General features: G+C 38.7%; 5 protein-coding genes, 1 long non-coding RNA gene, 2 other non-coding genes and 3 pseudogenes across 25 annotated transcripts; 6 read left to right on the forward strand and 5 right to left on the reverse strand.

Annotated features, from left to right (window-relative positions):
* Positions 1-16,668: 16,668 nt before the first annotated feature.
* On the reverse strand, positions 16,669-51,661 carry CYBRD1 (cytochrome b reductase 1). 2 transcript variants are annotated; one of them, XM_067741560.1, is made up of 4 exons: positions 51,337-51,654; positions 36,858-37,066; positions 21,108-21,262; positions 16,669-20,404 (listed from the first exon to the last, which is right to left on the reverse strand). In XM_067741560.1, the coding sequence occupies exons 1-4, from the start codon at positions 51,527-51,529 to the stop codon at positions 20,104-20,106; spliced, it is 858 nt and encodes a 285-aa protein (XP_067597661.1). In that variant the 5' UTR covers positions 51,530-51,654; the 3' UTR covers positions 16,669-20,103. The 2 variants fall into 2 exon arrangements, with proteins under 2 accessions (XP_067597661.1, XP_067597662.1); XM_067741561.1 differs by lacking the exon at positions 36,858-37,066 and having other exon boundaries at positions 20,138-20,404; positions 51,337-51,661.
* LOC137226532 (uncharacterized) lies at positions 49,720-101,549 on the forward strand. Of its 3 annotated transcripts, none has more exons than XR_010944393.1 (4): positions 49,720-50,136; positions 80,910-80,975; positions 93,834-95,640; positions 99,440-101,549. It is a non-coding gene; the product is annotated as an uncharacterized lncRNA (long non-coding RNA). The 3 variants fall into 3 exon arrangements; XR_010944394.1 differs by having other exon boundaries at positions 95,503-95,640; XR_010944395.1 differs by lacking the exon at positions 49,720-50,136 and adding an exon at positions 55,203-55,832 and having other exon boundaries at positions 95,503-95,640.
* On the forward strand, positions 63,866-65,109 carry LOC137225845 (structural maintenance of chromosomes protein 6 pseudogene; annotated as a pseudogene).
* On the forward strand, positions 65,054-68,290 carry LOC137225952 (structural maintenance of chromosomes protein 6 pseudogene; annotated as a pseudogene).
* Positions 79,573-117,265, reverse strand: DCAF17 (DDB1 and CUL4 associated factor 17). 3 transcript variants are annotated; one of them, XM_067741556.1, is made up of 14 exons: positions 116,813-117,265; positions 116,271-116,374; positions 110,738-110,828; positions 106,985-107,121; positions 106,141-106,219; positions 105,044-105,133; positions 102,113-102,217; positions 101,542-101,647; positions 95,885-96,027; positions 92,180-92,289; positions 89,024-89,114; positions 88,224-88,307; positions 85,848-86,003; positions 79,573-85,062 (listed from the first exon to the last, which is right to left on the reverse strand). In XM_067741556.1, the coding sequence occupies exons 1-14, from the start codon at positions 116,936-116,938 to the stop codon at positions 84,895-84,897; spliced, it is 1,590 nt and encodes a 529-aa protein (XP_067597657.1). In that variant the 5' UTR covers positions 116,939-117,265; the 3' UTR covers positions 79,573-84,894. The 3 variants fall into 3 exon arrangements, with proteins under 3 accessions (XP_067597657.1, XP_067597658.1, XP_067597659.1); XM_067741557.1 differs by lacking the exon at positions 116,813-117,265 and adding an exon at positions 111,154-111,248 and having other exon boundaries at positions 116,271-116,337; XM_067741558.1 differs by lacking the exons at positions 116,271-116,374; positions 116,813-117,265 and adding an exon at positions 115,970-116,261.
* Positions 117,266-117,409: 144 nt separating this feature from the next.
* Positions 117,410-250,195, forward strand: METTL8 (methyltransferase 8, tRNA N3-cytidine). Of its 9 annotated transcripts, none has more exons than XR_010944391.1 (13): positions 149,714-149,887; positions 152,700-152,854; positions 170,651-170,742; positions 180,671-181,041; positions 182,419-182,468; positions 187,441-187,504; positions 188,707-188,846; positions 193,524-193,630; positions 193,777-193,842; positions 194,585-194,748; positions 210,169-210,288; positions 248,948-249,163; positions 249,251-250,195. XR_010944391.1 is itself a non-coding variant. In XM_067741550.1 (13 exons), the coding sequence occupies exons 1-13, from the start codon at positions 149,783-149,785 to the stop codon at positions 242,482-242,484; spliced, it is 1,584 nt and encodes a 527-aa protein (XP_067597651.1). In that variant the 5' UTR covers positions 149,714-149,782; the 3' UTR covers positions 242,485-242,986. The 9 variants fall into 9 exon arrangements, 7 of the variants coding, with proteins under 7 accessions (XP_067597653.1, XP_067597654.1, XP_067597655.1 ...); XM_067741550.1 differs by lacking the exons at positions 248,948-249,163; positions 249,251-250,195 and adding exons at positions 214,206-214,305; positions 242,435-242,986; XM_067741552.1 differs by lacking the exons at positions 149,714-149,887; positions 248,948-249,163; positions 249,251-250,195 and adding exons at positions 117,410-117,674; positions 148,801-148,958 and having other exon boundaries at positions 210,169-211,829.
* Positions 250,196-328,671: 78,476 nt separating this feature from the next.
* TLK1 (tousled like kinase 1) lies at positions 328,672-479,340 on the forward strand. 3 transcript variants are annotated; one of them, XM_067741565.1, is made up of 21 exons: positions 328,672-328,959; positions 374,600-374,718; positions 397,585-397,656; positions 419,881-419,956; positions 422,967-423,013; positions 424,515-424,610; positions 426,342-426,431; positions 427,453-427,545; positions 431,820-431,930; positions 432,045-432,181; positions 435,397-435,585; positions 450,425-450,491; positions 461,953-462,050; positions 464,288-464,369; positions 468,160-468,251; positions 468,337-468,426; positions 468,586-468,755; positions 469,074-469,209; positions 472,304-472,415; positions 473,841-473,948; positions 478,906-479,340. In XM_067741565.1, the coding sequence occupies exons 1-21, from the start codon at positions 328,821-328,823 to the stop codon at positions 479,080-479,082; spliced, it is 2,301 nt and encodes a 766-aa protein (XP_067597666.1). In that variant the 5' UTR covers positions 328,672-328,820; the 3' UTR covers positions 479,083-479,340. The 3 variants fall into 3 exon arrangements, with proteins under 3 accessions (XP_067597666.1, XP_067597667.1, XP_067597668.1); XM_067741567.1 differs by lacking the exon at positions 328,672-328,959 and adding an exon at positions 329,434-329,634; XM_067741566.1 differs by lacking the exon at positions 473,841-473,948.
* On the reverse strand, positions 440,937-441,009 carry TRNAG-CCC (transfer RNA glycine (anticodon CCC)). Its single transcript has one exon. It is a non-coding gene; the product is annotated as a tRNA-Gly (tRNA).
* Positions 463,314-463,385, reverse strand: TRNAE-UUC (transfer RNA glutamic acid (anticodon UUC)). The gene has a single exon. It is a non-coding gene; the product is annotated as a tRNA-Glu (tRNA).
* Positions 479,341-480,817: 1,477 nt separating the features above from the next.
* LOC137226536 (elongin-C pseudogene) lies at positions 480,818-485,531 on the forward strand (annotated as a pseudogene).
* A 25,616-nt stretch (positions 485,532-511,147) lies between these two features.
* On the reverse strand, positions 511,148-540,614 carry GORASP2 (golgi reassembly stacking protein 2). 3 transcript variants are annotated; one of them, XM_067741563.1, is made up of 10 exons: positions 540,460-540,614; positions 527,955-528,035; positions 525,971-526,174; positions 524,979-525,065; positions 524,067-524,197; positions 520,972-521,104; positions 519,160-519,283; positions 515,008-515,094; positions 513,887-513,997; positions 511,148-512,193 (listed from the first exon to the last, which is right to left on the reverse strand). In XM_067741563.1, the coding sequence occupies exons 1-10, from the start codon at positions 540,520-540,522 to the stop codon at positions 511,952-511,954; spliced, it is 1,263 nt and encodes a 420-aa protein (XP_067597664.1). In that variant the 5' UTR covers positions 540,523-540,614; the 3' UTR covers positions 511,148-511,951. The 3 variants fall into 3 exon arrangements, with proteins under 3 accessions (XP_067597664.1, XP_067597663.1, XP_067597665.1); XM_067741562.1 differs by having other exon boundaries at positions 511,148-512,292; XM_067741564.1 differs by lacking the exon at positions 540,460-540,614 and adding an exon at positions 539,932-540,218 and having other exon boundaries at positions 511,148-512,292.
* Positions 540,615-576,716: the final 36,102 nt, after the last annotated feature.

Here is a 576,716-nt window from a genome sequence, read left to right on the forward strand (position 1 = left end):
AGGCAGACTCCACCATATGCATTTTTTTTTTTTTACAAGTGTTTCCTACCCAATTAACTCATCTGGTTTTTTTTGTTGTTGTTGTTTTTTAAATTTAATTTATTTATTTTTGGCTGTGTTGGGTTTTCATTGCGGTACACGAGCTTCTCACTGTGGTGGCTTCTCTTGTTGCAGAGCCCGGGTTCTAAGCCCAGGGGCTTCAGTAGTTGTGGCCTGCGGGGTCTAGAGCGCAGGCTCAGTAGTTGTGGTGCACAGGCTTACTTGCCCCGCGGCATATGGGATCTTCCCAGACCAGGGATTGAACCCGTGTCCCCTGCATTGGCAGGTGGATTCTTAACCACTGCACCACCAGGGAAGCCCCCACCATATTCATTTTGACAGGCTCCCCTGATCATTGGATTACATGCCTCTAAGCTCAGATGGTTGGGACTGCTGGTTAAATACAGGGCATCTCATGTGGCATTGGTTCTAATGCTTAGCCCACATAGATTAAAGTAGTACTGAGGTTACAGGTGGAAGAAATGGCACGCTAACTGGGGAGGTAAGAAATCTGGGTTCTGGAGTCAATCCTCTATTGACCCCCAAACTCTAAGAGACGAGAAGCCATTTTGTCCGTTCCTCTTCCTAACCATTTACCTGATTTAACTGTCAGGGAGGTTGAGAAGAAGTAACCACTGACTGACTCCCTGGTTTGGGCTGGGAGTGCACAGTGGGATTTTTGAAAATACTTTTTTTTAAAATTATTATTACTGAAGTAAATAATCTTATGGAAATTTGGAAAATGGAAGGAAAAATGACTTTTAAGCCTACTAACCGAATCCATCTATTTCTCATCTGCACATTTTTACAGTTGCAATCATTTGAATCTAGTTTTATAACCTATAATAACATATCATTTACTTTGTTGCTATATAATCTTCATAAATGATTTTTTAAGACAAGTATTTTCATCTCCATTTTACAGTTGCAGAAACTGATGCTCAGGAGACTGACTTACTGAAGGTCTCACAATTAGTAGGTGATAGAGCTGAGGACCATAAAGAAATTGTAGTTTATAATGCCTAAAATCTTGTAACTGTTACAAGGTTGTATTTACATATGTGGATATTTCTAGTAACCATTTACCCATCAACATCCCATTATCTCTTGCCACGTGACAAACCACCCCAAAACTTAATGCCTTAAAACAATGACTGCATTTATTTTTCTCATGAATTTGTAATTTGGGCAGGGCTTGGCAGGGACAATTTGTCTTTGCTTCCCAGGGCATATCTGGGGTGGCTTGAGACTGGTGGCTGGGACCATCTGCAAACTCGCTTACTCACAGGTTGCCAGGTGATGCTGGCTGGGAGCCAGGACAGCAGCTGGGCTGTGGCCAGAACACCTCCACAGGGCCCTTCCCTGTGGCTGCTTGGCCACCTACCACAGTGGTGGCTGGATTCCAAAGGCAAACATGCCAAGAGAAAAGAAACAAGGCAAAAGCTGCCTCTTCTTTTGTGATCATCTGAGAAGTCATACAGGATTGCTTCTGCCACGTCCTACTTGTTAGAAGCAAGTCACTGAGGCCAGCCACTTCCAAGGGAAGGGGAATTAGGCTGCATCTTTTGTTGTCAAGAATATCAAAGAATTTGTGGACATGTTTTAAGACCTCACAATCTGCCCATTGAACATGAATTATTTACATTTCCCCCTACATGTAAGATATACTTACTCACCTCTCTCTAGATCCCTAAAACTTTGTACCTACGGTAGCATCAGGCTTGAGGTCCATGATCTGGACACGTACATCAGGGCCAGGGGTGGCTGAGGCTCCTTGGGTCCCGTTCCCTGTGTGCAGCTTCTCCCAATCTGAAGACCTGTGAATCAAGAGACAAGCCGTCTGCCCACCACACCCAATACACGATGGCATGTCAAGCTATAGACACTTTTGTTCAAAAAGGAGAAAAATGGGAAGCACATGGCAGTCCCTGGTTCACAGCTGTTCTGAAATCCACCTGAGTGTGTGTTGCCAGTTCCCTGATGAGGACCCGGTCTTCCTTCCTGGAAGTTGTTCACCATAGCTGGACTCGATTCCACCCTTTGAGTCATTTTTCCTTTTCCACTAAAAGTAGTCCATCTTTGCAGCCAGGTAGTTCTCTTAGACTGCTTCGTGCCCTTTGGGAATTCAAAGGCCTGAATGTCCCTCTTGGTCTAAGCTGATGATAATTCTTAAAAAAAAAATTTTTTTTTTGTAGGCTTCTCATGAATCAATTTATAACCAACTCTATTTGGCAAAAGCCATACCCACAAATCTCATTTAGCCTTTCTCTACCTCAGTGTCTCCAAAGCTGCTGTCTGAGAACATCCTGATGCTTCGCAGGTCTTTTGTATGCTTGAAAGGGTCAAGGAAGCAACACCTTAAAGCTTCCTGAGGTCTTAACAAAGAGTTTTATAGTCACACCCCTGACTTCACCTTTGGGCCGTGTTTCATGACAGGACTCTGGATTTGATCTTCACTTGGAAGCCATTTATTTTGCCATATGAAGAGGTGAGGAAGGAGAAACGGTTACTTCAAACCTAGCAATTCCTGCCTGCTATATATTTAACAGTTCTTTCTTTAGTTTCTCTCTCTTCTTGCATTCTACTGTAGTCAGTAAGAATAACCAGGCAGCACATGCAAGGCTCTTCCTGAAAATCTCCTTAGATAGGTCATTTGCGTAATTTGGTATATTTTTAGTAAAAGGCGAAAGACTTATGCGTTCTGAAGAGGAACCAGAGTATTGGTATATTTTTTATCTTCCATGTTACCATAGATGACACTGTTGCTAACTTTCTACCACTATATGACAGCTCCCAATAACATTTCCTCATTTTCCTGTCACCCCTAACCAATAACATCTTCAAGAACCATGAGGTTTTCTTTAACAGTCTCTTGAAGACCCTCCCAAATTCTGCCTGCTGTCCAGTCCTGAAGTCGTTGCTGTATGTTTTCAATTCTCATCGTGATACCAAAATCTGTTCCAGTTATCTGTTGCTACATAACAAACCACCCCAAACCTTCCTGGCTTAAAACAGTAATGACATTTATTTGCTCATTAACCTACAATTTTGGAAGAACTTAGAGAAGACAGTTTCTGCTGTACTCAGTGTCAGCTGGGCTGGCTACAGGACCGGGGGCTAGAATAACCTGAAAACTCACTCGCTCATTCACATGTCTGGTGGCTAATGTTTGGCTGTCCGCTGGGAGCTCATCTCTAACTGTTTTTGGAATACCTACACTTGACCTACATGTGACCTACACGTGAACTTTCCCTGCAACAGCTTGGCTTTGTCACTAAATGGTGAAGGGATTAGGCTCCAAGAGCAAGCATTCCAAGAGAGAGAGCCGGAGGGAAGTTTGTCTCCTCAGAAGTCACATAGTATTATTTCTGCCACATTCCATTCTTTACGCGTGAGTCACTGAGTCTGGCCCATGTATAAGGGGAGGGGAATTGGACTCCACCTTTTCATGGGAACAGTGTCAAAGAATTTGAGGACTTGTTTTAAAACCACCAATAAAAATGTATTCTTAGCTCCATTTTACAGATTCAGAAGCTCTAATTCAGACAGACTGACTTGCTGAAGGTCTTACAATTAGTAAGTGATAAAGCTTGGAACCATAGAGTGTACTTTCCATATTTAGTTACATAATATGTAACGTACAATTGGTAAAGCATTATAATGCTACAACATTTTACTTAGGGAAGCAGAGCTGTAGATGTCTGAAGGAGAGGGAGGAAAGGTCCAGAAGCTTTCTAGAAGGCCTTTGCACACATAAAATACTCCAATAATGTTAGAAAATACACAGAGCACTAGTCCGTGCATGTAACATCTGCAAAAATCATCAAATGGCACATTTCTGGATTCATATGCTCTCAATTATTAATTGAGTGAACATTAAGATGATCTCAGTTGAGCTGTTTCTAGTTTCTTAACACAAGGACGAGAACCCATCAGCCATATGGGTTATTAATCAAGGAACTTGATTATTTCTTGTGTGTAATGAAACAGGAATTTATTTTGCTGTTAGTGTTCTTTTAATGAATCAAACTGTCCTAATGGCCAGAAACATCTCCAGTCCTGACGTCAGAGCACCTAACTAGGTTCTACATTTCTACCAACCACCATCTAGTTTGACGTACAGTACACCGGCTCCATATTCAGCTAAGATAACTGAGCACAGGGGAGCCCTGTAACGTAACATGACATTGGGCTGTTTGGATTCTCATAAAGAGGGAATATGCTCACCAACTTTTGCCCAAAGTTATTTTTGGTCTCAAAGTGAAAGTCTGATTAGTGGTCAGTCTTCCTTGCTGAATGCCTCGTATTTCTTTTTCTCAGATGGCCTTTATTCATGTCTGTGTGTGTTTGCGTTTGAACGTGAGTGCATGTCCTTATGTGAGCGTATTCCAACTAGTTTGTTTCTCAGTTGTTAATAACTGACAGGCTTTGAATTTTCTTGGCAAGCACCTTATTGTGCAATGAGGAAAAACAATCAAATGAAGATATATTACAACCAGTATAAAGTGCTGTGTCTAGCAATGTAACTAAGTATCTTCTGAGAAGTATAAAAACAACTTTCCCTGACCTATTATGTCCTTTATGATTATGGTTAGTCTGTGTAGTTTTTCTGAAACAAAACACCAGTTCCTACTGATTTGGGCACATGTTCCCTATATTGGTCAAAATCTATGATCTTACCCATTAGGTACAGTCTTTAATCTCCAAGGACAAAGATGTTTAGTTTAATCTCTCCCTCTCCTGCAGTAATTGCACACAATCAACATTGTTTGGTTCAGACTGTGGTTGCCTGAAAAGAATAATGTATTGTACTTCAAGGAAAACAAGGCATTTAGACAATCATGCTTAGGAATTTACCACCATGATCTGCAAGTTTCCCCGTTGCTTTGGCTCAGGGTTTCTCCCTTTTGCTCCCTTCCCCCAGGCTGTTCTGAGCCACGTGGGTTTGGTTTGGGTCCATCTCCAACCCTTTCCTCCATTTATCCCTTACCATGGTCTTGCCTTTTTGTTACAAGGAGCCACCCACTTCCTCTCCTTTCTAGAGTCCTCCATATCTAGATTACAAAGTTTTACTCCACCCTTAAACCTTGAGAATTCTAGATAATTCTGTTGCAGAAAAATGGAAATGGTGGTGTAAATTAAATTGAGTGCAAGTCTGTAAAATAACATAGACTCACAGCATTCCAGCATGAGCCTAGGTCAGTGCCTGCGCACACAGGAGAGCCTCAGTAAATAATTTTTTAAAATAACTTTATTTATTTATTTCTGGCTGTGTTGGGTCTTCTTTGCTGTGCGTGGGCTTCCTCTAGTTGCGGCGAGCAGGGTCTACTCTTTTTTGGGGTGCGTGGGCTTCTCACTGCGGTGGTTTCTCTCGTTGCAGAGCACAGGCCCTAGGTGTGCGGGCTTCAGTAGCTGTGGCACGTGGGCTTCAGTAGTTGTGGCATGCAGGCTCAGTAGTTGTAGCCCACAGGCTCTAGAGCACAGGTTCAGTAGTTGTGGCGCACGGGCTGAGTTGCTCCGCGGCATGTGGATCTTCCTGGACCAGGGCTCAAACCCATGTCTCCCGCATTGGCAGGCGGATTCTTAACCACGCGCCACCAGGGAAGCCCCAATAAATAATTACTGAGTCAATAAGAAGGGTCTGTTTTTGGAGAGGATAGAGATCAAGGAACTTTTTCTAGGCTACATTCCTGGACGATGATAGCGTTCTTACCAGAATCCAGATCTTCCTGTTTTGTCCAGTTCTCACGCTTCTACACTGCCCAGATTCCAGTAATTTGCATTACCTTCAGAAACTTTCAACATTTATGCCTCTGGGGATCTGGGAGATCAACAGTGCTGCAAAGCACGAGGATCCTTGGGCCATTCTGGTGTCTGATCAAGTTGGGTTTTTAGCAGATGCTTTGGTGCCTCTTTCCTGATGTTAACAAAGCATTTATTTTGATTTTAAAAATATTTTCTTTGATTCCTTGTTAAATTAGACTAAACCAAGATTTGGATGATGTCAACCAGGCAGATGGATTTCTAATAAAACATAATTTTAAGTACTTGTAAATGTTTATCTTAGTACAAAAGTAATGCATGTTAATTATAGGAAATACACATAAAACAAAAAGAGGTAAATTTTAAATGCCCATTATCCTACTCTGACCCAAAGAGAACCATTATTAACGAATTAACTATTGGGTATATTATGCTTTCAGTTATGTATATATGCATATATATACACACACACATATATATGCACATTCACATTTACAAATTGTTTCATATATTATTTTACTTAACAATATTTTTCCATATTGTTAAGTATTCACCTACAACACAATTTTTGACATAATGTTTTTATAGCATAACATTGTATTTGTCCATTCTATTGGACACTGTTTCCAAAGACAAGAAATCTTTAAAGAAGATTTGCCATACAGATAGTCATGACAAGAATGATTCTCGGTCTCCATTTGCACCTGCTTCCAATCCAGTGCTCTGGAAATACGAGAACGCAGCGGCCATGCACTGGGTTGCCTCTGGGAGCAAGGATCCAGCAGATGGCCAGAGGAAAACGGCTCTCGACCACCGATGCTCTGGGCTCCTCTTCTCGTCCTCCTTGAAGGAGCACCAGAGATTTTCACAACCTACAGCTCTTGTGGGCTCCCTTCTTGAAATCAATCAAGTATTTGTACTTGGGAAGATCATGAACCCAAGAAATGAACAGGGAGTGGGGAGAACAACTTTATACATTTAATATAATTATGGAGGGTGGAAATAGAATTTTTAAAGTCTTTTTAATGAAGCAAAGAAACATGTATGCAGGGTTTTTTTGTTGTTGTTTGTTTGTTTTTTATTTTTGGCTGTGTTGGGTCTTCATTGCTGCGCACGGGCTTTCTCTAGTTGCGGTGAGCGGGGCTACTCTTCGTTGTGGTGCGCGGGCTTCTCATTGCGGTGGCTTCTCTTGTTGGAGAGCACAGGCTCTAGGCGTGCGGGCTTCAGTAGTTGTGGCTCGTGGGCTCTAGAGCACAGGCTCTGTAGTTGTGGCGCATGGGCTTAGTTGCTCCGCGGCATGTGGGATCCTCCCTGGACCAGGGCTTGAATCCGTGTCCCCTGCATTGGCGGGCAGATTCTTAACCATTGCGCCACCAGGGAAGCCCACATGTATGCAGTTTTGCATGCTGATTTAAACTGACAAACTGCAGGTTAGGGAGACGTGTGTGTGTGTGTGTGTGTGTGTGTGTGTGTTTGTGTGTGTGTGTATGAGAGAGACAGACAGAGACAGACAGACAGACAGAGACAGAAAATGGGAGTGGAAGGCTAGGTAAGGAAAGAATGATTTTCTATCTCGTGGGAACTGAATCTTAATCACCACTCCACACTCTTGCACACACTTGAGTTGTGTTTGTACTTTTGCTCTCCCTGGGATGAATAAAGTCACACTTAAAAGTTGTCACTACTCCCCTTGCCTCAGCCCTCTTTTACTTTCCTTCCTCCTCCCTATCTTGCCACGTGTTAGTGTGAATGGCTTTTGATGAGAGAAAAACAGAAGGGTTAGGGCACTGAGAAACTAGGGAGGGAAGACACTAAGAAAAAAGGTCAGTGAGGACTTCTCTGGTGGTGCAGTGGTAAGAATCCGCCTGCCAATGCAGGGGACACAGGTTCGATCCCTGGTCCGGGAAGATCCCACATGCCACGAAGCAACTAAGCCCGTGAGCCACAACTACTGAGCCTGAGCCCTAGAGCCCGTGAGCCACAACTACTAAGCCCGTGTGCCACAACTACTAAAGCCCACGTGCCTAAAGCTCGTGCTCCGAAACAAGAGAAGCCACCGCAATGAGAAGCCCACGTACCGCAACGAAGAGAAGCCCTGGCTCACTGCAACTAGAGAAAGCCCGCACGCAGCAACGAAGACCCAACAACGAAGACCCAACGCAGCCAAAAAAAAACAAAACAAACAAACAAAAAAAGGCCAGTGAGCCAGGAAGGGAAGTTTAATTCAGCCTAGGACCAGCCCCACAATCCCACTGTCCAGGCACAGAGGGAAGCAGCTCTCAGCAATTCTGCGGCCCCGCCCCAGCTTCTCTTTCCCACCACCGGCCATCCCTCTTGCTATCTGCTTCTCTTGGTGATTAACCCTTCATAAACATTCAACATCTATCCATCTATCTGGCCCTACCATAAGCCTGGGGGTGCAAATTCAAACTCTCTACACTTACAGAAATCAGGAAGGGAGAGCCAAAGAGCAACAGGTACAGTCTGATAAGAAGGGCTCGTGGCAGGAGCAGGGTTCTTTGAATGCTCTGAGGAGAAATGCTCCAGCCGGACCAAGGGGTAGTGGGACCAGGAGCACAGCAGAGGAGAGGGAGCCAGAGAGGGGTTTTCCTAGGTGATGCCTGATTCGAGTTTTAGACGAGATGCTGAGTTTAGCAAGGCGCAGAAGGTGGGGCAATGTTTGGCCTGTTTTGCCAGCTCCCGACCATCTTGTAAGCTATTTCAGGGAGGTGCTTGGTCCTAAGCCTCGCAGGCAACCACTACTTAAAGCAGTTAATTTGCCGTATCAACGTAGTATTGTAAACCAGAATAGAACTGCAGAGACTATTATGCTATACAATAGGACCTTAGGTACTGTGTGTACTTCACACACTAGTAACCAGTATGAGCTTCACAAGATCTTTTCCACCCTTTTTCACCTCTGCTTCCCTCTTCTACTTCACAATCTGTTTTTTTCTGAAAAGAGATATGATTTCTGTACTAAGGAGGGAAATTAACTTATCCAAAAACATCACCTGGGACAAGATCTATATGCTTTTCTCAAATGGATATTAGATGATATTATGCAATTAATTTATTTTTAGGAGATGCAAGCTGAAGTATCTATGGGTAAAGTCTTATGTTTGCAACTTACTTTAAAAACTATGGTGGGGAAGGAGACTGGGAGAGACACAGAGAAAGAGAAAGAAAGCAAATGTGGGAAATGCAAAATGTAAATCATTATAGAGGATATATGTGTTTATTATACTATTTTTCAATTATTCTACAGTTTAAAATTAAAAAATAAAAAGTTGGGAAAATACAAATGGGTTACTCACTTGGAACAAAGTACTGAATTGGTCAGTAGTAGATTCCTTTCAGAGTCCATGTAAAAAATGCCTTTGCCTTCACATGGTGCATATCACCTCATGAACCTATCTCTGTACATATCTGTTTTGTCTGTATTCCCATCTCTAAGTGTCAAGCTGCCAGAATACAATCTCATATTCAGAATTTTTCTCTTGTCCAGTGGCACAAACCTAGATGTTCAGACATTTTAAGTGGTGAACACAATCACTTAATACTACCTTACAATTCTTACCTTATAACGAAGGTCAAACTCGTCTTAATTGCAAGGTGTTTAAAGCAGGTATGTTTTCTACAGCATTTAATTAAGTGAGCATTAAATCTAAGTGGATGATAAGCAAGGTCTGGATTTGGCAAGAAGTTGTAAGGGCACCTTGAATAAGGCGGTCCTCTGATCAGCTTTTCCCAAAGCAAAGTAGTCATTTTGCAGCTGTTCCATTAAAACAAACAAACAAACAAACAAGACCTTTCTGGTCAAAATCAGTTAGCAAAATACTGCACATTATATTGTCTGTCTTGGAGATTCATATTATATATTAGCAATTAAAAGTGTTGCAAAGTTCTAGTTTCTAGTAATGGAGGAGTAGCTTCTATTGGATAAACGCTTCCACAGATAACAACTAAAAGTTCTGAAAAAAATATTTTTTAAAAACTACCTGAAAGGGCTTCCCTGGTGGCGCAGTGGTTGAGAGTCCACCTGCCGAAGCAGGGGACACGGGTTCGTGCCCCGGTCTGGGAAGATCCCACATGGCGCAGAGCGGTTGGGCCCGTGAGCCATGGCCACTGAGCCTGCGCGTCCGGAGCCTGTGCTCTGCAATGGGAGAAGCCACAACAGTGAGAGGCCCGCGTACTGCAAAAAAAAAACCAAAACAAAAACAAAACAAAAACAAAACAAAAAAAACTACCTGAAGACACTGCAAAGCAATGAAAACCAGACAGAAATTGGAGTACAGCCTTTGTTTGTAAAAAGGGAATGGCACTAGATAAGTTTCCATTTTTAGCTTTTTTGCTGAGGGAAGGCCCTGGTCTCTGTAAAGCAAGGAGGCTGAAACTCAACAGAAAACTCTGTTTTACTTGGTTGAAGAACCAGAGGACAAAATTCAGTGTGACCACAGGAGCTTGAAAGAAGGGGGAGGATCCTGGGAAGAATACAGCCTATAAGGGAGAGCCTTAAATTCTACACATAAACTCTACTCACATCTTTGGCTGCCCTTGAACTATATATGCATGGGTAGATTCCAAGCAACTCATCTAAGCTAAAAGAATTGAGCAGAAACTTCAGCTGCTGCTTGCTGCAAGATAAATAGTGTATAGTGTCAGTCTGACCAAGTTAACTGCCTATTAAAACAAAAGGTCAATATTCTTTAGAGGAATATAACAGAACACAGAGTCTCTTCAACCATTCACAATGTCTAGGATACAATAAAAATTGGTAGACATACAAAGAAATACCTAAATGTGTCCAAATTCAAGAGAAAAGGCAATCAATGGGAACTCATTTCAAAATTATCAAGACATTGGTATTAGTAGACAAAGATTATAAAGTGGCTATTGTAGTTATGCTCAGGGATAGAAATGGAAACATGCTTGTAATAAATGGACAAAGAAATTCATGCCAATACACATCACAATCAAACTTCCAAAAACAAAAGACAAAGGAAAAATCTTGAAAGCAACAAGAGAGAAAACAACCTGACCTATAAGGGAAAAACAATTTAAACGACCACAGATTTCTCATCAGAAACCTTAGAGGCCAGAAAGGAATGGGGTAACATTTTCCAAGTGCTGAAAGAAAAAACTGTCCACCCAGAATTCAATATTCACTGGGAATATCCTTCAAGAATGAAGAGGAAATAAAGTCATTCTCAGACAAAGGAAAACTAAGAGAATGTGTTGCCAGCAGACGTACCCTAAAAGAAAGGTTAAAGAGTGTTTTCTAAAAAGAAAGTAATCTTGGAACATCAGGAAGGAAAGACTAACAGTGGAGAGAGTAAATATATAGGGTAAATACAATAGATTTCCTCCTAATCTTGGGTCTTCTAAACTTTGTTTGATGGTTGAATCAAAAATTATAATACTGAGGGCTTCCCTGGTGGCACAGTGGTTAAGAATCCGCCTGTGAATGCAGGGATCACAGGTTCGAGCCCTGGTCCAGGAAGATCCCACATGCCGTGGAGCAACTAAGCCCGTGCACCACAACTACTGAGCCTGCGCTCTAGAGCCGGCGAGCCACAACTACTGAGCCCGCGTGCCATGACTACCGAAGCCCATGCGCCTAGAGCCCATGCTCTGCAACAAGAGAAGCCACCGCAATGAGAAGCCTGCACGCCACAATGAAGAGTAGACCCCGCTCACCGCAACTAGAGAAAGACCGCGCACAGCGACGAAGACCCAATGCAGCTAAAAATAAAATAAATAAATAAATGTATTTAAAAAAATTATAATACTGTCTGATGTGATTCTCAATCGGTAGAGGAAATATTTAAAACGACCATAATAAAAATGGGTGGGGAGGGAAGGTAGAGAATATAAATGGTGTGGGGGGAGAGGAAGTGGCTGAGAATATAAAAGAGTACCACGAGAGATCTTTGTGGTGTTGTAATAGTTCTGGATCTTGATTGTGGTGGTGATATCATGAATCTACACATGATAAAGTGGCATAGAACTATATACTCACATTGTTCCAATGCCAATTTTATATTATACTATAATTACATAAGATATAATCATTGGGGCAAACTGGGTCAAATACCCCTGTACTACATTTGAAACTTCTGTGAGTCTATAATTATTTCAAAATTAAAATTTCGTTTTTTTTTTTTTTAGTAGAAGAGGGGATATAAAATATAGAAATGTAAAATGACTTAAACTCTTATTTACTAAAAATGTATATAATTTTAAAAAATGAACAGAGCCTCAGTGACCTGAGAGCAATATCAAAAGCTCAAACACATTGTAAATGGAGTTCTAGAATGAGAAGAGAGAATGGGGCAGAAAAATATTTTAAGACACAATGGCTAAAAATTTCCCAAATTTGATAAAAGACGTAAATTTATAGATTCAAGAGGCTCAGTAAACGCAAAGCATAATTTTAAAAAAACATGTACACCCAGGTATATCACAATTAAACTACTGAAAAGCAAAGATAAAAAGAAAATCTTGAAGCACCGAACTGATCTCTCTGTGCTATGTGGCTGCTTCCCACTAGCTATCTATTTTACATTTGGTAGTATATATAAGTCCATGCCACTCTCTCACTTCGTCCCAGCTTACCCTTCCCCCTCTCCACGTCCTCAAGTCCATTCTCTACATCTGTGTCTTTATTCCTGTCCTGCCCCGAGTTTCGTCAGAACCTTTTTTTTTTTTTTTTTTTTTTAGATTCCATATATATGTGTTAGCATACAGTATTTGTTTTTCTCTTTCTGACTTACTTCACTCTGTATGACAGACTCTAAGTGGCCAGGAACAAAAGACACATTACCTACAAGGAAACAATAATACAACTGATTATTGTCTTCATTTGTTTGTTTGTTTGTTTTTGGCCAGGCCTCCTGGCTTGTGGGATCTTAGTTCCCCCACCAGAGATCAAACCCGGGCCCCAGCAGTGAGAGTGCCGAGTCCTGACCACTGGACCGCCAGGAAATTCCCCTGACTACTGTCTTAACATTATAAATTATTGAGGCCAAAACACAGTAGAATGACATCTTTAGGGTGCCAAAATGAAAAATCTGTCAACCCAGAATTCTACGTCTAGTGAATACATCCTTCAAAAATGAAAATTATATAGATTTTTAGAAAAATGAAACCAAAGAAGAATTTATCATCAACAGACCTGCACTAAAGAATTACCAAAGGAAAAAAAAAAAAAAGAATTACCAAAGGAAGTTCTTCAGGATGAGGATAAATGATGCCAGATGGAAACAGACTTCAGGAAGGGATGAAGAACACTGGAAAAGAAAATATATGGGTAAGTTTTAAAAGGTTATTTTTTTACTTCTGCATTTCTTTCTTTTTTTTTTTGTAAGAAGATTTTTAATTTGAAATATGGTCTGAACAACATGAGTGTAGTATGTCTTCATTTCTTTAAAATACTTATGATTATATAAAGCAAAACTTTTAACACTATATTGTGGGTTTATAATATATCTAGTTGTAATACAGATGACGAGAATGCAAAGTTGGTTCAATATTCATAAATTCATCAATGTATTTCACCATGTTAACAGAATTAAGGAGAAAAGTAATATGATTATTTCAGTTGATGCAGAAGAATCATTTGACACAATTTAACAATTTCACTCATGACTTCCAAAAAAAATTCAGCAAATTAAAGTTCATCAACTGGATGAAGGTCATACATGATATATTTAATGATAAAATACTGAATACTTTCCCTTTATGATAGTGAACAAACTAAGAATGTCCCCCACACCAATTTACTGATGTTTGCAACATTTTGAAATGTATAAAAATTTAAGATTGAGTATTTGATGAATAAAGGGATGGATACATAGAAATATGATAAAGCTAATATAGCAATTGTTAATTATAGACTCTAGGTGGTAGGTATGTGAATGTTGTTCACTCTGTAATTCTTCAACTTCTCTGTATGTTTGAAAATGTTGAACAACAAGGTCCTATTTTATAGCACATGGTACTATATTCAACATTCCGTGATATATATATGAATAACTGAATCACTGCTGTACACCAGATACTAACACAACATTGTAAATAAACTATACTTCAATTAAAAACAACAACAACAGGGCTTCCCTGGTGGCGCAGTGGTTGAGAGTCTGCCTGCCGATGCAGGGGACACGGGTTCGTGCCCCGGTCCGGGAGGATCCCACATGCCACGGAGCGGCTGGGCCCGTGAGCCATGGCCGCTGAGTCTGCGTGTCCGGAGCCTGTGCTCCGCAACGGGAGAGGCCACAACAGTGAGAGGCCCGCATACTGCAAAAAACAACAACAACAACAATAAAAAAACACAATAAATTTTGGCTTGCCTGCCCCCGCAAAAAAATGTTCATAATAAATGTTGAGGGAAAGTCTGCAAAGTCTTACATTAGAGAAATATGTTTGTTTGTTTAACTCTGTTTCCCAAACTTCTTTTTTCAACAAAACAAAATAAACAAAACCCCTAAGGAGAATGTAATAAGCCCTGCAGAATGTACTCTGGAAAACACTTCCTATTTAAATTTAGTTTACACCCATTTAGATTTTTAAAATAAGAATGGTGTTTCACATCCATTGATCTGTAACAAACCACCCCAAAACATAGTGGCTTAAAACGAGGACAATTTGTTGTTTCTCATGATTTTGTGGGTTGACTGGAGCTCACCTGGGTAGTTCTGTTGATCTCACCTGGAATCTCTCATGCATCTGAGCTCATCTGAAGCTTGAACATCCAAGGTGACTTCTCACCCTCCAAGGTCTCTCTTTGGGTAGCCTTCAGGTGGTCTAGTCTAAACTTCCTCAATAGCATAATGGCTCAACTCCGAGAAAAGAAAACAGAAGTTGTGAGTTCAGTAAGAGTTTGTGGATCTTCACTCTAGTACCTACCATTAATCTGAGTTGGCCACCTCCCTAAGACTCCTCCACTGTCCACTTGTGTTTCCTGTCATCTACTATCAATTCTTCCTCTCTACCATTGGCATTGTCTCTTTACCACATTGTTCTTGATTTCTCATCATTTCAGCCTGCCACGAAATATCGTGGCCCTACCTCATGATCTAGACCAGGGATTGGCAAACTTTGGGCCTATGGGTCCAATATGACCTGCATAAATAAATAAATCTTTTTTGTAAGTAAATACAAAATAAGTAATAAGTAAATAAGTAAATAAAGCTTTATTGGATCACAGTCATATTCATTCACTATTGTCTGTGGTCTCTACTGGCTACAATGGCACAGTTGAGTAGTTGCAACAGAAACTGTGTGGTCCACAAAATCCATCTGGCTCTTTAGAGACTTTTTCCTGATCCCTTATGGCTCCTGTCTCTAGGCATTCATTTAGCTTCCATTCTCACTGACTTATTCTTGAAATATTTCCCTGTTCAAGTTCCTAGAAGAGAGAAAACCAAAATCCTCTGAAATGCTTATTCCTCAATCTGGAATGAAATGAAAGAGGACATTCCCATTTCATGACAGGCCACTCCATAGTGTGTTGGCCAGCTACGGAGAGGCTGCACGTGGGCAACGTGTTCTGTCCCCGCCTCATCCAATTAGCTGTGACTGAGGAAATGCAGGTAATATGTAGTCAGTAAAATGGAGCTGCCTGGAGGGATCAGGGCATGGTGGGCACTATTACATGTCTAGCACAACTGCAAATTGAAATGAATGAGCTGATATATGTAAAATTACATGACAATGTGCTTGAGCCATACATTTAAAAAGTGTCAAAAGTACTTGCCAATTAATATCAACCTGAAATGAAATAGTACCCCTGAAATTAATAATATAAATCAGTGACAAAATATGATGTAACTTATACAAATTCAATTCACACAATATCATGGCTCTATTGCATAACAGGACATATACTATTATGGTGTGATTATACCTACACATTATAAAATACCATTAACATTTCCCAGGTGGCAAAAAGTAGGTGAAAAAAAGACTAAATGAGGGACATCCCTGGTGGTCCAGTGGTTAAGAATCCGCCTTCCAATGCAGGGGATGCAGGTTCCATCCCTGGTCTGGGAACTAAGATCCCACTTGCAACGGGGCAACTAAGCCCGTGTGCTGCAACTACTGAGCTCGCACACTCTAGTGCCTGCAAGCCACAACTAGAGAGACGCCCACACTGCAATGAAAGATCCCGCATGCCACAACTAAGACCCAATGCAGCCAAATAAATTAATTAATTATTTTAAAAAGACTAAATGAACAGTTAAATTAAGATTCAATGAGTATTGGCACTACTTAGATGCTAATTATCCTTTTTTATTTGGAAAAAAAATCCAACAATTCATCCATTATGAATTATGTATTTTCTCAAGGATACATTACTATGAACACAGAATTCTGTAATAACCAGCACTTTTAATAGGTTTTTTCCCAACTTAAACTGTGTCTGCTTTGATTGCTTACATCTTGGCTCCCTTCCACACTATAGAGTATAGTTCCAGCTCAGATCCTCTATGGAGGACACCATGACAGTTTTGAAACAGTCCTCTGATCCTTTTAGCAATGTAAAAGGTATGGTACTCAGAGTACAATTTATAGAGAAATCTGACAGCATTTTCAATAAGCAAACTTTTAAAAAAAATTTTCCCCATTGAAAAACAAACAAAAAAACCTGGGAAAGAGACTTTCAGAGCAACGCCTACAGGGACTTACCTGGCAGTCCAGTGGTAAGACTCTGTGCTTCCAATGCAGGGGGCATGGGTTCAATCCCTGGTCAGGGAACTAAGATCCCACATGCCATGTGGTGTGGACGAAAAAAAAAAAAAGAACAATGACTACAACTTCTTCAACTTCTTGTCTGGACAAATTGTAACATACACAAATAGCTTCCAAAATAACTTTTATTACTATATAAAAACAAAGTCAAGAAAAAATAGATGCATTTTTTTCTACAAAATTATAAAATATTCAGGCTATTTAATATTTTTCCATAAATGTGTTGAGATAAAAAGGCAAATTTAAACATAGAAATCTTTTCCACATAAAGTTTTCAGGTACCTTGTAGGGGATAAAGAATAGTTTTTCTTCTACTTTCCTATGTGTAGCTCTAAGACATAGCAGTTACAGCTTTCTGTCAGAGTTACCTAAAAAAGGACATACAAAGATAAAAATTCCATCATGTTGCAATAAAATTAGCAAAAAACTTTACTTTGGGCTTTCAGATTTGGCAGTTGTAGTCAACCGGTATTGCACTGGAATTTCCAACTCAGCAGGGAAAAGAGCCTAATTAAAAACAAGGCATCCTCTTAATTTTTGTCCTTTAGAAAAGCAGTCCCCAACCTTTTTGGCACCAGGGACCGATTTTGTGGAAGACAATTTTTACATGGAAGTGGGGGGGTGATGATTCAGGCAGTAATGCAAGCGATGGGGAGCGATGGGGAGTGGCAGATTACGCTTCGCTCGCTCACTCGCCTGCCGCTCACCTCCTGCCGTGCAGCCCAGTTCCTAACAGGCTGTGGACTGGTACTGGTCCTCGGCCCAGGGGTTGGGGACCCCTGCTTTAGAAAACAGAAACCACTTGTCAGTATTCCTTAAAAAGTACAATTACCTTTTTTGTCATTTGATCGTAAGCTCTGAGATGCTGTTTCCAACCCACACAGCTTAAATGAAACCACGAGAGGAAAGGGAAGAAGGTGATTTGGAGGGTGGATTCAGTTTGACACAAGGTGCACAGGAAGCTGTACACTTCTGATAACATTAACTCAAAAAGTATATTCATCTGAGTTTCTCAATAAACCCTTTGAGACAAAAGGCTTTAGTGTTGATTTAGATGAATGTTAAAGCGTTTTTTTTCTGAAATTAGATTATGGGGTAAGCCAAGCCAGACTATCTCTGCAGGTGATATAAGCTATAATTATTTGGGAAGATTTCAATCACTGTTTTAGAACCGATACCTAAGGCTTTCTTCTCCCCTGTTCTTTTTGTGGGCTTTTTAAAGAGAAATTTTGGGGGGAGATGCTTTAGGCAGGACAAACCAGCTTTTGAAAGATAAAGGTACAATTATCATTAGAATAAAAAGCCCATTAAAAGAAGAGTCTCCAACAGAAAGGTTTTCTAGATATATTTGACTATGCATTGTTTTCATAAAGGTTGAGAAAGAAAGAGAAGAAGTTCCTATAATATCTGTAAGATTACCCGCACATTAGCCCACAAGAGGGATAAAATAAAGGGCTGAGATGAGGGGTGTTCAGATACTTCTCAATGGAGCAGAATAGTCTAGTGCCAAATCCATAATTAACTTTTAACTAATAACCTCTTTCTTGGCCTATATGAAATGGAATGGCAGCTTCAATTCTTGGGGCTGCCACTATCCCTTTCCCCCTAAAAAGCCCTGGAATTTTGTGCACCTCTATGTAATGAAATATCCATTCACCAAAATATGTTTGTGTGTGACAATGCAACTATTCCTTCCACTTAGCACCCTAACTGTAGCATGCTCTACTTATACTGAATTTATGTGTCTACTACGTGCCAGGCATTGGGCTGGGCACTAGGGATTCTTATGACACTATTGCCAATTTTGGAAACAGAATTAAGAAAACAGTGTTTTGGTGAGGGACTCTTGAATGGATATTGTGAAGCTTCAGGGATGTGACGGAATATAGTTTGTACTCAGTCTATGGAAGTAATTACCAGTTACCCTAAAAGGAAATTCACTAAGCACCAAAAATGTTAAGTTTATTTGGTGTAAACTGTATGGTTTAAAATTGCAGGGAAACCAAAAATCAATCCCAAACGAAAAGCAACATTTCAGCATAGGCGCCACTCTAGATTTTAATTTAAGTCAGCCCAGAGCCTAGACAGAGGCCTCATGCATGAAAACTGTCATCTCTGAGTCTTAATTCGCTACTGAGAACCAAAGCACAAGATGTCCCCTAAAATTCCACCCAAATCAGGAGGGACCCTAGCTTTTGCCCCTGGGGAAGGGCAGACCATGAAGTCCATCTCTCCTATCTCCAAACCCAAAGCTGTTCAGCAGCGATATTGTTGCCTAAACCTTTCTTTGCTACCAAGACAGATTTAAGATCAAAGGGGCATCAAGGTAAGCCATGGCTTGTTGGCCGTGGCAGGGTGCCCATGATGAATTTCCAGGTAAGGGTAGGCCTTTCTCCTTGGTTATTTGGGAAATCTGCCTTGGAAACAGAGCCAGAAGGTAAATTTTAACAACTCTACTGCATTCCACCAAATGAGGTTTATCCACGGGTGGGTCAAAACAGGTATAAATTAGCATGTAACAGAAAAAACAGCATAGTGAGGTGGTTAGGATCATGGACTGAACTGAGGTGCCAAGGTTTTGAATCTCAGTTTCACCACTTATGAGATGTGTGACCTTGGGCAAGTTACTAACCTCTCCAAGCCTCAGATCTCTCATCTGTAAAATGGAGCTTTTAATGGTGCCTACCGCAAAAGTTTTGTCTGGGGGTTGAATTAGCTAAGATTTATAAAGTGCTTAGAATAGTGTCTGACACTTAGTAAGTTCCATGTTTAAAAAACCCAGAAACTTGGGGAAAAGTGCTCTTTAAGGTTTGTGGAGTAGTTTATACTGCTTAAGCATTCAGGCATATTCTCATCCTAATTAAGTTTAGAATCTGGATCATAAAGTATACCAAACCCAAGGAAGCCTTGGGATTAAGTCAGTTTTGGAAAAACTTCCAGGTCCGACCGGCAAGATCTTCAGCTACCTACAGCCCTATCACTGCTCCAAAATGCCCTAATATAAACCCTGGTCTCCAGGGCCAATCTAAGGATAAACCAGCTGGGGAGGGAGCAAAGGGTAGGCACAGTGAAAAGGGAACCAGTTACTTTCCTAAATTTTTTTCTGTGCTCTAGTCATGACATCTGTGTAGCATTAACCCTGTCCCACATATGCATGATCTGATTCCAAAACTTTACAACTGGACTCCCAGAATTAACAGAAAATGACTGCATGACAAGAGGCCAGGGAAGCTGCCAGTTTATCAAATTTACCAACCAACAGATACATTTTGATCATCTGTTCTATGCAAGGCACTGTGCTAAATGCTTTGGTCCTCAAGAACAAGGTAATTAACCACAGTTTACACCTGCTGTCATTTACATTGATCATCTCCCTTCCAATTCAGGTAAGTTCATAGGCCTCAACCAATACAAATGCTTTCAAGAAATCCTACTTTACGATTAGAATAAATATTGAGTCTGTGGAGCTCAATCATCTTACGGCTAAATAAGAGAAGCTAAACTGTAGAACTAATGGAAGTTATATGGCTACATCTCTAGCCCATTTTACATGGTGGATCTCTGTCCAGCCTCATCAAGGGTGATGTTTCTTTTCCTTGCTGCTGCTTCACTGTTTAACTCTGAATCTGATTTGTCCATATTGCCAAAGTTCATTGCCATGGAACCTTCCATTCCCTCTGGAGCGCCTCCGTTTGGCTGAAGAAGGACAGAATTTGGTTCTTTAGGACGTTTCCATTGTGGTCTGGTGACTATCCAAAAAATGAGCGCCCCAAACACCAGAATCAGAAGGCCGAGGGTATTTGTGAAAACACCTTCTGGTGGGAATGTACTGTATGCAGGATTTTTCCTGCAAAAAAGGAGAGAGTGTGTCCAATTACAAATAGGGTGATACACCAAGGGGGGAAAGCTGGGAGGGAGGGGGAGGATGAATTGGGAGATTGGGATTGACATATATACACTAATTTGTATAAAATACGTAACTAATAAGAAACTGCTGTATAAAAAAATAAAATTAAATTTAAAAAAATTAGGGTGATACAGCAACATGCCAAACAGTCTTGAATTTATCTGCTCAAAAGGCACACTGGTACAGCTTCAATGTAAATTCCCTTAAAGCTTGACATTAAGAAGAAATTTAAGATATGCTATAATTCACTCAATGGATTAGTATGAAATTGTTAAAAATCATAAGTATGAAAATAATATAGCATCTAAAACACCTGCATCACTTAAAATTTAAAAAATGATACAAAAATGTAGGTATATCATAATTACAGTTAATATAAAAACATACACATCAAAACGATTGAAAGGGCATGCATAACTTCAATAGTTGTTTTGTAAGAGTAGTACAATTTGTTGGACTGTTTGGCTTTTCTTCCAAGCATTATTAATGTTATATCACATGTATAATATAATACATTTCTAAAATATTTAAATTTTCTATTTTCAACATTAAAAAATTTTTGTTACATTTATATTTGTCCAATGAACAAGTATTTAACATTTTGTAGCTTAAGAATTGCAATTAGGAAAACTATGCAACTTACAGGGCAAAAATCAGTTTCTCCGTCACTCCCATAAGTACTGTTGCAATCACTGTTCCAAAGACGAGAAGTCCAGAATAAACATGTATGGGCATGAGAAGTGCTCGGAGAGAAAGTGGAGCCCAAGGAAGCAGAAAGACAAAAAAACCTAGGAGAAGCTAAACATCAAAAAGTACAAAAGTTATCAATTAATTGTAAGTTTTAACTAATTTTAAAATTATTATAGAAGCAATATGTACAAAATGAGAAAACATTTCATATAGAACCAAGGGCATAAAATGAAGTTTCCCCATTCCAGTTCCACTCACTCTCTCGAGTATCCTTCCAGAAAATTTCTATGACTAAACAAGCGTGTGTGTGTGTGCACACATGTGTGTTTAAAAAGAGAGTAAGTCAGACATAGAAAACAAACTTATGGTTACCAAAGGGATGAAATAGGAGGTTGGGACTAAAATATACACACTACTGTATAAACAGCACAGATAAACAACAAGGACCTACTGTATAGCACAGGGAACTATACTCAATACCTTGTAATAACCTATAATGGAAAAGAATCTAAAAAAGAATATATATATGTGTGTGTATGTGTATATATATACAGTGTGTGTGTATATATACATACATATATATATATATAAAAAACGGAATCACCTTGCTGTACACCTGAAACTAACACATTGTAAATCAACTATATTTCAATAAAATTTTTTAAAAAAGAGAGAGAGGGGGACAGTTTTTTAAAGTACAAGTGGGATTTTACTATACATATTTGTTCTGCATATTGCTTTTTTCCCTGAATAGTGTATCTTGGAGATCTTTTCATATCGATGCATGTATCTAGTTTATTCTTTTTAATGGCTGACATTCTAAGACTGTAACAAATTATTCAGTTCCCTATTAATGGACATTTCTGTTTCTAGTTTTTTGCTATCATTAACAAGGCTACAGTGAACATTCTGATACTTATTTGCTTTTTATCAATTTCCTTAAGGTTGCCAAGTAGGAAGGGAAGTAAAAGATTTTTAAGTCACTAAATCCAAATACAATAGAACACATTTATTCAGTTCAACCTAAAAAACTATGTGGAAAAAACCTGGCAATTTTGTTTTATGAGGAAGAAATGAGTTCTGCAGAAAATTCTCTCCATTTCCTTGATAATTAAATCCCTAGTGGGATACTTCTCTGCAGAGAAGACAACAAGATTATTACATAAACTAAAGTCTGTTAATGCTTTCACAGTTTTGTTTTGTTGCCCCAGACCCCTGCCCATTAAGTAATCTCTTCTCCTCCAGAAAATAAAGATGACTCAGTGACCATTGAGTTACTGAGTTTAAAGAGACTTCTTTTTCAGGTATCTCTTTGGTATCTACCACTCTAACAAAACAACTATGAGAATGAGGAGAAACACTAGCGTCACTGTTCATTTTTCCTGATTGATATCAAAGGACTAACGGGGGACAGAGAGGAATGAAGGCAGAAGGGGTGTGATGCCCTAAAACACATTTAGAATCAGAGTAAAGGCAACAGTAATGAATGGAAAGTAACTGAAAATGCATGCAATAGGCTGGTTTGCATATTTTATTGTCCATTAATACCACAGATGCCTGAGTATATTAGAAATGGTTCAGAGAGTCCCCCTTGGTGGTTCAGTGTTCCTAATTCTCCTTCAGTGATCTTTAGTGATTCTTTTAGTATCAAAGGGTAAGCATCCTGATGTACAGGTTGTGCTTTCTATACAAAAATGGGGCTCAGGTGAGTGACTGTCAAGGATTTAGCACAAATACATTTCTACGAGTAAGTCACCATATCTTTTCTGTGACTTATCCATGTAAATATATATATTTTTCCATATTCCTGTTATCCTGCCTTTCTATTCCTAAGATTCTTATTGTTTTGAATGATTCTTACTGTTTTCTCTTATTTCTTTCAGGATTTATCATGTGTGTCTCTTGTAATCCCATAAAGCTTAATGATCTAAGTAGATGGGACACCAGAAATTTGCATACAGGACCCCAGGACGATTTAACTCTCCTAAATCTTACTTTCCCCATGAAAACATTTTTTTTCAACAACAGAAAATTACTTTTAAAAGGAAAGGAAAAAATTACAGAACACTTAACTTTGATTAAAAGGGTTCCAAATTATGCAAATGTATAATAGCTTATAAAAAGTTAAAATTTATATTAATCATTCTCTATTTCCTTTTAACCATCTTAGCCTTACTATCTTACAAGTAATAGGGCAACTTAAATCCTAGTGGACTGAATATTACAAAATCCTTAAGTTCCTTTAAGTCAGTGTTTCTTGAAATGTTGCTCATAGAAGACCTGTATCAGAAACTCTTAAGGTGTTTATTTAAAGAGATCCCTGTGCCACATCCAAATCTGCTAAATCAGAATTTCTGGAAGTAGTGTTTAGGAATCTGCATTTTGATGGAATGCCAGGGTGATTCTTGCTACATGTTGCAGTCTGAAGACCACTGCTTTTGATTCGCTCAAGTTATTTCAGAGATATGGGTTAAGTGCATTCTGGAAAATCCCTAAAAGTGAAGGCAGTAGACTGCTACCTTCAGTCTACAAACACTTATTAAGTGCAAACGAAGTGCTCCAGAGTTTAGGAACCATCACCTACAGAAAACTGCTCTTCACCACTATGGAGTTCTTAGGAGAGCTAAAGAAAAGTAAAATCTCATTTAAAAAGTTATTATTTAGATATGAAAGTGAAGATGTAGTATGATTCTAATTACGCTTAAATTTTTTTCTTAACTATATATTCATGGGCATAATAAGAGCCTAAAGGAAATAAACCAAAATATAATGATATCTCTAGATTATGGCATTATCAGTGATTTGAGGATTTTTCTGATTTTATAAAATTTTAAATAAATGTATATTACTTTTATAATTAGAAATATACAATGAAAGTTTACTTTTAAAGTTCCTGTGTTAGATATCTGGGCTTTTCTCAGTTGATTATTATTGTCCTTTAAAGATACAAATGTATTTTACTACGCCAGTTTTATCTCACTTTATGAAACAGATGAGTTTTTAAAAAAAAGATATGTGTAAACTTTTAGACATAATAAAAGCTTTTATTTGCAAAAGTCATTAATGAGACGAGGAAACATCTGCTTAGCTAGCTTTTGTATTAGGTTTGATTTGCTTTTCTTTAAGGGTACAGGTGGATTTAATGTGAATCAAGTGATTTACAGATTATTATATGGAGGCTCCTCCCAGCTCCTCTTCATTTTTCTGCTATTGTATATATAGCCAGCAGAGATTCAACCAACTGCTGATGGAAAATTTTTTTTTTTTTTTTGGTAGGCGGGCTTCTCACTGCCGCGGCCTCTCCCATCGCGGAGCACAGGCTCCAGACGCAAAGGCCCAGCGGCCATGGCTCACTGGCCCAGCCGCTCCGCGGCATGTGGGATCCTCCCGCACCGGGGCACGAACCCGTGTCCCCCGCATCGGCAGGCAGACTCTCAACCACTGCGCCACCAGGGAAGCCCTGATGGAAAATATTTTTTTTAATTTCCAGAAAGTTCCAAAAAGCAAAATTTGAATTTGCCAGGCAATTTTTTACATAGCATTTACATTGTATTAGGTATTACAAGTAACCTACAGATGATTTAAAGTATACAGGAGGATATGCATGGGTTATATGCAAATACTACACCATTTTTTTTAAAATATAAATTTATTTATTTATTTTTGGCTGCATTGGGTCTTCGTTGCTGCGCACGGGCTTTCTCTAGTTGTGGCGAGCGGGGGCTACTCTTCGTTGCGGTATGCAGGCGTCTCATTGTGGTGGCTTCTCTTGCTACAGAGCACAGGCTCTAGGTGCGTGGGCTTCAGTAGTTGTGGCACACGGTCTCTAGAGTGCAGGCTCAGCAGTTGTGGCGCATGGGCTTAGTTGTTCCACAGCATGTGGGATCTTCCTGGACCAGGGCTTGAACCCGTGTCCCCTGCACTGGCAGGCGGATTCTCAACCACTGTGCCACCAGGGAAGTCCCTACACCATTTTATATAAGGGACTTGAGCATCCACAGATTTTGGTATCCATGGGGGTCCTGGAACCAATCCCTCGCGGTTACTGAAGGATAACTATATTCACTCATTCCTTCATTTAAAGCACATATTTCTGGGCCACATCCCTAGAGTTTCTGACTCAGTAGGTCTGGAGTGGAGCCTAAGAATCTATTTCTAACTCCCCTGGTAATGCTAATGCTGCTGTCCTAGGGACCACTCTTTGAGAAGCTCTGTCTTAGGTTATTTGCAAGTTGTGTTTTTCAAACATAACAGCATATTTTCTAGGGGTAAAAACACCTAATCAGAACCAACTAGAATATATCCATAGTTTTTTGTAAAAAGAAATGACAGACATTCAAATGGAAGTCTCCTGTCAATATCCTACATTTTCTTGCTACACTGTCTTTCATCAAGTCCACCTGGCAATACCTCAACCTGGCTCAGACATCTTCAGGACTACCCCTGGTATGCTAGGTCCCACTGGAGTAAATCATGCAGTCAAGGGGACTAGCATCACTATAAATTCATGGTTATGATGCTCACGGCTATAAGCACTTCCGTGCTGCTCAACAATCCTCCTACTGTATGATTTATCAACTGGTCCTCCATGTTTCTCCCAGACACAAACCTCTGGCTCTCTTGTGTGCCTCCCCACTATTGGCAGATGATCCTACTACCACCTCATGGGAAAACAGAGGCAACTTCAGAGAAGAGCCTCATTTTTCTGCCACCAAACGAAACAAACCAAAAAACCATCCCAAGCGAACAATTCCTTTCCTTCTTCAGTTGCAATGGAGTTGGTGTCCTCCAATTTTCCAGCAGTCTCCACAACCTACTTCTTGAAGACATAGCTATAAATTATTGCATCTCTCCAGTATTCACTACCTTTCCTTCTCTATGGTGCTATCCAGTGAGCATTTTAACATGCCCAAGCTTCTCCCAACAAAATGAAGTAAAAAAGAAAGCACCCAAGCACCTGACTTGACTCTTGTCTCTGACCAGTTACCAACCTCTCTTTCGCTTCCCCTTCTTACCCAAACCTCTTTATTGAGTTGTCTCTATTTTCTCACTGTAAACAAAGGAGGAAAAAAGAGAATTTTGCTCAATACCCAATTCTACAAGGATTAACCTGCTGCAGTCACTGACCAACAGACAGAGAAAAGGAAGACATAAACAGGATGCTCTGTTCTTTGGACAAATAGGCCCCTTAGATAGTTAGATGTACATCTCAGGAAGAATTCTAATGAGCTCAGACTCTTGCATCTTCCCATACATTAGAAAAACACTAAAGTCATAAACTTGAGATATCTGTTCTTTGGGACTAGCAGTAATCTTTTACCAAGATGTTACTTGACTGCATGTATTCCCAAGCCCCAAATCACATATATACTTACTGGCTTCTCTCCTGCCTCTTTGGAGCAGTTTACTCAGAGCTACTGAGTGATTGTCTCCCACACTATAGTCCTCAGTAAGACCCTGAATAAAACTTAAACTCACAGCTCTTATGTTGTGCATTTTCTTTCAGTCAACATCACCTTCTATTTCCTGTTCAATTTACTGAAATCTTGCTTCTGCCCACCAAGGAAACTGCTCTCCAGGGTCGTCAGTGACTTCCAGATCACTAAATCCAATGGATAGTTTTTAGACCTTATTTTCCTTGACTTCTCAGTAGCATCTGGCACTCCTAAAGCCCTCTCCTCCCCCTCTAATGTTCCCTTTCTCATCCCACCCCCACTTTTTCAAGCCTGAAAGTGACTCTCTCTCATCCCCTGTATCACTGACTTTCCAAATCTCATTAATTCTACCTCCTAAATATCTTTAGGAACTATACGCTTTGCTAACTGCTATTGCTACTCCTCCAGGCCACCATCATTTCTCATCAGAACCTTTGTAAACATCTTCAACCTCGTCTCCCTAAATTTATCCCTGTCCAGCCTCCAATTCATCTTCCATACCCCACTCCAGGCAGCTCAAACTCCTTCTGGTTTCTCAAATAAAGCAAATTTTTACCCATATACTATTCCATTCATAGAATACTCTTTCTGCTTTGACCACAGACCTCATGACTCCAGTTCTTGATCTGACTTCCTCTATTCTCTATACCATATGAGAGCTCTCCTAGAACACTCCATACCCACCCAATCTACCAAATACTCAATGACCTGTCTTCCCCTGTAAGCTTCATGAGGGCAGAGAGCATGTCTCTTTGGGCCCATGCGTGTCTTGTGGAACAATGTATGCCCCATAACTTAGACAGGTATCTGACGCATAGCAGGTATTTAACTCTGTTGAATAAATGGATGGATTTAGGAATAAAACTTCAATGACATAAAATGCATATTCTCAACCATGAAGGTGTCTATGATCTATAGTTGAAATGAAAAATGCCATCTTCAGGTCATAAAGGAGCCTACCACAAGACTTACACTTCTAATAACAACAGCTTACTTGTGTCATTCCAGTACGCTAAGCCCCAGGCTGAGCCTTTCCATGCATTATTTGTCTTTGGTTCTTATGATGTTGTGAAGGATGTATGAAAATCTTAATTTCTAGGTGAGCAAACTAAGTCTGAAAAAGTTCAATACCATGTCCAAGGTCACAAATTACAAATGAATGAAACTGATTCAAACTGAGGTCTTCCTGAGTCCAAGTCCTGTGTTCTTAAATACTACCAGCTCTCTGGATCTGAGCAAGGAAGAAGCCAGGGACCACATTTTCTCCTGCTAAACAAAAGTCAGAAAGTTGTGACATGACATTTCTGAGAAGCCTAGTTAGCACACAAATAAAACAACCGGAGATAAGAATCTGAATATTTCAGAGGGCAAAAGAGAATCTTGAAACAATTAAAAATGTTTTCAATTCACCCAAGCTTAATATTAGAAAATCTAATGATGTGATTGATTACATTAACAAATTAAAGAGGAAAAACCATATTCATCTCAACATAGACAAAAAATTCTACATCCATTCATGATTTCGATAGAAAAACAAAAATGGTTTCACAAACTGGAATTAGAGGAAATGTGAAACATCTGCACTGAATAGTGAAATATTAGAAGTATTCTCTTTAAAATAAGAACAATTCAAAGATTTTTATCTCTACCTCTATTCTACACCTCGTAAATACTTCTAATATACTTCAATACTTCTATACTCTTCAATTCCACTGGCTAAGACACAGAGGAAAAGACATACGACAAAACTGGCAGTGCAGATAAGTGGCAAAGACAGGGACGATTCAATAAATGATGCCAGGGAAAGAGTTTATCATTATGGAAAAAAATGAAGCTAGATAACAATATCACTTCATGAACTAAGTTACTTCTAAATGAATTAAATACTTAAAGACAAAACTTTAATATTCTTAGAAAACATAAGAGAAATTAAAGTTTCTAATAATATTACTGTACTGTAACCTCTTGGCTATTTGTAGGCTTTTCTCGTAGACCAATTGCTCTCAAATATCAGTGCGCCTCTGAATCACCTGTAGGGCCTATGAAAGCACATACTACTGGGCTCGCCCCCGCCCCCAACCAACCCAGACTTTCTGATCCAGGAGGTCTGGAGTAGAACCTGAGAATCTCGTTTGTTTTGACCTCAGGGTAGGGAAGGATTTCATACACAAGGCATCAAAACAAAAAATAATAACCTTAAAGGAAAAGATGATTAATTCATTTCATTAAAATTGAGAATTCCTGGGCTTCCCTGGTGGCGCAGTGGTTGAGAGTCTGCCTGCCGATGCAGGGGACACGGGTTCGTGCCCCGGTCCGGGTGGATCCCACATGCCGCGGAGCGGCTGGGCCCGTGAGCCATGGCCGCTGAGCCTGCGCATCCGGAGCCTGTGCTCCGCAACGGGTGAGGCCACAACAGTGAGAGGCCCGCGCAAAAAAAAAAAAAAAAAGAAAAAAATTGAGAATTCCTATTTGTCAAAAAGTACTAACAAAAGAGAAAATACAAGTTTCAAAAGCTTGAAGATATATGCAATACATATAAATGAAAAGGAATTTGACACAGAACACCTATAAATCTTTAAGAAAAAGGAAAACAAACTCATTTTTGAAATGGACAAAAGACATGAACAGGTATTTTTTTAGAGGTGAACCATAAGCAATCAGTGAAATAAACAATAAAACCACAAGAAGACACCCTTTTATACCCACTAGTTCGGCAATATTTTAAGTTTGCAGAGGATGCATGCTGGCAAGGATGTGCCATATGGGAACTCTTATTTGCTGCTGGCAGGAACACACTTGGGTCATCCACTTTGGCAAACAAGTTGATGTTACTCTTTTAGACTGAGTATATAACTGCAGTCCTAAGTATACCGCCAGAGAAACCTTTGCATATGAGGACCAAGAGATGTGTATATGAATGTTCAGTGCAGCATTGTTTGTAACAGAAAACAATTGAAAATTGCCCAAATGTCTAATAGCAGGAGAATAGATAAGTAAATGTATGGCTTATTTATACAGTGGAATACAAAAGTAAAAATGAAGGGCTTCCCTGGTGGCACAGTGGTTAAGAATCCGCCTGCCAATGCAGGGGACATGGGTTCAAGTCCTGGTCCAGGAAGATCCCACATGCCACAGAGCAACTAAGCCCGTGTGCCACCACTACTGATCCCAGGTGCCGCAACTACTGAAGCCTGTGCACCTAGAGCCCGTGCTCCACAACAAGAGAAGCCACCGCAATGAGAAGCCTGTGCACCACAACAAAGAGTAACCCCTACTCGCCGTGCACAGCAACGAAGAACCAGAGCAAACAAAAATAAATTAATTTAAAAAAAAATTCTTTGAGGAAAAAAAACAAGTAAAAATGAATAAACTACACCTAGAGGAATCAATATAGTTGAATCAGTAGAAAGAAAAAAAAAGTTGTAATTGAATACATTTGATACTGCTTTTTAAAAAGTAAAAAATAAAAACTAAACATATTGTTTGGGAATTTACAGTATGTGGTAAAATTATAAAGGAAAACAGGAATGAGAAAAAAACTGCTGGAGAATGATTACCTCCAGGAGTTGGGATAGGTAGAAAGATGTGGGATCAAGTTGGGGGTGAGGAGGTGTTCTATGTTTTCTAAATTAAGTTGGACGGTGGAATCATGAGTTAACTTTATTATGATTCATAACTTCTACATACACACAATGGTTTGTTATTTTTTTAGAAATCTCCCAGAGGCTAGATCTCACAAGTAGAAAAAATACCTACAACTTAAAATGCTTTGCAATTCATAGACAAACACGAGGAAGGGTGTAGACTTTTCAGCTTGTATTGGTTGTATTGCTTTGTTGCTAGCCCCCTTTCTTTCCTCCTTTTTTAAAAAATATTTATTTATCTATTTATTTTTGGCTGTGTTGGGTCTTTGTTGCTGCGCACGGTCTTTCTCTAGTTGTGGTGAGCAGGGGCTACCCTTCGTTGTGGTGAGTGAGCTTCTCATTGCGGTGGCTTCTCTTGTTGCAGAGCACAGGCTCTAGACGTTGCGGGCCTCAGTAATTGTGGCATGTGGGCTCAGTAGTGTAGGCTCTAGAGCGCAGGCTCAGTAGTTGTGGTGCACAGGCTTAGTTGTTCCCCAGCATGTGCGATCTTCCTGGACTAGGGATGGAACCCGTGTCCCCTGCATTGGCAGGCAGATTCTTAACACCTGCGCCACCAGGGAAGTCCCTGATTTCACTCTTGATCAGTAGACATAGTTACGTTCTTTGTAACAGCTGTATAATATTCAACATGGATTTACCCAAATTATTTAGCCATTCCCTTGTTGATGGACATTTAGGTTGCTTCCCATTTCCTGCAAACATTGCCGCACTAAAAATCCTTCTTAGAGTTCCTTTTGTGACAGTATTTTATTTCCACTCTCCCCAAATGTGGGATCACTATGTTAAAGTATATATATATACTTTAAATTTTTACTGGAGTATGGTTGATTTACAATGTTGTGTAAGAGTAAGTATATTTTTTTAAAAAAATAATAGATATTAACAAACTACTTCCCTAATTCAGTGGCAATTCACTTTCCCACCAGCAGGGCAGAAGTTCATCCTTACCTCACATCTATGATAGCAATGGATAGCACTATTGTTGTTCTGTCAGTCTCATGGGAGAAAATGTTACTTTATTGTTGTTTTAACTTACATTTCCCTAACTTCTTAGTGAGGTTGGACGTTTTATCATATGCTCATTGGTGATTTAATTCTTCTTTGAACTGCCTGTTCAACTCTTTTGTTCATTGCTCTATTAGGTTGACTTTTTATTATTAATTTTTAGGAGTTGTTTTGTATATTAAACACATTAACCCTTAACATATGACATGATTATTCCCCATATCTCCTTGTGCAGTTCCTGCTGACTTGAATATCTTTTGTCACATATACAGTCAGCCCTCCATAGCCACGGGCTCAGCATACATAAATTCCACCAACCACAGATCAAAAATATTCCAAAAAGGGGCTTCCCTGGTGGCGCAGTGGTTGAGAGTCCGCCTGCCGATGCAGGGGACACGGGTTCGTGCCCCTGTCCGGGAGGATCCCACATGCCGCGGAGCGGCTGGGCCCGTGAGCCATGGCCGCTGAGCCTGTGCGTCCGGAGTCTGTGCTCCGCAATGGGAGAGGCCACAACGGTGAGAGGCCCACGTACCGCAAAAAAAAAAAAAAAAAAAAAAAATTCCAAAAAAACAAATTCCGGAAAGTTCCAAAAAGCAAAATTTGAATTGGCCGCAGACCAGCAACTATTTATATAGGATTTACATTATATTTACAGAGCATTTACATTGTATTAGGTATTGTAAGTAATCTAGAGATGATTTAAAGTATATGGGAGGATGTGTGCAGGTTACATGCAAATACTACACCATTTTATACAAGAAACTTGAGCATCCTTGGATTTTGGTGTCCGAGGGGGTCCTGGAAACAATCCCCCAAAGATACTGAGAAATGACTATAATTAAAAAAAATTTTATGTAGTCATAAATGTCTTTCTTTTCCTTTATGGTTTTTAGATTTCTTGTCAACCTTATGGCCTACCCTACCTCAATATTATACAGATTATATGCTTCTTAATTTTCTTTTTCTCTTTTCACTGATTTTGGATTTTTTATACTCATACCTTTAATCTACTGTATCTGGAATTTTTTTTCTTTTGTGTGATGTACAGAGTCTTTTTGTTTGTTTGGTTTTTTCCAAATGGATAGCCAATTATGAAGGTAACATTGATTAAGTAAGCATTCTTTCCCTGGTAAATTGAAATACCATAGTGTCATAGAAAATGTTCTTATACACACTTGGGCTGTTTCTGTCCTCTTTGTTCTTGCCATGGATATATTTTGTTTATTCCTGTGTGAGTACCTTGTTTTGAATAAAGCAGGTCTCCCTTCTCTTCTTCAAAATTTTCTTGGTTATCCTTGGATACTTGTTCTTCTGCATAAAGTTTAAAACTCCCATTGGGTTTAAAATTAGAATTATATTAACTATAAATATTAGTTGAAGAGGGAAGGATATTTCTATATTAATTTTTCTCTTTCAGTAACATGGTATCCTTCTATTCATACCATGTTTTCTGTTTTTCAATAAGTTTTTATAGTATTCTACTATAAGATTTACAGGATTCTACTTCTTATTCTAAATGGTTATTTCTAGTATGGGCAAAAGTTATTGGATTCTGCATGGCTATCTTATATCCAGATACCTTTCCAAATTCTCTCATTATTTTAGCTATCTCTTGTGTTTCTAAACATGTATTATATGATCTGCAAACAGGAAAAAAGTCACAAATTTTCTATTATTTATACAGATTTTTTTCATTATCTTATGCATTAGCTAAAACCTCTAAAACAAAGTTGAATGACAAAGGTACCAAGCATCAATGTCTTATTTATTTAATGGAAGTGTCTTCAGTATTTCACAGTTTAAGCTGATGTTTGCTGTTTGATATTGGTAAAGGTGTTTATCATCAGAGCTGCCACCTTAGATGTGAAGTATGGAGTGCACAATGGGGCAACATCTAAGAGGAGTTTGTTTTCTCCCAGTGTACTGGATCAGTTTAAAGTATCTGTTCCTTGTAGGTCAAAGGTATAAAACAATCTGGACCTGATGTCTTTTTTAGTGATAGATTTCAAATGATCTTACCAGTTGCTTATAATGTTATTGGTCTGTTTAGGTTTTCTAGTTCCTCTTGGGTCAAATTTGGTAGTTTATATTTGGCAAGAAAACAATCCTTTTTTCTTTAAGATTTTTAAGAATATTACCATATATTAATAATTTAATAAATTTAATAAACTGTCCTAATTTTAAAATATTATTTATATCTATGACTATATTTCTTTCTTATTCTTAATGTTGTATATTGTGCTTTTTTAAATCAGATTTGCAGTGGTTTATCTATTTTATTCTACTTGTTTTAAAGAACCAGCTTTTCATTTTATTTGTAATTTCTTCTATTTTTAATTTATGGTTGTGATAGGCTAAATCATGCCGCCTCCCAAAGATGTCCACAACTTAATCCCTGCAAGCTATGAATACGTTATGTTACATGGCAAAAGATGCCTCGCTGATGTAATTAAGGTTATGGATTTTCCGATTGGGAGAAAACCCTGGATTATCTGGGCAGCCCAATCTAATTACATGAACCCTTTCAAAAACAGAGAACTTTGGCTGGAGGAAGAAGAGATGAAGAGGAGAAAGAAGGAGAAGTCAGAGAGATTCCAAGCCAGTGAGACAGAGGGGGCCATGTGCAACGAACAGAGAGAGGAGCTAAGGACAACCCTCAGCCCACAGTCAGCGAGAGTATGGGGACCTCAGTCTTACAACCGCAAGGAACTAGATTTTGCCAACAACCTAAATTAGCTTGGGAGGTGATTCTACCCCAGAGTCTTTCCATAAGAGCCCAGGCCAGCTAACACCTTGATTTTGACCTTGTGAGACCCTGAGCAGAGAAACCAGCCAAGCCAATCTGGACTTCTGATGTAGAGAAACTGTGAGGTAATATATTTGGGTTGTTTTAAGCCACTACGTTTGTGGTAAATTGTTATGGCAACAATAGAAAACTAATACAACTGTTCACGGATTTTTTTTTTTTTTTTGGTGTTTACTTTTCCTTGTATATTTTGCTGTTCTCTTTTAGTTTCTTTTTTTTTCTCCTGGTTTTATCGAGATATAATTGAACTTCAGTTTCTTAAGTGAATACTCCATTTACATATTTTAAGTTTTTCTTTCAATAAATAAAGGCATTTAAGCCTATATTCCTCTGAGAACCATTTTATCTAAGACCCATATATTTTCCAATAAATATTCTCTTTTTTGCTAATTCCTAGATATTTCTTAATCTTATATATTAAGATATAGAGCACAGTATAAATTGGTTTTTAGAAATTCCAGATTAAAAGGTATATCTAGTATAGGGAACTTTTTTTTTTAGCTTTAAAAGCTTTTATTGTTATACAGAAATGCATGTGTATTTAGAAGACACAAAAAGTGAAAAGAAAAATAATCAACTGGAATCCAGCCACCTAGAGATCATTTCTGTTAACATTCTGATGCATATCTTTCCAGATGTTCAGAGAATGCCTTGGCATATAACTAACGCACTAAAGGCATTTTATCTAATCCATTTTAACTACTGTACTCAGAACCATAAACCCTCTCACAGGCAAGCTACATGAAGTTTTGGGTAGTTTCCATTCTGTTCCTCAGAAATACGGCCGTCCACTGAGGATGATCAAACACGGGCTGAGTGATGGTGGGCATGTTGTGGAAACAGCAGGACCATGTGGGGAGAGCTCAGGATTGGAAAGACCAGCGCCTGAGTCCCAGCTCTGCCTCCTGCTGTGTAACCTGTGCGTCCTCAGCATCTGTAAAGACTATCTCACTTGAAGGACTACGTGAGGTAAGCAGAATGCCTCACACTGCGCTCTGGCTCTAATATCCTGCATTCTGGTGTGGCACAAAGGAGGTGAGGCAAAGGGAGGGGAAAAAACCGCTGAAAGCAGAACAGAAAGCTAGGAAAGTCCTGAAGAGATGCTAGTAGACCAAGGGGGTCCCCAAAGCAACTGGCAGCATCTCAATGGCCCCTGCTCTTGCCATCCTACTCTCTGAAGGGAGAGGGTCCACCAGCTGGCAGCAGAGGAGGACGCTGTCTCCCAGATGAGAACACTGAGGGAAAATCAACTTTGAGGGCAGGAGATCTGGGCTAGGCTCAGCCACCCAATTTGAGATATTCTCCTTGTTCCTTCTTGATCAGTAAGATCATGTTTGATACAGGGTTCTCCCTATGCTCCCCTTCTGTCTGGCACCTTTCAATCCGCCAATCCCTACCTCCAGGCATGCTAATGCAAACTTAAATTATTAATAGTGTCCATATAGATATCAACTTCTACTTACTTAAAATTCAAAAAGGCTTAAGGCTTTAAAAACCTTACTTTAAGAAGCAGAAAAATGACAAATACATGTCTGCTAAGAGATCCTTTTTTAAAGAGGTCATACATTCATATATTCTAAAATATGCCTTGAGGTTTTATGAACTCACTCCAGTTTCTTCTCCTATATCCACAGAAAAGTAAGTTCACAAAGATGTCCCAATCAGGAGTTGGATATATGTACTAAGCAAGGGAAGTGAATTGACATAGTTTGTCAAAAAAATTGACAAAGATTTTTCAACAAAATGGTTAACACCAAAAACATTAAAAATTAACCTTTACTTTTGTGATCTAGAACAGCCAAATTCCTATCTCACTCCATTAACTTACATTTAAATATAGTGCTCTTAAGTGTATGTGTTTTTTGGGGACTTCCCTGGTGGTCCAGTGGTTAAGACTCGTGCTCCCAATGCAGGGGGCCTGGGTTCGATCCCTGGTCAGGGAACTAGATCCCCCATGCCACAACTAAGAGACCCCATGCGGCAACAAAGACCTGGTACAGCCAAATAAATAAATACTTAAAAAAGAGTATGTGTTTTTAGTAAATGAAGACATTTAATAAATGAAATGAAAATAAAATAATCACTGAGCCTTCAAAATCTAACAAAGACGTAAAAATTCACCTCTTTACTCTTAAAGTTAAACCTAGAAAATAGAAGTGACAGAGAACGTGAGAAAGAAATCTATAGCTCTTGCCTATGCTAGTTGATCCAGCACATGGAATTTAAAGTCCAAACAATGGCAGCCTAGATATTATGAGATGGCAATTTCTCTACATACATATGTCCATATTTAAACCCTTACATTCAAGCTCATAACTGAATTCTGCAGTTCTGGTGCCCCCTCAGGGGGAAATACTTATAATGGAAACAAATGGAACAGTGACTAGTGGGAATGAGATGATTTCTAAGAAACTATGAATGAATGGAAAACATCGAAAGTATCTGAATTGTTTTACTTTTTATATCTTGTTCAGAAATACACTGAGAGGGCTTCCCTGGTGGCGCAGTGGTTGAGAGTCTGCCTGCCAATGCAGGGGACATGGGTTCGAGCCCTGGTCTGGGAAGATCCCACATGCCGCGGAGCAACTAGGCCCGTGAGCCACAATTACTGAGCCTGCGCGTCTGGAGCCTGTGCTCCGCAACAAGAGGCCGCGATAGTGAGAGGCCCGCGCACCGCGATGAAGAGTGGCCCCCCCTTGCCGCAACTAGAGAAAGCCCTCGCACAGAAACAAAGACCCAACACAGCCAAAAATTAATTAATAATTAATTAATTACTTTTAAAAAAAATTAAAAAGAAACACTGAGATACTGACCTGTAAGATGTAGAGAATGACAGCTGTCAGTCCAACCCAGCTGTGCAGACTATACATATTGGGGATGTTCCTGGCATTGTGGAAATCAAAAACAGCCACCAGAGAAATAATTACAAGAATGGCAGCAACAGTGTTTAACCCTGCATGGATGGATTTCATCAGGAGCTTGCTGCATTTCCAGGTCCATGGCAGTCTGTATACGATGATGGCTAAAAAGAGACAAAAGTGGACAGAATGTAGTGGTGCTGTTTTTTTAATCAACACAAGATGAACAGTTCGACACAGTGAACACTCCCTTTTGTGAAACCCTTTTCTCATGGCTTCTGCTTCCCCCCTCTTCCCTGCCTCTCAGTGGTTCCTTCTTGGGCTCTTTGCTGGCATCTTCTTTACTCCCAACTTATGAACGAAGCTTGCTGCCTCTCAGGCTCAGTCCTAGGATTTTTTTCCTCTCTCTGCTCCCTCTCTGCGTGATCTCATTCACTTTTTCATTAAAATGCTACCTACATGGTAGGGACTCCAAAATTCTCATCTCCAGCCCAGAACTGTCTTCTGAACTCCACACCCACATAATCCAATGGCTTCTTGACATCTCCACATAGATGCCTCTCAAATATTTTAAACTCAACATGTCCAAAATGAAATTCTTAATCTTATGATCTGGTTTCTTCATATAAGTGTCTTAATTTGACAAGAAAAAGACAGACTAAACAATAGAAAAATATGTGCAAAGATTTAAATAGACAAAGTATATCCAAGAGTATATCTAAGTATTTCACAAAAGAGTATATCCAAGTGACTAATAAACATAATAAAGATATCAACTTCATTGGTCAACAGAGAAATGAGAATTTCATTTAGCCATTCACATATCTGAATGGCTAAATGGAAAATACTGAGTATTGGAGAGGTTGTGAAACAATCAGAACGCTCATGTTCTGCTGATAAGAGTTTAAATGAGAACAAACACTTTGGAAAACTAGCAGCAGCTACTTAAGCAAAATATATGCATACCTTATGATCTAGTAATTCTACTCCTGAGTATATGCCCCAAAGAAGTTTGTACGTAAGTTCACCAAAAGACAAGTATGAGAATATTATTACAGCACTATTCATTGTAGCCAAAACCTGGGAACTTCCCAATGTCCATCATTAAGAGATTGAATAAATAAACTGTGATATATTCACACCATGGAATAATATACAGCAAAGAGGATGAATGAACTAAAACTAGAACTTCACCCAATGATATGGACCAACCTATAATGTCAATGCCAAGAAACCAGACATAAACAAGTATATACTGTATGATTCAATTGATATGAAGTATAACAACAGGCAACACTCATCTCTGCAATAAGAAAAGTCAAGATATTGGTTGCCCTTGTGAGGAAGGGGTATAGCAACTGGAAAGGAATGTACGAGGGATTTCTGGGCTCCTGCTAATAATCTGATTTTCAAACTAGGTGTTGGTTACATAAGTAATCACCGAGGGAAGATTCATTAAGCTATATATTTATATGTATACTTTTCTGCATGTAGATTAAACTTTAACAAAAAGATACTTAAAAAGCTTTTTTTTTAGTGTCCTGGCTTAAGCAATAGGTTATATACCCACCTCACCCAGCATGCAATTAATTTTTGTTCTGAAGACAATATCCTGCCCCAACCCACCCTCATTCCACTCCTTCAGTCCATGTCAGGAAAAATTTAGATATCTGGAAATATATGGCGGATTGAAAATGTTCAAAGAATACTTCCTTGGAAAATGGATTCTATTATATCAGCAGTGAATCATGTATATTTCTTAATTCCAGAAAAGAAGAAGCAGACACTGCTGCTGCCTTTTCCCTTCAAAGACATTTATAATTTGAATATATGAAACTTAATTGGATCATAAAAATGTAAGATTATCTTGTCCATTTTCAGGCAGAAACACAAAAAACCTACAAAGATAGACGCGAATTCAGCCTCTTTAGAGCTTTCAGCACAAGATGTCAATCTTCCTATTATTTGGTTCCATTCCAACACTTGACAGGCCTCACCATTAGGACAGTATTCCTTTTATGTAATACAAATTCTGAAGGACAACCACGTACTAATTTTAGTGCATATATGTCTATCTTATAAATGATTGATTATATTTCCTTAAGGATATGGAAACTTTGTAGACAATCATTTATATATTCAACAAATTTTTTCAAACCATTTAACACAACACCTTAAAAGGTACACTTTGTTTTTTTGGCCATGCCGCACAGCTTGCGGGATCCTAGTTCCTTGACCAGGGATCGAACCCTGGGTCCTGACAGTGAAAGTGCCTGAGTCCCAACCACTGGACCACCAGGGAAATCCCAAAAGGTACACTTTTAAAAGCTAGTTCAGGGAATTCCCTGGCGGTCCAGTGGTTAGGACTCAGCAGGTCCACTGCCATGGCCTGGGTTCAATCACTGGTCCGGGAACTGAGATCCTGTAAGCCCAGCCGCATGGCCAAAATAATTAATTAATTAAAAATAAAAGCCAGTTCAAGGCCCCTTCTCATCCCTACTTCATCCTCTTTGAAGGCAAAAATGTGTCTTGCTGTTTCTCCTTGTATCCCCAGAGCCTAGGACAGCCCTGGGCTCAAAATATGTATGCAGCTCCGTTAGTATTTTTTTTTAACTTATTTTGAGATACTGTAGATTTACATACAGTTGTAACAAATAATACAGAGAGATCCCATATACTCTTCACACAGTTTCCCTCAGTGGTAACATCTTACATAACTACAGTATAGTATTACATCCAGGAAATTGACGTCTATATAATCCACTAACCTTTTTCGAATTTCAGTAGTTTTATTTGTGTGTGTATGACCCTTAAGTTTTTTGTTTTTTGGTTTTTGTTTTTGCGGTACGCGGGCCTCTCACTGCTGCGGCCTCTCCCGTTGCGGAGCACCGGCTTGGGACGCGCAGGCCCAGCAGCCATGGCTCATGGGCCCAGCCGCTCCGCGGCACGTGGGACCCTCCCGGACCGGGGCACGAACCTGCGTCCCCCGCATCGGCAGGCGGACTCTCAACCACTGCGCCACCAGGGAAGCCCTAGTGTTATTTAAATAAATAAATGTAAAGCACTTTCTGCAGACTGATCAAAGTCCAGAAATCAAATTGATGTCAACTCTAACACTATGGTTTCCTCTCCTCATGCTTTTCCTCCTCTGATGACTCAGCGGCACATCCTATATGATCTAAGGGGTTTTTTGGTTTTGGTTTGTTTTTTGCATTTTAAATTATTTTTATACTTAAAATTATATCATGAACATTTCACATATCATTAAATTATCCTTGAAAACATGAATTTAAGGACTGTACAATATTCTCATACATATTGGATTTTCTAGATAATAATCAATTGTATGTTGACATACAATTGACATATAGATTATTTCCAATATTTACTAACTTCAACAAAAAGTTGAAGTAAAATAAATTTTACTGTCGTAATTATATGATTCTTTCGTTTTTAAGGAAAGCAAATGCCTCTTTACCCACAGACTTAGTAACCTTTTATCTACACAATCGAGTTTTTTGCAATCAATCTGTGATCAGGCAGCAGTAAAATAAAAATCTACAAAATATTAAAACCTAATAACGTGGGGCTTCCCTGGTGGTGCGGTGGTTAAGAATCTGCCTACCAATGCTGGGGACATGCGTTTCAGCCCTGGAAGATCCCACATGCCGCAGAACAACTAAGCCCGTGCGCCACAACTACTGAGCCTGCACTCTAGAGCCCACAAGCCACAACTACTAAGCCTGCGAGCCACAACTACTGAAGCCCGCACGCCTAAAGCCCGTGCTCCGCAACAAGAGAAGCCACCGCAATGAGAAGCCCGCATACCGCCACAAAGAGTAGCCCCTGCTCGCCACAACTAGAGAAAGCCCACGCGCAGCAACGAAGACCCAACGCAGCCAAAAATAAATAAAATAAATAAATTTATTAAAAAAACCCAAAAACCTAGTAACGCATTTCCCTTTCTCCTGGTTTAGTCTCATTTATTAAACACACACACACACACAAACACCTGAGGCCTTGCAAGGTAGTAGGCACCATGCTAAGTGCTTTACAGGTTTACATTATAATCCTCGACTCAACTGGGTGAGGAAGGTATGTTTATTATTACCATTATGCAGAGCAGGAAGCAGAGGCACAGAGATGTGAAGTAGTTTGCTCAATATCATTTAGTGTTTTTAAATTAATATCACTGTTGTTATCATCATTGTGGTCACCATCATTATATCCTCCAGGCACCACCCCAGGGGAAGGAATCTTAGATGAGGGAACTTGAACATCCACATGCGAAAAGGAAATACTCGGGATGTTTGCTCAAATAGCAAATTATAAGCAATAACTCACAACAGCTTTTCCTCCCCAATCTGGGTCATATTATATCAAAAACTTCCAAAATCAAAACTAACCTCGGATGTTAGAAATCAAGAATAGTTATCATGACTGAGGAGAGTTACAGGGGTAACCAAGGGGATTCTGGGGTGCCTGGAATGTTGTTTCATGATGGGTACATGAGTGTGTTCATGTGATGAAAACATGTCACTTATGATTTAGGTACTTTTCTGCATGTATGTGGTTCTTCAATTAAAAGTACCTTAAAAAGGTTGTCCAAAATTCATAGACAACTATGCTCCCAATGAAGAATTTTCACTCTTCTCAATACTACGGGCACCACAGAGAAATGTGTCAAATTTTCCAAAAAACTGAAGTCTACCCTCTTTGAGTGTCAAAACTTGACTTTTAAACTTTTCACATTTACTCAAATGTTCTTCAGATTGGTTGCACACTAGCTTTCCTTCTCTAGCACTAGCATGAGTGGAACACAATTTAATCTTTTATTGACAGTTTGCAGGTTATCAACAAAACACACTGTCCTATTACTATAAGAGAAAGTCCCTAGGAACTTTCGAAGCAGGAGAGGTACTTGCCTCTGATCCAAACGGGCCCAGACAGTTAACGTTTCTCTTTTAGTCCCTGGGTCTAGTGTAGAATTTTTCTATTTCCTCTTTTAGTTTCTTGCTCAGGTTAGGGTGCCTGCCTCCAACCTCTCCCCTCCATCAGCCTGCATTATCTATTATTCCTACCTGTTTTAAGTTCTATTTAAGTTTATAAACTTTTATGATGGCAAAAATTTTAACATCTGTTAAATCTGGGCGATGAGTACATGGAGATCTGTTATATTATTTTCTGTATGGTTGAAAGAGTTCATAATAGTTTTAAAGTTAAAACAATATTTCTGTAAGCTTGCAAACCCAATAGCCAATTAGTCTCAACTGCTAAGTAGGCAGCTTGTGGAAATCTCAGCGGCTCTCATAGAAGTGAGGCATGGAGTTTTCAGCACCTATCCTGGCAACAGAGAAGTTCTGTGGGGTAGCTGACTATGTTTCAAAATGCTCTCTAGATAGATGGAGGATAACTGCAAAATGCCGCATTTGCATAAGGTGTTTACATGCTTTTTAAAATGCATAAGTGACCAAAATACGGTGGACTTCAGGAGAAAGGGCAACCTTAGCAAATCAACCACATTTCTTAAACAAGTAGCTCTTCTCAACAGTAGTATAAACTGCCTTGGAGAGTGGAATTTAAACATTTCTTGCTTCTTTGGCTTGGCACTGACCTAGACACCATTCCTGAGGTTCAGTGAGAAGGAAGAAAAAGGTCTCATAAGCCCATGAAGAGGGAAAATGCTATCAAACAGCTACTTGTGACTGAAACAAGGGTTTTTCTGTTAGAGGCCCTAGTCGGCAAAGCCATTTTCGCCCAGAAAATGAAGGGAAACGTGAACACATATAATGTGAAAAATACATTTTAAATCTTTCTAAAAGAAAAATTATTGGTGGTGGAACATGCTATTGTGATAAACTTAGAAAGGAAGGAAGGGAGGGAGGGAGGGAGGGAGGAAGGAAGGAAGGAAGGAAGGAAGGAAGGAAGGAAGGAAGGAAGGAAGGAAGGAAGGGGAAAAGAAATCAATACCTGTGTACAATTATTCTTTCAACAATGAAGGGAAAAATGAAGTAACTTGAATTGAATTGAATTATTTAGAAATTTTCTCAGTTCCTAGCAGCATAATCAACTCAGGAATATGTGAAATATATATTCTCCAAGATGTAATCTCTGGTTTGACACCAGCTTTCTATCCATATACCATTACAAAACTATCCACATATACAAATTTGTCTCATAGCAGGCAATGCAAATTTAGAATTTGTCAAAGTGAATGTGGGGAGAAGGGCACTTGGAGGGAGAGAAATGTCCCCAGACATAGAAAACAATTTGACTCCAGTTCTTCTGTGTTTAAATCTTGTGATTTACAAAGGTAGGAGTACGTCAGTCTTGTTCACTGTCAGATCCCAGCATTTAGCACAGAGCCTAGCACATAGTAGGAATTCAGTAAGTATGTGTTGAATATACAAATCTTGATAAAGTACAGTAATTTAATATTTCCCAGAAAATGAGCAGATCCTCTTTTAAAACGCACAAATCGGGCTTCCCTGGTGGCGCAGTGGTTGAGAGTCCGCCTGCCAATGCAGGGGACACAGGTTCGTGCCCCGGTCCGGGAAGATCCCACATGTCACAGAGCAACTAAGCACGTGTGCCACAATTACTGAGCCTGCGCTCTAGAGCCTGTGAGCCACAACTACTGAGCCTGCATGCCACAACTACTGAGCCCATGCACCACAACAACTGAAGCCCACGCGCCTAGAGCCTGTGTTACTCAACAAGAGAAGCCACCACAATAGAAGCTCGCGCACTGCAACGAAGAGGAGCTCCCCACTTGCAGCAACTAGAGAAAGCCTGCGCGCAGCTACGAAGACCCAACGCAGCCAAAAATAAATAAAAATAAATTTATATTTTAAAAAATGGTCCTTTCAAATAAGTAAAAAGTATTCTGCACTCGGCCCCACCTAATAGCTTTAGGTAAGCTTTAAGTGAACCCCAAAATAAAATAAGAGTAAGTTATTGAGACTGAAGTACACTGGAATTTTAAGACACTTATAAATTCTACTTAAATATGGTGTGCCCATTACACTTTTCTTAACACTCTGAATAACGTATTACTTTGACCTCCTTGGTAGTATGTTCTGAGCACAATTATCAAGATTTACAACTTATTTCCCTGTGCACCTAAGAATTCACCTGACACAGTCCAAAGGACCTCAAGTTTAAATGTAAAAGCAGAGAATCCTCTTTAAATACACTTCTTGAAAAGATTCCTGCAGTGGCTACCAAAGAGAATCTGAGCTCTGAAACATGCCTGTGCTCTCAGACTGTCTCACAGCATGAATACCATGAAACTGAAAACCTTTGGAGAATCCAAATGAAAGAAGTGATCTGGATGATTTGGAAGATTTGTTTTAGCAACTTGGCACTAGAAGCATCTCTTTGAAGTGACTAAAACCCTCACAAAGGCACCTACTTGGTACAAAATAGTGTATGAAAAGAGAAAAATTCAATTAATTGGCTAGACGTTTACAAATACCCAGAAACACCAGCTATATTTTCTTATGCCTCATATCAATATTATGAAATTAGAACTAGTATTGGCTCTGATATCATTGGTGGTCTAACCCTGGTTAGGCATTTGATCTCTAAAATTAGGAGTTGAACTTCAAGTCCTAGACAGCTCTAAATATTTAGGGCTTAGGTTTTCTAAAAGAAAACCATAACTTGCCTCTAACAAATCAAATGAGAACAACTTGTAGACAGGGCTACATCTTAACTCATTTATTTTACACTGTCTGGCATACAGTAAGTGCTTAATAAATGCACTTAATAAATGCTAATTAAATAAATAGGATAATATATGAAGAAATCGAATGAATAAATGAATGAACAGACTTAGAAAAGTACAGCTGGGACTTCCCTGGTGGAGCAGTGGTTAAGAATCCGCCTGCCAATGCAGGGGACACAGGTTCAAGCCCTGGTCCGGGAAGATCCCACATGCTGCAGAGCAACGAAGCCTGTGTGCCACAACTACTGAGCCTGCGAGCCACAACTACTGAGCCCGTATGCCACAACTACTGAGCCCGCATGCCACAACTACTGAAGCCCACGCACCTAGAGCCCATGCTCCACAACAAGAGAAGCACCGCAGCGAAGAGTAGCCACTGCTCACCGCAACTAGAGAAAGCCCATGCCCAGCAACGAAGACCCAACACAGCCAAAAATAATTAATTAATTAATTAAAAGAAAAGTACAGCTGAAGTCTGCAGTCATTTCAAAGCCTGTTTTGATCTTTTAAGAAAGTTTCTATAGGAAGAAAAACAGTTATAACAAATATTTCTGGTTTATCTTTCTTAAAAGGGAAGATTGTTCTACTCTTTAAGGGAAAAGTTTAAAACCCCACCAAGTCAAGATAGAAAACTCTAGAAGTCACTGGAAGATATATACTGGATTTGGTCCACAGATGTGTTTTGTTTGATCAGCATGATTTGGGGGTTATATTTTGGTTTTGTGGCTTGTTTACTTTTAGACTGAACCAGTTTTTTAAAATCTAGATTCTCCTGGATAATGAGAAACTCTGGTCACTGTGGGCATCCTAGATAGCCACAATCTGTTGGAGCTAAGAGGTTCCTATTTTGCCAGGAGTAGGCAATCTCCGATTCTCTACCTATACCCTGCTGCACGAGGATCTGACCTTTGGTCATATGCGCTAGTAAACAGAGAGGTTTCTCACCAATGTTATTGCGCAACACTGCTTATAATAAAATTGGCCTCTGATTGGTAAACTGTGTCCGGACTGGGAAGAACAACAAAAATTCTGTAAAAACCTTATGAAAATACCATACTTTGGGCTTCCCAGAGAGCAGTGGTAACTGTTATATCCTGTATTGGTTTCCTAGGGCTACCATAACAAAGTACCCAAAACTGAGTGACTTAAAACAACAGAAATGTATTCTCTCACAATTCTGGAGACCAGAAGTCTAAAATCAAGGTATTGGCAAGACTGGTTCCTTCAGGAGGCTCTGAGCGAGAATCCATCCCATACCTCTCTCCTCGCTTCTGGTAGCTGCCAACAATACTTGGTATTCCTTGACTTGTAGACAGATCACTCCAATCTCTGCCTCCATCTTCACATGGCCTCCCCTCTGTGTGTCTGTGCCTCAAATCTCCTTCTCTTTTCTCTTATAAGGACACCAGTTATTGGACTTAGGGCCCATCCTGAATCCAGGCTGATCTCATCTTGAGATCCTTAATTACATCGGCAAAGACGCTAAGGCCCTATTCACAGGTCATTGAGATTAGGACTTGAACATATCTTTTGGGAGCCACTGTTCAACTCACTATATATCTTTTTCAGGAATAAGAAAACCAGGTCCATAGAGTATTTGCAAGAGATACACAACTAAGCTTGTGTGTCACAGCTACTGAGCCTGTGCTCTAGGGCCCATGAGCCACAACTACTGAGCCCACATGCCTCAACTACTGAAGCCTACACACCTAGAGCCCGTGCTCTGCAAGAAGAGAAGCCACCACAATGAAAATCCCATGCACCGCAACGAGGAGTGGCCCCTGCTCACCACAACTAGAGAAAGCCCGTGCGCAGCAACGAAGACCCAACGCAGCCAAAAATAAATTAATTAATTAATCTTTTTAAAAAGATGACAGAAATTGTAACACATTGAAAATAATCCAATGGGGGAGAAACTTGATGCACAAGGAAAAGGGGAGAATTGATGGCGTGAGAAGGCACAGGTGGTAGGCAATTCTAATGAGGCAGTAACATTCTAATGAGCTTGAGGCCTTTAGAGTAGAGATGCGCTTCCAATATAACATGATGCCCATTCTCCCCTGAGGCTGACTAAAGCAGTGCTTCCAAACGGGCTGTAAACAGCAGAATCACTGAGGGGAAGGGAGGGCACTTTTTCTTTGGATGCTACTATTATCACCACAAATGAGTGGCTGTAAAATTGCATTTTGTTACTAACAATTGGCGATGGTACTGAAATAATCACTCATTCATTCAACAACTATTTACTGGCGTACTTTGTGCCAGTTCCAGGTGTTATTCTAGATGCTGGGGATGCAATAGTGAGCAAAATAATCATGTCTAAAACATTTTTATTAGATGTATTACAAAGAGATCTGCATGTATTTATTTATAACAAAAAAAATGTGCTTGTGGTTGTCTTGAGTTGTGTCTTGAAATGTGCTTGGGGTTGTCTTGTTGTCTTGAATTGTGTCTTTATGCTTTTAAAAACCCCCATTTCTTTATGAATGACAGGTTTAATTATCTATGGTGTCCCAAAGGCTGGTTTTGGAGTAGGTATTTGGAGCACTTTCTCCATTCTATTCTTTGCCAGGTTTTACCCCAAGAACCTTTCCAAATATATTTAAGTGGTCTTCGAATTTGGTCACTTTTAGATACATTAATAGGATATCCCATTTGCCTTTTAAGAACTACCCTTAATTTCTTTTTGTTATTCTTTTAAATGTGACTTAAATGAAGTTATATTCTCTCACAAAACCAACCTGAGATCATTATACTATTGAATTTCTCTTCCTTCAGTTTATACAGTCAAAAGAGTTCTACACGTGGAAAAGTAAGGCGTATATAATTGCTGAGGCTTCTTTTCACTAAATTTATATACTTGAATTTTCTACCTTTTACTAAAGAACACATTCCACCTTGCTGAACCTTTTAAAAGATCAACAGCCACTTTGAGAGCATTTATTTGTTTCAGTCTTTTCTGTGGCCTTTTCAAGTTTTGTTTCTCTGATTTCCTGGCAGTATACTTATTTCATGGGAAACAGTCCCTTCAGAGAAGCACAAAGCTCTTCTAAAAGTTCTCTTTGAAACTTCCTCATTCATGTTTGCTGGATTTCCTACTAGTTTAAAATTTTATTTCAGTTTTAACTATCCTGTAGTCTCTTACACTTTATTTTAGAACACATATATTTTCCAAAAGACACATAGATATTTATTTTGTAACTTCTATGTTACCCTTGCTTTCTTCAGAGCTTACTTCTTAAAGGTGTTTCAAAGGACACATATTTATTCTCACATAGTTTTAAATATCATTTACTGTTTGCATTTGTAAAGCATTTTATGCTTAGAGTAAAAACTGTACTTTGGCCTTCCCTCCTCATCGCTGAACATTTGTGTATCACAGAGCTCAATTACATCACGTTCACTATTAGAGATCTGAAATAACATAGCCTAAAAATTTGCTCCCTGAAGCAATTATACACAGTAAAAAAGCTTTTATAACATGGCTGGTCTGTAACATGTGTGTTTCCCCCGGCCTATGAAGTCAACTATTTATTCCTAGTCCTTCTACTGGAGGCTTCCTACTGCTGGATGTGAGGACATGCAGGTGGGCCAAGACTTGCAAGAACTCATGAGTGCTATGCATGTGCCTGTATGTATGAGAAAGCTTACGTGCATGTCAATTAAATGTGTCACCTACATAGAGAACAGACTTGTGGTTGCCAAGGGGGAGGGGAGGTGGGGGAGGGACGGATTGGGAGTTTGGGGTTAGCAGACGCAAACTATTACATATAGAATGGATAAACAACAAGGTCCTACTGTGAACTATATTCGATATCCTGTGATAAACCATAATAGAAAAGAATATGAAGAAGAATGTACACATGTATTCCTGAATCACTTTGCTGTACAGCAGAAATTAACACAACATTGTAAATCAACTATACTTCAATAAAATAAATTTTAAAAATAAGTGTGTTATCTGATTAAAGTGCTTTTCATATCTGGAATCCAAATAGTAAACAGGATGGGTAATGTTGACAGGACAAACATTCCAAAACTAATACAAATATAGGAGTTAAGCTTAAATAAAAGCAGCAGATGAAAATTTCCAAAATATCCATGTACATATTTTTGCTCCAAAGTGAATATAAACAGATTAAGAAAAGTCCAAGGTTTAGACAAATTATAAATTATTTTAGGAAAACTGTAATGGACTCTAACATGAAGGAAAAGTTTCAAAGTGTATTTTACATGAAGCTTTTTGCTTCTCAAACAATATCTTACAGAAAATAAGCGTATTGCCATAAAAGCAGAGAAATGAACCTTGAAAATAAAGCCCCTGAAAACACACTACTTCTGTGTAGTAGTGCTACACAGAAGTAGCACCTGCTCTGTGCCTCAGTTTACTTTTTTTTGTTGTTGCGGTACGCGGGCCTCTCACTGCTGTGGCCTCTCCCGTTGCGGAGCACAGGCTCCGGACACGCAGGCCCAGCGTCCATGGCTCACGGGCCCAGCCGCTCTGCGGCATGTGGGATCTTCCCAGACCGGGGCACGAACCCGTGTCCCCTGCATCGGCAGGCGGACTCTCAACCACTGTGCCACCAGGGAAGCCCAGTTTACCCTTATACATCTGTGAAATAGTGCACTTAGTGCACTAAGTAAACGTTAGAGCGTCTCCTCTTTAGAAGTCAAGAAACAAGTATTATCACCTGTGTTTCCCTTACCCTCCATGGTAAGGAGATATTCTAGCCCCTCCGGAAAGTTTCTTAGTATTAGAAGCTGCTCTGAGGAGTTGGTTTGAAGAGATGAAGAGACTGTTCCTACTGCTGTGAGCAAACAAAAGGTGTTGACAGCTCCGGCCAAACTTAAGGGCTCCACCACAAAGGAAAGAGTGCTTCTGCCAACAGCGACTTTGGAACTTGAGTATGTTTTTCTCATTTTAGTTTAGCGGCAAAATACGCAACGAATAACTTAGCCAGCCAGTGGTACTCACACCCGGGTGCCATCTCACACCAGGGAAGCCTCAGAACCACAGCTGGGCCTTGGCAACAGCTTCCAGTACCTCCCAGAGTGGGAGGATGCCAGCCACGCCAGCCACACTGGCCAAGGCTGCTGCCCACGTTTTAAATGGAAACAAAAATCTTTTCTTTAGAAAGGAGGTGGGCGCTTTTTTGTTCTCTTCTTTGTTTGTGGAAAGTTAAATACTGGTGGAGAAAAGGCAGCTTGCTCAGAGGCAAGGCTAGAGGTTTCGGCTGGTGGGCACCTCCTTCCCAAGTCCTTTCCACTCCTCTCCATTACTTTCTACAACATAACTCCAGTCCGCTACTTTCTGCCTTGTTCTAAATACTTTCTCTGCCAAGGCCTTGACTTCACTTTTTGGAAAGTGGTTACAAACAAATGGCGCTTGCACCACTCGCTAGAGGTTCCTCCAGCTCAACAGCAGCTGAAGGAAAGGAAGCTGTCAGGACATTGTGAGCAGCACTAGACAAAGACAACAAAACCGGACACTGACGGAGAGAGGAGGTAAGGGGGGAAATGGGTGAAGGTGGTCAAAAGGTACAACCTTCCAGTTATAAGTTCTGGGGATGTAATGCACAGAATGATGGCGGCAGTTAATAATACTTTACTGTAGATCTGAACATTGCTAAAGAGACTAGATCTTAAAGTTCTCATCCCAAGGGGGGAAAAATTGTAACTACGTGAGGTGATGGAAACTAATATATCAATTATATCTCAAAAACAAGAACAAAAACTGCCATCCGCTGAGCGCTCCCTCCGTGCCAGCCTCATGCCAGAGGCTGCAGGCCGAGGCAGCAAACCCCAAAGATGTTCCAAGCAGAAGCATCTCTCTCAGCCCAGCAGCCGCGAGGCCCCCTCGGGCATCTCTGGTCCCGCATTCCGGGCTACCGCCCAACAGGAAGCCCCGCAGGGGAACTTTCTCTGGGCAGCAGCCACAAAAACAAGTCGGGCTCCAGACTGTCCAATAACCAGGCAGGGCAGCGAAACACCCTTCAGAGTCTTGGCAGCTTCTCGGCTCGACTGCGTTTAACGCTCTAGGAGTGAAACCAGAGCTGATGCTTCCTTCACTCACCCCGGCTACCCGCTGACGGGCCCCTTCGCTCAGGGCTGAGGATGAGACAAGAAGCAGCAAATTCTCGCCCCTCCATTCCCACCGCCACCCCCCCGCCCCCATTGCCTTCCTCTCCTAACCCGCAGCCTTGAAGCAAGTTCAACGAAAGGCGTCGCCTAAAGAGATCTCCGCGCCTGTGATGGCGCAGGCTCGGTCCACAAGGGGGCGATTTTCGGGGGCTCGTGGGCTGCCGGGCCGCACCACGCTCCCGCATCTCTCCTCCGCTCCCGCGTTTGGTGTCGTCTGGTATCGCGTCGCAACCACTCGCAGCAAGGAGTTACTAACCAAGCCGGGCTAGCGCGCCCGGCCAGCCCTCCGCGCCGCGTCAGTGCCCAGCCGATCCCGCCACGCGTCTCACCGCGAACCCCGGCCCCGCGCGCTCCGCCCCAGCGCTCGGCCAAGTCGGCCCGGCCCGCGGCCCCCGGGCCTCGGAGCCCGCCCACCTCCCTCCAGCGCCGCGCCCCGCCGACTCCGCTCCCGGGCCGCCGCGCGCTGCTCCCTCACCCCTTCCCTCGCCCAACCCCACTCGGTTGGAACTCGGTCGGGAACTCCCGGCCCCTGACTCCCCGCCTCCTCCCAGGAGGTGCCAGTACCGATGCCCTGGATGAAGACGAAGCCGGTGACCACGAGTACAGGGTGCCAGTTAAACTCGAGCGCGGTCCCGTCCCAGCCGAGCCCCTCCCGGTAGTGGAGGACCCAAATGAGGGTGAAGATCACAGACAGGAAGCCGACGAGCAGCGCCGACACCAGCAGCCCCAGGAAGCCCCTGTAGCCCTCCATGGCCATCAGCGCCCCATACTCCGCGCGGTGGTAGCCACAGGAACTCCGCGAAGCGGCGGCGGAGGCCTCTAGGTACTGGCACAGCAGCGGGACGCGTCGTCGACTTCTAGGAGCGCCCGGGGGAGGGGCTTTCTCGCATGCCTGTCTGGGAGGCGGGGCCTCCAGGGGGCGGGCAGCTGGCCGGTGCTCAGAGACTAGCCCCACCCTCGGGCTCTAGTGGCCGCCCAGAACTCTCGCTGCGGGGTGGCCGCCCCTGGCCCTGCGTCCGTGCTTGCGGAGAGCTCGAACAACCGATCCGGTTACTTGTTGAGAGCGAGAGTGCTGAGGGTTCCATACCCACCACTTTCTTTTAGCTCTTCCCGTGTCTCTTTCCTCATATGAGGGGAGGCAGTGGTGCGCACTCTCGGTTAACAGAAGAGAGGGGTCCGTTGGGTGGCTTTGTGTGTGTGATTTTGACTAACGAAGCCTCATGAGCCGCAGTTCTAGAGGACTGGCTGTCTTTGATGCCAAGGAGGCAACTGTGGGACTGTGTGGACCTGGCCTTACCTAGCAAGGACACTACTGGCAGTGTGCACTTAAGAGAGAGAAGGCAGATACCTCCTGGACCCTGGACTTGTCCGTATGTGATAAAAATGGATCTTAAAAGTGCCACCTGCTCAAACCTATTTGAACTAAAGCCCCACCTTGGTGGAGTGAAGCTCACTCACTCCCTGCCTTCTTTCCAACATTAAGTTTACCCTTCTCCATTGGACAAGAAAAGTGTCAGTGTTATCAACTGCTGTTAAAGAAAATGGGGCTCTGGCTGTTAGGGCTCCTAGAATGCACTTGGGAACGTTCACTTCTAGCTCTCTCCTGTAGCTCACCTCCAAGGACTAGTTTACCAAATTATCATCCTGACATTTTGAAAGGCCTTAGAATATGCAGGAGATGTATGGGAGTGATTTTCAATGGAAAAGACAGGTTTTAGGCAAGGAAGTAGGAGTGTCAAGCACTGGTAGTGGGGCAAGATTGAGGTCTAAGAGTAAGGGGCTGCAGACTTCACTGATGTCACTATTTTTCCCTTGTTGGTAAAAAGAAAGGGAGAAAAAGAAAGAGAGTAAACAAGTGGAAAAGAAGGACCCCTACCCACAGTATAAGGCTTTCTACGGTCTGGCCCTGATGTCCATGGCTTCTCTCCCAACTCCTCACCACTCCCTACCCATGTCCCTGCCTCTAAAACTGTCCAACCCCATCTCCACCAAGAAACCTTCCCTGAGTCTGCCTATGCCCCTATTTTACACTTCTACCCACCTCCCCATCCAGTGCCTGTCTGCATCACTTATCAAGATGTGATATAACCATCTGTTCCTGTGGCTGTCTCCACTCCCCAGTCAGCCTCCTTGAGATTAGTAACTGTCTAATTTATCATTTTATTCTTCCTTGAAATATAGTAGCTACTCAGTAAATATTGGGAGAAGAATGGGACTGAGTGTGTCAGTCAGGGTGCTGGCAGGAAACAGATGGCTCATTCCAGTTGGGCAATTTTATAACGAACAGGGCTACTTACAAAGTTGTGGGCAGGGTGTGGGAAACCACAAGGGTTTTGCAGTGCCCAGGCCTGAATGGGAGAGGGTTACTGAAATCCAGAGAGAGAAAGAGAGACAGAGAGAGAGAGAGAACAGTGTAAAAAGGGCAGGCTGACTGAGGCTATGGCCTTGAGTTGAGGGATGCAGTCAGCGGGCAGGGACCCCACAGGGAGGAAGAATGGGAGGCAGCATGAATATTCCAGCCTTACTCTCTTCCCCTCCAATCTCCTGCCTGGTCCCAAATGGCTGAAGCTAATCTGAAACCCAGAGGGAAGATGATGTAGCCCATATAGGTCAGCCTCCAGAACACAGCAGAGTGGAGAAGGGTGAGAATAGATCCATAGGAATAAACAGACACTATCACTGAATCTTCCAGTTTTATTTTTTCAGACCTTTTGGGTTCCTGAGTGCTACAAAGAGTCCCTGTTTAATTTTATGCTGTTTCTCTTCCTCTTCGACCTTTAACTAGTAATTCTTTAACAACAATATCATTGTGTCCCTATTCTTCTCTCTAAAAGTATCTAGTTCTTGTCCCCAGGTAACTTCTTCACCCCCTTAGCCCAACACCTTCACTCCACTCTCGAGTTGATTTTACTCTGCAGCAGCAGCAAAGAAGAATCTGTGGGATTCCAGATTCCATTTAACAAAACACCTCAGGAGAATGAAAACATGGCCAAATAGTATGGATGATGTTGAATCATCCTGAAGTTACCAGCTAAACTGAGAAAAATTTCAACTTTTAAGTTGTCCTTTAAGGACCTAACTTTAATAAAACTTGTCACTTGAAAGAGGAAACTTTTTAATAAAGTTTGTTGTGGCTTGGTATTAACAACTTTTAAAAACAGATTTGTTATATAAGTTTCCCTCAGGGGGTGGTAAATAATTTGCCACCAAAGTACTTACTCAGATACTTTGTGAAGTACTTTGTAAAGTTTACAAAGTTACTTTACTCAAGTACTTTTTACATCAATGCTATCAAAGGGCTGCCTGATGTGTGGGGACGGGGTAGGGCATTGAACAAGATAGCCTTCCGAAAAACCTATGATTCTAGAAACATGTATATATTGGCACAGATGTTTATTGTCCCTGACAGACACAAAATGCAGAGTGAGGAGAGTTGTGAAGGGCCAGGGAGAGAAAATCTAAACCCCACTCATCAAGAGATCAGGAACCAGGGGCCCTGTTTGCCATTTATCTGCTGATCTTCCACGAGGCAGTGTTGCATTTCTTTGGCACGTACAGAAGTCCAGTATTCTAATGTAAAGTCTAATAAGTTGTACTTAGTGTTTGCTGTCTGGAGTAAGTGGACCATTTTTTAAACATTCAAATGTTGACTGTGTGTTGGTTACTCTGTTTGCCCCTCCACTCTCCACCCTTCTTGGTCTTGCCCTGTGCCCTGACAGATTCTAGTCCTCTGGCTTCCAATTGACTTTGGTCAATGGGTGGTGCTGGAAGGTCAGAGAGCAGGAAGAAAGAGGAGTCATCGATCTATTTATCCCACCATGCCCCCTTGCCACACCATGGTTTTTGTTTTGTTTTGTTTTTTTGCGGTACACGGGCCTCTCTCTGTTGTGGCCTCTCCCGTTGCGGAGCACAGGCTCCAGACGCGCAGGCTCAGCGGCCGTGGCTCACGGGCCCGGCTGCTCCGCGGCATGTGGGATTTTCCCGGACCGGAGCACGAACCCATGTCCCCTGCATCAGCAGGCGGACTCTCAACCACTGCGCCACCAGGGAAGCCCTGCCAGACCATGGATTTTACAGTGGTTGTATTCCTCTTTTGGAGGAACACATGGGGACTTTTAAGTGTCCCCTCTTCCCCAGCTACAGCTCCCCCTGGGACCAGTAACACCATGCCCACTCCCTTCTACAGGCCTGCGCGTGGTATCGGCTGCCGGCTCGTACTTGTCCTTGGTCCTCACCATTCCTTGTGGGGTTCGTAACCCAAACAGAAGAGTCTGTTTGCACCCCTGTAAATAGTCCCCTTATTAAACGCTCTTGAATGAAAGACTTTGTGCAAACCAGCTGTTTCCTGCAGGACCGTGACAGAGACAAGTGGAAAAATACTCTTGCCTAATACTACTGTTTCCCCAGCCTTGTCTGTGCCTTCTTAGGACATACTATGAAAGGAGGAATATATGAAGCAAGAAAAAAATCACAAGCAGGAGAAGTGAGCTCACACATCTTCCTCTTTTCTCTTCTACTAGACCAGAGATTTGGGGATCAGAAAGCGCTCTCAGATGACTAAGATAAAGTGACTCACAGCTCATGCCGTGACTCATGCTGTAATCCAAGCCCAGGCAGTGCTCAAAGGCTCCTTAGGGAAAGAAAACAAGGGTTACAGTTTTGAAAAGAACACAAATCCACGTTAATGGGAGGAATATTCTTTCCTCCTGTGTTGTCTTCAGGGCAAAAACCAAATGTCTGCTTTTCTGAGGTGTTTCTCCTCCGAGGGAACTGCTGCGGAGATTGGCCCCCCGCTCTGGCGGTGGAACCTGCCTCTACCACTTCCCTCACCTGAAGGTCCCAGAGTCCAGCCGCCCTAAGAGGGCAGCAAGGAAAGATTTCATCTGTATTTGGCACAGCCTGAGGAGCCCCAGTGTGAGAAGAGGCAGGAAGTAACTCTCTTCCAGACTTTACCAGACTAGGGACACCATCCCCTGCCCCATCACTACAGGGCCAGGTGCCAGCCAACTGAGGACACCCCTACAAGCAGAGCCCGCCGACATTATTCAAACTATCCAACGGTAAGTTTGTTCCACCTGCTTGTCTTGCTTCGCCCATTCTTTCCCTTGAAAACCACAACAAAAACTGCCCGCAGTTCCCTTCTCTGCCTGCTCATCTCGCTGTGGTGCTTCCCTGTGTGGCCCTGTGTGGCCCTGTATGGTGCGCTGTGCCTCTTGCTCCTAGGGCACTGTGAATACAAGAAAATAACTTCTTCCTTCGTGGCAGTCATTTTTGTGTCTGTGTGTCCTACTACACCTGCTCAAAACAAATCCCAGCACATTTTTAGAACACAGACCTTGGAAGAACAGCAACAAATAAGACCAAATCCTCACCCTGAAGGAGTTTATGTTTTAACCTTGGCTTTATAAATTTGATTGGGGAGGAGGGCTCTAGAATAAAGAGAACCTAGGTGGGATCAAGCCCCTTTCCTTTCTTCTTCACCTGGTTATTTCCTGCTAACCTATGGAATAAAGGTGGTAGATGAAAATTGGGGAATTGAGGAATTTATCCTATTTCTCTTCTGTCTGGATGAATGCCTGAGCTAAATGCCACTCCTAATGTCTGGGCTGAGGAGATAGGGCCATTGTAATTTTATCTTGCCAGATGATTAGAGAGATGCAAGGTGATTAGGAAGAGATACGAATCTCTTTCCTAAGTGCTTCCTGTTTCTCCAAACTCAAATGGGATGATGATGGAAGCGATTTCAAAAATTAAGTGGGGGGCTTCCCTGGTGGCGCAGTGGTTGAGAGTCTGCCTGCCGATGCAGGGGACACGGGTTCGTGCCCCGGTCTGGGAAGATCCCACATGCCGCGGAGCGGCTGGGCCCATGAGCCATGGCCGCTGAGCCTGCGCGTCCGGAGCCTGTGCTCCGCAACTGGAGAGGCCACAACAGTGAGAGGCCCGCGTACCAAAAACAAAAACAAAAACAAAAACAAAAACAAAACACACTCCTGGACTGACTGACAGACTGACAAGGTTAGAATAGAGAGCCTAAAATCAAGTCAGAGAATTAGCAAAGGAAAGAATGCTCTGGAACACTTTTCTTGTAACCAAGCTTTCTTCCACATAAATCAAATTTTACAAGCACATTGGACTATTTGGATGGGACTTTATAGTACGTGAAGAACTGGGTTATACTATTATTAACGAGTAGCCAAAAACATTGTTTACTTTTGGAGAACTTTTATGGGATGCTTCCTTGTTTGGCTGTGTAATAATAGGAATAAGTGCTCTAATTACAGTCTTCTCTGTCACTGATGCATTTTTTTTAAAGGGTGTTCACAGACGGAGTGTCTCAGAAATATATTTCCAGAATTTTGGCTCACAGATGTCAGGATTTTATTAAAGTATGAAGGGATCGTGTCCAAAAAAGAACTCTGAAAGCAGACCAGAGAGGCTTTCTTAATTGGCCAAATATTTCACTAAACAAATTTTATCTGCAAACAGCTTAGACAGACCTCAAACATTCTTAGACCTCAAGAATCTTGGGAAACCTTGATTATAATTTCTGGTAGCAGGTAAAGCTCTTTTTTAAAGAGAAAATCCAAATGATATAAGTCCAAATTTTACTTTTGTACCAAAATAAATTTAGCATGGCTTCTGTCATTTATATGTTGCTCCAAGCCTAGAGCCTTGAGATTCCAGTCAACACGAAGCAGTTTGGAATAAGTGAACATACATTGTTCCAGGATTTCAATCTGCTGTGTAATCAGACAATTTACATGGGCCCAAAACTGGGAGGCAGTTTGCTGATCTGTGACAGGACGGCTTCAGACTAGTCTGGGGTTCTTAACCGGATGTCTATGGATAAAACCTGAATGGGAGAAAAACTGCACCTCTATTTTCATTAACTTTGTAACTGAAATTTAGCAATTTCTATAATTATGAATGCAGACAAGCTCCACTACTATTCGCAGTGGCTGTGATTTTGTCACCAATAAAATCACTGATATTCTCATGTCCCATGGAGAGCTGTTGCAGGTATCTCAACTTTCCATTTGTGCTCAGCACCTCTTCAGAGTAACAACAGTTATTAAGCCTGCAGCTAGATCTTGTAATGCAACAAGAATGAAGCACATATACCATTGTACCACAAATTGTTCTTTTTTAAAATTTTGATAACTCTTCAGTATAGCTGGTTTCTTTGTAATCCCATGTTTTAAAGAAGATTGAGAAGGCCAGTAGTGACAATGGATACTGTAAGGAAGAATCTCAAATTATTTACTATAAACCTAATACTTTTTTATTTTTCAGTATTTCCCCATTATTTTGAACACATAGAACTAGAACTCCTGATAAAGATAAAATGATGTGCAAATGACTTTTTAAAAACTGAAGTATAGTTGATTTACATTGTTGTATTAATTTCTGCTGTATAGCAGAGTGATTCAGTTATAAATACGTATACATTCTGTTTCATATTCTTTTCCATTATGGTTTATCTCAGGATATTGAATATAGTTCTCTGTGCTATACGGTAGGAACTTGTTGTTTATCCATTCTATATATAATAGTTTGCATCTGCTAATCCCGAACTCCCAGTCAATCCCTCCCCCACCTCCCCTCCTGCTTGGCAACCACAGGTCTGTTCTCTATGTCTGTGAGTCTGTTTCTGTTTCATAGATAGATTCATTTGTGTCATATTTTAGATTTCCACATATGCGATATCATATGGTATTGCAAATGACTTTTTTTTCAGCTTTGTTATATTTATCCAAAGGGTGAATCAACTACAGAATAAAGCATTTTTAGCATTAAGAAATCCAATGTTTTAAAATCTTTTTTCCTTGCAATTCTGTTTATTACAATTTTGTAATCCTGAAGAGATTCTCTTATCTGAAGTTTTTCAGGAATTCACGTATTTTGCATGATATCTGATGTGACTGGTAATAAAGTAGTAGCTATGCAATGAAGCTACTTTGCAATGAAGTAGTAGCTATGATCATAACCCTCTTGCAATCTGAAAACAACAGGGATTTTCTTTTCTGTACAGGCAGCTATGAAGTTTTCAGGTAGTAACTGTCCATCTGAAAGGAACTGGTCATCTTTTCCTTGATCAATTAGTATATCCAACTGATCACGTGGATAGGACTTCACAAGATGGGTAGCATCATTAGTCTTCCAGCAAATGACTTTTGAATCCCATTTTTTAAACTTTTCTGTTCTATATTTTATTTATTTATTTATAATTTATTTTTTATTCATTTACTATTGATATGTAACATTGTATTAGTTTAAGTATATAATAGAATGATTTGATATATGTATATAATTACAAAATGATTACAAGTTTAGTTAATATCCATCACCACACATAGTTGCAAATTTCTGTTGTTTTTAGAGTGTCTTTTGTAAGCAGCATATAACTGGATTTTTTTAAAAAAGTCAGTTTGTGGAGAGACAAGTGATGAAGCAATTATAGCAAATATTAATTGCAGAATCTAGGTGCTGGGTCTATGGGTGTATACTGTAAAAGCCTTTCAACTTTTCTGCACGTTTGAAAATTTTCATAATAAAATGTTAGGGAAAAAGTCACTCTGCTAGTCTTTATCTCTTAATAGGTGAGTTAATCTATTTATATTTATTGTGATTATTGATATATTAGACTGATTCCTACCATTTCCTTTTGTGATTTCTGTTTACCACATAGGGTGGAGAAAAGTACCTTATGTAGATAAGCTATTGAGACATTTGGAAGACTCATTTCCTCCTGAAGAAAAGGATTTTACCTGTAATATTATTTTTATCAAAAAAGTGATTAAACAGAGGCACAGAATGTTTAAATAGTTTACCATTTTCAAAAATTACTTTTTCTCCACTATCATGGGACAAAAGCACCTCCTGCATGTGGAAAGAAGAGAGGTCAGTGTTCTAGGTCCTTGCTACTTAAAATATGGTCTTTGGACCAGCTTGTTAGAAATGCAGAACTTCAGACTCTACTGCAGTCTTCCTGAATCATAATCTGTGTATTAATAAGCTTCTTAGGTGGTTAGTAAGAAATTTAAGTTTGAGAAGCACTATCCTAGGACAAAAGCACTACCTCAAGATGCTTAACACCTGACAATCACAACGTAATGACCACAGCCTGGCCAGCTGTGACTCTCCCAGATGCTTATCTAATGCCAGGGACAGGGGTCTGTGTTTCTCTAAGGATCTGTATCTCAAATCAGTGAGATTTTAGGAAGGCTAGCAGCTATCCTGATAGGCTTCCTTTAAGAAGTCTGACTATATTTCTTGTATAAATGCTATGGCTTTTTAAAAAAAAATTGACTCATGTTGGAAAACAGGGTGAGATTTGGGGTTCTTAAATGGTTTTATCATCACTGGAGAACCTGGTAAAACTTTAAGGTTCTTAGTGAAAATGTATGCACAGGACGATGACCAACACATAGAAGGTAAAATGGCGTTTTACAATAAGCTGATTATGACCCAACACCTCAAAGTAGAAATCTGGTATGCTGAGCTAGAATCATGTGAAAGTCTCCTTTTTCCTAAAGTATGCTTTGAGCTCTTTCCACATTCATTCAATCAAAATAACCTCTCTCTATAGAAAGATTTAGAGATTCTCTCTCTGTATATCTGTCTATACCTACCTATCTACATCGATCTGTCTCTATCATCTATTTATTATCTATCTATCTATCTATCTAAGAGAGAGATGCCAGACACTATGGTAGGTGCTGAGAATATAACTGAGCAAAAATTGACAAAGGTCTCTGTCCTCATGGAACTCACAGTCCTCTCCAAATACTAAACTTGAATTCTGGACCTGAAATCAGCTCAGCTATGAGGAAAAGTAGATCCAGTGCCTGCTTCTAGCAGCAGGGGAATGGAGCCACAGGGTGAGAGAGAATGTGGAAGGGAGATACTCGGGCAAAGGTCATTCCTCAAGAACTGACCTTTTACTGAGCTTTAAACACATGAAACCTCTATCCCTAGAAAACTCAGCCCAGTCATTGTCCAGGTTTCTGACTAACCAATCAGCAACTTCTCCTAGGGGATGAGATAAAGATGGAGATTGAGGGAGAAAGCATAGGAGACGTCCTTGTCTAGAATTTAAAAATAATAGATTGCTGTATTGTCTATAAAAGTCTAAGACAGGGCTTCCCTGGTGGCGCAGTGGTTGGGAGTCCGCCTGCCGATGCAGGGACCCTGGGTTTGTACCCCGGTCCGGGAGGATCCCGCATGCCGTGGAGCGGCTGGTCCCGTGGGCCGTGGCCGCTGGGCCTGCGCGTCCGGAGCCTGTGCTCCGCAACGGGAGAGGCCACAGGAGTGAGAGGCCCGCATAATGCAAAAAATAAATAAATAAATAAATAAATAAATAAAAGACTAAGCCATTTGCTATACAGAAAAAAATTAGTTCAATGTTCTAAGAGTCTATTATGTGCCAGGACCTTGGGACCACATCTGTGAATCAAAAAAACAAAAACAAAACAAAACCAAAACCAGTCCAGTGCCCTTTTAAAGTTTACATCCTAGCTTACATCCTAGTGACTAGGATTGAGGGAGTGCAGGTTTCGCCTAAAGAGTGAAATATGTTATGTTAATTTCCAGGTTCCTGCCAAATACCTGGAGAGAGGTCAGTCTCTCGGATGAAAGCCAGGGTTAGTGCTGTAAGGCAGTCCCAAGCAGACAATGTCATATTCAAAGATATAGATCCTTGAGTTTTATATTGGAGTCCAGCTCCCATCTGGCAGGTCACAAGACAGCACCCTCCATGTGGGTACAGAGTAGAGATCTGAGAGTGAGGAATCTGGGCCAGGTCGCTAGTAAGTTATACCCATCATTTTGGGCTCAGGCCTTCTCACAGAATGTGATAGTGTTCTAAGTTTCATACAATAGATCATTATGCAGCCTTTTAAAAGAATGAAAATGCTCTATATGTACTGACCTGGACCAATATGCAAAATATATTGTGAAGGATTTCCAAATGGTGTGGTGACTGATTAGGTTCACAGAGGCGCCCTTCTGCTAAGGAACAACTAGACCTTGGATAGGACCTGTCTCTTTGAGGCATTGTTGGTCTCTCAAGAGATAGGGGAGGTCTCTGAAGGCCCTCTCACTCCAAAAATCAAAATAAAACCAGAGTTGTTCTGAGGTAAATGAGGATAGTGGTAACACTGCTATCGGGATACTGAGGCTTTGGCCAACACAAGGTTGGGAAGGATGAACTGAGCCAAGACCCTGAAGTGATCCCAGAATGATGGCTTCTTTGGCTACACAAAAATCAGTTACAGATAGATTAAAGCCTAGATAAGAAAGGCAAAACTATAATGCTCTTAGAAAAGAATCGAGGAGAGTATCTTCATAGCCCCAGGACAGTAAAGAATTTATAAAAGAAGATGCAAACAGTAACAACTATAAAATAAAGATTGATAAATTTAACCACATTAAAATTAAGAACTTCTGTTCCTCAAAAGACTCCATTATTATTAGGTATTAGAGGAAAAAGAAAAAATAAGAGAAGGTATTTGCAATACATATAAGCAGCAAAGCCTAGTAAGCATTACTATTACAAACTGATAGCACAAATCAAACAGAAAAATGGGTAAGACTTTAACAGGTACTATACAAAAGGTGATATCCAAATGATCAATAAACAGACATCCTCCTTAGTAATTAGGGAAGTACACATTAAAACTAAAATGGGATACACACCTATCAGATTGGGAAAAAAGTTAAAAGTCTGACAACATTAAGTGTTGGAGAGAAAAATGGAACAACAGGAACATCCAAACAATGCTGGTGAGATTGTTAACTGGTATACTCTTCCTGAAAATATCATGTGGCATCCAATAAAGCTGAACATATATGTACCCCCGACCCAACAATTTAAATCCAAGATCTATACCTTAGAGAAATACATGCAGATGTGCATCTGGATGTATGTACAAGAATGTTCGCAGTAGTATTGTTATTAATTGGCCTAAACTGGAAATCACCCCAAAGCCCATCAACAGTAGAATGGGTAAGTAAATTTTGACACACCTGAACGTTATACAGTAATAAAAATCAACTGAAATGCAACAAAAGGAACAAGCTGGAGATACATAAATGAATCTTATATACCTAGTGTTGAGTAAAAAAGCAGAACACAGAAGAGTATATACAATGTGATTATATACTTAAAGTTCAACAAGAGGCAAAAGTAAGCCCTTTTGTTTCGAAATGCACACAGAGGTAGTACATTTATAAAGAAAAGCAAGGAAATTAATCAGGATAATGGTTACATCCTGGGGAGAGATACAATTGTGATCAGAAAGGCACACACATGTGGTTTCTCGAGTGCTAATAATATTCTATATCTTGACCTGGAGGATGGGTTTTGTTGTTTTGTGGTTATTTTTTGAATTGTGTTTTTTTCCACGATGCATGTTATACTTCACAGTTTAATCTTTCAAAAAAGGAAGTAAAGGAAATCGCTACTAAGATAAACAAGCCACAAGAGAGTGCCAGGAATGAACAGGCAAATTCTAGGGGAAAGTAGAACTTTTCAAGTGTAAATGGAAAATTAAGCAAAACTGACCAAATGCTGAACCACACAGCAAGTCTCAACAAGTTTCAAAGAACTGAAATGATACTGAGCATATTCTCTGACCACAGTGGAATTAAGCTAGAAATAAATAAAATTTTAAGTAGAAAATTCACACATTTGTAAATTAAGAAATACATTTCTACATAGTGCATTGTTCAAACATTGAAATCATTAAGGATATTAGAAAATATTTTAAGCGGATTAACACTTGAAAGTACAACCTGTCACAAGTTGGGAGATGCAGTAAAAGCCATGCTGAGAGGGAAATTTACAGCATATAAAATGCACATATTAGGAAAGAAGGAAGACGGAAAAACTTATGATCTAAAAATATGTCTCATGAAATTAGAAAAACAGCAGAGGCAGGTGCAGAGCACCGGGCAGCAGGCACGCGGTTCCAGGGGGCCAATGGCGGCCAGGCGAGGCCAGGACGCTCCCAGAGTAGCCTTAGCATAGGGTTGCACCGCGACAGTCCCACTGATTGGTTCCTTGAGGAGACTTCGTCTTGTTTGAGACCTGATGGCCAAAAGAGAGGAAGAAAACTTCTCTCCTAAAAATGCCAAAAGACTGAGACAAGAGCTGGAGGATTCTGATAAAGTGAGGAAGATGAATGTACAGTTTCTTTCACTAATGATACTTCTACTTTGCAGGAGAAGTTGGGATAATTGAGAGTATTCAGCTAAGAAACTTCATGTGTCATTCCATGCTTACACCCTTTAAATTTGGTTCTAATATCAACTTTGTTGCTGGCAACAGTGGAACTCAGCAGCTGTCTCAATAACATTAAGGAACAGTGGAGATGATGCCTATAAAACAAATGCGTATGGTGACTCTACAGCTGTGCGACGTCTCATCAGCATGGACGGAAGTTGATCTTATAAACTAAAAAGTGAAATGGAAACGTGGTTTCTACTAGGAAAGAAGAGCTAATTGCAGTTAATCCTAGCTTACATCCTAGTGACTAGGATTGTTAATCCAGTTTCTGTTTTAACACAAGAGATGAGCAACCAGTTATAGCTGTCTAAAATTGAGGGAGACAAATACAAATTCTTCATGAAAGCAACCCCACTTGAACAGATGAAGGAAGATTATTTATACATTATGGAAACAAAGAACAAAGGAGTAGATAAATCAAGGAAGAGTAATTTACTGAACTAAAGTGCCAGTGTTTAGAGAAAGAAGACGTTTACAAAGTATTGCTAGTGTAAGTACAATGAAGCCTAATTTAACGTACTTGAAATGTGAAATGCCTTGGGCAGTGGTCAATGAAACTGAAAAACAAGTGAGTGCTATCAGAGATAATATAAAAATTGGAGAAGATCGTGCTGCTAGACTTGACAGGAAAATGGAAAAACAGCAGGTCAGACTTAATGAAGCAGAAAAAATACAAGGATATTCAAGATAAAATAGAAAAGATTAGTCAAGAGACAACTGCCTGAACACCAAAACGTATGGTATTGAAAGGAGATGTTACTCCTAAGAAAAGGGCCTATAATGAAGCTGAAGTTTTATATAACCATTCCCTAAATGCATATTGAACATTAAAGAAAGATGATGAGTAGCTTTGCAAAAGAATTGAAGAACTAAAAAAAAAAAGTACTAATCAACCTTTGGAACTGGAGCAGCTGAAAAGGCAAAAAAATTATCTTAGTTAAAAGAGAGTGTAGGGCTTCCCTGGTGGCACAGTGGTTGAGAGTCCGCCTGCCGATGCAGGGGACGCCGGTTCGTGCCGCAGTCCGGGAAGATCCCACATGCCGCGGAGCGGCTGGGCCAGTGAGCCATGGCCTCTGGGCCTGCGCGTCCGGAGCCTGTGCTCCGCAACAGGAGAGGCCACAACAGTAAGAGGCTCGCGTACCGCAAAAAAAAAAAAAAAAAAAAAGAGAGTGTAACCTAGTGTAACCTAGAGATTGTCATACTGAGTGTAGTAAGTCAGACAAAGACAAATATCATATGCTATCACTTATATGTGAAATCTAAAAAATGGTACAAGTGAACTTATTTGCGAAACAGAAATAGTCACAGGTGTAGAAAACAAACTTATGCTTACTGGGGGGAAGGGAGGAGGGATAAATTGGGAGATTGGGATTGATACATAAAATAGATAACTAATAAGGACCTACTATATAGCACAGAGAACACTTCTCAGTACTCTGTAATGATCTATATGGGAAAAGAATCTAAAAAAGAGTGGATATATGTATAACTGATTCATTTTGCTGTACAGCAGAAACACAACATTTTAAATCAACTATAATCAAATAAAAATTATATATATTAAAAAGGAGAGAGTGTAAAGGCCTTACAGGATCAAGAAAGTTCAATCAAGAGATTGAACAGTTTTAGCCATAGAAAAGAACAAAGAGGAACATACCAGAATTGAGAGAAGAATTAGATGTGAAGTATATGCTGAACTATAATCAGCAACAACTGAAAGAACTGAAAGTAATACTGATCGACTAAAAGGATTTGACCCTCATGGTCCAACTCTTCTCAAAGCCAGAGATGATGCTTATAGATGTGGACATTTTACCTATAAACCCATAGGCTCTTCAGGAGCTTGCATTCATCTTTGGGACCCTGAGCTTGCTCTGGCTACTGAACCTTGCTTAAAAGGACTTCTGCAAAGCTATTGTTGCCATAATCATGCTGATGAAAGAATGCTTCAGGCACTGATGAAAAGGTTTTATTCACCAAGCCACAGATAATATTTTCTGAGTTTTGGAATAAGATGTATGATGTTAGACACAGAGCTGCTTATCATCCAGTTTCCAACAGTTCTGACAGATTTAGAAATAGAAAATGCAGTTGTTGCAAACAGCCTAACTGACATGAGAGGCATAGAGACAGTGCTACTAGTCAAAAATAATTGTGTAGCTTGTGCAGTAATGCAGTCCCAAAGCTAGCCAAGAACTGTAGCTTTTACTGCTGATGGTGATCAGGTTTTTGTGGGACATTATTATTTATCTGAAAATATAAGACCTAAGTTTCTAAGCAGAGATATGGATTTATTTCAAACTGACTTGGAGAAGGAGGATGAAAATAAGTAAGCCCAGATATTAAATCTTCAGCAACATTTGTCTATCCTTGGAAAGGATATTAAACACAATGAAAATTTTCTTAGAAGGTGCCAACTACATTATAAAGAGTTAAGATAAAAATAAGAAAAAGTATTTCTAAAATGTGGGAACTTGAGAATATAGAAGAACTCCAGTCTGCAGATGTTCCAACTTTGGAAGATGAGCCTCAAGAAAATAAAATGAAAATAGTTGAGAAAAATATGGAACAACAAAAAGAAAACATGGAGCATCTTAAAAGTCTGAAAATAGAAGCAGAAAACAAGTATGATGATGCAATTAAACTGAAAATTAATCAGCTAGCAGATCCACTTAAGGATGAATCAAACCCTGATGATTCTGAAGTGGATAACCAAAAACAAGAGAAATGGAATTTTGAAGAAAAACAAAAGAACACTTGGATACTTTAACTAAAAAGAAACAAGATGAAAGAAAAAGAACTAGAAGAGAAAATGTCACAAAAAAGGAAGATAAATCTGCCCAGAGCAGATAGAAGAAAAAAATTCTGCATCGATTCTAGATAAAGAAGTTAATAGATTAAGACAAAAGATATAGGCAGAACATGCTAGTCATGGAGATCAAGAGGAAATAATGGGGCAGTACTAAGAAGCAAGAGAAAGGTATCTTGATCTGGATAATAAAGTAAGGACTTTTGAAAGGTTTATTAAATTACTGGAGAAAATAAGAACCCATAGATATGAAACATATCAACAATTTAGAAGGTCTTTGACTTTACAATGCAAATTGTACTTTGACCACTTATTATCTCAGCCAGCCTATTTGTGGAAAAATGAATTTTGACCACAAGAATGAAACTGTTACTGTATCAGTTCAGCCTGGAGAGAGAAACAAAGCTCCTTTCAATAACATGAGGGCCTTCTCCAGAGGTGAATGTTGTTGTTGGTGGTGGTGTTTTGTTTTTTCCATGGCTTGCTTCATTCTTTCCCTGTGGTCCACTACTGAATCTCCTTTCAGATGCCTGGATGAGTTTGATGTCTACATGATATGGTTAACCAAAGAACTGCAATGAACATGAGACTCAAGACAGCAGACTCCCAATGTTTCAGTCAATTTATCTTGCTTACCCCTCAAAGCACGAGCTCACTTCTGTCAAGTGAACTGATTAGAATTCTTTGAATGTCTGATCCTGAAAGAGGACAAATCACATTGCCTTTTTAACCTGTGACTCAATAGCAAGAAGACCAAAGTTGATTTGTACCTTAAATGCTATGTCCTCATGTTGAAAGATTTGCAAAGGGAAAAAAATTCAGGATTATTTGATGAAATAAAATGAAACCAAAGATATTCTAAAAAAAAAAAAAAAAGCTCCTTTATACATCTGACCACAATAAATTATGTAAATAAGCCTAGAAAACCAACTACAATCAGCAATTTAAAATTATTTTTACTTTACTTTGAGAAAATCAATTTCATAGTACTGGTTTTAAATCTTTTTGGTTTTTTTAACTGTCTACTTTTATAGATTTTTTTTCAGAAGTAAAATTTTGTACATACTTACATATCTGTTTAGTTTGGGTTCATTTCTATAATATTTTGTAAGAATTAAAAGTTTGAGCATCTGGAAAAAAAAGAAAGAAAAAGAGCAGAAATAAAACCCAAAGAAAGTGGAAGAAAGGAAAAAATAAAGATAAACGTAGAAATTCATGCAATAAAAACATACATATAATGGAGAAAATCAACACAGCTAAAAGATAGTTCTTTGAAAAAAGCTAAGGAACATAATAAACTTCTTGTGAGACTGATCAGGAAAAAAGAGAAAATATCTTACCTTACCACAGCCTGGATCAGCTGTGAACTGAACTTTCTGGCGTTTTACATGTGCTTACCATTATTACAAATTGTTTAGATATTAAAAGATCACAAAAGGATATTATAAACAAACTTTATAATTTTGAAAAATTAGATGAAAGAGATTTCTAGCAAGATCCAATTCTCCAAAATTGACACAAGAAGAAAGAGAAAAACCAGATAATTCAGTAACTCGTAACTAAATTGAATCTATAATTTAAAGCCTTCTCAATGAAAGGAAGGGTTTGCTTCTATTATTAGTATTTTGTCTTTGTCATTGGTCACCTTTTCCTTCTTTACACGTCTAATAATCTTTTATTATATGACAGACTTTGTGTGTAAAAGAAGGCGGCTCCAGCTGGTATCTTCCATTAGTGAAGGGTCCCCCTTTCCTCAGTTAGACAGATAGACTGAAGGACAGATCACCTCAATCCAATCAGTGATTGAGTTGGGTCAGGGCTTTTAATTGAGAGTTTATAGTCTCTGATTCTTTAGCCCTGTAGTTGCGTCCTTCAGAGGTTTGAGCTTAGCTCTTTGCATACAACCCCATTGTTATGGGCTAAATTGTGTCCCCCATCCCCTCTCAGCTCCAAATTCACATGTTGAAGTCCTAACCCCCAGTAATCAGCATGTAACTGTATTTGGAGATAGGGTCTTTAAAGAGGTAATTCAGTTAAAATGAGTTCATTAGGGAGGGGCCCTAATCCAATATGATGGATGTCCTTATAAGAAGAATTAGGACACAGACACATATATAGAAGGAAGACCATGTGAAGACACAGGGAGACCACCATAACCCAAAAGCCAAGGAAATAGGCGTCAGAAAAAACCAACCCTGCTGACACTTTGATCTTGGACATATAGCTTCAGGAATTGTGAGAAAATAAACTTTTCTAGGCTACCCAGTCTGTGGTACTCTGTTATGGCAGCCCTAGCACGCTTATTCACCCATGTATGTATACCTGAGGGACAGACTAGTTGTGAATTTGTGAAAGCCTCCTTTCCCTAGAAGGATTTTTTTTCCCCAAGCACCACAAGACAATGGGAGATCACAATCTGCCTTTCTGGCCAGCACCCAGCCTCACATCACCCTCAGGAAATGTCTCATGGGGAAAACCAGCCTTGCATTTGGGCTCTTCCAGTTTCTAATAGGTCACACCAGCTCTGTGTGATTGTCAAAAATTCTTCTGGCTTCTTTTTCTTCTAGTACAGTCTCCCTGTTTAAGTCAAGCCCACCAGGGAAGAAAACAATCATTAGCTTACCTAGGATGGGTTCTTACTGTTCTGGAATTTTAGTTCACCCATTCCTCTTTGTTCCACGACTCTCTGATATCTTTACAAATATAAATTTGCAATTTATCCATGTTATTTTCTAGTTGTTGCAACAAAAACATTGGAATACTGCAAATTAATATATCCTACCAAGAAGTTAAGGTTTTCATTAAACAAATGAATCCAGCAAAATATAAAAGGATACATCACAACCAAGTTGAGTTTATTTCAGGAATATGATTGTTTCAACATATAAAAATTAATCAGTGCAATTCACCACAGTAACAGAAGAAATGAGGAAAAATCATGATTATCTTAATGATGTAAGCATTGATAAAATTCTACATGTAGTCATGAAAAAAAACTCTTAGCAAACTATAGATAGAAGGAAACATCTATAAATTGTTATAGGGTATCTACGGAAAATAAAACTACAGGAAACATGGTACTTAATGGTGAAATGTTAAAACTGTTCACTCTGAAATCAGGAACACACTGGAGATCCTAACCAATACAATAAGGCAAGAAAAATAGAAAACAGTGTTAAAGATAGAGGAAATAAAATTGAATTCTTGGGACTTCTCTGGTGGCTCAGTGGTTAAGAATCTGCCTGCCAACACAGGGGACACAGGTTCGAGCCCTGGTCCAGGAATATCCCACATACCATGGAGCAACTAAGCCCGTGTACCACAACTACTGAGCCTGCACTCTAGAGCCCACCTGCTGCAAACTACAGAGTCCATGCGCCTAGAGCCCGTGCTCTGCAACAAGAGAAGCCACCGCGATGAGAAGCCTGCACACCACCACAAAGAGCAGCCCCTGCTTGACGCAACTAGAGAAAGCCCGCCCGCAGCAACGAAGACCCAGTATAGCCAAAATATAAATAAATAAATTTAAAAGAATAAAAGGGGACAATTATATTTAAAAAATTGAATTCTTTGCATTCTTAGAAAATAAAATCCACAGATTGATATTAGAATTATTAGATGAGTTTAACAAGTTTACAGGATACAGATTAGTATGCAAAAATCAATGGAACTTCCCTTGTTGAGCATCAAACCATTAAAAGATGAAATTTAAAGATACTGTTTACAATAGCATCAAAACATACCAAACACCTAGTAATAAATCTAAAGAAAGATGTGCAATATCTCTATACAGAAAACCTAAAAACATTTCTAGAGAAATTGAAAATGACGTAAATAAATGGAGGGATATACTATATCAATGTATTAGAGGACTCAAAATAGTAAAGATGTCATTACTCTCTGGGTTTATCTATAGAGTCAATGTAATCCCAATCAAAATTGCAGTGAGTTAATTTTTGTGGAATTGACAGATGGATTCTTTTATTTATTTATTTGTTTATTTATTTTTGGCTGCGTTGGGTCTTTGTTGCTGTGCACGGGCTTTCTCTAGTTGTGGCAAGCAGGGGCTACTCTTCGTTGCGGTTTGCAAGCTTCTCGCTGCAGTGGCTTCTCATTGCAAAGCACGGGCTCTAGGTGCGTGGGCTTCAGTAGTTGTGGCACGTGGGCTCAGTAGTTGTGGCTCGCTGCCTCTAAAGCACAGGCTCAGTAGTTGAGGTGCACGGGTTTAGTTGCTACACGGCATGTGGGATCTTCCCGGACCAGGGATCGAACCCATGCCCCCTGCGTTGGCAGGCAGATTCTTAACCACGGCGCCGCCAGGGAAGTCCCTGACAGGTAGATTCTAAAGTGGAAGAGTAAAGAATATGTCAAGGGTCAAGAATAACCATGACACTCCTGAGAAAGAAAAATATGTGAGGACATACTCTACTAAATATTAAGATATAAATCTACAGTAATTAATACAGTATGATATTGGTGAAAATATTGACAAATAGACCAATGGAATGGAGTAGAGTCCTTATATAGACACCTGGTTTATGATAAAGGTGTCATTACAAAAGTAGTGCTGGATTAATTAGATTTTTCTATGAAAAGGGAAAGAAAAGAGACACCCCGCCATCTCACACTATAAGCAAAAATCAATTCCATATGGATTTTAGCTCCAAACGTAAAAGAGAAGTATTAGAGACAGCCCAGACACAGACTCAGAAAGTGCATGAGAGAGAGATTTACTTCTCACTTTTGAACATTTTAAAATTCAAACCTGCAATGGAACAGTAAGGTGCCCTGTTACTGAGTGACACTGAGATATAGAGGCTGACAGTAACTGGTTCTTTGAAGAGATCTAGACCCCTTTCTTGAAATACAGACCCAGATTTAGGAGAGACACCAACAGAAACCACTTCAAACTAAGTTCCTTCCCTTGTGATAAGGAGCTTGAGGCCAAGGAGCTTCAGTGAGCTGTGATTCCCAGGTTTCCTGTCCTCAGTCATATACTGACACAGACCAATCCCAAACGGGGCATTTCCAGCTGCTTCCAACACCTTGGATCCTACTTCACTAAGGACATTCCCTACTCCTCATAGTCTTTCATGAGTCTGTACTATTTTTCTGCTAAAAAAAGAACTCAGCAAATTCCCCTCCCTCCTGATTAATCTGTTGATTTTCCTTGGAACACCAATATATTTTTCAAAGATGAGTAAATGTTCTAAGTATTAACTCCAGTACTATACCCCAAACGATATTGTTTATTAGAATGACTGTCAGTGACTATGCACTTTTGAACTCACCTAAATATAGCATTTTCCATCATCAGAATTTTAGATTAACATCAGAAGATACAAAGTCTTATTTCATTAATCTGTATGTAATTATAGTATTCATTGACACGGACATTTTATTATTACCTGCACTTCCTTGCCTAACATACGTTTCTTCTAGCAGGTATCAATAGCTGTTAAAATGCATCTTGTTTTATTCCTATGTCATTAAAAGCACAATTAACAACGCTGTTCTTTGAAGATAGAGCACCTAATGAGTTCAATGATCAAACTCATGAGATAGCCACAGAAGCTGCCGTGTCTCAATGTTTTAGTCCTTATTAGCAGTCACGTCCCTGCGATGACTCAAAAGCATTCTTAGACACTTCTGTGTAGTCTACTAAGTTTAAAATGGGTAACAGGGGGACTTCCCTGGTAGCACAGTGGTTAAGAATCCGCCTGCCAATGTAGGGGACACAGGTTCGAGCCCTGGCTGGGGAAGATCCCACATGCCGCGGAGCAACTAAGCCTGTGTGCCACAACTACTGAGCCTGTGCTCTAGAGCCCGCAAGCCACAACTACTGAAGTCCATGCACCTAGAGCCTGTGCTCCGCAACAAGAGAAGCCACTGCAATGAAAAGCCCACGCACCGCAGCAAAGAGTAGCCCCTGCTCACTGCAACTAGAGAAAGTCCATACACAGCAACAAAGACCCAACGCAGCCAAAAATAAATTAATTAAAATAAATAAATAAATAAAATGGGTAACATATTTATCATAATACATTATCAAAATTCTAAGATAGATTCTGAGACAGAAAAAGTTAATAATTGATCAGAAAGTCATACAAGCTTATATCACAGACACTATTTTGTTGTCACCTATTAGAGTCAATATTTATAAAATAACAGGTATTAATCTCACTGATCATAGAATGTGTATTCACTCACTGTAGGACCATGTGAAAACCACAACCACCTCAACTCTGGGGAAGTAAAAATATTTAAGATAACCCACCAGTGGGCCTGAACTGATATGTTGGCAGTACCTTGTTTCCCCTGCGCTTCCTTTTAGGAGTAGATGAAATTTTATTCCTCTAGCTCTAAGTGAAGCCAGTGGCTGGGGCCTGTTTCTCTCACCAACTCTTACTGGGAATGGACTCCCAGCAACATCCCTCCTAGCCCTCATGCTCACCCCTCCCAGGGCAGTCCCCAGCCTCGAGTTTGTGAATAAACTTAGAATCAAACTGCCATTTGTTTTCCAGGTAATAGATGGAGGAATAAAAAAGTAAGTAGTGTTAACATTAAATTCCATTCATCCCAATATTATAGATTAAACAGTCAACTTAAATGATGAAAAACTCTTGGAAAAAAAATAGGAGTAGGACTTCCCTGGTGGTCCAGTGGTTAAGAATCTGCCTTCCAATGCAGGAGAGCCGGGTTCGATCCCTGCTCGGGGAACTAAGATCCCACATGTCTCAGGGCAACTAAGCCCGAGCCCACAAGACACAACTAGAGAGCCCACATGCTGCAACGAAGATCCGGCGTGTCTCAACTAGGATCCGACGCAGCCAAATAAATAAATATTAAAAAACAAAACAAACAAAAAAAAGGAGTAAATTTTCATGACCTTAGATTAGGCAATTGTTTCTTATGACATCAAGAGCAAAAGCAACAAAAGAAAAAACAGATAAATTGGACTTCATCAAAATTAAAAACCTTTATGCTTCAAAGGACACCAACAAGAAAGAGAAAAAACCACCTACAGAATGAGAGAAAATATTTGCAAGTCACACATCTGATAAGGGACTTATATCCAGAATATATAAAGAACTCTTACAACTCAACTATAAAAAGACAATCCCAAAAAATAAAAAATAAAAAATAAAAAAAAAGACAATCCCATTAAAATGGGTAAAGGATTTGAGTAGATATGTCTCCAAAGAAGATATAAATGGCCAGTAAGCACATGAAAAGATGCTCAACATCATTAGTCATTAGGGAAATAAAAATCAAAGCCACAATGAAACACCACTTTACACTCACTAGTATTGCTATAATAAAAAATGGAAAATAACAATTGTTGGTAAGGAGGTGGAGGAATTGGACCTCTTGCATACTGCTGTTGAGAATGTAAAATGGTTCAGCTGCTGTGGCAAATAGTTTGGCAGTTCCTCAAAAAGTTAAACATGGAGCTACCATATGACCCAGTAATTCTACTCCTAGGTATGTATCAGGAGAATTGAAAACACGTAGCTGTACAAAAACGTGTACATAAATGTGTATAGCAGCATTATTGAAAATAGCTAAAAATTAGAATCAACTCATCCATCAAGAGATGAAATGATAAAATATATTACATTTATACAGTGAAATGTTATTTGGCCAAAAACAGGGATGGAGTACTGATACATGATACAACATGGATGAAATTTTGAAAACATTACGCTGAGTGAAAGAAGTCATATACAAAAGTCCACATTTTGCATGATTTCATTTATATAAAATGTCCAGAAGAGGCAAATCCATAGAGACAGAAAGTAGAGTAGCAGTTGCCAGGGACTGAGGGAAAGGAAGAATGGGAATCACTGCAAATGTGTATAGGGTTTCTCTTTGGGGTGATGAAAAGTTCTAGAACTACATAGTGATGATGGTTGCACAACTTTGTAAATATACTAAAAATCACTGAATTGTACACTTTCAAAGAGTGAATTTTATGGTATGTGAATTATAGCACAATAAAGCAGTTATTAAAGATCAATATCTTACTGTACAGCAAAGGGAACTATATTCAATATTTATAATAACCTATAATGGAAAAGAATCTGAAAAATAATATATATGTGTGTAACTGAACCACTTGCTATACACCTGAAACAAACACAACAATGTTAATCAACTATACTTCAATTAAAAAAAAATCAGTATCTCCCAACTATTAAAATCAAACTATCAAAATAAATCAATAAGGCTTAAATTTTTTAGAAAGAATAAACAAGTTCTATTATCTGACATTATTGAGGAAGGCTGGCTGGTCAGTTAACTTAAAAAGTTAATTAAAAAGGAAATCATTGTATAAAGATATACATAACTTGCAAACATTTTATTCCAACTTAAAATATAAAAGGGTACATTCATTTAACTATCTTTGATATAAGGCCTTTAGGTTTGATTTTGCTGATTGGTGTTCTCTCCCATCTTTCTGGCATAAACCACACTCACTGGATATCATTTCCAGAACTGGTATTTTTAAAGCAGACCAGAACCCAGAGATACAAGTGAAGAAATCTGAGTCCAGAATCCTTCCATTTTTTTTCAGTTCCCCCTTTTATCAGACACCTTGTACAAAATCAAATTCTGTTGGCCTCACCCCTCTCTTCTTCCAGCCACTGCTACCAACACCATTCTGTGTGGACTCTGCAAACTTCATGCTGGCACAACCTGCCTAACGACCTCACTCATCACTTTTCTCTGAGTTCCCCTTGGTTTCTGTCCATTGATGTCAAGGTGAACTCAGCCTTGTGCAGTCTGGAAATTCAGGGGAATGATGTTCTGGGGATGAGCTTTGAAGAGTGGCAGATGATAAAAACTGGGGGATAGATTATTCTCCATTTTTCCCCATCTTGTCCCTCACATACTGCCCAGGGGCAGTTCATGTGCCTTCTCAGAGGTTGATTCATGAGATTAAGCATTTAGTTGCACTTAGCCAGCTTGATACTGGATTTCCTTCTTTTTTTTTTTTTGCGATACGCGGGCCTCTCACTGTTGTGGCCCCTCCCGTTGCGGAGCACAGGCTCCGGACGCGCAGGCCCAGCGGCCATGGCTCACGGGCCCAGCCGCTCCACGGCATGTGGGATCTTCCCGAACCGGGGCACGAAACCGTGTCCCCTGCATCGGCAGACGGACTCTCAACCACTGCGCCACCAGGGAAGCCCTGGATTTCCTTCTGTATCTGCTTCATTCCTCTTGCTCTTCATTCCTGCAGGGATTTCACTCCTTATCAAAGAAGTAGCACATAGGCTTTGCTTCAGGCTCTGTTTTTGAGGGAACCCAAGGCTAAGACATCTCTCAATCTTTCACAGCTACTTTGTCCACTCCTTATTTGACAGAAATTTTTAGTGACCTGATTATAACAAGTCTTTCTAAAGCATTTAACTTTTTAATAGTAAAAGCAAATTTTTCTTTTTAATACTCACATTTCATGGATTAATGTAATAAATTATATAATGACAGTAAAACACATAACTGGCAAAAGAGGTTCTTTAGAAACACAGTTGGCCCTTGGTATGCTGGAAAGCAGTCATGAGTTTGCAGATTAATTTCTTTGGGTCTTTGTCCATAGCAATTTACATTAAAAAAATAGAAATATAGTTGATTTACAATATTGTGTTAGTTTCAGGTATACAGCAACATGAGTCAGTTATATATATGTACCTTTTTCATATTTTTTTCCATTATAGGTTATTACAAGATTTTTTGTTTAATTTTATTTTTTTGGCTGTGTTGGGTCTTTGTTGCTGCATGCAGGCTTTCTCTAGTTGCGGCGAGCGGGGACTACTCCTCGTTGTGGTGCGCAGGCTTCTCATTGCAGTGGCTTCTCTTGTTGCGGAGAAAAGCTCTAGGCGCGTGGGCTTCAGTAGTTGTGGCACATGGGCCCTAGAGTGCAGGCTCAGTAGTTGTGGCGCACAGGCCCAGTTGCTCCACGGCATGTGGGATCTTCCCAGGCCAGGGACCGAACCCGTGTCCCCTGCACTGGCAGGCGGATTCCTAACCACTGCACCACCAAGGAAGTCCTATTACAAGATTTTGTGTTATACAATAAATCCTTGCTGTTTACTTTATTTACAGTAGTTTGTATCTGTTAATCCCATACTCCTAATACCTCCCCCCATTTCCCCTTTGATAACCATAAGTTTGTTTGTGAATCTGTCTGTTTTGTACATAGATTCATTTGTATTATTTTTTAGATTCCACATATTAGTGATATCACACAATGCTTGCCTCTGTCGGACTTACTTCACTTAGTATGATATACTCTAGGTCCATCCGTGCTGCTACAAAAGGCAGTGTTTCATTCTTTTTTTATAGCTGAGTAATATTCTATTGTATATATACTACATTTTCTTAAACCAATTGTCTGTTGATGGGCACTTAGGTTGCTTCCTTGTCTTGGTTATTGTGAATAGTGCTGCTATGAACACTGGGATACATGTATCTTCTTAAATTAAGAAGATTAAATTAATTTCATCTTTTCCGGATATATGCCCAGGAGTGGGATTGCTGATCATATGATAGTTCTATTTTTAGTTTTTAAGGAACCTCCACACTGTTTTCCGTAGTGGCTGCACCAATTTATATTCTCACCAACAGTGTAGAAGCTTTCACTTTTCTTCACACCCTCTCCAGCATTTATTACTTGTAGACTTTTTGATGATAGCCATTCTGACTGGTGTGAGGTGATACCTCATTGTGGTTTTGATTTGCATTTCTCTAAAATTAGCAATGTTGAGCATCTTCTCATGTGCCTATTGGCCATCTGGATGTCTTCTTTGGAGAAATGTCTACTTAGGTCTTTTGGCCTTTTTTTTGAGTTGTATGAGCTGTTTATGTATTTTGGATATTAACACCTTGTCAGTTGTATTGTTTGCAAATATTTTCTCCATTCTGTAGGTTGTCTTGTCATTTTATTGATGGTTTCCTTTGCTGTGTAAAAACTTTTAAGTCTGATTAGGTCCCATTTGTTTATTTTTGCATTTATTTCTACTGCCTTGGGAGACTGACCTAAGAAAATATTGCTACGATTTATGTCCCAGAATGTTTTGCCTGTGTTCTTTTCTAGGAATTTTATGGTGTCATGTCTTGTATTTAGGTCTTAAAACCATTTTATTTTTGTATATGGTGTGAGGGAGTTTTCTAATTTCACTGATTTATGTGTAGCTGTCCAGCTTTCCCAACACCACTTGCTAAAGAGACTGTTTTCTCTCCATTGTATATTCTTGCCTCCTTTGTTGTAGATTAATTGGCCATAGGTGTGTGAGTTTATTTCTGGGCTCTTATTCTGTTCCATTGACCCATGTGTCTGTTTTTGTGCCAATACCATGCTGTTTTGATTACTGTAGCTTTGTAGTATAGTCTGAAGTCTGGGAGAACTATGCCTCCAGCTTTGTTCTTTTTGCTCAGGATTGCTTTGGCAATTCTGGGTCTTCCTTGTTTCCACATAAATTTTACGATTATTGGTTCTATGTGAAACATGTCCTGGGTATTTTGATAGGGATCACATTAAATCTGTAGAGTGCTTTGGGTAGTATGGCCATTTTAACAATATTAATTCTCCCAATCAAAGAGCATGGGATATCCTTCCATTTCTTTGAATCATCTTAAATTTCTTTTATCAATGTTTTGTAGTTTTCAGTGTATAAGTCTTTCACCTCCTTGGTTAAGTTTATTCCTAAGTATTTTTTTGATGTAATTTTAAACAGGATTTTTTTTTAAACTTTCTCTTTCTGATATTTCATTGTTAGTACAAAGAAATGCAACAGATTTCTGTATATTAATCATGTATCCTGCTACCTTCCTGAATTCATTTATTAGTTCTACTAGTTTTTATGTGGAGTTTTTAGGGTTCTCTATATAGAGTATCACATCATGCAGATTAATTTTGTTTGGCCATTTTGGAAAAACAGTTTGGAAGCTTCTTAAAAAGTTAAGCATATACCTAAACCTATGACTCAGTCATTCCCTCCTTGGTATTTACCAAACAGAAATAATGTATATGTCTGTCCATAAAAATTTGTATGCAACTGTTCATAGTAACTTTGGTTGTAGTAGCCAAAAAAGGAAAATAACCCAAATGTACATTAACAGGTAAATGTATTAACAAATTGTGATTATACACATATAATAGAGTGCTACTCATCAATAAAAAGAAATGAACTATTGATACATGCAATGCAGATGGATCTCAAAGTAACAAAACTGAGTGAAAGAAGCCAGAAAAATAAAATTCTAGAAAATTCAAACTAATCTAAAGTGACAGTAACAGATTAGTGGTTGCCTTGGGAAGGGGGAGGGGAACAGAGAGGCAGGAGGGAGGGATTACAAAGGAGCAAGAGGAAACTTCTTGGGGTTATGGATGTATTCACTATCTTGATTGTGGCAATGGTTTCATGGATGCATACATGTCAAAACGATCAAATTGTATTATTTAAATATGCATAGTTTACTGTATGTATATTATACCTCAATAAATTTGTTAAGAAAACTAAAAATTTACACATGGCAAACACACACATAATGTGCTTACTATCATTAGTTAATAAGGAAATATAAATTAAAACCACACAGAGATCTAATATAGTTACTGGGGAAAGCATAAAGGTTGTTTAATATGCTTTCCTATTAGCATCAAAAATTCACCTGGTTTAGAAATAACATGAACTCATAATTATTATAGGAAAAGGTCATATTCTGTTTTATTACAATGTTTTGGTGCCATCCTGTCCAGCTCCAGCAGTCATGTGGAAACAGTCTGACATGTCCCTTTAGCAACCTAGGTTTTTCCTAGGTTGGTCTCCATTAAGGCAAAAGTAACTGGTGAGCAATGTATTCCATGTTTGAGAAAGAATAACTCAACCTGAGTTTTAGGTTACCTTAACTATTATCACAAAGAATGTTTTCAGCCGTTCCTTGTAGGGGGTGGTGTTAAAAAAGATGAAGGGATAGATCTGACAAGAGGGCTACTCTAGGCACAAGTATTATAGAAACAATCTAAGTATCAACTGGAAATGATTACACACCCACCAAAAATACTAAGATAAAAAAGACAAACACAAATGTTGGAGAAAATGTGGAGTAACGGTAAGTCCCCATTGTTGAAGGAACGTAAAATGGTACAATCCTTTGGAAGAAAGGTCTGGCAGTTTTTTATGAAACTAAACATACACCTACCTTAGGACCCAATGATTCCACCCTTAGATGTTTACTCAAGAGGAATAAAGACATGTGTTCATAAAAAAAATTGTATAAGAATGTTCATAGCAGCTTTATTTATAACAGCAAAAAAAAAAAGAAAGAAAAGTGGAAACAGCCCATGTGTCCATCAACAGGAAAATGGAAAAAAACAAACTGACATATTCATACGAGAATATTCAGCAATAAAAAGGAATGAACCACTGATACAGGCAACATGAATTAATCTCAATAACATGCTGAGTGAAAGAGGCATTATGCTTTGCATGATTTCATTTATATGAAGTTTTAGAATAGAAAAATTTAATCTGTGAGGCAAAATAATCAGAACAGTAGTTACATCTGAGAGTTGGGGTAGGGAATGACTGGGAAGGGGCATGAGGAAACTTTCTGGCATAATTGCAATGTTCTAAATTTTGAAAAGGGTTTGGGTTACACAGGTGTATGGATTTGGGAAAAATTAGCAAATTTATACTTAACATTTGTGCATTACACTGCATGTGAATGTACCTTAAAAATGAAACCATACTAAACCCTACTTAATGATATGCCTTTTGAAGTATCAGGAGGATATATACTGATGTCTGCAACTTATTTTGAAAAGCATCATAAAAATAACATGGATGGATAAGTAATAAAGCATGTAGAATAAAATGTAGAATCCATGTGGTTGGTATTTGGGTATTTACTGTAAAATTCTCTCAATTCTGCTGTATGTTTGAAAATTTTTATAATAAAACGATTAGGAAAAGCCAGTTGGTCTTATCTTTCTATTATCTATCCTTGGCCTGAAATAAATTATTCTTTCTATAGGATAGAGACTCTATAGAAACACAGGGACCGGAAATTAGCCCTGCATAATCCCTGGGATTCTAAAAGGTAAGTCATACATGTAAACATTGTAAGAAAGGTAAGAAAACATATTAATTATTGAAAAGAAAATCAAGTTACATTAAGAGTAATTACTAATACTGGTGTTTATTATCACCACAAACAAGATCAGAGTACCATTTTTTTGTATCTTTTTAAAAACTGACTTTTTTCAGCCATTGCATGAAGAGCCATCTTTTTTTTTTTTTTTTTTTTTTGCGGTACGCGGGCCTCTCACTGCTGTGGCCTCTCCCGCCGCGGAGAACAGGCTCTGGACGCGCAGGCTCAGCGGCCATGGCCCACGGGCCCAGCCACTCCGCGGCACGTGGGATCCTCCCGGACAGGGGCACAAACCCGTGTCCCCTGCACTGGCAGGCGGACTCTCAACCACTGCGCCACCAGGGAAGCCCAAGAGCCATCTTTTATGTCAAGTTATATACATGAATAGGCCAATTGTGTCTCATCCAAAATTTGTCCAAAATTCGGATATCTAATCATTTTTTAAAAAGACTTTTAAGCATTTTCGTATATACCCAATGTTATCATTGTTAATATGCTACATATGGGATAAAATAACATCCTTTGCCTTTTGAGAGCTTTAGAGGAAATCTGGCATAAGTTTGTGTCAAACAAATCTGAATGTGTTTCCCATCTCTGCACTTATTAGTTGTAGGCCCTTGGGCAAATTAACTTCTGTAAGCCTCACTTTCCTCATTTTACAAATGAGGAAGAAAAATGGTAGTTCATACCTCATACGGTTATTTTGAATGTTAAGTGAGACAATTCATTTTACATGTATCACAGATAGATTGGCAGATAGAAAGCACTCAATAAATATGCTATCATTAAGAAAAAAGTGTGTACAAGAAACAAAACATTCAATTGATGGAAAAATGTGGAACAAAACCTTAGTTTATTTAAATAGAACAGTATCATCTCCTCACAAGGTAGTTCAAATAGCAACTACAATAGGATTTGTTTTGTTTTCTCTCTGAGTTGCGAGAAATGTTTTAGAAAGTCAAAGAACAATAATCTTGCTGCACTGATACTGTGAGAATTCAGACCCTTAGATCAAAGAGAGAAATGCAGAAATATACCTCTCATCAGCTTAATATCTGGACCATCTAAAAGAAGCTACCCTGTTTCACCCAATCTTGCATTAAACATTCAGAAATGTCACCCATATTGTTTTATGCCTGCCCCTAGCACCTGTTAAGTAGGCTGGCACATAGTTGAAGCCTCTAAAATAGTCAGATAGAGAGGAGGGTTAAGGAGGGGCAGGAGGATATTAACTACCACTTCCCTCTGCCCTCAGGAGAACAGCAGTCTCATGTCTGGCAGGCGGCGGAATGAGCAGCTGCTGCCACTGTAGGGAGCTGGGAAGCCAATAATTTTGGGGGAATCATGCTCTATTGTTTCCTGCTATGTCTGTTACCTGTGCATTTACCACATTCTTTGCTATCTTCTTTATCTTTTGGGCACCCTTTTTATTAACCTTCTTGTTAACAATCATGCAGTCCACATTCCCACATGGTGTTACAACTGGCTGAAACTAAGCAGTAGCAGCTTAATTAACTAAGCAGTAGCAGCTTGTCCCTTTAGTTGGGGCATAGCTCTCCTATGTTACACTGTCCACAACTCCCTATTGTCTTTCACACTAGGTGCATTTCCTGCCTGGCCCATATGGCATGTGGATCCAGGTCTAGTTTGATTTGGGCAGCAGTGAGACAATAGGCGTTTCTTAGTGCTCAGTTCCTGTCTTGACTGGAAGTATTCCACCCAACCCTGCCCCCACCAAAAAAGCAGCCAAGAATCTCAGATAGTTCTCAGATGCCTTTCTGAACAGATGAGTTCCTTCATAAAAAGAAGGCAATGACTTAGAGAAAGGTAAACTCAACAAGCCTGCTTTTTAAAAAAAAATCTGACAGAATTGAAGTCTTAAGACATCCTTTTCTGAAACACTTTTGGAAATGGAGAGCAGGCTTTCTGCCTTTACATAGCACTGCATTTGCTTTGAAACCCACCATACTGGTTTCTTTTCTTTTCTCTGATATTTATCTATTTCCTCTTATCGAACCTGTTTCAAGGTATAAATTCACTGGGCAGGACTATTTAGATATAGCTCATGTCTAGTTGGAAGTCTGGGGCAATATCTAGCACATCATAACTATTCAGCTATTCATAACTGTGCTTTGTAATCACAATCATGTCTCCAAAATACTCTGACTTCAAATATTATATTAAATAGTACTATTAAATATGCATAAAACGAGAATGGATTTTTCAACTTGTAGATATAAAAGTATTAGAATTTAATATATGAAGATAGTTTTATCATCTTGCTCATGAGGTAATCAATCACTTTTACTTTCCCAAGTGGTTATTATACATAAGTGCAGATTCAGAAAGATTTATTTTTAGCCAACATATAAATATTTTCCCTTATTCTAAAATGTTAGCAATCTTCTTTTCTATTGCACAAAAGACAGTTTTAGGCTTTATTTTTTTTTAATTTATGGACTCTGCTACTAATTTCTAGACTTTTGGAATAGCTAACGCCTTTCTCTCACCAGCCTTGTTGATCATAATTAGCCTGAAATTTATCTGCAAACTTCAAGGGCAGAACAGGGCAGAATTCACATTGTTCTTAACATGGCATAAGGCCAAAACTGAAGGAAAAACTGGAGGATTTTGATGTAAATCATCCAAGCTAATATCCCATATTTTAATTTTAGATTTGAATCAGCAATGATTTTTACTGCTGTCTCCTCCCCTTCTATTTTTACTAGTTATTCTTTTGAGCCTGAATCAGAGAAATGTGCTAAACATATGTATTGCAAGCAACTGGATTTTTCAAACAGGAACCACAAAGAAACATTTTCCTCCCTTTACTTGGGTTGCTTTTATTTAACATTCTGAAGAATGATTATCTGAGTTCAAGGATCATATTTTGATCAGTTCTAACAAAGAAGAAAAAATACTCATCTCACAGCTAAGATAGAGCCAAAACCTTTTTCTAGTTGCCAGTCAGTTTCCAAGCTAGTAAGAACTCCTGGGACTTTATCTACTCTTCTACAGGGAGCAGAGCTGGTACAACCCAGGATACCTTTATCTTATTGCCTAGGTATGAAAATATTGCCTAAGCAGAACTGGAAGACTCACCAAATAAATAGAAGAGTGAAATGAATACAACATTCTTAGGTGTATTAACAGCTAAACAGCCTACATATGAGAAAAAAAATTTCACTTACAGTTTGCTTGAAATCTTTTACATTAGCCTAATAGAAACACAAAAAACCAATGGGAACATCAAACCAAGAGAATAAAACCATGGAAGAAAAGATATTGGGGAACTACAGCCAATTCCTGATACTATATACAAACACAAAACATATATACATATACATTTTTTTTAAACTGTGATGATACATTTTTGGCTCAAAGTATTCTTTCATATTATAGATCTCATTTTCCATCCTTAAACAAAGTTTGGGTGAGAGGATACAGGATTTCTTGATTTCTTTCTGTATCTTTTGTATCTTTCTTTTTATCTCTCACCCTTAGTTTTACTAATCAAAATCCCAGGCCATCCTTTAACAACCACGTTAAACACCTACTCATCGATGACCCTCTCCCAATAATTAGAATTAACCTCTTTCTCTGCTCTTCAGTGTTTTATATTTGCATCACCACCCGCCTAAAAACTGCAAAATGTTAGACTTCTTGGGATGTCATTGTAAAAAATCTCTACATAAAATGAAGTACTCACCACCTTGTATGGCAAGAGTTTAAGAAAGAAGTCACAGTCATCTGAAGTCCACACAAGACCTTCTCTGGAAAATACTGGAGAATATGCTATGCAGATAATAAAAAGGAGGACTGGACATGGCTGCTGGGGTGTTTGGCTAGAAGTCTCAGAAGTTACATCTCAAAATTTAAAATTATTGCAATCTTTTTTACAACTTCTGTTTGTGGTTTCTTCTTCTTCCCCAGGGTCACATACCATCTGGTAAACATAGCAGCTGAAGACCCTGCTGGGTTTCTGTTCTACGTGTAGTACCAAGTCTCTGTCAAAGTAAACTTCGTGGCTATATGTCTGTAACGAAAACAAAGGCAAATGGAATCTCCTCTTCACATAATCATATTCACTGCTGAGTCATTAAAATGTCACAGCGTCTATGCTAGGGATGTTCAAATATATACTTGGAGGCAAAATAGCTGCCAGAAATAGTTTATTTTTCATTATTTGTGGATATGCAGACGACTTATGAGAAAAGCATTACACAAAATGTTGAGAATGAAAAGAACCCTGGACTTAGGAGTCTGAACACCCAGATTCTATTGCCAACATTGCCACTATTTCACTTGTGACCGTGGGCAAGTTGCTAAATCTTTCAGGTTCTCCATTGATAAAACAATGATTGGGTAAAGTAACATCTACTGTTCTTTATAACTTTTATATTCTATAATACTTAGAAGAGCAGACAAACGCTTCTAAGAGTGCTTGAAAACCCTACACGCTTAGATTTGTCTCTATTAAATAACTGTGGGGATTTGATACAGTATATTTTTATTTTTTAAAACATTACCAAACTTATAAAATAGGAGAAAACTAGACTATGGTAAGGAAATAGACAGCCTGTCTCATGAAAAAAGCATAAAACTTTATCTTTAAAGCCATTGGTAAGGAGAAATTCTCATCCCTAGAGGAGAAAGTCTAAAGAAGTACTCATTTTGTCCTGCATGTAGGATGATAACCTCTTCCATGTGGTCACTGGTATAGGTGAACTTGGACTGACGTGAACACAGTAACATCTGTTCCAATAAATGTCACCTATAAAGGAAACGCTTACAACTTTGTATTCCATGGACTCTACTCACCACATCCCATGACTCCACGAGTGGAATGCTTTTAAGTAAAGTTCCATATTCATTACAGTGGAAATCCAGGTGAGCTTTTCCTTCAGCATCTATTTGAGTAACAGCTACCACAGAAAGCAAATCTAACTCATCTTCATAGTCCACAATTTTGAAAGTCTTGGGGAATAGATAAGGCAAAAGAAAAGAGGGGCAAAATCCAGTTAGGATTATTTCTACATTTGTGGCTTAACTACTATTTATAAAAATATGTAGAAAGAAAAATGAATGGGTGGGAGCATAGATAGAAATGTGTTTCCACTTATCTGCCTAGTAAAATATCAGTCTCAAGATTTTTAGGACTCAAGAAGTATCCTACAGATTTTGATGAACACAACCAAGTCTATGTAGATCTCAGCCAAAGTATAACTGAAATCCTCTATTATGACAGCAAGCCAGAGTGTCTCCAAATTTGAAAGAGGTATTCAACTGCTGACACTGATAGGTGTGTTCACTGGTTTCCAGATAGGACTAAATATATAAAACTCAGTTCTGAAACTTGAAGACTTCCCACTGTGCTCGGAAGGTTCTCATACCAGCAAAACACAAGTCATTTCAAGAAGAACTGATAGCCCATCATATACTATTTATGACCCTATTTGCCATCCTTTTTAAAAAAAAACCCTTTCTTAGGGAATTCCCTGGTGTTCCAGTGGTTAGGACTACAAGCTTTCCATCCCTGGTTGGGGAATTAAGATCCTGCAAGCAAAAATGGCTGCTTATACTTGAGGGAGAATATTAGGAACAGAAATCCAACCCACAGAACAGGACTGGGATAAGAGACGTTAGTTAGAAATGATTAATGATGGTAAAGACATTAAGAGAGAAAAATCTAACCCCAGAACTCTGTCTCAAGGACGAAAACCTGGGACTCCAACAGTCTCATGGGGAAGCAGATCTATGCTCACCCATCCAGGGATGGCACATCTTGACAGGCACAGCAAGTTTCTCTTAATCACCAAATACTAAACCTTCACTCACATTTGGTCAAACTGCTTTTTAACCCATTTACATTTTCTGCCTTTACCACCTATGACATAAAAATTTACGTAGATTTATTACCAGTGATTCCTTTTAATTTACTTTTTTGCCGTAATCTTACCTTGGGCAAACTTCAAAAGGTGACTTCTTGCCTGAGTGTCAGTAATTTTATAGATTTTAGTCACAACCCCTTTCAACTTTTCCTTTACAGGTGAAAAGTTTTTGTTTTCTAATCTCACAATGCAGAGTATCTTTCTCTTTGCTACTACCTTCTCCCTTCTTAAGTATTCTTGCCACTTTTTGGTAACTTTGGCATGTTTTTTTTTGGTATTTTTTTTTGAATACAGTTTTACCTACAGGGTAGGAAGCTTTCTGCTTTGTTCTCGATGGTTCAAAAGAATAAATATATATTTGGTTCAAAAGAATATATATTTTTTCTTTTTTGAGAGTAGCCACATACTGTGCCACCTCCAACCTATTTTAAAAGATTTTCAAAAACTATCCTTAAAAAAAAAAAAAAAAAAAAAACTATCCTTAGGGCTTCCCTGGTGGCGCAGTGGTTGAGAGTCCACCTGCCGATGCAGGGGACACGGGTTTGTGCCCCGGTCCAGGAAGATCCCACATGCTGCAGAGCGGCTAGGCCTGTGAGCCATAGCCACTGAGTCTGCACGTCCAGAGCCTGTGCTCCACAACGGGAGAAGCCACAACAGTGAGAAGCCCGCGTATTGCCAAAAAAAAAAAAAAAAAAACTATCCTTAGAGATCTACTCAATATTTCTACCTAGAAATGGTCATATGAACTATATAGTTATAGAGTCTAAAGGGATTCAGTATTTACGCAAAGGCTATATATTTGAAGTATGAACACTTTGAGTTGATTTCATAAGTAATTCCAGTGCTTTTTTTTTTTTTAAGAAAAGGATAAAAATGTATTAGCTTAGTGACTGGCAATGTCAAGTTGAGGCCAAAGGCTGAACTGATTTACCACACCCTTACACCCTCCTCCTCTGGCTCATGAACATTAACAAATACATCTATGTCTAGTAAGTGAAAAACAAGGCAAAAGCCATAGTCATCAAGATGTAACTCAATAATTTTCTATTAAGAGATTTCCCTAGGAAGTGTGCATATCAACAAAACAATAAGCTAATAATAGTGTTTTCAAATTATTTCGGTCCTATGAAATCTTCTGCAAACAAAATCTTAAGAATAATTCCAATATTAAAAGAGAGGAGACAGAGACACATCGGTTCAAATAGCACACACAATCCTACAGACTAAGGTTGCATGGAGCTCCCCAACCTCTACCCCAGGGCAAGTTCATACAAGCTTAGTTTATTATTTCTGGCTAAAGTAATACCTCTTGTTCTGGGTCATCATCCAGAAGGTTAAAGCTTTTTTTTACCACCCGTCCAGAAGCTGTAACAGTGGGTAAGTTTTCATTCTATCATATGGAGAGAAATAAAAATATATGACAAGTCCTATTATGTAGTCAATGGCAAAACTGTATTAACGAATTTGTTAACTAACCAACCCTTCTCTAACATCCACAATTCTTTCCTCAACTGAGAAAATTCTGAACCAGATTTTGGATCCTCCAATTAATAAAAATACTTTATTAAAGTTTTTAATGGATAAAATACCAAACTAGAAATACAAAGGTTACAGATTTGTTACTTCACCTGCCCTTCTGATTTTTGCCTTAGTATAGTACAGCAAATAAAGAGTCGATCTGCTTTTGGAAATTTCCCTCTGCATGATTTTCTTCAGGCTCTTAATTTATATGCTAAAGACAAAGAACCATTTGGAGTCAAAGAATGGTGTGTAATTTTTTAAAGTTTATATCTAACCTTTCTTACCCTAAGTGTGCACAATTAATTAAACCCAAAGGTTGATAATTCATCAATAAAAACTTAAAGAGAAACCCAGAAAGGAAACAGAAATAAGCAAAAGATAAAGTCAATATAATCAGCTCTCTTCAAATCTCATAGATATTATACATGGGGCTAAGGCTAGCTACCCATGTAGACAAAATGAACAGACTTTTATAGAACTGTGCTTTTCTTTTCTGCCACACTAAAAGAGAAATACATTTGCATATTATATTCTTATATAGAAAGACAGTGATATACAAAGGATTTTAAAGTACTCCTGACTTACTTTGTTCTTCTCCCTGTTGGCCAAAATGACAAAATCTTCAGAGATCTGATGCTGGGCACTATTATTTTCTACTTCACTTAGCTTTAAAACTCTGAAAAGGTAAAAAGGATTCTAAGAACCTAAGATCTTAACACACCATCAAAATGTCAAAGTTGAACTAATGAAAAGAAACTTAACAAATGAAAATTATGGTAACAACACTGAGTTAGTTCTCTTCTCCTCCTGATCAGTCCAAAATATTAATGTCTGATAACTTAAGTGTCCAAAAATTTCTTCAAATTTAGAGATTCTGTTAAACAGAAAAACAGGATATGTGACAACAGGTGCAACTGAAGTAGGTAATGCAGCAGCTTGCTGAGGCTTACACTATCTTCCAAACTGGCTTAATGAAAGTTACTCTAAAGAACCTCCTCTCTACCATCCTGCAGCAGGTCTTCAACATTTCAGCTTTAACAATGGCATTATAGTAGATATTTACATTTTTATTTCTGAAGATAGAATGAGGTATCAATGAACAACACTCAGAGTTAAATATAATATAGACTGGATTGGCAACTAAGTTCTAAACCGAGAGTTTTCACAGTAGAGTAGTATTTTAAAACTGCAAATGACTTAATTCTTTTCTTTTTTCTTAAGGTTATATTTAAAGATTTGAGTTTTCTGAGTGCAAATGACCTCACGGATCGAGCTTATTAAGCAAGTGAAAGTAAAAGAATATTCTCACCACCTACACAAATCTGTTCACAGCATTAACAAGCATCAAAAGCACAATGTCCTCAAAGCTTAAAGTCTCAAATGCAGGCAAAGAGAACAGCAGGGAGAAGCAGCCACTGTGGCCAGAGAGAGCTGGAGGCCTTAGAGTTTGCCAGAGACAAAGAAATCAGATTACATTTTAAATTCCTTAATTAGTTATCTTAATTAGTGCCAATATTTAAGAGTGCCTATCTTTTAAAACCTAGCAAAAGGGCACACACTCTTTGTGGACCTTATTTTCTTAAACTCAAACTAATATAAAAGATGTGTGGTAACAAACATTAAGAGTAAGGTTTATTGGGCTTCCCTGATGGCGCAGTGGTTGAGAGTCTGCCTGACGATGCAGGGGACACGGGTTCATGCCCCGATCCGGGAGGATCCTACATGCCGCGGAGTGGCTGGGCCCGTGAGCCATGGTCGCTGAGCCTGTGCGTCCGGAGCCTGTGCTCCGCAACAGGAGAGGCCCGCGTACCACAAAAAAAAAAAAAAGAGTAAGGTTTATTAAAGCTGACCATACTTTTTATGACTTTTTATAAAAGTTCATAATCTTTTTTCATTAAGTCCCTTCATTCTCCTTATAACTGATTCAGAGTAGACGAATTATCATGAAGCATACAAAATAAAGAATGCAGACACTACTCCTCTTATTCAACAAATACTTACTGAGCACCTACTCTGTATTAAGACCTATGCTCAGTGCCAGGGTTACAGGTGTCAACAAGATAGACTCTTTCCCTATCATGGAGCTCATGATTCCCAACCTAGATATTCAAACAGATAATCATACAAATAATTAATTTAAATTGCTGTAGGTGCTACAGAAGATTATATAGTGGGTAGAGTGAAAATATGATGGGGCAGCTAATGTAATGAAGGGTGCCAGGGAAGCACTCTTTGAAAAAGGGACATTTAAGGGGGCATAAAATATGAATAGAAATTAGGCAAAACAGGTAGGGGAAACAGACTTCAAATAGAGGGAACAGGTCCTTAGCTTTGTGAAAAGACAGCATGACTGAAGTAAACTGAGTGGGAAGAATCTTTTAGACCAGCTAAATATGTTGGTCTTTATCTTAAGCGCAATAGGAGGTCATAAAAAGGTTAAAACAGAATTCACTTGGTTAGGTTTTTGTGTTTGTTAATGTTTCTAAAAATCACTCTAGCTGCTGAGAAGAAAACAGACTTAAAGAGTAAAAAGTAGATCCTTGGGAGTCCTGTAAGAAGGCAAATATTATAGTCTAGGCTAGTGATGACAATGATCTGACCAAGGTGGTGACAGTGGCCAAGGGCAGAAAGAGGCAGATTTAAGAAATGTTTAGTAGCAAAATAAACTGGATTGATGGGATATATGGTACGTGTGTGTGTGTGTGTGTGTGTGTGAGAGAGAGAGAGAGAGAGAGAGAAAATGCAAGTGAGTGTTTAAGTACACGTATACTGATGAAAGACAAGAAGGTAAGAAAGTGTCAAGAATGATTCCAGACTTATGACATAAACTTAGATGAGAGGTTTGTGCTAAGAGAAATTTTGGAGTTTTGGTGTATACAGGATCTTTAAAGCCAAGGGAATAAACAGGAGAATCAAGCAGAAAGGGAACAAAGAGTGAGAAAAGAGGGTCTAAGTCCTGAGGACTTAAAGTCTGAGTAGAAGATAAAGAACGTGGGCTTCCCTGGTAGCGCAGTGGTTGAGAGTCCGCCTGCCGATGCAGGGGACGCGGGTTCGTGCCCCAGTCCGGGAAGATCCCACATGCCGCAGAGTGGCTGGGCCCGTGAGCCATGGCCGCTGAGCCTGCACGTCCGGAGCCTGTGCTCCACAACGGGAGAGGCCACAACAGTGAGAGGCCCGCGTACAGCAAAAAAAAAAAAAAAAAAAAAAAAAAAAAAAAAGAAGATAAAGAACATGAATGGATACTAAGAAAGACAGATCAGAGAGGGAAGAAAATATTCAGGAGCACTGTGGTGTCAGGGAAGCCAAATGAAGAGTGTTTCAAGGAAGGAGAGGTCAACTGTGTGGAAGATGTGGGTAAACTAAATACAACAAGATTTACTTCAAACAACCTGCTGCTTCTCCAGCAGTAAGGCTGTCTTTTAGAACAAAGATAAATCATCTCTCTCATTAATCCTGGAGAATGAATTAAGACCTGATGAGGATGAACCAATATGTAATCTTTTCCTCACACGTCATCTATCATCCAACAAAGAACTTACTCAAATGTAATATTTACAAACAGTAATGATGAGGTTGAAAGAATAAAGTCAGGTTTTCTAGATGTCATTCTCTGAGGAAGCACCCTACAAAAAGTTAATTATTTCCAAAATTTGCTCAGTAGTTAGCTGGCAAAAATAAAGATGCCAATAAATACTACCAAAGGCTACTTTTAACTTTAAAGTAACTAAGGAAAATACTCACTTGACCTGATTTGGGCCAACATGTATTATTCTACCAGAAGCATCAGGATGGAAATAGATCCAGTCAGATTCTAGAGAACAACACTCCATTTCTTGGACCCCGTTTTTTGCCTGAAATTGGAACAAAATATTGAAAATAAAAATTAAGGAAAAATAAAATAATTTTTCCAATCCAGCATCAGTGATAGATCAGTAAGTCAAAAGTAAAGGAAGAGAAAACATTAACCAGCTGAACTGGGATGTGTATTAGGGCTGAATTAGGACACTCAAACTTGAGAAATCCAGAACATTTAAATTCAGAAATTTCATAGATGCACCACGCACTATATATTATAGCTCACAAATAATAAGTTACCATATCTCAAGCACCTAATGTATGTCTGGCACTGCATTAGATGCTCATTATTTCTTTTGATCTCAGCAATACTTGAAGCATATATTGCTATCCCCATCTTATGGATGAGGAAACTGATGCACAAAGAGGATAAATCATTTGCTTAGTATTCAGCACCTACTAAACAGCAGATTAGACTCCAAAGTCCATGGATTTTCCATTATTTAACTCTGCCATAATTATGTACATACAGTCCCCCACAACATCCTTCTCCCTTCCCTATCCTCAACAAACTGTCAATCAGAAGAGTAGATAGCACAAAAATAAACATGCAATCAAACAGGTCATACAATCTCCTTGCAAAAGTCAGATGTTAAACTCTAATGCTAAGGAAACAGTCTAATACTGCTTAGCACTTAAGGTAAGTAGAGAGATTGATTTCATAGTAGTATATTTAGACATTAAAATAAAGAAAAAGATACCTCCATATGTGATCACATATGTAATAAATGTTTTACCTTACACACAGGAGCACTGGGGACTAATACCAGCATGGATATATTAACTTCACTGGCTTTATCCAAGTCACTTAACTTAATTTTTCCAATGTAAAATGAAATGATGTCATCTTTCCTATTAGATACTCATAAAAGTTTCTGATATATAAAATTATTAATTCCATTAGCATATACTGACAGGACACAATGTTTAAGGTATCACACTAGGCACTAAACATAATCCTTGTCATCAAGAAGCTCATATTCAAGAAGGGAGATAGAAACAGAAATAGAATAAGGCGGTGTAGAAAACAAAGTGGTCAAGCTATGCACGGGATATTATCAAGCATCCAACCCAAGTAGGCAGAATTTCAGGAGCCTGAACTCTGCCTTGAAATGAGAATAAAGTGGCTAGAAAGAAGAGACAGCAAAATCAAAAGCACAGAAGTGTTGATCCATTTAGCATGTATATGCACAAACACGAGTAGCAGATAAAATTAAATTGAGAAGTAGAGTGTCCAGCCATGAGACTGGAGAGGTAGGCTGAGGTTACATCACAAGTGCTTTGTATGCCATGCTTTTTTAAAAACTGGAATTTAACACATTTAGGTATCAAATTAGCACATGCATTTTAATTTTTTAAGAATTTTTATAAGTATCCTAACGATTTCTAATAGAAATGGTGGTATTACTGCATTTTACATATAAGAAAATCAATACAATTAAACATCTTTGTTGCAACCACTAAAACAATGTACATTTTGGCATTAGCTCCAAATGCTCCTTTGTTTAATATGAAACTTTTTTTTTTTTTTTTTTTGCAGTATGTGGGCCTCTCACTGTTGTGGCCTCTCCCGTTGCGGAGCACAGGCTCCGGACGCGCAGGCCCAGCGGCCATGGTTCACGGGCCTAGCCGCTCCGCGGCATGTGGAATCTTCCCAGACTGGGGCATGAACCCATGTCCCCTGCATTGGCAGGCAGACTCTCAACTACTGCACCACCAGGGAAGCCCAATATAAAACTTTTTTATGCTGTGTGTGTATGTATGTGTGTGTGTATATATATATATATATATATACATATATATATATACACACACAAAAAAAAAACCCGTATCTTTCTTTTTTTAGGAGACTATTCTCTTTATTATAATATCTAAATACAACATGCAAAAGAAACATTATCTCTGTGTTAAATACTAGGCAGCATTATTATCAGCTTCTGTAGTTTTTATTATTTGCTCAAATGCTAGTTTAAAGCTCAGTTTAATAGAAAGCTATGAATCATTTTCTGAATTCTTCAGTTTGCCTACATGTATGCTTTTGGGTTATGTATTTTTCTGACTGACAGGTGGGGAGGTAATGCACATATGCATCATTAAGGTAATATCACCTCAACAAAGTTGTCCAGCAAAAGGACTGAAAACTCCCCTGGATTTAGCAATTATTTATGAATATGTTGAAATAAGATCTGACTAAATGTTATAATCAGTAATCATACAAGGAGAATACTTGACAGGCATGCTTGATGTAGATGTTGAAGGCCATTTTGTACACACACATAAAAGAATATGTATTATCAGTTCTTATATAAGAAGAATATGTACTAAATGTCTAGAATGTGAACTGTGCAGGGTTTGACTAGATAGAAAAGTTCAGCAAAAAAGAGATGTGACAGGTCCTGGTGGCTGAAGGATGTCCACTGCTGGGAGGTGAATAATCAAACCACAGACTTGTGGGAAACAGTCCGCATTTGTAAAAGAGGATGTCACTGGGCTGGGCCAAACAAGAGCTCTCACATGTGATAGGTTAATGAGAAAATGGAAGGGAAGAGTGCTCCTGCAAAAAGACAAACAAACAAACAAAAAACGAGAACACACTATACACCATGTTCCCTGGTGGCCATGACACCAAAGGAAACAGATAAATGGACCCAAGACTGTGTACGTCTTCGGTGTGGTGAAAGGTGACCTGTGACTCTCAAAGCCACTGGGTCCAACAGTGACTGATGGAAAAAGATTCTGGAAAAGAAGCATGTGGAATAAGCTGAGTCTGCCTCATAAAAAGTTCATTTGATGTATCAAGAGGCTCCAGAAATAAACTAAACTAAATCAGCAATATAAAACAAAGATAGAACCCCCCTCCTCTGTGCACTCACTCTTGTACTTATCTCAATCACTGTACTTAACGGACTGCATCTTATTTCCCTACACATTTGCTTTCTTTTGAGAGTGTAAGCAACTTGTGGGAAGAGAATGTGTCCCCAGCCAAGTCTGGCACACAGTAGGCCCTCAATAATGTTTATTAAATGATAAATCAATGCCTAAGTCATTTTTAAAAAGAAAAATTAACTCAAGGGGTAATTTTTTGTCTTGTCTTGCCATATACCCTTTCTTTCTATTCTGCCATATATAACTTTAAAATATCCTTGAAAACTCAAAGTGTTTCAGTGTTTATACTGTGACCAACGGAGTTCTATCTGGTTCTGCTCTAGAGAGCCAAGAGCAACAAACCATGAAGAAGCAGAACCAACTACACATTCCACCAGTAATTTCAGAGGCAGCCTGAATACATTCCATCAACGATTCCCACTATGCAGCTTCAGAGATGTTTAAATGGGATCAAGGAGATGGTAAGGACAAAAAACCTAATAAATCTTTGGTGTCCTGAGAATTTTCAAATGTTAATGTTTCAAATTCTGGGTAGCACATACAAGTGTTTGCTATATTCTTTGTACTCTCCTGTACTTTACGTTGTTTACAAATTATTAATACAAACAAAAAAGTAATTCTTAGGATTGTGGACCTATTAGAGAAGTAGAGAATAAAGAATTTCTGATATAAATTTACTACTGAAGTCTGACCACCTTGATTTACCAAGGAATTGTCCTTTAGGGCACAAATATGGAAAACTCCTTTTTGTTTCTTCTTATTAGGTGTGATGATGTAGTGCCAAGGATGGCCTCCAATCTGAAAAGCATTCTCCAGGGAGGACACCTCAAAGAGCAGTGGTGGTGTATCTGCAGAGATAGACAAAAGGAATGTATTAGCTCCTTTATTCTGGTAGCCTTGGAACATTCATTAACTGAACTCAACCTCTGCACACATCATTTATGAACTTCCACTAATGAAAAATTACTATGTTCAAGGAAAGAAAATACAATCAGGAAAGAGGCTTATTGCTTATTTCCATAGTCTTAAGAAAAGAAAAATCTGATAGGAAACAACTGTTAGGTTATGAGTCAACTTTCTAGACATCCGTTTTCAGGATATGTGTGACATGCAGCTGGATGGAGATAAAAAATGGGCTGAAGGTGCTTATGATGGCAAAAATGACAAAGTATACCTAACAAAAGCAGCTGCCATTTAATAAGCACCAGCTATCTACAAGGCTTGGTTAGATACTATTTCCATCTCTCGTAACAATCCAACAAGGTATTAGGTCTAATACTTCCTTCAAATGTGAGGAAGAGAACCTTCATATTCTAGACTAACAGGTTATATTTAGCAAACTTTACAAAAGAAGTGTTGCTTAAGATTTCCACTTCTGAAATAATGAAAAGTAACCACTTAGGATGGGTCCTGTTACCGTGGAAGCTTTATCAAAGGATAGCCACTACTACTAGTATAATCATTAGACAAGTTAATTTTAAGGTAGTTTAGATACATCCAGTCAGTCACTGTCTATTGGAGACTGACAACACAAAAGAACTATCTGTTAGTGCTTCCTAGTCTTCTTCTTTGATGACAATTAATTTTATATAGAGCATAACAGACTTACTTTTGGAGACATGTATAAATGGAAGGTAGTGCTGCTTATGAAGACCAGAATTCCTTTGGGGCAGCCCTACTGAAATACCACATGGTCTGTTTGTGAAGATGACTAATCAGAGTCCTTTGTTTATGCCTCTAACTTGAGAGTTTAATCTTTGGCTTATGAGGCCACCACTGTCAGTAAAGGGACTTGTCTTAGGGAGACCATTCACTCAAAAAATCACATGTTACATATAGAAGTGTGTGCCTTATTAGGTTTCTTCATAAGGGCAATTTACTACTTAAAAGCTATACAAGGAGAAAAACAAATAATGAAAAGTGAGCTTACAAACTGACAATCTTAAGGAGAAAGAAGAGATAAGTATAAACATATCAACTATATTTAAAGTACCTTTTTTTTAAAACCTTTTAAGAGAAGGGTAATATTCTTAATATATAAAGAAATCTTTTTTAAGTAATAAGAAAATGATGGACACCCCAATAGAAAAATGGGCAAAGGACATCAGTCGGTAAATTGTGAAAGGTACATAAACATCATGTGTGATAATATGGTGGCTACCAAATGATGGTGGATGAGGAAAAGAAGAATTATAAAGAGAAAAAAATACAATTAGAGTTTGAATTTGGGGTTAAAAATTTAAGTAGGTATGTTGTAGAGAATATAAGGTAGGAATTCAAAATAGGAAAAAAAAATCAATGCAAAAAGATGTATTTAAAAAGAAATACTTTTCCCAGCAGTTGCTAAAATTAGCCCAAAAGCACAGCAAGACTCTGCTCACCACAACCCTGGTGGGTCCCCATTAGCCCCAAGAGCCCCAATTTTGATCTCTAATACTATTCTCAATTGAAAGGGCCTAGGAGTTCTCAGAGAATGGCTGATTCCATGTCTTGTGATGAGGAAATTTTAGGATCATTAATAATTACAGGAACATTCTTATACTATTTATAATCACAGAAAATTAAAAACAACCTAAATGTCCATTGTAAACTGGTTAAATAAATTTACAGTTCATGCATTTAATGGTACATAAGTTGAGATCTTAAAACCTTGAGGAGCTTAGCGTGTGCACATATATACACAGGACCACTCTTTGGCAAAGGTAATATAAGTACTGCATTCAAAAAGCATCAGAAGAAATATAATGAAAACTAAGTTTTCCTTCCATCTGTATCCCTCAAAGATAACTACTATTTATCAGTTTTCTGTGTGCCCTTCCAGATATTTCAAGCAATCCTAAAGGCATATACTCATATATCTATACTTTTAATATATGCATATGAATACTTAACACAAATGAGGTTTTTTATATACATAGTTTTGCACTCCTTTTTTTACTTACTAATATATATTGGAAACTTCTCTATACCAGTGCAAAAAGAATTCCTGTTTCTTTTTAACAATTAAGTTTATGACATAGCCAAACAATCATAGAATACTAATGTCACCTATCAATGTATCAATATACATTGTTTCCAATCTTTTGCTGTTAGAAACAATGTTGTAACTGTACATTTGTCATTTTGTACACATGTGAATGTATCTGGGATAAATTCCTAAAAATGGAATTGCTCAAAGAATATATGCATTTAAAATTTTGAAACATACTGACAAATTGTCCTCCCCAAGGGACTCCAACAATACATGAAAGTGCCTCTTCTATACTCTCACCAACCCTGTTACCTAACTTTTTGATATTTGAGAATCTGAAAAGAAGTATCTTATGATAGTGTTAACTTGCGCTTCTCTTATCAGTGACGTTGGGCTTTGTCCTCCCCAAATTAAAAGTCATTTATATTTCCTCTTCTTCTGAACAATATCCTTTGCTCATTTTGTTGTTGTTGTTGTAGTCACTTCTTCTTACTGGTCTGTAGAACTCATATATAAGGAGGAAATTACCCCTTTACAGTGTATGTTGCAAATATTTCCCGTTCGTTGTTTGATTTTTGAGTTGGTTTATGTGTGTGCTTTTGTTTTTTACCTTGCAGCACTTTATTTTTGTGTAGCCAAATTTATCAATCCCTTCTTTAATGGCTCTGCATTTGCGTCAGAAAGCTCTTCTCAACTCTGAGATAAAAAGATTCTCTAAGTTTTCTTATAGAACTTAAAATCTTTGATCCATCTATTATTTCTTTTGATGTAAAGAGATAGAACTCCGACTTTGTTTTCATAAGACCATCTATTAAATAATCTAGATGGAAATTAATATTTGTAATATATTAACATTTAAAAGTGGGTTAGGCTACAGATATATGCAATAATATGCAATGAATCTCAAAAATAATATGGTGAGTGAAAGAAGCCAGACAAAAAAGTACATATCATATGCTTCCATTTATATGAAACTCCAGAAAACTAGAGTGAAAGAAAGCAGGTTCATTGGTTGCCTAAGGCTGGGGATAGGGAGGGAATTGACTGGAAAGGGCACAGGGGAATATTTTGGAGTGATGAAAAGATTTTAAATCTTGATTGTAGTAGTGGTTTCATGGATATAAACATTTGGCAAAACTCAAATTGTACAGTTAAAATGAGGGCATTTAAGTGCATGTAAATTATACTTTGAGTTGTTTTTTTAAATTATTTTATTTTATTTTAATCATTTTATTATTTCTTTTCTTTTCTCTGTTTTTGGCTGCACCGTGTGGCTTGTGGGATTTTAGTTCCCTGACCAGGGATAGAACCTGGGAGCCCAGCAGTGGAAGCACGGAGTCCTAACCACTGGACCACCAAGGAATTGCCATTATTTAATTAATTAATTAATTATTTTTTAAAAAGCAAGTTATGAAGGAGTATTCACAGTATGATTCTTTTTTGGTTTCAGACATATATACATTACAAGATTACCAAAAAAACACACTGAGGTGATAACAGTTAATTCCATGCAGGAGGACTATGAGTATTTTAAACTTTCTCTGTTTATCATTATTTCCTAATTCTTCTGTAATGAAAATGAATTGCTTTGCATTTTTAAAAAAAAGTTATTTACAGTTAAAAGGAATAATTTTGTACAGAGCTTAATGATCCTGAAAAACAAATCTGTAGAAGTGAATAGGATTTCAGTCAATATAGTCTGAAAAAATACTCAAAGTTTCCAACATAGTATGCTACTTTTCTAAGCTAAATGTCCAACAATCGCTGTATTGTTTTACAATGGCATGTGATTTCACAGATATTTTCAAATGTTATTATTTTAAAGTTGATAAAAGTGAGGCCCAGAGAGGTTAAGTAATTTGCTCACTATCATAACCACCAGTTAGTAGTGGAATTTCACTCTTACTAGTAGCAGAACAAGATTGTGATCCCAAATCTAGTCTTCTCTCTACAAACAGGGACCAAAATCACAGCACAATCAAAGGTTCTATGAGCTTTCTTTATCACCCTGTTCTTTGCTTTATTTGCTTACTATCTGCATTTCAATGAGAACAATGTACCATTTGGGGAAACTCTCTTCAAAATAATACATTGTAGTTACTACTGGAGCCTGTAGTTTTAAAATTCTTAATAGATTCCTGCTAGCATATTTGTATCAAATATAGGAGGTATTGCTGAGGCTGAGTTATCACAGAACTGCCTAATTCAGCTTGTCCAAGACATCTAAAACCCCGAGTAATTTTTAGAATATTTATTTTGAGTTTCTTGAATAATGGCTATACTGGACTCTGTTTTTATAGTCTGTCATTTACTAATAAAAAGAACATCTCCTTTCTCACAATTAAATCTTTCATTTGTTTCTTGATCTGTTGATGATGTAATGTTAAATAGTAATAATAGAAAAAAATTACTGTCTTATTTTGACCCATGTTAGAAAAACCTTTGGAGTTTCACCTAAATATGTGATGTTTATTGGTTAGAAGTAAAAGGAAATATCCTCAATATGACAAAGAATGATTCTTTTTAAAAAAAATATTTATTTATTTAAATTTATTTGGTTGCCCCAGGTCTTAATTGCGGCAGGCGGGCTCCTTAGTTGTGGCATGTGGGCTCCTTAGTTGTGGTATGCAAACTCTTAGTTTCAGCATGCATGTGGGATCTAGTTCCCTGACCAGGGATCAAACCTGGGCTCCCTGCATTGGGAGCCTGGGGTCTTAACCACTGTGCCACCAGGGAAGTCCCAAGAATGATTCTTAATGAACCAAGACTAAAGATAAACAAATATTAGGATAACAAAATATATTATCTTTTTAAATTTATTCATATCAGTTTTACATCTGTCTGCATTAAATAATTCTTGTATTGCTGAGATGAACTCTGGTCAGTCATGGTTTATCTAACACACATTGCTCAATTTGAGTAGCAGTTCATTCCCTTTTAATAAACTGCTGAATTTGATAAGCTAATTAAATATAGAACATTTTTATTATATTTATAAAATTACGTATAATTTTTTTGTGCTTTGTTGATCTTTAAGTTGGGTAAATTTCACAGAATTGTAAAATTTTAAGTTATAAAGGAACTAAGATGGTATCATTTGCTACAACTTATTATTCTGCAGATAAGGAAATCACGACCAGAAAGGTAAAAGTAACTTGCCAAAGGCAACAGATCTCTGGCTAAGCAAGGTCCAGCATCCCCAGGCCTTTATCTAAATGAATAACAGATTTTTGTGAATGCCTATTCAAAAGCAAAGAATACTCTGCATAGGAATAAAATGAATTAATTTATAATTAAATCATGCAAAAAACATTTGGATGATTACAATTAATAACTATTAATATGACCACTTAATTTTTAAGGTGAAGAAAGTACTATATAGTAGCCATACCTGTGATTTTAATATTACAAGGAATGCCAAAAGGAGCCTCTCCTACAGTTCCAGTAGTCCCACCCCATCTGCATGCACACCCTAAGTCAAGTTTCTGTTGCATGAACTAAAAACAAAACAAAACAAAAATGGTGGCTTTAGCACCTACTTATTTGCTGTCTGGAGAGAGAAAAAAATCAAATTCACATGTATATGACAGAGGAAATGTCTTTATTTATTCAAGGGCCTTTCTGTTTATCTTCCCACCCCTCTTTTAAAGGTTACTTTGCCTTTCTGCATTTGTACAGTTTTGTAGAGTTGAAATCTACACAGTGCCTTATTTTAAAAACATCTCATTAAAAAATTCATACCTCAGTCCTATCAAGGGGGAAAAGTGGCGAGGGGGGTGGGGGTGGTGGTGTGATGAACTGGGAGATTGGGATTGACATGAATACACTAATATGTATTAAATGGATAACTAATAAGAACCTGCTGTATAAAAAAATAAATAAAATAAAATTCAAAAAAAAAATTCATACCTCAGTCCAAATCTCAAGTTAATTTCAATATGGCAAATTTCAGTTTTCTCTACCTGTTCAGTGATGGCTTGGAAGCTATAAAGTCTGACCAGTCCCGAGCTGTACATCACAATCAGTATTCCATGAGACAAGGTGGCATCTGTTACGCTCCCGAAAATCTAAGGGGAAAGGCAGATATCACCTGAGAAAAGACCAGAAGGCCAATCCTCTGAGTTTCAGAGTGGTTTGTGCATCTGTTTAATATTCAGGCCACCACTACAACACTGCTGCCTAACATTATAACTTAATTATAATTTAGAAACTGGAAGCTAAGGTGTTATTAGGGCAGAGTGGTAAGCCACTGGGGTCTCAAACTGAAGCACTAATGGGAGTGTAAGACATACCCCTCAAAATGATGCAGCAGCATACATTTGCTTCACAGTCTTGTCAATATCTTTTAATAACAAATCCTCTTCCTCATGGACATAGGTGTAAACTGAGTCCATTTAATTCTACCATGCAGAATATGCACAGCAGAATAAATACAGGGACCTATTCTTCATAAAATGTTATTTATAAAGGGACATTTTTTAGCTGGAGGTGAAAAGATTGGGTCTAAGAAAGTAATTCTAGTAAAAAATAGCCTACTCGAGAATTTTATCATTACCTTGTTCTTTAAATATCTAATACTGTTAAAACCGAACATGTTAAAAACCAAATACATCCAGAAACATTTAGCCTAGCTGACCTTGAGGAGCTTTGGCTCATTGTTCCCTTTCTGTCTCTGTTCTATGTATTGGATCCTGTCATGATGCTCCATAGAGCTCTAAAAAGAACTTGATTCTGTGCCTATTTTAATATTTAACAAAAGCCAACTAACATAAACAAATATTCATAGCAATGAAAGAACAAGTACCCCTGCTCGCCACAACTAGAGAAAGCCTGCATGCAGCAACGAAGACTCAATGCAGCCAAAAATAAATAAATAAAAAAGAAAGAATAAGTAGAAATTCAGTGAAAATCTGTTTCTGTTTCTACTCAAGACAAATCATTTAGTAAAGATTTACTACCCCAACAAACAGCTTAAAGTCCATTCTGAGCCTGGCCCATAGGTAGTCTTATTATGCATGGTAAGTGAAAGATATACATCAATTTCAAATAACTGTAATCAAAATCAAATCCCTCAAATGATTATCTCGAACATGTAAGAATAAGTAGAAACAATTTATGACTTTGCTAAGTGTTCACTCCTATTGTAGACTGTAATAAGTATACACAATTACTTAATCCACAAGCACAAAGAGAACAATTACACTTAGGAGCTGTGTTTTTTGTCATCTCTTAAAAGGATAATCATGGTTTACTTTGCTCTTGACTAGCCTATGACTTTTTATTCCCTGATCCTCATTCCCCAATTTGAAAGGAGGATTTGTTTAATTCAAATGTATTTTCAAATGATGAGTGCTATAATAAAGTAGCCACTCTTATTTTAAAATTTGGTTTAAACTCTGGAGTCAAATCTAAGTTCAAATTCCAGCTTCTCCATTTACTACCTTTAGAATTTTGGTAGCTGCTTAACCTCCTAGTTGAATACTTTATATGTTACACTATTATTATATGTCGTAAAATATTCAAAGTGCCTGATACAAAATGAACAATTAATAAATAATTAATTCCTTAGTCTTTATGCAGTTTAGTATATTATGCTTATATAAAACTTTTAAAATACATTCATCTTGTTTGCTTATAAGTATTAGTGGACCCTCAAGACCTGGCCTCAATAATGCTTCAGGTGCTTAATTAAAGACTAGTAGAATAGACCAATAAATAACTATTCACCCAAACTAAGTAACAATTTTTTTAAAGGAAACTAGCAAACTATTGATTCTTTTACTCAGAGGAAATATGTCCTTTCTTTCTTCCCAAATAACCACCCCACAAATCAAGAACAATGGCAACAACAATAAAACCCAACACTGGGCTTCCCTGGTGGCGCAGTGGTTGAGAGACCGCCTGCCGATGCAGGGGACATGGGTTCGTGCCCCGGTCCGCGAAGATCCCACATGCCATGGAGCGGCTAGGCCTGTGAGCCGTGGCCGCTGAGCCTGCACATCTGGAGCCTGTGCTCCGCAATGGGAGAGGCCACAACAGTGAGAGGCCCATGTACCGCAAAAAATAAAAACAAAACCCAACACTGAATGAGTTGAAGAACTTACATATTTAATTATAAGACTTGTTTATATACCATAAAACAAGTTTTAGATCTATACTTTGCAATTAAAATGAGGCACTTTGTTGCAGCTTTTTACCTTTATGATCATTTTTAACAAGCTTTGGAATATTCCCAATGAAAAAAATATTTTACTCATTTCATAATTTTATAGAACAGTGGTTTGTTAATGACTGGTACTCAACACTATCCACTTGAGAAGCATAAAAACATGCAGAAAGGGACTTCCTTGGTGGCACAGTGGTTAAGAATCCTCCTGCCAATGCAGTGGACACAGGTTCGATCCTTGGTCCGGGAAGATCCCACGTGCCGTGAAGCAACTAAGCCCGTGCGCCACAGCTACTGAGCCTATGCTCTAGAGCCCGCGTGCCAAAACAACTGAGCCCATGTGCCACAACTACTGAAGCCCACGTGCCTAGGCCCGTGCTCCACAACAAGATAAGCCACCGCAATGAGAAGCCCACACACTGCAATGAAGAGTAGCCCCCAACACAACTAGAGAAAGCCCATGCGCAGCGACGAAGACCCAAAGCAGCCAAGAATAACTAACTAAATAAATAAATAAACATGTAGAAAGATGAAGGGACTATTAGACTCTCGTCCCACATCGAATGTTCTCATGTATTTTGATATGAAATAAACTAAATCAGCAAGCTTTGTACAGTCAAGGGAACATTTCCAATCCAAACACCTAATAAACAAATAATTAAACAATGATATTACACCTTATTGTCAAAAAATTAGTATTACAATTAAATCAGAAATGAGTTCCTACCTTTTTGTTGATCTCCAGAATCCCTATGAGTGAAAAAGGTAGCACATGGAACACTGCAAGGTACAGCAAAACAGGTTGTTGAATGCCTGCCTAAAAGGAAAGACTAAAATCATAGGCAGCTCTCAAGAGTATTTTAAAACTGCTGTTTTCCTAGTGGTTACCAGTGGGGAAAGGGAAGTGGGGGAGGGGCAATATAGGGGTAGGGGATTACGAGGTACAAACTATTATGTATAAAACAAACTACAAGGATATATTGTACAACATGGGGAATAAAGCCAATATGTTATAAGAACTATAAATGGAGTATAACCTTTACAAATCATGAACCACTATACTGTACATCTATAACATATATCATACATCAACTATACTTCTATAAAAAGTTTTTTTAATTAAAAAAATAAAAACACTGTTTTCATGAATTAAAAACATTCCTCTATCTATATTGCAAAGTTACTTAAACAGGAAGGGCTGCATGTTCAAAATATGTCCACTAAGCCTTTAGCCCTTCAGATACTACAAACTGCATATACACACAAAAATCTATAGAAGTAAGTATAACAGTAAACGTTTCTTAACAACAAAATATATTTTACAAAAACATACTTTATATACTGTATAACAAAATATATTTATATACTATATAATAGATTATAATATAAATTAATATATTGTATTATATTATTATACAACATAATTTATATTGTGAATTGGAATTCTAATAATCAAGGGCCTAATCAAAAGACACAGAGTTATCATGGTCATATCATTTAGCATTACAAAACAGTATTACACTAACATGAGAAAATAGAAATAGAAAAAAGTATCAACAATTAAAACTCGAGTGATTTCTCTGCTTGAAGAAGATATCTCCTTTACTCTGAAGAACAAGGTTCAAATTTCTTTCCGTTATGGAATATAAAATAATCTGTGGTATTTCCCCAGAGTGGCTTGAAGGGAATTGCCTAAATTTGTGGTAAACAACTTTTATAGCATGGTTCAGAAATCAAAGATAATTAGTTCTTTCATAACAAATTTTCAGACAAATTCCTCTGGAAACAAATTCTTTATTTTATTGAATGTTTAAAGATGTCTACCTGCTGGGCCAATGCTGAGCCTTTGCTCTGAGCTGACTTGACTGCAATGACTTCTTGAGGAGTGTCCCAGCTCAAGTATCTTTTAAAAGAATAAAAAGAAATTTATTCATTTGGGTCAATTTCCTTATACTTAAAATAAAAATATAATAGATATTTTAAAAGTGAACAGTTTTTCAGTTACTTAAATTATAAAAGCAAAGCAGTTTATTTTAAAAACAAGTAACTAACTAAAAGAATTCCCTTGGATCCTTATACGTATTTATTCCTATTTTTAAATATATATATAATTTTAATCCTTCTAGAGTCTCAGTGAATAAAAATTATATTTGATCTGTCAGTATTCAAAACTTAGAAAACAAAAAACCATTCCTGATTTAAAATGGAAGTTACAAAAAGCATTGAAAATGTTACATTCACATTTTGCATGCACATATTCATTCCAAAAATTTATATCTAATTTATAAAATTGCTAGTTAAAAATTAACAGTTCTTAGATTATATTATGTAGGTAATTTAACTGCAACAGACCAGCCTTCAGAAAAATCTACCATAAAATACATCCTACATATAAAATACTATTTGTAAAAAGTAAATTTTTTTAAGAAAGGGTATCTGCCAACTACTAGAGGTTAGTTACTTATGAGGAATACAAAGATAAATGATAAAGGGTCTCCATCCTCAGATCTTCAAAAGTAGTCATGAGGAGAGAAAAATAGAATAGGTTTTTAAACTGAGATCTATGTATACAATGGAAAACTTAAAAAAAAAAAATCTTGAAATATCCCAGGCCACAAGTCTCAATTTTTCATAATAAAATTTTAAATAACAAAGTCACACTTAATACCTGAATTTGCAATATGAAGCAAGATATATTTTCTCAAGGACTTTTCCTGTAGTTGCTGATACACGAAGTAGCCAGTTATGAGCAGTCAGTGCTATGAGTGAGGATTTATAATCTGATGTATTGGGAAGCATTTCTCCCTTAAAAAAAAATGAGGTATAAAACTGAAACTCCACCGTCATAGACAATCTGCAGTAATCCATATCCAAAGAAAACAGCTAAACACTTAAAGAAGTAGTCAAATAAGTAAATTAAAAAAGAACTATTAATGCACAAATAAAGAATTAAGACAAGGAAAGATTAAAATCGTTTATAATTATTTTCATCATTAATTTATTAAGTGAGTTTGTTCACATGGAGTGCTTCAACAGTACCTGAAATAACTGATTACTTATTAAGTATTAATCATTAAGTATTCAACAAATGTTAGCCAATCATTATCATCGTAACAACAGTAATAGGAGTACTACTGATGCTGCTGTGATAACAATAGCAACAATAACAGTTCTTTTTTTTTTTTTTTTTTTTTGCCGTACGCGAGCCTCTCACTGTTGCGGCCTCTCCCATTGCGGAGCACAGGCTCCGGACGCGCAGGCTCAGTGGCCATGGCTCACGGGCCTAGCCGCTCCGCAGCATGTGGGATCTTCCCGGACCAGGGCACGAACCCATGCTCCCCGCATCGGCAGGCGGACTCTCAACCACTGTGCCACCAGGGAAGCCCCAATAACAGTTCTTAAAACCATGTATAATACCATAAGCAATTAAGAGTCATCTGCTAGAATAGATGTTTCTTTATTCCAAGACTTGTTTTCCTTTTGATAAAAGTTAAAATGGCAAAAGAGCAAATTATCCCATTAGTCACTGTGGCTCTACTCTAACCTCAAATGAAAAGCTAAAATCCAGAAATCAAGGCAGCCAAAGAAGAAAAGAATCAGACCTAATTTTAAAGAGAACCTCTGTCTCCAATGGATTACCCCCAACAAAGGGAGAGGACAGCTGCTTGGGCGTACCTGCCACTGAGGAGTTGCCATAAGGTGGAAGACTAAGGCAGAAAGAGAGAGAGAAGCCAAGGGTTCTACTTTGATTTATAGAATAAAAAGGATGTTCTAAGGGGAAAGTTAAGAATAAGGAAGTTGAAATTACTCTTATATTGCTTGGGCTGAAGAGTGAATAGAAAAGAATGTAAGTGTAGTTATTTTATTTATACTCCTAAGGTTTGTCTCCCCTTTCAAATGTCAGGGAAAGAAACAAGGTTTTTTTGTTTGTTTCTTGGGGGTGTGTGTGTGTGTTTAAGCTTATTAGCTACTGAAGTCTTACACTAAAATCACAGGCAATGATGTAAATATTTTTATTCTTTGGTGTCTTACATAAGTATCACCTCATGGAGTTTTTAAAAATGTACCATTTATACCTTGCCTACTTAAAAAAACAAGGATTAAGTAGCATACATAATAGGTTCAAGCTATTTTCCTAAACTAAAAGTTGTATTTCACACATTATCTCAGAGAAGAAGGCTGCTAGTTTAAATGTAGTTTCACATCAGTATGTTAATACAATATGATTTGTAGTTTTTCTTAGTGGAAAATCTTGCTCCACTTCAAATAAGAATGAAATGTTTAAAGAGAATTGAGATTAGGAATTTGGTTACTAGAAACTTTATTTTTGCAGGATTGCTCTAAATTTTTGGTGTTCTGCACTGGTGTCTTCAAAATGTTTCTCAGTTAGGAAATCTGTCATCCTCTTCCCCTCACCAATGAGACTGGATTAAAAGGCTTTAGATGTGGGGACACAATAGTTATTTTTAACTTTCAATAAGGAGTTGGGGAAGAGAACGTAGATTTAAAGCTTCCTGATTTTTAAAAAGGAGACTTCTATGAAAAGCAAGCAACTGTCCAGGGAAAAAGAAAGCAGCAGCTCTGGAAAACTACAATTTTATGTAAAAACAACTGTTTAAAAAAAAAAAAGGAATTTTAATAATAAATGCAAAGCATAGTCTCTTAACCTTTAAACATTATTTTTGGTCACATATTCTATTTTTCCTAAAAAACAAACAGCCAGATTCAGAGACCTGATTAGTTTGTTGTAGTACTTTTTTTCTTTCTTCTTTTTTTTTTTTTTGGCCACACCACACATCATGTGGTATCTTAGTTCCCTGACCAGGGGTCGAACCCGTGCCCCCTGCAGTAGAAGCGAGGAGTCTTAACCACTGGACCACCAGGGGAGTCCCTGTTGCAGTACTTTTTTTTTTTTTTAAACATCTTTATTGCAGTATAATTGCTTTACAATGGTGTGTTAGTTGCTGCTGTATAACCAAGTGAATCAGCTATATGTATACATATATCCCCATATCTCCTCCCTCTTGCATCTCCCTCCCCACCCCTCTAGGTGGACACAAAGCACCGAGTTGATCTCCCTGTGCTATGCAGCTGCTTCCCGCTAGCTATCTGTTTTACATTTGGTAGTGTATATATGTCCATGCCACTCTCTCACTTCGTCCAGCTTACCCTTCCCCCTCCCCGTGTCCTCAAGTCCATTCTCTATGTCTGTGTCTTTATTCCTGTCCTGCCCCTAGGTTCATGAGAACCTTTTTTTTTTTTAAGATTCCATATATATGCGTTAGCATACGGTATTTGTTTTTCTCTTTCTGATTTACTTCACCCTGTATGACAGTCTCTAGGTCCATCTACCTCACTACAAATAACTCAGTTTCGTTTCTTTTTATGGCTGAGTAATATTCCATTGTATATATGTGTTGCAGCACTTCTTAAGTGTTTCTTAGAACACTGATCCTATGGAAAATTAATATTTAAAAATATATCTCAAAATAGGAAGTTCTATGATCAAAAAAGCTGGGAAAACGGTTTGACAATCACCATGAACAGTAGTATTATTGTAAGTATTAATAGTATTAAAGGCTCTGAGAAGTAATTCTATAAATAAACTTGTTTAACCCTTTAAACAACCTAATTCTCCAACTCCTCTAGCAATTATAAGATGTTAACATCTTATGAAAACGGTGTTCTGAAAAAATACACACTGGGGCAATGCTGATCTGATGGAATGAGCTTATCTATTATTTTATTATTTTTATTTTTATCTTATTATTTTCCTAAAAAGATTCATAGAGGAAACCCGTAAGAATCCACTTTCAAAGAGTCACATGGGCTTCCCTGGTGGCGCAGTGATTGAGGGTCCGCCTGCCGATGTAAGGGACACGGGTTCGTGCCCCGGTCTGGGAAGATCCCACATGCCGCGGAGCGGCTGGGCCCGTGAGCCATGGCCGCTGAGCCTGCACGTCCGGAGCCTGTGCTCCGCAATGGGAGAGGCCACAACAGTGAGAGGCCCGCGTACCGCAAAAAAAAAAGTCACATAACGTAACTGTTGCCCTAAATAAATATTTTATTGTCTCAATATATTAAGTAGAATAATCTCTTAAACGCTAAGAATAACTATAAACTAGCTTATATTGCTTATAAAACTTTTAATCAGTTCATAACTTTTTCTAGTTTTCAAGATTTACAAATGGTATTAAAAGTTAAAAATATATTCATAGTATTAATATATAATTTTTTAGGACAGGAATTACTTTGTGAGGAAAAATGATAATCAAAAGATATGCTCTCTTCTTGATTCCTTTCAAAGTTTAAGAATCACTATGATGCCTAAGTTTTATTTCTTTATGCAGTATATTAACAATAATCTGTTCTTCTAGGCTAAAAATGCTTTAGAAATAAGTGCTCTAAAAACAAATCTTACCACTGGGCATTCCCATAATAAAGCATCCTCTATTTTTTCTGATTTGGAACATTTTGGCATTTCATAAAGTTTTCTTGGCTCTGATGCAACACTGGGGAAAAAAAAAAGATTATTCTTCTTCATAAATGAGGTAGTGTTTGCTCAGATTTGAGGGTTTTGTTTTTTTTTTAATTCAGAGATTCGGAATACCAAAAATACAACTTGCTACTTTGTTTTCCTCTTCTTGATTAAATGTTAACATTTTTTTTTTCTGATCACAAAATTCATAATACACATTCATAGAAAAAAAAATCTAAAATATATAATAAATTAAAATAAATTATAATAGTACAAAACTACCCAATATTAACATTTTGGCTCAGTATTAATATCTTGGTTCATTTCCCTCTAGCTTTTCTTTATATACACATACCCACCTGCTGATCACTTTCCAAAATTGGAGCATACTGCATTCTTTCTTTATCCTTTAACATTTAATATGAATATCTCTGTTGAATTCCACATTCATAAACTGTTATTCCAACATCATAAAATGAAAATTAATTAGATAAAGAGTTCCTTTATTTGCAATGCAAATTAGTAGATAATAAAGGAAATACCCTTTAAGGCTTTTTTTTTACTCCCAAGTTGTGTTTCAGAAAGGTTGAATAAGCTTATACTTCTGCCAATATTGAACACTATATTTTTGATATGAAAAATAGTCTCTTACCTTTAATATATACTTCCCTGATTACTACTAAGAGGTGTACATAGATGTTTTCATTTTTTTTAAACTCATGAACTTTAAAATTAAACTACTATTTAGAAACAATTTTTAGGGTGACAATTTTATTCAACTTTGATGTACTCTCACTGACTCAAAGGTTTAAACCAAACAGAATTTCACAGGAATGAAAGCAACCTCATATATGATTCTAACCTATGGGTAAAACACCCCTGAATGGAATATTAAAGAACTCCAATGGTATTTACCACTGGATCACCAATCAATGCCACTTACCTTGATTTTTTAAAAATTTTCAATTAAAGCAGCTAACTCTAAATTGGAAAAGTTACAATACGGGCATTAAATGATACCAAAGAATTACTGTTAATTTTGCTGGGCATGATAATGACATTATGATGATATAAGAAGATGTCCAGATTTCCACTTCTAGCATGAGAGTATGAGGAGCTCTATGGACATGCTCCCCAGTAAAATGGTGAGAATTATAAAAGGACAACTAATTAAAGTCTCTGGAAGTGGTCCTAGAGGCATATAACAAATGAAAAAACATTTACTCAAAAAAATCTACTAGAACTCAGTAAGAACAGTAAGAGTCTATGGTGTTTGAAATAATATGTGCTCCCTCTCCACCATTCTTAGCTCAGCAAGATGAAAACTCTACTCCAGACTGGTACAGCCAAGAGCACAGGGCTCCCTCAACCCCCGGCTCCTAGAGGGTTACCTTCCCTCGAAGGGTAGAATGACAGCATTTTCCATCCAGCCTCCACCTCCTCGTTGCTGGGCCTGGGTCCTAGGTTAGTGCGGTCAAGAGGTGGGACTCCCTTCTGCCTAGCCCCTACTCATGGGACGGAGGCTCTACCTTGGCCCTGCCATGCCTAAGAATACTGGAGCTCTGATTACCCTTGTCCCACCTCATAAAGCAGTGGTTCCACATTGAGAGTGGCAAGAAAATCCGAGGCTAATGTCTGCCCCAACCCCATGTGCTCAGCTAGAGTAAGGGAGTCATTCAGAGGCAAAAGTGCCACTGACCCTCTCCCCCCACCAGCTTGAGAGCCTTGGCTTGAAGATTTTGCCTGGCGGAGAAGCAGGACATAAAGCAGATAGCTCCAAGTCTCTTCCCAGAGAAATTGACTTCATTTGTAACAGAGTGAGAAGTTCTAGCCTAAGAGCACTCTCACAACCAGTGGAGGCTGTGATGAAAGGCAAATGAGTAGAGATCTGTAGATTCACTGGCCATATAGGCTAAACTGTAGGCTGGTTAATTTGCTGGAGAGAACCAGAAAAAGATTGCTGGGAGGAGCCCTCCAGGGTCAGAACAAATCTCAAACACTACCTAAAAAACCATTGTCTCTAACTTCTGGTTTCTGGTCCATCAGTCATGTCCTCACAACAAGAAAATAGCTAAGCAAACTGAAAATCAACAACTCTTATTAGTTACATCAGATAATTGAGGTCAGAGGGCAAATTGCTGCCCCCAAAACTGGAGAGAGAGGTGGATACAAAGAATCACAGCTTACTAGAAGCAAAAACCCAGGAGCAAGCCGCTGGAGTCAGTACTGGGGAGACAAAAACAAGAACACCAGAGAAAATTTTAGGCTCTGACACCTACAGCGACAGCAAACAACAAACACAGCCTAACTCCTAGCCAGATAAATATTAATCTCACTCTAAAGACCTATTTACTACAATTCCTTTTACCCAATACATCATGTACAACTTTCAACAAAAAATTGCAAGGCATGCTAAAACGCAAAATACTAAGTTTAAAGAGACAAAGCAAGTGTGAGGACCAGACAAGTTATGGTGGAGGTTTCGGAATTATCAGATTGGGAACTTGAAATAAATATGATTAATATGCTAAGGACTCTAATGGAAAAAGTGGAGACATGGAGGAACAGATGGGTAATTAATCACAGAGAAAAAAATCCTAAGAAAAATCAAAAGGAAATGCTAGAAATCAAAAACACCATAATACAAATGAAGAATGTCTTTGATGGGCTTATCAGGAGACTGGACACAGTTGAGGAAAGAATCAGTGACCTTGAACATACGTCAACAGAAACTTCCCAAACTAGAAAGAAAAAAGAATGAAAAAAGCAGAACAGAACATCTAAGAACTGTGGGAAATTGGAAAATGTGTAATGTACACAAAATGGGAATACCAGAAGGAGAAGAAAGAGAACAAAACAGAAGAAATACTGAAATAATAATGGCTGAAAATTTTCCAAAATTAATGACAGACACCAAACCACATACATAGGAAGCTTACAGAACACCAAGCATGATAAGTACCAAAAAATCTATACCTAGGCATACCATATTCCAACTGTAGAAAATCAAAAACAAAGAGAACATCTTGAAAGACAGTAGAGGGAAAAAAATCACCTTACCTACAGATGAACAGGTTAAGAATTACACTGGACTTCTCTTCAGAAACCATGCAAGCAAGTAGAGAGTGGAGTGAAATATTTAAAGTGATGAAACAAAACAAACTCCCACCAACCTAGAATTCTGTATCCTGAGAGGTTATCCTTCAAAAGTTGAGGAGAAATAAGACTTTTTCAGACAAACAAAAATTGAGGGAATGTGTTGTCAGTGAACCTGCCTTATAAGAAAGTTCTGCCTTAAGAACTCAAAGAAGTTCTTCAGAGAGAAGAAAAATGATATAGGTCAGAAACTCAGATTTACATAAAGAAAAGAAGAATGTTAAAGAAGGAATAAATAAAGATAAAATAAAATCCATTGTTTTTCTTATACTTAATTGATTTAACTGATAAAAATGTGTTTATAATAATGTATTCAGCAACAAGGTATTCAATGATTATAGCTTATGGATAAGTAAAATGTATGACAGCAATATTATAAAAGACAGGTGGGAGGAATTAGAAACACTCTGTTATAAGGTAGCTGCACTACTCATGAAGAGAGTAGGAGAAAGTGACTTGGAAGTGACTTAGATTAGTTGTAAATGTATACTGCAAGTTCCAAGGCAACCACTAAAAAGTTTAAAAAAGAAATATAATTGATATGTTAAAGTGGAGAGAAAATGTAATCATACAGGATGCTCAGTTAAAACTAGAGAAGGCAGAAAAAGAATAAAAGACAAAGAAACAAAGAAAGCTGGAGTAGCCATATTAATTTCAGACACAGCAGACTTTGACAAGGAAGATTATCAGGGATAAAGAGTGGCATTAATGTGTATGCATCTAACAACAGAATGTCAAAATATGTGAGACGAAAACTTACAGAACACAAGGAGAAATAGACAAATCCACTAATATAGTTAGAGACTTCAAAACAACCTCTCAGTAACTGACAGATCCAACAAGCAGAGTCCATAAAGATATAGTTGAACTGAACAGTACCATCAATCAGCTGGGTCCAACTGACATCTTTAGAGTACTTCATCCAACAACAAGGGAATACACATTCTTCTCAAGCCCACGTGAAACATTCACCAAGATAGACCACACTCTGGGCCATAAAGTACACTTCAACAAATTAAAACAACTAGAAATAATACAAAATATGCTCTCAGAACACAGTGGAATTAGATTAGAGATCAATAACAGAAAGATAGCTGGAAAATCTCAAAATATTTGGAGATTAAATGACACATTTATAATTAACACAAGGATCAAAGAAGCTCTCAAATTTTAAAATGAATATACAGTGTATCAACATTTGTGGGATGCAGCAAAAACAGTCCTTAGAGGGAAATGTATGGCATTAAATATATATATTAGAAAAGGAGAGGTGTTTTTGGGTTGGTGAACACATGGAGATTCAGGAAGAGTGGCAGGCTCAGAGAGCATAGAAGCTCTGCGCTCCTTCCCATATACACTGCCCTATGCATCTCTTCCATCTGGCTGTTCCTGAGTTATAAACTTTTATAATAAACTGGTAATCTACTAAGAAGCCAGTCACACACAAAAACCCATATTATGTGATTCAATTTTTTGAAATGTCCAAAACAGATGAATCTATAGAGACAGAAAGTAGACTAGCAGGTGCATAGGGCTGAGGGTGATGAAGGTATCCTGGTGATAGCTAAAGGGTACAGTGTTTCTTTTTGAGGTAATGAAAATGTTCTAAAATTAACTGTAGTGATGTCTATATGAACCATCAGTGGTTCATCAAATTCATTTTCATTGAATTTCAAGGAAGTAAAAATCATTGCATCGTACACTTTAAAATGGTGAATTCTTTCTTAAAAAAGAAAAAGAAAATAGCCATATTTTTTTAGAGAAGCAAACTTAAGTATGGCATGATGTTTGGAATATGCTTTAAAATATTTAGCAAAGGAATAAAGGAAAAGGGGGTGGGAAAAGATAAGCAAATGGCAAAATCTTGATCCTTTTTGAATCTAGGTAATGAATATATGGGGTTCACTATGCTATTCTCTACTTGAGCAAGTTTGAAAATTTCCTTCTAAAACAAAGGCAAGTAGTTTCAAAACAAAACACAGAAAGTCTTCTCTAAAACATCATCTAATTAGTAGGTACCTGGATCTCTTGACTCTGGTATCTTTTAAGCAGAATAAAATACTACATTGTACTCAGCAAACTGTCATTTTGCCTGCAATATAAATTTGCTTTAAGTTGGTGTTTACAAGGATAAAACCTCAAACTTTAGATTTAACAAGATTTTAAAATTACATGCATTTTACCCCCTACCCTTATTTTGGACCGATTTCTCCATTCTCCTATTTCACTAAGCACTAATGTAGGCATGTGTTTCTATAAAAATTAGAGTTAAGATCAACAGTCAAATGAATTACAGCAAAAACTTTCACCAAAAAGATACCTGCTGACACATAACCGATAGTTGTCAAAATATATTCTTCCTCTCTCATAGGCTATAGGTGACTTGGAATGAGTTGTCCAAACATTCTTAAACTTAGTACTTTCCTGAAAGACACAAGGAATTTCGATTTAGCAAATAACTCCTAAGTTTCTACTGTGCACCAATTTTAAGTTGGATAGTTACATTTACAGTTTTCAAAGTAATTTCATGTACGTTCTTAAAAAAACATTATGTTCAATTCTTCCTCACTCTGCCTTCACGTTTTGGCTTAAGTGGGGTGACCAATTTTTAGGAAAAAAAACTGTCTGCAATAAGACATAAGAAAGTTAAAAGTAAAAGCATGTGCCGGTTCTACTAAAGGCTATTTACTAATCCTCCAGGTTCAAGGCCTGGATCACCCTGCCCATCAAGGGTGATCTTAAAACGGGGCTGTATTGCGTGAAAACTGCACCCCTGCCGGAAGCTTGACTCCCACCCCTAGCCCCACCCTCCGCCAATCGCCCCGCTGCCCTTGGTTCGGCTCCCGGCCGGCGGGCGGTCACCTGGCACACCAGCGCCCGCAGGATACCCAGGTTCGTCCTCTGCACCACGCCCGCGTCCCGACAGAAGAAGCCCAGCGCCCGGCGACTCAGCCTGCGGCACACGTTGGGCTTCTGGCTTGGGCCCATGGAGGTGCGGGCCGGTGGCGGAGTTGGCAGGGCCCAAGAGGGGTGCGCCCCTCACTCCGACGCCGGGCAGCAGCCGCTACCTCCGAACCTCCAGGCCCCAACTCCCCGAGGGGCCCAGGAAAAGCTGACACCCGGAGCCGGGCCGGGGGCGCACGGCAGTGACGCGAGGTGAGGCAGAGCCGGCGCCGCCCGAGACCGGGCAATTGGGAAGGAAAAGAAACTCCCTTCCTGGCTGGCCCCTCAAACGCTCTCCGGCTCCGGACCCGGCGGCCGGCACTGCGACGACCGTAACGCGCGGTCCGCCGGAGCCGTTCCCTCACTGGGAAATGTAGTTCCCAGTGCCCTCGGAGGCATCTTGACTTCTGTCCAGAACTACAACCCCCACAAGGCAGCGGGGAGCGAGCGCTTGCCCCGGCCCCGCCTCCAACCGGCCGCGGCCCCGCCCGGCCTTGCCTCCTCTGGCCCCGGCGGAGGCTGCGCCGTAGGGCTGGCGCGCCTTTCCGGCTCAGCACGCGGCGCCAAGGGAGAACCCTGGGGGCGCTGTGCTGCAGCCTCTTGGTCCCCGTTACCTGTTCAAGCCCTGCGTTCAGGGGTGCGTCCCTTGCCGCCCCGGTACCCTTACGTCTCTCAGCCCCCGACTTTTGCTCTGAGAGGCCCTGACCGGGCGCCGAGAGGGTGGCGGTGTCGTGTGCTACCGCCCCTCTCCCCCGAAGGCAGCGTCCAGTGCTAAAAAAAGGTACGCCCTCGGCTTTCCCTTCAGTCACGCGTTGGACGTTGTGGATGAGGTGTACGGTTAAACCTTTTGGGTCCGTAAACACTATGCTTTTGTTATTATGAGTTAGTGGTGAAGGTGCTGGCGTTCCCACCAAACTAGAGTTGAATTATTTTCCCGGAGGCCCGCCCTTTTGTGGTCCGCAGAGACGCAGGCTGGTTTTGCGATAATTGCTGCATTGTCCTTACTCGCCTTTTTTTCCCCTCCTTATCGGGAATGAAATATGAAATATTTACATTGTTATTGAACTGCCTAGGGTACTCCACGTTGATTCCTCTAAGTAAAAGATAACTTTGTGACTAGCCCTGCCTGTAGGGTCAAGGTTCCTGTCATATCCTCAAGGGCTGGGTCATTGAGGATATGACATTCCTACCACACTAAGGTTTCAGTAATCATGCACCAGACGAGGGCCCTTGCTTTGCTTTTAAGTGCCTTGAGGGTGGTGTCTTTGCATCTCCCACGTGGCCTCTTGTTCAGACGTGGGCTAGGGAGTGATTGCATTTGACTGACAGAGCAAAAAGTACAATACTGGGTGAGTGCATTGGTTTTAAGTGTTTAGGAAAAATTTGTCATATCTCTTTTTAACTCTGCTGAATTTCCTTTAGGGCCTGGGCTTTTGCTGATTTTTTCATGACTTATTTACAGCATACTGTGGAGTGCTTTGTATATTTTTAGAGAGCGCTATAATAGTTAATTTGGTAATTCATGAATGCAGCTGTCACTGAGAAAACGAACCCAGAAAAGATAACTGGGTTTTCTTTGGCGAAAATGAAATTCAAATCATTGCTGAATTGAATTGATCACCTCTTTTTTTCTCCTTCCCCTTCACCCCAACTTGTTTGTCTCCCCGTGGTCTGTATCTCACCACCAAGTCACCCAAGGGACAGTCATCCTAGATGCCCTCTTTTCTGTCACCCTCAACCAAGTGCTTTTGATTCTGTTATCCATCTCCTCTTCATATCCCCCCCAGAGTAATTTAGGGCCTCACCATTTTATCACATTATTATGTTAAGTAGCCTCCTTTCTGCCTTACTTAAATACTTTCAATTCCAATCCTCCTCACTGCTGCCAGAGTGATTTTTCTAAAGCACAAATCTGTCATTTCCCTATTTAATCTTTCAGTGGCTCCCCGTCACCCAGAGCAGAATTTCTCAAACCTAAGTAGATACCTAGGATTCTCTATGGTGAGCTTAAAATATGTTCGGTATAAATGGTTGTACATTAAATGAAGCAAAACTATAAAACAAATAAATTCTGATGAATGCTTATTTATTGTTAACAATGAGACTGTTTTTGCTGGACCTATCATGCTCTAAAAAGTAAACCTTCACTGTCCTCCAGGGCATAAATTCCTTACAGAAAGGCCTGTCCGCATTGTCCTTGTGTTGAGAGATTACTCAGTGACTTCACCTCTTTTCTTTATTTAAACCAGTGTAAAAATCTTCCTTTGTTCATTGTGTCATGATTTCATTTGACCTTCACTTGACAAATATCATTTACGTAAAAGTCTCCGTGTCTCTCATTAAACCTGTGCCAATGATAAACCACTTGTTTGCCAGTGCAGTCCTAAACACAAACGTGTGAACTGAAATCTTGTGACAGTACTGTAATCAATTAAAAGGTAGTCATCCAGGTGATCCAGAGTATCCTTTTGTTCAAAAAATTTTCTTTATTTAGATTTTTAACAAATTAAAAATAAAACGTTTCTCTAGAGAAATCTCATAACCTCGAGGCTACATAATACGAATTTCTCGAGGTCAGTATAGGTGCCTTATAGGACAAAATCTGAATGCCTTAGTATAGTATACAGGGCACTTTACTATCTGCATCTTGCCCACATTTTCAGCTTCACCTTTGCCCGTCCTTCACATTTGCTGCTTTTTTTTTGTTTAGAGTCTGTACTTCTTAAAAAAAATTTATTAACTTATTTATTATTTTTGGCTGCATTGGGTCTTCATTGCTGCCTGCGGGATTTCTCTAGTTGCGGTGAGCGGGGACTTCTCTTCGTTGTGGTGCGTGGACTTCTCATTGTGATGTCTTCTCTTGTTGTGGAGCACGGGCTCTAGGTGTGTGGGCTTCATTAGTTGCAGCATGCAGGCTCAGTAGTTGTAGCGCACGGGCTTATTGCTCTGTGGCATGTGGGATCTTCCCGGACCAGGGCTCCAACCCGTGTCCCCTGCAATGGCAGATGGATTCTTAACCACTGCGCCACCAGGGAAGCCCCACATTTGTTCTTGTGCTTCTGACATGTTGCCTACTTGCTCAAGCCAGGGTGCCTTTACATTTAAAATTTTCTTTGTCTGGAGCACACTTCCTTTCCTCTTATCTGTTTATCTCAAGACTCATCCCAGGTATCACAGCTCCACTCACACACTTTTCCCGACCCCTCCATCTTCTAACATGTTAGAAGAGACAAGGCAAGTTATAGCCTTGCCTCTTCTAACACGTTACTCTGCATACACTGGTTGTGGCACTATATTAGAATTGTTGTTTGCCTGTCTTCCCAACGTTTGTGTTTAGAGAGGTCCATTCATTCATTCAACATACATATGCAGTAACCACATTTTAGGCAGTGTGCTAAGGATGCGTATGTATGTTGAATGAATGGGCTATTCTAAAAACAATGTTGTACAGATTCTGTTGTCAGCAACTAAGTACTTTTAACATAGAATCAGATTTAGTCTTTATTCTTTAAATAAGTAGGAAACCACAATATTCATAAAAAGAAATAACTTTTTAAAAACTTTAATCCCTTGTTATAAAGCAGAAACTAACCATTGTAAAGCAATTATACTCCAATAAAGATGTTAAAAAATAAAATAAAAAATAAACCTATGGGAATCAATCAATCAATAAATAAAGATTCTTTTATTCACAAACAAACAACAAAAACTTTAATCCCTAACAGTTCTACCTATAAAGTAGATATTTTCTTGTTGAAGGTAAAATGTCATGAATCGATATCCCTAGGTTAAGATTTGGAAATGACTTCTCTTAATTTGGGGCATAAAACAAACATTAGTTCTTTTTTTTTTTTTTTCATTCTGTGTCTGTGTGATGTTTAGAGAATACTTAACCATCCTTGCCATGATACTTTAAAGACAGAAAAGAGGACATGTGAGTTCAGAAGTTAATAAAATGCTTTTTGTTCACATACGTCATTTAAAGAGGCATAACAGAATAAATGTATAAAACACTCTGGTTATTAAACCTGAACATTTGTTCAGAGACAAAGAAATTTGAACCAAGGCCACAAGAGGTCATTCATTCAACATGTAATTATTTTCATCTACAATGTTCTGGCAGCTATTTCGGCATAGGGTATAACAATGAACAGGGAACAAGGTCCTCACGTGTTGGGAGAGATAGACAATACATAGATTTTAAAAATAAGATTTTCAGGTAGTGATAAAGTGCTGGGAAGAAGAGAAAACAGAGTGATGTGCTCGACAGTGAGTGGTTGAGAGCCCTACTGTACCCAGATGGTCAGGAAAGGCCTCTCTGAAGAGTGGAGTTTGAACTGAGCCCTGAATGATGAGGATGAGCCAATCTGCATGAACTAAGATTAGAGTAGTCTAGGCAGAGGGATGCTCCAATTCAGGGTCCCTAAGGCAATCACAACGTTGGATTATTCTAAAATTATGAGAAGGCTAGTGTGATTCTTTAGTGTGCATGAGGGAAGTGAACTTGCCAAGGTAGGCTGGGACCAAGTCACATCGGGTATAAGGAATTTTGGATTTTATTCTGTTGTGATGGGAAGCCATAGGACACTTTGAAGAAGGAGTGTAATGTGATCTAATTTGTTATAATAAGGTCATTGTGGCTATGGTGTACTGCAGTGGCACAAGAATGGAAACGAGGAGATGGTGGCTGTTGCATTGGTCCAGATAAGAGATGATAGATGGGGGCTTCCCTAGTGACGCAGTGGTTGAGAGTCCGCCTGCCAATGCAGGGGACGCGGATTTGTGCCCCGGTCCGTTAGGATCCCACATGCCGCGGAGCGTCTGGGCCCGTGAGCCATGGCCGCTGAGCCTGCGCGTCTGGAGCCTGTGCTCCGCAACGGGAGAGGCCACAACAGTAAGAGGCCCGCGTACCGCAAAAAAAAAAAAAAAAAAAAAAAAAAGAGATGATAGATGGACTAGAGTGGTGGCAGGAGAGATGGAAAGAAGGGAACAGATTCAGGATATATTTATTTTGAAAGTAGAACTGACAGGACTTCTGATGTAGTAGATATTAAAGATGAAGGAAAGAGTCAAGTGAAATCATGATAAAGCAGAACCACAAATCAACATCCCCAAATTCCCCAGAACAAATGGAAAGCTGGGAAATACTCACGATGTGCTGTCAATGAAAGATGCCAAGATTTCATTAAATGTACACATTAGCATTATAGACATTAATGCTGGAGAATGTTAGGATTTGTTCTATGGCTGGGGCATGTGGGAAGAGAGGAATAAAATCAGGTCCCAGAAGTAGGCAGGGGTCAGAGCATGTGAGCCCATGGCAATGTGATGGGAAAAATCTCTGGCGTGATATTACATTCCCTTAAAGAGATAGTTAGGTACAGCATCAGGACAAGAGTGAAGTAGAGAGACCAGTTAGCAGGTAATTGTAGTAGTTCAGGTGAGAGTGAGTCACTTTTGGAAATTTATTTTGAAATTATTGAGGCTTTTAACCATAAATTTGGTTCTTTTATTTTTTCTCTGTATATTTTGATGATATATATCTGAACATGTAGTAGATTCATTCATATACAAAGTCCAGAAAGATTTAGGTTTAAAGGATTGATAGTGAAGTTTACAAACTATTCCTCTTATTTAAAAAAATATTTTATTTATTCAAAAGAATATGTATAGGTAACATAGCATAATATGTAAATAATAATTATAAAATGAATACCCAGATAGCTATCATCAACTTTAAAAAAACAGAACATTACCTAAAACTTTGACATCTCCTATGTGTCCATCGTTGTTCCTGGATCCCTCTTTCTTCTTTATATAAATAAAACATTAAGTTTTGAATGTTTTTGAACATCATATAAATTGAATCATACTGCATATATGTACTCGTCTACAAGTTGTCTATTTTTGCTTCAGCATTACACTTGACAGAGTACCTGTAGTTCATTTCATTTATTTTTACCAATATATAGTATTTCATTGTGTGAATTTACTACAATTTATTTATTCATTTTCTACTGGCTGGGCTTTTGTTTCTTTTGGGCTTTTTATTCCTAGAAAAGTGCTTCTATAGACCTTAAACCTGTGTTTTGGTACACACATTAAAAAAGGTGTTCTTTTTCTATTGCTGTGTAACAAATTACCCCAAACTAAGCACCTTAAACTAACACCCATTTATTGTCTCTCTTTTTTTTGTACACCGATGACTACTTGTCCCAGAGCCATTTATTGGAGGGGCCCTCATTTCTCCACAGATCTGTAGTGCTAACTCTGTTATATATCGAGTTTACATTCATAGTGTATTTCTAGGCTCTGTTTTCTGGTCTATTCTATTTTTCTCTCCCTGGGTTAATGAATACCTGACCACTTTTATAATAAGCCTTTCCAGCTGGTACAGCAAGTCCTCTACCTTATTCCTTTTCTTCAGGAGGATCTTATTTCTTTTTTGCAATTGCACTTTCATATACATTTTTAAATCTGCTTAAGTTCTACAAAAACCTTACTGGAATTTTGATTGGGATGACATTAAATCTACCTATCAATTTGAAGAGAACTGACATCTTTACCATATCAAATTATCCTATCTCTGAAGACAGTATGTCTCTCCATGTATTTAGATCTTTTTAGTGTCTTTTAATGAAATTTTATAATCTTTTTATTAATGGATTGCATATTTTGCAACTTTCTAAGTACATTATATTTTTGGTCAGTGTTGTACATGGTATATGTATTTTTTTAATTAATTTTTTTGTGGGGGCTGCATTGGGTCTTCGTTGTGTGAATGGTATATTTTCAAATTAGGTCTTCTCACTATATTTTTGCTAGTATGCAAACATGCAGTTGTCTTTGTATATTGATCTTATGTTTAGCAACATTGTTTTTGTATATTGATCTTTTGTTTGCCAACATTTATCTTTAATAGCAATAATTGTCATTTGTAAGGTTTGGGGGATTTTTCTACATGGATAATCATGTCCTCTGGAAACTGTGACAGTTTTGTTACTTCCCTCTCAATTCTTTTACTTTTTTTCCTCTTTCTTTTCTTACTATGTTGGCCAGGATCAGTGCAGTGTTGAATAGAACCAGTGATAATGGACATCCTTGTCTTATTCATGTTTATAAATGGAATACTTCTAATATTTCACCATTAAGGATGACATTGTAGGTTTTTGGTAGCTACCTTTTATCAGGTTAATGAACTTCTCATCCATTCCATATTTGCTAAAAGTCTTGTTCATTTTATTTTTAGTCATGAATGGGTGTTGAATTTTATCAAAGACTTTGTCTGTAACTGCTGAGGTGATAATATAATTTTTTTCCTGTAATCTGATAATGTGGTAATTACATAAATATATTTTCTAATGTTAAACCAAACTTGAGTTTAGATAAGTTTTGGTGATGTGTTTTGTTTTTTAAACACTGTGGAATTTGGGCAACTGCTGGCTTCATTGCTCTCTCAGCTCTTTGGATCTTTGCTAGCTTTTGGTCTCTGAGGGTTTCTCTTTCTTTCTTGCTGGCTCACTGATGTATTCGATATTTAACAAGATATATTTTTTAATGTATTTGTCCAGGCTTTTGGGAATATTTTATAGCAGAAAGGTTTTGGGGGTATCAGGCTCACCAAATTACCAGAACAAGAATTCTACTTTCTCATATTTTTAGTGTAAAAGCTTCCATTAATGTAAGATACGATCACTTAGCACCATTTCTGTCTTCTCTTCTTCTTGTCTGTGTGCACAACCATGCCTCTCCCTGCTGAAATCAAGGAAGTGGAGTTGTATGGTAGAAAGAGCATCACATCAGGAGTCACAAGGCACAAGTTGTAGCAGCATCACATAGTGAAATTTTGACTAAGCCATTTACTCTGTTTCCTTCAATCATCTGCTAAGTGGAAACGGGATTGAAGTGAATCACATGAATTTATAAACATGAACACACTGTTGTAGAGAGTTTGGGGAAGAGAGAAGATTGATTAAGTAGCACAGAGCATTGTTCTTTTTTTAGGGTAGAGAAATTTTGTATGATACTGTAATGGATACATAACACTGTGCATTTCTTTTTTTTTTTTTTTTCTTTTCCTGTAGTGCCATGCACGGCATGCAGGATCTTAGATCCCCAACCAGGGATCAAACCCATGCCCCCTGCATTGGAAGCGTGGAGTCTTAATCATTGGAGTGCCAGGAAAGTCCCAGACTATGCATTTATTAAAACCCATATAGCTTTACAGCACAAAGAGTAAAACTTAATGTATGCAAAATTTAAAAAAGAAGGGGAAGGGGGGTTCCAGGATATAATGCAGATGGTGACAAAAGAATCTAACTGTATTACAAATGTATGCGGTGATCTCACTGAAAGGGGCAAGAGAAAAGGTGCTGACCTAAGTAACTTTGAAAATGAGACTGTAAGACTAAAAGCAGTAGGAACTATACATAAGCGCTGTCCTCTAGTTGATAAAAGTTTCCCACAGAGGTATGGGTTAATAATTCTGAAACTACTACACATGAGTACTGGAATTAAACAATTAATAGCTGCATGGTGGATGATGGCAACCAGATTTCTTACTGTTGGAGTGGGAGGTTATAGACAACGAAGTGGGGAAGGCTAGAATGATCCATGTGGTAATGGATTAGAGTTGGAGACATTAGTATAAACTCTAGTTAGCGTACTATAGATACAGATGGATACATATGAAACATTTATAGATAAAGATATGTGTATATACATGGTTTAGTATACACACATATGTTTCCTTGCTTTGTCAGTTGAGAGGGCCTAGAAGCAAGGACAGCGTAGTAGCAAAGAGCACACCCAGCACCCAGACCATTCTCCAATAAAAGGAACAAACACTCTATTTATTTAATAAATTATTTTATTTTATTTATTTTTGGCTGTGTTGGGTCTTCATTGCTGCACACGGGCTTTCTCTAGTTGCGGTGAGCGGGGGCTACTCTTCGTTGTGGTGCACGGCCTTCTCATTGCGGTGGCTTCTCTTTGTTGCAGAGCATGGGCTCTAGGTGTGCAGGCTTCCATAGTTGTAGCACACAGGCTCAGTGGTTGTGGCTCGCGGGCTCTAGAGTGCAGGCTCAGTAGTTGTGGCGCACAGGTTTAGTTGCCCCGCGGCATGTGGGATCTTCCCAGACCAGGCATTGAACCCATGTCCACTGCATTGGCAGGCAGATTCTTAATCACTGCGCCACCAGGGAAGTCCCAACACTCTTTAGAGGAAATGGCTGATTCTAGGACTGGGTCAAGGAATATACAAGAGTCTGCAACATCTTGTAGTGCCAGGAAGTAAAGAAGTGCTCAAAAATACAATGATGGGAATGTGTCAAAAGGATATAGGAAACAACGGAAAGAGCTCTTTCTTTTTTTTTGCGGTACGCGGGCCTCTCACTGCTGTGGCCTCTCCCGTTGCGGAGCGCAGGCTCTGGACGCGCAGGCCCAGTGGCCATGGCTCACGGGCCCAGCCGCTCTGCGGCATGTGGGATCTTCCCAAACCGGGGCACGAACCCGTGTCCCCTGCATCGGCAGGCGGACTCTCAACCGCTGCGCCACCAGGGAAGCCCCAGAAAGAGCTCTTAATTGGCAAAGCAGGAATAGTTTGAACAACAAAATAAAGTAGTATTGGGTTATAACCCAAAGTTTAAAATAAATATCTATGAGACTGTACTGATATAAACAAGTGATTGAACAAATAAATGGGGGAGAAGAAACAAATCTCCCTTGCAAAAACATTCCAAATAATTTATGTAGACACTTCACCCTTAAAAAGGTGGAGCATAACTCCCCTCTCCTTAAGTGTTGGCTGTGCATAGTGACTTCCTGCCAAAGCATATGGTATGGAAAAGAGGGGGGTTGGTAACTTTACAGTAGAAACCTGTCAGTCACTACCTCAGCCAATTTATCAAGGTTAACATCAGCAGTGGTGAGTCATGTTCATACCACATACCCTTGATATGATGTGATAAGAATGGCACTTTACCTCTGTGGTTTTCCTCCCTAAAGCCCATAACCCCAGTCTAATCATGAGAAAAACATCTGATGAATATTTACTGAGAGGTATTCTAAAGATAACTGATCAGTACTCCTCAAAACTGTCAAGGTCTTCAAAAACAAAGAAAGTTTGAGAAACTGTTAGAGCCAAAGAGGAGCCTAGGGAGACTTGATGGCGAAATGTAATGTGGTGTCCTGGAAGGAAGATGAGCTCAGGTACCAGCCTGCCTGGGTTCAGATCTCAGCCTCACTACTTATTAGTGTGTGAACCTGGTTACCCTAACTAGAATTACTTAACCTCTATGTGCCTCAATTTACTTACCTGTTAAATGGGTTCTTGGGGGAACTAAATGATTTAATATGTGTAAAGCACTTAGAGTAATGCCTGGCACATAGCCAGCACTATATAATTTTTTTTTTTTTAAACATCTTTATTGGAGTATAATTGCTTTACAATGGTATGTTACTTTCAGCTTCACAACAAATAATTGTTTGGGTCTATTATTTTTGCTTTGCTCTTTAGCTTTGGGGATCTCTGTGATTATAGCTGAATTTCAGTGACTCTCCTTCAGCATACTGAGTTTTAGCTTGGCACTCTGACAAAACAGTATTCATAATGTTTTGCTTATAAGGGAAAAATTATCAAGATGGTAAACATTCAAGAGAAAGTAGGACCAGAACTTGAGGATTCCAAACCCCAGTTTCCTGCTACATATATATAGTATTGACTGAGTGAATGCAGAAGCCATGAAACCTGACAGGATACTTTTTATGGGCCTAGACATGCCAACATAGAGATTCTGAAGTTAACTTTGGTTTTCAGTAGATTCCTTATTAAAATATCCACTTCCCTTGTTAAACTGATGTTCTTTTAGGACAAAGCACTGCCTGCAGTGCAAACCCCTCAGATTTAGGGTTCAGTACCTAAAATTTTGGTGATATTTGAAACAAAATGGAATGAATGTATTATAGAAACATATGTTTTAGGCCTTTTACTTCTCTGCGTAGAATACATACCAACTCTTCAGAAAACCCCTTACAGATCAGCAGCTCAGGTAGAATAGAGCTCTGAGAAGAACGTAGAATTTGGAGTCAGGAGACCTGCTTGGAGTGTGGGTTCTTGTAGCTGTGCGATCAAGGCCACTCATTAACCCCTTTGAGCCTCAGCTCCCATCTGTAAAATGGTGATAACAGAAATGCTTGCCCTGCCTTCCTCCCTTGCTTATAGAGTTGTAAGGATTAGGTGTGAAAATGAATGTGAGAGCTCTTTGTAAGTTGTAAAACCTGTACAAGTATTATTTGTTATGATAATCTCAGGTTTTCAACCAGAGTAAAATTCTCATGGAGCTTTATAGTCATATTAAGTGTTGCAGTCATCTGCACACCTTTACTTACTTATTATGTAATAAAATGAAGTCATTCGAATTTAAGATGCTTTAGATGGTATATTTTCTCATAGGACTTTAGTTGTTACGATGTTTTTCTTTGGTGTAACAAAGGAAGGCATTGTTTTAATCTGGAATTGTCTCTTTGAGGCGGCAGTTTCAGGAAATGTTTTCCAAACTCTTCACTGAAATTGGCTGTATAGAGAACACAAAAGTGTATTCCTGTCATTTAGAAGTTGTCTCCTACAGACACAGACCCTCTTGTCCTGGTGTGGAGCTGACCAGCAGAGGGTGCACAAGCTTTCCCAGCAGCTAGGCTGGGCAGACCTGACTGGTGCCATCTGTGTGTGCTGCCTGATGATTAACAAGTACTATAAATGAAAAGGTTCTAGCACATCGGAAACACAGTTACCAAATGGAAAGAGACAGCAGCCATAATGTCACACAGCAGTGTAGGAAGCACCTCCCTAGTTGGTGAATAGGAAGTTTCTGGATAACTGGAATTTGATATTCTAATGTGGTTTTATTTGTCTGTTTTACACCTTCTCCTGCTACTCTTTGCTTTTTCTAATTTCTTTCTCTTTCCAGCTTTTTTACCCCACCTTCTCAGCATCTGCAATTGTCTGCCTCACCTGGTCTAACAAATTGGGGTCTTTTAAAAGTAGCCTTTCTTTGGACTTCTTTGACCCTAAGGTATTTGGGTCCTGAATCCAGCCAACTACAGCATTCTGTCTGGGTCCCACTAACCAAACTCTTACAAACTCCATGGCATCTTTTCCTCCATGGAAATGGGTGACCATCAGAAAATTTTGTAACCTTTTAGTGTTACTGTCACTACTGCCCGTATCTTCTTTTTTTCCCCCTTCCTTCCCAAGCGTGGATAGTATATAGAATGTATATAGTTACTGGTTTTTAAAATATTTTTATATTTTCTGATTATAAAAGTAATTTGAGTTTTCTCGAAAAGAACATTTTGAGACACATTAAGAAGAAAATATAAGGATCTCCTTGAGCCTTTCAGTCAAAGGGAACTACCATAAACTCTTCCAGACTTTCTCTATGCATACACATAGGTGTTGGTATGTGTATTAATTTTTTAAAATGAGATCATACCATAGGTACTCTTTTGTACCTTTTTTACTCTACCTAATAAATCATGGACTTCTTTCCATATCAACAACTTTAGGTTTTTAGCAACATTCTAAGTAACTACATAATTTTCCTTTATATAGGTGTACAATAATTTAGTCCTCTAAAGATGAATATTTGGATTGTTTGCAGTTTTTCAGTATAATGCTGTGACAAATCCTTAATATATTCTTCTGATTATATTCTTAGGATATATTTCTAGAAATGGAAATTTCCATCAGATTTCTTCTTTAAAAATGTTCATGTGTATTGCCAAAGTTCCCTCAGGAAAGGTCTCTTGGTACAATCTCCCTGGCAATGTGTGAGGATGCTTGTTCTTGCACACCACTGATCACAACATTTCACCTTTGCCAAAATGATGGTCAGTAACCCATTGCACCAATTTTTTTTTTAATTGGTGGACTCTCTGCTCTCCATGTCACCCCAGAAAATTAATCTATGGCAGCAGTTCTCAAGTTTTTTGGTCTCAGGACCACTTGACACTCTGAAAAATTATAGAGGCCCCCCCAAGAGCTTTTGTTTATATGGATCATAGTTATCATTATTTGCTGTATTAGAAATTAAACCTAAGAAAAAATTTAAATATTTATTTAAGTCCTTTTAAAACAATAATAAACCTATTGCATATTAGTATGAATACCCTTTTTATTAAAAGTATTTTCCAAAAGAAAAAAATTAGAAGAGTAGGATGGTTTTACATTTTTGCATATCTCCTTAATGTATGGCCTAAAAGAAGATGGCTAGATTCTTATATTTGCTTTTGCACTGTCTATTATGATATGTTGTTCCAGTTGATATATATGAAGAAAATCTGATCTCACACAGATATATAAGTAGTTAGAAAGGGGCGGAGTACTTTAAAAGTCTATTCAGATGAGTGTGAAGAATCTCCTTTAATACTACACTAAATCCCAGTAAGTGGTAGCTTCTTTTTTTAATTAATTAATTTATTAATTTATTTATTTATTTTTGGTTGCGTCGGGTCTTCGTTGCTGCGCGCGAGCTTCCTCTAGTTGCAGCGAGCTGGGGCTTCTCATTGTGGTGGCTTCTCCTGTCGTGGCTCGCGGGCTCTAGGCTCACGGGCTTCAGTAGTTGTGGCACACAGGCTTAGTTGCTCCGCAGCACGTGGGATCTTCCTGGACCAGGGCTCGAACCTGTGTCCGCCTGCATGGGCAGGCGGATTCTTAACCACTGCACCACCAGGGAAGTCCATGTGTTAGTTTCTTAAAGGTTAATGCAATATAATATTTGAAATCAAACCTGTGAACTTTTTCTACTCTGTTACATTAAAATCCATTGGTCTGTCTTGCACTTTGAGTGGATCTTTTACCCATGCATGATTTTGTGATATCATATGTTGGCCATCTGGAAAATATTGGTTCACTGAGTTGTGCACGTCTTCCAAATGTTGACACATTTCATTATACAATATCAAAAATACTTTATTCTCATCAGAACAGTGTTTAAGTGTCAGCAAGCTGTTAAGCTCACAGTGGTGGACACAGGGTTTCCAAAATTCTAAGTTTTGCTTGAAAGCTTGAATTTTATCAACGGCAACAAATGCTGTCAGTTGTTTTCTTGACAGGCTTACTTTGTTTTTGAGAAAATGCCAAAGTAAAAATGGGGTTCCATGAAAACAGTCTTCATTGCTTCATCAAGGATATGCTTAAGTGAAACTGGTTTTTTCTTTTTTTTCTTCAAATGCATGGTTGGTAAAGAAGGCATGACCTCTAGTATAGTTTGGTGCCACTGCCTTGATTGAGACCAAGATCCCAGCAATTTTATCCACCATTGCCTGTACACCATCAGTGCAAATGTCACCACAGTAAAAAAGCAAATAACATGTTGATGGTATTGTGAAAATAATTCTGACCTTTTGCAGACCCACTTAAAGTGTCTTGGGGGCCCCTAGGGACCTGTAGACCACACTTTGAGAACCTCAAAAGGTCTAAGGTAATCATAGGAACTCATTCTCTTACCAGAGACTGGTTTAGGAATAGTTTGTGACCCAGTTCTGGCCAGTGAAATCTGAGAGCAAGTTTGTTGAAGAACTTGTGAAAAAGTTTCCTCATCACTAAAAAGAGGCATAAGAAAGAGATGATCCTTTTCCTGCTCTGGATATTGCCATGCCAGTGTGATGCCTGGAACTGCTGCAGCTGTTTTGTAATTAACAAAGCGAACCAGCCTTAGAATGAAGGTGATGCTATTTAGAACAAGATGGAGAAATGGCATGAACCTGGGTCCTTGATGACGTTATAGAACTGAAACCATACCTGGAACTTGCCCAACCTCTGGACTTGGTTCTGAGAGATAACATGCTCTATTTGTTTGAGCCAGTTTGAATAGTGTCTTCTGTTACTTGCAGTCATAAGCATCCCCCAAAGTTATTTATTATTAGTGTGATGAACATTTTTAAGTGTTTAGTGGCCATTTGCATTTCTTTTGTGAATGCTTATTGATGTATTAGCACATTTTCTACTGAAGTCATTTCTAATTATTTTCTAAACATTCCTTATATATTAATCATATTAATACATTCTAATATTTTGCATTTATTTCCATGAGTGTCTTTTATAGTATATCATCCTGTACATTCCTATAGCAATCAGTCTTTTTCTTTTATATTTTATGGCTTTGGTATAATGTTTAAAAGAGTCTTTTCTACCCCACTTTTTAGTAAGTATTCACCTATATTTTTTCTAAGCCTATAAAAAGTATTTTTACATTAAAAACTTTAATTCATCTGGAATTTATTTGGTGTTAGATAGAATAGGGATATAACTTTATTTTTTCTGAATAGGTAGCCCCTTTTCTTAATACACTTCTTTGAATAGGCCAGTCTTAACCTACTGATTTGAAATACTAGCTTTATTACAAATGGAATTCTTATATATAATTTGACTAGTTTCTGGACTTTTTATTCTGTTCTAGTGCTTTGACTGTATATCCTGGCACTATAGACATGGCCAAGATATATTTGCTTTCTAGAGTATTGTAATGTATGGAAGGGCAAGGACTACCCCAACCCTCCTTAACCCTACGCCACCACAATCAACAGCACACATTTCCCCTGCAGTATTTTCTTGGTACTTTCTGCATGTTTATTCTTCCAGATGAACTTTAAAATTATTTGTTCAAGTTCCCCAAAGACATTTTTGGAACTTTGATTGGAATTACTTTAATTTTTGCGAGAATTTACATTTTTTGTTTGTTTGTTTTTTGCGATACGAGGGCCTCTCACTGTTGTGGCCTCTCCCATTGCGGAGCACAGGCTCCGGACACACAGGCTCAGTGGCCATGGCTCACAGGCCCAGCCGCTCCGTGGCATGTGGGATCCTCCTGGACCGGGGCACGAACCCGTGTCCCCTGCATCGGCAGGCGGACTCTCAACCACTGCGCCACCAGGGAAGCCCTACATTTTTTTTACAATATTGAATCTTCAGCTCCAGAAACCCATGTACTGTCTTCCTATTTATTAAATTATCTTCCATGCTCCTCTGTAGAGTTGTATAGCTTTCCTAATATCAGTCCTGTACATTTCTGGCTAAATTTATTCCTAGGTATTTCATATAATTTTTTTGTTGTAATTGTAAGAGGGCTCTTTCCCCCTGTATATTTTCTATTTTTGTTATCAATATTAAAAAAAAAACTTTAAAAAATCTAGCTCATATTTCCAGATAGTTTTGGCTTCTCAAAACAGAATAAGCACAATGGATACTATCATTTGAGGCAGTACAGTGTGTACTATGTGCACTTGATTTATGAGGTATGACTGTTTGAGACCGTTTAAGGAAACAGAACATACCAGAAGCTATATCTTAATGAATATGATCTTTCCAAGCTGGTTATGTTGAGAATATGTACATTTATGGCAACAAGAACAACTTAGTCTAAAAACAACAAAAGGTATATATCCTAAAGCAAAAATATTGCCACCACTGAGGATATGAAAAAGAATCAATTAGCTTGCTATGAGGACATTATCTGAAAATAATGTTTTCAAAGATGTTTTACTGTTATTGGAATAAATAGTAATCTCTTAAGGTGATTTATTTGAAAGGACAACATTTATTTTGATGTAAAGTTGTAATTTTTAGTTAAACAACATACCTTTATAGGCACACCTTATGTTATCAGGTGGCAACGAGATGGCCGACAGGTTTTTTGTGTTTGCTATTGTTGTTTTAAAAGAATCATTTAATCAGATTGTTTTTTGTATTAAATAAAATTCCAGTTGCCCCAGGCATTATGGATTGGCAGTGTTTCAGCTGTTTGGGAAAATGGAATTTGCCAGTTTTCTAAGATCATCTAAAATAAAGAAACAAATTTCTTTTCATCCACATTATGGATTTTGAAAGCATGTGTAGTCTAGGCTGGTATCTTAATCACCAATTAAAATGCTCCTGTGGAAAATGTGGTTCTGAGCTCTTAACAGCTGACTTACAAATGGTCTTAGAAATAAGACCTTTTATAGATTGAAGATTACTATGGTTTCTTTACATATTGTGGTCCTTGGAAGTTAAAACTATAATTAACATTCTCAATTATTCTCAAGCAACTTGCTGTGGCATTATTATTCACGGGCTATTTGTTTTAATCATTCTTAAATGTATTGGTATTTTAGTTTATGTAATTTCTGAATGAGTTTATTATATGTTAAGTAAAGAGTGCTTGAGTTTTTTTTTCTTTGGGTGAGGAGTCTGACTCTAGGTCAGAATCATATGTGTGATCTTTCAGGCCTGGCAGTTAGCAATTAAGACTTTTCCTGCAAGGCCTCATCGGGAGAAGCTGCCATCCGCACACCAGAATTGGTATACAGCCAGTGCACTGCAGTTTTCTGTAGGGATTCCAGTCAAGCCTTCCCCCACCCACCCCCCGCCCTGCCTCTCCCCACTCTGTGTGGCCATGCTTTTATGTATATCTGCATTCTGATAAAGTGAATGCATATGTGGGGAGCCACAAAATGGATGTCACGCCAGTGGCCTAGTCAAGGTCACATTTCTAAACCTTAGTCAGCCTGCCCTTATGGGAAACACCTGTCAAGGAAACCTAACATACTACAATCGCAATCCTCCAACCTCATTTTAGCTAGCTCACCTTACCCTAGAAAACAGGACGTGCTAGCCTTATAAGGAAATCCCTGACCTTCTAGGCAATCATGCTGTTTCCACATTGCCTCTTCTAATGTACTATAAAGCTTGCTCTTGCCCAAAATCCCCTGGGAAGAGTGTTCCACTGCTAGTTTTTTCATTTGACAATTCCTAGACCAGATGCCTGCATTCAGAGGACTCCTTATTGGGGGCCTCTGCGGAGACCCTTTCTCCACTTTGGCTCAGTACCATTCCTCTCTTAGCTCTTCCCTTCCTCCTAAACCCCCCACTCTGCGCCGGTCCGTGCGCCCACAAAAAGGCATTAGCCTCTTTTTCAGGGGTCTGGGGCAGTGAGACAGTTTCCCCCATCTTTGTTGCATCCACTGGATCCTTGCCTGGTGTCATTCCACAGGGGAAAATGGAACACTGGGGAGCCGGTGCCTCTTTTTGCCTCTTGTTTACACTGTTATGGTAAGTAAAAGGCTTGATTGCTACTTTCACAGTTTGCCTTTTTGCCGAATGGGCCACCTCAATACTTGATTGCTCAATAGAGGGAAGTGGGAATGGGGTTCCTAATTATTTGTGATTTTCTTTTTCCTTTTCAAGCTTTAAGGGGTGTCTTTTAGAAATGTTTCTGGAATTCACTGAATAATAGTTTGACTTTACATTTGTGAAACACTATGTCGTTTATAATGTTCTTTGTAAAAACTTTGTGACTTACGAATTATCTCCATTTAAGAAATGAGCCTTAGGCAAAGTAAGTGACTTTCCCAAAAATCATGATTAATGGATCGGCTGTACCATGACTTAAACTTGAGGCTTATTCTGTTCTCAGTTCAGCACTTTCTACTATACCACCCCACTTCATTGGTAAATCAGTCTTTCACTTTCTTGGGAAGTTGGGACTACTTTAGGGCTGAATAATAAGCATAGCACATCAAGTAGGAAGCTTGATCCTGTGGTATTAATGAAGCCCTAGGGAAATTGTAAGGAGAGCCAGACTGACGGTAACAACAGTAATATCAACTAAAGTTTATTGAGCACTTACCATGCACCTAGCACTATGCTACATTATGCTAGATAGATCACCTTCTATAACCCTCCCATATTTTGCAATAATCTTATTAGTCACATTTTATTGAGGAAATTGAGGTTAACAAAGTTAAGTATCATGTTAGAGGTTATATGGTAGTAAGTGGCAGATCCTGGATTCAACTTCATCCAAACCCTTTGCCTCTTCACCTGAAATTGTTTTCCAAGGAGAATTGAGGTGATTCTGCCCTACTTGGAGTATTTCTGCTGTTAAGGAAGAGTGGGAGAAGAATTCTCTGGAACAGAATCTTCTAATACTGTATTTCTCAATGTTGAAAAATATATAAACCTTCATTTAAAGGAAAAGAATTCTCAGACCCCTGAGTTGATATTTTACTATATTATTAACACAAATCTGGTTATAAGCTCTTTGTACATAGAGCTATTATTCAACTATAAAATCAAAATAAGCACAAATACAACCACAAAGCCAATAAAATTCAAATTAACAACATTATAACGTGACTGCTGATGTTTTACCAAAACTAAATTGCAGCTCTCATTATAAACAAGGTACTGACCACCACCACACAGGTTCTTTGGACTTCATCCCATCTGTACTGTGTGTGCTATGTGTCTTCTCAATTCCCTCACCACTTTTCTCAACTCAAAATACTGCAGAATCGGGCTTCCCTGGTGGTGCAGTGGTTGAGAGTCCGCCTGCTGATGCAGGGGACACGGGTTCGTGCCCCGGTCTGGGAAGATCCCACATGCTGCGGAGCGGCTGGGCCCATGAGCCATGGCCGCTGAGCCTGCACGTCCGGAACCTGTGCTCCGCAACGGGAGAGGCCACAACAGTGAGAGGCCTGCGTACCGCCAAAAAAAAAAAAAAAATACTGCAGAATCTTTTTACAGTGTGCTGTGTACTCAGATGCATCATTTCTATCTTATATCTGTGCTACTTGTTGCAACAAGATCATAAATGCACATATAGGCACTGAAATCAAGTAGCAGTTATACATTTGCTCCTACTGATTTTATTTTTTAGATTATCATAATAAATATACAATTAAAAAAGTTGTCGTAGGATCTTAAATGTGTCCAGTGGGGGATTGATCCTGAGGAGCAAAGGATGGAGATTTATTATAATGACCTGCTGAAGATTAAAATGAGGTGGTAGTTGGGGGTCCATATTTCAGCTTTTTGTCCATGCTAAAATGTTTCTTTTTCCTAGGTGTTCATGGCCTTGTGGTTCTCCCACACTGTAAGCATCTCTCATTCAGATAGGATTTCCTTCTCCTTGTTACAGCATTACTGTTTTTGTTACTAGGTGACATAGGTTAAACTCAGAAGGCCTAATTACTAACCAGTACCTTCTGTCTGTCTTTTCTTCCCCTTGTTTCTGTTAAACCCAGACTTCAACCACATCAAGTCCATCAACCTTCCCCAATCCCTCCTTCTCCTCTCTCCTCTTTATTTTTAAATTTCTAGTCGTTTTGGGTTTTTATGGTCATTTGTTACATTCTCCCTCAATTCCACATCCTAAATCACCATTACTTTCTGTACTACAAGCCTAGACAGGCCTAATCTAGGTAAAACCACATATTTTCCTCTCAGACTGCCTGGTGGTAGAGGAAATCACATAACTGCTATATTATTTAGGTTACTTTTGGTTGGAGATAACAGAAAACTCAGACTGGCTTAAACAATTAAGGGAATATATTGGCTCAATAACTGAAAAAGCCAGGTGTGGGACTAGCTTCAAATGAAACTTAATCTAACTAATTAACAGTGGGACCTAACTTCTTTTTATTTTCCCAATTTTCCTTCTTCAGAGTTGGCTTCATCCTAAATGTGTACCGTGCCATCATCCTTAGGCCAGGTAGCTTCAAGATAGCTTTTGTCATGGACTGAATTGTGTCCCCTTCCCCCAAATTCATACGTTGAAGCCCCAAACCCCCGCCATGTGACTATATTTGGATAAGGCCTTTGTGGAGGAAATAAAAGTTAAGTGAGGTGATAAGGATGGAGCCCTAATGCAATAGAAATGTGTCCTCATAAGAAGAGAAAGAGATACCCAAGATCTCTCTTTCCACAAGCATGCAAGATGGAAGGCCATGTGAGGACACAGCAAGAAAGTAGCAAGAAGGACCTCACCAGAAACCAACCCTGATGCCACCTTGATCTTGGACTTCTAGCTTCCAGAACTGTGAGAAAATAAATTTCTACTGTTTAAGCCACCCAGGCTGTGGTATTTTGTTAAGGCAGCCTGAGCTGACTAATACAGCTTTCAGTAGCTCCAGGGCTTCATGCTTCCTCTTTCACGTGTAACAGGTATGAAAAATCATCTTTGTCCCAAAATTTCTAGCACTAGACCTAAGAGATGCACTCTGTTGGCCAGATTTAGTCTGATGCTCACCTCTGAACCAGTCACGATGCCCACAGATTTGGAATGTACTGATTGGCTCAGTGTAGGTTATGCAGTCCATCTCTGGCTTCAGCCAGGTCCACTGTGGCTTCTCTGCAAACTCATAGATCCCAGGTCCATGAGCTATTGGAAGTGGGGAGTGAGTACTCAGGAGGCAGCTAATAAATGATCACTAATTTGAGTTGCAACTTCACGTGGGCCAATTATGTTGTTCACATTACTTTACTCAAATGTTGTTAGTTTCCTTTCTCATTTTTTTTTCCTGTTCCTTCTTTTCTCAGGTTCCCTACCTTGCAGCCTCTTACTTCACAAAGAAGAGAGCATTGGGAAGGGGTTCTCTTAACAATCTTCCCTTCCACTACAAGCACACCTGTTCTTACTCATCAGAGGATGAGATTGTTCTTGATGCCTTACATGGATAACATGTTTTCTGTGTACTTATTCCCGCTCCCTACCTCCCACTTCTGGAAACTTGTTTGTCAACAATCCATCTCTTTCCGCTATCTTCAGTCTATTTTGTTTCCGACACTGGGTTTTCTCTCATCCTACAAAGATACTTAGGATTCTTTGCATCTAAACAAATACTTCTTTGACCTAGGGAATCCCTTAAGATAAGGCCCAAGTTCTGTTTTTTTCTTCGCTACTGCTTATCAGAGTCCTCTACATTTACTACCTCCCCTACCCCAGTGTCCTACTTATTCCTAAAGTCTGCATTCTGCCAGCACAGCCAGGATTCAAATCACTTTGATAAAGGTCATAATTGATCTGTGCCTTCAAAACCAATTATTTATTTTTAGCTTCTCCTTTTTTAATGTTCTTTAGTATTTGATCACATAAACTGGTTCCTCTTCCTCTACCTGACTCCTAAGTATTGTATTCCCTTGAATTCTATCTATCTCCTTTTTTTCTTGATCAATTCATCATGACTTCACCCACCAACCTGTAGACCAGGGACTTGTCTCTGAAATCTATATCTCTAATGCCTACTAATTACCTGAACTCATTTCCAACTATCTTTTGGGGATATTCATTTGAATGTATTGTGGGATCCTTAAAATTTGTCATGTGCAAAGTGACCTTATTCTCTTCCCTTCCCTACCCACATCCCACCATTATCCACCTTTTTTTTTTTTTTTTTTTTGCGGTACGCGGGCCTCTCAGTGTCGTGGCCTCTCCCGTTGCGGAGCACAGGCTCCGGACGCGCAGGCTCAGTGGCCATGGCTCACGGGCCCAGCCGCTCCACGGTATGTGGGATCGTCCCAGACCGGGGCACGAACCCGTGTCCCCTGCATCGACAGGCGGACTCTCAACCACTGCGCCACCAGGGAAGCCCATGCCACTATCTTTGGCTCTCATGATCTGTGACAAATTCTTCTTGAGTGTAGCCCTCATCTAATCAATTCTGTATAGGAGTGGTTTTAAGTCATTGATGTGCACCAGGATCATATGTGAAGATTTAAGAAGCTGTAGATGCCCCAGTCCCAGAGCTTTGATTTTTACTGCTCTCATTTAGGGCGCAGTAACTGGCAGGATAAGACCATCATAACAATCTTTATAAAATACAATCTGATCATGTTGTTTACCTGTTTAGAACTTATCAGTTGTTGACAGTGTCTATAAGAAAATATTCAAGCTGCTTAATTTGGTATATATAAAGATTCCTCATTATCTGGCCCCTGCCTAATTTTCCGGCCTTATAATCACTTCTCCACTCCAACCTCCATCTGTCCCTCACATCGTAGGCTCTAAGCATATAAAATTACTTTTAAAAAATAAACGTTTAATTTTAGAACAGTTTTAGATTTACAGAGAAATTGTGAGAATAGTATAGATAGTTACCATATACTCCATACCAGATTCACCTATTATTAACATCTTACATTAGTATCTATATTTGTCACAATTAATGAACCAATACTGATACATTATTGTTAACTAAAGTCCATGGTTTATTCAGATTAAAAAATTTTTTTTCACCTAATATCCTTTTTCTGTTACAGGATTGCATCCAAGATACACTACATTTAGTTGTCGTGTCTCTTTAGGCTCATCTTGGCTCTGACAGTTTCTCGGATTTAACTTGTTTTCGATGACCTTGACAGTTTGGGGGAATACTGGTCAGGTATTTTGAAGAATGTTTCTCAGTTGGGGTTTGTCTGATGTTCTTCTCATGATTAGACTGGAGTTATGGGTTTGGGGGAGGAAGAAGAATACAGAGGCAAAGTGCCATTCTCATCATATCATATAAAGAATATATACTGTCAACCTGACTTATCGTTGTTGATGTTAACCTTGATCACCTGACTGAGGTAGTGTTTCTCAAGTTTCTCCACTGCAGAGTCACTCCCCCACATCCCACCCATACTGTACTCTTTAGAAGGAAGTAACTATGCGCAGCCCACATTTAAGGAATGAGGAGTTATGTTCCACCTCCTTGAGGGTGGAGTGTCTACATAAATTATTTGGAAGTCTTCTGCATGAGAGATTTGTCCCTTCTCACCCATTTATTTATTTGTTTAGTCAATCAACCATTTCTATCAATATGAACACATGGATATTTATTTTATATTTTGGGTTATAAGCCAAAATTATTTTGTGGTTCAGAGTATCAGTATTTCAGCTTTGGCCATTGGGAGTGCTTTCAGTTGGCTTATGTGTCCCTTTGACATATCCTTATCATTGTGGGTTGTTTTTTTGTTTTTGTTTGAGCAGTTCCTTACTTTCTGGCACCATGCTACAGGCTCATTTTATATATTCCCTGCCCCAATCCTAGCATCAGCTATTTTTCCAAGGAGCTCTGATTCCTTTTATTGGAGAATAGTATTAGAAACCAAGATGGTCCCTGGTGTGCTTGTTGCTACAGGGGTATGTTTGCCTCTCAACTAACAGAATAAGGAAATATATGTGTGTATGCTAACCCATGTATATACACACATCTATAATTAGTTCTGTATGTAACATCTGTATTTATAAGCTAAATATGAGTTCATACTGATGACTCCAATTCTAATTCATTACCATATGAATTATTCTAGCCTTCTCCCCTCACTTATCCATAACCTTCCACTCCTGGTGAGAAACCTGATTCCCACCATCTGCTTCTTAATTGTTCAATTCCAGTGTATTTGTATAGTGACTTCAGAATGGTTAACCCTTTATCAACTAAAGCACAGTGCTTATTACAATTCTTACTGCCCTTAGTCTTACAGACTCTACTCATTTCCAAAGTTACTTAGCATCTTTCTTCAAATTACTTTTGCTTCCCTGAATATACCATATGTTTTCACACTTCTTTGTCTTTATTTGTGCTAGTCCCTCTGTCTGGGGTGCCCTGGTTTTTACCCTTATCTCCTTGGAATATTGCCACTCACTCTTCTAGACCCAGCACAGATGTTGCCTTCACCAGGAAGCTTTCCCTAGCCACAACCAAGAGACTTAATCACCAATGCCTCTGTACTTTAATAGCACTTTATTCCCACCTCTATTACACATTTATCAGGACTCTGTTTGCATCTCATTTTTCTTCACTTGGTGGTAAGTTTCTTTTTTTTTTTTTTTTAATTTCTTTTTGGCTGCATTGGGTCTTTGTTGCTGCATGTGGGCTTTTTCTAGTTGCGGTGAGCAGGGGCTACTCTTTGTTGCAGTGCGCGGGCTTCTCGTTGTGGTGGCTTCTCTTACTGCAGAGCATGGGCTCTAGGTGCGCGGGCTTCAGTAGCTGTGGCTCGCAGGCTCTAGAGCGCAGGCTCAGTAGTTGTGGCTCACAGGCTTAGTTGCTCCACAGCATGTGGAATCTTCGTGGACCAGCGCTTGAACGGGTGTCCCCTGCATTGGCAGGCGGATTCTTAACCACTGCGTCACCAGGGAAGCCCTGGTGATAAGGTTCTTGAGGGCAGGAACCAAATAGATTTGTCCCTGGATTCCTAGGACTCAATAGTAATGGATGTTATGTTAGAATCCTCTTGGGTGAAAATTACAGAAAACCTAATAGTGGCTAAAATATATAAGGATTTATTTTTCTCATCTAGCAGGAAATCCAGAGGAAAGTGGTAACTATCATTGGTTTACCTGTTCAATGATACTGTCAAGAACCAGGCCCTTTCCCTCACCTGTACACAGCATCACTTTCCTTTATTCAGGAAAAAGGCAGAGTGAGGGTGTCAGCAAGCCATCCTCCAGCCCCTTTCCCTTCTGTATGGAGGCAAAGACTTTTGCCCGTTAACAGACTTCTGTCATCTAGAACATGGTCACATGGCTCCTCCAACTGCAAGAGAAGATGGGAAGGTGTATTTTTAGGAAGGCTAATCTTTTCAATAAGGCCAAGATGTTGGAATTAAGCTCCAAGTAATCACAAGGCCACAAGGAGGTCAGGAATCTGTTTCCTGTTGGATAAAAGGCCTGAGGGTAGACAGAAGACCAGGCCAAGAAGACTCTTTAAGACAAGAGGAGAAAAGGCTTGATCTCAGTGGGAGCAACATCTGTTATTGGTAGAAAGCACAAATGTACCTAATGAGGAATCTAACATACTCTGACTACCCACTCTATATTCCTAGCATTCTGTATTGCTCCCTGGAAACTTTCGACTTGTCTGTTTTCATGTGGAAATTGTATCATTCTTGTGAATTTTACTTTCCATTCTCTGGTGCCTTTTCTGTGTCATACCTCCTGTGATGTGACAGTCAAATTTTTACCTGATAGACCATGGTGCAGTTTGCCTTGATTTTTTGCAAGTTATAACTAATTGTAGTTCTTTAAAATAGAATTTACACAGTTCTATAATTTCTGCCTACCTAAATCCCACATTCTTTTGAAATTATGGAAATACATTCATTTGGATGCTTTTATTCATTAATGTTCTGTTTCGCGTTTTTTTTAAAAATTATTTTTATTTTTGGCTGCATTGGGTCTTCATTGCTGCGTGCGGGCTTTCTCTAGTTGCAGCGAGCGGGGGCTACTCTTCATTGCAGTGCATGGACTTCTCATTGTGGTGGCTTCTCTTGTTGTGGAGCACAGGCTCTAGGTGCACAGGCTTCAGTAGTTGTGGCATGCGGGCTCAGTAGTTGTGGCTCGCAGGCTCTAGAGCACAGGCTCAGTAGTTGTGGTGCATGGGCTTAGTTGCTCCGCAGCATGTGGGATCTTCCCAGACCAGGGCTCAAACCTGTGTCCCCTGCATTGGCAGGCGGATTCCTTTTTTTTTTTTTTTAATAAATTTGTTTATTTATTTATTTATGGCTGTGTTGGGTCTTCGTTGCTGCTCACGGGCTTTCTCTAGTTGCAGAGAGCGGGGGCTACTCTTCATTGCAGTGTGCAGTCTTCTCATTGCATGGCTTTTCTTGTTGCAGAGCACGGGCTCTAGACACACAGGCTTAAGTATCTATGGCATGTGGGCTCAGTAGCTGTGGCACGTGGGCTGTAGAGCGCAGGCTCAGTAGTTGTGACTCACGGGCTTAGTTGCTCCGTGACGTGTGGGATCTTCCTGGACAGGGATCGAACCCGTGTCCCCTGCATAGGCAGGCGTATTCTTAACCACTGTGCCACCAGGGAAGTCCCCAAGTTTTTTTTTTTTCCTAAGATTTTTTAAATTATTTATTTATTTTATTTATTTATTTTTGGCTGTGTTGGGTCTTTGTTGCTGCGCGTGGGCTTTCTCTAGTTGTGGCGAGCGGGGGATACTCTTCGTTGAGGTACACAGGCTTCTCTTTGCAGTAGCTTCTCTTGTTGCAGAGCATGGGCTCTAGGCGTGCGCGGGCTTCAGTAGTTGTGGCACATGGGCTCAGTAGTTGTGGCTCGCGGGCTCTAGAGTGCAGGCTCAGTAGTTGTGGCGCACAGGCTTAGTTGCTCCGCAGCATGTGGGATCTTCCCAGACCAGGGCCCGAACCTGTGTCCCCTGCATTGGCAGGCAGATTCTTAACCACTGCGCCACCAGGGAAGCCCCCCCCAAGGTTTTTATATATAACATTCATTTATAACTTGAATTCTTTATAATATTCCATTTTGTGCCAGGACAGCCTTATTGATACATTAGTCCAAACATGACTGGGTAAATCCTGCATACAGGTGCAAGCATCTCCTGCCATCTAGAGTACCTAGGGTTAAGGCCATTTGCAATGAATCAGGAAGCAGAAGTCTCATTAAGTGTAGAACTCCATTAACGTCATTCATGAGAGTTTTTTACTAGAATTTGTAAGGACTGGTAACACATAAAGCATGCATGTAACTTAATACCTTTTCTCAGCCCACCAAATCTGATTACTACTTCTAGAAGTTACTGTAGTGCGCACAAATGTGAAATGGCAGGTGAATGAGTTAAAACAGATTTCATTCTGGTCCAGCGTGTTTTTGGAGACAACTTCCAGAGCAATTAGAATACCCTTCAGATATTCAGGTTTAAGGCAGCTTTGAGATGGGTTTACATGAAATCCTTCATATAACGTGTGAGTCCCAGTAACTTCTTTTGTGTGTGAGTGCATGGTGACACCTTTAAGGGTGGTCTTAGAGAGCAAACACAGCATGAGATTCCCATTTTGAAGCTGCAGAGTGACTGACATCATAGTGTGATCAAAGTGCTCTGCAAATACTTACTGTAATTATTGTTGTTGTTCTGTTCTTGCTAATAACCTTATTTATTCTCTGAAATTATAATCATCCAAAGAAAGATTAAAACAAGATGTACGAGTGGCCTGAGCTCTTTGCCTCACAGATGGTCACCCTCAGAGTTCTCTGAAATTGACAGAGTTAATTGAAGCTTCAGTTTTCACGCCTGTAGTTGATACTTAAGTGTTTCTTACCTGTGGCTTTCACTATTCAAAACAGTACAACAATAGCACTTTAATTTGCTCTCATTAATGGTAGCCTCTCAGGTAATGTTAGTGCAGCTTTATCTAGATGTTGTTTGTTCCTCTGAATGAAACCTTTGTACCAGCTTCCCAGCCAGAGAAGGAAAGCTAAACAGTTACAAAGGTAAAAACATGAATGTCTCACTAATTTACTCATTTAAAGGATGCTCAGAACCCAGGAAACATCCAAGGGAAGTTAACTTTTAAGCAAAGGGCAGGCATTTAGTGTATGATTAATGGCAGTTTCTTTCTCTGAGATTTCAGTGAGCTGAGACAACTGGGAATCATTCTTAGGGAGGCAGCTCAGAGCCAGCGAAGTGCTCCAAGGATAATCATTACAGATTTACACAAACAACAGTACTATTTGCTCTAGTTCTTTGGTGCCCTCCCAATAGTATTGAGATGTGAGGAAGCAATCTTAGGCTCAAGCTTAAATAGTAAGGGAAAGAAGTCCTTCTTTGCCTCTACTCCTCAACTGAGTAAAAGTAAAAGACCAGTGAAAAGAACAGGGTGTTAAAATGTTATGTTATTTAGGTTATGCAAGAGCACTTTGCCTGTACCTTGAGATTTGAGTACTGAAAAAGAGAATGACTGTGCTGCCCTACATCTGGGGACTGGTGTCTCCCAGTGGCATTGCTTGCTGTTTGATTAAGGCCCAAGAGAAAAAAACAGAATTGAGAAAGATGAAGGGAGGGAAGAAATTCTGGGCTTCCTTAAATCAAATACAACAAATTAGCAACCCCAGTAAAGACTGGGGAGTCAATACTGTGATCCTTCTTGTATGTGTGGTGTACAAAGGTAGGGCGCAAATTGTATATCTGTGCATAACAAAGATGTTTTTAAAAAAAGGTAGAGCATAGGCTCTCCCGTTCAACTGCTTTGGGTCAAGTTGAAGCCCCATTAGTTATTGGTTGGGTAACTTTAAGCATGTTACTTTACTTCATTCTCTGTGAGGTTTTCCTATGTAATATGGGTATAAAAATAGGACCCCTTGGTAGGGAAATAGAGGTTAAATAAGATAATACATGTAAAGTGCTTAGAACAGGGCCTCAAACATGGTAAATACTTAACTTTTTAAAATATTAATATTTATATGAAAAATAAATTGGGATTGGTGATTTACTTCCTCAAAGATTTTTTCAAATTGCAATGTATGGCATGCAGTATTTCCTTTTACTAAAATTATCCCTTTTATTTAAGAAGTAGTTAAAACAATTACTCTACAAAAATAACATTTGCAGTTACTTAAAACATGAAATATCCTATATACATCTTACCTGTTTCAGAAGAATATGATATAGTTTTGTTGGTATGGTATGGTAAGGGCTGTGAGTCATTGTGAAAAGGGCCACATTTTAGTGGAAAGCAAAGCATTTAGCCAAAATTTGGAGGTAGGGCAGAGATCTCTTCCCTAAAAGTCGTCCTTCTACACCAAGGCTACTGCTTTTGCTACAAGCATAATGTGGTGTTAGTGGTAAGCTCAGAAAACTTGTGAGTGTTAAAACCACCTTCTCCTTGGCTTGTCATACGATATATATGTGGAACCCAAGTCATTTTATACATTTGTTTGTTTCCTTGTATTCTAAAATGGGTGCACACTTACCTACATCTGAGAGCTGGCAGGAAGTCTGTCAGCTCTTCATGGCATACCAATGTAGTTATAGCATAATAAATGCTATTGATAATGAAATTCTCTCACTCTGATACCCATATGAGCTTCAGTTCCTTTCTGGATCTGTTCCTCAGTGATTGCTTTAGCCAACTGACTATTCATGACTGAGTCTTGGTGTTGAGGTATCAGAGGACCATGGCCCTAAAGCCATGCTCCTTCTTCATTCTGTTTCATTTTGACCTTGATAGGACTTGAGAGGAAGAACCACCATAGGATGGTGAGCTGAAAGTGAGAACCTATAGGCAAAGTAAGTAAAAGAAATACCACTTGATTATATGGACTAGAATTTGATATGGCAGAACCAGTTTGAGCTAAGTTAAGTGAAGCATCAGAACCACAAACCTTTTAAGGTGTTTCCAACTGTAAATTAAAACTCAAACACCTAACAAGGATTTGTGGAAATTCTTGTTGCCTTCGTATTTCTCTGCTCTGGACTGTTGTAACTCAAACTGCCTTAGCAATTAAAGCACACCAAGACATGCCTAGAAAACTCTTACCAGGCTTCCCTCTTTTGGATATCTGCAAGTTTTATTCCTGACAAACACCTGATAACTAGGAACTATAATGAGAAGCCCTAAGTCTGTGGGAAAACTGCATTGTAATAATGTGGCCAATATTCAGACCTTTATTTCATACAGTTGTACTACTTTTCCATGTTATGCTGGCCTCATAAAACAAATTGAGAAGTGTTCTCTCCCCTATTTTCTGAAAGAGTCTGTGTAAGATTGGTGTTATTTCCTCCTTAAACATTTGATAGTCACTAGTGAAGTCATCAGGGCCTCCAGTTTTCTTTGTAGGAAGGTTTTTTGGTTTGTTTTTTTATTGTGGTAAAATATACATAAAATTTACTTCCAGAAAATGACTATTACTAGAAATAAGGAGGGGCATTTATTAATGAGTCAATTCATCAAAAATATTAACATTTAATATTGCTGTTGTGGTCAGAAAACATACTCTGTATGATTTGAATACTTTGGAATTTATTAAGACTTGTCTTATAGCTCAGCATATGTGGTCTGCCTTGGCAAATGGTTCATGATCAGTTGAAGAAATGTGTATTGTGCTGTTATTAGGTATATTGCTCTTTCTATAAATGTCATTCAGGTCAAGTTGATAATGTTCAAAACTCCTGTGTCCTTATTGATTTTTTGATAGTTCATTTCTGAGTGTTGTTCTGTTTATTACTGAGAGAGGGCTATTAAAATCTCCAAGTATTGCCGTGAATTTGTTAATTTTTCCTTTTAAAAGATTCTATTTTTGCTTCGTGTATTTTGAAGCTCTGGTATTAGGTACATGTACATTTAAGATTTTTATGTCTTGATGAATTGGCTCATCATTATTAAATGTAATAGTCTTTTTAAAAGTCTATTTTGTCTATTATTATACCTCCATTAGTTTTTTTCATGCAGTGTTTGCATGGTATCTCTTTTTGTTTTCTTTTTTTTCAATGTACTACAGAGCCCAAGAAGACCCAGAAGATATAAAGTAGGATCGCCATTTATATAAGTTTCAAAAATAGGCAAAATTAAACAGTGTTGTTTAGGAATGCATCAGTAGATGGCAAAACTGGGGACACACAAGGAAGGAAATGAGCACCAGGCAGGGCGGGGGCTTTTGTCTGAGGTGGGAGCAGGGGCTGCTGAGCACAAGTACGCTGAAGGGCTGCTTCTTTTACGACTGTTTATTAAACATCCGTGTTTTATGCACTTGTCTGTATGTATGTCAGATTTCACAACTGAATATGTGAATTATGAAAGACAAAAAAGTGGAGCTACTAAGTTGCTTCATTAAATAAGTGTAATTTCTGATTCCTGACCCTTTAACTCACTCCTATACCCTCAAATGCCAGCAGGTGTAAAGGGCAGCTTCCCAAGTTTATTGCTCCGTTGTATCTCCAGAGCAATTAAAACACTGGAGGTGAACTGGAAAGATCTGGAAAGACCTAGATCCCACCACCTCAGATAAGAAGAAATGTCAGCAGCAACCCCTGCTCACCGGAAGGAATCAAGAAAGGACTGCTCTCCTGCTCAAATATTTGTGCTGCTCTTTTACCATCCCAGTCATCATTGCGCAGAGTTTATGTTTAACACCAAATGCTTGTAGGGCTACCAGGTCCCATCTCTTTTTTAATTGTAATCTATTTGTATCTTTAAAGTGCTTCTCTTATAGACAATACAGGTATGCCCTGCTTTTTGAAAGTTTGCTTTACCTCCTTCACTTTGATGAAAGACCTACATTGGTCTAAATGAAAGAAATCTGAAGAGGATTTTCACTTCTACGAAAAAAGGTGAAAACCGAAAATAGCTTTCAGTGTTTGTTTTGCAGTGAGCTGTTATAGAGGCGGTGCAAACCCTGAGCATCAAGAGCGGCACCTCCAAGCTCCTTCCCTGGGAACTACACTCAGCATCCCAGCATTAAGCCGCCATAGCTTTGAGCATCTGTGCTTTATCTTGATTTATTTTGTTAACAAGATGTGTCCTAAGGTAATTGCTTTTTTGCTTTACGCCATTTTGGCTTACAAAAGGTTTCACAGGAATCCTCTACTTTCGGATAGTGGGGGAGACCTGTATATGGTTGAGTATTGCTTTTTCATACAAATTAGCAACCTGTGTCTTTTAACTGGAATCCATTTACACTTAATGTAATTACTGATATGGTTGGATTTAAATATGTCATCTTGGTATTTGTTTTCTAATGGTTCCATCTGATCTTTGGTTTCTCCTCCTTCCTTTCCTGCCTTCTTTTGGGTGAATAGAATATTTTTAGCTATGCTTCTTTGTGTTATTTCAAATAAAAGTACTAATCCATACAATTTCATTATGCAAATAATATCTTAATTAAACTTGTATTCAAATTAGGGTATGCCAAAGACCTAAATAGACATTTCTCCAAAGAAGATATACAGATTGCCAACAAACACATGAAAGAATGCTCAACATCACTAATCATTAGAGAAATGCAAATCAAAACTACAGTGAGGTATCACCTCACACCGGTCAGAATGGCCATCGTCAAAAAATCTAGAAACAATAAATGCTGGAGAGGGTGTGGAGGAAAGGGAACCCTCTTGCACTGTTGGTGGGAATGTAAACTGATACAGCCACTATGGAGAACAGCATGGAGGTTCCTTAAAAAACTAAAAATAGAACTACCATACGACCCAGCAATCCCACTACTGAGCATATACCCTGAGAAAACCATAATTCAAAAAGAGTCATGTACCACAATGTTCATTGCAGCTCTGTTTACAATAGCCAGGACATGGAAGCAACCTAAGTGTCCATCGACAGATGAATGGATAAAGAAGATGTGGCACATATATACAATGGAATATTACTCAACCATAAGAAGAAACGAAATTGAGTTATTTGTAGTGAGGTGGATGGACCTAGAGTCTGTCACACAGAGTGAAGTAAGTCAGAAAGAGAAAAACAAATACCGTATACTAACACGTATATATGGAATCTAAAAAAAAAAGGTTCTGATGAACCTAGCGGCAGGACAGGAATAAAGACGCGGATGTAGAGAATGGACTTGACATGGAGAGGGTGAAGGGTAAGCTGGGATGAAGTGAGAGAGTGGCATGGACATATATACACTACCAAATGTAAAATAGATAGCTAGTGGGAAGCAGCCACATAGCACAGGGAGATCAGCTCGATGCTTTGTGACCACCTAGAGGGGTGGTATAGAGAGGGTGGGAGGGAGATGCAAGAGGGAGGAGATATGGGGATATATGTATATGTATAGCTGATTCACTTGGTTATAAAGCAGAAACCAACACACCATTGTAAAGCAGTTATACTCCAATAAAGATGTTTTAAATAAACTTTGCATTCCAAAAAAAAAAACAAACAAACAAATTAGGGTATGCCAAAAGAGAGTTAATAGAGGGTACCTAAAGAGAGTGGGACTCTCTGGTGGCAGAAACCAATTTTCTCTACCAGAATTCTTTTGGGAGCTGACCCTGCCCTTCTCTTTTTTTCTCATCACAAAATGGAAACATGACCTAGTAACCATTAAGCTAACATGATAGTCATAACATAAAGCACATATTTATTAATCATTGCAGTGACTATAACTGGATAGCTGCCTGTATAGTGTCAACTCTTCGGTCACTTCCTTCTTCCACACTGCAGGGATCTAAGGAGCCACCTTGGGAAATATGAAGTACCTTCCTTCCAATTAAATTTATGTCAGACAAGTACCATTTGTGTGTAGTCAGTCAAACAATTAATTCACAAGCAGCTTGGTGCTGCCCATAGAAGTTTGCAATTTATTTGAGAAAGCATTTATGTTAAGTAGTTGTATTATGTATCTATATTATGTTTATTATACAGTTTACTATATATTTATATAATATAAAAGATAAAGAGCATTGCAAGGCTGTTGTAGATAATACATAAATGAAATAAAGATGTTTGTGTGGTGAATTAGAAAAAGCTGCCTAAGCTGGACAAATTGCCACATGTTTAGGCCCTGGCTATACCGTGTTTTTCTATGGGCTAGCGGTCTGCAAGGCACACACTTCTCTGACATTTTCCTGAATTGCCTAATATCCAATCTAGTTATGCCTTTTTGTCTCCAGCTGTCTGTAGATGTTCTTGGGCATTTATAGTGAGAGAAACATCTTTTTTTCCCTTCTCTTCCTCTTCTATATATAGATAGATATAGATAAGTATCACGTGATTATTTGAAGGATTGAAATTTCATTTTGATTTGGCTTTCCTGGGTGGAAAACATTTACATCATTTCATACTTTTGAGCATGAATTGCCTCTTTTTCTAGGTGTAATCCATTTCTACTCTTCAGCATACGGAAGATTTTATGAATAATGTTCAGTGCAGAAAGAGAGCTCTAAAAATAATTGTGCTAGTAGGGTTTTGTTAGTCTTATGTGGAACAGTGACAGGAGAAAAGAACAAAGGCACATCAGAGGAAAGGTAGTGGTAGGCAGAGCATTTGATTTCATTTGCCTCCACCAAAGAGCTTGCATTTAGTGGAGAAGGAAAAACAAATAAGAAACAGGAGATCTGCACTAGCTATTGAATGTTTCATTTCTCATCACTGTTAGTCACATTTGAATGGAATCATTGCAGTCTTTTTGGTGTGTATAACTAAGCCTTTTTTTCCCAAAAGGAAAATCTTGAATTTTATGTTTAAAAGCACAATGAGATGTTTTTGACATTCTGCAGTTTGTTTTGGAATTCGTAGTCTTAAAACCCATTGACTTTCAGTAAGGTGGTAAAGGGTGTACAATACATGTCATTTTTATGCCTGATAGCACCTGGGATAGTCTCTAATGCATATTATATATACACACCTTTCATTATCCGTTTCTACCTGACAGCTTACAGTGTTAGGCTGAATGTTGCGATTAACAACTGAATGGGGGTGAAATGCCAAGCGGTATTACAATGAATTCTTATTGGAAAACATAAGCTCTTTAGAGCTTATTTTTTATACTTTTCCATGAAGATTTTAAGCCGACATATATGCCAGTACATAATTAAAATAACATACTCTTTAAATGTTTAAGTTATTCTCCAGAAATGGAGATAGATTTGGCTAATCAAATGATGATTCTCCTCTTGAGCTGGGATTTAAGCATGCGTTTTGTACAGGGAAATCTGTTTTGCAAATGCATTACTGATTATTCTTTAAAATGTATGTATACAGGGTTGTTAGAATAAGAACTGTTGGGATCATATCTTAATATAGTTATTTTACCAATATTCATATTATTCAGCCCAGCCCAGGGAATGAGATTTTTAAAATTTGTTTTCTTATTCTGCTCCTATACTTGGGTTTTTGGTCTAGTGGTCATCAAATATTCCCTAGAAATACATTTGCATAGAATTCCCAAAACAAAATAATAAAATCACTTAAAAAAACTTTTTAGTATACAAAATCCAGATTCTGGGCTTACATGCTTTAGCCATGTGCTAAAAATTATATAAGCAAATACCAAAGAAAGCCAAGTTGGTCAAGGCTGTGACTTATAAAGAATGCCAGGCAATGTTGGACACTCCAGATATTCTTTTTCCTTCTCTTGGCCTGAAAAATACTTCAGGAAAGAAGCTACCATGCCCATCTTTCATTTCAAATTTTTTAGTTTTGATGTCCTGTCTCAGCTTGTAAACCTTTTAGGCCAGTTATTGGCTCTTAGATAAATAATATGTCGTTTAATCCATATTGACTAATTAACTGTTTGTAACTTTCCAGGTACTGATGAGGATGAATGTGATTTGGAGAAATTATTTTTCTCGTCTAAGGATAAGAAAGGTGCCTCACAGATACCGAAGTAGTTATCACCCAGTGGCCCCTCTGGGATCAAGGATTTTAACTGATCCAGCCAAAGTTTTTGAACACAACATGTGGTAAGTTATCTTTTTTGTGTGTGTGTGGTACACAGGCCTCTTACTGTTGTGGCCTCTCCTGTTGCGGAGCGCAGGCTCAGCGGCCATGACTCACGGGCCCAGCCGCTCCGTGGCATGTGGGATCTTCCCGGACCGGGGCATGAACCCGTGTCCCCTGCATCGGCAGGCGGACTCTTAACCACTGCGCCACCAGGGAAGCCCGGTAAGTTATCTTTTAAGTGTGATATAATGTATGTACATTAAGCATCACCAGTGTTATTTTCATTTAGTGCCAGAAAAGGATTTTTTAAATTGAGCACTTATGTTGTTGAAGTTAAAAGCAAGGGTAACTGATCCCAACTTAAATGTTGCCAATTCTGAATTTCTTTGCAAAGAGAATTAGAAAAGTGAAGTTTCCCAAGTGCTTTCCTCAGCTTTGGGTTCTTGCAGGCCGTCCCTGCTCACCTCTGATCCTGATTTGGCAGCATATCACTGAGGGGGCTTCTTTTCTAGGTAGAGCCCTCCATTTGCCTCTATTACAAGTACTTATCAATCAGCAAATGTGAACTCAGTACCTGCTGCTTACTGAGCACCAGGGAGAACACATTGGTTTGACCTTAATTCATGCTTTTAGGAAATCCACCCTTTATTTGTGAAGATAGATGGGTATTTATAGGAAAAACTGATAATTAGGAATACAAGGCAGCAAATTGTAAGGGCCCAGAGTGTTCTTATAAGGCATAGGTCTGTATAAGAACAACTCAAGGGCTTCCCTGGTGGCGCAGTGGTTGAGAGTCCACCTGCCGATGCAGGGGACACGGGTTCGTGCCCTGGTCCGGGAGGATCCCACATGCCGCAGAGCGGCTGGGCCCGAGAGCCATGGCCACTGGGCCTGCGCATCCGGAGCCTGTGCTTCGCAATGGGAGGGGCCCGCGTACAGCAAAAAAAAAAAAAAAAAAAAAAAGAACAACTCAACAATGCAGGATCACTTCTATTTTGGCATAGTCAGGAAGATTTATTTTTCAGCTTTATTGAGTTATAATTGGCATATAAAGGAAGGTTTAAGTGGGGAAACTGAGATATTTATTCTTTCTCCAGTACCCAGTATGGTGCCTGACACATAAATATTTGTGGAATAATAGATAGGTAAAGCTGGAGTAAGGGCATTCTAGGTGGGTAGACAGTCATATTCACCTAGATGAGGAAGTATAAGGCATATTCAGGAGAACAGGATAGTTTGCCAAAAATAAAGTCTCTTCTAGGAGATTGGTAAATGATAAGGTTGGAATGGTAATAGACCAGGTGTGGGGTAGGAGCAAGATTGTGTGTGGTCTTAAATTCACACCTGAAGTGAAAGGTATTACAGAGCCACTAAAGAGAAATGGCATTCATTATACATGGTATATTAAGTATAAGTATTTGTATAACAGTATAAGGATAGATCAGCAGGTAGAACTAGAAGCAGAAAAGGGAAAATGAGAGAGAGATTGTAAGGGAAGAAAAATAGAACTTGGTGCTTTTGTAGAATAAAGGAAAAGGAAACATTTGACTCTGAAGGTTTGATCCTAGATGACTAATAGAAATAGCAAAATCAAGAGGTAAATTGATTTTTTTTTAAATATAATAGAAGAAAAACAGGTGGTTTATCTTCTTGTTTTGTTTGTTTGTTTTTTGTTTTTTTTTTTTTTTGCATTACGCGGGCCTCTCACTGTTGTGGCCTCTCCCGTTGCGGAGCACAGGCTCCGGACGTGCAGGCCCAGCAGCCATGGCTCATGGGCCCAGCTGCTCCGCGGCATGTGGGATCTTCCCAGACCGGGGCACGAACCCGTGTCCCCTGCATTGGCAGGCGGACTCTCAACCACTGCGCCACCAGGGAAGCCCTTTTTTTTTGTTTGTTTTTTTTGTTTTTATCTTCTTTTTTTAAATTGAAGTATAGTTGATGTACAATATTATATAAGTTACAGGTATAAAGTATAGTGATTCACAATTTTTAAAGGTTATACTCCATTTATAGTTACAAAATATTGGCTATATTCTCATCCTTGTAGCTTATTTTATACATAATAGTTTGTACCTCTTAATTCCCTACCCCTATATTGCCCCTCCCTCTTCTCTCTCCCCCTGGTAAAACCACTGGTTTGTTCTCTATGTCAAACAGGTGGTTTCTTATAAAGTTAAATATACACTTACCATATGACACAGCAATTCCACCCACTCCTAGGTATTTACCAGAATAAATGAAAATATATGTCCACATAAAGACTTGTATATGAGTGCTCATAACAGATACAGATATTAGACAAAATAAGAGGTAAATTGATTTTTTATTTTGGAATAAAGATAGTGCATTTAATTTTAGATATTTTGAATAGGTTTTCAGAGAGGGACATCCTGAGAAAAATGTCCAGAACATAGACTCCACTGCTAGGAAGAGAGAGCAGTCAGGGCTGAAGATGTGAGGTTGGGTATAATATCTGCAGACAAGATTGTTACTGACTAGCCTTGGGAGCAGGACCTCTAGGGCTGGGAAAGTAATTCATGGACTTTCTATGTTTATATTGCAACAGAATATCAATTTTAAAAGTAAATAGATTGACTTTATTAATTAGTCCTGCACTATACAATATGGTGGCCCCTACCCACATATGGTTTTTGAGCACTTGAAACCTGGTTAGTCTGAATTCAGATGTGCTATAACATTTTGAAGATTTAATACAAGTAAAAGGTAAAGTATATCATTAATAATTTTTGTACTTAATTATTCAGTAAATGTTAAAATGATATTATTTTGGATATGTTGAATTACAGTATTTTATTAAAATTAATTTCCTTTTCACTTTTTTATCATGGCTACGAGAAAATTTTAAATTACATGTGTGGCCGACATTATACTTTCTTGGACAGTTACTAAGTTAAACCATTTTGACGATCATCACCAATTTGGACAGTTATAAGAGGCTGTGAGATAATTGTCAAACAGTTAAGCCTCCAGAGGAACTTCTGGTCCTAGGCAGGCTCCTCATTTGCCAGGTTTTTTGTTTTGTTTTTTGTCAGTAGACTCTAGTGATTTAGTTGTCTACATTTCTTTTTCCATTTGCTATCACTAGCTTTTTTGCCCAAGATTCCTGCCCACCCATTTAAGTTCTGTTTTGTCATAGGCTCTCAGGGAAGCAAGGGTCATCTGGTTCAGTGCCTCTCAAACACTGTGGGCTAGCTTAGGGCTGCTGCACAAGAATCCCTTGAGGTATGGCCCAGGAATTTGTAATTTGAAAAAGTTCTTTTAGTAATTCTGTTGAGCTACGAGGTTTAGGAATCCTTGATGCAGTCCAATGGTTTCAAACTTTAGTAGAATTTTTTTTCCAAGTGAAGGCTTAACATAGAATCCCAATATTTAAAAGGTAAAAACAAACTTACTCTGAGTGAAGTGAAGTGGTCATAGAAGCTTGGGGCATTGACAGCTCCACTTCCCTTTTCCTCTCCCACCCCTCCCTCCCTCTAGCAGCCTAGAGGACCTTTAGGGTTCAGCTGACCAGAGTTTGAAACACCTTGATCTGATCTCTACAGCCATCCTTCTCCATAGCATACCCCCAAAGAAGTTACCCTGCCTGTGCAGGATACCTCTAGTGAACTCTCTCCAAAGCAGATACATACTGTAATAATAAAAAAATAATAATTTTCTCCAAGGGAAGAGGAAAGCAGTTGCTTCACATCACCTTCCCATGTCCCCCACCCCAGTTCCCCCCATTTTTTTGCTTGAAGAGAAGTAAATTAAACTGAAAACCAGAAGACTGGTTTACTTTCTCCTTACTTCAAGTCCAAAGTTCTGTCTAAAAGTTCTCACTTCCTTCCTTATTTCCTCCTTTATATTTAAGAATAATGTCTCCTCATGCTGAATTTTGATTTTTAAGAAGTCTCTTAACAAGTACATGTCAGTTTTCTCTCAGAGATGTTGATCAGAATTGTGTACAGTTCATTTTTCCCTTTAGCCTCTAGTTTAGTTAATAAGAACTATTTACTCTATACATGAACCTCTTGTTAAAAATTTTTTGAGAAAAAATAAAAATACCATTTTTCTTCAGTTTCTATATCCTGAGTAATATTTGCCCTCCAGATTCTGGATATTACTAGTATTTACATCTGCCTATAGGCTCTTAATTCTTAATAGTTTAGTTAAGTGAATTTCACATAACATAAAATTAACCATTTTAGGTGAACAGTTCAGTGGCATTAATTACATTCACGATTTTGTGCAACCAGCATCGTTCCAAAACATTTCCATAACTCTAAAGTAAAATCCCTTATCCATTAGGCCTCTTACACTCATGCTACAGTTCCCAGCCCCTGGCAGCCACCAATCTGTGTTCGTCTCTAGAGAATTACCTCTTCTGCATATTTTGTATAAATGAGATTATACAATATGTGATCTTCTGTGTCTGGCTTCTTTCCCTTAGCATAAAGTCTTGGAGATCCATCCATATTGTAGCATGTATCGGTACTTGATTCATTTTTATGACAGAATAGTATTCCATTGTATGTATATACCACAGTTGGTTTATCCACTCATTCGCTGATGGACATTTAAGCTATTTCCACCTTTTGGCTCTTGTGAACAGAGCTGCTGTGAACATGTGTGTACATGTACTTGTTTGAGTCACCTAGGAATGGAACTGTGGGGTCATGTGGTAATTCTACATTTAACTTTTTGCAGAACCGCCAAACTTTTCCACAGTGACTAAATCATTTTGTATTCCACTTATAGTCTTTTAGTTATACTTAGTACATTTATCAATTTGGGGGGCACTGACATGAAACTATATTCAGAGTGCTTGTGAGACATGGCCCAGACATCTCTCTGTATTGAGCAAATTACACGGTTACTTGGAAGAATCATTCCTTATTCCACGCTGCTCCTGGTTTTCAGGGGACCCCCGAAATTTATAAGAAAGCAGTAAGCACTTGTATTATCATGTAACTACATCAGCTAGGCCAGCAGCTTTCAAGCTTTTTGGCATGACCCACAGTAAGGAGAACAGTTTACATCATGGAACAGTACCTGTACGTGTAACACATGCACATATATGAAACAGGAACAGAAGTTTCCTATGCAGTTTTACCATGTAAGACATGCACTCATAGTTTCCATTTGTTCTTTTCTGCTCCATTTTTGTTTTTTTCTCTTTTTAAATGTAGATGGACTAACTAAATTGATTTCATGACTCACTAAAAGTGTCATGACCTTTAGTTTAAAAACACTGAGCTAAGTGATTCTCTGTAGATCCAAGGCAAGACCTATATCCTGTAACATGACTTTCTATTACATAACCCATTTAAATAACTGACTGTTTCCAGCATCCCAATAGAGTTCAGGTATCAAGAATTCTTTCTTACTATATAGTCTGAATTTTCTTTATACAATAATTTGTCATGAGAGGCAATCTAGATGTTAAAAGGGGCAGTCTACATGTCTAACTTTAGGAAGTTACTTAATCTCTCTGTGCCTCAGTTTCCTCATCTCTAAAATGGGATAATAATAGTAATATTAACCTCATAGAGTTCTTGTAAGGGTTGAATTAGTATATATATATTATAATATAAATTGTATATACATGATAAATAAGCAACACATAAGAATTAGCTGTATTATTATTATTACCATTTCCTAACATGTACTTTAGTTACTTATGTGTCTGTTTTATCTTCATTATTAGATTGTATGACTCTTCAGAGAAGAACTTAGCTTATATCTGTTTCATTGCTATATTCTCTATATTATAGGCACCCAATAAGTTTGTTTGAATAAGTGAATCAATGTAGAGAAATAGGAGATCCAGTTCATGTCTACTTGAAATTTACAGCTAGACTGAGAGTTAATATCATAACTATAAAAAATAAAATTAAATAAAAAATAAATTTAAAAAATATCATAGCTAAACATGGGCTTCAGAACCCAAAAAATCTGAATTTAAGCCCTGACTCTACCCCTTTCCAGGGTTAGAATTTGAGGAATTTGAGCAAGTTTTTTTCATGAGGTGTTGTGAGTATTAAAGGAAATAAATATGTAAAACACTTAGTAGTAGTAAGCTCCCTAAAAGGCATCATTCTTGTTATTATTATAAGATGGAGAGTTGAGATATATACCAATGAATAAATAAACAGTATAGAGGACTATGCAGGGTCATACAGTGAAGACAGTGAAGACCATAGGAATAGTCTTCAGAATAGGAAGAGATTTTTGAGCTGGGGATGTAAGAAAGTCAATAAGATTTCATAAGGCAGGTAGGATTTAACCTGGGCTCTAAGGATGAGGAGGATTTAAATAGTGAAAACCCTTTTGTTCTAGACATGAGCAAAGATCTGCATTGTACACGAGGTATATTTCGTGTACAAAAGCAAGCAAATAGACCAGCCCACTTGGAAGAGAGGTTTCACATTTTGAAACTGGGTAAATGGTGTGACAAAAGAAGTATTTTAGGAGAATTAATCAGGCTCTGTTGTTAGGACACGTAGAGTTAACCATTATAGAACATGAAATGATATCTTTTTTCCTTAGCATTTTTGTTATATTGACATGTACCCATCACTGGGCTAGGTTCAGAGCAGTACTCAAGAGAGGAACAGCAGATGATCACTGCTCTAAAGGAGCTCTAGTCTGTTTCACTAATAAGCTTGAGTCCTCCGGGTAAAGAAGATGGAATGAATCTGAAAAACAAAGTATTCCTCCTCCAACAAAATGAATAAGAAGTAGTAAAAGCAAGCAAAAACTATGCCAACAGCAACTACAAGAGTTCATACTGTTCATACATAGACAATTAGTGACCAAGGAAAGAAACTATAGATTCATGTGTGGCTCAGAGTGGCTCCTAACCCTATCTTTATCCCTCAGAAGCAGTACTAGGGAAAGGTCAGCTGACAAATCATTACTAATACTCATTAGGCAGCCCTGGCAAATGTTGAGAAAGAGCCCTTGAAAATAAATGTTCTTACCTATCACAGAAAAATTTGAGGTCTTAGTAGAGCAGGGAAAATCATGGGGCTCACCATTTTCCAGAGTTCCATGCTGAATTGAAACTATCCAAAGCCCAAGGGAAACCCCCTTAGGAATAGGACACATCCTAACTAGATAAGTGAAACCTAGCATAGATAGGACTTAATAAATCTCAAAAAAAAAAAAAAAAAAAAGCAGACCCAGACTCTCATAGAATAAAGGCTGCCAACTACCCAGTGGAGTTCCCCCTTCTCCCCCACCTCTGACACCCTCAGATTACAGAAAAGTGCAGAGGATACATAATACCCAGCCTTCAAACTAAGCTTGCAGAGAAAGATAAACCTGAGTAAGGTTTGGTGGCAAGAGAATTTGTCTGCCAACAAACCAGAGAGGAAAGAAGGAAGGAGGGGAGAAAGAACATAGCATGCACTATGGATTAGTTTGCATTATCCAATATTTTATGTAAAGGGAATCACAATATATACTCTTTTTTTTCTGGCCTCTTTTACTAAGGATCATTATTTTTAGGTTTATGCATGTTGTTGCATATATCAATATTTTGCTTATTTTTATGACTGATAAAAGAATAAAATCAGAATATATAAAAAGCTCTCAAAATTCGATAACCCAATAAAAATGGGCAAAATATTGAACAGACACTTCACCTAAGAAGATACACTGATAACAAGCATATGAAAAGATGCTCAAACATCAGTAGTCATTAGGGAAGTGCAAATTAAAGTCACAGTGAAATACTACCAAACATTTATTAGAACAGCTAAAATTCAAAATACTGTACCAATACTGTTGGTGAAGATGTAGAGGAACTGGAATTTTCATACACTGCTGGTGGGAATATAAAATGGTGCAACCACTTTGGAAAACAGCTTGGCAGTTTCTTAAAAAATTAAACATACAACCTCTATATGATTCAGCCATTCCATTCCTAGATATTTATCCAAGAGAAAAGAAAGCATACAAAGACTTTTGCATGATTGTTCATAGCTTTATGTGTAATAGTCAAATTTGGCAACAACCCAAATGTCCATCAACAAGTAAATGGATAAACAAATTGTGGTATATCTATATAATGAACACTACTAATAAAAAAGGAATGAAACTATTGATACACACAACGACATGAATGAATTTCAAAATAATTATGCTGAGTGAAAGAAGCTAGAAATAAAGAGTATGTACTTTACTTTTACTGTACTGGAAAATGCAAACTAATCTATAGAGGCCGACAACAGATCAGTGGTTGTTAGTGAAGCAGGAGGCGGGTGTGGCGAGAAGGGGAGGGGTGGAAGGGAGGGATTACAAAGGTGCACCAGAAAACTTGAGAGTAATGGATATATTCATTAACTTGGTTGTGGTGACGTTTTCACGCATATTACATTTGTCAAAATGTATCAGATCATATACTTTAAATATGTGCGGTATGTCAGTTATACCTCAATAAAGCCATTAAAAAATATGGTTACATCCATACATCGGGAAACAATGTAGCAGTTAATAAAAATAAGAGAGATCCATGTGTATTGATATCAAGAGATGGCTATGGTATGTCATTAAACAGAAAGAGCAAGTTGCAGAAAAGTATCTCTAGTATGGCCTCATTTTTATTAAGGAATTTCTATACATGTGCTACAGTATATACATATCTTTGTTTTTATATACACAGAGAAATGTCTGGAAAGGTCCACATCATACTGATAACACTGTTTATCTCAGGGATGGACATGGGGATAAGAAGTAGAGTAGAGATGAAACTTCGTATTTTATAAGCATTAGTATTATTTGAATTTTGAGTTTTTTAAAAGAATGCCCCCCATGTACATATTCTCATCTTACTGTCTATCTGATAAAGTCTTTGTTCTTTAATAATCAATTACAACTCCTCGTCTTCCTAACAGTTTTGAGTTCTACCAAATCTTCTTCATTTTCGTGTCCCCAGTTCACAGCCCGGTGCCTAATAGTTATAGGTTGTCAATAAATGTCTAATGAGAGAAGTAAATATTGTTTTTTTTCCAGCAGCTGTGACCTCTATCTCTTGTATGCAGAAGTGGGAAGGCATTGGTTCTTTCTGTGTGTCTTTTGTATGTCATTCATTCCTAAGTAAGAAACTGAATTACTAATAAAAATAATCAACTGAAATATTTATTATGGCCAAAAAGGATAAGTGGAAAGCCAGGACTCAGAAATATAAATTAGTGTCAATAGTAGAAAAGATTTAATTGAAGTTACTTCAATTATTCTCTGATTTACCTATAACAACTATATTTTATCCGAGACCTTTTTTTTACCGATTAACATCTCTGTGAAGTCGTGGCATTTCTTAAAATTGATGGCATCTTACAATTGTAATTGGAAGTGTTTTTTTCTTTCTTACAGAAAGAAGAAAGGTACAGAAAATAATGGTATCCTAGATTTGATGAAATAGGATAATTATAATTTCAAAGTACATAGTCTTAATTGTACACTGTTTTGAGAACTATTACATTTATTTTACTAATACAAAAACTAAGAGACATAGAAAATATAAATTACTTTCCACTGCCATACATCAAGATTAACATTTGAATATTTGTTATATTGTTAGAAAAGCATGAAAACCTTTTGTTATATGGATAAATTGGCAACAGACATAAAAGATTGACCCAGAAGGAAGTACATGTGAACGTATGGGAAAATATACAACAGTAAAAGAAATACAAATCAAAACAATTTGGTACCTTTTTAGAGCTACTAAAATAACACCAAAAAAGAAAGAAAAAGAGAGAGAGAAATTTAAGATAACACCGTATCCTGGTAGCAGTGTAAGTTAATACAATCTGGTTATATTTCTGTTTATTTTTTGTCTCATCTGTTCTTTTATTTTTCTCTACTGGCTTTTTGGCTATACATCTTTTGATTATTTTTTGTATGTTATTTTAGAGCAATAGTTTCAAACATTTTGGTCTTAGAACCCCTGTACACTGTTAAATCATTGAGGACCCCAAAGACCTTTTATTTATGTGGATTATATCTATTGATATGTTCAATATTAGAGATTGAAACTGAACAGTAAAATATTAATTAATTTTAAAACAATAATAAACATTACATGTTAACATAAATTCATATTTTCATGAAAATATCTATTTGCTCCCCAAAAATATAGTGCAAGGAGTGCATTGTTTTAAATGTTTGTAAGTCTCTCTAATGTCTGGCTTAATGGAAAAAGCTGGATTCTCACATGTGCTTCTTCATTTAATCTTTTGTGTAATGTTGTTTAGGTTGAATTATATGAAGGAAACTTGGCCTCACACAGATATGTACTTGTAAAAGAGAGGAGTGTTATAATAGCATCTTAAGATAATTTTAGATATTTTTCTTTTTTTTTTTAGTTGTGCCCCACATCTTGTGGGATCTTAGTTCCCTGACCTGGGATTGAACCCTGGCCCTCGGCAGTGAAAGCGCAGGAGTCCTAACCACTGGACCACCTGGGAATTCCCCATATTTTTCTTTCCTTTTTAAAAAATATTTATTTCTTTATTTTTGGCTGTGTTGGGTCTTCGTTGCTGCACGCAGGCTTTCTCTAATTGCGGCAAGCAGGGGCTATTCTTCATTGTGGTGCATGGGGGTCTAATTGTGGTGGCTTCTCTTGTTGCAGAGCACGGGCTCTAGGTGCGCGGGCTTGCTTCACTAGTTGTGGCTCACAGGCTCTAGAGCGCAGTCTAAGTAGTTGTGGCACATGGACTTAGTTGCTCCGCAGCATGTGGGATCTTCCCGGACCAGGGCCCGAACCTGTGTCCCCTGCACTGGCAGGTGGATTCTTAACCACTGTGCCACCAGGGAAGCCCCCCCATATTTTTCTTGATACTACATTAAATCTCAGCAGCAGCAGTTTCTTAGTTGCAATATGGAATATGAAACCATATCAATGAACTTTTGGTATTGTGCTATATTATAATCCATTGTTACACCTTATACTTTTTTTTAAAATAAATTTATTTATTTTATTTATTTATTTTTGGCTGCGTTGGGTCTTTGTTGCTGTGCCCCGTTTTTCTCTAGTTGCGGTGAGTAGGGGCTACTCTTCATTGCGTTGTGCGGGCTTCTCATTGCGGTGGCTTCTCTTGTTGCGGAGCACAGGCTCTAGGCGCGCAGGCTGCAGTAGTTGTGGCTCATGGGCTCTAGAGCGCAGGCTCAGTAGTTGTGGTGTACAGACTTAGTTGCTCCGTGGCATGTGGGATCTTCCCAGACCAGGGCTCAAACCCGTGCCCCCTGAATTGACAGGCAGATTCTTAACCACTGCGCCACCAGGGAAGCCCACACCTTATATTTTGAATTTTTTTTTTACCTATGCATCATTTTATGACATCATGTATGGATAATTTGGAAAGTTTAGTTCCCTGTTTTATGTAGATTCAGATGACACATTTCATTATACAATATTCAAAAATCACATTTGTTAATACACCATTATTCCCATCAGGAAAAATCTCTTAAGTATTGGGAGCTATCAAACTCGTGGTGGAAACAACCTTTCCAAAATCCTAATTTTTGCTTGAAAGCACAAAATTTATCTTTGACAGCAAATACTTTTTCTTTTCTTAAAGTGATAGGCTGATTTTGTTTACTTTTAAGATGCCGAATACTCAAGTCTGAATAGCTATAGTTTGTCTACAGTTGCTCTTTCAAGTAAAAATAGCATTCCATGAGAAAAGCATGTAATTTAGTTCACAATGCAAACAATCATACAAGTACTTTTCTACAAGTCATTCATCAGACTTCAGTGTGCAGCTTTTTGCATGCCTCCCATTTTGTCACATAAAATATTAAAAATATATTTACCGAAGGGTAATATATTATCCTCCTCCTTCACATGCTAAAAGTTTTGATTATCTGGTGGACATTATGGATGATATCTTATGTGGAATTTGGATTATGTTGTCTTCCTTTAAAGGTGTTGAGGTTTTTTTCCTGGCAAGTGGTTAAATTATTGCCAAATCTTCTTGGTCAAGTCAGATTTAATTTTAGGTTCTGTTCAGGTGAAATTATTTTGATATTTTTCTGAATCTAGCGTGATTCTTATTCCTATAGCGTGGCATTTCTGGGGTCTTAACTGAATGCCTGAAGTGTTCAGAGAGGTCTCTCCACTCTGGCTTAGCCAGAACTCCAGTATCTCCAAGCACTGCACTGCACTGCCTATGCAGACTTCAGGGACCCTCCCCTTTGTCCAACCCCCTCTTGTTCAGTATTCTGCTGCACAAAGTCTCACCATCTCAGCAGCTCTGAACCTTGATTTCTGCCTTCTCAACTCACAAAACTACCACTCAGTGAGTCAGCCAGGCTCTGCTTGGGCTCTACCTCTGCACCACAGTCTAGAACATGTCCCAGACAGAAAGCCCAGGGTAAATGTGGGAGTTAACCTTTTGTGTTTCTCTTCTTTTAGGGATCACAGTCCTGTGCTGTCTGAAGTGTAGTCCAGTGCCTAAAAGCAATTGCTTTATATACTATTTTATCCAGTTTTATTATTGTTTATAGCAGAAGGATAAGCCTATTTCTAGGTACTCTGTCATGGCGCAAATCACAAATCCTATACAGCAGTTTTACGCCATAATTATGAATATTTTGTAGCTATGTAGAAGAGTGTGTGTGTGTGTGTGTGTGTGTGTGTGTGTGTATCCACAAATACAGGAAGGGAACTTGAAAAAATAAGAAATGTTAATTGATTAGGATATTTAAATGAAAGGTAAGACTTTTTCCTCTTTAAATTTTTCTATTAATATAATTGTAACTATGTAATAAAATGACTTTGTTATGGAATTAAAGATTACTGAAATAGTTTTAAGGTGAAACTAATAAACTTTATTTCTTCCTTTTACCTAACAATATTTTATTTTTAATTCACTAGGCACCTGATACATTTGTTAAATTTGTCTTTAAATTTTCTTCTGTAATGACACTTTTTCATACACAGTAAATGACCAAGACAGAAAAACATTTTATCTGCGTAGCTTACACTGGGTACTTTGGTTTATATCTGATTGTTAAAAATTATAATAGGAAGTGACACCACATTCAGCAGTTTTCTATAAGTAGGAACCTCAGAAACATTAGTACCCAAGCTAAATGATTGGGGAGAGAGTGTGTGTGTTTTAACTTTTCAAAACCAAACCAAATGCATGATTATTTAGACTGTTATTGCCATCAACTTAAAGCTAAAGCAAGGAATCATCATTCAATTGCACTATACATATAGAAGGAATATGAAATCACACACACACGCACACATATGAACTGAAGTCATAGGACTCATGGCCACTCCAAAATTACGAATTAATTCTACTAGCCTTGGTGTGAAAATTTCTTTTTTTTTTTTTAACATCTTTATTGGAGTATAATTGCTTTACAATGGTGTGTTAGTTTCTGCTTTATAACAAAGTGAATCAGTTATACATATACATATGTTCCCATATCTCTTCCCTCTTGCGTCTCCCTCCCTCCCACCCTCCCTATCCCACCCCTTTAGGTGGTCACAGAGCACCGAGTTGATCTCCCTGTGCTATGCGGCTGCTTCCCGCTAGCTATCTATTTTATGTTTGGTAGTGTATATATGTCCATGCCACTCTCTCACTTTGTCACAGCTTACCCTTCCCCCTCCCCATATCCTCAAGTCCATTCTCTAGTAGGTCTGTGTCTTTATTACCGTCTTGCCCCTAGGTTCTTCATGACCTTTTTTTTTTTTTCTTAGATTCCATATATATGTGTTAGCATATGGTATTTGTTTTTCTCTTTCTGACTTACTTCACTCTGTATGACAGACTCTAGGTCCATCCACCTCACTACAAATAACTCAATTTTGTTTCTTTTTATGGCTGAGTAATATTCCATTGTATATATGTGCCACATCTTCTTTATCCATTCATCTGTCGATGGACACTTAGGTTGCTTCCATGTCGTGGCTATTGTAAATAGAGCTGCAATGAACATTGTGGTACATGACTCTTTTTGAATTATGGTTTTCTCAGGGTATATGCCCAGTAGTGGGATTGCTGTGTCGTATGGTAGTTCTATTTTTAGTTTTTTAAGGAAGCTCCATACGGTTCTCCATAGTGGCTGTATCAGTTTACATTCCCACCAACAATGCAAGAGGATTCCCTTTCCTCCACACCCTCTCCAGCATTTATTGTTTCTAGATTTTTTGATGATGGCCATTCTGACTGGTGTGAGATGATATCTCATTGTAGTTTTGATTTGCATTTCTCTAATGATTAATGATGTTGAGCATTCTTTCATGTGTTTGTTGGCAATCTGTGTATCTTCTTTGGAGAAATGTCTATTTAGGTCTTCTGCCCATTTTTGGATTCGGTTGTTTGTTTTTTTGATATTGAGCTGCATGAGCTGCTTGTAAATTTTGGAGATTAATCCTTTGTCATTTGCTTCATTTGCAAATATTTTCCCCCATTCTGAGGGTTGTCTTTTGGTCTCGTTTATGGTTTCCTTTGCTGTGCAAAAGCTTTTAAGTTTCATTAGGTCCCATTTGTTTATTTTTGTTTTTATTTCCATTTCTCTAGGAGGTGGGTCAAAAAGGATCTTGCTGTGATTTATGTCATAGAGTGTTCTTCCTATGTTTTCCTTTAAGAGTTTGATAGTGTCTGGCCTTACATTTAGGTCTTTAATCCATTTTGAGTTTATTTTTGTGTATGGTGTTAGAGAGTGTTCTAATTTCATACTTTTACATGTACCTGTCCAGTTTTACCAGCACCACTTATTGAAGAGGCTGTCTTTTCTCCAGTGTATATTCTTGCCTCCTTTATCAAAGATAAGGTGACCATATGTGCGTGGGTTTATCTCTGTACTTTCTATCCTGTTCCATTGATCTATATTTCTGTTTTTATGCTTGTACCATACTGTCTTGATTACTGTAGCTTTGTAGTATACTAAAAATCCTATCTTTTATTTTTAAGATTTCTTTTTCTCAAATTCAAGTTTTCAGGAAAAATATTCAGCATATTTTATATTTTCTTCTCAATTCTCTTTTTTTTTTTTTTTTTTCCTGTGGTACGCGGGCCTCTCACTGTTGTGGCCTCTCCTGTTGCAGAGCACAGGCTCCAGACGCGCAGGCTCAGTGGCCATGGCTCCACAGCATGTGGGATCTTCCCGGACCGGGGCACGAACCTGTGTCCCCTGCATCGGCAGGTGGACTCTCAACCACTGCACCACCAGGGAAGCCCTCAATTCTCTTTTTTTAAGAAAACATATATTCTTTTTTATTACAAAGATTGCTGGGTTTTCCCCCAAGAAGGATAGCATAAAGTTTTAATGACCATTGTTATACGTCTTAAACATGCAGTATAGTTTTTTTATAAATATGTTTTTTGAAAGGATTATCTCTAGTTGAAGCAGCTTTACAATATTAAGGAAATTTTAAGGCAGTTACTCTTTATTCCACTATTCTACTATAATTGTTTTTATTTCACCCAGTGTGTATATTATTTTATATAGTTGTGATTATAATACATATAGAGTTTGGGGATCTGTTGTTTTAACCTCATGCTTTTTCATATATACTTTTCCATGTTGTTGCATAAACTTCATATCTGTCATTTTAAATGTCTGTATAATATTCCTTTGAGTTACCATACTTTTTCTATTATCCTATGAGTGAGGTTGTTTCCAGTTTTATGCTATTATATTTGTTACTCCAGTAAATACTGTTGTACAGATATTTCTCTGTACAGAACTTCTCTGGGGTTTTTTTAGTGGCTTCGTTACAATAAATTCCCAGAGTATAATTTGCAAGTCAAACAGTATGAACCATTTTCTTCCTTCAGTAGTGGTGGTGGTGGTGGTGGTGGTGGTGGTGGTTGTGGTGGTTGTTAAAATACCTGATTATTTTCAGTTTGTTTGTTAGTTGTCTCTATACTTAAATTCTATTGTAATTGTATTTGTTACTTATAAACCTTAATGATTCTTATTGCTGTCTGTTGGGTTTGGATATACATGAATCAGACTCTTCTAATATAAGAACCTCCATAAAGCAGCTGGTCTGGAGGAAGTCCCCATAAATACAGTAGAAACATTTTATAGGTTTCTATGGGGATTCTGTAGCTATATAGTGGAAAATCTGTTCTCTTGGGGCTAAGGGTATAATATCCCCCTCACCTAGGAGTTAAGAAAATGAAGCAACGTAAAAAACAGTATAAGGAAGTTAGAGCAATTTAAGAAATAGCTAAATCTATTAAATACTCAGGAAGAAGCAAGTTAAACTAACAGTTTAAAACAAATGCGTACGGGTGAAAACCACATACGCTCTCATCTCAGAGCTTGATTTTTTTTACAGGGAAACGGACTGTTCTATTTTCCTTATTATATTTTTTAGAAATTCATAGATGAGAAACTTGTCCCCAGCCTTAGCAATACTATTTTTTCAATAAGTGATTTATTGCCTTTAACGTCATAACTGTCATATAATAATATTCTCTATATATTTATAGGTACAGAATATAAAATGTACCAGCTCCAAGTTATATATGCGATTGCTCACATATATTAAAATAAGTCAAAGCAAAAATTTGTTCTGATCTCATTCATTAAAGCAAGTGATAAAGCTGTTTAGTGATTATTTGGGTTGTAAATGATTGGGTTTTATTTGAAATAACAGTGGTTAAATTTTCATCTGTGAAACTCTGATTTTTACATTATCATATACTTTTCCTGGGAACTTCAGTATACCAGTTTTGATCCTTCTTAAATGTAATTTCTCACCTTTCAGTGGTGTATTTATAGCCAGGTCACTGGAATATACCCTCTCATATCTGATTGCATAAACATGACTTAAAATAGTACTGAGCTTATCATCATTCCACCCAAAGCAACTCCTTATTCTGTCACTGTTGCCCCCACTTTCATCAGTACTCAGTTTTAATACCTTGGAATCATTCCTGACTCTCATTCTTCTCCCTTCAATATCTAGTTAATCTCCAGATCATAACTATAGTTTTCTTTCATAGTGTCTCCCCCTCTACTCTGCCTTTCTGTTTCCCATTGCCACCACCTTAGTGCTGGACCTCATTACTCCTAGACTACTGCAACAGACTTGAATTTGGGGTATGTGATTTCTTTATTGTTAAGAAAAACGGTTTATTCCAGGAAACTACATCACCTACTTACAGTTTTACCTATTGCAAAAAAAGAAACATAGACTTTGTAAGAACAAAACAAAACAAAAAAATCACCTTTTTTCTATAAAGATGTTGCTTCTATTCCAAGAAAGATATTTTGGTGGCAGGAAATAATATTCTCTCATATGGAGTAAATTCTGAAACTGAAAATACTTATAGAAAGTGCCAGGCCTTAGAAAGATGACCTTCTTATATGCTATATCAAGTAGTCTATCATTTAAACATAAATGAATCCATATACAGAAATTAAGGCAGCTAATAAGAATAGTGCAAAAGGAGTATGAAAAAACTATTAAAGAATTCCCTGTTCATAAATTAACAGAAAAGCAAATAAATTTAGCCTTAGAATGAAACACAGCAAACCATACCAGCGCCCAGTTAAACATGCGCCATGGTGCTCCTGGGACACCACTTCAGCAGTTATCTCCAGAAGGTGGCTGGGGCTTGCAACACACCCAGAGTTAGAAGAACCGGAGGCGCTCCAGGGTTGCACCGGCGCTGTCACAAGGAACATCTGACACAATGTATTCATTTGCCTTGGAATTTGTTTGTGTCATTTGCCTTTGACTAACCTAGAATGAAAGAGGTATCCCTTGTCACTCTTTTTCTGCCTTCTTCAATTATAAAGCATGTTTTATAATCTTCATTTTTTGAAAGGGATCACATGCAGTGGTCAAAAGAAGAAGAAGAAGCAGCCAGAAAAAAAGTAGAAGAAAACTCAGCTGTGCGAGTCCTTCTGGAAGAGCAAGGTAAAGCAACTACGTGTTGTGTCTCCTGGAGCCTGGCTTTCCTGTGTGCCCTTCCACTGATTCAGTTCACACCTCAGTCTCTTTTCCTCCTAATTGTGCCACTACTTTAGAGAGTTCTTAGCTTCTACCTTTGCTAATCTACTTGTTCCTTTGGGAGAATTCCCAGTTATTCCAGTGTAGCGGAACCAAAGTTAAAGAAATAAATTATGTATTCACCCTATAAGTATAATCTCTTTCTATAGTCATATTATTGCTTTCTCTGGGAGATACATAAGGGTGTCATTTCAAACAGGATATGAGAACATAATTTAAATTTTTTCCTTTAGTTATGCATCTTTTAGTATGCTGTTGTGCACTTGACCTGCTAGGAATATTCAACAGATTCAAAAACTTTGAGCGAAGAAGGTAGAGTCATATCAAAATGTTTCTGGTCTTTTATTGAACATAAAGTTTCAGTAAGGATTTGAGGTACTTTTCTTGGAGGCCTTTGATATTTAGAGTTTAATTTAGGTAACGCCTTGCCAACCTTAAAAATGGCTTCTAAAGTATTGGCCTATGCTACAATCACAAAACCAGAAAATAACAAGTGTGGGTGAAGATGCATAGAAATGAAGCCCTTATATGCCCTGTTAGAGTAATTATAAAATGGTACAACCTCTACTGAAAACAGTATGGAAGTTCCTCCAAAAATTAAAAATGGAACTACCATATCATCTAGCAGTCCCACCTCTGGATATATAGCCAGAAGAATTGAAAGGGTCTTGAAGAAATATTTTCACACCCATTTTCATAGCAACACAATTCACCATAGCAAAAGGTAGAAGCAACCCAAATGTCCAACAGATAAATTGATAAACAAAATGTGGTCTCTTCATATGGAATATTATTCAGCCATAAAAAGAAATGGAATCCCTGTCACATGCTATCATCTGGATGAACCTTGAGGACATTATGTTAAATGAAATAAGCCAGTCACAAAAAGACAAATACTATATGATTCCACTTATATGAGGTACCTAAAGTAGTCAGATTCATAGAAACAGAAATTAGAATGGTGGTTAGCAAGGGCTTAGGGGAGGGGGTGAAACACAGAGTTGTTGTTTAATGGGTATAGGGTTCCAGATTTGCAGGATGAAAAAGTTCTGGACATCTGTTTCACAACAATGTAAATATACTTAACACTACCGGGCTCTTCACTTAAAAATGGTTAAGATGGTAAATGTTACGTGTTTTTTACCACAAATTTTTGTTTAAAAAGCACACTAAAAAAAATTTGGCCTCTGTCCTTCTCAGTGCATAGCTGGGAACCGACAGGCAGTTGGCCCAACACTTACACTCTCTAGAGAGAATTTTCCTACCTTTTTTTTCTTAAATGATTTCTCCTTTAAAACAGGTTGATTTTTTTTCTTTAAAAAAAACAAAAACAGCTTATTGAAGTACCAGATACCCATAGAAATTAACACAATTCATAAATTTTCATAAAGTTTTCATAAAACTCAGTGAATTTTCCCAACACCCACTTTAAGAAACAGAATATTACCAGTAACCCAGAAACTTCCTCATGCCCTGTCCCAATTACTTTCCCAAACCCCTAAGACTCTACAAACAGCAACCACTATTCTGGCTTCTAATACCATAGGTTAGTTTTGCCAGAACAACTTGGTTCTGGTCATCATCATTTCTCAATCACTCATGTAGCACTGTCAGTGTACCTGTTAGATAGAATGAGAGGCAGTAAACTATGGCCAGGGGCCAAATCCAGCCCACTGTCTATTTTTATAAAGAAAGATTTATTGGAACTCATTTGTTAACATTGTCCATGGCTGCTTTTGAGCTACATCTACAGAGTTGAGTAGTTGCAACAGGGACCTTATGTAGTCCACACAGACTACGTACCGTCTGGCCGTTTACAGAAGAAGTTTGCCAACCCCTGAGATAGAATTTTGTTTCCGGATTGATCAGCTGTCCTGAAACTCCCCAGAGAAAGATGTTTGCATTCCTCTGTGCAAGCCAAGCGTAGTGAAAAGCACTAATCCCACTGGTAGTTAGCTATTGTTGTGACTTTAGTCTACACTTGAGGCTAAAGTTTGAAGCAAAGGTAGCTGTTGAAACTTAAGCTAATGCGACAGCCCTCATGAGCTGCCCTTTGCCAGTGAAGGGGGCAGTGTGGCCCTGTCTTATCCTCTGGCATCATTTGTTATCCCTCAGAGCTAGTTTTCCTTCCTTACTGTAAGCATGAATATGTCCTGGAGGATAGACAAGAAAGAAGAGCACCTGATCCACAGTAGAACCATTCTATTTTTATGAACTCCAGCCATGCAGTCCCAGAGTGGGATGTGGCCAGGGAGTGTTGGGGCTGGATTTTAGAGTGCATACCGGTGGCAGTTCTGCTCACAGATCAGCCCGTACTGCATTCCTTTGCAGGAACTCTGTCACACTGTTTCTGAGGAAGTATAATTTTGCTTCTTTGCCAGCAGCTGCACAGGCATATTTTCCACATTACTCAAGCTTCTGCTAGTGGCCACCTGGATGTGACAGAGAGAGTCAAGCCTAAACAGAATTAAAAGATATCAGTCATCTTAATTCTTTTCCAGGAAGTTAAAAATTATCCACAGTATATTTCCTGAGAATACGAAAAACCAAGGATTTTTTTTTTCATGCTCTTTTGAGTATTTCTGTTTAGAACATAAATAGATGAGCAGTGCTGATAATGTTCCCTTAAAGGGCTCTGTACGTGGCTGCCTATTTTGGCCTATTTATGTTAACAATGAACTTGAGTGAAGCTAATGAGAAGGTTATTTTCAGGCCTTGGAAACCACAGTAAAGGAAAATGACAGTTCCCACAGAACCATAATGTGACTGAAATAGAAAGGTGGTGACTGGCCTTCCTCTATAGAAGCAGGAAAAGCAGACTGGAGAGGGCTGATGATACTGCTTTGAAGCATTTGGTTTGCTTATTAGCATGTGCAGTCTGTTTCTGAGCAAGTTTTCTGGCCGCCGTGGAGACACAAAAGAGTTCATTTTAAAATGACTCAAAGTGATCAAGGCTTCTGCTGGGTCCCCTCTGCGTCCTCCCTTCCTACCTCCCCCCAACCCCCCCATAACACCACTCAGTGCAGTGGACTTCACACATGTCAGAGAACTGCTACAAGGAGAGGAACACACACATTGAGGGTGACCCTTACATCACACTTAAGCAAGGTTGCACAGAGCAGCAGTTGAGGGTGGCAAAGAAAGAAAACTTCTGTCCTGAGGAACTATATTGAGTGATGGGACATTACAGTGAGAGTAAATACCTACCCAGCCACCCAGTCCAGTCTCCACCAGGAATCATCGACCTGCTAGTCTGCAGCAGCCTAGGTGAGGCTTCTAATTGGATATCTAATGTTTCTGATGAATGTGGGTCAAGGTGAATAGATCTGTTTAAAAGCTCTATTCCCAAATGTTGTGAAAACCCAAAGGAAGCTGTGACCCGGTTCTTCTCCCACTGCCCCTGTTAATCACCATCTCTTCTTATCCAGGAGGGTCCTAAGTCTTTGAAAGAGCCAGTTTTCTCCCATCATAAAGTATTCCATTTGCAGAATAGTATACGGCATGAGCACTGTCTACTGATTTTATCTTACTTATTTTAATGCCACTGGGAGGAAATACTGGTTGTTCTCCCATGCTGGCCAACTCTCTGGCAAGTTTCTTTTGGTCTCTGTGTGTCAGTCTCTCCTGTCACTCCCATTTCCCATTTGTCACCTATTGTCTCAGCCTTTGGTGAGAACTGAAGTCCGGAAACACCCCCACAATTCTGAAAATAAGAATTTATACATCACAAATAAGACAGTCTTTTGCTGTACAGTGGTTGACATATTCATTCCTGTGATTAAAATGTAAAGCATCCGGCCTCTCATTAGCATTATTTCTTTCAATTAGATGCCCAGATTAATGATTTTTTTTTTTTGCGGTACGCGGGCCTCTCACTGTTGTGGCGTCTCCCGTTGCGGAGCGCAGGCTCCGGACGCGCAGGCTCAGCGGCCATGGCTCACGGGCCCAGCCGCTCCGCGGCATGTGGGATCTTCCCGGACCGGGGCACGAACCTGTGTCCCCTGCATCGGCAGGCAGACTCTCAACCACTGCGCCACCAGGGAAGCCCAGATTAATGATTTTTAATTCCACATTTCCTTTTGGTAATTTATTTATTTATTTTTTGCGGTACCGGGCCTCTCACCGCTGCAGCCCCTCCCGCCTCAGAGCACAGGCTCTGGACGCGCAGGCTCAGCGGCCATGGCTCACGGGCCCAGCCGCTCCGCGGCACGTGGGATCCTCCTGGACCGGGGCACGAACCCGTGTACCCTGCATTGGCAGGCAGACTCTCAACCACTGCACCACCAGGGAAGCCCTGGTAATTTATTTTAAATTTTATAATAGCTCAGATTTCTTTTTAAAGCAGGTTAATTCAGAGAAATGAGAAAGATACATTTGGCAGTTTTTGAGTTAACATGATTATGATTTCCTGAAAACATCTCTAGTGTGTTATATCTCAGCTGGTAATTTAGCAAATGTAATGGGTTTTTAAAAGTTAATAACAAATGCAGCTGCTATTTTTACTTTAAAATACCATTGTAAATAACTGTCTACCTAGGATGAGTTATCTATGTCGAGGAAAATAGTAAGAGAATTCCACTATACCTTCCTTTGTGAATACCTTACCACTTGAGAGTGTCCTATGTGAGAAAAAAAAATAGAGTAGCTAAAAGTTTTGTGTGCTGATAAATTTAGGAAACTTGTTTGTAGGTCAGCTTTGGTTGTTAATTTCATACAGTGCTCTTAGAAGTATACTTTAAATTTCATAACTTTAAGAGTTTTCCTTTATTAGACAATTAACTTTATCAGTGACATGTGGAAATTTCCAACTTCGAGAGCTCAGGTGTTCGTGTAATTGCTGTGCAAAAATAGCTTTAAATTGCCTTTTGTATAGGGAGGGTGGGAGGGAGGGAGACGCAAGAGGGAAGAGATATGGGAACATATGTGTATGTATAACTGATTCACTTTGTTATAAAGCAGAAACTAACACACCATTGTAAAGCAATTATACTCCAATAAAGATGTTAAAAAATAAAATAAATAAAATTTAAAAAAAAATTGCCGTTTGTTACATTGCAACTTAGAATAAATTTTCATAATACATATTAATCATATCGTATATGTCAGATACATATAAATGGATTAATTCAATTTCTTAGTTGTTATATTCAGTGTGATTCAGGGTGAATTCTGAATATTTAAGTATGGTTAGTGTGTCATAGTCCTTCTTCCCCTCAGCAGTATTGAATTTAATAAATGAATAATTGAGAAGTTGCTTCATCTGGCTGTGGTTAAACAGATCACTACATCCCTTTTACGGCCGTTGGCAGAGAGCAATTAACTCTGAATTGGCAGCCTTGGAGAGTAAAGGGAAAATTTTCTCCTCCAAGAAAAATTGATCATTAATATACCTGTTTAGAAAATCAGTTGGACAAGATGAAGACAGGGCAGATTTCTCTACACTATATTCTTTTATCATTATTGGCCTGAACTTGAGTTGAGTGAACAGCAGGATTAAGCTAAATTTTTCACTCATGGTCAGAAAAGTTGCTCTTCCAATTCCCCTGTTATCACAGATACTCTTGCAGTTCAGGAAATTAAATTATATGCTGGAGGTGTTTCCTTGTCTCATAGCCATAATTATGAGTTTGACTGAGCTTCCGTGGGGTCTCAGAGGCTGTTATACATTACTGGGAACTGTGGAGTTGCCAGCATTGATTGAAGGTACTGCTAAAAGCACAACTTTAAAAAGCAAAAAAAAAAGTTCCAGCTCATTAGCCTTTATCCCAGACTATCCTGTTTTGTTTCTGTTCTGTTGCTGTCCCACAAACCCATCTATTCTCATAGAGCATTTTATGTTCCTGTTGCTCATCATAATTTCATCATACAACCTTGCATAGTTTATTTTTTATATAATTCAAATGGGGTTTAATTAAGTCTGTTTTTCTGATCTGTCTTTATGTAGGTTCACTTCAATCAGCATTATTTTTACTATTTGGTTATACTGATTATAAGTCATACTGAGGTTTTAATTTCAGCTTGATGCTTCATAATGAGAGGAAAGTACAAAATCAGAAAAACAGATTATTTTCAGAGATATTTTGGAGGGGGTTAATCTTGATTTTGTGTTAGGAAGGCAGTATGTATAATGATTGAGCATAAAGTCTGATAGAATTGGTTTAGGTCCTGGCTCTGCTGGGTGACTCTGGACAAATTTTTTTATCCCCTCTGACCTTGAACTTCTTTGTCTGTAAATTGGAATAACATGTCTATCTGAGAGGTATTATTAGGATTAAATGGGAAAAAAATCCAAGTAACATTTGACATAGTGCCTGGCACAAAATAAACACTTAGTATGTACTATTGTGCTGCTGTTATTGGTACAATGATTTATGTGATGTTTGTTTTTTTCCTCCTAATTCCTGAGTGGGAAATACTTGAAAAAGGCTTGAAAGCGTATATATCAGCAGACCTTGACCATCATCTTTTAATAGTAATCAGATCCTTTTTAAAGATTGGATAAGCTAGGGTTGAATTTAGGTGCTTGATATATTTGGTACCTGCACCAGATTCTAGTCACCTCACTGCAAATTCATTTTCTTTATAAACTGTAGAAATTAAACTGTAGTACAGGCTCATATTTATGACAGCAATCTGATCCAAGATTTTGCAGTTTGTAGAACTGAATGTTTAATGTTCTCCATAAATTCATGGGATTTAATAGGAAAGTACATAGACTTTTTAGAGCTTAACCATAGAGATACTGTAATTCAGGGGTCCGGCCAGTGGCCTGTTAGGAACCAGGCCGCACAGCAGGAGGTGAGCAGCAGGTGAGTGAGTGAAGCTTCATCTGCCGCTCCCCATCGCTCCCCATCGCTCGCATTACCTCCTGAACCATCACCCCCCCACCCCCCACCTCCGTGGAAAAATTGTCTTCCACGAAACTGGTCCCTGGTGCCAAAAAGGTTGGGGGCCGCTGCTCTAATTCAACCCCTCATCAAATGAGGAAACTCTTTGGGCAAGTAGAATGAAGAATTCAACCAAGATTCCTTATCTTCATGTAAGATGTAGATAAAACTTTGCAAAAGAAAGAACTACCTAATAATCGTTAAATTGTTACCAGCACTCCAAATTTCCATCTGATGGTTATAAATGAATATAAAATAAATTTTAGAGTTGCAGTCAGTGTACAGACCATTCTGTGTGAATATTTTCTCTTAATATTATTATCCTTTAAATTTTAATTGCTACATAAGTTTACTCTGTTTTGACATGCATGGTTTGCTTGGTCATTCCTATGTTGCTGGCTGTTTGAGTTATTTCCACTTTTTCTTATTATAAATAGCACTGCTGTGAACATCTTTTCTTTCAAGTTACTCCACTGCTGTCTATCTCTTCCCCTGCCAATTAATTCCGAGGGGGATATTCCCACAAATTAATCACTTATATTACATTCTAGTTACTTATAGTTAGGTTCAAACTCACTTCACAAGTAACTTGGTATTGGAAACTCAAATGCTAGAGATTTGACTAAATATAGGTCTTCTTAGGTGGGTCACCTTTTATTAAGCAGAAAAATCTTTTACCAGCATAGAGTGAGTTACAAAGAGAGTTCTTAAGGTAAAAGGAAGAAGAGAAGGTGTGAGAAGACCCTGGGGAAATTTGACGGTTTCCTAATTCCTCCTGAGTCTGATTTTCGGAATGTTGTTTTGTTTTCTTACACAGTATATCAGGTACACTCCAATTTCTAAAAGTAGAGATAGAACTATTTTAAAGATATACAGCATTTTTAGATTAGTGATAAATAGGCTTCCTCCCATTAGTGCAGATGAGAGCATGTTTTGGACTTCAACATCACATAATTCTTTTGTTACAGAGATCTACTTTCATTTCTCAGACCTTAAATACAGATGGGAGTTTCTGTCTTTCTAGCAGTCCTGCTGCCAGATACAATTCAGCCCTGATGGGAAGGAAGTCTTGTGGCCAGATGGGTGGGGATCCATGGTACAAGGCCATAAAGATAAAAGTGGAAAGAAAAGAAAAATATAAGGGCTTCAGGACAGGGTTCTGTAACAGAGACAAACCTGACTACAGGCAACTGCTTGTTCTGAGGGTAAGGGCTTCTTTAAAATTCTCAAAGAAATGAGTCTGTTGTTTTTAGTTTTAGTTTATTTTTGGAATAGATTATAATTTCACATGGATCAAAATTCAAATGAGAATTCTTCCTCAAACCCTGGTCCCCAGCCACTCAGTTCCACTCTTTAGAGGCAACCAGTACTACTAATTATGTGATTATCCTTCCAGAAGTATTCTGCCCATATAGCAGTAAATATGTGTATATACATACATGACTGTTTTTCTGTGTATGTACACACATGTATTTTTTTCTTCTTTTGTTTCTAATAAATAGTTGCATCCTATACTTATTGTTCTACATTTTGCTTTCTCACCTAACATTAAGTCTTGAAAATTATTCTATATTAATGGAAGGTTTTTTTAATTTTTTGAAGGCACTTTAGAAATGTCACGTGTCTACACTGGGCGAAAGTAGTTCCTAACCCAGGGATTAGGTCTGGTATGTAATAGTATCCAAGAAATGTTTCTTGAGTGAGTGATTGAGAAAGTGAGTGAATTAATGATTATACTAATTTAAGCTGCAGATAGAAAGAGGCAGAAAGCTAAGAATTGCCTGAAGGTCTGAGACTGTTGACCTAACCCTGATGCTGAGACCCAGGGTAATCGAAGGGATGACATCACAAAATGCGTATCTCTTTTTAAATTGTATCAGAAATTCTCTTTAAGGCTTCAAATTAGGAGATGTCAATAAGAAGAGGTGCCTCTGGAGGTGGGTGAAGAATGGAGTTACGGGATGGCCCCTAGACCCCAGGAGTCAGATCATACGGTCCTGCTTCTGCTGTGACCGGGCTCCAGGACCCATACAAGTGGGTTCATTTCTCTGTGTGTCCTTTCTTCAAATGTGAAACAAGGGGGTTGGAGTAGATTATTGCAATGGACCGTTCTAGCCCTAAGATTATGTCATTTATTATTCCACAATTTCCTGTTTGATTACCAGTTTGCACAGACATTTGTCGTGTTGAAGCTGCATTTACAGAGACATAAAAAATGAGGTATCATTTCTCTAAGATAATAAAGAGCCTTACAGGTTATTGGTAAAAATGTGATCATTAAGATTTCAAGATTAGACTGTAGAAAGCAGTATGCAATGATTATATTCCTCACAAAAATTTATTGGCTAAATTATTGAGACAGAAGCAGACTTACCAGGGTAAGCCAAAATAACCCACACATTGACACATTTTGTGAGGATTAATACTCTGTAGTTTTAACCTTTAAAAGGTTAAAAAAGGGCTTCCCTTATAGCAGAAACTAACACACCATTGTAAAGCAATTATACTCCAATAAAGATGTTAAAAAAAAAAAAAAAGGGCTTCCCTCGTGGCTTAGTGGTTGAGAGTCCGCCTGCCGATGCAGGGGACACGGGTTCGTGCCCCGGTCCGGGAGGATCCCACATGCCACGGAGCGGCTGGGCCCGTGAGCCATGGCCGCTGAGCCTGCACGTCTGGAGTCTGTGCTCCTCAACGGGAGAGGCCACAGCAGTGAGAGGCCCGCGTACCGCAAAAAAAAAAAAAAAAAAAAGTTAAAAAAAAAAATCAGATAAATAAAAATTATTATAATATTAAAGTTATTCAATAGTAAATATAATTGTTATAAGTGAATAGTATATGTAATGTATTTAACAGTATTTAATTATTAAATATATTTAGTTATTAAAATAGTAACTAATGATAAATATAATTCATAGTAAAATAAATCCTTTTTCTTCTCTTTATTTTAGTGAAGTATGAGAGTGAAGCTAGTAAATATTGGGACACATTTTATAAGATACATAAGGATAAGTTTTTCAAAGATCGTAATTGGCTGTTGAGGGAATTTCCTGAAATTCTTCCAGTTGGTCAAAAAACTGAAGAGAAGGTAAAAGAATTATCATGGAATCATGTAAAAGTTCATGCTGCAAACTGTTTCTCAAGAATGCACTGCCCTACTATGCCTGAAGAAAAAAATCATGATAGAGAAAGTTCTGGCTCATCAGATGGTCAAAACAAAGCAGGATCTGATTTTTCCAACCTAGACTCCAAAGAACACAGAAAAGGACCTCTGAAGACTGAATTGTTTCCTGGTAGCAACGCCACTTTCAGAATCCTAGAGGTATGGTACTGCAGGGGCAAAAATTTTTCAATGTACATTCCATATTACTTTAATAACGATCCAGATTTTTTAGGGGGGAAATGATCAAATCTAACTATTAAATAAGTGTTCATATACTTTTGTGCATAAAAATTATTTAAGGGACTCATATCTTTAATTAGTCAGGTTTTAAGTTTGTGATTTAAATTTTTTTTAATTTGTCTACTTTAATTTCTAACTTGAAGGAAGTTTTAAATACCAATAAAGTTTTGGCCTTAATTTCTATCTTTCTGTTATTACCCACTTTTAGGTGAAATAGAAAAAAGTGAAGTATGTAATTTGCTATAATCTGGTGTAGACCTTGATTTTCTGTTTTAAAAAATAAACCTTTTCCTTCTGATTGTAAAGATAATATATACTGCTTACAGAGAATTTGCTAAAGAGAAAGAATAAAATAATCTACAGTCCCATAAACAAGGGATTTAATTTAACCACTATTAACATTTAACTGACTTTTTTCTCCTTTCGTTTATACTGTTTTGTATAGTTGAGCTATACTCTACCTGCATTTTGGGGTTTTGCTTTGTTTGTATTGAACATTATAACATAAACAGTTTTCCCTATCTTTAAAAATTCTCTATAAACATTTTCATGGCTGCAAAATACTTTACTATGTGGAATACTATGATTCTACTTACCTGTTTTCACTTGACTGGGCATTTAAATTGTTTTCAGGTTTTCAACAGCAAACATCTTTGGGTATAGACTTTTCTGCATTTTCTTTTATTATTTGGGTTCAATTTACTAGTTCATAATTTATTTAAAAATTTTAGTACTGTTAAAATATATTGCCAAATTGCTTTCTAAGAAGTTGTACTAATACCAATTCACTGCAGTGTAGGTCTGTTTCATCACACCCTTACTGATTGGAATATTCTTATTTTAGTGCTTTCTGCTTTGTTAGACAAAAATTTTACCTTATTTTAATTTGCATTCCTTTGATTGTTAAATAGGTCATATAGTTCTTTAAACGTTTAGAAGTCATTTGTACTTCTTTTGTGTTCTGTTTATTTCCTTTATTTATCAGATGCTTTTTAAAAAATGAGCTCTGCCCTTTATCATATTTAATGCAAATGTTTTTTTCACAGTATGTTTGTCACCTTTTAATTCGGTTTATTTTGGGTTTTGGTATGTAAAAATTTTAGATGTGTCCATAAGTCAGATTTCTCAGTGCATATTATTCTTGTGATTTACTTCATTGCTTTTGAGTTTAGAAAACTCTCCTATACCCAGAGATCCAGTAAATTTCTTTTAGTTTTTTTTTTAATAAAAAAATCTGACATTGGTGAGGAAAATTTAACTTTATTTTCATAATATTTGTTTATTCTTTGATTTTAGGTTGGCTGCGGTGCTGGGAATAGTGTTTTTCCAATTCTGAACACTTTGCAGTGAGTTTTAGAGTTTTCTCCTACAAAATTCTACATACATATGGGAGGTTGAGAAATTCTGGGAAAAAGTTGTCATGTATATGCCAGTAGTGTTCTTGTTCCTGTATAAACAATGACTAAAGGAAATTTCAAAAGAAGTGTCTTGGCTGAGTGTCTAATTTCATGTGAACTGAGAATTACTCTGAAAATAATGTTTCACAGGCATGGGTTGTCCACCATGAGTTGAAGTAATTTTTTAAGCTTGTGTTTATGTGGATGAGGGAATAAGAAGAGAGTAAGAGGTTGGATCCTTCTGCTAAGCTGGGAATTGCTGAACTTTAGAGATTTATTTACCCCTCCAGGTTATTTAGGTGTCATTTTACACATAGAGAATAGAGTTTAAAGCTTACACAAAATAAAGTGTAAGCTTTAAACTCATTTTTTTGTCATCACTTCTGGAGCCACACCCGGTATAAAACCTTCTCAAATGACTGTATCTAGACTTGAAATTGTTTGGAGTTATAGCACCTAACCCTAAGATTCAAAAAGGCAGAAGTAGGGGATAGGAGCAAAGATGTTCTCCTGAGTTGCCCTTCCCGTTCACCACCTCACCTATGTGTTTTAGTAGGTGATGAAGAAGATACACCTTACAAAACTTTAACACCTTTTACCTATGGCTGGTCTGTCAAGTCCCTATTTTTTTTTAAGTTTACATGATAGCTTTCCCATTATTTTTCCATTATAAAATCAACATAAGCACATTTGTAGAACGTTCCCATTAGAGGAAAATGGGTTGGGGGGAATCACCCATTATTCCCACCACCATTAGCATAGCTGCTGACAGAATTTTTGTTATAATTCCTTTCAGTCTTTTCACTATGCCTATTTTTAAATTTAAGAAAGTCTTTTTTTTTTAACTTTCCATTGTGAAAATGTAAAAGCGTTCAGAAAAACTGAGTAATACAGTGTATTCTCATACACCCACCACCTTGTTTCAACAGTTATTAACATAAGGCCAACATCATGACACTTTAAGTACTTATGATGGATCTCCAAAAAGCAGGACATACTTCATTACTATTATAAACCTAACATAATAAAAATTAAGTAATTCCCTAATATCGTCAAATTACCAGTTAAAGTGTCCAGCCAGAAGTGGTGCTGGCCAATTTGCAGTTCTGAATGGTCTTCCTCTTTCGGGACTTATTTTCTTTGTTTTCCCTTTTCCAATTTCTGGGCCAAAATTTCCTGTACTTTTATACCACGTAGCCAGATTCCTTCACCCCCGTGATCTCTGAACTTGTAATACACATAAATCTACTACACTGGCAGTTGATTGTGTGTTACTTTATGACTTACCTCAAGTTATTATTTAGCATATCGTTTCTCTATGTCTTATTTCTTCAACTACTATTCATATATTCCTTGAGGTAAAGAGCATATTTTACTCTAATCTGATTTTTCAGGTAGCCTAACAATACAATATAGATAGAGCTTGGTACACACTGACTGATTAATACCTCTGGCTCCCCACTTGTTAGTTGTATTTTTCCCTCTTCTACTTCTCCCTCCAACTAATAATTGCAAGCTCTTGCCTCTCACCCCCTGACTCTTTCTTTGTGGATATGTCTTTTTGGTTTTTTTTTTTGCCTCATATTCATATTTTAGAAATCACTGTAGCTCAATAACCTGAGATAATTAATTCATCTTTAAAAGGCAACCAGTGATTAGCCTTCCAAAGGGAGGATTAGACTTTTTTTTTCCCACCACAGAAATTGTGTTTTATTACTTTTGGAGAGTATAAGATTAATGTTTTACATTTTTAGAATATTTTACCATAATTAGACCTCTGGAATTGAGAGGTCATATCATTCTCCAAGGATCATTTAATTCTTAAACCCCTTGCCAAGAGAGTGCTTGGTGTGGTGGTAGTGGTGATATTTACACCTGTTTGCTGGGAGAAGGGCCAAGGCAGTCAGCCGATTTTACTGAAAAGCTCTGGAAAGTCATTGGGTGATCACAAGACCAACTTGGGTTGCTGATGCAGTGGGAATTCAGTTTCAGAGGTCAAGCTGCCGTCTGGTAGGACACATGGCAAATGGCACAGGCCTTCCTTTAGCTTACTAGACTGTTCTGTATCTTGTGAGTGTTTAGTAACTACTACCCAAAGATAGACTGCATACCTTTCATAAAAGCTAGATGTGCCAGTGTCCAGAGAAGCATTTTGAGCTATATGGAAGTATTTATAGAACCATGTTAACTTCTTAAGTTTTTAAGTTCCTGGAAGGCAGAGGCAGATCTTCCTTTAATGATGATAACAATGATGATAATGATGATGGTGATGATGATAGCAACAATAATAAGAATGACTAACATTTATTAGGTGCTTACTCTTGAGTCAGGCACCTTTCTAGAAACTCTACATATATGAGTCCATTCAATCCTTACAGCCAACTTAGATGCCATATTTATCTCTTAGGAGTTTGGGATTGACATATACACACTACTACTATATTTAAAATAGATAACTAACAAGGACCTACTGTATAGCACAAGGAACTCTGCTCAATATTCTGTAATAACCTAAATGGGAAAAGAATTTGAAAAAGAATAGATACATGTATATGTGTAACTGAATCACCTTGCTGTACACCTGAAACTAACACAACATTGTTAATCAACTATACTCCAATATAAAAGAATTAATTTTAAAAAATAAAGATGAAGAAACCAATTACAGAGAGATTAGATGGCTCTTCCATGGTCACCCAACTAAGTGGTAGAGCCAGGATTCAACCCTTGGCAGTCTTGTTTCAGAGCCCTTGCCCTTAGCCATCATACCACATAGTACTATATGTATCTGAGTGTTTTTTGAGACATTTCAAACATGTGTGACCAACCAACAATTACAAGTCACAAATATATGGATTTCATAGGAAACAATAAGGGTATATATGCTGCAATAAAGCACAATTTTTATATGGGATGGATGAGAAAATATAAGCAGCACAAGTTTTAACTTTGATTCAGTACTGGTTAACTTTTCATAACCATATCCTATTCATGATACATTAATTTATTTGGACAGATCTTAATTTGAATACAAACCCCTAGTGCCACAGAATGGCACTATATATGAATACTATACTATATATGAATATTATACATGAATGTAGTATTCATCAATGAGTAGCATTTGAGAGTAATGCAAGCCTGGGTGAGATTTTGCTAAATGCATATTTGTGCTTATATTCCGTGTTTATTTAGAAGTCCTCCTTGCTTAAAATGCCTCCTGAATCAAATTGGAAGTTCTAATTATGTGCTTCAAAGCCCATATATCCTGTCACACACTGGGCTCTCAGGATCCACTCTGCTTCTCATCCCTAGCATGTGACTCCCACTTCTAAACCCTTTCCCCTTCTTCCCACTTAGTAATGCCATCCCCCTCCTTCAAAATTCTTAAGACTTTCACCTGAGGGTGCCTGCCTTATGCACACTTCTATAGAAATTGTATATGTCCCCAACTAGGCTATAAAATCCACAAGAGCCAGGACCATACCTATAATTACTGTTTAGGACATACTGATCTCTTTCTGTGATTCAGACACACTACTAAGCAAGATGATGCAAGGATCCTTTGCTAATAGCATACAAGGGGTACTGACCCACAAAATTCAAAGTACAGTTGACCCTTGAACAATGTGGGGGGTTAGTCCACGAATAATTTACAGTCGACCCTTCGTATTTGTGGTTCCTTCTGTATCCGCAGATTCCATCAACCACGGACCATATAGCACTTAGTATTTACTATTGAAAAATATCCATGTGTAAGTGGACCTGCGAAGTTCAAACCTGTATTGTTCAAGGGACAGCTGTATGTGCCTGCCCATTAGTAACCATGGCTCAGCCATTGTTACTGAATTTCAGGTAAAGACCAAATAGAACTTGTCTAAGTTCAGTGGAGGCCAATTAAAATTAGTCAGGATTTTCATATGGGTAAACATCACCCCCCCAAAAAAAAACCCCTGAATTTGCTTACTTTATTTACGTATTGTAGGTAAAGCAACTGAGTCTCGGAGAAGTTAAGTCAAATTCAGTGTTAATAACTGGCAAATCCAGGATTTAAACACAGGTGTAATTGGCTCCCAAATCCCATACTCTTACTAGACAGTTTTATTAGACAGTTTCATTTACTACTTTGTATTCTAATGCTTGGTCCATGTATAAGGCTCAATAAAAGTTTGAAAATCGGGCTTCCCTGGTGGCGCAGTGGTTGAGAGTCTGCCTGCCGATGCAGGAGACACGGGTTCGTGCCCCGGTCTGGGAAGATCCCACATGCCGCGGAGCGGCTGGGGCCGTGAGCCATGGCCGCTGAGCCTGCGCGTCCGGAGCCTGTGCTCCGCAACGGCAGAGGAAAGAAAAGTTTGACAATCACTTGAAACGATAAGAATATATTAGTGTTTTATTATTTTTAGAAGTTGTATTTACATGCTGTTAATATAAACATATTAATATTATATTTAACAGCACGTAAATGCAACTGGGGGTTGAGGGTCCTTGGAGAGGATAGAACTTGGCTAAGCTAAGAGGAGTTACAGGCCACGCTGGCTGGAGGCAGACAAGAAAGAGTGCCTGTGAGGGGTAGGAGGAAGATTGAGCAATGCTGATGGATGGCTTTGGAGGTTTCCCTTGGGAGAGTATGATGGGATATAGAGCAAGTAGGCCCACATAATGGAGGGCCTTAAAATCAGGGCAGGAATTTGAAAGTCACCCTGTAATTGATAAGTGTTTGAGGTAATGTTGGTTCAGAAACAACATGAAGGCATCCACACACCACTGCAGAGAACAGTGTCTAAAAAGAAGAAACAACAAGCCAAGTGTCATCCAAAATTCTGTTAAAGGAATACTAACAAATTCAAACCTACACTTTCCTTTCTTCTGTAGCTTCAGCATATCTGGGCTCTAGATTTAAATATTTCTTTCATTTTCATAGGAATGCTCCAGAGTTCTTTCTTTATTGTTGTGATTTTGCTTCTGGAGCTGTGGAGCTGGTAAAGGTATGCCTTATATTTTCTTTAAAGAGAGCTATATTAAAAATCTAATTTTTTGCTGTTGAAGTGATTTTTTTTTAATGTAACTGCATCAGATGTAATCTGTGACCATTTTTAACTGAGCTTTTACAGTTTTGCAAATCATATCATCAACTGATGCCTAAGATGTTACCCTAAAACAATAGAAGTTGTTTGGGATTTAATATAGAGTTCAAGAGAGTGGTTCCTACAAGGTGGTATTTATATTTATGTCCCTAGAGCTTTACACACAGTTTGGCACATAGTAGGCACTCATTAAATTAAAAATTTTGAAAAAAAAAAAAAGGTCTGAAAAGGCATATATTACAAATCTAAAATGTCTCAACTGTAAGGAAAACAGTGGTGGGAACCGGGCCTTATTTGACCAATTCCCAAATGCTAGTAAGCATTATCATAGCAAAAAGAGGTAATTTTAGGAAATGGAAAAGGAATGGAAATTCTAACAAAAATGTATAGTAAACACATGGAACATAATTTCTGGTAATAAGAGTTAATAGTTTTTCATTGTAGACATTTTCTAAAATACTGAAAAGCCTAAAGGGGAAGATAAAATTTACCTATAATATGCTTTTTTAGAGTCCTAGAGTGAATCACTGTTAGTATTTTGCTATATATCCTTCTAGCGTTGTTTTTATAGGCAAATTGTGTGTGGATGTGCTTTTTTAAAATAGCATCTTTATTGAGGTATAGTTCACATAAATTTCATAAATTTCACCATTTTAAAGTATACAAACCTGTGATTTTTAGTATATTTAGAGTTGTACAGCCATCACCATTACCTAATGTTGATTATGTACTATAGGATATTTATATATTAATGCCAAAGGAGGCATGGAATAAGCAGTGAGAGAGAGAACCGAGGACCATCTCAGTGCCTCTGAAGTAACACAGGGTGGGCTTCCAGCAACACTGCCTACTGACTCAGAAAGACTGCCCTACTCCACTTTTCAAGAAAGGAGGGATTGCAAAAGAATATTTGTTATCAAGTCCAAGTGCTAGACTTAATTTTTAATGACAGCTTGAAATAACCTAACAGAATACCTAATCCAAAAATCAAATTTATAGAAGAAAGGCACTTGAGAGAAGTTAAATTGACATTTTTAATTTGAGAAAAATACTAGAAGTCTGCTAACAACTGTTTTTGTCTTTTCATTCCTTTATCATGACAGTCGCACGCGTCATACAGAGCAGCCCAGTGCTGTGCCTTTGTTCATGACGTGTGTGACGATGGCCTACCCTACCCTTTTCCAGATGGGATCCTGGATGTCATTCTCCTCGTCTTTGTGCTCTCTTCCATTCATCCTGACAGGTAAATGAAGACTAAAGGGCAGAGCAAATGTGTACAGCCCCTTTATCAGGAGTGGCTTTCAAAACTATCAAAGCAAAAATGACAATTCTTGAATTTATTATTTAATGAACTACATTATGTATAATATGCAGCCTTTTAAATGTAGTTTTTCCTTTCTTCAGACTTTCAGAAAGAAACTGGTGACACTACTTCTTTAGTGAGCTTTCTGTCACTGTCAGAATGAAGTAAGCATCTTCTGGCAAGACACATACCTATTAAAAGTGACAGAGCTTCAAGGAAATTACAAATTCAGAACAGCCTAATAGACTCCCGAGAGGGAAATTGTACATTGGTGATCAGAAACAAACATCTTTGATTTAGCATCTTGCTGAATGTTCATGAAGAGGTGGGCTGTAAATCTGTTTGGCTTCACACTGGTCTATCGATGGGCTTTAAAATATTTGTTTTAAAGAAGCCCACTAGGGAATTAGGGGTTATCAAAATTTGCCAGATTAACCTCGGACCTTTATAATCTAAGATTGGCCTAGTGCCATCATTTAAATATTCATGACTTAAATATTTTTGTTCACATAGGTTTTGAAATAATAAATACAGCTTTTCTCTAAAGAGGAAGCACAAAGAGATATTACCAGCAATTAAAATGATCACTTTTCTTAAAATTTTGCCACCTTGTATGTATTAAGACACATGTGGTAAGTGTCAGGGGTTGTGCCTTCATAATGTTTCTTAAAATTGGGTTTTCGTGATCTTCTGGTAATAGATACGGACTTGGCATCAACCGCTTTTTGTTTGGTGAGTGTGACTCTTTCCCAAAGAAATCGAGTATTGTGTCCTTCCTTCTTTGCTATTATAAGGTCACTAGGACCCTTTACAGTCCTTTCACTTCTCATTCAGAGATGTGCACTTTGATTACTTGTGGAAAAGCAAATTAGATTTCCAAATAACGAATGAAATATATAATTGCACCTGGTGAGATATATCAAGTTCCACGAAGTTACTTCCTCCCAGTTTCTATAACCTATTTCTTTCTGCTAATCTGTTTATACTGTTGGCATTATTCAGGTACTGGTAGAAGGATGTCACCTATGTATTTTGTTTCACAGTTAAAAGGATGAATAGTAAAAAGGATAGAGTAGGTGGATAGTGAACAAGATTTTCTGACACCTATAACAGGAAATGTTTAAATTCAAAATGAGACCTCAAAAAGTCTACTTCAATTAGTTTAGATAATGTATTTTTGTCGTGAGTTGAATTGAATGTTAAAGAGAAGGGGAAGCAGATATCTTGGAAAGATTGTTTTTATAGTACATATATTCATTCTATTTATTTATTATAAAATAAGTTCAGATGTATCATGTCAGTAGCTACTTTCTTACCTACATGGAAATGATCTAACAATGAGGTGAATGAGTAGAAGTTGGGTAATAGTAAGTGAAAAGTAAGGCAGTATCTTTAGGGTCATCTAGCACTGTGGTAGTAGATTCAGCCCCAGGAAGATTCTAGAAAAATGGCTTATTGCCAGCTTGGAAGTTCAGCTAGACCTTGAGTCTTGGGGTCCCAGCTTAAATGGGAGTAAACCATAGAAGGCTACAAAAAAAATAGGTAGCTGTCCTTCCTGTTACTGAAATAAAAGTATAATATGTTTTCTAAAGATCTAAGCATCGAATAGTCAATAAACACTCTTTTTTTTTTAATCTCTTTTTTTCCTTCTCCTCTCCCTCCATCCAGCGATAGGTGAGGATAGCAGAGTTGGCCCAAGTCAGATGAAAAAAGAAAAGGGGCTTTCCCCCATTCTTGTCCATCTCACCTGCAGGCCACTCCCACCTGCATTTCTCAGGAACTGGCTCTGGAATTGCATTATGACCCAAGATGGGCTGATAAGAGAAGCAACTCCCCACCTCTTGCCTTCACCTGCAACGCAGACTTTAAAGGATAGTTGGAAGGAGAGGATTTGCAGAAGGAGGCTACATTTTGAACTATTTGGCTGTTTGTTTTTTTGTGTTTTCGTTTCATGCTTGTTTTGCTAATAATTGCAGAAAGAGATTTTTTTTCTCTGTACGTAAAACATTTATCCGGAAAGTGAATATTTTAAGGTTTAGATATGGTTTTCTTTAATTGTCAAATTCTAAGGATATAAGCACAGTGTGAAAATAACCTGTAATAAAATAAACAAGGAAAAATACTATTCTTTTTCTCTTTCATGTACTTAGGTTCCAGGTTTTTTAAAGAGCTTTTTTTCTAATCATGGCACCTTTTTCTATCATTTCTCTCTTGTTTTCATAGTTACTTTCATTTTCTTACTACTTATTTCTTTCATAACCTGACATACTGTTTCACCCCGTTATTCCACTTAACAGTGTTTTAAATTTTTATTTTTTTTTAATTTTTAAAAATTTTTGGCTGCATTGGGTCTTCATTGCTGCATGCCGGCTTTGTCTAGTTGCGGGGAGCAGGGTCTACTCTTCGTCGCGGTGCGTGGGCTTCTCGTTGTGGTGGCTTCTCTTGTTTCGGAGCACAGGTTCTAAGGCACGGGCTTCAGTAGTTGTGGCACACAGGCTCAGTAGTTTTGGCGCATGGGCTTAGTTGCTCCGCGGCATGTGGGATCTTCCCAGACCAGGGCTCGAACCTGTGTCCCCTGCATTGGCAGGCGGATTCTTAACCACTGTGCCACCAGGGAAGTCCCTGAACAGTGTTTTAATTGGAAGGAATTTACAGATTATCTGATCAAAACCCCTAATTTTTAAAATAAGGTATGCTCAGAAGCTTTAAGAAGCTTGGATAAAGCAGAGACAGCAAGGACTTAGTACACAGGCTGCCATTTACCATTCTCTGCCCAGGGCAGACATTGATAATTGATTTTGTAGATTGTCATTCCCTGTGAGTCTTAAGAGTCCTTTGCAGTAGAGCTCCGTCGGCAGCCAATGTCAGTCACTTGGCTTGATATGAGATCTGAAATCTTTGTCATCTCTGTACCATAATCACATATAAGGCCTTGAACACTTAACCAAAAACATTAAATCAAAAGCAGTCACAGGCTTCCCTGGTGGCACATTGGTCGAGAATCCGCCTGCCAATGCTGGGGACACGGGTTCGATCCCTGGTCTAGGAAGATCCCACATGCCTCGCAGCAACTAAGCCCGTGAGCCACAACTACTGAGCCTGCATGCCACAACTACTGAAGCCCACACGCCTAGAGCCTGTGCTCCACAATGAGAAGCCACCGCAGTGAGAAGCCCGCACACTGCAACAAAGAGTGGCCCCTGCTTGCCACAACTAGAGAAAGCCCACACGCAGCAGCGAAGACCCAACACAGCCAAAAATAAATTAAAAAAAAAAAAAAACCAGTCACAAGGGGTCATGTTTGGGAACCAGATGGGTAGAATAAGCAGTAAAAGAAAGAAAGTAATAAGAGCTTCCCAGTATTGAGCTGGGGCTTAGAGTGTGAATAGAATTTAAATAGGCAAAGAGTAAGGAGGAGAGAATTCTTTGAGGGGAAACCACATGAGCAAAGGCATGGACTGCTCAGAGCCAAGCATGTAACAGTTTGGCTAAAGATGCTTCAGATTAGGAAGTAGTGGGAAAGATGTTGGAAAGATTGAGGTCAGTTGTAGGTGATCTTAAGGGCTCAAATAAGAAACTAAGATTTTATCCTGTGGATTAATAAAATCATGAAAATTTGAGCAAAGGGATGATTTGACAAAACCATCATTTTAAGCATACTAATTCATCAATAATATGCAGGAAGGATTGGCAGGGATAATAATAACACCTGTTAAGAAGCAATTCTGTTTCCAGCCTGAGGATGTTGGAGTTTGTATACTAAGGGAGTACCAGTGGGATACGAGAGAGAGAAACGATCAAATATGTAGTTTTTTTTTTTTTTTTTTTACTGTATGCGGGCCTCTCACTGTTGGGGCCTCTCCCGTTGCAGAGCACAGGCTCCGGACGCGCAGGCTCAGCGGCCATGGCTCACGGGCCCAGCCGCTCCGCGGCACGTGGGATCCTCCAGGACCGGGGCACGAACCCGTATCCCCTGCATCGGCAGGCGGACTCTCAACCAGTGCGCCACCAGGGAAGCCCAAATATGTAGTTTTTTTAAAAAGACATACAATTTGATGACCAAATGGTTGTGCTGAGGATAGTGGAAGAAGAGAAAAATAAAAGGAGTCAAAGATTTCTCTGAGGTGTTACACTTCGGTGAATTTAGTACCTTTGAACTAAATAAAGAAGTCAGGAGGAAAAGCAGCTAGTTTTGGAGGAAAGGTGATCCCCGTTTAGGTATGTCTGATTGGGACAGTTCTGGCATATTTTTTATCTTGCAAGGAAAATGAAACGACTTCATTTTTTTCTGCCTTGGAACTACCTTAATTTGCTGTTAATATCAGGAATGTCTATGTGGTTTTGCAGTTCAGCATTGACATTACACATCAAGCTCTGTGAAGTTACCGCTCTGGTCATTTGGGTGATTTCTTGATATTCTAGGCTTTTTGAATCTGATTATTTAGCAAGTTGGTGTCCTTTTTTCTTTCTATACAAAATATTTTTGGTTTTGTTCCCCTTATATTTGTGGCTTACATTTCTTTGGCCTCATTGAGCTGTGCTTATTTTATCATTAAGGAGGTTAAATGTGACGTATAAAACAAGACTTCCACAGAGTCTCTTGCTTTGTTTTCAAAGGATGCAAGGCGTTGTAAACCGACTGTCCAAGTTACTGAAACCTGGGGGAATGCTGTTATTTCGGGACTATGGAAGATACGATAAGACTCAGCTTCGTTTTAAAAGGGGTAATGGTATATTCAGTTTGGAGTTATTTTCTTGTGTTTTAAAGAATGCTGTGTTTACATTTCATGTCAATTTTGTTGTTAGTGGTGGTGGTGGTTTTCTTAAGGAATACTAAGTTTCTCTTGTCACACTTCTTTTTTTTTTTTAGGGCATTGTTTATCTGAAAACTTTTATGTTCGAGGCGATGGTACCAGAGCATATTTCTTTACAAAAGGTAAGTTTATCTATAAGAGGAAATAATTAGCTGTAAAAACTTTCCTTGGGTATTATTTGCAGGGAGAAACTTAAAAGCTCTAAAAATGAGGCTTCAAGAGTTGAATAAACATTAGATGTCTTTACACCTTAGTGATTATAACTGTTCTATGTAAAAGCTTGGAAGTGGCCTTTTTGCCTTTTAATCTTTTTCCAATTTAAAGAATCACTTGTTTCATCCTCATACCCTAACGAAGTTTCCATTTCAGAGGTACTGTTAGCCCAGATATGAAAAAATTGATGACGTGCCACAGCCAAAAGAGGGAATGTGATTTTAAGAGTCCATAGAAAATTACTTATCTCTTGTCAATTTCTCATTTTAAAAAAGCATTTAAAATGAATCCTTCATTCAAGGACTTTGCCCAAACTTATGTGAGTACTTTTACAATGTGCCATTTGGGGTCTCTGCAAACCAACAAAAACTCAGATCTGGGCACCTTTCAAAATATTGAAAGCTGCAACCGATAGTGTTGTATATCTGTTAACACCTGCTGTGTTCAACTGTTTATACTTGGTATGTTTGTGTGAAATAGAAGAAAACCACTTGGTGTCATGGGTTTCCTTCACCAATTTGTACTAGAAAATGTTTCTTGGTATAAATGAAAATTCAGATGGTTATTCATTCCATTAATGTTCCATTGTTCCTGACTGCCCCTCCCCCCAAGTCACATATCATACATTTGACTGCCATTCTTGTCTCACAGGGGAAGTCCACGATATGTTCTGCAAGGCTGGGTTAAATGAGAAGCAAAATCTGGTCGATCGTCGCTTACAAGTTAATAGGAAAAAAAAAGTGAAAATGCACCGAGTTTGGGTTCAAGGAAAATTCCAGAAACCATTACCCTTCACTCAAAAAAGCTCCAAATTGGTATTTTCACTCTTTTCTCATGGCTGAACTATGTATCATATTAAGGTACAAACCAGAGGATTACACTATTCAAAGTCTTCTGTAAATCTTTCATTTTTGAAAAGACAGAAGAAGAGAATTTGTATATCCTGCTGTTTACCGTGGGTGGGCTCTTTTGTGCATTTTAAGCACATGTAAGTGATTTGGAAGAGAGCACAGTATTCTGTGTTTTCAAAACGTAATATGCTAAAGCTTATTTGGATTTATTACATCTTAACCATTTTGTTTGTTGTTTGAGTTTTATAAGCATTCAGTTAAATTACCAATATAAGTCAGATGATTCTGAGAAGCGGAAACCTGCCATTTTTTAGAAGTGAAAAAAACCCATCTACTTTATTTATACATTAGTTGAACACAGTTGAACTCTCCTCCACTGTTAACTGATAGCAGAGAGGCAGCTCACCTTGTTTCCAAGGAAAGTCACAAGACCAAGACAAAAGTATATATTTTTTTGTTTTGTCGTTGTTCGTCCCAAAACTTTCTTTTTCTTTAATTCACAGACTAATGTCTGAAACAGAATTTTAGTTTCTCTTTCCTTTCCTAAAATTGGGGAAGTATGACCAATGCTAATATTATTTTCAGGCTATTCTTAGGTGTACAAGTTGGAAGCCTTCTTTAAGACAACTGTCATACCCAAGAAAATTCTTAAATCGTAGCAATTAAAAATTTATTTACCACCTTGCCTCAAAAAAGACATAAATTGGCTTGCAAATTGTACTTGGTAAAAATGGAGTTTCTAAAACTGGTCTGTCATTCATTATACAACATATACTGAGTACTTACATTGTGCTGAATTATATGGAATAATACAATAAAGACCCAGCTCTGTCTTCTGAGAGCATAAATAGGCTCTAGCTGGCAAAGCAAACTGTGCATCCCAAGCCTCTAAATCATGATCTAAGATAACATGTGAGCAAGTACTCAAATACGGAGCTTATCAGCTAGCTGGTATGCTTGACTGATTATGAGCCACAGAAACCTGGAAGATATGGACAATCTCTTGAAAGGACCACCATCAGAATGATCAGTTCCAACTATTTTTCCGTTTTGAACTCACTTAAAATTCAACTTCCTGGAAGCATATGATTGGTCCAATTTGGATCATGGATTTATCTTTTTTTTTTTTTTTTTTTTTTTTTTGCGGTACGTGGTCCTCTCACTGTTGTGGCCTCTCCCGTTGCGGAGCACAGGCTCCGGATGCGCAGGCTCAGCGGCCATGGCTCACGGGCCCAGCCGCTCCGCGGCATGTGGGATCTTCCCGGGCCGGGGCACGAACCCGTGTCCCCTGCATCGGCAGGCGGACTCTCAACCAGTGCGCCACCAGGGAAGCCCCATGGATTCATCTTTTGACAGACTGGGGCAGGACAGGTTATTGATGGCACCACCAGACTATATGGAATGGAGGCAAGTTCCTCGAAGGAAAATCAAGACACTGTTATCAAAAAGAGGGGAGGGTTGCTGCCCAGTCACAGACATCGTGTGGTGGTAGCAGTAGTAATAATGGTTCTGAAGAGAGAGAAAGATCAGCTGTGGGATGGAAGGGAAAGAATCAGGGTTCTGGGAGGAGGTAGGTCTCAGGCTAGTCCTAGAACATATGCTCTCAGAAGATGGTGAGAAGACAGGTATGTTTGGTGGGAATATGGATATTCATGATTCGGAATAGTGGAGAAAAGATGGGGAGGGCATCTATAGACAGCCTTGAATAGAGGGTGCATTGGGTTCTGGTCTCTGGACTAGAGCCATCCGAGGTTGGTTTATTTCTGTTTTATCCTAGCCATGGTGTGTTATAAATATATTTAGAGAGATTGATTGAGGAGTCGTCAACAGAATGGAATGCAGTGAGGTCAGAGATCAGGGCAAGGAGAACCACGGAAGGTTTTGCATACATTTTCCTTGATAACAAGTCCTCAGAAGTACAATATCAAGGTTTCTGTTTAAACATGCAGTAAATGTAAAAGTCAAAATTTGCCTGGGACTCTTAACTCAGTTGTTTTCCTAATTAAAGTGTATATTTAAAAGCCAAACTAGTAACGAAGGTATTACGTACAGCAAGGGCAGTTAGATAAGTTAATGTTGCTATGGGAACCCCAGCAGATCTTCTTGTGTCTCAATTTAAAACTCATGGCCCAAGGTGGTTTTAAAAACAACAGAAGGTAAAATTATTCCCACATTCTCATACATGTAAATCGTACTGTCTCTCTCTGTCCTAAATAGCAGATTCAAGCCAGCTTCTTGACTGGCACAGTAAAATGCTGCTCCGTGTCTTTCTATAATGTATTACAGCATGTAGTTAACCTTTAGAAACTTCAAAAATACATCCACCAAATTTGGACTGTGAGACACAAACTGGGCTCTTTTGGGCTCTGTCTAGCATAGACCTCCTATTCCACATGGCTGCTCAATGGGCCATTTCTATCAGTGTCTTCTGCTTGTCTGGTCAGTCTTTCTCTCCCTTAGCCTACCTGAATCAACCCCCTACTTAGAGTTTGCTGCCAGACAAAATGTAGATGTTTTTTGGCAGAGGAAAAATAAGAGAAAGACCTGATTTGGAATATTGCCTATAGATATTAAGAAATCATGAAATGTTGCAAATGTATCTGCTTGGGTATTAGTTTAAAATATTTGATAACTTCATGAAATTCTCATCTTTTCCCTCACATCTATGGAGCTAGGACTAGTCAGTTAGGCAGAGTTTGATATTTAAAACTTCATCTGCTGAGGGAGCTGAATTTCAAAAGGACTATTTTCTTTCTAACAGAAAAAGATGTGTTCCTTCATTTTATAATACAGAAACAATGAAAGATGCTATATTAAAAATGCACCCTCTGTTTTCCTCCATTTATAAAAATTCACTTTTGAGCATTTTCCAAATGTAAAAATTCTCACACACATGAAGTACTGTTTCATAAGGTTGTGAGAAAGCCAAGGTAGCGGTTTCTATTATTAAAAGTTTTGCATTTCGGTATGACACATTTGTCGTATTGAAACACCCAGTTAATGTTGACTTCTGAGAACTTATTTGCTTTGCTTGTCTCAGTTCCATATGCGTTGTCTCTAAATTTTGAATACATCGAGGTTTCTACCATCATGCAGTCTAAATCGTTGCTATACATATTTGTACGTGAAAATTATTCACCCGTATGCGAAGAGCTGCCCTCCGGGGCATCAGGACCATGTAAACCGTTCAACATCAGGTGACTTAAATTCTTGCCCCCAGACTCCTATGCTGTATTCCTCTGGTTTTCCAACTCATCAAAGCCAATTTCTGAAGCCAGAATATATCACGCATTATTACTTCTAATTGGTTTTAATGTTTGTTATGCTCCTCACAAGTGCAGATAACTTCACATTTGCATCATTAATAGGCCTTTTTCTGAGCCTCTGCTTCTGCTTTCTGCCTCTGTTAGTCATCAGTAGACGTGCTGGTGTGGGTATTCACCTCCCTTCCTTGTGAAAAGTGCCTTGTAAAATCTAAAGCACTGAATATATGTGAGGTATTGTTATTAATAACAGTATTTACAGTCTACAAGGCAGCATACAGAGTACTCCAGCAACAGAAACTTTTTCAGTGGTTTTATGAGACCTTGTGAGAAAGACAGTAAAATGCATGGAAAAATATTGCCTGCAAGTCAGACAGGAAGCATGGGTCCTAGTTCCTGTTGAACCGCTTAGCTGCTCTTAATTTACCTCTGAGTGCTAAGTCTTTTATACACTACACTTTTATATACCACATTATTCCTTCATTTAATCCTCAAACTCCTATGAATTAGTTTTTACTGTAACCATTTAACAGATAAGACTGGAGCTCTGAGGTATTGGGTAATTTGCCTAGGATATCACCGCAAGTCAGTGGCAGAAACACAATTTGGGCCCAGAAGTGTCTGATTCCAAAACCTCTAGTCTCATCAGTACACTTTTAATTGATAGACTCAAATGCTGTTTGGGAAAGCTGCTGGAGAAGAAAAAGAGCTCCTGAATCAAGCAGAGAATTATAGCAATGGGTGGGAGTTTGGATCAGACGATCTTCAAGGAGACAGCTCATTCTAGATCCAGTGATTCTATGAAATAGGTAGGTAGTACTTATCCACAGTTACAAACTGGGAAGGAAGAGAAGGAAAGGAACGAAGAGGAATGACAAAGCAAAAGCTTGCAGTCAACTCTTTTCAGCGTTCTGCATATGTTTACTTCTGCTCTCGCCCCACCCCCCTTCGGGCTTCAGCCTTCCACTTGGCTCCCCTGCGAGCACACAGAGCACCCATCACTTGCATACTCCTCACTTAAAGAAAATAAATCAGTCTGTACTGCAAGGGGGTAGGGGGAACCCTCAAAGGGATCAGCTCCTGCATAATCTAAAATATGTGATCAGGGAGTGTCAATAATAAAATGAGTGAAAACATCTTTGTTTAAAACATTGTATGTACAATAATGCCAATTCAAGCCTGACATGTTGAGCATTCCGTGGAATATGGCTTGGGATTTGAGAGGCCCAAAGTTACCTGCAGGTTGGCTTTGGTGTAGTTATAAATATAAATAGAAGTAAAATAACAGTTGCATCTTCATTTATAATGAATATATACTGTGGCCTCAAAGCTGCAGAGGAGAGTGGATGCCAAAATCTATCTTTCATTAACATATGCCTTAAATGACAGGGAAGAGGTGTTAAGACAAAATTACTTTTTCCTCTGCGTATGAGTCAGCAACATGCAAGTAATAATAGTTCTGCGTGTGAGTCCCTACAGAGGGTAAGAAAAACAGCATCAAATTGAAAATGCAAGTCCACCTGCCGGAGGGGCCCAGGTGGCGGTAGAGCACAGCTCCCTTGAGCACCATCTTGAAGTGTCTCAGGGCACAGTGACCCCAACTCTGGCAAGCCAGGTTGGCATGATCTGCATGGAGGGCATTAAAACCTCCAGGTAGTCAAAGACAGCTCACCCTCAGCTGCTCCTGGACCTCATCAAAAGCAAGCTACAAGGCACCACCACTGTCCAAGAGTTTAAAACAGCTGCTTTGGATTCTACGGTGCATGTGGTTTCACAACCACTTAACCTTTAGTCAGGAACAGCTAGAGGCAGGTGAATGGATAAATACATGTTAACATTACATAAGGAGAAAAAAATAATATTTAGGAGCACATGGACTTCAAGTAGTCACAAATAGCATTTAGTTAGCTGTGTCCTTGGCATCCCAGTGATTTATGTCTTTATCTTTGATTTTCTCCAGCAGATAGGCACTAAGTAGAGCCTGGACTCCAGAAAAGATATGCTTTTCTATCAGGTGTTAGCTGCTAAATTAGGTGAGCTGTTCATTGCCTCCTAAAAAGCCCCAAACATCTCTCCTACTTGGGCTGGTGTCCAGGAAAACTATGAGTTTTGTTATCCTTACACAAATTTTTTGGCAGTGTTTTCAACCCATTGCTCCTTTATGTGACACTTCCTAGTTCATTGCAGAAAAAGAAATTAGTTTTTTTCTTACTTAATCTTTATATATCAGTTGTTGGTTGATTCAAAAAACTTTGGGGAAGGGCAGTCACCCTTCAAGTCTAAGCCTTTCTCATTGAGAAAAAGCTCTAAAACTGTGTAACTTCCTAAAATTAATGATGAGATGCTGTTGAGTCTCTTGCATTAGTTTGTTGATGGTTTTGTTTTTTTTTTTAATGCTGTGTACTTAACACAAGGAACACTATGCAGTTGCTGCCTCATTTCTCTCACCTCCTGCCTTTTGAGAGTAACGTCTTTCTCCTGAGGCTGTCCTGCTGAACAGACGTGATAGCTGTCCATACATTTTTAGTTACGCCGCACTCCCTCAGGTGAGCTGGAACAGCGTCCCCTTAAGCAGCATTTGGAACTTGCACTGAAAGAGAATGGCTGAAATTGCCCGTGTCACATGCCGCATTGAAGCAAGGAAATTTCTGCCGCTAAGGATAATAGCTTTTCTCCTTGCTCATACATCTTCCTTCACAGCCCTCATTTATTTTAATGTATATATTCCACTTTGACTCTCTGGAAGATATTTTTAAAGGTTTTTTTAAAAAATCCAAATGAAAGATGAAATTCAGGATCCAGAAAAGCATTTACTCTGTTTATCCTCTCCATGAATGTATTCTTAATCAACCAGTCTTTCTGAGCATCTCTTCATTTGCTGCTTTGTTTCGTAATAGAATACTTGGGCTCTGGAGATTAGTGAGACAAAGACAAAGCTTCATTATAACCATCCTTGTTTTACTCCCTTGTCTTATAGGCTTTCTCTTCCTAACTCACTCTCCAGGTGCTTCTTTCTCTTGCCAAATAGCGCAAGGAAATACTTTTGCAGATCTTTTGTTTACTTTAGAAAAAACACTGATCCAGCCTTTCCCATTCGGGAGTGCTGCTCATTTCCTGACTGGCCTTTAAAGTTTGGCTCGGTAGCAACTTGGGGATTTGTTTTCTACCCAGAGTGAAAGGAGCTGGGTGCCTAGCAGCCCCATGCTGGAATGAGAATTAAATTCTGCTCATTCCCTGGATAAGCAAGCTGATGCTTTCCTTGTAAGTCCCCCCCCCCCCATTCCTCAAAGCTTTAATGTTTAGTCATTTAGCTTTAGCTTTTTAAAAGACATTTTAATAGGGTTGTCTCTCCTCCAAGTGCATGCAGGAGCTGATCATGGGCACAGGGAAACTCTTAAGAATAAAGAATTCCCTGTTTGCTGGTTTTTACCTACAATGAAAACGATGTAGAACACATGCAGTGCTTACCCCTACTGCAGTTCCATTGCCAGTTGCCTGGCCTGGGACAGGAGGAACTGTAACACCCAAGGAATTTGGCTTGAGCTACCTCACTTTCTAAGTCCCCAAGACTGCCAAGTTAATGAAGCTTTGGTTATTACTCAGTTGAACATTTTCTGACTGCATGTAAGCTTTATAAATCTCGTGCTTTCTTCTCTTTGGCACGTTTACATTAAATTTTATTCTAGTTATGTAACTTTGTACTATAGTTATGTTTATATATGAATGTAAGTTACTCTTGATTCATCCTGCCTTGGGGTATTTATTATAGTTTGTTATGAAGTGTCAGTAACTTTCCAAAGAGAGTGGCTTTCTAAACCTGGAGCCTATATTTTTATATATTAATGCATTCTTTACATGAAAAGATTTTTATTTATTTATTTACTTTTGCGGTATGCGGGCCTCTCACTGTTGTGGCCTCTCCCGTTGCGGAGCACAGATTCTGGACGCACAGGCTCAGCGGCCATGACTCACAGGCCCAGCCGCTCCGCGGCATGTGGGATCTTCCCGGACCGGGGCATGAACCCATGTCTCCTGCATCGGCAGGCGGACTCTCAACCGCTGCGCCACCAGGGAAGCCCTAAAAGATGTTTAATGTAAAAGGTTAGTTAAATGATAAAATAGAAAACCTTGACTGACAAATGTCTTAACTACATCGGGGTGGGCGTTGTCTTTAAGGACTTAATCTATAATATAAAATAATATGGCAAATAAAATACCATATGGGGGGGAGTTACAGACAAAGTTATTGGCATAGACAAGGTCCGTTTGAGGAAGCGTACCATGTCAATATGATGACAGCGGAATCTAGGGTCAGTCATTCCTTTAAAGCTCAGCCAGACACATAGAAACAGTCACCATTAGGAAAGGCTACCAGCAGAAGCGTCTGGCACACTGGCCTAGAGAAAGTGGGCAGTGTTCACAGGCAGAATAGCCAAATACTGTTCCAGTGACCCAAAGAAAAATGCGAGGTCAGAGAAGTTTGTAGCAAGAGTGACTTGAAACTGAACCCCAGAGAACTAGACTGTAAGCTTAAATGCCTCCTAGCCTGGCTCAGGAAGAACCAAAGAAAGACTTCACTGAGCCTTGGGAATAGGAAGGCTGCAGAGGCCATGAGCTCTTTTTCTGTTTACCTGAATTATATCACAGAAATAGCCATTAAGACATTTTGTTCTTGATACTTTTTTTTTGGTACTTTTTATTTTATTTTATTTTTTTGTCTTTGGCTGTGTTGGGTCTTCGTTGCTGCACACAGGCTTTGTCTGGTTGCGGCGAGCGGGAGCTACTCTTGGTTGCAGACACGGGCTTCTCATTGCGGAGGCTTCTCTTGTTGTGGAGCACAGGCTCTAGGTGTGCAGACTTCAGTAGTTGTGGCACACAAGCTCAGTAGTTGTGGCGCACGGGCTCTAGAGCACAGACTCAGTAGTTATGGCACACGGGCTTAGTTGCTCTGCGGCATGTGGGATCTTCCCGGACCAGGGCTCGAACCCGTGTCCCCTGCATTGGCAGACGGATTATTAACCACTGCCCCACCAGGGAAGCCCCTTTGATACTTTTTAGAAGAGCAAAGACTTGCCTTTATCTGATTCTTACTTTTGATTCCAGAGCCCTTGTGCTTGTTTTCCATCACGGCATGTCACAAAGTATGAGTTTATTGATGTTCATAAACCTGGAAAGATGGGGTACAGCTTTAGGATAAACACGCCCAGAGAGGTGCAGGCAGCAGGGGACACTGGCCAAGCCAGAAGATCGTCCTCATTCCCCAGTGTGACAGAGAAAGGTCTAGCTCCTACTTTGCACAAGGGAACAGATTAGGTATCAATGTAATAGAGTCACCAAGTGATTAAGATCTGCTGACCCTCTGCAAGGAAGTAAATGGAGGGCAAGTAAAGAACACAGGCCAGAATAGCCTATGAGACAATACCATGATATGCAGTCACCACCACCTGGTGAGGTTTGAGAAGCCCCCCAAAGCACTATTCCTGTGTTCCCTGCCCACATTTTAAACCAACTGAGGGACTGAGGTGCCAACAGATGAAGATTAAAACATGAGCTTAATTACTGATGTAGCTGGTACAGTAGAGAATGGCTCAGGGTGCATGGAAACAGTTGCCCCCCAGTACTGAACCCCAGAATCAAGACCCACAGCTGGACAGCCACGAGACTCTACCCATGGGGGGTCTGCCCCTGTAGAGCCTTTTACAGAGCAGCTGGCTTCCAAGAGAGAGTGAAAAAGGACTAGTTTAAACATGCCTAATTCATTTCCCAAATTCACTTTTTAGCCAAGTCACTTCACCTCTCCCAGGAATGTGGAAGACAGGACTGAAGAGACCAGTTGCTGTCCCTCCACATGGTGAGAAACAACAGGAGTGGGAATTACTTAAACGTTTTGTAAGTGCTGGGTAAAGCATAACCCACATCTACCGAGACTCGAGCAATGTGGAGTGGACTCTATTTTGTCCTTTTGTCACTTGCTGAGTCATCTGCTCAGCATTTACCTGTAAGCCTGTGGCAGCTTACCTGGTCTGTAAGCATCTGCCTTAGTGATGGGTGGAATCCGCAGGGTAGGCACTGACACTTGTATGTGGTTAGAATACCGGGGACTGCAAACAGAATGAATTTCCAAAGTTATAACCAGTGACTTATTCTAGGAACCCTACTACACTTAAACCTTTACTAGATTGCTAAATAAATGGCCAGGAGGTCTAGCAACTTTGCCAAGCACCGCTTCTACATTGACTCACGGTACACCAGCACTTCTCAAACTATCCGAGGCAAAGGACCAGTAGTTGCTTTTTGTTTTGTTTTGCCCGTTTCCAACCTGTCACAGACCAGTACTTTTGTAAAACACGATAAAGATGAATTAGTAGGAAAAAAAAAAAAAGATATACTCCAGTTTCTGGCATTGTTTCCTGGTCTCTGCCCTCTCCCCACAATCTCTCCATATTACTGCGCTGTCAGCCAGTGCTTACCAGCTACATGTCAGGCATTGCTCTAGGTTTTGGGAATGAAGGGTTGAACAGGAAAAAGGAAAGAGACAAGCCCAAGATTTTTACTAGATTCATCAGTTATAACCTTACTCGGTCTCTCTGCTCACCCTGTCACAGACTGGGAATGAAACAGTTCCCAGACCAGCACCCAGTCACAACCCATCCCTTGAGCTGCACTGCTCTAAACCACAGGGAGACTAAAAATCCATGTCACAGTATTTGTTCAGCTTTGCCTCCTGAGCCCTGTTGTCTCTCTTCACCTCAGAGTGTACAATGCCAGGGCCTGGGCTCTTGCACCTAGAAATGCTTGGTCCAGGTGCTCAGTGCTTTTCGCTGCTATCCTTTTCACGTAGTTGTCTGTGTTAAGTACACAAAACCACACCTCACCACCCAGCTGTCACCAGGATTCCTGGTGGTTATTGTTCCTTTTATCTGTTCACTTTTTAAAATTTTGACTTTTTGTGAATACGTGAATCAGTGCAAAATAGTTTCTATGCCAATGTAAAATGGAAAGGGAGATGATTCAGTTCTTTTGTTGAAGTCAAAACTTGTAATTTTTTCCCCCACTCAGTAGTGTTTAAATGCTAGATTGATGCCAAACTCAAAGAACATGGAGAACTTGGGGAAAGGCCAGAGACAGATAAACGATTAGTAATAGTTTGTTACAAGGGCCATGATTAGAGGCTGAAGAAAATGTGTTTATTAACCCTAGAAGAAGAGCATGCTACAGGATGAGAATGATAGCTCCCAGGTAGAAACAGGTAAAAAGGGTTCTCAGAGAAGAGAAGAAACATGGGGCCCATTTGGTTATAAATCCTAGCTTCGCTCCTGCTGGCTGTGTAACCTTAAACAAGACACGTAACATCTCTGAGCCTCAGTAATTGGAGATGATATTGCTTACCTGAAGATTGTTGTAAGGACTAAATATAATGCACATCAAGTGCAAGACATGATGCCTGGAGATAACTGGTGCTTAATAAGTGGTAATTAATAGTTTTTTTTAAACAAAGGATGGTGATCAAGTCATCTTTTTTTAAGGGAGGAGAAATGCACTCTTCCTATAATATACATATTTTAAATTAGCCATAAGAAATTTTCCTAACTATGAAGAGTTAAGTTTCCTTACTTCAAATTATTGCTGTTTTCTTGACTTACATCCAATTCAGTTCAAACATATATTAAGCATCCATCCACTGTGTGCCAGATATTGCCAGACACAGTGCTGGAATGAATAAGACTCGGCCCTTGCTCTTCGGATGCCCACAACTTAGGATGGATGACCATTTGTCTGAGATGTGGTATCTCCTACTTAAATCTCTTGGCTTCAGCTGGCCACTGCCATTCGACCCCCATGGTCTACCCAACCCCAGCATATTAATTTGCATCCTAGTTTTTGAGACCCTTTTCAAAGCCCCCCGTGAATAAATCTAGTCACGTACTACCCAGCAAAAGCCAAACAAATCGTGTGAAACAAGGTGTAGCCCCTGTGTCACAGACCCTCTTGTGTGTAAGTTCCCTTTTAATAATTCTGCCCATACTTCTACATAGATCACCTCCTGCCACAGCATTTAGGGCTTCCACTTATAATACCACTCAGCACCATTCTGCATTACCACAACCCATCCAACCTGTCACAATTGGGATGAGGTCTGAGCTGCCTTCAAGAGAGCTGCAAACTCCTGCTATCAGTGCTACAAAGCCCCACCCCACACACTGTTCACCTGATCTGGTCATACAAGCAAGAAACCTGGCTCATGTCTTGCCACGGTCATCACCTGATCACATAAATTCAAAAACTAGCCCCTGTGGAGCCCAGAAATAAACCTCTGCATACGTCCTCAAATGATTTTTGCAAAGGGTGGCAAGACCATTCAATGAGGCAAGGACAGTCTTTCCAACAAATTACATTGGGAAAACTGAATTTCCACATGCAAAAGAATTAAGTTGCGGACTTCCCTGGTGGCACAGTGGTTGAGAATCCGCCTGCCAATGCAGGGGACACGGGTTCGAACCCTGGTCCGGGAAGATCCCGCGTGCCGCAGAGCAGCTAAGCCCATGAGCCACAACTACTGAGCCTGTGCTCTAGAGCCCGTGCTCCGCAGCAAGAGAAGCCACCACAATGAGAAGCTGGCGTAGCACAACGAAGAGTAGCCCCTGCTCACCACAACCAGAGAAAGCCGGCACGCAGCAACGAAGACCCAACGCAGCCAAAAATATATGTATTAATTAATTAATTAATTAATTTAAAAGAATTAAGTTGGACCCTAACTTTATACCACATAGAAAAATTAATTCAAAATGGATAAAAACCCAAATGTAAGACCTAAAACTAAAATTCTTAGAGGAAAACATAAGGGAAAAGCTTCATGACATTGGATTTAGCAATGATTTCTTGGAATAAGAAAGCACAGGCAGCAACACAGGCAGCACAGGCAACAACAACAAAAAGGTAAATTGGAATACATTAAAATGTAAAACTTTTGTACATCAAAAGATAATCAGCAGGGGCTTCCCTGGTGGCGCAGTGGTTGAGAATCTGCCTGCTAATGCAGGGGACACGGGTTCAAGCCCTGGTCTGGGAGGATCCCACATGCCATGGAGCAACTAGGCCCTTGAGCCACAACTACTGAGCCTGCGCGTCTGGAGCCTGTGCTCTGCAACAGGAGAGGCGGCGATAGTGAGAGGCCCGTGCACTGCGATGAAGAGTGGCCCCCGCTTGCCACAACTAGAGAGAGCCCTCACACAGAAACGAAGAACCAACACAGCAAAAATAAATAAATAAATAAATGAACTCCTACCCCCCCCCCAAAATAAAAAGAATCAGCAGAGTGAAAAGGCAACCCACAGAACAGGAGAAAATATATGCAAATCATATATTTGATAAGGGGTTAATGGCCAGAATATATGAAGAACTCCTACAGCTCAACAACAAAAAAATCGATTAAAAACTGAGCCAAGGGTATTCCCTGGTGGTGCAGTGGTTGAGAGTCCGCCTACCGATGCAGGGGACACGGGTTCGTGCCCCGGTCCGGGAAGATCTCACATGCCGTGGAGCGGCTGGGCCCGTGAGCCATGGCCGCTGGGCCTGCGCGTCCAGAACCTGTGCTCCGCAACGGGAGAGGCCACAGCAGTGAGAGGCACGCGTACCGAAAAAAAAAAAAAAAAAAAGAGCCAAGGACTTAAACAGATGTTTCTCTAAAGAAGATATTACAAATGGCCAGTAAGCACATGAAAAGATGTTCAGCATCACTAATCAAAACCACAGTTGCAAAGCACCTCACACCTATTAGGATGGCACTATCAAAAAACAGAAAATAACTGTTGGCAAGAATGTGGAGAAATTGGAACCCTTGTGCCCTGTTGGTAGGAATGTAAAATGGTGCAGCGCCTATGGGAAACAGTATGGTGGTTCCTCAAAAAATTAAAAGTAGAATTACCATGTAACCCAACAATCCCACTTCTATATATATATCCAAAAGAGTTAAAAAGTGGGGACCCAAAGAGGTATTTGTACATATACGTTTATAGCAGCATTCATAATAACCAAAAGGTAGAAGCAACCCAAGTGTTCATCAGCACACGAATGGGTAAGCAAAACATGGTATATACATACAAAGTGATATTATTCAGTCTTTAAAAGGAAGGAAATTCTGACACATGCTATAACAACATAGATGAACCTTGAGGACATTATGGTAGTCGAAATAAGCTAGTCACAAAAGGACAAGGTATGATTCCACTTACAGGTACATGTAATTCATAGAGACAGAAAAGCTTCATGACATTGAATTTAGCAATGATTTCTTGGAATATGACAACGTATTCAGATTCATAGAGACAGAAAGTAGACTGGGGTTGCCAGGGTTTTAGTTTTACAAGATGAAAAGAGTTGTGTGGATGGATGGTGGTGATGGTAACACAGTGTGAATGTATTTAGTGCCACTGAGCTGTACACTAAAAAAGGTTAAGGTGGTACGTTTTGTGTTATGTGTATTTTTACCACAGTTAAAAAACAAAAACTAGCCCTGGTGTTCAGCCTGGCCTTCCCAAATCATGAACTTGCTGCCTTCTGTCTCTAGCTCTCTGCCCTTCCCGTCCACTTTCCATACACACCACCCTGCCTTCCACCAGTCTTCACTATGCCCAGCCCACTTGGCCTCAGCCTGGCATTTTGCATACACTCTCATTGCCCACTCCCAGGAGAGAGGGCTTAAGTACAAGAGATCCTGGGCTCCCACCACCATAGTACCTTCTCACAACACCCACCACTAAGAATGTACCATCAAACCCTTCACCAAGCAGACGTGGAAAAGTTTCAGACCTTCCACCAACCCTTGTGCTTGGGAGTGATGGGTAAATGGAGAGGACCTAAAGCAAATGTGTTACATTTGACTCCCCCCACACAGTGTGCTGGCGCAACAGAAAAAAACCACCCCAGCATTTGTTGAGGGTCTTAGTTGGAATTCTAGGCACTGCATTTACTCCAGCTCTCTGCCTCCTGCCTTTGGACGAAAAAGTTCATTTCCCTTTTTCTGATTCTTACATCTCCCTTCAGAGTTCATGCTCATCTTCTTACCTATTACCTTGGCTTCCCTGCTATTTCAATCCAAATATCCCTTCCAACTGTGGTCCCTAAGGCTTGGTCTTAAGGGGTGTCACAAATATGATACACATGGCAAACCTGGGAGGTAGGAGGCAATATAGAAAGGTCCGTGCTACCAATTTCAATATTTCCTTGACTTTAGAGAATATCTAGATTCTTTAGAATCTGTGACCAAGTTAAAAGTTTCGGTCATATAAAATGAGGCTATACACACTTTCTGTTTTGCTCTTTTTTATTTAAAAAGTTTATTATTTTGTTAGTTGCTTATCTCTGCCCACTCTCTTCTGGACCTAATTATCCTAGATCCTTTCTGTACTCAAAGGTGGTTTGCAGCATCAGCATCACCAGGGAGGTTGTTAGAAATTCAGCTCAGTCCCCATCCCAGACGTTTTAAATCAGGATCTGCATTTTAACAAGATCCCCCGGTAATTCATATGCATATTGAAACTAGAATTGTTCTAGAAAGCTTCTAACTCCTGTTGGAGCAATGGATCTCACGACCTTAGCTGTTCATTAGAAGCACCTGGAAGCTCTTAACACGTTTTGATGCTTCAGGTCCCACCACCTGATTCTGATTTTATCCGTCCACGGGGGGCCCTGGGAATTGGTGTTTGTTTGTGATTCTCTCAGAGACTTTGATACTTAGCCAGGGTGGAGGACCATTGAGGGTATGACTTAAAGGAAACTGTCACATAGAATTCCATGGATTTTGAACTGATTTGGAGTTGTAAAAAAGTAGAGTCAGATAGTTAAATCTGAATAGGTTTTGAACCTACATATATGAATATTAACTTGAAACTACAGATTATATACTCAGGAAAGGTCTTCTTAGTATATCAAATCTCTTAACTTCCTGGGACAAAAAAAGAAATATAGTGAGGGGAGAGAGAGGCACAGAGGAGGAGAGAGAGAGAACGAGAGATTAATAAAATACATATCAGAAAACCTATTGATTGTATGTATAAGCAATTTCTACTTAAAAGTCTTCCTCTCTTATTCCTTATCTGTGTCTTATTATCTTTTTCCTCAGTCCTTAGAGTGTCTCAACAGCTCTCTTCTATCAAATGGCGTCCAGGGCTTTCCACCCAGCCCATGCTCCTGTCCCAGCGCCCAAAGCTGGTGCTGCTTCCTGCTGCTGCCGAGGGCTCAGGTACAGGGTACTGGTGGGAGCAGCCGTTACTATCACTTTAGCTGGGCTTCCCTGGTGGCGCAGTGGTTGAGAGTCCGCCTGCTGATGCAGGGGACATGGGTTCGTGCCCCGGGCCGGGAGGATCCCACATGCCGCGGAGCGGCTGGGCCTGTGAGCCATGGCTGCTGAGCCTGCGCGTCCGGAGCCTGTGCTCCGCAATGGGAGAGGCCACAACAGTAAGAGGCCCGCGTACTGCAAAACAAAAACAAAAACAAAAACTGTCACTTTGGCTGCTGGTGCTATTTGGTTGATGCCCCAGGAAACTCACTGTACTAGTGCACTCTGCCCAGGCATGCTAGAATCCCAGCAGTGAGGACCTCAAGTTGTCCTTATACACATTTCTTGCAAATCAGCCATGGGGGCATGACGTAACGGCCCCAACACACATGCACTAGAACAACTTTAGTATCACCACACCAATCTGCAACTTCCAAAATTTCTTTAGCCTCTTCCCATGTTTTTTCTTTTTCATTTGTCCTTTCAGAGGAGCCCAGCCAGAATTGATCATAATCTAAATGGGTTTACGAGTAGAGAACTTCACCTGCCAAGTGGGTCTTACTTTTCCTGAAGACATGTTTTTTCTTTTGTGATCATGCATGAGTAGATGGGAGCCTCTTTACAAGGCCTGTGTAAACATTTATGTATTCACCTATATCCTTCATTTTTATCCCAGAAATTAGTGGGGTTTTTTTTTTTTCTGGCTAAGTTGGGTGTTCATTGCTGCATGTGGGCTTTCTCTAGTTGCGGCGAGCAGGGGCTATTCTTCGTTGCGGTGCGTGGGTTTCCCATTGTGGTGGCTTCTCTTCGTTGTGGAGCACAGGCTCTAGGCGCGCGGGTTTCAGTAGTTGTGGCACATGGGCTCAGTAGTTGTGGCACGCGGGCTCTAGAGCGCAGCCTCGGTACTTGGGGCGCGTGGGCTTAGTTGCTCTGTGGCATGTGGGATCTTCCAAGACCAGGGCTTGAACCCATGTCCCCTGCATTGGCAGGTGGATTCTTAACCACTGTGCCACCAGGGAAGCCCCTATCCCAAAAATTAGTTTTTAAGAGGTTTAAATAGATTTTTAGTCAGTGTTAGAAAACATTTTTTAAAATACTTTAAAGTGAAATTCAATTTGTTTTATCAAATCTTAATTGAATTCCTGCTGTTACCATCAGAGGAAAATGACTAGCAGCTTCCGTATTGTTATTGAAATACTCATCTTCTTGATAAATATTTTGACATTCTTTGAAATGCCAAAAATATGCATGATGTGTACCATACAGTCAAGAATTAGAGCTCTTGCTTTGGCATAAAGCTTATTTCAGGTGCGAAAGGAGGCAGTTGATAATGCAGATAAGAAGGTAGAATTAGTAAAATAGTCATTTTTATGGATATAATATATTTCAAGATAGGGTCCTAATAACTTAATTTCTCTGCAACAAATGTACCCTAAATGACTGTGAGTCATTTTGGGTTTGTAATTTCTAGCTCCTAATTAAATATGAGCAATTGAGCAAGTCAATCTTTTTCTGCCTCAGAGTATTTATTTGTAAAATCAGGGAGTTGAACAAAGAGTCCGATAAGGTCCCTTTCAGCTCTAAAAGTCAATGATTCTATAAATTCTCAGCTAAATTATATATTATCAAAAGGCAAAGACAGCATCTTCTATTCTGTCCCAACTCCTGGTTTTGCCATCATATGGGAAATAACAGAAATAAAGGCAATTAAAAATAGGAAAAAAAAATTTTGCCATCCTAACATTTGCAAGTGTTTTCATTTTATGTTCCATTCTGGTCCTTGAGCATATGTATACATAATTTTATATAATTACAAATAGGTCAAATTTTATATTTGACTCACCTTACTTAACATTATCTAACGTTTTTATATTATCATTATCACTCATAATTATAGTTTAAATGGCTACATAATATTCCATTTCATTGATGTACCATAGCTTACTTAAGTATTTCTGTATTTATAAATTTAGATTGCTTTTAATATTTGATAATATAAAAATGCTGCAGCAAACTTTATTCATATGAGTCTTCTTTTGAATAACTTTCAAAGAATAAATTCTAGGGATGTGATTACTGAGTTCAAGAGAGTCTCTTTACAGTTGTTTATAAGTACTGACAAACGGATTTCCTAAAAACTTACAATGATTTACATTGTTTTCACTATATCTGAGAGTGACAGTTTAACCACAGCCTCATCAAAGGTGTAGTATGAAAGGATACTTACTGTCAATGTACATTTCTTTGATTACTGGCAATCTTGAACATTTTTCCATTTGTGATTGCATTTTATCTTCTGTGAATTTTCTCATTGTCCCTTTTTCCATTTTTCTGGCTGTGCAACCGTGGATGAGTCACCTAACCTCTTTGTGACTCTCTGTTTTCTCATTTGTAAACAGACTAATAATAGTGCCTATCTATAGAGTTATTGTTGGATTAAATGGATTTCTAAATGTAAAGCATATAGAAGAGTACCTGACACATGGAGGGCCTTCAAAAAAAAGTTAGAATTAGAGCTAGTAGTAGCACTGGTATTAGCTACCTAATAATATATTAGTGATTTTCTTTATAATTTATATGATTTGTTCTAGTTCTTGTATAAATGCATACCTATCTTTGATTAACTTATAGAAGACCTTTTTATATAATATAGATGTAAGTCCTTCAGTCTACTGGGTTTGGTAAGGTAGCTTCCCATTTCTTGTTTTAATTTCTGTATTTTGCATGTGTATGTGTACACACACACAAGCATATGAGTCCATACTTTCTCACAAATCCAGAAACACAGTGTCTATGCAAAAGGGGTAGCTCATAAAAATGTTTATTGCAGACAGTGCCTAGAATGGCACGCCCAGCTCACTTGAAGAACTGTTCAACCAAGTCATTTAGAAAAATAACAAATAAACAAAACCAGAAGCAAAACCAAACCACATACATACACTCACTTATAAAACCAAAACCAAAAACAAACCATGTAAATACATGCACATTGCAAATAAACAAAACTGTGGAGGTTTTAAGCCAGAGAGATGAAAGATAGCCAGATGTAAGCCATGGAAATTTCTCTTTAAGAGTAATTGACTCTTTGTGTGCAGTCGTTGCCTGATTTCTGGCACACTGAGATCTGACCTAGACCACTCAGGAAAAACAAAAAGGTGGCATCGATAAATAAATTGCCTTTGGGAGTAAGAGAACTCAGAGTCCACATCAGCATGGATGGAAGAAATCCTTAGGGGGGGTATTCAGAAGCGATATAGGGAGCTCAGAGAGCAAAGTTAGCCATGTTCAAGACCCAAGTTAATCGTCTATACAGTGAATGAATTGAAAGAAAAGGATAAAGAGAAATTTAAAAATAGTAATATGAGTAGTGGGAGGAACTGAAAAAGCCCGCTGCCCAGATGAGGATTGGAAACTATTTAAACTGGATAATACAGTATGTGTTTTGGCTCTGAGAAAACAGAAGTTGAACTTTTGAGTAGTAATCAGGACTTGGTCTCAAAGTATTTGCAAATAGTGCTGATATGAAGAACAGATGCTGACATTATTGCCAGTGGAAATCGCAACGTGATAGTTGGAGTGTGAGACCGAAAGAAACCACAGGGAATTTTTGTGGAAAGCTCGGCATCGAAAATGATTTATGGCTGACTTAAGAAGGAGACAAGGAAAATAAGGCTGCAGTGTATATACCATCAGACGGCTGCAGACAAAGGATGTAAACAGCCATAGCTCCCCAACCTCTTGGAAATCAGAGCTCTGCTCATACAGAAAGACTCCAGAATGTTTGTCTGAGTTAAGCACATACTTCTTTTTTAGTATCTAAGAATAGTTATCCTCCTTTCCTCTCTCGTTACTGTTTGGGTATCCTTAAAAATCCTCACCAGCCATTAAGCACTGTGAAATTACCCAAAGAGATCTGCAGCGTACTTTATGACCTCCTAAACGGGATCAGAGGAACCTCGCACAAGGCCCTAGGCTTGAAAGGTGAGCAGCTCTATTTTGTTATTGTTATATGTGTGAAGTACTTTTTTTTTTTTAAAGAAGATGTTGGGGGTAGGAGTTTATTAATTAATTTATTTATTTTTGCTGTGTTGGGTCTTCGTTTCTATGCGAGGGCTTTCTCTAGTTGTGGCAAGCGGGGGCCACTCGTCATCGCTGTGCGTGGGCCTCTCACTATCGCGGCCTCTCTTGTTGCGGAGCACAGGCTCCAGACGTGCAGGCTCAGCGGCCATGGCTCATGGGCCTAGCTGCTCCGCGGCATGTGGGATCCTCCCAGACCAGGGCACAAACCCGTGTCCCCTGCATTAGCAGGCAGATTCTCAACCACTGCGCCACCAGGGAAGCCCTGTGTGAAGTACTTTTATTCTAGAAAACAAGTTGGGGGATTCAGGAGAGTCAGGTGAGTCTTCCAGAAACATCTGATGAAGTATGCTGCGAAGGTGAATTGAGGCAGAAAAGATGTGACCATTCCTTATTGTCACTTAAGTTATATCCTCTCTTCAAAGGGCAGAGAACCAGCAGCGCCTCTCAGATAGGAAGTAGGAACTTTTTGAGCTGCCCTAAAGGGAGTCTGCATTTGAAATGGGAAAAGACAGATATATTTGGCTAAAGGCAGTAGGGTTTTCATATGAGACACAGACTTTGGGGATGTTGATGTTGAGCCTTAAGTCCTCAGAACCGCTGAAGAAATGAGGCTCATATAAGGAGAATAAATGAACAACAAACAACAACAAAGAAGCATCTCCAAAAGATAGGAACAGTGAGTTTTAATATCTGTCCAGTGACAACACTTATAGAATAGCAAGGGCAACAGATGAGATAAGGAAAATAAAACTGGGCTCTGTGCCCAGGAACCTGAACCAACTAAGCCAATCAGTGGCCAGATTTTCGTTACCTTGGAAAATGGATCCAGGTTCTCTCAATGTGTCTGTTTATAGGCATTCTCACACACATATCTCACCAGCACCCTCCCCATTATCGCCTAGTTGAGTTTCCTTTGAAAACTTTTCATCCCAAAGCCTAAGACTACAGAGATCTATCCAAATTTGTACCAGAATAACTAGGAAGATTCAACTGTACTCTAAGTGGTCAGGATGTCCATTTCAGATGTAGTCCAAAAGGCCTGACGTAGCTAGGGCAGATGGAAAGGTGAGGACTCTATCCGCTTGCATTGCTCTCTCCACTCTCCTTTCCTTGGCGGAATCCTAATCAGTGTTCAGGACCCACTCAGGTGTTCCCTATTATCTTCTCTCCCTAAACCCCACAGGTAGAGAGAGCTCTGCTTCCATAGCATCTTACGCATGGCACTGATTATGCATTTACTACATTATTTTGTAATGGTCTGCTTGTCCATATTTTTTACTGGAGCATCCACTCCATGATGGGAGAGATAAGATCTTTCCTCTCTGTATCTCCAGCCCCAACACAGTATCTAGAACTGCACTATCCTGTAAGGTAGCCACCAGCCACATGTGGCTATTGAGCATTTGAAATGTGGCTAGTTCAAATTGAGACATGTAAAATACACATCGGGTTTTGTCATATGAATAAGAGAATGTAAAATATCTCCTAAGTTTTTATATTGATTACACATTAAAATGATAATGTTTTGAATATGAGTTAAAATATATTATTAAAATTAATTGTATCTGTTTCTTTTTACTAGTAAAAAGCTTAAAATTATATTTCAATTGGACAGGACTGGTCTAGAACATAGCAGAGGCTTGTTCAAGTCAGAGTCTTAGCAGGAAAAAGAAGATATACTCAGTTTAGATTTTGAAGAGATGTTAATGAAGGGACAATTCACAGAAGTGTGGTTAAAGAAATCCACAAAGGAAGCTGAAGCACCAAGACACTAGCAACAGAGGGGAGCAGTTAACAGTCTAAAAAAGAAGGGGAGGAAATGATGTTACTAGAGTTGATGAGCACTGGAGGTGCCGTAGAGGATCACCTAGCAGCAGTTCTAGTTACAGAGGGACCCAGTCACTGCCAGAACCAGGAACCAAGCAGGGAGAGAACTCACCTTTGATCTCTGCTCTGCCCCCACCAGCTGTAGGGAACCAAAAGTCTAAGGGCAAGGGACCCTGATTGATGTGCCTCCCAGGGCCCTAAGCAGTGCAGAGTAAAGTGGAGAATAAATAGATTAGAGCAGGAGGGGGCAGAAGTTGAAGAATAACTAGCACAGAGCTCAATAAATATGTTAAATGAATGAATGAAATAAAAGTAGCCAATGGGGAGAGAATGGAGGACAGTGATAAATTAATTTTTTCCCACCTGGGATATTTTTGCAACAGTATTTTTCAAACTGTCTGTGACACTGAGTTTAGTGAAATTAGGGGTTCCATAGACATTTCTTCCTTTGTTTTAAATATATATATTTCCTAACTATTTAAAAGACTCTGCTAAAACACAACATGCACACACACACACACGTGTTCCATATCAAAATTGTGACCACACTGGAAACAAGTCATCATCAACTTGTGCTTCCAGGTGAATTTGTTTTTGTGCAAGCCTAAAAATAATCCTCCTGCCTCTTCTGTACTTTTATTTGAATGTCTTAAATGATCATGAATTAAGAAGGCTTAGGTCTGCATTAATCTCTTATAAAAATTCAGATCTACGTGCATAGCTCAAGGAAGTAACACACGTGCATAGCTCAAGGAAGTGCCCAGCAAGGATCAGGCATGTGAATTTGGCACATGTCCTCATGTCTCATCATGTTACATCATTTTACAGCATGCTTCTGATATAAACAAGATACATAGACATGATATGTTAAGGAATGTGACGATTGCTGATATTGTTAGGAATTCAATTTGAAATACACTTCTGGCCTTTGCTTCTTCTGTTCCCTATGCCTAAGAGGCTTTTCCTTCAGTTCTTGGCAAGGTTGAGATTAGAATGTTCCTCAGTCCTTTCCTCCTTTAACTGTCAGCTCAAATGTTTACTCCTCAGGAAGGGCTTCCCTGACCATTTGATAGCTTAATTAGGTGTCCCTTCCCATTCTCTATTTCAGCCTTATTTTACTGCCTTCATAGCACTTACCACAATTTGTAACTTTTAATTGTCTCTTTATTGGTTTTTGTCTGTTGCCTTAATAAAAATTTAAGTCTCATCATTGCAGGGACTGGCTACTTAGCATGGGAAGGGCACTACTGTAAGAGCTTTGCCTATATTAATTCATCTACTCAGAATAACCTTGTGCAGGTCTTTTTGACCCCGCTTTTAGAAATGAGGACACTGAGGCACAGAAAGGTTAAGTAATCTGATAAAGGTCAAATAGCTATTATGTGGGAGAGCAGGGATTCAAACTCAGGAAGGATGGCTCCAGTTCCTTTATTCAGGGGGGCACACATACAGCAGCATATTTGATATTGAAAGCTTCAGACTCCAGGCCCCAAAGTGCTAACAGTAATACCTGCTAACATTTATTGAAAGCTTCCTATGGTGCTGTGTTTTATGTGATTATTATTATTACTACAATAACCTTATGGGATAGGTACTATTATTATCCCCATTTTACAAAGGAGGAAATTGAAACCTAGAGAAATTAACACCTTTCCCAAGATCATACAGCCAAAAACATGGCAGAATAGGAATTTGAACCTAAGCTCCTAACCATGATGCTCTATGGCCTGCCTGGAATCCTGATTGTGCTATGTGCCACGCCTTTCCGTGTCTGGGATCATGTGTGATTGCACATATATTTCATCTACATTTTGGAAGAATATTCACTTGCTGAACACATCTGTGTTCTCTGGGTGGAGAGCTGAAGGGCAGGTTTATATCGATAAGTTCATCCTGAGCAGAGGTTACCAGGAAATCTCGTGCTTTTTCTAATCTGTACACTCATGTCCTCTCCAAATGGTGTTCTTCTTGGGCCTCCCAGACTAGGGCAGTTTACAGTATCATTTTCCTATGGAAAAATCTGGGAAACTCACACGTATGTGGAAATTAAACAGTATGCACCTACATAATCAGTGGGTCAAAGAAGGAATCAGAAACTACTTTGAGATGAATGAAAATGAAGATACAACTTACCAAAACTTATAGGATGCAGCTAAAGCCTCCTGTGCACAGAATACGTATGCATGTTGAACTTATTTCTGTCCTCTCCTTCACTTGATTCATTTTCTTATCTACTTAACCAGCACTTACTGAAGGCCAACTCTGGGCCAGGCACCCTGCTGAGATTTAGAGATACGGATGACCAGAACGTAGTCACAGCCCCCTAGGGATTAGCTAGGCAGATGGAGCACATAAACTGATTACTTGGTTAAGTGCTTACACCAGGATTCTAGTCAGCAAGGCTGGAAGAAGAGTGCTGTTCTTTTGGTCTGTTACTATCTGACTTTGTCTTTTATTTTACTCTCCTCCAGCTTGCCTTTTCTCTTAAGGACTTCCTTTCCTGGCTACCTCATGTCCCCTTTCTTTCCCTACCATCCCCAATTCCAGATGATCTCTTTTGTGAGTTTTGTACAATTAAAGTTTGAAACCCGACTACTGGAATCTGGATTTAATCTTTGACACCAACCTCCCATCCCCACCCTGTCCCCAGCTGATGAATGCTCAGGGAACAGAGATTAGTGATAACATGAGCCTAAGGAAAATTGAATTAGACAGTCATTAGTTCGTCACCACTTCCTATTTCCCTGCTTTCCACAAAAGTTAGGATCTCTTCCAAAGCCACATAGGAATGATTTTTTTTTTTTTAATTTTCTGAATTCTCTTCTCCACCTCCACTGGCACAATATTACAAATATGTCTTCTGACTTGTCATCTGCTGTCCCTAGAATTGTGGAATGTTGTTTTGAAATTCTTCTTTCGATTTTTGTATCCAAATTTATATCCCCAATTCCTAGCATACTGCCTGCCACATAATAGATGTCCAATAAATACATGTGAAAATAAATCCAAAGTAAAAAGAGGGGAAAAAAATCAGTAGATCATTTTTGCATGAACATATTTGCTATATTTAAATTTAGGAGGTTATGTGGCAGTTTCATCCCTGAATTATGTGGTCCTCAAGGCCAGGAACTAGTCTTCATTCTTCTATGTATCCTCCCCTACCCTGTACCTAACACAATACCTGGTGCAGAACAGAATCTTAATCCATATTTGTTGAATAAAGAATGAATAATTATCATTAAATAAATATCAGTAAATATCTGTGTTTGATGTGGCTTTATATCAATAACGTTACCGTAAATATTTTCTGGAATAAGGTATAAATAACTTAGGTACATAAACTATAAATAGTATTAGAAGAATGTCTGTGGAGAAGAAGGGACTACACTGGTGTCCTGCTCTGGGAACCCACCCTTTAAAATGGGTGTGTCTACTTCTGTCTTATTCTCCTCCAGAAAAACTGGAGCCAAACTTTGGAGATGGCTTTGCACATGAAATGGGAGTACAAGCGTGTGAACATGTGGCTGTGGGATTTTTGTTAATGTAGTCATTTCTTTCCAAACACTTGAAAAATATTTTTCTTTTATATTTTCCATTCTATTGCCATTGCCTCTCTGCTTTCTCCTCATTTCACATTTAAATTCTATAAATCGTCCAGCTAATGTGGACATGCATAATAAGTGGGCCCAGATCTTATTCTAAATGGAAGCCAGAGCCAGTGTCCAGCCACTAGGATTGCATAATTACCCGGAGAACAGAGTTGTGTTTTCTGTAAGGGCTTTTATCAGCATCTGTGGAGCCCCAGATGTATGTTTCGGCATTAGACAAGGAAAAAGATTTATGAAACACATATCTCCTCTTTCCTGGGGAAAAAAGAAAATCTTTTCTTTTGCAAGAAGACTTAGTGTGTGAGTACATCCCAGCCCTTAAGGGAAAGAAAGAAAATTATATCAGAAATCTATGCATACTAAAATAATATTCGCTCAAAATGGGGAATGATTGATTCTTTCCATATGTTCTTATCCTATTTCAATTTAAATTAATTTTGCAGGAGTCATTAGCCATCTCCACAAAATTTGCTGGGTTTGCTCCTAACGCTGGCTTTGGCACACCTGCAGCCAATGCATGTCTTTATGGTTAATCTGTAGGAACCAAAATTAATTTCAGTAAAACAGGCAAATGGTCCTCAGGAGCCCTTACTCATATGTCTGGTTAGCATTCACCAGGGGCAGAAAACAGCCTGACAAGGGTGATAGAAACATTGCAAGGGATCTTTTCTAAGTTCTCCCACTTATCTTTTTTTTTTTTTAATTTGCAGGTACAAAAATTCCATTTGTAATTCTTTAATTCCAAGGGCAATGGGTGTCTTGGGGTCTCAGAATTCAGAACAGGTGGCCAGCGGGGACATGATATTATGCTTGCGAGTCATGGCAGGTGCAGAAGGAGGGCAAGCAGTTAAAAGTTTGGCCAGCTCTCCTTTTCTCGCTTTCTGTGCTTCCTTTTGCTCTTCTAGATGAGTATACAGTTACACGAGCTGAATTCGTTATCTCCCAAAGCTGTGCGGTTGTACATCCAGGAAAAAGACTTGATTACTCAACCCATGTTTCCAGGAGCCTTATTTGGGTTCTTTTGTGCAGCAGAAGCAAAAGTGCTGAGTGTACCCTCTATTTGTTTTGCGATTTGCCGACACATTACTTGCTATCACTCTGGTTTCAATAGACGATCTTTCCACTGAGGTTTTAGCAAGTCTATATTTAGAAAACAATAAAAGATGTATACGATAGAAAAACTAAGGGGGAGCAAAAGTGCACTGAGGAGGAGAGAGAAGGGCAAGAGACAGTCACGAATCCCTTCCAGTGACAGCAGCTGTCCCTGGCTTCCAGGCTTGATTTCTTTCTTACCTTGCCAAGGATTTCACTGTACAATGTGGAGTTATTAAATGTGGAGATGAGGGAAGGAACTATTGTTCCTTTCCTGTAGGAAAACATGGCTCCAGTTCTCCACGGTGTCCTCAGAGTGAGCTTTGCCAGGGCATACGGCAGACACAGTGTGAGAATCCGGGGACTGATGTGTCAGCTGCAAAAGGCATATCCATGTGGCTGTTATGACCACGTATAATCTCCTTTGTCGGGGCTTTGTCAGCCCAGGAGCTGCTAGTAGGTCGATGACTTCTTTCCCCACCAGGAGTAGTTTGTATGGCTCTTCTGCAAGCTGTTGCCAGATACTTAGGTTTGGGGATTTCTGAGGTGGATGTAACCAGAATAGGCTCTGGTTTGTCTCCACTGATTTTGATGCTTTGAAAAGAAAAACAGAGAAAATACTCAGAAGTTTTTTTGTTGTTGATTTTTAATAAAAAAGAAGGAGGAAGGATAGCCTGAAAGTAAAAAAGGAATGGCAGTTGAGATGGGCTAGTTCCTTGACCTATATAGCTATAAATATTTCATTGTCCATTATATCAGATAATAATAGGTTTATTTGATTGTCTGTGGGTTTGGTATAAGTTTATCTACTTTTACATGGCCTCTTTAATGCTGTATGGAATATTGTAAACTTTTAACTTATGTACACATATATTTACTTACTTGTCTTACACTACACCTAGCATAGGGACACTGTGTTAAGTTGGGTACTTAACAAATCGATATAGGAGTTGCCATAGCTACTAACTTATAATAACTGTAGGATATACATAGACATTTTCTTTGGTATTAAAAATAAAATGAAAAAAGAGAAGAAAAAAGTCTTTGGCAAAAAAAATGTATATATATATGATGTCTGTATAACCTTAAGATGTTTAATTGAATACATATCTCTTCCTTGAAAAATTAAAGGCCCATGACCATTTGAAGTAATATGATTAGGAGAAAAAAACAATTGTGTGATGAAGTAGCTTCTGTCAGGTAGCTGCTGCCTGGTTAGACATCACCACATGACTAGCCCTATCTCAAAACATCAAATTCTGGTGTAATAAGAAGGTAACCCTAAATGTCCACTCATCTATTGGGGGACATAATTTTCTTCCAGCATCAGGTTGCCTTTTGCTTTCTGGGCAGAAAGTCTTGGATGTAACTTTTTTTTTTAATTGAAGTATAGTGTTATACAAGATTGTGTTAGTTTCAGGTGTACAGCAAAGTGATTCAGTTTTATATATTTTTTCCAATTCTTTTCCATTATAGATTGTTACAAGACATTGAATATAGTTCCCTGTGCTATACAGTAAATCCTTGTTGTTTATCTATTTTATATATGTTAGTGTGTATCTGTTAATCCCATACTCCTAATTTATCCCTCCCTCGTCCAAACTCTTTGTTAACTGTTTCTCTTCAGGCCAGACTCCGTGGATTTTCTCGGAGAAAGAAAGTGGGCTATAGCTTGTGTCTGCCTCGTGGCCTCCGTGCAGACTAGCCAACAAAAAATACTGCTAGGAGTCTGGAACCTTGAGTTCCAGTGCTGGCCCAGCTATCCTTGTTAGCTCTAGGCAAATTAACTTCATCTCCTAGAACCTCAGTTTCTCATGGGTGTAAAGAGGGTACTACTTCTGGATGCTTCAAAAGACCATTTGACAAAGTAGCAGGTGACATTACAGTAAGAGCTAAGGCTTTGGAGTCAGCCAACAAGGTTAATTCTTCAGCAAATATTTATTTAGCATCTGCTATATGCCAGGTACTGTTCTAGGTGCTAGAGATGCTGCCCTCATGAACCTCACATTTTAATGGTGGGGAAGGTAATCAATATTGGTCTGTGACCTTGGGCAAATCATCTAGCCTGTCTAAGCTTGTTTTTTCCAACTATAAAATGAGCACTGTCATAACGTTTCAAGATTTGTTGTCAGGATTAGACACAATGGTATTTAAATCACCTATTATACAGTAAGGGTTCAATTAATGCTATGTAACTAATACTATACAACATGTGGGGGAAATGCTTTTACAATTGTGTAATGCTATCCAGATATGTGAATTATTAGTTTTTCATCTCTCCTCTGTACTGTTTGCGTTTAAAGCCACAGACTGTCACAAAATTACACTGTAGAGTTCATCACTTTCCTTCTCTTTATCTCCTTAAAAGGGATTTTATTTAGTAAAGAAACACTTTTTTTGAGTACCTATGAGGCTGGCATGGGGATATGGAAATAAATGAGATTTTAGGATCAAAACAGTTAACACTTGGATTTCATCAGGGTTCTCACTTTGGAGGGCTTATCCTTCTTTAGTTTATATTTGTTCTTAACTGTTTAGAAAGAAAGAAAGGAAAACAGCCCTCTCCTTGGCAAGTGAGTTAAATTGAGTTTTGCTAGCAAGATTGAAAGCTTTGTCTATAAGACCCCAGGCAATCTCACTTACTCAAGATGAAACAGATGATAGAAAATATATTTCCTGTAGCTGTCCTAGAGGTAAATGTTCAATCTATCAATACCCTTTGCAAGAAGAGAAAGTCCGTCATGTACTGTGCCCAGTCATGTGATCACTATTGTTAGAGATGTTTCAGAGGATGTACATAAAAGGAAGAAGATATTCCAGGAGATATAGATCAGTATAAGATGTGACGCCTGCCCTGGGGGCAGGAGGTGGAATGCACTTGTTAATTTACTCATTCATTTATTCTAGAAAAATGTGTTTAGTAACCGTGGCCTTGAAGGAATTGCTCTGGGTACTGGGTCTACAAGTGAGAGAACCAACAAAGTGGGAGAACATTTACTGAATACCTATTGTGTACCAGGCACTGTCTATCACTTTACTTACATCATCTCAACTTATTCTCCCATCAACCTTAAAAAAAAAGTTGTAGTCTTTGACCTCAGAGAGTTAACTGGGGTTGTGACAGGACAGAGAACAATACACAGTGGGAGAAGCACTGCTGTGAAGGAACAGGCCCAGAGCTGATGAGCTCAGTAGGGAGGAAATAATTCGCTGCCCCCAGAGAGTAGGGGCAGGCTTCACAGAGGTGGTGGTATTCTAGTTTTTAAGCAGGAGCGAGACATGTGAAAGAGATCACTACTAGTTAGGCAGAGATACAGACAACAGACAGGGATTGATGGCACAGACTGTAAGTGCTGCAGGAGCCAGGGAAACTCTAGGCTCTCAGAGCACCAAGCTGCCCCTCCCTTCCTAAGCAGTCACCTAGAGTTGTTGCCTCAACTGAGATTGATTTCCCTGAGATAATGACACTGGGACACAGATTTCTAGCCCAATTCATGGTGCACATGGGGCCTCTTTTATAACTCTTTCTCTGTTTTATGAAGAAAGTAGGTCCCTTCTGCCCTATGCTCTATGTTAGAGTCAGGAGCTGATCTTTGTATGAATGCCATGCTAGATCTTGATTTGTTTTATGTTGATGACATTTAGGAATGAGAAGTGGGAAACAAATTGATCCTCTCTATGTCCCACTGTTGGGTCTTGGATGAAGTGGCCTTCTTGAAGCTTTTCGTCTTGCAGTTGGAAGGTATTATATAAATTAAACACTAACCCGTGGAGCCAGATAGACATGAGTTCAAGTTCCACATCTGCCCCTTATTAGCTGGGTAATCTTGGGCAGGGAATCTCTTCACCCAAATTTGGTTCATGGGATTGAACCAAACTCTGAGAGGTGGAGATACAGCTCTAAATTTAGAGCCCACCAAAGAAAAATTCGGAGAGGGCTCCTTTATCCTTCTACTCTTTGAATTAACAGGTATAACGCAGTGACCCCACCTGGAGCATTAAAGCCGTAGAGAAAGAGGAAAAGCAGCCACAGCTACTCTCTAGCTAGTTTGCTCTCCATTGCCTAATTCAACAGCTAAATATACCCAATCCTCAAGGAAATCATTACAGTTTTTTGCAATAAATATTGTATGCAGTCCCCTTGGTTTTGGAGGTCTGTGATTATATTCAGAAAATAGCCTTTATTTGAAATAGCTAAACTTGTAATAGGTAAGACGCTGGAATCTTTCAATCTACAATAATAATAGTAGTAATAATAGATTAATTGGGGGGTGCTTACTGCCAGGCATTATGTTAAGTAATTTATCATGAATTAACTCATTTAATCTTACAGTCACCCTATTATGTAGGTGCTATCATTATGTCTGTTTTAAGATAAGGAAATTAAGACACAGAAAGGGACAGTGGCTTGCTGGACTGGCCGAACTGGAATTTAAACCCAGGCTGTCTGCTTCAGTGCCACAAACCACTCTCCAGTTCTACAAGCCAACTTCTTTAAAAATAATTGTAATAATAATATTGTGTGTCTTCTAATTATAAAAGTAAGTCATGGTAGGAATTTTTGAAAATAGCAAAAGGGGTAAGGAAGCCCAAATTATTCATATTTTTATTACCCAAGGATAATGTTTATTAATATTTGAGTCTATTTCCTTTTGGAAATTAAACTACACATATAATTCTCTTTTGAAATAGCGTAACACTGCATGTAACTTTTTAGACTTAATGTTAAAATTTGAGCATTTTCCCGTGTTATTAAATATTCTTATAAACCACAGATTTTAATGGCTGCAAATATTCTAGTTACCAGGAGGTACCATAATTTACTTTTATTTATTTATTTATTTTTACATTTTTATTTATTTACTTTTGGCTGCGTTGGGTCTTCGTTGCTGCACACGGGCTTTCTCTAGTTGCGGTGAGTGGGGGCTACTCTTCGTTGTGCTGCACAGGCTTCTCATTGCGGTGCTTCTCTTGCTGTGGAATGCGGGCTCTAGGTGTGCGGGCTTCAGTAGTTGTGGCTCGCGGGCTCTAGAGTGCAGGCTCAGTAGTTGCGGCGCACAGGCTTAGTTGCTCTGTGGCATGTGGGATCTTCCTGGACCAGGGCTCGAACCCATGTCCCCTGCATTGGCAGGTGGATTCTTAACCACTGTGCCACCAGGGAAGCCCCATAATTTACATTTTTTAAAAAAATTATTTATTTATTTATTTATTTATGGCTGCATTGGGTTTTTGTTGTTGCACACGGGCTTTCTCTAGTTGTGGTGAGCGCGGGCTACTCTTTGTTGCGGTGAGCAGGCTTCTCACTGTGGTGGCTTCTCTTGTTGCAGAGCACGGGCTCTAGGTGCACGGGCTTCAGTAGTTGTGGCATGTGGGCTCAGTAATTGTGGCTTGTGGGCTCTAGAGCACAGGCTCAGTAGTTGTGGCGCATAGGCTTAGTTGCTCCGCGGCATGTGGGATCTTCCTGGACCAGGGCTCGAACCTGTGTCCCCTGCGTTGGCAGGTGGATTCTTAACCACTGTGCCACCAAGGAAGTCCCATAATTTACTTTTTAAATCCCATAATGTTGGACCATTAGGTTGTTTCCAATATCCCTGAGGCTTCTGTGTCAGTTTCTTGAGCCCTGTTCTTTTAAGACCTGCCTGGGCTGTTGGAAGAGCGGTTTATCTTCCATTGAAGGAAATGCGCCCACATCCCTCTCCCCAGGTAAGAACACCTCTAAGCCACTGAAGACAAGTGAGAATTTTGAAAAGTCTCCTGAGTGTCCAAATTCTTAATGAGAATCCAGAATTTCATTCAATTTAAAACATACTTGTATAATTTTTTCCTACTTAAAATATGCCCCTTGTAAAGAAAGTAGAACATACAGATGAGCAAACAAGAAAAAAAGAAGTAAGCTCACACCACTCAGCTTGATAAATATCTATCTTGCCACACACTATACACTATCTTATTACCTACTTGTTTTACTCAATGTCCTTTCACAATGCACACATATTTCAAATCATCACAATGTACATTTTAAATATCTTACCATTTTATTTGTCAATTATACCTAAATAAAGCTGAAAAAAGTCCAAACAGGTACCAAACGGTAACTGATTTCTTCTCAACCCCTCTCCAACTTGCAGGCATGATCCCTACAATTTTTTTTTTTGATCACGCCTCAGAGCTTGCAGGATCTTAGTTCTCCAACCAGGGATCGATTGAACCCGGGTCGCAGAAGTGAAAGCGGCAAGTCCTAACCACTGGACCACCAGAGAATTCCCTGCAATCACTTTTTAACTCACTTGTGTTTACATAAATATAAAGCATTTTTCCTCCTTATTAATTTTGCCACAACTACCATGGACTAGTTGCTGTACTTTCAGAGAGGCCAAAGTGCGGTCCCTACCATCAAGCATTCTGCTCTCTACGTGGGGAAGCAAGACCCATATTCTTGGGAAAAATGACAAATGACATAAGGCTATAAAACAGTGACCCAACATGGTGCTTCTAATAAGGGCATATGTGAGAATAAGGAAATATCCAGACCATTTTACTAACCCAAATCCTCTTTTCCATCTTTAGCCCAGCCTGTTGTGTCAATTTTTTTCCTCTGTGTGGTTGAGAAAGGGCACAGAGTTAGCTATGCCATGTATGATCTCCTTCATCAAATGTCTGCCTCTAACTTTTAAGCAGATACTTCTACCTCACCAAAAGGAGCATCCCATCAAATTGTAGCAGAAGCTAAGCCTAAGTTTATTTTAAAGGATTATGTTTGAAATCAGTAAAGACAGGACTCTGAGCCCCTTATTCCTCCAGCCAGACTTTATTAAAAAATGGAGTCTTACTCCCAGAGGAATGGTGAACCTAGGTATCACTATACTAAGGTTACAACAGGTGGTAAGAAGATTGGATGAAACATAATCATCTTTTTTTTTTTAATTTTCATTTATTTATTATTTGGCTGCATTGGGTCTTCATTGCTGCATGCAGGTTTTCCCTAGTTGCGGCGAGTGGGGGCTACTCTGTTGTGGTGCATGAGCTTCTCGTTGTGGTGGCTTCTCTTGTTGTGGAGCACGGGCTTTAGACACGCGGGCTTCAGTAGTTGTGGTGAGTGGGCTCAGTAGTCGTGGCTCACGGGCTCTAGAGCGCAGGCTCAGTAGTTGTGGTGCAAGGGCTTAGTTGCTCCGTGGCATGTGGGATCTTCCCAGACCAGGGATCGAACCCATGTCCCCTGCATTGGCAGGTGGATTCTTAACCACTGCACCACCAGGGAAGTCCCATAATCATCTTGCTTTATGATCAAACTAATGCTAAAGGAGTGAAACAAAAATGGTTTATTTTGTAAGCTCTCTGAGGAATTACACAGTTTTAGTTAAAACTCTTACAGCTCTCCCTATTTTATAGCTGCAGGTTATTCCCATAACATCGCTTTAAACTTACTTTTATTATAATTACTACAATTCCATAATATATTATTATTTTTACTTTAAAAATCAATTATATTTTATTGAAGTATAGTTGATTTACAATATATATTAGTTTCAGGTATAGAACATAAAGATCCAGTATTTTTATAGATTATACTCCATTTAAAGTTATTACAAAACAATGGCTGTATTTCCCTGTGCTGTACAATGTATCCTTGTTGCTTATCTATTTTATGCATAGCAATTTGTATCTCTTATTCCCAACAATCAATTATATTTTAAAGAGATGTTTAAAAATAACAATGGAAAAAAAGTCTTTTATCTACCCTCAGTTACCATTTCTGGTGCTCTTCTTTCCTTTGTGTAATCCAGATTTCCATCTGGTATAATTTTCCTGTGCCTGAAGGATTTTTTAAAACATTTCTTGTAGTGCAGATCTGTTGGCGAAAAGCTTTGCAATGTTTCTGTGTCTGAAGAAGTCTTTATTTGGCCTTTCACTTTGAAAGATGCTTTTGCTGGGTATAAAATTCTAGGATGACAGGGTTTTTTGTTTTTGTGTCATCACATTAAAGATGTTCCTTCACTGGCATCTGGCTTGCATTTTTTCTGACAAGAGTTTGCTGGTTTACTGTCATTCTTATTTTCGTTTACTCTGTACATATCTTTTTTGTGTGTGACTGCTTCTAAGATTTTTCTCTTTTCACTGGTTTTGAACAATTTGATTATGATGTGTTTTGGTGTAGTTCTCTTCTTGTTTCCTGTGCTTGGGTTTGTTGAGCGTCTTGGAGCTTCCTGTGTAGGTTTAGAGTTTTCATCAAGTTTGGAAATTTTTCAGCCATTATTTCTACAAAAATATTTTTTTGGTCCTCCCATCTCTTTCTTCTCTGTTGTGGGCTGAATTGTGTCTCCCTCCTCCCCCAAAATTTATATGTTGAAGCTCTAACCCCCTAAGTGACTGTATTTGGAGGTAGGGTCTTTAGGATGGTTATTAAGGTTAAATGAGGTCATATGGGTGGGACTCTAATCCAACCGCATGGTGTCCTTATAAGAAGAGCAAGAGACACCAGAGATCAATCTCTTTCCACACATGTGCACAGAGGAAAGGCTAAGTGAGGACACAGAGAGAAGGCAGCTGTCTACAAGCCAGGAAGAGAGATCTCACCAGAAACCAGCCCCCCTGAAGGCCCTTGATCTTGGACTTCTTACCTCCAGAACTGTGAGAAAATTAATTTCCATGGTTTAAGCCACCAGACCTGTGATATTTTGCTAGGGCAGCTGTAGAAGAGTAATACGGTAGTACAGAGAGTTTCCTTATTACCCACCCCACACACCCACTACCCCACATCCAGTTTCCCCTACTATAAACATCTTACATTAATGTGGTATATTTATTACAATTAATGAACCAATATTGGTATGTTATTATTAGCTAAAATTTTTCATTTATTCAGATTTCTTTAGTTTTTCCCTAGTATCACTTTTCTGTTTCAGAATCACATCCAGTAGACGTCACCCTCCTCTTGGCTCTGACAGTCTCTCAGATTTTCCTTATTTTTGATGATCTTGAAAGTTTTCAGGAGTATTGATTAGGTATATTGTAGGATGCCACTCTATTGGATTTTATCTGATATTTTTTCATGATTAGACGAGGGTTATGGGTTTGGCCATACCAAAACAATACGTTTCTGAGCACTCTTCCTTTAGATTTTTTTTTTTTTTTGATGTGGACCAGTTTTAAAGCCTTTATTAAATTTGTTACAATATTTCTTCTGTTTTATGTTTTGGTTTTTTTTGGCTGCGAGGCATGTGGGATCCTAGCTGTCTGACCAGGGATCGAACCCACACCCCCTGCATTGGAAGGCAAAGTCTTAACCACTGGACCTCCAGGGAGTTCCCATGGGCACTCTTCCTGATGATCAGTGTAGCACAGAATTTTTCCACTGTGGCTGCTGAGAACGTGAATTATTCCTGGCCCTGTGTAAAGTCTGAAGATTGTATGTCTGCTTCTTTCCAATGGGTCTTTTCCTCTACTTGGATGGGTTCCTCACTCACATATCTGGTTAGTTCCTAACTGAAGACTCAGAAAGAGCCCTCACTTTGTCTCCGTGCAGCTCTCTCCTCTCTGACGCTCTGCCCTGTGAATTCTCTCCACCTTATATCCTCCAGATTTTCAACTCTGGCTACGTAACTCAGGAAGACTGCTAGGCTCTGATTGGGTTTTTCCTCCCTGTGCTGTAGCCTGGAACTCTCTAGGCAATAAACTAGGGCAGTCATAAGGCTCACCTCATTTATTTCTTTTCTCTGAGGAATTACTGTCCTAGGTGTTGTGTTTTCAATGTTTGAAAACCATTACTTCATATTTTGTCTTGTTTTTCAATTTAAAATGGGCAGGGGAGGGGGGGTAATAACACTTTCTCAGTATCATAGCTGCATACTGAAGCCAAAATTACTTTTTTGTTTTATTGTGATAAAATAAAGATAACATAAAACTTACTTTTAATCATTTTAAGTGTACAGTTCAGTGACATTAAGCACATTCATATTGTTGTACAACCATCACCACTATCTATCTCCACAACTTTTTCATCATCTCAAACTGAAACCCTTAACCCATTAAATAATAACGTTTCTCCTTCCTCCCAGCCTCTGAAAACCACTATTCTACTTTCTGTCTCCATGAATTTGACTACTCTAGATACCTTAAATGAGGGGAATTGTATACAGTCTGCCCTTCTGTATCTGGCTCATTTCATTTCATTTAGCATAATATCCTCAAAGCTCAATTATGTTGTAGCATGGTTCACAATTTCCTTTCTTTTTAAGGCTAATATTCCATTGTAGGTATATACCACATTTTGATTTTCCATTCATCTGTTGATGGACATTAAGGTTGTTTCCATCTTTTGGCAATTGTGACTAATGCAGCTATGAATATCGGTGTATGTTATGGACTGAATTGTGTCCCCCTCAAATTCATATGTTAAAGTCCTAGCCCCCAGGACTTCCCTGGCAGTCCAGTGGTTAAGACTCCCGTGCTTCCGCTGCAGGGGGCATGGGTTCAATCCTGCATGCTGCGCAGTGCAGCCAAAAAAAAAAAATCCTAGCCCCCAATGTGACTATATTTGGAGATAGGGCCTTTAGGGAGATAATTAAGATTAAATGAAGTCACAGGGTGGGACCCTAATCCAATAAGACTGGTGTCATTAGAAGAAGAGGAAGAGACACGAGAGATTTCTCTGCACACACAGAAAAGAGTCCATTTGAGGACATAGCAAGAAGGGTATATTGTAGGATGCCCCTCTATTAGATTTTATCTGATGTTTTTTCATGATTAGACTATGGTTATGGGTTTGGCCATACCAGAACAATACCTCTCTGAATACTCTTCCTGATGATCAATGTACAAGCCAGGAAGAGAGATCTCACTAACCCAAATGGTGCCTTGATCTTGGACTTCTGACCCCTAGAACTGTAAGAAAAAAAATTTCTGTTTAAGCCATCCAGTCTGTGGCATTTTGTCATGGTAGCCAAAGCTGACAGATACAGTGTACAAGTATCTGTTCCTGCTTCCAATCCAAGAAATGGAATTGCTGGTGGTTCTATGTTAAATTTTTTGAGGAACCACAATACTGTTATCCACCATGCATAATTACTTTTTAATCATCTGTTTATCTGCCAAAAAGTAAGCTCTGGGGGAGAAATTAAGTCTCTTGTACACCTCGTGCATAGTGCCTCATAAATGCACAATAAATATATGTTAACTCCATGGAAAAGTACATGAACTTTTACAACTGAGAATTAATTAGTAGTAGTAATAAAATTTGAGGCAGCAGTATATTGTAGGAAAAAAGCATGAAACTAGAATTTTAGTCATACCTTTGCTACCAACTCACTGTGTGACCTTGGACAAAATATTATATCTCTTGGGGCCTCAGTGTCCTCATCTGAAGATGAAAGAGTTGTACTGAATGATCTCAAGGTCGTTTCAGCACTAATATGTCTTGGTTCTCTGACTGTAGGTGTTGGGATACCTGGTATCACTAGCTATGCAGACTTGTAAATACTACTGCTTGTCACGTTGCCTGCTGATAAAACTGAGGCAAAGCAGAGTACCAAGTTCAGATCCCTTACCTTGTTTCCCAGAGTAACCAAAGGTAGAGGACACATCAAAGATCAGGATAATAAGAGCAATATCAGTTGTCAAAACAAAGAGTCAGGTGCAAGCACTTTAGATATGAGCCAAGGATACCAGGAGGAGGTAAGGAAATGGACTGTAAAGCTGAATGGTGATTGGCTTCTTTATGGTGGCTACAGGCAGTACCGGGTCCCCAGAGTCCTGCGATAGGATTCTCTGTGTGTCAAGTCTTCCAGGCTGTAAAATGGGAGTGTTGATTGCTACTTTTTCTGCCACTTAGGCTGGAGATAAGTGGGAATAAAAACTTCAAAAAGAACCAGACCTTAGTTGTTTTTTCTGAAACAAAAAGATTAAATGTAAAATTTATTTAAGTTGGGGCAAAATGAAAAATCGGTGAGCTTGGGTAAGGGCATATGGGAGTTCTTTGTGTTATTCTTGCAACTTTTCTTTGTAAGTTTGAAATTATATCGGGATAAAAAGTTACCAAGGAGAGGAAAAACTTATTTTAAGGAGAATAAGACAGAAACCAGTAGAGGACACACAGGACCTTGCCCACCTAAATGTCCCTTATCTACTCCTCTTCCTAGAAAACACCCTACTCCTCTAAGCCTTAGAATTGCCATAATTTAAGTTCATCCCCATTGTGGGGGCGAGGGATATTTACTTCACTTTGGAAACAGTTTATATGAGAAATTTACCCACAGCTCCTTTAGAATAGATTTTGTATGCATAGATGAACTGCTCCTAGGGCAAAACATCCAAATCATCTTATTATAGAGGTCTTTTGACATTGTCCTTGAGGCTGCATCACAGCATCAGTGTATTAATAGCAATAACTCTAATTTGACATTAGAAATTCAAGCAACCACACTTTTGGATTTGTCAGCTCATCAGAAGTCCTCTGATTTTTAGCTAAATTAAGTCATTGTTTTGAAAGAAAATATTTTATATATATATATCTGATAAAGGGCTTATATTCAGAATAAAGAACTCTTAAGCCTCAGTAATAAGAAGATAACCTAACTTTTTTCAGTCTAACGCGCTCCCAACTGAGCTATTTCTATAGCCTATAACCTGATTTTTAAAAATAGGCAAGAGGGCTTCCCTGGGGGCGCAGTGGTTGAGAATCTGCCTGCCAATGCAGGGGACATGGGTTCGAGCCCTGGTCTGGGAAGATCCCACATGCCATGGAGCAGCTAGGCCCGTGAGCCACAACTACTGAGCCTGCACGTCTGGAGCCTGTGCTCTGCAACAAGAGAGGCCGCGATAGTGAGAGGCCTGCACACCGTGATGAAGGGTGGCCCCACTTGCCGCAACTAGAGAAAGCCCTCGCACAGAAACGAAGACCCAACACAGCCAAAAATAAATAAATAAATAAAAAGCTGAGCTGATGTCCTTCTTCACTTAAAAAAAAAAAAAAAATAGACAAGAGATTTGAATAGACATCTCACCAAAGAAGAGTGTAGTAAATAAGTGCAGGAAAAAATGTTCAATACCATTAGTCATTAGGGAAATGCAAATTAAAATGACAATGAAATACCACCACACCAGCGCTACAATGGCTAAAATAAAAACGACAGACAATACCAAGTGCTGATATGGATGTGGAACAACCACAATGTTTGTACACTGCTGGTGGGAATGCAAAATGGTACATCTACTTTGGAAAACTCGCCATCCTTTATGAAATTAAACATACACTTACCATCAGACCCAGCAATCCCACTCCTAGATATTCACCCAAGAGAAATGAAAACATATTTCACCCAAAGACTTGTACTTGAATATTCCTAACAACTTTATTCATAATCAAAAACTGGAAACACCCAAACGTTCATCAACTCGTGAATGGGTTGACAATGTGTGCTGTATCTAAATGATGGAATACTACTCAGCAATAAAAAGCAACGTACTACTGATAAACACAACAACATGGATGAGTCCCAAAAGCATTATGCTAAGCAAAAGAAGGCAGGCATGAAAGACCACACATTGTGTGATTCCGTTTATGTAATATTCTAGAAAAGTCAAAACTAGAGTCACTGAAAGTAGATCACTGGTTGCCAAAGATAGGAAAAGAATTACAAAGAGACAAGAGGTAACCCTTTGGGTTGATGGAAATGTTCTATGCCATAATTGTGAGGGCAGTTAAACAAATATATGCACTTCAGAGAATTTATTGATTGTACACTTAAATTTTGTGAATTTTATTGATGTCAATTACACCTCAGTAATATCATTTTTTTTAACTTTAAAATTAAGTCATTCTTTTTTATTGCCTCAATATGTTTCTCCCAGTGGAGAAAAATCTGGTGTTAGAACCACAGTAACTGCTATTGGAAATTAATAATAAATAGCATCAATTGATAAATGTTTAACATGGGACACTTAGAATGACCTAAACTGCCAACTTCACTTTTTTCAGCATAAATTAAAAATAAGAGGGGTTCCCTGGTGGCGCAGTGGTTGAGATTCCCCCTGCCGATGCAGGGAACACGGGTTCTTGCCCCGGTCCGGGAAGATACCGCGTGCCGCGGAGCGGCTGGGCCCGTGAGACATGGCTGCTGAGCCTGTGCGTCCGGAGCTGTGCTCCGCAACGGGAGAGGCCACAACAGTGAGAGGCCCGTGTACCGCAAAAATAAAAAAATAAGAGAGGGGGTGGTTGACATAATGGATTTTGCTTCGAGAGAAGGCTGCTTTGGTGTTTCATTTGATCTAAAATGGAAAGGTAACAAATATGGGGATCATTTTAGTTCAGATGTATCAAATCTCCTTATTATTCTAGAGCAAATATTAGTGGGTTGAAAGAATCTCAAGCTGTAGACATTTCTCAGGTCTATTTTTAAACTCAAACTGGCTCTTTCCCAGAAAGAAGAGGAACAAAAATTTACTGGCAGTAAAGCCTTTACCTTTTTTTCATTGAATTTTCTGAGGAGATTAAAAAAAAAAAAAAGCCTCTGAAAAATCAGAACAGATGGGACATTATGAAAAGCATTGCAGAACAGAATACTTTTCCGAGTACTTAGAAGAAAATAAAGTGCTCAAAGAGACCTTGTCTTTTTAAAACATCAGTTGACTAGAGACAAAGTATCCGATATAGTAAATATTTACTTTTCTTTGAAGGAACTGAAAACAATAAAAGACCAGTCACATTAAATTGTTCTCAGGGTTGGTCTATAAGGCACCAGTCCAAAGGATTTCCATCTGAAAAGAGTTTGTAGAATCCTCCTTAGCAATAAGATAGTCGAGGGGTTTGGGTAAAGCTTGAGAGAATTAATTAAAATGTTGCTCATTAGCATTCACTCTTTCTTTTTCCTAACCAGAAAACTATCCTTTAGATATCAGTATAGGTAAATTTTAAACAGTGCAAACTCTCCACTGGGAAATGGGTAGCTGAGAAAATCCCAGATTTGTACTCACTAAAGTTTCACAGTCTCTCAGTGAGGTCTCTACAATCTCATCTTGTGGACGGATGAATTGGTATTAGAGTAAATTACCTGGCTCTTTGCAACAGGGAAAGGATGTGAGGTGGACTCTACAGGGTTGAGGGAGAGTGTGGAGGGCTCCACGTGTTAACTCTGGTTTACAGTTCGCCATGACTCTTTCATCACACAGACTTGCTACCAAACCATTGGGGATGAGACCGTGTAAGGGAACACATTACAGCAGCTAGTGAAATAGACCAAAAAACTGTCAGTCCCAGGAAAAGTACTGGAGAAAAGCATCACAAATGCAGCAGTGAATCTTTGCCAAACCAATACAGTTGGTTTGTTGGTTTTTTTTTTTAAAAAAAACATCACACTTGACAAATCCTTCCTGAGTTTCAAAGGGAAGAGACAAATAAGCTTCCATTTTGTTATCAATAAAGGTAGCAGGTATCAAGGGCTTAAATATCATCTTAAGAATAAAATATAGAGAGAATATGGCAAGTTATCATAAGAAAAAAATAAAGAAAAATAAGTGCAGTAAAAACAATAAAAGCAAAATCTTCCTGAAAGGGAAGCTGGGAGTACATTTTCTTGGCTGAAGCTCTAGTGTGAGTAAAAGGGAAAAAAATAACATCTTGAAAAGGCCAAATGAAATGGTAAACCAACCTTCAGTACTAATGACATTGTCAAGAGGCCTTTAGATGGGTGATTTGGAGTGTTGGTCTTTTGACACCTGAGGCTGTTTACCAAGCTTAAAGAAATTGGCAAAAGTTTCAAAAATGCTTTCAAAATCTCTTCATTGTAATTCTTTTTAGTTCAAGAAAATCAAATAGATGCCTATAGCTCTTAGGTGAGTGGGGACTGAAAAGCATAAATGTAGTGTTGTAACAAATCCAGAGTGTTTGGAAACCATTGTGTCTGTGTCTTTGAATGTTTGGAATTGTACAATATTTACAGAGATGATGTAAAAGTGGATGGTCAGGCCTAGCTGCAGATGGTTGCCTGGATAAAAATGGGGATCCTAGGAAACCCAACACAGACCTCTCTCAGCTCCAGAAACAAGTGTAGTTTAATGAGGTCACCTCCTATAAGAGATATAGGTGATATATTGCTTTGATCATTTGACAAGCATGACTTCAGGGACAGAGCGTGATCCAAGAAGCCAGGTCCATTCCAGGACCTGGATCTAATATCTGGAATCTCAAGAAGTCTGGACCTGGGCTCTCATGTGGGAGGACTTCTTAAGGGAATTATTTTTTCTTCCTGGCTAAAGAGGCACTGACGAAGAAATATCTCTTCTTTTGCTGCCATTGGATGAATACATCTAGCTAGCTAGCTAGCTATCATGTATCAAATTCCTGACCTATTAAGATTTGAAGTGAGCCATAGAAAAGAATGAAACAATGCCATTTGCAGCAACATGATGGACCTAGAGATTATCATACTAAGTAAAGTAAGTCAGACAAAGACAAATATGATATCACTTATATGAGGAATCTAAAAAAAAATGATACAAATGAACTTATTTACAAAACAGAAATAGACTCACAGACATTGAAAACAAACTTATGGTTACCAAACAGGAAGTTTTATATATATATAAAACTGAATCACTTTGCTGTACACCTGAAACTAACAACATTGTAAATCAACTATACTTCAATCAAAAAAAAGATTTGAAGTGGTTTGTCACATAGCTATAGTAACTGGAACACTGGGAGACTGGAGAAATTAAGAGATGCCAATGAAAATTGAGGACATTCCAGTGAAACAATCAAGTAGAGATATCAAGTAGTTAGTTGGGTATATGAACGTAAGCAGACAACTGGGCTGGAGATATGCCATTGGCGAACAGCATGTGGATCCTATTGAATTTCATGGGACCAGGTGAACTCACCTGGGGCAGGAGGTTGGGTAGAGAAGAGGAGCTAGTTCAAGACCTCACTCTGAGGAAATCCAGTGTTTAGAGGTAGGAATGAGGAGGAAGAGCCAGAAAGGGGAACTGAGACAGAGTGCCCAGTGAGGCCATGAAGAATCTGAGAATGGTTTGTCACAAAAGCTGAGAGAGACAATTATTCCCAGAACAACGGTAGTGATCAACTTTGTAGAAAACTATCCAGAGTCAAAAAAAGATAAGAGAAAAATGGTCGTTGGATTCAGCAGCAGAGAGATCACATGTGACCTTGAAAAAGAGCAATTTCAGTGGGAGTGGTTGGGACAGAAACATACGGGGGTTTTGATCTCTGAGAGATGGAAAAACAGTATGTTATTTCAGAAAAAGGTGGATCAGCCATGCCGTATGCAGCTAGCTTAAGTGCTACTGAAACAGCACAGTTTACCTGCTTTGAGGAACAGCATAAATTTTTGGCATCAGAACTGGGTGGAAAGAGCTATGTGCAAACTAAACGCACTGAACTTCAGTTTCTTCATCTGTAAAATAAGGATGACACTACTTCTTCATAGGGTTGTTATAAGCACAAATGAGATAACATTTTAGTACGATGCTAGGCATATAGAAGTCTGCTCAATGCTCGTTCATTGAAAACACACTTATTGAGTGCCTACTGTGTGCCAGGCCCTGTGCTGGGTGCCTAGGATCCAAGAATGGGAAGTTTCAGTCTGTGATCTCCAGAAAGTTACAGGCTAGTGAGGAGATAAGCCTACAAACAGTTGCATTAGTGTGAGATCATTGCATCAGTGGGACTGTGACAAAGGAGAAGAAAACCTGAAGTGTGTCTGAGGGAGTGAAAGAAAGCTTTGTAGGAGGACCAGCATTTCATCTGTGACTTGAAGGCACGGGGTGGGTTTGCCAGGTGCACAAGCTGCGGAGGGTATTCCAAGCAGAGAGAACATCATGTGGAAAGCCTCAGGAATGGGACTGAGCACAGGATGTTCTGGAACTGTAGGTAGCTGAGTATTCCTGGAGTATAAACTGTACAGAACAGGTAGAGGTAATTGAAGGAAGGTGCTACTATGAGGCCAGGCTGGTGAGAAGGAAGAGGAGGATGAAGAGCCTCATTTGTCATGCAGGGAAGTTGAGACTTTGTCCCGAAGGGATAAGGAACCATGGAAGTGCTTGGCATAGGCAGTGACAAAACCATTCTTAGGCATGGAAGATGGACTGAGAGTTTCCTTAGCTTTGTAAAATGCCCTGACCTTTACTCTTAAAAAATGGTACCTCTGACCAGCGCTCAGCAGGACAAGTGCTAGCATTTGTTTTTCTAACTGTGACACTGGACTATTCTCATTCTTTTGTAGGGAGGAACTCATGGGCCAATAGAACAGAATAGGGAACCCAGAAAGAGACTATGCCAGGGGAAAGTCTGAATTAGCTTTCTATTCTTTCTGTGGAGGATGATGTCAGTGTCATGTGAAGATCAAAGAGCACATAGCAAAAATAAGTCGGGAAAGTATTAAAGAGATATAATAAATTTAATAGTGATATGATGAGATATTTGTGATTTTGTGATATTTGTGGTATTTGCAGTTTTATCAATTTGTGATTTGATGTTTTCTTTCTCATTCTAAATTCATTTCTGTACATACTTTTATATCAATGATTTTGCATTCTTTTTCTTAAAGAAGGTTTTAAAAATTGAATATGCTTTAGAACTCCACAGAATCTGGATAAACCATTGAGTACTGCATTATCTTTATTGTTCCCGTAAACCTGCCTGCAACTTTGAAAATATTTTATTCAACTCTCCTCAGTTTCCCAGTTTGAGCCTGCCATCTGTTTCTAGGACCATGACTGATACAGTAGTGTTCATGTTAGTCATAATCTTTGTCCTTCACTTATACATTATAATCTTTTGTATATATGGAGAAATTCACAATCTAAAAAAGAATACATGAGATATCTATATCTATCTACTTATCAATCCATCTATTCTCTGTATGTGTCTGAATATATATAATGTATACATATATGTCAATGCCATATATAGATTAAGTAATTATTAACAGTGCTCCTTGGAGGAGAACAAGGGGCAGAGGTTAGATGAGGAATTACTTTCATTGTATTCCCCTTTTTTATTGTTGAATGTTTCTCGTGTTTATGTATTTATTTTTCAAATTAAATTTTGGTTTCATTTCTGTTCAGACTAATTCACTAGGCACTTTTTGAGGGAGGACAAAGCACAGAGTTGGGTTTCACTCAAGTTTAGTCAATATGGTTTATCTTAATGTTCTCTGTCCACACAAAATTTTCCTATACTCAGAAGGTTTCTGGGACTGGTGACGGGTCCCTAAAGAATAGAGTAGCCTAACATTGTCCAACAAGTAATGGGGATAAAAGTAACGCTTTTCATTTTATTCAGATCTTACCTTTGTTAGAAAATATTCTCTGAGGTCTTATGAGGAGAGATTACATTACTAGAGGACAATTTTTATTTTTATGCACTTTTGAGGCTCTCCCTAGAGTTTCATAGTAGTTTTCAGGCATAATGTGAAATGCCCACACTATTTTTCACACATCTCCCCAGCCATACAGCTGACCCCCAGTTTCACACTCTCTTGAAGCAGGAACACATATCCTGGGAACCCGGATATGCAAAATACATTCTGGCCCCATCCAGCTGATTGAGGCCAAAGCCGCATTCCTTGGCAGGGAAACTTGCCCGGAGTAGGCAAGTGTTGACCTTAAAACTAAAATAGCCAGTTATTGTACCAGCAGAATGGATTCATTCAGGAATAGCAGAAAACTGCACTTCAGGTAAGCACGCTGTAGCAAAAACTATGGGCAAGTCTGGAGAAACAACGGAGAGGAACATTCTTTTATAGGAGAAAGGGGAAGTTGGGCTGTTATAAAGAAAGAGTCCATTGGAGGAAACTGGGAGTTCAAAGTGTAGTGACTTTTCATTGGCTGAGTTGTGATGATGGTCTCTCATTGGCTGAGCCGTTGCCAGGCGAGGAAAAAAATCTTCCTTCCTTCTGCTGGGGTAGTAAAGGAGTAACCTTTTTCCTGTTGGAGATGCAAGGTAGTCTAGTCCTATTTGGGGTCTGCAGATATCACGGAGTTGTAGAGTGTGGGAGCTCCCACTTCTGGCCTTCCTGACTCCAATTTTTTTTTTTTTTTAATAAATTATGAGGGTTTTAAAATATTTATTTTTGGCTGCGTTGGGTCTGCATTGCTGTGTGCAGGCTTTCTCTAGTTGTGGCGAGCGGGGTCTACTCTTCGTTGCAGTGTGCAGGCTTCTCATTGCGGTGGAACACGGGCTCTAGGCGTGCGGGCTTCAGTAGTTGTGGCACGCAAGCTCAGTAGTTGTGGCTTGTGGGCTCTAGAGCACAGGCGCAGTAGTTGCGGTGCACAGGCTTAGTTGCTCTGCAGCATGTGGGATCTTCCTGGATCAGGGATCAAACCCGTGTGCCCTGCATTCGCAGGCGGATTCTTAACCACTGCGCCACCAGGGAAGTCCCCTGACTCCAATTTGAATGAAGTTTCCTTTTTTTCATTTTCACATGAGTAACTCCCCTGTGAGGATTCCCCTCACACACTCCGGGTATGCAGAAGACTGGAAAGATGGCTAGAATCATTGTAAAAGAAAGGAAGTTTGTTGGGTGGAAGCCCTTTGGATGCCCATGCATCACATTGCAGAGCAGCCTGCCTCTTGGCCTGCTGGGATAGAAGCCCTGGAGCCAGGGAGGCAGCTGAGGTCTGGGAAGTTCTGCTAGGGAAGGGAGGAAAAGGGGCACCTCTTGCTATGCAAACATATCCCCACAAACCCAGAAAAGAAAGAATGGAGAAATATGGACTTCAAAGTTGAGTTTGTTTGCTTTTTATTTTGGTCCTTACTTGTCTTTTGCCAGCAAGTTATCCGCTCCAATCACTGAATGCCTTGGGGAAGCGACCAATTTCTGGAATATATCTGACAGTACTTTACTTTGGATGTTTCTTCCCTACATAAATGATTTCATCAAGGCCAGAGAAGTATGCAGCCATGTGACTTCACCCCCACCAACCAAATACTTTCCATCCTCCTCATGCCTCAAATTCTTTTAATAAAACAAAGCCTTATATTCCACAATTAGAGATAAGGCATACTACCCTAGGAGATGGAGCATGTTGGCTTAAATACACGGGAAGGTTGTTAAGGGATCCCCTCAGGAAAATCCCCTCCATGGGGCCTGAAGATCCTCTGACACCTCATTGTAAAAAATTTTTCTTGCTATGGGAAGCAGATGGAATTAACAGGCTGCGACTTTAGTCTGTTCTTCTTAAGCAAGGCACATATGAATCTCTTTGTCCTTTCTCAGAAGATAGGCTTTATTTATTTATTCATTTTTAATTTGGCCAGCCGGGCCTTAGTTTCAGCACGCGGGATCTTCGGTGCGGCATGCGGGATCTAGTTCCCTGACCAGGGATCAAACCGGGCCCCCTGCATTGGGAGCACAGAGTCACAGAGTCTTAACCACTGGACCACCAGCCTCAGAAGAGAGGCTTTATATCTGCGTCAAAGGACAAGAACATCTGCAAATACCCTACTTTGTTTAGGAATCATGCTCACTCTTTGTGTTTCTGTAAAATAGAACAAAGAAACCTACCCATCAGTGACTCAAATGAGATAAAAGAATTGTGATTGGAAGACCCCAAAGACCTTTGATTTCTACCTTGAAGAAAGAAATACAGAAGCTCAACACTGTGGCTCCCTCCCCTTCCTATCACCTTGGATGGCTTGCAAAGACTTGGCTGTAAGAGAACACCCCAAACCCCACGAAAGAACTACCAGTTTCTGGGCCTGAACCATTACGATGGCTGAAGAAACACAGTATACGTAATGCCCAATCTTGATTTTTTTTTATTAACTGACTTTTTCTTGAGGTATATAACATATAACAAGTAACATATGGTTGAAATGTAGTTTGATAAGTTTTGATGTATGTATCCACCCATGAAATCATCACCACCATCAAGATAGTGAAAATATCCATCACTCCTGAAAGTTTCCTTGTGCCCTTTATGATCCCTTCCTCTGTACCTCTCCATCTCCTCATCCACCAGGAAACTACTAACCTGTTTTCTGTCACTATACATTAGTTTGAATTTTCTAGAATGTTATATTAATAAACTCATACAACACATACTCTTTTTTGTCTGGCTTCTTTTGCTCAGTGTAATGATTTGGAGATTCATCCATGTTGTTGAATGTGTCAATAGTTTATTCCTTTTTATTGCTGGGTAGTATTCCATTGGGTGCATATACCAGTATTTGCTACCCATTCACCCATAGATGGCCGTCTGGGTTGTTTCCAATTTGGGGCTATTATAAATGAAGCTGCTATGAACATTCAAGTACAAGACTGTGTAGATGTATGCTTTCTTTTCTCTTGGGTAAATACCTAAGAATGAATGTCTGGATCATATGGTAGGTGTATGTTTAACTTTCTAAGAAACTGACAAACTGTCTTCAAAAGTGGTTGTGCCATTTTATATTCCCACAGCAGTATATATGGGTTCAAATTCCTCTGCCTTCTTGCCAACACATGATATGGTCAGTTATTTTAATTTTAGCCCTCAGTAGGTATATAGTGGTACTACATTGTAGGGTTTTTTGGTTTGTTTTTTACATTGTAGTTTTAATTTGCATTTCCTAATGACTAGTGATGCTGAGCATCTTTTCATATGCTTCATATGTGTACTTGCCATCCATGTCTGTTTAATTCTCTTGCCTATTTTTTTTTAATTGTGTGGCTTGTTTCCTTATTATTGAGTTTTGAGTTTTTTTATATATTCTGGATGCAAGTCCTTTATCAGATATAAGCTTTGCAAATCCCATTTGCAGGTAAGGATAATCAACTAGCTTTTGGTCTCATCAATTTCTTCTATTGATTTTGTTTTCTATTTCGTTGATTTGCGCTCTGATTTTTATTTCTTTTTTTTCTGCCTACTTTGAGTTTCATTGCTCTTCTTTTCCTAGTTTCTTAAGGTGGAAAATATAGTCATTAATTTGGGTCCTTTCTTTTCTTTTATATAGGCATTTAGAGCCATAAATGATCTTCTAAGTACTTCTTTAGCAGCATTGTACAAATTTTGATGTGTTGTATTTTTTTTAATGAATTTATTTATTCATTATTTTTATTTTTGGCTGCGTTGGGTCTTCGTTGCTGCGCGTGGACTTTCTCTAGTTGCGGCAAGTGGGGGCTACTCTTCATTGTGGTGCACAGGCTTCTCATTGCGGTGCTTCTCTCGTTGTGGAGCATGGGCTCTAGGTGCATGGGCTTCAGTAGTTGTGGCACAGGGGCTCAGTAGTTGTGGCTCGTGGGTTCTAGAGTGCAAGCTCAGCAGTTGTGGCACACAGGCTTAGTTGCTCTGCAGCATGTGGGATCTTCCCGGACCAGGGCTTGAACCCATGTCCCCTTCATTGGCAGGCGGATTCTTAACCACTGTGCCACCAGGGAAGTCCCTCAGCTTATATATTCTTGATTATCCTATTCTTTTCTGGTCTTCTTTTGGATTGAGTATTTTTTATGATTCCATTTTATCTCCTTTGTTGATTTATTAGCTATAACTTTTCATTTTGTTATTTTAGTGGCTGTTTTAAGGTTGTTACTATATGTTTAATTTATTACATTATTTAGTATAATGTTCACATGATATTATACCACTTTACATATACTATATGAATTTTATAATGGTATACTTCTATGTCTCCCTCCCAACACTTATGCTATTGTTTTCCTGTGTTTTACTTATGCATGTTATAATCCCCACAATGTATTGTTATTATTCTTGTTTAAACCATCAATTATCTTTTAAAAGATATTCAAATTATAAGAAAAATAAATTTAACATATTTGGTTATGTAGTTACCATCTTTGTTGCTCTCTATTCTGTGTGTGTCCATAAAGGTATATCACCCTTTATTGTGCTTCACTTTATTGTGCTTTGCAGATATTTCAAGTTTTTTTTACAAATTGAAGGTTTGTGGCTACCCTGCATCTAGCAAGTCTAGCAGCACTATTTTTCCAAAAACATTTGCTCACTTCATGTGTTTGTGTCACATTTTGGTAAATCTCACAGTATTTCACACCTTTCCTTTTTTTTTTTTTTTTGCCGTACGCGGGCCTCTCACTCTTGTGGCCTCTCCCGTTGCGGAGCACAGGCTCCAGACGCGCAGGCTCAGCGGCCATGGCTCACAGGCCCAGCTGCTCCGCGGCATGTGGGATCTTCCCGGACCAGGGCAGGAACCCATGTCTCCTGCATCGGCAGGCGGGCTCTCAACCACTGCGCCACCAGGGAAGCCCCACACCTTTTCTTTATTATTATATTTATTACAGTGATCTGTGATTAGTGATCTTTGATGTTACTACTACAACTCACTGAAGTCTCAGATGACGGTTATTATTTTTTAGCTTTATTGACTTTGTTGTATTCATTAATTAAGGCATGTACATTGTTTTTAGACATAATGCTGTCACACACTTAATAGACTACATTATAGTGTAAACATAACTTTTATATGCACTGGGAAGTCAAAAAATTTGTGTGATTCACTTTATTGTGATATTCACTTTATTGCAGTGCTCTGGAACCGGACCCACAATATCTTTGAGATATGCCTGGTGTTAGGCATTTTTATCTGGTGTTATTTTCCTTCTGCCTGAAAGATTTCCTTTAACATTTCTTATAGTGCAGGTCTGTTAGTTATGAATTCTTTCAGCTTTTGTATGTCTGACATAGCCTTTGTTCTAACCTCTTTGAAAGATATTTCGCTGGGTATAAATTTCTAGGTGATGCTTTTTTTTCTTTCATTTATTTAAAGATGTTGCTCCACTGTATTATCCTTGCATTGTTTCCTATGAAGAATTTTCTGTCATTTCTATCTTTGATTTTCTGTACATAATGTGTCTTTTTTCTGTGGCTACTTTTAAGAATTTCTCTTCATCATTGATTTTGAGCAATTTGGTTCTGATGTGCTTTAGTGTAGTTTAGTTTTCTTCATGTTTCTTATGCTTGGAATTCATTGAGCTTCTTGGATCTGTGAGTTTATAGTTTTCATCAAAACTGGAATATTTTCAGCTATCATTTCTTCAAATAGTTTTTCTGTTCCTACCCCAGCTTGGATATACAGTTACATGTAATTTAGACTGCTTGAAGTTGTCCTACAGCTCACTGATGGTCTTTCCCTTTTTTTAAAATCTTTTTTTCTCTCTGTTTTATTTTTGGATAATTTCTATTGCTATGTATTCAAGTTTATTAATCTTTTCTTCTGCCATTGACTTCATCAGTGAAATTTTCATCTCAGATGTTAGTTTTTATCTTTAGAAATTTGATTTTTCTCTGTTTCTGGTAATTTTTTTGAATAACAACTGTTTTAATGTCCTTGCCACTAATTCCTGTATCTGTGTCAGTTTCCTATCAGTTTCAGTTGGTTAATTTTTCTCCTCATTTCCTGCTTCTTTGCATACCTGATAAGTTTTTGCTGTATGCAAATATTGTGAATTTTACTCTGTTGGGAGATGGATATTTTTGTTTGCTTATAAACATTCTTGGGTTTTGTTCTGGGGTGTAATTAAATTATTTGGAAGCAGATTGAACATTTTGCAGCTTGTGTTTGAGATTTGTCAGGTGAGACCAATTCCCCACTAAGGTCTTACTTAGTACTTTCCTAAATGCCTTGCGAATTTTGAGGTTTATCAGATTAGCTGGTGGGAACAGTCAGTATTTCTTGTCCTGTGTTACTAATGAACACTGTTCTTTCAAGCCCTAAGATTGCTTTTTCTCCAGCCTGGGTGTTTCCTTGTTCACATGGGTTGGTGTGTACTCTACTGAATGCTCAAGTGGGAATCTCTGCAGATTTCCAAAGTTCTCTCTCTGTGGAACAATTTCCTCCCTCAAACTCCAGCCTTCTTGATCACCCAGGACTCTCAGCTTGTTCTTCTCAACTCAAAGAGTCTGCCATACTCCTTCTGGGTTCCTCCTCCCTGCACTATTATCTAGAATCTCTCTCAAGGTCAATCATAGGGCTCATCTTGTATCTTTCAATGCCTGATGTCCAGCGCTTAGAAAACCATTGTTTTATATATTTTGGGTTCTTTTTTTTTTTCAGGTTTGGGGTGGGGGTGTTGGTGGAAAGGGGAAAATCTGGTTGTTCTGGAATGGAAGCCAAATCTGGTCCCTGTTACCCCATCTTGGCTAAAAGTGGAGGTTCTCCTCACATGGTATTTTAAAAAGAATAAGGGGAATGTGAAACCCTTTGAGTTTTTTCTTTCTAGTTCTCCCAGAGTTCCCATGTTGCTGTAATAAGAAAGAATTAAAGTAAATTCTGACCCAGATAGAGGAGGCAGATCCTAATTCCAAAGTGGGAAACACTGATAGCAACTCATCTCTGGTACAGAGAATTTAATAAGGGAAGGAGGGAGAGACACAGCGTATCATGCCATTGCAGAGAGGTTCCTCATCACTGAGCCCCACTTTTTCCCAAAATGGGAATTTTGTTAGAAACAATCTCTGGATTCAGGAAGTCAGATATTGGGATGCCACATGGGGATATTTCCCATGGAGAAGAGGGGTTTATTCCAGAGGTAACAGTTCTCAGGGGAAGTGGTGGAGGACAAACAATGTAGGAAGAAGTCATTTTAACATTGTGACTTGCTGTTAGATAGTACCTTTAGAGAATTTGCCACATCATGGGTTTCCCACCCACTTCCCTGCAGAAACTCATTGTCTCAGCATCCCTTGCAGCTGTAGGTAACACAGACATATGATCTGGGATCCACCAATCAGCTTCACCCACACCAGACTTTGAATCAAAAGCTTGTGTGCAAGTAGCAGACACTAGCTGAATGCATTCTGGTAGGGTGCAAAGAGCAACACCCCAGTTTACAGAGGCAGCAATGCCAAGGCCTCTAGCAGTCCTGTCCAGTGCCTGGTGCTGGGAGTATTAGCAGCACCTTGGGGTGGTAGAGTCTCCCTAAACCAATTTGCTGTGTGTTTTGTGAATTTCCCAGCTGTGTTGCCTCCAACACAGTTTGTAGCATGGTTTTCTGGCACTCTTGGGAGAGTCTGTGTGTGTCCTAATATCCTTTAGTACAGAGATTAGCAAACCTTTTCTGTAAAGGAATTGTTAGTTATACAGATTGAATTGTGCCCTCCCAAAATTCGTATGTTGAAGTCCTAACCCACGATATGATGCTATTTGAATATAGGGCTTTAGGAAACAATTAGGCTTAGATGAGGTCATGAGAATAGGGCCCTTATGATGGGTGTAGTGTCCTATAAAAAGAGACACCAGAGAGCTTGCTGTCTGTCTGTCTCTCTCTCTCTCTCCTCCATGGGAGGACACAGCAGGAAGGCAGCCGTCTGCAGCCCAAGGAGAGAGCCAGCTCTCCCCAGAAATCAACCAATGCTGGCAGCTTGATCTTGGATTTCTAGTCTCCAGGACTGTGAGAAAATAAATTTCTGTTGTTTAAGATACTCAGTCTATGGTATTTTATTGTGGCAGCCTGAGCTAAGACATTAGTAAATATTTCAGGCTTTGTGGGTCACACAGTCTTTGTCACTATTCAATTCCGCCACTGTAGCATGAAAGCAGCTATAAGACAATATGTAAACAAATGAGTGTGACTGGGCTCCAATGACATTTTATTTATGGATACTGAAGTTTGAATTTCATATAATTTTTATGGGTCAGGAAATATCATTCTTTTTAAAAAAATTTTATCCAATATTTTAAAATGTAACAATTTTCCTTGACTTTCGGGCCATACAAAAGTAAGTGGCAGGTCAATTTGCTGAGCTCTGCAAAAACATTCCTTTTGTGCTTAAAGGACCTACTGTTGGTGTCTGATTTGCAGCTAGGAGCCCGGACTAATACATTTAGCCTATGCCTGTTTCAGAGAAGTTTATTCTTAAGCCACTGAGATAGACAAACATCCACTCTGCTTTTCTTCAACTGCCAGAGAAGAATTTTCTACATAAACCCATGGGTCACCTGCTGCAATTTTTAGCAATCCATAGACTCCTTGCACTGTCTAATATATTCCCAGCATCTCTTCACGAGGAAGGATTTTAAATAGATTTTTGTTTCCCCTCTCCTACAGATCACCCTGCTCTGGAGAGCCCTTGCTCATCTGAGTGAGCTATTTGTTTTGTTGTCATCTGAACCACATGACTGTGGAGAGACACAGCTCAGCAGCCATAGCTGTAGCTCAGCCTCTCTATAGCTGACAGGAAAGATATGTGAAATAAGACACACAGAGATGGCAATAAAATCAAGGAGGCTGCAAGATGAGTCACTCCCCGGACTCATTTGTAAGGTAGGTTTAGGAAACTGTACCACACTCATCTGGAAGCTCAAACATACGAAAGTCATTGACATTTAGAGTCTGCCCCTTTTTTTCCAGGCTCTTCACTACAAGACTCAGACTCCATTTGCGTTTTCAAATAGAGTACCTCGCCTAATAAAAATATGATGCTTAGCAACAGAAATGGATTACAACTATATTTAGCCAAACGAAAACTGTATAAAAATATACTGGACAGTATGATTGACACAACTGGCAATTCCTCTTGTCCTTTACTGACAGTATCACCTGGTTTATATGCTGACGTGGAAGAGCCTCCTCAGTCTGAGGTGATTTGATTTGTCAGGGGAACAATAGGAAGGCAGAGGCTTAGACGAGAAGGCTTCTCTTTCTGCCACCTCCTATGTTACAGGTTTGGAATTTATAGAATTCCTGCCTACCTTAGGTACTCTCTCTACCTTTGAATACTGGATCTTCAATTTTACTTTTGAAATTATAGTAATTCAGTAATTGGAAAAGAAAGCAAGTGAGTGTTATTGGGGGACCTGGAAGAAGGTACCTAAGAATGAGAGAAAAAGTGGACTCTCCAAACTTCAACAGTGACAGGTTGTGTTGATTGTAGGATGCAGTGAGAATGGGACTTGACCTCTGTGGTTTTCCTCCCCAAAACCCATAACCCCAGTGTAAACATGAGAAAAACATTGGGCGAATCTCATTTGAGGAACGTTCTACAAAATGCCTGACGAGTCCTCCTCAGAAGGTCTTTAAAACTAGGAAAGACTGAGAAACTGTCAGAGCCAAGAAGAGTCTAAGGAGACATAACAACTAAATATAATGTGGTGTCCTGGATGGGATCCTGGAACAGAAAAAGGACATTAGAGGAAAACTGAGGAAAGCAGAATAAACTATGGACTTTGGTTTGTAACAATATATCAATTTTGATTTATTGATTGTAGCAAATGTACTATACTAATGTAGGATGCTAACAATAGGGGAAATTGGGTGTGGGGTATATGGGAACTCTGTACTATCATCACAATAATTCTGTAAATCTAATACTGTTTTAAAATAAAAGCTTTATTAAAAAGAAAAAATTAGACTTTCCCTTTTGCTAGACTTATTCCCCAGCCTTCCACAGACGACCAGAGACAGCAGTTGCTCTCTACATTGCGCTCAATTTGCAGTTTATTATCTGCGGCTGGGTGATAGAAGAAATAAAGGATCAGCTACACATTTTTAAACTAATTTAGACAAAAACCGGAATTAAAGCAGTGCACAAAAAAATAACTTCCCAAAGCATTTTGTTTTTTGTCAGTGTGAATAGAACATAATCTGTGAGAAACTCCAAGATGGAATCGACCGTTTGTTTTTAACACAACAGCTGAACTCTCAGTGGTTTCCTGCAATAACTACAATCGTTGCCTATAGACAGCACCTCTTCCAAATTAAGGAACGTTCCTTGAAGTTCTCATTAAACGCATACGACTGTTTGGGAGTTGATATCCTGGGAGCTCTGATTGTTCAAGTTACTCTTTACAGAGTTGAGTTTTATATAAAGCAGAAGCATTAGGAGGAAACTGAAATGTACTCTGCAAAGTAGGTTTGTTTTAAGTATGTTATTCAGTACAAATATCTCCTTTGGTCGTTTTATTAGAGAAAGCCTTTCTGATTACTACTCCATGACTGTGCTTTTAGCAGTAATTGCTCCCCTTAAGATAACCTCACAGAGGTCATTCTTAAACACAGAAAATTGATGATTGATTATCTTGTCACTGCCCTTCCCAATTGGCCACAGTCTAAGCTGGCCACAGGAAAAGGAGAACTCTCTTGAGGTGTCTTTTTAGCAGCAGAAGACAGTGAGGGACCTGAAAGCTCCTTCTGCTGCCTTCACGTCCTATTTTGAGTTGAGGGGCTGCCTTGACAGAAGCAGCTGCCTCAAGTCATTTTGATGCTGGTCTTTACCTTTCTGCTCTTTATATGAATTGAGTTCTGGTGCTGGACCTTTCTCTCTGCTTTTCTTTTGCTTTCACAATAAAGATTTAGTAAAGAAAAAAGAGGAAGATCTGGGACTGGGTTTCAACATTCTCAGCTTTGCCATTAAGTGGATTTGTTACTCGGGCAGAGCACTCTGGTTCTCTGTGCCTCAGTTTCCTAAGCTGTAAAATTGGATTCATAATATGTGCACCAATTATTTAAGTGTTACAGTGAGGGTCAATGATCATAATAGATGTCAACATTCTTTTTAAGGTTTAAAATTTAGGATAGAGTCATATTTAAATACTTAAGAGAACTAATGAAAATTTCAAAGTGCCCTTCAAACCCCCTAAAATAGCTGTTTACCTGTGTCCGAGGTGTCTGAGCTACAATTTGGTCACAAGTTTCACACAACAAAAACTAATTCTGGCTGATTTAAGGGAAAAAAAAATTTTTTTAAGGGAGTGTGTGAGAAAGAAAATTTTTGAAACAATATTGAGCAACTCCTACAAATGAAAAATGGGTAAGAATAAGGAGGGCAGGAAGCAGCCAGGACCATTGCTAAAACCACGTCACCCAAGGCTGCCCCCCCAACTGATGTTGCTGCTGATGCCACCGTCCCCTGCAAAAAAAAAGTGGGGGGGACTCTCACTTTTGGGTCACTGAGGCAGGTATTTCTCATTGGCATTACCCATGCTGTGGCACAACCTTCCAATATGGAAGCTGGGAAATAAGCATTTGGCATTTTCTGCCTCTACAGTGAGAAGTAGGCACTGTTTCCCATTGAGACTCATAACATAACATTCATTCCCCAAACGGAGGAGAGAGTTTCAGATGCTGAGTATAAACATCGATGACAATAAATATCTCTTATGTGGGATTTTTAAGGGGAGATGTTTGACTACCTGATGTTGGAGAAACTACAAATACACATCCAGCAGAACTGGCCTATAGCCTGGGTATCTTCCCAGTGTTCCTGTCTGTGGCCTCTTATCCTTTAAATAGCCTATTCTGTTATTTTTTTTTATTGAAGTATAGTTAATTTACAATGTTGTGTTAGTTTCTGGTGTACAGCAAGCTAACAGATTCTGTTATACATATATATACATATTCTTTTTCATATTCTTTTCCATTATAGTTTATTACAAGATATTGAATATAGTTTCCTGTGCTATACAATAGGACCTTGTTGTTTATTTATTTTATACACGATAGCTTGCATCTGCCAATCCCAAACTCCTAATTTATCCCTCCCCCTGCCCCCAAATTTCCCCTGTGGTAACTGTAAGTTTGTTTTCTATGTCTGTGAGTCTGTTTCTATTTTGTAAATAAGTTCATTTGTATCATATTTTAGATTCCACATATGAGTGATATCATATCACTTAGTATGATAGTCTCTAGATCCATCCATGTTGCTGCAAATGGCATTATTTCATCCTTTTTTATGGCCGAGTAATATTCCTGTGTCTGTGTGTGTGTGTGTGTGTGTGTGTGTGTGCGCGTGTGTGGAGGGAGAGAGAGAATGGATAAAGATATAGATATATATAGATAGATATATATAGATATATATATATCTGTATATCACATCTTTATCCATTCATCTGTTGGTGGACATTTAGGTGGCTTCCATGTCTTGGCTATTGTAAATAGTGCTGCAATGAACATTGGGGTGCATGTATCTTTTTGAATTAGCATTTTCTCCTGATATATGCCCAGGAGTGGGATTGCTGTATCATATAGCAACTCTATTTTTAGTTTTTGAGGAACCTCCATACTGCTTTCCATAGTGGCTGCACCAATTTACATTCTCCCCAACAGTGTAGGAGGGTTCCCTTTTCTCCACACCCTCTTCAGCATTTATTATTTGTAGACTTTTTAATGATGGCCATTCTGACCAGCGTGAGGTGATACCTTACTGTAGTTTTGATTTGCATTTCTTTAATAATTAGTGAAGTTGAGCATATTTTCATGTGCTTATTGGCCATCTAGTCTATTTTTATTAGCTTTAGTTTCTCAAACTTTGGACTTGTTCTTGCTAAAACCCAAAACCCACTTCTGACTTCCAATGAGGTCATAGCCACTTGCCCCCCTAAGTCATAACTTGGGGCACAACCCAGAACTGAGGCTGTAAGAGGAAAAAATAAACCACACAACAATATATACCTCTACCATACTCCATAACATTAGCAAAGAGCTGATTTTTCAGCTAGGATGTAAGTGGCCCAAATTATTAGGATGGGGTCGGCTTTTATATGAACTCTTTTTTTTAAAACAAATTTATTTATTTATTTATGGCTGCGTTGTGTCTTCATTGCTGCGCGCAGGCTTTTCTCTAGTTGCGGCAGGCGGGGGCTACTCTCTGTTTCAGTGTGCAGGCTTCTCACTGTGGTGGCTTCTCTTGTTGCAGAGCACGGGCTCTAGGCGCGTGGGCTTCAGCAGTTGTGGCACATGGGCTTAGTTGCTCCACGGCATGTGGGATCTTCCCGGGCCAGGGCTCAAACCCATGTCCCCTGCGTTAGCAGGCAGATTCTTAACCACTGGGCCACCAGAGAAGTCCTATATGAACTCTTAAAGTTATCCTTTCAAGCTTTGGAAATGTTGGTTATTTTCATGATCAGAAATGTTCCCTAAACAGTTTGTGAAGGCATTCTCCTGATAGTGCCTATGCGCGCCAATTAAAATTTTAAAAGCTTCTTTTCACATTTTAATTTGATGAATATAAAACTTAAACCCTGATCTGAAAATGAGAAAGACCTTATCATATCAAAGTTTTTAAAGAATGCCCCAAATTGTCGAGATACTCACTGAGGTGATAAGGCTAAGTGACTAGTGGGATAGTCAGAATCAAGACAGCAGGGAATTGGAAGGCCTCCTGATCTTCCAGTGGATTTGCCAGCCCTCTCTTTGCTTTTACGCAGCAAGAAGAGACTATGAGGTATGTGCTGCAAAAGTTATTTTCAGAGCTGTTAGGATTTAATCACTTCACTGTTTTTAACCGGAAGAACCTTTTATTTCTTTTACTACATTGGAACAAATGTTTAAAAGGAAAGATCAGACAATCCCTGACTTCTTAGAATAATTAACTCAAAGCACTTACTTACTCCTTCCCTTCCTATGTTATCATTACTGCCCTTACTCCTTCCCTTCCTATGTTATCATTACTGCCCTTCAACAGGCTGCACAGAGATGAACTCTCTCATTCACTGTGCACTCTTTGGGTACTTGTTAGGTACCTATTTTGTGCCTGGCACCATGCCAGGGAGTGGAAAATTTGATATGAAGCCAAAAAAGCTTGATCTTCAGGGACACAATTTCATGGACCTCTTCCAGGGGTACACCTAGCAATATATATTCACTGGTTATGTATTTTTGCAAAATTTGGAAAAGTAAAATATTTTAACCACAATTGGTTAAGACTATTATCTCTTTCCAATCTGACATCCCTTCTATCATAAGTTTTCCTTGTGTCTGATGACCTTGGAGAGTCTGTGGTCATTTCAGGGATTCAACTAAGGGAAGTTAAGTTAGGAACACATTTTGAGTTTAGTGGTAAAAATTCATGTAGTTGGCAGTCATTTCTGTGAATACTTAAAAGTTATTGCTGGCCGTGCCAGCATGGGAATGGCTGGTAGGTATATTCCTACCTTCACTGTGCCAAGTCACCTTCTGCTGTGACCTGAAGGTGCAGAGCTGTTGATGATACACTGATTAATATGAGTATGGTCAATTCAAAGAATAACATGTTGATCAACCACACTAGGGAAAAGCATGAACTGTCTTTCTAATCACTATAGAAAACGAACTTATAAATTGTTGTCTCAAGAAAGAGGTAATCAAAGAGTACAAGTCAAAAAAGTAGGAAAAATTGTATCATAGAGATGTGTCAAGCAGTTAATAAATAAAAATATTTTATTTTTATAAAGTTGGTGGTATTTATCAGCTTTTTATATTTGTAATTTGTTGTGATTTCTTCTCACCTAATTTTGTGTTCCTTTGAAGAATCTTCTCTTCCCCAAATTGTATAAGTTTATGCCCATAGAATTTAGATTTGCCTAAGATATGTAGCTTTGGGAATGCAGATGCATTAAAGCCCAATTCAGTCTTCCAATTGCTCACAGTCTAGTGGGTCAGACGGACAGGTAAACAAGCATAATGATACAAATGTATCATAATGATACAAATGCTGCAAGGTGGCATCATCTGATCAGTTGGGAGAAAATGGATCCTGTCTTAGTTCTATAACAAAGTACCATAAACTTTATAAACAACAGACATTTATTTCTCACAATTCTGGTATCTGGAAGTCTAAGATCAGGGTGCCAACATGGTCAGGTCCTGGTAAGAACCCTTTCCTGGGTTGCACGCTGGCGACTTCTCATTGTGATCTCACATGGTGGAAAGAGAAAGCTCTGATCCTTTCATCTTCTTATAAGGTCACTAATCCTATTCATAAGGGCAGCACTCTCATGACCTAATTACTTCTGGAAGACCTCATCTCCAAATGCCATTACATTGGGGGGTTACAATTTCAACATTTGAATTTTGAGGGGACACAAACCTTGCATACATTCATGCATGTTTTTTTCTGACAACAAATGTGTGCTTTCTTTCCAACAACAAATATGTCATTCCAACACCAGTTCTCCAATTCTCCCACACCAGCTGAGTATCCTGCAATTTCACGCAGTTCTGACACTATCCAGAGATAGTGCAGACCCAAGTTAAGGGCTTAGTACCTCAAACCATCCCCACTTCAAATGCCAGTCCCAAGTCCCTGGTCCCCAGACTACCTGCACTTACGTCTGACTTGGCTACAAACTCAGGGGTTCCCGTCACCCTCTCTTGGGTATGATAATTCGCTAGAGCAATTCATAGAACTTAGGAAAAAGCTTTACTTTTGTTTATTGCTTTATTGTAAAGGATGCATCTCAGGAACAGCCACATGTAAGTGATCCGTAGGGGAAGGTATTGGAAGTAGGGTTGGGCTTGGTGCAGAGTTTTCATGCCTTCCTTCTCAGCACATCTGAGTCACTAACCCGGAATTTCTGAATCTCAATGTTCAAGAGTTTTTACTGAAGTTTCATTAAGTAGGCAAGATTAATTAAATCATTGGCCATTGGTGATTGAACTCGATCTCCAGCCCCCATCCCCTCCCTGGAGGGGAGGGTTTGCTGAAAGTTGCAACCCACTAATACTTGTTTGGGCTTTCTGAAACTATCTAGGGTCCCCACCTTAAGTCATCTCATTAGTACAGACTCTGATATGTGTGAAAGGGGTGCCTTAGGAACAACAAAAGACTCCTATCACTCAGGAAATTTCCCAGCATTTTAGGAGCTCTGTGCCAGAAACTGGGGACAAAGTCCAAACATATATTTTTATTATACCACAATCCAACACAATTAATTTGATTTATAAAGCTAGGAAGTTAGACAATGAAACAAACTTTCCTGAGCCCAGGTACCCAAAACTCTCCTGAAATATCCCGTAAAGTTGCTTTCCCAAAAAGCTTTCTCAGAATCTCCTTTAGAAATTATTCATTTGCCTCAAAGGTGTAATGATCCTTCAATTTTTGCTTTGCTACAGCAAAAATAGGGAACAAATTATGAAGAATATTAAAAAAGACTATTTCTAGTGTGTTTATATGTTATTATCATGAAAATTCAAGTTGGATGTGATGAATTCCTATTTGGATTACATATATTTTTGAAAACTATACACTCTTCAGCATTAAATACATAAGCTATTGACTGTGAAGTGTGAGCTTGCTATCCCATATTTGTAAGATAGAAGAAATGGAGTCTCTGGTTGATTTTTAAGTTTTCTACTAGTTTCTCACTTGTTACATTTTAATGAATTCCTAATGAAACAGGAGGAAAGGGAGCAGGGCACAACCTTTAAAAGAATGACACTGCCCTTGAGGATACGACATAACTAGTTAGAATTGATTAGGCCCAAGATAGCAGAATATTCGACTTCCAGTGGACCTTAAGCTTTGTTATAAGCTCATTGTAATGCCTTAGCGTATGCTAAATGACACACCCACAGGCACCATGACAGTTCCGAGGCTGAATATAAAAGGCCAAAAATTGGGTGGTGGCTCAATTCCTGGAAATCCCTGCCCCTCCCCTGAAGTAGTTGGAATATTTCTCCCACTCATTAACCTATGAAATTACCCAGCCCATAAAAAGTAACCAACCCATATTTTGAGGCCTCTTGCCTTCTGAGATGGCCCACACTCTGTCTGTGAAGTGTGTTTCTCCCAGGGCCATTCTCACCTTCGAGACAGACCGTATCCTGTCTATTGAATGTATATCTCTCTACGTAAATCCAATTCTTACCTATCACTTTATCTCTCACTGAGTTCTTTCTGCAACCAGACATAAAGAACCTGAGCTTCATTAAGTCCTGAAACCAGGTGTGTGATATCAATTAAAAGATAGTGGGTTCAAGTCCCAATCTGAGTTGTACAGTTTCACTACCATTCATTAAATCATGGGCTTCAGGTCCTTAGTCAGATGCTTCATCGCCTTCCTATGGGGAAAGGAGAAAATCAGATTCAACTTACATCAGTTTTATTAATAGCACCATTTTTGAGAAGATAAATCAAGTGAGGTGTATGGACTAGCTATGCCTATGCCTTCATCATAGATAACTTAATTTTTAAATGGTTCTATCCTGTTAAGAAGTGTTTAAAATTTTGATTAAACTAAAAACTCTCTTTGAAGATGCAGGTTGGCCAGAGCAGATTGTAAAACTGCAGGGCTTAGCAAAGAAGTCACTTAAACCAACTGAGAAGTAATGAAGGAGGAAGTTAATTGAGTGACTTAGTAATTTGGTTACTAGGGAAAATGTTTCCTGTTAAAAGGCAACAAAGTGGTTAGACACAGACTTTGGACAGCCCAGGAGAGTAAAGGGGTTCAAAACATGCCACCCCAAAATATGCCACTTTGGCATGGGGATTTTTAGCTGAAGGCCCAGCAACCTCAGGAAAGCTTTTTAAATGCCCACCCCCCTCCATTAACTACCTAAAAGTAAGTGTAAATTTCTCCATTTGTAGGAGGAAAATCTACATTTATAAAGGAAATTTTCATTAGAAAGGGTAACCGGACCAGGAAGAGAATTACTACCAGAAATAACTTTTTCCCCTGAGTGGCTTATTTGCATAACAAGGCATTCATTATTTATCAAGTATTTCCTCCTCTCACCTTCCCAGAAATTGCCTCACCCCCTCCACCACCTAGAAGCCTGTCTCTTTCCTCAGCTCAGGAAGGTATGTGTCTTAATTGTCTGGCTGCTTTTTTTAATTGAAGCATTGTTGATTTACAATGTTGTGTTAGTTTCAGGTGTACAGCAAAGTGACTCAGTTATATATGCATGTATATGTATATATATATATATATATATATATATATACACACACACACACACACATAGGTATATATTCTTCTTCAGATGCTTTTGAAAGAAACTGCCTTTTCAGCCTCACTCATACTTTTGTGAAGCTCCTTTGCCCATAATTTAAAAAATGTCTTCTTCCTGTTAATCTGTCTTATGTCAATTTAATTCTTAGGCCAGCCACAGAACCTAGAAGGGTAGAAAGGAAATTTTTTCCTCCCCTATAAGAACATGATTTTTTTTCTGAGCAGAAAGAAGAAAGAGCAAGGAAAGGAGATACTAGAGAAAGATTGATGCAATTTAAAGACATGGAAGTCATACTATTCAAAATTCTGAATTAGCTTATGCAAAAGGAGAAACACCGTGATGTCTATTATGATTTTTAAAGAGTGATTTTTTTCATAGCATGCCGTGGGCCTGAAAGCTTTAAAACTGAGGGGGGGGGTGGTGGGGAGTGGGGAAGGTTTTTCTGAAAAGCAAATGAGAAAAATCAAGATTTTGTTAAGGAATGGCTGTTAATGACATAGTAACAAAATTTTGTATCTGAATTTATTTGACTACTTTTAAAGTTTGCTTAATTTTGTATAGTATCTAAAATATGTTTACATATTTGTAACCAGTGTTTCTGTTTAGTAAAGTGTTTAAGAATGCTGTCTTCAAAGACAGCTGAGACTGGATTTTAATTAAGGCGGGCAACCTAAATTCTCTGAGCCTCAGTTTCTTTTTTTGTAAAAGTGGAATAATAATTGATAGTGGCTTGCTGAGAGGATTAAGTAATGAAAGGCTTGACAATGTCTGGTCAGTCAGAATACCCAAATAAGAATTGGTTTATGCCCAAGCCTTTGAACAAGTAACCATTATCCAGTAGCTCTCTATAAGACTGATTGTCAGAGCACAGCTATCCCTTTGTCCCATCAAGTGTCATGGAATCATAGAAAGTCTAGAGGTCACCTCATCGATTCTCCCCACCAAGGCAGGAATCTGCTCTGCAATGTCCATCACTTGCACCTGAACACGTCTCCTCTGGAGAAGTCACTACTTAGTACAGTGGCCCATCTTGTTTTAGAGTGACTCTATCAGGAAATGTTACCTAACAGTCAGCCAAAATCTGCCCCTCACTTCTACTCTTGGGTCTTTGTTCTGCTACCTGGAATTCGCACAGTCAGCCACTTCCTTATTTCAAGTCAGCAAATTACCCTGCCCCCGCTGCCATAGGCCTTCCCTTTCCCAGGCTCTTTTCCCCCCAGTCCCACTGCTGCAGTTTGGGGTCCATGAATAGACGGAAAAGCTTCATGGGGAGGGTACTTCTGAGCACAGCAATTTGAAGAGAGGATCTTTTGCAATTTTTTGTTTAGGGTCAAGATAGAAAGCATAATTTAAACTGACACAATAGCTATTCACTTTATCAATCATCTGTTACACAATAAAATCAGAACAGAGCTGCTCTTTTCTGTGAGAAAGTGTCAGCTGAGGAGGATAGAGACTCCTCTTGCCACTGACCTAGACTTCACTATACAAATCAAAGAATGTTGGGTTCTTCAGTCAAGTATATCCTAATCGGGAGCATGGGAAAATAGAGCAGAAGCTGGTCACTTCGTTACTGAGGGACCAAGAAAACAGTGGATGAATGGGGCCCATAGTGTGTGTGTGTGTGTGTGTGTGTGTGTGTGTGTGTGTGTGTCCTCTCTCCTCTCCTCTCTCTTTGTCTTACCCACTTAGAAGAGGTCTTTTGGTAGAGAAAAGCATCAAGATTTAAAGCACAAGAGAGTTTGGGTTTGCAAATGATTTAACCTTGTCTTCTTTTATAGCCCTCTCTGGTGGTTGTATTTTCCAGGGTCTGATTTTAATAATAATAGCTACCATTTACCAACCACTTACTATGAGGTAAGGAATTGTTCTAAGCAACTGAGCATATGAACTCATTCAATCCTCAAAGCAACCACTGGGGGAGAGACTATTATTATAATCAGTTTATAAATGAAAGAAATAGAAGAAGGAATGGTTGAGTATCCTGCACAAGATTGAATAGCTAGTAAAGGGCCAAATGAAGCTTCAACTCTAGAACCTGCATGCTGTCCATGATGTAGTATCCTCTTCCCTGTAAAAGAGAATGTTTTTCTCTAAGCCCTAGACTAACAAAATTACCAAATGATTTTGACAAGCTGTACTGCCTTTCATGGCAGGGGATAAGCTATCCAACAAAATCTATGCTATGTCAGAATCTTCTGTTGGTGTTCAGTTTGCTTATGAAACAACCATAAAGTGAGCTGAATGGCCTTGAGTCTCATTTTTACTTTGCTGAAAGAAATTGCTTAAGGAACAGTTACCCTGAAACACTCTTAAAATTGCGTGTCTCTTCAAGGTCAAGTAAGGCAATCTTTATTCTTGGACCCCGGACTCAGCACATTATGGGGTTCTCAAGACATTCCAGTAAGATACCTTTGCCACTTCTCAATTTATTGCCTCTCAGCTCCAAATTCACTGTTCATTGCCTGCTCTACAAAAATGAAGCTGAGCCCTTTAAATATGTTTCCTTTGCCAGTTGACATAATGTTAAGCTTTGTCATTAGGGGCTGCTGGAGAGACATTTCAGGAAGATGTTTTTCTTGCTGGCTCCTGTGTGCCTTGCAGCAGGCGCCTACAGTGTAGGTGGTTTCTCTGGCAACCAGCGATAGGTGAGTTTTCTCCAGAACTGGGCTACTGCGGTGGGCGGTGGTCAGCAGTACCCAGTAGCCAGCAGTCTACCTTGGCACTCCACTCGGAATGTTTTGTAGTGGACTGCCTCCAGCAAGATACCTCTCCTTTAAAAACTTTTCTGAGGAAGGTGTATTTCCAGCAAGTTGCCCTAACATGGCACCACAGGGACTTCTCTGCCATTCAGTGAGTCATACACCCCGCCCCCTTGAACAAGGTCTGACTCTCAGCCTAGAGGGGCTGGCAGACTCTTCCATGATTACTCTAACTCAGCCCTAGGGGTAGTGGCTGCTCCATTACATCTGCTATTCCTATATTATTTAAAATTCTCCTTACCTCTTACTACCCATTCCCTCATTACTCTGATCCTCTATTATGATTAATAATTCTTTATATTAAGCTTCCTCTGCTCAAATTACTGTATGGTTTCTGCCCCCTGATTGGACCTTGACTGATACAGTGCCTCCATTGTACAATTTGAATGTTGATCCTCCTCAACTATATAATTTAGATAACTAAAAGGCTCTGTTTAGTCAGGATTCTTCTTGTTGCAATTAAGAGTAATCTAATTCAAATTAGCTTAAATAAAAAAGAGTTTAGGGCTTCCCTGGTGGCGCAGTGGTTGAGAGTCCGCCTGCCGATGCAGGGGACACGGGTTCGTGCCCCAGATTACTGTATGGTTTCTGCCCCCTGATTGGACCTTGACTGATACAGTGCCTCCATTGTACAATTTGAATGTTGATCCTCCTCAACTATATAATTTAGATAACTAAAAGGCTCTGTTTAGTCAGGATTCTTCTTGTTGCAATTAAGAGTAATCTAATTCAAATTAGCTTAAATAAAAAAGAGTTTAGGGCTTCCCTGGTGGCGCAGTGGTTGAGAGTCCGCCTGCCGATGCAGGGGACACGGGTTCGTGCCCCAGTCCGGGAAGAGATCCCACATGCCGCGGAGCGGCTGGGCCCGTGAGCCATGGCCGCTGAGCCTGCGCGTCTGGAGCCTGTGCTCCACAACGGGAGAGGCCACAACAGTGAGAGGCCCGCGTACCGCAAAAAAAAAAAAAAAAAAAAAAAAAGAGTTTATTGGTCCAAAACACCAAACCTCAAAAAATGGCAGAAATGAGGGGTTCAGTGAATCAAACACTACCATGTCTCTGTCTCTGTCCTTCTTTCTTTCTTCCTTTTCTGCTGCTTTCTTTCTTCATTCCTTCCTTCCTTTATTTTTAATTGAAGTATAGTTAATTTATAATGTTGTGTTAGTTTCAACTGTACAGCAAAGTGATTCAGTTATATATATATATATATATATATATATATATTCTTTTTCAGATTCTTTTCCATTATAGGTTATTACAAGATATTGAGTATAGTTCCCTGTACTATACAGTAGGTCCTTGTTGTTTATCTATTTTATATAGTAGTGTGTATATGTTAATCCCAAACTCCTAATTTATCTCCCCAAACCCCCAGCTCTCCCCTTTGGTAACCATAAGTTTGTCTTCTGTGTCTGTAAGTCCATTTCTGTTTTGTAAATAAGTTCATTTGTATCATTTTTTTAGATTCCACACATATGACATCATATGATATTTGTCTTTGTCTGACTTACTTCACTTAATATGATAATATCTAGGTCCATCAGTGTTGCTGCAAATGGCATTATTTCATTCTTTTTTATGGCTGAATAATATTCCATTGTGTATATATACCACATCTTCTTATCTATTCATCTGTTGGTGGACATTTAGGTTGCTTCCATGTCTTGGCTATTGTAAATAGCACTTCTATGAACACTGGGGTGCTTGTAACATTTCGAATTAGAGTTTTCTCCAGATACATGCCCAGGAGTGGGATTGCAGGATCATCTGGTAACTCTATTTTTAACTCTTTTTTTTTTTTTTTTTGGTACGCGGGCCCCCCACCGCTGCGGCCCCTCCCGTTGCGGAGCACAGGCTCCGGACGCGCAGGCTCACCGGCCATGGCTCAGGGGCCCAGCTGCTCCGTGGCATGTGGGATCCTGCCGGACCGGGGCACGAACCCGTGTCCCCCGCATCGGCAGGCGGACTCTCAACCACTGCGCCACCACGAAAGCCCCTATTTTTAACTTTTTAAGGCACCTCCATACTGTTCTCCATAGTGGCTGCACCAATTTACATTCTCACCGACAGTGCAGGAGGGTTCCTTTTTCTGTCCTTCTTTCTTTCTCTTTCCCTCTTTCCACCCCAAACCTTGCTTCTATTTTTATCTGCATGTGACCTCATCGTTTCAGGACAGGTATAACTATTTCTGTAAGATGATACGGAAAAACCCGAACGAAAATTTTGGCCAACCTAATATCATCTAGAATCATGGCTGCATTTGTGTCTAGGCTTTATAATTCTGTATGTGACTCCCACCCTAACCCTCAAAAAAATGATTATTTTCTTACATCTCCAGTTAGAAGAATCTTGAGGAAGACACTTGACCTAGCCTGAGCTGTGTGCCCATCATAGACCAATCACTATGGCCATCCTGAGTCACATGCTCAGCTCTGTGGCCAGAGAAGTAGGTACAGTGATTAACAATGGACAAAAGATTCACTTGTTTGGAGTGGTGAAAATTTTGATTTTGTTTTTTTTTTTTTTTAAGAAAAGGGGGGACTTCCCTGGTGGTCCAGTGGTAAAGAATCTGCCTTCCAATGCAGGGGACGTGGGTTCGATCCCTGGTTGGGGAACTAAGATCCCACATGCCACAGGGCACCTAAGCCCACACGCGCCACAACTACAGCTTGCGCGCCTCAACGAGAGAGCCCTGCCGCAAACTACAGAGCCCACGTGCTCTGGAGCCCCCGCACCACAACTAGAGAGAGAAAACCTGTACACCATAACTGGAGAGAAGCCCGCATGCTGCAAGTAGGAGCCCACATGCCACAACGAAAAAGATCCCACACGCCTCAGTGAAGATCCTGCGTGCCACAACTAAGACCCAACGCATTCAAAAAAAAAAAGAAGAAGAAAAAGAAAATAATAAAAAAAAGGATGATGTTTTGAGCAGAAAGAACTGTAATTTTTTTTTTTTTTTTTTTTTTTTGCGGTACGCGGGCCTCTCACTGTTGTGGCCTCTCCTGTTGCAGAGCACAGGCTCCGGACGCGCAGGCTCAGCGGCCGTGGCGCACCGGCCTAGCCACTCCGCAGCATGTGGGATCTTCCCGGACCGGGGCACGAACCCGTGTCCCCTGCATCGGCAGGCGGACTCTCAACCACTGCGCCACCAGGGAAGCCCCAGAACTGTAGTTTTTTGAGATATAGGTGCAAGCTTCATGAACTGAAAAAGAGAAAGTATTTCTGGTTAAAAACAAAATGTCATTCATAGTTTTTTGGTGATTAAGTAATAATAGTCACTTTTTAAACCAATTGACCAAGGTAACAATTGTTAGCACATTTCCCCAGTCCAACAAGACTTAAGTGTGGCAAGTATTATTGGTTACCTATGGACAGCCAGTCCCTCCCATATTGCTTACCAGTAGAACCCTGATTTCGTTCAGCCTTACCATGACCATGTACTCAGTGAAGGAGGCCCTCTCCAGCCCCAAAGAATGAGCCTCTGTTAGCAAAATCCATTGTGGAAACTCCGTTTTCCTTGCCATTGATTGTTTAGGAATGGGTGTGTGAGGCACTTCTGGCAAATGAGGTGTGAAAGAAACTTTTCTGGGGTGAGTGGTAGCTTCTGGGAGAGAGGAAAAACTGCCCTTTTTTGATGTCTCTCCTTTGCTGTATGAGGGGAAGATTTCTGAAGGTGAGGCAACCATCTCAGAACTATGATGAGACAAGCAAGGGGACAAAACCCAACACACTAGGGATGGAGCAAGAACACAGGGAAAGAGCCAGTCTTTAATGACACTCCTGAGCTCTTAAATTAACCAACCTGTAAATCACTCTATCTCCAGAATTCCTATGTGGAAAAATTAATTCCTTATTGTCTAGCCACTTTTAGTTGGGTTTTCTGTTATATACAACAAAAAAACATTAGAATGAAAACCTGAGACATCTCTTACCATCAGCTTTATATCAGGAAATATCATATTTGATTGGGAAGTCAGATCCCTTTATCTTATGAAGAAGTAAGAATTGAGATATTAAGAGTAAAAAAATCAGCTAGAGTACCTCTAACCTCAGAATCACCCAATATCATTGGGTCAACTCCCACACACAGTCTGATGTCCACACAGATTTAGATCCAATCCATATAAGGCAAATGTGCCTCTCTTTACAAGTGGATACAGCCTTTAAAAGACAAAGAAAAAAATATCGCCCTTTCCAAAGCAATGTCATTTACCAGAGAGACAGATACAGACATTTGAAATCCCTTATAGCCTTCACAGCCCATGTGGGCATCTCTCATTTGGAATGCCATCTGCTGAGCTCTTCCAAAACGGTTCTCAACAGGTAATTCTATCTGTGAGGAATACATTCAACTGACATGCAGCTACTTGGTTTCTCTCAACAGGAATGAAGGATATATATATATATATATATATATATATATATATATATATATATATATACTCCACATTGATATCTTCCTTTTATAGTTTTTTCTGTACTACACAGTTTAGCCCGTAAATGTATTCTGATTCTTTAATTCTTACCTTTTTAAAATGTCTCCTCTTGTTATAAAGATTACAATTTCCTAGGAGGCAACATAGTAGGGGAAATGTGTGCTTTGGTCTCAGAATCATAGCTTAAAATCTTGGTTCTCCCACTTACTGTCTTTGGGAAGTTATTTAGCTTCTGAGCCTCAGTTTCTCCCCTATAAAATGTGAATAATAATATGTCCTTTCATAATGGCATCACTCACTTCTACAAAACATTTTATTCTGTAAGTCATCACATTTTTTAAGTATACTGATCTTAAGTCAGACAGGGATTTTAGATGGAAGAGAATATTATTCCTTGATTCTCAATGTTGGGCTCTTAGTGGAAAGCAGTTGACTCTGTATTTTCTTCTCACGATCTCACAGAAGAATAAAGAGGACTTCAGAACTTTTCTGCTGGCACAGTGGTTAAGAATCCACCTGCCAGTGCAGGGGACATGGGTTCGATCCCTGGTCCGGGAAGATCCCACATGCCGCGGAGCAACTAAGCCCATGTGCCACAACTGTTGAGCCTGCGCTCTAGAGCCCGCATGCTGCAACTACTGAAGCCCACGTGCTGCAACTACTGAAGCCTGCGCACCTAGAGCCCATGCTGCGCAACAAGAGAAGCCACCTGAATGAGAAGCCTGCGCACTGCAACAGAGAGTAGCCCCTGCTCGCTGCAACTAGAGAAAGCCCGTGCACAGCAATGAAGACCCGATGCAGCCAAAAAAAAGCTTAAAAAAAAAAGGGATTTCAGACCCTTCTGATTCATCAGTATGGACAGCAGAGCTGACAAAGAACTTCTTCCTACTATAATCACATAAAAATGCTGGATACAATATTACTTAATCATTTTTTAATGTGAAAAAATTAAAGAAAAAAGCAAGAGAAATAAAACAATGAAAAAAAAAAGAAGAAAACAATGAATTATGGAAATAAAGCTAAAACTCAAAACCAGAGTAATAAGAGCCAGAAGTTGCCAATAGCTCAGGGTAAGACCAAACCAGGATATTGGCCATAGGGAATGGGTGCTGAGTGGCAGCACCAGTAGTGTGAGGACTCTGTAAGATTTCCAAGTAGGGTAATCTACCTAGAAGCATCATAATGGAATAGCAGGACATTAAAGACAAAGGAAAAATCTTAAAAAACTAACAGCAGGGAAAGACAAATTGCCTACGCTGGATCAACAGCTGGATAGACAACAAAATAGAAGTCAGAGGCAAATGGAATTAATGTCTTAAAAGTGCTAAGAGAAAATAACTGTCATCTTTGTATATGCCTAATAGACCTCAAAATATAAAAAGGAAAAATGAACAGGATCAGTTTACAAATCTAGAATCATAGTAGATTTTAATACATCCATCCAAAACTCATAGATCAAAGACTCAAAAAAACCCAGTAAGCTTCTAGAAGACTAGAACTACATAATTATCAGCTTCACATAAAAACAGTACTTCACCATAAAAATTATAAAATAGCCATTCTTATTTATACTTTTTGCTGCGTTGGGTCTTCGTTGCTGCTCTGGGTCTTTGTTGCTACGCTTGGGCTTTCTCTAGTTGTGGCAAGTGGGGGCTACTCTTTGTTGCGGTGCACAGGCTTATTGCGGTGGCTTCTCTTGTTGTGGAGCACGGGCTCTAGGCACACAGGCTTCAGTAGTTGTGGTGTACGGGCTCAGTAGTTGTGGCTCGCAGGCTCTAGAGCACAGGCTCAGTAGTTGTGGCACATGGGCTTAGTTGCTCTGTGGCATGTGGGATCTTCCCGGACCAGGGATCAAACCCGTGACCCTTGCATTGGCAGGCGGATTCTTAACCACTGTGCCACCAGGGAAGTCCCCAAATACCCATTCTTTTCAAGCACACATAAACTCTTTAAAAAATAAATCATACATTAGGGCATAAAAAAGAGAGAAATACCAAAAAATTGATATATTTTCTCTAAATAAAATTTTAAATGAATTATTAAAAAGATGGTAAATAAATGAACAAAACCCTCATGTATTTTAGACACTAAAAAATATACTTTTAAATAATTTACTTTTCAAAGAAAAAATTAAGAGAGAAATAAAAAATATGTAGAACCAAATGACAATGAAAATGCCTCGGTAAAATTTGGATACATCTAGGAGAGTATAGCCTTAAATGCATGTGTATCAGATAATAGAAGTGTTAAAAAGCCATGAGCTCAATCTTGAAGAATCTAGAAAAAGAGCAACGGAGTAAATTCAAAGGTCACAAGATGGCAGCAAGAGAAGAAATAAAAACAAGACTAGAAATTCATGAAATAAAAAATGAAGAAACAGGGGCTTCCCTGGTGGCGAGTGGTTGAGAGTCCGCCTGCCGATGCAGGGGACACGGGTTCGTGCCCCGGTCCGGGAAGAGATCCCACATGCCACAGAGCGACTGGGCCCGTGAGCCATGGCCGCTGAGCCTGCGCGTCCGGAGCCTGTGCTCTGCAACGGGAGAGGCCACAACAGTGAGAGGCCCGCGTACCGCAAAAAAGAAGAAACAGCAGAGATAATCTTATATTTTGAAAGACTAGTAAAATAGATGTTTGGTGATAAACCAAAAATATGCAGGAGGTACAAATAATGATATCAGTAATGAAAGGGGTTCCTAATTACAAAGGAAGGAAGAACATTTAAAGCCACAAGAAATTATTATATCGTCACATGAAATTGCCAATATTCAACCTTTTGACCTTATATAATAAAACCACAATTCCAAGTCATTATGAACAACCATAAACACAAACATTTGAAAACATAAAGTGGCAAATTTTCCAGACAAATATAAAAAACCAGAATTAACTAAAAAGGGAATTTTAAAGCTTTAATATACTTACAGCATTAAAGAAATTAAATTAGAGTGAAAAAAAAAAATCCATCTCCCAAACAGAATAAGGCCCAGACAGTTTATAGCCTGGTGTTAGCAAACCTTCAAGAAACAACAGTTAACATCTACATATTCTCTTCAAGAGAATAGAAAAATAGAGGGGAAAAAAGAAAACAAAATACTATTGGACTTTCCTGGTGTCACAGTGGTTAAGAATCCGCCTGCCATTGCAGGGGACGCGGGTTCAAGCCCTGGTCCGGGAAGATCCCACATGCCACAGAGCAACTAAGCCCATGCACCACAACTACTGAGCCTGTGCTCTAGAGCCCGAGAGCCACAACTACTGAGGCCACGTGCCACAACTACTGAAGCCTGCGTGCCTAGAGCCTGTGTTCCGCAACAAAGAGAAGCCACCACAGTGAGAAGCCCGCCCACCACAACAAAGCGTAGCTCCCACTCGCTGCAACTAGAGAAAGCCCACCTTCTGCTACGAAGACCCAACACAGCCAAAAATAAAATAAATAAAATTAAAAAACAACAACAACTATTAGTTCCACTTCAAGGTATCTATCTTAGAGAAATTCTCACATGTGTGTATATATAAGGATAGGGAGATACATCCTGGGTTGATCCTGACCACAAAGTTTATAATACCCCAAATCATAAAAGAGTAAATCTCTTTCAACAGAGGAATGGATAAATAAATTGTGAATATTCATGCCATAGTCAAAATAAGTAAATCAGAGCTATATGTATCTGCACAGGGAAATCTTAAAATATTAATATTCAGTGAAAAAGCAAGTTGCAAAAGTAAATGTACAGGGTGATATCATTTACAGAAATCTTTTAGTCTTACAAAGATAGTGTCTATACATAAACAACTGCAGATTCTTTGCAGATACGAAGGTAGTAAAAGTATTAAAACCTACAGAGCAGCAACACTTAGGATTGTTGTTACAACTGCAGATGAAGTGAAATAGAAGAAGGTTGAGGAAGTTATTTTAATGATATCTGTGCCATTTTATTTGTAAGAGTTGAAGTAAATAGTTGTAGTGGATTGAATAGTGGCCCCCCAAAAAATATGTTCCACAAAAAGCCTGTGAATATGACCCTATTTGGGAAAAAGGTCTTTGCAGATGAAATTAATTTAAGGATCTTGAGATGAGAACATCTTGAATTAGGGTGGGCCTTAAATCTAATGACAAGTGTAGTCATCCTTTGGTGTCCACAGATGACTGGTTCTAGGACCTACTGCGGATACCCAAATTCAGGGATGCTCAAGTCCCTTATATAAAATGGTGTGGTATTTGCATGTAACCTACACATATCCTCCTGTATACTTTAAATCATCTCTAGATTACTTATAATATCTAATACAATGTAAATTATATGTAAATAGTTGTAAATACAATGTAAATGTTATGTATATAGTTGCAGGAGTATGGCAAATTAAGTTTTCCTTTTTGAAACTTTCTAGACATTTTTTTCTGAATATTTTCCATCTGCAGTTGGTTAAATCTGTGGATGCGGAACCCGTGGATACGAAGGGCTGACTGTACCCTTAGAAGAGGAGAGAAGGGGAGAAGACACACAGAGGAACGCCAAGGATTGCTGGCAGCCACTAGTGATGGGATGGAAAAGATTCTCCCCCTGAACCTCCAGAAGGAACCAACCCTGCTGACATCTTGATTTTGGACTTCTGGAATCCAGAACTGTGAGAGAATAAATTTTTATTCTTTTAAGCCATGAAGTTTGTGGTAACCTGTTAGGGCAGCCCTAGGAAACTGATACAATGGTGCAAAAAGTAAAAATATGTCAAATCTGGGAGGTTTATGGGTACTATTCTCTGCATTTTCTATATATTTCAAACAACTCATAATTTTAAAGCATATATATATATATTATATATATTTCATGAAACCTATGAAAAAATGCGTCTTCGTGTCTCCCAACTGCTTTTGGCTCCCGAGATACCTGCAGGCTCGACAGTGGAGGATAGTGACAGAACTCTTCCCCATTTCTCCTTTACATAACTCTGGCCAGTTCACCAAAAAAATTTTATAGTTCTTGCTTTTGGTGTTCTCCATAGAACATTCAGAAATTCTTTTTTTTTTAAATTAATTATTGGCTGTATTGGGTCTTCGTTGCTGCATGCGGGCTTTCTCTAGTTGCAGCGAGAGGGGGCTACTCTTCGTTGCAGGGCACGGGCTTCTCATTGTGGTGGCTTCTCTTGTTGTGGAGCATGGGCTCGCGTGGGCTTCAGGAGTTGTGGCATGTGGGCTCAGTAGTTGTGGCTCTTGGGCTCTAGAGCAGAGCTCAGTAGTTGTGGCGCATGGGCTTTGTTGCTCCACGGCATGTGGGATCTACCTGGACCAAGGATCGAACCTGTGTCCCCTGTTTTGGGAAAATTGGCAGGCGGATTCTTAACCACTGTGCCACCCGGGAAGTCCCCAGAAATTCTAGCATCAAGCCCAACATTAGCATTTTCAAGAATGGTTACACAAAGTTTTTTTAATTTCTTTATTATTTATTCAAGACCATGTAGTATAATTTAAAGTGTTTGTGGCAGTTAATGGATGATGAATTGGAGGGTGGGATTCTGGAAATGTATATTAATTTTTCATACTAATCATTATGGAAATAATTACCTTTTATTAGTCTTTTGTACTGTTAAATTTCCTTCTCCTGGAATATAACCTTGATCTGCAATATGAACTCCTAAACAGAGGTGGCCACTTACTAACATGGGTGGAACTTAAGAAGGGCGAGAAGAACAGCAAGGTCTTATGCACTGGAACTAGAGCTTTATGCAAACTCAGAAAGTCTCTCTCTCTCTCTCATCAGTCAGCTTCCTCTACTAATTAACTCGTCATGCCTCTGACTCAAGATGGCACAGGATGTATGGTGAGGTACAAGTTAGAAATTGTTTTAGCAGGTGTCTGTGTTCTTAGGTGGAAACAATAACTAAACCAGGAACCAAGTTTCATTGTTAATGAAGGAATCCTTTGAATGCCCCCTCCTTAATCATGTAAATATAAGGGCCATTAGCACCTTTCTCTTGAGGAAAGGACTTCTTGGGACAGAAGAACAGAGACCCTCTACCCATTTTTTCTTAGAAATGAAGTCCAGTAGCCTATCAGGGTCAACCAAGGTGGGCCTGTCCTCTGGTGGAAGAGGACAATACAGTTTCCAAAAAGATGGCACCTTCCAAAGGGGAGGGTGAGTTTAAACTGGCGACCTGAACTAAACACAAAATTCTGATAGCTGGATTCTCTGTGAGACCCAGCTCTCCTGGCACTGTGTTGAATAAGTGAATGCAAGTCAACAAAGGTCTGATCTTAGAGGCCAAGTACGAGACTCTGGGCTAACGAAGACAGGCAGTCATCCACCAGTAGGCACAAGACCAGCACTGAAGCATAATGCTGTGTGGCAGGGACAAGACTAATACTGCTAGTAAACTAATCACCTTTCTAGTTCTTTCTTTTTGAGGTTTGACAGGGTGGATCCTTTTGCACTAAGAAAGCCCCTGGGAGCCTTGCACAATTCAGGGGGAAGTCCTCACAGAGGAGACCCTGGAAAAGTACATGTGAGAACTTGAGTAAATTATTGGAAAAATGAAAGACGTAGGACCATATTGTTCCTTAAGCTGAAAAAGTACATCTTACAGGTGACACATAAGCCTTTTCAGCTCGAGAATCTACCACTGAGCGAACATCCTTCTGGGTCTCACATTTAAATTCCCAAGTGAATGGATCTAATTACCTTGCCCAGGTAAGGTGTCCATTTTTGGTCCATGCAGCTAGGACCTCAGGAGGAGGAAGGCCAGTTGTCAGCATTGAGTAGGCAATTATTGACAGAAAGGTCAATATTGACATAATATTGACATAAGAAAAGAGATGAGCCATGTTGCTTAGAAGAGCACAGTCTTTGGGACTTTCCTTATGGTCCAGTGGTTAAGAATCCGCCTTCCAGTGCAGGGGACGCAGGTTGGATCCCTGGTCTGGGAACTAAGATCCCACATGCCATGGGACAACTAAGCCTGTGCGCTCTAGAGCCCACGCACCACAGCTAGAGAGAAGCCCCACACACTGCAACTAAGACCTGACGCAGCCAAATAAATAAATAATAAATAAATAAATAGAAGAGCACAGACTTTGAGCCAGAAGGACATGAATTTAAATGCTGGAGAGTTCATTTATGAGCTGAATCACCTCAGGAAAATTAATCTCTCTGGGCCTCAACTTCCTTATCTGTAAAGTAGGCATAATAATACCAACCTAATAAAATAGTTGTGAATATTAAATACAGTAAAACTGTAAAATGCCTTGTACAGTTCTTGGCACATAGCCTATTCTCAGGAAAGAGCAATGTTATTTTCAACTCTACAAACAAGAGTTAGGTGTCCTTTCAAGGTGACTCTTATATTTCAGGGTATGGTTTTCTGAGATTGTAAATGCTTTGAGATTCTTTGGGAAAATGTGCTATATTGTGAAGAAATTTTATTTGTGTTGTGTTTCTGGTTCAATGACTTGTCATAGAGATAATACCAGAGAGGACTATAATATTTTTCTGGCTGTATGTCCTATAATTGTGAGTGCATTAGAATTCTTATGGTTGCAAATGAAAGAAATCCAACTGGTTTAAATGGAAAAAGAATATTTACTGACTCATGTAAATGAAAAGAGCGCAGGGTTGGTGGCTTTGAGATTATTTGGATCCAGGTACACAAAAGATAAAGCCAGGAATCTCTTAGTTCTGCTTTCCTCTGTATGGCTGCACTGTCTGACAGGCTCTCCTGAAGTGGTAGCAAAGATTCCAGAAGCAACTCCAGGCTTACATTCTATCCATTGGAAAGAGAGTATCTCTTTCTTAATAGTTTCAGCACAAGACCGGAGGGAGACTCTCATTGGCCCAAACTGGGTCACATGCCCATCTCTGAACCAGTCATGAGGGCAAGACGTACTGATATACTCATTGGCCGGGTCTGGATCCTGTATTCATCACTAGAGCCTGAGGATGGGGGAGGAGGTCAGCTCTACCTGGCGAGGGGTGGTAGGGAGCCTCAAAGTATTACTGGGGCATTTTTACTAAAAGAAAGAGGATGGGGATGGTACACTGGAGAGGAAAACAAACAAAACAATGCCTCCAGAAGGAACTGCGGCTGTGGGAGGGAAATTAAAACAAAGCAACTACACCCTGTTCTTTTGTTGCTACAAAATAAAATCTATATCTACCTCATGGTGGCTACAGAAATATATTTTCTAATCCTATTTGAAAGAAATTATGTAAATCAGACCAATAATGTATTCTTGGATGACAAAAATGAGGCCAATGACATGAAGACTGACTTACCAGAAGCTGCAAATAAATTTCATAAGAGTGGTTTTCACGCTTATCTGGAAGATTTTTTGTGTGCATGACCACTACCCTAACCAGCTAATCCTGTAACAAAGGAAATTGCCTTCTGTCACTTTGCTTGTATGAAATATTTCTGGAGGTGGCTTGCCAACTTCAGCCAGAATTATAGAACTAATGAGTTTTTAGCTACCATATGCACAGAGTGTAATAATAGCAGGTTCTAGGCAAATGTTGTCTACTTGCTTCTGGGAGTGCTTTCCCTTCATGATATGAGCAGATGCCCGAGGCTCTATTAAGAATTCTGTTTTCTTCATAAATCTGTACAGTGACATGGAGTCCTCATATTCTAGTGAAGTCATTTTTATATGGAAAACATGGCCCTTGTTACCCTGTTTCTCCTGGGGTTTTAACCTCTGTTATATAGAGACTGGCCTTTATTATGTCAGAATCGAGTACCAGATGCTTTTTAGGAAATTTGGCAAGTTAGAAATTTCTGATAGGTCTTCTGCTCTGCTGATGCCTTACGTATTTATGTGAAAGCAAGCAAGATTTTAACTTCCTAATACTTCTTGCTACTTATATTAAAATAATATTTGTATCTAGTCCAGTGCTTTGTGCTAATTACTGTAACAGTCAGATTAGGCTAGATTAGGCTGATTGTAACAAATGACCCCAAATTTCAAGGGTTTACAGTAACAAAAGCTTATTTCTCATTCTCACTACATGTTCCAGCATTTTCCATGGATTACCATAGTTTGTTTCCTTGGGGCTCTGGTATGTGGGACTCCATCAAGGGAAATCCATAAATACTCACAGAAGACTATAAGGGGCGGGTGGAAATCCTATAAATTTATAAATTAGGATGCTTTATTTTTAAAACTAATACCAGAAGGGCTTCCCTGGTGGAGCAGTGGTTGTGAATCCACCTGCCGATGCAGGGGACACGGGTTCGTGCCCCGGTCCGGGAAGATCCCACATGCCGCAGAGCGGCTGGGCCCGTGAGCCATGGCCGGTGAGCCTGCACGTCCGGAGCCTGTGCTCCGCGACGGGAGAGGCCACAACAGTGAGAGGCCCGCGTACCGCACACACAAAAAAAACCTAATACCAGAAAACCCAGCTCTGTCCATTGATAGTGCCTAGAAGCAACTAGCCCAATAGCAATGAGTATACTTAGTGCCCAGATCTTTGGTTCTAAATTCCATTCACTAATGATGAAAGAAACCAGGACTCCTTGGAGAAATGGCTGACTCTAGGTTTGGGTCAGGTAAAGATTATTCCAGAAATTAAGGAGGCATTAAGAACACATATGTAGGGACTTCCCTGGTGGTGCAGGGGTTAAGAATCCGCCTGCCAATGCAAGGGTCATGGGTTCGATCCCTGGTCTGGGAAGATCCCGTATGCCGCGGAGCAATTAAGCCCGTGCACCACAACTACTGAGCTTATGCTCTAGAGCCCATGAGCCACAGCTACTGAAGCCCATGCGCCTAGAGCCTGTGCTCCACAAGAAGGGACGCCACCGCAGTGAGAAGCCCATGACCATGGGCTTAGTCCATAGTCATTTCAAGACCCATGACCACAACAGAGTAGGCCCTGGCTCGCTGCAACTAGAGAAAGCCCGTGCACAGCAACGAAGACCCAGTGCAGCCAAAAAACAAACAAACAAATAAACAAACAAACAAACAAATAAATAAACTTATTCAAAAAAAAAGAACACGTAGGTATCCACTCAACAATTGATGGACATTTGGATTGTTTCCACTTTGGGGCTATTATAAATAATAGTGTATGAACATCCATGTACGAGTTTTTTTGTTGATATATGTTTTCACTTCTCTTGGGTATAAACCAAGGAGTGGAAAGTCTGGGTCATAGTAGCTCTATGTTTAACTATTTAAGAAAATACCAAACCATTTTCCAAAGCAGCTATACCATTTTATATTCCCGCTAGCAAGGTATAAAGATTATAATTTCCCCACATCCTCTCCAAAATTTTTTTCCTTTTTTTCTTGTAGCCAATATAGTGGGTGTGCAGTAGTAACTCATTGTGGTTTTCATTTGCATTTCCCTGATGACTAATGATGTTAAGCATCTTTAATGTGCTAGCTGGCCATTTTTATTTTTTCTTTGGCGAAATGTCTGTTCAGATCCTTTGCCCACTTTTTTTTTGTAAAGATGTTGCTCTACTGTTTTCTTTCTGTTTTTAAATTTTATTTATTTATTTTTAATGTGGAGTTTTATTTTATTTTATTTTTTGGCTGCGTTGGGTCTTTGTTGCTGCATGCGGGCTTTCTCTAGTTGCAGTAAGTGTGGGCTTCTCTTGTTGCAGAGCACGGGCTCTAGGTGCGCGGGCTTTCAGTACTTTCAGCATGCGGGCTCAGTAATTTCAGCACATGGGCCCTAGAGCGTGTGGGTTTCAGTAGTTGTGGAACGTGGGCTCAGTGGTTGTGGCTCATGGGCTCTAGGGCACAGACTCAGTAGTTGTGGCACACGGGCTTAGTTGCTCCACAGCATGTGGGGTCGAACCCATGTCCCCTGCATGGGCACGCAGATTCTTAACCACTGAGCCACCAGGGAAGTCCTGCCCACTTTTAAATCAATTATTTTCTTTTCATTGTTGAGTTGTAAGAGTTCTTTATATATTCTGCATACAAGACCCTTATTACATATATGATTTGTAAATAATTTCTCCCAATCTGTGAGTTGCTTCTCACTTTCTTAATGATGTTCTTTGAAGCACAAAAATTTTTAACTTTGATGATGTCAAATATATCTATTTTTTCTTTTGTTGTTTATGCTTCTGCTGTCATATTTACCCCTTACATTTAGGCCTTTGATTCATTTTGAGTGACTTTTGTATGTTGTGTGTTTTAGGGGTCCAAATTCATTCTTTTGCATGTGAATATTTAGTTGTCCCAGAATCATCTGTTGAAAAGACTATTCTTTCCTTACTTAGTTGTTTGGAAACCTTGTTGAAAAATCAGTTGATTGTAAATGTTTATTTCTGGATTCTCAATTCTATTCCATGTATATATACGTCTGTCCTTATGCCAGTACCACACTGACTTGATTAATGTAGCTTTGTAGTAAGTTTTAAAATTGAGAAATGTGATTCCTCCAATTTTGTTCTTTTTTCAAGATTGTTTTGGCTATTTTGGGTCCCTTGCATTTCCATATGAATTTTAGGATTAGCTTGTCAAATTCAGTTAAAAAAAAAGTGAGATTTTAATATGGATTGTGTTGAATATGTAGATCAATTTGGGGAGTATTGCCATTTTAACAATAATAAGACTTCAGATCCATGAACATGGACCATCTTTCCATTTATTTAGTAGTTCGAAGGATAGGGTTTAAGAATTAGTCAGGATATGCAAGGTTTTGCTTAATTACAAATTTACCCTGAAATCACAAAGGCTTAACACCACAAAGATTTACTTCTAATTCATGACACATGCCCATTGCAAGCTGACAGGGGGTTTTGCCCCAGCATGGTCATTTCAAGACCCAGGCTAATGGAGGCCATGTCATCTTATACCTGCACCATCTGGAATGTATGGCTTCTAGGTCATTAAGAGGAAAGTAGAACTGAAGGTCATGCACCAAGCTTTTAAAATCTTCAATCAGAAATGTCTTTTGCTGCAGCCAACTGGCCACCACTAGTCACATGATCCTGACTGACTGTAAGGAGCCTGGGAAATGTTAGGGAGCACATGGATATTTGGTGAGCAGTCAATATCTGTTATGGACTGAATTGTGTTCTCCCCCCAGTATTCGTATGTTGAAGCCCTAACCCCCAATGTGACTGTATTTGGAGACAGCGCTTTCAAGGAGGTAATTAAGGTTAAATGAGGTCATAAAGGTGGGGCCCTAACCCAATAGGACTGGTATCCTTATAAGAAGAGGAAGAGACGCCAGATCTCTCTCTCTCTCTCTACATGTGCTCAGAGAAGAGGCCATGTGAGGATATGGTGAGAAGGTAGTTGTCTACAAGCCAGAAAGAGAGGTCTCACCAGATACCAACACTGCTGGCACCCAGATCTTGGACTTTCATCTTCTAGACTGAAAAAATAAATGTCTACTGTTTCAGCCACCCAGTCTATGGCATCTTGCTACAGCAGCTCTGAGCTCTGAGTCTACGTTTTAGCCACATAGAGAGAGGGAAGACTAGAAAAATAGGTTGGATCATATTGTAGAATGCTTTAAACTAATCTATACTTAATTGTGAAGCAGTGGAAAGCTTTGAATTTTTTAACAGCTTGTACAACAATACATCATCTTTTTTTATCCAAGGAGTTTATGAGGTTTAGAAGAGGAGTGCATTGGCATCACACACACATAACTAGGTACACCTTTAAATATATGACCTACACAGATTATTGAAGTTATAAGCAGAGCATCCAGAGGCTTCCTTTGTTTATTTATTTTTCAATCAATTCTGCCTTCAAATAGGCTCTTTTTTCATTCTCTTGCTCCTTTATGTTCTTCCAGAGTAGTTCCCTAGAGGAAAAGTGGAGCCCTATTGCTAGAAAGAAGGAGAATGGATACAGGGTAAGCAATAACAACAGATACTAATTATACTCCTCAGTATAGAAGATGCAGAGTAACTACAACAAAACTTCACGCTCTTTCCCCTCTGCTCCTGAGAATGTAAAATGCTGTATGTCGCTCAAATCCATTTCTTATTCTCAGAGATGAATATCGTATGAGCCCAAAATATTCTCTGTGGAATTTTTTTAATATATAATTTTACTTAAATGCAGGGGTAGAAAGAGGGATTTCTTTCAGTATAGTTTTGTTTACTTGGTTTTTTGGCTTGGTTTCTCCTTTTGCCATAGGGACTATCTATTGCTACAAATTACCCCACAATTAAAACAGCAATAAGCATTATTATCTCTCATACCTTTTTGTGGGTCAGGAAAACTTGGCTGGGTAGTTGGGCAGTTCTGAGAATGCCGTCATTATTCAAGACTTGTCTGGGGCTCAAGGATCTACTTCCAAGGTGGCACACTCGTATAGTTGGCAACATGGTGCTCATTGTTGATGGGAGGCCTCAGTTCCTCTGCATATGGGCCTCTCCACATCACTGCTTGGGTGTCCTCACATGATGGCTGGTCTCCCTCAGAGCAGTCTATCCAAGAGAGCAAAGCAGAAACTACAATGCCCTTTGTGACTTAGCCTGGAAATCGTACACTGTCAATTCTCCACCTCATGTTGGACCCATAGACTGCCCTCATTCAGTGTGGGAAGAGACTACAAAAAGGCACAAATATCAAAAGGAAAGGATCACTGGGGCTCATCTTGAAGACTGGCTACCATTCTGCTCCTCCCCTTGTATCTGTGGTGGGCTGAAGAATGGTTCTCAAAAGACAGCAGATTCTAATTCCTGGAACCTGTGTCATCTTATATGGAAAAGGGATCTTTGCGGATGTGATTAAATTAAGAATATTGAAATAGAAGATTATCCTGGATTATCCAGGAGTGCCCTAAATACAATCACAAGGATCTTATAAGAGAGAAGCAGAGGGAGATTTGACACACAGGAGAGGAGAAGACAATATGACCACAGAGGCAGAAATTGGAGTGATGCAGCCATAAGTCAGGGAACACCAGCAACAAGCAGGACCTGGAAGAGGTAAGGAATAGATTCTCCCCTAGAGATTCCAGAGGGAGTGCAGTCCACCCAGTACCTTAATTTTGGCCCAGAGATGCTGATGGCAGACTTCTGACCTTCAGAACCATAAGAGAATGACTTTGTTTTTTTTGGGGGGGGGAGGGGGTGTCTTTTTTCTTTTTATTTAAAAAATTTTTTTTAATTAATTTGTATTGGAGTGTGGTTGTTTAACAATGTTGTGTTAGCCTCCACTGCACAACAAAATGAATCAGCCATACACATACGGATATCCCCTCCCTTTTGGACTTCCCTCCCATTTAGGTTATCTTTGATACATCATAGTGTTTAGGAGGAAGGTCTTTAGAGCCATATTGTCCTGGATTTGAATCCCAGCTCTACCATTTACTATGATTGTGATCTTGGGCAAGTTCCAGTGCCTCATTTCCTCCAAAATAGGGTTAAAAATAATACTTATCTGAAGAGTGTAAAGCTTTTTTAAAAACTGTGGTAAGATATACAGAATGTAAAATTTATCATCTTAACTATTTTTAAATGTACGTTTAATGTTAAGTGTGTTTACACTGTTGTGCAGCTAATTCCCAGAACTATTTTCATCCTGCAAAACTGAAGGTCTTTACCCATTCAGTAACAACTCCCCCTCCCCCTTTCTCGCCAGTAACTGAAAACCACCATTCTACTTTTCATCTGTGTGAATTTAACTACTCTCTGTTGTTTCAGGGCACCAAGTTTGTGGCAGTTTGTTATAGCAACCATAAGAAACTAATACAGTATACTTTCACCTCTTTCTCCATGTTCATACAATCTCAGATATACATAACTGTACATAAACAGTTTTGCACACACATATGTACACAGGAATTTTTATCATTGTTTTATAAAAATGAGACTATATGACATATACTTTTCTTTGCTCTTTTCACTTAACATGTTCAATAAATTTACTCTCAGAATAATCGTTTCATTTGTTGTCTTTGGGCAAACCTTTTTTAAAGTACCTTGATAAGCCTTCATTAGATACTAATGTCTGAAATGTGTTCAGAGTGCTTTTTCTACAGTTTGATAGTGGTGTGTAGGCTCTCATGATCAGCTTTGGGAGTTGTGCTTCTCCCTCCTGCCGTCTGCTTTTCACACCTTTCTACATTCTTTAGCACCTCCACCAGAGGGGGGCAAGGAACTGGAAAAGAGGTGAAGCATTACTGGAAAATAGATTAATGGAACAGGAGGGCCCAGAAAGTAACTCTTAACACAGTCATGTTTGTGTTAGGGATTCTGGAAGACACCTTGGTGGCTAATATTTATCAAGTCATCTGTAAATTTGAGGGAGGGGAATGTTATTCACTGTCTACTCTTGATTTTTAAGACTTGTTGCCCCATTTTTAGATAGTCTTGGCAAAGAGTAGTCCCTTAGTAAATGCTGGAAGAATTCATTCAGTCCACAACATTTATTAACATAAGAAAATGCCACAAAGTGGGAGCTTAAAATAACAAACGTTTATCGTCTCCATAGTCCTGGAGTTTAGATGTCTGAAATCAAGGTGTTGGTTGGCAGAGCCACATTTTCTCTGAAACTTTCCTTGGAGGGCTAGAGGGGCACTCCTTCCTTGCCTCTTCCTAGCTTCGGATGGTTTGCTGGCAATCTATGGTGCTGCTTGGCTCGCAGCTGCCTAACTCCAACATGGTGTTAGCTCTGTGGGTCTCTGTCTTCAAATGGCCATCTTCTTTTTTTTTTATTTTTCTTTTTTTTTAATTGAAGTAGAGTTGATTTACAATGTTGTGGCACTCTCTGCTGTACAGCGAAGTGACTCCGTTATACAAACATAGACATTCTTTTTTAATATTCTTTTCCATTATGGTTTATCACAGGATATTGAATATAGTTCCCTGTGCTATACAGTAGGACCTTGTTGTTTATCCATTCTATATGTAATACTTTGCATCTGCTAACCCTAAACTCCCACTCCATCCCTCCCCCATTCCTCCTCCCCCTTGGCAGCCACAAGTCTGTTCTTTGTCTATGAGTCTGTTTCTGTTTTGTAGATAGGTTCATTTGTACCATATTTTAGACTCCACATATAAGTGATATTATATGTTATTTGTCTTTCTCTTTCTTACTCATTTCACTTAGTATGATAATCTCTAGTTGCATCCATGTTGCTGCAAATGACATTATTTTATTCTTTTTTATGGCTGAGTAGTAGTCCATTGTATATATGTACCATATCTTCTTTATCTGTTCATCCATTGATGGACATTTAGGTTGTTTCCGTGTTCTGGCTATTGTGAACAGTGCTGCTATGACCATTGGGGTGCGTGTATCTTTTTGAATTATAGTTTTGTCTGGGTATATGCCCAGTAGTGGGATGGCTGGGTCATATGGTCATTCTGTTTTTCGTTTTTTAAGGAACCTTCATACTGTTCTACATAGTGGCTGTATCAATTTACATTCCCACCAACAGTGCAAGAGGGTTCCCTTTTCTCCACACCCTCTCCAGCATTTGTTGTTTGTAGATTTTCTGATGATGCCCATTCTAACTGGTGTGAGGTGATACCTCATTGTAGTTTTGATTTGCATTTATCTAATAATTAGTGATGTTGAGCATCTTTTCATGTGCCTACTGGACATCTGTATGTTTTCTTTAGAGAGATGTCTATTAAGGTCTTCTACAAATGGCCATCTTCTTATAAGCACACCAGTCATATTGGATTAGTCATATTGGATCCACCCTACTGCAGTGTGACCTCATTGTAACTAATTACATCTGCAACTACCCTATTTCTAAAGGTCACATTCTGGAGTACGGTAGGTTAGGACTTGGAGATCTTCACAGCGGGGAGGAGGGAGGTTGGACACGATTTAACCCAGTACAATTTCTGATGGTTGAGTGGTTCAATAAAACATTGAATCATGGATTTGATTAATCTGCAAGGTTGTTGTCCTCTATTTTTTTTTCAGTACGCGGGCCTCTCACTGTTGTGGCCTCTCCTGTCATGGAGCACAGGCTCCAGACGTGCAGGCTCAGCGGCCATGGCTCACAGGCCTAGCCGCTCCGCAGCATGTGGGATCTTCCCGGACCGGGGCACGAACCCATGTCCCTTGCATCGGCAGGCGGACTCTCAACCACTGCACCACCAGGGAAGCCCTGTTGTCCTCTATTAAAAAAAAAAAAAAAAAAAAAGCAGCATAAAATGCGACTCCGGGGCCAGAGTTGGTTTGAATCCTACCTTTACCTCTTAATAAGTGGTGTGACCTTGGGCAACTTAATTCTTTGTGCCTCGGTTTCCTTGTCTATAACATGGTGATAATAATAGTACTTATGGGATTGTTGTAAAGACTAAAGGAATTAATACCAAGAAAGTCCTTGTAATAATGCCTGCCACATAGAGAACCGTGACACATGTTAGCTTTTTTAATTAAAAATGAACCACCATGAGTTGACTACTCTTATAATTAATTCTCATTAGAAAGGCATGGTGGTGGTTTGTTGTAAAAAAGCCTGAGGGGATAAAGCGTTCCATTGTGTGAATGCACCTACCAGAGCCTCCTTCTAAAAGACACTGGACCTGGAGTGAAGGGTCAGCTGCCCAGTGTACTTCTCACTCCCTGTAATGCTAAGCTGTCTTCCCTGGCTTCTGGCAGACTTCCAGTAGACTTCCAAAATTCCCAGAGAAATATTTCTTCTTTCTTTTAGACCACCAACCTCTGAGGAACAATTCATTAAAATATTTCACGGACAACATGTCACTATTAGGAAAACATACATATATATATATACACACACACACACACGTGTGTGTGTGTGTGTGTGTGTGTGTGTGTGTGTGTGTGTATTTTCTTTGGTTCCTTTTGGATTTCAACTTAAAATGACCTGTAGGCTATATCAGAGAAAAAGCAATATATCACCGTGGTGCCTGTGTTGGACATTCTTAAAAGCAAATTGCAGCATTTACTGGGCCTGGAATGACCTCCCTCCACCCTCAGGAGAGCCAGAATGTAGATTTGATCCCCTTAGTTAGATCCCGGAGGAAAACAGAAGATTCTCCTTACAGCTGACAAGACCTGGAGAAGAGCACTCCATTTTTATGCAGGAAACCAAGACACGGTGTGCCCTCCTTGGTCCCTACAACACTGAGTGTTAGAATCTTTAGGTAGATGGGGTGGGTGGGGTACTGGAAAGAGTTGAAAGAGGATATGATTGCAGAGGGAGTCAGGCTTCAACTGAATCAAGACCCATTGTCTTGCCTCAAACAGCAAAGAATTGTTTAGATGGACGGTCCTTGGAGGTCGCTAATTCAGCAGATAAACCAAAGTATAGAAAGTAATTTATTACAAATAATAAGAGTACAGTTTGTGAATGATTTGTTGATCACTAAATTCTATTGGATTCAAAGTTCTTACCCTACAATGGTTTTCAGAGTGTGGTTCCAGGACCACCAGCAAGAGTAGCAGCATCACTTGGGAATTCAACAGAAATGCAAATTTTCAAGTCCTACCCCAGACCTACTGAATCAGCAACTCTAGGGTGGGGCAACCTGTGATAAACCAGTGCTAGAGGTTATTCTGACGCACACTCCAGTTTGAGAACCACTGTTAAAATGGAATTAATTTAACTCACTTGGCATCCAGGTGTGCTTTATCAAGGGAGAGTGAGAGGGGTGAAGTTGTATACAATTAGTGCCCAGGGAATGGGGCCCAGAGAGCTATGCAAATACACATGTCATTCTCAGGTGTCCTATGTTAAAGAAAAAGTTATTTGTGATACTTGTTAAAAGGAAGACTTTATTCAAGGGGACTACCACAATGGGGTGTGTTGGAGGGGAGAGAGATCTGGCTCAACTCCTAACACAGCAAGGACAAGTGGAGATTTATAGCCAAAGAGCAGGATGGGGATCAGTGTATGGAAAATTACTAAGATAAAATATCAAAGCCAGTGGGATTGTTGCTAGACTGACTCAACAGGATTCTTGCTGAAGGCAAGCCAGGGTGATAAGATATTAAGAGTGGGGGATGAGGAATTTGATCAGATATCAAGGGTGCGGGATTTTCCACTAAACTGACCCAGCAGGATTCTTGCTAAAACTGGACTAATGTCTCAAGGACAGAGCCTGAGGTCAGGGCCTTGAGAGTTTAGAGGAACCAGACTAGAGTTAGGTCAAGAAGAGAGTCTTTGTCACCCATTAGGATAAAAGGTGACCTCTCTCAACCCCATTTTACAGATGAGAAGCTTAAGGTGCAGAGGGACTAAAGGGCTTACCCACACCACACAGGCAGTAGGGGCACTAGGTTCCCGCTTGCCCAGACACTACCAACTCAGAATGTTCTAGAACTACACACCACAGAGTCTCCAAGTGGAAGATGGCTTCTGGAGGTGGGATGAAAACCCTTTCTCAAGGGATATATGGCCCAGCCAGATCTCAGATTTGAAATTCCCCCATTAGTAAAAACTTTTGGAGATAAAATATTTTAAAAAGCAAAATTTTTTATTTTGGTGAGAACAGTTTTAGAAGGTAACATTTACCATGACCATAATTTCATAAAAGAGATGACGTGTTTCATAAAAGAGATGACTTTTTATACCAAAAATATATTAGATTTAATCTTTAGATAAAAGACAGATTTTTAAAAATATTAAATACATTTACCTTAAAAACTTTTTTTTTCTACTGTGTGTTTTCCTCTTATTTCTCCAAAGAGCAGTAAAATTTTGTGATCAAATGCTCCTATGAGGCTCAGTCTCTGCTTTAGACCTCTGAATACCAGGGGCACTGACTGCCTGCCTGCCTCACCCTGCAAGGTGCCATCACCAAGTAGGCATTTGATAAATGTTCTTTGATGATAAAAATGATGAGGACAGAATGGATTTATAATATTTATTACAGTTGGGAAACCACATGCTAGAAGCACAGAGGACTTAAATTGCTTTTCCAAGGTCACATAACCAGTTATAAAAAGAGCTGGTGCTGGAACTGAAATCTTCTGTCCCCTGGTTCAGAATCCTTCTCCCTTAGACCACACTGACGTTGATAAAGGAAGTGTAATAGGATGTCTCTTATATGCTTGAGGGAACCATATTAACTTACCCAGGCAAGAAAGATACGATGGAATCAAACATCAGGACTTATTATAAGATATAAAGATAATATCAACCCAAGAGATCTCAGGAAATTTGGAGATGTTAGGTTCAAGTGGCAAAAAGTCAGCCTAAGGAGGAGTGGATGGGGGGGAGGGAATCTGGAATGTTTTTCTATGATAAAACACGACTGTTGGACTGGCCAGGCTGCACTTATGCAGATGCTAATCAATTTCTGGAGTTCCAAACTGGCAAGGCTTGTTAGTCAGGCTTTAAACTGAGAGGAAAGGGAGAAGCAGTGTCCATTTAACTCAGATATCACCAAACATATTTATGGTGTAGAATATTAGACTGAGAGTTGTCAGTAGAAAATAGCATTGAAAAATTAAGCTTTGGTGTGCACATCAATGAAGTATTAATAGTTATATTTCTGGTGTATTTGAATGTGGGGTAACCACACTGTGGCACCTTAGGTAAGTTTATGCAAGAAAAGGAAGAGGAAGTGAATTTACCATGGCAAACGGTTTGAAATAACTCGTGGTGAAAACCAAAAGACTTCCTACCACCAAAATCTGTTATAGAAAGTGAGCCAGGTAAGTAACAAAATGATATTTAAAAATTTTATTGCATGAAGTTTCTACAGCAATATGTACCATGTTATGGACAGTGACAGTCGTGTAAGATTCGAGTTCTCTGAGTTGTCGAGCATCTGTCTTCAGAGCACTTTTCAGTTTCTAAGAATGTAACATGGGGCAGGAAGTAGAGAAATCAACCAGAAGGAAGGTTTTCATGTGCCCAAAGGAGGTCGCCACAGACATCTTATGAGATAAGTAGACGTATCTTTAGAACTACCTTCTGGGCTGCCGGCTCATAACTGCTCTCCCTGGTCCACCCAGCTGTACACGCCTGCTGGGTGAAGTTACTCTCAGCCTCTGGGATGTATTCAGGTTCAAATGCAGCTTCCATTCTCCTGCTGGTAACAGTCAGAAAAGCCTATTTCCTTCACATTTCATGGCATTCTCTATGAATTAACCTTGCCCTAATTTAATTAGCTAGCAAGTTTTCCCTTGTAAAGCATCCTAGTTTAGTCACTAGGTGGTTCAGATATAAGGATGTTGCAATACAAGACAAATAACTTCAGGGTCCAAAGTATCCCTGAGCTTTAAGACTGAGTTTTGGGGGGGTTTTGTTTGTTTTGTTTTACTTAGGTTTTGCACAGGGAAATTGTCTTTGTTTACTGTGGTGCTCAGCCCATTAGATGTGCTCACTATGGAGATTTTTCTGATTATTTCTGGGATTGAAATACTTGCCTGTCCCACATACTTGCCTGGGTGTGGTTTCTGGGAGAACTGGTGTTAAAACTGGAAAAACGGTAGTCATGGTGAGGCCTGAAGGGGTGGTAAGAGGAGGAATGGTGGGGAACAGCCCTATAGCCAGGGCTGTCACACACACAGGGGGTGCGATATTGACGGTGAAAGTGTGGGTGACATGATAACTGATTCCCCCTCCAGAGGGGCCCAGTGAATACACACCTTGGTCGCCGGCTCAGCTTTATTCATCTAAGAGTAATCAATTGGTTCACCGATCATGGCAGTATAATGACATCCAAATTCAGAAGAGTCATACAACTTTTTAACATAAGGAAAATGCAAAGAAATGCAAACTAGGATATGATACTATAGTTTGGCTGACTAATTGACTAGTAGAAGGTATGAAACAGGTATTCTCATACATCACTCGCGGTACAAGCTCCTGAAAAATTTGAGAAGGTGGATCAATAGTATATTCATTTGCTAGGGCTGCCACAACAAACCACAGATTGGGTAGCTTAAACAACAGAAATTTATTTTCTTACAATTCTGGAAGCTAGAAGTCCAAGATCAAGGTATAGGCAGGGTTGGTTTCTTCTGAGGCCTCGCTCCTTGATGATAAAAATGATGAGGACAGAATGGATTTATAATGTTTATGACAGTTGGGAAGCTACATGCTAGAAGTACAGAGGACTTAAATTGCAGATGACCATCTTTTTGTGTCTTCACATGATCTTCCTTTTGTATGTATCTGTGTCCAAATTTCCTCTTCTTATAAGGACAAGTCATATTGGATTAGGGCCCACTTTAATGACCTCATTTTAACTTAACTTTACCTCTTTAAAGTCCCTTCAAATATAGTAATACTCTGAGATTACTGCAGATTACGACTTAAACAAATAGACTTTGAAAAAGGACACTTTACTGAGTTATTCTACCTTTAGGAAGCTATACAAAAGAAGTGAATATAATTCTTCAAATTATAGGATCCTACATTATTACCTTTTCAAAACCTGCTTTTCTTACCCATTATATATATTTTTAACATTTCTCCATGAATTTATATACCTACAACATCATTTTTAATCACTATATAGTATTCTGTCATAGACACATCATAATTTATTTTACAATTCTCCTATTTTTTAAAAATACATTTATTTATGTAATTTATTTATTTTTGACTGTGTTCCGTCTTCGTTGCTATGTGCGGGCTTTCTCTAGCTGTGGTGAGCAGGGGCTACCCTTCGTCGTGGAGCATGGGCTCTAGGCTCACAGGCTTCAGTAGTTGTGGCACGGGGGCTCAGTAGCTGTGGCTCACGGGCTCTAGAACACAGGCTCAGTAGTTGTGGAGCACAGGTTAATTGCTCCACGGCATGTGCGATCTTCCCAGACCAGGGCTCGAGCCCATATCCCCTGCATTGGCAGGCGGATTCTTAACCACTGAGCCACCAGGGAAGCCCCCACCTGCCTCTTTGGAACATGTGTCTAATCCACCATCTTTCCACCCTCTCTTGGACTCTCTTTCCTCGTTCTTCCTATCCTTGTAGAGTTCCTCCTTTTTTCCATTATTATTTGGCTATCTAAGAGTTCCATAACTTTTTCTTTCCCTTCTTAATCAAATAGAGAAAAAAATGCACACCATACTTTATCAAGCATAAGATGCTACTGTCAGCTGCTCCATTATTTTATATTCCTTTATATACCTTCCTTTATATAAGAAGGAAAAACCTAATTAAACTATGACACAATGCCTTAACAATAGTCTTGCATGACTTTAGTAATCAGTTAAACTAGCCTCTCATTGTTCTGAAATTATTACAAGGGATTTGGCAATTTTTCCTGCCTTCAGTTGTATTTTTTGTTGAGTAATAAGAATCTTTTTGTATGTATCCTAATGACAAAGTATAACATAGCTTCATCTACTTGTGGGTATCTCTCTCAGTTTCCATAAAGCACATAGTTGTTGCATTGAAAGAAAATATGGAAAATATGTTGACATTCCTCAGAAGATGAAGCCTTCACTAATATCAAAGGCACATTCCATTGCTCTGTTTCACTGCCTCTCTGTGTACACAATACTTCATTTCAATGCCAAAATTACAGTAGAAACATTTTAAAAGACATTTCAAATGGTGGTTAAATTCAACCTGTAAAATACCAACAATGCACATTACTCAACTGAAGTGAAAACATTATAAACAGCTCTGACCAAGTATGAACATACAGCTCTTCACCAACAGCAACTGAAAAGGCCATCCACTGTAGAAGCACAATTTCAGACATATTAAAATGCAAAAAAAAAAGCACTATCTTAGAATCATAAATATGTATCTATAATTTATTAATTGTGATATATTTAACAGAAAAAATAAGACATCCACAAATGTCATTTCCCTATTTATTAAAAATACATTTACATACACTTACTTAAATACAATTAATTAAATATATTTTAAAAATTAAGCATATTCTATTTTATTTGCCATACTTAGGTCACTGTTTCCTTTTATACAATATATGTAGATTTTTCTTTTTTGAGCACCATTACAGACTCATGGATTTTCACAGATGCAACTCATTTCAATTAGCCATAATTATCTTGGTTTTTTTTTTGAAATTTCAAATTGAGGTAAGTTAACCAGGACTAACTTTAAGTTGGCTCCGTTGTCCTTTCAACATTGCAGTGACTATTAAAAAACATCCTTGCTTTCCTTTTTTTTTTTAAATTTTATTTATTTATTTTTGGCGGTGTTGGGTCTTCGTTTCTGTGGGGGGGCTTTCTCTGGTTGCAGCGAGTGGGGGCCACTCTTCATCGCAGTGCACGGGCCTCTCACTGTCACGGCCTCTCTTGTTGTGGAGCACAAGCTCCAGACGCGCAGGCTCAGTAGTAGTGGCCCATGGGCCTAGTTGCTCCGTGACATGTGGGATCTTTCCAGACCAGGGCTCGAACCCGTGTCCCCTGCATTGGCAGGCAGATTCTCAACCATTGCGCCACCAGGGAAGCCCAACATCCTTGCTTTCTGAAAACATTAAGATATATTAAGCCTATGTTGATTTTTCTCCCTGTTGTAGGACATGAAATTAGCTACTTTTAACGGCTGCTAGAATTAAAGACCAAAATCTGGGTACATGCTCAGGTTACAAATTATATCATTTCATGTTGTCCTGGTGTAGCTGGGATGATAACACTGCTAGGCCACCTTAATGCAGAGCTGGAAAAGGTATTTCTCTAGAAAATCTCGAGTTTACATTAATTTATCCACTTTAACAGTAATATTCCAATCTAACCCTAAATCCTTCAAAATTCTGATCCAATACACAAATTTTTAGTTTGTTTTCTATACAACATACCTACTTAAACGTTTAACCCCTCACTTAACCATAATTTTATCATCCTCTCTTTTAACTATTCCTTTTTTTTTTTTTTTTTGCGGCACGCGGGCCTCTCACTGTTGTGGCCTCTCCTGTTGCGGAGCACAGGCTCCGGACGCGCAGGCTCAGCGGCGTGGCTCACGGGCCCAGCCGCTCCGCGGCATGTGGGATCTTCTCGGACCGGGGCACGAACCCGTGTTCCCTGCATCGGCAGGCGGACTCTCAACCACTGCGCCACCAGGGAAGCCCCTCATCCTTTCTTTTATAATCCTTATTTAGGTCATCAATCGCCAATCCACAGTAACTTTATTGACATGGCTAAATTTCCTCCAAGAAATTTTGTGTAAGCTTTCACTCTCCACACTCATGCTCATAGCAGCATTATTCACGATGGCCAAAAGGAGGAAGCAACCCCAGTGTCCACTGACAGATGAATGGATAAACAAAATGTGATATATACGTAAAAATGGTATATTATTCAGCCTCTAAAAGAAGGAAATTGTGACACATGTTACAACATGGATGAATCTTGAGGACATTATGCTAAGTGACATAAGCTAGCCTCAAAAAGACAAGTATTGTATGAATCCACTTATATGAGTTACCTAAATTAGTCAAATTCATAGAGCTAGACAGTAGAATGGTGGTTGCCAGGGGTTGGGGATGGGGGAATGAAGAGTTGTTCAATGGGTATAGAGTTTTATTTTTGCAAAATAAAAAGTATTCTGGAGATTGGTTACATAACAATGTGAATGTGTTTAACACTACTGAAACTTACACTTAAAAATAGTTAAGATAGTAAGTTTTAAGTTAAGTGTATCTTACCACAATTAAGATGTTTTTAAAATTTACACTTTCAACAGTAGGGTATGAGAGGACCTATTTCTCCTAAAATTACTTTTACAATGGAAAAAGCACTAGCTTTATTCCTCAAGGTTTAGTGAAGTTAATTGGAAGATTAACAATATTAACACTATATCAAATAGCTGTTTTAGTAAATTTTGCAATGGAGAGTTAAAAAAACCCTCTAAGAATGGGTTCTTAACCTGGAGGTCCATGGATTTTTAGAACTAGCAATCAAGCCTACCTTTACGGATCCCAACACATCACACCAAGATTGTAAAATGTGGGCTATGTAAGTCATCCCAGTGGTATGCAGAGAAAAGAACCATTTCCTGATAGTCATATGATAAAGGTAAACCTAAATCATTATTGCTACACAGACCAAAATTTAAAACTCCTGTGTGCAAAGGTATCACTTAACTGAAATTTAACAGCCCAGGATATGGGATGGCAAAAGAAACACCTGAAGGATACACTGAAACACACTTAAAATAATGTAATATAACTGTGGAATGCTGAGAAATAGCATTTTGATGGGAGGGGAAAATGAAAAACCCACAATTTCTATTTCTATCATGTTTTTCAAGGAAGCAATACGCTTATTTGTATATTTCAATGGGGCTTTATTTTCTACTAGTATTGGTTCTGATTTAATTAAGGGAAAAATCTTTTGCCATGTTGGCCTCTTTACAGTCTCCCACCTTAATACTAGTGGTTCCCCCGTTTTCAAGGAAAAGGGAGTTCATGAGCCATTATTGTAAGCTGTGTCAAAGGTGTACGATCTACTTGGTGATTGCTAATTACCCTTTGTGGGATAGCTTTTTTTTCCCCGTTAGACTTGCTCTGTCTGAAATATCAACAAAATCTCAGGTTACTTGTTCACTGGTATTCTGTATGATGAAGACATGAAAATACCAAACCTCATATTCCATGACTTCTGCCTTTTAGAACCTTTTCAATAGATCAGGCTCTGAAACCTCCAAATTTTGAATTTACGAGATGAACCTTCCCACGACAGGGAAGTTTTTCCCCAACAAAGAGGACCGCTGGATCTACCGCTTTGACTGTGCCACACCCCAACACATACCTCCCGGAAGACCCACTGGCGAGGGATCCTTCCAACTTCAGAGTGACTCTGGGTTTCAGATCTCAGGGCTCAGAAAGACTCACTACTCCTGGGACTTCTGAGTTCAGAGTGACCCTGGCATGATTTTGTGGGCTAGCGTAGAAAACTAATCTAAAAGGGGCACATGACTAACATAACACTACTTCTAAGAGAAATAGTTCCAAGTAGCAAATAACTTAGTTACAGATAACCTTTTAAAAAAAAGCAATCCTTCCATTGTTTTGAAAAATGGGTACATGACCCTTTCATTGGAAACTTACTGGATGGACAGGACTTGATTTTTATTTTTTAATAATGCACATTACATATTACCAAAAAAGGTTGATTCTGGTGCTATCAGAGCCATGCTTTGTTCATTTTAATCTTTTAAATAAATTCCTTAACTGCAGAAGTGTGCTATAAATTTATTTTAAAATTGATCAGTAGGTAAATAGATAGGAAAGACTTTAAGCTGTAATCAGAAAAGAGCTAAAATAGGCAAATGTTTTCTTTTGTAGATGGGAGGATAAGTATATTAGGTTCACGTTTTTCTGATCATGCAGGGTTTTAAGGGCATTTGCAATAATTTCTCATTTCCATCCTTCAGTCAATCAGACCTACTTCTGGTACATGTTTGGATACTGGTCTAACTTCCCATTCTCATTACCGCCAACCCAACCACCAACTCTATCCTGCCCAGCTGTCTCACAACCTGCTAATTGAATAGTTTTAATGGCCCTTTTATATATCCTATCCAAAGCCATTCCAATCCTCGACTTTGGCACACTCGTTCCAGGATCTTTCCATTGCAGTTTTAAATGTGTTAATTTTTATATTGAAAATTATCCTACTCATCATAAGAGGCAGATATTTTACATATTTTTTGCAATTGAGATGTTGGGCTATGTTGATCCATTGCTATTTCTTTTATAAACAGTTTTTTAAAAAATAAATTTATATTTATTTATTTTTGGCTGCGTTGGGTCTTCATTGCTGCGCGCGGGCTTTCTCTAGTTGAGGTGAGGGCTACCCTTGGTTGTGGCGTGCGGGCTTCTCATTTCAGTGGCTTCTCTTGTTGTGGAGCACAGTCTCTAGGCTTGCGGGCTCTAGAGCGCAGGCTCAGTAGTTGTGGCACATGGGCTTAGTTGCTCTGCGGTATGTGGGATCTTCCCGGACCAGAGTTCGAACCTGTGTCCCCTGCATTGGCAGGCGGATTCTTAACCACTGTGTCACCAGGGAAGCCCCCATTGCTATTTCTTTTTTTTTTTTTGCGGTACGCGGGCCTCTCACTGTTGTGGCCTCTCCCGTTGCGGAGCAACAGGCTCCGGACGCGCAGGCTCAGCGTCCATGGCTCACGGGCCTAGCCGCTCCGCGGCATGTGGGATCTTCCCAGACCGGGACACGAACCCGTATCCCCTGCATCAACAGGCGGACTCTCAACCATTACGCCACCAGGGAAGCCTGGAAGCCTGGTTTCTTAAATGGTGCCTCTGAGCAGAAAAGTTTCATGCTTTAATTAATTGAGCTGACACCTTTATAGCACATTAATTGAGCTTATACATTTATATCACACATTAAATATGCATGTCAAATACATTTATAATGTATTTCCAGTTCTCCAGCCCATGTCCTTTGGGTTTCACTTTTTTCTTTTGTACTTGTTTTCTCCTGGTAATTATAGGACATAGACGAATACTTTCCTTAAGTAAACACCTGGACTTATAACGCTATGATTAGAGGAGAAAGACCATCTCCCCTACACAAGTTGCTTAAGTAAACATTTACTGAACATCTGCTCTGGGCCAGGAAGGATGCTAGGTACTGAGGGTACAAAAATGGGTACATTGTATGTATTCTACCCACAAGAAACCTGGGTGCTGTGGTTCTCATAGCTTAGTGTTCATAGGAGTCATGTGAGGGTATTAGTTGAAATTCGGATTCTGGAGTTCTCATCTCCCCCAATTTTAAAAGTATGGGGTGGGGCCCAGGAATCTGCATTTTAGTAAACCCTCCCAGTGAGTCTGTTGCAGGTAGTCTCTTGATAAAACTTTGAAAGCACCACATTAAATCCTATTGAATGTTTAATATTTGTGCCTGTAGCTCTGGACTGTTATCATGAAGTTTTTTTTCAAAATGCTATTTAAAGGAAAATGTTATTTAACCAGTTTCCTTTTCCATAAATATTTTTTCTCTGTCACTTTTAACTAAGAAATCTTCTCATATTCAGAGATTAACTCTTAAGTATAAGAAGATTTAAAGTATGAGTTCTTTGCTAAAAACCTAGACATTTATCATATATCGTCTCATCCACTTCCCCCCCCCATTAAACCATACAGTTAAACACTTTATAACACTATTACAACAATGTTATCACTTTGTAGAAGTCAGATTTCAAAGTATACTACTCTGAGTCTGTTTTTTCTTCACAGATATTCTTCCTGAAAGTAGGGTCTCCCGCTTCCAGGAGGAAAGGAACATTTAGTTTTTTCTAGTCTAACTAAAGACCCAAATTATGATTTACTTGAGATGCAGATTCTAGCCATATTTCACTACTTTGAAAGAGGCTATGAAAAGAAGTTTTAACAAAGCAAAACATTAAATAATCTCACCAAGTAAGTTTTTGGAGACCTATTCATTCATACAGGTTGAATTTGTTATTTTTTTCACTAATGCTTTAGTTTGATCAGGCAGAGTCCCACCACCCACTCCCTACCCCAATTCCAGTTTTACATTTTCTTTTTTTTTTTTCAAGAACGTATGGTTGGGTGACTTTTAAAATTAATTAATTAATTAATTAATTAATTTTTGGCTGCGTTGCTGCACGCAGCCTTTCTCTAGTTGTGGCGAGCGGGGGCTACTCTTCATTGTGGTGCGTGCCGTGGCTTCTCTCTTGTGGCGGAGCACGAACTCTAGGCGTGTGGGCTTCAGTAGTTGTGGCACACAGGCTCAGTAGTTGTGGCTCACGGACTCTAGAGCACAGGCTCAGTAGCTGTGGTTCACGTGATTAGTTGCTCTGCGGCATGTGGGATCTTCCCACACCAGGAACTCGAACCCGTGTCCCCTGCATTTGAAAGCGGATTCTTAACTACTGCGCCACCAGGGAAGTCCTTAAACTTTCTTTTTCAACTCATTGTGAAGTCTCTCTTAAAACCAGGCTGATAATGACCTCCAGACTACTTCCTTCCTCACATACCTTTTTTGTATTTCAACTGCCAGCCGCTTAGTCTCTTAGAGCCGATTAAAGGGATGCCCTCACTCAACCTACAGAGAGGAAATCCATTCCCCTCGCCTTAGTTCTCTACAACCTCTGTCCACGCACCTGAGGAGATATATATACATATATACATATATATAAATTGACAGTTACTTGGCTGCCCTATATTATATATATATATGATTATATATGTAATACTGGCATATATATGTCAATTTTTGAGATCATTAAAAAAAAATCCTCCTGGATTTGATGTTTTCTAATAAGGAAGAGACAACTGTCTGTATTACGTTTAAACAAAATGAAAAGCCCCACCACATCTCACTTAAAGCAGCTACGATGCCTTTGAGCCAGTTGGGATCTCAACAGAAAATCTTACAAGAGCAATCATTTTTAGGTTTTTATCCATACGTTCAACCAAAAAGAGATCTAAGAAGACGATAGCACACAAAATAAACAGTATTGATTATTCAGGGACTATATGTGTAATTTCAGGAGCAAAACATGAGGATATATTTAATTATTGCCCCCTGGAAAATGATAGACTATAGATCTTGTTCAGGTACTGTTTTCTTCTTAGTGCCTGACGTTATCTTGTTGGGAAAAGGGTGTTTGGGGTTGTGAAGAGTATTTCATGTCTTCAGTGGTGAGGGCTGGAAGAATTTCACTAGTTTCATCTCTACTGACAGCAAATATTTAAAAATGCATCTCAGAGAAATTTCGCTGCTGACTCCACTTGCCAGACACAGACATTCTGCATTTTGAACTGATTGAGGAAAAGGGTATGTTAGAAAAGGAGCAAAGAATGAGCAGAATAATGATTCACATAGTGGTTGCCAAGAGCCTTGCACTTCAATCTCCTCTCTTTTTTTTCTAATATTAAACAAATGGATTTTTTCCTCTCAATGGAAAATAAATACAATGGCTTTCACTTCTAATTTTATTCAAATTTTATTTCACTGAACTTTTTTCTCAACCACAAAAATTTAGTTTATTCCATAATAAAGAATGTGGAACCTAAAATTACATAATGAACCATCAACTTTTGTGGACTACCTGCACAACTATATATGGTAGCCCTAGTAGAAGAGGCTCATTTTCCTACATTTCCTGAGCATTGTGTTTGCAGATTAATATGAAGAGAAATTAAAGAAATACATTTCATCAATGCAGAGCCCCAACTATATCCATGACACACTGGCATGTAAACCATTTGCTTTTGGCACAAGAGGGAAAAAAGATCCAGACATGCCGTGACCAGGGCAATTGCATTATTAAACCAATAAATAAATAATAAAACCAAACAAAAAATTAAAAGTCACCATGGAGATGTGTTTTATATCATTGAAGACACAAGGGTTTTGGTTAGGTTTATGAAGTCCTAGTGGTAGTGAGTCCATTCCCCCTAAATTAGGCCTTTCATTCATTCACTCGTATTGATTTTTCTAAGCATGGCTACTGGCTTCACGTACTTGATTTACCTTAGCGTATGGCAGAGCTCACAGATTTCCTTCTTTTACCAAATGTGTGGTTACCAATACTGTACAAGTTTGTACCTGAGCAGAATGTGTTAAAGAGCAAATTTAAACAAAATTTCTCACAGCAGTTTAAATTGGCTTTATTATTAACCAAGGAAAATTAGCATGCTTTACATCGTAATCATTCTATAGATTCTGTAACTAAAAACAAACAAGTTCATGTGTTAAAGTATTATTGATCCATTAGGCAACTAATTCTAAATCTGAGTATAATAGCATGGAAACATAATCAAGTAACAACATCCTGCATCATAAATCTTCTCTTTTGTGAACAGGCTCAAGACCAGTCTTATGAATGGCTAGAACAACAACTATCAAGATGTTGGGATTTGAAACATGTCCCCTAACATTGTCTTAAACTGTCTCTGATCTTGTGGCCATGACCCCTTGAAGTCCAGTGTTACAGATTGCTTTCTTTTGTTACCAAGAGCTCTTTAAAATCCAAATGCCCTTTGGAGGCTTGCCACTTATGTTATGAATATAATAATAATAGTACTACTGTTTGTACATGTATTTAGAGCAAAATTTCTCAAGGTGTATTCTGGGGTAAAAAGGATCCTATGGACAAATTAGATTAGAAAATGTGGAATCAAAGTCAACTCACTTCTGTACTTCTGAAAGCTCTGAAGATGCTAGTGTGCCCTGGGACTCTTTAGAGAAGATTCTAGTATGCAGCATTCCCCCAATTTATTTTTTATTTATTTATTTTTAATTGAAGTAGAGTTGATTTGCAATGTCGTGTTAGTTTCGAGTGTACAGCAAAGTGATTCAGCTAGATATATATGTGAATATATACATATATATATATTCTTTTTCAGGTTCTTTTCCCTTGTAGGTTATTACAAAATATTGAGTGGAGTCCCCTGTGCTATACAGTAGGTCCTTGTTGGTCATCTATTTTATATATAATAGTGTGTATATGTTAATCCCGAACTCCTAATTTATCCCTCTCCTGCCCGCCGCCCCTCCGCCAACTTCCCCCTTTGGTTACCGTAAGTTCATTTTCTATGTCTGTGGGTCTATTTCTGTTTTTTTTCTGTTTGTTTGTTTTTTTCCAGCTGCATTGGGTCTTCATTGCTGCACGTGGGTTTTCTCTAGTTGAGGCGAGCGGTGGCTACCTTTTTTGTTGAGGTGCTCAGGCTTCTCATTGCAGTGTCTTCTGCTTGTTGCAGAGCACGGGCTCTAGGCGCGTGGGCTTCAGTAGTTGTGGTGCACGGGCTTAGTTGCTCCGTGGTATGTGGGATCTTCCCGGACCAGGGCTTGAACCTGTGTTCCCTGCATTGGCAGGCGGATTCTTAACCACTGTGCCACCAGGCAAGTCCCTATTTCTGTTTTATATTCTGTAATACGAAGGAGCAGAGATTTGTTAGACTGCTGTTTCACAAGACACCCTCAGGGAAGTGTGTTGGCCATGCTGGGTGAACCCCTTCTTACATCCAGCTAGAAAGAATGCCAATATGGGTCAATGACAAAATGGAGTCCCTAGGTGGGACCAAGGGGTTTAGTTTTCACTGGGAGGAGTAAGAGAATTTAAAACTTATTTCCCTTTTGTTTTTTCTTGTGGCCGTCTCCTGGCTGCTGTGAGATGCCTGACGGTGACCTTCATCTAAGAAGGCTAAGTGAATTCAGCGTGCAGCTCAGGGGAAAGGACACTTCAAGTAGGCACCTTTTATTGGCCAGCTCCAGTTCTGACTTAGGAGAATGGCACTCTCCTTACACTTTCTTCCCGAAGTGGATGTGGAGGTAAATTTGGAAGGCCTTAGGGAGTGTTTCTTGTTAGGGGACTCACTGGGGTCCCAAGGCACAAGGGCAGAACCAGGTTCTATGGAGCTTGAAAATTACCCAACTTGGAGGTTGGGGGAACTTGTTAAGAGAAATAAAATACAAAATTAGGAACAAAAGTGACTATTTAAAATGAGGAAAGGAATCACAACAAATTAAAATTTTAAAACTGGCGAAAACCATGAATATCACAAAACCCAGAAAAACAACACACATTTTATTAACTGCCTAACACACCTCTATTTTTAAAAAATATTTTTTGCTGCATCCTTGTTATTTGTCTCTTCATATGAAGCTTTCAAATTTTGAAATCACATTTTATATAGAATAGAAAGGTAATCCAGGCTTTCCTCTAATAAGTTTGAATTTTGTTTTTTGCTGTTGATCATTTAGAAGAGTTTCTTTCAGCATCACAACTTATTGGAAATGGCATGTAGAATTTTAGGATTATTTTCAAATTTTGGCAAACTTTTACCTAGTGTCTTTCATATATGAGACTTAGCATTTCAAATTTTCTTGTCAGTAATTAATGTAACTCTTTGAGTTGAAGACATTTGTTGAATAGTTTGTCACCAATGTCCTCTTGTAGTGGCTTACTAATGACCTTTATGTTGAGCCCTTACCTTCCCATCATGGTGCCAGGTGAGTTAGCACAGTGGGCAGCAGGAGTATTCCTGAAAATGATTCCTACACTTTGATGGCTGGCAGTAACTCAACTATACATTGAAGCACCTGTGACCCTCTTTAATATAATCCACTAAATTCAAACTGAATGTGTCCTCAATTTAGCTTCCCCTTAGCTTGATCCTCCAAATACCCATGGCCACACCAACAACACTTACATTGTGTCCTGAGGGGTGGGAAAGTCAGAGTAGAAAAGAACAGCAGTATTAATTAATTGCAATCTTAAGTGTACAAATTTTACAAAAATTTATGACTTTGTGAACATATTTCCAGCACTTCTCCCAGGGTCTTGGAGGGATCTGTATACGTGAGGGAAGCTGAGTTTAAGCTTCATTAGCATTAGGGTAAATTTGCCTCTGAGTTTCACACCCTTTCTTACTCAGGACCCCCCAGTTGGATAGTCAATACTACATTAACTTGGAACAGCTTACTATGCATAAATCCTATAGAAATGAAGAGTGTGGCATAATGCCAGTGAAACAGTACCTTTCACCGCTTTCCTTGCAGCTTGGAGTGGCCATGTGAGACAAGTTCTGGTCAATGAGACCTTAGCAAAAATTCACTGAATAGAGGCTTCTGATAAATCTCTTTCCAAGTTTTAGATGGCATATGCCTTTTGCCTTTGTCATTTTCTTCCTACTTGGAGCTCATGTGCAATGCTGGAGGTAGAGCAGCCATCTTGTGACCACAAAATAAAAACATGAAGGCAAAACTATATGCTAAGATGGAGGTGCAGAAAGATATAAGGTTTCTAACCTGAGGTCACTCTCTACCTTCAAGCTTGTTGGTACATGAAAAAAACTTGTCATGTTTTCTGTTACTTGCTGCTGAATGCAATCACAAATTAAAATGCTTCCCTTGGTATTGATTTTGAATTAAGGATCCAGGAGACAGAATTTCTTTTGCAACCCTCTGTGGGACTTGGAACATTTAAAAAATTGGTTGCCTATGCAATGAAAAATGCACAGTGTTTTCACAAGTCTTTCCCATGCTTCTCATTGACATTTTAAAGTCAGGAATATTTGAAGTTTTAAGATTATACTATCAATATTTGAGTTGATTTTTTTCAGTTTTATTTGAATTCCCTCAATATTATCTTGCTGCATGGAAATTTCACTTAGGATGTGGTATTGATTTAAGATGATTTTCATGGTTGACTTACATTTCATTTATCTTTATTTTGTCCTTTTGTAAAATGGAAATAATTGCTGGTTCCTACTAAACGTAGATGAGGTAAATGAGTTTGTTGTAATTTCTTTGTATGTCCTCAGTAAAGTATTAAACATTATTTCTGTGAAGTATTTTGCTTTGGTCTTAACGTGCATATTAGGATCTTGTAAAATTATATTTTAAGTGTGTCCAGAATTATTGCTTAAACTAGTGGACTTTGGGCTTTTCAGGGTAATACATTAAAATTGATCTTATTTTTGCTGAGAGCCTACCAGATATTCTTCACCTAAATTGAACATAGGGATAAATGAATTTCACTTGACCTTTGCACCATGGTTAAGTGCTCCTTATAATTCAGTGATATCTGCTTTTATATTTCATGTTATGCATATGGATGGTTCCTGCTTCTCTCCCCTCCCATGACTTTGCATTTCAGTACAGGGTTCACAATATGTCATGTAATCTCCTCTAAACGTGAAGTTTCCTTTTGTTTTAGAATATCACTATATTCTTGTATTGGTAAATGATTAAATCTCTATTTAGTAAATAACTTTTTCATTCAACAAATATTTAATGAGCGCCTCCATAGAATAGATATGGTTCTGGGTGCTGGGGATGCAGTACCAATAAAGCTGACAGTGTTCTTGCTCCTATGAAGTTGACATTTTAGCAGAAGCAAGCAATAAACAATGCTCTTTTAAAAACTAGGAACGGGGACTTCCCTGGTAGTTTAGTGGTTAAGACTTCGCCTTCCAATGCAGGGGGTGCGGGTTTGATCCCTGGTCGGGAAGCTAAGATCTCATATGCCTTGCAGCCACAAAACGAAACAAAACAAAACATAAAACAGAAGCAATATTGTAACAAATGCAATAAAGACTTTAAAAATAGTCCACATTATAAAAGAAATCTTAAAAAAATAAAATAAAATAAAAACTAGGAATGGATCTAGGGAATGGTGGCAAGCTGCTTTCCTAAAAATCGTGATTAGAGGAACCCAAAATCCAGCAGTTCAAAAAATATCTCCCATTTGGCTGAAACGGTCTTGTGCTCCCTTCTCCTTTTAAAATTCTCTCTTGCACTTCAACTCATGGCACTGGCACTATTCTTGTAAAAACTGTTAACACTGATAAATAGCTTAGTGTCATGAGTAAATTTAGAAAGGACTTGTGAAAACATTGTAGATTTTTAATGGTATTGAATCATAGAATGTTAAAACCGGAAGGGAATTTCGATATAATGTAGAAACTGTATTATCTGAGAGCTACCTGAATTATCAGCTCAAACAATTAAGACCTTGGACCCTGAAGGAATGGTGTTATCAGGTGTACATATTCCAGGCCAAGATGTCTGTTTCCTAGATTGGTGCCAAATTGGGGAGGCTTTTGGAGGTGGATGCCAAAATATGAAGGAGACTCCTAGAGATGGGTGGATTGATGGAAGAAAGTACCGAAGATTAACTTTTTTTTTTCTTGCTATTTCGATTAGAATTAACCTTAACTGAACCAACCAAAAAAAGAAAAAAGAAATATCTGAATTTAATGACTTTATTCTCTAATCATTCATGTTTCATCAATTATATGAGAGAAATATAGAAGTAATTATGAAAGGTGATCACAAAGTAACGGACTGATTATTTAAGCCCACATAACTTACAGACTATGGCTAAGTATTCCTGCCCCCATCCCTTTGCAGTTTCAGTTCAGAGTGACTTTTATTTCTGGGCTTTCCAAGCCAATGGGAAGTCAAAGATTTAAAAAAAAAAAAAAAGTCAGCTTCTTAATGGGTCACTATGGGCAATTTGGGGAGGATATTTTTTTCTTCCAGTTTTATTGGTATTTAATTGACATATAGCACTGTATAAGTTTAGGTGTAGAGAGGGATGATTTGACTTACATACATCATGAAATGATTACCACAGTAAGTTTAGTGAACACTTGCAGGATAATTCTTTGTCACGCAGGACTGTCCTGCACATTGTAAGATATTTAGCATCTCTGACTCCTAAGTCACTAAATGACAGGGGCACCCCCCAACCCCCCGCCCCGCCTCATAATTAGGACAATCAAAAATTTCCCTAAACCCCCTACGGGGAGGAGGGAGCTGTATTATCCTCCTGATTGAAAACCACTGGTAGAAAGATATTCAAGGTTGAATCCATGAATGTGAAACTGGGGATACCAAGGGCTGACTGTCCAATGCAATTTTATATGAGACTTGAGCATCTGCACATTTTGGTATCCACAGGAGTCATGGAACCAATAGCAAGGGTACCAAGGTACCAAGGGATGACTGTACATTACTTCCATATGATATGTGCTAGGCTAGCTATTTGTGTTCATCTGTATGGGAGCACACAGGAGGGGCACCTAAATGAATCTGGTGGTTCTCACAGGTGTTTAAGTGTTATTCCTACCGAAACAATCCAATAATACCATTCCTACTCAAAATATTTTAGAAATTCTCTTCTGGATTACTTTTAGAGCCTGAGTCATGTTCTTTTGAATTTGTTCAACAGAGGAAACTTTCTTCCTTTGGAAACAACCCAAAGTCACTTGTAGCCAAGCCTTGTGAATAAGATGAGTGAACAAGCTGGATAATATTACTTTTAGTTAAAAACAGTTCCACAAAACACAAAATTATGAGCTGACACTTCGTAGTTATTGAATTATGAAAAGCACTTAACCCAGGTTTTAATAACAGGTACCACTTATTTCATTGTTTTTCATATTCGTTATTATTACAATGTTGTTAGCACTCTGTTTTAAGTACTGTGGGTATAGAAATGAAAGGCAATTCCTGCCTTTAAGGAGTTCAGTATCTAGTAAGGTAGGGAGGCAAGTGAACCAACAATTGCAGTACAAACATATAAGTGCATGCTAGAAGGGGTATACTTATGAGGCTATGGGAATGCAAAGGAAGGGCACTAGCTCAGTCTCACAATGAGGAATGTGGCAAGTTTGCTGAGGGAATCTGATGTTTTTATCTGAGTTTTGAATGTGCAGTGCTCATTGGCTTGGAGGAGGAATGGAAGATACTCTGGGCAGTTGCAGTAACATATCCAAGCTACAAAGGATTCAGTGTGGTGCATTCTGCGAGCTTCAAGTTCTTTGGTGTCTATTAGGGAAGGGCAGGAGATGACACTGGTGAGATAGGCAGCATCATTTGTCCTAACACTTCTATGTAGCATAGTAAGGAATTTGGACTTTGAATTGGAGATGAAGGATGGCAGTGAAGGACTTAAAAGATAGAAGTCTGAGGATACTTGCATAAAGGATGGAAGTCTGAGGATAATTGCATTTCAAATCATTCTAACAATAGAGTGGAAAATGAACTGGAGGAGGGAGAAACCAGAGACAGAGTGGTTAAGATGTCAGGAAAGAGGAGAGAAATGAAGAGGTCCTAAATAGAGAGGTAGGAGTGGGAATTGAGAGGAAGGGGCTTCCCTGGTGGCACAGTGGTTGAGAGTCCGCCTGCCGATACAGGGGACACGGGTTCGTGCCCCGGTCCGGGAAGATCCCACATGCCGCGGAGCGGCTGGGCCCATGAGCCATGGCCACTGAGCCTGCGCGTCCGGAGCCTGTGCTCCGCAACGGGAGAGGCCACAACAGTGAGAGGCCCGCGTACCGCAAAAAAAAAGAAAAAAAAAAAAGGAGAGGAAGAATTTAAGACATTAAATATAAAAAAATTATAAAGTAACAGTAATTAAGCAATATGATTATGGATCAGGAAAGGAGATCCATTCTGATCAACGGATCGGAATAGAGAGTTCAGAAACCACCATGTGCCTGGGAATTATATAAAGATGGCATTTTAATTTACTAGGAACAAGATGGAATATTTGATAAAAAAAAAAAAGTGTTGGTTAGAGGGGTATATTAGTTTTCCAATTAACAAATTACCAAAAACCTGGTGGCTTAAATACAAATTCATAATCTTACAGTTCCTTAGGTCAGAAGTCTGACATGGGGCTCACTAGGCTAAAATCAATGTGTCGGCAAGATTGCATCCCTTCCTGGAGGCTATAGGTGAGAATTTATTTCCTTGTCTTTTCCGTTTCTAGAAGCCATCCTCATTCTTTGGCCTCCCTTCCATCTCCAAAGCCAGCAACAATGCGGTTTTTCTAACCATTCTAACCACTCGTTTTCTTTCTTCCCCCTCCCCCCACCTTTTTTTTTTTTTTTTTTTTTTGGCCATGCTGTGCAGCTTGCAGGATCTTAGTTCCCTGACCAGGGATTGAACCCAGGCCCTCGGCAGTGAAAGCGTGAAGTCCTAACCACTGGACTGCCAGGGAATTCCCTCTAACCATTCTTCTATGGTCACATTTCCTTCTGACCACAGCCAGGAAAGGTTCTCCAATTTTAAGGACTCATATGGTTAGATTGGGCTCACCTGGATGACACAGGATAATCTCCTCATTTCAAATTCCATAACCTCAATCACATCTGCAAAATCTCTTTTGTCATATCAGGTGACATTTACAGGTTCTGAAGTTTAAAGTATAGACCTCTCTTATGAGCCATTATTCTGCCTATCACAGGTGAAAAATGTCAATTTAGATCTCTACCTCACACCATAAACAAAGAATAAATTACTTACAGATTAAAGATCTAAACATAAAAATAAACAAAACTACCAAAGTATTAGAAGAAACCACAAGAGGATATCTTTAAATTAGGAAGACCTTCCTGGATAGGATAAGAAATTCAGAGGTCGTAAATAAAACTATCAACAGACTTGACCCAATAAATATTCAAAACATCTGTAAAGTGAAAAGTACCACAAGAAATTTACAAAGTTAAAAGATAACCATCAGACTAGGAAAAAATATTGGCCACATAAATAACAAAGATAATACCTGTAGTATATAAAGAGTATTTACAAACCAATAAGGAAAAAACTTAGAAAAATGGGCAAATGATAAAAAAGATGATTTAAAGATGAAATCAAAGCAACCAATAAATAAAGAAGGGGGAAAAGCTAAATTTCTTTAGTTATTAGAAAATATTATTTAGGAATTTCTATATATGTGGTAAATCTTTAAAGAAAAGAAGGGAATGATAAAACATATTCAGGATACTATTTCCTGGGGTGGGGGTGAGGTGGAGAGGAGCACACTGGAAACTTTAACATTATTGATAAATATTTAATTTCTCAAATTGAGTGGTAAATTCACAGGAGTTCATTTTTATTTTTAAAGGTCATAACTTATATATACATTATACTTATTTTGTGCATGTATGTATCCAATGATTCTTGATTTTAAAAATGGAAAAGTAGGTTTGTTTTTCTTTTGTTTTTTCACCTTTTATTTGTAAACAACTTACAGTATTTGAAAAAATTTCAAACTTACAGAAAGTTGCAAGAATTATGCAAAGAACTCCCATATATCCTTTGTCTAGAAGCCCTATTCAAGTTTGGCAATTGTCCCAATAATATTCTTTATAGCAAAAGGATTCACTCCAGGTTCACATGTTTGTGATGTGATTTATAATAAGAAATATATATTTGGTCTTCACCCCATTTTTTTGGCACAAAGGTCCTAAAACCCTTGGAATTTTCTAAGCCATAAAGGTGTCTTGATATTCATAATAAACCCCTTTCAACCATACCTGAGTTATGTTTTCTTTCTTTTTTTTTTTTTTTTTAAGAACTTGGCTCATTGAAGGAACATGGTGTTTTTTTGTTTTTGTTTTTAGATGTTGGGGGTAGGAGTTTAATTAATTAATTTATTTTTGCTGTGTTGGGTCTTTGTTTCTGTGCAAGGGCTTTCTCAAGTTGTGGCAAGCGGGGGCCACTCTTCATCGCAGTGCGCGGGCCTCTCACTATCGCGGCCTCTCTTGTTGCAGAGCACAGGCTCCAGACGCGCAGGCTCAGTAGTTGTGGCTCACGGGCCCAGCCGCTCCGCGGCATGTGGGATCCTCCCAGACCAGGGCTCGAACCTGTGTCCCCTGCATTAGCAGGCAGATTCTCAACCACTGCACCACCAGAGAAGCCCCATGTTTTCTTTTTAAATTTATTAATTTATTAATTTTTTTTTGGCTGCATTGGGTCTTCGTTGCTATGTGCGGGCTTTCTCTAGTTGTGGTGAGTGGGGCCACTCCTTGTTGTGGTGCTCGGGATTTACACTGTGGTGGCTTCTCTTGTTGTGGAGCACAGGCTCTAGGTGTGCCGGCTTCAGTAGTTGTAGCTCATGCGCTCTAGAGCTCAGGGTCAGTAGTTGTGGCACACGGGCTTAGTTGCTCCACGGCATGTGGAATCTTCCTGGACCAGGGCTTGAGCCCGTGTCCCCTGCATTGGCAGGTGGATTCTTAACTTCTACCAGGGAAGTCCCATACCTGAGTTATGTTGATGAAGTGAGTTGGAAAGCCTGCAAGGTTGGGGATGGTTGCCATGGTAACCAACCATGTGATAGATAGAAGGTTGGAAATTTCAGTCCCACCCCTTGACCTCCAGGAGGGAGGGGCTGAAGGTTGAATCAATTACCAATGATCAGCGACCTAGTTAATCATGCCTATGTAATGAAGCCTACTTGAAAACTCAAAAGGATAGAGTTTGGCTGGTGAACGCATGGAGGTGTGGGGAGAGTGGCACACCTAGACAGCGTGGAAGCTCTGCACCCCTTACCACATCCCTTGCCCTAGGCATCTCTTCCATCTGGCTGTTACTGAATTATATCCTTTTATAATAAACTGGTATACGTAAGTAAATGTTTCTCTGAGTTCTGTGAGCTGCTCTATCGAATTAATTGAACCCGAGGAGAGGGTTGTGAAAGCTTCTAATTTATAGCCAATTGGTCAGAAGTACAAATAACAACCTGGATTTGTGACTGGCATCTTAAAGTGCGGGAGGCAGTCTTGTTGGACTGAGACATTAACCTGTGGGATCTGATGCTATCTCCAGGTAGATGATGTCAGAATTGAGTTAATTGCTTGGTGATGTTGTAAAAACACATATTTTGGTTCTGTACCCAGATGTCACATTTCTCTAGTTGCCCTCACCCTGAAACAGTTCTTCAGTCTTTCCTTGACTTCCATGACCTTGACATTTTTGAAGACTACAGGCCAATAATTTTGTAGAATGCCTCTCAATATAGGTTTATTTGAAGTTTCCTTATGATTAGACCCAGATCATCCTGGAACATCACAGAAGTGAAGCTGGATTCTTCTTATTGAACCCCAATATGTAGCCTATGATGTCAATTTGTCCCATTTCTGGTGGCATTGATTTGATCAGTTGCTTAAGATGGTATCTGACAGGTTTCTCAACTGAAAAATTACTCCTCTACCTTTTTGTAATTAATAGGTATTTGAAGGAAGTACTTTGAGACTGTATAGAGCTCTGTTCCTCATTCCTCTTTCAGACTCTAGTATTAGCATCCGTTGACGCCTCGTGCCTGAATTGTTACTATGCTGATTGCCAAAATGTGATTTTCTAATTCCATCATTCCTTCTACATTTATTAGTACAGAGAGTGAAATTTCCCTATATTCCCAGATATCCATTACTAACATTATTTTTTAATTTAATTTTTTTGTGTGTGTGTGGTACACGGGCCTCTCACTGCTGTGGCCTCTCCCGTTGCGGAGCACAGGCTCCGGACGCGCAGGCTCGGCGACCATGGCTCACGGGCCCAGCCGCTCTGCGGCACGTGGGATCTTTCCGGACCGGGGCACGAACCCGTGTCCCCTGCATCGGCAGGTGGACTCTCAACCACTGCGCCACCAGGGAAGCCCTAATTTTAATTTTTATTTCTGTAATTGAGGTATAAATGACCTACAACACCATGTTACTTCCAGGTATACAACATAGCAGTTTTATATTTCTATATATTACAAAATGATCTCCAGTACTATCATTAATTTTTGATAGCCTGGTGATTCTTATTACTAACATCAATTTTTGATAGCTTGATGATTCTTATTTCTCCAGATGTTCAGGTATAAGAGGGAGAAGCCAGTGCTTGGATTGATTCAGAGTGGGTTCAGTGAATGACTTTCAAAGGAATAAGGAAGTTAATTGTTTTGGCAAGAGTGGGGTTGAAGAGATGGACTGTGGGGTCTGACTGGATAATGAAGGAAGTGAAACCAGAGGGAGCTGACAGATTAGGAAGAAATGGAGAGAAGTGAGGACCTAGAACCTTGATGATGTTAACATGGTGGAGAGGCAGGTCTGGAGACATACAAGACATTAGAAGACTTGGGTTCAAGTGTTGGCATGGCTTTTCACTTTGGATTTCTCAGATGTTCACTAAAGCTTTAAAGTGTTTATATTTTCACCTCACTGCTTAAGCACATGGAACGATGCATACCTATTGGAGTCAGGAAGAAAACCAACATTGCCTTCACTTGTGAGTCTGACAATTTGGGGGTCTTGGTGATGTTAGAGTTTTACACCACCAACTTTGATATTTTATTTCCATTTCCTAAAAGAAACACCATATTTTGTTTCAGCTACTATTTTTCTTAATGAGACATTAATTCTTCCAGCTTCTGTTGAAAGATGAGAACAAATGGCAGACCTTTATTGTCCTTGTTCATAATCCAAACAGAAACTTTCTTGTGCTCAAGGTTTCTTACAGAATGAATCTGTTCCTTCATGTAAATACAACTCCTCAATCATCATTATCAGAGTTAATCATCTGTGACCTTTTCAACATTTTTGTTAGGCCTGTAGTTTTATGAGTGTCATCTTCTCTAACTTTGAACTTTATGTTAAAGTAAATATACTTCCTCTTACCATTGTTTTCATGCCCATATACTCCTTCTAACATGTCAAGTGACTCATTTGCAGAATTTACGTGACTGAAAATTTGGTTTCTAATCTTTGTCTCCATAACAGTCACTCATTTTTAAGCCAATTTAGAAAAGCTTTGTGTGCTGCTGAAGCAACAAGTTAAAACATGTTGCAATCTTCTCTGCTGAGATAGTTCCTCCTCTGTTTCGAGGAATCATAGGAGAAAACAACTGGTCTCTTTAGTTTGCAGCACTACTATGTTGCTAACCTGTGACTTCAATTATCCATACTCCAGAAGAAAGAATACAGTATGGATAAAACAACTAGGAGTATGCCTGAGGCTGGCTTTCTCATCAGCTCAGCATCAAAATTCCTATGATAAATACCACCTACTAACACACTGGGACCTGGAGGGTGGACGTGTTCCTCTGCCTTCTCAGATGACTTTTCTTTCTTTTTTTAAAAAAATTTTTATTTTATATTGGAGCATAGCTGATTAACCATGTTGTGCTAGTTTCAGGTGTACAGCAAAGTGATTCAGTTATATGTATACATGTATCTATTCTTTTCCAAATTATTTTCCCATTTAAGTATTACAGAATATTGAGCAGAGTCCCCAGTGCTATACAGTAGCGTCCTTGTTGGTTATCAGTTTTAAATACAGCAGCAGGTACATGTCAATCCCAAACTCCCAATCTGTCCCTCCCCTTCAACCTTCCCCCTGCCCCGTGCCACCCCCCAACCTGATAGCCATAAATTCCTTCTCTAAGTCTGGCCTGTGAGTCTATTTCTGTTTTGTAAATAAGTTCATTTGTATCTTTTTTTTTTTGATTCCACATATAAGCAATTGCATATGTTTGTCTTTCTCTGTCTGACTTACTTCACTTAGTATGATAATCTCTGGATCCATCCATATTGCTGTAAATGGCATTATTCCATTCTTTTTAATGGCTGAGTAATATTCCATTGTATATATGTACCACATCTTCTTTATCCATTCATCTGTTGATGGACATTTAAGTTCCTTCTATGTCTTGGCTGTTGTAAATAGTGCTGCAATAATGAACATTAAGGTGCATATATATTTTTGAAGTATGGTTTTCTCTGGATATATGCCCAGGAGTGGGATTGCTGGATCATATGGTAGTTCTATATTTAGGTTTTTAAGGAACCTCCATACTATTCTCCATAATGGTTGCGCCAATTTACATTCCCACCAACAGTGTAGGAGGGTTCCCTTTTCTCTGCACCCTCAGATGACTTTTCTTTAATGGCTCCTTTAAAAATTCCATATTTGTAAATAATGAAATTGATGTATAGAGCAAATACTGTCTGCTTGATTGTCAAACCAAAAATGACTTCCTCCTCTCCTCTTTCTCTTTCTCTTTCCTTTTTCATAAAATGAATGGAAGGGGCTAGCTGCTTAAATGTCAGTCTCACAGCAACGAAGAGCCTGGCTGTGTTTCAAAGCCTCTGAAAGATGTCTAGAGGACAAGGAGGGGGCAGCGGAGGAATCCACACCTTCTCTCATCTTTTCTTCCTCTTAGCCAGGATTCCAACTCATGTCTGTCTGATGCTCTTGACTGCAGATTATGAAAAATTAAGTCTTGAAAATGAGAGTAAGAAAGAAAAAAATGTCATCATGTATATTCATTTGATTTGGGAATAAAAGGGTGCCCTATAATTTAGAATAAGAGACAGGGATGACTCATTACAGCTATGAAGCTTATTAAGGAAATGAGTAAATTGGTCACACCACCACAACTGTGCTTGTCATCAGAGAAGCATTGTCAATTTCCCTATACAGTTGGGAATTGCTATTCCATACCTTCTTATATGGAATGTAAGGCCTATTCTGGTGTAACAATAAATATTAGAATAGTCTTCAAATCCATCATTAGATGCGGCTATAAAAAGCTGTAACTAGAGCAGATGCAAGCTACCTCAGAACCTTGGAGTCATTCAAAATTACAGCACTGAAAATACACTGAATTATCCAATGCGATAAAAAGTGTATATATTTTTTAAAAGTATATATAAGATTTAATAGTCATCAGTGTATGAGTGACTTAAGAGTTCTTGGTTTTCTCTTCTTGTCCTTCTTCCCTCCTCTCTGTCTTTCCATTGGTGGGGAAAGGGTGTTTTGAGTAGAGCTTGATTTCCAAAGCACCTGGCCTCTTCAGTCTCAAGTGGCAGTTTCATTTAGAATGCAAAGTGGAACATCTTTTGGATACCTTTCCTATATATTCTATAAAGCTTTACATATGTGAGGGTGTAGGAAGGTGTTTATAAAACACCCTAGAACTTTCTTCCTTAATATCAGAAAGCAAAAAAAAAAAAAAAAAAAAAATTAAACCACAATTAAGATATGTCTTTCAAACCCTCAGGTGTTACCTCTAACCAGGTGGCCCTGGTCACCATCAGAGTACTGGAACCAAGAAGACCTTGTTCCTTTTTTGAGTTCATTCTGGACTCTTGGAGTGGAAATGAGCTTGTTCCTACTGGAGTTTAATTCCATTGCTTTTGACTCCAGAAAGACCCCCATGCCTTTTGACAATGGCCAGGGTTTTATTTTCACACCAGTCTTTCCCAAAGGAAACTCATTCCAAATACTTACCTTTTACACTGAGGTCTTAGAAGGAAAATGGAATTCTGGTTCATACTGTGGTCTCTTGTAACGTCAGGTCTTTAATGTGATCACTTTCAAATTTAAAAGATCCAAGTGGAAGAACTTTTACTATGCTGGTAATAATTCTACAGAATACCTGAATTCTTACACTGTTACGTTTTAGTATGAGTGGTGATTTTTCTCTTTACGTCTTTGATCTGTTTTCATTCCTGTAATACAGCCCCCTGATTTTGTGAGGGGGGAATAATATGTGGTTTTTGTACAAACATGTTTCTCAATGTGTTATTTTGGAAAAGTGAAGAGAGGGAGTTTGGGGAGATTGGAAGAAATTCATCAAGAAGGCCTAATCTCCCTCTTTTTCAGTGAATAAATGGAACATCATTTCTGGAAAAAAAAAAGTCATCAGTGTAAAAGGCTATATAATACTTAAAAATTAAGCTTGTTTTGATAGTGTTAAGTTAAATTGATACCCCAAACCAGAAACGTGACACAAAGCATAACTCACACTTATATTTCTTTAGTTTAATAAGTCTATAAATGTTTAGCAAAAAGTATAAAGGCAATATACATTATAGCAGCTTTGTTTGAATCTACTTAGGAAGTGAGATCTGAAGCTTCTCTGTAGTTTTCCTTATAACCTGACAGATAGTCCATTTCGACTAATACTTTGCTTAAATGTATCTTGGTTACTTTGATCATCAAGCTTGGAGATATCTTTCCACTGTTGTTCTGGTGGTTTGATAGCTTTTGTTACCCTTGTCTCAAAGTATGTCTGCAACGAAGTCTGTTTATCTTATATTTCTTCTTCAAGGAAGAAAAAAGATGGTCAGGAAGTAGGAAAGGGTGAAAAGCTAAAAAGCACACTTCCTTTTGGCTCCAGTCTGTAACTGAAAGCTCCATGACATTCCATCCAGAACTGTAGAAGCATAGTCTTCTAGTCATAGTCTAGTGGGGATAGAAATATATAAAAAACAGTATCCAGAGCAGTTGAGAGCATGGACTTTGGCCCCAAGCAGACCTGGGTTTCAATTCTGGTTTCTTCCCTTAATATCTGCATGACTTTGGACAAGCTCCCTAATTCCTCTAAGCCTTAGCTTTCTCATTTGTAAAATGAGGATAACAATAGTACCTGTCTCATAGAGTTTATTGTTAGAATCAAATTAGATAATGCATATAAACACTCCGCGTGGTACCTGGCATATGGTAAGCGTTAAAAAATGCTAGCTAGGACTTCCCTGGTTGTCCAGTGGTTAAGACTCCGGGCTCCGAATGCAGGGGGCACGCGTTCAATCCCTGGTCAGGGAACTAAGATCCCACATGCTGCACCGTGTGGCCAAAAACCAAACCGAACCAAACCGAAAAATGCTAGCTAAAAAAACACTGGTGCTATTAATATAAAAATATATTTGTTTTTAAAAAATGCACTAAACCCTTGGTAGGAGATACTCCCATATCTTTTGGGGGATCTTATTCAACAATGACTTTGAGCCTAAAAAAATGCTATACTTGTATCACTTTGTTAGTTGAGAAGAGACAGGTTCTGGACAAACCTTTGTCCAGTATCCTTGATGCTTCTTTTTCTTTTATGATCAGTTCTGTTCCAAATTTGATTTCTGTTTCCAGTGACTCTCTCTTTGCCCTCAAGACACCTAGGGTTCTGCATGCTGAGGGCTCCCACAGCAGTGTTTGAGGTGCAACCCAGGGTTTTCTGCCCATCTCACACCAACGAAAATCTCCTATTTCTATGGTGTGTTTCCTCTCTCTATATATTAACCAGGATATAATTTTTTTGGCCCAGATATATAACATTTATTCTAATTACTTATATGTTTATTCAGTTCCCCCAGCCCATTATGTTATTTATTTGAGTACTTATTACCATGTTTCATTGAGTCTAAATTACATTGACTATTGGTGGTGGTGGGGGAATTGGAATAAGGGGGTCAAGAGGTACAAATTTTAAATTATAAGATAAATAAGTACTGGAGATGTAATGTACAACATGATGACTTTAGTTAACACTGCTGTGTGGTATATATAAATTTGCCAATAGTAGATCCTAAAAGTTCCCATCACAAGGGAAAAAAATGGAGGTTAGGAATGCAGGAGTGTAAGCAGGGAGATTAATTACCAGCTATTTCTTTAGCTCTGTAAGAGATAATGCCAGCCTAGGCTAGGGCAGTAGGCTTGGAGGAGATGGGAAATGGTAAAATTTGGAAAATACATTTAGTGTACAACAGATCAGGACTGAATTATGTGGATGTGAGAAGTGAGAGGAGTGTGGATTCAAAGATGATTCCTAGGATTTTGGTGGGAGCAACTACTAAATGATGGGATCATTTGCAGAGGTGGGAAGACTGGGAAAAGAGCAGGTTTGGGGGCAAAAGTCAAGCATTTAGTTTTGGACATGGTAGTTATTAGACAGCCCAAGAGAAGCTGTTGAGAACCAATTGGATATTTGAGGTTGACGCTCAAAGAGAGGTCAGGGCTGGGGACATATATTTTGAACTAATCTGCATAGAGATGTTATTTAAACCCATTCAATGTGATCCTCAATACGGTCCCTCATTAGAATCACTTAAGATGCTTTAAAACCTATGAAATCCTGGCTCTGCCCCCAGAGGTTCTGATAGAGTTTCGGATAGAAAAGGGACCTGGATTTGGCGTTTCTTTTTAAAAGCTTCTCAGGTGATTCTAATGTGTAGCTAGGCTTGAGAACCAGGGCCAAAGGGAGTGAGGTAGTTGGCTGCAGGAGAGAAGAGAGGGGAAGCATGGATTGAGCCTTGGTGGGCTCCAACATTTAGTGGATCAGAAGAGGAAGCAGAGAGCCCAGCAACAGGACTGATCAGAAGAAGGTAACAAGGTAGGAAGGAAACCGGGATAGTGTTCCAGAGGTCAAAGAAAGACAGAGGTTCAAGGAGGACAGAGTAATCAGCTGAATCAAATACATACTAGAAGGACTAGTATGATAAGGAGTGAGCGTTAACAGTTAATTAGGTACAATGAAAGTGTGTTACAAATAGAGCAGGAGATAACAAATGCTTTTCCAGGCTTCATTGTACACATATTAAGCAAAGTTGGGAGTTGTAATATGTTTGATAAATCAAAAATAATTTAAAGTAGTAAAGGTAATATAATACTACTGAAAACTATATTCTAAATCCCGCACCCCCCCTTTTTTTTTTCTAAGATGGCAAATCTAAGTAAATAAGTAGCCACAGAAAGTTTGGGCAACTGAGAAAAGGAAAAAAAATATATTACCATATTCTCTTGAGCTAACTCAACCATTATTTAGTCATTCGTTCGCTTTTATTTAGTGAATTCCTACTCTGCAGCAGACTCTGTGCTGGGGATATAGAAACAAATACAACAAAGATCTCTTCCCTCAAATACTTCAGGGCCTAGTGGGGGAGGTGAACACATAAAAAAATGACTACAAAACAAAGTGATAGGTGATGTAATAAAGGTTATATGGAGCATACGGTGGGAGCAAAGAAGACAGAGAATTTATTGCATGTTAAATGATAATTACGAAGAACACCTTGGCAAACTAGAAAATTGCTCATGCTGTAATGTTAGTGATAGAAACCAGGTGGAAAATTGAGTGTACCCCATGATTACAACCATATAAAAATATGATCCCTGAAGTTTTCCCAGTTAAAGAGAATCTTGAACTGAGTTTTGGATGATGGGCCAGGTAAATAAGGTTGGGAAAAGGTGGGAGAAAGAATTCTGGTAACTGGAAGAAGTCAAGGGAAGTGAGACAGAGCATACAACCTGTTTGGCCACTGTAATAACTTTGTTGCTGGAGTGTGGGTTTCCCGGGAGGGAGTAACCAGACATAAAACTGGAAAGATACGCAGGAGATAACAAGATAAAAAGAATCACCATAGGCTGTACTAGAGAGTTTGAACTTTATCCAGTCACTTATGAGTAACCACAGAAGAATTTTATTTTATTTTTAAAATTTATTTATTTTTTATTTATTTATTTTTGGCTGTGTTGGGTGTTCGTTGCTGCACTCGGACTTTCTCTAGTTGCAGCGAGGGGTGGCTACTCTTCGTTGTGGAGTGCAGGCTTCTCGTTGTGGTGGCTTCTCGTTGCGGAGCACGGGCTCTAGGCGTACAGGTTTCAGTAGTTGTGGCTTGTGGGCTCTAGAGCGCCGGCTCAGTAGTTGTGGCGCATGGGCTTATTTGCTCCACGGCATGTGGGATCTCCCCAGACCAGGGCTCGAACCTGTGTCCCCTGAATTGGCAGGCGGATTCTTAACCACTGCGCCACCAGGGAAGTCCCCAGAAGAATTTTAAAATGGAAAAGCACACTCAAATTTGGTATTACAACTATAACCACAGCAGCTGAATTGAAAGAGGCTGAAAGCAGGTAGACTAGTTAGAGAGATCTTGCAATAATCTAGGTGGAAAATGGTAAAGGCAATGGCAGAAGGATGGATAGATGGATGGATGGAGAGGGATGAATTCAAAGGGCTCTTTAGGAGACAGTGTGGACTTAGGGAATGGTAAGGGATGGGGGTATTAGGAATGTATAGTGAGGGATGACAAGAATGACTCTCAGATCTCTGGTTTAGATAACCATCCCTGTTCTTACTCTTGGCTGAGTTTCCACCCAAGTTAAAAAATATAGGAGGAAAAAATTGAGGGACCTGTGAAACATCCAAGGGAAGATGTGTAGTGATGAGTTTGAATATCCTGGGGCTTAAAAGATATGTGTGAGCTGGAGATACAGATTAAAGGGGCATCATTACCTATGTGATTTATGGAGTGGTTGAGACTGGGCAGGGATGTTGTGTATGTGTCATTTGTGTGTTTTTCTTTCTAGTCATTTTATTCTAAGTTGTATCTTTATTTAATTATAATAATTAGGTATATGCAATTTCCTTTTTCACGTTACATTATACCAAAAGTTTTTCTCATGTTGCACTAGAGTTTTCAAAGCAGTCAAAACTGAATAAAAATATACCAAGAGGATATGCTATAGTTATAGTTGACCTTAGCTTTGTGATAAAAACTTTTGTTCATAGTTTTCTCCCATGTTTTGGATTTTTTCCTTAGGAAAGATTCTCAGAAATGGGAATATATGTGTGTTGTTATATAGTTAATATATGTTGCACATATACATCCAAATTACTTTCCAAAATGGTTGTACCATTTTCTCCTTGATAGCAATAATGTATGAAAATACAAGTTTAATTAGGTCCTTGCTATAATTTGGTATTATGTATTTGTGGAATGTATATATTTTTATTATATATGTTAAACATTTCATTGAAGTAAAATATACATGCACCAAAGTGTACAAATGTAAGTGTACAGCTTGATGAATTTTCAAAGTGAACGCACTGTATAATCTGAACCTAAATCAAGAAACAGAGCATTACCAGCATCCCAGAATTCTCCCTCATATACCCTCCAAAGGTGTGCTGAATGATTTAACGTTATAGGATGGTTTTAACTGTTTTTGAACTTCATATAAATGGAATCACATAATATGTAATCTTTTGTTCGACATTATGTTCGTACAATTCATCATGTCACTCGTGTAGCTATGATTCGTTAATTCTCATTTCTGTGTGGTATTCTATTGTGTGAAAGTTCCACAATGTATTTATTCTGGTAGGCATTTGGGTAGTTTCTGGTTTGGGGCTATTATGAACAGTGCTGCTTTATGAACATTCTTATATATGTCCTTTGATGAATATATGTATGCATTTCTATTGGCAATGTACTTAGGAATGAACTGATGGATCATAATATATGTATATTCTCAGCTTTGGAAGTTACTGCCCCGTTTTCCAAGGGCACCACTTTTCAACTTCCACCAGTGTATGGGAGTTCCTGGTGCTCTACATGCTGTCTGATATTTTGTCTTTTTCATTTTAGTCTTCTGGTGAATGGTATCTTATTTGGCTTCAATTTGCATTTCCTTGTTAACCAAAGATGTTTAGCATCTTATCATATGTTTTTCAGCCATTTGGATATGCTCCTTTTGAAGTAATTGTTCAAGGTTTGTGTCTACTTTTCTACTGTATTGTCTTTTCCTTATTGATTTGTAGGAGGTTAGTGTTGTTATTATTGTTGTTATTTTACATATTCTGAATGTGAGTCCTTTATCAGGTGTATATATTGCAAACATCTTCCGACTCCATGTTTGCTTCCACCATCTTAGATAAAGTCTCTTAGTGATCAGAAATTCTTAATATAGTTCAGTCTGTCAAATTTCTTGCTATGGTCAGCACATTTGTGTTCTGTTTAAGAAATCTTTGCCCACCTGTAAGCCATGAAGATATTTCCCCATGTTTTCTTTTTTTTTAATTAAAAAAAAATATTTATTTATTATTCATTTTTGGCTGCATTGCGTCTTCGTTACAGCGCGCAGGCCTCCTCTAGTTGCAGCAAGCAGGGGCCACTCCCTGTTGCGGTGCGTGGACCTCTCACTGCGGTGGCCTCTCCCGTTGCGGAGCACGGGCTCTAGGCACATGGGCCTCAGTAGTTGTGGCGCACGGGCTTAGCTGCTCCGCAGCAGGTGGGATCCTCCCGGACCAGGGCTTGAACTCCTGTCCCCTGCATTGGCAGGCGGACTCCCAACAACTGCACCACCAGGGAAGTCCCCCCATGTTTTCCTTTAAATGCTTTATTTTTTATTTTCATATTTAGATCTGCAATCCATCTGGAATATGTAGTTGGTGTAAGGTAGGGATCAAGATGCATAGTCTATGTGGCTATCCATTTGACACAGTCTAATTTATTGAAAAGATCATCCTTTCCCCCACTGCACTGAGTATTAATATTTTAAGGTTTTTTTCCTCTCTTCTGTTTAACACATGGGAAGTGGAACCTCATTGTTAGACTCAAATTTCTTGATTGTTTGGGCAGTTTGCCGTTTCTTTATTGTATTAATTAAGACAGGATAGTAGCAAATAAAGCACCAAATTTCAGAGGCTTAAAATAACATGGGTTTATTTTTCCTCATGCAAAGTCCAGTGCCAGAGGGCCAATTTATAAGGCAGCTGGTCTCCCTGCAGTGACTGGGAGATCCAGGTCACATCCATCATGTGACTTCACATTATTGTGTGGTCTCTATAATCCCCGTTAGAAGAAAAGAGAGTGCTATGGTGGCACATTGACTCCTAAATTCTTGGCCTGGATGGGACACACCCAATTGCAGCTCATGTTCTGATGTCTATATCTAGTAACACAGCCCCATCTCACTGAAGGGAATCTGGGAAGTATAGTTTTCCCATGTGCCCAGGGTGGAGAGGAAAAACAGATACCAGAGAGATCGTGATTCCATCACATTCCCTCAATTAACTAATCATATTTCCACTGGGTGAATTGTTTGTCTATTGCCGCTTATCTTTTTTGGGTATCTAATATTCATATTAAATCAAAATAACCTTTAAGATTTTTTGCCTTGGATTCTATTTTGACTTAATAATGCTTCTCTAATTTATTGCAAGTTTGCTTACTACATTTCACCCATCCTTTTCTCTAGTCTTTTTATGTTACTTTATTTAGATGTATTTTTTATAAGCAGCAAAGTATTGGATTTTGATCTTTAACACAATCTGAGAGGCTTTTTCTATTAGTAGGGAATCTAAATTTAATAAGTAAACTGATCATGCTTAGTCTCACTACTGCCATGATTTTGTGCCTTTGTTTTCATACATGCATGCTCTTTCTTTGCAGTTTTGTGATTTGCTCTGCAGACTTGGTTTTGTTTTCTCTTATTTTCTACTGTGATTTTTTGAAGGTGGACATTCCTCTGATTCTGCTAATGGGTTCCTGAGAGCTTTCCACAAATACTTTTAAAATCTACACTTGTTTAATTGTACCAATAAAAAGCCAAACAATAACCTTTGGAAACTATGGAAAAGGAGGCACCAAACATTTTTTTCTTTCCCTGTCACCTGCTGATCCTTCCTTTTGTTTGTCTTCATTAATCTAATCTGGGGTAGTAAACCCAGTCATTTGGAAAAATACAGTTGTTTTTTTCTCATAAACTAATTGCTATTCCTATAAAATATTTGGACAATACCCAAAAGTACAAAGGCCAGCAACAGAAATCTGCCATCATTTTATCACATGAAGACAACCACTGTTAATATTTTAGTATATGTCCCTTCAGTCTTTTTACTATATACATTTTATGTGATTGAGATTATATTGTATATATAATTTTTATATGCTGCTTTATTCACTGAAGTGCTCTTTTAAGCAAACCAGTTGTTTTTGGTTATATAAAATCTTCACAATCATTTTAATGACCTTCTCATATTAGACGAGCCATAAGTTATTACCACATCCTTATTATTGTACATTTAGGTTATTTTCAACTTTTAATTATTGTAAATAATATTGAATAAAATTATCTTTGTGCGAAAGGAGAAAAAGCACTTTTTTTCTAATTTAGGATTATTTCATTAGGGCAGATTTCTGGAATGAAATCAGTGGGTCAAAATGAATACCTTTTTTTTTTTTTTTTGGCCGCAGTGTGCGGCATGCAGGATCTTAACTCCCCAACCAGGGACCGAACCTGTGCCCCCTGCATTGGGAGCGGAAAGTCTTAACCACTGGATCAGAGAAGTCCCAAAAGGAATACATTTTTAAAGGATTTTTGATCCATATTGCTAAATTGCTTCCCAAAAGAAATCCCATCATTTTAAATAAAATGTTGTTGCTATAGTTCTTTTAACATTTCAGACTTAACATCAATTCATCTCTCATTATTGTTTTGGGCATCTCCACCAACTCTTTCCAACCCTATCTTCCAAATCATGAGTTCTCTTTATGATTCAGTGACTCATTTTATGATTCATCAAATTGTGTCAGATTCATGGGAGAATGTTCCTGATATGCTTTTTTGTTGATTACCAATAAAGTCAATGCTTTATGTAACTTAATTTTGTTTTCTTTTCTCCATGTTGCATAGCAGGTGACTTAGTTTCAGTGAGGAAAATTACTTTTTTTTTCTGCTTTCTCTTCTGTTTTACTCTATATTTTTGGAACTGTCCATATTTTTTTAAACATCTTTATTGGAGTATAATTGCTCCACAATGGTGCGCAAGTTTCCGCTGCACAACAAAGTGAACCAGCCAGGAAAATTACTTTTTGATACTAGTGTCCATGTCCTCTCCCAACTCATAGAGCAAGGAGAAGCCTATGGTAAATTGAAAGATGCAGTTCTAGGAGGGATTGGAAAAGTGTTTTGAGGCTTCTAAACAGGGGAAAAACAGGAAATAAGCAAAGATCTAACTAGGTGCTCAAGACTATCTGAAACTGAAAATATAATAAAAACATAGAATAGAGACTTAAGTTGGTGTATGGAATAGATCCAGACTCTGATGGATAAATTTTGAATCTTGAAAAGGAAATAATAAGTTAGATCACTTTGATGCACTTCAAGGCCCAGCTGAAATTGCTCCTCATTTAGGAAGTCTCAAATGTGATCTTTCCTGCCTCCAAATTCTCCCATTTTTCTAGAAAATGCATCATTTTCTACTTTGGATAGCAGTCATTTGCTGGACTATTCTTTGATCATTACCTCTAAGCTACATTTGTGACTCACTCTGCACTTACACAGCAGCTGGCAAATTGCTTTATCCCCGATAGGTGCTCAACAAATAATTCCTGAAACCAATGCTTATCAGTCTGTAACAGTTTTCAAAACCAATGGATATACAAGTTATAAACCATTCCCAAACAACTTTATTAAGTGCTCAAAGTGAGCAATAGCTAAGTAATAAATATTTACTTGAGGAAGTTTTCATGGTGGCAGTTTTGGAAATTTCATCGTGTTTATTGATTTCAAGACATTTTCTTTCCATAAGAAACTGCCATTCATTTCCCCTCATATTAACAACATTTTCCTTTTTAAAAAAATACTCCTTTTTATTTTCTCATTAAACAAGAAATTTCTCTTTAGAGTGTATGCCCGCATGCGTGTGTGCGCATGCACGTGTGCAAATACTTAGAATCACAAATGCCAGGTTATTTTTTCTAAAAAAGTTTTTCTAACTTTTTACTGTAAGTGTACAGTTTCACAAACTAGACACTCACTTCTAACCAGCACCTGGAACAGAATACTATTTGCATCTCAGAAACCCCTCTCTTGCTTCATGGTGACTTTTTGACTTTTGGGGTGGAAGGGGGAGAAATTCTCATCAATATTTGATGTTTTTATATTGTTTCAAAGTTTCTAGATATGTATGAGGTTATATATATCTCACATTATTTTTTCGTGTATCTAAGAAAGATTTAGCATTTTTTATTTGCTAGGAAAGCATTAAGTGATTTTTAAAAATTAATTAATTAACTTTTTGGCTATGTTGGGTCTTTTTTTAAAAAATTTATTTATTTTTGGCTGCGTTGGGTCTTTGTTGCTGTGTGCGGGCTTTCTCTAGTTTTGGTGAAAGGGGTCTACTCTTCATTGCCGCGCATGGGCTTCTGATTGCGGTGGCTTCTCTTGTTGCGGAGCATGGGCTCTAGGTGCATGGGCTTCAGTAGTTGTGGTGCACAGGTGTAGTTTGCTCTGTGGCATGTGGGATCTTCCCGGACCAGGGCTTGAACCCGTTTTCCCTGCATTGGCAGGCAGATTCTTAACCACTGCACCACCGGGGAAGTCACACATTAAGTGATTTTGTTTGCTTTTTTGTTTTTGTTTTTTTTTGCATTAAATGATTTTGAAAGTCTTGAAACCATACAGTTGGAAAGATATTGTCAAAAATCAAGTATATTTGATATTAATGTTTATGAAAAGGAACATCAGTTTTTTTGCCTACAAAAAGATTCGGACTGCAGAAACAAAGTCCAGCGTAAGTAAGGTTTTGGGAATCTTTGTTCTTCCCTCTGAAGTGATGAATTTATATTTTAGTTTAATCAGTAAGACTTAGGATGAGTGAAGTGGAACACTAGATTACAATCGGTTTTATATGTTTTCTTAATCACTTTTCTAAGTAGACTGCTTTGTTAAGGGGTACATTGTTGATTTAAAATCTGCTGTGAGCACTGTTTGCTTGTTGCACTTTGTTTTTGTAAACATTTCATAATACTCATGCCCTTGGAGAACAGCCTCTAGTGCTCTTTGGGGGAGGTAATATTGTTTTGAAGCTGATTATAATTCTTAACCTAAGCTGAAATGAATCTGTTTTGAGAATCTAATAATTCCAGCTTTTGTTATGTATAGATCAAGCCCCCCTCCCCCAATGAGTTGACAAACCAGAAGGAAACCACTTCCACTGCTAGAGAGAGCAGAGGAAGTGTAACCTAGCCTATTATGCACAAAACGCTGAAACTATCTCTGCAGGGATTTGGAAACCATAATCTTCAAGCAGTGGCTTTGTGAATTGTGCAGGGCAGGTAGAACACACTCAGTGAAATGAGAATTCTTCATAGTCCTATGCAATGGAGTCATCTGTCCAAGCATCTACCAAAAAGAGGACTACTAAGGTGACATGGCACGATGGTAGGGCAGGTATCTTGAGAGCTCCGATCTGTGTGCATACACTCAGACAAAGAAGGAAATCAAATCTGGGGGTGAGTTCAGGCAAGAGGAGACAGGCTGGGCATTTCGGTTCACTCTAATAAAAAGGCCCAGCACACTCCATTTCCTAAACATTTGTAATGTAATATTTCATACATATTAGAGCAGATCTGGTATATATATATATATATATACACATTATAAATATATATAGTTTAAAGAAAAAGAGTAAGGCAAACATACCTCCACACTCTTACCAAACTTAACAGTAGTGCATTTATTGACGCTTTTGAAGCCCCTGTGGGTCCTCCATGATCACATTCCCCCCTTTTCCCTGATGGAAGTAACTACTCTGATTTTGGCTTCTCATTCATTTTTCTTTCTGGTTTTGCCACATATATATTCCTGAACACTATATTATTTAGTTTTGAATGTTTTATAAATGAATCAAACTGCCTTCATCCTTCTTTAACTTGTTCTTATAAATCAGCATTACGCCTGTGAGCATTTTAATTGTATAGTATCCTATTGTGTGAATATACATAACTCTATTTATCTATTTTCTTGTTGTTGGACATTTGGGTGGTTTCCAGTTTTCGGCAGCTATTATCAGTAGTGCTACGGACATGCTTGTTCTTTCTCCTGGTGCACATGAACAAGAATTACTCTAAGATATATTATTTGGAATGGAATTGCCAGGTAATAGTATCTTCAACTTTACTAGGTAATACATCATTAACTATGTTTTGCTTAGTTCAAAAGGGCTAGGGTTGCCAGATGTAGCAAATAAAAATACAGGATGCTCAGTTACATTTGAATTTTACATAAACAACAAATAACTTTTTAGTATCAGTATGGCCCTTGCAAAATTTATATTTCATCTGGCAACCCTAACAAGGTCAGTGAACTTTATCAAATCACAAACATTGGCCAATGAAGTGAAAGTGTGAGGGGGTGGGGGAGTATTTGGCCTTTTCTTCCTCTGCTAGCATGGCCAACAGAGTTGTTTACAAGGAGATTAGCTCAGGGGGCTCAGGTGCTTGTGAACCAGCTCTGTGGGTAATTGATTGGCTCAACAAATATGTATCAGCACCAGCTGTATGCCAAGCAGGTGCTAGATGTTGGGACTATAACTGTAAACATGACAGACAAGGTCCTTGCCCTCCCTAGGCTTTTAGCCAAGGCGGGGAAATGGAGGATAATAAGGCAATGATCTATGTACTGTGGGAGCAGTGGTGTGCTGGTGAGGAAGCCTTGATTTGTAGATTTTGCTGACTTTGGTGTTGTAAATACTCTTACCATGACCAGTTTCAAGCTACCAATGTGACATCATTGAACTCTGAGTTGAGGGAGAGACTTGTACAATCTGCTCTCTGGGTGGTATGAACTGGCTCCAGCAGCCCCCTGTATGGGGGAGTACTAAGAAAGGACATTTCATCCAGTCTCTGGGCTCATTTCTGACTGGTTTGGGGGAAAGAGACTTAAGCATTAATTGTTTCCTCAAATTTAGAAGGAATCAAATGTTAAGAGGTATAAAAATAATTTATTATATCTATAATATTGGATGCTTTGTAAATATTTTTTACTATGGTATATAAATAGAAAAGAGTCTAATAAACATAGTTGTAAATTATGACTAGCCTATAGATCAGGGCTTAGATCTCCCCTTTTTTTTTTGCGGTACGCGGGCCTCTCACTGTAGTGGCCCCTCCTGTTGCGGAGCACAGGCTCCGGATGCACAGGCTCAGCGACCATGGCTCATGGGCCCAGCCATTCCACGGCATGTGGGATCTTCCCGGACCAGGGCAGGAACCCGTGTCCCCTGCATTGGCAGGTGGACTCTCAACCACTGCGCCACCAGGGAAGCCCCAGGCCCTTTTTATGCTTAAATTACTTAAGAAATACATGATTCATTGTACAAAATTTGGCAAAGCAGAAAGTAGAAAAGAATAATTATGCAATCTTACAGCCCAAGGCTAGCCATGCACTTTTTGGGGTACAACCTTGCAGTCATTTGTTTTGCATACTTACAAACAAATCGGGATCAAACCCATGTTTTCTCTTACAATATACATGAAAATTTTATCATCCTTTTCAGTATTCTTCAAAGACATGATTTTAAGTGATGGCATAACATTCCATTTTCAGGCTAAGCCACGGTTTATTTAAGTAGCTCCCTATTGCTGGCAGTAGCCTCTTTATAAGTCAGTGTTGACTATCTTTATAAGCTACAAGAAAGCAGGAACCAATCATTTAATTGTCTTTCCAAGGCAGCACTTGTAACAAAAATAAATCGAAAGTAATTGGATTATGTTATTTGCTGTGATCCTCTAGTTACCATTTAAAATAAAAGGAGTCAGTCTGCATAAAATGTAACCGGGGTTGGTGTAAAGGTAACCTGAGGCTCTGGGGAGGGTTGAGAGGAAGATAACCTACTATCAAATCTCTTTGGTCGGGTTTTGTTTACTACTCTCGAGAGGAGCTGAGCTCCATATAAAGTCTTGGAATTGGTAGGAGCTTTAGAGATCACCTAGTGACTCTAACCTCTTTTTCATAGATGAGGAAATTGAATAGAGAAGGACTGTTACCTGCTGAGACTAGTACCCAGGCCTCTTGACTTCCTTCCTGTCCTGTGCTCTTTTCACCACAATCAGCTAAGCTTACTCTTTTAAAATACTGAGAGAGCATACAGTTGCCTATTACCTATCATATAGGAATTCTTGTTTTGCCTTAGGGTTAATGTGCTTTGGTATAAAAATCTAATGGTAAGGTTCTAGATATGTATCCAAGAGAAAGGAAGGCATATGTCCACACAAAGACTTGTACACAAATGTTCATACTAGCATTATTCATGATAGCCAAAAAGTGGAAACAATGCAAATGTCCATCAACAGGTGAATGGTATAGTCACACAATGGAATACTCAGCAGTAAAAAGAAATGAACTACTGATAAATGCAACAATGTAGATGAATCTCAAAATAATTATGTTGAGTAAAAGAAGCCAGACAAAAGTGTACAAACCGTACGATTCCATTTATCTAAAGTTCTGGAAAATGCAAGCTAATCTAAGTGACAGAAAGCGTATCTGTGGTTACTTGGGAATGGGGGTGTAGGGGAAGAGGAACCACAAAGGGGTAGAGGAAATTTTGGAGGCTGATGGACATATTCACTATCTTGATTTTATAAATAGTTTCAGGGTTGTATACACATCAAAACTTATCAAGTTGTACAGTTTAAATATGTGTAGTTTATTATATCTCGCTAAAATTGTTTAGGGGACTTCCCTGGTGGTCCAGTGGGTAACACTCCTGTGTTCCCAATGCAAAGGGCCCCGGCTTCCATCCCTGGTCAGGGAACTAGATCCTGCATGCCTGCCACAACTAAGAGCCACGTGCTGCAGTGAAGATCCCGCGTGCAGCAACTAAGACCCGGAGCAGCCTAAATAGATAATTTAAAAAAATAATAAAATTGTTTAATTTGTGAGATGTCCCTCTTAAGTTTGAAAAGCAGAACATTACTAAAAGCTCACTGAAGAATCTGAAGCATAAGAAAACTAAAATTACCTCTGGAGATAACTGACAACCAAGATTCTATTCTAGTATGACAGTTTATCTGAACAAAACATTACTATGAGAAATGCAAAGTCACAAAAATAAGAAATAGAAATGACATTTTTGTCCCCCTGCATGCCATTTCCTCGTGCCAGTACAACTGCTGTATATCATAATCTTTTTAGTGTTCTATTCAATTTGGTTTTTTAAAGAGAGCAATCGCCTTGTATTTTTCCTGAACTATTAGACAGCTCCTTTATGTACAAGATGCCCAATCCCTGATGTGTCTGCCCGTGTGTGGGTTTGTAGAAAGTTACACTGTACCTATAAATTTCAGCAAATGCTGCAATTTGCTTTAGGATTTTGTAGTCAGGGCTCAGCAGCGGCCCTGGAACTTTCTAGAAACCATGCCCTCTTCTACAAGATGAACCCTGGATAGTTTCCCTAAATATGTGAATTCGCTGATCAAAATTTTCTTAGATTTCCCACCTACTGTTTTAAAACAAAGAAATGCTAGACCACACATAACAGCGCAGAACACCGGTAAAGATTTTCTTTTTTGGAAAACATTCATAAAGTTTTATTTCCATCCCCCCCCCCAACTTATTTTCTTAGCTCTTTTATTCGATAATCACTCCCATTTTGTAGACGGGGAGAGGCACACCGGTTTTTTTGCACAGTACAGACGGGCAAGAAAGACGCGACTCTCAACTTTTCAGTTCCATTTTGAGAAATGATCGCATCGAACTCCTGAGAAACGACAGCCCAGCGAGAGCAGAAGCATTTCTCTCCAGGCTGGGTGTGGGTCGGAAGCCAGGCGCGCTTCCGCGAGAGAGAGGGGGAGTCAGGTGGCAGCGGATCGGGCGCGGGAGCCAGTGCTGCGCGGCGGGGGCGCGTGCGGGTGCGCCTCCCTCCGGCCGGCTCGGGGAGGCCACCCCCGCGCACGCCAGTCGGTCGGCCGGGCTCCCGCGCAGCGCTGCTATCCGCTGGTGAGCCAGCAGCGCCCGGCGCCCGCGTCTCCTCTCTCGCGCGCTCGTTCCCTCCCCAGCCCCTCCGCCCCCGCCCCCGCCCCCAACCCCTGGCAGTCCCTCCCCCAAGCCTGCTCCCGCGGCCGACGCCGCCGCCACCGCTACCGGAGGCGCAGGAGCCTCGCGATAGTGTTTGCACAGGCGGCGCGTGACGCCGCCGCCGCCTGTAACTGATGCAGAGGTTACCCCGCCGCCTCAGCCGCCACCCACCACCCGCCGCCGCCGCCGCCACCCGGGCGACGCCGGGGGCCGACGCACTGCAGAGGTGCCGGCAGGTTCCGCCCGCGGAAGTCTTCTCTGCCGGCGCAGCCCGCGCTTCGCCCGCTCTCCGACCCCGGCCCCAGCGGGCGCCCCCTCGACACCTCTGCCGCCGCGCTCCTTCCCTCTGCCTCTTCCCCGGCGCGCCCGCCGGCTCCCTCACTTCTCCCCCTTTTCCTCCTCCCCGTCCCCTCTCCTCCCCTCACCTCTACCCTCCCCACCTCCCCCCTTCTCGGTTTCCTCCCCCATCCCCTTGAATCTCCCCTCCCTGCCCTCGCTCTCTCGCTCGCCCTCAGCGCGGCCCCCGCCATGACGGAGGCGGGTGCCGGTGCCGTTGCCGTTGCCGCCGCTGCCGTCGCAGGGGGGGAGTCGGGTTCCCAGAAAGTAGCTTGATGAGTGTCCAAAGTAGCAGTGGAAGTTTGGAGGGGCCGCCATCTTGGTCCCAGCTCTCCACGTCTCCAACCCCGGGCTCGGCGACGGCGGCCAGGTCCCTGCTGAATCACACGCCGCCATCCGGGAGGCCCAGGGAAGGTAAGCGCCGTCGCGCCCGCGCCCGCTCGCGGGCCTCCCCTCCTGCGCCGCGGTCCCCGCGCCCCCGCGTCTCCTTCCTGCGACCCCGGGGTGGGGGAGGGGGCGAGGTGGACTCGAGGCCTCCCGGCTCCAGGGAGGTAGTGCTCCGTGTGTGGGTGGTGGTTCGCGGGTGGCTGAGAAGACCGACGAGGGGGTGCGCGCTGGAGGGGCCGGAGCGAGGCGCGGCGCACAGACTCGCCTGGGCTTCTTAAGAGCCAGTCCTGCTGGGATGGGAAGCCTGACCCCGGACGCGAGCCCCTTTCTGCTCCATTTGCTAGTACACTCAGTACTCTTAACCTCCTGGCCTCGGGTCTCTGGTGGATTTTCCCTCTTGGTGAAGCATTCATCCTCGAGCCCCCTCCCCTTCCCTCGCGCACTCCTCCCCTAGAGGCGGTCCCCGCTCTGCGAGCTTTGCTGCCCAGGACCTGGAGGATGCCTCTCGTTTGCAGGGTCTCTGCCCTTTGGGGGGAGCCTCTGAAATTATCAAAGCCGACTTTGATCCCTTGCCTGGCCTCCTAGAGCAGTTTAAACGACAGACTGATTCGTGGGCAGGCTTTTAAAACCATCCCTCCAGATGGTTGCAACTTTGCTTCGCCATCATCTCCTGCGTGTTTGTGCGTTCTCTCTCTACTGCAAGTAGGCTACGGTTCTTTGACAGGGTCGTGGGTTTTGTGGGAAATATCTGCGTAAAGGTTACTGCAAACACGCACCAGATCGGTTACAATTGTTTTCTAAGTTTTCTGGCTTCTTGCATGCAAGTGTGCTGCCACCAGATGTAGCAGTTACACAGCTAGTAAGACATCGGAGTGCTTTTGACTAAAATTTCAACTTGCTGTATTTAACTTTAAGTATACGACATAAAATGAAATTTGGGAGAATTGTGGGGGAAGAATAAATGTGCGTAGAATCACGTTTAACGCTCTTTTGTCTGGAAAACGTTTAGCGGTATTCATCAGCAATTGGTAAATGGGTTGTTCACCGCCGGTTGTGTCACACAGGGAGATTGTAGCCACATTTTCAGAAAAAACGTCTGGAAGTCCAGTAGTCTAGTGAATCCTTTAAAGATACCAGGAGCTTTGATTTATGCAGGAGTCGGTGGGATTAATTTATCTTGAAAATATCTGTCAATATTTACGACTCAGAGCCTTGACATTTGTTAATCAAGTGGTTTGTGCCCTGAATCCAGTGGTTCAGGCACAGCATTCTTTGTCATTTTGTTCCTGTGAGCATGTGTGAAAGTGACAATAGGCTCAAAGATTGGTATGAATTTGCTCTGGAAAATTCAGGGGAAGGTTTGATTTATGGCATCCATTAAGCATGCTGAATACATTGACATGACATTTCTCCTTTCCATCTCACCCCCAACCCTGAGTTCTGATTATTAGAAGATAAAAGTTTATTTATTGACTCACTCAAATTTAGTACACCTGGAGATTTTTCTTTTTGCATTTGAAAATTTGTAAATGAATGTTTTAAAATCTATTTTGTAAACAGAGCAGTTGGTGCTTTTAGCATGCTTTTACTTTTGTCTGTACTTTCATTAAGATGCTTAATGATAGTGTTAGGAATGATATGTAATGAGTGATAGTAAATGATGGTCTTGGGAAAGACTCTTTTAAGGCTATATCTTTTTTTCATTCATTTCTTAAATATTTGCTGAGCCATTTCTGTGAGCTAAGCACTGTGCTAGATACTGAGGGCATATAGTGTTGAATTGCTCATCTGTAACATCTGTAATTAATAATTTGGGGGCTGAAAAATCTAGATTGTGAGTTTCTGAGGTTACTGCAACTCTAGTTAAAAAATTTTCATACTATTCTGCAATTTTCCTGATGTTTTAAATTTTTCAGGGGTTGGAATAATTTAGCTTGACCCTCCAAATAACCAGAAATTTTGTCCAGCAGTTTGGATTTTTATGTAACCTGAATAGTGTGTCTCTATTTACTAATGAAATAACAGGACATGCTTTTGTGGAAGTTATACTTCACACCCAAGTACCTGTATGGTGACAGTGGTACATTGCTTTTTTTGACCAACCAGGAAGTAAGTTAAAACTGTTAATTCTCTCTAGGATTATATATATTCATCTTGAAGCTATAGTTTCAGATTTCACAAACGCTAATAGGAATTGCATATATGAAGCCCTAGGTATCAAGATGGAAACATTTTCTTTTGAGTGTGATCCCAGTTTTTATTTTAACAAGTGCTTTGCATCTTTTCCAAGTAACATTAGTATGTTGTGTAAAGTGATGTAAATTGAGAGCTTTGATTGCTGGTGACTGATAGATAGTAAGAACCATTACTATTAATGGAACTTGAGTGTATGTATCAAGGAGAGAATAAACTTTGTTTGTTTGTTTCTTTTTTTTTTTTTTTTTTTTTTTTGCGGTACTCGGGCCTCTCACTGCTGAGGCCTCTCCTGTCGCGGAGCACAGGCTCCGGACGCGCAGGCTCAGCAGCTATGGCTCACGGGCCCAGCCGCTCCGCGGCATGTGGGATCCTCCCGGACCGGGGCACGAACCCGTGTCCCCTGCATCGGCAGGTGGACCCTCAACCACTGCGCCATCAGGGAAGCCCTAAACTTTGTTTCTTGATAAGTGGAGCAAATTAAATGTAATATATAATAGAAAATTTTAAACTTAAAAGAGATACACACATATGTATATGTACATATATAAAGTTACATATGTGAAGAACTCCTTTTAAGCAAACTTTACTTTGAAAATGGGCTATTTTCAAAGTTGTTCCATAAGTATCTATAAGCCTAACTCATAAGAATTAGGAATTTATATGATATAGTATAGACTTCTTTCTTCCCTTGGAGTGCCAAACCTTTTCCTTTATCAATCTTAAAATTCTCTGAGAGGTGCTCAGCAGTGTAGCTCTAGATTGCACATTGGGTCTTTTAAACCTGTGGCTAAATTCTCTATCCCACTTTATCTTCTAATCTGTGAATAAGGATGTGGGAAGTTAAATTAAATTTTCAAATAAGGTCAGGTTTGTTTCCGAGGAACCTGGTGTGTGTACTGGCTAGATGAGCAGGTGGTTTTTTTGCATATCAATACATAGGTACTTTTGAATGGGTTACTGCTAAGAGTCAAATAAATGGTTATACAAAAGACTTGGCTTTTCTGTTTCATCTTGCCAGATATGAATAATTTGCTTTACTTTTATATAAATAATGAAAGTAGTTTGGTCAAAAAGATAATATTGCAGTTTAAATAAACTTGCTCTCTGTTTCCATATTTACAGACTGCATCCTTTAGACAAAAGAGTTAAAGTATTTGACTCCAGATGATTGAGTAATACCTGTAGGGAGATGTTAACAGTTAAGTGTACCAGATGGCCCTTTAATTTCTTGAAGTCACCTGCTGGAGCAAGACAGGGTTGTATGTTTAAGGATTCTAGCTCATGAATATATAGATATGTGGTAGGTGCCTCCCTTACAGAGGCATATGTACATATTAGAGGAGAGAGGGAAATCCAAGATAGTTAGAAGTCTGTGAATCTGCCCCTGAGAAATAGGCTGTGCTTTAGCCTTTTTGGTCTCAGGACCCCTTTACTCCCTTAAAAATTATTGAGGAAGAGATTTTATTTATGTGGGTTATGTCTATTGATATTTACTGTATTTGAAATGAAATAACTTCAAAAATATTTATCTAACAATAACAATCTGATTACATGTTAACAAATTTTAAAATGAAGATAGTCTAAAACAACAACTTTAGTGAGGGGACTTCCCTGGTAGCACAGTGGTTAAGGATCCGCCTGCCAATTCAGGGTCCACCGGTTTGATCCCTGATCCGGGAAGATCCCACATACTGCAGAGCAACTAAGCCCATGCGCCACAACTACTGAGCCTGCACTCAATGAGAGCCTGCATTGAACCTGCACTCAATGATAAGCCCACGCACCGCAACTAGAGAAAGCCCGCGCACAGCAGCGAAGACCCAATGCAGCCAAAAATTAAAACAAAAACACGCTTCAGTGAGGCTGGTGGCATTGTTTTATATTTTTACAAATCACTTTAATTTCTGGCTTACTAGAAGACAGCTGGATTTTCTTCTTTCAGTCTGTTGAGATATATTTTGATTGAGGCATGTGAAGAGAATCCAACTTCACATAGATATGTAGTTGCAAAAGAATTAATTTTTTTTTTTTGCGGTACACTGGCCTCTCACTGTTGTGGCCTCTCCCGTTGCGGAGCACAGGCTCCGGACGCGCAGGCTCAGCGGCCATGACTCACGGGCCCAGCCGCTCCGCGGCATGTGGGATCTTCCCGGACCGGGGCACGAACCCGTGTCCCGTGCATCGGCAGGCGGACCCTCAACCACTGCGCCACCAGGGAAGCCCAAAAGAATTGTTTTAATAGTCTTTTTGGAAGTTATTCTTTGATATTACACCAAAATTCAACAAGTGGCAGTTTTTTTAAAGGTACTTGTGATGTGGAAGTACATTTTATCCCGGAAGTGTCTTCAGGACCCACAAGAAATCTGTGGACCATACATTTAGACTAAAGAAGACACTAAAGGGTGGGAAAAAGTATAGCTGTTTTCAGGCATTTCAATCACATAAATTGAAGAGAGAATGTGTTCATTATGCTGTTATAGAAGATGGACCAGCAGGTGAAAGTTAGGAAGGCGCAGAATGAATTCAGCATCATTTATTGAGAAGAATGTAAAAACTGTATAACTACTAGACTTGGCCAGCAATGAAAGAACTGCTTTAAAGAATTTAAAGCAAACTACGGAGACTTTTTTGGGGGAGGTAGAGATAAATTCTGTAGATTCTTATTTCGTGTGCTATTAGATTAAGTGACTTAAGGTCCCATCCAGTTAAAAATTGCAAACATTCTGTGATTCTTTGAAAATTCGTAAATATAGTTAAACTGTACTTACATATCCATGAATGTTTTTGAATATTCTCTTAAGTCAGTAGCATGAAACTATCATTGACTTTATTACTCTTTTGCATTTTTATTGTGCTTTTCCTCTGAGGATTTTTCTGTATTTTCTGGAATCAACACTGTCAGTCTTGAAATCCTGATGAATTCCCTGTGAAATATAATAAACTTTGAAGACATTTTAGGGAATCAGATGCTGCTTACGATACAGTTTAGTAGAGTTGTCATATACTTGGGCACAGAATTTTAGAATGCTGTGGGGGGCTGATTTTCAGTTCAGAAAGAGAAACTGTCAGCAGTCTGTATAGTCTTTCATTTGTAATTGTGTATGTGATTTCAGAAGTAATGTGTTTAATCTAATGGTTTTAAAGCTAGAGAGTCTGAAAAAAGGATGCATGAAGGCAAAGCGTTTAAATTGATCTCTCTTGAATTTAAAAATGCATATTAAATAAAACCAGAACATAAAGTGAAGAATTTAAATTCTCATCTTATTGAGAGAATTATGCATGTAATAGCTATCATTACCTATAGCAATTCATATTTTAATTTAATATGGAACATAATTTCTTCTGTGAGATGTATTGAAAGGTTAGATTTTAGGTGCTGGGAAGTCAAGGTTAAACTCCTGTAACTTTCTTGGGGTCAACTTAAGTGTAGTAAGTGACATAGCTTGAGACTTCATGTATTTCTTGCGTTTAGACTTAAAGCTCATTTTCTATAGAAGAGCCATAGGATTAAGTCATTTAGTTTAATAAACTCCTTCATGCTCTTTAATAATTTCCAGAAATCTTAGAATAATTTAGAGGAATGGTGAAGTAGGAGAAGTAGTATGGTAGAGAAGAGAAAGTGCATTGATAATTGGAATCCAAGTGTAGTCCCAATTTTGCCATTAACTAGCTGGGTGACTTTGGGCAAGTTGCCTATCTCTCTGCTTCAGTTTCATAAAATGAGAATTACAGAGCTGAAAGGGACCTTGGAAGCAAATGAATCCAAACCTCTCATTTTACAGATGGGGAAACTTAGATAATTTGCCCAGGCTTTTACTGTAGGAGAGGTGGGACCAAGATTCAGTTTTCTGACTTTCAGCTTAGTGCTTTCTCCATTATACTTTGTGGCTCCTTTTCATCTGTAAAATGAGGGAGTTGAATTCGAAGCCTTCAGAGTTCTCTAACAGCTCAAAAATATTATTTGTTTGACATTAGCACTAATTATAATTTACTGGAGGAAAGTTTGTAGCTTTTATTTATTGGTGAAAGAAATGTTTCTTGAAGAAGCAATGTGACCTTTTCAAGGTTATGTTATAATTTGTTAAGAGAAGATACTCATCTTCATTATTACCAAAAGATTTTTAAGTTTATTTATGAGCATGGTAAGCAGTAGTATGCAAGGTGATCTTGTCTTTTTAATGATCTATATTCTAAAATACTGTTATGAATATATTAAAAGCTGTGTAAATTACATAAATAATAATGTGGTGCCCTGAAGTGAAGTAACTAGGTGATTGTTCCTCAGAAATTATTTCTGGGTTGTTTCCCCCCGAGTTAGATTCCTCTGCTCCTTAGTGTCATATAGGATTGTCTATTTCATAGCACCTTTGTCATACTACCTTTTATTATAGTTTTATTTTTTTGTGTACTAGACAGAAAGGTCTTGAATTCAGAGACTATGTTTTGTTCATTTCCATATTCTCAGTGTGTAGTAGGATGTCCTCGAGCAGGGGTCCCCAAACCCCGGGAGACCGCTACAGCTGTGGTCTGCAGCCTGTTAGGGACCTGTTAGGGACCGGGCTGCATAGCAGGAAGTGAGTGGCGTTGAGTGAGCAAAGCTTCATCTGCTGCTCCCCATCGCTTGCATTACCGCCTGAACCATTCCCCACCCCTGTCCGTGGAAAAATTGTCTTCCACAAAACCGGTCCCTGGTACCAAAAGGTTGGGGACTGCTGCTCTATAGAGGTGGCACCTAACGAAAAGTTTTGTTGAAGATCTGTTAAAGCTTTTTTTTTTTTTTAAACGGAGTGATTGTATACTTAATATGCACGTATTTCAGACCCAGGGAGATACTCATTTTAGTAATTCATAGGCAAGTTATATTTTAGAGAGTGATAATGGGTAACAATAATAGCTAAAGTTCATTGTTTGTACATGTTAATTCATTTAATTCTCGTAACTCTGTGAGGTATATACAGTTATCATTCTCATTTTACAGATGAGGAACCAAAGCACAGAGAAGTAAAGAAACTTGCCCGGTATGACACAGAGTAGTAAATGTTAGGGCTGAGATTTGAATCAAGTCTGCATTTTAACCACTGGGATATATTGCCTAAGATATGGAAATTTAGTTTTGGGTAATTTCTTAGTTTTTCCTTAAGATATTTTAATTTACTAATCAGTCTTTTAGGCTCATTCAGTTTACTGGTAAACTTTGTCATTATTATTTTTTTGCATGAGTTTTGTATGTGTGTGGAGATAAGATTAAAAAGAAGAAAAATCCAAAACCAATTTGTACAGATCTTACGTTTCATGGAAAATGTTAGAGGTATACTAATGAAAAATCTTACTTTCATATTTAATAATTAAATTGGGATGCCATTTATCTTAATATTTTGACCTCATACGCTCACCACAGCAATAACAAATAAACATTAGAATTTGAATGGAGAATTTTTGACTGTCCATATAGGAATAGTCCACTTATTGTGGAGGGTTTTAACCTGGTGCATGAGGCTCTGAACAAAATTGAGATGCTTTAGTGGCAGATGTTTGAGTTTTATTAGTATTCAATATGGCAGGGAAAGGAAGCTTGAAGCTTAATCTGATTCATCTTATAAGAAGTATTTTTTAAAACACTTAAAGCTTTAATTACCTTATTGCATACAAAACAGATCCCTTGGTAACATGTATTATTTAGTGTATCTAATGAGAGAAAGAATTTGAAAGGGTTGATAGGAATTCAAAGCATGATGTAGAAAGATGCAGATCTGAAATAGGTGGTAGGTTGTGAAACTTAAATCTTCTCAATGTGGCTTCGCTATTAGGTTTGAAATTTTGTGAATTTCACGAAGACAGGTTATACCTCTATTTAAGTTAAAATGCTTGTATGCTACAAAGATGCAGTGCAAAGCCAAATATGAGTGGTTTGGGGGGCTGACATAATATTTGTTCTCCTTCATTTATACGGATTATTAAGAGTTCGTTCTGCTCATAAAGTTGTACCTTTCCCTGGAAACTAGTTTAGTTGGAGAAATGACTTCTAGGTTTAAATTAAACTTTAACCTGGTATTTGCTGGTATTGTGTTAAATGTCATACATTGTGATTTCAGAATTCCACACTTGACACTATGTATGTGCTTCTTGTCTGATGGTGAATATGGTGCCTCTGGAGAAGGTCAGGGGGATTTGCATGAGGCCAATCAGATTCATCCTGTCTTTCATGAGACCTGAGGCATGTTTCTTTTTTTTTTTTTGACAAATAGGGTATTTTTGCTTTTTTAAAAACATAGTTTTTCCTTTTTCTGTGCACAGATTTTAAAAAACATCAGTGAAGTTACATGGTTTAGTTAACTTTGTATATATATTTTTGCTTATCTCATTTATTTAAAAGATACATATACTTATTAATGATAGGACTTGTTCTAGGCACTTTGTAAATAGTAACTCATTTACTTCTAACAGTCATGAAGTAGGTACTATTGTATCCCTATTTTACAGATGAGGAAATTGAGCCACAGAGAGGTTAACTAACTAACCCAAGGACACATAGAGAATATGTAGCAGAGTCAGGATTCAGACTAGGCTCCTGAGTGCATGCTCTTAACTGTTATACTATTCTGTTAGCATTATTCCACTGAATTTTAACCACAGGGATACTGAATGGATGTACTCTAATTTAGTTAACCATTCTTCTTTTGGTAGTGTGTTAGTCATGATTCTTTTGCTTACCTGTGATAAAAACTTAACACAAGCTTTGGTAAGTTAAAAAAGGAATTTACTGGTTCATGTAACTGGGAATTGTATGTGTGGAGGAGGATGGAATGGCTTTGGAAACAGCTTAGATCCAACATCTCAAATAATGTCACTGAGCCTCTTTGACTCCATTTCTGGGTTCTTCTAGCCTCTTGCTTCTGGAGCCCAGTCACATACCTTTGGCTTAGCAACCACACTTGACAGACAAAACTTTTTCCTAATGTCCACATGTCACTTCTGGGTTGATGCTGATGTATTATGATTGTCAGTTCCTTAACCAGTCACTGGTACCTGGGAGACGTACAGCAAGGTAGCCACTATGGCTGTAGGTAGAGTGAGTTGAGGAATCCACAGAAAGCCATGATTGACGGACCGCTGAAGGTCACACAAATTAGGTGAATGGTAGTTTTCCTGAGGAATGGATCATGGTGAACAAAAACATCTTAACTACCATAGTTAGTTATTTAGGTTATTTCTTTTCTTTATACTTTTACTTTTTGGCTACAATAGATATTGATATAATATCTCTGAGTAAAAGCTCCCCCCACCCCCCGAAGAGGATTCCCAGTGATGGAATTATCAGGGCAAAAAGTATAAAACAATTAAAGGCTTTTGATAACTATTGCCAAATTATTATTTGAAGAATTGTGTTCCACTCATATAGCAGCAATGCATGAGATAGGCATGTATTTTTGAACCGGGCGGGGTTCACCTCATCCTAGGAATTACTGGGCTTAAATATTATTAACACAGTGCCTTGCAGTTAACCAAAGGGTTGCGATCTTCATACTGAACATGTATCTAATCCAGTTTATCAAATGCTTTATTATATTTTCTCCGGGCATTTCTCTCACTATTTAAAAATTTTTCATTTTATAGTTTTAAACAACAAACCCAAAAGGCTAATGAATGGCAGTCCTCGGCAAGCTCTTGGCCCCCTACTCCTCTTTCCTATCAGTGTCTCCTACTTCTCTGACCTAGTTGACAGCATTATACTTAGTTTTTTATACTTAGATATTGGTACCTTATGTTAGAAGCATTATTATGTAGAAGTAGTTACAAGCACATATTTGTTAGATTCCGGATATCAGTTTAGGTTTTGCCACTTACTGTAGTAAGTTACTTGACCTCTCCATGCATCTGTAGGTTTTCTTTTTTTTTTTTAAATGCTTTTTTTTTTTGGCCATGCGCCTTTCGGGATCTTGGTTCCCCGACCAGGAATCAAATCCGTGCCCCCTGCAGTGAAAGCGTGGAGTCTTAACCACTGTACTGCCAGTGAATTCCTAGGTTTTCTTGATTGTAGGATGAGATAAGAGATAGTAACTATTTCATAAGGTTGTGAGAATTAAATGAGAAATTTGTGGCGTGTTAACAAGTCAGTATGTGTTAACTGTTACTAGTATATTTAGATACAAGGATGCTTTAGAATTAAAAATTTTTTCTTCTTTGTTTCAATGTCAAGAATAGGGAACAAGTACCATCTGGATTAAGATCCTTATGACCAGAGTACACTTGACATACATAGATTGTCTCCCTGGCTTGTTGAAGAATTCTAGCAGGGTTGTGTATGACAGAGGCAGATTTCAAGTGATAATCATAATTGTTAGTCTCATTTCTTTTCACTATATAATATTGTGGTATTTATTATACATACAATTTTTCTTCCTTTGATTTATTTCTTTATTTTACATTTTAAGGATTTGCTTTACTGGGCAAAAGGGCATGAATTTTTTAATGTCATTTAATGTGTATTGTCACTATTGTTTTCCCTATGGGATAACCAGGATTTTAAAATCTGTTATTGCTTCTCAGAAGTGAATCAATTGTCAGAGCTTTAGAGTTTTATAGAAACCTTATTGGCATAGTTTGTTTATTCATTCAGCAAGTATTTTTGGACCTGGAGCATAGCACTGGGTAAACAAAGGTATGTAAGATATAGTCCTTGTCTCCTAGGAGCTTGGGCAGAGTCTAGTGAGGAAGACTACAATTCATAACATGTAATTTATACTTAAAAAAAACACCACTTTGTGGGTCAGATAAAACAATTTGTGATGCCAATTTCAACTTCTCATATAAACAGAATTATTACGTAATGTGGTTGTAGCCTATCCTATATCAAGGTGTTCTATTCATTGGTCATTTGGTTGCTAGAAAAAAACTTTAGCAAAACAAATTTATTATTAGAAGGATATAGGGCTGAGTGTCTCTTAGAACCCATTTAGGTCTCAAGGGGACTGAACTAGAAACTGGAAATTCAGGAACCACAGTAGCACTATTCTCCTGTGGATCATAGAGCAACCCTCTCCAGTGCTGTGAAGGAAAGTTTTTTAAAAAGGAAAAGTGGGAAGGAAGGAAATTGTATTTCTGTCAATAGGTATGAACAGAATATTCCCTAGAGAAGGGAATTAGACAGTTTTCCTCCAGTTTAACTATTAAATGTTATCATTTTGTTTCAGTTGATATGTCTTGATTGCTAGTGAGATTGAACTTAAACTTAATATTTATATCAAATGCCCAGTCTTTAAAAAATTATTACTCTCTAAAGTTCAGGTACTCTAATTTTACTGTGATTCAGTTGATTTTATTTTTTAATGTTATATGGTGCTTTACCTTTCATTATTGTATCACAATATTAATATATACAGAAAATGCACACGATAAATAATGCTCAGTGAATTACTATAAGTCGATGTACGTAACGACCACTCAGTTAAGAAATAGAACATAGGCAGCTTTTCAGAGCTCTCTTCCTGCATTCATCGGTCATTCACTACCTTCTCCCTTCCCTCCAAAGCAATCACTATTCTGACTTAATTATGCCTGTTTTGAATTTTATATAAACGGACTCATACAGTATATATATTTTTTCTAGCTGCTTTTGTTTCACGTATGTTTTAGAGTTTCATCCATGTTAATTCCTGTAACTGTTGTTCACTTTCATTGCTCTATATTACTTGTATGTGTATACCACAGTTTATTTATGCAATCTGTTGATAGATGTTTGGGTTGTTTCCACTTCTCTATTATGACTAATAATGCTGTATGAACATATTTATACCTGTCTCTTCATGTACTATTAATTTCTGTTGAGTATATACCTAACAGTAAATTTACTGGGTTATAGGCTATGTGTGTGTTTGCCTTTAGTAGATACTGCCAGTTTCCCGAAGTGGTTGTAACAATTTACATTCCCATGAACAGTATATGAGAGTTCCCATTGCTCTACACCCTCACCGACAGCTGGAATTGTTAAAATTATTTATTTTGATATTCTGGTGGATATCAGGTGTTATTTGTGGTTTTAATTGTCATTTCCCTGATGAGTTCAGAGGTTTACCATTTTTTCATAAGTTTATTGACTTTTGGATATATCTTGTGAAGTACCTGTTCAGATCGTTTGATCAGTTTTCCTTTGTGTTGTTTCTCTTTACAAAAATAAAAAATTAATTGAAGAAATTCTTTTTGTATTTTGGATAAGTACTTTTTTTTTTTTTTATTAACACCCCTCCCCAGTTCTGTGGCCTGTTCCCCCACTCCGTTATGGTATTTAAGAAGTATCTCAATACATGAAAAATGTTTTCCTATGTTTTCTCTTTTTTAATATAGGCATTTACAACTGTAAATTTCCCTGTAAGCACTCAATTAATTCACCCTGTAAGTTCTTTTTCTTTTTTGTAAAATGTTACAGTATATGCTGATATATTACACAAGTTGTAAAACACACAATATAAAAATGTGCAGAGGTTAATAAATAAATAAATTTAACAATATTTACAAATCTTTTTTTTAAATTTTAAAATTTTATTATACAGCAGGTTCTTATTAGTCATCCATTTTATACACATCAGTGTATACATGTCAATCCCAATCTCCCAATTCATCACACCACCACCGCCACCCCCCACCGCTTCCCCCCCTTGGTGTCCATACGTTTATTCTCTACATCTGTGTCCCAATTTCTGCCCTGCAAACCGGTTCATCTGTACCATTTTTCTAGGTTCCACATATATGCGTTAATATACAATATTTGTTATTCTCTTTCTGACTTAATTCACTCTGTATGACAGTCTCTAGATTCTTCCACATCTCTACAAATGACCCAGTTTTGTTCCTTTTTATGGCTGAGTAATATTCCATTGTATATATGTACCACATCTTCTTTATCCATTCATCTGTCGATGGGCATTTAGGTTGTTTCCATGACCTGGCTATTGTATATAGTGCTGCAGTGAACATTGGGGTGCATGTGTCTTTTTGAATTATGGTTTTCTCTGGGTATATGCCAAGTAGTGGGATTGCTGGGTCATACAGTAATTCTATTTTTAGTTTTTTAAGGAACCTCCATACTGTTCTCCATAGTGGCTGTATCAATTTTCACTCCCACCAACAGTGCAATAGGATTCCCTTTTCTCCACACCCTCTCCTGCATTTGTTGTTTGTAGATTTTCTGATGATGCCCATTCTAACTGGTGTGAGGTGATACCTCATTGTAGTTTTGATTTGCATTTCTCTAATAATTAGTGATGTTGAGCGGCTTTTCATGTGTTTCTTGGCCATCTGTATGTCTTCTTTGGAGAAATGTCTATTTAGGTCTTCTGCCCATTTTTGGATTGGGTTGTTTGTTTCTTTAATATTGAGCTGCATGAGCTGTTTATATATTTTGGAGATTAATCCTATGTCCATTGATTCATTTGCAAATATTTTCTCCCATTCTGAGGGTTGTCTTTTCGTCTTGTTTATGGTTTCCTTTGCTGTGCAAAAGCTTTTAAGTTTCATTAGGTAGCATTTGTTTATTTTTGTTTTTATTTCCATTACTCTAGGAGGTTGATCGAAAAAGATCTTGCTGTGATTTATGTCAAAGAGTGTTCTTCCTATGTTTTCCTCTAAGAATTTTATAGTATCCAGGCTTACATTTAGGTCTCTAATCCATTTTGAGTTTATTTTTGTGTATGGTGTTAGGGAGTGTACTAATTTCATTCTTTTACATGTAGCTGTCCAGTTTTCCCAGCACCACTTATTGAAGAGACTATCTTTTCTCCATTGTATATCTTTGCCTCCTTTGTCATAGATTAGTTGACCATAGGTGCATGGGTTTATCTCTGGGCTTTCTATCTTGTTCCATTGATCTATATTTCTGTTTTTGTGCCTGTACCATATTGTCTTGATTACTGTAGCTTTGTAGTATAGTCTGAAGTCAGGGAGTCTGATTCCTCCAGCTCCATTTTTTTCCCTCAAGACTGCTTTGGCTATTCGGGGTCTTTTGTGTCTCCATACAGATTTTAAGATTTTTTGTTCTAGTTCCGTAAAAAATGCCATTGATAATTTGATAGGGATTGCATTGAATCTGTAGATTGCTTTGGGTAGTATAGTCATTTTCACAATATTGATTCTTCCAATCCAAGAACATGGTATATCTCTCCATCTGTTGATATCATCTTTAACTTCTTTCATCAGTGTCTTATAGTTTTCTGCATACAGGTCTTTTGTCTCCTTAGGTAGGTTTATTCCTAGGTATTTTATTCTTTTATGTTGCAGTGGTAAATGGGAGTGTTTCCCTGATTTCTCTTTCAGATTTTTCATCATTAGTATATAGGAATGCAAGAGATTTCTGTGCATTAGTTTTGTCTCTTGAAGCTTTACCAAATTCATTGATTAGTTCCAGTAGTTTTCTGGTGGCATCTTTAGGATTTTCTATGTATAGTATGTCATCTGCAAACAGTGACAGTTTTACTTCTTCTTTTCCGATTTGGATTCCTTTTGTTTCTTTTTCTTCTCTGATTGCCGTGACTAGGACTTGCAAAACTATGTTGAATAATAGTGGTGAGAGTGGACATCCTTGTCTTGTTCCTGATCTTAGAGGAAATCCTGATCTTAGAGGAAATTCAGTTTTTCACCATTGAGAATGATGTTTGCTGTGGGTTTGTCATCTATGGCCTTTATTATGTTGAGGTAGGTTCTCTCTGTACCCACTTTCTGGAAAGTTTTTATCATAAATGGGTGTTGAATTTTGTTGAAAGCTTTTTCTGCATCTTTTAAGATGATCATATGCTTTTTATTTTTCAGTTCGTTAATGTGGTGTATCACATTGATTGATTTGCGTATATTGAAGAATTCTTGCATCCCTGGAATAAATCCCACTTGATCATGGTGTATGATCTTTTTAATATGTTGTTGGATTCTGTTTGCTAGTATTTTGTTGAGGATTTTTGCTTCTATATTCATCAGTGGTATTGGTCTGTAATTTTCTTTTTTGTAGTATGTTTGTCTGGTTTTGGGATCAGGGTGATGGTGGCCTCATAGAATGAGTTTGGGAGTGTTCCTTCCTCTGCAGTTTTTCGGAGGAGTTTGAGAAGGATGGGTGTTAGCTCTTCTCTAAATGTTTGATAGAATTCACCTACCTGTGAAGCCATCGGGTCGTGGACTTTTGTTTGTTGGAAGATTTTTTTTTTTTTTTTCTGTACGCGGGCCTCTCACTGTTGTGGCCTCTCCCATTGCGGAGCACAGGCTCCAGACACGCAGGCTCAGTGGCCATGACTCACGGGCCCAGCCGCTCCGCGGCATGTGGGATCTTCCCGGACCGGGGCACGAACCCGCGTCCCCTGCATCAGCAGGCAGACTCTCAACTACTGCGCCACCAGGGAAGCCCTGTTGGAAGATTTTTAATCACAGTTTCAATTTCATTACTTGTGATTGGTCTGTTCATATTTTCTGTTTCTTCCTGGTTCTGTGTTGGAAAGTTATACCTTTCTAAGAATTTGTCCATTTCTTCCTGGTTGTCCATTTTATTGGCATAGAGTTGCTTGTAGTAGTCTCTTAGGATGCTTTGTATTTCTGCGGTGTCTGTTGTAACTTCTCCTTTTTCATTTCTAATTTTATTGATTTGAGTCCTCTCCCTCTTTTTCTTGATGAGTCTGGCTAATGGTTTATCGATTTTATCTTCTCAGAGAACCAGCTTTTAGGTTTATAGATCTTTGCTGTTTTCTTTGTTTCTATTTCATTTATTTCTGCTCTGATCTTTATGATTTCTTTCCTTCTGCTATCCTTGGGTTTTGTTTGTTCTTCTTTCTCTAGTTCCTTTAGCTGTAAGGTTAAATTTATTTATTTCAGATTTTTCTTGTTTCTTGAGGTAGCTTTTTATAGCTATAAACTTCCCTCTTAAAACTGCTTTTGCTGCATCCCGTAGGTTTTGGATCGTCGTGTTTTCATTGTGATGTGTTTCTAGGTATTTTTTGATTTCCTCTTTGATTTGTTCAGTGATCTCTTGGTTATTTAGTAACGTATTGTTTAGCCTCCATGTGTTTGTGTGTTTTACATTTTTTTCCCTGTAATTGATTTCTAATCTTAGCGTTTTGGTCAGAAAAGATGCTTGATATGATTTCAGTTTTCTTAAATTTACTGAGGCTTGATTTGTGACCTTGCCAAGATGTGATCTATCCTGGAGAATGTTCCATGAGTACTTGAGAAGAAAGTGTAATCTGCTGTTTTTGCATGGAATGTCCTATAAATATCAATTAAGTCTCTGTGGTCTCTTGTGTCATTTAAAGCTTGTGTTTCCTTATTAATTTTCATTTTGGATGATCTGTCCATTGGCATAAGTGAGGTGTTAAAGTCCCCCACTATTATTGTGTTACTGTCAATTTCCTCTTTTATAGCTGTTAGCAGTTGCCTTATGTATTGAGGTGCTCCTGTGTTGGATGCATATATATTTATAATTTTTATATCTTCTTCGTGGATTGATCCCTTGATCATTATGTAGTGTCCTTCCTTGTCTCTTCTAACATTCTTTATTTTAAAGTCTATTTGATATGAGTATTGCTATTCCATCTTTCTTTTGATTTCCATTTGCATGGAGTATCTTTTTCCATCCCCTCACTTTCAGTCTCTGTGTGTCCTTAGGTCTGAAGTGGGTCTCTTGTAGACAGCATATATATGGGTCTTGTTTTTATATCCATTCAGCAAGCCTGTGTCTTTTGGTTGGAGCATTTAATCCATTCACATTTAAGGTAATTATCAATCTGTATGTTCCTATGACCATTTTCTTTATTGTTTTCGGTTCGTTTTTGTAGGTCCTTTTCTTCTCTTGTGTTTCCCACTTAGAGAAGTTCCTTTAGCATTTGTTGTAGAGCTGGTTTGGTGGTGCTGAATTCTCTTAGGTTTTGCTTGTCTGTAAAGCTTTCTATTTCTCCGTCAAATCTGAACGAGATCCTTGCTGGGTAGAGTAATCTTGGTTGTAGTTTTTTCCCTTTCATCACTTTAAGTATATCATGCCACTCCCTTCTGGCTTGTAGAGTTTCTGCTGAGAAATCAGCTGTTAACCTTATGGGTGTTCCCTTGTATGTTATTTGTTGTTTTTCCGTTGTTGCTTTCAGTAATTTTTCTTTGTCTTTAATTTTTGCCAATTTGATTACTTCGTGTCTCGGCGTGATTCTTCTTGGGTTTATCCTGTATGGGACTCGCTCCACTTCCTGGACTTGGGTGGCTATTTCCTTTCCTATGTTAGGGAAGTTTTCGAGTATAATCTCTTCATATATTTTCTTGGGTCCTTTCTTTCTCTCTTCTCCTTCTGGGACCCCTACAATGCGAATGTTGTTGCGTTTAATGTTGCCCCAGAGGTCTCTTAGGCTGTCTTCATTTCTTTTTATTCTTTTTTCTTCTGTTCCGCAGCAGTGAATTCCACCATTCTGTCTTCCAGGTCACTTATCCGTTTTTCTGCCTCAGTTATTCTGGTGTTGATTCCTTGTGTATTTTTCATTTCATTTATTGCATTGTTTCTCTCTTTGTTTGTTCTTTAATTTTTCTAGATCTTTGTGAAACATTTCTTGCATGTTCTGAATCTTCGCCTCCATTCTTTTTCTGACGTCCTGGATCATCTTCACTATCATTATTCTGAATTCTTTTTCTGGAAGATTGCCTGTCTCCATTTAGTGGTTTTTCTGGGGTTTTATCTTGTTCCTTCATCTGGTACATAGCCCTCTGCCTTTTCATCTTGTCTGTCTTTATATGAGTGTGGTTTTTGTTCCACAGGCTGCAGAATTGTAGTTCTTTTTGCTTCTGCTGTCTGCCCTCTGGTGGATGAGGCTATCTAAGGGGCTTGTGCAAGTTCCATCCCGTAAGTTCTGATATGTTGTGTTTTTGTTTTTATTCATTTCAAGCATTTTCTAATTTTCCTTTTGATTTCTTCCTTTGACTTATTGGTAATTTAGGAGTATGTTAATTTCCACATATTTGTGAATTTACCAAATTTTCTTCTGTAATAGATTTCTAATTTAATTCCATTGTGGTCAGAGAACATACTTTGTGTGCTTTCACTTCTTTTAAATTTGTTGATTCTTGTTTTGTGGCCTAGCATATGGTCTCTCTTGGAGAGTGTTCCATGTGTGCCTTAGAAGAACACGTATTCTGTTGTCGAATGTAGCATTCTCTAGATGTCTTTTAGGTCTAGTTGGTTTATTGTGTTTGTTTTCTATTTCCTTTTTGTTTTTCTGCTTAGTTCTATTTGCTATTGAAAATGGAGTATTGAAATCTTCCAGCTAGTTTTGAATTGCCTTTTTCTCCCTTTGTTTCTGTCAGCTTTGTTTCAAGTATTTTGAAGGTCTGTTATAAGGTACACATATGTTTATAATTTTTATGTCTTACTGATGGATTGACCCTTTGTTATAAAATGTTTCTCTTCATCTCTAAAATTATTTTAGAAGCTGATATTAGTATATCCACTTCAGTTCTTCTGTGGTTGCTGTTTGCAGGGTCTTTTTCCATCCATTTATTTTTATCCCATTGGTGTCTTTGGATCTAAAGTGTGTCTTTTGTGGACAGTATTTAATTTGATATTATTCTTTTTTAATCGATTCCCACAGTCTCTGCCTCTTGATTATGTTGCTTAGTCCGTTCACATTATATGTGTTTGTTATGGTTGGATTTATGTCAGCCATTTTGCTTTTTTTTTTTTTTTTTCTGTGGTACACGGGCCTCTCACTGTTATGGCCTGTCCCGTTGCGGAGCACAGGCTCCAGACATGCAGGCTGAGTGGCCATGGCTCACGGGCCCAGCCGCTCCGCGGCATGTGGGATCTTCCCAAGCCATGGTTCATGGGCCCAGCCACTCCGCGGCATGTGGGATCTTCCCGAACCGGGGCACGAACCCGTCTCCCTGCATCGACAGGTGGACTCTCATCCACTGCGCCACCAGGAAAGCCCTGCATTTTGTTTTCTCTGTGTCTCATGTCTTTTTATCCTTCTGTACCTACGTTACTGTTTTCTTCTGCATTGAGTATTTTCTATTGTAACATTTTAATTGCTTTTGTTATTTTTAATTCTTTTTTGAGTTATTTTCTTAGTGATGGCTCTAAGTTTACGTTATACATCTTATCAAAATTTGCTTCAGATTTACACTAACTTAATTCTAGCAGTATATAGAAACTTTATTCTTTATACAGCTCTACTCCATCCTCCCCTTTTTTTGTTATATATGTTGCTATATGTTACCCCAGAATAAATTGTTATAAATATTTTATATGATTTATAGTCTTTTTTAAATAAACTGAGATGAGAAAGGAAAACCCCTTTATCGTTTTTGTACTGACCTTATGTATTATTCCTGGTTCTCTTCATTTCCTCATGTAGGTTTTTTTTTTAATCTTTATTGGAGTATAATTGCTTTACAATGTTGTGTTAGTTTCTGCTGTATAACAAAGTGAATCAGCTATATGTATACATTTATCCCCATATCCTCTTCCTCTTGTGCCTCCCTCCCACCTTCCCTATCGCATCCCTCTAGGTGGTCACAAAGCACTGAGCCGACCTCCCTGTGCTATGCAACTGCTTCCCACTAGCTATCTATTTTACATCTGTAGTGTATATATGTCAATGTTACCTCATGTAGATTTGATTTATACCATATGACGTTATATCCTTACTCCAATAAAGTTTGTTTCCATATGTCTCCTTTGTGCTGTTACTGTCAAATATATTTTGTTTTCTATGTTATAAACCCAACAATACAGTTATATACATGTTGTATGTGTAATTGCTTTTTAAATTAGTTAAGGGAAGAAAGGAGAAGAAATATGCAGTTACGCTCTTTACTAGTATTCATATTTTCTCATTTGATTATTTTGTGTAATTCCTGTTTTTCATTGATATTCTCGCTTGATGAGACATTGTAATAATACCTTCCTTTAATTATTGAAACATGATTTCCTTTAGTTCTTTGAACATATTTATAATAGCTGCTTTAAACTCTGTCTGATGAATCCAACATCTGGGCCCTCTCAAAGTCATGTGCAGTCTCCCTGACCACCAGAGCTGATTGGTTTTGGCCTTGTTTTCTTTGCCTCTTTCCCTGATCTCCCCATTAAGCTTTTGGCTGGTCTGCCTCTATTGCTGTCACTGCCAGCTGTCAGCCTCCACTGACTGCTAGCTTATTGCTCTGTTGTTTTCACTGACATCCCAGGGCATAAATTGCTCCGTAGATTGATTGCATTAAGTCAGGTCTCTGCAGAAGCGAAGTGTTGCCAGCCTTTGAGACTTGTGCTGCTTACCTTGAGGAATCTTACTGCCTTTTTCTTTGCCTAGTTCTCTCTGTTAAACTTCTAGCTGGTTTGTAGCTTTGCTTGTTGCTACTACTGTTGTGGAACTACCTGCTTCCTTTTAGTTATTCACCTCCAGGATCTCCATAGTTTTGGACATTGCCCTTAGAAATGAGGTTTCCCCCCAGTCTGTCCTAGTAAAGTCATTCTGTCAGGTGGGATGGACAGAACTTTCTGTTCCTAATGGTCTACCTTTTCCCCTAGGAAGAACCTCTGCCTTGCCTCAGTGAAATTAGGGTCAGAGGCAAGGAGATCACTTCTCTTGAAGTGACACCCACTCTAGGAGTAGTGTGCTGGGCAAGGAGAGTAAATCCAACTTTCATCTTGCCCCTCCTGGTAAAGAACTTCTGCCTTGTGAGTGAGGAATTGGGACCTAGTGTTTTTGGCCTACTCCACCTGGAGAAGAGCTTTTCTGCCTTATAAGTGGGGGATGGTTGGATGGAGGGACCCCTGTTGTTTTCATCCAGGACGCCCTGGCATGGAGTTTCTGCAACATGGAGCTGGGGGGTGCAACAGTTGAGAGATGCCAGCAGCCTTCCCCTACTGGGGTGAAATTTTAGTCCTAGGCTGGAATGTGGGAGCTCCTGTAGCACCTGTCTGGTGTAGAACTTCTGTCACCCTGAGTGGAGGGGTGTAATTGGGAGTGGCTTATGGCCCATATGTCATGGATACTTGCTGTTCTCACCTCTGTTTAGTATGTTTTCTTGAATAAATGTTTTTCCATTTGCTGTGTGCCCTTAGGACAATTTTCAGAGACATTAAATGGTTGGTTGTTTAAAAAATTTTCTTTTCACCAGTTAAATCGTTGTTTTACTGGAGAAATGGTCCACCGAGCTCCTCATGCCACTATTCCTAAAGTCCCACTCTCCGGTATTATCTTTCAGAAGCTTTATTGTTATTATGCTTTTCATATTTAGATCTGTAATCCTTCCGAAGTTGATTTTTTTCTGTGTGGTGTGAGATGGGAGTAGGTTTCATTTCCCTGTGAGTGTCCTGATGTCCCAGCACAAATTACTGAAAAGAATTGTTCTTTCCCACTGTTTTGCAGTGCTACCCTTTTTTGTAAACCAAGTGTCTGTGCCTAGAGACAGGTCAGTTTCTAGACTCTATATTCTGTATTATGTTTGTCTGTTTTTGTGCCGGTTTCATATTTCCTTAATTACTCTGGATTCATAATTAGGTTGATATCCAGTAAATCAAACTTCCCCTGTTTTTTGATAGGTGGAATTCTAAAGATGTTTTCCCAACATTTCTGTCCAAATTGTTCAGTTGAATACTAACCTAGGAAGTGCTGTGAAGTGATTTTGCAGATGTAATTAAAGTTACTAATCAACAGACCTTAAAAATAGTGCGATTATTTTGGTGGGTCCCATATAATCACACAAGCCCTTAAAAATAGAAAAGTCAGAAGAGAAGAAGGCAGAAGAAGGAAGCAGAAGAGGAAAGGGGCAGAAGGAGAGGTCAGAGGGATTTGACTCAGAAACAATGAAAAGGACTTGACCTGCTGTTACTGCCTTTGGAAGGGGACCATGAGCCAGGGAATGTAGGGAGCCTGTAAAAGCTGAGACTAAACCCCGTTTGATGGACAGCAAGGAAATGGGGACCTCTGTCCTGCAGCTGCTTGGAATTTAGTGTTGCCAACATCCTAAATGAACCTGGAAATGTATTCTCTCCTAGAGTGTCTAGACAGGAACACAGCCTGGCTGATACCTTGGTTTTATCCTTGTGAGACTCTAAGCAGAGAACCAGCTGAGCCATGCTGCACCAAGATTTCTGACCCATAGAAACTGGAGATAATAAATGGGTGTTTTAAGCTGCTAAGTTTGTAGTAACTTGTTATTAGGACAGCAATAGGGAATTAATATACACTTTATTGATTTTCTTCAACATTGCCTTGGCTATTTTTGGCTAATTTCAAAAACCAAACAAATAAACACATCAGTCTGTTGGGGGTTTCATTGAGATTACACTGAATCTATTAATCATATCTTTATAATAATGAGGGGTATAATTCATGTATATAGTGTATTCCCTTCATCATTTTAATAATGTTTTATAATTTTCTCTAATAAACTTGCATAATTACTGTTGCACTTTTAGATGTTTTATTTTTACTTTTTGATGTTATTGTAAATAGGATCTCTTTTTAACTTTTATTATTTTCTATTTATTGCTGATATGTAGAAATCCAGTTAATTTTTGCATATCGACTTGGTAACCAGCAACCTTGCTTATAATTCTGATAATTTATCTCAGCTAGATTCATCTTCTATAAACATGCGACCTATGAATAATTTCATTTCATCTTTTCCAATCCTTATACTTAATTTGTTTTTCCAGCCTTATTATAGTGACTGTGACCTCTAGTACAGTATTGAATAAATTGGTTATAGTGGGAATCCTTATGTTGTTACTAATTTTAGAAGTGGGGGGAGAATTTTTCAGTATTTTACAATTTATTATATGGCTCTTTTGGGTCTATCCTTTCTTAGGTCAAGGAAATTCCTGTTACTAGTTACTAATTTTTTTGTTGTTGTTGTTCAAATCACAAATGGCTGTTGAATTTTATCAGATGCTTTTTCTGCATCTATTTGAACAATCATTTAACTTTTTTCCAGGTTTTTTTTAAATGTGATAAATTATTTTATTGCTCTTTAAGTATTAAACCAACCTTGTATTCCTGGACTAAACCCAATTTAATTGTGAGCTATAATTCTTTTTTTCTTTTTAACATCTTTATTGGGGTATAATTGCTTTACAGTGGTGTGTCAGTTTCTGCTTTATAACAAAGCAAATCAGTTATACATATACATATGTTCCCATATCTCTTCCCTCCTGCGTCTCCCTCCCTCCCACCCTCCCCATCCCACCCCTCCAGGCGGTCACAAAGCACCGAGCTGATATCCCTGTGCTATGCGGCTGCTTCCCACTAGCTATCTACCTTACATTTGTTAGTGTATATATGTCCATGCCTCTCTCTTGCTTTGTCACAGCTCACCTTTCCCCCTCCCCATATCCTCACGTCCGTTCTCCAGTAGGTCTGTGTCTTTATTCCTGTCTTACCCCTAGGTTCTTCATGACCTTTTTTTTTTTCTTAAATTCCATATATATGTGTTAGCATACGGTATTTGTCTTTCTCTTTCTGACTTATTTCACTCAGTATGACAGACTCTAGGTCTATCCACCTCATTACAAATAGCTCAATTTCATTTCTTTTTATGGCTGAGTAATATTCCATTGTATATATGTGCCACATCTTCTTTATCCATTCATCCGATGATGGGCACTTAGGTTGTTACCATCTCCGGGCTATTGTAAATAGAGCTGCAGTGAACATTTTGGTACATGACTCTTTTTGAATTTTGGTTTTCTCAGGGTATATGCCCAGTAGTGGGATTGCTGGGTCGTATGGTAGTTCTATTTGTAGTTTTTTAAGGAACCTCCATACTGTTCTCCATAGTGGCTGAACCAATTCACATTCCTACCAGCAGTGCAAGAGTGTTCCCTTTTCTCCACACCCTCTCCAGCATTTATTGTTTCTAGATTTTTTGATGATGGCCATTCTGACTGGTGTGAGATGATATCTCATTGTAGTTTTGATTTGCATTTCTCTAATGATTAATGATGTTGAGCATTCTTTCATGTGTTTGTTGGCAGTCTGTATATCTGTGAGCTATAATTCTTTTTAAACAAATTACTTCGCTGATCTTTTGTTTAGTATTTTTACACCTATGTTCATGAATGAGATAGGTCTATAACTTAACTTTCTCGCAAACTTATTCTCTAGATTCTTTTGGGAGGACTCATGGGAGCAGTATTTCCCAGTTTTTGGCATTTTGATAACAGTTTATCTGTGTCTTCCATGTGCTAAAAATCAGTTTTACTGAATATAAGACACTTTATATTTTCTTGTCTTGAATATCTGAAATACGTTATTCTGTTTTCTTCTAGCATAAAGTGTTGCCTTTGAAGAATTAGTTGTTGGCCTACTGGGCTGAATTCTTAAGTATACATGGTGCTCCTTCAGTCAGTAGTTTCAATTTTTTTTTTTAATTTTCAAGAAAGTTTTCTTGAATTACAGTTTTTACTGTTTATTCTCTTATGGTAGTGCATTTTAAAGACTTCTGTTTTCTGAATGTTGGATCCTTGTTATGTCATTAAGTGGTTACTTTCTCTCATCCTTTTAATCTCTTCATTTGTTTTGATTTCAAAACTGTTCCTCCTTTTTACCCTTTTGTTCTCTTAAAGCGTTATCTGTTGTATGTATTTTCTCTTTGGTTCATTCAGGCTTAATCTTCATTTCTAAAAAGTTTAGGTTTTTTATCAAGGTAACATTGACTTCAAAAAAATGAGTTGGGAAATACTTTTTCTTTTACCATTTTTCTCAAAGAATTTATGTAAGAAGGGTGTTACAGCATCTATTTTTTATTTTATTTATTTATTTATTTGGCCGCGTTATGTCTTCGTTGCTGCGCGTGGGCCCTCCCTAGCTGTGGCTAGCGGGGGCCACTCTTCGCCACAGCATGCGGGCCTCTCACTGTGGTGGCCTCTCCCATTGTGGAGCTTGGACTCTAGGCGTGCGGGCTTCAGTAATTGTGGCACATGGGCTCAGTAGTTGTGGCTCATGGGCTCTAGAGCACAGGCTCAGTAGTTGTGGCACATGGGAGCTCATAGTTGCTCCGCGGCATGTGGGATCCTCCCGGACCAGGGCGTGAACCTGTGTCCCCTGCATTGGCAGGCAGATTCTTAACCACTGCACCACGAGGGAAGTCCAGCATCTTTAAATACTTGGTAGAATTCACTGAAGCTTTCTAGTCCTGGAGTTTTCTCTGTAAAGTTTTAAGTAATGGCTTCAATTTCTATAATGTCACAATACTCTTTAGAGTTTTAATTTTCATATCAGTTTTGGTAAATTGTATCTTCTAGGAATCTCTCCATTTTATCTAAAATCTCAAATGTGTCTGCATAAAATTGTAAATATTCCCTTGTGAACTTTCTATATCTAGGGTCTATAGTGGTGTCCTCTTTTTCATTCCAGATAGTCACTGTCTGTGTCTTGTCTCTTTTCTTGACCCATCTTACCAGTTCATAAGTCTTTTCATAGAACCAACTTCTGGCTTTGTTCATCGAACTATAGATTATTCAGAAGTATACTGCTTAATTTTTAAACATAAGGTATTTCTAAATGGCTTTTTGTTACTAATTTCTAACTTAGCTGTACCATAATAAGAACTAAAGATATAAAATTTCAGCTTTAAAATTTGAGACTTGCTTTATGACCCAACATACAGTCTGTCTTGGTAAATATTCCTTGTATAGAACAAAAAAAAATTTTTTGTTGGGTACAGTTGTTAGATGTGGTGTAATAGGTATATCAGTTATATCAAGTTTGTTTCTTTTTTAAATTGTTATCATTACTTTTTTCGTTTATTTGCTCTTATTCAGAGGAAGATTTGTTAAAATGTCCAAAAACAATTACAGATTCGTCTGTTTCTTTGTATAGTTTCTGTCCTCTTTGCCTTATATATTTCAAATATGTTATAGGTGCTTACCTATTAAGAATTTTTGTGTCTACCTACTGAATCAAGCCTTTTATTATCATGATATGTCCCTCTAGTAAAGCATTTTGCCTTAGAATGTACTTTATCTAGTGTTAAGACAGATAACACTAGCTTTCAGATGCTAAGTGTTTGCATGGTATAGCTGTCTGCATTCTTTTACTTTCAACTTTTGTTTATAAAAGTTGTAAGTCTCTTGTAAGTAACATATATTCTATTCTATTCTATTTATTTATTTGTGGCTGCGTTGGGTCTTCGTTGCAGAGCGCGGGCTTTCTCTAGTTGCTGAGAGTGGGAGCTATTCTTTTTTGCAGTGTGCAGGCTTCTCATTGAGGTGGCTTCTCTTGTTGTAGAGCTCGGGCTCTAGGCATGCAGACTCCAGTAGTTGTGGCTCGCGGGCTCTAGAGCGCAGGCTCAGTAGTTGTGGCGCACGGGCTTGGTTGCTCCGTGGCATGTGGGATCTTTCTGGACCAGGGCTCGAACCTGGGTCCCCTGCATTGGCAGGCGGATTCTTAACCACTGCGCCACCAGGGAAGCCCCTAGTAGGTTTTTTTTTTTTTACGGTAAGCGGGCCTCTCACTGTGTGGCCTCTCTCCTCGCGGAGCATAGGCTCTGGACGCACAGGCTCAGCGGCCATGACTCACGGGCCTAGCCGCTCTGCGGCATGTGGGATCTTCCTGGACCAGGGCACGAACCCGTATCCCCTGCCTCGGCAGGTGGACTCTCAACCACTGCGCCACCAGGGAAGCCCTTAGTAGGTTTCTTCATTTTGAGAATTTGGGGTTAGGATACCCGAGAATATCCATTTATTCGTTAAACAAATACTTATTGAGAGTCTTCTATGTGTTGGGCATTCTTTTAGGCACCTGGATATTTCAGTGAACAAATAAACCGCCCCAACCCCCAAATTCCTTTTCTTTTGGGGCTTACATTCTTGTGAGAGGAGGAGATAAGCCAGCTCATTGATACAGTTGCAGACTCAGAATGACTGTGTCTGCCAAGGAGTTTCAAAACTAAGAAGCATTCACCTGTCTTGGCATGGGAAGGAGGTATGTAAAATTAACTTACATAGGGGGTTCTCCATAACCTCAGAAAGCAGGGTAATCACCAGTTCTTGCCTAGAGCTCTGAACATGGTATCTTAGAGTGGTCTGTGGGCTTCAGATACTGTGTCAGTTTTGCTGTAAAGACTAGTGGGCTCAGCATATAGTTGTATTCATGGTTGAGATGTATTATGGTGACATAGTAAAGATGAACAGCCGGATCATAAGGGAAAAAAGCGTAGGGAGAGCCTGGAGGGATCCATATTTAGGCTTCCTTATGTTCTCTCCCTCACAACAGGGGGCACAGGGAGTGCACACACTTCCCCCAGCAGTGAAATTTCAGCAACTTGTGTGCAATGTGTGTGTCCAGGGAAGTCCACTAGAGACTCTGCATTCAAGGTTTTTACTGGGGCATCTTCTTCCTAGTTATACTACATTGTTTGTATAACCTAGGCACTGTGAGCCACCTTATCTTTACGGAAAGGTGGGGATTTCTTTGCTGGGAGGCCTTTCTAAAGATAGCATCCTCAGGTCTACTGTGTTAACCCTTTCCTGCACAGTTACCTAATGACTCTGGATGGAGATTGCTGAGGTGAGTCTGGGGAGGGATAGTAAATATTTACAGTCGTCTTTCTTATCATGCTTTGGGAGTCATTGTTTTAAGGAAATAACCCTACATTCAAATAAAGCATTTTAGGTAGGACAGTTTTGCTGCAGCACTGTTTTTAATAGCAAGAAATTAGAAACCACTTGAATCCCCAATGGTAGGGGAATAATTAAACATATTAATGTATATCCATTTAATGGAATGTTAGGTAGCCATGAAAATAATGTTCATGAAAACATAATAATGTGGAAAATTGCTTTTGTATAATTGGAAGAACATAGGGTAGAAAGCAGTAAGTAGTGTAGGATCTTGACAGTAGTAATGGATGCCAGACAACTTTCTAGTTCTGAAATTGGCAAATGCCCTTAAAACACAAATTTCCTCACAAAAATGTGGGAAAATGTAAGAAGTTAACTTTTTATTATGGGAAAATAATTTAATTTATTGAAGTAGAGTGCATATTGCAGTGAACCCTAATGTACCCATCACACAGCTTCAATACTCATCAACTTTAACACAAAAGTTGGAGTTATTTGTAAAGAAATTTAAATAAACTTTATTAAACATGTGCACTGCATTATATTATTAGGATAGTAACATTAACATGCAGTGAATGTATTATATAAATACATAAGTTTGTAATTTATCTGAAGCTTGTTTTTTTAATATTCATTCATTCATTCATTCATGCTGTTGCAGCATGTGGACTCTTAGTTGAGGCATGCACGCAGGATCTAGTTCCCTGACCAGGGATCAAACCCGGGCCCCCTGCATTGGGAGCCCAGAGTCTTACCCACTGGACCACCAGAGAAGTCCCCTGAAGCTTGCTTTTTATGGCAAATAACTGCTGCTGTCATTTTTATCATTAATATTATTAATTGCATTTATTTGGGGGGAACATTTTTCCCAAAAAAATGTTTTTCGAGGGGGGTTGGAGTAACTGTGAGAGTTTCCGGATATATGACTACAGACAAGGAAAAACAAACCCGAACTGAGAATTGGATGGATGGAGGTTGTGTTATAAGTTTCTCTCATTTCGTATCACTTCAGCAGTTTTTATGTCATCAACTTTCAGAGTCTTTTGCAGATGGTTGAAATTAGAAATGTGGAAACATCTTTGAATGCCGGGAGCTACTATAAAGTGAAATCTTAATTGCTGAGTAAAAAGTATACAGAAAAAAGACTGGAAGAAAATAAACCTAAATGTTAACTTTAGTTATCTTTGGGTAGTAGACAATGGGTGGGATTATTTTAGGTTCTAGTTTTTTGCATTTTTGCATTTTTCTGTACTGTTGGCAATTTTGGGTTCATGACCAAGGGTAAAAAAGGAAAAGACTTCAAATTGCTTCCTTATCGTCACAATTTTATAAAAATACATGTCCCTTTTTACATAAGGCAAATAAATTGGCATTGGGAAAGAAATGTTGGAAAATTTCTATAATTGAAAGAAAACTTTGTATATAAGTCAGACTTTTTTTTGTGTGTGTGGTACACGGGCCTCTCACAGTTGTGACCTCTCCTGTTGAGGAGCACAGGCTCCGGACGCACAGGCCCAGCGGCCATGGCTCACGGGCCCAGCCGCTCCGCAGCATGTGGGATCCTCCCGGACCGGGGCACGAACCCGTGTCCCCTGCATCGGCAGGCGGACTCTCAACCACTGCGCCACCAGGGAAACCCCAAGTCAGACTTTTTAAATGATTGTATAGGTTTGCTAGAGACTACGGTGGAAATTTGAGGGCCAACCTTATAAGCCATGCACTTAGTAAGACTGCATCTGTCACTCTGTTTTGGCAGTTTTGGGATTTAAACACTAATAAAGATGTATGAGAATGATGTGACCCACAATTTCTTTGAATCACTGAACACCGTAAAAAATGGCAGTCATAATCATTTGTAAAGGCACTAGGGGATTGATTATACCGTAGGCCATTGAGTATTGGGTTGAACCATCTGAACCTATTTTATAGATTAAAAATGGTTGAATACCTGTAACTTCATACAGTTGAACCTGTTAAAAATTATAATATTTCATCCTTTGTTCAAATTGGTTTACTTAGTTTGTGTTATATATTTATCTCAAGTTACAGGTTGGTGTTTCTGTTAAGGTTGCAGGTAATAGAAGTTATTACTAAAATTAAACTTTTTTTGTTTTTTGGGTATTTGCTCATTGGGAAATGTGTCTTTCTAGAGGAACATTATGATCTCAGTGGGCTTATGTGCTAATTTATGTATCTGGATCCTAAACTTTGGCACTCTGGAGTTTTACATCAATTCAGAGTTAAGAGTGATGGTTAAAGATTATTTTTATTTTCATCGAGCAGTCTAATTTGTGTTGAACATCTTTATGCACTTAGAGCAGGTAGGGTTCCTAAACAGAGTAGTCTGTTTTGCTGGAAATTTTGTAGATCTGTTAATTGAAAGAAATATATATTTCTTCTTTATATGAAGGCTTAGGCTAGAGAAATTGAAAAGTAAGTGGGTAAATTGGCTTGCTCTCCTGTCTCCTGATAATTTTTTGTTGCTTTCTCTCCTCACATCGCTTGTTTGGTATGCAGTTTTGGGTAAGTTGCTTATTTTTCTGGCACTTAGTAAGAGTAAGCAAAAATTAATGAGGCTGTATATTCCAGGAACCTGCTAAGGGCTTACAAGTATTACCTCATTTAATTCACCTAACAATCCTGTGAGCTAGACTTTGTTATTACCAGAAATTTATGGATGAGGAGGTCTTTAAGTGGCAGAGCTGGGATTTGAACTCAGTCTTGCAGCAGAGCCCACCTTAGCCCTAAAGTTATATTGCTACAATAAATGTCCGAAGAAATTCATTTCAGGAGTCTTGTTGAAGCCATGATAGAGCCAGTGTTGGTGAAATGATACTTACGTTGAAATCACTGTATAAACATTTAGAATATTTTATCCTTGTTTATTATAATGCATTGTTTTAGATAGTATTTTAATAGGTAGATAGTGCTCAAGTTGGACTTCTTACATGTAGTACATGCAACTTACTTCCTGGTCAGAGATTTCCTTCCCTGTTGCAAATGAACTCTCAAACTTCTGTAGCCCTTCTTTTACCTTGCACGATTGGGATAGAAGAATAGACCAAGAAGGAGTACTGTGGGCAGTAAATCATCGCTGTGCTTTTTAAGGCATGTTAAATGGTTACCTGTGAGGAGTGGATTTTTGGGAGACAGGGAAGTATTCGGATTTTTCACTTTTCTATTTTTGTATTGTTTATTATTGTTATAATACATGTATGTTTTGTATTAGTAATGAGAAAAGGCATGAAACTAGAAAAGATTCTTAAGTAATTAGCACTTTGGTTAGTGACAGGATACCAGCTGACTTCCTAATAGTGAGGAGGTTTTACCAAAGTCCTGTTTGGAGCTTTCCTGGAGAACATGCCTTCTTACGTGTGCAGTCATGTGCTCTCTCGGCAGGCTCTCGTGTGGTGTGCAGTCACGTGCTCTCTTGGCAGGCACTCTTTGTCTTTCACACACACACCCACACACACTCTTACACCCTTCTTTTGGACCATTCCTTTGGGACAAGGGTGCTTAGTTGAGTGGGTATAAGTTCTAACAAAAGGCATTGTGACATAACCTCTCAGTGTCTCAATTTCCTTATCTTTAAAATGAGAACTATATGTTGAAATAGAAAAATAGCCTAGGGCTTCCCTGGTGGCGCAGTGGTTGAGAGTCCGCCTGCCGATGCAGGGGACACGGGTTCGTGACCCGGTCCGGGAAGATCCCACATGCCGCGGAGCGGCTGGGCCCGTGAGCCATGGCCGCTGAGCCTGCGCGTCCAGAGCCTGTGCTCCGCAACGGGAGAGGCCACAGCAGAGAGAGGCCCGCGTACCGCAAAAAAAAAAAAAAAAAAAAAAATAGCCTAGTATTAAGATAAATATGTATGTATACATACACATATGTATGTGTGTATACATATATGTATGTGTGATACATATATGTGTATATGTGTATGATTGCTTTTTAAGGTAAATTATTATAAGCTAGAGGAAGAGGAGTTAGTCATGTTATTAATACATTAAAGAAATGAGGCATTGAAGTATATGCTATTCTACCTACCAGGAACTTCTAGCTTCAGGGAGAAAGCTGGAAGAGAGCTTATATTATATATATTATACATGCCAATGTTTATTGGGCACTTGCATTTTAGCATACATATATGGTCACATTTATTGACTACTAAGTGACAGATATAGTTCAGAACTCTTCATATTAACTTATTTTACTCTAACAACTATAAGGTACATACTTTTATTATCTCCATTTTATACATAAGGAAGCTGAAACATGGAGAGGTTAAGGAACTTGGCCATATTGACACAACTTATCTATCTGTGTGTGTGTTTTATTTTTGATGAAAGAAAAAGTAGCTGTCAAGACATTTTTTATTTATAAGAATAAAATTGAAATTAAATTATTCTCATGCTCCAAGGTTATGACAGTATAGAGAAGCATAAACGAGAACTCTATGCCTCACCTCTGGGGCAAGCTGCATATCATTATATGAAAATTCGGTCTCAGGTTGTCTGAATCCTTTGCTGGAAGGGTTATAATTAAAGTGTTTAAAATGACTTATCTTAAAGATAAGGTGAGGTATTAATCTGACTTGGAGTGATTCTAGATCAGACCTGTTTTCTCTTTACCACAGGCTTATGTAACTGAATGTGTATCAGTAGAATAGATTCAGAAACTTGGCTTTTTATACATACTCTTTTCAGTCATTCTAGGTGAAATATGTATGTGTACAATACATAAATATTTGTATGTGTAGTTAGATAGAATGGAGATATATATGGTTCAGAAATAGTTTAGTGAAACAGAATTAAATATAGAAACACACCTATGTTTATATCAGAATGTGACACATGACTAGAGATGTATTTCAGATCAGTAGGGAAAGGTTAAATTTGTGAGAAATTGTATGATATTTCCCTTTGGAAAAAATCCTAGATATGTACAGTTAAATTTTAAGTGAATTAAATGTCCAAATGTTAATATTTTAAATAATTATAAAAAATGTGGGTGGTATTTTTATTGGATTCCTAGGGGAGAAAGTATATTAGGAAATGTATAAACATTTAGAATATTTTATCCTTGTTTATTATAATACATTGTTTTAGGTAGTATTTTAGAAATTGGAATTTGGACTGCTCTTGTGATAGGTCATTTAACATGTTCATTTAACTGCCAAAAAATTAGAACATTTGGTTTTAAATAGGAGATCAGACAGTGGTATAAATGATGAAATGCAATGTAGTCAACAAAAATAATAAGTATATCCACTAAGTATACAAAATACTGTATATGAACATAGATATGTTCTATTTATTAACCATGTTAGAGTGGATGTTTAAAGACGAGTCACAAATAATTCTGGAGTGTTAAACTTGTTGAATTCTTTTAGTTTCCTATACTTTCAAGTGCATTTTAAAAACTAATGAAAAGGAATGATTTAAATGGAATATTTTATCTTGTTGAAATAATTTCTAACTTTATTATGGTATTTCTGTTTTTAATCTCTGCCTTGTCAGGCATAATGTGAAAAGTATTAATTGAAGAAAGACTTTACTGTTCTGTATAAATCAGCTTATCATATGTAATATGAAAAGTAACAATTAAAACCTGGAATGAATTAAAATATTTTCAGAGTAAAGGAAGTTTTAAATCTAAAAAAAATGAAGTAATGGCTGAGTAGCAGTTGAATCTAATATTAGAAAGGTCTTATTGAACAAACTCATTTCTTTTTGGTAACTGGTATTCTGGTTTTAACCTTTTGAAAACATGCTTTCTAGATATTTTTATTTTGTTTTGACTCTCTGCTAAGGAAGATGAAGACTTAAGGTACTTTAAAAATGAAATAATGAAAAATTGATTCATTGTCATAAAAAAGGTGCTATAACTATAAAGTAATGTTGACCAACCAGAGCTGCTAATATGTCCAAATACATGTGTCCTTTTTTAGACTGACCACCTTGGGAGGCCATACTTGTATAATAATTAACATTTATTGAGTGAGTTTGTGAGTGTGTGTGTGAAAGAGAAGAAGAGAGAGAGGGAAAAAAAGTTATTAGAAGGGGCCGTGACAGACTGCTCTAATGGGTCAAATTGTGGTTTTATTTATGTTGATTTCCCTAAAATTGTTCTTCATTAAATAGAATGTGATTGATCTCTAATTTGAGTAGTGACATCTCTTGTTATATGTTTTATGTGAAGTTTTGGGTTTACAGTAGATTTTGGGGAGCAGTGCAGTAAGAATAGTAGCATAATTAGGAGACAGGTGGTTGTATTTTGAGATGGGGTATTCTTTAAGGATGGTATGGTCTTTATAGTGTCTTTTATAATTTTTTTTTTAACATAGAATGGCTTTTGGGCAGCTCACTGCCATTTCTTTTTTTTTTTTTTAAATTAATTAATTTTATTTTTGGCTGCATTGGGTCTTCGTTGCTGCGCACGGCTTTCTCTAGTTGCGGCGAGCGAGGGCTACTCTTTGTTGCGATGCGCGGGCTTCTCATTGCGGTGGCTTCTCTTGTGGAGCATGGGCTCTAGGCACACGGGCTCAGTAGTTGTGGCTCATGGGCTCTAGAGCACAGGCTCAGTAGTTGTGGCGCATGGGCTTAGTTGCTCCGCGGTATGTGGGATCTTCCCGGACGAGGGATCGAACCTGTGTCCCCTGTATTGGCAGGCGGGTTCTTAACCACTGCGCCACCAGGGAAGTCCCATTACATCATTAAATTTTGTCAACAAAATGTTTGTGGGAAGCTTTTCTCTCTTGTTATATAAACATCTACATGATTATGCCCAGTGGCCTACAGAGACTAAAATATTTATGATTAGGCTCTTTCCAAAGTTTGTGGTGTCCTCTGTTCTATAGCAGTGCTTCTCAAACTTGAATGTACCTAATTTTCTGAGGCTCTTGTTAAAATGTGGATTCTGATTTGGTAGGTCTGGAGTGGAACCCAAGATTTTGCTTTTCTTAAAAGCATCTGAGGTGATAACAGATGCTGCTGTCAGTGGACTGCATTTTGAGAAGCAAGGCTCTAGTATTCAAGGTTAGGTAGATTTTTAGACAGGTATGCTAATATTTGTTAAGCATCTGTTATGTGCCAGGAGTTATACCAGGGTCTTTTGGATATACTGACTCTTTAAAATATCACAAAAACTTCTTAGAAGGTGTTAAGGACCACAGTGGAGTTGGGAACCCTAGTAAGGGTTTTCAGTTAGAAGCTAATTGTTTTGTTCTCCCTTGAATGTACAACTTCCTCTGGGACCTCATGGAGGAGAAGAAGCTATACATTTAAGAAACAAAAACTATGGGAAACAAAATACCACATTGTTAGCTGGTACAAGTCAAAGTGGGGACTAATGTCCTCATCTTTCCTGCTAAATTCTATTGGGCCAGCAACCAGTTTCCAAGCCAAAGAGTGGACATAGTATATATAGCATATACATGTTTTGTAAACATTTTCTCTCAGTCTCTTGCTTGCCTTTTCATTTTTATAACCGTGTTTTTTGAACTAGCAAATTCAAATTTTTGATTAAATTTATCGTTTTCTTTTTTAAAAATTATTTTTTAAGAATTGTGGTAAAATATACATAAATAAAATTTACCATTTTAACCATTTTTAGATGTATGGTTCAGTGGCATTAAGTACATTCTGACGGTCCTACTGCCATCACCACCATATCTCCAGAACTTTATCTTCCCAAGCAAATCTCTGTACCCATTAAACACTAACTCCCTATTCCACCATGTCCCTCAGCCCTTGGCATCCATGATTCTACTTTCTGTCTCTCTGAATTTGACTACTTTAGGACTCTAGTATAATAGCCATGCTATTTTCCACAGTGACAGCACCAGTTTACATTTCCACCACCAACACACAAGGGTTCATACAGTATTTGTCCTTCTGTGTCTTGCATATTTCACTTAGCATAATGTCTTCAAAGTTCATCTACGTTCTAGTCAAAATTTCCTTTCCCTTTTATGTATATACTACATTTAATTTATTCATCCATTCATTCATTGGTGGACACTTAGGGTGCTCTTTCCTTTTGGCTATTGGGAATAATGCTATCAACATGGATGTACAAATATCTATTTGAGTCTTTGCTTTCACTTCCTTTGTGGGTGAAGCACACCCACATACACACACTCAGAGATGGAAGTTTCTGGATAATGTAATGATTCTATGTTTAATTTTCTGAGGAACTGCCATACTGTTTTCCACAGTGACTGCAGCAGTTTACATTCCCACCACCAACACACAAGGGTTCAAACTTCTCCATATCCTTGCTAACACTTGTTACTGTCTGTTTTTTGATAATAGCCATCCTAATGGGTGTGAAGTGGTATCTCATTGTGGTTTTAATGTGCATTTCCCTAATGATTAATGATATTAAGGATATCAGCTTTAGGTCTTTATGTTTAAGTATTTGATCCATTTTGAGTTAATTTTTGTATTCGGTGTTAAGGTAAGGGTTCAACTTAACATTTTTGCATGTGGCTATCCAATTTTTCAAATACCATTTGTTGAAAAAGCTTTTTTCCACATAGAATGGTCTTGGTGCTCTTATTTCTGGGCTCTCTATTTTATCCCATTGGTTTATATGTCTGTCTTTATACTAGACCATATATATATGTTTTGACTTTTGACAAAGCCACCAAGGCTATTTATTGGTGGATGCAGAATTTTGCTGTTTTTGTTTTTCAATGAATGGTGGTTAATAAAACAGGAAAACCACATGGGAAAAAATCCTTGCCCTCATACCATATGCAAATATTAATTTAGGATAAATCATGTACCTAAGCAGAAAAACATAAAACTTACAAAGATTGGGCTTCCCTGGTGGCGCAGTGGTTGGGAGTCCGCCTGCTGATGCAGGGGACATGGGTTCGTGCCCAGGTCTGGGAAGATCCCACATGCCGTGGAGCGGCTGGGCCTGTGAGCCATGGCCGCTGAGCCTGTGCGTCCGGAGCCTGTGCTCCGCAACGGGAGAGGCCACAACAGTGAGAGGCCTGCGTACCACAAAAAAAAAAAAAAAAAGAAAAAAAAACTTACAAAGATTACTATGGTTTTTTTTTTTTTAGTTATTTCTGAGATATACATTTTACAGTAATAACTAGAATTATGATTTATAACATTATACCAGAACATATAAGAGTTTTAGAAATTTCATGTAATGTCTGAAACATTATATTAACATATTTCCATACAAATAACCCAAAGAAAGTTTAGTATTGTTTTTTTGTTTGTTTGTTTGTTTTATACTGCAGGTTCTTATTAGTCATCAATTTTATACACATCAGTGTATACATGTCAATCCCAATCGCCCAGTTCGGCGCACCACCATCCCCATCCCACTGCGGTTTTCCCCCCTTGGTGTCCATACGTTTGTTCTCTACATCTGTGTCTCAATTTCTACCCTGCAAACCGGTTCATCTGTACTACTTTTCTAGGTTCCACATACATGCGTTAATATACGATATTTGTTTCTCTCTTTCTGACTTACTTCACTCTGTATGACAGTCTCTAGATACATCCACGTCTCAACAAATGACCCAATTTCATTCCTTTTTATGGCTGAGTAATATTCCATTGTATATATGTACCACATCTTCTTTATCCGTTCGTCTGTTGATGGGCATTTAGGTTGCTTCCCTGACCTGGCTATTGTGAATAGTGCTACAGTGAATATTGGGGTGCATGTGTCTTTTTGGATTATGGTTTTCTCTGGGTATATGCCCAGTAGTGGGATTGCTGGATCATATGGTAATTCTATCTTTCGTTTTTTTTTTTCCTGTATGCGGGTCTCTCACTGCTGTGGCCTCTCTCGCTGCAGAGCACAGGCTCCAGACGTGCAGGCTCAGCGGCCATGGCTCACGGGCCAAGCTGCTCTGCGGCATGTGGGATCTTCCTGGACCGGGGCAGGAACCCATGTCCCCTGCATTGGCAGGCGGACTCTCAACCACTGCGCCACCAGGGAAGCCCTATTTTTCATTTTTTAAGGAACCTCCATACTGTTCTCCATAGTGTCTGTAACAATTTACATTCCCACCAACAGTGCACAAGGGTTCCCTTTTCTCCACACCCTCTCCAGCATTTGTTGTTTGTAGATTTTCTGATGATGCTCATTCTAACTGGTGTGAGGTGATACCTCATGGTAGTTTTGATTTGCATTTCTCTAATAATTAGTGATGTTGAGCGGCTTTTCATGTGCTTTTTGGCTATCTGTATGTCTTCTTTGGAGAAACGTTTATTTAGGTCTTCTGCCCATTTTTGGATTGGGTTGTTTGTTTCTTTAATATTGAGCCACATGAGCTGTTTATATATTTTGGAGATTAATCCTTTGTCTGTTGATTCATTTGCAAATATTTTCTCCCATTCTGAGGGTTGTCTTTTCGTCTTGTTTATGGTTTCCTTTGCTGTGCAAAAGCTTTTAAGTTTCATTAGGTAGCATTTGTTTATTTTTGTTTTTATTTCCATTACTCGAGGAGGTGGATCATAAAAGATCTTGCTGTGATTTATGTCAAAGAGTGTTCTTCCTATGTTTTCCTCTAAGAATTTTATAGTGTTCAGTCTTACATTTAGGTCTCTAATCCATTTTGAGTTTGTTTTTGTGTATGGTGTTAGGGAGTGTACTAATTTCATTCTTTTACATGTAGCTGTCCAGTTTTCCCAGCACCACTTATTGAAGAGACTGTCTTTTCTCCATTGTATATCTTTGCCTCCTTTGTCGTAGATTAGTTGACCATAGGTGTGTGGGTTTATCTCTGGGCTTTCTATCTTGTTCCATTGATCTATGTTACTGTTTTTGTGCCAGTACCACATTGTCTTGATTACTGTAGCTTTGTAGTATAGTCTGAAGTCAGGGAGTCTGATTCCTCTAGCTCCATTTTTTTCCCTCAAGACTGCTTTGGCTATTCAGGGTCTTTTGTGTCTCCATACAAATTTTAAGATGATTTGTTCTAGTTCCGTAAAAAATGCCATTGGTAATTTGATAGGGATTGCATTGAATCTGTAGATTGCTTTGGGTAGTATAGTCATTTTCACAATATTGATTCTTCCAATCCAAGAACATGGTATATCTCTCCATCTGTTGGTATCATCTTTTTTTTTTTTTTTTTTTTTTTTTTTTTTGCGGTACATGGGCCTCTCACTGTTGTGGCCTCTCCCGTTGCGGAGCACAGACTCCGGACGCGCAGGCTTAGCGGCCATGGCTCACGGGCACAGCCGCTCCACGGCATGTGGGATCTTCCCAGACTGGGGCACAAACCCGCGTCCCCTGCATCAGCAGGCGGACTCTCAACCACTGCGCCACCAGGGAAGCCCTGTTGGTATCATCTTTAATTTCTTTCATCCGTGTCTTATAGTTTTCTGCATACAGGTCTTTTGTCTTCCTAGGTAGGTTTATTCCTAGGTATTTTATTCTTTTTGTTGCAATGGTAAATGGCGCTGTTTCCTTAATTTCTCTTTCAGATCTTTCGTTATTAGTGTATAGGAATGCAAGAGATTTTTGTGCATTAATTTTGTGCCCTGCAATTTTACCAAATTCATTGATTACCTCTAGTAGTTTTCTGGTGGCATTTTTAGGATTCTCTATGTATAGTATCATGTCATCTGCAGTGACAGTTTTACTTCTTCTTTTCCAATTTGCATTCCTTTTATTTCTTTTTCTTCTCTGATTGCCGTGACTAGGACTTCTAAAACTATGTTGAATAATAGTGGTGAGAGTGGACATCCTTATCTCGTTCCTGATCTTAGAGGACATGCTTTTAATTTTTCACCATTGAGAATGATGTTTGCTGTGGGTTTGTCATATATGCCCTTTAGTATGTTGAGGTAGGTTCCCTCTATGCCCACTTTCTGGAGAGTTTTTATCATAAATCGGTGTTGAATTTTGTCAAAAGCTTTTTCTGCATCTGTTGAGATGATCATGTGGTTTTTCTTCTTCAGTTTGTTAATATGGTGTATCACATTGATTGATTTGCATATATTGAAGAATCCTGGCATTCCTGGGATAAATCCCACTTGATCATGGTGTATGATCCTTTTAATGTGTTGTTGGATTCTTTTTGCTAGTATTTTGTTGAGGATTTTTGCATCTATATTCATCAGGGATATTGGTCTGTAATTTTCTTTTTTTGTAGTATGTTTGTCTGGTTTTGGGATCAGGGTGATGGTGGCCTCATAGCATGAGTTTGGGAGTGTTCCTTCCTCTGCAATTTTTTGGAAGAGTTTGAGAAGGATGGGTGTTAGCTCATCTCTAAATGTTTGATAGAATTCACCTGTGAAGCTGTCTGGGTCCTGGACTTCTGTTTGTTGGAAGATTTCTTTTTTTTTTTTTTTTGCAGTACACGGGCCTCTCATTGTTGTGGCCTCTCCCGTTGTGGAGCACAGGCTCTGGAAGCACAGGCTCAGCTGCCATGGCTCACAGGCCTAGCCACTCCATGGCATGTGGGATCTTCCTGGACCGGGGCACGAACCCGTGTCCCCTGCATCGGGAGGCGGACTGTCAACCACTGCGCCACCAGGGAAGCCCTGTTGGAAGATTTTTAATCACAGTTTCAATTTTATTACTTGTGATTGGTCTGTTCATATTTTCTATTTCTTCCTGGTTCAGTCTTGGAAGGTTACACCTTTCTAAGAATTTGTCCATTTCTTCCAGGTTGTCCATTTTATTGGCATAGAGTTGCTTGTAGTAGTCTCTTAGGATGCTTTATATTTCTGCAGTGTCTTTTGTAACTTCTCCTTTTTCATTTCTAATTCTATTGATTTGAGTCCTCTCCCTCTTTTTCTTGATGAGTCTGGCTAATGGTTTATCAATTTTGTTTATCTTCTCAAAGAACCAGCTTTTAGTTTTATTGATCTTTCCTGTTTTCTTTGTTTCTATTTCATTTATTTCTGCTCTGATCTTTATGATTTCTTTTCTTCTGCTAACCTTGGGTTTTGTTTATTCTTCTTTCTCTAGTTCCTTTAGGTGTAAGGTTAGATTGTTTACTTGAGATTTTTCTTGTTTCTTGAGGTAGGCTTGTACAGCTGTAAACTTCCCTCTTAGAACTGCTTTTGCTGCATCCCATAGGTTTTGGATCGTCGTGTTTTCATTGTCATTTGTCTCTAGGTATTTTTTGATTGCCTCTTTGATTTCTTCAGTGACCTCTTGGTTATTTAGTAACGTATTGTTTAGCCTCCATGTGTTTGTGGTTTTTACGTTTTTTTCCCTGTAATTCATTTCTAATCTCATAGCGTTGTGGTCAGAAAAGATGCTTGATATGATTTCAGTTTTCTTAAATTTACTGAGGCTTGATTTGTGACCCAAGATGTGATCTATCCTTGAGAATGTTCCATGCGCAATTGAGAAGAAAGTGTAGTCTGTTTTTGGATGGAATGTCCTATAAATATCCATTAAATCTATTTGGTCTCTTGTGTCATTTAAAGTTTGTGTTTCCTTATTTATTTGCATTTTGGATGATCTGTCCATTGGTGTAAGTGAGGTCTTAAAGTCCCCCACTATTATTGTGTTACTGTCGATTTACTCTTTTATAGCTGTTAGCAGTTGCCTTATATATTGAGGTGCTCCTATGTTGGGTGCATATATATTTATAATTGTTATATCTTTTTCTTGGATTGATCCCTTGATCATTATGTAGTGTCCTTCCTTGTCTCTTGTAACATTCTTTATTTTAACGTCTATTTTATCTGATACAAGTATTGCTACTCCAGCTTTCTTTTGTTTTCCATTTGCATGGAATATCTTTTTCCATCCCCTCACTTTCAGTCTGTATGTGTCCCTAGGTTTGAAGTGGGTCTCTTGCAGACAGCATATATATGGGTCTTGTTTTTGTATCCATTCAGCAAGCCTGTGTCTTTTGGTTGGAGCATTTAATCCATTCACATTTAAGGTAATTATCGATCTGTATGTTCGTATGACCATTTTCTTTATTGTTTTGGGTTCATGTTTTTTTTGGTTTCTTTTTTTACGATATGCGGGCCTCTCACTGTCGTGGCCTCTCCCGTTGTGGAGCACAGGCTCTGGACGCACAGGCGACCATGAGCGACCATGGCTCACGGGCCCAGCCACTCCACAGCATGTGGGATCTTTCCGGACCAGGGTACGTGGGATCTTTTCAGACCAGGGCACGAACCCGTGTCTCCTGCATCGGCAGGCGGACTCTCAACCACTGCGCCACCATGGAAGCCGTTGGGTTCTTTTTTGTAGGTCCTTTTCTTCTCTTGTGTTTCCCACTTAGAGAAGTTCCTTTAGCATTTGTTGTAGAGCTGGTTTGGTGGTGCTGAATTCTCTTAGCTTTTGCTTGTCTGTAAAGCTTCTTATTTCTCCATTGAATCTGAATGAGATCCTTGCAGGGTAGAGTAATCTTGGTTGTAGGTTTTTCCCTTTCATCACTTTAAGTATATCATGCCACTCCCTTCTGGCTTGTAGAGTTTCTGCTGAGAAATCAGGTGTTAACCTTATGGGAGTTCCCTTGTGTGTTATTTGTTATTTTTCCCTTGCTGCTTTCAATAATTTTTCTTTGTCTTTCATTTTTGCCAATTTGATTACTATGTGTCTTGGCGTGTTTCTCCTTGGTTTATCCTGTATGGGACTCGCTGCATTTTTTGGACTTGGGTGGCTATTTCCTTTCCCATGTTAGGGAGGTTTTCGAGTATAATCTCTTCAAATATTTTCTCAGGTCCTTTTTCTCTCTCTTCTCCTCTGGGACCCCTATAATGCGAATGTTGTTGAGTTTAATGTTGACCCAGAGGTCTCTTAGGCTGTCTTCACTTCTTTTCATTCTTTTTTCTTTAGTCTATTCTGCAGCAGTGAATTCCACCATACTGTCTTCCAGGTCACTTATCCATTCTTCTGCCTCAGTTATTCTCATATTGATTCCTTCTAGTATAGTTTTCATTTCATTTATTGTAATGTTTATCTCTGTTTGCTTGTTCTTTAATTCTTCTAGGTCTTTGTAAAACATTTCTTGCGCCTCCTTGATCTTTGCCTCCATTCTTTTTCCGAGGTTCTGGATCATCTTCGCTATCATTATTCTGAATTCGTTTTCTGGAGGTTTGCCTGTCTCCACTTCATTTAGTTGTTTTTCTGGGGTTTTATCTTGTTTCTTCATGTGGTACATAGCCCTCTGCCTTTTCATCTTTTCTATCTTTTTGTGAATGTGATTTTTGTTCCACAGGCTGCAGGATTGTAGTTCTTCTTCTACTGTCTGCCCTCTGGTGGATGAAGCTATCTAAGAGGCTTGATGGGAGGGACTGGTGGTGGGTAGAGCTGGCTGTTGCTCTGGTGGGCAGAGCTCAGTAAAACTTTAATCCGCTTGACTGCTGATGGGTGGGGCTGGGTTCCCTCCCTGTTGGTTGTTTGGCCTGAGGCAACCCAACACTGGAGGCTACCTGGGCTCTTTGGTGGGGCTAATGACAGACTGTGGGAGGGCTCACGCCAACGAGTAATTCCGAGAACTTCTGCTGCCAGTGTCCTTGTCCCCACGGTGAAACAGAGCCATCCCCCCACCTCTGCAGGAGACCCTCCAACACTGGCAGGTAGGTCTGGTTCAGTCTCCCCAGGGGTCACTGCTCTTTCCCCTGGGTCCTGATATGCAAACTACTTTGTGTGTGTCCCCCAAGAGTGGAGTCTCTGTTTACCCCAGTCCTGTTGAAGTCCTGCAATCAATTCTCACTAGCTTTCAAAGTCTGATTCTCTAGGAATTCCTCCTCCCATTGCCAGACCCCCAGGTTGGGAAGCCTGATGTGGCGCTCAGAACCTTCACTCCAGTAGGTGGACTTCTGTGGTATAAGTGTTCTCCAGTCTGTGAGTCACCCACCCAGCAGTTATGGGATTTGATTTTACTGTGATTGCGCCCCTCCTACCATCTCATTGTGGCTTCTCCTTTGTCTTTGGATGTGGGGTATCTTTTTTGGTGAGTTCCAGTGTCTTCCTGTTGATGATTGTCCAGCAGCTAGTTGTGATTCTGGTGTTCTCACAGAGCACGTCCTTCTACTCTGCCATCTTGGTTAAATCCACTATGTTTTTTACTTTGGGACATGCAAAGTTTTCTTGGAAAGAACAGATAAATAATAACTGTAAATAGAAAAATTAGATAATTTTCACTTCACCAAAATTAGACACTTCTGCTTGTCAAACATTAGGAAGAAAATGGAAAAAAAAAATCAGAGCCTTGGAGCAAATGCTCTTCTTATCTATCTGTCTATCATCTGACAATGACTGTTTCTGATGTAATAGCAGAATCAGAAAAAAATTGGAAGTCCTGGTGGTACTTGAAAGTACATTGTCAGGAGTATACTTATAATAGAAACCAGATTTCAGGGACTTAAGGAGGATAGGGCTATAAATCACTAGTTCAAGGAAAGGATTAAATGATAATATTAATAGCATGAAATTCAAGCAAAAGTTCTTTTGTTTTTGTTTTTTCCTTTTCAAAGACATAAACAAGGCAGAAGGAGGCAGGGAGGGACAAGATGCAAGGGGGGGGGGTTACATGCAAATGCAAGATTCCTTGAATATCAAGAAGGAATGGGATCAAAAGCAAGAACCGTAGGCTTTAGTTTTTTGAAGGAAGCTACCTTTTTGTCTAAGATGGAAGAATGAGGAATGGCCAGGGAAGATATATGCAGGTACAGGAATGCTAATAAACATGGAAGGATGGCCATTATCCATGTAGTCCTCTATCCAGATGAAGATGGAAGGTAATGAAGGGAACTTTAAAGGGTATGATCTATAGGAATAGCTCTTAACCTTTAGGAGAGGAATGTCAGGGTACATGGAAGTGGTCTAGTGTAATTTATAAATGCTCCCCATGTGATTCTGAATTCTGATAATATCCTCCCTACTCCCTTTGAGAACCAATTATTTATGTCAGTTCTAAGGTTTTATCAGTAGAGAATTAGCAGACATGGATAAAATAATTTTTAAGAGTTTAATTGAACTTTAACTAGAATTTGTGGTGCTTTAGTTTGCATAGTAGCACTTACAGGAGGGCACTCATTTTTCCCCCTTAATCTTCAGGGTTATTGTTTAATAATAGATGTTACCTCAGTTATCTGCTTAATATTTGTGTGTGTTTTTTGTCTGTCTGATAGAAACTGAAAACTATCAATTGTACAAAAAATTATGGGGATGTGACAGTAATAAGAATCTTCCCAGTTTAAAATTAGTTAGATAAAGTATATATAAGCAAAATAAGCAATAATACCACTTAGTGCCAAAATTCTGTATCAGCTTAGAATAGGGAGATTGTATTATGAGAAGTGGTATTTTTCAGGCTATGGACCTGGATCCATTAATGGCTCATGAAATCCGTTTAATAGCTCACAATCAGTGTTTTTCCTTTTTAATGGACTAGAATAGACTAGAAAATATTGGAGTATACTGCATACTGTAAGAAATATTTGTGGAACTTTTAATATATGTATGTATGTGTGTACTGATTTGGGTGAAAATATATGTCTTAATGTAGATTGCAGTCAAAAGTATTGGAGGGGCTTCCCTGGTGGCGCAGTGGTTGAGAGTCCGCCTGCCGATGCAGGGGACATGGGTTCGTGCCCCGGTCCGGGAATATCCCACATGCCGCGGAGCGGCTAGGCCCGTGAGCCATGGCCGCTGAACCTGCACGTCTGGAGCCTGTGCTCCACAACGGGAGAGGCCACAACAGTGAGAGGCCTGCGTACCGCAAAAAAAAAAAAAGTATTGGAAATCCACCATCACCATAGATTATTTTGATAAATAAGTGTGGACATTATAAAAATCTTTAAGTAACCTTACTTTCATTTGTTTTTAGAGTTCACTAAGTTTATATTTACATCTGAACTAATTACATACACATATTTTGTGATGTGTGTATATAAATACATGTATATGTATGTGCATGTACTTTTGTTTTTTTTTTTATCTTAATAGGTGCAATGGATGAGCTTCATAGTCTGGATCCAAGAAGGCAAGAATTATTGGAAGCTAGATTCACAGGAGTTGCAAGTGGGAGCACTGGGAGCACGGGCAGTTGCAGTGTTGGAGCTAAAGTGAGTAAAATTGTAATCTTTATTTGACATTTTTTCCTTGTATTAAATGATATAAAATATATTTTGTAAAGGATCCCTACATACGTACTTAACAGCAAATTATACTTACTATAATTTTTATAATGTGTAGAAAAAAATCCAGTGTTTTTATACCTGATTTCTAGTATAGCATAATATATTTTGGGGTATTATGTTATAGCATAATAGGTTATAGGTTTCAGGGGTAAAAAGGAGCTTGGTAGATTGTACTGCCTTTCTCCCATTTACATAATTTTTACCTCTCCTGTCCTTTGTTTTTGCTTCTTCCTTGCCTCATCACCCATGTTTCTACTGTGTGTTCCTATCTGTACACTAATCCACTGCTGCTCACTGCTGCATAAAATTAATAGTGTATCTGTTGGGCCTTCCAGTGGTAGATATCAGGTTGTCTCCAACTCCCCACTACCTCACACTGCAGTGAATTTCTTGTAATTGTTCCCTTATGGAACTTTGTGAGCATTTGTTTAGAATATATTCCCAAGAGCAGAATTGATAAGGCATAGGGTATGTATAGATTTAAATTGAATAAACAGCGCAAGATTGCTATTCAGAACAGTTGTATAAAACTAATAAAACTAACCTGCACTCTTAACAGATTAGTTTTATACAACTGTTTCTATATCTCCATATCCCAGAAACACTTGGCATCATCCAGATTCCTCATTTTTGATAGTCCAGTTGGTACAAAATAATGTATCTTTGTCTTACTTGTACCACCAATTATTTTGAGCATTTCTTCAATGCTTGTTAGCTTTTTGGGAGTCTTATAAATTGTTCCAGTTCTTTGCCTGTTTTTCTGTCAGAATTACTTTCTTTTTCAAACTGATTTTCCCATGTTCCTTTTATATTCTACATATTTATTCCATATTGATTACATACAGTGCAAATAACTTCTGCCATTTTGTCGTGTCTGTTAACTTTGTTCATGGTATCCATCATTGTACAGAAGTATTTAATTTTGTTGTATTCAGACTCACCAATTTTTTTGCTTTATGGTCTGTACCTAAGGAAAATAGTCGTCACCATTAACCATCTGGGTCAAGTAGACCTTTTTGCTATGTTTATATTTTGTTATTTTACCAATTTACAACAATAAGAATAAAACTATAATGAAAAACAACTTTATTAGAAATTTTAATATGAATTGAAACATACTGAAAAATCACTTTGTATCAAGTAAACCTTGGTGCACAAACATCATAAAAGATGAAGGATATTGTTATGTGTCCTTTGAGCATAATGAAATGGTCCAAGTTCTTGTTGCAGAATATTGTATGGTGAAGTCCTTCAGTTGAACGACTTAACTGATGAGAAAACCATGTTTCCCTTTTTTTTTCCCCTTAGAAATATATTGTCCAATTCATTGATTCTTGAATTTGAGAAAATTCATCTAGGATACTGTCATTTGAAGACTCAGATTTCATTTATATAGTCAGTGTCACCATCATCAGTTTTAGGTGCTGTTATCTCTTTGTATTTATTTTCTGATTTGTCTAATTATAAATTGTTTTCTGTCATTTTCTTCTCTTGATTATCTTAAGTGGAAAATAAAAATTTCTTAATTCTCAGCTGGAGTCAATGAAAGCTAAAATCAGACTCCAAAGATGGTTTCTTAGTCATTTATACGTTTTTGAAAGATGATGTGGTACTTTGGGCAAGGCAAGAAGACAACTAAAAGATCATAATTTATTTGACTATTGCATCGTCCTTTTAGGTCATTAAATCTGTGTTGTTTTTCTATTTCTACTATAATAAATTATCACTAAGTTGCTCAAAACAGTACAGGTTTATTATCTTATGGTTCTGTAGCATCAGAAGTCTGACACCGCTCTCATTGGGCTAAAATCAAGGTGTCTGCAAGGCTGCATTCCTTTCTGGGGGCGCTAGGGAAGGATCTTTTTGCCTTGCCTTTTCCAGATTTGAGAGGCTGCCTGCATTCCTTGGGTGGTGGTTTCCTTCCTCCATCTTCAAAGGCAGCAATGTTGTATCTCTCTTACGGTTCTTTGGCAGTCACATGTTTTGGACCATAGCCTATTTTAAGTACTCATGTGATTAGATTGGGCCCACCCCAATTTGGATAACCTGGTATAATTTCCCCAACTCAAATTTCTTATCCTTAATCACATCTGCAAGTCCCTTTTGCCATGTAAAATAACATTCACAGATTCTGCTGTTTAGGGCATGGACATCACTGGGAGGCCAATATTTTGCCTATCATACCATCATTCTTCCATTTTCTTTTTATTTTAGTGGTTTTTCTTTGCATTAGCATAGTTGGGAATAATTGATGAACAGTGATAAGTAATGACGAGTTCCTAGGATGGTGTAATAACAAAATATAGGAAAAGTAAGATCAGTAAGATCCCATAATGTATTGTAGATTGATGAAAGGCCAGTGGACATCTGGTAGTTAATTGCAAGCTAGAATGTGTTTTATTCTATTAAAAATAAATCTTAGTTTTATTCTATGGATTATCTCTAAGAAAGAATAAAAGTCCTGAAATATTATTATAAACAGAATTACTTGAAAAAGAAGCTAAAAAACTAAAATTGGGTCCAGTGGACTCTGATGGTATTCTAAAAGTTAAATACTTCTTCCCTACCCCTGAGGCACAAAAGATATTCTACAGCTTTTATTAATTGTACAGTTTTACTTTTATATTTACTCTTTAGTCCGAGGCCTTATCTTTTACATAGTATTGATAGAGATCGAGTTTTATTTTTCTCCATGTAGTAAACCAGTTTTCTCCACAATGCTTCTTAAATTATCCATATTTTCCCACTGACTTGTGCTGGCACCTGTATCATATATTAAGTTGCCATGTGTATATACCAATCTGTGTCTGAGATTTCTCTAATGTTCTGGTGGTCTCTCTGTGTTCTTGTGCCAGTATCACATAAAAAAGAATACAGTTGTATTTTGGTATGTCTTCTTTATATGGTAGAGCAAGTCTCTCCTTTAATCTTCTTTTGTAAGGTTGACCTAATTATTTATGGATCTTTATTCCCTCATATAAAATTTGAGCATCTCTTTATTTGCTTGTTAGCATTTGGGGATTATTCTTCTGTAATAACTTATTTGTATCTTTTTCCTTAAAAGATTCAAATGGAATTTTTATTCTGAATGCATTGAATTTATAGATTAATTTTGGGAGTACTGAAATCTATAAGATTAGATTGTCCCATCCAAGTACATGAAATGTCTTTCCATTTGTTCAGTTCTCTCTGTAGAGGTCTTAAGAATTCTTGGCTAGTTTTTATGAATTTTGGGGGCTTATTCCTGGATACTGTAAAGTTTTTGTGGCTGAAGTATTTTCTGTTATATTTTCTAGTTGGCTATTGCTGACCTAGAATTTTTAAAAATTTTTATAGGCTGGTCTTGTATGTAGCAGTCTTGCTTTTGGTCTCTTATTGGTTGTACTACTCTGTTGATTCTCTAGGTTTCTCTAAGACAAATAGTTATCTTCCCCCAATTTTTTTTTTTTTTTTATATTTATCATGAGCTTCAGTACTATGTCTTGTTGAGAAGGAATCATCTAAAGTTTCTCCATTAAGTGTTGTGTTTGTTACAGGTTTTGTGTATATAACCATGACCAAATTACAGAAGAACTTTTCTGTTACTGGTTAGTTAAGAAGTTTCTGTTTGTTTTAAAAATAATAAGTATAACAAATTTTAAAAAAAGTTGAAGTTGGCATTGCTGTGATAAACCCTACTTGGTTATGATACACTATTTTATTTATTTATTCATTTTTGGCTGTGTTGGGTCTTCGTTGCTGCACATGGGCTTTTCTCTAGTTGTGGCGAGCAGGGGCTACTCTTCATTGCAGCGTGCGGGCTTTTCACTGTGGTGGCTTCTCTTGTTGTGGAGCATGGGCTCCAGCCGTGCAGGCTTCAATAGTTGTGGCATGTGGGCTCAGTAGTTGTGGCTCGTGGGCTCTAGAGCACAGGCTCAGTAGTTGTGGTGCATGGGCTTAGTTGCTCTGTGGCATGTGGGATCTTCCTGGACCAGGGCTCGAACCCACGTCCCCTGCATTGGCAGGCAGATTCTTAACCACTGTGCCACCAGGGAAGTCCCTGATACACTATTTTAAAAAATACTTTATTAGGGTACTTCCCCGGTGGTCCAGTGGTAGAGAATCTGCCTTCCAGTGTAGGGGACGCAGGTTCGATCTCTGGTCGGGGAACTAAGATCCCACATGCTGTGGGACAAATAAGTCTGCACGCCACAACTACTGAGCTCACGCGCCTCAACGAGAGAGCCTGCATGCCACAAACTACAGAGCCCATGCGCTCTGGAGCATGCACGCCACAACTAGAGAGAGAAAACCCGCACGCCACAACTAGAGAGAAGCCCATGCACTGCAACGATGTCCCAACGGAGCCAAAAGAATAAAGATAAATAAATATTAAAAAATACTTTTGGATTTAATACATGATTAACTATTTTAGTTAGGATTTTTACATATATGCTTATAAGAGAAATAGATGCACAGACCTGAAGAGTAATAATTTAGTGAGTTTTGACAAATGTGTACACTCGTAGTAATCCATGTTCCTTTTAAGGTACAGAACATTTTCATCACTCTACCTTGTCTGTTTTATAAAACAGTGTCACACTAGCTAGCCCCATAAAATGAACTGCTGCTTCTTTCACTATTTTCAGTTTTTTCAACATCCTGTATGTGGTACAAAATGTTCATGGGAAGATGAGTAGACATTTACCTGTAAAACTGTCTTGGCCTGGGGTTTTTTGCAAGGAAGGTCTTTCACTACCATTTAAATTTCTTTAATATTACTTAGTTTATTAATCTATTTCAATTAAGCTTTTCAAACTTATTAGTGTATGGTTATAACACTTTAAAAAATCTCCTTTGTTATTTCATTTCCGTTTATTCTTTCAGTTCTCCTTTTCTGTTCATTCTTGCCAGAGCTCTGACTAATCAAAGAAACAGATATTGGTTTTAATCTATTTCACTTTTTTTCCCCCCATTGATTTCTATCATCATGATTTACTTGTTACTTTGGATTTGCTTCGTGGCTGTTCTTCCAGCTGTTGAGTTGAATGAATCAGATTATTTATTTATTTATATAAAGACAGAATTAACATACGATAAAATGTATAGATTTTAAGTGTTTGGTTATGAGAGCCCCCCCCATGGTTTTTATTAAGTAATGTATAATTTACATAGGGTAAAATTCACCCCTTTTTATCATATAGTTCTGCTATAAGTTTTGTGAATGTATACAATTGTGTAACTCCCACCACAATTAAGATATAAAATAGTTCCCAAAATACTCCCCGGTGTCCTTTTGCACTCTACCCCTTTAGGTTGCCTCTGGCAACCACTGATCTGTTTTCTGTTTTTATAGTTTTGCCTTTGCAAGCATGTCATATAAATGGGGTAAGTATTGTAAATATGTAGCCTTTTGAGTCTGACTTGTTATAAGTTAGCTTAATGCATTTCTTTGAGATTCATTCATGTTGTTGTAATGTTACCAATAGTTACTTTTTATTATTTAATAGTATCCTATTGTATAAAATATACAATTTTTAAAAAAATTTTTACTGAAATATAGTTGACTTACAATGTTGTGTTTCAGATGTACAGCAGATTCAGTTATACATACATATATATGTATAATATATTCTTTTTTAGATTCTTTTCTATTATATGTTGTTATAAGATATGGAGTACAGTTTCCTGTGCTATACAGTGGGTCCTTGTTGATTATCTATTTTTTATATAGTAGTGTGTAAAAGTATACCGCAGTTCTTTTTAATCCATTTCTTCTAGATAAGGAACATTTAGGTTACTTTCAATATTTTAAGAATTACAGGTAAAGCTACTATAAACATTTGTATATTCCTTCCTCTTAGATTATTAGTTATTTTGAGCTATTCTTTTGTTACAGACTTATAATTTATTGTATTACATTTTCAAAATACAGTTCATATGGCATCAATCCTGAAATGTGCCCTGTTTTATAAACATTTCATATCTAATAGCTCCTAATTGTATTTAACTGTGATTATTGATGTATAAATTTCAGCTTTATGCATTTCAGCTTGTAGTTTATCAGTTTTTGCTTGATGTATTTTGAGGCTATATTTTTACATGCATATATCTTCTTTTTGTTTCATGACTATAATTTTTTTTTAAATACTTGTTTTTTTCAAATCTTAAGAATACTATCCTCAACTTTCTTTTGGTTCATGTTAGGTATATGTTTTTCTGTTCTTTAATTTTTATTGTTTTTAAGTGTGTTTCTTGTAGACAATATGTCAACTTTTTTTGATGGAATATGAGCATTTTTATCTCTTAAATGGTGGGTTTAGTCCATTATAATTATTTTTATTTTCTGACTTGGTTCTGCCATCTATTGGCTGATATCTTCTAATCGTACTTGACTTTTAATCCCTTCTCCTCGTTGCTTTCCATTGGACAAATGGAGTTTTTCCTGATGTTTTAAAGTTACATATTCTAGTTTTGGTTTTATGATGACACTCTATACCCATTTTTTAATTTCTGTTCTCTCAAACTGATATTTATGCATTCCTGCAGGGTCTCCCCTCCTACCCCCGGTTTTTGTTTGTTTGTTTGTTTTGTTTTGTTTTGTTTTTTTGTGGTATGCGGGCCTCTCACTGTTGTGGCCTCTCCCGTTGCGGAGCACAGGCTCCGGACACACAGGCTCAGCGGCCATGGCTCACGGGTCCAGCCGCTCTGTGGCATGTGGAATCTTCCCGGACCGGAGCACGAACCCGTGTCCCCTACATTGGCAGGCGGACTCAACCACTGCGCCACCAGGGAAGCCCTTTTGTTTGTTTTTAAACAACATTTTACTTTGAAAAAAATACTATACCTTTAGAAAAATTGAAAATACTTTACAAAGAATACTAGTATACTCTATCTAGATTTAAGAAAGATAAATATTTTTGCCAATTTTATGCTTATGTATACATACACATCTCTACCATCTCTCTCTAGTATCACTGTGGTCTCTGTGCTGAATGTGAACAGACCTTTTCAAAGAGCCCTGCTTCATTTTAGTGGGGAATGGTACTTAGGAACCAAGCTAGGTATGCTTATTGTTATGTGGCAGTCTCTTAGAAGAATGTTACCTAATGTAGAAGGAATATAGAATCAGAAAATCAACACAGTATTTCCTAGTATAATTATTGATTAAGGTAAGGATAATCAATGGATGCTAAAACCATTTAGTAAAATGTTTTGGAGAACAGTGTTTTACAAGGTCTCAAAGTTTCACTCTATAGATTAGTTATTAATTATAAAAGAGAAAATATGCCTTTAAAAAGGAGAGATTTGTTGGTTACCACCATAATAGGTAAGGTCAAGCTTTGCATTGGCAGTGTCACAGAGAGCCTGACATTATATGTATCCTGAGGGTGATGCAATAGGAAGAACACTCATCACCTGTAGTTTTCATGCTGGAAATGTTTGATTTGAATTTAATCATGAGGAAATACTCCTGGGACATCCTGCTGGCCTGGATTCTTTAAATGAAGAACAAAGGGAAGCAGAGGGACTGTTCTAGGTTGGATGAGACGAAAGAGACTTAGTAGCCAAATGCAATGTGTGAATCCGTGGGTTCTAATTTGCTCCTGGATTGGGAGAAAAACAGTTTTAAATGACATTTTTGAGACAGCAGGGGAAATTTGAGTATGGACTGTATGTTGGATGATGATATTGAATTAATGTTGGTTTTACTGTTCTTTGGGGGGTAAGCTTGTATTTTAAAAATATTCATTTAAATTTAAAAACACGTGTAGGCCCGTGCACAGCACTGATGACCCAACACAGCCATAAATAAATAAATAACGGTAAAGCTTATAGAATGTAATGTAGTGGTGAGCAATGACTCTTACAGTGTTTTTATTTAAATTGATGGTGATAATGTGCCTGTGAAATGCAGTATTAATAGGGGCAAATTTTAATAATAGTGACACCGGGAGTTTGTAATGTGGAAATAAAAGCATTTGAAGGATCATATTTCTGATAGTGATCATGCTCTGGGAGAAGAGGAACAGCGGAGAAAGGTAAGAAAATCATCTAGGACTACAGAATAATTCATTAATTTGTCTATAGAGAAGAATAGGGTTATATGTTTGCTAAAAGTAGGAAAGTAATAAGCACAAGCAACAGAGATACTGTACATAGAACTTTTACTGTGATAGGGTATAGGAGGAGGAACAAAAAGAAATTTAGTCTAATAAAAGTGAGGAAGAGAGAAAGAGCAAACAAAAATATTCTATTTTTACCTGCGATTATATAATATGGAAGAAATAAAGCCAAGTATATATTATGATAATAAATGAGAATCCATCTTTAGGCTGTTGACAGGAAACATCCCCCCAAAATGACAAAGATTGGAAGTAACTGGAAAGAAAATAGTTCCGATAATCATAAAGTAAAAGAAAGTAGAATTAAATACAAATTTGAGATCAGTTTCTCCCCAACTTCAGACCCTTCCAAAGACTTCCCATCACATTTAAAATAAAATTCAGTGCTCTAAGTAGACCTTCTGATCTAGTTCTAGACTACCCTATTCAACTAATAACTGTCCCACTACTGCACTCACACTGGTTTATTTGCCATTTGCCTCAAACACACTTATCTCTCACTGTATTCAAGCTTCTGCTCAAATGTCACCTCTTTACAGTGGCATTCTTTGACTGCTCTATGTATAAGTATGATACCTATACCACTCCCCTTTCTCTACTTAGTTTTTTTAAAGTACTTATTGGTTCCTTTTATATTACTAAATATTTATATGTTTGTTTATTGTCTGTTTCCCTTCTTATAACATAAACTTCATGAGCACTTGGACCTAAGTGTTTTTTTTTTCTCACTGCTATATCCCTAGCATCTACAACAATACTAAGGCCCTCAATAATTATTTTTGAATGCATGAATGAGTATCAAATGAAACAGTCTTCAAAACCAAACGCCTGAATGAAACAAAGGTAGATTCTTTTTAAGGACTAAGCATCCATAAAAAAGATATGACAGTTATAAACTTTTATATAGCAAACAGTTCTAAAAATACATGGTAAATTTATTAAAATACAGCTATATTGAGGGATTTTAATATAATTCTTCTGGATTTTGACTGTTCAAACATATATAAAAGAGCAAGGCTATACAGGATTTGCACAATATGATTATAAGCTTCATTTGATAGATACACACAATCAATACTCTTTATTCAACTTATTTGTGACTTCAAAACCAATACTTGCATTGCTTTTGCTGGTCATTCACGGGCCTGTGCATATGCAGAGTGGTGAAAAATTTGAGTCGCCTGAGGCTGAATAAAGTGACCCTCTGCCTACATTTTCAGCTCTCATACTGTAAACAAGTATTCTTTTCTCAGTTTACTTAATGCCGTGTTTTTCACATTTTTGTGCTTTTCGTTGGTAGTTTTACTGTTTAAAATAGCCCCTCAGGGTAGTAGTCAAGTGTTATCTAGTGTTCTAAGCACAAGAAGACTGTGATGTGCCTTAGGGGGAAAATATGCTTGTTAGATTAGCTTCATTCAGGCATGAGTTACAGTGTTGTTGGCCATGAATTCAATGTGAATGAATTGACAGTACGTATTAAACAAGGGGTCTTTAAACAGAAACACAGTTTTATATAAAACAATGTTATGGGGACTTTCTTGGTGGTCCAGTGGCTGAGAATCTGCCTTCCAATGCAGGGGACGTGGGTTTGATCCCTGGTCAGGGAACTAAGATCCCACATGCTGCGCGGCAACTAAGCCTGTGTGCCACAACTAGACAGCCCGCACGCCGCAACTAGAGAGAAGCCCACAATGGAGACCCGGCACAGCCAAAAAATATATATATATAAAAAAACAAAAAACAAAACAATGTTATGTGTTGATTGGTTGATGAACTTGTGACGAGAAGGTTGCCGGAACCTAATCCTGTATTTTCCTTAACATCAAGGATTCACCATTTGCTAATTCAGTGTTTATAGCTGATGACAAAAATTGGAAGAGAAAGAATTGTTATTCTATCATATGCCACTATTTTTTCTTATCCCAAGCCTACTTCACCTGTTAATTTTACTTGCCACAGATCCTTGTGGCATGAGTTTGTGGCTCTGTTGCAGGAATACAGATAGGAGGTAAAGGTAAATGTTATAAATTGTACTGCTGTAAAGTTATAGTGTAGCTAACATGTTGGGAGAAGGAGGAAATGTAAATATTTATTTTATTTTACATATTAAGGAGTCATACACAGTTTAAAGTTAAAGAAAAAAAAGTTTGTTTATTATTTGAAGTGAAAGTAACTGAAGATTTGAAAATAAAAATATATCGGGAAGAAGGGGAAGTTGTGATGCCAGTGAGCTAAATTCTTCATCTTTTATGGAAAGGTCAATAAAGAATTATTGAAATGTAGTACATCCAGTGGAATACTCTGCACCTGTTTGAAAGAAAGGAAGTAGCAAAGGAAAAGGGGAATGAAGAAGCTATGTATCGATTTGGAATTTTTCCAACATAAAGAGAAAAGAAAGCGATGTGGGACGGTCTGCATAACGTTATCTTTTGAGTAAGAAGGGAGGAATCAATGAACGTATATTTAATTTGTTAGTGTAGACATACAGCCTTAGAAAGATGATAAGAAATGAACTGAAGTAGTTTGTTTGCATTACCTATTGAAAATTTTAATTAAAAACAATTTTTTTAAAAAGTTGTTGCCTCTTGGACTTTCCCGGGTGGCGCAGTGGTTAAGAATCCACCTGCCAATACAAGGGACATGGGTTCGAGCCCTGGTTTGGGAGGATCCCACATGCCGCAGAGCAGCTAAGCCCGTGCGCCACAGCTACTGAGCCTGTGCTCTAGAGCCTGACCACAACTACTGAGCCTGAGTGCCACAACTACTGAAGCCCATGCGCCTAGAGCCTGTGCTCCACAACAAAGAGAAGCCACCACAATGAGAAGCCCACGCGCTGCAAGGAAGAGTAGCCCCCCACTCGCCGCAACTAGAGAAAGCCCGTGCGCAGCAATGAAGACCCAACGCAGCCAAAAATAAGAAGTTAATTAATTAAGTTAATTAAGTTAAATTAAAAAAATGTTGCCTCTGAATAGTAGGACTAATGCGGGAGGGAAATATTTATATTTCTGTAATGAAATGTTTTCTATGTGCCTGTGTTGCTTTTATATTTTAAAAAATGTCTCATGAATGTCTGCAAAAAAAACAGCTCTATTCTCGCTTTGAAGGCTTCAAAAGTCTGTGTGTGCTTGCATGTGCACATACTGTATGTCTGAATGTATAAATGATTATGTACTATATTTTGTCACACTCCCCCCCAACTGTGCTCTCTTTTCCTCAATAACTTGAAACTTTTTGTATTGAGATATAATTCACATACCATAAAATTGACCCTTTTAAGGTGTACTTTTCAGTGGTTTCTGGTATATCACAAAGCTGTGCAGCCATCACCACTAAGTCCAGAATATTTTTATCACCCCAAAAAGAAATCTTATAAACATTCACAGCAGCTCCTCATTCCCCTGCTTTCCTACCCTACACTTCACCCCCTGGCAACCACTAGTCTACTTTCTGTCTCTATGGATTTTTCTCTTCTGAACATTTCATATAAATGGAATAATAGTACATAGCATTTTGTGTCTGGCTTTTTTCACCTGGCATAATATTTTCAAGGTTCATGAATCTTGTATGTATTAATACTTCATTTCTTTTTATAACTGAATGTTTCATTGTATTGATGTGTGTCACATTTTGTATATCCATCAATTGGTGGACATTTGGGTTGTTTCCATTTTTGACGTGAATAATGCTGCTGTGAACACTCTGATACAAGTTTTTGTGTAGACATATGTTTTCAGTTCTCTTAGTTATGTACCAAGGAGTAGAATTACATCACTGTGATATTGACACAGGAAAGAAAAATAGACCAGTGGAACAGAATAGACTTCAGCAGCAGAGCCATTCATATATAGTAACTTGATATATGACAAAGGTGACACAGCAGTGCGGTGTGGAAAGGGTCGTCTTTTATAATAGATGATGCTGGATCAGTTGGATATCCACATGGGGAGAAAACAACAACTCGACCTTCATTTCTTGCCATGATAGAAAAATCAATTCCAAGTGACTGTAGATCTAAATGTGAAAAATAATAAAGCTTTAATAAGAATAATGACAGATTTCATAAATAGGTCACAAAAGGATCTAGCCATAAAGGAAACCATTTGATAAATGAAACTGTGTTCAGATGATACCAATGTATGAGTGAAAGGCCAAGTCATAGAGGATTCATACCAAGGACGTGTAAAGAATTCCTACAGATCAAGAAGGAAAAGACATACAATCCATGGTCAGAGTTTTAAAAGTCGACTTGTCCTACCAAGCCTATAATGAAAATTAGTAGAAGCATGCCCCATTCTTTTAACCCTACATTTATTCTTCATAGAGGCAGTCCTTCTCACCTGTAGCTTTTTATTTATTATACTATATATGTTTTGTTTTATTTATGTCTGTATTTCTAAGTAAGACTATTATAGTTCTTTGTCTTTTTTTCTTTTTTTTTCAGTTTTAGATATTTATTGACTTCCTGTTATAGAAGATGAGGCGTTAACTCTTAAATGATCCAACCCTCTACCCCTGTAGAAATACTCAAACTTCCCTGACCCTATCCTGATTTAGAAATATTTTAGTTTTGGGTTAGGTCATTATTTCATTGTTTATGTTATGACTAAATTTTATTCACAGCTGTGAGATTCCATGATTACGTTTCTTCTTTTTTACAACTTTTTGTTTTTCCTAGAGTTGATTTATTTCTTTAGTTTGTTAGTGTTCAGCGTAAGCATCCAGCAGAGGTGTGTAAACCTCTCATTTTCAAATATAAATTTATTTATTTTATTCTTATATTTCTGTAGACATACCCCTGAAATCTTCCATTCTTCCATTCTTACCTAGGCTAGTTACTCTCTGTTTCTTCTGGGTGCCTGTCATCCTGGAATCCCTCTTCTTTATCATCATGGAAATTCTTTTTGTGTCTGTCCCATGTTTGAGCTCCTGTTTCTTATATGCCATATTTTCCTCTTTCTTGGTTTATTCTTTTGTTTTGGTGGAGCAGATTCTCTAGTCACTTCCTGAGAAAAGGTAAATGGGTAGTCAGATTTTTGAGACTTTGCATATTCTCTTCTTCCCACTTGGTTGTTAGTTTGGGTGTAGAATTCTAGGTTGGAAATCCTTTTTTTTTTTTTTTTTTTTTTTTGCGGTATGCGTGCCTCTTACTGTTGTAGCCTCTCTCGTTGCGGAGCACAGGCTCCGGACGCGCAAGCTCAGCAGCTGTGGCTCACGGGCCCCGCCGCTCCGCGGCATGTGGGATCTTCCCGGACTGGGGCACGAACCTGCGTCCCCTGCATTGGCAGGCGGATTCCCAACCACCGCGCCACCAGGGAAGCCCTGGAAATCATTTTAACAGAATTTTGAAGGCATTGTTCCATTGCTTTCTAGCTTCCAGTGTTACTCCTGAGCACTCCAGTGCCATTCTCATTCCTGATCCTTTGTAGGTATTCCTGTTTAGTCTTCTTTAGAAGCTTCAAATCCTTGGCATTTCAATTTGTTTGTTATAATGTGCCTTGGTATGGATCTTCATTGAACCAGTGTGCTTGGTTCAAAAGTGTGTCCTTCCAATACAAAAACTAATGTTTTCCAGTTCCTTTTTTTTTTAACATCTTGATTGGAGTATCATTGCTTTACAATGTTGTGTTAGTTTCTGCTGTATAATAAAGTGAATCAGCTATATGTATACATATATCCCCATATCCCCTCCCTCTTGCATCTCCATCCCAACCCTCTAGGTGGTCACAGAGCACCGAGCTGATCTCCCTGTGCAATGCAACTGCTTCCCACTAGCTATCTTTTTTACATTTGGTAGTATATATATGTCAATGCTACTCTCTCACTTCTTGAAAAGTCTTGAATTATTTCTTTGATAATTTTAGCTGATTAATTTTCTCTTTCTTTTTTTTCTGGAACTCTCATTTGGAGCAGTACCTCTTGGACTGATTCTCTAGTTTTCTTTTTTTGGGGTTTTTTGGTCTCTTTCTGGGAAGATTTCTTCAACTTTATCTTTGAATTCATCCTTTTTTTTTTTCCTATGTGTTTCAGCTATCATATTTTTAATTTCCAGGTGGTTTTTTTTTGGGGGAGGGGGGTGGTTCTTTTTTTTTAATTACAAAAAATGTTACTTATTTATTTATTTTTTGGCTGCACTGCACAGCATGCAGGATCTTTGTTTCCCAACCAGCAGTGGAAGTGTGGAGTCTTAGCCACTGGACCAGAAGGAAAAGTCCCCTTGGGTTGTTCTTGAAATGTTTCATTTTCGTAGTTGGCTGTCATTAGGATATTAGTAATAGTTCTATGTGAATTTTTTTCCTGCTCCCTGGATTGTCTTTTTCTTATGGGTTTTTAAAAAATATTTGTTTATATTTTTCAGACATCTGGTGATATTGGGCTTTGCATATCTATGCTTTAGGCACTGAAACACTTATTGGAAGTATTGTTTGAGTAGGCAGGACTTACTACAGTAGGATGACTTGGCTGGGTCATTTTTCTGAGAGGTTTTTGATTCTTGGTGTCTGTAAGTCTTGTCTCTTGAGATGGTTTATTTTCCTAGAGAGAAATTCTGTACTCTCCAGCCTGTAGAGTTTACGTTTGGCTGCTGACTTTCCAGAATTTAGCACAGGAAGGTGCTGAGTCTCTTCAGTTAGTGTGTAGACATGCACTTAATGTCTTCTCTTTCCTCAGCTGTGCCTTATGTGTCTCAATCCAGAGTTCTCCCTGGCTCACCTTTTCCAGAGATAAAATCTGACCTCCAATATCTATTATGACAAGCTAGCCATCAGTCATATCCTTTTTTGTTCTCATGAATGTAATATGTTATCTTTCTCTGGCTGCTTTCAAGATTCTTTTCTTTTTTAAAAAAAATCATAAATTTTTAAATGAGGTATAGGTGACATTTAAGATTACATTACGTGTAAGATTAGATTACGTGTAAGATTAGATTACATGTGTATAGCATAATGATTCCATATTTGTATATGTTGCAAAGTGATTACCACAGCCTAGTTAACATCCATACTTGGTTACAGTTTTTTTCCTTGTGATGAGTTTTAAAGTTTACTCTCCCAGCAATTTCCAAATATGCAAATACAGTATTATTAACTATCGTTGCCATGCTGTTACATCCTCAAGACTTATTTATTTTATAACTGGTAGTTTGTACCTGTTGACCCCTTTTATCCATTTCTCCCCTCTACCCACCTCCCCAACCCCCCCTCTGCTGGCAACCACCAGTCTCTTCTCTGTATCCGTGAGCTTGGGGTTTTTTCTGTTTGTTGTTTTTGAAGATTCCACAAATAAGTGAGATCAGAAGGTATTTGTCTTTCTTTGACTTATTTCACTTAGCATAATGTCCTCTAGGACCATCCATGTCGTCGAAACTGGCAAGATTTCCCTTTTTTAATGGCTGAATAGTATTCATATACACACACACACACACACACACACACACACACACACCCCACATTTTCTTTATCCATTCATCAGTTGATGAACATTTAGGTTGCTTCCATGTCTTGGCTATTGTAAATAATGCTGCAGTGAACATTGGGGTGCAGATATCATTTTTTCCCATTGTGTTTTTTTCTTTTTTAACATCTTTATTGGAGTATAATTGCTTTACAATGATGTGTTAGTTTCTGCTTTATAACAAAGTGAATCAGTTATACATATGTTCCCATATCTCTTCCCTCTTGCATCTCCCTCCCTCCCACCCTCCCTTTCCCACCCCTCTAGGTGGTCACAAAGCACCGAGCTGATCTCCCTGTGCTATGCGGCTGCTTCCCATTAGCTATCTATTTTACGTTTGGTAGTGTATATATGTCCATGACACTCTCTCACTTTGTCACAGCTTACCCTTCCCCCTCCCCATATCCTCAAGTCCATTCTCTAGTAGGTCTGTGTCTTTATTACCGTCTTGCCCCTAGGTTCTTCATGACCTTTTTTTTTTTTTTTTCCTTAGATTCCATATATATGTGTTAGCATACGGTATCTGTTTTTCTCTTTCTGACTTACTTCACTCTGTATGACAGACTCTGGGTCCATCCACCTCACTACAAATAACTCAATTTCGTTTCTTTTTATGGCTGGGTAATATTCCATTGTATATATGTGCCACATCTTCTTTACCCATTCATCTGTTGATGGACACTTAGGTTGCTTCCATGTCCTGGCTATTGTAAATAGAGCTGCAATGAACATTTTGGTACATGACTCTTTTTGAATTCTGGTTTTCTCAGGGTATATCCCAGTAGTGGGATTGCTGGGTCGTATGGTAGTTCTATTTGTAGTTTTTTAAGGAACCTCCATACTGTTCTGCATAGTGGCTGTATCAATTTACATTCCCACCAACAGTGCAAGACTGTTCTCTTTTCTCCACACCCTCTCCAGCATTTATTGTTTCTAGATTTTTTTAATGATGGCCATTCTGACTGGCGTGAGATGATATCTCATTGTAGTTTTGATTTGCATTTCTCTAATGATTAATGATGTTGAGCATTCTTTCATGTGTTCGTTGGCAATCTGTATATCTTCTTTGGAGAAATGTCTGTTTAGGTCTTCTGCCCATTTTTGGATTGGGTTGTTTGTTTTTTTTAATTGAGCTGCATGAGCTGCTTGTAAATTTTGGAGATTAATCCTTTGTCAGTTGCTTCATTTGCAAATATTTTCTCCCATTCTGAAGGTTGTCTTTTGGTCTTGTTTATGGTTGCGGATATCGTTTTTAGTTAACTCTTTTTGTTTTCTTCAGATAAATACTTGGAAATGGAAATGCTGGATCATATGGTAGTTCCATTTTTAATTTTTTGAGGAAACTCCACACTGTTTTCTATAGTGGCTGCACCAGTTTATTGCATTGGCCAAAAATTTCATTCATTTTTCGCCATAAGATGGCTCTCGTAGCAGTTAGTTGTCTTTAACTTCATTCCAAACAATTTTGTTAGATTATGTGTGACAGCTGTCATATCAGCGTGCATTTAAAAAAAAGGCTTACCAAAATTGGTGAATTTTTGTGTAGACATTTTAATACTGAAGATGGAAGAAAAACATTTTCGGCCTATTATGCTTTATTGTTTCAAGAAAGGTAAAAATGCAACTGAAACACAAAAAAAGATTTCTGCAGTGTATGGAGAAGGTGCTGTGACTGATCGAACATGTCAAAAATGGTTTGTGAAGTTTTGTGCTGGAGATTTCTTGCTGGATGATGCTCCATGCTTGGGTAGACCAGTTGAAGTTGATAGTGATCAAATCGAGACATTAATTGAGAACAATCAGCGTTATACCATGCAGGAGATAGCCGACATACTCAAAATATCCAAATCAAGCGTTGAAAATCATTTGCACCAGGTTGGTTATGTTAATCGCTTTGATGTTTGGGTTCCATATAAGTTAAGCGAAAAACACCGTCTTGACTGTATTTCCGCATGCAAGTCTCTACTTAAACATAATGAAAATGTTCCATTTTTAAAACAAATTGTGACGGGCAATGAAAAGTGGATACTGTACGGTAATGTGGAACGGAAGGAAGAGATTGTGGGGCAAGTGAAATGAACCACCACCATCCACACCAAAGGCCAGTCTTTATCCAGAGGAGGTGATGTTGTGTATATAGTGGGATTGGAAGGGAGTCCTCTGTGATGAGCTCCTTCCGGAAAACCAAATGATTATTTCCAACAAGTACTGCTCCCAATTAGACCAACTAAAAGCAGCACTCAACGAAAATCGTCCAGAATTAGTCAACAGAAAACGTATAATCTTCCATCAGGATGATGCAAGACCGCATGTTTCTTTGATGACCAGGCAAAAACTGTTACAGCTTGGCTGGGAAGTTCTGATTCATCCTCCATATTCACCAAACATTGCACCTTTGGATTTCCATTTACTTCAGTCTTTACAAAATTCTCTTAATGGAAAAAATTTCGGTTCCCTGGAAGACTGTAAAAGGCACCTGGAACAGTTCTTTGCTCAAAAAGATAAAAAATTTTGGGAAGGTGAAATTATGAAGTTGCCTGAAAAATGGCGGAAGGTAGTGGAACAAAAGGGTGAATACGTTTTTCAATAAAGTTCTTGGTGAAAATGAAAAATGTGTCTTATTTTTACTTAAAAACTGAAGGCACTTTTCGGCCAACCCAGTACATTCCCACCAGCAGTGTAGGAGGGTTCCCTTGTCTCCACATCCTTGCCAACACTTCTTATTTCTTATCTTTTTGATAATAGCCACTCTAACAGGTATGAGGTAAGGTGTTTTTTTTTAATCTTTGGTTTTCAGCAGTTTGACTATGCTGTACCTAGGTATGATCTTCTTTGTACTTATCCTGTTTGGGGACATCAGTGAGCTACTTCAATCTGTAAATTTATGTCTTTCACCAGTGTTTAGAATTTTCTTCCTATTGCTTTTTCAATTTTTTTCTTTCTCCTTTTTCGCTCCTTCTATGACTCCAAATTCATTTATGTTAGACTACTTAATAGTGTCCAACAGACAACTGCTTTTCAGTATTTTTCTCTCTATTTTTTAGTTGGAATAATTTTTTGATCTATCTTCAGTACTTTCTCCATTCTGCTGTTAAGCCCATACGGTGAATATTTTATTTTAGAAAGTGGATTTTTCAGTTTTGCTATTTGCATTTGGCTCTTTTTTATATTTTTATTTCTCTGCTGAAATTTACAATTTTTTCCTTTATTTATAAGTTTATTTTCCCTTGGTGTCTTGAACATACTTGCAGGTAGCTGCTTTAAGATCTTTGTCTGTTAATTCCAATTACCTGGGTTACCTTGTGGTTGGTCTCTATTGATTGTCTTTTCTCTTGAGTATGGGTAACATTTTCTTGTTTCTTCATACACTTAGAAATTTTCTGTTATATACTGCATACTGTGAATGATACATTATAGTGACTTTGGGGTTTAGTGTATTTTTCTGGAGAGTGTTAATATTTTGGTTATTATTTGTATTAGCAAGCAATTAACTTGGCTGAACTGAAATCTAAACTATGTCTCCCCACAGAGGATGGCAGCTGATGTCTCTAAGTCATTTTAGTCTTACCTGGACTGCTTAGAGTCTGATCCACTCTTGCATAGAACAGTGACCAGTCAGAGACATGGGTAGAGTTCTTTGTGGTTCGCTCTCTTTGTGGTTCTCTCTCTTTGTGGTTCTTTATTTTCCAGTATGTGCCTTCTTACTTTTCAGCTGCTGTGGTAGCTCCAAACTCTGCTTTTCAAGCCAGTAAGACTGCATCTTTTGATTCACATTTCAACTGCTCTGTGCAGCTCAATCTAGGGGTTTTCCCTCAGGCAAAAGCTGTAAAAACAGGAAACCCATCCAGTTCTACTTCCTCCTTCCAAATATTGTCTCCTAACCAGATTCTGCCTATTTTTGGCTGCTCAAGTGCCTTCAGGTAGTTGTTATTTATATTTTTTTCCAGAATTTATTGTTGTCTGAGGGAATGTTGGTGTGATAAGAGGTATTCTGTTATTACTCATGGCAGGATTTGTTTGTTTTAAAAAGTAAAAATCTCATGTATTTATATTAATATTTCCAGTTCAATTCAGAACTATAAGGTTTTTATTTACATCTGTATCTTCTTTCTTCTATACCAAGAATTGTGGTTCTGAAGGACATAAAGCAGATGATAGAATTAGAATATCACATAATTATTTATTTACTCCTTTCTATATCTCACACACACAGCAGTCTCAACAATGTGTACTACCACAATGACCAAAGAGATTATGGAAAATAGTTAAAACATTTTTTGCTTGTGCTTTCCATGAATTTCCATAGCACAGTTTTTAAAAAAATTGTGTTAACAACTTTGCATGCATTTAGCCATTAAATTTTATACTCTCTTCCTTGTACTTCTCATTTAGTCTTTATCAACAAGTAAATAATAATATTGCTTGCCATAAATTGTTAGGTTGAAACTATTCATTTTGGTTGTCTAAAGCTTATTCTCTAGATTCTTTCGGAAGGGCTCATGGGAGCCAGTGTTTCCCAATTTTTGGCCTTACGTTAAGTTTATCTGTGTCTTCCATGTGATAAAAATCAATTTTACCAAATATAAGACACTTAATTCAGATTTTCTTTCTTGAATATCTGAAATATGTTACTCTGTTTTCTTCTGGCATAAATAAAGTGTTGCCTTTGAAAAGTTAGATGTTGGCCTTCTGGGCTGAATTCTTAAGTGTACACAGTGCTTCGGTCAGTAGTTTCAGGTTTTGTTCTTTTCAAGAAAGTTTTCTTGAATTATAGTCTTTACTATTTATTCTCTTATGGTAGTGCTCTTTAAAGACTTCTGTTACCTGAATGTTGGATCCTTGTTACTTCATTAAGTTGTTGCTTTCTCTCATCCGTTTAATCTCTTCATTTCTTTTGATTTCGAAACTGTTCCTCCATTTTACCTTCTCATTCTCTTAAAGCATTATCTGTTGTATGTATTTTCTCTTGTGTTCATTCAGCCTTAATCTTCATTTCTATTTTTTTTTTTTTTTTTGCGGTACTCGGGCCTCTCACTGTTGTGGCCTCTCCCGTTGCGGAGCGTAGGCTCGGCGGCCATGGCTCACGGGCCCAGCCGCTCCGCGGCATGTGGGATCTTCCCGGACCGGGGCATGAACCCATGTCCCCTGCATCAGCAGGCAGACTCGCAACCACTGTGCCACCAGGGAAGCCCCTAATCTTCATTTCTGAAAAAAATTTTTTCAATTTCTAATGCTTTCCTGAGTTCTGTTACCTTATTTCTGAGTTTTTTGAAATCTGATTTATGTTGTTCTTGCATGTCTTGAGTCATTTTTGTAATGACTTTTATCTCATTTTGAAGTAGTTATAATTTTCACCTATTTCGTGGGCATATATTTCTGGTATGCTTTTATTATCAGGATGTAATTCTGTATCTTTTTTTTTTTTCCCTATAATTTCATAGGATTGACCTACATCATTTTCTGTTGCTTACTTTTTTATGGTTTAGGATGGCATTTCTTACAGAGCCCCCTCTACTGTTGTTTTTGGGAACTCTTCAAAAGTGTGGCATTTGGGGCTTCCCTGGTGGCGCAGTGGTTGAGAGTCCACCTGCCGATGCAGGGGACACGGGTTCGTGCCCCGGTCCGGGAAGAGATCCCACATGCCGCGGAGCGGCTGGGCCCGTGAGCCATGGCCGCTGAGCCTGCGCGTCTGGAGCCTGCGCTCCACAACGGGAGAGGCCACGACAGTGAGAGGCCCGCGTACCGCAAAAAAAAAAAAGTGTGGCATTTGCTTTCTATGATTCCTAAGGCTTTGCTCCCTTCCCCACTATTCTCATTCCTTAATCTTCATTGTACCTAATGTGCTCAGTTTTGATTACATGCTCAGTAGCTTATCCTCATTGTGACACTGTTAATGAAGGATCAGTTTTAAGAGTTCATAGAGGCTAACTGCCCCAACTTCAGACTTCAGGAAAATGCAGAAATCCAGTTATAGCTGTTGTGGGAGTCTCTGTTCTCAGATGTGTCAGACACTCTGTTTTCTTCTGCTGCTTCTCATACCATGCAGGTTCTATGGTTGTTGGTGATTTGTTCCCACTTGCTGTTTTAGGGAGATTTATGTAGATTTCCTTGTCACCCAGTTTTGTTGTAAATGTTGTATGTGGGTTTGGAGATTTAGGGATGCTCAGAAACGTTGCCACTGCCTCCATTGTCCTTGAATCTTTATAATTTATCACTTATTAATTGCTGTTTATGGTGTTCTCTTTTTCAAGTTTGATAATCTTGCCCTAATTAGATTATAATTCCTCTAGTGCTTGAATCTTAGTTCAAATGCTATTTTGTGTTGAAAATAGCCTTTACAGTGTCCAGCATAGCACTGGACATATATGCAATGTATCATATCAGTCATCAGTTTGGAAATTAGTCAGTCTAAGGGTAATTATAGGCTAACTTGCAACCTTGTAATGGTAGTATTAGCAGCTACTCCGGCAAATTGAAGGGAAACGGGTACCACCTGGCCTGCTTGTACATGAAGTTCATTTATATGTCATCTTTGGCATATATGTTATAGTCTGCCTGGTCTAAACATTCCTGGAAGACATTGATCTAATGTACTGATGGTCCAAAAAAGTCAACAAAGTAATAACCATCATAGAAACATATTGGAAACAGAAAATGTTATCCACCATAGTGATAGTTCATTACTGTCACAGTTCAAAAAATATTGTAAAGGAAATTTAAACACTCTTTGAGTGACACAGTTAAAATGGTCAAGTTAGTAAAAGAGTTTTTTAAAAGGCTAAACCCAAACAAACAGAAACCAGAGATTGACCAGTTTGTTAATATGAAGAGGCAAAGGGGTGTGGGTGAGATATGATGGAATTTCATAAGATTGTGATGAAAATTAAGGAACACAAATAATACTTTCAGTTAAAGGAAGCATTAGTTTTTATACATTGGGTAGTAATTTTAGGGATCTTTTTATCCTAACAACATCTCACTTCCTTTGCTTCTGAATTTGATATTCTAAAAAGTCAGCTAACACAAGTCAGTTCCTGAAACACAGCAGAACTTTATTGATTTGATAAAACTTTCCAAGTATAGTGTTAAGAAGTTGGTGTTTCTTATTTTTACTTCATTTGTCTTCCCTATTTAAAGGAATCATATTTTATTTTTAATTATAAAGACATTATTTACTTTGTAAAATGTTCCATTTTAAATTACTCCTAATTTTTACCTTTTTAAAAATTTTCAACAGGCCTCAACAAATAATGAAAGCTCTAATCACAGTTTTGGAAGCTTGGGATCTTTGAGTGACAAAGAATCAGAGGTAAGTAACTTCATTTTAAATATGGTGCTATTAATAAGTAAAAGTTGGAATCACTGTTTTTTTTTAATTAATTTTTTTCCTTCTTTAATACTTGTGCTAAAGGTTAATCCTTGTTAAGTTTTTTGTAGGAGCATTTTATTCTGTTTTATGAAGCAGAGCATTCAAACCGAAGACTGTATTGGACATTAGAAAGAAAATATAGTTTCTTTGGTTATGTAGGTCAACTTGTACATTAATGGTATTGACAGATATTCTTAAGTTACTAGCCGTTCATAATTCTAAGAGATGAACGTGGTTTTGCAATACGTTGTATTTTGCAGTTTTCTATTATTTCTTGTTCTACTTCCCTCTTAGTTTGGTCCTGAGTAAAGGTTTGTTTACTTTCTGGGATACAGAAACACATTTTTTTTCTCTTTTTTAAATTTCTTGTGGGATTTCATGCTGTTGGTTTTCACTTTACATATTTTAAGATATCTGAAAAATCCCCTCCTCCCCCACCCACTTACTCTCCCCACTAAGAAAATATATGGAATTTTATAAGTAGGTATTTGGATCCATGGTATAGTTCACATTGAGCATGATATTCTTGATGGCATTTTAAAAAATGTTTAGACAGGAGGTTCTTTGGGTAGTAGCATTCATTTGTTGATGCTGCAACTTCACCTTTTGCAGATACAGTCTGTAATATTTCCTCTTCTCAGATTATGGAGTTCTGTCACTTACTTTTCAACATTTGTGTGTGTGTGTGTGTGTGTGTGTGTGTGTGTGTGTGTGTGTGTGTGTGTGTTTTCCCTGTCAATGTTAACTTCTGCTTGATCCATTTTAGTCTTTTTTCTGCTTGGGTTAGTATAGGTATATCACCATGATAATAATACCATAGGTCATTAGCACCCAGTAACTCTTAGGCATTTGGTTTTGGTATTCAGTGGAAGGGGAATATCAAAGGTGGCATCTTTTTAAGCCCTGTTATTGAAAGCATCTAGGAATCTCTAGGTAGACAGTTTTGTGGAGTTCTGTGCAGGCACCCTGACACTCCAAAGGAGTGTGGCATAGGGCTCTCACTCATCAGGCTTTCCCTTCCACAGAGACAACTGGCAGGCAGCTGAAAGGACTGTGCAAGTGACGGGACTTTATCTGCAGTAGGTTCCCTTGAGGTAAGCGTTAGTAGCCCCTGTAGCACCAGATTATCACAGTTTAGTTTTTATCAAATTAACACACATTAAGTCCTTAAAAATTGTAGGTTTAGATCTTGTCAAAGTACATTTTTTTCAAAAACCATATCAAGAATGTTTTCACTTTATATTTCCTGGATTTTGGAACATTTCTTGATACTTCCACAGATTTGGGTCTATATAGTAATTTCACATGCCTCCTCTTTTCATAGGCTTTTATGTTATGAAGGGCAATAAAATAATTTTAGATATTTCTCTTTTCTGTTCACCAAATCTAGTGTTTCTGATGGATTTTTTTAATAGAAAAACGTAGTAAAAGTTAGACCACATGTAATGGTTATATATTTCTATGTTCTTTATAGGTATCTGTATTCCCAGTATGAGTTGGTAGATGCAATATTTGAATTCTTCCAAAAGGATCAGTTTGTAAGAAAATACCACTTCCCTTAAAAGAATTCTAAGGCTCACTTTTGGCTATGTTCTTAGGTTAAAAACCATTTTTTTTTAAAGACCATAATGGTATTTGCACTAAAATACAATTTGGTTCACCATTGGATGTACTTAGCTTTATTTGTGTAGAAATTTTGACATTTGGGGACACAATAGAAAAATCTTAAAATTTTTTGGCTTTTGCTGCTTTGTGTTCTGTATCTGGAATTTCTGCAAAATAATGGTTAAGTGGCATAATATTTTGGAAATGACTATGGATTATATGTTTTCCTTAAAATTTGAAGAAGGAAATTTGGGGGGTGGTCTGTCTTTCCATTTAAGAAGTGATTTGTCTGGAAAATGGTTCCCAGGTTTTATTTCTGTACTAGATGCCTTAATGGACTCCCTTGGGGTGAAATTTCATATACATCTCGATACAGATATTCCTATAAGTCATGAATAAAGTTGTTGGCAGTAAACAGCTGCAGGATAGAAGTACTTCTTTTTTTCCCCAGTACACCTAATAGTAAAGTTTATGTAGTATTTCGTTGTCTGCTGATGTCATTTTATTCTTTTGGTAATCCATCCCCTGAACCATCAGATTTTTAAAAATAACAGTTTTTGTTTTTATGGACAAATAGTGCTGAAAGGTTTATTATTATTATTTTTTAATAGTATTTCTCTACCACTCACGCTTACCCCACCCTGCTCTCCATTCTCTTAGCTTTTCTTCCTGGTATTTATTTCCACATTTTAATATAAATAATATGCATATCTTTTTTGGTTCATCAATTGGACATTATCTGTGACTTCCTCTTAGTATTTATGAAGATGTTAACCTACTAATAACCCCCTGCTTTCTATCCTCTTCTTAATACTGTTTTCAGACACTCAGAACCCTCTTGTTTTCATCTGTCCTTTTACTATTAAAAGTGAAAAGCATCTGATATTCACTGTTGGGTTGATTAAATCTACTTCAACTGAAAATTTTCACTGCAGTTTATATATGAATTAAACTTGCCTTTTATTTCTAAATGTAGAATTGTTAAACAGAAAGGGTTTTTTTTTTTTTTATAATGAAATCGTCTAGTAGATAGGAAGGTGTTGGTCTCGTTTTGCTTTATTTTACATCACTGTAGGTTTATTCAACGGGCTCCAAAATTTTTCAGTAAGCATTTGTTACATATCTATTATCTTCTAGCCTCTGTGCCCAAGCACGGAGTATATAAAGATGAATAGGATACAATTCCTGCTTTCACATGAGATCAGTGTCTAGTAGGACAAACTGTTTCATAAACAGTGTGAGCTATGCTATAATAGATGTAAGCACAAGGTACTATAGGAGCAAAGAGCAAGAAACCCCTAATTCCATCTGCCTGCAGGCGAGAGGTAGGGAAGGAAGAGAAAGAGAGGTCTTCCCTCAAAGAACAGATGATAGGGACTTCCCGGGTGGCGCAGTGGTTAAGAATCCACCTGCCAATGCAGGGGACACGGGTTCGAACCCTGGTCTGGGAAGATCCCACATGCCGCAGAGTAACTAATCCCGTGCACCACAACTACTGAGCCTGCGCGCTAGAGCCCGCATGCCACAACTACTGAAGCCCACACACCCTAGAGCCTGCGTGCTGCAACTAGTGAGCCCACACACCACAACTACTGAAACCCGCACTCCTAGAGCCCATGCTCTACAACGAGGGAAGCCACCGCAATGAGAAGCCCGCACATTGCAACGAAGAGTAGCCCCTGCTTGCCACAACTAGAGAAAGCCTGTGCACGGCAACAAAGACCCAACACAGCCAAAATAAATAAATAAGTTAATTAATTAATAAAAAAAAAACTAGTCTCTTTATCTTAAAAAAAATAGAACAGGTGATAGTTAAGTTGTTAAGAAAGCCTATGGATTCATCCCAGAGGACAAGGGCAAAGTATGAGAAGAAAGCAGGCAGAGGCACTAAGATGTGCTTTTGCTTTTCCATGGAAGCATGGCACATAGTTTTGTTCAAGATGTAAGGCAGTGGTTCTCAATCCTAACTGCCTTTTAGCTCACCTGAGGAGCTTAAAAAAGAAAAAACCAAGCTGCCTGGGTGATTCATCTGGTTTGTAAACTTCTGGTATAGAGAAGATATGTAAGAATGGTGAAAGATAGGCAGGGGTCAGGGTTTGAATGCTCTTGTATTTCATAGTAAGGGATTTGGACTTCTTTCTAGGAGATGAAAGGAGAGGAAACAAAACAAGTAGAGATGAAGAAGGCTCCCTCAGGGGGCAATGTATAGGATAGGATGGGAGGGAGGTGATACCTAAGTTGGAAAGACCATTTAGTTAAGGAGTGCTGCTGCCTTTACAAAACTCCAAGGTTTAACAGGAAGAAAAACTTCAAGTGGGGGTTCTAATTACAGTGTTCTCAAGTTTGCCTTTTGGGCTCTGCTTTCTTTGGATTTTGTAACTATTGATGCTATCACCACTCAGGCCCATGCTTCTCAAACTTTAATACGCAAGTGAATTACCAAGGATTCTTACAGGTCTGGAGTGAGTGTTTGCGTTTCTGACAAGCTCTCAGATTCCACTAGATTTTAAAAGTAGAAGCAGTAGGGCTTCCCTGGTGGCGCAGTGGTTGGGAGTCCACCTGCCAATGCGGGGGACACGGGTTCGTGCCCCGGTCTGGGGGGATCCCGCATGCCGCGGAGCGGCTGGGCCCGTGAGCCATGGCCACTGAGCCTGCGCATCTGGAGCCTGTGCTCCGCAGCAGGAGAGGCCACAGCAGTGAGAGGCCCGCGGACCGCAAGGAGAAAAAAAAAAAAGTAGAAGCAGTAGGGTTTGTAGACTGAATGAGGGTAAAGAAGGAAAGGGAGGAGCCTAGGATTATTTAAAGGTAGCTAGCTTTAGGTGAATGGTAGTGGTTTTGAGTGAGATAGACAACACAGAAAGAAGATGAATAGGTTAGCATAGAAGGTAATGAATTAAATTCTGGACAGCACTGAGTTTGAATACCTATGAAATGACCAAGGCAGAGGAGCTGTCTGGAGCTCAGGAAGGAGGTCAGGCTAAAGATGAAGACTTAGTGGGTTTTGGCATACAAACAGGGCTAAGACATTATTTGCCCTTTTACAGTAATGCTAAGACGTATTTGGCTTTTTTTTTTTTTTTTTTTTCCTGTAGGCGGGCCTCTCACTGTTGTGGCCTCTCCCGTTGCGGAGCACAGGCTCCAGACACGCAGGCTCAGCGGTCATGGCTCACAGGCCCAGCCGCTCCACGGCATGTGGGATCCTCCCAGACTGGGGCACGAACCTGTGTCCCCTGCATCGGCAGGCGGACTCTCAACCACTGCTCCACCAGGGAAGCCCTGGCTTTTTAACTTTCATTTCTCCATGAGTTTACAGTGAAAATTTCCAAAGGCTGTAAGACATGTGATGATATCATTATTCTGATGATTTATGGATTGTGTATTCTGGTGTTCTAAAATTTTTTTAGTTTTAAATCCCAAAATGGTAAGTAACAGTAGTTATATCCCACATAAGAAAGGCTCTTTGGGGAACTCAACAGTTTTTAAGAGTTTGTAGACGGGTTTTGAGACCCAGAAGTTTAAAAACTGCTTTTGCAGATGAACTCATCCTGATAGTGTGTGTAATGCTAGGAAGTGTGAGCAGGCGAGACGTGTGTGCTAGAGAGAGTAGTAGCAGGTAAGGAGGTGGATAAAAGATGAGAAACAAGAGGAGGAGAATAATGAGTAGAATTAGATGTTATGGAAGTCATTTAAGATAATGACTAAAAAGTGACTAAGAGTTTGTCACTTAGGCTTACTTTTAGTAGACTAATGGGAGCAAGATGCCAGATATTAGTTGATTAAGGAGCACTTGGAAAGTGAGCATATATTGACTACTCTTGGAAGAATCTTGACTGTGAAGAAAAGGAGGCAGTATCCAGAGTCTAACAGACTTGACCTATTATGTGCTAGGGAAAGGATTATAGCAGACCTGTGATGGGATAAGGACAAGCAAAGTGCTGAAGAGAGAGGAGAAACTAAACTAAACTTTTTTTTTTTTTGGCTGCGTTGGGTCTTCGTTGCTGCGCGCGGGTTTTCTCTAGTTGCGGTGAGTGGGGACTACTTTTCTTTTAGGTGCGTGGGCCTCTCATTGCGGTGGCTTCTCTTGTTTTGGAGCACAGACTCTAGGTGCACGGGCTTCAGTAGTTGTGGCTCGCGGGCTCTAGAGCGCAGGCTCAGTAGTTGTGGCACATGGGCTTAGTTGCTCCGCGACATGTGGGATCTTCCCCGACCAGGGATCGAACCCATGTCCCCTGTATTGGCAGGTGGATTCTTAACCACTGTGCCACCAGGGAGGTCCTAAACTAAACTTTTCCTGGAAGTGGTATGAATGGTGAGTTCCAGACTCTGGGAGGACAGGGTTAGTTGTGGACAGGACTGACTGAGAACATCCTTTCCTCTGATAGATGAATTTCCATACCTAATAACCTTTCTCTTTCTTCACAGTGAAAATAGAGCTTATCAACTGAAGGAAGAATCATGAGTAGGTTGGGGGTGTGAGGAGAATGATAAAAAATTTATGGGAGAGACAAGGAAGTAGTTTACAGGGGAGAGGGGTCACTCATTTAAATGTTTTAGAATGCCTGAAGGAGTTAGAGACATGGTCTGTGCACCTTATCTACTGGCTGAAAGTTCAGATTATTTTATGAGGATGAGAGAGGGAGCCCATATTTCCTTTTATCAATGTTTTCCAAGTTTCAGAACCTGCCTGGATCCACCCATTTGCCATTCTCCTTGCAGGACCCTTCCCTCTCTAAACACGAAGATCATCTTCACTTTTCTCTAAATTCTGTACAGTTGCTGTCCCCACTGTACCTTACCCCAAGATGCTGAGATAAATTATCTTGTAGCTCATTTGGAATTTATAATTTATAATATTAATACCATAACCATACCTCCTCTCTACCTTTTCTTTCGGATGTCCTAGAATATATTTTTCTGTTTTATTTCTTACTGTGGTTGGTTATTTGTGAATGAATATAAGACTGAATATAGGGCTTCCCTGGTGGTGCAGTGTTTAAGAATCCGCCTGCCAATGCAGGGGACATGGGTTCAAGCCCCGGTCCAGGAAGATCCCACATGGCACGGAGCAACTAAGCCTGTGCATCACAACTACTGAGCCTGCACTCTAGAGCCCATGAGCCACAACTACTGAAGCCCGCATGCCTAGAGCCTGTGCTCCACAACAAGAGAAGCCACCGCAATGAGAAGCCCGCGCACCGCAATGAAGAATAGCCCCCGTTCACCGCAACTGAAAGCCCGCACACAGCAATGAAAACCCAACAGAGCCAAAAATAAATAAATAAAAAATTTTAAAAAAAGACTGAATATAAATCTCATTGAAGTATATTTTTAAGCCTATTGTTACATGTACGTACAGTATATTACATAATGATGTTTGTAAAGCAGACATGTCAAATTATTCTGTTTTTGTCTCAATTTAATTTTGAATATTTATCTTTTATACTACTTCTATATAAACCTGAATCAGAGTTGAACAATTTAAAATATATACTATCTTTTTCTAGAACTAAAGTTTATTTCCCACTTCCTTCTGGGCAATTGTCAATTCTTTAACCCTCTATCCACTGGCATTGAATTACTGTTTATTTTTATTTTTTAAATTTATTTATATTTTATTTTTGGCTGCGTTGGCTCTTTGTTGCTGCGCGAGGGCTTTCTCCAGTTGCAGCGAGCGGGGGCCACTCTTCATTGTGGTCCATGGGCTACTCAGTGCGGTGACTTCTCTTGTTGCAGAGCATGGGCTCTAGGATGTGCAGGCTTCAGTAGTTGTGCTGCACGGGCTCAGTAGTTGTGCTGCACGGGCTTAGTTGCTCTGCGGCATGTGGGATCTTCCCAGACTAGGGCTTGAACCCATGTGCCCTGCATTGGCAGGCGGATTCTTAACCACTGCGCCACCAGAGAAGTCCCTACTGTTTATTTTTGATCCAAGTGCCTTTGGGGATTTTTGAGCTATTTAAGATTAAGAATTTTAACTTATAGATATACAGAAGCTGGGACAGTTGTTGCATCTAGACATTTAAACTTAGATGCACTTTCAGAATTGTAATGATTGTAATGAAAGAGGAATATAATATGGATACAGTGCCTTGATTATCTTAATTTACCTGTAACGTTGATTAATGAAGCCCATTTTATGAAAGAAGATCTAATTAACTTTCTCACTTGAATTTAGTTTCTAGAAGTAGTCTTGGTATTTAAATCAGATTTTTCCCCTCCTTATTTGAATTGAACTTATGGAGTTAATTAATGCTTTGTTTTGTTCTTTTTAAAAAATAATTTTTAAAGGCCACATTATGTGTGAGTTCTTATTTTCATATTTTGGAGGAAGTAGAAATTAAGAATACTAGGGAATTAGAACTAAAACTACCTTAGACCTAGCTTGGGGGGGACATTATTTTCATTTTTAGAACAAGTCATATTATTTATATAGTTCTTCGATAGTTTTTTAATTTAAAAAATCTTTTTTGATATTTAAAATTATATATAGACATATATAATTGACTAAATGGGATGGCTCTGATGTTAATGAATTGGCTGGATTAAGAAATGAGCATTTCCAGTTTTCACCTAGTTTTTATATACATCCCCATCTCTACTTTTTTATATTTCCTTTTTGCCTTCTAAATAGTGTTTAGCTGAAATGTTTCCTCAAGAAACAGTTAGTTACCTTAGATTGATTGGAAGTTATGATTTTATTTGAAAATAGAGATAATACCAGCCTAAAATTTCAGATGGATTTTTTAAAATTCATTTAAGTTTTATATATATATATGTAAAATATATATATGTAAAAAAATATATATTTTATATATATATGTATATGTGTCTTATAACCTGGACAAATCTTGTCTTTAATGTCTTAGTCTGAGCACCCAATAAGAAAGAAAACTTGCAAAATGAATTTAGTGATGTATAGTTAAGTGTGGCTGAAAGTTAACATTTTTATGCCTATTTCCCCCTAAATGAATTACCTTGTTTTTTACTTTATTCTGTTTAAATCTGTTCAGCTTCTAAAGATTGTTAGATACCTAGTTTAATGCCCTCATCAATTATAAGAAATATTCTTTGTGTCCTGTAACCTACATTATTTTCTGAAATGTTTTAGCCTGATAAATGCCCTTTGTGGTGTTCTGTTTGATTGGTTCCTCTGTCTTCTCCTTTACTTATCTTCATTTTGGCAGTATTTTCTCACTGATTTCTTCTTACTGTATTATTAGGTGAGGTTAGTAAGATTTTGTAACAGCAATAAAGACATTTTCTCAGTAAGGAAATAAGTTTGTTTTTTTTCTCTCTCTGTTAAGACTAATAATCAAACTTAGAAATTATAGTTCCTGTGAAATACCTGGAATTACTTTGTAAATTTTCATTTTATTTAAAAAGAGAAAATTATTTAATTCTGCCACTAAACATTAAAGGACACACTCTTTTTTGTTGTTGTTGTTGATGGAACCTGAGCCCCCTGCAGTGAAGGGCGGAGGAAGTCCCTAAAGGTCAAGCTCTTACAGGAAGTATATTCAGCTAGAGTTATGGAGTGTCTAACTCTAAAATGTGTTATATGACAGAGTCCACAGCAAAGGAAGTAGGTCTATCCTGGTTGAATATATACATCCTTAGTCTCCTGGAAGGAAAAATACTGTAAATCAAATGGCCTGATACTGGCTGACTCTGTGCCCCTGTTTCCATAAAGGTGGAGGACTATGTGTGTCAGAATCACCTTTTCAAAATCAAAGCACTTAGGCTCCCTTCTTGGAAACTCTGATAATACTCTGTCTAGATAATTTTTGATTTCTCATAGATCAATAAATCTTGATTCTGTAGGCCATTTAATAAGAAAGCAAACAAACAGCTGTTAAATGTTTCCCTTTTTAAAAGTACATTTAGTGTGGGTGGGTGGTTTTTAGAGCAAGAAAGTTCTAAGCTGACTGTTGTAAACAAGATTCGAAGAGGAACATGCCATGTCATTTTAAGAATGAAGTGGACCCTGGTATAGCACTTAATCGTAGTAGATGCTCAGTAAATATTTGTTGAATAAATAAATTTAATAATGTACTTTAGTTGTAGTATAATATAAGGCAGTTTTTGTGTCAGCTACATGTGATTCTTATGTATTCATCAAAGCAAGCTTTCTCAACCTTAACATTATTGACGTCTGGGGCCAGATAATTCTCGGGGTGGGGAGGGAGTTGTCATGTGTAATGTAGGATGCTTAGCGGCATCTCTACATGATGCATTAGATATCTGTAGCCCATCCCCCCACCCCTAAGTTGTGGCAACCAAAAATGTCTCCAGATATTGCCGTATATCCTCGGGGGGTAGAGGCAGATCTCCTCTAGTTGGGAACCACCCCATTAATGAAGGAGGGAAAATAAAGTTGTAGCATGTTATCTGTGGAGCTAGATTACAGCTCTATAAGTTTCACGTCTCTGGGTATGAAAACAGAAGCCCAGAGAAGTTAATTTGCCCACAGATAGTAAGTTAATAGTCAAAGTTCTAATTTTAAAGTGTCTGTCGTATTTCAAAGTGATGTTTTCAACTATTGTTCTATACTCTTTCTGTATAACTAATGTAGTATCTAACTTATTAGTTAGATAAATGACCCTAGTTAGTCTTTTGAAAAAAGTGGTATTCTTTTTTGGAAATATTTAGATTTAAGATGATTTATAGTTTGCCAATCCAAGATATGCCTGGACTGGCAGCACTTCACAGATCTTTTTTCTGATAAATATGCTTTTAGACAAGTACATTCAGCACAAGTTGACATTACTGAACAATTTGGTTTCAATATCTTATACAGGTGTACCTTAGAGATATTGCAGGTTTAATTCCATGCCACCATAATAAAGCGAATATTGAAATAAAGCAAGTCACATGAATTTTTTGGTTTCACGGTGCATATAAACATTATGTTTACACTATACTGTAGTCTAAGTGTGCAGTAGCATTATATCTGAAGAAACAATGTACCTACTTTAATTTAAAAATATTATATTGCTGAAAAAAATGCTAACCATCTTCTGAGCTTCAGCAAGTTGTTATCTTTTTGCTGGTGGAGGGTCTTGCTTCAGTGTTGATGGCTGCTGACTGATCAGGGTGGTGGTTGCTGAAGGTTAGGGAGGCTGTGGCCGTTTTAAAAATAAAACAACAGTGATGTCTGCACACTGACTCTTCCTTTCACCAACAACTTCTCTGTAGCAGCAACGCTGTTTGGTAGCATTTCCCCATGGTAGAACTTCCTTCAAAAGTGGAGTCAGTCCTCTCAGTCCCTGCTGCTGTTTCATAAACTAAGTTTATGTAATATTCCAAATCCTTTGTTGTCATTTCAACAATCTTCACAGCATCTTCACCAGGAGTAGATTCCATCTCAAGAAACCACTTTCTTTGCTCATCCATAAGAAGCAACTCATCCATTAAAGTTTTATCATGAGATTGCCCCAATTCAGTCACATCTTCAGGCTCCACTTCCAATTTTAGTTTTCTTGCTATTTCCGCCACACCTGCAGTTACTTCTCCACTAAAGTCTTGAACCCCTCAAAGTTGTCCATGAGGGTTGGAATTGACTTCTTCCGCATTCCTGTTAATATTGATATTTTGACCTCTTCCCATGGATCACAGATGTTCTTAATGGCATCTAAAATGGTGAATCCTTGCCAGGTTTTCACTTTACTTTGCCCAGATCTATCAAAGGAATTATATCAAAGGAATTACTATGGCAGCTATAGCCTTATGAAATATATTTCTTAAATAATAAAACTTTTAAGTCAGAGTTACTCCTTGACCTATGGGCTGTAGAATGGATGTTGTGTTAGCAGGCATGAAAACAACATTAATCTTGTACATCTCCATCAGAGCTCTTGGGTGACCAGGTGCATTGTCAATGACCAGTAATATTTTGAAAGGAATCTCTTTTCTGAGCAGTGGACTCAACAGTAGCCTTAAAATATTCAATAAACTATGTTGTAAACAAATGTGCTGTCATCCAGGTTTTGTTGTCCATTTATAGAGCACAGGCAGAGTAGATTTAAGATAATTCTTAAGGGCCCTAGGATTTTCAGAATGGTAGATGAACATTGGCTTCAACTTCAATTCACCAACTGTTTAAGCCGCTAAGAAGTGAGTCGACCTATCCTTTGAAGCATTGAAGCCAGGCATTGACTTCTCTAGCTATGAAAGTCCTAGGTGCCATCTTCTTCCAAGAGAAGGTTGTTTTATCTACATTGAAAACCTGTTGTTTAGTGTAGCCACCTTCAATAATTATCTCAGCTAGATCTCCTGGATAACTCATTGCAGCTTCTACATCAGCACTTGCTGCTTCACCTTGTATGTTCATGTTAAGGAGATGGCTTCTTTCCTTAAACCTCATGAACCAACCTCTGCTTCTTCACACTTTTCTTCTGTGCTTCCTCACCTCTCTCAGCATTCATAGAATTGCTCTGGATTAGTCTTTGGTTTAAGGGGATGTTGTGGCTGGTTTTATCTTCTATCCAGACCACTCAGACTTTCTCCACATCCCCAATAATGGTGTTACGCTTTTTTATAATTTGTGTGTTCACTATAGTAGTACTTTTAATTTCCTTCAAGAACTTTTCCTTTGTATTCACAACTTTGGCTCAGGAGGCCTAGCTTTCGGCCTGTCTCAACTTTCAGCATGCCTTCCTCACTAGGCTTAATCATTTCTAGCTTTTTTTTTTTTTTTTTTGTGGTACGTGGGCCTCCCATCGCCGTGGCCTCTCCCGCCGCAGAGCACAGGCTCCGGACGCGCAGGCCCAGCAGCTATGGCTCACAGGCTCAGCTGCTCCACAGCATGTGGCATCCTCCCAGACCGGGGCACGAACCCGCGTCCCCTGCATCGGCAGGCGGACTCCCAACCACCGCACCACCAGGGAAGCCCCATTTCTAGCTTTTGATTAAAAGTGAGAGATGTGCAACTCTTCCTTTCACTTGAACACTTAGAGGCCATTGTAGAGTTTTAGTTGGCCTAATTTCAATATTGTGGTATCTCAGGGAATAGGGAGGCCCAAGGAGAGGGTGAGAATGGCTGGTCATTGGAGCATTCAGAACACACACAACGTTTATTGATTAAGATCACTGTCATATGGTCACAGTTTGTGGCGCTGCAACACAATTAAAATAGTAACATCAAAGATCATGGATCACAGATCACCATGATAAATATAATAACGAAGAAGTTTGAAATATTGCAAGAATCACTAAAATGTGATACAGAGAGAGGAAGTAAGCAAATGCTACTGGAAAAATGGTGCCAAAAGACTTGCTAGATCAAGGTTGCCACAGACCTTCAATTTGTAAAAGAATGCAGTATCTATGAAACGCAGTAAAGCAAAGCTCAATAAAATGAGGTATGCTTGTACTATAGTAGAGTTTTAAAAATATTAGGGGTATTTTTATATCAGCAGAACATAGTGAGTATTTTACTAATTTTCTTTAAGATTAATTCTCATTTTCTAAAATAACTGAATAATCATGACAATGCACTGGACTTCTCCTATCCTAATGAATTTTCTGTTATATGTCACAATTTTGGTCTGCAGTTCTTAATGGAAGGTTATATATAGAATAACTTACTAATTTTAGGGATTCTCTAAAGTGGAATGTGCAGGAAATACATGCTATATTATTATATATTAGATTGGCTATATTGCTAATCCTGATGATATATCAGCATTACTTTTGGAGCTTTTAAAAAATACGGATTCCTTTGGTCTCCCTCCAGAGATGTTTCCATTTGGAATGGGGATGCCAGCATGAACTTTAAATAACAGCTTTGTGATTATGAAGTATAGTCAACATTGAGAATCAGTGCTAATAGATAAATGATAGACCAATTTCCTTTAAATAATAAAATCAACCCTTTTTTTCTGGTTATAATGCAGTATTGCTATAGAGAAAACTGTAACAATGAAATCCCACTTTTTAAAAAAAAAAACACATCAGGTAAACATCTTAAAGGATTTTGGGGCATTCTCATACAGTTTTTTTTAAAAATAATATTTATTGATTAACAAATATTTATTCAGTATATATGGTATACTACTATAAAATGAATGGGTTTTTTAAAAATTTATTTATTTAACTTATTTTATTTTTGGCTGCGTTGGGTCTTTGTTGCTGTGCGCGGGCTTTTCTCTAGTTGTGGTGAGCAGGGGCTACTCTTCCTTGTGCTGTGCGGGCTTCTCACTGCGGTGGCTTCTCTTGTTGCGGAACATGGGCTCTAGGTGCACGGGCTTCAGTAGTTGCAGCACGCGGGCTCTAGAGCGCAAGCTCAGTAGTTGTGGTGCACGGGCTTAGTTGCTCCGTGGCATGTGGGATCTTCCCGGACCAGGGCTCCAACCCAGGTCCCCTGTAGTGGCAGGCGGATTCTTAACCACTGTGCCACCAAGGAAGCCCCTCGTACAGTTTTAGTGTGAGTAAAGATTTAATATCACCTTTGATAGTACAATTTGGAAATATCTTTAAATTTTTAAATGTGCATATTCTCCAGCACAGCATTTACACTTAAAAGTGTCTATTCCGGGCTTCCCTGGTGGCGCAGTGGTTGGGAGTCCGCCTGCCGATGCAGGGTATGCAGGTTCGGGCCCCGGTCCGGGAGGATCCCATGTGCCGCGGAGCGGCTGGGCCCGTGAGCCATGACCGCTGAGCCTGCGTGTCCGGAGCCTGTGCTCCGCAACGGGAGAGGCCACATCAGTGAGAGGCCCGCGTACCACACACAAAAAAAAGTGCCTATTCCAAAGACATAATTGTATAAGGACCTAGGGATTCATGTTCAGCCAGTGTCTATAGGGATACTATACAGGATATGTTACTTCATCATGAGTGTCACAATGGGAGAAAAGCTGTGAAGTCACGTTCTCAATTTTACTATTACAGGTACTCTTCAAAATGCCAACATTTCCAGACTAAGTTGTCTTGAAAATTTGCTTCCCCCCATCCTCCACAGCATTTGCTCTTTATGGCTGTTTTATTCTGATTGTATGATTTGAAAACTGCTTGTCAGATCATATGAACAGAGGAGGAAGTCCAGCTTTATTCTAATTTTATGGTTTATACTATTTAACAGATAAAGCCTTAAGTCAAAGCGAAAGCCAGAGAAGGGAAAATGCAAAGAAATAGTTATGCTATGTAAATGATAAGAAAATGGCAAACAAAACTGCGCTTTATCAATATCGAAGATTTAGTATGCTCCTTTTAAGCATATGTGAGTGTAAATTAAAATGGGTCCAGGTAATAGGAACCTAAGAAGTACAGCTGTGAGGATGGCAAGTAAGGTAGTTTTTAAAAATTGAAAATAAGATTAAGTATTATATTTCTTTTAGTTACTGATGTGGTTATGGATGCTGTATGTTTGTGGAGGGAGTAAAAATCCTTCAGGCTTTTAAAAATGCTGTGAGCTGGCACACTTTTAGTTACCGGTAAGGCAGCATGCATTTTAGTGGAGGGTTATCTGATTTTGTCTCTTTGGCTCTCTACCATCTTTGATATTATGTATTATTAAATGATAAGGCAATACAGGAGAAAATAGGCTACACTCAAAATTGCGGATATGTTGATTGGGTTTACTTTGAGCAGCAAAGAAATGCTCTTATTTGGTGATAGGGTCCCAAAATGTTGCGTACATGAACTTTTTATGCTTTTTATATTGAAATCAGCAAAATAATAGATCTTTTAGGTGTCAGAGATTCAAGCAAACATTTACAGATAATAGTTGGTATTAAAGTTTGACTCTTGGGCAGAGAAAGACTGAATTTCAGGTCATGCCAGCTCAAAATCATCCTGGAATTAGGATATACAGATTTTATGATACGTTTTATCTAAATGTAAATTGGATACAAAGCAGCAAGGAAGTTTTCACTACAGAATTTCAGTTTTCTTATAGTGCATTATTCTAACCTAATGTTTATGGCAAAATGTTGGAAGAAATAGTATCTTGTGTCTTTGATATTCTTGACTAGAACATCTATTTTATGTTGATTATTTTTATAAGGCTCCAGATTTCCCTTTTTAGTTCAGTAAATAACAAAGATTTCTCCCACATTTTAAGTTTTGCCTAGAAATGTGAATAAAACATGGTTATTACCAGCTGTGGGCAAAAAGGTTTATGTGCCTTTTGTTCAAAGTATAGTGACCTTGAATTTGAGACCTGAGTAACTATATGAATCATTGAAATAGCCAATGAGTAGTGTTTTTCAAACCAGTCTTTAGCTAAATGAGTCAATCAGAAAAAAATTCATTCTGACAAGTTTGCATATTGAATATTTTGTAACAGGTATTATTTAACATTAGAGTAACTTTTCTTTCTACTTTAAAGTATTTTCTCCTTTAACGGAAAGAAATTAAATATATCGGTGTCTCTTAACTTTTAAGTAGTAATTTTGTTACAGGTGATGCTATCTCACTTTTCTTTTTGTTCTGTTCAGTTGGGGCTGATGGACTCTACCTAAGGTAGAGGTGAAGAATAAATTTTAATATCCACTCCTCTTTTGTTGATGTCATAATATCTTTTCACATACTGTTATAATTTTCTATAATGCATTTATGCCAGTAATTTAAAATACCTCTAGTTGGAGGCTTGTAGAGGTGGTTATCTGTTTTCATGGAACAATCCATATTGCTTTCTCCCTCATTCTGTGACAGCATTAAGGTTCTTATTTCCTTATATTTGGTCTTATTTGCATTGATGAAAGGCAGATTTATTTTTATTGCAAGATAAACCAACAGGCCACATGATTAGATATGAAAACCTTGTTTAATAATCACTGACTTAAATTCCAAATGAAATTGGAACATTAGGTATATCACTATCACCTCTTGAGTCCTTTAGATTTGTCTTTGTTTTTTGAACTTCCTTCCAACTCTGTAAAATGCTATATAAATTCACATTAATATCTTGGAACATTTAAATATCAGAGTAATCATTCAGGTTTTGGTATGATTACAAACTAGCATTTATAAAGCTGAATTGATTTAAAGAATACCAATTTCTGCTTCCATCATTTTCTCCTAATCACTGTTCCCCTGTATGTCGGAATTCTTTAACTTTTTATAATACTGTAGTCTTTCCATCTTTACTTCAAAGCCAAGTCATATTATTTTGCCTTCCATAATAATCCTTTCCTATTGTGGTCAGTTATAGTACAATAATTGAGAAAATATAGAGGAAAGAGTGACAGCATTAGTGAGAGCAGTAACAAGCTTGAAAATGTTGTATATAAAATGCTCAATATGTCCAAGTTTTACACTTTACAGAAATACAGTAGTGGCCTGGTTGATGTCCCTTAGATTTTCTAGGAAATCGATTGGTCAGGATCAGTGGTTTTTCAAACATTTTTGAAGCCATCAAGCTCTTTCTTTGAAGAAATCTGATATAGAACCTCAATATTAAAATAAGACATGCTGTGTTCCCAGGGATAGGGTAGAGGTGGGATAGGATGTGTCTCTGGTGGCTAGAGCCTTAGCTCAGCCACCTGCTCCTTCCTTCCCTTTAGTAACTTTGGAGACACAACCTTCTCTCCCCTAAGGTGTCTCTGGAGTACAATTTGAAAGTCACAGATAGTATTCTGAACTTTTTCTTCTCAGTGATGAGCCATTTTAGAGGTTAAATATTTGATGAGTTTCTGCCTACCCTAAATCCTCAAGCTTTTAAATCGCCAAATAAGTCCATACACAAAGGATGTCTTAGGAGAATTGGCAGCATTAGGCTTCATTGAGAGTTTTTGTTTTGTTTAATATAGGTGTTGCTCAGATTATTTAAATTCAAAACCAAAAAAACTGTTTAAAGTACATTTGTCTTAGGGTTAGTGATGTAATACTTAGGGCCTAGACTATAAGTTCTGTGGCTTATGGTTGAGATCAGAGTTGAAATATTGCTTATTTTGCAAACCCTACAAGTTATTTGTAAACTGTTAGGGCAGAAGCTGCTAATTATTTAACAAGTGACACGTGATTGAAGTTTTGAAACATGAAAGTGCGCGGATTATTTGGAGTAATAGAAGGATAGCCATTCAGATAAGAATAGCTTACTGATATAGACTATACACTGTTCTAGATGCTATACTACTTATGTTTCTGGTATGTTTCTCATTTAATCCCCACAATCCTTTTAGGCCATATTATCACCTTTAAAATTGATGAGAAAATTGAGTCTTGGGTTAAGTAACATACTGAAAATTATAGTAAATAGTGGACCCAGAGTTGGATTCTTAGTCTGTGTTTTTTCAGAGACTCATGGTACTTTCTTCTGAGGAAATTATGGTCCATTGAGGCTGACAGAACAGCCCTAAAATAATCTATGAGATGAGAATGAAGTCAAAGGTCAGCACGAGGTAGTCATACTAGGTAGGATGTGGGTGAAAAAAGATTAAAATTCATGGGAAGGCAAAATGGTGTGTTTATAATGCCTACATTTACTTTATAGGCAAATCAGGTATATCTAGGTTTCCCTTTCTCATCATTTGCTTTGTTCAGCTTTTCAGTTTTTTATTAGCTATTTCCAACTTCTTACTTGTATTAGTGTTAGATTACAGTCGTTTTTTGTTTGTTTGTTTGTTTTTGCGGCACGCGGGCCTCTCACTGTTGTGGCCTCTCCCGTTGCGGAGCAACAGGCTCCGGATGCGCAGGCTCAGCGGCCATGGCTCACAGGCGCAGCCACTCCGGGGCATGTGGGGTCTTCCCCAACAGGGGCACGAACCCGTGTCCCCTGCATCGGCAGGTGGACTGTCAACCACTGCGATACCAGGGAAGCCCAGATTACAGTCTTTTTTTGGGGGGGGGCGGGGGCTACTCGGGCCTCTCACTGTTGTGGCCTCTCCCGTTGCGGAGCACAGGCTCCGGACGCGCAGGTCCAGTGGCCGTGGCTCACGGGCCTAGCTGCTCCGCGGCATGTGGGATCTTCCCAGACCAGGGCACGAACCCGTGTCCCCTGCATCGGCAGGCGGACTCTCAACCACTGCGCCACCAGGGAAGCCCAGATTACAGTCTTAAAATTAATTTTAGTCCTGTCATCCTTTTTTTCCTTCATCTTCCTTTTTCTCTTCATCTTCCTTCCTCAAATTCTTCTCTGGTTTAAAAGAGGGAAGGCTGTTGCCGTTTTTTTCTTCACTGTAATCATTATGCATTTGGGGGGTTTGTTAGTTTGTTCTAAACAAAATGACATTTCCCCCAAAAGACTGTCTCACGTCCCCATTCCAGAAAATTTTAAATTTAGGGAAATTTTGCCTTGGAGAAAAAGTTTTTACTAAGTTACCTTATATGTCTTAAAAAAATGAAAATAAAAAAGACCTTAAATATCTTGAAGTCTATATCCAGTAAAGTATTTAATGAACATTATCCCAAATAAGTTTGAGAATTGCCACATGTACTGTATCTTTGCATCCCATCCCCCTTTTGGAGATAGCCAGTGAGTGCTCGTATTTTAATGGTTCTTAGAAGCTTTGTAAATAAATAGTTGAACCACCCTACTATACCTTCCATTTTAAAATGTAGCCTCTCAGTCTACCGCTGATCCAGTGTTCCTTGGAATATACTTTAGAAAATGGTATGGAACCATTTACAACATTATATATTCTTTAGTTTTCTAGATAGAAAATGTTGTTTCCAATATAGCTTTCAGAATTTTATTATTCTGTTTAGTTTTTTGTTTTGCTTGTTCAAAGAAGCTAGTCAGGATTTAAGATGGAAATCCAAAAGGATTGTGCCATGCTTAAAAATTATTATACCATTAAAACTGTTCTGAAAAACCATATTTCTTTGACCTTAAATTATATTTTTTACATAGATTAATTTGGGAAGGATATGAATAAATTATTATTTGGGAGTTCTCCTTTGTTTTATTTTTTTTTTAATTAAAAAAATGTTATTTATTTTTGGTTGCGTTGGGTCTTTGTTGCTGCTCATGGGCTTTCTCTAGTTGCAGCGAGTGGGAGCTACTCCTCATTGCGGTGCCCGGGCTTCTCATTTCGGTGGTCTTCTCTTGTTGTGGAGCACAGGCTCTAGGTGCGCGGGCTCGGTAGTTGGCGGCATGCGGGCTCTAGGGCACGCGGGCTTCAGTAGTTGTGGCTTGCGAGCTCTAGAGCGCAGGCTCAGTAGTTGTGCACGGGCTTAGTTGCTCCGTGGCATGTGGGATCTTCCCGGAGCAGGGACCGAACCCGTGTCCCCTGCATTGGCAGGCAGTGCGCCACCAGGAAAGTCCCCTCCTTTGTTTTAAGATAGATTATAGGGTTCTTTATAAAACTGTTAACTTAGAATTTTTAATTTGGTGATACTTTTATTCCAAGAAGAATAACAGATTGGTTACCACTGAAGTCTGAGTTTGGTAATTTTGAGTATGAAACTAAACTAATGAACTATTTACCTTAAATTGCGGTATGTCATTCTGTCTCCTGAGTAGATTGCTGGTTAGAGTGGATTTCTTTAAGATCTCTGGTTTACGATGTGAAAACATATAGGCAGTTTATTGGACATAATGAATTTTATTTATGAACTTAATGAAAATTTGAAGTATTTTTGTATGGTTGATTCATTCAGTTACTTCTTGATGTAGGATATATAATCATAACACATAGAAGGGAAAAAAGCATTTAGGCCTTGGAAATACACAGAATTGAATTTGATTTGAATCCTAGTTACCTTGAGTAAGTTATTTAATATTTGTTATTTATCATGCTAGGTATGGAGGTGGGAGGAGGAGGTGGGGAGAAAATATAACTTCTGTCTTTAAAGAGTTCAGAGATTAGTATCATTCACTTAAAACTCTCTGAATCTGTTGTCTTGTTGGCAGAATGTCAGTGAGAGAACTTAAAATTCCCCAGATAATACTTTGGGGAACCATAGATGCTCAGTGTGAGTTAGGTTGTTTATTGTCATTCATACTATTTAATCACAGAACTACTTACAAGAGACATCAAAATACGGATTAAGTCCCTTCCTTGTTGGAGGACTACGTTGCCTTTAGAGATTTATTTTAAGTTGCCTTGATGTTTCATTCATTCAGATATCCTTTGTTCTGGCACCAGACAAACTTGCCAAGCTTCTTGAATTTGAGGGCCCTGTGCCATTGCCTTGTGCACATTTGGTTTTAATTTTTCACTAAGCACAACATTCTGCCAGACTGCACAAAAATTACTTGTTGTTTTAGCCTGATGGAAATACTTCCTATCAGTTAAAAGAGCAAACCTGTAATTTAAGAACAAGCCATCACGTAGGACAGGGCTCTGCAAACTTTTTTTTTGTAAAGGGCCAGGTATTTAGGCTTTATGGGCCATGCAGTTTCTGTTACAGCTACTCAACTCTGCTGCTGTAGTGTGAAAGGAACTACAGACAGTACATAAATGAATGAGTGTGACTGTGTTCCAATAGAACCAAATTTATGGACACTGAAATTTGAATTTAAGTTTTCATATCATGAAATATTCTTGTTCGGTTTTTATATTTTTCAAACATTTAAAAATGTAAAATTTATGCTTAGATTATGGGCCCTGCAAAAACAGGTGGCCAACCAGATTTGGCCATCTGGCTATAGTTTGCAGACACCTGATTTAGGATATAATCTATGAATTTGCTTTGATTGTTGTTGGATAATAATTTTTAGGCATTTAGGTGAATGGTTCTTTTTAGTAGGGATTGTATATATTAAGGTTTGTGTTCTGCTCTTTTTTTCTAGCCCAAGTTTATTTTACTTCTATAGAATATACATGAATAGTAGAAAACTAATGGAAAAACATATGGTGTTTTGTTGTTATTTTGTGGGGTTTTTTTTTTTTTTTTTGCCCTATCCAGTTAAGAATTTGAAGGGCATCTTTTTTTTTTTTTTTTTTTTTTTTTTTTTTTTGCGGTACGCGGGCCTCTCACTGCTGTGGCCTCTCCCGTTGCAGAGCACAGGCTCCGGACGCGCAGGCTCAGCGGCCATGGCTCACGGGCCCAGCCGCTCCGCGGCATGTGGGATCTTCCCAGACCAGGGCACGAACCCGTGTCCCCTGTATCGGCAGGCGGACTCTCAACCACTGCGCCACCAGAGAAGCCCCTGAAGGGCATCTTTTAAAGGCTGATTACTCTCAAATTTCTCATCCACCTGAAGTCATATTCTGTAAATGTAAATTTCAGGTACTGTGTACCAGGTCTCCTACACTTCAAATTTTAAAAATTTACACAATAGGGGGCTTCCCTGGTGGCGCAGTGGTTGAGAGTCCGCCTGCCGATGCAGGGGACATGGGTTCGTGCCCCGGTCCGGGAAGATCCCACATGCCGCGGAGCGGCTGGGCCCATGAGCCATGGCCGCTGAGGCTGCGCGTCCGGAGCCTGTACTCTGCAATGGGAGACGCCACAACAGTGAGAGGCCCACGTACCACAAAAAAAAAAAAAAAAAATTCACACAATAGGAAATTTTATCTTTTAAATAAATTGTATGTAATAACTACATGTTTACATTGCATGAACGCTGTTGAGCAAAATTTTTTTTTTACCTCGAAAATAAAAATGACATTTATAGTGATTGTAAAATTTTGCCTGTTAAAACTATAATTTAAAGTTCTGTTAACTTGCTTTCTGTAGACACCAGAGAAGAAACAATCGGAATCATCCAGAGGAAGAAAGAGAAAAGCAGAAAATCAGAATGAAAGTAGTCAGGGTAAGTGAAGCAAAATCTTCCTTAAGAGCCGAAGAGGCATTTACGATTAATTATTCTGGTTTTTAATCAATTAATAATTTTTTTAAAAAGTAGTGTGTTTTTGTGATTTCTATAGATACCATGTAATTTCTGCATTAATAGTTTAGGAATGTACTTTGCATAAGAAATAATAATTATATGAAATTGGAATCTTTTTGTACCACTGGTAGTTTATGGTTACTGTTTTCAGACTTTTGACATTTCCCTTATTTTTTTAATTTGAGAATTAGAAAGAAAAGTGTCATGTCCAAACCTGACAAGCATTGCCTTTATCACCTTTCTGTTTTCTCTCTTTATATGAATTATGGTATTGAAATGGCTTCTCGTTTTTGAATAAGAACTTTATATCTTACTTTTAGACAAGTACCCAAACTTACTCATCCCTTTTATTAAAAAAAATAAAAGACTATATAAAAATGATTGAAGTACTTCATTAAAGCACCATCTTTTTCTTTCCATACCTGTTCTTCATCCTTTCTTTCATACTTACATTTTGTATTATGAACTATAAGAAAATTACTTTCATTAGACTACACAACTTCTTATAATGGACAAAATAGTATTGTCACTTAATTTGGCTTCTCAAAATTAAATACAATAAATTGGGCTCTTAAATCATATGTAATGATGATTTTATACATATATTACTTGTTTTGGAGCCACAAAATCTAGAGCCATGAACCCATGGCTTACTAGTGTTTACATGTGGCACTGGCATCAAGAAATATATTTGCAGCAGCTATCTTTGTGGAAGGAGGGAGTTGAGTCACTCTAGCACCTTTTTCTAAGTTTGTGGTACTTTGTATTTCAATCTGCCCTGAGGTCTCTTTTGATCTTAGTGTAGTTTCCCCAAGTTGTGGTTAGTGGGCTTGGATTTATTTAGTTATATTAGTTATGATAGATTTAACTTTAGATTTTAAAACTCACTTTTAAAAGCAGATCCCAAAATAGCCTGGGACTTCTGTGTTGGTTGATCCAACCTGTGTCTTTAAGAAGCCACATCTTTTTCTTCGTGGTCTGCCATCCACAGAATTGTCTGCTTTTCTCTTATGGTTTTAGGACTGTGGCCAGTTTTAATTGCATTTCCTCATTTCATCTTCCACACTTGTATTTGCTTTAGAGAGAGGCTGGTTTTCTGTGTTTTTCTTTTTTCCTTGTTTCTTTGATGTAGGCTTCTTTAAGTCCATAGCAAACCTCTCCTGTCATCTTCTTGGCCAGAATAGGGTCATGTGTCCATTCCAAAACCAATTATGTCCAAGAGAGGTATTATTGCCCTTAAAATCAGGCCCATCTCGGGACTTCCCTGGGGGCGCAGTGGTTAAGACTCCATGCTCGCAATGCAGGGGGCCCGGGTTCGATCCCTGGTCAAGGAACTAAGTCGCACATGCATGCCGCAACAAGAGTTTGCATGCCACAACTAAGTAGTCCGCCTGCTGCAACTAAGGCCCGATGCAACCAAATAAATATTTTTAAAAAAATCAGGCCCATCTCTGAAAATGAAAATGGGGTAAAGTTCCATTTAGAAGTACAGGTTGTGTGGAAAAGGCATGATACCTGAACAAAATTGCATTTCTAATCCGAAGGAAGGAAGGGGAACTAGGAACAGAGGCCAGATAGGAGTCAGCCTCTCCTGAAGTTACATGTGCTATGTAGGGGAGGGAATGTTAACAGAATAAAACTTGGATTCAATTAGGGAAAAAAAATTCGGGAAATAGTTTCTGGGTAGGCAACCAAAAAATGTCTCTGTCTTCATTAAAAAATAGCACCTCTTCAGAATCTGCAGGAAAGTTGTTACAGGCAGAAGGGAAGTTCTTTGGTATAAAACTTTTATAGTGCTCCCTGACCTCTGAATAAATCTGTACAAAACTAGTGTTCAAAATTTCTAGGTAGTATTTATAGTCCTGATTACATATTAGTTTAAAAAAAATTTCCCCCTACCTTGTTCCAAGAAGGAATTTGAGGTTGTTGAACTTCTAAATGTATTGTTTGTTTATCTCAGTAATGCCTGGCACATAGTAACCACTCAAGAAATATTTGTTGAATAAAGTAAGTGAATGAATGTATATAAGTCAGTATTGAATTGATAAATGTATATGTTTATATATTATCCAAAGCTTTTGACTCCATGCTATCATAAGTTTTTCTTTTGTAGCTTGAAGAAATTATTCAGTGTAATTCCAGTGAAGGATGGATGCCTCCCATCCAAAACGCCATATTTCTTAGCAACTTCTTACTTCAAGATTTATAAAACTAATGAAAAGTCCATTTTGTTTCTTTGTTATTTGTCTTTCTTTTTTTTTTTTTTGGAAAAATCCATTTTAGAGCAAAACTTTTAATTAAAGAACTGTGATCTGTAATAATTTGGATCACTATCAATAGGGTCATATAAGGACAATATTTAAAATCTAGTTTAGTTTTTTAAAAATCCTATTAATTTGGAAATACTTTTTAGAAAATCAAAACATTTTACAAAATAGCATTCATATTAAAGCATATTATTGTCAGTTTGTTATGGTTTGTGTTGACCAAGCTTTTTTATCATTATTTACAGGTATAAATTGGTTTGTCAATTATACAGCTGCCACTTGTCTTTTTTTAAATTAATTGACATGTTTTTATGAAATTGTTAGCCATTTAGCAATCTGAATAGCATAGTTTTAAAAGCAGAGATCTTTTAATATGATTTATTTATTTGATTCTCCCATAATCAGGACTTTTAAAAATTGACATGTATCTATTGAAATATCATTTGACTTTTGGAATTCTGAAGTCGGCATCTGACCCTCTGAGGGCTCTTTATATTCTTTTGATGCCCATCAGTACCCAACTAAAATATATTCTTTTTATTAAATAGATTATTTTTGTGTGTATTAGGGAAATTAAGTTTGGCACATTCTCTTTCTGATATAGTATGTGGTAGATAGTCATGACTGACTTTAAATCTATAAAATTTTTTACTTCTGTATTTTAGGAAAAAGTATTGGGGGACGTGGCCACAAAATTAGCGACTATTTTGAAGTAAGTTCATTGAGAAATATCTTCAGTTCTTAATATAATTTTGCTGTGGGCTGAAATAATTTGTTTGAAGCACAAAGTCAACTTTTGATTATCTGCTTAATTAGAGCAGAACTTCAGTACTATGTGATGTCCTAACTTCTTAGGAATATTAAACTTTACTTTTACTTTGGTATGGCACATCATAATTTTCAAAGTACTTTCTCCTGTATTTGCTTATATCCAGGAGATAGTCAAAGCAGGTGTTATTAGTATTCCTATTTTAAAGATGAGGAAACTGAGAGCCAGAGATATAAAGTAGCCTACGTAAAGGCAAATTCTAAATGGAAGAGCAAAGAGTAGCTTTAAGTCTCCCAGCCTCTAGAATTCTTTCTGATGTCAGTACCACAGCAACAGTTGAGCCCCGTGGATGGAGATTAAATAATGATAGAGATGTGAATCTAAGAGTCCCTGAAAATAATAAAGAGTGGTAAATTTAAATTCTTAGTCTGGAATGTTTCCTTTCTTCTACACAGAAACACTTCTGCCTACCAGTTTTCATTATGAAATATTAATGTGATTATTAAAACAAACATGATCTACTCAGTTGAAAAATATTTATATTTCCTTGAGAGAGAGCAGAATTTGGTGATTAGGAGAAGGGCTGTGTTTAAAATATATATATATTTTTTATCCTCCATTGTTTTTCTTTCTTGAGTTTACAGTGTCTAAGCTAAAACTGTTGCAGACTATAAGATACACCTAATGCTCTTTAGTTGATGTCAGTCCCTTAGTGTTAATATCATTAAAAATCTTTGCCAAAGTAGGATCAAATAAACAAATCTCAGGTGTCTTGGATGCCTACTGTGTGCTAAGTGTTACGCTAGGCACTATAGATAAAGAAATTTAGACGAAGCTCCTAGGTTGCAGGAAGCTGTTTAATGAACACACTAGGAAGTCCCCATCTCTGCTGTTCATACATATACCCTGAGATGAAGCCATTAGCAGCAAATTGTTTTCTCCTTCCATTCTTGGTTCAGAAGCACGAGACTTGAGAAAGCTATGGAACAGATTAGGTTGGCTTCTCTTCGTATGCAGTTAAGTCATGCACTATAATGCGTGTTACGCATGTAAGAAAGGATTGATTTTTAATAGACTTTGTGCTGTTAAAAAGAAGGGACTTAGTTTGTATAGTTCTTTATAGTGCTGTGAACATTTAGATACTTAATAGATCTTGGGACTGACATCTCTGTTTTAAGATAGTTGATTATGTTCACTAACATCTACATGTGAACATGTTAAAGTTTCTTGGGATTAGGGATCATACTGGTTTAACAAACATAAGGGAACTGTGCTAAAATTTGAAGGAAAAATAAGACTTGTTCTTTGCTTTGGGGGAATTTGTCTTTGAGTCTGCCACAAAAATAATAATAAGATATATTTAAATTAATTCATAATGCCATATCTAAAATCATATTTGTCTAAACCTGTGTTAATAAATAGTGATGTTTCCTTTTTCCCTCAGTACCAAGGTGGAAATGGCTCAAGTCCAGTAAGAGGCATACCTCCTGCAATCCGTTCTCCTCAGAATTCACATTCACATTCCACTCCTTCCTCATCTGTAAGTGTTTACGTATGTAGTCTTTGTGTCTCAGAGTTTTTGTGTACTGAATGATAACTTTTATAATTTGTCTTTATTGAGACCTTTTACATATATTAGCGTTTATCTTTAAAAAAATCATTCTGTGAGATGAGTTGAATTCTTTTTAATGATTTGATGCCATTAGAACTTTATTTCTGAAAGTAAGATTCTAAAGTTAAAGATTTCCTGAATTAATTATAAGACGTGTTCTTCACTTTGGGGGAATTTGTTCCCCAAAGAAGTAATGTTTCTATAAAAGAATGATGGGACCAGGAATTCCCTGGCTGTCCAGTGGTTAGGAATTGGCACTTTCACTGCCGGGGCCCGGGTTTGATCCCTGGTCAGGGATCTTAACAATTAAATTTCTTAACCACTAAAATGGTAGCATAATTAATTCCTTCCTGGGAATCCTGAAATAAAGAGTAGGCAGCCATCAGCCTCAGATAATGTAGTTTGGCATAGGAGAAGGATCTTGGACCTGAAAATTGTCTTAAAACTTTTTGGTTTGTTTCTAACATTTTTAAGACCTAGTTCTTTTATATGCATTTTTCTACATATTAGATTTTATTCTATTTTTTTTACTTTCATTATGTGACAGTTCATTGTCTAACCAGAAAAACAATGTTGGCTTTCAGTAATTTAAAGATGAATTTAAAATTTTAAAAAATCAGAGTATCTCTTATTTACTCAAGTACTCTGTTTTTACTTCCAGTGTCCCTTTCTAGTTCTGTCTGTAGACATATACTTCTTAATGTCTTATTCATTTTGTACCTTGGGGCACATCATATTGCCATATACTAAGTAAAGCATAAGACTCAACAATAACTTTGAGTTGTAGTGATAGCATTGGTACATGATGTAATCTTTTGCTTTCAGTGAATGTATTTTAAAACCAGTGACTAGATAAACCATGAAACTTATCAGTTAATTGATATTATACTACATATGGGCATGCATTATTGTACCCACTACTAAAAGAGTTCTGTATTAAGGTCTTTACAGTTTTACTTTTTGAACCATTATAATCTGTTTAATATTTTTGTTTTAAAATAATATATTTGGCCTTGTTTTAGTTAACAGATTGAAAGCATTAAATTTGCTTTTATGGCACCAGATTGTTAAGTTCCTTGAGGGCACGGCATATATGGCTGGTTGTCTCTTTTATTGGGCTTTATAAGAGGGAGGTACTTAATGAATGCTTATTGAATAAATGGTGATTAAAAATTTTTAAAGTTCAATTATGTTTTTTTTAATTCTTGATTTTTTTAAAATAAATTTATTTATTTTTGGCTGCGTTAGGTCTTCGTTGCTGTGCGTGGGCTTTCTCTAGTTGCGGTGAGCAGGGGCTACTCTTTGTTGTAGTGCGCAGGCTTCTCGTTGCGGTGGCTTCTCTTGTTGCGGAGCACGAGCTCTAGGCGCGCGGGCTTCAGTAGCTGTGGCACGTGGGCTCAGTAGCTGTGGCTCGCAGGCTCAGTAGTTGTGGCGCACAGGCTTAGTTGCTCTGTGGCATGTGGGATCTTCCCGGACCAGGGCTTGAACCCGTGTCCCCTGCATTGGCAGGCGGATTCTTAACCACTGTGCCACCAGGGAAGTCCCCAATCATGTTTTGAATTATTATCCTGATAAAAACTTAAGAAATGTTTAGTTGTTGCTAAGCAAAAGCCTATTTTTTTTCTTGCTAATATAAAATTTTTAATATATTTTTTTAAGGTTCGACCGAATAGCCCTTCTCCTACTGCATTAGTTTTTGGGGACCACCCTATTGTACAACCAAAGCAGTTATCCTTTAAAATTACTCAGGTAAATGGTAATTAAAATTTCTTTGTATGAGAAGCTGGTGACCAACTTTGTACACACAATTAAGATGTCTTCTCTTTGTTTTAGACATGGTCATAAAGTAAAATTCTGTATCAAGAAAGCTAATTGCTAAACAAACCAAAAAAACAGTTTGTAGGGGGTGAGAAGTTGAAACACCCAATTTACTATCAGCTTGTCCTTTGTTACATACTGGTTAAATATATATTTTAAGCAAATTAAATAAACAGAACAACCATAACATGTCACTTCTGTTTACTGATTCTTTTTGAACTTAACATCCAAGTACATATAATCGATACCTTCATGGAAGTGTTATATTTGTTATAAGTGGACATTAAAGCAGTTTGTTCCATGTGTCTGTATTTTTGTATATTCATATATGCCACACATTTAAAAATCATTTGAAAATTAATCAGATATCTTTTACAGTTATTTAGTTTTATGAATTTTGAGTACTAAGGTTTTCATTTTAATTTCATACATGTGACAGTTTTTGGATGACTGAGATTAAGGATTGAAAAAGTAGATCTTCTTGCTTGCCACCTTAGTTGTGCAGTTTATTGCCATTATACTTCTTCTTTCTGGTTATGTCCAAACTGTTGTGCGTGCATCAAAACTTCTTTCTTTGGATGATCTTTAGGCCAGGATTTATAAGTACATTGCTTTCAGTCAGCAAACAGCTTGTGAAAGTTTTTGCCATGTTCAAAAGTCAGCTAGAGTTGATAGCACAAAGCAGTGGTTATATTGAATTTTAATGAAGAACATATCAATATTCTAAAAATTGAATTAACCTTAAAAATTTTTCTTTTTAAGTTTATAGCACTTATGCTTCTGAAGATATTAAAACTTAAAACTGCAGTAAGACTTTTTGTGATACTCTTTACATACACACACAAACTCCAATACTTTCTTTGCTCTTCAGAATCAGAGTAAAATCTAATTTTATGTTTGCATGCAGTGATATATATATAATGGAGTAATAAAATAGCTTTCTTTCGTTTAGACCGACCTTACAATGCTGAAGTTAGCAGCATTAGAAAGTAATAAAAACCAGGACCTGGAAAAAAAGGAAGGTCGTATAGATGACTTGCTCAGGGTAAGTAAGAAGTCATGGAGGGGAAAAATTTGAGTAAATTATTTGGCAGTAGAAAAACTGGTGAGAAAATACTTATATTGTAAAAAAAACTCTATTACTGGAAAAAAAAATAAGCCTTTGCTTTTAGTGTAAGTACGTAATTGAAAGTATCAACCATTAAACGATAAAAACTATTTTATTAGCTCTTTAAATGTGAATTGAGAAACAGTTGGAGAAATAGAAGTTTATAAAATTTATTTTTACTTGATCAACTATCCTAAGACAGATAACCCATTTCATGGTAGTTTTTTGTTGTTGTTGTTGTTGTTTTTGCGGTACACGGGCCTCTCACTGTTGTGGCCTCTCCCATTGCGGAGCAGAGGCTCCAGACGCGCAGGCTTAGCGGCCATGGCTCACGGGCCCAGCCGCTCCACGGCATGTGGGATCTTCCTGGACCGGGGCACGAACCCGTGTCCCCTGCATCGGCAGGCGAACTCTCAACCACTGCGCCACCAGGGAAGCCCCCGTGGTAGTTTTAAAGTTAATTGATTTTCTTATAAACCTGACTGCCATTTGACACTATACTAGAGGAAGTAACTATTGCACTTTTGTGAGATTTTTAATGGAAACTTTATAAAAAGACACATCAAAAAGTATGCCTAATAGGTGAGTAAGGGGTAAAGCAGTGGTTCTCACCCCTAGCTGCTCATTAGAATCTCTGGATGGAAAGTGTGGAAGACACTTTATAAAAAGTACTGATGCTTAAACTCCACCCTGAGGGTTTCTGATTAAATTGATACGACGTAGGGCTTGGGCATTGGTAGTTTTAACGGCTAATTTAGCCAACACTGAGAACTGTTGGTATAGAAACTCAATGAAACCGTCATCCGTGATCATATAATTACTGATACCTTTGAAACATCCAGTGTGCCTTTCCTGGTCCCATCCCATTCACTCTCTTACATCCCTTTACCATTAACCACTATTCTAAATTTTGTATTTATTTATTATGCCTTATGTTTCTTTATAGTTATATTACATATATCTTATACATTCTTAACATATTATTTCACTTTATTTTTGAACTTTATATAAATTACAAAATTACACTGTTTGTACCATTTTGCCCTGCTTGTTTTCACTAAACATTATATGTGGGTTTGTCATGTAATAGTTTGTTCATTTCACTGCTATATAGTAAGGCATTATATGAATATATTATAATTTGATGGACATTTTATTTCTACTTTTTGCTAGTATGAACAGTTCTGCTAAGAATGTTCTTGTACATATCTCTGTGGCACATGTGGAAGAATTTCTCTATGGTATATGCTTAGGAGAGACATGGCCAGAGTACAGGGCATGCATATCTTAAACTCAACTTTATAATAGCAAATTTTTCCCAGGGTTGTTGGATCAGTTTCCATTCCACCAACAATGAGCAAGAAATAATCTTATTGCTTATTATCCTTGCCAAGGTTCATTATAATCATATTTAATTTGGGGGTTCAATTTAATGGGTGTAACAAGGTATTTGTTATTATGCATTCACTTTATTTTTTGAGCATCTTTAAAAATATTTATTAACTATTTGTATTTCTTCCGTGAAGTAAATGATCATTTTTTTTGCTCATTTTTCTTAATGGGTTCCTGTTGTTTTTTAAATTGATATCAGTTTTTTGTTGGCCATATATGTTGATTTTTCTCCCAGTGTGTGAATTATCTTTTTATTTCTTTGTACTGTCTTTTGATGATAAGATCATTTAAAATTTATATGATTAAACATATCTTTTTATTTATAGTTTGTACCAATTATCAAAAGTATACCAAAATAATTTGTTGTTTTTATCCCTAATATCATAAAGATGTTCTTCTATATTTTCTTTTAAAAGTTTTGTAGTCTGCTTTTTCAGTACAAGTTCTCACTGGGATTTATTTTTGGGTATAGCGTGAAGTAAGGTTTCATTTTAATTTCTTTCTATGTAGAGAACCAGTTGTCCAGACCACAGAATTAAAAGTCCACTTTTTACTGCCAGCCCCATCATGCAATCTCGTTTTCATATACAAGTGGATCTACTTCTCTGTTCTGTGTTAAGTTCCATATTCTATTTGTGTATTCCTATACTGGTACAACAGCATCTTTTTATCATTTAGCAGTTGTCTTTGGCTGTTAGTAACAGAGAACATAAACAACAGTACTTTAAATGATATACAATATTATTTTTTGAGAGTAGAACAGAAAAGGGGGCTCCAAGTCAGAGCATGAGGGTACAGAGTCTCCTGCCCACTGAGTCACCTGCCCAAAACCGAATCCAGTTGGGGATGGAGGTGGGCCCTTCCATAGCAGGCGCAGGAGGAAATGGCGCTGGGATAACCCATGGAACACAGTGGCCCTCACTAACACACCCGAGATAGGCTTTCCTTTCCTCTGCATGCTGCTCACCTCTGTGAGGAGAAGGGTGGAGGCGCAGTCTTTCCCTGGCCCCTGGGCTAGTGAGGGAGGCTGGGTGGGGCACTGCAATTGCAGCTGCTACTGCCACACTGACCATTCATCCCAGATGTGACTGAGGAGGGCCTGGAGCCTGTTCATCTGTCCAGGCAGCGATGTGTGGTTGGGCTGTTATCCCCCTGGACAAAGCATAAGGGGCCACGGGCCTTTGAATGGAAGGTAGTAGGTTTTGTGGAAATGCCATTTAACTGGCCGTGCTTTATTTCCGGCCAGGCAGAGCCTTGCTATCAAGCAGAAACAACTGAGCTGCTCAGGCCGTAGGTGTCCGGACAGGTTTCTATAAACAGCAGTACTTTAAATGAGACACAATATTATTTTTTGAGAGAAGAGCAGAAGGGGGCAGCCCAGGTGTGATGGCTTCACAGTGTCATATAGGATCTTGGCTCCTTCAGTTTTTCTGCTCTTTCACTGTTAGTACATGGCCTTCATCTTGAAGATCATATCAAGGTACAAAATATTTATTAGAGGCACAGTTATGATATCTGTGTTCTTAAGCAGAAAACAGGAAGAAATAAAAAATGCAACAATTCTGTGTGCAGCCTTCTTGGGTATTCCACTGAACAACTTCTGCAAGGGAAGCTGGGAAATACAGTCTTTTAGCTAGACATATATCAATCCATAATAAAATGTTGGTTTTCCATTACTACGGAAGAAGGAGAGATTTGGGTGATTATAATGACTCTAGGTTTATATTAAACCTTGATGTGTGGTTGAACAAGTATCATCTCCTTTTTGGTTATTTTTGGCCCTTTGCTGTCTTAGAGAAGTGTTAGAGTCAGTTTTTCAGTTTTCACACACGTAAACAATTTGTTGGGGTTCTGTTTGAATTGCACCTACTGATAAGGGTCTGATGCTAAATTCCATTTATGTTCCTCTGAAAGTATCTTTATTTTACCCTTTTCCTTGGAAAACAATTTTATTAGATACATACTTTTAGATTGGCAGCAGTATTTTCTCCCAGCATTTTTGATGTATTATGTCGCTGTCTTTTGGCTTCCACCATGATTGGCCTAGACCTATGGTTTTCAAAGAATGATCCCCAGACCAGAAGCATCAACATTACTAGGGAACTTATTAGAAATAAACTTTTAGAGCCTACTCTAGAGCTACTAATTCAGAAACTGGGAATGGGTTCCAGTAATCTGTGTTCCAACAAGCTCTCCAGGTTGTTCCCTGGTGACTGACTGTACTAGACTAATCAGACTCATCTTCTGAGTTTAGAGAGAAGACCCTTGCCTGAGCGTATGGCTGCCTACAAAGTTAACAAAATTTGTATTCATGTGGCCAAGAAAGATGGTGAGAATAGTTAGCTGTTGGATGGGCATCTGCAGTGTCTTCCACTAGTTTAATGGAGAAAAAAGTTTTATTAGTTAACAAAAGATGGAAGAGAACTCACATTCATTTTTAAGTGTTAGACGCTTTGTATTACTATATTTCAGTTATTTTTAATTAAATGAGATAGAATGGTGTTGCTCTGTTTTAGAAATAAGAAAACTGAGCTAAGGTTCAGATAACTTGTTTGACTTAGCCCAGATTATATATCCTAGAGTGTGGATTTGAACCCATGGAGTATGGATACAAATTCCATGTACTTTTCCACTACACAGTTAAGCAGCATATACCAGTATTATTCCCATGGTAAGTAGATGTTTTAACAAAATTTTTAGAATCATATTCAAATAATCTTATTAATCCCTTTATGAAATTTGTTCAAAATGTATAAATATTCTTAAATGTCTCATATACACAAATTGTAGACCTTTTTCATCATCTACTTATGTTGTAGGCTAATTGTGATCTCAGACGGCAGATAGATGAACAACAAAAATTACTTGAAAAATACAAAGAACGATTAAATAAGTGCATATCAATGAGCAAGAAACTACTTATCGAAAAGGTAAGTTAAAAGTTCAGTACATTTTCCCTCTCCTTTCACTAGCCCCTTTTACCTTGTATGCTTTTAAAATTTAAATTAATAAAATTGAATGATGATTTTTCCTCCTCTTTTCAGAGTACACAAGAAAAACTGTCAAGCAGAGAGAAGAGTATGCAAGACAGATTACGCCTTGGGCATTTCACGACCGTTAGACATGGTGCTTCATTTACTGAACAATGGACAGATGGTTTTGCATTTCAGAATCTTGTAAAGTTAGTCACTCTTACATTTTAAAAAATTTAGTATTCCTTTGGGTTTTCATTACTTTCAGAGATTATAGATTTGGAATTATGTTCTACATCTACTCCTTACTACTCTTTGAAATCAGAATTTAATACATTTGAAAGGAACATAGAACAGGCATTACAATTTTAGCTTTAGCGTACTTCTTGATTAGTTAGCATTCTTCTGTACAGTATGATGTATTATTCTAAATATGACTTTTCCAGAACATAAACTGACCTAGCTTTTTATAGGTTAGTTGGGAGGGAAATTGTTAAAAGTTTGAACTTCCATTGGAAGATTTATATCTGTATATCTTGGGATTTTTCTGCTTAGTTCTCCCCCCCACCCCCGACCCCCATTCCCCAGTCCTTACTTCAGCACTTGCCTGCTCTCTATTCCTATGGAAAAGACACGAACATTTTCTCTGCAGCCTCAGACATAGTAACTCATAAGTCAGTTGAACTGAGCATGTGGCTTTAGCACTTCTGAGGTCAACTTTAAAATGGAGAAATCGTTGTTGCCATGTTTTCTTGAGTTCAGATGGTTGTAGCTAAGGGTAGGTTGACTGTTTATGTGTTGAGCCGGGATCTATGCTCCTCCTTTTGTTTTTTGGGGGGTTTTTTAGCTGGAAAACTTTTAATAACCTTTAAAGCAAGAGTGGTGCCACCATCTAAATCAGCTTTCCCAGAGTCAGTCCAGTTAAATGGAAAATGGAGGCAAAGCTTTATTTCACATAGTATCACCTAAACACTGCTGTTTCAAACACTGGTTCCCAGAACTTAAGCACAGAATGGTCTTCTCTCTATCTCCAGAATGGTCTCTCTGTCTCAGTTGATTTATCCAGCTTCTGTTCAACACAACTGTGCTGGGTGTGAGGTATACTATAATGAAGGACAGTGTCTTTATGATGGTAGGAAGTTTGGGTTTTAATTCTGTGGATAATAGGGAGCTCTTACAGTGTTATGTGTGGTGTGTGGGGTCAGATTTGAGTTTTAGAAAGGGAGCTGGTGGTGATTTGGGAATAATATTGGAAAGAACATAGATTGTTGACAGTTCAGATGGAGAAGCATCCAAATGAAAGGTGATAAGGCTTGAGCTAAAATATTAACAGTAGAAATGGAGAGTAGGAAATACAGTTGAGATAGAACTTAAAATTTTCAAGTGTTTTTCTGAGCTACTAAACCCAGATCTACAGTTATCCTGGTAATGAATAAAAGAGAAGTTTATATAATATAACCTTAAATATAAACTAATAATATGAATTTAAAATATAAACTCTGCCGGTTGTTAAAATTTCTCCATTGAGCTGTCAAAAAAAGAGTAAAATTGGAGCTTCTGGGTTGGTGAATATGTAGAGATTTGGGGAGGGTATCAGGCTCAGAGAGAGCATGGAAACTCCATGTCTTTTCCCCATACCTTGCCCTATGCATCTCTTCCATCTGGCTATTTCTGAGTTGTATCCTTTTATAATAAAGCAGTAATCTAGTTTTTAAAAAATTACTTGCATTTCTTATTACTAATAATCATTTACTGAGGGCATAGTGTATGTTGTTACATATACATATTTTATATCAAGCAGTTGATATTTATCAGTATATATCAAGCTATATATCTGTGATATAACCCAAAGTAGTTGGAGGATGAGAAGAGAAATAAATAAAAATTAGTAATTTATATATATATATATATATATTTTTTTTTTTTTTGCGTTACGCGGGCCTCTCACTATTGTGGCCTCTCCCGTTGCGGAGAACAGGCTCTGGACGCGCAGGCTCAGCGGCCATGGCTCACGGGCCCAGCCGCTCCGTGGCATGTGGGATCTTCCCAGACCGGGGCACAAACCCATGTCCCCTGCATTGGCAGGCGGACTCTAAACCACTGCGCCACCAGGGAAGCCCAGTAGTATTATATTGATAATCTCTAAAATTAGGTCATTACTGAATAATCAGGGATTAGATACATATCCGTTCCAGTAATTCTTTCCTTTCATTATTTCAGTAGGTTATTGCTGTTTATTTTCATTAATAACATCTTGATTGTACCTGAAACTAGCTTTAAAATTAATTTTTAAATAAATTGAAATTATTTATAACCACTTCAAGGAGAAAACTGGATTAAAGTCTTATTCTAACTTTGCTATTCTTGAGATTTTTCTCCACCGTTTTACTCTTTTACCTAGGTGATTCTTGATTCTTTCCCTCCTACCATGTTCTGCTACTACCTGGCTAGAACCATAGGACAAGGAAATGAATGTAAAACCAATTCTTCATCAGCAGCGTAGAAGTTCTCTAGTTCTGGTCTGAATAGGGGCGGGGGAGCAAGGAATTGAAATATTTGACTTGTTCTAAATCTGAGTATCACCACCATGTAGAGTCTTAAATTTTTTCCTAGTGTGGTGAAGTGACCTAAGAGAGAACATAATTATATTAGAACAAGCTTAAGGTGTTGTATGATGGATGGTTTTTAAAAGCTTCAGTTGGAAGCAGTAATATTTTTACTTATATTAATTGCCCATTTTTCAAAGCCATGTAAATTTTTCTTGCTATTTTCTCTTTAAAGTGTCAGAATTCTTTCTTTCTTCCTAAATTTCTGAGGTCAATTTTTGTTTCATTTCAAAATATCACCTACCCATTCCCAAAATTTGACAGAGATACATTTAGAAAATAACACTATTAAATTCACATTTGTCTTTTGTAAGTTTTTCTTTAAACAGTAAGTAATGAGATACATGTATAAAACCTACTCTTTAACTCTGTTCTTTTTTTTTTTAATAGCTCATTTATTTTATTCAACAAATATTTATTGAATGCCTAGTATGTGCCAGTCACTGTGCTGGGCACTAGGGTATAAAGTAGTTGTGGTCTCTATTCTCATGGAGTGATTTAGTCTAACCAGACAAATTCTGATCAAGTGTCTGTAGGAATATTTGTTAGAAAGGAGGAGGTGGGGAGCTACAAGGTACTATGAAATTATATGTAGCAACACATCTTTTTCTAGTTCAGGGGGTTTAGGGAAGACTTTATTCAGAAATGAATGTTTCAGATGGGATGTGGACAGTGCGAAAGTATTGGTTCACAAGGGTGGGACCATAAGGTTACAAATTTATATTATATGATTTTTCATGTTTAACTAACGTATTTTCATGTTTTAACTGTGAAAAGAAATGGAAGGTTAATTTTCTTTTACGTTTATTTTTATGCAGGCAACAAGAATGGGTGAATCAGCAAAGGGAAGATATTGAAAGGCAAAGGAAACTTCTAGCCAAACGCAAACCTCCCACAGCTAATAATTCTCAGGCACCCTCTACCAATTCTGAACCAAAACAAAGGAAAAACAAAGCAGTCAATGGAGCAGAAAATGATCCCTTTGTTAGACCAAATTTACCACAACTGTAAGCCTGCATTTTTAATTTTCCTGTTTTTAAATTGTTTCCAGTGAGCATGAATGTTAGTAATGGATGTTATTTTTAAGTAAGTAGTAAAAATCATTATGGCCAGGAAGGAAGACAGTATTGAAAAAATTTACTTCTAAAATAATAATAAGCCCCCAATCTGAATTCTACCTAAGTGGAGATTTACTAATCCTCTTTTAAAATGAAGACTTAGGTAGCTAAGAAGAGGCTGGAATCCACTTTTTCTTCCATGTCTGAATGATAGAGTCAGTTATCAGTATTGATTATTCCAATTCAACATTCCTATTAGTGTTCCTTTTTCTGAGAGAATGTTAAGTAATCTCAACCTATGAAAGCAGCTCATTCAGAGGTTATAGGTATTGTTTTTCCCCTCTCTTTGTTTTCTAGGTTTTCTGCTCTAATGATGAATTACTTTTTATAATTCAAAAGTCAAAGACATTTAAAAAAATTATGTGTTTATCATAGGAAATTCAGAACATATGAAAGAACATAATGAAACAGTACAGACCTTGATCCCGTCCCACAGAAAACAGCATTGTTAGAATTTCAGTGTATAGATTCAACCTAATTTATATAATTTTTCTGTTCTATAAGACCTCATATAAGTTTATGTGAGTAGAAGACACATACACCCACCCTCCGTTTTATATTTAATATGTTTCTCCTTTGTTGAGAAATAATGTTTCATCTATGCTTTGAAGCCCATCCCCTGCTACATCAGGGACCTCTTCTATTGATACCTCCTTTATTTTACATCTTCAGCCTTTTGCTCTCTACTGGTTCCTTCCTTTCAGAAAACAAAACAAAACAAAAAAATTCTCCCTCAGTTTAAATCCCTCCAGTCTCCATATTCTGTCATCTTTATAACTAGGTTTCCTTGAAAGACTTGCCTGTGCTTGCAGTCTCTTCTGCCTCACTTTCCAAATTGCTCCTTTCTTAACTGAAATTGTTCTTTTAAAGATTATTTCCTTGATGCTAAATACCATAGACATTTGAGTCTTTAACTTGGCAGCATTGGATACTGTTGACTTTTTCCCAAAAGGCTCTTTCTTGCCTTAGTTTTTGAAATAACCTGTTCTCCTAACTTTCATTTTTACTGATCTGGCTACATCTTCTCAGTCTCTTCTTCGGACATCATTTACCTTACCAATTTGTAAAATGTAGGATTTTAAGAATCTGTCCTAGGCCATCTTACTTCTTACTCTATGTATTCTCCTTGAGTATTAGCTACTCCTAGGGTTTCAGTTAGCATGTATATCCTGCTGACATCCAAACTTCTGTCTCCAGCCCACTTTTCTCTCTTGAGTATCATCAAATGTTTGTATCTCAATCTTGAATGTCATATCCTTGCTTAGTTGATATTGGTACTTAAATGCCTCACGAGAGCCTTTAATGCAGCCTGTTCAAAACTGTATTTACTAAACACACAAAATAAAAACTGTGTATCTTTATCGTTCCCATTTCAGTCCCCCCGACACCCCCTTTTTCTCTCTCTCTCCACACAGACACCACACACACACACACACACACACGCACGCACGCACACACACACACACACACACACACCCCTTGCCACCTCCCGTGTTTTTTCAATTAGTACATGGTACCACCATCCTCGCAGTTCCATGTGCCAGAATTCTGGTTGTCACCCATAGCTTTTTGATCAAGATTCCATTTATTTTTCTTAATCCATTTTCATTTTATTTTCTATTAATAAACAGGTGATGATAATCTTATATTTTAAAGTCTAAAACGTACTTCCTTAAGCCTTTCCTAATTTTTGGAGGGGTTGTTGTAAGTTGGAATTAAATCCTTTGGCTCTTGATATTAAAAAATGACAACAAACGATTTACTTTTCATAAATTAGTAAATTTGTTGCTTTAAAAAGCGTAGATGGGTATATGAGCAATTATACAGGAGAAAGTGTGTGTTAGCTTAACTCCACTCCTGTAGACACCCAATCTTCTAGAGCTCAAATGCGTCCCCTGCCACCTCTTACTTGAGTTCTCTCTCCCCACCCCTACCCACCCCATCACCTTTCAGCTTTGGTCTAGGCCTTGAATCCATTTTCAACTTGTAGTCAGAATCTCTTTTTCCAAAATAAAAATATGGTCCTTTCTTTTTCTTCCTTGTAAACCTAACATAGCTCTCCATTGCTTGAGTGATATCATCCAAAAAGCACTTCTGACTTGGCAGCTTCTGACCTCTCTAGCCTCATCTTTTGGCATTGACCAGTGCCTCCCACTCACCACTTTGTTTGTTTTGGGTTTTTTTACAACAGGTTTTTATTAGCTATCTATTTTAGACATATTAGTATATATATGTACACCACCAAGTTTTAAACTCGAACCCATTGTCTTAATTTCTGCTCATCTTTAAAATCCCATACTAGATATTTCCTCCTCTTGAGAGCTTTTCCTTGATCCTTGAAGGATAGGAGTTAATTAGCACTTTGAGGTATTGCCATAGTGCCCTCTGTGTATTCAGTCACAGCATCATCATTCACTCAGTTAATGACACTAGAAACATCTTAGATGTTTGCCTTTCCCTTGTTCTCTGTGTCTATTTCCATAACATTTTTGTATCTGTCAGTCTTCATTACCACTATCTTACTATAGGACCGCATCTCTCTTTTTTTTTTTTTAAACTTAAATTACTGTTTGTTACATATCTCATCGTGTCATTTTCATGTTTAACCTCCTTCACTGGCCTTCAAGATAAAATTCACTCTCATGAAAACCCTTTATAGGCCTTCTTTTTTCTCTCATTCTCCAATGTCTGCCCTATGCATCCTATATTAAACTCAGGTCCCTATCTAAATGGACTATGCTTTCTTGTTTTTGTGCTTTTGTACATCTTGTTCCTTGCCTTTCTTTACCTGTCTCACTTTCCTAAATATCATTAAAGTCTTGCCTCCAGTGCCAGTTCCCATAGGAAATCCTCTGTGACCTTTTTTCTTCCCAGTTTCTTTCCCATTTCCCCTCAAGGTAGGTGCCTTTTGTACATGCCTGTCAATATTGTAACATTTATCTCACTATTTTATTTCTATACTCCCAATATCTAATCCAGTTCCTGGCATATGGAAAGTGGTCAGTAAATACTAAATTAGAGTACATAAGCATTTGATTGAATTTTATTTTCTCCTTATCAGAAGGCCATTTTGTCTAGTTTGCCACAGGTATTTTGCTTCCGACTTGTCTTCTAGGGTGCTAACAGCCCTAACTATAGTTTATTAGTCGTAGACTTGTCTCATTGCCATCCCATTTTATTGCATATGTTGACTTCGAACTTACACTGCTGTCTGTTCCTGGAGTGGCAAATGAAGTAATACTACATGGCAGTTAGATTGCATCCTTATACAAATATAGATTTAAATAGGGAAAAAAGCCACAGAAGCACTTTGATTCATATATATTAATTTGATTTTAGCAGCCATACTTTGCAACTGTCTTCTGAAAAATTCTTTTGAATCCCTGTTTGTGCAGAACATCTAGCATAGTTATTAGAATAGAGATCATGAATTTTTCATTATTTTTCTATCAAGAAATTAATATAGAAAATAAAGTCACTACTGTGTAGTGGTTAGCATTTTAAGCTCTGTAGTCAGACAGATATGGAATCCAGCCCTGACTCTTCCAGGTTGTTTTTTTGGTAAGCTGTTTTACTTCTTAGAGCCTCCATTTCCTTGTGAAAGTACCTACATCATAATGTTGAAAGGATGATATGAGGTGATGCTTATAAAGTACTTGCATGGTTCCTGGCTCTTAACTAATTTTTAACTACCAGCAAGATTTAGTCAAGTTTTTTAGGTAGTAATTTCTCATTTTAGTCACAAAGACTTACTATTCAGAGTAAATAGTTTGCACAGCTAGTATTAGCTGTGGATAATGTCTAAATGATCCTTGCTTGAATTGTATATTATTAATACATGTTAATCAAGATTTTGACTTCATGTTAAATATGTTTTAAATTGTTTTGATTTTATCTGTATATTTTGTGTTTCATGGAGGATGATTGCAAAGTAAACAATATTTTACCTTATATTTTATATGAGTGAAGTTTTAGAGGTCACTCTTTTCTCATTTAAAGCTTAAATTTTAACTCGATTATATTTTATATAGCATGAAGTTTTTATTTGATTGATTGCTTGTTTCTGGTAATTAACATAACTGACTTTTTTTAAGTAATAAGATGTATTTTTAGAGCAGTTTTAGTTTACAACGAAATTGAGCAGAAAGTATGGTTTCCATATACCTGCTGTCCCCACACGTGCACAACCTCTCCCACGATCAGCATATCCTGCACCAGAGTGGTACATGTGTTACCATTGATGACCCTACATTGACACAGCATTGACACCCAAACTGTAGTGTACATTGGGATTCACTTTTGGTGTTGTATATTCTCTGGGTTTTTACAAATGTGTAATTGATGTTTTAAAAATCCTGTCTGGGGCTTCCCTGGTGGCGCAGTGGTTGAGAGTCCGCCTGCTGATGCAGGGGACACGGGTTCGTGCCCCGGTCCGGGAAGATCCCACGTGCCGTGGAGCGGTTGGGCCCGTGAGCCATGGCCGCTGAGCCTGTGCGTCCGGAGCCTGTGCTCTGCAACGGGAGAGGCCACAACAGTGAGAGGCCAGCGTACCGCAAAAAAAAAAAAAAAAAAAATCCTGTCTGAAAAAATCTTTCATTGGTGAATTTAATCCATTTTAATTTCATGTATTTACTTATTTATTAGGGCTTAAATCTCATCTTTCTTCTCATGCTTTCTATTTATCCTGCCTAGTCTCTGTCCTTTTTTCCTTTTTTCTTACCTTTTCTTGGATTGCTTAGTTTTTGTTTATTTGATTCTTTTCCTGTATTAGAAGTATGTTGTGTTTATATACATACATATATATACACACACACTCCTACCCAAAGACATTGTCTTGTATAGTCAGTGTTCATCTAAACTTTACCTATGTGTTTATCACTGTTTTGTTCTTCATTTATCCTACATCTCTGATTTTACCTCAAGTAAGATCTTTTTGCCTAAGAATACCCTTTAGAAATTTCCTTTTAGTGTGGGTCTGTTGGTAGTGATGTCTTTCAGTTTTTGTTGGTCTGAAAATAACTATTTTGCCTTCATTCTTGAAATATTTTTACTGGTTTTATTTATTTATTTATTTTAAAAAATTCATTTATTTTGGCTGCACCGGGTCTTAGTTGGGGCATGCGGGATCTTTAGTTGCAGCATGGGGACTCTTAGTTGTGACATGCAGACTCTTAATCGTGGCATGCAGACTCTCAGCTGTGGCATGCAAACTCTAGTTGCGGCATGCATGCAGGATCTAGTTCCCTGACCAGGGATTGAACCTGGGGCCCCTACATTGGGAGTGCAGCATCTTACCAACTGGACCACCAGGGAAGTACCTTTATTGGTTTTAGAATTTTAGGTTGGTAGTTATTTGAAGATATTATTTTACTGTCTTCTGACTTAAATTATTATTATTGACAAGTCAGCTGACTCTGTAGAAAGACAATCTTGAATGGAGCAAAAGCAGTGTTTAGAGATTAGATAACTGAGCATATTTTAAAACAGATGAGCAAGATCAGTCTATAGATTCATGAAGGCCAGAGAATTCCAAGTAGGATGAATATAAAGAAATACTCACCCAGACACATGTTAATAAAATTTCAGAAAATCAAGGCAAAGAGAAATTCTCAAAAGCAGCCAAAGGGGGAAAAAATATATTAGAAATAAAAGTTAAGAAAGAAAACATTCTAGGCAAATATCAACTGAAAGAAAGCTGTATTATATCAGACACAGTAAGTAAAATTTAAAGCAAAAAAAATTACAGGAAATAAGGTGATTGTTTCATAACTATAAAAGTTTAAAATCACTAGGAACATACAATAATTCTAAATTTGTGTGCATAGTAACATACCCTCAAGACAGATAAAAAATTGACAGTACTTTTAGGAGATATGGACAGATCCACAGATTATAATGGGAGATTTCAACACACACACACACAGAGAACAAGTAGATAAAAATAAAACAATATAAAACAACATATAGTGCGGGTATAGAAGAATTCGGTGGGATTGACAGACTTGACCTAATGAATATGTAACCTCCTAACATTTGCAAAATGTATCTTCTTTTTAAATGTGGACTTTTATAAAAATTGACCATGTTGGGTCATAAAGCAGGCCTCAGCAAATTTCAAAGGATTGAAAGAGTTTATGTAAGACTGACATTGTTTCTTCCTTAAATGTTCGGTAGAACTCATGGGTGAAACTTAAAGGATTGGAATCGTATGGAATATGTTCTCTGACCACGGTGGAATTAAACTAGAAATCAGAAACAAAAAAGATAGTGCAAAAGTCTCAGTGGAAATGAGAAGATATTTTTAGATGAATGATAGTGAAAGTGCTACACAGCAAAAATTTGTGAGATAAATCTGAAACAATATCTAGAGGTAAATTTATAGCCTTATATACGTATATAGGAAAAGAAGAAAGACTAAGACTTTATAAACTGAACATCTATTTCAGTAAGTCAGAAGATGAGCAGAATTAAAGAAGGAGGAGAAGAAAGAAAAGAGCAGAAATTTTGATACAGGAAACAAACATACAATATAGAGAATCAACCAATCCAAAAAAGGTGTGTGGGGTTTTTTTGTGGGTGAGGGGGACTAATAAAATTGGAAACAAGAAAGAGAGAAAAGACGACCATTATCAGGAATGAAAAAAGGAATGTTGCTACAGAGCCTACAGGTATTTTAAAGGAAAACAAAATATTGTAAATGACTTAAATTTAAAATTTTTGTGAAATGGATAAATTTCTAGAAAGATACAACTTAAAAAAATTGACACTAGAAGAAACAAATAGTTCTGTAACTGTTAAAGAAATCTAACCTGTAATTAAAATCTTTGATCATAGAAAACTCCAGGTACAGAGGACTTCATCTATGAATTCTGCCAACCATTTAAGGAAGAAATAGTGCTAATCTTTTAAAAACTTTTGAAGAGCAGCTAAGGCAGAAACACTTCCAACTTATTTTATGTAGGCCAGCACAGTCTTCTCAAAATTCAAGAAAGACTGTACAAGGAAGGAAAGTTATAGTCTAATATCGCTTATAAAAGTAAATGCAGGACTTCCCTGGTGGCGCAGTGGTTAAGAATCCACCTGCCAGTGCAGGGGACACAGATTCGATCCCTGGTCCGGGAGGATCCCACATGCTGTGGAGCAACTAAGCTCGTGCACCACAACTACTGAGCCTCTGCTCTAGAGGCCACAAGCCACAACTACTGAGCCCGCGAGCCACAACTGCTGAAGCCCATGTGCCTAGAGCCTGTGCTCTGCGACAAGAGAAGCCACTGCAGTGAGGAGCCCGTGCACCACAACGGAGAGTAGCCCCTGCTCATTGCAACTGGAGAAAGCCTGCGTGCAGCAGCGAAGACCCAGTGCAGCCAAAAATAAATAAATTTTAAAATAAATAAATTTTTTTAAAAAGTAAATGCAAAAATATTAAATAAAATATTAGCAACCCAACAGATAATATATAAAAATGATAATTTATCAAGACCAAGTTTGATTTGTTTCAGGTATGCTAGGTTGGTTTAATATAAGAAAAATCAATGTAATTTTCTACATAAAGAAAAAGATTATATGATCATCTTAATAGATGCCAAAATATATAAAATTCAGCATTGATCTGTCTTTAAACTCTTCGCAAACACTAGAAGATAAATTCTTTAATCTACAGTATACATTGGCTTTTCTTTTTGCTTGCACGTCTACATGCTGTGCTTCTGGGTCACCATGCCCCTGTGTGCCCTTTTTCTTCCTCCTGGCTTCTTTCTGCTGCTCCTGTTTAACCAGGCTCAGATGTTACCTCTTCTGCGCCTTCTCCCAGCTTCCTTCAGATAAAAATTCTTTTTCTTTACACTGTGTACTCATGGCTGTATTATCCACAATAGTCACCTTATTTTAAGGTCAGCTAATTAGCAATATTAATCCCATTTAATCCTTGGCCTTTAAACATATTCACAAGTCCCGAGGATTAGGATGTGGCATTTTTGGAAAGTCATTATTCTACCTATACAATCTGCCCTCTGACCCAAGATGCACATCTTTCCCACATGCAAAATCCATTTGTCCTATCTGCAAAGTCTCAACCTCATTACAGCCTTCATTCGACATCTAAAAATCTTATCTAAATCTCATTAATTTAAACATTCTAAATCTCATTATCTAAATCAGTTATGAGTGAGACTGTGTATAATCCACGCTGAGAACAATTCCTCTTAATCTGTGAACCTCAAGAAACAAGTTAACTCTTCCCAAAATACAGTGATGGAGACAGGCATAGGTTAAGAGTTAGAGACATTTTCCGTTCAAACAGAAAAATATTAAAGGTGTCACTGATCCCAAGCAGTTTCGAAATCCATCCTGGCAAACTCTGGTTTCAAGTTCTGGTAATAATTTTTCTATAGCATGTGGCTCTGCAAGTTTCTGTCCTCTGAGTGTTTTTCATGAAGATTTCTTTTTCATGAAGGTTAACGTGTATTTGTTGCTGAGTAGCTTTTTCAACCAGTTTCTTGTTTGTAGAGTTTTGAGTGTTTGGCAGCCTTTCATTTTGTACTCTCTGTCCTGTAAAATCCAAGCTGGTAGTGTTTCTGCTGGTATAAAGTTTCCAAGAATCTTGTGGATCTTTCATGTATGACACAAGGATTCACTCCATTAGACAAGAGGATCCTCTATGATTCTTTTCTAGATAATTTCATCGCTATTTTTGGCTTCTGCAGAGAAGGCTAAGAGGATCTATGAGTCACCCACTTCATCTTTTTAAAGACTGTTTATGTGATGAATACTCTGACTTCTCTGGAGTATTAGCAAAAGGTTGTCCAGACATCCTTCTTTTTAAGAGCAGCTTTGACCATGAATCTCAATTTTGGTGTATTTTGTACTCTGAATAAGATGAGAATTTCTTAAAACATTAAATCCTGGGGGGTTTTTTGGTTGAACATTTCTTCCCTTTGATTTACCTCTCTCTTCTTACATTTTAATATAAACAGTGAGAAGAAACCAGTCCACACCTTCAACACTCTATTTGGAAATTTCCTAAGTTCATTTCTTACATGTTTGGCTTTCTGCATAACTATAGGATACAGTTTTGCTAAGCTTTCTTTCATAATAACAAGGATTCCTCCAGTTTTCAGAACATGTTTCTCATTTCCTTCTGAGTTCTCACCAGTGGCACCTCTACTATCTACTGACGGTCCATTCATGACACTTTAGGTGTTCTCTAAGGCTGTTTGTGTTTTCCGTACTATGCTCCTCGTGGAATTCCTTGCATCCTCACTTGGCAGAGTTGTTAACATTCGTATTTCTGCTAGTAGTCCGTTCAAGGCAGTCTAAGGTTATTTTTAAATCATGCCCCTCAAAATTCTCCTAGCCTCTTGCCCACTGCCCAATTCCAAAGCCACTTCCATATTTTTAGGTGTTTATTATCGGAACATCCCATTTCCAGGTACCAAGATCTGTAGTAGTTTCCTACTGCTGCTGTAACAAATTACCACAAATTCAGTGAGTTCAAACAACACTAATTTATTATCTTACAGTTTTGGAGATCACAAATCCAAAATGGGTCTCCCTGGGCTAAAGTCAGGGTGTTGTCAGGGCTGTGTTACTCTAAAAGAGAATGCATCTTCTTGCTGTTTCCAGCTTCTAGAGGCCCTGCCCATATTGCTTGGTTCGTGATCCCCTTCCATCTGCAAGCCAGCAGTAGCAAGTCAAGTCTTTCTCATGTTATGTCACTGTGATTCTGAGATGTCTGCCCTTCTCTCTGCACTTAAGGCCTCTTGTAATTACATCCCCAAAGGGTAATCCGGAATAAATCCCTATTTCATTTATTTATATAAAGATTTTTTTGATGTGGACCATTTTTAAAGTCTTTATTGAATTTGTTACAATGTTGCTTCTGTTTTATGTTTTGGCTTTTTGGCCACGAGGCATGTGGGATCTTAGCTCCCCGACCAGGGATTGAACCCGCACCCCCTGCATTGGAAGGTGAAGTCTTAACCACTGGACCACCAGGGAAGTCCCTAAATCCCTATTTTAAAGTCAGCTAATTAGCAACTTTAATTCCATCTGCTACTTTAATTCTCCTTTGTTGTGTAACGTAGCGTACTCACATGTCCAAGGATTAGGATGTGGACATCTTTATGGGGCCATTACTCTACACACCACACTGGCACTTGGTGAAAGTCGTTAGTTCTCAATTCAGTTTTTATTCTATTGTGAACATTGGGCTCTTCAGAAGCAGACTAGTTTCATCCTTCCCACACACCCCCGTTTCTTTTCCCCAGTGATACTTAAAAAAAAAAAAATTGAGGTGAAATTTGCATAACATACAAGTAGCCACTTAAAAGCATATACAGGGACTTCCCTGGTGGCGCAGTGGTTAAGAATCCGCCTGCCAATACAGGGGACCCGGGTTCAAGCCCTAGTCCGGGAAGATCCCGCATGCCGCAGAGCAGCTAAGCCCGTGCGCCACAAATATTGAGCCTGCACTCTAGAGCCTGCATGCCACAACTACTGAGCCCGCGTGCCACAACTACTGAAGTCCACGTGCCCTAGAGCCTGTGCTCTGCAACAAGAGAAGCCGCCGCATTGAGAAGCCCGCGCACCGCAACGAAGAGTAACCCTGCTTGCCGAAAGTAGAGAAAGCCCGCACACAGCAACGAAGACCCAACACTGCCAAAAATAAATAAATTTATTTAAAAAAAAAAAAGCACATACAGTTCAGTGGCATTTAGTGCATTCACAATGTTATGCAACCACAACCTCCCTTTAGTTTCAAAACACTTTATTCACCCAGAACACCTAATGCGCATTAATTAATCACTCCCCATGCCTCCCTCCCTACATCCTCCTGGTAACAAATAATCTGCTTTCTCTATGTTTGTTTTCTCTATGTCTGTTTGCCTCTTCTGGATACTTCATTAAAAAGAATCATACAGTATGTGTCTATCCTTATGGCAGTACCACACTCTTTTGATGAATATAACTTTTTTTTTTTTTTCCGGCATGCGGGCTGCTCCGGACGCGCAGGCTCAGCGGCCATGGCTCACGGGCCTAGCCGTTCCGCGGCATGTGTAATCTTCCCAGACCGGGGCACGAACCCCTGTCCCCTGCATCGGCAGGCGGACTGTCAACCATTGTGCCACCAGGGAAGCCATGATGAATATAACTTTGTTTTAATTTTTGAAATAGGAAGTGTAAGTCCTCTAACTTTTTCTTTTTCAATATTGTTTTGTCTGTTTGAGGACCCTTGCATTTCCATATGAATTTAAGAATCAGCTTTCCCATTTTAGTAAAATGGGTGATGTGTATTTTGATCAGGATTACATTGGGTCTGTGGATCACTTTGGGGAGGATTGCCCTTTTAACAATAGTAGGTCTTCTAATTCATGAACACAGAAGTCCTTTCATTTAATTAGTATGCTTTCATTTCTTTAGCAATATTTTGTAGTTTTTAGTGTGCAGGTCACTTCCTGAGTTAAATTTATTCCTACGTATTTTATTCTTTTGGATTCTATTATAAATTGAATTGTATTCTTAATACCTTTTTTAGATTGTTCAATTGCTGGTGTATACAAACACATCTTATTTTTTTAATATAATTTTATTTATTTATTGGGCTGGGTTGGGTCTTCATTGCTGCACGCGGGCTTTCTCTAGTTGCGGCGAGCGGAGGGTACTCTCTGTTTCAGTGCACAGGCTTCTCATGTGGTGGCTTCTTTTGTTGCGGAGTATGGGCTCTAGGCATGCGGGCTTCAGTAGTTGTGGCACGCGGGCTCAGTAGTTGTGGCTTGGGGGCTCTAGAGCACAGGCTCAGTAGTTGTGGCGAACGGGCTTAGTTGCTCTGCGGCATGCAGGATCTTCCCAGACCAGAGATCGAACCTGTGTCCCCTGCATTGGCAGGTGAATTCTTAACCACTGCACCACCAGGGAAGTCCCTAGGTAATTTTTAGATATCCATGATCGCAAAATGGTAAGAGTCACTGCCCAAGAAAGTCAATAGTATTTAATATTTAATATTTAATTTAATAGTATTTAGACAGTATTTAAATAGACAGTATTTAATACTGTCTATGAAATCTGCTTATTGATGCTTTAAAACCAAGCAGAGAGAAATTAATATATATATACATTTTTTTCTTTGCTGTTTATTTGAAGTTTTATAGTAGTAATAATCAAAATGCAGTAAGGAAATAGCAAAGTTCTGCTGCTGCTGCTGCTGCTGAAAGTTACCGTTAACCTTTAGTGAGAATTGTATGTTTCATATTAGGATTAGACCTATAAAATAATGCTCTGAGGTCAAAGCTTTTGAACTCAATGAAGTATTTGTGTGCATTTGCTTTAGCTATAGGGATGTGGACTATTTATATTTGAACCACAGTACAAACATATTAACAACTGGAACTAGTAAATAGCAAATATGCATTACATTATATACTACAAGATTAACCAAACAGTATTCAACAAACTAAGTTATCATGGAGTTAATTGACATTGATTTATTATTAACTCAGAAGAAAAGTAGCTATTGAAAACTACTACCAACTCAAGACGACAAAATATCTTCCCTCCAAATTGCAGAAATTCCCAGCCATCTGTGTGTGTAGTAGCTGTACAGTTTTGCATGATAGCCAAACTTCTTAGTAGAATACAGTATCAAAAATTTTAAGAAACTAAATTAGTCATATGAATTTTAATTTATGAATACTAAATTTAGCTATACTTTAACTCAGTAAAAACCAAAGTATAGAATTGTATTTTATTCCTGTATAGAAACAAACAGAATATTTACATATTTTTAAAAAATTAGTTCTGAGCCCATCCTATGTTCAACCAGTGGGCCTAAAACCATATTTTAAGAATAGGAAGTTATGATATTCTTATACAGGTGATTTCCATTGGTGGCATATATGCCAATCCAGAAGCTATTTGCCAAAATTCATATGGCTTTACTTTACTGGGCTAGTTGAGATATTATCAATTTTAGTTTCCAAACCTCATTTTTAAAAAATATCACCTTACCCCCTTCTTCTTTCATTCCATCTGCATGAATGTTTCACATTCACAATGCAACATTTAGTTCTCTGAATTTAAGCAGCCGCTGCAACTATACAGCTATATTCAGTATAATAAAATCCAGTGATTGTATTAACCTAAGACTGGGTAGAGAGATTTAATTTTAAATGTTTACTTCTTCACTCTTAAGATATTTCTAATGGAATGCTAACTGAATTTCTTGGAGGTTTTTTATTGTTTCATTTGAATACCCTTTCTTGAGAATTAGTAAATTTAATTAGCATCTAGCTAAAGGGAAATAGCGTTTATACTGAATGTTGCTGAGGGACCTGCACCAAGCGTAAATAAGTCATACTTGGGTTAGGAGCTTAACCAAATACACCCAGAACACATAAGTAAACAAACAACGGCTTGAATGTGATAGATAAAAGCAATTTTTTCAATATTGGTGTATGAAATGGAAGTTGTTTTGTTGTTGAGTGGTTTTTTTTCTCTTCCTTTCACTTTAATGATACAGAATCATTTTTTCTTAGGAAATGTTATAATATGTATATGTCTTGTTATGGTTCTACATACATTAAACTACAGTTGAACCCTGAACAACATGAGGGTTGGGGCTCCACCCCTCCCACAGTTGAAAATTGAGCGCATAACTTTACAGCTGGCCTCTGTGTCTGCAGTTCCGCATCCACAGATTCAGCCAGCTACAGATCATGTAGTACTGTAATATGTATTTATTTTTAAAAATCTTAGTATAAGTGAACCTGCATGGTTCAAACCCTTGTTGTTCAAGGGTTAGCTGCAATTATTTTTCAAATTTATATAGGAATATTTGAAATTAATAATATGTCTGTTTATATTTATTAATAATTTGATGGTTTGACTATAGTTTTAGCATCCCTATATCTCAGTTATTCACTAGCACATGGAAGCAGAGAAGGGAAAAATGTCTTAGTTTCTTTCTTTCTTTTTTTAAACCAGCGCCCAAATTGGACTGATTCCCTTTGTAGTGATTTCCCAGTACTCTTAAAGTGAAATGAAATTCTTTGCTTGGCCTAAAAGTCCATACAGAAGCTGCCCCCCTGCTTTACGTCTTTTGCTGACAGCATCTTTGACTATGTTTTGATACTTGCATTTTTTCCTCTCCTCATATATCAACCTGTTTCTATCTTAGTGTCTTTGTACTTGCTTTAACCTATGTCTAGAACATACTCCCCTAGGTCCTTTTTGATATTTAGATCAAGATTACCTCCCTAAAACTCAGTGCAAGTTAGTGTAATACAGTCATTATCACACCACCCTTTCTAATTTTCTTCATAACACTTACTGTTATTTGGGATTATTTTATTTCTGGACTAAATTGTTTCTCTTCTGCTTTCTTACCCCCACTACGGAGTGTAAGTTCAAATGAGAGTGTAAGGAGAAACTGTCCTTTTCATTGTATCCTTAAGATCTAAATTCTAGAATATCACTTGATTCGTGGTACTCATTAAATAGTTGTTGAATTTATGAATCAGTCAATTGTTCCATCTGTAAGTATTAGATGTATTCTGAAGAATACCTTCAATAAGATGTATTCTGAGGAATGCTTTTGGCTTATGTATTTTAGGCTGAAAGTTGTCAACATTTTAGTATTTCCATTTGATTAATTTTATCTTATTTTTTGTTGGTTGTTAATAAGAAATAATAAGTGTTAATCTTAATATCTAGAATTACAATTCCATTTTGACAGGTTGACTTTGGCAGAATATCATGAACAGGAAGAAATTTTCAAACTTAGACTAGGACATCTCAAAAAGGTATGTGAAGCATATGCTGGATTTTTAGTTTACCAGAGGTTGTGGAAAGTTGTGTTATAAGTTTCTTATTGAAGAAGTCAAAACTTAAGAGAGAAAGCACTTAAATTAAAAACTTTGGACCAAAAAAGAGGGGCATTAAAGTTGCATTTTTATGTTGAATATATTAAAATAACATTCCTTTACCTTGTGGCAACTTACAGACATTTGAGATGCTGATGATACCATGTCCCTGTAATGGAGGAATGATTCCTGGCCAGACCTCCAGGTTCTTACAATTACTCTGTTAGATGCTATCTTTTTGTTAAAAAATGCTTCATATATAAGATGAAATGTAAGATTCCATATTGTTTGTGTCCATTTCATAATAAATTGAAATAAGTATAAATTAATAACAAACATGTTTCTTTGGCTTAACTTTGAAGATATTGAATGCTCAATTAAATGTTTCAATTAAAATATGTACATTGGCAAATTTAGAAGAACCTGATCATCAGTAATAATATGAAGTGATATAATTTAGAAAAACATTGTTATATGTTATTAGTAAATTTTTATAATGTGTAGCTTTGTACTTATTTGTAAACTCTGAAATTGTAATCAGTTCATTGTTTTTTAGTTCAAACCACTTAAAGAAATAATAGAGTAGATTTTACCCCTCAAAATGAAGTTACCGACAGATATAAAATTCTTTGCCTTTGATCCAATTTTTTAATTCTGCTTTCTGCTTGTCACATTACTTACGTTTCTTTAATAGACTGAATAATAGCTAAACCTGAGTTAGTGAACTAATTAAAGATAGTGTCTATGAAGTCATCTCCCTGGGGTAGGGTAAGGTAGGTCAGAGAAGCCCATTCTTGCAGCAGCTACCATCTCACTATAGATGTTTTTGTTTTTGGAATGTTATCACCATGCTTCAGATCCCTGCCATTTAACTACAGGGAAAAGAAGAAAATTATATTTTGTGTACATATGTATGTGTGTATGTGTATATACACACATATATATATGTGTAATTTGTGTTAGTGTTCTTTATTATGTCATATCTGTCTATTCCCCTGCTCAGAAAAGTTTCAACCTAAACTACTTGAACAGTAAATTCTAAAATGATTTATATTCTGCTGTTTTGTTTTTGTATTCTATTGTAGTTATTGACATTTCTCTTGCTCTTTGGTGTAAGTAGGCAACTTCAGTCTGTTTTGTATCCGATGGAGTTGTAATGGGACTACAGAAGGGAAGAGGGGATTTTGTAGTTCATAATTAGTACAAGTATTTGTCTGCCCACTTAAGCTATTTTGATAAGAAATTCATAGAGACCTGTGTTTGATGTCCCATATAAACATTTATCAATTATTTTCTAACCAGCCTCTCATGATAATGGGATACTAAAGAATATAATTAACTGGAGGGTTATTATTTTCGCATATAATAGTAAATTTAAAGTTACTCTTTCTAATGATGAGATTGTACATGTTTTATTTTATGAAAACTTATTATAAAATCTGAAATTGTAAAGCAGTTAAATTAGGAATCAGCTATTTGTATTACAAAAACACTTAAAAGGATTCAGAGGAGGGTTTGTTTTTATTTTTGGTTGGTGGGTGGTTGATTGATTTTAAAGCTTTCCTGGTACATTGAAAATATTTCATTTCTCTGAAACACTTCTATTTTGTAAGTGAGGTACATATACTTAAATGTCTAGATACTACATAAACAGTTGTAAGCTGTTGTAGATTACTACACCTTTTCTTCTAACCTCCATATTATCTTCTTTCCCAGTGTTTGACTTCTCCATTTTTTGTATTTACTCATTCTTTCTAATAATTGTCCCCTCCATGATCTTTTTCCTATTTTATTTTTTTTCAGCTTTTATCAAATTTACTGAGCAGTTTTAGATTTCTAACTTTATCTTCTTCTTAACCAATTTACAACATTACTTTTCTTTGATCTCCGTCATGGAATATTTTGGGAGAGTGGATGAAATAATGCTGAAATATACTATCATGTCTTGAATTCTCACATTTTCTTCTGAAAGACTATTTTGGGTGAGGAGAATGAATGCATTATGAAGAAAGTGGCTAGTAGTACACACAGAGAACAAAATTGAGTAAGTAGTGTCACCTTAGAGCACAAATAAATAGCAGTTGTCTGCTTTACCACTGGGTATTAATTTTTGAGTCATACAATTTAAAAATAATCATTCAGTTACATGTGTTAAAAATAAGTTATTTGGCATTCTAAAGCACAGTTGGAAAGTAGGGCATTAAAAATAGGTCATTTTGTTTTCTAAAACACAGGTAGATTGGACACTTTTAACACATAGAGAGCAAGCTTGAGTTAAAAGAAAAGATGTTATCACCTCTATCTTAAGCCAACATGAACTATGCCCTGACATGTAACTATATAGCTTCTGCCATAGGCTGGATCTGATCTGTATTTGGTGTCCATGTAACCTGCATAGGAATTAATCATGACCTACATCAGCTTAGGGTTTAGATATGAAGCCCAGCATACTCCTGCATTAGCAAAGGTGACTCTTAGTCTCCCTTTAATAAAAACTCTTGAAGTTAAATGGAATTATTAGATTAAATTTGTTGACACCAAAGGAAAAAATGTCCATCATTGACAAAACCCATACCATTTGGACATAGGAGACTAGAAGGCCTATTTACTTTTTCTTGAGATAAATAATTTATGATGTGCATTGTGTTTCATAAAGATAATCATAATAATTGAATAGAGAAGCTGAAATATGAGAAAGTATATTTACCATTGAATAAATCATAAAATTCAGTTCATATTCTGTGCTATTCTGTAGGGTTAGAAACATAATAAATCCAAATCCAATGAATCTGTTAGTGTGATAGAGTAACAAATGAGAGTTGAGCAGTAAGTCCATGGCTAAAATAAATACATATTTCTGGTAACTACCAAATAGTAAATGTAAACTTACTTAAGAGCTTATTTTCTTTTGAAATTAGGGAAGTTATTATGCAGCATCATCTTTTTTTAATATAGCAAGGATTATTTAATATTTATTGTTTTAGTTATTAATCAGTTTGTGAAATTATTGCTCACTCATTCACCAAAATTCACTTTATTTCCACACTGCCTAAATCAGGCATGATTCAAATTCTCATTTCAGGAGAATTACATAATATTACATTTTATTCACTTTGAAGTTTTAACCATTCTAAAGTGAACATTAATGTTAAATTTGAATGCCAGGATCTTCTCTGTTTGCTTTGTCTAAATTAATACAGCTAGTAACTGGCAAAGCGAAACTTGAACCTTTCCTCACTGCTATTTCTTTTTTTTTCCCTCCTATTTCAGTGGCAGTACCCTTACGCTTTATTCCTACAGTTCTCTAGTTGTAGATAAATAGCAAGTTGATCCTTTTGTATTCAGAAGAATTAATTCACTTGTAGCTTTCTCTGCATGTTTCTTAGAGTAGTGTGAATGTTTGCTCTTTTTTTTTCCCCCCAGAAACATGCTGTTTCATTTTCATTGCAGATAAAGGAGAGCAGTTAAGTTTTCCACACACGCATACTTCTTTCTTTCTCTTATATATTACTTTCCTTGGGTATCCTGTTAGTGACTGTTCTGTCAACTAGAATATTTCTTTATTATTAGCTGCTTCATTGTTTTTCATTCTAAGTTTATTTTTAAAGGTCAACAGGGAAAGCACTTTTTTTAGGCTAAAATGTGTGAATACACTCTAGTATAATTTTACCTTTTATAGAGCTAAAGATTTAATTGAATAGAACAGAAAAGAACTATACAGTAAAGTATATGGAGACTGTACAAATTATTCCTAAAACTTATTAAAAAATAACTTTTTTGCTACTAGTAATTATGCACAAACTTCCTTAATTATCACTCATTAAAAGCTTGTAGTTGCAATGGGAATAATTTCCTGTCTTCAAAAAGTTGTTCCTTTGAGGCAGAGCAACTAAATCCCATTTAAAATCCCATTGCACCTGTGCCACATGTGGAGTCTCTGGATTTAAGGAAACTAATAAACCACATACCAGTTAGCTTTTATGGTTGATCCTGTTTTGATACCAGTCTTTGATACATTCTAGTTATGGGAAAGTCATTTATCTTTGTGATTTGAGGAGTTCTGCTAGGTTGTTGTTTGTATAGTTCAGATCTTTATTCTGGAACTGAAGAAAACTACGTGGATGTGCTTTCCAAGAATTGTTACTAAACTAACACAAACAACGTTTTAAAAAATCCCTGAAAAACCATTTTCCTTGTAATAGATTATCTCCGTAGTCATATTATCATTTAAAAGATACAAGTTACCAATCATAATATGCCAAAATAAAGAGGAAGTAAGAATTTTGAAAGTTATTGGGACCAATAACTATGTCATGCCACCGCTATTATTCAAGTTTGTGATGTGAACAACACGTGGAGGTGTTGCTCCTTATTTTCTAGTCTTCAAATTTTTTTGTTTTCTGGATTTTAAATATTTGATTAGTTGGAGAGAATGCATATAGAAGATTTGACATCTCAATATGGAATATTAGATAGTATTGTAGGGATTGGCTTTAATGTATGTGTTTTGGGGTGTGTGTGTGTGTGTGTGTGTGTGTGTGTGTGTGTGAGAGAGAGAGAGAGAGAGAAGCCCTGAATATAAGTGTCAGAAATTTTTATTGGAAAAACATAACCAACTTGTAATTGAAACAGGATTAGTCAAGAACCATCAGCACCAACACAAGTGTATCTTTGCAGACCGAAGGAATCAGCTAAACAATTACAGTCATCTCAATCTCTACTAAAACAAAAATCGCATCCAACATGCCACCTGACACCATTTCTTTCTCTCTCTCTCCTTTGCTCCTTGCGATGTGGCATTCATCTCTCCTTGTGCCTCCGTTCTGAAGAGATAACAGTATAGCAACAACTCTGCCACTGAAATCCTGTTCTCTGACTGATTTTGGCACCTGCAAAGAGAAACAACCAGTAACAGGCAGCCGCAGCATCAGTATTAATCTTCCATGATGAAATCTTTACAGGTCAAGAACAAGCACACAGCTCTTTTCTCACTCCTTCACAGTGGACCATGCAACTAGTTGAAATGGAAGACAATGGATTGTCTGCAAGCCTTTTGAACAGTGGAGGATACAGGGCATTGGTTTTAGGTGAATTAACCCCCAAATATTCTTGAAGTTTGATATCTCCTTTGGTCTTTCTTTCTAGAATACCACTGTCATCTGATTTTTCAAATCCTTAGTATGACCACAAAGAATAAGTTTGCATATGTGGCATCTCGTCACTTTAGTTTCGAATAAAAGTATGAAAATAATTAATGCTAGAGGGCTTAATCTCTAAAACTGTGTGTGCACCTTTATATTCAAGAAATTTTTCTCTCAGAGCCAACCACATTGTACATTATGTTTCTCTAGAACATAACACAAGATGCTACTTGTGTAGGAAGTAGTTTTCAGTGGAAATCTAGTGAAAATGCATTATACTAGAAAAAGTCACCATTAAGCCCATGAAGAATATTATGAGGTTCCTGACTTCTTGGCATGTGTGGGCAAGAAAAGTGCCAAGAAGAGTGTTGGAATTCTAAACTTGACATTTTGTGCTTAGTACTGCTTCCATTTAAAAATGAGTACCATCTATGAAAGCTGCCTGTGCTGAGAGAACATGGAACTAGCTGTAGATAGGAAAGCTCCCAGTGTATACTCTACTTCCTACTCTCATTGTAAACCTACAAACATATTCCTGGCTTTTTCCCCACCATTTATAATTATACATCTTTACTTGATAGTAGATGATTGTTCACTTACCAAAGTGAAAATTTAGCAGTACAATGTGTTTTACTTCTGTAGTGTTTGATATTAATCCAGTTGTTATATAGGCAATGGAATTTTTTTAATTTTGGAAAGAATCTTAGAAGTCAAGTTAACCATTGGTTAGAGCAGGGTTTAATTTATTCAGGTTTGTAAGTTCAGTGTAGAGATCACTGTTTCACAAAAAAGAGAGAACAATTGCTTGGCCACTGGCCAAGAACTGTAACTCCATGCCGTTTATATGCATATGTACAGAGAGAGTCTAGAAGATTAGGTTCTTCTCATTATTGTGTAGAAAGTTAAATCTTTTCATACTTAAAAAAAATATGGAATCCACCAAAGTCCTGAAAAAAGGTTAAAAGGAGGCAGAAAGCTGGAGGAAAGTATAGTAGTAAGGCATTGTACCTGTATGTGCTAAGGCTTGGTGTCAGTACCTTGGCTAGTGTTTTTAACATCAAGGAATTTCATCCTCCGAATACAGTACCTGTGATTTCTTTTTCAGGAAGTGTACTAAATATTTAAAGTTTGCCAGAGAGTTGAACTGTTACATATATTTGCTGCTGAGAAGATAGGGTTGGGCTTGTTTAAACAGAATGGGGGAACTGACAGAATTAAAACCCGTCCATTTTAACACTTACTCCCATTTAAGGGTTTTGATGTATATATTTATGCATTTGAAGAGAGATTAACGACCCCCCACCCCCCAAAGAAGGAAATGAAGTGCAGAGAGGAAAACATTAAGGTTCTAAAGTAATTAAGTCAGTTAAACACACCTGAGGTATGTTTGATGCAGTATGCTCCCCTCAGTAATATCCAGCTCAGTGATTGAGGATGGGCATGGAGGGAGCATATATATAGTTAGGAAAGAAAACCTCCCTAGGAATTTCATAATATTTGTCCCTTCTCCTCCTCCTACCCTAGTCCTCAATCTATACAACCATACTCAAGCAAAAATAGGATTATGGGCAGTAGTTTCAAAACCCATCTCTATACATTGAACGTGGTTTTTTTGTTGGTTGGTTCATATTTCCAATGGCTCATGTCTCTCATATCCATATTTAAGATATATTAAAGAATATAATGGAGGAAAATTTGAGGACATTTAATAAGGATAAATTTGAAGTAAATCGGTAAAAATTTTCTTAATTCTTTTTTTCTGCACTGCCCTTTCTGTTAGCCTTTAATAGTGCCTTTTGTTAATTTCACTCTCCTGGTGATAAACTTTTAGAATGACATTATAAATATTTAATGAAATTAAAACTTAATTTGAGGACCTGGAGATACTAACTTTTGAGGGATTTGTATTGTTCATACTACTAAATGAATTTGGTGTTAAACTTGTTGAAACCTCATTCTGAACTAGTTTTCCCAGACGGACTAATGCTGTTATGGTGCTGTTGAATATATTATTGTAAGTGATAAGCTTTTCTCTGCTTTCACCATCTTCATAATATACCACACAGAATTCTTCTGCCAACCCTCATGGATTATAGGCAAGCTGAGAACGATATATCAGAAAATACTTTCTGTCTTATCTTGGCTTTATAGAAAGGCTGCTCTTCGAAATTGAGGGTTTTTTTGTGGGGCTGACATGTAACATACATTAAAGATTTGCTAAAGAAGTTTAAACTAGGATGTTTAATTTTTTTAGGAAATCCATTAGTTTTACATGTGAAAATGCATTTTATAACTCTTTAAGCTTTATAGTTTAATGCCTACACACCCCCACTTAAAAAACAAAATTGCCATTAAAGGAAATGCTCAAAAATACCCCAAATCTGCCTGGCAGTTTTAATCTGACATTTTACAGAGATTCTGCTGTTGCTGTAACGTAATTTTAGCTTAGAATGTTAAGCCAAGAGGATACTAAGTTGCCAGAAAGGACTTTGATTACAAATAGAAAGCATTTCTATGCTAAATATCTGGTGAGGGACAAACTGGTTTTACCTTCCATATAAATTTTTAAAAGTTAAAAATTTTAGAAGGTGGTATGTTTTGCAGGTTACTTAAATGATGAGGCAATATTGAGATCTGTTGTATACTTGTCTAACCTGGGTATTTTAATATATTTAAGTAATTCAGAATATTAGATCTTATTTTAAAATACTGTTAAAATAGCTGTAGTGTGTACTGTTAAGGTCCATTGCTATATCTTTTTCTTTAAATGGAAAAGAGCCATGTCCTGTTATTGTATGTGATTACCAAACCTACCTCTCTCTTTAATGGGATCTTTTCTTACTCATGTCCCTTCAACACCATAATTGTCTACAGAGACCAGTTCCCTTCCAGAGATGCTGTTTGTTTCTTCTTAGACCTTCTCTGCTTTAATTGCTTAGCTGGTGGATGACTTGAGGATTGAAACTTGGTGTTCTTACTAAACATGATCTAGCTGTCTGGATTGCCTCTCTTTTTTATTTTAATAATTTGGACTACTACCTTTGCCATGCGTTACAGGATTCCATTCCATAATGATTCAGATCAGTTTTGAGCCCAGGTCTGCCTTGCTTCTCCTGAACCCTCTGAAAACAATTAATTCTGAGGATGGCCCAGAGGCTAATGTCAGTCTCAAGCAAGGAGAGTGTGGCCTACAGTATATAGATCTTTGGAAATGATCTGCAGTAAAGATAAGTTTAGTTGCTAAGACTACCATATTCTAGACTGTTGTACCTTGGGGCTAGACCAAAACTGGGCCTTGCCCCTTTCTGTAAGGAGAGGATACTAAGCAGTATTGCCTAGTGTTTGCCTAAAAGTATGTGTATTAATCTGTTCAGGCTGCCATAACAAAATACCATAGACTGGACAGCTTAAACAAGAGAAACTTATTTCTCACAGTTCTAGAGGCTGGAAGTCTAAGATCAAGGTCCAGCAGGGTTTAGTTTCTGATGGGGCTCTCTTCCTGGTCTGTAGATGGCCGTCTTCTCAAGCCTTCACATGATTTTTTTCTCTGTGCTCTCACAAAGAGATGGTGGGGTTGGAAGGAGAGATCTCTTTCTCTTCCTCCTCAAAAACCCACTAATCCCATCCTGAGGGCTCCACTCTCGGGACCTAAGCTAGCTCTTATTACCTCACAGAGTCCCCTTCTCCAGATACTATCACATTGGGGTTTAGGGCTTAGACATACAAAATTTGGGAGGAACACAAACCTTCAATCCATAATAGCATGTATACTTTTTCTCAGTGGGATTTGAGAGAAGTTACTTAGAGTTATTGAATTATCTTTCCTATAGAATTGTGTCACTTTAAGGTCCAGGATATTGTGGAATAAATATTAAATTACAATATGGAAGATGTAAATATATTTCACTGAGGACTATGGAGGATTTATGTCTATTTGCATTTGACTTTGTTATAGTTCCTTCCCTTGACGTGCCTCTTAAATACCTAGGATCCAGCTTTTCTTTTAAACTAGTGCTCCTGACATTTTGTTTCTTCCTGTAAACTTTACAATTCAAACTGAATGAAGCTTGCCTGTGCTTTTTGTATTGTAAGATCTTACGGGGCATACTTGTCATGTTTTATGGAGGGTAAAAAGCTTGCTTAGCTGGCACAGACGTACATTTTATTTTCTTTAGTAAGTATATTATGATATTGATTACTGCCATTGTATAAACATCTGAAGATTACCAAAAATTATAAAACAAATGTAATTATGTGTCAACAATCTAGTTGAATCTCATAATTATATATTTATGAGTTAATAAAATTTAATATCTATAAATTCATTTTTAAAATAGTATCCCCATACCACATTTTTCAAATGAAAGCTGAAACAAGTATTTTTGCTGGTATTCTAATAGGCATTTCACCGTTTTATCAGATTATTTAAAATTATACCAACTTACTAAGTGTTTACTAGCTTCCTACATGTATAAGAAATTAATGGCAGGTTTTAAGGCAGCAAACATTAGTAATCTGAAGAAAGAAAGTTACCACTTTCTGTGTTCTGTGGCATAAATGAATTTGAATTTTTTCATACTCATGGGCACAGCTATATGGCCAGTTGCTTATTCTACTTTATATAACTAAATGGAGACAACTGAACTGTGGTTTGACTTTATTGTTTCAAAGCATTTTAATCTATTTCCTCTCCTTATAATGAATCTTCAGTTATTTAATCCCCTGGGACATTATCTTACCTTTTTTCTTTTTTCATTAAAATTAGAAATATTTGTAACTGAAGCTACATTAAATGAGGAAATTTCAGAGAATTTAGTGTATCTATTTTAGAAAACTCTCCCCAAAATTTTAGAAAAGTTCATCTTCACTTAAATTTATTTATTTTTCTTTCTTTTTTTACTTAAATTTTATTTTGAAGGTTTCTATGTATCATCTAATGCCTAATTTACATTAAATATCTCTGCAACAAGTAGTGGTTGTTTCATTTTAAAATAACTGAAATAATCTTAAGGTCAGGTGGAATATGAACAACATACTTAGATTTAGTTTTTTAATCTGTGAATGTTTGTTTTTCTTTATGATACTTAGAATATTCCTTTCACTTTAAGCCTTAGATACAGGTGTAATAGACTTTATATCTCTATTATCTGCTTTACAATGAAATAATATTTATATTTTCAAAGTAAATTTCAGAACTATTAATTTTTTGAGATAAAGGATTTTAAAAAAATATATCAGAAGATAAATCATTAAGAGACAGTGCTAATGAAAAACAAATATTTAAATAACCTCTATTCCATGTGGTATAGATTTATAACGGTAGTGGTACACATTTAGGCCAAGGCAATCTGGATTAGTTTACTTAATAAATAGTTATTCAAAAATACTATAAAATTGGGCATTCATAGAACTTTTCACTGAAATTTGGTATGTTCTTGTTTGTTAAGTAGTACTTAAATTTATATAGACAAATCAAGAGGTATGTGTGTAATGGGTGATTTTATTTGTTTTGGTGTCTAATTTTTTAAAATGTTCTAAAAATTATATATTTTGAGACATGAAAAATATTTATCAAAATGTTTAGATTAAATGAATGTTAAAGTAAATTTCTTTAGGATTTGCCTAGGTCTGCTCTGATAACTAAGGATCTGCCACAGCTATTCGTAAAATTTTTGTTTTAAGAGTCTCTTTAAAATTGTAGTGCGATTTATCCAAAGTGAGTGGTCAGACTGTGTGTGTGTGCGTGTCTGTGCGCGCGTGTGTGTGTGTATTCCAAATGTTGTAAGGTCTCAGAATAATCAGTAGTTCTGTCTCCTACCTTTCTTCCTCTTTTAACTGTTGTGAAATATCTTCATTTCATTTGTTTTGTACTAGTAAATTATCCCCTCGTAAATTAAAATTTGGATGTACCAGAAATAAAACTTTGAGCTCATTTTGTGTTATAAGTCAGTTTCAGACTACCTTGCAGTCATTTTCAGTTTAGACATTATAAAAATAGATTTCTTGTGGTACAGAATAAAAGTCAGCATCTCGTTAGGTATAAAGATTTTCATGTGGAGGATGGTTTCTTGAAATAGGCTTTTGCCTTATCTCTTTCTATCTTTCAGGCATTGAAAAGAGCACTTTGGTCTTTTAACTCAGTGGAACTTTATAATACACTATTCTTCCCATCACTGTAAAAAATTGGTGCATGAGTAAAAATATCTTTTTTATATCACAAATAAATTGAGCTTGTTATAGTCCCCTCTCTTCATTTTCAGGAAGAGGCAGAAATTCAGGCAGAACTTGAACGTTTGGAAAGAGTCAGAAATCTTCACATTCGAGAGCTCAAAAGAATAAATAATGAAGATAATTCACAGTAAGTCATTATTTGTATTTCACAGTTTTACATAATAAAAGTTTTTTCTCCCCTTGGAGATCATAAACAGAGTATTTCCTTGTTGGGGGGCTTCTCACCATAGACCTCAAGTCCTTCCCATGGCTCAGAAGGCCTCGTTTGATCTGGTCTCTGGCCACCTCACCACCCCATCTCTCTCATCCTCCCCTCACTTATAGGTTGTAGACACACTGGCCCCCTCAAACACGTCTCACTTGTTCCCTCAAGGCTTTTGTGCTCGCCATTTCCTCTTCCTGAAATGTTCCTCCTCTAAATATCTGAGTGGCTTACTCCTTATTTCACTCCCCATGGTCATTAGAGAAGCCACCCTGTCTAAAATAGCAGTCCTTGCCTCACTCCATCCCCTATCTCAGTATCCTTGCCTTACTTTATTTGTTCTTAGCATTTATCACTATTTGGAATTACAAATTTTTTTTTTTCAGTTATTTTATCTGTTTCCTTTCACTTGAATGTAAGCTACATGAGAGCAGGGACTTAGCTTTGTTCTTGCTATATCCCCAGAACCTAGATCAGTGCCTGGCATATGGTAGGCACAGAATAAATATTTGTTAACTAAATACCAAAGTTAATATTATAGTAGTGAGGAAAAAATTATTTCAACCAAAGGGATTTCAGTAAGCCATGTATCCAGCATTATGTAAAAACTGGAGAAGAAATAGAAAAGTAGTTTAAGTTATAGTCTCTGTCCTTAATCCCTAATCATCAAAATGACATTAAACGCTAAAGGAATTCAAAGGATAGAAAATATATGTGGGCTGGTGGGAATTTTATGAAGAAGATAGAAATTAAGCAAGGCATTAATTGGATTTAGTCAATGTAGAGGACAGGAAGGATGTCTTTTTACACTTTAAGACTTATGTAATTTAAATCTTCATGACCTAATACAAGTGTCAGAATTGGAAGTGGCCTATTTCTGCCGTGAAATACAAATATCTTGCTTAAAAGAAGGGCTATTTATGATCATCTCTGTATGAACGCAATCATTCCAATGTATAATGTCAGTGAAATAATATAGTTATGTAATATCCTTAATTGTACCAGATGAAAATTCTGATAACGCAGATAAGACAAAACTAATTTAAAATTGGCTCTTCTGAAAATTATGTCCAAACTTGTGGATATTACTTAATCCACTTGTTGAAAATTAAATAAATTGTTACAGCTTTACATTTTTCTTTTCTTTCTTTTTTTCTTCTTTTGGCTGTGTGGCTTGCGGGATTTTAGTTCCCCAGCCAGGGATTGAACCTGGGTCATGGCAGTGAAAGCGCCAAGTCCTAACCACTGGACCACCAGGGAATTCCCTACATTTTGCTTTAGAACTAACAGAAATCTCTTTTATTTATAAGTTCTCAGGAAAAGCTTAAATTATCAAAGCTGTGTTGATATTGAATAAAATATCATGTGTTTGCATCTGGAATTATAAAGCTATCATTGATATTTTTTTTTCCTTAAATATCAAGAGTGTACATTTTGGAACCACATTTTTCTGCTAACCCCTGCCATGTATTAGCTGTTGACCTTGGACAAGTTACTTAACCTTTCTGTGCAGTAGTGCCCTCATCTGTAAAATAGAGGTAGTAGCAGGGCCTACTTCAAAGGGTTGGTTAAGAACCAAATGAGATAATACAGGTGAGTGCTTAATGTATAGCAGGTGCAATAAGCTTTAAATAGTAATAGTATTGTCTGTGGTGGTTTTTTTTAAAGGATTTCTTTTTTGATTGGGAAATAAATTTTTATTTATAAAAGGCAAAGGCTGTAAAATTTCACCATGGATGAAAGCCAGTTTATAAATATAATTATTTTTAATCGTATATCAATATTATAAAACTTGATTAACTGTAACTCCCAAAATAAAAGTATATTTTTCCAAGGGAAGTAATTCCTGCTGAATAGATACGGGATTTCATAAAGCTCTTAGTAATACAGTAGTCGGTAAGGTCTTTATCACAGTGCTATAATTGGTCATTGAACCTGAATATTCGGCTATAAATGTTAAGCTTTGTGAACACCAGAGCGTTAAGATGGGTGATAGTCATGCAGTTAGAGAAGGAAAAGAAGTATGGAATGGAATTCAAAATTAGCAGAAGAGTAGCTGAAAAAGAAGTAGCTGGGAGTAGAATAAGAGCTAACTTTGTTGTGGACGAAACCTTTTTGTGGGTGTTTTCATGTGCCTGAGTGTTTTTTTCCCCACCCTTAAGGTTCAAAGATCACCCAACGTTAAATGAAAGATATTTATTACTCCATCTGCTTGGTAGAGGTGGCTTTAGTGAAGTGTATAAGGTAATGTACATTTTTTTCCTGTTCTTCATACTAATATGACAAAGATATAGGAATATGTGGTTAAGAAGTACATGTCTTTTTATTGATTTTATGATTTTTTGACTGTTTTTATGTCCTCTCATTACAAAAAAGAGTCTGTGGTGGCTTACACTGTCTTATCTCAAGAGTCTAAAAACTATCCTTGTGCCTTTGCAGTCCCTCTGATATTTGGTACCTGGTTATCACTAGCCAGTCTGATACAAGTAATAACAACCATTAGAATCAAGATAGGCAGGTAGCCATTTAATATAGTACATTTATGGAAAGGTTGTATCTCTTAATTTAAACATGTGTCACAAGTCTTACATGTCCTGAATTTACCCTAATTTCTACCTATTTTAAGGCCAGTGTTTCTCAAATGTGTATTTATAAATGTAGAAATATTTACTCATATGTTTAATGCTTTATACCTTACTTTTTTTCCACTTTATGTTATCTTTCTGCCCAACCTTTAAATATTGAAGTTCCTATGGTCTCATCATTCTTGTGCTCCTTTCAAATATATCCCCCTCCCATTCACTAAGTTATCACCTATTTGATTTCAGATACAGATGTATAGATACATAGCTATCTACCCCACACTCTCCTTCTGAGCCCCGTACCTGCTGGTTTATATGACTTAATCTGTTCACCTCATGTGGATGCTTCATAAGCACTGCAAACTCACATCTGAAATAGAAGTTATCTCTTCTCCCAACGCGCCCCCCCGCTTTTTAACACTGCTCCCTACTTTAATACACAGCACTGCCATTTACCTGCCCAGTCCCTCAAGTGAAAAACATAAAAGCCATCCTTCAATTCACCTTGCCCTTAACTCCCTTCCCCCAACATAACCAGTCCCTGGTATCTGTCATTATTAATGTCATTAAGCTCTCCTAAATCCAGCAATGACCCTTCTCCCTCTCTCTTAGCGCAGGGCCTCATTGTCTCTTGTTGCATTGCCTAGCTGATCACCTTTTTTCTGGGCATTGAGTTTCTCCAGTTCATTTGTGTATGCTGCAGCTAGAGTGGCCTTGTAAAATGCAGTCTGATCATCTCACTCCCCTGCTTATAAGCCCCAGTGGCTTCCCATTTGCTCTTAGCATAAAGTCACATGAAGGTCATAGCTTCACCTTAAACTTCAATTCCTATAGAAGGCTTCCCTGTTAGTCTGCCTTTGATTAGCTCCTTGGAACACTTGGTGCTTCATTATGTATTGGTATAGTCAGCGATTAAGACCTTGGGTTCTGAAGCCAGACAGGCTGGGTTTGAATCCTGGCTAATTCTGACTGCTGTATAAACTTGGGCTTATTGCTTACCATCCTCTGCCTGTCTTCACCTGGGAAAGCTAATAGTACCTACATCATAGGATCATTATAGTGATTAAATGAACTATCACAGGAAAATCACAAAGAACTTCGTTGCTGAGAAATGTAAGCTCATTAGATTATTAGAAATCCTCTCTGTTCAACGAGACAACCTGTATCCAGTTCTGACTCTGGGGCAAATTATGGGATTTGGATTCAGAGAACTTCATTTCTGATCTCGGTTCAACCATGAACTATTTTTTGTTTTGTTAACTTGGATGAGCATTAAGTGTCACCCATCAAGAGTGATCTGTGAGCTCTCTTCCAATTCCTATTTCTCTGATTCTAATGGTAGTTCATCCTCAGGCACTTAATGGTTGAGTAGTCTTAGGCCACAAGGTAGAAAAGAAGGTCATAATGTTGCTCACTGTGGACCTAAAAATCACCAAAAGTATAGTTAGCTAGCACTAGCTCCGCCGAGAAGTTGCCCGGCTTCTGAGCCTACTGATAGCTTTCATGACAGTCTTCTGCCACTGCCCAATAGTATTTCCATTGTTTTTAGCCCCACAGATAGGGTCTAAAAGGGACTTTTCTTTTGGAAGAAAAGGCTTCTGTAGAAATTAGAAAATGCAGATTGTGGGTCCCTAATGACTTGAACCCTCATTACTGATTTAAATACTAATGACAGCCCCTCCGACCCCTTCAAGTCCTTTCATTGTTGCCAGGTCGCTTGGTAAACAAAGTAGCTGACTGTAAGTCAAAAAATTGACTCTTCTCTATACCAAGGTGGAAAGCATTGAATCAGTTGCTCAGTGATTACCATCTTAGCTTTATGGGAAGGTATACTTTACTCTCCTAATCTTGGGAGAAAGATATGTCATATACAGTTATTATAATCATTATACATGGATGATAACTTTATTAGTACTTAGAATTTTATTTTCTATTTTTTTACTGATTGCCTTTGAGTTTTATAAAAGCTTTTTTGCTTTCTCTCACATGAACTTCTTTTATTCTTTTCTATTTCTTAAAACTTAACTTTTAATAATATAATGAGCTAATGTTTATTGGATATTTATTATGAATCATATATTATTCTGAACACTTTATACGTTTCACCCCATTTAGTCAACAACCCAAACTTCATGAGACTGAGGCTATTAGAGAGGGTATTAAGCACAAAGTCATGCAGCTAATAAGTTCATCTGACTCCAAAGTGAATATTCTTAATTACTGCATCCTATATTATTTCTGATCTCATGCTTTTATAATTTCGTGACAAGCAGTTTACCCCTACTGCTTATTTTAAGGTTAAATTGATAGAGGCAGTGGGAACTAGGAACCTTCTTCCTAATAAATATGTAAGCTTTTAGTGTTTTAAGGGAGCGCTTTTGTGTAAAAGTCACAGTTGAACCTAAATTATTAATTCCTCTTTAATGATATTCATTGTTTTTAAAAAACATTTATAAGTCACCTGAAGCCTTAAAATATTGATCATTCTTTATTTAAGAAATAGTCTGGTCATTTGAACAAACAAGTATAAAACCTTTTTTGAGCCCAGATTAAGGAAATATTACTGATAGAGTTAGGTATGATAATTACATATGGTTAATGGTTATGGTTATGTTTAAACAGTTTCATAATAAAAGTTTAGAATTTTTTTAAAACAGTTGGGAAATTGTTAGGAACTTGTTAATTTTCAAATAAGGGGGGGGGGAGGTGGAGTTGCTAGGAAAGGATACAGGAACCCACCAAAAAAGTATTACAGCCACCTGTTTTCCTGGCCACTTACTGCTACTACCAGTATAGAGAAGAACGTCTATATTAAAAAAACAGATAGCTTCGGACTTCCCTGGTGGTGCAGTGGTTAAGAATACACCTGCCAGTGCAAGGGACACGTGTTTGATCCCTGGTCCGGGAAGATACCACGTGCCGCGGAGCAACTAAGCCCATGCACCACAACTACTAAGCCCATGCACCACAACTACTGAAGCCCGTGTGCCACAACGTCTGAGCCCGTGTGCTACAACTACTGAAGTCCTCGCATCTAGAGCCCGTGCTCTGCAACAACAGAAGCCCGCGCACCGCAACAAAGAGTAGACCCCACTTGCCGCAACTAGAGAAGGGCCGTGCACAGCAACAAAGACCCAACGCAGCCAAAAAAAAAAAAAAAAAAACCCAGAGAGCTTTATTGTTTTATCTTGATTCAATATATTGGCACTTATAAAACTTGAACGTGAAAATTCACATTAAGGTTTTCTCTGATTTAGCACCATGGAATTTGTATCTTGTTTCTGATAATAAATGTGCCACTGAACTATATACAACCTTAGCAGAGATGACTACCAAAAATCGTAATGTGTATTCTCATTCCATATTATTGCAAAAATTATCACTCAAAAAAAAAAATCTCTTCACTATTCAGTTGGTCTTTGGTCCAAACTCTTCTATTCCTTGAATCGTAGGCTTTTGACCTTTATGAACAAAGATATGCTGCTGTGAAGATCCATCAGCTTAATAAAAGTTGGAGGGATGAGAAGAAGGAAAACTACCACAAGTAAATATTAATTCTTTATGGTTTTTATCAATTTTGAAAATATATTTAATTGTCATGGAGAATAAATATATTCTCTTTCTCGTAGACATGCCTGCAGAGAGTATAGAATACACAAAGAACTGGATCACCCCAGAATAGTTAAACTCTATGATTATTTCTCCTTGGATACAGATACGTAAGTGAATATAAAAGGATTTATTTTTTAAGAAAAGACATGTTGGCTTTTGCTTCCCCTATTCCATAGTGATAATATAAATACTCTTCATTTGTCCATTGTGATTCTGAATTATTGGATAATATTTTATGTCTGATTTTTTTCTCTTCTCCATTGTAGGTTTTGTACAGTGTTAGAATACTGTGAAGGCAATGACTTGGATTTCTATCTGAAGCAACATAAATTAATGTCAGAGAAAGAAGCTAGGTCTATTGTAATGCAGATTGTAAATGCACTAAGATATCTCAATGAAATCAAACCCCCTATTATACATTATGATCTTAAACCAGGTAATTAATAAAATTTTTGTCTAAATAATTTAAGCTTTAAAGAGTGTAATTTTTAAAAGTCTTACTTGCTAAGTTATCCGAAAATATGCTTTTTGGTTTAGTTTTTAAAAGTCAGTGGAATACTAGTGGTAGTAGCTGAAGTGTTTTTAAAATTTATATCACTGCATTTTAAAACTATATTTTAAATGTATATCTTAATTGATTAAAAATTTTACATATGTATTTTAAGTGTATTATTTCCCAAAAGTCCAGCTTTAGTAGTAAAGATAATGTTTTTCATTTATGTTTCATTAAAAGAACTTTATACTTTGTTCTTAGGGAACATCCTTCTGGTAGATGGAACAGCATGCGGAGAAATTAAAATTACTGATTTTGGTCTGTCCAAGATTATGGATGATGACAGCTATGGTGTAGATGGAATGGATCTAACTTCCCAAGGGGCAGGCACTTACTGGTAAGTGTATTATTAAAAACACCAAAATTACCTAGATTAGTGCCCAGTCTTTTTAATGAGAGTTTATTTTCGCATACCTTTGAGATTACTGTGGTGTGATGAGAGTACTGATATGAAGTCTCTGAGTTGAGAGACTACTATCATCAGTCCTGTTTTCTCACCTGGTCTTAACTGTAACTATCAGCAAACCGGAGGAAGAAAAACTTGGCATCAGCAAGTGACTACCAGCTAGTTCCCTACCAGCCAGAAACTCCTAACATGGAGAATTTGTGAATCTTGTTCTATAATGTTGGAGTGATGTTTATCGTGAGTAATGATACTTAATATAATATCTTAGCTATTAAAAGCAATAACTAATAAGCATTAAGCCCTCTCTGTAGAGGTTTTGTGGTTACAGTTTTTGTTTAAGATGGATGTTTTGTCGATAATGAATGAAAGAGAAATTTGGTACAGTCTTGGTCTTTGGCCTTAACGCTCAAAACTCTTTTTAATAACTTCATACATACAGATATAAATCTAGATAGAACCATAGATTCACTGATACGAGTCTAAATGAATGTCATTCCCTTCAGAGTTACCTACGTGTTGACAAAAATTACTTCAGTGTGAATTTTCAAACTTAGTATCAAATTTGCCAAAGTGGAGAACATAGACTATAAAATTTCAAAACTAATTTAGTTTTCAGAATAAATTAGTTTAGCAAAAAAGAGTGAAATCTTAAATGGAAGGGAGATAACTACTCAGCTTCACTGAGCAGGATGGTGACTACAAACATAAATGTGACTTTGGAGTCTTCAGAACAATCTTCACATAGCCTGGGCAATAATAACCAATTCTATAAAATGCCACAGGTTGGTATGGAGTTTACTTTTCAGAGTAAGGATTAGTCATGTTCCATGTATTCATTTAAAGCCAGTTTAGAGTTTCAAATTATGCTTGTGGCATTTTTTAGGAATATAAGATAATGTATCAATTTTCTTTCAATATATATTCTTTAAAAGTCTATCATTCAAACTAGTAACTCCTTAAAAGTCAGTACCCTCAGTCAGTAGTCTTTACACTTCTTTCTTTTAGCAACAAGGCTCCTTTTTTCACCACAAAATCTTAGAATCCTAATAAAACCAACAAAAATAAGGCTTCTTGGTAGAACCCTGTATTCTGTGGCAGACAGCTTGAAAACCATGTTCTAAATAATAGATCATCCTTCCTCTGCAGAGACTCCCACCATACTGTTTCCCTCTCACTCTGGCTTCCCTAGTGCAGGGCAGGGCAAGGAAATTTCCCCCTGACAGATGGGCATGAGACAGGGAAGCTTATGTTTTAGGGTGCTGTGCAGGAAGACGATACAGTCATGGCATTTCCATGTTAGGAACCTGGAATTATATACTTCTTGTGGAAACAGCTTTCCCCAAAATGGTTAGTTTTTTATTCATATACAGACTTTTAGAATATAGGTATGTAGTGCTTTTACACATCATCCCCAGAAGCTTAAATTATTTGTCAGTATCGCTTAGAAGAAAACGAGTTTTGTTTCTCCCTTCCTCTTGGGTCTCAAATGCAAGCATCCACTAAATCCTGCTGTCGTTTTCCCCGAGTAGCTTTGGTATCTATTCCTACACTTCCTCTCCTTGCTTATATACCCTTTTACCTTGAGAGACGGTATAGCACAGTGTTTGTTTAAAAGAGTCATTCTTGTTTCAGTTACACACACATAAACCTGCAGAAAATATACGCTTTTATTCATAAAACAAATCTGGCTTTTTATTTGATTTGGAGGGTAGGAAAGGATTTACATCACAAATAAGTTATTGGTCATCTGTGAATGTTCTGCTGAAATTTAAACGATTTTAGCATAGTGAGTATAAAACTAAAAAGAGTAGCTTCCCATTTAGCTGTATTATTCCTTTTCAGGACTTTGTAGTTTATCTAAATTTTTGAAGTGTGAGATGCTTGCAATCCTGATGGAGCTTTTTATCAATACTTATAACCTAAGGTTAAAAGTAAAAATTTATTTTTACTTATATGTATTTTTACCTTTTAAATAAATTTTACAATCTATTTTTACCTTTTCTTTATCTAAAATTATAAATTTATAAATAAAAATAGTATTTTTGAATGCTCCATATATTTCTGATGCTTCTACTGTTTGAAACTGTACAATGAATTAACGCTGTAATGGAGGTAACATCTGCCTGGAGGGAAGCAGAGAAGGCTTGTGAAAGTTGGGTGGGTCTTGAAGAAGAAAGGGTGGTCACTGTGTGAACTGAAGTAGTTAAGGAAGGCATAAGAGGTTGTCATATTCAGAAGCATTGCGGGGAAGCACAGTGTAGGGAACCAAGTGAATCGGCTTTGCCTAACCAGTTTGAGGGGCTGGGGGTCAGGAGAAGAGATTTTGGAAATTTAAGTTGCTGCTAGATAAGGACAGGTCTCGTGTTACAAGCAGGAGATACGCGGTCTTGCCTGGGCAGTGAGTGAGGTTGAGGTTCTTTAAACAAAAGAACTGGCTGATCAGATGTGTATTTTAGGAAGAGAACTTCCTACAGTTTGAAGATTGGTGAAGGGGGGATAGGAGAGGATTTCTTCTGTTAGTAGATACTTAGAACATTGTAATTTCTAATGATTGATAATTTATCATTTCTGTAGATCATACACTACAGAAATGTATATAAGTTGACCCTTGAACAGTGCAGGGGCACCGGTCCTCTGCACAGTCAAAAATCTGAGTATAGCTTGCAGTTGCCCTTCATATACGTGGTTCCTCCACATGCCCGAAATTCAACCAGTCAGTCAGGGACTGTGTAGTGCTGCAGTATTTACTATAGAAAAAAATCCTCATATAAGTGGACCCGTGCAGTTTGAACCCGTGTTGGAAAAGGGTCAACTGTATATTACACACTTTAACCACAAAGTTGTTTGTTTTGGCTCTAAAGTCAAATGATACAGGGATACAAATGCCTTAAAAGTTAGGACTTTAATCAGTGAAACTCACCTAAGGTTTTTGTATGGATAAAATGAGTGTAAGATTTTACATTTAGAAGGTTTTAAATTATAAATTGTTAATATCCTTTCCTTTTTTTCTCCCCCCAAAACCTAGGTATTTACCTCCTGAGTGTTTTGTAGTTGGAAAGGAACCACCGAAGATTTCCAACAAGGTTGATGTGTGGTCAGTCGGAGTCATCTTCTTTCAGTGTCTTTATGGTAGAAAAGTAAGTTGAAGTAGTAACAGATTCAGCTGTATGGAGATAAGTTGAATTTTCCCCTTTTAAAGTTTCATTAACTTGAAGTCAATTTAGTCAAGAATTCCAAGAATGCAGACCTGGTTGAGGCAACAACAAAAAAACCCAAAATAACTGTTTATTTGGGGTTAGGAGCAGACTGGGAAGCAGAAATACATGAAAGCACTTGAATTGTGTTCCGCTGGATTACAAAAGCGGAGGAGGGTGCTTATAGGCAAAAAACTGCAAGCTTACACAAATTGTCAAGAATTAGGATTGGAGCTGGCAAGAAGTAAGGGTGCTTGTTAAGCAAAGATTGGGGTTTGAAATGATGACATAGTTGGGGAACTTTGAAAGTACAAGGTTGCAGCTGGCAATTGCTAGCAGATAGATACGGTTTTGAAAACATCTAGTGGTTTCCTTTAGTTTGATACAGTTCAGAAAGTTCAGGTTTTCTCTGATGCAGGAATGTGTCTGAAACCACATCCACAATGGCCACCCAGCTCCATTTTGGATGCCTGAACCATAGTTACTCCATTTGATTTTTTAAATGATCTTAAATATATTATCACTTCCTAAAATTTCCGTGGATCAGAATTATTTTAATGTCACAACAGCTTCTTTGGCCTGCTCTTTGCCTTTTTTTCTTTTAAGAAGAAGAAGTAACTAATCTGTTAACAGTGCTAACGTTTTTCTATTGCTAGGAATAAAGGAGTCAAAACTGTTCATGATCCTCCATTCTCTCCACTTCCTCACCTCCTCTACCCCATTCCCACCCCACACACACAGTTTGGCCTGAGCATGTTTCCTCCTGTGCTTCCTCAGGGACATTCCATCAAACTTAGTACTAATTTTTCCCAAACCTCTCTTTACATTGAAGTCAGAACTGTAAGCTACCATAGATATCCTTATCCCATTCAGTCCCTCCATCAGTGTGAAAAGAGAGATTCAGGGACTTGTCTGGGAACTCACTGCATGTTAGGACCAAACCCAGAGCTGATTCATTTAAGTTAGTGTGTCATACTCAAGGTATTTCACTCTTTGGACTTTTCACGGATGTTTCCACTACTTCTCCATCTCTTCTCTAATTAAACTTAAATTTTTAAACATTCAGAATAAAATTTAAAATTTTTTTGTTTTTATTTTTATCTTAATTAATTACTTATATGGCAATGGTATTATTTTCTGTTGCTTATTCACAATGTTTTGGCTATGCTAAGGATTGATCAGATGCTCTTCCTCAGCCTGCTATCAGTTATAACCTTGTTTCTATGAGAATGCATCCCAGCTTGCAAGTAACTGAGAGTAAGATTTTTTTAGAACACAAATCATTTGTATCTTGGGGATTCTCTGATAATATCTGTTTAAATATTTTGTGAGATAAATTTCTCAACATTGTATTTTTTTTTTTTAAAGCCATTTGGTCACAATCAATCTCAACAAGACATTCTTCAAGAAAATACAATATTAAAAGCCACAGATGTCCAGTTCCCTGTAAAACCGGTTGTAAGCAGTGAAGCAAAGGTACTAAGTTTATGAAAATAAGCTTTGTGAAGTAAAGATTGCAGCCACAGGAAAAGCTGTCCAGTAGGGGCTGGTGATTTGCTCTGGAGAAGAGTTGCTTTAGGCCTTTGGTTGTGATAGTTTTTAAGGACCCAAATATGGTCTGTGATTCTTTTAAGAAGCCAGGCAAAGGAGAACATAATCTACGATTACATTTACATAAAGTTTAAAACAAGCAGAACTCAATTATGGTGTTTAAAAGTCAGGATAGCTGTTACCCCAGTAGATTGGGGGCAGAGCCAGTGCCTGAAAGTGGGCATGAAGAGTCTTAGGAGTTCTGATAAAGTTCTTTTTCTTGATCTGTTTGCCAGTTACATAGATATATTCACTTTGTGCTGTACACTCTATGCTCAATAGGAAGAAAACACTAGGGCAAAAATGGCATCATACCCTTTGGCCAAACTAAATTGACAGTAAAGTGGAATGAGGGTGAAAGGAGTGTTTTACAGAAGAGAAATTCCAGAAAAAGAAGACTCCAGAATTTTGTAGGGAGAAATGCAGTATTCCACATTCAACACAGTTACAGGCATACCTCAGAGATATTGTGGGTTCGGTTCTGTACCACTGCAAATAAGGCAAATATTGCAATAAAGAAGTCACACATAGTTTTTGGTTTCCCGGTGCATATAAAAGTTATGTTTACATTATAATGTAGTCTGTTAAGTGTGCAATAGCATGATGTCTTAAAAAAATAATGTACATACCTTAATTAAAAATACTTGCTTGCTAAAAACTGTTAACCATCCTCTGAGCCTTCAGCCAGTAGTCTCTTTGCTTGTGAAGGGTCTTGCCTTGCTGTTGACAGCTGCTGACTGAGCAGGGTGGTGGCTGCTGAGGCAATTTCTTGGTCTCTTCCTTTCATGAACCATTTCTCTGTAGTATGCAGTGCTGTTTGAATGAAAGAAGTTCTGCTGTGGGTAAAAAGCTTTCAAAATTGGAGTCAGTCCTCTTAAACCCTGCCACTGCTTTATGAACTAACTTTATGTAATATTCTAAATCCTTTGTTGTCATTTCAGCAATTAAGTTTGCAGTCTTACATGGGTGCAGTTCATGACCTCCCCCAAACAGTTACAACAGTAGCAGAAATCACTGATCGCCATAACAAATATAATGGAAAGTTTGAAATATTGCTAGAATTACCAGATGTGACACAGAGACACAAAGTGAGGTGTTGGAAAAATGGTGCTGATAGATTTGCTCAATGTGGGGTTGCCACAAACGTTCAATTTGTAAAAAAACAAAAAACGCAGTATTTGCAAAGTACAGTAGAACAAGGTGAGCCTGTGTTGGAAGTCCTAGCCAGAAGAGTTAGGCAAGAAAAAGAAGTAAAAGGCATACAAATCAGAAAGGAAGAAGTAAAACTGTCACTATTTGCAGATAACATCATTTTATATATAAAAACCCTTAAGACACCACCAAAAAAGTTAGAACTAATCAACAAATTCAGTAAAGTTGTGGGATATGAAATCAATGCAACAAATTTTTATGTATTTCTATATACTAATAATAAAAGAGCAGAAAGAGAAATTAAGAACACAATCCCAGGGACTCCCCTGGCAGTCCAGTGGTTAGGACTTGGCACTTTCACTGCTGGGGCCCAGGTTCGATCCCTGGTTGGGGTGCAGCCAAAGAGAAAACAAAACAATCCCATTTACAGTCGCATCAGAAAGAATAAAACTATAAGACATTGATGAAAGAAATTGAAGAAGGCACAAGTAAATGGAAAGATATTCCATGTTCATGGATTGGAAGAATTAATGTTAAAATGTCCATACTACTAAAAGCAATCTACAGATTCAGTGCAATCCCTATCAAAATTCCAACAGTATTTTTCACAGAAATAGAGCAAACAGTCCTAAAATTCATATGGAAACACGAAAGACCCAAATAGTCAAAGCCATCTTGAGAACAAAGCTGAAGGCCTCATGCTCCATGATTTCAAACTACATTTCAAAGCTATAGTATTCAAAACAAACAGTACGGTATGCCATGGAACAACTAAGCCTGTGTGCCACAACTACTGAGCCTGTGCTCTAGAGCCCACGAGCCATAACTACTGAAGCCTGCATGCCTAAAGCCTGTGCTCCACAACAAGAGAAGCCACCACAATGAGAAGACCGCACACCACAACGAAGAGTAGCCCCTGCTCGCCACAACTAGAGAAAGCCTGCATGCAGCAACAAAGACCCAACACAACCAAAAATAAATAAAATTGATTCTTTAAAAAAAAAAAAAACATATGGTATTGGCATAAAAATACACAGATCAATGGAACATAATTGAGAGCCCTGAATAAACCCACACATGTATGGTCAATTTATGACAAAGAAGCCAAGAATATACAATGGGGAAAGGGTGGTCTCTTCAATAAATGGTGTTGGGAAAACTAGACAGACACATAAACAAGAATGAAACTGGACCACTATCTTATGCCATACACAAAAAGTAACTCAAAATGGATGACAGTCTTGAACTTAAGACTAGAAATCATAAAAGTCCTAAAAGAAAACATAGGCGGTAAGCTCCTTGACATAGGTCTTGGTGAGGAATTTTTGTATTTGACAAGAAAAGCAAAGGCAACAAAGTAAAAGTAAACAAGTGGGACTGCATCAAATGAAAAATCTGCACAGCAAAGGAAGCCATGAACAAAATGAAAAGACAACTTACCAAATAGGAAGAATATTTGGAAATCATACCTGATAAGGGATTAATATCCAAAATATATAAAGAAATCAAACAGTCCGATTAAAAACAGAGGATCTGTATAGGTTTTTTTTTTTCCAAGGAGGACCTACATATGGCCAACAGGTGCATGAAAAGATGCTCAACATCACTCATAATCAGGGAAATCCAAATCAAAACCACAGTGAGAGATCACCTCGTACCTGTAGAATAGCTGTTATCAAACAGACAAGAAATGAGTGTTGGCAAGGATGTGGAGACAAGGGAACCTGTGTGCACTGTTGGTGGGATTGTGAATTGGTGCAGCCAATACGGAAAACAATGTGGAGGTTCGTTGGAAAATTAAAAATAGAACTACCATATGATCAGCAGTTCTCCTTTTGAGTATCTGAAGAAAACAGAAACATTAACTCAAAATGATATGTGCATCCCCATGATCATTGCAGCATTATTTACAGTACCCGAGACATGGAAGCAACCTTAGGTGTCCAGCGTGGGATGAATGAATAAAGAAAATGTGGTGTGTGTGTCTATATACATATATAAAATGGAATACTGTTCAGACATTAAACAAAAGGAAATCTTGCCATTATATGTCATGTCTTGTCGTTATATGTCATATATAAGATTCTACATATGCCATTATATGTAGAATCTTAAAAAACAACAAACAGAAAAAAAACCAAGCTCACAGATACAGAGAAGAGAGGTGGGTGGGTGAGGGGTGGGCGAAATGGGTGAAGGGGGCCAAAAGGTACAAACTTCCAGTTATATAAGTCATGGGGATGTAGTGTACAGCCTGGGGATTATAGTTAATAATACTACATTGCATATTTGAAAGTTGCAAAGTTGCTAAGAGTAGATCTTAAAAGTTCTCATCACAAGAAAAACAATTTTATAACTACGTATGGTGACAGATGTTAACTAGACAATCATGGTGATCTTTTCACAATACAAATGTTGAATCATTATGTTGTATATCTGAAACTAATATGTCAATTTTTTTTTAATTACCATATGATCCAGCATTTCTACTTCTAGGTAGATACCAAAAAAAGTGGAAGCAAGGACTCAGATATTTATATACCAACATTCATAGCAGCATTATTCACAATAGTTAAAAGGTAGAAACAATCCAAATGTCAACCAAGAGATAAATGGGTAAACAAAATGTAGTATGTACATGCAGTGGAATATTATTCAGCCTTAAAAAGGAATGAGGCCCGTGAGCCATGGCCTCTGAGCCTGCCCATCCGGAGCCTGTGCTCCGCAACGGGAGAGGCCACAACTGTGAGAGGCCCACATACTGCAAAAAAAAAAAAAAAAAAGGAATGAAATTCTGATGCATGCTACAACATGGATGACTCAAACATCATGCTAAGTGAAAGACACAGAAGGACAAATAAATATTGTATGATTCCACTCATATAAGGTACCTAGAATAGCCAGATCATAAAGGAACACAAGTGGTTACCAAGGGCTGGAGGAAGGAGCAATGGGGAGATACTGTTCAATGGGTGCAGAATTTCAGTTTTAGATGATGAAAAAGTTCTGCAGATGTATAGTGGTGATGTTGTATAGCAATGTGAATGTACTTAATGTCACTGAATTGTACACTCAAGGGTTAAAATGCTAATTTTTATGTTATGTATATTTTAATCTCAATAAAAATTAAGGAAAAAAAATGCAGCTTTCCAGCAATAAGTTTAAATGGTAGTAATAGTATTTAGATTGTAAAGTGAACTACTAGGGGGCTGTGAGTTGATAGTTGAATTTGGAGTGATAATTTTACTGCTACAATTTTTTTTTAATTTATTTTACTTATTTATTTTTGGCTGCGTTGGGTCTTTGTTGCTGCACGTGGGCTTTCTCTAGTTGTGGCAGATGGGGGCTACTCTTCATTGTGGAGCACGGGCTCTAGAGCGCAGGCTCAGTAGTTGTGGCTCTCAGGCTCTAGAGCTCAGGCTCAGTAGTTGTGGCGCATGGGCTTAGTTGCTCCGCGGAATGTGGGATCTTCCCAGACCAGGGCTCGAACCCGTGTCCCCTGCATTGGCAGGCAGATTCTTAACCACTGCACCACCAGGGAAGCCCTATTGCTACAATTTCTTAAAAAATTTGAATCCCCAGTGAAGTAAAATCTATTTATTGTCTTAAATGTGTCCATCATCTGTAGTGTTAGTTGATTGATATTTAGAAGAGGAAAAGATTTTAATTGCTGACTTTTTTTTTTTTTAAGGCCTTTATAAGACGCTGTTTGGCATACCGAAAAGAAGATAGGTTTGATGTGCACCAACTGGCAAATGACCCCTATCTTCTCCCACACATGAGAAGATCCAATTCTTCAGGAAACTTACACATGGTTGGGCTGACAGCATCCCCTACACCCCCTTCTTCAAGCATAATTACTTACTGACTTTCCTCCAAAATTGGCATGATGTCTTTGAATTGCTTCCAGATGCATACTTGAGTTTGAGAGCTTTTGAGTGTTTTTGTTGTTTTCTTTTTTACACAGGATATGGTTGAGAACTGTTTGTGAACTGAAGTTCTTCATAGCATCGTTTGTATGAGAGTGGATCATGGGCGGTGAATAAATGTACACTTCTGACTGTAATCTTGAGCAGTGAAGGGTGACTGCCTGTTGCACAGAAACAGGAATACCATGTTAAGATAACAGAACAATGGTTTTTTGGGGGGAACACTGTAAATAACGTTTATAATACTTAAATACATTTGGTTGTTACTAGAGAGTTCTAATATGAAGGGTGGTTTTTCATTATTTAAAAACACATGGAAAAAATATGAGACGTATTTCTAACACAGGAACTATCTAGTGCCTGGATACATTCTTCAGCATTCAGCAGTTTATCTGCTGCAACCAAAGTAAGAACTGAATGACAGTGACAGTTGTGTTTTATAGTAATAGAATGTGAGAGTTAGACTCTTTGGACAAAGTTATTAGACTTTTGTCATTTGCCTATTCTGGCTTTTACCAAGTTGTACCTCGAAATCACATGTCCACTTTTTTCACTGGTCATGTTAAAGGGAGAGCTATTCCTAGATACATTACACCTTTGACAAAGTGAGCTGCTTGTTTTGAAATCAGCTGAAGTCACTAAATTATAATATCTCCAGTGTTCTCAACATGTTAGAATTGTTAACAGGTATTTTTCTTTTGTTACCAGGCCTTGTTCATTCAAACAAGTGACAATACGTAACCAAATGCAGACCAGTTCTATGCAGGATAATGATAAATTCCCTTCTAGCTCTACTGTAAATTGTGTACAGATGTCGTATTTCAATTACCGAGTTTCAGCAGCTTATTCTTGTACAAATGTTTAAAAATATGCCTTTTCTAATTGGATATTGTATTTTTTTTAAGTCTTCTTGAAGGCGCTTTAATTGCTGCTAAATGATGTTGCTTCTTTGCTAAAAAAATCAAATGACCTCCTTAAAGGTGCAAGTTGACTGTACATTATAGAGAGATTATTAAAAGCAGGCATTTATTAACCATCAAGGCATGTAAAAATGATCCGTGTTGGACATAAAGAGCTCTCGAAATCAGTTTCTTGGTTTCTAGGGCTGTGGAGCACATATATACTAGATTTATAAATTGTTCATGGTAATCCGACATTTCTAGAAAGTTCTTATCAGCAAGGTGGGATGATGGTCCCTTAAACGAGTTTCTTGTGGTTTGTACAGATTTGTTAAAATGTGAACATTTTCTAACTGCCTTGTATGGTAGAAACCATTATTTTTCAGGATGCTGTATGTCACTCCTCTAAGAAACTTCCTTATCATCACATTCATAATGCTGATACTTACATGTAAATTGTCCATGTTGCCGAAAAAGGAGGCTATGCTTACCACAGATTCCCCTTAATATTGTACAGTTAAACCATGGCTCTTTGTTCTTTCATTGTACATAGATACATTGTCTCTTTAAGATGCTGCTGAAATTGTAGAGAATGTAGCCAAAACAGTAATAAACGATGACAGTTAAAATTTAAAGACTATGAAGTTACATTTGAAGGGAGCTTTCAAGATTTAGGACATTGACTGACTTGGCTCCTTAAGAATTAACTGAATAAATTCTTGAAGTATACTTCAGGATAAGTATGAAGCGTTTCAAGCTGTTAAAGTATACCTAATAACCATTATCAAAGCTAATCCTGGGTAAGTAACACTTAGCCATATCGGGAATGGTTTAAGGGCTATACCTGTTCCTCTGCAGATGAAGATAGAAATCCTATTAAAAAAAATATTGATGTGGTAATGGAATGTAGCATCAATTGAGTGCTTTAGGTGCTGTCGGCCAATTTTTCAATTTTGTTTGAGTGAGTTTTCATCTTTCTGAATCCTAAAATACTATGTTCATATAGTAACAGTTATTTGAAGTCCTGAATTAAAAGAAAATAATCAGTTTGTTTAAAATTTTGGTGAGATATTTAAGTGGATGTGTACATCTAACATGAGATTGAAGAAGTGGTACAGACCTAGATCACTGGTCTTGACCACACTATTTTCAAATGAATGAAAGTGACTGCTACTGTCAAAATGCAGAAAAGGAGGAAAACAAGCCATAAAATAAAAGTGCTTCCCTGGGTTTAGGTAATCATCTGTTTAGAGTCCAAGATGTGTAGGCAGTAAATGAGTTGAGAGACCATCTATTCCTCCTAAAGTTTCTCCAAAGAAATGATACAGATTTGGGTGAGTATGCCCATATCTCAGCAGGTACAAGATAGCTCTAATTGAGCCAGAGTGAGTACTGTTACCTTCACTTGGGAAACTGGGATTTGTCACTAAGTAGTTTCAGTCACTCTGGCGATCTTTGGCTCTAACATCTTGAAGCTTACATTGTTTTTTGGTCTCCTGAATTCTGTCCTCAGAATTAAAGTATTTCCTATATGCCTAAGACAGTAGCCAAGGTCTTCTCCCTTTAAGCACTGCAAGGTAAATGTACAGTTTTTTGCATAGAATTTGAAATCTTTGTTTGGTATGAATTAGCTTTAGTGCATGCATGTTGAGAGGAAGTAAGTGTAGAAACCACCCTAATTTATTAAGTCTGGAGTTGGGTAGATATTTGGTTGTTTTTCAGAAATAAAGTTTCAAGTCTATTTTTTACTTGCTGCCATCCCCTGCTCCTTAAAAATAATTTTCAATTTAAATAGTACATAAAATGTGAACAGATACTTCTACAAATACCTCATTACATGAAACCAAAATGGTAGAATTTCAGTGAAACAAATTTAAAGAGTGTATTCTGTTTTGCTGTTGATCGCTGCTTATTAAATGCAATAATGCTGATTACCATCAGACGTTATTAGCTGTGTTTTGCAGTGGTAGTGCAGACGGTCCAGTCCTATTAGATTGTGAGTTTACTCTTAGAATTTACATTACCGTTTGATTTGTGTGAAAAAGACAGCCTTACTCTTAGTCCTTTAAAATCACATTGGCACGTCTTACTCTAATCCCACTTTAAATTTTGACATGTTATCTGATCATTTTCCTCCCAAGCTTAATCTGTTTCAAAAAGTGTTTTAGCACCTAGTTTTTAAATAAAATTGTTAGAATTCTAGTTCTTGGATTTCAGGAATTCTGTAACAGTTTTAGAATTTCTGTAACTTATCTGGTGATCTGAATTACAACATACACATCTCCATTTACCTTCCCCTGCTTTCATCTCCCTCCTTTTTTTTCTTCTTTTGAGGATTTTTCTTCCTGGGAATTCTTGGATGTTTGAATGGGAAAGATTTGAGTAAATGTATATAAACTGACTTCAAAACGATTGCATAGAGCCAGAGGAGAACTTAGAAGAGTCATCTTTCATTAGGATCAAAATGCATAGTTTTCACCTGGAAATCCTCACCCATTTAAAATACTAGAGATGTAGGTTACCTACATACCTATGACTTTTTAAAAAGGCAGTAACAATAATACTGGTTAAGAATTCATATCTTAGAACCAGATTCTTTGGGCTTAAATGTTGACTGCCATTTCCTACCTGTGTTTCAGGTTCCTCATCTGAAAATGAAGATAACAGTGTGACCATACAGAGTGGTTGCAAGGAGTAAATGAGCTCACATATATAAAACCCAGCACATTGTAATACCACGTATATAAAGCTGCTATTATTATTATTATTTTTTTTTTTGCAGTACACGGGCCTCTCACTGCTATGGCCTCTCCCATTGCGGAGCACAGGCTCCGGACGCGCAGGCTCACCGGCCATGGCTCACGGGCCCAGCCGCTCCGCGGCACGTGGGATCCTCCCGGACCGGGGCATGAACCCGTGTCCCCTGCATCGGCAGGCGGACTCCCAACCACTGCGCCACCAGGGAAGCCCTATTCTTTTTTAAGACTCAAAAATTGTTCTATTGCTTTTATCCTACATACAAGATGCAGTCTACTTTGCTTCCTGTGATAAATTTTCCTTTAAGAAACAGTTTTACAATACTTTATTCATTTCAAATGATGATTAGATTACCTGAAAAGGGAAGGTGGTGGGGTGCAGCAACAAGAAAAAGTAACTCTGTCTCAACTGTAATTACCCCAAGGATCATACCCTAACCATGTAGGCTATTTCATCAGAGGAAATTCTACCGTACATCCTAGGGTTTTCCTTGATAGTAGCAACCATTTGAGGTAGGATAGGTGGTATTATCCCAGTTTTTTCACAGAGGGGGAAACAGTTGGAGAAAAGAAATAACTTGGTAAGACCACATAACTAATAAATGACATCAGAACTAAAGCCCGGCTTTTGGAGTCCTAGAGCCAGGTTCTTAACCATGCTAACATTTCGCTTGCCTCTTTATTATAAAACTTGTTTACTGTGTTAATGATTCTTCAAAATGACAAAAATGAACAGATAGAAATGTAACTGTCACCATAAAAGAGCAAATATAAAGAATTCTTCAACTGTTAGATCAGGAGTGCCATCTGAGCTGTGCCTTGATGGCTGGCTGTTAGTCATGTCAGAGAGGGGCTTCTGTCCAGATTCATTCTAGGCAAGGCAGAGAGTGGCTTTTCCTCTTCTCACACTTGTTTTTCATTGCATTTTTAATTTAAGTCAACGATCAGATTAGGTTCTGCTTAACTTGCAGGGATCAGTTAGTTCACCTTTCTCCTCCTCAGCCCACTTTCATGAGCATAGAAGGTATATTCTTCCTCTCCCTGCAGTGGTACTGGTTGGTCTCTAATAAATCTGGAAAACTGACTCTATTAAGTCAAAAAACTTGAGAAAGTCTTATAAATCTAATGAAATTACCCATGTGTGGTGCTCCAGTGCCAAGATCACAAATGAGTAATCCTGACTTTATCAAGTGACTCTCACTTTGATTTTTAAAAGTCTGTTTGTAATTAAATTTTTCTATAAATACGTGATCCATTTTCATCTGAAGAACTTAGGCTGTTCCCGTAACCAAATACGTAAGCTAAACAGTATACGTGCATGACCAGCACCCCACTGTTCTTGGTGGAGTATATGGTATATTTGGTTTAAATACCATTGATATGGTCAGATGAGGATTTTTTTCTAGGATAGGACAAAGTTACATACTAAAATTACCTGATCTAAAGAATGAGTATGGTTGATTTATGTCATTCATATCGATCCTATTTCACCTCTTTATGTCTGCTAATGACCAAATTCATAACTTCCTTTTAAGGAGGTATTCAGAAGAGTGAAAAGTGGGGAAAGTCTGGGTTTTAAAGTCTGACTTGACTTTGCACCTGGCTTTGCTATTTAATAATTGGATGACCTTAGAGAAGTCACTGACTAACCTCTCTCGGCTTGCCTTCCACATCTGTAAAGTGTATATATTAATAGTACTTGCAGGCAGGCAGCTGGGTGGGTGTGGGGGGGGGGTGCCAGTGTAGGGACTGTGGCAGTGCGCGGGGACGCGGTACAGTGGCTGCAGGGCTGAAGAGAAGCTACTAAAGTTCCTGTGGACGCAAAGTAGAATTTCACGAGAACATAATGGATGGAGAAGTGAAAACCTATGGTGGCTGTGAGGGCTCTGCTCTGATGCCATGTATGTCAAATTGGTATCTTCGGATGGTCATGAATTTATTATAGAAAGAGAACATGCGCTAACATCAGGACAAAAAAGGCATGTTGAGTGGCCCAGGTCAGTTTGCTGAGAACGAAACTAATGAAGTCAATTTTAGCGAGATCCCTTCACATGTGCTATCAAAAGTATGCATGTATTTTACCTACAAGGTTCGCTACACTAACAGCTCTATGGAGATTCCTGAATTTCCAATTGCACCTGAAATTGCACTGGAACGGCTGATGGCTGCAAACTTCCTAGATTTGTTAAATAAAATAAATTATAATAAACTGTTAACTTTTTTCAGTATTTAATACCTGTAGTTAGTAGTTTTTTCGTATATAGCATGTTGCCTGTGTGCAATTGAACTTTAAAGTTCGTTGCAAAGCAGATTACCTTCTGTTCTTTTGCATAGCAATCAGAGTTGAAATTTGTTTGCTACATCAACAAATTAAGGACATTTTTACAAATTGAGAAATAAATATGCCAGTTCATAGGTGTTTTTGCCTTATCCTTTGGATGTGATTTTTTAAATTAGAACAGTGGTGATATAGTAAATGCTGAAATTTAGGCATAAATTCAACACGTTCTACAGGTAAATAATGGGGCTACATGTTTTTATGTTTTTAGTGTTGTTTTAAAAACCTATTCTGATCTTAATAGCTGTCATTAGCATTACTAGACTTATGCAACTGCATATAATTGCATTATAAACAAATTTATAACTTAGCCAAAATATTGATTTTTATAACTGTCAAAGACAAGAGAGTTGAAATTTCTTATGTGTCTTTTGATAAACTGCAGTATTGTTTAAGTGTATCTTGTCTTTTTGTTTATTGCTACAATTTAAGAACTTTATTTAAAATCAGTTTTGGAAGATTACTAGGTACAGCTTTTGGAGCAGAGACTTCTTGAACTGTAGCCACATGGTCAACAAGTAAACTACATGACTTTAGTTTCATGTGCATTTTGCATTTTGGCCAATCCATTGACTATAATGTCTCCTTTGCAATATTCATTCTTACACAGTCCCTTGTGATTACACTTCTCATTATTTAAATGTTTTAAAAGACTCACTGTGAACTTCATCTAGATCCTAAGAGCAAGACTTCTGACAATTCTAGTCTTCCTCCAATCAACTGAAATGTTATAAAATATGAAAAACGTGGAGAGATGCAGTACAAATCTAATAATGCACTTTGATATAGTATATTAATTATCTTCTATTAAGGTATGTCCCACTAGACATGACATCCATAATTTGGGTCTTCTGAACTCAAACTTATAAAACAGGTCATTCAGCTTTTATGCTAAGACAAAAAAAAATTTGAAGAACTATAATAGAGCGTCTCTGCTTAGTCGTGGAAAAAGAAGCACTAGAGTTGGGGTTATTATTGTCTCTATCTTAGTAGTAAAACAAAGCTGTTATTATAGGGTCTATAAATTTAAGTCTTCAGCTTACTTCTTTAAGACTGGTTCAGTATGGACCAGTTTTTCTGGAACCTGCAAAATCCATAAACAACCAAGATCGATAAAAGTAATTTTTCCTCTTAGAAGACCTAACACTGTTATTGAAAGCAATTAAATATAAATGTTAATTGCATATATTTTAGTAACATCTTAAGACATACTGTTACATATTTTAGTATAGAATTATCAAGTACAAGAATTATATTCTGGGGGCTTCTCTGGTGGCGCAGTGGTTGAGAATCTGCCTGCCAATGCAGGGGACATGGGTTCGAGCCCTGGTCTGGGAAGATCCCACATGCCGCAGAGCAACTGGGCCCGTGAGCCACAATTACTGAGCCTGCGCATCTGGAACCTGTGCTCCGCAAAAAGAGAGGCCGCGATAGTGAGAGGCCCCCGCACTGTGATGGAAGAGTGGCCCCCGCTTGCCGCAACTAGAGAAAGCCCTCGCACAGAAACGAAGACCCAACACAGCCATAAATAATAAATTAATTAATTAAATTAAAAAAAATTTCAGGGCTTCCCTGGTGGCGCAGTGGTTGAGAGTCTGCCTGCCGATGCAGGGGACACAGGTTCGTGTCCCGGTCCGGGAGGATCCCACATGCCACGGAAAGGCTAGGCCTGTGAGCCATGGCCGGTGAGCCTGTGCGTCTGGAGCTTGAGCTCCGCAACGGGAGAGGCCACAACAGTGAGAGGCCCGCGTACCGCAAAAAAAAAAAAAAAAAAATTCTGCTACTTGGTGACAAATAATGCCGATTATAAACCTAAGTGGTGATCTTAAAGGTCAAGGTGATAGCTAGAATACAGTTTAACTTTGATCCATTTTAGTAGGTTACTTTATATGTTAGGTCCAGAAGTTACCTGAAGTTCAAAATATTGAAATAGAACTGAAAGATTAGGAAAAGCTGTATATCTTGTGGCACATGATACTTGCATGTTAATAAAGACTATTGACTGAAAAGAAAAATAGTACCTGCCTTTCAGGCACCTAGCACTAAAAGTGGGTTCAGAAGGTCCTCCAACTAATATGGCATGAGCTCTGACCAGTCAGAACAAATGCTGGCCATAGTGCAGAAGAGAGGGTCAAGAGTAATTGTGGGACACTCTGAGGAAGGGATGGGACCAGTTGGGGTACGAACTCGGGAGACTCCAAGCAGCAGCCATTTATCAATCAATGTGGAGATGTTTCTGTATTTTAACTCATATCTGTGCATAGTTGCTTAGTATGAGCCCTGCCTGTCATCAGTGACGTAAGGTAGACTCCATAAATGACTCCCTTCACTCCAGCACATGCAGCTATTTTGGAAGTTTACACAGCTAATGACTTGCACATCCAAGGCACATGACTATTTTGGGTTGGAGACCTAACTGGTCTCTGTTTCCAGAACTATTTTTTCTTCACTTTAGAAATGCTATTTGGATCTCAAGATTGTTTCTGTTCAAGCCACCATGAATATTAAATATCATCATGGTGGTTGCTGGACTGATGAAAAAATTAATGTTTCTTTTTGACAATTTAGACTTCATCAGTAGGAATGTTTTAGAATTTTATTCCTGTGAGCTTCCTTCCCAGAGGTATGGAATATATCCACACATAGTTATTAGTAAAAAACTTTTTCCCTGATAGTAACCACAAAGCAAAAATCTACAGTAGATACACAAAAGATGAAAGAATTTAAGCACACCACTACAGAAAAAGCATAAATGAAGAGAACAAGAAGAAAGGAACAAAGGAACTACAAAACAGGAAACAATTAACAAAATGGCAATAAGTAAATACCTATCAATAATTACTTAAAATGTATATGGACTAAATTCTCCAATCAAAAGATAAGAGTGGCTGAATAGATAAAAAGGCAAGACCCATGTAGATGTAAGGACACACACAGACTGAAAGTGAAGGGATGAAAATAGATATTCATGCAAATGGAAACCAAAAGCTGGAGTAGCTATACTTGTATCAGACAAAATAGACTTTGAGACAAAGAAAGTAATAAGAGATAAAGAAGGGCATTATATAATGATAAAGGGATCAATTCATAAACAGGATATAACATTTGCAAATATTTCTACACCTAACAGAAGCATATAAGTATATAAAGCAAATATTAACAGATGTAAAGGGAGAAATAGTAATACAATAACAGTGGGGGACTTTAATATTCACCTTCGTGAATGGATACATCATCCAGACAGAAAATACGGAAACATCAGCCTTAAATGACACAGTAGGCCAGATGGACTTAACAGACTTGAACAACATGGGTTGGGGCAGCAACCCCCCATGCAGTCAAATTCATGTATAACTTTTGACTCCTCCAAAACTAATAGCCTAGTATTGGCCAGAAACCTTGCTGATAACACAATCGATCAACACATTTTGTATGTTATATGTATTATATACTGTATTCCTAAAATAAAGCTAGAGAAAAGAAAAGAAAATGATAAGGAAGAGAAAATACATTTACGGTACTGTACTTGTTGATACCGTTAAGTTTACATTGTTTACAAGATGAATCATCTGTCAGTAAAATATTGTCTTATACAAAACACTGCAGATATGTGTATTATTAACACTAGACATCAAAAATGAAAAAATTCATATTTATTTACAGGTATAACAATTCATGCATTGATAATGAAGAAGCAGTAATATGATCGTTTTATGGTAGTCTTGTGTAATCCATAGGAATACATCACAGTATCCTAGCCTACACACTAATGAATGAATCACTGAAAATTTTATGGCACAACGTATCAGTCATACTCATAATATAGTATTGGAAACACTGTTACACATTTAAAAAAAATTTATCTGTGAAGATAGGTTGATACTCAGTTTTCTCTAATTACGAGAGAGAGGCATACTGTATGGTAATATAATTCTTTGAAAGCAAAACTATAAAACAGTAAGAAAACTAACACATTATTAGTTTCATATTAAATATCACTCACCTTATGTCTATGTAAGGATAGACTATCCACTTCAATACAAGTCTTGTGCACAATGTTCTACACATATATTTTCGTATATTTATTGAAAAAAAAAATCTATGTATAAGTGCCCCCACACAACTCAAACCCATGTTGACAAGAGTCAACTGTATATAGAACATTCTATCCAAAAGCAGCTAAATACACATTCTTCTCAAGTTGCACATGCAACATTCTCCAGGATAGATCATATGTTAGGCCACAAAACAAGTCTTAATAAATGTAAGATTGAAATCATATCAAGAATCTTTTCCATCCACAATGGCTTGAAACTAGAAATCAATTACAAGAAGAAAACTGGAAAATTCACAAGTATGTGGAGATTAAACAACATACTACTGAACAACGAGCAAGTCAAAGAATAACTCAAAATAAATTTTAGAATACCTTGAGACAAACGAAAATGGAAATGCAACATAGCAAAACTTAAGAGATGCATCAAAAGCTGTTCTAAGAGAGGTTCATAGTGATAAATGCCTACCTTAAGAAACAAGAAAAATTTCAAATCACAATCTTACTTTACACTTCAAGCAAAAGAAGAACAAACAAAATCCAAAGTTAGAAGAAAGGAAATTATGAAATCAGCAGAAATAAAACAGGGGCTTAAAAAAACAATAGAAAACATAAAACTAAGCTGGTTCTTTGAAAAGATAAACAAAAATTGACAAAACTTCAGCTAGACTAACCAACAAAAAAGAGGACTCAAAATCAGAAATGAAAAAGATGTTACAACTGATACCAAAGAAATACAAAGGATCATAGAGACTGCTATGAATAATTATACATCAACAAATTTGACAACCTAGAGAAAAGGATAAATTCCTAGTAACATACAACCTACCAAGACTGAATTATGAAGAAACAGAAAATCTGAACACACCAATTACTAATAAGGAGATTGAATCGGTAATCAAAAACCTCCCAACGTGGGCTTCCCTGGTGGCGCAGTGGTTGAGAGTCCGCCTGCCGATTCAGGGGACACGTGTTCGTGCCCCGGTCCGGGAGGATCCCACATGCCACGGAGCGGCTGGGCCCGTGAGCCATGGCCGCTGAGCCTGCGCATCTGGAGCCTGTGCTCTGCAGCGGGAGAGGCCACAGCAGTGAGAGGCCCGCGTACCGCCAAAAAAAACAAAACAAAAAAACAAACAAAAAAACCTCCCAACAAACAAAAGTCCAGGAACAGATGGCTTTACTGCTGAATTCTACCAAACATTAAACAATACACACCAATTCTTCTTAAACTCATCCAAAAAAAAAGACAGAAAAGGAGAGAACACTTCCAAACTCATTTTACAAGGCTAACATTACCCTGACACCAAAACCAGACAAGGATGACACCAGAAAAGATAATTACAAGGAAATATCCCTAATGTACATAAATGTGAAAATCCTCAACAAAATATTAGCCAACCTAATTCAACAATGCATTAAAAAAAATCATGCACCATGACTGAATAAGTGGGATTTACTCCAGGAATGGAAGGAGTAAATCATCTGCAATTCAATATCATATGCTGCATTAACAAAACGGATAAAAATCTTATGATCAAAGGTATTTCTAAATGGGCTTAGGAGATTAGCATGCTTCATTTCCAGAATATTTCTGCAGTGATTCAGGAGCTGGAGACAAGATGGCAGAGTAGAAGTACTTGAGCTCACCTCCTCTCACAAAAACACCAGAATCACAACTAACTGCTAAAGAACCATCAACAAAAAAAGACTTGAATCTACCAAAAAAAAAAAAGACATTCTACACCCAAAGACAAAGAGGAAGCCACAACAAGGTGATAGGAGGGGTGCTGTCATGATCTAATCCAATTCCACACCTGCCAGGTGGGCAACCCACAAACTGGAAAGTAATTATATTGCAGAGGATCTCCCATAGGAATGAGTTCTAAGCCCCATATCAGGCTCCCCAGCCTGGCGGGTCTGGCATTGGGAGGAGGAGCCCCCAGAGCTGGTTTTGAAGGCCAGTGGGGCTTGAGTTCCAGAGCTCCACAAGACTGGGGGAAACAGATACTCCACTCTTGGAGAGTGCACACAAGTTTTTATGTGCACTGGGGCCCAGGGCAAAGCAGTCACTCCATAGGCGCTGGGGCCACACCTCCCTGAGAGGTGTGGAGGGTCTCCCGGGGAGGCAGGGGCTGGCTGTGGCTCACTGTAGGGACAAGGACACTAGCAGACACCCCAGGGAATACCCATCAGCATAAGCTCTCCCGGAGGTTGCCATTTTGGCACCAACACCCGACCCTACCCAACAGCCTGCAGGCTCCAGTGCTGGGATGCCTCAGCGTCCCAGGGTGGGAACACAGCCAATGCCCATCAGCAGACAGGCTGCCTAAAGTCACCCTGAGCCAAAATCCACCTATAAACACACTCCTTGACATGGCCCTGCCCACCAGAGGGATAAGACCCAGCCTTTAGCCACCAGTGGGCAGGCACCAGTCCCTTCCACCAGGAGGCCTACACAAGCCCCTAGACCAACCTCACACACCTGGGGGCAGACACCAGAACCAAGAAGAATTACAATCCTGCAGGCTGAGGAATGGAGACCACAAACACAGAAAGTTAAACAATGATATATGTTCCAGATGAAGGAACAAGATAAAACCCCAGAAGAACAACTAAGTGAAGTGGAGACAGGCAATCTACCTGAAAAAGAATTCAGAGTAATGACAGTAAAGATGATCCAAGATCGTCAAAAAAGAATGGAGGCACAGACCTAGAAAATCCAAGAAATGTTTAATAAAGAACTAGAAGTTTTAAGGAACAAACAGAAATAAACAATACAATAACTGAAATGAAAAATACACTAGAATGAATCAATAGCAGAATAAATGGGACAGAACGAATAAGTAAGCTGGAAGAAAGACTGGTGGAAATCACTGCCAGGGAACAGAATAAAGAAAAAAGGATGAAAAGAAATGAGGACAGTCTAAGAGACCGCTGGGACTACATTAAATGCACCAACATTCATATTATAGGAGTCCCAGAAGGAGAAGAGAAAAGGCCTGAGAAATTATTTGAAGAGATAATAGCCCAAAACATCCCTAACATGAGAAAGGAAACATTCACTTGAGTCCAGGAAGTGCAGAAAGTCCATGCAGGATAAACCCAAGGAGGAACACACTGAGACACATAATAATCAAGCTGACAAAAATTAAAGACAAAGAGAAAATATTAAAAGCAACAAGGGAAAAGCAACAAATAACATACAAGGGCATAAGGTTATCTGCTGATTTTTCAGCAGAAACACTGCAGGCTAGAAGGGAGTGGCATGATATATGTAAAGTGATGAAAGGCAAAAACCTACAACCAAGAACACTCTACCACCAAGGCTCTCATTCAGATTCAATGGAGAAATAAAAAGCTTTACAGACAAGCAAAAGCTAAAAGAATTCAGCACCACCAAACCAGTTTCACAACAAATGCTATAGGAACTTCTCTAGATGGAAAAGAAACAGACACAACTAGAAACAAGAAAATTATGAATGGGAAAGCTCACCAGTAAAGGCAAACATACAGTAAAGGTAGGACTCTTCCACAAACAAATATGATATTAAAGCCAGCAATCGTGAGAAGAGGAGAGTACAAATGCAGGATACTGGAAATGCATTTGAAATTAAGAGACCAGCAACTTAAAACAAACTTGTATATATACAGACTGCTATAACAAAACCTCATAGTAACCACAAACCAAAAATCTACAATAGATAGACATGCAAAAAAGAAAAAGCAATCCAAACACAACACTAAATGTAGTCATCAAATCACAAGAGAACAAAAGAGGAAGGGAAGAAAACAGACCTACAAAAACAAATCCAAAACAACTAACAAGAAGGCAATAAGAACATATATAATTACCTTAAATGTAAATGGATTAAAGGCTTCAACCAAAAGACATAGACTGACTGAATGGATAGAAAAACAAGACCCATATATATATTGTCTACAAGAGACCCACTTCAGATCTAGGGACACAGAAAGACTGAAAGTGAGGGGATGGAAAAAGAAATTCCGTGCAAATGGAAATCAGAAGAAAGCTGGAGTAGTAACAGTCATATCAGACAAGATAGACTTTAAGATAAAGACTATTATAAGAGACAAGGAAGGACATTACATAATGATCAAGGGATCAATGCAAGAAGAAGATATAACAATCGTAAATACTTATGAATCCAACACAGGAGAACCTTAATACGTAAGGCAAATGCTAACATAAAAGGGGAAACAGACAGTAGCACAATAATAGTGGGGGGAATTCCCTGGTGGCACAGTGGTTGGGGGTCCGCCTGCCAATGCAGGGGACACAGGTTCAAGCCCTGGTCTGGGAGGATCCTACATGCCACGGAGCAACTAAGCCCATGCACTACAGCTGCTGAGCCTGCACTCTAGAGCCCACAAACCACAACTACTGAGCCCACGTGCCACAACTGCTGAAGCCCGTGCGCCTAGAGCCTGTGTTCCACTACACGAGAAGCCACCACAGTGAGAAGCCCACACACTGCAATGAGGAGTGGCTCCCGCTAGCCGCAACTAGAGAAAGCCCACGTGCAGCAATGAAGACCCAACGCAGCCAAAAATAAATGAATAATGAAATGGAGAGATGAAGCTATGTCTTAATATTAAAAAAAATAATAGTGGGGGACTTTAACACCCCACTTACACCAATGGACAGATTATCCAGACAAAAAATAAATAAGGAAACACAAGCTTTAAATGGCACAACAGACCAAATAGAGTTAATTAATATTTATAGGACACTCCTCATGAAAGCGGCAGAATACAGTTTCTTCTCAAATGCTCACAAAACATTCTCCAGGATAGATCACATCTTGGGTCACAAATAAAGCCTTGGTAAATTTAAGAAAATTAAAATCATATCAAGCATCTTTTCCGACCACAATGCTATGAGATTAGAAATCAATTACAGGAAAAAAAACTGTAAAAAATACAAACACATGGAAGCTAAACAATAGGCTACTAAATAACCAAGAGATCACTGAAGAAATCAAAGAGGAAATCAAAAAATACCTAGAGACAAATGACAATGAAAACAAGATGACCCAAAACCTATAGGATGCAGCAAAAGCAATTCTAAAAGGGAAGTTTATAGCAATACAATCCTACCTCAAGAAATAAGAAAAATCTCAAATAAACAATCTAACCTTACTAGAGAAAGAACAAAAAAAAGAACCCCCAAGTTAGTAGAAGGAAAGAAATCATAAAGATCAGAGCAGAAATAAATGAAATAGAAACAAAGAAAACAGTAGCAAAGATCAATAAAACTAAAAGCTGGTTCTTTGAGAAGATAAACAAAATTGATAAACCTTTAGCCAGACTCATCAAGAAAAAGAGGAAGAGGACTCAAATCAATAAAATTAGAAATGAAAAAGGAGAAGTAACAATTGACATCACAGAAATACAGAGGATCATGAGCAACTACTACAAGCAACTCTATGCCACTAAAATGGACAACCTGGTAGAAATGGACAAATTCTTAGAAAAGTACAACCTTCCAAGACTGAACCAGGAAGAAATAGAAAATATGAACAGACCAATCACAAGCAATGACATTGAAACTGATTAAAAATCTTCCAACAAACAAAAGTCCAGGACCAGATAGCTTCACAGCTGAATTCTAGCAAACATTTAGAGAAGAAATAACACCTATCCTTCTCAAAGTCTTCCAAAAAAAATTGCAGAGGATGGAACACTCCCAAACTCGTTCTACAAGGCCACCATCACGCTGATACCAAAACCAGGCAAAAATATCACAAAAAAAGAAAATTACAGCCCAATATCACTGATGAACAAAGATGCAAAAATCCTCAACAAACTACTAGCAAACTGAATCCAACAGCACATTAAAAGGATCATACACCATGATCAAGTGGGGTTTATCCCAGGGATGCAAGGATGTTTCAATATCTGCAAGTCAATCAGTGTGATAGCCCACATTAACAAATTGAAGAGGGGAGTTCCCTGGTGGCCCAGTGGTCAGGATTCTGGGCTTTCACTGCCATGAGCTGGGTTCAATCCCTGGATAGGGAACTAAAATCCTGCAAGCTGTGTGGTGGCACGGCCAAAAACAAAAACAAAACAAATTGAAGAATAAAAACTATATGATCATCTCAGTAGATGTAGAAAAAGCTTTTGATGAGATTTAACACCATTTATGATAAAAACTCTCCAGAAAGTGGGAATAGAGAGAACCTACCTCAACATAATAAAGGCCATATATGACAAAGCCATAGCTAACATCACACTCAATGATGAAAAGCTGAAAGCATTTCCTCCAAGATCAGGAACAAGACAAGGATGTCCACTCTCATCACTTTTATTCAACATAGTCTTGGAAGTCCTAGCCACAGCAAAGAAAAAGAAATAAAAGGAATCCAAACTGGAAAAGAAGTAAAACTGTCACTGTTTGCAGATAACATGATACTATATATAGAAAATCCTAAAGATGCTACCAGAAAACTACTAGAGCTCATCATGAATTTGATGAGGTTGCAGGATATAAAATTAATACATTGAAATCAGTTACATTTCTATACACTAACAATGAAAGATCAGAAAGAGAAATTAGGCAAACAATCCATTTACCATTGAATCAAAAAGAATAAAATACCTAGGAATAAACCTATCTAAGGAGGCAAAAGACTTGTACTATGAAAACTATAAGACGCTGATGAAAGAATTTGAAGATGACACAAACAGCTGGAAAGATATACCATGTTCTTAGATTGAAAGAATCAATCTTGTCAAAATGACTATATTACCCAAGGCAATCTACATATTCAATGCAATCTCTATTAAACTACCAATGGCATTTTTCACAGAAGTAGAACAACAAATTTTAAAATTTGTATGGAAACACAAAAGACCCCAAATAGCCAAAGCAATCTTGAGAAAGAAAAACAGAGCTGGAGGAATCAGGCTCCCTGACTTCAGACTATGCTACAACTCTACAGTAGTCAAAACAGTATGGTACTGGCACAAAAACAGAAATATAGATCAATGGAACAGGATAGAAAGACCAGAAATAAACCCACACACCTATGGTCAGTTAATCTACAACAAAGGAGGCAAGAATATACAGCAGAGAAAAGATAGTCTCTTCAATAAGTGATGCTCGGAATACTGGACAGCTACATGTACAAGAATGAAACTAGAACATTCTCTAACACCATACCCCAAAATAAACTCAAAATGCATTAAAGACCTAAATATAAGACTGGGTACTATAAAACTCTTAGAGGAAAACACAGGCAGAACACTCTTTGACATAAATCGCAGCAATATCTTTTTGGGTCCACCTCCTAGAGTAATGAAGATAAAAACAAAAACACACAAACGGGACATAATTAAACTTAAAAGCTTTTGCAGGGCTTCCCTGGTGGCGCAGTGGTTGAGAGTCCGCCTGCCAATGCAGGAGACACGGGTTCGTGCCCCGGTCCGGGAGGATCCCACATGCCGCAGAGCGGCTGGGCCCGTGAGCCATGGCCCTGAGCCTGTGAGGCCACAACAGTGAGAGGCCCGTGTACCGCAAAAAAAAAAAAAGCTTTTGCACAACACAGGAAACCATAAACAAAAAGACAACCCACAGAATAGGAGAAAATATTGGTAAATGAAGTGACTGACAAGGGATTAATCTCCAAAATATATAAACAGTTGATGCAGCTCACTATCAAGAAAGCAAACAACCTGGGCTTCCCTGATGGTGCAGTGGTTAAGAATCTGCCTGCCAATGCAGGGAGACACGGGTTCAAGCCCTGGTCTGGGAAGATCCCACATGCCACGCAGCAACTAACCACATGCGCCACAACTACTGAGCCTGCACTCTAGAGCCTGCGAGCCACAACTAGTGAGCCCCCATGCCACAACTACTGAAGCCCGTGCGCCTACAGCCTGTGCTCTGCAACAAGAGGAGCCACCACAATGAGAAGCCTGCGCACTGCAACGAAGAGTAGCTCCCACTCGCTGCAACTAGACAAAACCCACACGCAACAATGAAGTCCTAACACAGCCAAAAAATAAATAAATTTTAAAAAAAACCCAATAAAAAAATGGGCAGAAGATCTATATAGACATTTCTCCGAAGAATACGTATGGATGGCTAACAAGCAAATGAAAAGATGCTCAACATCGCTAATTACTAGAGAAATGCAAATCAAAGCTACAATGAAGTTATCACCTCACACTGGTGAGAATGGCCATCGTTAAAAAATCTACAAACAATAAATGCTGGAGAAGGTGTGGAGAAAAGAGGATCCTCCTACACTTTTGGTGGGAATGCAAATTGGTACAACCATTATGGAGAACAGTTTGGAGGTTCCTTTAAAAACTAAATACAGGGACTTCCCTGGTGGCGCAGTGGTTGAGAGTCTGCCTGCCGATGCAGGGGACACGGGTTCGTGCCCTGGTCCGGGAAGATCCCACATGCCGTGGAGCAGCTGGGCCCGTGAGACATGGCCGCTGAGCCTGTGCGCCATGGCTGCTGAGCCTGTGCATCCGGAGCCTGTGCTCCACAACGGGAGAAGCCACAACAGTGAGAGGCCCGCGTACCACAAAACAAACAAACAAACAAAAAAAACTAAATACAGAACTACCATATGATCCAGCAATCCCACTCCTGAGCATATGTTTGGAGAAAACCATAATTCAAAAAGATACATACATCCCAATGTTCATTGCAGCACTATTTACAATAGCCAAGACGTGGAAGCAACCTAAATGTCCCTTGACAGCAGAATGGATAAGAAAGATGTGGTGCATATATACAATGGAATATTACTCATCCATTAAAAATGATGAAATAACATCATTTGCAGCAACGTGGATGGACCTTGAGATTATCATACTAAGTGAAGTAAGTCAGACAGAGAAAGACAAATATCATATGATATCACTTATATGTGTAATCTAAAAAAAGATACAAACGAACTTAGTTACAAAACAGAAACAGACTCACAGACTTCAAAAACAAACTTATGGTTACCAAAGGGGAAAGGAAAGGGGAGGGGTAAATCAGGAGTTTGGGATTAACATATACACACTACTCTATATAAAATAGATAATCAATAAGGACCTACTATATAGCATAAGGAACTCTACTCAATATTCTGTAATAATCTATATGGGAAAAGAATCTGAAAAAGAATGGATATATGGATATATATAACTGAATTACTTTGCCATACACCTGAAACTAACACACTATTTCAAATCAACTATAATATAAAATAAAAATTAAATTTAAAAATCTTATGATCTCAATAGATAGAGAAAAAACATTTGACAAAAATTTAATTTCCATTTATGATTCAAAAAATCTCAACAAAGTGGCCTTGAAGGAACATATTTCAACATAATAAAGGCCATATATGACAAGCTCACAGCTAACATCATACTCAACAGTGAAAACCTGAAAGCTCTTCCTCCAAAATCAGGAACAAGAGAAGGATGCCCACTCTCACAACTTTTATTCAATATAATATTGGAACGCCTAGCCAGAGCATTTAGGCAAGAAAAATAAATAAAAGGCATCTAAATTCACAAGGAAGCAGTAAAAATGCCACTATTTGCAGATGACATGATATATAGAAACCCCAAAGTCTCCACACACACACAAAACTGTTAAAACTAATCACAAATTAAACAAACTTTCAGGATTCTGAAACAATACACAAAAATCTACTGTGTTTCTATTCAGTAATAACTATCACAAAGAGAAATTAAGAAAACAATCCAATTTACAATTGCATCAGAAAGAATAAAATACCTAGGAATAACTTTAAGCAGAGAGATGAAAGACATGTAAACTATAAGACACTGATGAAAGAAACTGAAGAAGGCACAAATAAATGGAAAGATATTCCATGTTCATGGATTGGAAGAATAGTGCTAAAATGTCCATACTAGTCAAAACAAGCTACAGATTCAATGCAATCCCTATCAAAATTCCGATGGCATTTTTTTCACAAAAATAGAGCAAAAAATCCTAAAATTCATACGGAAACACAAAAGACCCAAACAGCAAAAGCCATCTTGAGAAAGAAGAACAAAGTTTAAGTCCTCATACTCTGTGACTTCAAACTATATTTCAAAGCTATAGTAATCAAAACAAACACAAATATAGATCAATGGAATAGACTAGAGAGCCCAGAAATAAACCCATGCATATATGGTCAATTAATTTATGACAAGGAGCCAAGAATATACAATGGGGAAAGGGCGGTCTCTTCAATAAGTGGTGTTGAAAAAACTAGACAGCCACATACACGAGAATGAAACTGGACCACTATCTTATCTCATACACAAAAAGTAACTCAAAATGGATGACAGTCTTGAACTTAAGGCTTAAAATCATAAAACTCCTAGAAGAACAGGTGGTAAGCTCCTTGACATAGGTCTTGGTGAGGACATTTTTGTATTTGACAACAAAAGCAAAGGCAACAAAAGCAAAAGTAAACAAGTGGGACTACATCAAATAAAAAAGCTTCTGGGGCTTCCCTGGTGGTGCAGTGGTTGAGAGTCTGCCTGCAGATGCAGGGGACATGCGTTCGTGCTCTGGTCCGGGAAGATCCTACATGCCGCGGAGTGGCTAGGCCCATGAGCCGTGGCCGCTGAGCCTGTGCTCTGCAACGGGAGAGGCCACAACAGTGAGAGGCCCGCATAGCGCAAAAAAAAAAAAAAAGCTTCTGCACAGCAAAGGAAACCATGAACAAAATGAAAAAACCTACCAAGTGGGAAAAATATTTGCAAATGTCATATATATGATAAGGGGTTAATATCCAAAATATATAAAGAACTCATAAAACTCAATAGCAAAAAACTAAACAATCCAGTTTAAAAAAATGGACAAAAGATCTGAGTAGACTTTTCTCCAAGGAAGACATTCAGATGGCCAACAGGTACATGAAAAGGTGCTCAACATCACTAATCATCAGGGAAATGCAAATCAAAACTGTAATATCACCTCATACCTGTAGACTGGCTATTATCAAAAAGACAATAAATGTGTTGCTGAGATGCAGAGAAAAGGGAACCCTCATGCACTGTTGGTGGGATTGTAAATTGGTGCAGCCATTATGGAAAACAGTATGGAGGTTCCTCCAAAAGTTAAAAATTATTCTAGGACTTCCCTGGTGGTCCAGTGGCTAAGACTCCATGTTCCCAATGCAGGGGCCCCAGGTTCCATCCCTGCTTTTGTAACTAGATCCCACATTCATGCCACAACTAAGAGTTCAAATGCTGCATCTAAACATCCTGCGTGCTGCAATGAAGACCTGACACAGCCAAATAAATAAAGAAATAGATAAACATTTAAAAAATTATTCTACCATTATGATCCAGCAATTCTGCTTCTGGATATTTATCTGAAGAAAATGAAAGCACTAACTTGAAGATATTTGCACCTCCATGTTTACTGAGGCATTATTTACAATACCCAAGACATGGAAGCAACCTAAGTGTCCACTGATAGAATGAAACGATAAAGAAAATGGGATAAATATAGATATAATGGAATATTATGCAGCCATTAAAAAGAATAAAATCTTGCCATTTGCAACAAAATGGATGGACCTTGAGGGAATTATAGGAAGTGAAATAAGTCGGACAGGGAAAGACAAATACCATATGACCTCGTTTATGTGTGGAATCTAAACAAATGACCAAAATAACATGTTCATAGATAGAGGATTGGTGGTTGATGGGTAAGGGGTGAATGAAATGTGTGAAGGGGGTCAAAAGGTACATATTCCAGTTATAAAATAAATAAGTCAAGGGAATGTGACATACAGCATGATGACTATACTTAATACTATTGTATATTTGAAAGTTGCTGAGAGTACATCTTAAAAGTTCTCATCACAAGAAAAAAAATTTCTAATGCTGTATGCTGTCAGATGTTAACGAGACATAGTGGTGATCACTTTGCAATATGTACAAATATGGAATCATTATATTGTACATTTGTAACTAATATATTGTTATATGTCAATTATATCTCAAGAAATATTATTTCACCCCAATCTTTTCATCTTCAAATAAAGGTAAAGTGTCATATATTATTTTCTTCAAGGAAAAAAAGTTGCTTGGAAAATCAGACAAGTCAACATATCTAAGTGGTTTCAGTTATGAATAAATTCAAGTAAATCAAGGAAGGATTTTCAAAATGGGAGGGATTTAGCAGCTTATATCTTTTAAATGATATAAACTGCTAAATGAGAATCCCATCCTTTACAAATGCTCTTTGAGCATTTAGAAAATAATGCACTCGGGGTGCTGTAAAATGGGTTCTCATCTAGCCTAATCTGACATTCCTCAAAGATCCTTCCAATTCATCCAACAAGAATTTACAGAGCATGTATTCTATGTCAGACACTCTGGAGTCTGATGATACAGAAGAAAGCAGAAAAGTGTCCTTCTGGAACATAGAATCCAATAGAGGAAACAGACAACAGTTAGAGAATCACACACAAAAAAGTGAAATTATATTGCGGTAAGACAATAATGTGATAAGTGCTACTGAAAAAAATAAAAAGAGGTACATAGAAAAGTCGAACGTCTGTGGTACTCTAGCATAAAATAACTAAGATCATTTCACTGTAACAACTCCTCACTTCAGAAATGAAATAACATGACATAGTCACACCCCCCAAACTATCAAAAGTGCCAAAGCATACCCTGGGCTGAAAACTGAGAATACTGGCAATAACAGCTGGCAATACTCCGGGTATTTAGGGAATTCTAATCTGAAGCAGCTCATAGATATACTTTAACGCTATCCATTCCCCTTGACTCTTCAAAAGAGAAACTTTTGGACAAATGTTAGCTGTGAAAAACTGGAAATCACTTAAGCTAAAAATCTTTCCTTGGTAATTCTCCAAAAAGGTACTCTAATAATTTGAGTCATTTTTATTACATGTATGAACTTAAATCCCCCCAAGATTATGTTATTGATACTTTTGCCAATATTTTATATAATGCAGTTCTCTCCAGACACCACTCCATTCTCTTAAGATAACAAAGAGCTGCTAGTATCTCACGTGTTTCAGATATTTCGAGGTTTTAATTTTTTCTCAGTTAAGAAGTTTTATGGGGACTTCCCTGGTGGCGCAGCGGTTAAGAATCCGCCTGCCAATGCAGGGGACATGGGTTCAAGCCCCGGTCCGGGAAGATCCCACATGGCGTGGACGAACTAAGCCCTGGGCCACAACTACTGAGCCTGCGCTCTAGAGCCCGTGAGCCGCAATGACTGAGCCCGTGTGCCACAACTATTGAAGCCCACGTGCCTAGAGCCCATGCTCTGCAACGAGAAGCCATTGCAATGAGAAGCCCGCACACTGCAACCAAGAGTAGCCCCCGCTCGCGGCAACTAGAGGAAGCCGGCGCGCAGCAACGAAGACCCAATGCAGCCATAAATAAATAAATAAATAAACAAACAAATAAAGTTCTATGAATTCTCCCAACCTATTATAAGTAAAAGAATAAATCTCTGAATATCATCTTTTGAGAGCGAGAATCCCATCAGACTCTCTCTAGATTCAATTCCTTCCCACAACTTACTGTTTCCTCTTAAGCAAAGAGCTAAGCCCCCAATCCTAAAACAAAAACAAACAAACCCATGTCCCTCCCCCACCCCAATTAGATGGGGAATGAGAGAATACAGAGCCTGTGACCTGGGTGTTAGACAGTTGTGCGCAGCCCTCACCCTATTGGCACCCTAGGTCACGTGCACAGAACACCACCAGACCCCCCTCTCCTCCCCACTGATAACTGTCGCCCCTTGGCGGAGGGACGATTGTGGTCTCCCCCCGCCGCATTCTGTACTTCCTCCAGGAAGGCGTGCCGCTCCACCCTCACATTCCTGTTGAGGGTCCCGGGCCTGGGGAAGTTCAGGTGGGGTGGGCGCCCTCTCTGCCGGTCCTACTCTAACCTTCACCGCACGGACTTGCTCTCATCTGGGTCCCATGGCTAGACTCCAAGCTAGATGAGGACACATCCTGATGGCCGCTCATTCAGCAGAAGTCAGGTGCCTGCTGTGAGCCAGCGATGTGCTAGGTGTTGCAGAGACGGTTAAACCGGACACTGTCCCTGCCACCAACGCGTGGCAACAGAAGGTGCAACCCTAGGGGCGGCCTCCCCTCCTCAAATGTCACATTGCAGCACTTTCCAACCTGAGTCATCCCCTCCGCATGCACTTGTCCACCAGTCTGCAGGGGCAGAAAGATGCCTGCCCAGAGAGAGCTGCAGCCCAGACGCGTGGCTCCCCTTCAGCTGCTGAAGCTCCTCCAGGAGCCCGCGGTTAAATGGTCACCGACTGACTAGGCTGCTTCAAATGGGGTTCTTATCTCAGCTAAGAATCCTGATGACTGCACTGTCTCACTGTTGACAAAATCACTGACATTTTAAATTCTGATAAAAATGAGGGTACTGTTAGCTCTGGCGTGCGCTAAGACCATCCCCTAGGCGCGGGCACAGGACCTCGAGCTTACCTCTACCCTAGCTCTCCAGCTGCCTCCGTATCTGCGTGTTCCCAACGAGGCTGGGAGCTACCCACCCATCCCATCCCCCCACCGCACAGGTTGCAGCCAGGCTGAAAAAACAAATGAATGGTTCCTATTTCCACCTGGGTACCAGCCCCAGCTCGACCAGCCCTATAGTTGTGAGCCCGAAGGAGAGTCATTTTACCTCTCTGGATTTCACTCTCTTCATCTGTAACATGAGAAATTGAGGGAGAAGATCTCCAAGGCCTCCCAAGCTCTCTCCCTGAGCCATGTACATCGGTAATTTTTTTTAATCACGCAGGGCTGAAAAGGCACGGGTCCATCGGTTGCTTTTCTGCACCCAGGTGTAAAGGGTTGCCTTGCCTGGAGAGGGGCTGCAGAAGAGGAAGAGGCCTCACCCCACTGGGTTTCTGGCTCTTCCCAAACCTCTACAGACCAGGAGAAAGTGAAGGGGCTCCCCAGCCACACGGAGAGCAGGGCGCTGGGGATGGGAATGCGTTCTTCCCCCCGGAGGGCAGCTCTGGTGTGACTGAGGCCAGTTCCTCAGGGATGCCTCCCACGCTTTCCCCTCCTACTTAGAGGGAAGCTGCCAGCAGTTCCACCTTAATTTTTGGTTTTTAAGTCTATGTTCCACCTACTTCATTTAAAAAAGGCTTGCTAAGGGCTTCCCTAGTGGCGCAGTGGTTGAGCATCCGCCTGCCGATGCAGGGGATACGGGTTCGTGTCCCAGTCTGGAAAGATCCCACATGCTGCGGAGCGGCTAGGCCCGTGAGCCATGGCCGCTGAGCCTGCGCATCCGGAGCCTGTGCTCCGCAACGGGAGAGGCCACAACAGTGAGAGGCCCGCGTACGAAAAAAAAAGAAAAGGCTTGCTAAAAGGGAAGATTTTCAAACCTCTGATCTTTGTAAAGGGCAAACTCTTTACTCCCTTGCAAAAACAAAACAAAAAATCTTCTATCAACTCCCCATTAAGGTACAGTCTGAGCTCCCTGGCACCCAAGGCTCCCCTCCAACCCCCAGCTGCAACTGCTGCTACTCCAGAGGTCGCCCTTCGCTTTCCAGCCACCCAGAGCAATGTGCGGTTCCAGAACACACTGTGTGCCACGTACCTTCGTGTCACTGCGGACGCTGTTGCCTCTGCGGACCATGCGGTTCTACTTTGCCTGAAAGCCTCTCTCCGTCTTGCAAAGCCCTGACGTCACCTCCGCCGGAAGCGTCCTCAGACCTCCTCCCGTGGAAATCATCCCGCTCCCGGGCTCCTCGTGCCTTACACCTAGCACAGTGGATACTAAATTGCTCATTATCAGCAGCGTGGGGCGGGGGGGGAAGCCTGTGGATTCAGATCACCTGGGCCCAAACCCAGCTGCCCCAGTAGGTGCGCCCGGGCCTGTGAGTCGGGAGTGTGTGCCCCGCGGAGCCGCGCGGAGGATGAGCGGGGCCTCGAGCCCTTCTGCCTTCAGAGGGTTGGTGGGCGGTGGGAGGTGCACCCATCACAGGCCGTAACCTCAGTGGGGAGCCTGGGGCTGGGGGCCGAGGGTGAGGGAGGATGGGGGCTGGGAATGGTGGGGAGCAAGACCCTGCGCCTCCCCCACCGGGTCCTCAGACTTCTGACGTTTTTCTTGAAGTATCTGAGGGGTTCACAGACACCCGTAGGGCTTTTCATTTTTATCTTAACGATCCTCAGGTTGATCTATTTACTCTAAAATTATGTTGAAAGAGGACTCCTTTTGGTGAATGCACCCGTGCTTTTCTGCAACCCCACGCAGCTGAACTCGTCTGCGGTGGAAGGGAAGTACGGGACTAAGTCCCCGAGCCCTTTTCCAAAGAACAAAAAAGCGCCTACACCCTTGGGGCCGCTCCCGCGACGCCCCAGCCCCGCCCAGGGGCCCTGCGAGGCCGGCCCGGAGACCCCGCGGCCTCGGACGGGGCGCGGCTTTTCCGGGCTTGCGGCGCCACCTGGTGGCCGAGGCGCACACTGCGGGCCGGGCTCCCGTTCCACGTGGCCTTGGAGACAACGGAAGTCCCTGGGCAGAAGTCAGTGTTGGGCCCTGCGACCAACCCGGTGTGTGGGGACAGAACTGAGGCTTGGGAGCAGACAGACCTACCAGGAGTCAGCTCCTACCCCAAAGTTTCCCGCTGTGTGAACTGGAGGTTTCTTCTCTGGTAAATGGAGAGCAGTACCACCTGCTGGGATGCCCGGGAGAATTAGTAGAAAAACGTGCCCAACTCGCCGCTTGGAACCTGTTGTCAACTCAGTGCTTCTCTTTAAATTGATTCCTTTCTCACTAAAGTTTATTTATAAAGGAAGCTACTTTAGCCTCATCTTATGAAGCAGCTCTATTTTTTCAATATGTTAAAATAAATATATAGGTAATAAAATTAGAAAACAAAAATTTCCTCCATGGACAACGGGCAACACCAGTCCATGGGATCAAGTCTAGAACCTGTGCCTGCCCAGGGGCCCCTCTTCTTTCTCTCTGTCTTCTGCCTCCTTCCATGGCCATAGTCACCCCTCACCTGTCCCCTCCTGCAAGTCCCCAGTGGATGGGGTTCTCACCTCATGTGATAGCATTTGCCTAGTAGAGATCTGAATTTGGAAAAATAGATTTCACTGTCTCTGACGTTTCATACCCTTTTTATTTCTGGTCATACCAGAAAAAGAAAAACAAAAACTTGGGAGAGACGAAGGAGGGTAAATGCTTTATTAAAATCACAATGAGCTCTGAGCCCCCCGACTCAGGCAATAGGAACCTGCTTCTTCTTGCTTTTATTCAGTTCCCTAACAAGACAGATGGCGTTTGCTCTCACATTTATGTTCCCCATCGCCCCAAAGCACACAGGTTTTTCAGCTGCTGCTCTCAAATGAAACAGTGTTAGAACTGCGAATACTTCATATACCTGACAGCTGGCATCATTTCCGGAGATCTAAATGCCAGAACAATTCCTAGAGACAATGTGAACTCTTGCCATCATGTCTCTGTGCTCAGCAGAGCGATCTGAACCACACAGGGACATTTCTGGCCAAACTGATTTACAAACACAATATCACAGATCATTACAGTGCAGGTCTATTAAGGCAGATGTCTGATAATTCTAATCTAGGGCCAGTGCTAGGGATTTCTTAGTGGCGAGCTTTTACATGCTGCTGCCGAAGGCCAGCACCTCCCCTCCAGGCTAGGCAGTCCTGGCTCTGTAAGTCTCCCATTTCTCTCCTACGTGAAAATAACCCTATTGTTTTTGTTGACTGAAAAGTAATTCAAATATGTCTTTAAAAATTCTGTTGATGTACAAGTGTATGAGAAGTTCCCATAACCCCACCCCAGGCACCCTAATGAGAGTGTTCCTTGGCGATGTTTTCCTCACCTCCCCCAACCTCAGGCAGACTTACTAGTTCCAGTCTCAAACTGGGCCAGCCTGGCCAGAGCTGGGCAATTGTAAGCGGCTTGCCTCTCACCAGGATTCGAGGCCATAGAGCACAGGGCAAGGAAGCCACTCGGGAATTCAGGCAGGACCTCTCATTACCTACTCCTTGGTTCCCTAAAAAAGAGAACTGATGGGGCTTCCCTAGTGGCGCAGTGGTTGAGAGTCCGCCTGCCGATGCAGGGTACACGGGTTCGTGCCCCAGTCCGGGAAGATCCCACATGCCGCGGAGCGGCTGTGCCTGTGAGCCATGGCCGCTGAGCCTGCGTGTCCGGAGCCTGTGCTCCGCAACGGGAGAGGCCACAAAAGTGAGAGGCCCGCGTACCGAAAAAAAAAAAAAAGAGAGAACTGATGATATATTTCAAGAGATTTGGTTGTTAAGGTAAATAACTAATGGGTTTTTGGTCCCAGACTTGGCTTCCAGAAGAGGCTGGGGAGACCCAAATTCCTGTCATTGTCCAGACACCCATTTCTCCCCCAGGTTTATAGTTTAAGGGACTGCTTCAAATTTTGTCAACCTTAGCACCAATTTCACCATGATTCATGGATCCAAAATCATGTCCATGAAAGATCTTATTTTCTGATCCTGGATCCCCTAGGCTCTGGACCCTCCAACTTTTTGAAGCCCAGGCTTCCCACTCATCCCTACCAGGATAAAACTTCAGACGCCTGTGGACTGGGCAGGTGGAAGAAACCAGTGGGCCAGGTGGCAAACTGGCGGGTGTAGGCTCAAGGGGGCGTTTATTTCCTTGTGGGGCTGAGGAACTAGTGTTGCCAGATGTGGGGTAAGAGAAACCAGAAATCTGGATTTATGTGAAATTTTCTGATTTTAAAATGTTGGCAATTAATTCACATTTAAAAATATACAGCGTGGCTCAAAGGAACGAGTCTGGAGGAAGCTACCTCTTGTTCACTGGGTAGACTGTCCTACAAAGCGCTTTGCACAGGGCTGGCTCAGCTCCTCCCTTCAGTATCTACCCCACGAGTCGAGGCCTGTTTCTATCTAGTGCCAGGAAATATGGTGCAACCTTAACTCTAATAACACAAAGTCCCTGAGCCCACGTCCACCAGCAGATGGAGTGTGTTTCCCCATTTTGTTTGAACTGGCGAAGAGTGACCAGAGGGCACGGTGCTCGTGTAACCCCCTGGAGAGGCTGCTCTCCCTGCACTGGTCAGTCCTCAGGTGCTCTTTAACAGTGAACTCTGTCCCCAGCCCTGGAGCTTCTGGGTGCCTCTGCCACTGGCCGCATCCCTGTGAACAGTGCATTCTCTCTGTCTCTGTCCCTCTCCAGCTCCCAAAGTGATGCCAGCCTGGGAGTGGTTTCACCTGCCCTTCCGCTGGCCTGTGGTTCTGGTGTTATTTCCCCATTCTTGTAGTTAATCAAATTGGCTCACATGTAAGAAGCTGACAAAGGAACGTGTTGGTTAGCAAGACTGGAAACTGTTCTTCCTAGATCTACTACAAACAGTATCATTGATAAAAGGATCCCTTCTCTAACGTGTGCACTTTGCTAAGTGGTGAAAGTGTCAGCAGACAATGGACTTTCTGTTGCCTTATTACTTCAAGTTATAGACCAGCCTGTCTCAATTATCACCCAGGAGGTGGTGCAGGGCCTCTGCTAACTGGACCTGGGGAGGGGCAGGTATAATGAAGGAGACAAATGTGTTTAGTGTCTCTCATTCTCTGAAAAGCTTTCCAGAACTCAGGAACCCAGGAATCCATATTCTCATAGAAGTGGTTCTAATTTGACCCCCCTTGCTGGGTGGTCAGATAATTAAAGGGGAGGCCGTCACCCACAGGCCCCGGCCGAGCCATTCCTGAACATTAGTTGCTGCCTCACAAACGGGGAAGGTCTTTTTCAACTCACTTTTTCAATTTTCAGGAATTGAGCTAAAGCCAGCTGTTCTAACGTAAGCACATTTAGTATGGGACTAAGCATAAAACAGGAACACAAAGTGTAAAGACAAAAGCATCCTCACAGAGTATCAGCTAGCAAAGTGGCCTTCAGGTGACAGCAGCCTCCCGAGTCTCCTCCGTCTGCTCTGAAACTCCTCCCTCCTTTCCGCTCTTTTCAGGGCTGACTGCCCCTCCAGCTTCCACTGCTAGACAGACTTCCTCAAATGCAGATGAGCTTGTCTGCACGGAAATCCTCCAGTGACTCCTGTTTTTAAGACAAAGTCCCAACTCCCCAGCCCGGCACTCAAGATCTGGCCCTGTGCGCTCTACTCCTCACCATTCCTCTGCCCTCAAATGGTCTCTGCCCCTCCTTTGCCTAAATAATTCTTCATGTCAAATGTCATCTCTCAGAAATCTCCCTGCTCCCACCCCAGCACCCTGGCCAAGCTGCCTCCTCTGGCTCCACCGAATCTTGGGCAAACGGAGGTGCTGTGCGGGGGCCACGTGAGGGCTCGGCGGGGGCTGCTCACGGTGCCTCACTAGTCACTCTTCTTCCTCCTCAGTACATGACAGCGTAGGCTTCATTCCTCAGCCTCCCGTTCAGCTAGAAGTGGCCATATAACTTCACACTGGCCAGAAGAATGTAAGCCAAGGTGCTGCGTGAAACTTCTCTGAAATGTCCCCCAAAGAGGGGGGCTGGCCCTTCTCTTCTGGCTGGAACGAGGAGGGCATGGCGGGGCCTCTGGCTGCCATCTGGGCCCATGTGACGACTTTGGCAATGGAAACCACACCAGGCAGAACTACAAGGCAGGAGCTGTGGTCTCTGACATTGCCAAGGGCTGGTCCTGCCTCAGCCAGACCACCTCCAACTCTGAACACGGGAGAGAAAATAAACTTGCTTGTTTAAACCACTGTTATTTTGAGAATTGTTCTGATAACTGGGCCTATTCAGACCAGCGCCCTCCCTGTCACTGCCTTGTGCCTCTCACGTGAACGTAGGCACACTGAGTGACCCAGGGGTTCGAAGCTAATTCTGACTGCCATCCTCACTGCGGGGCACATCTCCATGGTTAGAGCGCTATCCTCGAGTGCCCTGAGCACTGACCACCCGAGCTGTCCCCTCTACAAGGCCACAGTGAGTGGTCCACTGGTAGGGACACTATCTTTTACATCCGTGTTTCTGGCCACTGGTAAAGGATATGCTACTGTCTATAAACACCGAAACTGGTTTTTCTGAAGGAAGCAGAGAATATCTAAAGTGTTTTCCACCTCAGCAAGATCCAATGAGCCAATCTAGGCCAAGTGTGTGCCCATCTTCCAAGTGAGTACTAAGAATCCCTCTCTCTCCCCAGAGCTTAGTATTTTTTATATGCTTATAGACATTTTACTGGGAAGATATCAGGGCTGCTGTCATCCTCAGATGCGAACTGTGACCTCACAAGAGTTAAGAATCACTGCACTGGAAAAACTACTGTTAAAGAAACTGTCTTTAAAGCTTAAAAATTACTTACTTGCTTTCCATGAAGTATCTCCTTAACATTTTAAAAAAATATGAACATCTTTTAGAAAGTAATAACAACTTGCTCAACTTTTCCTATCCTGGAAAGTAAAAAGTTGTAACATTTAAGTATGCTTGTGAATATTTTCCTTACCTGTTATAAGCTCCATTTCAAAAAACAGGATTGTTAACTGCGAGAAATATTCTAGAAATATTTATAATGCAAACAGAAGGAGCTATGATTAGAGGTGGAACCTTCTTTTATCATTTAGCTTTAAGTATGAACCTGGCTCCAGAAATGGACCTATCCTAAAAACTGGCTGGCACTGGGTGGGCGCTGATAACTGTAGTTCCCAGCTAGTGATCACAGACCAGTTCCACGCGCTGCTCCCCTGGCAACGTTCATGCTAGTGCCAAGTCAATAACCGATCAATCTTTCATCTTATTTAAAAAAGAGATATAATATGCATTTAATTTCATTCAATAAATCAATTCCACATAACTTACCATCTCTTAGAAAATTCAGGAGACAGCAAACATCAGACATGAAAAATTACATGAACGCAGTGTGATGCACTGGAGAGGAACGAATGCACCATGGCAATCAGGAGTTGTAATTTAAATGTACCACAAGAAGAAAAGCAAAACTACTGTAATTTATTGCTGTATCTATGCTTCCCAGTATAGCTATAATATTATAAGTAGCTACAAAGTGCCACCTTCTGGTTTAAAACTGTGGAACATCATCTTTATTTCTTTTTAAATGCCATTTTTTGGTGGACGTATAACAACGGCAGCAGTTACAAAATGTTGTCTGAGTACTTTTGAGAGCTCAAAACAAAGACCTGTGTATAGGCTGAATAAAAAGATGTTCAATTAATAGTGCACATAGTGTAACTTTAACAACATCTTTCATTGGAATTTTCGTGTAAACCTTAATAGAGATGTGACTCACAGAGACCAAAAAGTAAAGTATCTTTTCCTTTCACGGTTTACTGAGGTGGTCTGCATTCTCGCAAATGATTTACAAAATACAAGAAATGCCGCATGTGGGTATTAGGCGTGAAGTATTTCATTTTCTTACAGAAGGGGCAGCAGGAGGACAGGGAGCCTAGTGGACACCCTGTTGCCACCTTTCCCAAGGACGCACGCCCTCAAGAATGGCAGTGGAAACCTGGCAGCAAGCCACCCTTACAATTCTTTTTGGTTGTTTTAAAATACAAGCACTTCCTGACATTTCCCTCCCCGGCCCATGAGCCCCACCCCCACTTGGCAGGATACAAACCCATGTCCTCTTGCTTAGTTTTCCCCTCAGAATTATTTACAAGATGCTTACAGATACGGTACAAACTAGTATGAAATTAACGGTAGTTTGCGTTTCCAGACACACTCCTGTGGTGAAATAAGCGCACCACGCCAATTCCGAAGGCCGGTCCAAAGCTAAGGTGACTCAGAGGCATCTGCATCCGTAACCGCAGAGACAGGCTTCTTGCTGGCTGGGATGGATTCGCCGACTCTGTCCTCAACAGCGGCCGGGGCCTTGGGAGTGGGGGGCGTCACACCCACGGTGAGCGTGGACACAGCATCTGCCCTTGCAGTGGTCGGGACAGGGTCGGAGGGTGGGCTGCTGGTGGGTGGGAGAGAGGACAGCAGCTCTGTGGAGGCTGCCGTGGAAGAGACCTCTGGAACCAAAGGAAATGACGGGAGGAACTCGGATGGCATGGGGAGAGGTGCAATGCCAGGTAAGTTTTGGGGAGGCAGGGAAGGAAGAGGTGGCAAACCTAGGACAAAAACGGCATAGATCACACATCCTCCCAGCACTAGAAGAGCAGCAGTCAGCATCACACGACTATTAATTTGCATTTCGTTAAGGAAACAGAAGCTGAGGAGAGACAATACAAATCACAACTTCTGATTATCCTCAGTTGGAGGCCAGGACAGAGTTAAATATTCACTGCAGGACCAGCTGGCCAGGAGGAAAGGTTCCCTCATGTGACTCAGCCCAGAGCTCAGGGAGGAAATGATTCTCCCAGCCAGGATGGACAGGAGCCCACCCAGCCTGCGATGCAGCTACACCGAGTGCCCAGCAGGAGGACTCCACTCTCGGGGGCAAGCTGCAGGTGGATTTAAGCTGCCCTCTGGACAGACAAGAGGAAGAGGAGACACAGGGGCCAAACCTCCTGTGAAGGTTTCGCAAGGGAAGGGCCTGCTGTGTAGCCCCTGGCATTAGCCTCACCAGAAGTACTCAGCCTTTATAACTATATTTATAGTATAACTATTTATAGTACACTTGGCGGGTTTACTGTAATGATTTTAAAATGTAGATGAAGGGAAAGAGTATTACTTCTTTAAGAAACAAAGGAAAAGCAGGCTGTAAAACAGGTTTGGGGCAACCTGGGGACTGGTGAAACCCTTAATACTCTTAGAGTCTGTCAATCTGGGGAAAGGGCAGAGCCAGAAGCCAAGAATACAGGGCACAAAAGAAAAGACAAAGGGAGGACTGAGACAGTAAACATTAGTTTGAACTTATTGACTTCATTTGTTTTTTAACCGATTGCACTGAAAAGCAAATGGGTTAATGAGGATGGGTAACGAATACATGTAGATGATGAGTGTTACAACAGGGGCCGTTAGAAATGTGACAATGCCACTGTATAATAAGATCACTCGTTGACATCACTGATGGGCCAAATTCCTGAGATTAGCAATTAAAAGTCAGACCTGACTTGTGGCCATCTCAAAGCTAAAGATAATCTGGGCAATCATTAACCAGAAGAGCAGACTTGTGGGGACATTCTGCTGCTTCACTTTCATCAGTGCACAGAATACGAGTGTAAACACTCTGAATATCTGTGAACTTAACTATTTGTAGCTAAAATCTCTCACAGTTTTTGTTATAAAAAATTTGTTAATAACGAAGAATATTTATCAAGTAGCAAGCCCAGCTAGCCTCAGCCACACAAAACAGGTGTCACTACTCCGCGGGTGGCAGCTGCCCAAAACATGAGGAGAATCACAGGGAGTTCATCTGCCCCCACTGAGTGAACTGCGCACACCTCCCATCCAACTCAGCCCAGCAAGGCCACGCCACTGCTCTTTATTTCTACAGCTGGCCTTTGTGGTGCTTGAGCTGTCAGGTGCAGGAGAGGAGAAAGGGGGAGGAGAGGCAGCCAGGCAGGGGAGCAGCACAAAGACATTCCTCCTCCTCTTCTTTTTCAAGCTTTTTAAATAAAAAAGATTGATTTTTATTTGAAGCAGCTGAAATTTGTTAAACTGATCTGCCCTTGCCAGGAAAAGACTGAAATAGAGGACTGCCTTTCCTGGATAAAGCTTTTTATTAGACAGAGTCCTAGGAAGGCAAGATGGGCAACATACCCGGGTTCATGAGTTCCGGTAAGCTGACACCTGGCACGACGTGCGGGGCAGGGAGGTTGAGATTGGGGAGGGCAGGGAGGTTTGGTAGTCCTGCTGGTAAAGGCATCAGACCTGAAAAGAAGGCAGAGAACAAAAGATAAACCATCCAATCCTTGCATATTGAAAAAAATACTACCCACTTCAAAGTGAGAATACCAGAAGTCCACTTACCGTGTGGCAGTTTTATATCATAACAACAGTAACAATAACAAAATCTCTCCCAAGTGAAGCATCCTTCTATACCTAAGTGATTAGAAGGCTAAGTGGGTAAGGGTTAAAACAAACACACACTTCTGAACCCAAAAGCAAGAATGATGCTGGCCTATGTCTTGGAGAAGGGGCTGATTTATCTCAGCAAACACGGAACTGATTTTCTTTGATGGTTGAGGTTTACAGTCTCTCAGGCTTTTTTTTTTCTTTTTCCTTTTTAATTTCAGACTTACAGTTGCTAATTTATATGAAGAATCCCCATGTATATCTTTCACTCTAACTTCTCAAATGTTAACATTTTACCACACTTGCTGTGTGTACACATTTGGTTAATGGCTTAATATGTCTGTGTAATGACATCTTTAGCCATACAATTAAAGGCTCTCACAATGCAAGTATATATTTGATCACTGAAATAATATCTGATCGTTATCTGCTGGATAAAGGGACTTGGTCTTCACTGGGAACAGTAAGTGAAATAAACAAAAATCTAACCTAACATTAGAGCTACTGAAGACTCAAGTAAGGAGTGCTCTCCTCCAGGACACAATGTCTTATTCACTAAACAACAACCAGAAAGCCCTGTGCTGAAGGACGGACAGTCTATATACTCCTTATTCCTGCCTCAGGCTGCACTGGGGGCAGGGAGGATGGTTGGTTGGGGTTAAGGAGCCCAAGGCTCAGCAGCTGACTAGCTGGTGACAGCAGTTCATTGCCACTTGGTCTCACTTAACACAAAGTTACAGCAGAGACAGAATGAGAGTAAAAGACATAAATAGTCACCGCATAGGTAGAAATTTTTTTCATTGTTTTCTAAGATGCAAAATATCAGTAAAGCTATTGTTATTACATATATGTCTCCTGCTACTTACCTGGTAATGTAGTAGCTGGGTTCATTGGCGGCACAGAAGTGAGGGACTGGTTTACTTGTGGTGGCAATAATGGTACTGTTGGTACACCTAAAATAAATGCACAACCTTTTAAAAATTTCAGTTGATAAGGAGTGAGCAGACTATCTCGGACAGTCTTCCGTCCCTTCCCTCCTGCCATGGTCAGGTCTTCACTCAGTGTGACTTTAGTCAGTTGGTCTCTAGCTGCATCACTGCCACAGCTCATCCACCTGCTCTGCCCTTGGCCCTTCGCAATGGCTGTTAGCAGACCGTGAGCCAAGAGGGCGGGGGGCTCTGCAAGCCCTCAGCAGCTAAGTAAAACCGGGTAAGAGTTTTACTCCTGACCTAAGCGGGGCTGGATTAGAAAACTGTTTTGGAAATTTGGAAATGGGATACAAGGATCCTAATCAGTCTCTATTGGGCTCCTGACCTCAAAGGCCACGTACACCTGGGGCTGCTGGGGGGCTATATGCCCCATGAAACAGTGAATTCTGGTCTGTGAAAGAGAATGATGTAGATGGCCTGAAAGAGACAGAAGAGCATGTGGACCTCCAGAGATGGGGAGAATGACCTGGTTTCCTGAATCTTCATTTCCTTTTGACCTTAGGTTCTGTGACACTCCTCTGAAGTCTAGTACATTCCCACTTTTACTGCTGTTAGCTTGAAGTGGTCATGTTCTTTACATTCAAATAACTCTTACGATACCACCTAATGAAGATTACCTATTAATGTTTACCACCTACTCATGTGGGAGGTTTCGCTGATGTCCAAACAATAGTAATACTGCACATGGATTCTAGATTTTGTCTTACAGAGATCTGCTTAAATACGGTAGCAAGAATGAATTGTGCCTGAAAGTATGAAGCAACCATTTTCAGATAGCTTTTAAAATTTAGTCATGTGTTTACTTTTTTGCAGAAATTGGAGCCATGAAAAAATAGGAGAGGGTTCTTTGTTTTATCAGATTCTCAAAAGGGCTGGACGGTTGGTTGGTGTGTTCAGTCTTTAAAGTTTGGGTGGGGGGGTACCTACTATATGTCAGACATTGTTCTAGGCACTGAGGAACTTTACAGCATAAAGAAAATAGAAATCACTACCTTCTGGACATTTACATTCTGATAAGGGGCAGAAAAAGAAAGGGAGACAGGAAGTGTGAGAGGATCACATCAATTAATGTCATTTCAAAATGATATATTCATTTTCTGAAAATTTCTTAATCCAAAATTTTCAAATCCACAGAGGTGTTTTTTTAAAGCACATACTTTAATGTTTCTACAGTTACTGTTTGGGCTACTTTGCAGCAATATAATTAAAGCAAAGACAGAAAAATAAATGCCTAACAAAAAGTGGGTTCTCACATGTTATAATGCTAGAACATCTGAGTGTTTTTAAATTTATTTACTCAAAGTGAAAATGCTGATTTCTTTCAGTCTCCTTTGAGCAATTTCTGCTTTATTTATGTCTCTGTCTTTTAATACTCAAGAAACCATTTCTCTACAGTGTAATAAGACCAGGGATCTCAGTGCATGTGCATATATGACAATATAAGTATAACTGTAATGTAATTAGGGAAGATTTAAAATGCCTCTCAAAAGAAACTGGAACTTGAAGAGAGATGTCAGCTATCTCCTAAAGCCAGAACACTTTGCACTGGAACACTCACTGTAAAGCCAGGTGAGAGTTATCAGACACAGATTGGATTGCTGTCTTGGGAAGTCTATCCAGGAATAAACTAAAAAACCATTTCTTACATCTGATGGGATATAAGAAAAAAATCTTAATATCATAAAAAGAACTCAAACACTGCTTGAATGAAATAAACTTTAGAATCTCTTCCAAATATATCCATGACTTGATACTGATGACATTAATATTTAATGTCATCCAAGAAATACTCTAAAACTGGACTGTGGTGATGATTGCACAACTCCATAAATTTACTAAAAATCATGAATTCTATACTTGCAGTGAGTTAATTTTATGGTATGCAAATTATACCTCAATAAAGCTGGGAAAAAAACCCAGCAAAGAGCAGGGGGTAGGGAGGTACGTTATCATACCGATAACTGGCGACGCTGGGCGGTGGGGGCTGGTTGTTCTACTTGTTACGCAAATGAATCTTTATTAATAGTCATCTAATTTTGAATATGTTTCAAGTTTTTAATTGTAAAAAATAAAAAATTTAAATTTCATACGTATCTTTGGGAAATAAAACAAAGACTCTGAAAAGATCTGAGATTTGAACCTAGGGGACAAGCTCCAGGGATCATACTGTTGACTGCATCTTGATGGGCTGTTTTAAATCCATTCGAGAACAAAGTAGAATATGATCAAATTTGGGATATAAATATTAAAAAAAGAGCTCAAGAATAAAAGGCTATTAATGAAATAAAACTAAACCATGTCACAGTATTTCATCCACTTACTCAATATTAGTTGAGTATATAATATACTCTTGGTATAAAGAAAGAAAACCAGGAAACAGGAGATTTAAAAAAAGGAAAGGATAATTCAGAAAGAGTCATGTACCACAATGTGCATTGCAGCACTATTTACAATAGCCAGGACATGGAAGCAACCTAAGTGTCCACTGACAGATGAATGGATAAAGAAGATGTGGCACATATATACAATGGAATATTACTCAGCCATAAAAAGAAATGAAATTGAGTTATTTGTAGTGAGGTGGATGGACTTAGAATCTGTCATACAGAGTGAAATAAGTCAGAAAGAGAAAAACAAATACTGTATGCTAACACATATAGATGGAATAAAAAAAATGGTTCTGAAGAATCTGGGGGCAGGACAGGAATAAAGATGCAGATGTAGAGAATGGACTTGAGGACACGGGGCAAAGTGAGAGAGTGGCATGGACATATATACACTACCAAATGTAAAACAGACAGCTAGTGGGAAGCAGCCGCATAGCACAGGGAGATCAGCTCGGTGCTTTGTGACCACCTAGAGGAGTGGGATAGGGAGGGTGGGAGGGAGACGCAAGACGGGGGAGATACGGGGATGTATGTATATGTATAGCTGATTCACTTTGTTATAAAACAGAAACTAACACACCACTTGTAAAGCAATTATACTCCAATAAAGATGTTAAAAATAAATAAATAAATAAAGGAAAGGGAAAAATAAACTCTATCAACATACCAAGTTAAGAACTGTATCATGTGACCAAGCAATTCTAATTTCTGGGTATATAACCAAGAAAAATGAAAACATATGTCCATGCAAAAACTTGTACACAAATGTTCATAGCAGCATTATTCATAATAGCCAAAAAGTAGAAACAATCCAAATGTCCCTCAACCGATGAATGGATAAACAAAATGTGGCATATCCATGCAATGGAACATTATTTAGCCATAAAAAAGATGAAATATTAATATATGCTATGACATGAATGAACCTGGATAACACTATTCTAAGGGAAAGAAGCCAGAGAGGAAGGTCACAGAAGACCACACATATTATATGAAATGTCTAGATTAGAAAGAGGAAGTAGATTAGTAATTGCCTAGGCCTGTGGGATTGGGGGAAAACAGGGAGTGACAGGGTACAGGGTGTTTTTGGCGGGTAATGAAATGTTCTAAACTGATTGAGGTGATGGTTGCAAAACCCACTAAATTGTATATTTCAAATGGGTAAATTCAATGCTATGTGAATCACATCTCCAGAAAGCTGTTGAAAAAAACCAAAACAAACAAAAAAGGAGTATATTAGGTAGAACAAGGAGTACAGAAAAAGAGGAGATAGGCGTATGTCCCCTGAGCAAGACTGAGTCCCTAGGAAAGGAATGGTAAACTGCTCACTTTTGTATCCCCAGTGTCTACTACTTAGGGGATATGCAAACATTTGTTGAGTAAATAGGGCTATTAAATAGAAATTAAAGGTAGAATCCTGACTCTACAACAAGATAAGCCCAAGATCTAAAATTGTCTGAAAAGAGGTTCAAATGCCTGTGATGATTCAGTACCAGCTTTCAGACAGGGCCTGTCAATGCAGAGCACGTTTACAGTTTTCAAAGTACACTGGCATCAACTTTTAAAATTCTACAGCTTGGGACAGAAAACAGTATCCTGTAAAACAAAGTAGACTGCAAACAGAATCTATTTTTCTGCACACCTGTACTGAGAACATTACTGACAGCTGGTGGAGTTGAGCTAATAGAAAGTCCAGACAGACTCTGTTCAATTTCTGTAGTTCCTGGTGATGACAAAGACGGGGGATTAACTGAGGACAGCTGGACCTTCCAAAAAAAAGAAAGAAAAAAGGAAAATTACTCAGATTTACTTAAAAGAAAATATAAATATTGGCTCTCACCGGTCCTACAGATACCTTTTTCGATCATGTATTAACTGTCAAAAGTTTTCACCTGGCACTTTGGCTTTCAGACACTCCTTCCTAATTTTCATACGTGCCAAGGACCACGCACTGTAAACATCTCCCCCTCCTGTCACTTCCAGTCTTTTAACACATGGCATCTAGCCCATCATACACACTGTTATAGCCACTTCGACACCAGGAGGAGATTCTCTCTCCTCCTTCCTAGCCAGCCAAAAAAGATTATACTCAACCCTTAAAGCACCACTGCTTTCTTCTTCTTTGAATTCTCAGCCAGTTTTGTGTTTTTAATTTTCACTGCTCATGGAAGAAGTCAGCTGAAGTCTTAATACCATGATAGATTCCTTAAAAATTTCTTAAGATGTCTAACCTCATGAGTCCTCATCAATGAATGAATGTGGCAGCCAGATCTCTACCTTCTGGGAGCATGGGGTGGGGGTGGGAATGAATCTATATGGACTTTACAGATGGGTGGATGGGTGATTTCACCTCTGAATCCTCCAACTTATGCCAGCTCCAGTGCCCTCTGGCACATTCCAACATAACTTGTATTCTGGCCCTTCTCCCTAGCTGCCATTTCACCCTCTGGTCTTCTCAGACTGCCCATAGCGCCTCATCTGGGGCAGAGAGCACTGATTGGGGCAGCAGATATGATAGCAGGAGTCTGAACATACAACAACACTGGTTCTGGTTATAAGCCAATGGTGCATGGGGGTGAGGAGAGGTTACACTTCCCCATAGCTCCCCTTCACTTCCTCTAGAATTGGGGATGGCCCAACCATGCACCATAAAATGACAGTGGCAGCAGCCCTTTCTTTACAACTGTAGCATTTTCTTTTTGAATGTTTGGTTTTTATTTAGTCATGCATAAGAGTTAACTGTCCTGTAAGGCCTGCACAGGAAACATTTTAAAAGCCTATAAGCCTGCAGAAATACCTCTTATTCCTTAAAAAGCCTCACTTTGATCCTGTAATACTTCCCACACCCCTAGTTCTCTTTGCTTTCCCAGTCAAGTTTCTTGAAATAGGAAGCAGCAGTTATCATCACCTTATCACTCACCACTCACCCTCTATCTCCTGTAAGTTGGTATCTGCATCCCATCAAGCCTTAAGTTGCTCTAGCCCAGGACATGTTTTTTCACTCCTTCTCTCACCTGACTTCTCTGCAGTACCTCACATAGTTGCCTATGCCCCCTTTCCTGAAGCTCTGTTCTCTCCCTTTGGCCTTCTCCTGAGCTTCCTTTGCTGAATGCCCTTTCTCTGCCCATCCATTTAAACACTAGGGATGTTCAAGATTCTGGCCTCGGTCCTCTGACCCACCCAGGCCCAGTCCCTTGATGATTTTTATTCATTTTGATCATTGGATTAAATTACCCTCTCTCTGCTGATTCCCAAATCTGTATCTCTAGCCTCGCCCTCTTTCCTGAAATCTAGAACCAGAAAATATTCATTTGGATATCCTACAGGAACTTCAAATCCAACATGTCAATATTTAACTCATCATCTGCCCAGTCTCAAATAAGTGCTACCACCCCACACATCTATTCATCTGGGTGGAAAGTTATGGTATAATCAGGCAGTAAAGTTATCTTACCTCCATAAATCCATCTTTAAGAGGAGTAATAGGTGTACCAGTCATCTGTCCTGGAAGAGAAATTTTCTTTCCTTCTTCAAATGGGCGTGTAGGTATTCGATGCAAATAACCATATCCAATGCCACATCCTAGGCTATGAAGATATTTTTTTCTTAAAGTTATTGTTATCAATCACAGCTTGCATTTTTGAGGTTTTGAAACAGAAAAACAAATCTCCATTCTTTTAAATACTGTCATCTTATCAGAAGTCTCTTCTGACAACCCTTTATTAAATAGCACCCTTCTTTCCACCACAGACACTATCCGTACTCTCCTTTATTTTTCTTCAAGTATTTATCACCATCCAACACATTGCCTATTTATTTGTTTATTCTGTCTCCCCCAATAAAATGGTAAGGTCCTTGAAGGCAGAGACCTTGTTATGTTTACTGCCTTAACAGTTCCTGGCACATGGCAGACACTAAATAATTATTTGCTCAATGAATGACATATAGCCTTTCCACTGAAGAGCTCCAAGCACTTTTGCATGTTGATGTCATTTACACAACCTATAGGTCTATTTCAGAACCTGACACATATCAATCCAAATTGATCCAGATTCCTTCTAATTCATCCTCCCAATGACACCAGAGGTATTTTTTTAATAAGATACAATCACTTTCCAGAGTGATCTTCCCGTAGTCTGTTGTCTTCTTTCCAGAGTCTGTTGTCTTCCCAACATTCCCTTTTCCTCCTTCCCTTTGGAGAACTACTCCTCTGCCGTTCAGTGCAGCACGGGTGGGACTGTCAATCAGGGGGCCTGTCCTGCCCAAAACAAGGAGTGGCTCATGACCAGAGCCAGGCCAATTTACCTCTCTTGCCCAGGGCTGCAAATCTTGGAAGCGACAGAAAAAACCAAAATGGCTTTATCCCTTCAGTAGAAAGTGATGAAATTGCCAATTAGTTCTTCCTTTCTAAATCCCTAAGGGTGTCTGAGTCCTGTCCTTTCCCATTCTGAGTCTTTGATTATATGAGTGACTCCGTAGCTATAAATTCATGTCTGCTGCAGCTGGTTTCTACTACTTGGAACCAAAGAACCCTCACTGTTACAGTATTATAGAACTAACACTGCCCGAAGTATATCCAAATTCCTGACCACGGTATTTAAGGCTTTTCACAATCAGGTTCCAACTTATGTTTCCGTCACAATTGCCTTTATTTTCCAAACTACTTGCACTTTCTGAGTAGGATGTGCACAGGTATCACTGTGCCTCTCTCCTGCCAGGGCATCTGTTATTTCCATGGGTACTACTACCACCAAAAGCGGGGAGAGCAGGCAGTGGCCAACTTCGGCTCTTCCTCATCCAAATGTGATTTCATAACAATGCTTCATATTAAAAAATTACTTGTTCCCTCTTCTCTCACTTTTCCTCCCTATACCATCAAGCTGCAAATTTTACTGAACTGGATCTCAGATAGATTTAGAGGAAGAAAGAAAGATTAAATAATTTATACTGATCAAATACAAGCCTTTCAGAGGTAGCTACATTTAAAAAAAAGGTGCTTATTAATCAAAAGAACTAAGTGGTGGTAGAGGAGGCACTTGAGGCAAGAGGGAGACCTCCATAAATTTAAAGACAGCCCAAGAATGAAGCTAAGAAAAATGTGCTGTAATGAAAGTAATGTGGTCAGCCTCTGAGGAAGGAATGAAAACCAGAGGCACACATATGCCAAATGGGGGTGGACTCAGGAAAGTGGTCTGTATGGGCCTGTCTAAAGCAACGGCTGATCAGTGGTACTAAACCACGTCAATAGGAAAAATGTCTTCCATAGAAAAGGAATAACTGCTAAAGTCTAGAAAAGAAGGGCTCCAAGAACAAGAATGTAGCAGTATTTAGTCAGCGTAATTAAAAATTAATGAACTAGTAATGTTCTTTGCTGCTGAACTTCACCATCTAGAATCTCTTCCTTAAGACTTTGATTTCATGCTCACCAAGCAATCTTGTGGTAGTAATAGGATCTAAGTATTATTCTAACTGGAGAGGGGGTATTTTTCTATTGTAAACTGAAAATTTGCCTCTCTAATGATGACAGAAGCTTCTTTGCAAATTTAGTTTATATGAGGCAGTCCCTCTGAAATGAAATCAACTTTGAATACCTTAAGAAGATCATCTTTCTGTGTGTTTACAAACCTGGACAAAGGACAACGATAACTTGGTCAAGTATGGCCCCCAGACAGGCCACATTTTCTATTTCATTTTCTCAAATTGCAACAAGTTAGCATTCTCGTGGCAATATACATTTAGCTGTAGAACCTCAGGTAGTGTGGGTAAAGGTACTGTGAGCAAACAGGCTTTCTCCGTCTGCATCAGCTAAGTCATCCTTTTCCCAGCAAGTGCTGGAACTTTTATAAAACACTGGTAGAAGTTTCCAAACTCTAGGCTTTCCTATAATTCTGGTTTACACTCAACAATTCCTTAAATTAAAAAAGGTTCTTAGAACTTTCAAAACAATGAAAAATTTCAATTTAAACAGTAGATAGAAGACCTAAAGATACCATGTTAAGTCAGCATGCTTTGCTTTGGTCTGGCTTTTTGAAATTAGGGAACTGACTTGATGAACAGTCCCAGAAAACTGATTTTATAAAGTTTGCTTTTCTGCTTGGCTTGATCCTCTTTCTAAATTGCTTTTTATTGTTGTTGCAATTTTGTCTAACTTTTGGTTAAAATCAGCCTGTCCATTTCTAAAAGGTAACAGTTTCCACAAAGTGCTAAGAAATTTCCCCAGCAGCTAGAGAAAGTTATACTGTATTGTCCCACTGCTGAGGAGGGAATTTTGGGAAAATAAAATAAAACTGAAAACTATTTTAATAAAATAACAAAACAAAAAAGTTTGTTAGATCAGAAAGAAAAGGACTGGGTATGTGTACCATGCTCAATAAATATGTGCTTTAAAAATATGAATTATTGGATTCAATATTCTAGGTCAGCTCTTTCCTTTTCTCAAGAGAAGTCTTACAATAAACCAATAACTTGTTTCAAAATAAAAACAATGTTTACAACACATCTGACTGGTAAATTTAAGTAGTCATAACTTAGTCTAAAAAATGACCTTACCTGCCTTCTCCACCCCATGCAGAATTTGGTGTAATAATCACTTCTCGACAGTTATCAGTGTCTGTATTATACACATAAAGTTTCAATGGTTTTGCTTCATGTGTTTCAATAAGGCTGAACAGATCTTCAGACTGCAAAAGCATTACAGGAGAAAAATGTTTTTGTTACTGAACTTTAGAATAGTAGGTCTCGAACCTGACTAATATCTAAAACAACAAAAACCTAAAACAAACAAACAAAAAACACACCTAAAACAACAAGAATGAAAAAAACGACATACACAAAAACCAGATTCTGGGCCCTGCTGCTGGACATAAAAATCATTTCTTAAAACCAATACTCCAAACGAGGTTTAATTCAATATATTACCTATCTACACAATGCAAGGCCTCATGTCCAGTTCTGTAAGACCTAGTCAGCAATTTTAGTAAAAGTCTTCTATACCCAAATTCTACATATTCTGCTTACTATCCATTATTAAGACCTGGTTCTCTGGGCAGCTTATTTTTTCTCTCATTTGTGATTTAGCAATATATACTTCCACTAGCTAACAGACAAGGAAAAGGATCCAACTAATACAGCTAAGCCAATTTTGTTACCTTAGAAAGGAGAAGAGAAAAGGAAATCAATAATCAAGACGAGGATTCGATTTAATCTTGAGGTACAAGAGATTTCTAATATATACCATACACAAAATCTGTGCAATTGCCACAGAGTGTATGTTTTTCCTCACAGCTGTACCTAGTAAGACACCTCCCAGATTTCTGTTTAACACCCTGGAGCGTAAGCTATCTTGATCAGCAAAGACCTAAATTTCAACTTTAAATGTGAAGCGTGCAAATATACTTCTGAATTTAACCATTAATAAGAAAATGTTAAATAATTGTTAGTATTAATAAACAAACGAATTACCTCATTCATGACCATATCTGCTCCAATGATATAATCACTATGAGGTCTAAGACCTGCCAGTGCTGCAGGAGAATTTGATTCCACTTCCTAGGATGACACAAAAACAACCCCCCCATCAAATTATTGCATATAAAATAATCTTCCAAATTGTATAGTTCAGTCCTTAATTATAGTAATTTAACCCCCCCTATATTTTTCTTGTTAGAGATGTCAGATCAGAAACTATAGGATATATATATATTTAATCTCCCAAGCAACCACAATATTTAACAAATATTTAAAACATTTCTGTAGCTATTTGCTTTATTTTATTTTTTAATATTTATTTATTTATTTGGCTGTGCCAGGTCTTAGTTGCAGCACTTGGGATTTTTGTTGCGGCATGCGGGATCTTTAGTTGCGGCATGTGGGATCTAGCTCCCTGACCAGGGATCGAACCCGGGCCCCCTGCATTGGGAATGCGGAGTCTTAACCACTGGACCACCAGGGAAGTTCCCGTAGCTACTTGCTTTAAAATACCTTCTTCTAATGGATAAATCATTAAAAAATAGTTCTTGGGCTTCCCTGGTGGCGCAGTGGTTGAGAGTCTGCCTGCCGATTCAGGGGACATGGGTTCATGCCCTGGTCTGGGAAGATCCCACATGCCACGGAGCGGCTGGGCCCATGAGCCATGGCCGCTGAGCCTGCGCATCTGGAGCCTCTGTTCCACAACGGGAGAGGCTACAACAGTGAGAGGCCCGCGTACCGCAAAAAAAAAAAAAAAAAAAGAAAAAAAGAAAAATAGTTCTTAGGCATCATATTTGCTTCTCTTCCTCAAGTTGTTTTTCTTTTTCACTAATCCATATTTTAAAAGCAATCAATTCTGATTTTCAGGAACTAAATATAGCCTAATAATACCCCTACAATCTCACAAAATTGGAGAAAACCACTATTAAAACACCTTTCTATACTGTTTCTTAAACTGCAAGTAACAATTCACAGTTGATACCTACCAACACATGCCAAACGTTTTCATTTGCCCCATCAAAGCTGCAGAAACGAATGCTCACTCCCAACAAGCCCTGGCCACCCCACATGTTACTTGGTGTGACTGAGGTCTCTCGCAGCTCCAGTGTTTTACTACTGTAGATAAGCATTTTTACAGGCTTTTCAACATTTGCTTTCAGTAGATCCTTAAGAGTATCATTGTCTTTATTCTGTAAACACATAGAAATTTTTCTTAATAAAAAACATTTACTTAACAGTAAAAATCTAATGTTAATTATCTTACCTTAAGCATCCCATGGCCCTATTGGAATAATATTATTAACATAAATAAAACATTCAATAGGTGGAGGTTTCATTAACATTCAAATACTCCTCAAAGTAAAAGAATGTCAAGAAATTAAGAACTTTTGTTAGTGTAACAGAGCAGGACCCTATGGGGCCTTCCTGGGACAGGCCTTTCCCCCTATCCTCTGCTGTAGTACCTCTCTGAAGCACCCACATAATAGTAACTCATGCATATTTCCTGAGTTTTTCAAATACTAAAAACCACCACCAAAAGGAAGAAATTAACTACCTGAAGATCATAACAGGTAGCCTCCAGACCTACTGGTGGCTAAGGATTGATCACCATTAACCAGAGAATTGTGCATGAGCTGATCACATACCGTGGGACACCCCTCCCCTCCCCTTGCCTTTAAAAATGCTCTGTTGAAACCCTTCGGGGAGTTCAGGTTTTTCTGAACATGAGCCACCCATTCTCCTTGCTTGGCCCTGCAATAAACCTTTCTCTGCTCCAGACTCTGACATTTCGGTACTGTCTGCCCCCACTGTGCGTCAGGCACATGAACTTGTGTTCAAATAACATTAGGAACAACTCCATAGCTGACTATGGAATTACAGAATTTGCAAGCCAACATTATTTGAAATGATCCAGGGCTTCAATGATAAAAAACCAAAATACTCCACAAGAAGACATATTACTAACAGAGTTGGTATGACTTTGATTTTAAAAATCTAAAACATCTGCTAGAGTTGAAGTTTAACTTTAGACGCTACTCCTACATATACACTTTATTTACTACAAACTGTCAGGAAAAGAAAACAGAAACAGTATGTTAAATATTTCATTACATAAATGAATAAAGGCCATTACGTAGGTGATATTGGTAGTAATGAACAAAAACTTAAGACTGTTGTGAAAAAATAAACCAACGAAGCAGCCACTGTCATAAGCATTTCCTTTACTGAAATTATAGTTTCCTTCCTATTGGACTTTACTACATGTAAACTGAAAGCAACTTATAAAAAGTGGGTTTTTGTTGTTGTTGTTTTTGCGGTACGCGGGCCTCTCACTGTTGTGGCCTCTCCCGCCGTGGAGCACAGGCTCCAGACGCGCAGGCTCAGCGGCCATGGCTCACGGGCCTAGCCGCTCCGCGGCATGTGGGATCTTCCCGGACCAGGGCACGAACCCATGTCCCCTGCATCGGCAGGCGGACTCTCAACCACTGCGCCACCAGGGAAGCCCATAGAAAGTGGTTTTAATTGTGCACTTCTGGAACACATCTCTGTATAGTTTTGTAACATTATTTCTATTGATATATCAGGGAATTGAGCAACAAGAAAACTGACAAGTTACTTGAGAATGAGTCTTTACTAATCCATTTGCCAACAGCCTACAAAAGTCTGACATCTTTGAAAAAGCAAAAGAGCAACAAAACCACATCTTTCTGCTTAGAAAAATTAAATACTTAACATACAAAGTAAAAGTCTCCAGTGATTTTCTTCTCCTAAGATTATCACTGGAGTGTGAGGTATAGTATTCTATATTTGACATTCTCATGGTTACTAACACAGGGTTATTTTATTGGTATCATACTCTAAATAATGTTTGTAACCAATGAATAAATATCCATCCCAGATAATCTGAAAAATTCCATTTTCAAAAGATTACAAAATACCATAGGCTTAACTATAAAAAGCTGAACTTACTAATCTTGAACCATTAATAGAAACAATAAAGTCAAAGAAGGGCTCCAGTCCAGCTCTATGTCCTGGGGAATTTTCTTGTACCTGTAAAAACAAAAATGCCAAAAATGAAAAATGCAAAGCTTAATTATGAATCAAAAGCTAACTTTTAATACCCATCACTTTTCAGTAAAAATAGATTAATTTCATTGATACAGGTACCCACTAGTTCTCTTATTTCTCTTTAGCTCCCAGATAATGTCCCTGCAGCTCCCTAAATTCTACTCATTCTTTAAATTCATCTCGTACATGAGGTTTTTCCTCTATGGTTCTATTTCACACCACTTTCTGCTTTTTGGGGGGTGGGGGACAATCCTCCCAGCATTTACCGCATGGTATAGCAGACAGTTAATCATCACAACTGAGTGGCAAATTCAAATTAATTTATTCTACTTATTACATGACTACTACTAGCAAGGCACTATTCAATTACAAAACTAATGTAGGAACATAGCCACTGTTATCAAGACATTTATAATCTGTTGAGGAACAGGCAAGAAGGAGAGATGGAGGACACAGACCTCTAATAGCTGTAATACAAGCCCAAAGATGTTAATGGTTATAATGGAGGTACAAAGTTCTAAGAAGAAGATTAAATCTGACTGAAGAAGTCTCACAGAAAAAAAAATGACATTTGAATTGTGCTTTAAAAGGGGGTAGAGGGCTTCCCTGGTGGCGCAGTGGTTGAGAGTCCGCCTGCCGATGCAGGGGACACGGGTTCGTGCCCTGGTCCGGGAAGATCCCACATGCCGCGGAGTGGCTGGGCCCGTGAGCCATGGCCACTGAGCCTGCATGTCCGGAGCCTGTGCTCCGCAATGGGAGAGGCCACAGCAGTGAGAGGCCCGCGTACCGCAAAAAAACAAACAAACAAAAAAACAAAAAAAAAGGGGGTAGAACTTTCAAAGGTGCAGATGGATAAGGGGATGAGAAAAAACATTTGAAAGTTAAAGACATGATATGAGTAAAAACCCAGGGGGAGCCTGAAAAATGAGGATCATAATATAGTATACCTAGAGCCAACAGGGTGGTATGGGATAGAAATAAATTATATGCAACATTTTGTATGAATCAGCAGTTTTCAGGGTGTAAAGATCCATGGCTTTCCTCAGATTCTCAAAGGGTTTCTCCTCAACCCAAATAAAGTGTTAAAACCATGGATTTTGTGCAATTCTTTTATTTTACAGGTGAAGAAACCATCTTATGACTTGCCTATGGTCTTACAGCTGGGTAGTGGTAGAGGTGAAACTCAAAAGTATATAACTATTAGTCCAGTAAGAAGGCTGGAAGGAAAGAATGGAGCTAGACTTACAGAGGATTTTACATGGAAGATTAAGATTACCTAGTTTCTCAACAACTCAAATGTTTAGCATCCCCAATTTGAAATGGATTAAAATAAACTATTAAATTTCCTAAATTTGCAGTAATATAAATATTGGTAGTTATGGTAGTAATATGACAAAAGAGTAAAAAGTTAATACAGAACATTTTGCATTTCCTCTAAAATATTTTCATAACGTTTTAAGGAATTTTTATTCTGCTTGATGTTACTAAATACTGTCAAAACTATCCCATGAAAAGAGTTTGCATTGATATTTGTAGGCTGAACTTATATAATAGTCTAAACAGTTCTAATAGTCAATTCTGAGGCTAATGCAAGTAACAGATCCACATCCATCCACACATCAATCTCTAGTTATTCACACAGTAACAAATCATTTTAATGCTTTCAAAATGGAACCCAAATTGTTCCCAGAATATGTCCCTCTTATACCGGACTTCTTGGATTAATGAGACTTGATCTTGGATTAATGATACATTCATTACTATTTGGATTAATGTTACCTTTTATTCATTTAAAGCCAAATTATACTATCATTGCCTCTGAAGAAGTAAAACTAGATTTTCTTCATTTGTCACAGTAAGGAATAGTTAGTTGTCCATTATAAAGATGGCTCAATGTTTAACTTGCTAAAACTGTTTGACCTTGTTTTATGTAAAATTTCCTGCAAATGTGGGATTAAATCATTTTTGTAAATTAAACGAGTTAAATATCAAAGGGACTTATTATTTAAAGGTGTTGGCTCTCTAATAAAAATAATCAGTATATACTGTTTATTTTCTTTGTACTCAGTTTTCTTAAATGGGGGCTATTTTATATTCCAAAATGGCAGATAGATTTCTCCTCAAATGGCAACTCTGAAAGGAAAATGGTGGCTGCCTGGAGCTATTATGAGAAGAAAAGAGACATCAAGTCACAGCTAGCTGGCAAAAAAAGTCGTAATACTCTAGGTGTAAGATGCCTGCCGATTAGGTTCCTATCAATTAGGTTCGAAATGCCTGAGGTGTGAAAAGAGAATAATTAGCACAGACCCTAGGAGCCCCCTCAGAAGGGAACTTCTCATTTAATGGGGTCCACATCTAATCATCTAATTCTCTGACTGGAAATGTTTCCAAATGACCATTTTATCTAGAAACCAACTAGTCCATTGATCAATTTCAGACTTCTCCACTGAGGCTGCCAACACTTTACCTTTTAGTTAAAAAGGGCTAAAGGCAATACTTTTGTAATATCACCACCAACCAAGAAAGGTGATCCCACACACTGATTCTTATCATGCCACCCTCCAAGTATCAAGTTTTACCACTATTTGTTTGAAATGGAAAGTTTCCAATACCATTAGAATTGTTCTTCCCCATAACTCTAAAAAGATTTAATAGCTAAATTTGGATTCTAAAATAAATAAATAAATGTAAATAATCCTTTCTCTATTTTCATTTGCTAGAAACATCGATATCTCTGTTTCTAATGGACCCTGAAATTAATTTCTTTCCTAAATTTATTTACATCATTAGTACCAGCACAATTCTGGCATCTAGGTATCTTAATTACTACTAGGAAGCCAGCAGAGGGAGCCCTAGAAAATGCTCTCTTTGACCCTAATTCATTTACAGAAAATTTCCTATATTTCATAGCATGGAAAATAAATTCTACTACACCACAAATTAAACATCCACAAAGGTAAGTTCCTCTGGCAGTACTACCCACTGACAAGAATCTCTTAGGCACCTAATCTCTCAAGCATCAGATTACCACTTCAATACTTTGTCCCCTGTGAGGTCTCATGATTGTTGATTCGTGTTTCCTTCAAACCGTCTTAATTTAAAAAAAGAAAAAAAGAAAAGAAAAAACATATATACCCGGCTCGATGGGCTATTTATTATTGGGCCAAATATCACAGCAATTTAAGATGAATAGATTAACTTTGAAAGTTTAATAATTAAGATTTTACATGGGGCTTCCCTGGTGGCGCAGTGGTTGAGAGTCTGCCTGCCGATGCAGGGGACACGGGTTCGTGCCCCAGTCTGGGAAGATCCCACATGCCGCGGAGCGGCTGGGCCTGTGAGCCATGGCCGTTGAGCCTGCGCGTCCAGAGCCTGTTCTCCACAACGGGAGAGGCCACAACAGTGAGAGGCCCGTGTACCGCAAAAAAAAAAAAATGTACAGTGAAAAGATAATAGAATTTTAGAGCCAAAATGACTTGATTTTGAGTCATGGTTTGCCTACTTATTAGTTTTTTGAGCTTGGGAAAGTTTATCTTCCTGGGCCTCAATCTTCTCATCTGCAAGGAAGAGAAAATGCCAGCTACTTTACGAGAATATTGTATAGATTGAATGAATTTAAGTTCACAAAATGCCTAGTGAAGTCTCTGACATATGATAGGAGTCCTACAAATCTTAAACTCCTCTTCCTAACTCCACAATCACCACCTGAGGGCAAATCTTTATAACCAATTAATTCCTGGACACTACGTTATTTTTCTAACCATGTATTAATTATCTCTCACCTCTTAAACAAAAAAAGAGAAAAAGACATAGAACGTCAGTCAGCTAGGAAGAGGAGATAAATCATTTTAAAAAATGTTGTCTCTCAAAAATCAATTCTATATGGACATCAGATCTAAAGGTCAAATGTAAAACAATAAAGCTTTTAGAGAAAAACATAGAATATCTTTGAGATCATCAAGTATGAACACTTTTCTTTTTTTTTGGCCACGCTGCATGGCATGCGGGATGGGATCTTAGTTCCCTGACCAGGGATCAAATCCGTGCCTCCTGCACTGGAAGAGCCTTAACCACTGGACCGCCAGGAAGTCCCAAGACTTCTTAAACTGAACACAAAAAGCTAACCATAAATTTTTAAAAAACTGATAAACTTTACTAAAACTATGAACTTCTGCTCATCAAGACACAATTAAGAGAGTGAAATAATACAATAGCCAACAAAGGAACTGTATTCAGAACAAATTCAGAATTACTGCAAATCATTAAGGAGAGTGAAACCACAATGAGATACCACTTCACATTCACAAAACCTGCTAAAGTAAAAAAGACAACAACAAGGATTGGCAAGGATGTGGAGAAACTGGAACCCTCATACTAAAATGGTGCAGCCTCTGTGGAAAACAGTTTTGCAGATCCTCACAATGTCAAACAGAGAGTTATTGTATGACCTAGCAATTCCACTCCTAGGTATATAACCAGAAGAAATGAAAACATGTCCATGTAAAAACTTATACACAAATTTCATAGCTGCTGGAAAGTGGAAATGTCCTTCAACTGATGAATGGATAAACAAAATGTGGTACACTTACAGAATGGAATATTATTTGGCAATAAAAAGGAATTAAGTATTGATATATGCTACAACATGAGTGAACCTTGAAAACATTACACTAAGTGAAAGAAGCCAGTCACAAAGACCATATATTGTATGATTCCATTTATATGAAATGTCCAGAATAGGCAAATCCATAGAAAGTAGATTAGTGGTGACCAGGGGCTGGGAGAAGGAGGAAAAGGGAGCAACTGCTAATGGGTAGGGAGTTTATTTCTAGGGTGATAAAAAGGTCCTGGAATTAGATACTGATGATGGCTGCACAACTCGGTGAATATACTAAACAACCAATGAACTGTAAACTTTAAAAGACTGAATTTAATGGTATGTAAATTACATTTCAATAAAGCTGTTTAAAAAAGAAGACAGACAACTGAACGAAATGGAGAAAAGATTGTAGCAGACACTAAACAAAAGAGGATGCTGAAGTGGTCAATAAATATGAAAATGTGGTCGACTTCAACAGTCATCAGGAAATGCAAATTAAAACCACAATGGGATACCACTACACACCTATCAGAATGGCCAAGATGAAAAAGGGAAAATACTAAGTGTTATGAGGATATGGAACAATCAGAAACCTTAATTGCTGCTAGTGGGAATGTACGTTAGTAAGCTATTTGGCAATATCCATACTAAAATATACACATCTTTGCAAATATTCCACTATTTAGTATACCCAGTAGGAATGGGAATACATATGTTCTCCAAAGGCATACACAATGTAACATTCACAGCAGCACTATCTGTAACAGCCCCAAGCTAGACTGGAGGAGTTCAAGGCTCACCTGTTAAAACATTCTCTTCACATGTTTTATCAAAATAAATCAAAGAGCATGTTCTCCTGATTCTGACCCAATGCTGTAACTTGTGACATATGAAGAAATTTGAAATAAAATTCTAATGCTAATTAAATGAAATAAAAACCCATCACTACATCATAGCTTCCTAGAAAAGATCTGCATGTGAGAAAAATGATGCTGAAAGAAACTGGTCTGCTTCAAAAGAAACTAAAACTCTGGCAACATGCCATCTTATTTTATACTCTTCAAATACCAACTCGGGTATTTGTTTCTTATGGAAAGAAAACTTGCTGTGTGATCTCAGGCAATAATCTTTCTGTGCTCCTTTTCCTTAGCTGTAAAGTGAGGAGGCTGACTAGATAGTCTCTAAGATTGAATGACTCACCATGAAAGAAGTCTGTTGTTAAGCTATCTATAGATTTTACAGTGTAGATCAAACCCAACAAGATCATTTTTAATTATACAGACTGTAGGTCATTTTAGTTCAGGTGTTTAGTAACACTGTGGCAAAGCAATGAAAAGGACACTGGCACTCACCTATCTTTTAAAATACAGATGTAAAATTTCCTCAAAAATGAGGATCTTTAAAAATTAACAGGGACATTTATAAAATTAATGGGTCAGATTTGATCCAAAACTTAAACAGCAGTGATGTACAGGGTTAGGTACATGGACAAAAAGTAGCTGCTGAATGGCTAATTAAATGGAAATATTAATTAAAATGTTTACAACAAGTATATTTTAAGCAGTATTGGCACTATAATAGTTGTTCTCAACAGGTGACACAATAACGTAAATGCTAACAATAAAGGTAACAGCTAACATTTATTGAGTTTTTATCATATTCCAGATGCTATGTTAAGTGCTTTACATGGAATATGCCATTTAATCCTCAGAATAACCAATGAAGTAGACAGCATTTTTTAATAAAGAAATTTAATGTGCTCAATTTTTTTCCAAAATATTTTCATGTATACTATCTAATGTGGTTTTTAGTAAAAAAACAAAATCAAAAACAAAAGGTGGAGGAGGCACTACTCTTATCCCCACTTTTCAGATAAAAAGAATGAAGCTCAAAGAAGTTCAAAGGTTTGCCCAAGGGAAGACAATGAAGTGATGGAGTGACACTAGAATCTAGTGATTCACAAGGGTGGTCTCCAGTGGTCTACTATGATAGTCTCTCAATGTATCCATGTCCACAAGGTTCCTTACTGCGGATAATGTGCTTACATGATCCCTCACTGATGCTTAAAAAAACAAACACACAAGCAAAACCCAAAAAACCCCAGCACTATTCTCTTCATGCTGTAGTAAATTGATATGCGATGCCAAGAGGACCTATACAGTCTCTCAAAGTAACTACTTTGTTTTTGCATATGTTGTTTGGAAAGAAGTCATCTTACCTGATAATCACAACTCCCAAGGCAATCTACAGTCAGATTCTAAAGCACATATCAAATCTATATGGATATTTTCTAGTTTAGATTGTTAACTGCTTTTTTATTAGTAAATCAATCAATATAATCCTTTTGGTAGAATATTAAATGAATGTACTGATATTAGTGGTTATTCTAAGTTCAATTCTTCTGAAAATTTCAGGGGAATTATTAAAAAGCCCTGTCAGTATCTGACCCAGAAAGGCACTGAAGCCAGTTCTGTGCACTCTACTACTTACTGACCAGAGACAGAAACCATAATTACCCACCAAGAGCAGGTCTCCCCAAATGAGGATCCTGAAGATCCATACATTAAAGCACACTTCATCACAAAAATATATAAGGGTATACAAACAACATGACACTACTAATTTGTTCAAGGCTTATTAATATCAGTTAAAGTTTATGTCTAATTATACTGACAATTCCTAAAAGTGTCCTAAGGTTCACAAACATTGTATTTCATGGCATTAATAAAACATTCTTTCATAATAAAATGAAGTATTCTGATTCCTACATTTGAAAGCAATATCAAAGAATGTGTATTAAACAATTTCACAGCCTTTTATTAGAAGAGATCAATTTTGGGAGCAGGTTAGAATCTTCAAATCGTGTTTATAAAGCTTTTTCAATTATAACTTTATATTTGGAAAACATCAAATAACCCAACTGTTTTCTTTTTATACCCACTGTTTCAGAATAAGTGAGAAGATAAGGGATAATAGTGAGATTTTTATGTTTTTCAAATGGGGGCATGAGTTTAAAAAGTTAGAGAAACACTGGGTTAGAATAAAAAAAAATTATGACTATCAAATAATGGAATTTCACTTTCTCAGAACAAGTACCCAGTTGAAATCTTGCAGGATTTCATGTAGATTACTTAGGTTCCATTAAAAAAAGAGCACATCTAGGGACTTCCCTGGTGGCACAGTGGTTAAGAATCCACCTGCCAATGCACGGGACATGGGTTCGAGCCCTAGTCTGGGAAGATCCCACATGCCGCAGAGCAACTAAGCCCGTGCGCCACAACTACTGAGCCCACGTGCCACAACTACTGAAGCCCGCACGCTTAGAGCCTGTGCTCCACAACAAGAGAAGCACCGCAATGAGAAGCCCGCACACCGCAACGAAGAGTAGTCCCCACTCACCGCAACTAGAGAAAGCCTGTGCGCAGCAGCAAAGACCCAAAAACAGCCAAAAATAAAATTAACTAATTAATCAATTAATTTTTTTAAAAAGTATAGGCAACTCTTAAAAAAAAAGAAAAAGAGCACATCTATATAATAGTAGATACGGTCTAGGTATTCTGTTTTCTATAGAAATAATTCCACTTACTCTCACTTTCTCCTCTAAGGAGAGTACCTAATGCTGCCCAGTCTGCAGCAAATGGCTCAGAAGATAAAAACCTGTTATTACACTGGAGACACAATTCATCTCAATGGCCTTTCCTTCAAAACATCCATCATCTCAAAATCTCTCTCAGAGGAAATTATAAGGAACAGTGAACATGACATTTTTCATATCCCCATACTGGTGTGAACACTGGTTCCAGAATGTCCTCAGATATCCTCCATTTCAAAGAATATTAAGTGTGGAGTGGAATTAATTTGAATATTTTAATTTAGAAACATCTTATAATGGGCATCCATGAGGCAACTCCAAAAACGTAATTTTGAAAATGGTCTTGTTGGGTTTACTTGATAATTAATAGAAAATCTAGACAAGAATTCTGTATTCAACATACTGCAACTGTAGTAACTTCTAACAAAACTGAGAAGTCCTGGCTAACATTTCTCCTGCCTTATGTTAGGATTAGAGAATGGGAATAAAAGTGGTATGCATGGTGAATGCGGAACCGGACCCAATGCATAAGGGAATCAGAAATACAACGTTCTTTTTCTTTTCTTTTTTTTTTTTTTGGCCATGCCCTGCAGCTTGTGGAATCCTAGTTCCCCAACCATGGATCCAACCTGTGCCCCCTGCAGAGGAAGCAAGGAATCCCAACCACTGGACGGCCAGGGAATTCCCTATAATGATATTTTCAAAAGAAAGCTTCTGAACAAATTTTAAAATCTTTCACTAGGAATCCACTTTCAAAAAATAATTTTTATAACTATATTTTTTGTAAATATACAAATATTTCATAGTCACTGTGAAAATTTGGGGTAATATATTAAAATTTAAAAGGAATAAAAATGTCACCATCCACCAATAATCATTTTAATATACTGGCTTATTACCTTTCCATTTTATTTCCCTAGGCACTCAAATGTACATGCACACACACAGAGGCATACCTGTGACCACAGAGTGTTTTGAAACATAATTTTCACTGAATGCACAGAATTCCAATCTGTAGTTAGGCCTTGATTTATTTAACAATTCCTCATTTGTTGGATATTTAGGTTGTAAAGCCAACATCCTATGATAACTTTTGGCCATACTGTACTTGATTATATCATATTACTCAAAATCTTTGTGAAACATGGCTAAAGGGCAATGGTAGGCACAGGGAAAAAAAAGACGAGGAAAAATACTTCAACAGTATTTACCTTTAGATGGCAGGATTACAGGTAATTTAGGTTTTTTGTTATACTTTCTGAACTTATCCAAATGCTCTCTAATGAACACGTGCCGATAATCAGAAAACAATGTAGTAATTTACTAAAATGAAGACCAATGTTTATATAAAGACATTACAATTCAATAATATGGGAAAATACATTTTAAGTGAAAACGAAAGGTAGGATTTAAGGTTGTAGATATGTATTTGTAACAGCAAAAGACTAGAAAAACTAAATGTCTAACACCAGGAGGTGGTACTTAACCAAACTATGGTATAAAAGACTTACTATGGAGCTAGGTGAAGGCAAGAGGCAAATCTCTGTGCGCTGCTATGGAAAGATAGACAAGACACTTTGCCAAAAAAGACACCAGGGTGTTTAACCATATGTAGCATGTTATTCTAACAGTTACAAAAGGAAACAAAAAGAAACAGTGAAAGGTTGGGGGGGGGGTGGATTCTTTTACACTCATAAAACATTTTTGAAAGGATACATAAACTATGATACATAAACTATGTTGGTTACTTCTAGGGTGAGTATGGGGAGTTGGGTATATAATATGATCACAAAATGAAAATGTGCATTAATACATAATAGATAAAAAGGTAAGTACACTGTTCATAGCAGAAAATCTGGAAACATTTCAAGGTTGTCCCCTAAATATTTTTTAAAGCAGAATCTAATAATGGATATGAAAAAATAACAGAGGAAACATAAAGGTCAATCTCTGAATTGTAGGAATACAATTTAAAAATAACAGTAATAAAACAGCAGTGTATATGGGTGTCACTATAAATTGGTATTTCAAAACACAATCATACAAGTTTTTATCACTAGCAAGGAAATGGCCAGGGAATTGTTAAAGAAAACTAACTTCTAATTAAATCATTCTAGAACTTGTTAAACATGGGTGATTTTATTACATGATTATCCTGCCATATTTACTCTGGTTTACAAGCTCAGTAATCCAGAGATGAAATATACAACCATAATTTAGGCAATAACAAATGAAAAGAAAATTTTTATATGTTGAGATTTAACAGAGTACTTTTCCCCTCTAAAAACAAAGATAAAGAAACCAATTACAGAATCAGGGCAGAGTGGGTTAGGAACTCAGAAACATTTTTAAAAATTCTCCTAAACTAGATGATCATTACTATTTTAAAGTTCCCTCTAATAAAATTCAAATGAAAAAAGAATTATTTCATCTTTTGCAACATTTATGCTCCAGATGCAGACTGGAAACTAAGGTTGCCCCTAGTGCTTCTAAAAATCATATTTATAGAATAACAGCATCTGCACTACTGAATATGTATGAGTGCTGATTTTCGGAGGTGCACCTATGTAAAGAAATACACTTCAACTTGTTTAACGACGAACGTAGTCATTAACAAAAGTCAACAGAAGTCACTGAACTGGAATCCTTTTGATACGTACACCTTTCTTACAGACTTTTAACACTCATTAATACTGTGCTTTACCTAGCGCGTAATTATAAAAATATCACGAATCCCCAAGGATTCATGGCCACAATCAGCAACTGTGAGAATCAGCTGGTAATACTGGATAACATACTGCAAAGCAGAGAACTCAGAATCAAACCAGAGAATAGAGAAAGTACCGCCACTAACTTTAACTTCACATCTGGGATCTGACAATTCTCCTTCCATTTCCCCTATCAGTGTGGCACTTGGGGGTTGGTTTAGCTAAACAGAACAGGAAGGTATTATGGTTTATTTATAGATTCCCTTTATTTTCTGGGAAAACCATCCTTTCCCACCAAGCGTATGGCTTCAAGAGGGATTTTTAGCAGAGTGGAGAGACAATTAGACGTGATAATCCTGAAGATCAGAAAGGTGATTGATAACGGCCCTAAGAATGCTGTCTCACCTAAAACATGGGACCTAAGGAAGAAGATGACTAGCACCAGGAAGTGCACTTTCCCACTTTCAGTGAAAATGCTCTTGCCTGTGAGGAGCTATCTATTTACACTATATTATGTCCTGAAATGGTGCTACGGATTGGGGCCACTCTGTTGACAGTCCATCACGTTATCACTCAACGCAGGTGTCACAACACACAACCAACACTGCCTCTTTTAAAGGCTCCCAGTTCCTTGAGGAAAGGACCACACGCTCCGTACAACCCAGGCTGTTCATAACTGGGGCTTAGCTAACGCCTTTCGAGATACTATGTTTCTCTGCATCCTGGTGACCGAAGTTGCTTTCCTTTATTTACCTGGGTTTTTTTTTTTTTAAAAAAAAAACGTTCCTCTCCATTACCTCCTTTACACTGTGGATCTAAACCTTAATCTCCACCACACCCTGAGCAGCCTTAGAAAAAAGAGAACGGAAGTTCCCACCGCCAGGAAATGTGGAAGAGGAGGGTTGGGAAGGTCAGGAGCGACACAGGAGAGAAAAAACCACAGTCAAAATCAAGTAGATTTAAGTCCGTCAAACCTACTTCTAGGCCATTTCGTTTTGTTTGCTTAATTGGCCTTTTCGGACACCCGGACAGCGCGGAGGAGAATCAACACCTGCCGTCGCATCCACCGCCTCTAGTTTGCGGGTTCCAGGCTTCCTTTTCTCGGAAAACTCAAATGCTACCTTCACCATCACCTCTTTTGCAGACTGCGCCTGAGCCTTCCCTAACTTTGGGAGCTAAGAATGAAGGGGTGGGGGCAGAGAAGGCCGTGAAGAGGAAAGGAGTCAAGGTTGCCCTCTCGCCTGGGCCGCTCCTGGCCAAGTCGCCGGCTGCCTCCTCTGGTCCCAGCCCGTCCTCCCGGAGCGGCGGACCCGGGCCCGGGGCGCTCCGGGGAGGCGGGTTGTGAGCGGCCTCCTGAGCCGGCCTCGGCCAAAGCAGCGCCCGCGGTCGCCTCTCCTTCGGGAGAGGCCTGGCTGCCCCGGTTAGAAGCCCGTCGGAGCCTCCGCCTCCCTGCGGCCGGGCCCCGCCTCCAGCCCGCCGCCCCCGGGCCGCCGTCGAAGCCCTTACCCGCAGGACGTGGTAGCCTTCCGTGCCCCCGCCTGGGATCTCGACGCTCTGCGAGGAGCCCATGGCGGCGGGCGATCAAGGCGGCCAGGCCGGGCTCCGCGCTGCTCCCCGCCCCCCCGCGCACCGCCCTCTCCGCTCCTCCGCGTAGCACTTGGGACGTGGCACTCGCAGCCTCAGGAGAGCCGGGCCGCACTGCCCGCTGGGAGATCGTCGCCGCGGCAGCCAGGGCCGCTGCGACGCCGCAGACAGCGCCACCTGGCGCGAGCCACCGGGAGGGGTCTGAGCCCGGGAGGCAGGGCTGGAGTGGAGGGCGGGGAGAGGCCTATTCGTGCTCGCGAGAAAGCAGAAATACGGTTCATCCAGTCGCTACACCTTACTACGGGTCCCTGGGCTTGACAAGATTCATCTAGACGCGTTCCCGCTCTCCCGAAAGAACGGTCGCTTGACTGTAGCTCCCCCTGGTGGCCAGAGGCCGGGAAGGGGCTCCTGCTGAAAAGAATAGGGGCGGATGCAAACACAGCGAGCTCCCTAATCTCTGGGTTTCTGAACCTCTAGGTCTTGTCCCCAGGTTGCGCAGAAGATTGTGGTAGTGGCTCTCCGTGGGCGGAGTACCGTGTCCGCTCCGCTTAGCTCAGTTTTATAAAGGAAAATATCCTAAAGAGTTATGGAGGACCCACCAAAGTTCTTTTTGTTTCCCTAATTGTGAGAACAAGATCAGTCTATCACAACCTGAGCGATGCCCTAGTGGGAAACACAGTTGGATGACCTTGGCGTTGCACCGTCTGCTGCTGGGTTCCCCATTCCACTTCCTTTAGGTAGCCAAGTTGTATTCACACTTTTCCTACTCGGTTGCTCCTTTGGTCCCTTCCCTCCAAAATTCCCAGTTACTGCCCAGGGGTCAATTTGGCCATCACTAACGGTGGATCAACCAGATATCAGAACATGTGTATTCTGATGTGAAGCAACGTGAAGTAACTATTATCACCCATGAAGTATGCCAGACCAAAATGTTTAACTTGCTCTTCTCATACCTTTATTTAGATCTTCCAGTTTACAGGAATACAAAGGAGAGAAGAACAAGTAAAATGACTTCATAAGGAAACAACCAGACAAAAATAAAAGAAACGGGCTGTTCTTTAGAACAGCTGGCCAGTTCTTTTCATCAAGTCAGAATAATAAGAAAGGGTCTGGGCTTCCCTGGTGGTGCAGTGGTTGAGAGTCCGCCTGCTGATGCAGGGGACACGGGTTCGTGCCCCGGTCCGGGAAGATCCCACATGCCGCGGAGTGGCTGGGCCAGTGAGCCATGGCCGCTGAGCATGCGCGTCCGGAGCCTGTGCTCCGCAACGGGAGAGGCCACAACAGTGAGAGGCCCGCGTACCGCAAAAAAAAAAAAAGGGGGTCTGTACTGGGTTAAAAGAGATATGAAGGACATAACCAGGAGATGAAATGAAAGGTCTTGAGTTGGGGGCTGATTTGGAGATATTAGCTGTAAAGGACATTCTGGGCTCAATTGGGAAAATATGAATACTGAGTGTTTGAAGAAAAGCATTTACTGTCATGGAAAAGTGGAAAGTATTGGCTAAAAAAAAAGGTTATAAGACAGGATATGTCTGTAAACAATATGAAAACATTTTTGTAAATAAAATGTGTTAATACATAGTATGTATATGAAGATGTGGTTAGGGTTACAGTGGTGATCCCTGGGTGGTGACAGAGATGTTTTGTTTCTGCTGGTTCTACATTCTAAAATGCTCATGGACTGCTTTTGTAACAATAAAAGAGTATTTAAAAATAAAAAATCATTTTTCTTTCTTTGCTGTCAATAAACGAATACAAGGTTTTTAGGAGACCTAGTACATACATAAATGAATTCTCCAGTTATTAGGCTCGTCAAGGACAGAGAATGCAGTGGAGTCAGCTCTGTGTTTCTAATACTCAGCAGAGTGCCTGCCAGCTAATTTAATGAATTTGATGCAAATTAATGAATTTGACACAAAGGAATACGTGTAAGAGCTAGGTTTGATGATAATATTCTTGTTCTGCTTGGCAATTATAATCCTCTTCATGGTGGGGTCATAAGCTGTTGCTATGTTGAGTGGTCAAAATTTTTGTTTCCCAGACGTCTAACACGAGCCATGGTTTGCAGAACCCTGGCTGTGGACCTGAAGTAGCCCATGAGCAACTCCAGCCCTTCCTTAGAGCTATAATGTGTCTCAGCCATTTACTTTCTTACCTTCTTGATTTTATTCAAGCTCATCCATACATCTTGGGATGCTCTTTCCTACATTTTCTACTTCAGAAAATTCTAACTAATCCCTTAAGGCCTATCTCAAATGTTACTTATTTATCCTTAAATTCAGAACGACTCTCTCCTTACTCTGAGTTCCTGGAATAGTTAATTCTTCATTTCTGGTAGCATCATCATCATCACAGGCCTGTCTTCCACCATTTATAGTCCATTCGTTCAGGGTGGGGACCATATTTTTCACCTTTATATTACCAGTTCCTCGTTGAGAGTTGGGAACATGGTAGTATTGTTTGTTGATTTGAATTGAATGTGTGTGATTGAAGAGTTTCCAAACCTTTTCTTTTTCAGGATCAGTTAATAAGTTACCTCTGCTGTTCCTATTTGTGCCTCATCAAAACCTGTGTTACTTCTTTATCAGCAATTGGTAGGGGGTGAGGTGCAAGGCTCACCTGATTTGGGATTGAGACTATGTGATAACCATTGCTCCTGTTTTTCCTGGTGCCACTCATTTTCCTCTTTTACTTGGGAAATATGCTCAGAGGGAAGCGAACAGAATAAATAAAAGAACAACCAACGATGTTGCCAAAGCTAATATAAATTAATATAACATGATGGAGGGGAACACATGGGAAATTATTGTCCAAGTCAGTCTCAGTTGAAGTTGGAATCTGCTGCAGGCAAGTTGGTATTTTGAAATATCACAGGCAGCAGAAAAATGAAGCCCAGCAAAAGCAAATATCTACAGACTTAAAAAAGTCAAATGAGATGAAATCTATTTTTCTGGAAGAAGAAGCATCTGATACACAATTTTGTGTGTCTATTCTGGGTTTCATTAATCCTCCAGATTCTTTTGGCTATGCAGGGCCTTTTGTGTTTCTATACAAATTTTTGAATTATTTGTTCCAATCCTGTGAAAAATGCCTTTGGTATTTTGATAGGGATTGCATTAAATCTGCAGATTGCTTAGGGTAGTATGCTTGTTTTAACAATATTAATTTTTCCAGTCCATGAGCACAGTATATTTTTCCATTTGTTTGTGTCATCTTCAGTTTCTTTCATCAATGTCTTACAGTTTTCCAAGTACAGGTCTTTCACCTTGGTTAGATCCTAGGGTTTTTTTTGATTCAATTGTAAATGGGGTTGGTTTCTTAATTTCTCTTTCTGATAGTTTATTGTTGGTGTGTAGAAATGCAACAGATTTCTGTGTTTAATTTTGTATCATGCAATTTTACTGATTTCACTTATTAGTTCTAATACTTTTTTGGTGGTGTCTTTAGGATTTTCTATATATAGTGTCATGTCATCTGCAAACAGTGACAGTTTTACTTCCTTTCCAATTCAGATTCCTTTTATTTTTTTGTCTGATTGCTGTGGCTAGGACTTCCAATACTATGTGAATAAAAGTGGCAAGAATGGGCATCCTGGTCTTGTTCCTGACCTTAGAGGAAATGCTTTCAGCTTTTCACTGCTGGGTATATTGGCTGTAGTTCTGTCATATATGGCCTTTATTATGTTGAAGTATGTTCCCTCCAAACCCACTTTCTGGAGAGTTTTTATCATAAACGGATGTTGAATTTTATCAAAAGCTTTTTCTGCATCTATTGAGATGATCATACGATATTTATTCTTGAATTTGTTAGTGTGCTGTTATCATGTTCATTAATTTGTGGATATTGAACCATTCTTGCATCCCTGGGATAAATCCCACTTGATTATGGTATAGGAGCCTTTTAATTTACTGTTAAATTCGGTTTGCTAATATTTTGTTGAGAATTTTTTCATCTATGTTTATCAGTGATACTGGCCTTTGATTTTCTTTTTTTGTGGTGTCTTTGTCTCGTTTTGGTATCAGGCTGGTGCTGGCCTCACAGAATGAGTTTGAAAGCATTTCTTCCTTTTTAATTTTTTGTAATAGTTTGAGAAGGATAGATGTTAACTCTTCTTTAAATGTTTTGTAGAATTCACCCGTGAAGCCATCTGATCCTTGACTTTTGTTTTTTGGGAGTTTTTAAAATTACCAATTCAATTTCATAAGTGGTAATCGGCCTGTTCATATTTTCTATTTCTTCCTGATTCAGTCTTGGGAGATTATATGTTTCTAAGAATTTATTCATTTCTTTTAGGTAATCTATTTTATTGGCACATAATTATTCACAGTAATATTTTATGAGTCTTTTTATTTCTGTGGGGTTGGTTGTAACTTCTCCTCTTTCATTTTTTATTTTATTTATTTGGGTCTTTTTTTTTATGAGTCTGGTTTATCAATTTTATTTATCTTTTCAGAGAACCAACTCTTAGTTTCACTGATCTTTCCTATTGATTTTTAGTCTCTATTTCATTTATTTCTGCTCTGATCTTTATTATTTCTTTCCTTTTACTAACTTTGAGTTTGTTCTTCTTTCTCTAGTTCCCTTAGGTGTAAGGTTGGATTGTTGTTTTGAGATTTTTCTTGTTTCTTGAGACAGTCTTTTATCCCTATAAGCTTCCCTCTTAGAACTGTTTTTGCTGAGTCCCATAGATTTTGGATTGTTGTGTTTCCATTTTCATTTGTCTCTTTGATTTCTTCAGTGACCCATTGGTTGTTTAGTAGCATATTGTCTAGCCTCCAGGTGTTTGTGTCTTTTGCTGTTTTTCTCTTGTAGTTGATTTCTAGTCCCCTAACATTGTGGCTGGAAAAAATGCTTCATATAACTTTATTCTCCTTAAATTTATTGAGCCTTGTTTTGTGGCCTAGCACATGATCTACCAAGCAGAATGTTGCATGTTGACTTGAAAGGAATGTGTATTCTGCTGCTTTTGGATAAAATGTTATCTGTATATATTCTAATAGCTGTACGTTTTTACACCTCCCCCCCATGTTTAATGTTTTTGAGATCACATTTTACATCTTTTTGTTTTGTGTATTCTTTAACTACTTATTGTGGATATAGATGATTTACTTCTTTTGCCTTTAACCTTCCTACTTGCTTTATAGTTGGTTGATCTACTGCCTTTACTGTATTTTTGCCTTTATCAATGAGTCTTTTGCTTTTGTAATGTTGATATTTCTAGTAGTACCCTTTTCTTTTCCACTTATAGAGGTCCCTTTAACATTTCTTGTAAATCTGGTTTAGTAGTGCTGAACTCTTTCAGCTTTTGCTTGTCTGTAAAGCTCTTTATCTCTCCTCAAATCTGAATGACAGCCTTGCAGCACCAGTGTCCTCATGGTAGAATGAGTTCCCCAAATGGCTGCCACCAGTATCTCTATTCCTAGGGGAGCCTCAGTTGCCCCCTACCTCTCTGGAGGTCCTCCAAGATCAGTAGATGGTTCTGACCCAGGCACCTTTCAAATTAACATCTCTGTGCTGGGAGTTGGAGTGTGTGAGGTTTTTCATGTGCCCTTTAAGAGTGGAGTCTCTGTTTCCTACAGGCCTCTGGCTCTCCCATACTCAAGCCCCACTGGTCTCCAAAGCAAGATATTCTGGGGGCTTCTCTTCCCAATGCAGGCTGGGTAGTCTGATGTGGGGCTTGGACCCCTCACTCTTTGGGGAGAAACTCAGCAATTGTGATTATCCTCCCGTTTGTGGGTTGCCTACCTGGGGGTGTGGGTCTCACCTATACTGTGTCTCTGCCCCTCCTATCTGTCTCATTATGGTTTCTCCTTTATATCTTTAGTGGTAGAAAATCTTTCCTGCTGGTCTTCAAGTGATTCTCATAGATCGCCGCTCTGTAAACAGTTGTAATCTTGGTGTGCCTGTGGGAGGAGGTGAGCCCAGGATCTTCCTACTCTTCCATCTTGGCCACACCTCTCAAGTCCTTTTTTTAAAGTGTATTGAAATCTAAGTGCCTGGGAGTAATATTATTCCAGGAAAACTTTGATCTTACTTTAGTACATATAAAATGTCATTTGCAAATATTGATACTTTAGGAACAGTAACATATTACTGATGTAACCAGGGGCCACAAACTCATTTGTTTATGGAGGGAATGAGTTGGGCTGGATACAGGTGGAGGAAGAGAGAGGCTAAGTAACTTGCCTAAATTGAAGCAGCTGGTGTGTCAGAACCAGATGTGGTACCAAAGTCTTTGACCATATGTTCAGAAATCCTTCCATTGCACTAATAATTAGAGCACTAACAATTAGAGCACTAATAGTAGCCCTTATTTATTGAATGACAGCCGTATATATCTTACACCCTTAACAGTTTATAAGCATTATCTTTAATCATCAAAATAACTTTGTTAATGAAAGGTGGTAACTTCATTTTTTTAGAAACTGGGTTGCAGAGAAGTTAAGTGATTTGCCCAAGATTCCACAGCTAGTAAATGGTAAATCAGAATTCAAATCCAGACTTATCGATTTCAAAGTTCATGCCCTTTAGCTACACCATGCTGCCTCTTCCAGGAATGGAAGTTGAACTAAAGGGTTGTAGCTGAGTTTACATGCTTACCTCTCTTTCCAAGCTGGAGGAGGGAGAATTCAGCCCAGGGCTACATAGGAGAACACTGAAGGTAGCTGCAGGGTTTGTCCTGTTTCATAGTCCTGTGTGCAGCAGGATAGGGAAGTTAAACTAGGGACCTCACTATTAACATTTTCAAAACCTCAGAGCTAGCTGGAGAAGCCCTGTTATTGAAGAATACATTTTATTTTATTTTTTTGGCCACATGGCTAGTGGGGATCTTAGTTCCCTGACCAGGGATTGAACCCGGGCCCTCGTCAGTGAAAGCATGGAGTCCTAACCACTGGACAGCCAGGGAATTCCCATAGAATACATTTTAGAAAAGTTCAGAGACTACATTTAGGTTTTGGTCAGAACATGTTGCAATATTGCTACATTGATATTTCTAAGATATTGTGAGAAAAAAACCCTCCACTCTGATCAAGCTTCTGGAAACTAACCACACATTTTCAGTAAATACAGCACACTGAGGAACATGTTAAGCAAGCAAACTCCAGACTGTGGGCAACTACAGGACAATAACCTAGTTTCTTCAGCGAATAAAATGCAAGGAAAAAAAAAAAGGGGAAGGAAAACCTATAGATTAAAAAAAAAAGACTTAAGAGATATATAAACAAAACACAATGCGTGGCTCTTGTTTGGCTCCTGATTTGAACAAACTAACTGGAAAGACATTTATAAGACAACCTGGGAAATTTGAACACTGACATTTGATAATATTAAAGAATTATTGTTGGGCTTCCCTGGTGGCGTAGTGGTTGGGGGTCCGCCTGCCGATGCAGGGGACATGGGTTCATGCCCCGGTCTGGGAAGATCCCACATGCCGCGGAGTGGCTGGGCCCGTGAGCCATGGCTGCTGAGCCTGTGCATCCGGAGCCTGTGCTCCGCAACGGGAGAGGCCACAACAGTGAGAGGCCCGCGAAAAAAAAAAAAAAAAAAGAATTATTGTAAATTTTTTAGGTAGGTTAATAATTATTCTTTTAGAAATACATACAAAATTGTGAGGGCTTTGGGCTTTCCAACTTCCCTGTGTCATTTGTGATATTTTTAGATCTTATTACTTTAAAAAAATAACTTTTACTTATTAATTTTTGAATAGGTAATACACTCGTTTGTAACAAGATTCAACAGATAAAAAGAATAAACAGTGAAAACTAAGTCTCCCTTTGACATCTGTGGCCAAGTCACCCAGGAAGTTCCTTTCCCTGGAGGCAACCAATGCATATCCTGTTGGAATCACTCGATGTAATTTATTTTGATGAAAGTAGTAACAGATCTAACCTAATTTTTCCCCAAATAGTTACTCAGTTGTTTTAAAACTATTTAGTGCATTATTCACATTTTCTCAGAAGAAATATAACTTGAAATACAACCTTTACCAAATACTAAATTCCCAATATATATTTCATTCTATTTTGTATATAATCTTTCTATTTTGTCCCATTGTCTTTTCATGAACCAGTGTCACATTGCATAAATTACTATAGTTTTCCAATATATTTCAATAGCTGGTAGAGTGGTCACTTTATTATTCTTTCTTTTCAGAATTTTCCTTCTATCCTTGCTTGTTTATTTTTCCATATGAACCAGATCAAGGAGTGGCAAACTTTTTCCATAGAAGGCCAGAGAGCAAATATTTTAGGCTTTGCAGCCACTACATCTCTATAGCAATTAGTCATCTCTGCCATTGTATAGTGAAAGTAGCAATCAGCAATAAGTAAGTCAGTGGATGTGCCTGTGTTCCAACAAAACTTTATTTACAAAACCAGGATGCATTAGACTTGGCCCATAGGCTATAGTTTGCTGGCCCCTGAAGTAGACAAACTCATTTGCCTAGTTAAAAAAAATCTTAGTATTTTTACTGGGATCTTGTTAAATATATAGATCAATTAGGGAGAATTAATCTATACCTTTATGATGTTGAGTCTTTCTATCATAGAATGGAAATGACTATTTGGTTAATGCTCATTTGGTATCCTTCAGTAATATTTAATTTTTTCCTATCTATTCAAATATACATTCAGATTTAATATTTTAGTTCTCATTATTAGAACATTAAATGTCTACGTGTTTAGATATTCCTTGGCTATTTTCTATATCTATAATTTTCTCTTGAATCCTCTTTATCATTGTTCATCTCTGTTTCATTTTTCTTGCTTTTCTTAATCCTGTCCCCATGTTTCTTACAATGTTTCCAGTAAAGTATTTCTCCTTTGTGTTGCCCTCAGTGTGGGCTGTGTTGGAATGCTTTCAGTTGCAAGTAACATAAGCCAACTAAAAGTGGCTTATAAGTTGAGGAAATTTTATTTCATATAATAAGAAGTTTGGAGACAGAGAAATTCCAGAGTTGGTTAACACATGGTCTCGGTGATGTCAGGGCACAGGGAAGGTGAGCTTCTCTCTGCTTCTCTTAGTTTTTCACACGTGAAAACAAGACGGTGGCGGCAGCTCCACACCTTACATTGTCATGTGACAGCATATGAGAAGAGAACGTATTTTGGCTTTGTACCTTTTTTAAGACCAAGGAACACTTTCTTAGAAGCCATCCAGAACACATGTTTTATCAGCCAAGGTTGTATCATGCCTGAACCAGACTCTGACAAAGAGAATAGAAATACCAGACTTGATTTAGACAAATTGGTACTTACCCTTGGGACTAGGGAAGGGCCCATGAAGCACTTACTATAAAGCTTTGGCAATCAAGTCACAGTGATGTTGGCTTCAGTATAGACACACATATCAGTGGTATAGAATAGAGAGACCTACATATAAGGTTAATTGACTTTTGATAAAGGTACTCAGGAAATTCAATGAAGGAAGGATAGTCTTTTCACAAAATGGTACTGGAACAATTGCACTTCCATATTGGACATCCAAAAAAGAAAGAAAGAAAAAAGAATCTCAACCCATATTTTACATTATGTGCCAAACTTAACTCAAAATAGATAACATACCTAAGTGCAAAATTTTAAAAACTCAAACTTCTAGAAGAAAACATAAGTAAAGATTTTTTACATAGGACACAAAAAAATGTAAACTGTTAAAAAAATGGTACATAACACTTCATCGAAGTTTAAAATTTTGGCTCTTCAAAGACACTTAATAAGAAAAAGAAAAGATAAGCCACATAATGGAAGAACATATTGCAAAACACATATCTAATAAATATACACACAATATATAAAGGACTGTAGTAACTCAGTAATAAGAAAACAACCCATTTTTTTAAAAGACCAAAAGGCTTGAACAGATATTACACACACACGCACACACACACACACAAATGTACAGATGACAAATGAGAATATGAGAAGATGCTTAACATCATTAGCTTTATAGAAATGAAAACTAAAACCACAATGAGATACCACTACATACTTATCAGAGTAGCTAAAATAAAAAGAGCTAACAATACCAAGCACTAGCAAGGATGTGGAGTAACTGCAATGCTCAAACATTGCTGGTGGAAATGTAAAGTGGTACAGCCACATTGGACAACAGTTTGACAGTTTCATTTGAAGTTAAACAAACACCTTATGATACAGTGATCTCAGTCCTAGATAATTACAGAAGATATATGTCTAGACAAAATGGGTATACGATAACCTATATATAAATGTTTACAAAAGCTTTGTTTATAATCATCAAGACTGGAAACAACCCAATGTTCATCAACTGGTGAATGGATAAACCAATTGTGGTGCATCCAAACAGTAGAATATTACTCAGAAATAAAAAGGAACAAACTACTGATACAACCTGGTTGAATCTCAAAAGCATTAAGTGAAAGAAGCCAGATGTAAAAGGCTACAAGCTGTAGATTCTATTTATATGTCATTCTGGATAAGATGATTTTACAGGGTCAGAAAACAGATTTGTCCTTGCCAGGGAGTGGGGATAAGGGAAGAAAATTGATTACAATTCCTGCTTAAAGTGTCGGCTTGGCTACAGGCATACTTTTCTCCATCTCATATGTATCTAACTGCATAGGAGGGTATTTTATAAGATATCAGTTGGACTTCTTGAGTGAGACATTGTTTTATTAGAAAATTAGAATTCTTCCATGAAATATATGATTTTTAAAAAATATTGAGAGACCAACAGTGAGTGAAAAGATGGAATGTGGATAGAAAAAAATCAGAAAACTCTTCATAGAGAAAATAACCAGAGTTGTGATTCAAAACAAACTAAATGTTTTGCTACATATAATTTCAAATGAGTCTTTGTAAGAGGTTGGCTTATGCTAAAGAAAAAGTCTCAGGGCTTCCCTGGTGGCACAGTGGTTGAGGGTCCGCCTGCCAACGCAGGGGACACGGGTTCGTGCCCCAGTCCGGGAAGATCCCACATGCCGCAGAGAGGCTAGGCTCGTGAGCCATGGCCGCTGAGCCTGCGCGTCCGGAGCCTGTGCTCCGCAACGGGAGAGGCCACCGCAGTGAGAGGCCCGCATACCGCAAAAAAAAAAAAAGAAAAAGAAAAAGTCTCAATGATTTCCCAAATCAGGATGGGTTTGGATGTGCAGATTGGGGGAAGGGCTTGGGAAAGGTGAACTGCTCTGTGTAATATAGGCAAAGGATTAGAATATTGGGGAGGAGTGGGGACCAGGAGGAGAGAAGAGAGCGACACTAGCATGGTGGACATTTGCATGGGTGGAGGGGGAAGAGTTAAGGACCCTCAGGGCAGAGCACCCCAAAGGGTCTCCCTCTGACTTTGAGTGCCACCTTATACAGCCATTAAGCAGACTCTGAGGGATGGAGTTTTCCAAGCAGGGACAGGAGGGTCCATGCCCCCAGAGAGCTTATGTCCTCAGTCAACCCCCTCCAGCATGAGCCAAGGATGCCATGTTCCTTAGGCCACCCCCACCATTGGCCTAGACTCTCTCTTTGTGGGTATGTCTCTGCTGGTCAGCCAGAAAGTGCTTCTCCAGCCCTATCCTGGAGGGAAATTTCTTTCAATGAGAAAGTTCAGTCCAGGTAGAGAAAATCAGTGAGTTCTCATGCTAATATATTCCTTGCCTTTGCTTTTGCTGTTTCCTGCTGAGAAAGCCCTTCTTACTATTTCTATCTTCAGTGAACTACTGCTCATCTTTTAAACTGAGCTCAAGCCTCGCTATAGGAAGCCTCCCTTGACCACCTCCCATCTGATGAAACGTTTTGTTTACTTTACCAGATGATAAAAGTGATACATGCTCATTTAAAAATACTACAAAGGTGTATAATTAAAGTAATAAAAAGTTCACTAACTCTCATACTCTAACTCTACCCCTCTGAGATAACCAGTGTTAAGATTTGGGTATGTATAGTACCATTTCTTTCTCTAGACAAATACAAACTGATACAAACCTATGTACATACACATGCATTGTTCTTTTCTTCTCTCTCACACACAAAAGGGTTACATTATACACCAGATTTTGCAGTTTGCTTTCCCTCTTCCTTTCATTTAATATGTGATGAACATACTTCTATTTTAATAGCAATATCATAGTTCCCAATTAGATGTTTGTGACAATGTCTAATTTTTATTTTCTATAAAACTCCTAGAGGAAAACATAGGCAGAACACTCTTTGACATAAATCACAGCAACATGTTTTTTGGATCTGCCTCCTAGAATAATGGAAATAAAAACAAAAATAAACATATGAAACCTAATTAAACTTAAAAGCTTTTGCACAGCAAAGGAAACCATAAACAAAATGAAAAGACAACCTATGGACTGGGAGAAAATATTTGCAAACGATGTGACCAACAAGGGCTTAATTTCCAAAATATACAAACAGCTCATACAACTCAATAACAAAAAAACAAACAACGCAGTCAAAAAAATAGGCAGAAGACCTAAGTAGACATTTCTCCAAAGAAGACATACAGATGGCCAATAGGCTCATGAAAAGATGCTCAATATCGCTAATTATTAGAGAAATGCAAATCAAAACTACAATGAGGTATCACCTCACACCGGTCAGAATGGCCATCATTAAAAAGTCTACAAATAATAAATGCTAGAGAGGGTATGGAGAAAAGGGGACCTTCCTACACTTTTTGTGGGAATGTAAGTTGGTACAGCCACTATGGAGAACAGTATGGAGGTTCCTTAAAAAACTAAAAATAGAGTTGCCATATGATCCAGCAATCCCACTCCTGGGCATATATCTGGAGAAAACTCTAATTTGAAAAGATCTATGCACCCCAATGTTCATAGCAGCACTATTTACAACAGCCAAAACATGGAAGCAACCTAAATGGCCATCAACAGACGAATGGATAAAGAAGATGTGGCACATATATACAATGGAATATTACTCAGCCATAAAAAGAAACGAAATTGAGTTATTTGTAGTGAGGTGGATGGACCTAGAATCTGTCATACAGAGTGAAGTAAGTCAGAAAGAGAAAGACAAATACCGTATGCTAACACATATATATGGAATCTAAGGAAAAAAATGTCACGAAGAACCTAGGGGTAAGACGGGAATGAAGACACAGACCTACTAGAGAATGGACTTGAGGATATGGGGAGGGAGAAGGGTAAGCTGTGACACAGTGAGAGAGTGGCATGGACATATATACACTACCAAACGTAGAATAGATAGCTAGTGGGAAGCAGCCGCATAGCATAGGGAGATCAGCTTGGTGCTTTGTGACCACCTAGAGGGGTGGGATAGGGAGGGTGGGAGGGAGAGAGATGCGAGGGGGAAGGGATATGGGAACATATGTGTGTGTGTGACTGATTCACTTTGTTATGAAGCAGAAACTAGCACACCATTGTAAAGCAATTATACTCCAATAAATATGTAAAAAAAAAAGAACTTAAAAAAAAAGATGTGGTATATATATACATGCAATGGAATACTACTCAGCCATAAAAAAGAATAAAATAATGCCATTTGCAGCAACATGGATGGACCTAGAGATTATCATACTACGTGAAGTAAATCAAACAAACATCATATGTTATCACTTCTATGTGGAATCTAAAAAATGATACAAATGAACTTATTTACAAAACAGAAATAGACCCACAGACATAGAAAAGAAATTTATGGTTACCAAAGGGGAAATAAATTGCAGTGGGGGAGATAAATTAGGAGTTTTGGACAATGCCGTGTTTCTATCTTCACTTGTTCCCTTGCCAATACGATTATTGAATGCAATATTGCAGTTGAAATGAATAAACTAGAGCCACATGGATAGATCTCAAAAGTATAAGGTTAAACAAAAAAGCAAGTATATGGGGGCTTCCCTGCTGGCGCAGTGGTTGAGAGTCCGCCTGCCGATGCAGGGGTCATGGGTTCGTGTCCCGGTCTGGGAAGATCCCACATGCCGCGGAGCGGCTGGGCCCGTGAGCCATAGCCGCTGAGCCTCCGCGTCCGGAGCCTGTGCTCCGCAACGGGAGAGGCCACAACAGTGAGAGGCCCTCGTACCAAAAAAAAAAAAAAAAGCAAGTATATGAATAGCATAACACTCTCTACATAAAGTTTTTAAAATGTAAACAATATTGTGCACTTGCGCTGTTGGCTCTCAACCCCACTCCAGCCCTTTCTGTGCACCCTTCTGTATTGCAAAGGGCTGGAAACCTGTGAACTCCATGTTGCAGGTTCCCTTGTCACCTGGCTTCTAGTTAGGTTTTGCCAGTGCCAGGCAAAACCAAAGAAAGGGAGATGCCATTTTCCTTTCCATTCCTGGCAGTGCTTCCAGCACACGTGGCAGCAGCAATAGCAGGGGGTGACTGAAAATGAGCATTTCAGTAGTATCGGTGGCTATTTTAGCAGTGGCAGTGCCAACCTGTAGCACCCCAACAGGGAAGAAGGCAGGTAAGTAGATACTCTGATCTCATTTTCCTCTTTACCTCTACTTCTGGCCAGCACTTTCCACTGTCCAAAACTGACTGGAAATCCGGTAAAGAGTCCAGTGGGGCAGTCTGTACAGCTCAGCTTTCTGAGTTCAAAGAAAGGTGCGGAATTGACCTGGAGGGGCAAGTGGATGAAACTGATCATAGCCTCCTCATTCCGTTTACATCTCCAGCCCTTTCTATACTTTTATAACCAAATCTCAGTATTAAACCTCCCTTGTGTCTACTACATAGTTTCTGTTTTCCTGACTGGACAGTGACTGATTCAGTATAGTTTATGGATATACACATATGTAGCAAAGGAACAATAACTTGCATGGGAATGATAAAGTCCATGTTCAGGATAACGGTTCCCTCTGGATAGAAAAGAACAGAATGGAATTAGGGATAAGTACATAGGCATCATCTTCTGTATCTAAAATATTTAACTTCTTAAGCTGGGAAGTGAATATATGGATATTTTAAATTATTCTCTATGTTTGTTATATGATTATCTATTTTTTCATATGCCAGAACTATTTTAGCCATCCTCATAATTATATATGTGTATTTATATATATGTGTGTGTATATATATATATATACACACACACACACACATATATATGAATACATCAATGAATGAATATGAATGAGACCTGACTCTGAATTCTGACTGTCAGTTAGATCTCAAAAGTATAAAGTTAAACAAAAAAGCAAGGAAATGTATAGGATGACACTATCTACACAAAGTTTTTAAAATGTAAACAGTATGGTGCCCTTGTGCTATTGGCTCTCAACCAACTGAGAGCCAACTGAGGTAAGTTAAGCTACTTAAGTTCTCTCAGACTTTGCATCCTCACCCATAAGGATAAAGATAACAGTGTCTACCTTTTAAGACTATTGTGATGATTAAGTGGGATAATATGCAAAATGTCCTAGCACAGTGCCAAGAACATGGCCAATCATAGTTTCCTCCCTCCTGAACTTTCAGGAAGAATAAGGACTTGACTTTGATAAACTTTGAATTACAACAATTGTGCTCTGCCTCGAGGAGGTGTTTGCTTTCTTTTTTAAAGCCTTTAATGTTTCTTTTCTGATTACAAGAGTGGTAGTTGTTCAATGTAGAAAGTTTGAAAAATACAGAAACATATGGAGATGAAAATTTAAATATATGGTAATTCTACCCCTCATAAGTGCTACAAATGTATACAAATCTTAAAAATTAGAATAACACTATATAGTTCTGTGACATAGTTCTTTCACTTCACAACGTAAGGTAAACATTTTCCTATGCCATATATTCTATGACATCACTTCTGCAGGCTGTATAGTATTCAGGTGGCTGGGATGTTTAGGTTTTTCTAATATTTCACTCTACAGTTAACGCTGCGATGAACTTCCTTGTTGATAAGTCTTTGCTCACATTTCTTATTATTTCCTTGGACAAAGTACTTGTCGGAATCTTAGTCAAGTTGCATGTGCATTTGATGGCATCTTATGCCTTTGGCTATCTTGCTTTCAAGAAAGATTGTACAAAAAGAAAGATTGTACCAATTTACACTGCCTTTAGCAGTGTTGGAGAGTACTACTTTGCCACATCAGGAAATTACTTTTAAAAAGAGAAATTAGAACAGACATGAACTTAATAGTGGAATCTACCACAATCGATTCTAACTAGTTTGCTGTTTAAAGAGTAACAGCAAAGTACCACATCTTCACAGAGAAGAGGACTTCCATGGGCCATTGAAATCTAGTTTTAACAGGCTGCCATGCAGAGGGATTCCAGTCATGCTTTCAAGGGTTAACTTCTATCTGGAATCAACTAAACATTGACACCAGCTAGAGGTGATTTGAACCCAACTGATCTGTGTATTTTCTAAATCCAGACTAGATAATGATACACTAGTTGGAAAATGGTGAGAAGACAAGCCAAGTACTCTACTCTGTTCCTGGCCGAGGCCTGAGACTTGGGTTTCTTGGGTCTTGAACATTCAGTTCTTAACTTTTATCTACCTCCAGATTGAAGGGTCTTAGATCCACTCTAAACTGGTTAAATGAGAAAAAGGAAGATAGCAAAAAACATCAGCTAATAAGATCTTTCATTCTTTGTTAATTAATTTGTGCAACTCTAACCCTCTGGCACCTGCTAGCTTCACTGTACTGGAGCCAACGGATTTCAAAAATAATTAAAGTTAATGAGCTGCTCTTTGTGATAGGATGCTGAAAACTTAACAGCCATAATTAGTAGGAAGTGCAAAGTGGGGAAAGTGTCACTTGCTGATAAATAGAATTTCCTCATCTTGTAGATACAAGAATTCTGCCCATATGTGAAAGAGATGCTCTATTGAGTCAAAGAAGATGTATGACTGGGTTTACAAATTGGAAGTAAATTGAAGAACAAGTACCAACCTTGAAAATGATATCCCTAGGCTAAAATCAGACTCCTCCCCCCAAAGTAGCAAAATTAATGTGTCAAAACGTTGGTAACAATTCATGGCAAAGTCTCAGGCAACCTTAGAGAGTCGGTCATTACAGTTGACAGCCCAAAGTAGGGCATCGACTTTCCGTCCCTTGGTAACAAAAATAAACATGGGAATTATGGGTACTGAGGAGTCAAACACTAAATTGGCAGCCGCTCTCTGTGAGTTCAGACTGGGCATGATTTTTCAGTGTGGAGTTCTTGGAAACAAATGCAAATGAAGTCTGGCAATGGCTCAGTGGCTGGGAGGAAGTGACGAATCTGAGCAGGTGGAATCTCATCTAAATGTGGGGTTTCCCCCAAGGGATCCTGCATTCTATTTTAAGATGATTTTAGGTGGTAAAAAGTCAAATGTGTCTTTTTCATTTTAATGTTTATGGATTTATTGTAATTCATATTTAAACCATTTGACTAGCACATCAAAACCTTCATTTCATATTTATAAGAATAATATTTTTTTTCAAACTAATGTATTCAGGTTTAAAAAATGAGATGAGTTTAAAAATTAATTAAATAGTAATATAGGTGGAATTTCGGTTCTGTCCCAAATTGAAAATTTGGAATGTTGGGGAAAATTTCAAGGTAACTATTTTAGGAGCTTCTAATTATTTCCAGGGCTTTGAAATGTACTACATTTCATCAAATGTAAGAAGCTTTTAATTGTACAATGAACCGTTATATAATATATCATGAAGAAACAGAGAATGCTGCTAACTAAACTATGGCCCTTTCTTTCTTAGCACTTAGAATTTTGTTTTGTATTCAGTGAAAGCTCTCTTTTATTCTCACTAGGTACAATTTTTTTTTTTATCATATACTGCAGTACTCTGTTTCTGTGCCTTCCTGTTTGTATAGTAACTTTAAAAAAATATATATTTATTTACTTGGCTCCGTCACATCTTTGTTGCGGCACGCGGGCTCTCTAGTTATGGCGTGTGGGTTCTAGAGCACAGGCTCAGTAGTTGCCGAGCGTGGGCTTAGTAGCCCCGTGGCATCTTAGTTCCCTGATCAGGGATCGAACCCTCATCTGCTGCATTGGAAGGCAGATTCTTAACCACTAGACCACCAGGGAAGTCCTTGTACAGTAACTTTTGATCTAAATCATAGTGTAATCTTTTTGAAGACATTTTAACAATGATCAATTTCAAGTCTTATGGTACTGACAACGTAACTAACTGAACTGAAGTGACAGCCGAGCTCCTTTGATCACGGTTGCTCATGAGAAGGCAAAGGCAAAGCTTTCTAGCTGCATCCAATTTCAGAGGTGAAAAAGGTGAAAAAAATGTGTGCCTTAGAATCAGTGACTTACAATAACACCTTTTTAAAGGTCACTAGGAATTGTTTCTTTTCTTGTGCCCCAGGCTTTTTTTCCCCAAGAGCAGAGATCACCAACAAAGGTAAGGTAATTTAGAAAGCCTTAAAGGAAATAATGAGTTAGATATCAGAGCCCCGTGACACTTCATATTATCGTGTGATGTACAGGGTCCTGACTCAGTCATAGCCCAGCTGGTGCGAGGGAGCGACTTCTTCACGCAGCAACTCATTACACAATTGTGATGTACATGCAAGATTCCCAGCCAACTTGAGGGTAGAATTTATGTAGGATTCACCTCCGGCTTCATGCCTTGCACAAAACAGGTAATAGACGAATGATAGTTGACAGGACAATTAGTTGTAGACAATTTACAATTTCCCTTCTCAATGAAATAATGATCTTTCAGTAGTGATATTCTTTAATAAATGCTCACTATGAGTGAGCATTACGAAGACATACTATAGCCAGAGCACTGTTCTAACTGCTTTACATTTATCAACTAATTTACTACTTCACAACCCCAAGGTAGATCCTGTTATTATCCCTATTTTACATATGAGGAAACTGAGGCACAGAGCCGTCAATTAACTTGCCCAGGATCACACACCTTTGAAATGTCAGAGCTACATTTGAACGCAGGCAATTCGACTTCGCATTCATGCAGCCTAACCATTATACCTTATTGCCTCTACCATATAATACTGAAGAGCTATACTAAAAGAATAAAAATGCATATGATTGTCTAAATACACAGCGACTCAGTAAATGTACAAAGTAAGCCATGCTCCCTGGATTCTCAATAAACATTTGTTTATTGATAGTTCAAAGAACACCATAGAAAAAAGTACCCCACAGTGTTTTAAAATGAACAATAACAAAACCCACGCTGGCAGTGAATGCGTTGGAGAGGGTTGGAAGACTGATCTTAAAGCTTTGGGGACTTCCCTGGTTTCCAGTGGTTAAGGCGCCAAGCTCCCAATGCAGGGGGCCTGGGTTCAATCTCTGGTCAGGGAACTAGTTCCCGCATGCCGCAACTAAGACCCCACATGCTGCAACTAAAGATCCCGCACATGGCAATGAAGATCCCACGTGCTGCAACTAAGACCCACCAGACAAACAAACAAATAAATAAATATTTTTTTTTAAAAAAAGCTTTGACCATGAAGTCAAGGTAAAATGTCAAACCAAGACAAAAAGTTTCAGGCTCTCCAAAAATCACCTACAATGGATGCACTACTCAGGAGTCCTCACATGGGCCAGCCACAAGTCAAGTCCAGGCCTGATCTTGACCACACAGCCTTGAAACAGCATTTGGAATTTAGCGAACTACAGCAACCATATACCTTGAACTGAAATCAAGTATTATGAAGTCTCTCAAGTTATCATCTGAATTCTGGCAGGCTGTGGTGAATACTGCATTAGGAAAGTTAATTAAACTGAGGAATTGAATTTTTCTTTTTTAAAGCAATGGCCATTGGGTGTTAATCAGCTGTAAAGAAGAAAGCAGAAAGCTTCTTTTAAGGGAATCCATAAAAGAGCTTTGCCCTGTAAGCACGGTTGCCTCACCTCTGACCTCCATAACTGAGAAAGAATTTGGCTCCTGCAATATTCTCTGTGAAGTTAGCAGCGTGAATCACTGCCCCCAGCAAATGAGTTTTCTCTACTGAGAATGAATTCTCCTGAACGGATGAAACAAAGGTCTATGTTCCTGAATAGCTATTATTTATTTGGAAGATTGCTACAGATACTGCAAAATCTGCTTCCCACCTCCACCCACCTCCTCCCACCTCCTGCAAGCTGTGGTATTTAGCCGCTGGTCCTATGGAACAAAACACACAGAAAGGAAAATCTGGTCAGGCAAGTGATATGCCCGGGGTGAAATGTGAAACTTGCCTTACAAATACAGAGACACACAAAATGAGGGACTTACTTATTATACTACTTCATACATTTGAGATAATCCACATAACTGAATTATTGATTTTGGATTGTGCCGGATATTTGGGGGCAGGCAAGGAAGAGGGGCTGAACTCTACTGAGTTTGAAATCTGAGTCAGTCGTAGTGAATTACTAGACAGCTGCCACAGGGAACATCCGGAAGTTTCCATTTCTCTCATGTCAGCAGTCTGGAGATTTTCACATTAAAAAGTTGTAACACACATCACTGTAAAAACGGATAGATGTTCCATTACCACTGTTAGTACTATTTCCATCACTACCCAGCACAAACTCTTGATAAGTTTGCCTTTTGTGAAAGCATATTCCCCTCTGGTGAGTTGGCTGGGAATAAGGTAATATCACTTCTTCCTGCTCCAGGGAAACCATTTAAGGCATGCCATCTCCAGGTCCTGTCTAATCACATGGTTCTATAAAAACAATGTATCAATCAGAGGAGTCCATTTCCATCCATTCAGATCCTATTCCCTTTAGTGTTCTGATTATGTTTTCTAACTATTTCAAATGAAATAGCCCTAGTCTCCTGAATGCTGAAAATCAAATCTCTTTGAAGAAACAAAAACCAAATAGTTATATACGTAACAATATTTCTGTTGTGTATTTATTTATTTTGGCAAGTGCAGTCCCTGGCTCATAGTAAATGCTCAATAAATATTTATCAAATAACCAAAGCAGAAATGTGTGGTGGGTATCAGCGATGCAGCTAGATATTTTGGAGATGCCGCAAGCCCAAGGCATCACTCATTGTCTTCTGGTGACTTTTTCTCAATGATGCCTCCTGGACTGCTCTGGATCCTTCTGTGCCCTGATCCTGCTACGACAGCCAAGGTTCCATTAGTCACCTGGAGAGCTGCTTCAGTTCCCCCCACATCGTCAGGAGCCTAAGCTCTGCATCTCCTCCTCTGTGTTCTGCTGTGGGTCACCCAGGTGCTAGGGGTACAGGGTGGGGCTGTGGGGGGCACATGGGCCTATCCGTTAGCCCCAGGTACCCTAGAAACCTTCCATGGTGACTCCCTCCCTCTTCACCCCTTCACCTGTCACGTCTCATCCATCTGTCACTTTTAAGGTGGCAGCAGCTATGCCTATACAAGAGCGTCCAGAGACAGTCCCAATGGAAAAATGGACATAGGACACAGACAGTTTTCTAGGGGAAAATACACAAATCTCCAAGAAAAATAAACAGAGGGAACAGATTCCACTGGTTATCAAAGAATGCAAAATTAAAAGTAATAGGATATACCTACAAAAGACAAAAAGTAAAATGATTGAGGGAGAGGATGGGGAAAATGCAAAATCATGTTTGAGGAATGTAAATTTATACAACTTACTGAAGGACAATTTTATGTATAATATCCCTAAAAGAAGTTTACTGTTAAATTCAGGAATTTCACTTCTAGGAATTTTCCTAAGGAAAAAGAAATGAGATGAAGTTTATATCCATGGATGTTCAATACAACAATATTTATAATAGCAAAAATGGGAATTTGGTTAAATAAATTTTGCTACATTCTTAGAATACTATGTAATCCTTAGCATATAAATACATATATTTTTTTGTGACATGGAAAGATGTTTTATATATTGTACTCAGTGAAAAAGCAGACCACAGAACAGTTGGTTGGATGGGATCATATTTTTGCAGAAAGATTTCTAGCATGTTTTGGTTAGGTAAAAGTCTGGAAGGATATATACAAAATATTAAGGGTGGTGAGAGTATGGAAGATTTACAGTTTAATCTTTCTGCTAATATGTATTTCTACTGTCTGGCAAAATATGTGTGCTATTTGAGTAATAAAAAATAACTGCTCATGTGTAGTGAAAAATATAGATGTTTTCATTTTTCTATTTCTAATAAGAAAACCCACAAAATTATAGTATTTTAAAGCTGAAAGCTTTCTTAAAGAATACTTTTTCTTATTTTACAAATAAGTGGACCGAGGCCCTGGGAAATTAACTGACTTGCCCAAAAGTGTCACCTAGAGGCCAAGTCAGAGTGAGGGGCTGAAAAGGAAAAACCCACCCAATTTTCCCCTCTTAGGAACTGGGAAAAATCCAGTTCTCCCCTACTCTTTTTTTTTTTTTAAGTAGAAAAGGATAGCTTTATTACTTTGCCAGGCAAAGGGAGACAAAGAGGGTTCCTGCCTCAAAAAAATATGTCTCTCCTCTACTCTTGTGTCCTTCTTTACTCTCACCCAGAATACCTTACTTCTGGTCACCAAATATGTGGAAGTTTTTCTCCACACCAGGCAATTCTCTGTGACACCAGCTGGGTATCCTACAACTTAACTAAATTCTGACACTAGCATCAGATCCCACAGGTTAAGGGCACGGTCCCCCAAGCCTGCTCCCACCCCACTTCAGATGTCAATTGCAAGTAGTAGGTCCCCAGATTATTCACAACTTCTGTCCAATTTGGCTACAAAACAGAGGTTCTCACAACTCTCTCCTCAGGTTCGATTAATTTGCTAGAGGTGCTCATAGAACTCAGGGAAACACATTTACCAGCTTATTAAAGGAGATGATAAAGGATACAGTAGAACAGCCAGATGAAGAGATACATAAGGGTAAAGTCGGGGGGGGGGGGCGCGTCCTGAACACAGGAGCTTCCGTCCCCATGGTGTTGGAGTACGTCACCCTCCTTGTGTGGTTGTGTTCGCCAACTTGGAAGCCCTTCGAACTCCATACTTTTGGGATTTTATGGTGGCCTCATCCCATAGGCATGATCAATCATTAACTCCATTTTCAGCCCTTTTCTCTTCTCAAGAGAATGGGGGTGGGGCTGATAATGCCAAGCTTCTAATCATGGGCTTGGTCTTTCTGGTAACCAGCCCTCATCCAGGAGCCTACCCAGAGCTGCCTGATTGCGGGGTGGGGGTGGGGGGGGGGGGAGGCGGGGCAGAGACCAATATACATATTTCTACTACACATCACAACCGCACAGGGGCAGAGTCAGAATCTGAACCCAGTGGCAGCTCATTGCTCTTTCTAAAGCGACGTGGTATCTCTGAAGGGGGCCTGAGCACACGTGTGTTGCCAGGAGGGCTTGTGTGGCTTGTGTGTCTGTAGGCACAGCCACTCACTGGCTCTCAGTAGATCTTGAAAATGACCCAGACCACAGGCTGCTGAACAGCTGAAAGAAAACTCTCAGAGCATGAAAAATGCTCTGCCAGTCTGCCTGACAAGCTGTATTTTCCCACTTGGCAGATGAAATCCTCTCCCGAAAAATGCTATATTATAAAGAACTCCTTTCTCTGAGGTGTCAATGACATCTTTCATAAGGAAGGCTCAAAGGTGATAAAGTGGATGGCAAGAATAATTAAGCCAGCCCCTCAGCCAGGAGGAGACTAAATGGACCAGCCTCCATTCAGTGCAGGTTGGATCACATGAACAGATCAGCTAAGATCAATAAAAGAAAAAAGTAATTAGAGATTCTTACTGATGTGTGCCGCCCCTGCCATGAGGTTAGTTCTTGAGGTGACATCGAGAGGCCTCACTGATTCAGCTCTGGGATCTGGGTGACACTTTGAATTGATCCCTGCATCTTTACATCTATATAGGGGGCAATTAGCCTACATGTGGTGGAGCTCTTAGGCAGGGCACCCTCCCCTCATCCCTCCACCCAGCCTCCCCCTTCCTGTTACTCCCAGCCCCCTTAGGCTTCCTCCAGGGACTTGGACCAAAAATCCAGTAAGATTTAAAATCATCTTCCTCTGGTCAGGCAAAGAGCCATCTTAACATCTTTGCGCTGGTTAGAGGAATATTTTCAGCTCAATAACGATAAAACCTTCAGTTACTGAGTTGATCTGGCAGCTATATATTTTTCCTGAATGGGTCTTTTGTACTTTTTCCTTGAATTGATCGTTTCTCCTTGCTTTCCAGGGGATCTTGGGCTAGGAGGGCTCGAGGATGTCTGGGGAACTTATCCAAATGGTGAGCCCTACTTGCATTAGTTTGGGTTAGGTTAGGCTGCATTTACAGAAGAATACGCATACCTGCCTTAAATTGACCACAGTTTCTCATCAGTGGTTCTCCGTCCTGGCTGCATCTGAGTGTTACCTGGGGGGCTTAAAACTACGGATGCTTGTGCCTCAGCCACAGAGATTCTGATTCCATGGGCCCTGGGCGCTAGATTAAAAGAAACCACTCTGTTCCATTGCTTTTAACCCTGGTGACACATTAGAATTACCTGGGGGTGCTTAAAAAAGCAATGCCCTGCTGGGGCTCCACCCTGCGATGCTGATTCAATTGGCCTGTTAAGAGGTCCAAGTGCCGGTAGTTTTAAAGCTATCTCAGGTGACACTTATGTGCAGCCAGGGTTGAAATCCTCTGACCTCGATGCTCTAAATTAGCTTGAATGACCTGACTCAGAGGAGTTCCAGAATATTGAAAACACTTGGTAATGAAATCACTGAACTCCATTGATCATCTTTAAGGAACTGTGAAGAATGTGTTGGAAGAATAGTAGGAGTGGTTTTGGAAAGCCTTGAGATGGGCAAATATGATCCCAATTTTCAAAAAGTCAAAAAAAAGAAGGTGCTCTAATCTGTAGTTCTGGCATTTTGGCATTAAGCCTCAGCAATATTTCTTTTTATTAAAATTATGGTTTAACAGCAGGGACCCAGATGTACTTGCACAGGTTCAGTAAGAAAAAGATGCACCAAACTAACTATATTCCTTATTGCAACAGGGTTGCCTGATTTTTAGATAAAGGGTGTGTGTGTATAAGTTCATCAAATTTCAGAAGACATACGGCAAAAGTGTGTATGTGTGTTTGTGTTAAGGTAAGGATCCTCAGGTAAGGAAGATCCATGCTTCTCAAGCTTTATTGTGCAGTGAATCCCCTGAGGATCTTGTTAAAATGCAGATTCTGAAGGTCTGGAGTAGGGCCTGAGAGTCTGCATTTTCACAGGCTCCAGGATGTTGCCCAAGTCCAGACTCCACACTTTGAATAGCAAGGGTGTAGACTGCACAATAGTACAATTCGTAGGTTAGTAAGCAATTAAACAGCTGTATCAAAAGATTGGTTGGAGAGGGTGTGGAGAAAAGGGAACCCTCTTGCACTGTTGGTGGGAATGTAAATTGATACAGCCACTATGGAGAACAGTATGGAGGTTCCTTAAAAAACTAAAAATAGAACTACCATATGACCCAGCAATCCCACTCCTGGGCATATACCCTGAGAAAACCATAATTCAAAAAGAGTCATGTACCACAATGTTCACTGCAGCTCTATTTACAATAGCCAGGACATGGAAACAATCTAAGTGTCCATCGACAGATGAATGGATAAAGAAGATGTGGCACATATATACAATGGAATATTACTCAGCCATAAAAAGAAACAAAATTTGAGTTATTTGTAGTGAGGTGGATGGACCTAGAGTCTGTCATACAGAGTAGAGTGAAGTAAGTCAGAAAGGGAAAAACAAATACTGTATGCTAATACATATATATGGAATCTAAAAAAAAAATGGTTATGAAGAACGTAGGGGCAGGACAGGAATAAAGATGCAGACGTACAGAATGGAGTTGAGGACATGCGGAGGGGGAAGGGTAAGCTGGGATGAAGTGAGAGAGTGGCACGGACATATATACACTACCAAACGTAAAATAGATAGCTAGTGGGAAGCAGCTGCATAGCACAGGGAGATCAGCTCGGTGCTTTGTGACCACCTAGAGGGGTGGGATAGGGAGGGTGGGAGGGAGACGCAAGAGGGAGGAGATATGGCGATATATGTGTATGTATAGCTGATTCACTTTGTTGTACAGCAGAAACAAACACACCATTGTAAAGCAATTATACTCCAATAAAGATGTTAAAAAAATAGGATAAAAGAATTTCATTAAAAAATGGGAAAAATGTCATTTTTTAAGGGAGCAGAAAAGAACAAAACAAACTTAATTCAGTGTTTGTAGACCCAAAGGTTAGAAATACAGTGGAAAATCTTGTGTCTGGATTACTATGTAGGTGTCAGGTTTGCTAGAAGAATCAAGAAAGAGCTCTAACACCGAAAAAGGAAAAAAAAAAAAAGATTGGTCAGTGGGTCACTGTCATAATGGGGGGAGGTTTCTGTGGTTAGGATCTAGTGTTGTTTAAGAATATTAATAGTAGCTTAGACATTTATAGGATGCTTATCAAATTTTCCAGTGACATGGAATGGAGGAGAGAGCTAGTGACAGAATCAGCACCCAGGTAGCTTTCAACAGGGTTTTTTTCTCTGACCCAGAAGGATAGATGGCTCATGTCACAGTCTTTTAGAACCTGCTTTCTGATTGGCCATATAACTAACTAGATGAGTGGTCTTAGGCAAATCAGTTACTCTCTTGGACTCCCAGTCTCCTCTGTAAAATGAATGGGATTGTTAGTTCGAATTCTGTTGGTTGCATGTGACAGAAAATCCAGCTCAAACTACAGTAGTCCCCCCCCCCCACCGCTTATCTGTGAGGGACACATTCCAAGAACCCCAATGGATGCCTGAAACCACAGATAGTACTGAATCCTATATATACTATAGTTTTCCCTATATACACATACCTATGATAAAGTTTAATTTATAAATTAGGCACAGAAATGAATAACTATATAAAAAATAGAACAATTATAACATACTGTAATAAAGGTTATGTGAATGTGGTCTCTCTCAAAATATCTTATTGTATAAATTTAATGCCTTTGTCATCTTAACACTTATCACACACTGTGGCCGTAGCTTTTGCAATCTGAGGTGTGACAGCAAAACTTCACAAATTTTTTTTCTCCTTCATGATTTCATAAAGGTTCATTTTTACCTAAGATCTTAGTAAACTTAGCATGTAATTTTTCTTATTAAGTGGAGAACTTGCACCTTTTCACTTAAAGGAAGCACTTTGTAGCATCTCTTTGGCAGATCCGAAATGCTAGCATCACTACTCCTGTGCTTGGGGCCATTAGTAAGTAAAATAAGGGTGACTTGAATACAAGCATAGTGGTAAGGGAGATGGCTAAGTGAGTAAAGGGTAGGATATACTAGACAAAGGGAGGATTCACACCCCAGGCAGGATGGAGCAGGGCAGTGTGAGATTTCATCATGCTACTCAGAAAGGCACACAACTGAAAACTTATGAATTATTTCCTGAATTTTCCATTTAATATTTTCAGACCGAGGTTGAGGTTGACCACAGGTAACTGAAACCACAGAAAGCAAAACCGCAGATAAGGGGGGACTACTGTAGTTTAAGGGGGAAAAAAAGGAATGAATTGGCTTCTTTGGGCACAGTTGGATCCAGTAGGTCAAATTGTATTATTAAGGTTCTCCCTCCCTCTCTCTCTCTCCATCTCTGTGTTCTACAGGACTTTCCTTGTCTTCAGCCTGCCTGCAGGCTTTCTCACGTCATGGGGAAGAGGGCACCTGGCAGCCTCAGGGCTTGTTAGTTTAACAAAACACATCTATCAGAGAAAAGACTAAATGGTCCTGTGGGGGTCCCATATCCACCTCTGTACCAATCACTGAGGCCAGGTTAGAACAGATTCAGCCTGGATCATGTGCTCACCACTGAGGATGGAAGGGACAGGACACCATAAGGGACATTCCAGTCCAGCACACTGGGAAAGGGGTGGTTTCCTCGAAGAAATGACGCTGAGTGACTCAATACATTCAGGCAGATATCAGCAAATCCTCACACCTAAACATCACAGAATGATGAGGGCACAATTCTTTGTAATACAATGCTGCTGAGTTGGCACGAGGTACGTTTGCTATTCCTGGTCTCTAAAGTCCCATTTTGTAAGACCGTAAGCTGTGCTTGTGTAACATCCTCCAGTATCAGTATTTTTTCTGGAGAAAATTCCTTGAATTCCAAAGGTTGATAGAGTAGGTATTTAGGCTGTTGGGTGACCCTCAAATCACACTTTCCCTCCTAAGAGGCAGGTCTTGGTGGAGCAGTGGCATTTAAGGAGGCCTGCCCACACTGCACCCTTCTGGGAGAGTACCTGCCCACAGTCTGCCGAGGACCCTTCTGCCAGCCCCTGATGGCCTCTGACACCTCCGTGCAGAGGTTAGCCACTGCCCTCGGATAGGCATAGCTTGGCCTGAAAAGATGATATGAATTCTCACAAGCTGTCTTGAAAATTAGAGCTGAAGGATACAGAGGGATACAGAGGATACAGATGTACACTTCATCTACAGTGACCTATGGGATGAAGTAGGAATGAAGTACAGGGTGGGCTTTGTATAAATTAACAGAGGAAGTTGGTTGAGACTAAAAAAAAAGGAAGAGTAGATGCACAGAGAGAAAGAGTGAGAGAGGGAGGATGAGACCAGGGGTCTTGGGAAAGGGGAGCAGGGGTACAGAGAGAGAGAGATGAGGGATAGCTGTGGCTACCTATTCAGCCACATAAGCCATGGGTTTTGCCCAAGAAATGGCTACTCTTCAGGAGGTCACCTGTGTCCTCCTCAGGTTTAGGCCCTGCTTTGTATCCTGGCTCGTTGTGAGGATAAATCACCTTACCTGTGGGTGACCCTCGGGATGGGGGTCACTGAAGCTATAAATATTCTAAGAGGTAAATTAGAGACTTGAGATGGGAATTACTGGCACCAATGAGTCTGAGAACACGGTGGAGAGTGAGGCCCTTTGGGGAGGCACTGTGTGACCCGGCAGGGGGAGGCTGGAATGAGAGGGACGAGGGAAGAGCGCACTCCTGTGGACCCAGGGAGGACAGCAGGAGAGGGAAAAGCTTCTAGCGCTGAGGCGGGGGGGGGGGGGGCGGCGGAGGAGAGAGAAAGGACATCAGGAACCCCACACCAGGTGCAGTGACAATGAAATCTTTCCAGCACTCTGGGATTAGGGTCAGACCTGCTGCTCTGAAAATGGCTGGAAAGCCAGGTACGCTGAAGCAGTGGGAGGACAGAGGGCTGTCAGAGCTGGCGCTGATTCTCAGTCAGTGGCCAGCCAGCTCATCCAAGGCTTTTTAACAGTTTGGTCTCTTACCGCTAACCCTCTGGGCTTGGGGGCCCTCTTCATTAGGTGAGTATCGACCTGTCCTACAGATATCTTGGAAGAGCTAAAAACACCCTGAAAAGGGCACTTGGTTTATTGAAAACAAGGAAATAGAATCTGGGTCCCCTGGCCCAGTGTTCATCTGTTGGGCTATTAGTGAGGACTCCTTAGTCATAGCTAATGGGACCCACTTCATTTACAATATTTATTCTGCAAATACTACTGACAGTCTACTGTGTGCTTGGCCCTGGACTTACAGTGGAAAGACAAATATCAATAAGAAAACCCCAAATCAAATAAATATATAAGTTACAGTAAAATCTATGGAGACAAAAAACAGAATACTGTGAGAGAATGGGGTAGAAGGATAGTTTGGGTAAAGTCTTGGTAAGGTCTCTGGGAAGCACTGTCTTTTAAGCTAAGACCTAAAAGATGAGAAAGTGCTATTTGTGGGAAGAGGACTTCAGGTAATGGAAATACTAGGGTGAAGGCTGCAAGGAGGAAACTATGTAGTTACAGCATAAAAAGCAAGGAGAGCAGGGGTCAGAAATGAGGTTTGAAAGGGAGCCCAGACAGTGTGGGACCTTGAAGTCTGCCGCATACAAGTTACCCAAACTTAGTGGCTTAAAACAATAAACACTTGTTACCCTTATGGTTTCTATGGGTGAAGGATTTGGGAGAAGCTTAGCTGGATGGTTCTGGCTAGGAATTTAATGAGTTTTTTGTCAAAGTGTTGGCCAAGGCTTGACTGGGGCTGGAAGATCTGCTTCCAAAGCGGCTCACTTACATGGCGGGCAAGAAGAGCTGGTTGATGGTTGGGGGGCCTCAGTGCCTTTCAACTTGAGTCTCTCCATAGGCTGCTTGAGTGCCCTCAAGACACAGCTACTGGAGTCTTCCAGAGTGGGCAAGACGCAAGAGAGCAAGGTGGGTGGCAATGCCCTTTACAACCTGGTTTTGAAGGTCACACACTGTCCATTCTACCCCATTCTCTTTGTTGGAAGTGAGTCACTAAATGCAGCCCACATTTCAGGGGAGGGAGTTTATCCTTCACCATGGGAACGGAGGAATGTCAAAGAATTTGTGGATGTATTTTAAAAGCATCACTTAGGCCATGATAAGAGACCAGTTGAAGCAGAACTTAGGGCTTTGCTGTAAGGCTGCAGGGGGAGCTCATGGAACCCTAGGGAAGGCAGAAATGAAGCTGAGCGTCAGCCGGGGCCGAGCCCAGGGGCTGGAACGCTCTCAAAACACTGCACCTTTATCTCTAGTTCTCTCCTGTTCACTTCATTCTCCTTCCTCTTCAGATTGGCTTTCTTGCTTCCCCTGTCCACAGGGTGGCAGGTAACATGCACCTCCCACCCCCAGCCCCTGCTCCTGAGATTGCAAAACGTACACAGACCAACTAAGTTCTCAGTCTCAATTCCAAATTCCTGGGCCAGAGAACTGGATTAGCCCGACTTTGGTTAAAAGTTTCCCTCAGGTCCAAGCAGCTGTGACCAGGCAGTGGGGACTTGTAGTATAAACATGGCTGCCAGTGCCCAGCTCTGTGGAAGGGGATTCCTGAGAGAGGGAGAGCTGGGCGGCATCCCAGCAGTGTCTAACCGCAGCCTTTCTATCCATCTTGTCAGTCTGTCATTTCATCCCACACAGCCAGCAGATTTTCTACAGGCGGTAGTTCCATCAGTTGGAGCCTTCTAGAAGTAGATGAGTTTGATCACAAGAATTTTGAAAGTGTAGTAGGTCCTGCTCGTTAAAAAGGCCCCTAGAAAGGACTCATGAGCATTTTATGGGGTACTTTTGGAGACTGTTAAATAAAATGGTTCAGTCATAAAACAGTTGGAGTTAATCAGTTGAATAAAAATATAAGAGGACTGTTTCAGTGAGTTAGCTAGTGTAAGTCTTATTAAAATTAGAAATGGGAGCCAATACCAGCAGCCAGACAGCACATGAACAAAGATCTTAATAGACATATTAAAGTGGTTCCCAGCGCAACCTACCAGTGAAAGGCAAGAGCTTTTATTTTGGAATAGCTGCTGCAGCAAATGAGGGCACCAAAGACTCAATCTCAACGTCGTCACTGGGCTGTTTTCAGGCAGGGACTTCTATTCTTTCAGCAGGGAAGTTAGGATGGTGGGCAGTTTCACAGGCTACACACATATTAATAGTTGCAGGAAGGTGACTTGACATCAGATTTCAGAATTTCATGTGACCTCCCCCTGGCTGAAGTACTTTTAGATGGGGAAAGAATCTTTTATTCACTCCCTAGAGGTAAATGTACAGAGCAATTACCACGAATAAAGGTAGCACGGGGCCTGGTACCAGAGACTATCATAAAAGCAGGCCTTGCTCAGATGTGCATTGAACGTATAAAGTTGAGAGGAGGAGAAGGCAGAAAAGGAGTTTAATGGGACTGAAAGCAAACTTTAAATTCCTAACACTTTGGCCTGGGGTCAGTTTTGAATGAGAAGTGTGTTTCCTTGCATAAAAAAATGTCTGGGGATAAAACAGGTAAACAACAGGAACCTACTGTATAGCACAGGGAACAATATTCAATATCTTGTAATAACCTATAATGGAAAAGAATCTGAAAAAGAATATATATGTGTATATGTATAACTGAATCACTTTGCTGTATACCTGAAACATTGTAAATCAACTATACTTCAATAAAAAATGGAAAAATATATACATAATAAAAACATATGCAAATAAAAAATATCTGGGGAGAGTCTACTATGGCCTAGTTTAAAAGGGAAAAAAGTAGAGAAGAAATATTGTTTTTGAGTACTTAAAAGTTAGAACTCTTTTAATGGGCCTCATCTATAGAAAATATTTTCTGAGATGTGGGCCGTAGTAATACATTCTAGTCTGGGGTCAGCTAGCTGAAACGAAATGGTGGTGGTAGGTGTGGGCACCATAGTCAAGGAACTTTGAAGGGAGGACAGGACCAGGTTTGTTTTGGGTAAGGTAAGGGGAGCTGACTTAGTTTGAGTCATCTCTGTGGCCTCTTGTGCTTTCACACGATAAACACAATCTCAGAACTCTTCCCTTTAATTCCACTGATTGTTCATCTAATGCCATTCACGAGTCAAGGCAATCCATCTAAAGGTAAATGTACTTGTATAGGCAGGTGTTCCCATTAGAGAAATAAAAAACAATGGAAGAGTGTGTTAATTTTCACAGCCAACAATATTGGCCCACATTATTGGTCTATTATTATAGTTAGTTTGCTGTCTATTTATGTGCTGGTTACTTTTTTTAAAAAATGATAGCATCAAGTGTAATTATCAAGTAATCTTCAGGGCATAAAAAGGAGCTTCATTCAACTCCTCAGTAATAACACTCACTACTGTACTCTCTAAAAACAATTGGCTAGCTACTTGCAGCTTCCAAAAAGCTCCCAAATCTGGAAAACTGCAAATTACATAGTAATGACTATTGAGGTTCTGTGGTAACTTCAGTCATAATTTCAATGTAACTGGTAGAGCACAAATGATTATGAATTATGTGATATATACAACCTATTTACAGGGAACTCACATAGTTATTTGTGGTATGAATAAAGCAAAGCTTAAACTGAATGTTAATTTTAATAAAAATCACTTTTAAACTTAATTTTCATTTGAATGGATACCATCTGTTTCAAGGTACTAGCACAGAGCAAAATAAAAATGAACTTCAAAAATACAATTATTTGTTGTTTCCCAGCTTCTCAAATCTAATGCTGAAAGCTCATGAATGAAACAAGAGATGTTGATCCAGCATCACTTTCCAGGGCAGGGGATTATCAAAGACATCAATAGGCATTCATTAAGAATATTAGGACAACAAAAAAGCAAACAACCCAATCAAAAAATGGGCAGAAGGCCTTAATAGACATTTCTCCAAAGAAGACATATAGATGGCCAGTAGGCACATGAAAAGATGCTCAACATCACTAATTATTAGAGAAATGAAAATCAAAACTATGATGAGATACCACCTCACACTGGTCAGAATGACCATCATTAAAAAGTCAACAAAGAACAAATGCTGGAGAGGGTGTGGAGAAAAGGCAACCCTCCTACACTGTTGGTGGGAATGTAAGCTGGTGCAGCCACTATGGAAAACAGTGTGGAGGTTCCTCAGAAAACTAAAAATAGAATTACCATATGATCCAGCAATTCTACTCCTGGGCATATACCCAGACAAAACATAATTCAAAAAGATACATGCACCCCTATGTTCATAGCAGCACTATTCACAATAGCCAAGACATGGAAACAACCTAAATGCCCATCGACAGATGAATGCATAAAGAAGATGTGGTACCTATATGCAATGGAATACTACTCAACCATAAAAAAGAACAAAATAATGCCATTTGCAGCAACGTGGATGCAGCTAGAGATTATCATACTAAGTGAAGTCAGAAGGAGAAAGACAAATACCATATGATATCACTTATATGTGGAATCTAAAATGTGACACAAATGAACTTATCTCTGAAACAGAAACAGCCTTACAGACATAGAGAACACACTGGTGGTTGCCAAGGGGGAGGGGGTCGGGGAGGGGGTCAGGGAAGGTGTGGAGTGAGAAGTTGGGGTTAGCAGATGCAAATGATTATACATGGAATGGATAAACAACAAGGTCCTACTGTATAGCACAGAGAAGTATATTCAGTATCCAATGATAAACCATAATGGAAAATATCAATAATATAAAAAAGAATATATATATGTATAACTGAATCACTTTGCTGTACAGCAGAAATTAACACAATATTATAAATCAACTACACTTCAATTAAAAAAATTAGAAAAAAAAGAATATCAGGACTTTTTCCTAAGCTTACTAAGTAAGAAAGCTCTTGAATTCCAGTTTAAGTTTTCAGATTTTCGGTTATTGTTTAGCTTTAGAATCATCTGAGCAAACTCGAGACTGAGGTTTGATCACAAGTAGTTTTCTTGTGCGGCAACTCCAGGAAACACCAGTGAGGGGCATGAGGTCAGGAGGGCAAGGAAGTGGGCAATTGGGGGTTGGTGCCGCTGAGGCATCTGGAGATGACAAGGAAGGAACCTCAAAGTTGTCCCAAACAGGGGGCAAGGAAGTTGGGGTATTTATTCACTAACACCTTATCTGGACGTGTCTAAGGGATGCTTCCAGGGCATTAACTCTCCAGGCTTGCCTTGTGTAGAAAAGGACAAGCTGGTGAGATTGCTTCCTCAGACAGAGGATCCCATTCTCCAAAGCACCCCTAAACTGAATGTTGTTCATACGCAGCAGACTTTTTACTAACATTTTGGGGTAACAGAGGGGATTTATATCTAAATGAACATATTTATTCTAAATAGACAGAACATTACAGTGAATATTAAATACTGCTATTCTTAAAGGTCCTTGTCATCCGTCCCCAGAGAATTTCTCACCAGCCATCCTTTTCCTTACCATTTGTTATATGTTGAATTGTGTCCCCCCCCAAAAAAAGACATGTTGGTGTCCTAATCCCCAGTACCTCAGAATGTAACCTTACTTGGAGATAATGTCTTTACAGAGTAAATCAAGTTGAGGTCATTGCGGTGGGTCCTAATCCAATATGTCTGGGTGCTTATAAGAAGGGGACATTTGGACACAGAGACAGAGGCACATAGAGAGAAGATGATAAGAAGAGACACAGGCAGAAGATGACCATCTACAAGCTAAGGAGATAAGCCTGGAATGGATCCTTCCCTCAGAGCCCTCAGGAGGGACCAACACTGCCAGTGCCTTGATTTTAGACTTCAAGCCTCTAGAGCTGTGAGACAATAAATTTCTGTTGTTTAAGCCACTCAGTTTATGGTACTTTGTTAAGGCAGCCCTAGGAAACCAATACACCATGGTACCCAGATCCACCCCCTACCAAGACTGTTCTCTTTCTCTCCTATATTCCTGCAATCTTGCTCTTTTGAACAACAGAGGAAGATTCTAATTTTCTCTGATTTTACTGTGAAAAGCAACTGAATTCTCTTTAACTAACTCTTTCCCATCTAGGTTAATCTGCAAGGAGCCTACTTGTTCATAACCAATTCCATCCATCAGGCTGTTTTTGTAAAACAAAAGAGTAGTTCTCTTCCTACCAGTCAACTTCTGGCCTACCAGAATAAAGACTTCTCTTTGCACCTAGATTTGGCCATATAACTATGCTCTGCCCAGTGGAATATAGACAGAAGTGTCCTCTGGTAGCTTCCAGGAACTTTTCAAGGAAAATGACAGGAGGTAGGAGCCCTCTCCCCTCTTCTTTGTCCTGTCTTCCTTCTTATTAGTTAGATTATAGACTTTGGCTGGACATGGAATTGTCATGGAGGACCAGGAGGAAACCATTCCTTGGGAATGGATGCCATGCCTTCTAACACAAGATCGAAGGAGCCTGGATCCCCGAGGACTTTATGGAGCAGAGCCTGGACTACTCATTTGGGGACTTTTACATATGAGAAATAAACTTTTTTTTTAAGTTGCTATTTACCCACCCCCCTCCCCGCCATTCACAACTCAACCCAATCCCAACTGATACATTCCTTTAGCTACAGCTCTATCACAAATTAGAAAATTATTTAGTGTTCGCCAGTTGGAATTTCTTAGAGAAAGATAGATCTGTCTAGCCCCCTCTTTTAATGCTTGCAGCAGAGGTGACTGGCTTCCACCAGAGATTTTGTTCCCTTTCCACTGTGTAGAGTTGTGGTTGGGAAGGAGCTGTACAGTCTGGACTACGTTTCCTAGTCTACCTTGCATGTAAGTGAAGCTGTGTGTGTCACTTATGAACCAAAGCTCTTAGGAAGCACCTGTTCTCACTTCTGCATCCCTTCTTCCCCTGTGAACCGGACAGAAGAGAACTCAGGCCACCGGAGAGGGTAATTAAATGGGAGGAGACTGGTATCCTGAGTTACCATGTAGAAAGCTGCCTGCCAAATATCACATAGAATTGTAATATGTAAGAGAAATAATTAACGCAAAATTGTAATCAACAATAAAATTTAAAAAGAAAAAGCAAGAGAA

The sequence above is a fragment of the Pseudorca crassidens genome, chromosome 6 (assembly GCF_039906515.1).
Source record: "Pseudorca crassidens isolate mPseCra1 chromosome 6, mPseCra1.hap1, whole genome shotgun sequence".
In the NCBI taxonomy this organism is placed as follows: domain Eukaryota; kingdom Metazoa; phylum Chordata; class Mammalia; order Artiodactyla; family Delphinidae; genus Pseudorca; species Pseudorca crassidens.

What these genes read in the sequence shown, in the direction of transcription:
- CYBRD1 (XM_067741560.1), bottom strand. Translation starts at nt 51,529, where the DNA reads ATGGCCATGGAGGGCTACAGGGGCTTCCTGGGGCTGCTGGTGTCGGCG. An exon ending in TCATTCTCTACATCTTACAG is followed by an intron (nt 21,263 to 36,857) that starts GTCAGTATCTCA and finishes TTTGATGTTTAG; the next exon opens with CTTCTCCTAGGTTTTTTTGT. An exon ending in GAGAAACTGATTTTTGCCCT is followed by an intron (nt 20,405 to 21,107) that starts GTAAGTTGCATA and finishes CCTTTTTTGCAG; the next exon opens with GAAAAATCCTGCATACAGTA.
- DCAF17 (XM_067741556.1), bottom strand. Translation starts at nt 116,938, where the DNA reads ATGGGCCCAAGCCAGAAGCCCAACGTGTGCCGCAGGCTGAGTCGCCGG. An exon ending in GTTGGCCCAAATCAGGTCAA is followed by an intron (nt 89,115 to 92,179) that starts GTGAGTATTTTC and finishes TTACCTTTTCAG; the next exon opens with AGTTTTAAAGCTAAGTGAAG. An exon ending in ATGATGACCCAGAACAAGAG is followed by an intron (nt 86,004 to 88,223) that starts GTATTACTTTAG and finishes CTATTCCCCAAG; the next exon opens with ACTTTCAAAATTGTGGACTA.
- METTL8 (XM_067741549.1), top strand. Translation starts at nt 149,783, where the DNA reads ATGTGGCACATATATACAATGGAATATTACTCAACCATAAGAAGAAAC. An exon ending in TCAGCTTCGTTTTAAAAGGG is followed by an intron (nt 193,631 to 193,776) that starts GTAATGGTATAT and finishes TTTTTTTTTTAG; the next exon opens with GGCATTGTTTATCTGAAAAC. An exon ending in CTCAAAAAAGCTCCAAATTG is followed by an intron (nt 194,749 to 210,168) that starts GTATTTTCACTC and finishes CTTTTTCCTCAG; the next exon opens with TCCTTAGAGTGTCTCAACAG.
- TLK1 (XM_067741565.1), top strand. Translation starts at nt 328,821, where the DNA reads ATGAGTGTCCAAAGTAGCAGTGGAAGTTTGGAGGGGCCGCCATCTTGG. An exon ending in CAAGGGGCAGGCACTTACTG is followed by an intron (nt 469,210 to 472,303) that starts GTAAGTGTATTA and finishes CCCAAAACCTAG; the next exon opens with GTATTTACCTCCTGAGTGTT. An exon ending in TTGTAAGCAGTGAAGCAAAG is followed by an intron (nt 473,949 to 478,905) that starts GTACTAAGTTTA and finishes TTTTTTTTTAAG; the next exon opens with GCCTTTATAAGACGCTGTTT.
- GORASP2 (XM_067741562.1), bottom strand. Translation starts at nt 540,522, where the DNA reads ATGGGCTCCTCGCAGAGCGTCGAGATCCCAGGCGGGGGCACGGAAGGC. An exon ending in CAGATATGGTCATGAATGAG is followed by an intron (nt 524,198 to 524,978) that starts GTAATTCGTTTG and finishes ATGCTTTTGCAG; the next exon opens with TCTGAAGATCTGTTCAGCCT. An exon ending in CCCAGCTACTACATTACCAG is followed by an intron (nt 513,998 to 515,007) that starts GTAAGTAGCAGG and finishes CCTTCTTTTCAG; the next exon opens with GTCTGATGCCTTTACCAGCA.